The 576,716-nt window shown below is 45.4% G+C and overlaps 11 protein-coding genes, 1 long non-coding RNA gene and 1 other non-coding gene across 29 annotated transcripts in view; 6 read left to right on the top strand and 7 right to left on the bottom strand.

Annotated features, from left to right (window-relative positions):
* Window positions 1–7,869: 7,869 nt before the first annotated feature.
* CRYBB2 (crystallin beta B2) lies at window positions 7,870–16,358 on the bottom strand. Its single transcript, XM_006130220.3, has 6 exons — window positions 16,277–16,358; window positions 14,807–14,881; window positions 12,611–12,729; window positions 9,614–9,746; window positions 8,817–8,959; window positions 7,870–8,193 (listed from the first exon to the last, which is right to left on the bottom strand). The coding sequence occupies exons 2-6, from the start codon at window positions 14,858–14,860 to the stop codon at window positions 8,025–8,027; spliced, it is 618 nt and encodes a 205-aa protein (XP_006130282.1). The 5' UTR covers window positions 14,861–14,881; window positions 16,277–16,358; the 3' UTR covers window positions 7,870–8,024.
* Window positions 16,359–23,396: 7,038 nt separating this feature from the next.
* On the bottom strand, window positions 23,397–30,583 carry CRYBB3 (crystallin beta B3). Its single transcript, XM_075898869.2, has 5 exons — window positions 30,353–30,583; window positions 26,503–26,621; window positions 25,993–26,125; window positions 25,023–25,165; window positions 23,397–23,683 (listed from the first exon to the last, which is right to left on the bottom strand). Exons 1-5 carry the CDS (start codon window positions 30,425–30,427, stop codon window positions 23,518–23,520), a joined length of 636 nt encoding a protein of 211 aa, XP_075754984.2. The 5' UTR covers window positions 30,428–30,583; the 3' UTR covers window positions 23,397–23,517.
* Window positions 30,584–34,965: 4,382 nt separating this feature from the next.
* On the bottom strand, window positions 34,966–226,518 carry KIAA1671 (KIAA1671 ortholog). Of its 3 annotated transcripts, none has more exons than XM_075898867.2 (13): window positions 226,398–226,518; window positions 185,869–185,995; window positions 183,473–185,237; window positions 182,130–182,223; window positions 175,682–178,891; window positions 168,292–168,414; window positions 64,672–64,790; window positions 51,152–51,407; window positions 48,031–48,205; window positions 44,480–44,604; window positions 43,188–43,315; window positions 42,970–43,052; window positions 34,966–42,139 (listed from the first exon to the last, which is right to left on the bottom strand). In XM_075898867.2, exons 3-12 carry the CDS (start codon window positions 185,182–185,184, stop codon window positions 42,974–42,976), a joined length of 6,021 nt encoding a protein of 2,006 aa, XP_075754982.2. In that variant the 5' UTR covers window positions 185,185–185,237; window positions 185,869–185,995; window positions 226,398–226,518; the 3' UTR covers window positions 34,966–42,139; window positions 42,970–42,973. The 3 variants fall into 3 exon arrangements, with proteins under 3 accessions (XP_075754982.2, XP_075754981.2, XP_075754983.1); XM_075898866.2 differs by having other exon boundaries at window positions 48,016–48,205; window positions 226,398–226,517; XM_075898868.2 differs by lacking the exons at window positions 168,292–168,414; window positions 175,682–178,891; window positions 182,130–182,223; ... (1 more) ...; window positions 185,869–185,995; window positions 226,398–226,518 and adding an exon at window positions 116,985–118,743.
* On the bottom strand, window positions 163,095–163,257 carry LOC112546958 (U1 spliceosomal RNA). Its single transcript, XR_003090693.2, has one exon. It is a non-coding gene; the product is annotated as a U1 spliceosomal RNA (small nuclear RNA).
* Window positions 226,519–247,400: 20,882 nt separating the features above from the next.
* Window positions 247,401–346,211, bottom strand: SGSM1 (small G protein signaling modulator 1). Of its 6 annotated transcripts, none has more exons than XM_075898859.2 (27): window positions 346,020–346,211; window positions 345,886–345,929; window positions 317,251–317,326; window positions 302,718–302,880; window positions 300,812–300,964; window positions 299,834–299,901; window positions 298,780–298,925; window positions 297,673–297,804; window positions 291,649–291,773; window positions 289,381–289,443; window positions 286,371–286,438; window positions 283,269–283,432; window positions 281,627–281,756; window positions 280,348–280,515; window positions 276,524–276,662; window positions 275,420–275,484; window positions 274,230–274,375; window positions 273,245–273,373; window positions 271,999–272,181; window positions 268,730–268,801; window positions 264,696–265,301; window positions 264,346–264,470; window positions 261,455–261,537; window positions 260,931–261,040; window positions 260,508–260,604; window positions 258,460–258,627; window positions 247,401–257,929 (listed from the first exon to the last, which is right to left on the bottom strand). In XM_075898859.2, the coding sequence occupies exons 1-27, from the start codon at window positions 346,036–346,038 to the stop codon at window positions 257,841–257,843; spliced, it is 3,531 nt and encodes a 1,176-aa protein (XP_075754974.2). In that variant the 5' UTR covers window positions 346,039–346,211; the 3' UTR covers window positions 247,401–257,840. The 6 variants fall into 6 exon arrangements, with proteins under 6 accessions (XP_075754974.2, XP_075754975.2, XP_075754978.2 ...); XM_075898860.2 differs by having other exon boundaries at window positions 283,269–283,429; XM_075898863.2 differs by lacking the exon at window positions 280,348–280,515.
* LOC149520726 (uncharacterized) lies at window positions 337,740–367,152 on the top strand. Its single transcript, XR_016348330.1, has 3 exons — window positions 337,740–337,859; window positions 354,740–354,913; window positions 364,955–367,152. It is a non-coding gene; the product is annotated as an uncharacterized LOC149520726 (long non-coding RNA).
* A 1,080-nt stretch (window positions 367,153–368,232) lies between these two features.
* On the top strand, window positions 368,233–396,013 carry LOC102443842 (sodium-dependent serotonin transporter-like). Its single transcript, XM_089775331.1, has 13 exons — window positions 368,233–368,359; window positions 373,743–373,877; window positions 374,485–374,704; window positions 376,031–376,169; window positions 378,057–378,191; window positions 380,394–380,497; window positions 382,576–382,703; window positions 383,703–383,815; window positions 385,825–385,956; window positions 387,437–387,536; window positions 388,200–388,300; window positions 393,216–393,383; window positions 395,667–396,013. The coding sequence occupies exons 1-13, from the start codon at window positions 368,233–368,235 to the stop codon at window positions 395,745–395,747; spliced, it is 1,683 nt and encodes a 560-aa protein (XP_089631457.1). The 3' UTR covers window positions 395,748–396,013.
* Window positions 396,014–406,064: 10,051 nt separating this feature from the next.
* On the top strand, window positions 406,065–419,442 carry CZH12orf76 (chromosome Z C12orf76 homolog). The gene is made up of 2 exons (XM_075898858.2): window positions 406,065–406,298; window positions 415,221–419,442. The coding sequence occupies exons 1-2, from the start codon at window positions 406,172–406,174 to the stop codon at window positions 415,304–415,306; spliced, it is 213 nt and encodes a 70-aa protein (XP_075754973.1). The 5' UTR covers window positions 406,065–406,171; the 3' UTR covers window positions 415,307–419,442.
* A 126-nt stretch (window positions 419,443–419,568) lies between these two features.
* On the bottom strand, window positions 419,569–438,489 carry ANKRD13A (ankyrin repeat domain 13A). Of its 2 annotated transcripts, XM_075898856.2 has the most exons (16): window positions 438,283–438,437; window positions 436,266–436,322; window positions 435,373–435,505; window positions 434,560–434,684; window positions 433,998–434,043; window positions 433,078–433,221; window positions 432,281–432,476; window positions 431,308–431,374; window positions 429,126–429,207; window positions 427,369–427,427; window positions 426,084–426,214; window positions 425,131–425,288; window positions 424,203–424,307; window positions 422,967–423,118; window positions 422,486–422,553; window positions 419,569–421,620 (listed from the first exon to the last, which is right to left on the bottom strand). In XM_075898856.2, the coding sequence occupies exons 2-16, from the start codon at window positions 436,314–436,316 to the stop codon at window positions 421,419–421,421; spliced, it is 1,719 nt and encodes a 572-aa protein (XP_075754971.1). In that variant the 5' UTR covers window positions 436,317–436,322; window positions 438,283–438,437; the 3' UTR covers window positions 419,569–421,418. The 2 variants fall into 2 exon arrangements, with proteins under 2 accessions (XP_075754971.1, XP_075754970.1); XM_075898855.2 differs by lacking the exon at window positions 436,266–436,322 and having other exon boundaries at window positions 438,283–438,489.
* Window positions 438,490–440,341: 1,852 nt separating this feature from the next.
* GIT2 (GIT ArfGAP 2) lies at window positions 440,342–509,560 on the top strand. 9 transcript variants are annotated; one of them, XM_075898845.2, is made up of 21 exons: window positions 440,343–440,543; window positions 444,818–444,951; window positions 446,875–446,987; window positions 448,206–448,311; window positions 449,577–449,663; window positions 449,755–449,885; window positions 450,887–450,981; window positions 452,385–452,430; window positions 471,961–472,009; window positions 474,822–474,894; window positions 475,229–475,326; window positions 475,972–476,083; window positions 477,170–477,312; window positions 478,087–478,236; window positions 483,413–483,661; window positions 489,464–489,553; window positions 493,615–493,697; window positions 493,828–494,016; window positions 496,801–496,926; window positions 503,490–503,553; window positions 504,568–509,560. In XM_075898845.2, exons 1-21 carry the CDS (start codon window positions 440,492–440,494, stop codon window positions 504,778–504,780), a joined length of 2,403 nt encoding a protein of 800 aa, XP_075754960.1. In that variant the 5' UTR covers window positions 440,343–440,491; the 3' UTR covers window positions 504,781–509,560. The 9 variants fall into 9 exon arrangements, with proteins under 9 accessions (XP_075754963.1, XP_075754960.1, XP_075754959.1 ...); XM_075898844.2 differs by having other exon boundaries at window positions 471,958–472,009; XM_075898848.2 differs by lacking the exon at window positions 504,568–509,560 and having other exon boundaries at window positions 440,342–440,543; window positions 471,958–472,009; window positions 496,801–496,955.
* Window positions 509,561–511,425: 1,865 nt separating this feature from the next.
* Window positions 511,426–527,323, bottom strand: TCHP (trichoplein keratin filament binding). The gene is made up of 13 exons (XM_014577103.4): window positions 527,172–527,323; window positions 526,641–526,901; window positions 525,020–525,230; window positions 524,723–524,779; window positions 523,598–523,666; window positions 520,920–521,093; window positions 517,356–517,468; window positions 517,005–517,071; window positions 516,536–516,708; window positions 514,527–514,608; window positions 514,099–514,284; window positions 513,587–513,730; window positions 511,426–512,142 (listed from the first exon to the last, which is right to left on the bottom strand). The coding sequence occupies exons 2-13, from the start codon at window positions 526,829–526,831 to the stop codon at window positions 512,110–512,112; spliced, it is 1,500 nt and encodes a 499-aa protein (XP_014432589.3). The 5' UTR covers window positions 526,832–526,901; window positions 527,172–527,323; the 3' UTR covers window positions 511,426–512,109.
* A 9,472-nt stretch (window positions 527,324–536,795) lies between these two features.
* GLTP (glycolipid transfer protein) lies at window positions 536,796–558,523 on the top strand. The gene is made up of 5 exons (XM_075898857.2): window positions 536,796–536,984; window positions 548,906–548,967; window positions 549,696–549,829; window positions 551,045–551,195; window positions 557,586–558,523. Exons 1-5 carry the CDS (start codon window positions 536,882–536,884, stop codon window positions 557,766–557,768), a joined length of 633 nt encoding a protein of 210 aa, XP_075754972.1. The 5' UTR covers window positions 536,796–536,881; the 3' UTR covers window positions 557,769–558,523.
* An 8,535-nt stretch (window positions 558,524–567,058) lies between these two features.
* TRPV4 (transient receptor potential cation channel subfamily V member 4) overlaps window positions 567,059–576,716 on the top strand; it is a 47,150-nt gene continuing 37,492 nt past the window's right edge. The window contains exon 1 of the mRNA XM_075898842.2: window positions 567,059–567,275. The gene's annotated coding sequence lies outside the window, so the exon portion shown is untranslated. The remainder of the gene's footprint in view (window positions 567,276–576,716) is intronic.

Genomic DNA, 576,716 nt, shown 5'->3' with positions numbered 1-576,716 from the left:
GAGTCAGAGTAAGAAGTCCTCCAGCTCGACATTATCTTTACATAATGTTGAAATAACTGTGCTTGCTGTGTAGACTCAGACTACATTATTTTGGAATAACATCAGTGCTGAGTAGATGTACTCCCAGTTCCTATCCAAAGAGAAAAACGGGCAACCAGCTCCCACCCTCATTGCAATAGAGCATCTGCCGCTTGGGTCATTAACACCTCCCCGGTGTTTGCTTCCAGCAGAAAAGTTTTGGCTTTGGAATCATTTTGATTCTGCCTTTTTAGAGAAATTTGCATATTTTCATAGGGACCCAGCTCTGCAAAGCCTGGAGCAAGGCAGAGAAGTGCCCATGGACGACTGACTGAAAAAACAGCTGCTGTCTCAAAGCAACATCTGGTCACAGATTCATTCATGGCCTCACCCTGCTCCCTTGGGCATTTCCAAAGCTGTTTGGGTAGGGTGGTTCTGAGGCATCAGGGAACCAGCACCAAGGCTCGCAGGGTAAGGACCAGGAACCCACAACCATTCTATGCAAGGGACAAGAGGAGGTAGATAAGATGATGTGCCAGGATTAATAATCAAATCAAAGCCCATCTCTGTTCCCTAAGTTTTCATCTGCTGAAGCAGAGTATGGCGGGAGCCACTGAAGGGGCATGAGCCTGCCAGTAACCCATGTGCCTCACCTTCTGACGTGGTTGGACAAAGCAACAGTAACATGTATTACAGAATCACCACTCAATGGCCGGGGAGGGAGCTGCTCTTTAAATCTCTCCTAGACAGGGCAAACAGCAGCTACCCAGCCAGGACCAGCGCCTGGGATCCAGACGGATGGGCCCAAATGGATTTTTTCCCATCCAAAGGTTAAAGTCATCTTTTGCTGACTATGCCAGTGGTAGCTACTCACCTCTGCAAACTATGGATGTAGTTTGTGGGTGGGGCAGGTAGGGGGCCATTCCCCCCCCCCCCCAAAAAAAAAAAAACCCTGCAAGCTTTAGGTAGGTAAAGAATTCCCCTGCCCATGCACATGGCCCCATTGGCCAGACTGGAGCTCCCTCCTCCCAAGAAAAAAATATAGACATCAAATGATGCCCGTGCTGCCAACTATGACAGGCCAGAGAGGCCTAGCATGACAGTACGAAGAAACACACAAGTAAAAATCAAAGGCACGGTTGAGTATGAAACAGACAATTTGCCAACCCCAGGGGATTCCAGCAGCGGTCCTGTCCCCAAGGCTAGTTGCCATCCTGTGGCTGGTCCCCTCTCCCCCCTGAATCTCCCCATGGTGCTTTGCATTGCAGCAGGGGAAGAGTGAGTAGCAAATGAAGGGCAAGATCCCAGCAGGCAGGAATCCTGAGACAGCAGTCAAAACTCTCCTCCCTCCAGAGCTTTCCCCACGCCATGGACGCTCATTTCCTGCTATCCTCTGTCACAGCTTTATACAGTCCCACTCCCTCCCCACGGGCCTGTCATCACCTCTTCTCCCAGCAGGAATGGGCCCTCAGTCCTCTAGCCCAAGAGTCACCTGCTTTCTCAGCAGTATTGGCCCCACGCACAAGAGCACAGAACCAGCGTGTTAAGGGAGCAAAGAGCTGAGGCCGCAGCTGGGCATCAGAAGCACTTGCCATCAGCTGTCAAAGGCTGGGAGTATTAAGGCCAATCATCTGCGAGTCATTGGGGAGGATGGGGGCATTTCTGTAGGGGTGAGATGTTTGAAGAACTGCGGACAAGAACTGAGTTCCTCCTCCCATTTTACCACAGCTACATTAGGGCTAAGAGAAGCCAGAGCCAGGCTGGGAGCCCTGCCTGCCCTGAAGTCTCCAGCTGTACCCCCAGTGCTGGTGCCTCCCTTTGCTGGTGATGGCTCTCCACTGAACACTGGCTAGGCTCTGAGTTCAGGTAGACTTGTCTCCAATAGATGCACTGTTCCCTTCCCATGCCCCCTCACAGCTCCAGTCACCATCGGGCGGTGCTTTGTGCCAATGCCGATGTGACAAGTAGCCGCAGTGTTGTGCTTCTTGTCCCAGTCCCCAGGGCATCTCTGGTATCTCGTAAGAAAAACCCTTCATCCCTGCTGTCATCCAGTTTCTTCTACCACACCAAGGGGGGTAGGGGGGCTGCAGGTGGCAGCACATACTGCATAATCTGGCCAGCTCCTCTAGCGTAGCTCTGCGCAGCTGGACCGAACCACGGGCCAAGGGGCCAAAGGACACACCAAACCCCTGATTGCAGGGTCTCCTAGCCCCACAGAGCCCTTAGGAGGGAGCCCAGCTGACTCATCTGGAGCATGGGTATTCGGGTGATGCCCACCCTGAGGGGCTCACTGCTGAAAAGACAACACAGACCCTTTCACTGCTTTCACATCTTATCCCTTTTAAAATGCGGAGCCAGGTCACTGCATGTCGGTATCACGAGGGCAGGGTCTGGATGTTGGAAGTCATTCCTTTCCCTGGGGGAACTCACAGAAAGCAGAGCATGATAATGGAAGTGAACAGGGGGGACCTTACCAAAGCAGATTCATCCCTTATCTGAAGCTGCAGTCTGGGACAGATGTAGAAACCCCTTTAGTTCCCCAGTGGCTTGGCTGGACCTGTCGGTTGCTACAAGCCAACGTTTTCTGAGCATGCACCGATTATCTGCAGGTGCACTCTGGAATGAAGGTGAGAAATCTCAGCTGGCTCATGTTATTGCCAGCATTTGTCTGGTGCCCATGTCAGCTTTGCCGGTGCGCCTGGCAGCGCAGCAGCAACACACACACACTGACTCTCTCTTCAACAATGTGACAACAAGCAGACAGTGAGCTGGTAAGAAGTGTAAGGGGGGAATTTGGGCTTCAGTTCTCTTAGGAGCCAACCTCTCTCTCTTTCACTGAGAGAGGCGGCCATGGTGGAACCCGGTCCTGCCCAGGCAATTGTACTCAGCACTAGCTGCTGAAGGACTTCTTGTAAGCTGCTTCTGTAGTTTCAGAGCGAGTTCAATGTCAGAAGGGAATCCAAGTCAGATTTAGCTATTGCATTTGAAAAAGAAGTTTTGTTGAATTAAGAGAAACAGGATGAGAGAGAAGGGTGAAAAGGCCAACCTGGACCAAATTCTGTCTAGGCCCTTACTGGTTGGATGTTCAGTCTGTGTCCATCATTGGTGATCTTATTGCACCTTGGCACTCACGTGATCCTTGGCTATGCAATGACATTCCTCGGGAAACGTGCTTTGTGGTTCATTGATCTTCCTGATAATACGTCCCTACACAGAAAGCCATCGACACCTCCCCAGGTCTGGTGGAGACAACATCCTCATTGCTGAACTTCTCCTACACATGAAGCAGCTAATGAAGAGGACGGAATCGAAAAATGTCAGTCCACCACTCTAGAGCTTTCTCTTGTGTCCAGGTATCACTCCAAGGCAGCGGATTTGTTAAAACCACAACTATGTCGCTCTGCAGCTACTTGCACAATGACTTGGTGGCATTCCAACACTGAACCCATTTGGCCTTTGCTTATACTCTCAAGCAACATGCTGGAGTTAAGAAAAACAGTGAGGCCGCAGGGTTGAATCCCCAATGATCCATGGCTGACATTGGAAGGGCTCTGGGCCCAGCACTGAGATGGCAGCGGGTAGCACCAATGACTTCACACACTGCCACCCTCAGCAAATGGCAGAGGAAACAAGACTTCTGTCTCTTATGCATCAATGGTCATGAGCCATTTGGAGCAGAAAGCTGCCCTATTGCTCAGCTCCAGTAGGAGCTTTGGGCCAAATCAGAATCTTTTTGGCCCATTAACTGGCTTGAAGTCAGGAGGACAGTTCTGGCAATAGATGTCAATGGTCAGTGTCAGACTCAGCACTTCGGTTTGCTTGTATGTCCATGCCTGCTGCCCATCAGTGGTGGTGAACACACTTAGTAACCGTCCTCATGAAACCCTCTGGGGTACCAGGTGGGCTTGTGACTCCTTTGGGCAGTGGAGGAGCAAGACAGCAGTCACCACCTCATTGGCAGATTCAAATTCAAGCAGCCACTGCTTGTTCCTGTGCTTCTGCCAGCAGGGGAGCCAACAGTCACACCGGGCCCCTGGGCAAGGGGGAGTAGTAGGGGAGGAGGACCCAGCTCCATGCTCCCAAAAGGGGTGGGGCCTCAGGTGGAAGGGGCTGGACTGAGGGCAGCACCTCCCACACTGTGCTCCCCCTTGTCTCCTGCGCAGCGCTCTGGAGGTGATTTAAAGGGCTCAGGATACCACCAGTGCCACAGCAGCTGCCAGAGCCCTGAGCCCTGGGGTAGTTGCCTCTTTTTGCGCCCCCCCCCACCTGTTGGCAGGCCTGTCTGCCAGACACCAAACATCCCAAGTGCACTAGTGGCTCTGGTGCTGCTCCCTTTCCTACCATCTCCTGGAAAGCAGAGTTTCATTAGGGATTGTCTGCCACTGTTGGTAAACACTGTCTGCAGTTGGCGCTAGTATGGGTAGGACCGTACACAGCAGGGAGGGTAAGACGCCCGCAGCCGGGCCTCAAGAGTTTCAGACACTGTCTGGATGTTCCAGGCACCAGTGTGACATTTGCACCAACCCACAGGATACCATGATGCCCTGTAACGGGGTGACACTCACCTCATGCAAACACCCACCACCTTCCCCCCAGCTGCCTGCACTGTCCTCAGTTTCCAGCTGAGTCACACAGCCTCCTGTGAATCACAGCCCCTTCTGCGATACATGCCTCATAGGAGTCCATCCTGGTGCCCTCTACTTGTGTCTCCAAGTCTCTCTCTCTGTTTCCCCTCAGCCTCTTTCCCCAGTGAGAGAAAGTGGTACCTCCAGGGCTTCCCCTCCTGGAGACAACTTCCTCAGCCAGCCCGGCAGTGTGCTCACCTTGAACTCTGCCCCATACTGACTGCTGCTGAGCTTGGAAGCTCCTTTTGTAGGTCTCCCTGATGCCTGATTGGCCAGTTCCTCCAGAGCCTCCCTAGTGTCCTGGAGGACTTATCTATGGCTCTTTCTAGGCTCGGGCATTGTCTGCCCTGTCACGGGTCCTACCACAAAGGTTCATCTGTCATTTTTTCCTCAGTGGCAGAGACAAATTCCTGGCCATTTTGTCTTCAAGGATAATTGACCAGATTGTCCAAGATGAAAAGCACCTCACACCATGAACATGTACTGAACCTGCAGGGCAAACGCAGGAATCCCACAGCAACATGGGCTCAGAATTCAGAACCAAGTACAGCAGTGAGTGAATTCTGAACGCTGACTGGACGGACCAGGAGCTCAGACATTTAGAGAGCAAATGATGCAGGATGTACGCAGAGATGGTCTCCTAGAGATCAGGACATCATGACAGTCTGCTTACCAGCCTTCCCTCAGCTCAAGAGACAGAGGGTAATGTAAGTTAAATCCCCTTTTTGCTACTTATGCCCATATGGCAGCAGGCTAAGGTGGCGTGAGCGGATGATCTTTTTATGCCATGGCAGCAGGAGCCGGCGTTAGGAGGTGGATTTTATTGCTGGATGGAATTAGCTTCAACTTCCCCCCGTCTGCTGTCTGCTCAGTGTGTAAATTACACCAATTCAGACATCAGCAGAGAGGATGTGGGAGCTGGAGGGGAGGGGGTCTCACACAGCCCTGAATGGGAGCTAAGTACCAGTTATCATCAGAACATTCTGGTATTTTAAGAGCAATTCAAGCGACAGGAATGTGCTGCCTTAATTCTTGGTAGGTGATGAGGCTTTCTACCCAATTTCACCTTTTCCAGAGCTCAGTTCTCTTGTGCAAGTTGTCACTTGTTCATTTGACAATGCAGCAACACTTGGAAGCCACTTCCTTCCCCCCTTCTCCCCCGCCATTCCTCCACTCATCTCCCCCATACAATGTTACCCATTCTCACCGACACGGTGACACTTCACCTGCTTGTCCCCAGCCCTCAGTTTGCAGGGGCAACAAGAAAGAAATGGAATCACACACACACACACACACACACACAGAGTTGAAATGGGCAAACATCATCTACATGGTAGTGGCAAACTCACCAGTGTTGGGTGAGGCTGTGGTGACACACAGTGGCCATGCAGAGAATCTGTCTTCCTGAGCAGTGGCTGCACAGAAGAGCTTGTAAAAAACAGACTGAAATGCAGGGTGATTTTATACTCTGATGCCTTGCCCCACTCGCAGGACATGTGGGTTAGTTCAATAGCAGCTTGCCCTGGTGGAACACCTGAGAGCATTTGTAGCTATCAGTTCTTCACAACAATCCTCTGCACTTCTATGGAAGCTCCACAGGCTTCGCCAGCCACGTGTCACTGCACTGCGGCGAGGCAGGCGATTATTTTTGTGTCCTGCTGCAGATGAGAAAGGCCCCGAAAGAATAACTCAGCTGCCTCAGGTCAGAGGCTGACCTAGAATGAGAACCTAGAAGTCCTGATGCCAGTCTTCTTGCTTTGGGTAACCCTTCTGCCCAAGAGCTGCCTGGAATCCGTCTGGGGGTATTCACTCTGCTGTGAAAGCCAGATCCCTACCCTGGATCTGGACAAATGGTTAGGCCTGAAAAAAGATTTCCCCTTCCCCTTTGTTTAAAACAGGGGTGGGGAACCTCAGGCCCAGGGGCCGGATGCAGCCCTTGGCTTGACAAAATCTGGCCTCCGAGACTCAGGGACCCTCCTCCCCTCCCCTCCTCCCCCCGCATCGGAGAGCCCATGCTGGCGCTCCAGCCCCCTACTGCCCCACCACAAAGCTGGAGCACACAAAACCTAGTAGGCTGGGGGCCCCCATAGGCTCTGGGAATGTGGGGAGTGTCTTTCTCCTTCAGGAAGGAGTCAGGGGCCATGTCAACGAGGATTTGGGAGGGGGGGTGTTGTTTGTTTGTTTTTGTTTTGCATGCGACCCTGACTGATTTTTCAGGGGGCCTTGGTTTAGAAGCTCTTTTGCATTTGATAACAGACATACAATAATTAATCCTAATAGAGAGAGAGACTCCGAATGAATGAGGACCTTATGCAGGGTGTACTGTACAGTACCTCTGCGAAACACAAGCAAGAAGGAGTGATTCCACCTTATTCACAGGAAAAGCCTTTGCTGGGCAGCACTTCCGGATGGAGCCATCAAAGGGGTGAGCTCTCTCAGCTTCTTTAACTGACTGGTAGGGCAAAATCCCTCCCTAGGGCAGGCCCTGGCAGGAGCAGTCCGGGTGAATGTGGCCTAGCTGTCAGACCTCTGGCACTAGCTAGCTGGACACTGCAGGCTCGTTCTACGTGGGGACTCGCCCTCTGCCTATGCAAATGTGCACACACACAGCAGCAGCCAAGCTCCTAAAGCACTTTGAGCCCCACATTTTGGGGGCTTGGGCAAATCAAATGCCAACAGAGTCTGAGGGCATCATGCAGGCCGGTCAATCTACAGAGTCCTGGGCAAACTGCGGCCACCCTTCAGGCTCCTGATGGAATTCAGTAGCACAGCGCCCTCCAGGGAATTGCTCTCAGCTCTTGTTTCCTGTCTTATCGCTGCTGGTGAGGGTGTAGGTTTGGGGCTAGTGCCACACCTTTAATTCTTCATTTTCAGCCGGGACTGCCCAGGGGCTGGGGGAGATGAGGGACTGGCCTGACTATCAACATGGAGGTATAATGAGAACCTCCTTTGCCCTTTGTTAATGCTGGGCCTTCACACCACACCCTGGGATGGCCTAGGCGGTGCTCGGTCCTACCGTGAGTGCAGAGGACTCGATTACCTCTCAACGTCCCTTCCAGTTCTGGGGTTTTATGGTTCTGTGGCATCTACCTCAGAGGAACACGTGGGCTCCGTGATACTCAGAACTGGCAGCCCCCTCAGCCCTATGCCCCGGCAAGCCCAGAGAATGATTTCAAGAATCTTCACCCCCCCCCCAGAGAAAAAAGGGCCAGAGGCGCCCGTTTGAAACTCAAAGCTTTATTCAGCTGCTTCCACAGCAGAGCAGCCGTAGTCACTCAGTGGCCGGCGGCAGAGCAAGGCCTTTGGGAAACAGCAGCAGGTCACATACAAGCTCGTTCTGGTTTCCTTCCTCCTCCGGGCACTCAGGAGAGGGGAGAGGCCTCAGTTGGTGGGGTGAAAGGCCCCTCGCTGATGCCACTGCATGTCCCGGATGCGCCGGACGGATTGAATCTGGGGGTGCTGGGCACCAAATTCTGAGCTGTCCTTATAGTCCCCCTTTTCAAACAGGTACTGGTAGCCTCTGTAGCCAGGGTACTGGTATCCGACCCAGCTACAAAGAGAAAGCATGGCTGAGTCAGAGACCAGGAGAACCCAGGCATCGGGGAGAGTCCCCAGTGTATCCTCCCACACAGGCAGCCCCGCACTGCTCTGTAATCAAACTCCATCCCTGGCTTGGCTAGGGTAAGGAGCTGTGCCCCCACAGGCCTCACTAGCACTGCTGCTCGCTTAGAGGCATTAAAGTTCTACACAAAGCCTCCGAGTGAAGGGAATTCCTTCCTTGGGGCTGACCCAGCTCGGTAGCATCCCCCCCGCTTTGTTCTGCCCAGGGCACTTGAGTCTGGAGCTCCTCACACACCTCCCTGGCCTCAGAAGGCTCCGTGCAGCCCCGCAAAAGACTGTTCGTTCTCCAGCTCCATCTTGCAACCTGCGTCCTCCTGCTCAGCCCCAGGCCCAGAGCAAAGGACAGTGCAGCAGAGCTGCTGGCTGCAGTTGTGTCTGACATCTAACCACCTGAGTCAGGCTGTTGTCATGGCGAGGCCTTAAACTGGAGACAGAATTGGAGGCAAACAGTGCTTTTGTCCCCTCCGTTCCTCGATTCCAAATGTAGGGAAGGGAGACTCCCGTGCCCACCTCCTAACAGGGTCGAGGGGACCTGCCGCCCTAGGGACTTACGTGCCGCTTTGCACCCGCACCGACGACACTTTCTCCTGGTAGCCATGGGCATGGAAGCTGGGCACGTCATCATCTATGATCTCAATCTTCTTGCCAGTGAAGCTGGGGTTTTCATAGAGCACGATCTTGTGTTCCTGACTGTCCTGAAGGGGAGGAGAGATGCTGGGTCAGTGTCAGCAGTGGGGCCAGGCAGCTTCCAGGGAAATTATGAGGAGATCGGCAAAGATGGCTCTAGCCGCCAAGCAAAACTTGAGTGCCCAGAGAGCGGGCCCAGGCCAGGCTCGTCACAGGAGATGGAATGCCGGCTGTGAGCAGACATGCCCAGGGATCATCCTGAGCCATTCACCATGAAACCTCTGGAGATTCATGGAGGTTAGGTTCATCAATGGCTGTTAGCCAGCATGGGCAGGAATGGTGTCCCTAGCCCCCATTTGTCTAGAAATAGATAATGGGAGGGATCACGTAAGGATTCCCTGTTCTGTTCCCTCCCTCTAGGGCATCTGGCACAAAATCTACTAACTTGGGCCCCACTAGGCTTTGGTGTATGAGAGGAATCCTTCTGAGTCAGGCACCACGTCAGTGAGAATTTGGGGAGGTTTCAGGTATAGCCACAAATACAGAGGCTGCAGGAGCTGCAGGCATCTGAGGACCTAGTGACTCGCCTGTTTGAAACGTCAGAACAGCTGGTTTTCTACAGGATTTTGGCTCCATCTCTTCATCTGAGAGGGGCCCAAGAGAGGCTTCTGACTAAGCCTGACCAGATTATAATGAACAGTATCTGACACAAGCACTCTCACCACTTTGATGGGTCTCAGGGAACTGATAGTGTCACTCCTCCGGCTGTTGGTCCAGGAATCCCAGCGCGGATACTCGCCCTTTTCAAACACAAATTGCTCGCCTTTGCTGTTTGGCTGCTCATAGCCAACCCAGCTGGAAAACAACAAAGTACAAACACTGGAGATGGGAAAAGCACCAGAACCTCCATTTCCTAATTGTACCCAATCTCCTAAGCAGACATCTGGAGAAACGCTCCTTTTGCTGTTTGCTGTCAATTGGCTTCCTGGGCATTTATTTACTATACTGGGCTTGCCACACTATTCTGTAAATTAAATGGTATGATACTGTTCTTCCAGTGTGTGTGTGTGTGTGTGTGTGTGTGTGTGTAAAATACCTCATTTAAGCTAACCTTAGCTTTACCCAACGGGGCATGAAAGGATCATAAGATGAACAGATCTGGTTTGTATAAGCAAGCTCTGTAATCAGTCCATATCTGGTACAAGAGAATGACATGGTGTCAGAAATAAACTAAGAACAGAAAACAGACAGAAAACAGGTACAACTGCAAACACAACAAACAAAGCAAGAACGGTCGCAGGACCTCATCAACACGCCACTTTTCAATTCCCCAGGGAACTTCTGCTTTGACAAACCTTCAGAATGGACAGATGAAAGAATGTTTTGAAAGATTTTGCATTGCTATCAACTTCCACAAAGCTAGAGATATACATATATCTTCTTTAATTTGTGCTATGGGGAAGCAGCCAGAGCATAGATTTAATATTTTCACTTCACTATAGACAGTCACAAAGATTACTATGAATGGGTTCTGCTTATGTTTGATGTACACTGTATACCTCAGAGAAATGTGGTTTATTAAAGAGCATGTTTTTACCAGAGCATTCAAGAGCCAGAGGAAAATGTAGAATGTTTTGTAAGAGCTTTGCATGAAAACTGATTTGGGGGAATGGAAAATAGACAGGCAGGTTATCGGATTAACAGATAAAAACCTTTCACAGCAGCTAGAACTCAAGGGTTTTCACACTAGCCCAGCTACATAGAAAGTGGAGACACCTGAGCTGGTGAGACAGCAAAACCAAGAGCAATTTGCCAAACTTGAAGAACAGGAAGCTACCTTAGAAGCTGTTAACAGATGCAGCCTGAATGCTAAGAGACTTAGATCGCTTTTACACTCCAGGGAAGATTGATGCTACCATGATCGATCTTCCAGAGATTGATTTAGTGGGTCTAGTTAAGACTTGCTAAATCGAACTCAGAGGGCGCCCCCATCAGTGGCGGGCTCTCCTGCTCCTGTGAGGAGTAAGGTAAGCCGATGAAAGCGTTTGCTCCTATTGGCCTCCCACTGTGGGGATGGCAGGGAAACTCAAAACAAGGTATGTCAACTCCAGCTATGTAATTAATGTAGCTGAATTTGCATATCTTGTCTCAACCTTCTCCTTTAGTGTAGACCTGGCCTTAGGGTATGTGTACACTACACAGCTTTTAGTGACACTGTCATGTTGCTAACTTCCATCCCCTGTGACAGAGGTTACTTTGGTGGCAGGAGACCACCTGGGTTTTTCTGAAGTTATGGAACCTTGTGCCCGCTAGCAAGCCCGTATCTCTGTCTCACTCTCGCTGTGGCTGGCCATGGGTGGGAGGCGCAGCACCAATGGTTGATGTTGTATGTGTCACACACACCTCATTGCAGTGCCTAGGCCACTGACCATAGAGGGAAATGACCAGTGATCAGGGCAGGAAGCTACTCCCTTCAAAACACACAATTAATTGGGCCAGCTGCAGCACAAAGCCAAACTGGTTGCTACAACTGTGCTGCATCTCACACCCATGGGCGAGCGCACTCGCTCTCCCACGTTCTCTCCGGCAGAACCCAGCTTCCTTAGGGTATGTCTACACTACCCTCGTAGTTCGAACTAGGAGGGTAATGTAGGCATACCGCACTTGCAAATGAAGCCCGGGATTTGAATTTCCCGGGCTTCATTTGCATAAGCCGGGCGCCGCCATTTTTAAAACCCCGCTGGTTCGAACCCCGTGCAGCGCGGCTACACGGGGCTCGAACTAGGTAGTTCAAACTAGGCTTCCTAGTTCGAACTACCATTACTCCTCATTCCACGAGGAGTAACGGTAGTTCGAACTAGGGAGCCTAGTTCGAACTACCTAGTTTGAGCCCCGTGTAGCCGCGCTGCACGGGGTTCGAACCAGCGGGGTTTTAAAAATGGCGGCTCCCCGCTTATGCAAATGAAGCCCGGGAAATTCAAATCCCGGGCTTCATTTGCAAGTGCGGTATGCCTACATTACCCTCCTAGTTCGAACTAGCGGGGTAGTGTAGACATACCCTTACTGAGTGGCCTTCCAGTGTTGTAGGACTCCCTGCAATCTGTCCCAGGGATCCCCAGTGCTGCACAGCCAGCGGGTACATCCCAGCATGACTAGCCAGACACATACCAGCTACCCCAAAACCAGCAAGGCCACAGCAGCACAGGGCAGCTCCTTGGGTTAGCAGCTAGTATGCATACCAACACCCAGCCTGGGCAGCCTCTGTGTTGCTCGTGACATACTGTTGCTTCTTGAACACTACCAGGAGTGACACTAGTGTATCTAGCTACTTGCCCTGGACATACGCACCCAGCTCTGCTGTACCTAAATCCTGCTCTTAGGTACCTGGCTGTAAAACCAGTGTGAGGCCACAGAGGTGAATGCATTCACATGGGCATGAATGAGGGCTGAGTCTGGCCCAATGACTTTCAGCCTGGGAGGGGTTCAAGGAGTCTCTTTCCATAACTCTACCCCATGGCTCAGCTGCTAGGGCCTCTCCAGGCATGGGATACATGGGAGTAGCCATCGTCCAGTCAGTAACTTACTTCTTCATTTGATCTTTTTTTACACCCAATGGTTGTTTCTAAGTCACTATCCCAGCCTCCCCTGCCAGACACACCAGTGGACCCAGGCTCAGCCCCGGGCTTTCATCCCCAGCAGCCCACGTGCAAGATACATACGGTCCAGAGTGTACTAGGATGGAGCCAATTTTCTCCATTCCAGCTTCCTTCAAATTGGAACAAGCAGCATTAAGTTCATGGCAGCGACCTTGGAAATTTTCTTGCTCAAAGACAACGATCTAACAGGCAAGAAGAACAGCAGCTTAGACAAGGGGGTTGAAGCCCTGTAGTGCATCCTTCCCATGTATTGAGGGGTCAGGGCAGGGCTGTTCCCTACCATATGTCCTCTTGTGGGTTCTCGTAGTCCAGGTAGACTGACTCAAGGGGGAGAGACTCTGACAGTCCCAGAATGGTGGAGTGTAGAACTGGAAAAGCTCTATTAACACCAGTCCATATTCAGCCCTCGTCCCTCAGCCATTCTTTCTGGCATCTTCAGGTGTTTTGCTCAGGTGGCTTTAGAAGTCCTAAGTGACTCCTGGCATGGCCCTGGGCAAGGCCTCTGGCTACCCACCCTCAGCTTTGGTTTCTTCTGTTTCTCTGAGTTACAAACTACCCCAAAGAACTCTCTCTTTGGTCTTAATTATTTGTCTCAGAATGTATTGAGTGTCGTTCCACCAGAGAAAGTCTCCACGCCCTGCCGAGTGTTTTGTGTCTCCTTGGTTATTATTTACCCCCAAACTATAAAATTTGGGCCATCCACTGAGCCAATTTAACCAGGGACCTCAGTCATTTGTAGCTCTTCTCTGAATTCCCCACTCAGCCATGTTCTCCCCGCACCCAGGTGCCACGCCGGCATTTCACAAGGACATTATCGACCATGGTAGGGTTTTGACACTTGGCCCAGCTGCCTCAGCAATTTGCTTTCCAGTCCCAGATCTCGGTCACTCCAAGTGTAGCGACCTTTTCTTCCATTTGCAATTTGAGCCCCAGGTAAACAAACAGGCCTTGGGACAGTAGTTAGGTATTAATACATCATCCAGCAAGCCAGATTCTGGCGGGTTTGTGGAGCAGTGGAGCAGAGAGAGGAAAATCTGTTGTCCCTGCACACAAAACAGGAGGAGTGCTGAGCTGAGCCAGCACCACTGACGTCAAACTAGCAGACTTCCTAGCCACTCCTGTGGGGGGGTGGATCAGGCCCTCCATGTGAGGAAGGCATCCCCAACTTGAAAAGGATTGTCACCTTGAAGTCAGAATTCCCAAAGGTGGTCCCAGTATGAGGGTGATGTGTGGTGAGGGTTTTCCCCCACCCACATCCAGCATGGTCTGGCCACTCTGCAGTGGTACTGGTAGCTAGCCAGTGCCAGCTGACTCGGGCTAAGGACCTGTATAATGGGTGCAAAGACATTTGTCTCAGGTAGGCACCCGGTCTCTAGGCTCCTGCCAGGTGGGACCCTAGGATCCAGGAACTGGGGCCTTAAAGATCAACACCAATTACTGCTGGGAGACTTGCAATAAAAATCACAAGACTTAACGACACTGAATAGTTCTGAAGCCACCGCCCCAAATGCCCCTTGCTAGTGTTTCTCCTGGGGCTGACATGTCCAGTGCATCAGGGCTGAGGCCAAAGGAAATGTCTGGCCTTCAAGCGGCTCAGCGACTTGAGAGCGAATGCTGGGCTGCTGCCTCATTGCATTACCCATGGGCGGGAATTCAGGGAAGACTTTTTGCACAGCACTGCTGCTGACCAGGCTGCAGCTTTGGCTGATTCTAGGGCAATTGGCAGGATTTATCTAGTGTCCCTTGTGGGCCCCCCGATGAATGGCTGTTAAATATGCCACTTGCTCTCCGGCTTTCCTATGAGGCCCCATCCACACCCGGGAGGCCTGAAGAGCTGCTGGTTTGGGGAAGCCTCTTCCTTTTGTCCCACAACCCCTGCATCCCTGCACCTGGAGGTGAGTCTTGGGATGGGGCGGGCGTGATGGCATTTGGTGCTGCCATGCACACTAAGCAGCTGCTTTGGGACTGGCACCGGTACTTCAAGACAACTGCCTAGGCTCCAACAGTCCGAGCTACTGAATGAAAAGCAGAGTGGGGTTTAGAGCAAAGAGCTGCTGATTAAGGAGAGGGGTTCTCAGCAGCTCAGCTGTTCATATTCCTGTCTCCTGCTTCCCAGGAGGAGAGCAGCTCTTGGCTGCACTGAAGTGGGGCAGTGGATACACACACATCCAGAATGCCTCCATGCATGTCAGCTTCTTGGGACCCTGTTGCTGGGCAAACCCAGCCACTGCACTGCCGTGCAGAGAAGTACACACTGACCTTCGGGCTGGTTTGCTGTTGCTTGGAGGCTGGCAGCTGGTGGTCTGACGACATTGTGAAACTGAGGACCGAGTTCTTTGGGAGGGAAACCCACACAGTTAAACCGGAATTTTGTTTAGGTTCATACACACAAACCCACCCCTCTGGTATCCGCTCACCGCAACCAGCCCAGTGCCCCACCACTAATCTCTCCCCTTCCCTCGAGTGGCCGTTCCTCGGGCGTGTAGTGGCCAGAGCTACCAACATGGGGGTTTCTAAGCACCATTGCCCTTAGATCTGGGCAGGGCAGGGCCAGTGGTGGGGAGAGGTCTCCTTCCCCCCCTCTGAACTGTATCCCCGTGAGGGAAAGAATTCCCTGGTGCTGAAATTTGCAGTAAAGTCTTTGGGTTTGCACAGTGCTCAATGATCCATCTCAAAGGGGAAGAGAGACCACACAAACCAGCTGCAAAGGGATCATAGCGGGAGCAAAGAACTACAAACCGCAGCTCCCTGGATGCTAAGGAGTGGCTGCCTCTCGCCTCACTTGTTCTCTAGAAACATAATTAGTGCTTGCCCGACAACAGCAAGTGTGCTAAGCAATCCTGCCTTAGAGTCTCAAGGGCAGTCCTGTAGGACTCTCCCTCCTTCCTACCACCTCAGCCAGAGTCCTGCATTCTTCAGACACGAGTCTCTGGCATTACAATAAACATTACAAAGTCTCCATGGGTTTCAGTTGGGAGCTTTGCTCCCTTCAGATGCTGTGCTGCCCTTATGCAGAGACTTGCAGTGAAATAAAGGGAAAAAGGCCTTCTCTTGGCCTGAGGAAAGCCTTCCTGAGGCCCTCTGAGTTTTGGCCCATACAATATTAACAATAGCACAGGCAGGGTGAGCCTCATGGAGTTTCCCTGAAAATTTAGGGCTTGGCTAAGGCAGTTCAAGTTTATTAAACTGTCTTCAACTCTGCCCCGCAGCAATTTAAACCCCAGAGTGATCCAATTAGACCCGCAGGGCAGCCGGCACTGGGTGTCCAGGAAAGACAAATCCCTGCATCTTCAGTTGGCGCCAACAGACCAGCTGCAGATCGTGTGGGGTGCATCACTGTGCAAGAAGGGGCGCCCAAGTGCCTGGTCTATCCAACTCAGTACAGTTTCCCCTGAAGGAACTCGTGCCCAGTTATAGTCAAATATGGTAGGGGAGGGGAGTTTCAAAGCTGTCACGTTTGAGTAGGCTGGAGGTTAGGTGAAATCACCTGTTAAACTGCAATGAAACTCAGGTCATGCTCCCAAGCGGTTGTGAACTCCCTGACACCATGTGCTACTGAAACATTGGTATCCTCTTATTTGCCTATTGGATATATGTACCCACATACATTGCTGGGCACCTCTTTGCTGCATTAATGCTATGGAGGGTCAATCAGTCTTCAGACCCTGCGGCTTTGGCTTGCAGTGGCAACATCATTTGTAAAAAGGGCAATAAATAGAAAATTCTTACCAGTCCTACGAGCGTCTGCGTGAGCCAGTGATGGGCCTGGGGCCGAGCAGGAGAATTTATACCGCCCCTCGGCAGAATGGTGCCAAAACTATTTACAAACCAGTCAAAACATGAAACAAAGCAAGAATGCTGGACAAAAGCTCCATGAAAACCAAGGTCAGCTGCTTCCCAGCAGCCATTGTCTCGCTAAACCCCCGGCCGTGGAATTATTTCATTAGCTTTCACATTCAGAGCAGCCAGCTTTGTTGGGTGTGTTGGCCAGGAGATTTAGAGGTTGCATGCATCAGCCAAACACAGGCCAGGCCCCAGACCCTCGCTTTCAAACAATGCAACAACCGGCCCTGCTTCAGAATTTTTGGAGCCAGTGACTATCCCTGTAGAAAGCTGACGTCCCCATCCCACAGTTAGAAGTGCAAAAACTGCTGAGGTCGGCTGGCTGTGTGTGCAATACATAACGGGGCCTTTCAAACAAACAGTCAATGGCGGCTGCCATCAACGTCATTACTTACTGCAGAAACAGAAATCTGTGGATGTGATGCTTTGAACATGGCCTGGAGAGCACATTTAACCCTTGCACGTATGGTAGAGATGGCTGTGGTATCCCATGTGTTAGGCCAGGGGGAGACAGAAGCATTTAGCTAGGACTTTCCAGTGCTTTCTATGTCAGGATGCAAAAGAAAGCCAGGATCCAGATTCTGAACTCAGTTACATGGGTGTAAACCTGGAATAGTGCCATTGAGTCACACTGCTATAGGCTACAGAACCACCGTGGAAAGAGACAAACAAGGAATCTAGTGGCACTGTAAAGACTTACAAATGTATTAGGATGTTAGGGCGTAAGCTTTCATGTGGTACTACAACTCACGTCTATAGAGGAGAGGAGAGGAGAGGAGAGGAGAGGAGAGGAGAGAAAGAAAGAAAGAAAGAAAGAAAGAAAGAAAGAAAGAAAGAAAGAAAGAAAGAAAGAAAGAAAGAGACATCATCAGGGCTAATTAAGTCAGACTGAGGGTACGTCTAGACTACATGCCTCTGTCGCCAGAGGCATGTAGATTAGGCTACCAGACATAGGAAAATGAAACGTCGATTTAAATAATCGTCGCTTCATTTAAATTTACATGGCTGCCGCGCTGAGCCGATAAACAGCTGATCAGCTGTTTGTCGGCTCAGCGCGATAGTCTGGACACGCGGGTGTCGACATCAAAGGCATTTGTCAACCACCCAGGTAAACCTCATCCCAGGAGGCATACCTGGGTGGTCGACAAATACCTTTGATGTCGACCCCCGCGCGTCCAGACTATCGCGCTGAGCCGACAAACAACTGATCAGCTGTTTATCGGCTCAGCGCGGCAGCCATGTAAATTTAAATGAAGCGGCGATTATTTAAATCGCCGCTTCATTTTCCAATGCCTGGTAGCCTAATCTACATGCCTCTGGCGACAGAGGCATGTAGTCTAGACGTACCCTGAATGTGGCTCATCTCCAACAGTTGTGAGAAGGTGAGTGCACGTGAATGGGAAATTCCCTACTGTAATGTGAGAACCACTCCGTGTGTCTATTTAAACCTTGTTCCAAGGTATCACATTTGCATGTGAATTCCAGCTCAGCAGTTTCCCTTCGCAGTCTGATTTTGAGGTTTTTCTGTCTGAGAATGAGAACTTGCAAGTCCAAAGCTGTGTGTCCAGGGAGGTTAAAGTGCCCCTCTCTCCCCCCCCCCCCCGCCTTCCCCTGCTGGCTTTTGGATGTTGCTGTTCTGAATGTCTGATCTGTGTCCATTTATTCTGTTGCACGGACTCAGCCCAGTTTGTCCAATGTGCATGGCAGAGGGGCATTGATGGCACATGCTGGCTTAGCTCACATTAGTAGATGTGCAGGTGAATAAGCCATAGGGGGTATGGCTGCTGTGGGTAGGACCTGGGATTGTGTCACTGGGGTAGAGATGGACAAAGTTGGCCACAGGATTTGTTACAGGGAAAGGTTCCTAGGTGAATGTTTCTGTTGGGTGTGATGGTGATGGTGAGTATTTGCTGCAGGTTGGGGGGTGTCTGTAAGTGAGGACTGGCCTGCCTCCCAAGGTCTGCAAAGAAAATTATCAGGGCTGCAGCATATAGGGAGCTCTTTCAGTAGTGCTAGAGACACAGCGTGGGTGAAACACATTGAGATTCTTCCTGCCTGAAGGCCCTGCTGCAAAGTACCAGCCAACAGCTGTTGGTTGTAATGCCACTGTACAGCCTGCATTGCCAGAAGGGCAGTGCATGCAAACTTAGAGCTGATTACTTTAAAAGAAAACCCCACTTCTTCTAGCTAATCAGCACAGTAACCACTGCAAGTGGGTAACATGTAGCCTGGCAGCTCCCAATGTTCAGCGTGTGGTGCCAAGGTGATGGGACAGTGGACATAACCCTGAAACACATGCCGCCAAGCACCCCACAACAAAGGCAGAGCCCCGCCGGCAGGAAAGCTGCCTTTTCAGCGCTGCCCTGTGTGTTCAGTACGAGTCTCTAGTGAGCCAAGTGTCCGTGCGGGGAACACAGAAGCTCCCCAGGAATTCCATCTGGAAGCCTGGGGCCTGAGTCTGCTCACTGCCACTGATATGACTGACCTGCAGCTGATGGCGTTATGCCCGCCCGCATTCGACTGCAGTGAGCAAAACTAGAGTCCCTGCCCTGGGCGCCAGAACCACACAGCAGAAGGACCAACAAAGTGCCAGGCCCACAGGCCAGGGAGGGGGAAGGGCCGGTCCGGGTGAACAGGGAGGGGCAAGGACTAGCCTTCCTGCGCTATGCCTTCGCTGCTGCCTGCAGCCAGCATCTGACACTCTGGAGCATACGGCATGGGGCTCTGGCAGTAATTGAGCGAGACCGTGTCTCCAGCCACTGTCCCTGCCATGGGCCCTTTAGAATTGCTGGGTCCCCGGACAGTTGCCTCCTGTTGGTGAGTCGGCCACCTCGTGAGAAAAATTCCTTTTGTAGGAGCTCACTGCTGCCTTCACACCACCTGGGGAATGGGCCGGAATCTCCCAGAGGGTTTGCACAGCTGGCAGTTTGCAGGGGCATCGCCACTCACCTCAGTGAGCGGCTGATGGTGGGAGGGAACCAAAGGGATGGGGTTTAAACATCTGGCAACTTACGAACCACCTGGGGTAAGAAGACACTCCCCAGGGAGGCTGGTTGTTTTTTACTGTCATTTTAATGGCTCCTGCCACTGACAGTCAAATGCTTGGGGAATACGAAGTGGTGAGGAAGAGGTGCTCAGTTTGTAATGAAAGAGGTGCCGGGCTCTGAGCTGCCAGGCCCAGAGGTGCAGGAATTTGCTGTTCAGTTTCTCTCAGGTGCAGGAAATCCATCTGCTCCCTGAGGGTAGCAGGTCTTCATGCAAACTCAGGGCTAAGAACCTGGGCATAAGCTAAGCACTGATGGCAGGCGATTAGCGCACCCGCATAATTGTTACCGTCTCTGTATGAAACCCATTCCTCCTTTGGGTCGCTGACATGACTCTGTCCCCCCCAAGCAAGTCCCATTGCTGTAGCCTGTGTCATAATCTGGGCAGAGAGAACTTGCTTTGCACAGGACATGTGGTCTCCTGGCAGGCAGAGAGCTGCCCGCCCCCCCCGATAGAGCGCACTGTTTTTCAACCAAGCCTGGGGGAGCTGCAGTGGGTTCCGTGTGGCCCCAGAGGTTTCCAGACAAGCCAGGATGCTCCCCTGCAGGCCAGAGGCTGGCTGCAGCAAACACGGTGCCATGATGTGCCACGTTGCACTCAGCAGGCTTCAGGCTGCTCAGCACCTCTCGGACTTCACTCGCTCCCCTTGCCAGGCAGGAAACATGGGCTGGAAAACCCTGCCAGTGAAATTGGCCATTTCAGAGGACACCAGAGTAGCCAAGTTGCCCTTTGGGGTGACTCTCACCCATGAAGCAATAGTGAAAGGCCCCTCACGCAGCCCCCTGAGCCACCCAGCTGTCTTGGGCCTGGGCCACGTCTCAGGGACAACCACCTGTTCCGCCATCATCTCTCTGCTTCTGAAGGACTCTACCGCCCCCCAGCATCCATCTGTCTGCACGTCTGTACATAGGGTGCTTCCCGCACCACTGGGCAGAGGCACGATTACGCTGTGAATTCTTTCCAAGGGCTCTTCCTGCCTGTGCTGGCAGCCCATGTGCTGTGCCTTGCCCCGGCCCAGCTGGCCTTCCTATGCTTGAGAGAGGCAGTCAGACTCTAACACTGCCTGAGATCATTGGCAATGCAAGCAGCTGAGACTGAAACGTGGGGAACAGGCAGTGTATGCACCTCCCCATCTCCGTTCATGCTAATTTTTTCTATCTATGTGCAGAAAATAAATTTGGTTCTGTGCATATGTGCACCACCAGAAGAAACATGTGGCCAGCTGTGAGAGGTTGTGGGCGTTCTGCTAATCAGCTGGTTGGGAACTTAATCTCTCCTGGGTGACCACACAAGTGCCCTGCTTACAAGAAACACTGGTCCCTATTGTCTGCACCCAGGCACGCTGGCTGACAGTCAGTAACTGAACTCTGCAACCCACCTGAGCTTCCATCTCCACATCTGCGGCTGCCTCTTGCCCAGCACAGCTGCTTTACTGACTCAGTTAATGCAGTGCCATTCTGCAAGATGAATACCCAGAAACCATCTACTTCAAGATAGGCCCAAGAAAACCAACAATAGAACACCACTTGTCATCACCCAGGCTACATCTACACTGGCAGCTTCTTGCGAAAGACCAACCGTTCTTCCGCGAAAACTTGCTGGCTGTCTACACTGCACGAACATTCTTCCAGAAGTAAATTTACAGTATAGCATCAGAAAACAGGGCTTCTTCCAGAAGAGTTATTCCTCTCCCCATGAGGAATAAGCCCTTTTGCGCAAGAACTCTTCCAGAAGAGGCCAGTGTAGACAGGCAACATGAATTTCTTGTGCAAGACGCCCCTATGGCTAACATGGCCAGCAGAGCTTTCTTGCGCAAGAAGAAAGAGAGTGTCCACACTGCCATGGATGCTCTTGCTCAAAAGCACATGGCAGGAACTCTTGTGGAAGAGTTTTTGCACAAGAACTCTTCCGGAAAAGAGTTCTTGCGCAAGAAGCTGCCAGTATAGACTTAGCCCTATAGTCCCCAACTTAAAGCCCTCCAACGCTTTATCAATAACCTACAAACTATACTAGAACAGGATACTACACTCCAAGAGGCTCTGGGAGATAGACCCATAGTCGCCTATAGACAACCACCTAACCTCAGGAAGATTCTTACCAACAATCACAGGACATACCACACTAATACCAACCCTGGTACCTTCCCTTGCAATAAACCCCGTTGCCAGCTTTGTCTACATATTTACTCTGGTGACACCATCACTGGACCTCACCATGTCAGTTATATGATCAAGAATACATATTCCTGTTCATCCAGAAGTATAATTTATGCAATCATGTGCCAACAGTGTCCTTCTGCTACGTATATTGGAAAGACTTCTCAGACACTTTGCCAAAGAATTAATGCCCACAAATTAGACATCAGACATCTTCACAAGGAAAAACCAGTTGCTTTTCATTTCAACCTACCTAGGCATAATCTTTATGACCTTACTACATGCATCTTATTTCAAAGAGACTTTAACACCAGATTACAGAGGGAAACTTCAGAACTTTCTTTCATGCATAAATTTGACACTTTACGAATGGGCCTTAACAAAGATGCTAATTACCTTAACCATTACAAAGATAGCTTCCCGCTTATCACCCCCTGATTAGCCATTCATTGACTCAAATAGCTATTCCCTCCCCCCCCACCCCACCTTCTGTACTAAATCTGATTTGTCAGTTTAATAATGTGTCCCCTTTTTCATTGTATCCCTTTGGTATATATGGTTGTGACAATTCTCTTCCAGAATATGATCTGAGGAAGTGGGTCTGGCCCATGAAAGCTCATCACCCATTAAACCATCTCGTTAGTCTTTACAGTGCTACACAGTTTTTCCTTTTGATTCTGCAAACAAGGCGGTGACAGCACTGCTTGCCTGGCTTGGGGGCAAGGCCAAAAGGCAAAGGCAGGGGTCTCCGATGTGACTGTTGCAATCCTGTTGCTCACCAGCCTGCATGGGGCAGAGACCTCTTTGGAATCACATGCAAAGCTCCTCCTAGAACATGGTGTCACTGGTCGCACATGCCCACAGTAAATTCCCTTGAAGCTGCTCATCCCTGGAGTGGCACGGCACGCAGCAGGAACCCAGCTTGCCACCCTGCTTTGCCTGCCAAGCGGCCGCCGCGGGTGTGTTATCTTTGGGGCCTTTTGTGTAACGATGTGCATGATTGTTCTTTCCCCTCTTTTATCCCATGGCTTTGTGCTGGGAACTCTGTGCTGTGCAGCAGTGTCTAGAAGTCCAGGTGGCGGCTCGGTCCCTTGTCAGGACGTCACGGAGGCCTCTGTTTGCCTGGTCTCGTCAAGGTGGGAAGGGACATGGGGATGGTGCTGTTAAGGGGGTTCAGTGATTGGGAACACATGGCAGGCCTTTCTGTGGAGCTGTAGGCACCTCCCAGCTGCCATAACAGTGCCCACTTGCAGCAGCAGGACATGTTGGGCCAGCTGCGTATGGCAGGCCAAACCGACCAAAGTGCTCACCATGGAGGCAAGAGCCCTGTTAGCCTGTGCTATGGGGCTGGTGTGAGTGGGGAGAAGGCAGAGCTTAGCACTCCTCAGTCTTTTCCTCTTGGGACCCCTCCCTTCTAGCTAGGACCCCGTTCCACTTCGGCAGGGTAGTCATGCCCCTAGGCTGGGAACCCCTGTGCCATGCCAGAAGGTGCAGGAAGGCAGAGCTGCAGAGCAGCCACCTCAGCAGCTTCCGTGCCAATGTTCCATGTTATTGTTTCCATCCATGTGCAAAATAAATGTTGTTCTGTGCACTGAGGCATGTGTGGATGTGCACCACCCGTAGAAACACAGGCTGCTGGTGCTCTACTAATCAGCTGGGTGGCACCTGCATCTCTCCTGGGAGGCTACACGAATGCTCCACTTGCAGGGAACACTGGCTCAACGCCCACCCCAGTATCCAGCCCTTGCCCAGGCTGACTTGCAAACACAAGGTGGGAACACGCCAGATGACAGCAACCTCCAGCTGCAAGCTTTATTGAGAAGATTTAACAGAAGGCCCGAGGGCGAGAAATCACACCCGCTTCCCCTTCCTCGGGTAGGTGGCAGCAGGGCGCTGTGGCTAAGCAAGGCAGCACCAGGGCACCCTTCAGCTGTTCTCAAAGCAGCCGTGTTTGTGCCACTGCTGGTCCCGGACACGGCGCACGGACTGGATCTGGGGCTGGTGGGCATCCCACTCGTTCCAGTGCTGGTACTCGCCCTGCTCAAAGACGTACTGCCGGCCTCGATAGCCAGGGTATTCGTAGCCCACCCACCTGTGGGGGAGGAAGACGAGATGAGAGCCTCCGCCCGGCCGACAGAAGCTCAAAGCAAGCTCCCCAAGTGCAGGGTCCTGCTGGCACAGAGTGGGCAGCCCTGCTCCCAGCCCTCAGCATTGCTGCTTCCGGTGCCTCCCCCAGCTCTGCGCTAGTCAGCCACAGCACTGGTGCTGATCCTGCCCCCCAGCGTAAGCCCAAGGACCCTGCTACATGGTTCCAGATTCCTGGGACTGAGGGGGGTGCTAGGCCACTGCATGATGAACCATGGCAACCCCAGACCAGCAGGTGCCCATAGCTCCAGAGGAGACGGGTGATGCCTGGCAAGGAACAGGCATCAGGGCAGGTGCAGGTTGTGCTCCTGGCAGCAGCGGAACAGGGGCACCAGCTCCCCCCTACTCACAGGGACTTCCTTGTCCCAGGGCAGGCTTCAGCATGGCCAGAGGTGACCTTCCCGCCTCCGCAACAGCCTAGGGACACAAGTGGACTGTACTTCCCCCATCCATGGTGAAGGGTTTCACCCTCCCTGACTCCAGCCTGGTGGAGCAAAGAGGCAGGGGGTAGCGGATTCAGAAGGGCCAAGCTGTTGCAGACAAAGTAAAACAGGCCAGTACTAATCCTAGCCCCTGGGGGAAACCCAGCCAGGAAAGCCCCCAGCCCAGGGCACATGGCACCTTCTTCCATGGGTTGATTCAGGCTCTTACACCCCTGTTGCAATGGGACCCGTGGCCTGCAAATACAGAAAGCTGTGACTCCTTGGCACCTCCAACCTGTACCTCTGTGCCTGGGCTAGGGGCTGCTTGGTAGACAGCCACACGCCCCAAGGAGGGGCTCTGTCCAGCCACCAGGGACAGGCTGGCTCTGGGCCCTGCACGCTGCCACACCTGGACAAAAGGGTCAAGTTCTGCTCCTGCACCTGGCCTGTGGGTGGTTTGATTGATGGCTGGCTGGGAGCGAGGGAGAGATTTCACCCTGGCTCACAGAGTGGGGTCAGGTTGTAGCAGGGACTTTGTTTTGCTATTTCCTGAAAGCGGCCCATTGTGCTAGTCTGTGCTGCCAGGTATTCCTCTGCCCCACCCCCTCAGCCCTGCCCTGTGCCCATCCACCACATGTCTGTAATTAACATGTCAGGGAGCATCCTCCAATGTGGGTACAGACAGCGCTCAGCCCAGCAGGAGCACAACAGGCAGTGCTTCCCTGCTGCTTCCCCCTAATTATTGAATGTGAGGGGGTGCCAAAGTCCTACTTCGCCTAAGGTGCCTAAACCCCTTGGGCTGGCCCTGGTAAGGGGTGCTTGGGTGTCAGGGGCACACATCAGCTGCCCAGGAGCTGCCCTTACGTTCCGTTCAATGCTTTGACACTGGCCACGCGGTCCTGAAACCCGTGAACCCAGAGGCTTGGCACGTCGTCATCTACGATCTCCATCTTCCTCCCGCTGAAATCTGCATTTTCAAACAGGTGGATCTTGTGGTCGCGGCTGTCCTGCAGGGAGTAAACAGGCTGCTCTCCCCCGGCCCTGCTGCAGCCCCTGCTGGGAGACCAGCCCAGGCCACATGGAGAAGCCGAACAAGCCACCCCACTTGCCCATGCCGTGGAGATACGACAGGCGACCGATTGCCCCAGCAACCCTGGATGCCCAGCCACTGAGGGCGGGAATTGCCTATGCACACAGCCAGCACAGCCCTGACGGGGCAGGAGGCACAGGCTCGCCTCCGTGGAGCGCTGAGCCACAAGCAGCCCCCCAGACGCCCTGGCAGTGATCAGCCTTGTTCTGGGCTGAGACAATCGCACACACCACGAAACGTGGCAGCAGCCTGGTGGGCTCCAAACTGGCCTGGTGCTACCTCAAGGGATCCCGGGTTCTGCTTGTGGACAGGAGCTGGGAACTGGCTGCTGAAGGCCAAAGAAACATGCCCCACCCCCTTCCGTGGGGGACACTGGTGTGAGGCAGGCCCCACCCCTCCAGCTTCCTCAGGGGTGAGCTATGTAGGGGAATGGGGAGAGGAGACGGGGGGCCTTGCCCAGGCTCTGCCACGGGGGAGGGTCGGGGTTAAATTTAACATGAGGTAGCCCTGGGGAGTGTGCCAGAGGGCAGAGCTCAGGGAAGAAGCATCTCGCAGAGAAACGTGAGGCTGCAGGCTCAGGACAACCCCTGGGTGCTGCTCACCTCCACCCCAAGCTCCTGCTGTGCCCCTGCAGTGCCTGCTCCACCCACATCTGCTGCTTCTGCTGGGCTGCAAGAGGCCCCATGCCACAGCTTGCCCTCAGGGTTCCCTGGGGCCCTCCCGGCTCTACACAGCCCCACTCACAATCTGCAGGGGGCGGAGGGACATCAAGTTCTCGCTGCTGTGGCTGCTGGACCAGGAGTCCCAGCGCGGAAAAGCTCCCTTCTCCAGCACAAACTGCTCCCCGCAGAAGGCTTGGCGCTCGAACCCGAGCCACCTGCAGGGAGAGGTCGGGCAGTGCTTGGGCAGCATGCACTCCACAAGGCCGCCCCACTTCCCCCCGCTTCTCCCCCTCCAGGCGGGACTGGGCTGGGGCTTTCAGAGGGAGTGTAGTAAGTCCCCCTCCTCCATTCAAAAAGCACCGCTGGGCAATGTCCCCTCTAATTTTTTTCATCCATGTGTGGAATAAATTTTGATGTGCACTGAGGCATGGTCAGATGTGCACCACCAGGAAAAAGACAAAACCTGGCTGTGGATGCTCTGCTAATCAGCTGGGTTGCATTGGAATCTCTCCTGGGTGGCCGCACAAACACCAGGCGTACAGGAACTGCCCTCTACCTCTGTGGGGCTCCCCGGCTGGCTCTCTGTACTTACGGGCCTGACTCTACCTGGACTGATCTCACTTTCTCCAGCGCTTCCTCGGTCACATTGGGACTTTCCTCCTTCAGCTCTCGTTTCCTGCCCTGGAAATTCTCCAGCTCGAAGATGGTGATCTGAAAGGAGAGGTGACACTCTCAGGCTCCGTGGATACAGCCTGGCCGGAGCCGGGTGCTACTGGCTACACAGGGCAAGCTAGACAAGATGTGAGGTGCAAGCAGAGGTTGAACAGGGAGGGGTCATAGCACATGCACTTGGAGGCATTGCTTCACCCCGTCTGCTCCTGTTGGCTGTGTCAGACAGGGGTGGACACTGGGCATTTCCCTGCCAGGAAGCCAGGCCTGGCACTAGTGAACTAATGCACATGGGCCATTTTGCATTCTCTCTCTCTGACACACACACATGCCCTCTCTCTCCAGTCACAAACAGCTGCAAAGCAGGCCGGGTGATTAAATCACCTTTTGCTGCTCTTGCTAGTCAGTCTTCTTCCAAATGAACTGCCCTTTCCTAGTTCTGCAGCCAACTGTTCAGTATCCTCAGGCCTGGCCAAAGAGTTTGCAGGGCCCAAGGTGGCACATTGACAGTGGATGTTCTAGTTTAAGTCAAACCCAGTTCAGGCTGGGCTATGTCACCCCTCGGCAGCACAAGTCACTCACTGGACATATTCTAGGGATGTGTAGTTGATTAACAGATAAGCAAAAGCTCACTGGTTAATGCTGTTGATGACACACTTTTCCCCTACCCTATGCCAGTACATTTTTTAGCAGGCTGGCCATCAAGTCCTGGCTTGCACTGGGTCCTGGACCTACCCCTGCTGCAGCTCTGCATTTAAAGTGCATTATGAGCCAGGCAGCCCAGCTCAGTTCCAGCCTGTGCTGGGTTTGGGAGCTCAGACCCACTCCCTCCCTGCCCCTCGAGAGGTTCTGGCTGCCAGCGCACTGATGCCTCTGTATCAGAGGTGGTGACAAGCAGCTGGCCTGAGAGGGGAGCTAGTTTTTAAACTTGCCCAGCACCAGCTCCCTTTTACTTGGGCTTGGTGCAGGTGGGGCCCAAGGCAACTGCCTTGCTCACCTTGCCCTAAGGGCAGGCCTGGGTATCCCAGTGACCTATTCAGCTATCCTGTTTGTACAGGAACTTTGAGCCCTGCGAGTTGCACTCCACACTAGCTGGGCAGTGCTACTGGCACCCACACACCTGCTACGTGTGGGTCACTGTCCCATGGAGGGGCACTGAGACCACTTACAGAGAGAATAATGATTTTGTGCTATGGTCTTCGCTGGGAACCAGCTGGCCTTTAGCTCAAGCTGAAACAGTTCCTGCACTAAGCTCCAGAGGCCCCAGGTTTGGTTCTGGCTGTCAGTGCTGCACTAGAACTGGTCTGAATTCCTTACACCTCAGACCACCGACACATTCCCATTCACAAAGTGCATCTGCTCATTTCTGACTTGCCCACGTTGGCATCCAGCCTATTGCACGTCACTCTCCAGAGAGATGGATGACTCCAGGTTAGCGTAATAGCCAAGTATTGACCATGGTACATCTGATGAATACCACAAGATGTGACATGTCATCAGCACTTGGCTGAAACTCTGACTGCACAGTGAACATCTGTCTTCCAGGATCAATTCAAAGGCAAGACCCAAGAGCCACACATCACGCTGACAAAGTCACCAGAGACTCTGCTCCGGTCTGTGGTTTCCTGCCCCAGGGGCTGGTTTGTGGTACGTGATTTCCCACTCATTGCTCTCTCCGGATCCGTGAGCTCTTTTCCCGGGTCATTAACTCTGGCTGGCTTGGAAGGGGTTTGCTTTTCAGCGGGGCCTGGCAAGGCTAAGTAGCAGCCAAACCTGAAACCGAAGCCTACTCCCCACTTGCAACAACCTCAGAGCTGTGCGGGCTCCGGGGGTCTGGGATTTCAGTCACAGGCTGGGCTGGAGGGTTCTGGGCTGGAGCCATTCAAAAACACGCAGGATCGCGGCCACATGGCAAAGTGGCTGCTGCCAGGGAGTTTCACTGTGGGTGTCCTTCAGTCCTGGGTGCGAGAGGCCGGCAGATCTCTGGGAAAGGAATCGCAGCAGCAGAAGGGCCACAGGGTGAGAACTCAGCACAACTCACCCCAACGATGCCAGCACCATCCTTCCCCTGGAGCCTCTTCCCAACCCAAGCCACCAATGAGGAACAGAAAGCCGGGCCCTGGGGGAGGGAGGACAGCCAACCTTCCAAGCCTTCCGGAGACGAGTGGGGCAGCCAGGAACAGGAATCCAAGAGCCCAACCAGTCTCCTGCTCTATTCTCTCCCAGGTTTCCTGGCAGGGAACAGCCGCAGAGCCTTGTGTTTGCCATCCCTGCCCTCCAGTGGAGCAGGCTTGCCACTGCAGAATGGAGAGACCACGAGGACAGGGTGAAGTGGTCGGGTCCCTGTGTAAGAAGCTATCGGATAGGAACGAGGGCTCTGTCGTGCTGGACTTACCAGGGCCGATTTATCCATGAGGCACTGTAGGCACAGTGCCTAGGCCCACAATACTTTTAGGGGCTCACAAAAAGGTTTTAATTTCTTTTAAAATCAGAAGAAAAAAAATGAACTTTTAGGGTTGAAGAAAATGTTTTTATTCTCACATCAGGGGGAAAAAAGGAACTTTTAGGGCCCGCGAAAATCTATTAATTTTTGCCTAAAACAGAAAAAAAAATGTTGACGTATTTAAAGTTATATCAAAAATAATTTGTAATAATTTTTTTTATGGAGGAAGGGACCCACGAAGGCAAAAGTGCCTCGGGCCCACGAAAGTCATCATGTGGCCTAGGACTTATGCAGGAGCAGCACCAGTGCCGTGGCTGGCTAGAGCAGAGATGGGAGAGGCTCTGTCACCACAGGAAGGTAACAGCTGCTTCTAATATTTCATGAGGGTTACCACTCGAACCTTGCAAGCATAGGACACTGCACCTCTTGCTCCTGCTCTCCCAAGGGACATGTCCCCGGCACAACATGGAGCCACAGTGAGCAACTGAGGCTTCCGTGGTCTGTCGCACACTGCGCCACACAAGATCTGCAGGGCTGAGCTGACATTTCTTATTCCAAGTCTGACAGCAGAGCTGTTAGCTCTGCCCTCACACCACAGGGCAGGGCTTCACCAGGTTTAGCCCCTAATAGGCTGCTGCCGCATCTCCACAGATATGAGATAATCACAGCTCCCATTGGCTGGAACGGTGATATGCTGCCAACGAGGTGCGACCCCCTATGAGTGTCGAGGCCCAGGTAAATAGAGCAGTGTGGGTTCAACCAGGGACTAACCCTGGCAGACCAGGTCCAGCCCACGAGCCGGTATTTGCTCACCCCTGCCTTAGGGAGCTCAGACCCACTCCCCTCTCCGTACATGGAGATCACACAACATAGACACAGACCTGTGAGGAGCATTCGTATTTATCCTCAAGGACTTTGCCACCATCCCCAGCTGGAGAGCACTACGCATCAGACAAATGTAGCAAAGCTCTGCTGGGGGACAGAATTTGCTTTCTTCACCAGCCAGGTGCTAAGCAGCAGCCAGCTGACTAGGGATTCTACAGGATTGGCAGACGCTGCAGAAAGCCCCTTCCCCATTTCCAGCAGCATGTCTGGCAGAGGTACCAGTGGGAACCAAGCTGGAGAGACTAGCTGTGGCAAGCAAGGGCCAGATGGAGTAGAGAAGAGGGTAATGCTAACAGACAGTCCGCTCGCTCCCTTTTTACCCACACAAGCTGCAGCATTCAGCGTAAGCAAGCAGGAGTCGCACACAAGGGGATGCCTGTTGAGTTTCAAGAGGGATCTGGAGCAATACACAACATTAGTCCATGACTGGCCATCCCCTTTATACCTTGTAATTGCCCCCTATTTCGCTGGGGCTCTCCCCAGCAGCCATTGGCTCAGGGGAATGCTGCGGTTCAGCCATTGTGCCTGAAAGATCCCAAATGGAAAAATGTTAACACGGTCACCCTGACAAAGGCTGTACAATTATTTTACAAAAGTTACAGCTGCTGGTTGGGTAAAGAACTTTGACTGGAGCACAGCCTTCATAAACTCACAGCTCCCTTCTGAACACCCATCCTCCTACATTACAACCCCTCCTCACCCAGTGGTCCCTGCACGGAGCCCAGTGACACTTGTGGCTGCATTAGACAGCCACAACAGAGACTGAAAACAAGAGAATTCCATATTACACACACCCACGCACCCAGGAAGTTGGTCTGATGGGTAATTAAACTCACTGTGACACATGCACCTCATTTTCAGTTAACTTCAGCTTGCAGAGTTTGCCTCTGCTTAATGCTTCTCTTTCTGCCTGTGCAAAAAGCCACCTCAACTGTTACCATATCCAAGCACAATCCAACCCAGGGGCTAAAATTACTGTCCCCCTTTTAGGCACTCCACCGTTACAATGGTGAGTGCTATATAAGAATCTGAAGAGATACATTCAAGCACATTCCGATTTGAACATGACACAGCTGGCTATCATTTTTTTCCTCACTTTCCTCCCTCCCTCCACTGCCCCCTTTTTAAACAGTTTTAATTTAACAGGGCTTGGAAGAGTCAGTGGGTAGGAAAAATAAAGACACTGAGTTCAACTAGTGTCCTGATTAATTAAAGCCCTTTTGTAGCATTTCTCCCACATTTTAACAAAATACCCAGCATGGTAAAAGACCTTTTTCTAAAACTCCTGTGCTACTTGCTAAAAACCCATTCAAATCCAAGCAGAGATGCTACCACTACCTCTTCTGGAGTCTGTTAGTTGTGACAAAGGGAGAATGGGACCAGCACTATTTATGAGCTATTTCTGAACAGGACAGCACATTGTTTTGATGCTGATGCAGCAGGTATGTCTGGTAAATTGCATCCATTAGATTTCACTTCAATAGAGAGGGCTTGCAGCGGTTTATGGAAACATTATTCAATGTCTTCTGGCTTTCCCTTAAAAAACTGTCCCAGTCTTTGGCAGAACATTAATATTGAATTTTGCATTAGCACATTCCCCTTGTTCCTGGCCAGGTTCTCTGGAAAACTCCACCTTTGCAGTTTATTGATGTTTTCATGCTAAAACCAAGGGCAGTGCAAAGCAAAACTTTATGCCAAGTGGTTACTGTATTTTTCAGGCTACCATGTGAAGCAAGGCCGGAGGCTCCAGCCCATGCTGGATCCAGTATAGCTCTGGGGAAGTGAGGGCTCTTTATCCCAAAGTATCACAGGTTTTTTGAGGCAGTGTTGTCCAGAGGATCACAGGAGACCTGGTGTCTGTTCCCAGCTCTGACACCGAGCTGCTGGGTGGCCTTTCCTTCTCTATGCCTGTTCTTTCCAGCTGTCCGACTTGTCTATTTAGATTGCAAACTTTTCAGGGCAGAAGCTCTCTCTGTGCCTAAACTATGCTGCCCCATTCTCATTAGGAGTCTCAAGGCACTAATTGAAGGCTCAGAAATGTTCGCCTATTTGCAGAGCACAGCTACTGCACTATACAATGTGGCCTCATGTCAGTCCCTGGAGCCACATGGCTCCACACAACCAGTGTGCTCCATCTAAGCAGTCGCGGTTTGTGTTCCTATCCACCGGCTAATCATGCACATCGCTCTGGCTGGCCGGCACCCAGCAAGAATGGAAAACAAAGCCCAGCACGGACACAGGGCTTTATGGTGCCAAAAAGATACAACTCCCCAAATATCCAACATGGGCAGGCTGTTGACTCACCCCTTTTGCCAGCAACTGCTCTACTTGGGGCTCCATGAGGTTGCCAGGCCTTTTGATAGCAGTTCTGCTGCAGATGCTAGCGGGGTTCATGCAGCTATTGGCCTTAAGAGCTGGGCAAATTGTTCACTGCAAAAGCCAGTCATGAGACAAATGTAATTACATGAATCATTGAAGTTGCTCCATTATTTGCCCTGATCTGGGTTTTTGCTTTAATTTTTGTATGTTTAAAGAACTCACATGAAAGCTGGATACTCCCTTGTCACACCAGCCTACTTGGGAGCCAGGGTGTCAAATAGGATAGGGAAACAGAAAAGCAATGCCACAAGCCACCTGCTGCTTCCTTTCTCCCAAGCATCTTTGTTGTGTCAATGGGAAGAATTGTGGTTATATCACAAATGTAACTACAATATGGTTTTTGTAGCCATATTGGAAGTCTTAAAGCCACTTTCTGCAGCCCAATTGAAGAGCAGCAGCCATTAGCTGTAATGCTTGGAGTCACAGACTCATATTCCATCTACTGCATAATTGGCTGGATAACCGTAGTCAGAGAGTTGGCTGGTGCATAATTGGCTGGTGCATAATTGGCTGGATAACCGTAGTCAGAGAGTTGTTGTTAACGGTTCTAAATCCTGCTGGAAAGGGATAACAAGTGGAGTTCCTCAAGGGTCTGTTTTGGGACCCGTACTATTCAATATCTTCATTAATGATGTAGATATTGGGATAGAGAGTACTCTTATTAAGTTTGCAGATGATACCAAACTGGGTGGGGTTGCGACTTCTTTGGAGGATAGGAACATAATTCAAAATGACCTTAGCAAGTTAGAGAAATGGTCAGAGGTAAACAGGATGAGGTTTAATAAAGAGAAATGCAAAGTGCTCCACTTAGGAAGGAACAATCAGTTCCATACATACAAGATGGGAAGCGACTGTCTAGGAAGGAGCATGGCGGAAAGGGATCTAGGGGTCATAGTGGACCACAAGTTGAATATGAGTCAACAGTGTGATGCTGTTGCAAAAAAAGCAAATATGATTCTAGGTTGTATCAACAGGTGTGTTGTAAGCAAAACTCGTGAAGTCATTCTGCCGCTCTATTCTGCACTAGTTAGGCCTCAGCTGGAGTACTGTGTCCAGTTCTGGGCGCCACATTTCAAGAAAGATGTAGAGAAATTGGAAAGGGTACAGAGAAGAGCGACAAGAATGATTAAAGGTCTAGAGAACATGACCTATGAAGCCAGGCTTCATGAACTGGGCTTGTTTAGTTTGGAAAAAAGAAGATTAAGGGGGGACATGATAGCGGTTTTCAAATATCTAAAAGGGTGTCACAAGGAGGAAGGCGAAAATTTGTTCCTCTTGGTTTCTGAGGACAGGACAAGGAGTAATGGGCTTAAAGTGCAGCAGGGGAGGTTTAGATTGGACATTAGGAAAAAATTCCTAACTGTCAGGGTGGTCAAATATTGGAATAAATTGCCAAGGGAGGTGGTGGAATCTCCCTCTCTGGAGATATTTAAGATCAGGTTAGATAGACATCTGTCAGGGATGGTGTAGATGGAGCTTGATCCTGCCTTGAGGGCGGGGGGCTGGACTCGATGACCTCTCGAGGTCCCTTCCAGTCCTATTATTCTATGATTCTATGATACTGTGCATATAGTAATGTCACACCAGACTGTTAAGGAGATTCCAACCTAATGGTGCCCAGTCACCAGATACAGAAACAGATCTCAAGATGGGTAAAGAAAACTTAGTTTAATAGCTTTCCACCTGGCAAGGACCAACTCCCCATCTCTATTGTTTCTTTGATTATCTCTATCTCCTGTACAATTAATTTTGCTGGTTGTAAACCAATTAAGGTAGTGGGATATAATTGTTTAGATGATCATATTACAATATGTTAGGATTGGCTAGTTTAGTTTTAATAGAATTATAGGTTAAGGTATACCTGAAAATATGTTACACACTCTCTCTCACACACACACACAGCTCCAAGGTCAGAGCTGCCAGACCTTAACCCTGCACCAATGACACAATGCTGAAACTAGAGTCCAGGACCTGATCTTGACTGGTCACCAAGACAAGGTCATCTGTCTCACTGGAAGCAATGAGCACTGTATGCCTGGTGTGCATTCTGTTTATAATTAATAAACAGAGATTAAGAAGGATATTACTGTGTAAGGCACTTTTAGTGGTAAGAGAGACTGCAAATCCACAGGAAGTTACACCCTGAGTCCTAGCAACTGGGTTGGGGGGTGGGGGTATTTAAATTAACAGGGTTATACCTTGAGCCCTAGGATTTGGGTAAAGGTGTGTGTCACTAACATGTGGAAGTGACAGAAAAAAATGGGACTAGTAAACCTTCTGTCTGATACCAAGGCTCCTTAACAAGAAGAGAGTCAAGACAAACAGATAGGGACAGTGGTCAGGGAGCAAGTCAGTTAAACATGCGATATGGAGAATTTCTATGGCAACATACTCCACATGTTGTCTAAAATTCTAAGAGTTGTCAGTGCCAATTATGATGCTGCCACTGACTAGTGTTGTAGCACCTAAATGGGTCAGGGAAGGTGAAGTTATCATTTCAAAAGGTGCTCTGTCATTTCTGTTTTCAGTATCACTTCATAATGGGCAACAGGCAATCAAACATAAGGGTAAAACTCTGCTGTGTGTAAGGTTACAAGAAGATTTTATGGGAGAATTGCAATATGCTGGGATACTTAAAATGCCGTAAGAGAGCAAAAGCACCCATTAAATACAACTGGCCTCCAAGCTTTGTACTCTCATTTATTGTCATTGTTTGAATGCTACACATTTTGTACATGCAAAGATCCACCACAGACAGCAGTTTACTGTAGTTCACTTTTATTGCAGTTCCTTTTCACAGATTATCAGCTTTGCTATTGATATGAAAACTCTCAATTGTAAAATATAAAATTACTTCTGTACAGAACAAATACGCAGGGGAGTACTGGCATGAGATTCATTTGTATCTTTACTGAACAAGATACTGTATTTTTCTTGTTTACTTTAAAAATATAGGTATTTTTCCATACGTTCATTTTCTTGGTAACATTTTCACTTACATTTATATTTGCAATGACTAAAGTGCCCAAAAATCCTGCTTAATTTTCCAAGTTCATGGAGTATGCACATAGATAAGGCAGTTGCAAAACATCATGGAGGGAAGGGATGATATATTGTATTGGTTTTTCTTTCCTATCAGGACTCAATTTCCTTCTTTCTGTCAGCTTCTTTAATTCCTTTGAGAAATGCTCACACCACAATGTTAGAAAATATAGTCTTTTGTAAATACCTGGCAATGCTAAACTTGGAATCATAGTCAGAGAAGCCGATACACAAGAGATAGAATATCTGTTATTACTTAGGAAACTATGTAGTACAAAATATTTTCTATATTCATTCATAGTGTGATCCATATTCACATGTTCTGTAAAGCTATGTGGAATGATATGAAAGTTTTTATCTATAAATAGCTCCTTTAAACAGGTTTGATAGTGTCAGCATCTTCAATATAATAATAATAAAATCCATGAGCCATGTAAACTTTGCCTTCCCCCTTCTCTTCCAATCCCAACAACAGGATGAAAAAATCATTTCAACACGCATTTTGATAAAAATATTTTCAACTGAGCGGTGTGGGGACAGACCACAGAGTGGTTTAAAATACTTCAGGGAAAGCACATTGATATGAGGAAGGACTGCTGACCATGCCCTGGAACTGAAATATTTCCTATATAGCTAAACACACATTCTCTCTTGAATCCCGGCAATCAAGAGCCAGCATTGACCACACTTCTTTAGACCCTGGTATACTGGATGATAGTGGACTTGGAATATTATGCTCATTGGTCCATATTCAAACCTCTTGTAAAAGGGCAGCACTCCACAGAGGTCAATGTGGTTCCCACCAATCAATGAAATCTGGTCTTCACTTGTGGTGGAGGGGGAAGGTGTGTTCTTGTTTCCAGTGAAAATTCTAGATAGCTAGAAGTAGAATCCTAGTGAAGACAAAGCAGTTGGTAGCAAGTCCATGCAACAAACTAACAGCCTTGTCTTTACTAGGACTGTACCACCAGTTAGCTAACAAGTTCAGAACATACTTTTGTCCTAGTGAAGACCAGACCTTACACCAAATCTGGATTGGCCATTCGTACATGGGTTGGATTAATTAGCAAGGCACCATTAGCACCATGCACATGTAGCTGGAGTGGAGGGCGGGGAGCTGCTAAGTAAAGAGGCTATATTTTGTAAAAAATAGGGGCCCAGAGTTAACATGCAGAAACAGCAAAAGCCATTTCTATCATAATGTTTAAAGGCCAAACATTGCCTTCAGACACCATTGCGCACAGATGTCCCTCATCAATGTAGTATCTGAGTACCTCTAACATGGTTTCAGGAGGTGAGCTACTAACACTATATCTGGGGTGAGGAACAGAGAAGAGGGCCTCTTCAGTTAAACAGATGATGCAATGGCAATCCAGCATGGATTGATTTGTATGAGGGACAAATAGTGGAGAAAAGAGTTCTCAAAGGCTCGGTCTACACTGTAGCTTTTTTGGGGGACAAAGCTATGCAAATTGCGTGCCACAATTTGTGTAGCTTTTTACGATTGCTTTTCTGAAAGAGGCTTTTCCGCCATTTGGTCCCATCTAGATGAGGCCAAATGGCAGAAAAGCCTCCTCTTTTGGAGGAGCCCTTATTCCTCATAGAACAAAGTATACAGGGCTCCCCGAAAGAGCGCATTTGCACTTCTGGAAAAAAAAAGTGGAAGAGCAAATGCATTCCCTGGAGGCGGTGAAGTTCCTGGAAAACCCTCTCAGTGTAGACTTAACCCAAATACAGCAGAGTTTACACATTCATAGGTTATTCCGGCTGGCCAGGCTAGCATATAAAAACACCTGTTCCACAAAGACACATTGGCTTGTTTTATACAATTTACTGTATTACTTAAATTCAGGAATATCTGAAAGGAAAGTTTACCTCCAAAGACTGAAATTGTTTCATGTTTTAAACATGAACCTGTGCAAAAGAACGTAAAGACTGTCAGCATTGCCAATGACATGTTTTTCCTCCTGAGGTTGTAGGTGTTCTCTCTTATGGTTTAAGCCAACTGCAGAAGTCTGGATCAACTGTTCAGGTACAGTTTAGCTGACAGAACAGATTTTAGTATTTCCCTGTCACTGAAAGGTATTTGTATGGTGTTAAGATACACTGGGCCCAATTAGAGTGACAGAGGTTTAACATGCTTGGAACTGACCCACTTGGGGCATGTCTACACAGCAGGGCTAAAGCCGAATTAAGCTATGCAACTTGAGCTATGCACTGTGTTATTTCGGAATAAGGTCAGTTATTCCGAAATAACACTGCTGTGTAGATATACAGTTGGTCTGTTCCAAGAAAAATAAATGGTAGTAAGATAGCAATGAACCTTTTCCTGCCCACAGGACAGCCATATGGAACATATCTGCTTGTCCCAAATAATTATATTTCAGTTTCTTCCACTGTATTTTACAAAACAGACTCTGGCTAATTCATGTCAATTATTCTACACCAGACACCCTCACAGAACTCCTTCTTTTGCCCTTTATAAACAAGCAATGTCTTCTTTCTATAACACATTTCTAGCATCCAGAATTGTAATATTTTAAACATGTGGGCCAATGGGAGTTTGGGTTAACCAACTCTTTTGTTCTAAAGATTCATATAAAATGTGTGACACAGATCCTTAAAAAGCCAATTATGCTCTGTTTACAGTACATTCCTTTGAGAGCATTGGGCATAGCTGTGTATATAGTCAGGATGCAAAGTGTAAAGAAGGCAGCTACCAGCAATGATGCCTAGATGTTTTAAAGGATTCCACACTATTTATATTAAACTCATCCTAGAATTGTCTTGATCTCTACAGTTATACTTTGGGACATTAGGGCTCTCTATGTAATAACTTTACATCAAACCACATGTGCAAACATGTTAAATCAATTTTAAATGAATTGATAATGCTTCTCTGAATAGCATGGTTGAGAAAAAATTTGCACACGTATGTGGGAAAATTGAAGAAAGAACAGAGGAGAGCAACAACATTACGAAAGATTTAGGAAACATGACCCATGAGGAAAGACTGAAAGGATTGGATTTGTTTAGTCTGAAGAAGAGAACACCAAGGGGGCGCATAATTTAAGTACATAAAAGATGATTACAAGGAAGAGGGAGAAAAATTGCACTCATTTACCCCTAAGGTTATGAGAAAAATAGTTTGCAGCAAGGGAGGTTTAGGTTGGACATTAGGAAAAACTTCCTGTCAGGGTCGTTAAACATTGGAATAAACTGCCTAGGGAGTTTGGAGAATCTCTCTTATCGGGATTTTTAAGAGATCATTTGTCAGAGGTGATATTAATACGCTTTAGGCCTTTCCTGAAGGCAGGGGACTGGACCAGATGACCAGGTCCCTTCTAGTCTTACAATTCTATGATTTGTGAATTTGTAGCTGGCAGTTTTTTATATATGTTTCTGGTAGTTTTCCAGCAATTACTAGGTGATCAAAACAAACACCAGAGAGTGGAAAGCTAAATCTCTGTGCAAGCAAGAAGCAGCTTTTTAAATCTTATACCACATGTTAACAATGGAAAGCAAAAATTTAGCATCTTTGTTTACAGCAGATAATACAAAACCAGAAAAAATACTGACTTAGCATGTACTAACCTCAAGATATACAGCCAGGTGCATTTTGCAAAGGTGCATTTGCAAAATGAATATAAGAGAATAAAATGCTAGTTGGTGATCCCAATGACTATGAAATTTACAGGCTTGTACTGATCCTAAATGTAAGTGAATTAGAGTGCGAAGAGAGGGTTGTCCTAATTTCAGTGAAAAAGGGAGCATTAACATATTTCCAAGTGTCATATTACAGATGGATGCACATTTACTTTTTGAAAATATTGATAAAGGTGTGTAACTATGGGATGAAGAGCAGACAAAAAAGTGATGGTCTTAAAGGAAAACAACAAAATACTTTTGCAAAAACGTCTCATATTGAATGGCGAATACCAAACACCTATCACACTTACAAAGAGAGTTCAAGTCAAAGTGAGTTGAAGGTTAAAACTCACTCTTAAAAGAGCTTCCAACAGTTATTAATACAAAAAATAAGTCATACGTGAAGAACAGACTGCAGCTAAGAGCTCATTCCTAGTTCATATTAACAGCAAGTTATAATTTGTGAGTCTTAAACTAAAATAGTAAAAAGTTTCATAAACATTTAAAATTAAAATGAAATTAAAAGGTGTTTTACAATATGTTATTGTATGTGTAATAAATATTTTTAGACGTGTCAGTAATTATGTGGTGGGAACCTGAAGTCACAGGAGAAATTATATATTTAATTCACATACAAGACCAAGAAATAAAAAAAAATCAAGAAAAAAATATTATCCCCTTCAACCTCATCCTAAAGATTTTTAAAAATCAGATATATTTAAGATTATACACTTCTCACAAGCAGTGAAACTATAGTAAATGTCAGTGCACTGTTCATGCAGAAATGGACACATACTCATTCAAAGGGCTTTGCCAATGTGCAAAACCAAACCCATTAGTATAACAGAATGTGAAGCGAAAACACTGCAGCTAACAGTCCAAAGCATTTGTGGCTTTCATTCTGTTCCATCAGGAAGTATCAGACAAAATGCTCTCACTGTCATTAAAGAGACACTGTCAAGTTGCTCAATTCTAAAAATAAACTTCCCTAAGCATTCTTATGATCACAGGGACATTTATTTGGATTCTGAACAGCTTTAAAAAGCCACACATACACTTAACATGTGAAATTAAAAGTGACCAACAGTCTTCTATCACACCTAAAAATCCTGCAGCTAATGAAATACTTTTCAAATTGTACATGCCAATACCTTCAAGAACCTCTGATGCATAACTGACCAAACAAGCTGGCTGATGCCTCACAAGCACAGAAAAATAGAAGCCTTGCCTAAAAGTTACTTTTCCAAAAGTAAAACAGATCCCACAAAACATAAACAATGGGCAGAAAACATATACAAATAGTTTTTAAAAGTAGTCAACAGTGTCTCTTTAATAGTTTGGACCAGTGTGCTCATCTGGAAGCTTCTCCTTCTGGAAAACTCACTGACCTGTGACAGAAGAAACTGTAAAAGCCATGTCTCTGGCACTGTTACCTCAGGGCAAAGAACTGAGCAAAGACACTTTTATTATGAATTGGGAAAATATTCAGGTGTCTTTCAATCAGATAACAGATGCTGCTGTGGGAATGCTGATACTACTAAAAGGAAGAACACCACACTGGGCATATCTCTCACCATACTGCAGATATTTACTGAAGTACAGGCTGGGAGTGAAATCACCTCATTAGTGACTTCTTTAGGACAAGAATTGGCACATGGTTTATGGCAGCTAAACACTTGATGGGTGGCAGACAAAGCTTATCCCTTTGGTTAGCAGGTGCATTTGTGGAGTACCACATGGAACATGCCTTCTGAAATGCTTAGCAGTAAGAGGAAAAATGAGTGCAAGTGCTGGAGCCTGAATTTTAACATTTAATTTAAAAAACCTTTCAGCAGGGAACAAAAACTGCAGTGCAGCAGACAGTGAACTCTTGTGTTTTGCTCCCACAATGTAATGCTAGCACATATTTTTAAAGATTTTCTGAAAAGAGCACTTACTTGGGGAAAAGAAAGTAGCTAATACATATTTTAAATACAGTATCCATTTATAATTTATTTATAAATGGACATCTTAGTTAAAAATATCTAGATTTCATAATCTGTCTCCAAAGACATCAAAACTCTTTTGATTTGACCGACACAGCTGTGTTGTGATGTTAATATTATCTACATTACTAACACACCTCTATGGTCTTACCAAAGTAAAATGTATAGATCATTTAATAAACATTTGAGAAGTTAGAGATTGCATTTAGATTATCCCACAAAATCAGCATAAAAATAAACACTTAAAATTGATATTTACAGAGGTAACTAATAAAAATATCAAGTGAAACAATCTGAGGTGCTTCTAGAATGACATTCAACAAATATCGGAAACCCTCATATTGACAAGAATATACATCCTTCCTCGTCACTTGCTTTTTAGTAATAAAAACAATATTTACATTTATTTTTAAAGAACTGATTGACATTATTGCTTTATCTTCCTAAGAATATGATATTCTAATGATGCAATTACACTATTGCTGACAGATCATATAAAATCCCAGTTAAAGAATGAAAAATTAACATTATGCTCAATCTATATATCAACTTGATCTGCCAGATCAGCATATCTCGTGTAAGCATCAGCCAATCAACAATACCTTTAAAATACATCAGTCACATTTCATTTTTAATATGGCAGTAAACATGATTTGTTCTTTCACTCTCTCTTCAACAAACTTCATTCTATATAAGAACCACTATTAGTTCACAAAAAATTAATTTGATTTAAAATTGTGTTATTTTCATAAACAAATACAAACCCCAGCCTTTACACAAGACACTCCTAACCATTATTCAGATGCTGGAGTTACTGAACATTGCTGAATTCTGAAGACATGTCATCTTTGATCGAAGGCAAGGGGACTTTTCCTGATGTGCAGATTTTACCAGAACAAATGTTACCCTCTGGCAAGACCTTCTGAAGTGCTAAGTCTACTGCACCACCTTTTATTTCAGGTACTTCTAAAGTGACTATGTCCTTCCCTATCTGAGAAGATACAGCTTTGTATTTGTCTTGGAATTTTAAGCAGCTTTCTCCACAAAGCAGGAAGGCACCATGCACATAGTAGTCGAGGCAGGAAGCAAACAGCAGCAGCATGATGTGTGAATTTTAGGTTCAGATGAGTTAAGGCTTCTGTTACACTTCTATGTCTTTTCTTAATCAGAATCAGTGTCTGAAAAGAAAAAGAAAACCCGGAAGCTGTTTGAATAGCTGCTGTATGACATTGCTTATACATTTAGCCAATCTCATCACTTCCAAGTCTCTCTGACATGTGGGCATTCTCAGTGATACTATTTGTTTGTTGCTTGTGCAGTAGCAGCAGACACAAGCTATTTTGTGTTATTAAATGGCATATGAACCATTAAGAGCATCACTGAAATCAAATACTCTCCTGGGTTAAATATCTATCTGCAGAATCTACCTGTTAACCAATGACCATGCTTAGTAGCAAGACTACACACTATTCTAAAATTAGTAGAAGATGTGTTATACAATAGAACTGTCTGCTAAGAAGTTAACTGGGCTAGTAAATAAGGCTATACACCAATAAAGGAAAGGAGGAACTGCATCATCTGTACAGTAAATTCCAATGAAATCTGATCTGTTTCATTATGGGAATATTTTACAGCCTTGGACATGGATTGCACAGTCACATACAATGTGCATTTACTCCATGCTTACAGAATCAGTGTACAGATGTGTTCAAAACAGATTTTCCACTCAAAGTTTCACATTTGCTTCAGCTCTAAGGGGCTTAAGTATTGCAAAGATCTATCTGCTGCATATCCAGCCTCATGGGTGTACCAGTCACAGCAAGAGTTTACCCATGCCCAATATGTACGTACATTGTTTCTGCCAGGTTGCAAGGCTAAATGTAACTACATGTTCCTTTCTCCTTCAGATAATTATGTCTTTTTAGATTAAAAGACAAGTGACTTCACAGCCAAACTGACAGACCCAAACTCTATATAGTAGCCCCCTCCTTTTTTTGCAGTATTGTACCTTCTCAAACCTGATTCTCATATTGGCTTTGCCTTTTCTTTGATTTCAGCTCTTTCAGCCATTGAGGAGACATTTCTTCTGACCTAAGGATACAGCAACATAAACTTTAGATTACAGAAACAAAACCAAGATGAGTCATATGCTTCTAGGCTCCCAGAAAGGAAATGAACAGCTCTATCTGAATGTACTGCTTGCTGGGTTATAAGTAGTGCTCTTACCTGTTCTCCTCAGCACTAGAGGGCAGTACCCTACCACCCGGAGCTCCTTGCTGGAACTGGGATTTCAATAGCTGTGCTGATTTTATTTCACTGGGACTCTCGGGTTCTTGTCTTTTCCGAAGCTGAGCCTAGGAAAAAGGTGTTTTTTTAATTAAAAAAAATATAAATCCTGCTTTTGGCTTGAAATACAAACTGATCACTCAAACCATTTCACAGGTTTATGAAGCAGAAGAAAGCAGAAGTCTGAAATCAATCAATTACATATATTCATAATGGAATTTACCATAAACCTGAGGAGCTGTTAGAAAACATACATGATTCTGACATTAAATATCCTTCTATACCACAGCCAATATATCTGTCAATAATACAGGGTCAATAAGGGTGTGTCTAGACTCCATGCCTCCGTCGACGGAGGCATGTAGATTAGCCAGATCGGAAGAGGGAAATGAAGCCGCGATTAAAATAATCGCGGCTTCATTTAAATTTAAATGGCTGCCCCGATCTGCCGATCAGCTGTTTGTCGGCAGATCGGGAGAGTCTGGACGCGATGCCCCGACAAAGAAGCCTTTCTTCATCGACACAGGTAAGCCTCGTGAAACCAGGTTTACCTGTGTCGATGAAGAAAGGCTTCTTTGTCGGGGCATCGCGTCCAGACTCTCCCGATCTGCCGACAAACAGCTGATCGGCAGATCGGGGCAGCCATTTAAATTTAAATGAAGCCGCGATTATTTTAATCGCGGCTTCATTTCCCTCTTCCGATCTGGCTAATCTACATGCCTCCGTCGAAGGAGGCATGGAGTCTAGACACACCCTAAGAGAATAGGCTATTTATAACATTGCTATCAGTTTCTAGGCCATCTAACAGATCATCCTTTTTTCTCTTCTAATCAGATTGGGGTTCTCAAACTTCATTGCACTGTGATGCCCTTTTGACAACAAAAACTACTATTCCACCCAGGAGGAGGGTTGTATCTGAGCGAGAGGGGTTGGGAAGGAGACACAGCCCAAGAGCTTCAGCCCCAGGCAGAGGGCCTGTAACTTGAGTCCTTGGGCCTGGGCTCTGGGAGGTGGGGTTTGGGATTTGGCCCTGGGCCACAGCAAGTTTAAGGCAGCCCTGGTAATCCCACTAAAATGGATCACAACCCATGGCAAGGTTCTGACCCACAATCTGAGAATTGCACTTTCTGGGATTCTTACTCCGTCCTCTAGAGATGGTGGCTACTGTCAGTCATGGGACATTAGACTAAATGGACTCCTAATCTACTCAAGGATGATCTGGCTATATTCACCTTGAGAACAGAGGGGTCCATGCCTGGAAAAACAGGAAGCCTCTGAGGTGGTGCAGCTGAGGATCTCTCTGTTTGATGTATTTTTTCTTCCTCATCAGACTCTTCCTGTTTTTTAGATTTTTCTCCTAGCAAAAAATTACAATAACCAGATGTTATTTCACACCAGAGACATTTATGCAGAAACAAAGCAAATTGCTCAGCAAAGGTTCTGTCCATGTCTTGACCTCATATCCCTCCTCCTATGTAACAAGATACACAGGGTAACAATGCAACAAAATAGACTCATGACTGAGTGGAAGTTATTTAGTGCTCACACTATGGCAACAGGCGCTATAAATACCTACTAGTAGAGAGACTGTAGGGCTGTACAAAGGCAAAACTATATACTGAAATTCAGCTATTGCTACTGAATTGTTCAGTTTATACATTAAAAGCACAAAAGCACATGTGTGTATGTTAAAGTTAAGTTTACATTAGCGCGGTTCACTCACATTCACTGGCCTCTTGCTTACTACATTTTGGCTTTGCACAATGATCATCACAGGTCACAGCGTGAGTCACTTGTAGCTTTGTAACATTAACATTTATGATTCGGTGTCTTAAAATAAACACTGATTTTTTAATTTTGTCAGGTCACTAAAAATGCACACAAGATCAGCTAGCTCCTAGTAACATGAGAACAGAGCAACTGAAACACACAAACCTGTAATAACTGGGGCAACCTGGTAAATCTCCTTCCAACAGAAACCAGCAGAAGGGGCTACTTTGATTGATCATACATTCTTTTCTCCCATCCATTGACCCTTAATATCCTCCACTCTATTCTACACATCCACAGGGAGACCAGAGAACTGCAGCCATACAGCTCAATGTATAACTATGATGGTTACCACAGAACAAGAAGCTGTGTCAGCTACATTGATGGAAGATAGTAAAGACGCTTTGGCAATTGCTCTTGTTGATGAGGTTTTAAAACAGGCCCTTCTGCTCTTGTTGCAAAAGTGAGAATGTTTGCTATAGTTCATACTGTTGCACTTTGCCTTCAGGCCATGAGAACTGGCTACTTTGGACCTGTAGGGTGGCCAAAGAGTGGCGTTTGTGGCTGAGAACGTGTAGGAGCATAAGATCCTGGCTGTGACAGCTGATCTAGACCAGCACTGTGGTTGACCTAGACAGCTGGGGAGTGTGCCATGAGCTGGGAGAAAAGGCTGTCTGAGCCCTTGGCTGGTACCTTGTGCTTCTTGTCAACCTGCCTACATGTTGGCAAGAAATCAGCTAGTATTTGCCACAGTGAATGGGTGGGTGGCTTATAGGGGATTGTTAATGGGTAAGCAACCTCCTCACCTGGAGAAGAGGCAAGTAAAATATGCACCAGGAATGCTGTAGTTCTTATGTGTCCTTCAAGGGATTTGTAAAGCCTCAGCTACCCTCTTTACCTAGTCTTTGAAGTCACCCACGTAGCATGGGGGAGGGAACATGACTGCCTTGCCTTGTGAGGAACAGGATTTACTGAATGGCATTGCCACCTCCTCTTCCCTTAGCTCTTATTCATCTGAAGGCTCTTTCTTGGGAAGAGGGTGCTGGGGCACCAGTGGGGACATTCTAGAACAGATCACCATATGGGACCCAAGTGTTCTAGAAAGCCCAGAGTGGCAGAACATAAGGAAAGCGAGAGGGATCTATTGCCAAGGTTGATGGGAGATATCAACTGGCTGCTGGGGTCTCATACCTAGTACACAACAAAAGGAGAGGTGATAGAATCCTGTATGAAAATGTCCGAGTCTGAGCAAGTGTCACCCCTTGTACTCAGCAGAGGCGCTAAGGGTGTTGGTACCAATGGTAAAGTTGGTACAGGCAGTCGCATTAGTACTGGAGACCCAGATTTTGTGTGTGTTTGTAGCAGCACTTAGAATCATAGACTCCTAGGGCTGGCAGAGACCTCACGAGGTCAGCGAGTCCAGCCCCCTGCCCAAAGTAGGACCAACCCCAGCTAAATCATCCTAGCCAGGGCTTTGTCAAGCCGAGGCTTAAAAACCTTTAAGGACGGAGACTCCACCCCCTCCCTAGGGAACCCATCCCAGTGCTTCACCCCCTCCTAGGGAAAGAGTTTTTCCTAATCTCCAACCTAGACCTCCCCCACTGCAACTTGAGACCATTGTTCCTTGCTCTGCCTTCTGTCACCACTGAGAACAGCCTTTCTCCAGCCTCTTTGGAATCTCCCTTCAGGAAGTTGAAGGCTGCTATCAAATCCCCCCTTCTCATCTCTTCTGCAGACTAAATAAGCCCAAATCCTTCAGCCTCTCCTCATAGGTCATGTGCTCCAGCCCCCTCATCATTTCATTGCCCTCCGCTGGACCCTCTCCAATGCATCCACATACTTTCTGTAGTGGGGGGCCCAGAACTGGATGCAACACTTGAGGGTATGACAGTACTAAAGGGTACATCCGTACTGGCAAAACATTTTCTTGGTACTCCTTAAAAGAGAGAGTTTGGGCTCTGACACAGATGAGCCTCGAGAGAGAGGACTTCTGACCTTACGCCCTGATTCCTCAGGCTGAGATATGTCGAGTGCTACTGGAGAGAGTATGGATAGGATGGGCGGTGCATCCTTTATGATCATGGCTCAAGGAAGAGGTCGAAGCTCTCCCTCTGCTCGTAGAACTCCAATGAGGCTGCCAGTGATGGTGCTGAATAGAGTGGTTTGCTAAGAGACTTCCTGGTATACAAAGTAGTAGAAGCCTTTTGGAGGAACCAACATCTCCGTAGCAGAGGAATGGTAAGCCTCAGCATTAAACATACCAGGGAGCAAGATGTCTTTATTTCCTGCTCTTTGGGCCAATTTCTCCCATCCAGCAATCAATGTATTTTCTTTTTAGTGAGTTATGAAGTCTCCAAATATGCTACTTCATCTCTGCTCACTTGAGCTGAAGAAGCTACTGGAGTGGCCTGAGAGGCTGACCCTAGTGTGTTTGAGTGAGGAGGTGGAAAGGTTCAGGGCAAAATATGGACTCTGAAATGATGGTGGGTCTCAAAGAGAACGAACACTCAAGAAGGAACCTCTTTCAGGTTCCTGGATCTGCTCTTGAATGTAAGGAGATGGGGATGAGAGTCACAGACTGCTGAAAGGCCCCTGGTTGAGAGAAGAACCTGTGTCAGGTCTGCCAAGTTTTGGGACCTAGGATTTTGGGCACACCAAAGGAACAAAGGCCACAATCGAGGCCTTGATCATGGAACAAAGGGGAAAGAAAATATAAAAGCAAAACATATGGGTATATCATTAATAAAATAATAGGAATGATAAGAAACACACAGATGTAGGGATGATAAGTTAGCTGGTTTCTCTAGCTACAGGTGGTTAAGAAGGAATTGGAATCCACCTATCCCTATACATCCTCAGGCTGGAGCACCCGGGTATGTAGGGCACAAGATAGATGTACACACTGCCAACAAAAATCTCACAACTGAAGTGGAGTACCTGGAGGGACAATAGTTCAAAGAGGAGAAAAGATACTATGGAGGATAAAATATGTCCAAACCATTGAGAGGGAAACCTGTGGAGTCTTTAAACATCCAAGTGCTGTCAGTCTCCTCCACCACAGAGAATTTGTTCTCAGACTCTATCTGTCTGCTTCTCCTGAGCGAATGGGAGCTAGGTGCTCGGTGGCGAATCCTTTTGCTGAGCTGCACGCGGGATTTCAGGGCACTGGAATCCAGTACAGAAGTTTGCTTTTAAAAAGAAAAATGTGATCAATTAGTCTGAAAATAGAGCAGTTCATTCCCTAATTACTTCAAGTCTTATTTTTAAGCATAACCCTATTTCAGTTTAATTAAGTCAACTTTTGCTTTAATTATCACCATTATGTTAAATTCCAATTAAATCAAATTTACTCAGAGTGCTAAAATGCTATATACAACAGATACAGAACTAGAATGGTTTTCCTTTTGGGCAGTTCCCGGAACCCTGCTTGGTTCTGGATGCCTGATCTGTAGAATCACTGCAGAGTTATATTTTGATAACCAAACTATGCTAATTCTTCTGCTCTTATTAGGTAATGATGGCCATCAGCCAATCAGAAAGCAGGGATTTACAAAATCATAAAGGAATTATGCAACTCACAATCTCCCTCTGATAGCTGCTATAATTTCTTAGCTCTGATTCATCCCATCCTCAGACATGTCAAGCTGTTTGCCAGCAAAAAAAGACTGAAAGGTTAACACCTTGGTGAAAAGGAGATGATCAGTTATTTAAAACAATGCCATCTCCATATGCAAAGGAAAACTGAATGCATTACGAGTCAGTAAAGACCACTGCAGTTGTATTTAGTGATATAATATACTGCTGATAACAACAGACTTTCCCCCACAGACCTGGGGCCCTCCATCCTCCCCTGAATGTTTCTATTTTAAAACAAATATTTTAAAAGATCTCAGTTCAGAAACTATTCACCAAAAGAGCATGAGGGGAGAGTGGGGCTTCTATCCTTTGACAGTGCTGCCTGAAGTCAGCGCTGTTTGAAATGGCACTTACAGCTGCTGGGAGGGTGGCTCTATTGTCCTAGAGCAGAGGCTACTACAAGGTATCTTACAGCCAGAATCCACTGGCAGTCAGGTGTGGAACCACTGCGCTACAGCCCAGGGTCTGGACTATCATCCTTACAGCAATGGTCACTAACCAGTAGATCCTGATTTACTGAGAGCCTCTGACAGGGGACCTCGGAGACTCTGACAGGAGATCCTGACTGGTTTGGCCAAGAGGTTATCAAATGCTGGCACTTCAACTGCCCCTCCACCTAATGCTGCTCATCTCCTGCCTTTTGCCTTGGAGTTGCCTCCCGCTTGCTGTTCAGGGCAGAAAAGGGAGAGGAGGGGTGCTGATGTGAAGGTGTCCCCTCTCCCATCCTGTAGCCTATCTCCAGAGTAGGGGGCACAACAGGATTTGGGATGGAGTTCGCTGGCTGCTTTAGGGAGTGGTGCAGGGCCAGGACAGGGGTGAGCCTGCCTTAGCTCCACTGCACCACCACCTAGAAGTCATTTGAGGTAAGCCGTGCCCAGTCGGACCCCACATCCCAAAACCCTACCCCAGTCATGAACCCCCTCCTACACCACTGCCCTAGCCACGAGCACTTCTGTATCCAAACACCCACCCAGAGTCTGCTCCTAGAACCCCTCCAGCACCCCAACTGCCTGCCCCAAGCTCAGCTCAGAGCACCTCTCAGACTCCAAATCGCTTAATCCAAGACCAGAGCCTGCACCCTAACCTGCTGCCCCAGCCTGGTGAAAGTGAGAGAGGGTGCGGGAGGAAGGGAAAAAGGGAGGCAGGATGGTGTGAGCAAGGGTGAGGCCTCGGAGAAGGGGCACAAAGGAGGCGGGGCCAGAGTATTTGGGTTTGAGGTTGATTTTGGATTGTACTTACATTCAAAAAGGGATCTCATGCTTAAAAAGGTTGGAGACCACTCTCCTTACAGGAAGAGAAAGAGCTAGCCTCCTTCATACATTTTATAGTGCTGTCAGTTGTTCAGCTACACTGTTGCTATTCAGGTCAGCTATACTAATACACAAAAGGCAATGCTGTAGCAGCTTATAACAACATTATATATTCCACCTCCCCCAAAGCAGCAAATTCTACTACAAAATGAGAGCGTTAGTGTTTGTGTGGAAAGAGAACATAACATCTGACAGGAAGCTTTCTACAGTAGATCTGCCACTAGATGATTGGGACGTAAATATTGGTTAAAAAATTAAAATTAAAATGTTTATTTAACTGGTTAACCAAGGTCACTCTCACTGGGGCTGTGGGTCTGGGGTCTTGCTGGCCAGGCACAGCAGGGCTGCACCAGGCTGGCCTGTCCTACATGGATGGGGCTGAGGCCGCTCCAGGCAGCCCGATTTGCCATGGACTGGGCTGCTCTGGCCTGGTGTGGCTGGCTAGCTGCTGGGGCTTGGGCAAGGTCTGGTTACCCTTTTACATCCCTACTAACTGACATATATTAAAAGAAGAGCGCCTCTTATTCAAGATACATTCTTAATTCACAGAGCCTGTAACCTGAAAGGAGAAATCCTCATTAACTGTAGGTATTCTCTGGTACAGCACTAAAGCAGAGTGCATTCTGTATGACTAGGAACTGTGTTACCAACAGTCTGGTGTAACTGAGGAGTCTCAATTTCTCCAAAGAGTCTTTACATTTGTATAATTTTAGTAATAAGATTTTAAAAACACCACAGAAAGATGTTCCAGTGTAAATTAGAAAAGCAGTATTAAAATCCAGTATCTATATCTTAGTCTTCATTTCTCGCAGCATGGTGAGAACAAGCAATTTGTATTGCTTAACTATGTTGCCTTGGAAATGTATGGTTTCCATTTCCTAGACCCATTAAACTTTCTTTCACAGCAGATCTTTTAGGAGCAGAGTGAAAATGACCCAGTGAAGTACAACTTTAACAAACCAATCATAGGACTTATTCATGACCACTGTCCCTTTGGACTTTGTAATGGAATTCACAAACCCAATGAGAAAGGCTCTCAGAAGAACTTTCAATACAATTTATCTTAAACTTTTCACACAAAAAGTCAATGAAGAAGCCTTAATGGATAAAGTAATATAGAACAAGGCAGAATGTAAAACTGGAAGACACAGCATAGCATTTTGCTAACGATATCGTTGTCATACTTACATCTAAGAAGGAGAAGTCGATGGTTTTCTCCTCAGGGAAGGTATCAGCTTGAAGGGGTCCCTCAATACCATCAGTTGACTCCATATCAGTGCTGGAACGGTCCAAACTTGTGCTCCTGTGGTCTTTTGAGGAATCATGCTGATCAATCATGGAGGCAGGTTCCGTTTGAGAAGAGAAAGAAGACAGCCGGCTGTTTGGTGGCTGCTTTCTTGTTGAAGTAACATTGCTTCCTGAAGAAGGAGACTCAGGCACAAAGCTGCAACACAAGAAAATGAACTCTGAGGCAGCAGGATGCATGAGTGAACATATAAGCAAATGTATTTTATATCATGCATATTTAGAATGCAATCATGATGTATTGCCTGTCCAGGAACATACATGCAGCCATCTATGAGAGGAATATACAGTATTAGAGTATCCTAGAGCTAGTGTGTGGCTTGAGTTGTAGGAATAATGGATAGACGCTGAAGTGTGAAATATCCTCCTCCATAAGCCCCATAGTAAATACTGTGGCCACAAATGCAGCCACAAATTCATAGCAGCCCCATGACGGTGTTGGAAAATGGCAGATGGACCCATTCCATTGGCTCTGTTCCCATCTCAGTCCTACAACTCCCTGGAGTGCTACACTGTAATAAAACTTTGCAGAAAGCATGGCAGGATTTGGAGATTCATAGCCATCACATGTTGTGAAGCTTTTCAAAGGAGTAGCACCAGTCCCACAAGGCCAGGTCTTTGTACTGCCTTAGATGACAGACTGTCACTTGGGTTCAAGCCCAGGGTACCCTGTAACATGTAAGCAGAGTTACAAGGCAAGTTGCTATGTCTTCACTGCCTATTTAACCTCAGCCAGCTAATGCAGGTAGGCTAATCCGAGGGTTTTTTTTTTCAGTGTAAACATATCCTCTAAATATGATAACTACACAAACAGAACTCATGCAGATTTCAATACAAAGCATGATTTTGTTTACAGCAAATGTCCAAATGTTGATAGGTTTTGTGCAATTAAGCGAACTGTCTAGAGATGTTTTAGATGCACAAAAGGGAAAGATCAGATAGACTGGAAAGAAAACAAGTCAGAAGGATCAGACCCTGTCTACAGGCCTCAGCTCAGAGGGCTAGTATGTGAGTTCTTTCCAGGAGGGCATTAAATGACGTGCCTAACATTTCAGATTTATCCTCTCATCTTCTCCTCGTGGCTACAAGTGTGCACTGAGGAGCGCTTTGTTTGGGAATTGTTATATACATACATACATACATTAAACAAGGAAAGGTCAAAGAAATGTGTCTTGCACTCAGAGCAGACTGTGGTGATATCTGTGTGATGGCCCTTTGCTCCAATGGGAATTTATTTCATAGTCTTGGGGTGGACCTATGAAGTACATTTAGTATTTACTTGGATTTAGACAGCTCTTTAAAGGGACAGTGAGAAATTTCAGCTACTTCTAACTCAAAGGAAAGAAATTTTGTCAGCAATATTTAAATATTCTCTGACCCTGCCCTGCTTGAGTCACTGGCTGACCAAAGCTCGGCACTTCATTACACTCCCCTGTGAGGGCCGATGGGAAGATGCTATCCTGTGATTGGGAGGCATTAAACAGCATTATGATTTACACATTGTCATTTTTATCTGCAATGATATTTGTTACTTAGGGTTCAATCTACTCAGAGAAATACTGACAGGCTGATCCCTGGATAGGCAACCATCAATTGTTTAGGCACTCAAGAAACCAACACTGGTCTGATGAAGCACAGTTGACATGGTGGGATACAGAATCATTAGATGAAAAAACTCCTAAACTACTATGGAAGTTAGTAATCATAAGTAACTACTTGAACTATACCTGGGAGCAGCAGATAAGCAGTGCAGGTCACAGCATGCCAGGGTTATGTATACCCACTACAGTCCATCCCTCTTAGGATATGTGCTGACATAAATCTGCACTAGATTCTGGGTTCTTTTAAAGTATAGTCTCTAAATACAGCACACAAATAACTAGCTTCAAGTTTATAAAGGTGTGTGGATCACTAATGTGAAGTCTGCATCAGGGAGAAAGGGCCACCTATGCCAAGTTATGCACATTCACTGTGGGAGTGTGCTAGTATCACCTGCTGTGGAATACTGTGCTAGTTACAGAACTTCCTAAGCAAGAATTTCAATTTACTTTGTTTCTACTGTGTTTTCAACATTGCAGCTGAACGTTGGTTGGAGAGGCAAAATGCTCCTTATTCTATTAAAGGAAAAAAAAACCCTCTCCACTTTACTCTGGGGGTATTTCAGTGAGTCATTCACCTTACCCCAGCCCTCAAGCAATTCTTTTTTAAAACAAATGATATGAAGTTATTCATGTAGAGCAGCAGATGGCATGAGAACCATGAATTGGAATAGGAAGATCTTTAAAGGCAGATCTTTTTAAAAGGTATTTATTTTAACAACAAATACCAAAATGTTTAAGATCTGTAGGTGATCACTGGCAGTATTCAGTCCTGGAAAACCTCTCCCAACTCCATCTCTAACTAAGCTCTCATAAGAACCACTCTATGTCTAGACAAACACACAGCTCAATTAACTTGCATGAGACACTCAGGTTTGGGGTGGCATTTAATGGTGGTGGAGAGAATTGGATATAAATAAAACCACCACATTGGCTATAGTAGGCCATGAAATTGATTTATTTTTTAAATGAAACATTAATCGATCAGACTCATTTCTGCTAAGCGTCCTTTATGATATGCTTGCTTTTGAGAAGTTTCTAGCTTAGCTATTTTAAGAAACATTCTTAAAATCTGCATATACATTTGTGTTACATTTTATATATATAATTTTTTAAGAGCAGCACTCAGTACTTGGTGTGATTGACAGTGATAATAATCTTGAAAGGAAAACATTGAAGAATGTATTGTAGAAAAAATAGTTTATCATCAAGCAACAGCAAACATGTTAATTTCCAGGTTGGCAGGCACTGATAAAACTTCACAGGTGGAGTTTCAAGGAGATAAACAGAAGAAATGTCTCTTGCTTCCCTTAGCAGTGGCCCTGCTCCCAGCCAGTTAAGAAGTAATGCAAATGAGCTCAAAGAGAACCTTGTCTAGTAGTCTTTACTAGGAAAGATGGTTGGTATCTGCAACTTTAGGACTTTTAGACCAGTGGGCTTCAAACTTTTTGTCTCATGACTAGATGAAGAAAATTGTTGATGCCCACAACCCGACATAATTTGACTAGTGTGTGAGCTCTGGGCTGAGGATGGGAGCTTTGGGGCATAGGAGAGGGCTCCGGTTTTATGGGGGGGTAGGGATCAGGGCTGGGGCAAGAAGGGCTTACCTCGAGCGGCTCCTGGCCAGCACTGCAGTGGGGTGTGAAGGTACTTTCCTGCCTGCCTGGCACCATAGACCATGCTGCAGCCCATAAGCAGCTCATTTTTTTGAGGAAGAATGGCTCTTGCACAAAACAAAAGACAGGACTATGCAGCACTTTAAAGACTAAGCAGTTATTGGTAAAGGGAGATTCAATCATTAGAAATATAGATAGCTGGGTTTGCGATGACCAGGAAAACCTGGTGACTTGCCTGCCTGGTGCGAAGGTTGCAGATCTCTAGAGGCATCTAGATAGACTTATGTGTAGTGCTGGGGAGGAGCTGGTGGTCATGGCACATTTAGGTGCCAATGACATAGGGAAGGATAGCAGAGATGTCTTGGAGGCCAAATTTAGACTGCTAAAAAAGAGACTGAAATCCAGGACCTCAATTGTAGTATTCTCAGAAATGCTTCCAGTTCCACATGCAGGGCCAGGTAGGCAGACAGAGCTTCAGAGTCTCAATGCGTGGATGAGACGATGGTGTAGGGAGAAGGGGCTTAGCTTTATAAGGAACTGGGGAAACTTTTGGGAGAGGGGGAGCCTATACAGGAAAGATGGGCTCCACCTAAACCAAAGTGGATCCAGACTGCTGGCACTTAACATTAAAAAGGTCGCAGCACAGCTTTTAAACTAAGAGATGGGGGAAAGCCAATTGGTGCAGAGGAGCACGTGGATCAGACAGAGAGGTCTCTTAGAGGAGAGTCTATTGATAGAGATTCTCTAGGTTTTAGTCAGGAGGAGAGGATGGAAGAGGATAAAGTATGGTCCGGATCAGATGAAAAACATTCACATAAAAAAGAATCTGACACATCAGAAAAGGGCAGACAAATAAACAGTGGCAAGTTTTTAAAGTGCTTGTACACAAATGCTAGAAGTCTAAAAAATAAGATGGGTGAACTAGAGTGCCTCGTGTTAAAGGAGGATACTGATATAATAGGTATCACAGAAACCCGATGGAGTGAGGGCAATCAATGGGACAATCATTCTGGCATCCAAAATATATCAGAAGGACAAAACATGTCATGCGAGTGCGGGAGTGGCAGTATATGTGAAAGAAAATTTAGAATCAAATGAAGGAAAAATCTTAAATGAATCAACATGTTGCATAGAATCGCTAGGGATAGTAATTCCCTGCTCTAATAAGAATATAACAGTAGGGATCTATTATTGACCACCTGACCATGACAGTAATAGTGACTATGAAATGCTAAAGGATATTAGAGAGGCTATCAAAATAAAGAACTCAATAATAGTGGGGGATTTCAACTATCCCCATATTGAGCAGGTACATGTCACCTCAGGCTGAGATGCAGAGACAAAATTTCTTGATACCTTAAACGACGACTTCTTGGAACAGCTGGTACAGGAACCCATAAGGGGAGAGGCAATTCTCGATTTAGTCCTGAGTGGCGCGTAGTATCTGGTCCAAGAGGCAACTATAACAGGACCACTTGGACATAGTGACCATAATATAATAACATTTAACATTCCTGTGGCATTTAATGTCAAAAAGGGGAACTATGCAAAAATGAGGAGGTTAGTTAAACAGAAACTAAAAGATACAGTGACTAAAGTAAAATCCCGGCAAGCTGCAGGGACACTTTTCAAAGATACCATAATAGAGGCCCAACTTAAATGTATACCTCAAATTAAAAAACATAGAAGAAGAACTAAAAGAGAGCCACCATGGCTTAACAACTACGTAAAAGAAGCAGTGAGAGATGAAAAGACATCTTTTAAAAAGTGGAAGTCAAATCCTAGTGAAGTAAATAGAAAGGAGCATAGACACTGCCAAATTAAGTGTAAAAACGTAATAAGAAAAGCCAAAAAGGCATTTGAAGAACAGCTAGCCAAAAACTCAAAAGGTAATAAAATGTTTTTTAAGTACATCAGAAGAAAGAAGCCTGCTAATCAACCAGTGGGGCCGCTGGATGACCGAGATACAAAAGGAGCACTTAAAGACGATAAAGTCATTGTGGAAAAACTAAATGAATTCTTTGCTTCAGTCTTCACAGCTGAGGATGTTAGGGAGATTCCCAAACCTGACCCATCCTTTGTAGGTGACAAATCTGAGGACTTGTCACAGATTGAAGTGTCATTAGAGGAGGTTTTGGAATTAATTGATAAACGTAAGAGTAACAAGTCTTTTGGCATTCACCCAAGAGCTCTGAAAGAACTCAAATGTGAAATTGCAGAACTATTAACTATGGTTTGTAACCTATCCTTTAAATCAGCTTCTGTACCCAATGGCTGGAAGATAGCTAATGTAACGCCAATATTTAAAAAGGGCTCTAGAGGTGATCCTGGCAATTACAGACTGGTAAGTCTAATGTCAGTACCAAGCAAATTATTTGAAACAACAGAAAAGAATAAAATTGTCAGACACATAAAAGAACATAATGTGTTGGGCAAAAGTCAACATGGGTTCTGTAAAGAGAAATCATGTCTTACTAATCTATTAGAACAAAAAATAGGACTGTGTAGTGTAGTAAATTGAGGGTCAGTAACATGGAGTCAGCAGGCCTAAATAGAGGCTTGTAACATGAAAACAGCAACAGGCCTGCAATCTAGTGAGCAAGACTTTGGTTCAGTAACAGGAGCCAAGAAAGAGGCCCTATTGATAATTGTGTGATTGTGTAAGTTAGGTCGAGCATGGAAGGACACAGGGAGGTACTGGGTACAGACTGTGAGCCAAAGGGGAGTAATGGAACATCTTAATAAGAAATGTCTTGGTACAAAAACTCCCTAAAAACTAATGCACGTACCGACCTAGGTTCAGGACTGGGTCGAAATTGACAGCATGAAGGATAGTAAGTAAGCCCCCCTTCCGTAAGGTGAGAGGTGGTAACTCGGCAACAGAGGGTGGTAACCTGGTACGTAAAGAAATGATGTAAGTTGTTTGTACCTGTCTATAAAAGGACACTGCAGAGGGTGCTCTCCGGCTGACCTTGGGGTGGGGCGCACTAGGCGCCTGAACGGCAGGTGTCATTGCCTAAACTTACAGAGTGCACAGTAGCTTAACTCTGACTAACTGCTGTTAATATCTGTTATATGGCAATAGGCCTGCCCGGTGTTGGTACCTTATCAACGCGGGCCATAGTGCCCAGTGGTGTAACATTGTACTGATCTCTGTTACCAATTGGTAGAGCTTCGCATTTGACAATAAACCTGCTCGACTGATTTCAAACCTTGCCTGCATCTGTTGTTTCCGGGGCAAGGAGGAGGGGAAAGGGGGGGAGGTAAATATCTGTGAGCTAATGATATTAGAGGTGATAATTAGGGAAGCTATCTTTGTAATGGGTAAGATAATTAGCGTCCTTATTCAAATTTGAGTGTAAAGTGTCGAATTTAGGCATGAATGACAGTTCAGAGGATTCACTTTGAAGTGAAGTCTTAAAAGGACTTTGAAGCAGGATGCAGGTAATCAAGTCATTCAGACAGTGTCCTTTCTGGTTGAAATGGCAAGAAACTGTTTTTTCTTTGTGATCCTGTCTAATATCTGTTTTGTGGGCATTTGTGGGCATTGATCCTTTGGCGAAGTATCTGAGACATTTGTCCAATGTACAATGCCCACAAAACAGATCCTCCTCCATCCCCCTTCTGTTCTGAAATTTGATTTGTCCTTTTCATATGTGTTCATTTTTTTTAATTGTATCCTTTGGTATGTATGGTTGTGACAATTTTCTTCCACTATTTGATCTGAGGAAGTGGGTCTGGCCCACAAAAGCTCATCACCTATTAAACCATCTTGTTAGTCTTTAAAGTGCTACACAGTCCTGTTTTTTATTTCAGCTGCACCGGACTAACATTTCTACCACTAATCTATTAGAGTTCTTTGAAAGGGTCAACAAACATGTGGACAAGGGGGATCCAGTAGACAGAGTGTACTTAGATTTCCAGAAAACCTTTGATAAGGTCCCTCACCAAAGGCTCTTACATAAATTAAGTTGTCATAGGATAAGAGGGAAAATCCTTTCATGGACTGAGAACTGGTTAAAAGACAGGAAACAAAGGGTAGGAATAAATGGTAAATTTTCAGAATGGAGAGGGGTAACTAGAGGTGTTCCCCAAGGGACAGTCCTAGAACCCATCCTATTCAACTTATTCATAAGTGATATGGAGAAAGGGGTAAACAGTGAAGTGGCAAAGTTTGCAGATGACACTAAATTGCTCAAGGTAGTTAAGACCAAAGCAGAGTGTGACGAACTTCAAAAAGATCTCATCAAATTAAATGTCTGTGCAGCAAAATGGCAAATGAAATTTAATGTGGATAAATGTAAAGTAATACACATTGGAAAAAATATCCGCAACTATACATATAATATGATGGGGGATAACTTAGTTACAGCTAATCAGGAAAGAGATCTTAGAGTCATCGTGGATAGTTCTCTGAAGATGTCCATGCAGTGTGCAACGGCAGTCAAAAAAGCAAACAGGATGTTACGAATCATTAAAAAAGAGATAGAGAATAAGATGGAGAATATATTATTGCCCTTATATAAATCCATGGTATGCCCACATCCTGAATACTATGTACAGATGTGGTCTCCTCATCTCAAAAAAGATATAGTGGCATTAGAAAAGAAGGGCAACTAAAATGATTAGGGGTTTGGAACGGGTCCCATATGAGGAGAGATTAAAGAGGCTGGGACTTTTCAGCTTGGAAAAGAGCAGACTAAGGGGGAATACGATAGAGGTCATGAGTGGTATGAGTGGTGTGAAGAAAGTGAATAAGGAAAAGTTATTTACTTGTTCCCATAATATAAAAACTAGGGGCCACCAAATGAAACTAATGGGTAGCAGGTTTAAAACAAATAAAAGGAAGTTCTTCTTCACACAGTGCATAGTTAATCTGTGGAACTCCTTGCCCGAGGAGGTTGTGAAGGCTAGGACTATAACAGGATTTAAAATAAACTAGATACATTCATGGAGATTAAGTCCATAATGGCTATTAGCCAGGATGGGTAAGGAATGGTGTCCCGAGCCTCTGTTTGTCAGAGGGTGGAGATGGATGGCAGGAGAAAGATTGCTTGATCATTACCTATTCGAGTCACTCCCTCTGGGATACCTGGCATTGGCCACTGTTGGTAGACAGGATACTGTGCAGGAGGGACCTTTGGTCTGACCCGGTATGGCCATTCTTATGTTCTTACACAGCACATGAGTCTCACTAGGGCAATGCTGTAAGCATCTCCTTTTTCCTCAGGAATAACTTGTTAAACATGGTTGAGGAGCACAGTGTATCTAAGAACAGAAGGCACTGGATTAGGGGGTGCGCATAGAAGCCCTTTGCTCTTTATGTTTTCCATACCCTGAGCTGCTCTGGTAACCCATCCACAGTGTACATGGGAGCAACTTTGGAGATTACTTTAGCTTACACCACTTTGCTCACCGCTATCAAAGGGCTACCCTGAGGCAAAGCTTCCTGTTCCTAGCAGCACTGTGCTGCCCCTAAACTTCACAATTCTTCTAGGACATTCTCTTCCTGTTTGGGATTTAAAGCCATTAAACTGAAACAGAGAAGACCAAGTTAGCTTGTGACTCACATGATGCACAATAGATTTTTGCAAACCAAAGTCAGGTGTAAAGTTAGGTTTTATACAAATTCAGCTTGAACATTTGAAAGGGTGTGCAAAGTAAAACACAACCAAGAAAAAGTATAAGCACAACCTCAGAAGAGTGGGTCTCAATCAGGAATTAAACATGCAAAGCCCAGTTCAACTAGCGAAGAGTGAAGTAAGGTAATGGTTTAAAGCTAAAACGCACTTTCCCCTTTAAGAGCGGGAAAGGTTTGTATAGAAGATACAAAAACTTTTTTATTAAGAGTGACGCAAATTATCACCACAAGTCTAGGAAACCTCATTTCTTCATTACATCTACATGGGTAGAATATTTTTAACTCTCAGGCTTCACAGTACTACACATTTCTATTAAAAGATAAACAGCAAAAATGTCCACCATTCCCCCTCTTCACATACCTCCCTCTAGCTCTACTGCACAATGTAAGGTTTAAAAATCATGAACAAAATATACAGGAAGCTTTATCTTCTATGTAAATTCAGGATATGAAAAATCAACTCTTCTATTTATCTGCTGAGTCCTGGTTCAAGCATCAGCATTTCCCCTGAAATCAATGATGAACAGAGCCCTGCATGGATATAGAATTTGTATCTCTATCAGGATCCATATCAGCAAATATGAGCTATGGATATCTGCATCCACATCCATGGATACCTGGGGATATAAAGCTGATGTCTGCAAATTTGTAGGGCTCTAATGATGGAATCACCCAACAGCAGAGCAGCGAGGGCAGCAAAGTGCATGGGACGTCATCAAGGCTTTTCCTGCTCTCTACCTGAGATTTCAACATTCCTGCAGATGGAAAACTCCCCAGCGTTCAAATGCTTCACAATTCAGTGCCTACAAATGAGCCTCCTTTTGTACCACTGGTTAAACGCAGCCACAATCTGGTCTTCAAAATAAATCTTCAAATGGTCTTGCTTTTGAATTTGAAAGGAAGGTGCTGTTGTTGTTGGAAACTGACTTCACAGAGAAAGTGGATATAAAATACTTAATTAAAGCTTAACTTACAGAAGAGATTTAGATGTTGGTCTATGATTTTGTCAGCCCATCAGCCTGTCTCAACCATAAAAGTACCCAGTCCTAGCAAGCATAAAATATTTATATTGCGCATATACCAAATGCAAAACATTCTCTGAACACAAGTGATGTGAGAACTGTAGTGAGACTCAGCATTAAAGCTGTCATTTCTACACTGTGCTAAGCCTTTATGATATTTCAGAAAAACAGCAATATTTTAACACAAATAAATGAGTGAAAAGCTTACAATTTTCACTCCTTGGGGCCATGTTTTTAAATGGTATTAAAAGTGAAAAGTTGATAATTCACCCTTTTTGCACCCTCATTATAACCATGCTATGGTACTTAAATTCAAGGTAAGCCAAAGTGGGTAAAAGAGTATAAAACCACTTCTCTGACCAGATGAGAGTGCTTGAAAGCATCAATTAATAGACATAACTGCATTTATTACTATAGCATGATTGGTAATTAGAGGCCCATTCTAAACTACCATCATCTTATTCTGCTAAATGTTTATTTAGATATCATTAATAGGAATGGATAAATACCAGAATTTATAATCAAAGGTGGCAAGTATAACAGCTACAAGACTAGTGCCTTTTGTTAGATTATTTGAATCGTCTTGTTAAATGGTCACTAACTCAAAAACTGCATTTTTGTTAAAGCCAAGTGCAAGATCCAGTGAAAGCTTTGTTATCTGGCACTCTGTTAACCAGAAAACTTTGTTAACTTGCTTTGTCCCCAGCCACAATACTGACACATCTTCAGGCGTATAGGCCTGGCTTGGTTTACCACGACTGGCTTAACAATTTTGTGTTTAAGAAGTACTAATCTTTAACTCAAAATAGAAATGTGAGACCAACTGCCTCACACTACAAAACTACCAATATTAAAAACTTGAGTTTTACTAATATTGTCCATTGGTTTTTCCTAGGTTGAGGGGACCCTCAGATAACCGGAATTTTTAGATAACCAGAACGCCCTAATCCCCAAGTGTTCCAGATAACACATATTTTACTGTAATATGTCTGGAAACATAGAATGTCAAGTACAGGCAGTCCCCGGGTTACATACAAGATAGGGACTGTAGGTTTGTTCTTAAGTTGAATTTGTATGTAAGTCGGAACTGGTACATATTGTAGGGGAAACTCTAGCCAAACATTTCTCCAGAGCTCAGTTTTATTCTCCCACACATTACTTCCCTCAATCCTTTATTCTCAAGCTGAGGTGTCTGCTGAGAAAAGCCGCTTTGCATCTCCCTGGTCTGCTGCGGGGGGGCGCTAGCTTCGCGTCTCCTTGGTCTGCCGGGGGGAAGCAGCTAGTGCGGGGTTGCCTCACCCCGTTTGTAAGTAGAGATCCGATGTAAGTCGGATCCATGTAACCCGGGGACTGCCTGTATATCTAAAGGATGACACAACTTTGGAAAGCAGTGACTCAGAGAAGGACTTGGGTCATCATAGATAATTGCCATAGAACAGCGCAATGCTATAGCAAAGGGTTAAGGTGACTCCTGGGTGTATAAAAAGAACAGTCCTCAAGGGGAGAGGCTATTCTTGATTAAGTCCTAAGTGGAGTGCAGGATCTGATTCAAGAGGTAAATATAACTGGACCGCTTGGAAATAGTGACCATAATGTAATAAAATTTAACATCTCTGTGGTGGGAAAAACACCTCAGCAGCCCAACACTGTAGCATTTAATTTCAGAAAGGGGAACTACATAAAAATGAGGAGGTTAGTTAAACAGAAATTTGGGCAACAAAATGGCAAATGAAATTTAATGTTGATAAAAGTAAAGTAATAAACATTGGAAAAAAATAATCCCAATCTACAAACAATAGAGTGGGGACTAATTCAGCTACAATTAGTCAACTACATTCATTGTTCCTAGATATATGTGTTTCCATTTAGCCATATTATTGTTGGTGGATTGGGCACAAGCAAACTAGTGACCCAGTTTGCTCTGAATCAGTGACCTGTCCTCCTCAGTATTTATCAATTCCCCAGTTTGTTTGCCATCTCCGCAGGTGGGAAGGAATTTTCCTGCTGGTCAAACTGGAGGTTTTGTACATTTCTCTGCAGCAAGAGCACGTAACTTGGAATATCTGGACATCGCTCATTAATCAACTCTCTGCTATTCCAGGGGCCATGGACATTGGTGGCACCTTGGTCATTCCTATTCTCTTCACGTGGCATATAACTGTTTGGTTTCCTGAGGACTTAAATGCTTGGATGCAACTGGGCTCAGTATAGGAATACCTGGGCAAAGTTTAAAGACATCAGACAGGAGATCAGACTATCTGATTGAATGGATCCCCTTCTGGCCTTAAACACTATGAAATCTATGGATATATTGCAAGGTATATGACACATCCATAAAACCAGTAGCTGAAGTTTGAGCACCACACAGCAAGGCCATCACTCATCTAATCTGCAACACTGAAATCTGCTTGTGGTCTGAAAAGCAAGTACAGGCAGTCCCCGGATTACGTACAAGATAGGGACTGTAGATTTGTTCTTAAGTTGAATTTGTCTATAAGTCGGAACTGGTACATATTGTAGGGGAAAAATATCCAAACATTTCTCCAGAGCTCAGTTTTGTTCTCCCACACCTCACTTCCCTCAGTCCTTTATTCTCAAGCTGAGGTGTCTGCTGAGAAAAGCCGCTCCGCGTCTCCCTGGTCTGCTGGGGGGAAGCAGCTAGTGCGGGGTTACCTCACCCCATTTGTAAGTAGGGATCCGATGTAAGTCAGATCCATGTAACCCGGGGACTGCCTGTACATAAAACAGCACTATCTTGCTCAAAAGACCTGCTTGCTACATGAATTAAATCTTAACTGACTGATCTACTTAAAGGCCATATTTTTACTGCTTTTTCCTTCTGTAGTGACCAAAAAGTGTAAACTAGATTCAGTTGTGGTTTATACATGAACAGAATTGTAGTTGCACGAGCGTTACTGTTCATTAGTTAGCTAACTGGTGATCATGCATGAACCAGAAGGAACACAAGTTGAATTTCTGAGTCCAGCTGCAGCTTGCTGGGATAATTTTTTAAAAAGAGGTTTTCCCACTTATAAACCAAGCACACTGGATAGCTATGTCATTCAGACAGAAACATGGAACATTTGAATGCTATTTTTACAGTAACTGTTCGCACCATTTTAAGGAAAATAATAAATGAATTTCTCACATCATCTCAGACCATGTCTGCACTGGAGCTACAAGGTGCAATTTCCAGCTTAAACTATATACCCCCATGCTAACTGAATCGCTTCTAAAAGCAGAAGCCTATCCGCAGTGGAATGAGCAGCAGGATGGATCAGTCACCAAGAACGATCCCATGTGAAACGACAGGTAGACACGCCAATGGCAAGTCTCTCTCCTGTGGGTATACTTTTATTTTTATTGCACCAGCTCAGTCACAGCTAGTGCAGGTTTGGCTCCTTGCAACATATCCTCAAACAGCCACAGCATTGTAAGCTAGAGAAAACATATCAAAAGGAAAATGCTACATGGAATAGCCAACCAAACCACTGGAGACAACACAATCAGCCTTCTGCAGACCTACCTGTCCCCACTGTGGCGCTGCTCACTCCAGGTACCATATTGACTGTCAGCCTCTTGCACAAGTGTGTCTGTGTCCTTGGCCTCTGGGGGTTGTCTGGCAAAGCACTGCCTCAGTTGATCCTGCATCATAATATAGTAGAAGTTTAATGTTATTCCTGTACCAATTTAGTTAAACAGTTTGCAGAGTTAATTTATGCCAGTAGCTTTCTCCTCCCCTTTGCTGCCTCTAGCACAGGCAGTGGGGGCCAGGGGTAGGAGCAGGAGCCAGTGCTGGGGGTCACCGGCTTAAAAGCTGGTTCCCCCCAGCACTGTCTCTATGCGGGGGCGAGGTGAGTTAGAGGTACAGCAGGGGACTGAATACAAAAAAGGTCTTCCCCCGCATCTCCATTACATCTTCTTTTGAAATGCAGTAAGATCCACCTGGCTCTTACTACATTTAAAAGGCAGAGCCACAGCAGGGTTAGCTCCTGGGGCCAGGAGCTCTGTGATTCTGCAGTTTCACCCTTTATTGACTAATTGAGCAGTTAATGAAAATTCTATTGACTACATGATTAGCTGATTAAAAGGAATTTAACATACTTATTTCAAATCTGTAAGTCTGAAGCTGAATGAGACTAAATTTATGCACAGAAATAGTTTAACTAGTAAAATGCTTTAAATCTATAAATACACAGAGGCTAGTAAGATTTTTATGAAAGAGAGATTTTATTTTCATGGGTAAATCATTGGGCCTGAAGCAGGAAATGATTATTTTGTTTGATTAACTCACAGATATATGGCTACAAGTTAATGCCTCTTCTATTTAATGTTAGCAAGTAATTTTGGAGGGCATCCTGTAAACATGTAGAAATCTGCTGAGGGAATAAATATAAATTTTGCACTCTGTCCTCACTTGTAGCTTCCTCTACTGGGACACTTTAGCAGTATGGAAGTATTATGGAAGCGCCACAAAATAAACTTCTCTTTCCTGACAAAGCTCATTCCTTCCTTACTTTTGTTTATAATGCCACAGAATCATGCAATGGAACTCCATTTGATCCACCTCCTTGTTTGTGCAGTAGCATCATGATTAGGTCAGTAGGAATGAACATAGCTTAGAAACTGATGTTTGTTAATTACAAAGCCAACAGAGGAAGCCAAAAGCTTGCTGTGTAGGTCCCCACAAGATCCTATTGTTTCTATAGAGTACTTTTTTTTGCAAAATATTCTGAATCCATAGCCTTTTCTCCATATGATTACAACTATTTTAATAGCTTATATTTGGCATCTAATTTACTTGTCAGTGTTCCTTTTAAACACTGGATTGCTATTTTATGAGCTCTTAACTTTTTCATTATAAATCCACAAAAACGTTCAACTCTAATTATCCTCTGAGGGACAAAAAAAATGAACAGTACATAATATCACACAGCAGTGAATTTTCTTCAGCCTTTATACTCTCATTCCATATGTCATTAAAAACAAACTGTTGTTTGCTTTTGAAGTGTCATTTGTAACTGTGTGAAACAAAGCAATACAGTGTGATGTGAAATGACATTTCCAACTAATCCTCAATAAGTCATCTCAACCCCTTTTTCTCCTTTTCATTTCTTTACCAACTCACTATGTCAGAAGTCATTACACACAGACATTTTACATCTTCATTGTGACATGTCTAATCTCCAAGTGCACTAAAAGAGAATGTCACAGGTGGTTACTTTTCAATTAGAAGTCATGGAAGTAGTAAGGATAAGGTTTCTGAGTCATATTTGTCATGTATTGTTCCTACAATATTTGATCACAGAAATTAGAAATAAGACATTCAGAGGCAGGCACATATTTTCCTCCCTCTGTCAGTGCAGAAAGTGTCCTAAAACACAGGTGAGCTTTCTCTTGTAAAAGTGAGAGAGGGGAGGGAGCAGGTGCCTTAGCAGGAAAGTGATATAAATGCTCCTTAGGGTAAGAAATTATTCAGCCAGAGGCATAGCAAGAGTGTTATGCACCTGGGCCGGGTAAAGGCAACATTTGCGTCCCTCCAATCATATGTTACTATGTATCTGTTATTTATTTCTAAGTCAGAAAAAAATAAGAACATAAATAAAAAAGAACAAATACTACTAATATTCACTGATACTGGGATCAGTTAGTAAATTGTAACTACATACAAATAAAAATTATAGTTTTTGTGGTTTACATTCTGTTAAATAATTTTTCTCTTTAATTTATTTGTATCCTGTTGTTATTAGGTTTATATCTTTCACATAAAAATATCAAATGCTTAAAAATATTAATTTCATCACTATTTTTCAATTAAGCATTTAAAACTGTTATAATAAACTAGTAACTCGTTGCTTCAATGAATAAAAGGTAAAAAGATTTTGAGCATATCAAATTTATTGTAAGCAATCTATAATGATTCCTAACTGCCTAGTTACTTATCTAGTTAACCTAGTTGTTTTTCATACTATCTCACAGCGATAAACTACATCATAGTTATGAAGGTAAGGGCTCATCTAGACTACACTAAAGTGTCGAAAGGGGATATGCAAATTCCACGTATACCTCATTTTTTGAGGAAAAGCAGCTTTTCAAAAAGGGGCGGTTGCTGAAAAAAATGCGTCTTGACTACTTTCACTTTTGAAAGCTCTGCTTTCGAAGTGAGATCGGAAGATGATAAAGGAGAGAGGTCTCTAAGCTGCTCTTCCAAATTTCACACAAGACATTCAACTGAAGCTATAGATGCTAAGATTCAAGGCCAGCCTTGCCTTTGGCAGACTGCATCGCCACGTGTTCACAATCACAACATCTGAACACATATAAGACTTAGTTGAGAAAACCATGTTAATCCCAAGTCTCTGATAATACTGGAAGATGTGGGTGACCTATAGAAAACATCAGCATCTTCTGTGGAAAATCCGCAACAAAACGCAGGGGGAAATAGATCGTCTCAGTAATGTCAACTCCTTTAGAACTGAGGCCCTGATTATCCAGCACCAGCTGAGGTAGAACGGGCACTGTGTGCACATGTCTGATATATTTTAACCAAAACTGCTGCTTTCCCAACTTGCCAAAGGAGAGAGGAAACAGGGAGGCCAAAAGGAATGGTTTAGAGCAGTGTTTCTTAACCCTTTTTATGAAGTACCCCTTTTAAAAAAAATTATAAGCACCCCCAAAACCCCACCCCCTCTGCTCTAACCCAATGCCCCACCCCTCCCGCAGAGCCAAGCACCTCCAGTGCCCCTCTGCTCTAACCCAATGCACCTACCCGTTCCCCAGAGCCAGGCACCCCCTCCGAAGGTACGGGTTATAGTAAGATGAGGGCATAAGATATAAAGACGGGCCTGGTCTAAGGCCTGAGACCTAGCTAACATGGCTAAAGGAAAGTTAAAATAAGCAGGAAACAACCTTGTTTGTTTAACTAGGCATAAAACAAGCTGAGGCAGCATAACCCCAGGTGGAAAGCAGTAATTGGGGTCTTATTGTGAGTTATAGGTACATAACTCACTGAAAGGGACCTCAAAGTCTGCATCTCAGTTCAGGAAAAGGGTCTAAGATAACAACTTGATGAATGTTCACTTCCCATGGATACTAACTTTGGTTCAGGAAAAGGTTGATGTTGATACAACCGCGCGTGCCGGTGCCGACCCTGACCACCGCCCCCAGATGTGCAGCGCGTGCCCTGGCCCTGGCCCCCGCACATGCCCTTGCCGGCCCTGGCACCGGCCTTGGCCCCGCCCCCGGGGGCGCCGCGCGTGCCCTTGCTGGCCCTGGCGCTGTCCTTGGCCCTGCCCCTGGGGGCGCTGCGCTGGCCCTGGCCCTGGCCCCAGCCCCAGCCCCTGCCCGGGATCGCAGCACATGCCGGTGCTGACCCTGGGTGTGCGGCGCATGCTTGGCCCCACCCCCAGTCACGTGGCCTGTGAGCGGCCCCGCCCCCATACACGCAGCGTATGAGCGGCCCCGCCCCCAAGCGCCCGGCAGTCCCAAAACGTTGGGGACCACTGGTCTAATCAGATCACAAGGCACAAGGTGATTGATGGTAGCCTGGCAACATCAGAGGGTGGCAACCTCACATGTCAGCAGTGATGTGTTTGTACCTGCACATAAGGTGGTGTCTTGGGGGATAGTCTTTGAATGGTCTAGGGGGACAATGGAAGTGTTCCATTGTTTTGAGCTGTTTCATTGTTACGGGATACAAATGCATAGTGATTCAGTAGAGTCTATTGACAAATATTAATGTACTTTGCTTAACAATAAACCTAGGCTGGCGTCTTCGATTCTTATCTGATTTGTGGTCTTTGGGGGCTCTCTTGGAGTCTGCTGTGAAGACTAAGTGCACTAGTCTACGCAGCACACATCACTGAGCACACACGCAAGCAGCCTTCTGGTTATCATCATTGATGGAGTCAGAGATATGTGAGGACATCACGACAGTAAATCCTGGCCCCTGCTAACTAACAGCATTGCTGAACAGCTGCTTGAATAATTACACGGGTAACCCTACCTTTGAAGTGGCTGCTCCTGGTGCCTGGCTCTGCCTCGGAGGCTTGATTGCACAGGGAGCATGTGACCCACCAGCGCTGGGCTCACTGCGATGCATGGAGCTGTGCACTCAGCTCCCACCCCACCTTAGCGTGGCACCCAAGGGCAACTGTCCCCTCTGCCTTCTTCCTTGCTACGCCTCTGTATTTATCAGTATCCTACCAAGTCAGTGAAAGTTGTCAGAGTGATAGCTCTGGGGGCCCAAGATCTGTGTAGACACAAAACTAAATGCAGCAACAGCAGGAACAGTTTCATGACATTGCCTCACTGAGATAACTCCAGTTTGATATGAAGGGCCACCCTAGGACCAGAAGGATAATTTAGACTCCATGACCACATAGCACTTTCTCTCTCTCAAAGGTCTGCCAAAGTTGTCAATCACCACCTAATGGGGGTTTAGGGTTGTAGCAGCAGTGTTGTGGACACTTACATGAGCTGGATTAGTACTACCTAACTCATTTTACACAGGCTAACCAAACAAGGCGGTTATAACCATCCGTTACCAAAAGTCTGTGTAGGATTTGAACTAGCAAGGAAAAGTGAAAGGCTCTCCCTGCCATTATCAATACCCAAACACAACTGCATTTTGTCTCTTGGACAGTTCGATGCTGAATGCAATCAGCAAGCATGTGCATTACTTTTTGAGAATGCTCAGCAAATACCAACATAAAAATAGCACAGTGCACTGCCAAAGGCAGGAATGATAGCTTTACAGGGCAAAACTTTTATGAAGATAAATGGCACACTGGTTCACTAATATATGAGTGGTAACGTAGTCCCAACAGAAAATTTTAAATTGTACCACGTATAAGTAATTGGATACAAGGAGAAAGAAGTTTTATAATTGCTTGCAGAACAGTGAAGAACAGAGTCACCATGAAGAGGAAAGCATCAGTGAATGTACGAGCCCAACTGTGAGCCTCTGGATCTCCCACATTAAAAAAAAATAGTGTTCATATGTCTCATGTTCACACTACAGGAATCACTACAGAACTAACCAATGAAAACTGTAAATATCAACACATCCCAAAAGGCACTTGTGTGTGAGTTGTGCACAGAAATTTGTTTGTGTCCTAGTATAGCAAAAGATTCTCATGGACATCCTTGGAAGCTGTGCTCTATAATGAATGCAATCTAAGAACTAGCAGGATAGACAGTTCTGACCATTACGAAGGTTGTTTGAAAATTCCCTTTTCCAGGCTGTTTTCAGTTGCATATAACTTTGCCAAACTTTAAACCATCTGCCTAAAGATTTTCATGCTGAGTGTCTGCCTCAGGAATGTTGTGAAAATAAATTCATCAGTATCTGTGAAGAAGAAGTTACTCACCCTGTGTAGTAACGATGGTTCTTCGAGATGTGTCCCCGTGGGTGCTCCACTCCAGGTGTCGGGTCCCGTCCCGGCGCCGCTGATCGGAAGTTTTTCATAGCCGTAGTTGGGCCGGACCGCGCATGCGCGAGCGGAGCGCGCGGCGTTCGCGCCTTTGCAACGGTCCGGCCCCCCCCCTTGTCAGTTCCTCTCACCGCTCGGTCCCTGAAAGACAAAGCAGAGAGACCCGGAGCGGGGAGGAGGGTGGGGCGTGGAGCACCCACGGGGACACATCTCGAAGAACCATCGTTACTACACAGGGTGAGTAACTTCTTCTTCTTCTTCGAGTGGTCCCCGTGGGTGCTCCACTCCAGGTGAGTACAAAGCAGTAACCCAGAACGCGCTCCGGGTCAATTATTTTCTACCGTGGACAGTACCGCAGAGGCTACTGCAGCGTCTGAAGCCCACCTCTTCGTTATGGCATAATGCCGTGCGAAAGTTATACTAGAAGCCCAAGTAGCCGCACGGCAAATATCCGCCAGGGGAACTCCCCTTGCAAATGCAGTGGAAGTCGCTACAGCTCTCGTGGAGTGAGCCCGAGGTAATGAAGGAAGAGGTTTGTTTCTAATTGAATGACATTCCATAATACAGAGTGTGATTAATTTTGCAATGCGTTGAGTGGAAAGCGCCTTGCCTTTCGATCTAGGTGCCAAAGATACCAACAACCTGTCGGTTCGTCTCCACTGGCGCGTTCTGTCTATGTAGAACGACAGTGCACGTCGGACGTCAAGTGTGTGGAACAGAGCGTCTCTACTGGAGGAATGAGGTTTGGGATAAAAGGTCGGAAGAACGATAGGTTCATTGATATGGAAAGAAGAACAAACTTTGGGGATAAAGTCCGGATGTAATCGGAGCGTTACTGTGTCCTTGGAAAAAACAGTGAAGGGGGGGCTTGCCATCAGCGCCCCCAATTCCCCTACCCGTCTCGCCGATGTAATTGCAAGCAGGAAGATTGTTTTCATCGTTAAAATATGTAGCGAAACCGATGCCAAGGGTTCGAAAGGTGGGTGCATAATGGTATCCAGCACTAAATCGAGATTCCAGGAAGGAGAGGGCGCGCTTCGTGGCGGATATAAGTTTTGAAGTCCCTTCAAGAACCTTTTTGTAATTGCGTGAGAGAAGAGCGCAGAACCCCCTACTGGTTGATGAAAAGCACTGATGGCTGCCAAGTGCACTCTTAAAGACGAAAGCGTAAGACCTGACTCTCGTAAATCAAGGATGTAGTCCAAAACGTTCTGTAGAGGAGACGATAGGGGGTGTATATTGTTCTGAATGCACCAGTCAGAAAATCTCCGCCACTTTGCCAAGTAGGTATTCCGTGTAGACTGTTTTCTACTATGAAGAAGTACTGTCTTGACCTCTTCGGAGCATAGATTTTCATCTCCTTTCAACCAGTAAGAAGCCACGCCGTCAGATGCAGGGACTGCAGCCTGGGGTGTAACAGTGTCCCCCCTTCCTGAGTGAGGAGATCCTGATGGAGAGGGAGAAGGTAAGGTGGTTGAATTGACATCCTGTGTAAGAATGGAAACCAGGCTTGTCTGGGCCATGCTGGAGCTAGGAAAATGACCGTTGCTGCCTCTAACCTGATTTTCTCTAGTGTTCTGGAGATAAGCGGCGTGGGAGGAAACGCATACAGAAGTGCTTTCTTCCACCTGATCAGAAACGCATCGCCGAGAGAGCTCTTGCCGAGCCCCGCTCTCGAGCAATATAGGTGACATTTCTTGTTGTCGTATGTTGCAAATAGGTCTACCAGTGGAGTACCCCATCTCTGGAATATGGCAGATAGAATGTCTGTCCTTACTTCCCACTCGTGATCCGTGGGAAACTGTCTGCTGAGGGAGTCTGCAATTACATTGGCGGTGCCAGGTAAGTACGATGCTGTTATGCTTACGTTGTTCTGTATGCACCAATTCCAGCACCGCACTGCTTCGGCGCATAGGGAACGTGATCGTGCTCCCCCTTGTCTGTTGACATAATACATCGCCGCTACGTTGTCTGTCAGTATCCTTACTGTAAGCCCTCTGATCTGGGGAAGAAAGTGTTTGCATGCGTAGAAGATTGCTCGAAGTTCCAACAGATTTATATGCAGACGCCTCTCGTTGAGCGACCATTTGCCCTGTATTCGCTCGTTGTCCATATGGGCTCCCCAGCCTATGAGCGAGGCATCCGATGTTATCTGCACTGTTGGTTGCTGTCGATGGAATGGAACTCCCGTGAGAAGGTTTCTCGCTTCTGTCCACCACTGCAGCGATCTCTGAACATGTGGAGGTAACCACACTAGCTTCTGAATGTCGTGCCTCACGGGGACGTAAACCGTGGATAGCCAATGCTGAAGGCTCCTCAAGTGGAGGCGTGCATGAGGAACTACTGCTGTGGCCGCTGCCATGTGCCCGAGGAGACGAAGGCAATTGTGTACCGATATGGTCATGTTGCCAGTGAGTATAGTGACAAGATCCTTGATTGCCTGAAATCTTTCTTGCGGTAAGTAAGCTCTTGCCATGCGTGAGTCTAGGTTTATCCCTATAAACCTTATAAACTGAGTTGGAATAAGTGTCGATTTCTGCTTGTTGAGAAGGAGGCCGAGTGATTCGAAAGTTTGTTCGACCATCGCCACCATTTGTGACGCTTCTCGCTGCGTGGCACCTTTTATTAAACAGTCGTCCAGGTACGGATATATTATCACCTGTAACCGACGCAGATAAGCTGCTACGACGGCCAGGGTCTTTGAAAACGCTCTGGGTGCTGACGCCAGCCCGAACGGTAGAACGCGATATTGAAAGTGATCGTGGCCTATCATGAATCGTAGAAAACGTCTGTGCGCAGGATGTATTGTGATGTGAAAATACGCATCTTGTAAATCGAGGGCAGCGAACCAATCGTTTAAATCGAGGGACGGTATTATGGAATTCAGGGTCACCATTTTGAAACGCTGTCTGCGAAGATAACGATTCAAACCTCTTAAATCGAGAATGGGCCTCCAACCCCCCGTTTTCTTTTCCGTTAGAAAGTATCTGGAATAAAACCCTCTTCCCTTGAACTGATCGGGGACCCTCTCTATTGCTCCGATATCCAGGAGACGATGAACTTCCTGTTGCAAGAGATTTTCTTGAGATGGGTCCCTGAACAGGTACGGGGAGGGTGGGGTGGTGGGGGGGATGGAGGTGAAAGGAATGGTGAAGCCGTTGTTTATGACTTCCAGTACCCATTTGTCCGTTGTTATCTCGACCCATTGGTGGTAGTAAGGTCGTAAGCGGTGGTGGAACATGGGTTTGTCCAGGTTGATTGGTAGTGTGCGCTTGCCCTCGACCAGGGAGTCAAACTTGCTGCTTTGAGGCAGCCGTGCCTGTCACTCTAGGTGGTGGTGGACGCCTCCGCTGGGGGCGCTGTCTCGATCGCGCTTGGTCGAAGGGGCGATTCTGCTGTCTCCTCGACTGATAGTCATACCGTCTCTGGTATGGGAAATAACGCCGGCGACGGAATGGTGGTGCGTACATGCCGAGCGTGCGAAGCGTTGTTCTTGAGTCCTTCCCAGTATGAAGGATCTCATCTGTTTTCTCCGCAAACAATTTTATCTTATCGAACGGGAGGTCTTCTACCTTGGAGTGCAGCTCCTTAGGTACCGCGGCCGTGGCGAGCCAAGAAGATCGCCTCATTGATACCGCTGTTGCTACTCCCCGAGCCGCTGTATCAGCTATATCCATAGCTATCTGAAGATTGGCCTTTGAACACGCATAGCCCTCCTTGAGAATAGACCGTAGTAGCTCCCTGTCTGTCTCTGATGATCTCTGAGACAGCTCAGTAAGCTTTGTTATACTATCAAAGCTATGATTGGCTAGGAGAGCTGTGTAATTCGCTATGCGAAGGAGCAACGTGGCTGATGTGTAAACCTTACGGCCAAAGGCATCCAGTTTCTTCGCCTCCTTATCAATGCCCGCATTTTTCAGCTGCGGGTTCTTAGCCCTTTGGAGAGCTGCGTCGACCACCAGCGAGTTTGGTTGCGGGTGAGTGAAAAGAAATTCTGAATCTTTAGACGCTATAAAATATCGTTTTTCTGCCGGTTTTGACGTTGGTAGAGTCGAAGCCGGGGTACGCCAGATTTCCGCAGCTGATTGGAGGATAGCCTCGTCCATAGGCAAGGCGACCTTTGATTGTTGTTTAGGGTTTAGGTTCCTCCAGAGCTTGAATTGTTTCGTTGGAGTGTCCAATATCTGAACCTCCTGAGATTGGGCCACTCTCCTAAACAGATCTTGAAAGTCCTTTGTGTCGTCTGGGGGAGATGGGTCCCCCTCAAACAGTGCGTCGTCAGGGTAGGATGACGACATATCTTTTTGTGACATATTGTGCAGCTGATCGTCCACATCCGATATCTGCCCTTCCTCAGGCTCAGATAGCTGGACTGAAGGTGAGTGGGTGTGCTGTCGAGATGACGCCCCCTTCCAGTCCTTAATTGGTGATAATTGTCGCGATTCATGAGGGGTATGACAACAACAATGGCCAGGACGATAGTGATGCCTTTCATATTCGGATGCTTGATGGCCCCTATGATCAGGATGATCAGGCGAAGACCTTCGGGAGGAGTATCTACTGGCATACCTCCTATGATAGGATCTTGGGGGGGAATAACTTGGTGAACGAGATCTATATGATGATTCCCTATAATAACGATGACATCGCCCGTGACGATCAGAATAACGAGACCTTGATCTGCATCGCGGGGACCTTGTTTGGTGATGAGAAGATGTGCGATGAGTAATGCTTGGTGAATGAGAGGGAGAGATTGAAGGCTCGAGTGAGGGTGAAATTGAATGCCTCGTGACAGATTTCTTAGCAGCCTTAGTGGGGACTGCAGAGACAGAAGGAGTCTCTCCCCCTTGCACTGATAAAGAAGAATGGGCAGGGGGAGGACTAAGCAGGACTGCTTCGTCCTGCTGTGTTACTGCCCTAGCCGGCACCCCAGGCAGCTGTTCTTGCGGTGCCGTTGCAGCTGCAAGCTGATCGGCCGGTGCCGAGTCGGCACGGAGGGGGGCGCTCTGTTTATTATGCTCACTGAGCTCCGCGGTGCCGTGTGGCAGGGTTGCATCCGGTGCCGGACCCGGTGCCGGCTTACCCTGACTCAGTGCCGGCATTTGCGGTGCCGTTCTGACTCGCGGCTGGGCAGACTGCCGCGGCTCCAGCCCTTGGAGCGGTGCCGAGCGCTGCGTGTCAGTTGCGCTCTCAGCGGGACGTATAGCCGGTGCCGATGACGTGCGGCTTGATGTTGCCGCCTGCGGCTTATTTGATCTCTCCGGCTGTCTCGCGGCCCCGGAGGCTCCCTGTTTATGTCCCTGAGACACACGGGACAATGAGGGGGGCGGGAGGGAACGGGCAGGGGAAGCCCTTTTCTTTTGCGTTCCCGTTGCCGGTGGAGACTTCGCTCTGTTACCGTGCCCTCCGGGCGCTCCTGATAGATGTTGCTGAGAAGGCTGTAGCGCTTTATCACAGAGGAGGAGCTTTAAGCGCATATCTCTTTCTCTCCGCGCTCTGGGAGTCAGCTTTGCGCAATGAGCGCATTTTTGCGGGACATGCGACTCTCCCAGGCATCTGACACAGGCTTCATGCCCGTCGGAGGCAGGCATAGCCTCCTTGCAGTGTATGCACCGCTTAAAACCTGGTGAGCCAGGCATAATCTCCCTCTCTCGTCCTCTTCTTGTTTTGTTTGTTGTTTTTTTTTTTTTTTAAATTAACTACTATTCTTTATCTTCGTCTGTTTTCTTTTTCTTGTCTTTCTCTTTTTTTTTTTTTTTTTTTTTTTTTTTTAAGACGGTCCTGTGAGGAGAGAAACGGCGTTCCGCCAGCGACCACGGGCGGCTGAGAGGAACTGACAAGGGGGGGGGCCGGACCGTTGCAAAGGCGCGAACGCCGCGCGCTCCGCTCGCGCATGCGCGGTCCGGCCCAACTACGGCTATGAAAAACTTCCGATCAGCGGCGCCGGGACGGGACCCGACACCTGGAGTGGAGCACCCACGGGGACCACTCGAAGAAGAAGTATTCATATACAGTACTCTGTTGCTGAGCCCCGCAGTAAAATAGAAGAGGAAATTAACAATTCTGTGTCCCAAGCACGGTCTGGATAGCACTCATAACTAAAGCCTAGGGTCACACACTGGATAAATCAAAATCTTGACTAGTTGCTCATTAAGTGAGCACCACCCATCCAATGCATTGAATAAAGAAGGAAAAATAGGACATGATTATGTAATTAAAGACTGTATCATAAGGCAGAAGGCATACACTAAAGAGAGCTGAATTGCCTGGGCAACCTTAACTCTGGCATTGCCTAACTTCTAAGAGCTTGATTTTGCAACATTGACAGAGTATTTTAACAGGCTGTTCTTGTATTAATAATAATAATAAAATCTTATAAATGCTCTTCATTCATAGTTTTCAATGTGATTTATTAAAAAAGTATAATTAGCCCCATTTTTGAATGGGGGAAAACTATGGTACCAGAAAATGAAGCAAGTTGTCCAAGGTTTTATAAGCTACATAGTATAAACTGAATGTCACTCTGGACCCTAGCTGTACAAAATGACAGCAATGAGTCCTTTAACATTTGATTGACTTGCTATCTTAAAGTTAGCATCCATCTTAAAGTTAGTCTTGTGAGATGCGATATACAGGCAGTCCCCGAGTTACGCGGATCCGACTTATGTCGGATCCGCAGTTACGAACGGGGCCGTTCCTCTCCCTGGTCTCCAGCAGACCAGGGAGAGGAAGCAAAGCGGCGGAACACGTGGGCAGCGCTCTGGGCGCTACTGGACCAACCGGGCAGCACCCCAGCTGTTCTGCCCCAGGCGTCCTGATTCAGCCACTGCTGGTCAGATTCAGCAGCGGCTGAATCAGGACGCCTGGGGCAGAACAGCTTGGGTGCTGCTGGGTTGGTCCAGTAGCGCCGAGGAGCGGCGGCGCTACTGGACCAACCCAGCAGCACCCCAGCTGCTCTGCCCCAGGCGTCCCCAAGTCAGCCACTGCTGAAACTGACCAGTGGCTGACTACAGGAAGCCCCTGCCCCGGGCTTCCTGTAATCAGCCGCTGATGAGTTTCAGCAGCAGCTGACTTGGGGATGCCTGGGGTTCTTAAGTTGAATCTGTATGTAAGTCAGAACTGGCATCCAGATTCAGCCGCTGTTGAAACTGATCAGTTTCAGCAGTGGCTGAATCTGGACGCCAGTTCCGACTTACATACAGATTCAACTTAAGAACAAACCTACAGTCCCTATCTTGTACGTAACCCGGGGACTGCCTGTACTTTGAATAGTGTTTTATGGAAAGGAGAAGGAGCATAAAAAACATCTTGCATTCATTCTCACTAAACAATGTCCCAGAGTCCCTATAAACATTTCTATAAATCTACCAGATATCCTGGTTATTTTTCAACATTGATTTAGTACATTTAAATATTTACTTTGGTTTTTACATTTCCTCAATTTGTTAGGACTGTGTATTTTGTAATGCTGTAAAAAAAACACCAATGTGATAAAACTTATTATCTGAGATGGAAAAAGACACATTCCTAACTAAAGCTTCTTACTTCACTAGTTCCCATCTCTTTTTGTTGGATAGTAAAAACAAACAAACTTAACATGAACATATATTTTCTCCAAGCTGAAGGCAGGAATCAGAATTAGGTAACCACAACCTTGCCTAACAATTGTTCAGTTACACAGTAGACACTACTCATTATTCAGCAACCTGTGCATTTGATAAATACACTGAACTAGGTTCTCAGCCTCAGTTTTCTCGCTTTGTACCAGCTCAGTTACACAATGGGGATGTAATTTGGGAAGCTGAGAATTTCCCCAGCAGAATTAAGGGCAATAGTAATAGTATTGCATAAAGCCAGATAAAAAGCAAACCAGATTCAAATATAGACTCGTGAATTAGAAGGATAATAATATATATAACTGAATATCCTTGTCTTCCTGCACCTTTCATTTTCAAATAACTGCATAGTGAAGCTAGAAGGCTGTGGTATTAATAAGTGACAAATATGAAGGAATCAGTCTTAGGAATCCTCTTTTTTATGGGGGAGGGAGAAATGGGTTATATGTTGCTGGTAACCTGAATTTGCAGCAGATAGATGTAAGTTCATAGCTATATCATCTTACTCCAAAATAAAGCACTTCAGTACCTTCAGTTTCCCAATGGGACTGAATCATCCACTGATGCTAGAAATTATGTATCATGTACAGACATGCTGGCTCCTTCTTGCACTCATTATTCCAAATGACAAATAAACATTCACATTTTCTCTTGTTAGGGTAGTGTTCAGTTCCATACCTTTTGCTTCAGTATATAATTCTTGAGAAGGATACCTTAATGATTATCTGCCTGTTATGGCTTGTTTATGCTGGAAAATTTTACTAGCAAACTTCTGCTGGTGTGCTGCTGCCAACAGAGCTATTTTGACAGTGTGTTTATATGCGGATGACTTTGCCAGTGCTGTAGATCCTCTCAGCATCAGATGTGTTGCACCATGGGTATTCAACAGGATTCTCTAAAAACTGCGCTTATGCAGCCATTCAGGAGAGATCCAATGCCACCCAGCTGATTAGAAGAGTACTCACAGCTAGTTTTGTGCTTCTCTTGGTGGTGCATATTAGTATATGCCTGGGTGTACATAGAATGTATTCCACACTGGGATGGAAAAAAATCAGCACATGAATGAAAAGATTAAAGAGAACACTGGTAGGCAGCCCTGAGTATCCCAGCACCATCATCTGGCACAAACTTGGGAGAAATTTTTGTAGTGTACTATGGGAATTGGGATATCAGATGAAAATGACAGACTGTTCTTTCTGACTAGGACTACAAAAAGCAAACTGTTGCATGTGGAAGGCTAGGAAGAGATTGATGGCATTGGTGGAAAGTGTCTGACAAATGATGGAAGCTTTGTTTGATAGGATTGATGGAATGGTAGAATGTGGTATGAATCTAGTTTATAGAGCAGTGTTTCTTAAACTTTTTAAGACCGAGGAACACCAAACAATAATGTTTTTTATGAGGAACACCAAGGATTTTTTTGTTGAGTGCCCCCCCTCCCCCAAAGAGGAGGAGTTCGGGAGAGGCGGAAGGTTGGGGGGGGGGAAGTTATTAAGAAAAAAAGGGTCAGAGGAAGTTATTGAGGGGGAAAAAAGGTTGCCTGCTCTTTTAAGGGTGGCCATTTTGAATTCTGTTGTTTTCTGTGGAACACCTCTTCCACATGCAACTCTTCTTACAGCCTTCCACATGCAACAGTTTGTTTTTTGTAGTCCTAGTCAGAAGGAACAGTCTGTCACTTTCTTCTGGCACCCCAATTCCAACTAACTTCCTGTCTCAGATCACAACCCAAACCTTTGTCCCTCATCCTGTACCCCAGCTCCAGATCAGAACCCACTCCCAGACCTGCACTCCCTCCTCCATCCTTCCTCCTCTCCTACACCCATACTCCCTCAGACTCTGTACCCTCTCCTTTACGCCAATCCCCTGCCCAGGTCAGAACCCCCTCCTGCACTAGGACACAACCAAACTGCTGCCTCCTCTCCTACACACCTTTTCCAGGTCACAACACCCTCCCAGACCAGGCACCTCTTCTGCTCCCCTTCTTCAAGTCAGAATCCTCTCCTGCACCCATATTCCCTCCAGGACCCTGTACCCTATTTCCCTGCCTCAAGTCACAACCCCCTCCTTCACCCAAACTCTCCCCCATTCCCACATCTCCTTCCACCCCAGTCCCTTACCCCAAACTTCTTTCTGCAGTCAACCTCCATCTCCTCCATTAACATCATGGAAGAGTGCAGCCCTTGACCACTTACTAAATTCTTGGAATTGCCTCCCATTCAAAATTATTGTCCACCCTGAGCTACATCATCCCAAGAACTAAGAAAAGCAGCATGAGCCACACAGCCCAAATCCTTATGAATTTGCTGTCTCAATTTCATACTCTGTGACCTGTGAAGTTGCCTTCTCGATGTTAATGCTGAAGTAATATGAACATAAGAATGGCCATACTGGGTCAGACCAAAGGTCCATTTAGCCCAGTATCCTGTCTGCCAACAGTGGCCAGCGCCAAGTGCCCCAGATGGGGTAGATAGAAGACAAAGATCAAGCAATTTGTCTCGTGCCATCAATCTCCAGCCTCTGACAAACAGAGGTCAGGGACACCATTTCTATCCCCTGGATAATAGCCTTTTATGGACCTAACCTTCATGAAATTATCTAGCTTCTCTTTAAACTCTGTTATAGTCCTAGTCTTCACAGCTTCCTCTGGCAAGGAGTTCCACAGGTTGACTACACGCTGTGTGAAGAAGAACTTTCTTTTATTAGTTTTAAGCCTGCTACCCATTAATTTCATTTGGTGTCCTCTAGTTCTTCTGTTATGGGAACTAATAAATAACTTTTTTTTATTCACCCTCTCCCCATCACTCATGATTTTATATACATCTAACATTTCCCGTCTTAGTCTCCTCTTTTCTAAACTGAAAAGTACCAATCGCTTTAGCATCTCTTCATATGGGACCCCCGTTCCAAACCCCTAATCATTTTAGTTGCTCTTCTCTGAACCCTTTCCAAGGCCAAAATATCTTTTTTGAGGTGAGGAGACCACATCTGTACACAGTATTCTAGATGTGGGCGTACCATAGTTTTATACATGGGCAATAAGATATTCTGTGTCTTATTTTCTATCCCTTTCTTAATAATTCCTAACATACTATTTGCCTTTTTGACCGCCGCTGCACTCAGAGAACTATCCATGATAATGCCAAGATCTCTTTCCTGATTTGTCGTAGCCAAATTAGCCCCCATCAGAAAGTAGTTCTCCAAGTTAAAAAGACAAGTTTAGAAAGTACTGCAATTATAAAGTGTAAATTAACATTCAAATATTTAGTATGTCAAGGCTTTTAACTACATAACCATCAATGATTTTTCATTTCACAAGATCCAAAAGGACCCTAGCCTTTTAAAAAAACATACAGTTTGCATAATTTCAAAATGTATCCAGCTATAAGCCAGAAAAGTATAACAGAAAATGCCAGATAAACACTGGTAAGTTTATGCTATTTGTGATGAAGCAGATAATGTTTTCCATTCAGTATGACTAAAATGTACATTTCCTACATACAGGCTCGAGGCTGGAAGTGGGGGTGAAAGGGAGCAGCTGCACTGGGGTCCAGCGATTCAAAAGGCCCAGGAGCTCCCATATTGTGCAGCAATAGCAGAAGCAGTCGGGAGCCACAGGCCCTTTAAATTGCTGCTGGAGCCCCTCATGGCTACACTCTGAGCACTTCTGAGGGTTGGTGGAGGGAGGAGAAGAAGGGTTTGGATCATGCTCCAGGTGTCACTGAGGATCCTCAGCCCTGATCCTTCCACGAGTGAAAAGTTGTGCCCACTTGGCAAGTCTGTTGGCTCCTTTGCCTATTTACATGGATGTATTATATTGCATGTAGTTTTCCTTCCCTTACTTCTTTCATATTCCAAGCCTCTTCTAGCCTTCTGTGTGCCCCTTAACAAGGCATATGCTGAGAAGCTCAGAAAACAAAATGGGACATTGCAAAGGAGAAAGGGAATGGCAAATATGTATATCTAGTATTAAAGAAGTACTTCTGAGAACATCCATTGCAAGCATAAGATCTTTGTTCAGAACAGTTGAAAACAACCAAATATTTAATAGCTACACATGATGAGGTCTGTTGACTAAATTTGTTGCCCTGCTGAAGGTTCAGTAATTCTTAGCAGGTTTCTAACAAACACTGACAGACACACATTCACCAGCTTGAGTTAAAATTTTACCTGCTCTGATATTCCTGCAGTTTACAGGCTTCCCACTGATAACACAGAACATGTGCTTCACAATGTAGGGAATATTTGTTTTTCACTTAGATTATGCAGAGAACAATTTTAATAGTTCTGCTGAATTTTTTTATAGCAGCCATCTAATCTCTGAGAATTTGCTAGCATAAGTAAGTGATATGGTAGCAGATTTCTAATATTCAAGCTACTGCAATATAAAAGGTTCCTACAATACCTAATCCTGAAATATTTCTAGACCTTAACTACAGGGAGGAAAGAAATAATTAAAATTGACTATAACATCTCAGAGTAAACAAGCATACATTTATTTAGGGACAGATTGTTGAGCCCTGATTTGGTGAAGACTAACTGATGTGAGTCATGTGTGTCAATTACAGAGCAATAAATTCCTCACAGAAAAAGATTAGAAATAAAGACAACTCCCTAACACTCCCCACCCCAAAAAAGCCCTCAGCAACCAGGGTTCATACATAGAGGACAGTACTCAGGGTATTATAATGCTCTAAAAACTAACAACGTGTATAAACAAAAACCAATAAACTTGCTTTTTAAAGTTCAATAAAGCTAGGTGGAATTACAATTAATTTTTATGAGCCTCTGGCATACCTAGATTCTAAGCAGGACTGGAAAAAGATGTACCAAAGTGCTCAGAGAAAATAATTTACTATATGATTATTTCTTAGATTTGCCAAGGAAGATGGAGGCAGTTTGGCCTCCACTCAGATTTGGACCTCTGGGTTCTTAAATACCCTTCACAATCCCAACACTGATTTCTGTGTTTCAGCTAAGGATGTGAGGGAGATTCCCAAACCTGAGCCATTCTTTTTAGGTTACAAACTCTAGGAATTGTTCCAGATCGAGATGTCATTAGGTTTTGGAAAAACTGATAAACTTAACAATAACAAGTCATTGGCACCTGATGGCATTCACCCAAGAGTTCTGAAAGAACTCAAACATGAAACTGTGGAACTACTAACTGTGGTTTGTAACCTATCCTTTAAATCAGTTTCCATACCTAATGACTGGAAGATAGCTAATGTGATGCCAAATTTAAAAGGGCTCGAGAGGTGATCCTGGCAATTACAGACTAAGAGTGTTAAAGACTAGTTGACTATCTGATTAGCCGATAAGCACTTCCGTATTCCTCCTTTGAAATGTACAAGAGCCCCTGCTCGGGCTCTTGTACATTTCAAAGGAGGAATGCGGAACTCCACGTACAGGCCGGGGCCAATGGGAAGTCCTGCTGTCTCTGGGCTGCATGTGGGTGCCTTCTTTGAAATGCACAAGAGACCCTAGCAGGGGCTCTTGTGCATTTCAAAGCCATGCAACCCGGGGCCAGCGGGAGACTCCTCGCAGCTGTGAGGCGGCTGTTCCTCTGAAACACGCATCTGCACGATTCAAAGGGGCAGCTGTGGGGAGCCCAGGGTCAGATGGCGACTCCTCAGCTGACCCTGAGCTCCCTGGGAAATGCCATGGGGAGCACTGGATCAGCTAGGGAGTCTCCAGAAGGAAGTTTTTCTTCACACAGGACATAGTTGGCCTGTGGAACTCCTTGCCAGAGGAGGTTGTGAAGACCAGAACTTTAACAGGGTTCAAGAAAGAATTAGATAAATTCATGGCAGTTAGGTCCATTAATGACTATTAGCCAGGATGGGTAGGAATGGTGTCCCTAGCCGCTTTTAGAGGCTAGGAATGGGTTAAAGGAGAGAGATTGCTTGATTAGTTTCTGTTCTGTTCACTCTCTCTGGGGCATCTGGCATTGGCCACTGTTGGAAGACAGGATACTGTGTTAGATGGACCTTTGGTCTGACCTAGTATGGCCGTTCTTATGTATGTTTTGTTTTCTTTTTCTGTTTCCCCCAGTTTTGTTTACAGACGATAAATGACACATGCAAGAAGCCTTTAAAAATTCAAATTTTGCCAATTGTTATCATAGATCTCTCCTGATTATACATTTAGGAGAAAATACCATTATTCTTAGACAACAGCATGCAGTTAAGTTAAACACTATTTTCTCTCAACTTTCACTGCTGACCAATCTGCTGACAAATGCTAACTTTAATAACAATCATTCTAATACATCATATTCATTTCCTTAAAACTACAGGTGCATACATTTCAGCTAATTGGTGAGGCCCTCAGGCATGAATACTAGATAAAATGAATAGACTGTATACTTAATTCTATATTTTTTTTACTTTAAACACTTCTATTGGAATAACTTATTACTATAGACCACGAATATGAGCTACAAAAGGAATCTCAAGTCACTCCTTAAACATGTGAGCTGGTGCCGCATGAGTTCATGCCACTCCACTCAGTCGAGTAGGAGATGGTGCCGGTGTCTGGTCTGCTGACAGTGCTGCCTGTGCGGGATGCATCCTTGGTGCCGTTGCCAAATTGGATCTCGGCTGCAAAAGCCACTGGTGTCGGTTCCCTTGGAAGGGCCAGTCTCGGTGCTAATGTGCTATGGCCAGTTTTCTGCTTTTCAGAGTGGTGAATGGGAGCTGTCCCCAATGTGCCTGGCTTGTCTCCAGTGCTACTCACGTTGGCAGCGAGGAGCATGATGGAGAGAGTCTCTTTTTGGTTAGTGTAGGTCCCGGTGAAGCAGCCCAGAGTTTGTCAGCTCCAAGAGAATCTGAATTGGACTGGGAGGGATCAGTTTCAGTCAGCTGTAATACCTTGTTGAATAACAGCATCTTGAGTTTCATTTATCTATCTTGTCTGGCCTGTGCTCTGAGCTTAGAGCAATGTGGGCATTTTTGAGGGATATGACCCTCCCCACGCACTGTAGCGTGAATGCCCATCCGAAGCGGGCATAGGTTCCCGGCAAGTGCTACACATTTTAAAACCAGGTGATCCTGACATGGCTGTTATCTGAAGGAAAACTGGATAACTAATAAAAAAAATTTTTTTAACCGAAACTAGAACCACAACTACTAACTAACTATGCACTACAATTATTATATAACAAACGAACTATTAAGTAATAACTCATTTTTTCCTGTCAGGATTTGACAAGGAGGAGCTCACGCCGTCTGCGACTGAGGACAGTTAGGAGGAACTGGTGGGAACCGGACCGCGTGCTATTAGTAATGACACGAACGGCACAAGGTGCCGGACGTGCATGCGCAGTCCGGAAGACCACAGTTGAAAAATCTCTGATCTGCAGCGCTGGGGCAAGCCCAACACCTACACTGGAGCACCCATGGGGACACTACTCAAAGAAGAAGAATGCAAATTTCTGCCTCACATCTTAAGGCACCAAATCCCACAGTACTCTAATGTACCAAACATACTTATAAGCATTATAACTTTCTGCATCAATAACCTTTTTGGGAGAAGGAATCATATAAGACACATCAATAAACCAAAGAAATCTCAACTATTACGTTAGTTATGCTTAGACTATACTCAAAATGCAAGAAGGCAGCATGCTGGAAAACTTAATGTTAGCAAATCTCCGGGACCAGATGGCATTCATCCAAGGGTTCTAAAAGAACACAAATGGGAAATTGCTGAACTATTATTTGTGGTTTGTAACCTATCCTTTAAATCGGCTTCCGTACCTAATTTGCCTAACCCTAACCCTAACCCTCGTGGAACGAGGCGTACAGATAGTTCGGAATGGCTAGCTAGTTCAAACTATCTAGCCCGTGCCGCGTGTAGCCGCGCGGCACGGGGTTCGAACAAGCGGGCATTTAAAAATGGCGCCGGCTGGCTTATGCATATAAAGCCCGGGAAATTCAAATCCGGGGCTTCATTTGCACGTTCGGTATGCATACATTACCCCGCTAGTTCGAACTAGCGGGGTAGTGTAGACATACCCTTAGAGTTCTTTGAAGGAGTTAACAAACATGCAGACAAGGGGGATCCAGTAAATATAGTATACTTAGATTTTCAGAAAGCCTTTGACAAGGTCCTAAGGTGCTATGGGATAAGAGGGAAAGTCCTTTCATGGACTGAGAAATGGTTAAAAGACAGGAAACAAAGGGTAGGAATAAATGGTACATTTTCAGAATGGAAAGGGGTAACTAGTGGTGTCCCCCAAGGGTCAGTCCTGGGACCAATCCTGTTCAACTTAATCATAAATGATCTGGAGAAAGGGGTAAGCAGTGAGGTGGTAAAGTTTGTGGATGAACCAAACTGTTTAGGATAGTCAAGACAGAAGCAGACTGTGAGGGACTCCAAAAAGATCTCACCGAACTGAGTGATTGGGCAACAAAATTCCAAATGAAATTTAATGTGGATAAGTATAAAGTAATGCACATCAGGAAAAATAACCCCATCTATATGTACAGTATGATGGGAGCTAATTTGGCTACGACAAATCAGGAACGAGATTTTGGAGTTATCGTGGATAGTTCTCTGAAAACTTCCACAGAGTGTGCAGAGGCGGTCAAAAAGGCAAATAGGATGCTAGGAATTATTAAGCAAGGGATAGAAAATAAGACACAGAATATCTTACTGCCCCTGTACACAACTATGGTACGCCCACATCTTGAATACTGTGTACAGATGTGGTCTCCTCACCTCAAAAAAGATATTTTGGCCTTGGAAAGGGTTCAGAAAAGGGCAACTAAAATGATTAGGGGTTTGGAACGGGTCCCATATGAAGAGAAGCTAAAGTGACTGGGACTTTTCAGTTTGGAAAAGAGGAGACTGAGAGGGGGATACGACAGATGTATATAAAATCATGAGTGGTGTGGAGAGGGTGAATAAAGAAAAGTTATTTATTAGTTCCCATAATAGAAGAACTAGAGGACACCAAATGAAGTTAATGGGTAGCAGGTTTAAAACTAATAAAAGAAAGTTCTTCTTCACACAGTGTGTAGTCAACCTGTGGAACTCCTTGCCAGAGGAAGCTGTGAAGACTAGGACTATAACATAGTTTAAAGAGAAGCTAGATATTTTCATGAAGGTTAGGTCCATAAAAGGCTATTAGCCAGGGGATAGAAATGGTGTCCCTGGCCTCTGTTTGTCAGAGACTGGAGATTGATGGCACGAGACAAATTGCTTGATCTTTGTCTTCTATCCACCCCCTCTGGGGCACTTGGCGCTGGCCACTGTCAGCAGACAGGATACTGGGCTAGATGGACCTTTGGTCTGACCCAGTACGGCCATTCTTATGTTCTTATGTTAAAAATTCTCCTACTCACAAGCAAGCTGCCTTACATCATTCATGGGGAGAAAGAGAATGTAAGTTGTTTATAAAACCCATGAATATTGTATGTTTGTAGCAGTAATACAATAGTTACAGCTATAGATTAATATGGGCAGTAAGTCCAGCTTTCATCTTCTATTCCTGATAATCCTAACTTGAAGGTATCACTTACTTTCTTACCCTCCAGGGGTACGTCTACACTACAACGTTAATTCGAACTAACTTAGTTCGAATTAGTTAATTCGAACTAAGCTAATTCGAACTAATGGATCCAGACTAAAAAAGTAGTTCGAATTAGCATTTTGCTAATTCGAACTAGCATGTCCACATTAAGTGGACCCTGAACCAGGCTTAAGGATGGCCGGAAGCAGTGCCGGCAGGGCATCAGAGGAGGACTTAGAGCGTGGAGATGCTGTCTCAGGCTAGCCGAGGGTTGTGCTTAAAGAGTCCCGACCCCCACCCCGGACAGACAGTTCTCAGGGGTGCCCCGCTTGCAAAGCAATCCTGGCTTGCATTGCCCGGACTACCCACACTGGGCACATCACACCACTCGGCCATCAGCCCGGCTGCACTTGCCGCAGGCTGCCATCTGAGGAGAGGGGGTAATTGGGGGGCTGCAGGAGAGCTTCCACCCCAAAAGCCCGCAGAGCCAGCCCAGTCCTCCCCATCGGGGGCTCGTACCCCATTCCTCCCTCACCTCCTTCCACTTACCCTTCCCTAGCCCCTCTTCTGATGTACAAAATAAAGATAACGTTTCTTCCAACATTGACTCTGTCTTTATTGAACAAAACTGGGGGAGACTGGGAAAAGGAGGTGGGAGAGGGGAAGAGAGAGGCTGGGAGAGGGGAGGGCAACTAAAATGATCAGGGCTTTGAAACAGGTCCCATATAAAGAGAGGCTAAAGAGACTGGGACTTTTCAGCTTAGAAAAGAGGAGACGGAGGGGGGACAGGATAGAGGTCTCTAAAAGCAGGAGTTGGGTGGAGAGGGTGCATACAGAAAAGTTCTTCATTAGTTCCCATAAAGAAGGACTAGAGGACACCAAAGGAAAGGAATGGGTAGCAGGCTTCAAACTAGTAACAGAAAGTTGTTCTTCACAAAGCAAAGAGTCAACCTGTGGAACTCCTTGCTGCAGGAGGCTGTGAAGGCTAGAACTAGAACAGAGTTTAAAGGGACGTGAGATCAAGTCATGGAGCTTGGGTCCATGGAGTGCTATTAGCCAGGGGGTAGGAGTGGTGTCCCTGCCCAAGGTTTGTGGAAGGCTGGAGAGGGATGGCACGAGACAAATGGCTTGGTCACTGTCTTCGGTCCATCCCCTCCAGGGTCCCTAGGGTTGGCCGCTGTCGGCAGACAGGCTACTCGGCTAGATGGACCTTTGGTCTGACCCAGGATGGCCATTGTAAGCTCAGGGCTCAGGGTCGGGGGTCTCAGTGGACCCCCTTGATTTTCATGCACACCTGCTCCTGGGTGGCCAGGCTGGCAGCTCTCCTGCCCTAGCCGGCCACTTTCCTGTGCCTAGTGCGGAGGTCGTGGATGAGGTCCACGATGTCCGCACTAGCCCAGGCAGGTGCCCGCCTCTTGCGGTCCCGGGCAAGCTCCCGGGAGCTGCCAGCCTGGTCCCGGGAAGAGAGAGAGGGCCGGGGGGAATCGGGTGGGTGGCTCGATCCGTGCCAGGTGCTGGGTCTGCGGGCTGGGTGCTGGCAGGCTTGCACCTGGCACGGGCACCGTGGCCAGCCTGTGCCCCTTTAAAGGGTCCGGGGCCGGGAGGGGGGCAGTAGAGTTTCCCTGGTGTTGGCTAGAGTGGCCACCAGGGAAACCTGGGGAGGGCTAGCCTCCCACTAGTTTGAATTAAGGGGCTACACACCCCTTAATTCGAACTAGTAAGTTCAAACTAGGCTTAGTCCTCGTGGAATGAGGTTTACCTAGTTCAAACTAAGCGCTCCGTTAGTTCTAATTAAATTCGAACTAACGGAGCGCTAGTGTAGCGCCTATCAAAGTTAGTTTGAACTAACGTCCGTTAGTTTGAACTAACTTTGTAGTGTAGACATACCCCAGAAGATGTGTAAATCCCCCAGTATGGGATATAATGCAAATGATCACTCCAAATGAGAGAAATAACCATTATATTTCTTTTTGTGTATAAACAGCACTGAGCAAAAGGATATCCTGCAACTCACAAAACACATCTCACGGTTTAAAAGTTTTCCAGCTGAAGTGTATCTAATGACATTAAAAACTGACACCAGAAACGTCCTTGCTGAAAAATAATTTAGGATTTATCAAGTTGATGAGTTAAAGTCACAAAGCAAAGATCCACATTGTTGTACTAAAGAACCCATGGCAACATTTCAGAAGAGAGAACTAAAGGGCTGAAAATAACACATGCAGAGAGAGGTCAGGTGCAGAGCTGGCCCAAGGTACAGGCCAATTGGGCTACCACCCACGGCGCCCCATTGTAGAGGGCGCCGTGTGGGGCTGCTGGGCCAGGTGGGGGCGGCACTGCGCTTGCTCTGTGCACCCGGCGTGGCGCCACGCATGCACCAGGCTCACGGGGGTGGGGCCACGCATGCGCTGCATGCCCGGGGTGGGGCCACGCATGCGCCGGGCGCCCGAGGGCGGTGCTGCGCTCCTGGAGTGCACAAGTGGCTCAAGCTGGCCCTGGTCAGATGCAGTCATTCCCTACGCAGAGCACTCATAATGGACGGAAAAAAGGAAATATAAAAGGAAACCACAGTATAAGGGTCTAATTTATCTTCCATGTATAAAAAAAATTAAGGATTTTCTGACTGTCAGTCAAACATCAGTGCTTGTGAAAGTCTGCTGATTAACAGTTTCCCCAATGAAACCCATTGCTAAAAACATATGGAGGAAAAAATTATGATGATCTTCCTCTAACCAGTGGTGTTTGACATAATGCTTTACATAGCTTTTAGGTTATGGAATTCTTCAAGTTTTGATTTATAGAGACACATATTTTTATGTCAGTGACCATGAAAATAATTTCAAAATTCAAGTGAAATAAACAAGATGGTAAAAAAACAACTTGTATTCTTTTCTAGTTCTGAAATATCAGACCTTAGTATAATTTTGAGCCTCTTTTATTACTTCGATCTAGAAATGCTGTTTTTGGCATTAGTCCAGGATTTATCATCATTGTAATTTCTAATCCCTAAAAATGATGCACAGCTATGTTTTGCTAATTTGAAACAAAGACATTCTCTCCTACAGCAACTAAAGCAGGCACTGTCTGAAAGAAAAAAAGAGCATCATAAACAAACAGAATATACAAAATAGCTTGTTACACTGATGTGGACTAAGGGCCTGGCATAAATGAAATGTTGACTGCGAAGGATCTTATGAGTCAGAATCTGAACAGTTAGTTGCACAAATATCTGACTACAGAAGGGACCAACACACAACAAACAGCCAACATGCCACCCACAACATTCAATACTAGAAAAAATTAAAAACAAAAATCTGCTAGCATAAAATTCATGAGAGTAATTAAATACATACACAGAATGGGCTCTTTGTCATCAGTCCAGAGAGGAGCAACTCAGTCTGCCTTATTACAGGAATTATATATGCAGAATAAAATCTCAATGAGTCTTTGGAAAGCTTTTTTTAATATACTCAGAAATCAGAAGCTAGCTGTTTGATACTCTGGCAAAAGATCTGCTGCGAAATGCCCAGCACCGTATTCGGAAAAAAACATGTGAAGTATGTAATGCTGCTGCTGCTTTTGGCACTGTAAAAGGCTGGAAAATTCTGTTTCAGAGTGGGCAACCAGATGCATCTTATTTACAAATAAAAAGAGATGCACCATTTGCACATTTATACTGGGATCACCTCTAGAGCTCTTTTTAAATATTGGCATTACATTAGCTATCTTCCAGTCATTGGGTACAGAAGCTGATTTAAAGGATAGGTTACAAACCATAGTTAATAGTTCTGCAATTTCACATTTGAGTTCTTTCAGAGCTCTTGGGTGAATGCCATCTGGTCCCGGTGACTTGTTACTGTTAAGTTTATCAATTAATTCCAAAACCTCCTCTAATGATACTTCAATCTGTGACAAGTCCTCAGATTTGTCACCTACAAAGGACGGGTCAGGTTTGGGAATCTCCCTAACATCCTCAGCCGTGAAGACTGAAGCAAAGAATTCATTTAGTTTTTCCACAATGACTTTATCGTCCTTAAGTGCTCCTTTTGTATCTCGATCATCCAGGGGCTCCACTGGTTGATTAGCAGACTTCTTGCTTCTGATGTACTTAAACATTTTGTTATTACCTTTGAGTTTTTGGCTAGCTGTTCTTCAAACGCCTTTTTGGCTTTTCTTATTATGTTTTTACACTTAATTTGGCAGTGTTTATGCTTCTTTCTATTTACCTCACTAGGATTTGACTTCCAATTTTTAAAAGACATCTTTTTATCTCTCACTTCTTCTTTTACATGGTTATTAAGCCACGGTGGCTCTTTTTTAGTTCTTTTACTATGTTTTTTAATTTGGGATATACATTTAAGTTGGGCCTCTATTATGGTGTCTTTGAAAAGTGTCCCTGCAACTTGCAGGGATTTTACTTTAGTCACCGTACCTTTTAGTTTCTTTTTAACTAACCTCCTCATTTTTGCATAGTTCCCCTTTTTGACATTAAATGCCACAGGAATCTTAAATATTATGGTTACTATTTCCAAGCGGTCCTGTTATAGTTGCCTCTTGGACCAGATCCTGCCCGCCACTCAGGACTAAATCGAGAATTGCCTCTCCCCTTAAGGGTTCCTGTACCAGCTGTTCCAAGAAGTCGTCGTTTAAGGTATCAAGAAATTTTGTCTCTGCATCTCAGCCTGAGGTGACATGTACCTGCTCAATATGGGGATAGTTGAAATCCCCCACTATTATTGAGTTCTTTATTTTGATAGCCTCTCTAATATCCTTTAGCATTTCATAGTCACTATTACTGTCATGGTCAGGTGGTCAATAATAGATCCCTACTGTTATATTCTTATTAGAGCAGGGAATTACTATCCCTAGCGATTCTATGCAACATGTTGATTCATTTAAGATTTTTCCTTCATTTGATTCTAAATTTTCTTTCACATATACTGCCACTCCCCCACCTGCATGACATGTTCTGTCCTTCTGATATATTTTGGACGCCAGAATGATTGTGTCCCATTGATTGCCCTCACTCCATCGGGTTTCTGTGATACCTATTATATCAGTATCCTCCTTTAACCTGGGGCACTCTAGTTCACCCATCTTATTTTTTAGACTTCTAGCATTTGTGTACAAGCACTTTAAAAACTTGCCACTGTTTATTTGTCTGCCCTTTTCTGATGTGTCAGATTCTTTTTTATGTGAATGTTTTTCATCTGATCCGGACCATACTTTATCCTCTTCCATCCTCTCCTCCTGACTAAAACCTAGAGAATCTCTATCAATAGACTCTCCTCTAAGAGACGTCTCTGTCCGATCCACGTGCTCCTCTGCACCAATCGGCTTTCCCCCATCTCTTAGTTTAAAAGCTGTGCTGCGACCTTTTTAATGTTAAGTGCCAGCAGTCTGAATCCACTTTGGTTTAGGTGGAGCCCATCCTTCCTGTATAGCCTCCTCCTCTCCCAAAAGTTTCCCCAGTTCTTTATAAAGCTAAACCCCTCCTCCCTACACCATCGTCTCATCCACACATTGAGACTCTGAAGCTCTGCCTGCCTACCTGGCCCTGAGCATGGAACTGGAAGCATTTCTGAGAACAGTACCATAGAGGTCCTGGATTTCAGTCTCTCTTCTAGCAGCCTAAATTTGGCCTCCAGGATCCCAGATGAAGAAGTTAATCTACTATTTAGTGATATTTTTATTGTAGTGGATTCTCCACCCTTCAATCAAGGTATTAACAAAGGACCCATTTCATAATGCAGAGTCCAAACACATTCTTTGCCCATCTCAACAGTTCCAGTGAAAATGGAGAATTATCTGTTTCTCCAACACACAATTGCAATAATGCAACTGAGGTTCATATTTGGAAGGAAAATTAATTATATCACAGAAATCCTGCCACAACTGAAAAAAATGTGTTGAATATAATGCCAAATTAGATCAAACAATGCGTATTTATTGTACTCACAAAGGATATTATGTATCTCATAACAAGTTACTGAAGAAGAACTCTGAGGGTACATTTACACTGTGGCACTATTTTGGGATACTTCCAGTATCTGAAATAACTATTCCGCATCTTTGAAACAAACCCATTATTTCAAAATATAACGGGCTCGCTATTCCGACATCCCTGTAAACCTCATTCCATGAGGATTAAGAGAATTTTCAGAAGAGCAGTTTATTTTGATATTTGGCGCTGTGTAGACAGTGCCAAATTAGAAAATAAGCTGTTTCAAAATTAACTTGAAATAAGCTAAGCAATTTGCATAGCTCAAATTTCGTATCTTATTTTGAGCTAAGGGTACAGTGTAGACACACCCTGAGTCAGCTCATAATCTTGACTCTCTTAACAACAGAAGTTGGTCCAATAAAAGATTTTACTTCACTCACCTCATTTCTCCAACATTCTGGGGTCAACACAGTTACAACAACACTACATACCATCATTTTACCAGTATTGTTTATGTAAACAGTTTTCCTTAGGACTCAGTGTTCTACATTTTGGTGTCACACAAAATGTATACACATATGTATATACATGTCTCAAAGAACAGATAGAATGGAAAAACACAAATGGTGACAACCCCTGCTGATATATTTGTATGTTTAACATTTACTCGAGAGAACAAAGGGTGCTCCTTAGGGAATTCTGCCCCCCAAATTGAAATATTCTGCACACAATATTTTAAAATTCTGCATATTTTGTCAAATTAACATAATATAATCACATCATTTTCAATTATTTGCTGACAAGTATTTTGAAATAAATTACCAAAATAATTGAAGATGGTGTGATTATACAGTTCTTGTGTTTTTTTGTTATTTTGACAATTAAAATATGCAGGACTTTGCAGAAATTTTTAATTTTTTGGCACTGAATTCCTTCAAGAGTACCCAGGTTCTAACTGGCAAAATCTGGTGTAGGTAGCTTGATGAGGAATCTGTGTGAGGAGGATGGGGGGCAGGGAAATTGATGCACAGAGGCTAAGAGCACAGATCTGACTGCAGGGGGAGTGTGACTCTACAATGGGGGTTGAGATCACCGATCCCTCTACATTTTGCAGCAGCATAGCTTTGCAGCTGCTTAATCAGCCCTGCCCAGTCAGGGGCTTGAGGCCCTGTGCAGGGAGCTGCCTGGCTGGACAAGGCTGATTAAGCAGCTGTGGGGCTGTGCTGCTATGCAGCTGAGTGGGAATCTTGGTTGAGATGAATGTGGTTAGGGCTCAGTGATGGGAAGTGGGGCTTGGTGGGATGGGGGGAGGGGGAAATCAGGCTGCAGCTGGGGAGTGAGGATTGGTGGGATGGGGGTAGGAATGTTAAATATCAGTTAAATTAAATAGTCGATTAACCTCACGAATTCCTTCTGGTTAGTTGACTATTCTATAGCCCCTGGAGCTAGGGCTGGCAGCCAGTGTGCTCCAGCTCCACTCCCAAGGAGCCTCCCGCCACTCCACACTGCTGCCTCTGTATCAGAGGCAGCAGCATGGGGTGCCAGGTGGAAGCTGGTCTGCAAGGGAAGTCTGTTTAAAAACCAGCTCCCCTATGTATGAAGCAGCAGCAGCAGCAGCATGGGTGGCAGCAGCCCCTGTCTGCGGGGTAGGAGTCCTGAGTTCCTGGACCTAGTGCAAGCCAGAACTGAGCTGGGCTGCCTGCCCACCTGACTCCTCTGGTCCTCGTTGCCCAAGGTGGCTCTCTCAGAAAATACAGGAGACCTCACATATCATTGAGAAGTGTATGGTGAGAATGGCAGCAGAGAAGTCTCCCTGGAAGGAGGGAGAGAAGCATGTTGTCTGCTGCTAATCTCACGTGCCGGCGAGACACGTTGTACCAGGCTCCCGTCACAATGATCGTTGCCCCTGTAGGGAGCAGCATTGACTCCAGTGATGATAAGCTAGAGGTAAATGTATGTGCTTTATGTGCAGGCTGTTTTACTGTAGTGCCACTTTTTCCGGTGCTATGTCTTCAAATATTGTTGACAGAAATGTACGTGTTTGCCGGTAAGACCCCCTCCAGTGCCGATGCTGATCTTACCCACACCTAGGTTGTGTAAGGTATCACAGTAGCAGTGCCGGTCTGTGATCTAGGCTTCAGGGTACCAGAAGTGCCTGGTGTGTCACCTGCTCACCATGGAAGAGGGGCAGCGAACTCATTGCAGAGGGTTTCTTTTTTGACTGCTTGTGAGGTAATGGGGAGGCTGCCCTTTTCCTAAGATCCTGTCTCAGTGGCAGAGAGGATTGAAAATCCTCAGTAGACTAAACAGCCTTCTCAAATAAAATCATATGGCACTGAAGCTCCCTGTCTTTTCTGGCTCTGGCTGTGAGGCTGTGGCAGTAATCACACTTTTGGGGCATATGAGCTTCCCCCAAGCAGCATATGCAGCTGAATGTTTGTCTGATACAGGCACTGGCTCACAACATATCTCATATTTCTTAAAGCCTGACGAGCCCGGCATTACTGAGTCTGTGCGATGTTCAAGTGTTGTTAAAATTTCAACTGCCGAGACTGTCACTCTCCAACTCTTTCTTTTTCCTCTCTTTCTTTCACAAGGGGAGGGAGTATAGGGAAAAAACATTATGTGGCTGCCTGGACAAGCCGCTGCCAGCAACTCCATATGGAACTGACAGACTCTTTTTTAAAAAAAAAAAAAAAAAACCAGGAACTAAAAGGTGAACAGTTACCAAACAACAACAACAACAACAACAACAAAAGAGGTAAAGGTAAGTATAACTTGAACTATCTCATGAGAAGAATGAAAGTCTGAGGAGAACGAAGAACTCTACTCACAATCAAGGGCAGCAAGCAAAGAACTGAAGTGAGGGGAGGGCCACACATGAGGCGCCAGAGTGAGAGAAGCGCGAGGCACTCTCTGCGCGTGTGCAGCCCACTGACAACTGCTCAAAAAGGCTCTGATTTGTGGCTCCAGGATGACCCATCACCAACAGTGGAGCACCCATGGGGACACCGAAGAAGATCTAGCAATTTCAAAATGGTAAATGGGATCTGCCTTTTCAGGAGCATCTTTGGGATATGATGAAGATGTGATAATCTTCTATCTATATATTTTAGAAATGTGCATCTGCCTGTCTGTCTATGAATGTGTTTGTTCAAGAACTCCTCCTAAACTGTAAGAGCCAGGGCCACCAAATTTGGTATGCAGTTTCCTCTTAGATTAACTTAAAGCAAGATTAGAGTTTGGTTGTACCAGGACAATGGGACATGCCTGGAAACTGACTGTTGCTCAAAAAATGGAAAGGGAGGAGTCTGGTAGGATGGAATTATACTGCAAAATGACCTTGGGGAGAAAAATGGGGCCAGAGATGGGGACTGGGACAGCTATAACCCCATTAGGCCAGTAGGTGACGGGGTGGAGAAAGGAACAACTATCTATTATATACTGAAGAGAGTGGCATAGAGAGGCACTTCTCACTTAGCCCTAAAAGGCAACAGTCTGAGTATGTCTACACTGAATTCCTCTTTCAAGAGAGGAATGCATATGCAGGCGAGCAAAATTGCAAATGAAGCGCGGATCGGAATTTCCCACGCTTCATTTACATAATCGCGTCCGGCTGCTTTTTCTCAATACCTTATTTTGAGATAAAAAACGCTCTGTAGATGCGGTTATTTTGACACTTACTGGGTTATTTCAAAAGAAGGATTTTTTTCTCAAAATAACTGTGTCTACAGAGCATTTTTTAATCTCAAAATAAGGTATTTCGAAAAAGAGGCCAACCGCGATTATGCAAATGAAGCACGGGAAAGTCAAATCTGCGCTTCATTTGCAATTTCACTTGCCTGCATTTGCATTCCTCTCTTGAAAGAGGAATGCAGTGTAGACATAGAGAGGTGTGGGGTTGTCCTTTCTCCTTAGGGCAGCCTGCCTATTGACCCCCTAATCTCTAACCCCACCCCACAGCAATGATTTAAATGAAGAAAAACAAAACTTACTTGAGTTAAGGACCCAAACAATGCTGGGTTTATCGTCTACAATTGTCATATTACAATTGCCTTCGATTCTATCTTAGAATATTAAGATTTATGGTTTTATTTTTATATATTTGTCAAGAACTAATACAAATCCTACAGAGGTATGCTATTATATGTAAGTAACCCTAAAACTGAAAACAGCAATTTTTTCCAAATGCAACTGAATATTGCCAAGTCCCATGGTGTAAAGTATTCTGACAAATTATAACATCAACCGCTATAGTTCCATTGTCGCTATGCAACAGAGACTGCCAGAGCCACACACATTTTTTCTCTCCGCCCACTGGCGTATAACAACCAGTAGAGTCGCAAATGTTAAAGGTCGGCCAACATTTCCTTTATAAACCATGGGAGTTATTTTTAGGGGTAATTGGTTTAGCATCTCAGGGTACGTCTACACTACAGCGCTAATTCGAACTAACTTAGTTCGAATTAGTTAATTCGAACTAAGCTAATTCGAACTAACGCATCTAGAACTAAAAACTAGTTTGAATTAGCATTTTGCTAATTCGAACCAGCATGTCCACATTAAGTGGACCCTGAACCAGGCTTAAGGATGGCCGGAAGCAGTGCCAGCAGGGCATCACAGGAGGACTTAGAGCATGGAGATGCTGTCTCAGGCTAGCCGAGGGCTGCGCTTAAAGGGACCCGACCCCCACCCCGGACAGACAGTTCTCAGGGGTGCCCCGCTTGAAAACCAGTCCTGGCTTGGAGTGCCCGGAGCGCCCACACTCAGCACATCACACCACTCGGCCATCAGCCCGGCTGCACTTGCCGCAGGCTGCCATCTGGGGAGAGGGGGTAATTGGGGGGCTGCAGGAGAGCTTCCACCCCCAGAAGCCCGCAGAGCCAGCCCAGTCCTCCCCATCGGGGACTCGTACCCCATTCCTCCCTCACCTCCTTCCACTTCCCCTCTCCCACATCCTTTTCCCAGTCTCCCCCAGTTTTACTCAATAAAGACAGATTCAATTTTTGAACACAATTGTCCTTTATTTTGTACATCAAGAAAAGGGGATAGGGAAGGGTAAGAGAGAGGGTGGGAGAGGGGAGGGCAACTAAAATGATCAGGGGTTGGGAACAGGTCCCATATAAAGAGAGGCTAAAGAGACTGGGACTTTTCAGCTTAGAAAAGAGGAGACGGAGGGGGGACAGGATAGAGGTCTCTAAAAGCAGGAGTTGGGTGGAGAGGGTGCATACAGAAAAGTTCTTCATTAGTTCCCATAAAGAAGGACTAGAGGACACCAAATGAAATGAATGGGTAGCAGGCTTCAAACTAGTAACAGAAAGTTGTTCTTCACAAAGCAAAGAGTCAACCTGTGGAACTCCTTGCTGCAGGAGGCTGTGAAGGCTAGAACTAGAACAGAGTTTAAAGGGACATGAGATCAAGTCATGGAGCTTGGGTCCATGGAGTGCTATTAGCCAGGAGGTAGGAGTGGTGTCCCTGCCCAAGGTTTGTGGAAGGCTGGAGAGGGATGGCACGAGACAAATGGCTTGGTCACTGTCTTCGGTCCATCCCCTCCAGGGTCCCTAGGGTTGGCCGCTATCGGCAGACAGGCTACTCGGCTAGATGGACCTTTGGTCTGACCCAGGACGGCCATTGTAAGCTCAGGGCTCAGGGTCGGGGGTCTCAGTGGACCCCCTTGATTTTCATGCACACCTGCTCCTGGGTGGCCAGGCTGGCAGCTCTCCTGCCCAAGCCGGCCCCTTTCCTGTGCCTAGTGCGGAGATTGTGGATGAGGTCCACGATGTCCGCACTAGCCCAGGCGGGTGTCCGCCTCTTGCGGTCCCAGGCAAGCTCCCGGGAGCTTCCAGCCTGGTCCCGGGAAGAGGGGAAGGGCTGGGGAGCATCGGGTGGGTGGCTCGATCCGTGCCAGGTGCAGGGTCTGCTGGCTGGGTGCTGGCAGGCTTGCACCTGGCACGGGCACTGTAGCCAGCCCGTGCCCCTTTAAGGGGTCCGGGGCTGGGAGGGGGGCAATAGAGTTTCCCTGGTGTTGGCCAGAGTGGCCACCAGGGAAACCTGGGGAGGGCTAGCATCCCACTAGTTCGAACTAAGGGGCTACACACCCCTTAATTCGAACTAGCTAGTTCGAACTAGGCTTAATCCTCGTAAAACGAGGTTTTCCTAGTTCGAACTAAGCGCTCCGCTAGTTCGAATTAAGTTCTAACTAGCGGAGCGCTAGTGTAGCGCCTATGAAAGTTAGTTCGAACTAACGTCCGTTAGTTCGAACTAACTCTGTAGTGTAGACATACCCTCAGTCTTTTTAAATTATATACTGTGCTGAGTTATAGCACAGATTCAGGCATGAGCCTGGATTCCAGTATTTTTTTCACAAAGATGACACAAAGATAAAATTTGCAAACTAGAATGACCATGGTGTGTCACAATCTTGGTCTCAGACACTGAGTCAAAATTACTTGATTGTACAATGAAACGTTCAGAAGAGTCAGAAGCTATGACTACCTGGACTGATAAGAAACCTCACCCTTCTCCCAACCCCAAAACACAATCTGAAATATTTCAGTCAGAAAGGAGTTCTCAGTGCTTCTGAAATTTTATATTAGCAAAAATGAAGGGCGCTTGGGGTTGCTAGATCCCCTTTTCTGAGACAAGGGGGAGGGGAGTTTATAAAGTGGAAGGGAAAAGGCTACCTTCTGAAGAGAAAATATGCAACCACCAGATGACCCAGAGTTGATAAAGCTTCATAAAGAAGCTTGGTCAGAGTAGTTTGGCTATTTAACAAAACCTTCTGGGGTCTGTAACCAATCAATTAACCAAATTCAGGGGAAATGGCCCAGGTTGCTTCTGCTGCCAAAGCTAGACAATGAACACATACTGTAGCTATTCTTCATTGCAAGGGCTTTTGCTTGCATTAGGTGCCTTTCAAGTAGGTTTAATATTATTGTGTGGGATATATGCTCTAAATGAGCATTTTAAATCAAATGGTCTCAAACCAATATAATTATTATTGGTGTGGCTCCTTTGGTTTTTCAAAACAAAATCATACGACACCTATTAAGCTGTTTATCAGTCCCGCTAAAATCTTGTTGCTGTGAAAGCCATCTTTAGTCAGGATAAAATGTATTGTGTTTTATCACTATATTTCATAATAAATCCAATTGAAATTAATATTCCCTTGCAGTTAGTGATTTTAGTATGACTTGTCTTTGTGTAGCATTAACTAATAGAAAGATAAATCAAAGCAAAAACCTAGAATTACATTTCATTGCACCTTTTAGTATGGGATAAGAACAGTATTCATCATTGTGGATCTCTTCCAATTTCCCTACAAATTTTAACTATGATAAACAAGACATTTGTACTATTAATATTAATGGGGCATTGTATACAATGTTAATTTGCATACACTCTTGCCAACATTGTGTAGAAACTTTAATAAGCAAACAATGAAGTGGATGATATAATAAGAATATTGTCCAGTGATCACTTGTGTTACATTTTAACAATTCATAATGTTGCAAAGATTTTAATAGACCATCTGTAAGCCACTCAAGCTGTCAGTAGCTTTTCAGTGGCTAGTACTGTACATTATTCAAAAGTAACACTATTAATATAACTCTCAGAGGGGTAGCTGTGTTAGTTTGTAACTTTAAAAATGAGCAGTGGTTATCCACAAAAGCTCATGATATATTTGTTATTCTTCGAGGTGCCAAAGGACTGTTCGTTACTATTAAAATAAGTTGATTGAAATTAAAATTGGAAACACTTCTAAACAAAATCAACAATATACCTTAAATTACTGAACACAATAAAATGAAAGTTAAGGCTGATAATATTTAACTGCTTTATTTAGATAGTCTTAGAAACTATAGCACATTGTATTGTAGAACACATATGTAACCCAGACAAACCTGTATTGTCAGGGTAGGAATATTTGTTGCTAAACTGAAAAGCCAGCTGTGCCACAGCTTCTTCATTAACAAGCTTCACTGTATTATTTATTCATAGTAAAGCAGTGCCTAAAGGCCCCAGCTGAGATCAATGACCCACTGTTCTAAATAGTGTAAAAACATAAGGGAGCAACAGTCCCTGTTCCTAAGAGCATACAAACCAAATAGACATGACAGAGAGAGAAGTGAAGTGACTTGCCCAAGTTCAAACAGCAGTTAATGGCAGCTCTAGGAACAAAATCCATATTTTTAATTCAGTTTTTCTGTTTCAGTACCTTCTTCAGTAGGCACAGTGCCATTCTAATTTGGGCTTGATCTTACAAGGTGCTCAGTACTTGTAGGCAGAGGCAGATTTTCATTCCACACACCACAAACTCCTTTGATGGTGGTGACATGGGACTGAGTAGAAATTACCTGCATTTCCTTGGCTGAGCATTTCCCCTTTGCTGGAGAGTCCATTGCCCTAGGTGGCCCTGATTTTCCCATGTCAGGTCCCTCTTAGGCATGGCAGCAGCACAGCTAATGGAGTGCTCCTTGTGAGTACACTGCTCTAAACAATGTCAGGGCCAAGAAGAGAATCAGGGAGCTGATTCTATGCCAAACTGATCTTCTTACAGCAGAGGATCTGGCCAAATGAATCCATGAGCATTCAGCTTTAATCAAGAAGTTGGTTAACTCAGTGGAATGGGTCCCAATTAAAACTTGTGCAGTTACAGGAGTGTTGTGACCAAGACATGAAAAGTCATTCTTCTGCTCTACTTTGCATTGATTAGGCCTAAGTTGGAGAATTGTGTCTAGTTCTGGGCATCACATTTCAAGAAAGATGTGGAGAAACTGGAGAAGATCCAAAGAAGATCAACAAAAATGGTTACAATCTAGAAAACATGAGCTATGAGGGAAGACGGAAATAACTGGATTTGTTTAGTTTAGAAAAGAGAAGAATGAGAGGGGACATGATAGCAGTTTTCAAGTATCTAAAAGGGGTAGTATAAGGAGGAGGGAGAAAAATTGTTCTGCTTGGCCTCTGGTGATAGGACAAGAAGCAATGGGTTTAAATTGCAGCAAGTGAGATTTAGGTTGGACATTAGGAAAAACTTCGTGTCAGGATGATTAAACACTGGAATAAGTTGCCTAGGGAGGTTGTGGAATCTCCATTACAAGAGATATTTAAGAGCAGGTTAAACAGATATCTATCAGGGATGATGTAGATGGTGCTTGGTCCTGCCTAGGGGCAGGAGACTGGACTTGATGACTTCGAGGTCCCTTCCAGTTCTAGTATTCTATGATTCTATGCTTATATTTGTGTATTAACAACTTTTCCATTCCAGTATACATTTCATATAGAAAGTTATCTTCAACAGGTATACCCAGAGAAAGGAGTTTCTTAAACCTGTAGAGAAATTTCCCTACCATTTAATAGGAAAATCATGTGATTTAATGCAGGCTGGAAACAGAAATAGAGGATGATACTGAGAGAGGTGAGGAAATAGAAACTAATTCTAAACCCTCCTCTTGTCTAAACCAATGAACATAATATGATAATACTACCCCCCAATCAATTATGGATAAGAAAATAGAGTCAAATATTTTGAAGAGTAGGAAATGTTTGACACAACAGTGCTATAAATCAGTGCTATAAATAAGTTTTCCTTTTCACCCAAGTACAGTAAAGATTTTTTATGAAATATAGACATGCCCACATATTGAGAAGGGGGATCTTATTCTGGGTTAAACAGCACAAACTATGACAGATTTATCATCCCCCTTTCACTGCATTTACAATATTTTTCCAGAATGTTCCTCTACAATTTATCACGAGTCTTTGTAATGGGAGGAAGTCGTTATCCCTGGGGAAGTTGTCACTTTAAATAGCACAGAATTACTGGGATTTCTTAAGGCACCATAAATAAAAGAATTAAAACACACACAAAGCAAGAGAAAGATTTGGTAATTACTTCCGTATGGAGCTGAACCTGTTTTATCAACAGCTATATTATTCTAAAGAATTATTGTTACTTAGTTTTCCAAAATGTGGAAATTGTTCATTAGTTTGATCTTGTAGGCAACACTGTCTCTTATAATTTCAATACAACTACGATGGATATTTTAAGGTGGCTGTTGTATGGATTTTAGATTAAATTAACAAACTATGTGTCGCTTTATTAATTTGGTAAATTAGTTCATTCTTTGAAGAGACCATGATGAAGTATATGTGAATGTATATTAATATAGTACAGAATATGGACAAGACAAAAACTATAATCCTATTCTAGGATATTAAGAAAACATGCAAATTTCCAATGAACTACACAGCTATGCAAGCAATAGGAAGAATAATAAACTCTTGATGAGAAGGACATAAATCTGAAGGCTAAATGTTGATTTTTTTAAAACACATATTTGGCCTGTGTTAAACTACAATGGTGAAACATGGAAATTCAAACCATGAATGTTAAAGAAACCATAGTCATTACAATTATGGTATTCCAGAATAATCCTGAAAATATCATGGATAAGATATATAACTAATGAAAAATACTGGCGATGGTTGGAACTTAGCAAATGCCGGTTAGGGATCTTATGAAGTGACAAATTCACTTTGCAGTGTACATTTTAAAAGTTTCAGTGGGTCATGCATGTTTATGGTCACTAGAAAGAAAAGCTGATGGCAGAATGTGAGGCAGAAGAAGAAAATATTGGTTCCAAGATGCGATATCCTGGGAGGATCTAAAGAACTGCTCATACACAAAGAAATTAGCACAGAATGGACTACCATAGTTGCAAGCCTCCACAAATGGAGGTGCCAGATAATAATAATAAGAAACATTGAAGAAAGTTCTGAACAGAATCATAAAAACAATTTTTAGCATGTAAATGCTGGCGTGAAGATATGTTCTTTGCTACAGATCCTGTCCGTTAATCATGTTGATTGGTGCTTTAAATAACAAGAAGTCCTGTCAAAGTCTCAGAATAAGGTAAGCTTCAGCATGAATAAAGTGGAAGAATCTGGCCCTTTACCAGTAAAGATGAAGTTGACAGTATTATATTTTGAGTGATCAGTCTTCAATATTGTAAAGAGCCAGCACCTCCACTGCAATTTGCATACACAAAGGCCACAGAAACTTTGCTAGCAAGCAGAATTCACCAATAAACTGACCAGTGACCAGTTCAGACAAACAACCATCAGCAGGTGGAAGGCAAATTGCAATTATTCTGTAGTTTTCCAGGAAGACTATTTTCTGTAAGATGTTATTGATTTATGTAGCCTCTACAGTCATCACAGCTCAACTTATTTACAAAGTGGAAGCATAATAATTACATAAAACTATGACAAAACAAAAATGGATCACTCAATATGTGCAATGGACTCTGATCTCCAAGCAGAGCCTTTATGTGGTACCACAATATAAGTGACAGTATTATCAATGTACTAGTTTTCCACCAAAGTGTGAAAGTGAGTGAATTCCAAAGGTGAGCACATCTCAACTGAAGGAAAAAAAAAAACCAATCACTTACCCAGAGATTTTTACTCTAAGAGTTATAGTAAGAGTCTTCTGGAAGTTCCTATCTCTCACTATTGGGTAGAGGATGGGAAAAATACATATGAGAAGGAAATATACAAGTCCAACAGGATTAGGGATTTGTGTAGCACTGGACGGACTCTACATCACAAAGGAACTCCTTCATTATTCCTTCACAAAAGATTCAGAGGTCTACTCTCCATGAAGTGTACACATGTAGTTCTCATTAACACTAATGGGAGTTGGCATAAATAGGAGAGCAGACTTCCCTCCCTCTTCTAACTGGATTAAGCTGCCTTATTTTATACTGTAACGTTAGTTTACTTGCATTATAGACCCACATGGTCAGAATTATATACAATGTTGAGGAAATAGAAAAAATAGAACATAATGCAGAGGATATAAGCAGATGAAATAAGCTCAAATATTCAATGAAAGAGAAGAAATTATTTTCACTACAAAAATATTACTGCAGTCAGAATAAAGTGTATTTCAACTAGTGCTTTAATTTAATGCATGTTGTTTAGGTCTCACAGCTAAATGTGCATACTTGTCTGTTTTTTTGCAAAATATGAGAAAAATAAGAGGTAGGTAACAAAGTCTGAAGACATTTCTTTGAATGTCATTAGTTGTTTATGTTGTAATAAGAACTTATCAAAATTACTAAGACTATTTGTCGCTCTCCTGTGTTCACTTGCTCTAAAAAAACCCAGAATCAAACATCTTCCAACTATTCTTCCCATCAACAGAGCTAGAAAGGAAATCTAATAGAAAGTAGTCCTAGGGTACTATTTTTCTTATGGCCCTACTTTATGCTACCAGATATGTTTATGGCCTGATAAACAGAAGAAAGACATTATTAAGAATGAAAAACCATGAACTGCTTGTATGTAGGCTCTTGTGCACTCATTAGTTAAATTCCATACATTTACTTTGTCATTGTGAAGGTCCATTTATTTTCACTGAAAAAAGACATCTGACTCATACTAAAAAGCCCATTTTCTACAGCTGTGCTATGTTCTCCTTTGCAACGGTTCTCTGCAAATTTAAAGATTAAGTTGCAATCATTGGCAAAAGTGAAAGAAAATATTTTACACTGAAGAATGATTCATTGCTGTTTTTTGGGTGAATATTTTATTGGTATATAAAATTCATTAAATATAACACTTTAAGTAGGATACATTTATTACAGCTGAGCAATAATTCCATAATACAGCAATTATATAAAGAATAAGTATTTTTTTAAATTTATTAGTCAATTTGTTTTTGAAAAGAAAAACAAGGAAAAAAAATCTTTTCCCTCCTGAAAAAGGTAAATCAGTAAATGAAATTGTAGAGGACATAAAAGTGCCCAAAGTAATTCAGTGCTCCCTTGTGTTAAATCACAGAAAATTGGCGCACCTCATTTTAATCACACCATATACAACACCGAGCTAATGTCCATTTAAAAACAAGCCATGTATTTAATGAGTACTGCCTACTCAAAGAGAATAGAGCATGCATGCTTCACACATGCTCTAAACTGCTCAGTGCACATCAAAGGCACTGCCATAATAGTGATGTTCCTGCTTATCCACTAGCTCAGCAGTAAGAGCACCAAGGTGCCGGACATACACTATTTTTACAGAAAAAAAGAGGAGTTGGTGCTCCACTTAAGAACTAATGATCAAAAAAAGTTTTAAGTGGGAAAAGGGGGAAGCATGAGCTTACATTGGTTGAGCTGATTTTTTTCCAAACATGGAGACGGAAACTTGCACCTCTCTTCTGACTGCCTCTATTATCAACATGTGATAGCCTGAAGGAGCTGAAGCACAATGAGGGCCTTTTCCAGGGCAAGGAACTCTCCCAATATACTAATGCCAATCCCGGGTCAGACTTAAAATACTTAAAATACCTTAGTTTTCAGTTGTCTGAATTTGCCTTCATTTTATATTCCACTACATGAGGTCAGATACATTAATCTCACAAGTTTACCATGTTTTGAAGTAATACAAAACAAGAAAAATGACAGACATTTAATTCTTCTCAGCCATACAGAATCCATGCAAATGTTCTTTTTGCCAATCATTTATCTCCTAATAGGAGGCCACTCTGCAGTTTCAAAAGGAGCCATATTTGACTAAAGGGTGGTTTTATGGCCACAATAAACACTTGTGTAAATAGAATCAACTGAACCTGCACCACGAAATCAAATGCCTCTAACTCGGCCGCTCCCACTCAACACTATTTTGGGAATAGGCTGAAAAGCTAGTTATACTTGCCATATTCAAAAATGTATAAATCTACCTGTTAATTATAAAAGATTTAAGCAACTGAGAAGTAAAAGACTTTTCCACATTGTAAATAAGTGTATGAAGTGTTCCTAAACACATATTTCATAAAAAAATTGCAAAAATGTACTTAACATGTGATAAATATGATTCTTTCTAATGCTTCAATCTTAAAAAGCCTGGCATAGATATCTAGAAAAACACTGCAGTAACCAGAAGATAACATGGGCCACAATTGCATCTTTGAAGTTAGTAGCCTAGAAACACTTTTAATAGTGTACACACACACATACCTCAGCTGCAAGCTCGCCTCTGATTTATTTTTAAAATCTATGTTTTCATGAAGTAACCCCAACCAAAGATAATTCTATAGCAGTGTTTGCTCTAAGACCTTGGTCTTCCTCTCTATCACCATAAAAAATGTTATAAAAATTAATATACCAAACGCAGGTGCTAATAGTGAATCTTCAGGCCTCATCTGCTGAGTGTTGCCTGGGGTACTTCAATTATAAATCGGGATGGAGGAGGGGAGGGAAGGCTACCAGAAGCACTACTTTTTAAAACAATAACTGAAATAGCAATTTAGAAAGTCCATGGAGCTTTACAATACATGAGAAAATAGAATTGTAATTATATCCATTTTGTGACTAAGGGCTTTCTGAAAAAATATCCAATTGAAGAACATAACAGATGTCAGACTTCTCTTGGCCCAATGACCATTAATGACCAGAATATGTCTATTCACACAAGAGTCAAATGTATGTTTACATATCTAGCACCTATTTTTGAACAAAGTGTATCATAGGGTGACTGGATTGCTCATGAGCTTTATATGAGCCTTTACTTTTAAGTCACCAATACAAATCCTGTTTAGATCAGTAAGTAGCAAAGGAAAGCAGTTGCTATCCAAAACATAGATTCCCCATCACTGACAATTTATAAGATCAAGATTGAATGTCTTTGTAAAGAATCTTACCTAGGAATTTTTCTGGAAAGTTCCACAGCCTACACTATATAGGAGGCCAGACTAGATGATTACACTGATTTTGTCTGGCCTTAAAAATCTGTGAATGCTCACTGCAGTATGTGAAAATGATTTGTGGCTGCAATCTAATCCCTTCTTTGTAACAGATCTCCATGTAGATCACGGGCGGGCAATAACTGTTGAAGGCAGGCTATACCGGTATTTGGTTAAGTGGTCAAGGGCTGCACTTTTCTATGCAGGAGATGCGGGGTCTAGAATGGACTTTGGGTTTAGAAGAGAGCTTGAGGTAAAGGATTGGTGGTACAGGAGAGGGGGTGGGATGGGATCTGAAAATGAGTTTGGGTAAAGGAAGGGGTTGTAACCTGAGGAAGGGGAGTGGAGCAAAGGAGGGGATTCTAGCCTAGGGGAGGGGTGCCAGAAGAAGGCTCTGGCAGGGAGTCGCTTACCTTAGGTGGATCCCAACCAGTAGCCTAACAGGAACCCTGAGACAGGCTCCCTGCCTGCCACAGCCCCAGGCCGATCAAAGTAGCTAGAGGATCCCTCCATATGACACTCTACACTGCACACCTGTGGCGGGAATGGTGGTGGTGGGGGGGGAGAGACAGACTTCCAGCCAATTGGAGCTGCAATGATTGGGCTGGGGGTAGAGGGCATCACACAAAGTCTCCCCTTCACCAGGGGCGCATGCCACCTAGAGGGAGCCACCAGCCATTTTGAGCAGCCTAGGGCTGCAGCAGGCAGAGAGCCAGCCTTAGGGTCTTGGTGGGACTATCTGCAGGCCAGGTCACAAGACTTTGCGGCCTGGATCAAGCCCACAAGCAGTACCTTGCCTGCCCCTGCTGTAGGCAGTATCAGATGATAGAAACTGAATTACATTAATCTCACTGGTGGGAGTGAGATTAATTAGCAATTGGTATTTGAGGAAGCCTTAAAACAACCCTATTTTTGTGTATAAATTAAAGGATTCCCATTCCAGAACTGTCCTGAATGTCACTAGCATTAAATCCAAAGAAAAAAGTTGCCATGTAACCACATCAATTTTGAGTGAAAAGAAAGCAATCATCGGAGCTGAATGGAAGAACAACATGAAGGGACAAAAGAGATGCAACTAAAGTATCACTATGGCTAAGGTAACATGTACACATTTAATAAAAATATAGGCCAGTGTCCAATAAACTTCAAAAATATCTTAATATCCTCTACCATTATACTTTCCTATGGCAGGAAACAGAGGTAAAAAGATGAGCTTTATACAGCATTCTGAAGGATCAACAAAATCTGCCTTTTATATACCTAGAAGAGCAAATTGCAGAGACATGTCACATCCAGAAAGTATAACCTGACCCACATCTAAGAACTGCTGGCTGAAGCCCATGAGTCAATCAATACCTGAGGTGACATGCAGGGACAATGAACAGTCTCTCTGAAGGCTACCTAGAGACAAACCACATACATCAGACCACAAACATCCTGAAATGCACTCAGCCATAAACTGCCTATTGGAACACAGTTAACTGAAGTGTATCTTAGTCACCACAAAATCCTACACATCTAAAAGCAGTTGGTGTTTAACAAGCATCTGTAGACTGTTAACCTGCATGAGCATAATCCTTGCAACAACTTCAAGATGTTTCCATATATTAGTACAAAACATAGCAGCAGCCAAACTTGCTGTCATTTAAGTTTCACTTTGTGCCAAGTACTAGAAAAGCAGAGAAACTGTAATGTAAGGATGTTTAAAAAAAAAAAGAAAAGAAAGAAAGAAAGAAGTAACACCACATCTCTCAATGAAATTTAAATCACCTTCAGTCTTTCTGACATCACATACACATTGAGTGAATAGACAGCACATTATATATGAGCCACTGAGGTATGTAAGGCTGACATCTATCTTCAGAACTTCAAAGGGAGGAAAGGTAGACCATCACTGAAATGCAAAGCTAGTCACTTTTCCCTGGATCTGCAGCCAATCCAACAAAAACAGATGAATTAATGTGATGCTTATAGGAAATTAGATAGCTGATAATCACTAACGTGGGGAATTTTAGGTCTACAGATAAAAAGCATTATATTAACAAAAATTTGAGATCCAAGTGACTACAACCAAGTTTTGTATCTTTTATTTTTTTGTTTTGAAAGTTATCTCACATACATTTAAGTTCTTCAAGAAGAGATCTCCAATAGAGATACTTCTTTTTTGCACTGCATTTTGGGAGCTCAGCTTCATTTAACCATCCAAAAGGGGAAGTGGTCTCTCGACATTCCCGGGAACATTTCATAAACAGTATAGTTTAGGCCCAGAAACTTCACTGGTATTTTCTTCAAGATTTTTAAGAGAGAATGGGGCAGTCCAATGTGTTCTCCCAAAGTGGGAGAAAATGGGAAAGAAAGGAAAATACACACCCAGGACTGCTTGTTTTGTTAGGAGACCAAAATATAGATTTTGCAGAGGAAGCAAGTTGTCTGGGAAAGGAATAATGGAGGTACAAAATATGGCATAGCGAATATAATTTTGCCTTTGGATGAAACATGGCAAATCACAGGACAACGTAAACTCTCAGCAGACAAGTGTTGTGCAAAATAGTAAAAGTACCACAGGAAACAAGTCTTTAAAATGCTTTCTGCTGTACAAAACCAAAACAGTAATTTACAGTCATAATCTTGCACTGCAGTTTGCACTGTTTGTAGCTTAATATAAACTGGTTCCTTGGTCAGACAAATATACAGAGATCTGACAAGTCTTAGATTGGAATTTAGGGGCCAGTTTTTGGTTCTGTAGTTGTACAGTGCCTAACAAATTCCTGGCCTGGGGCATCTATAGCACTGTAATATAAATAATAATTTAAAAACATAGTTAGCTTCCTTATATCACTTGTCTAACCTGGCACTAACAACAGTACATACGTACATACCTACACACACACACTTTCCATATTCAAGTGCGTTCTATTCAATAGTGGTCTCACAAAAGGCCATCTAAAATAAATAATATAATATGAAATGATAATATCTTGAGTTTAATAGTGATTAGTGCTAAGTGGAATTACAATGTAATCTAAATATCGTCTTATATCCTCATGTAAATGAATAAAATAGATTTTCAATCAAGCATTTCTTTCCATACTTCCTTCCTGAGGAATGTAATAGAACCTCTTCACTGGGCAACTATAGAGGCAGCAAAGAATATGAAGATTTTGACTCCTTGTGTGAGGTCAGGAGGTTAATGTATCAAAACGACTAAACCTGATATTTTGAAAAGGCGTACACAAAGAGCAACAAATAGAGAGGAAGAGATTTCACAATAAAAGAACTTAATGGCTGTGTCTACACTGGGCCACTTATTCCAGAAAATCAGCCGCTTTTCCGGAATAAGCTGCGAGCTGTCTACACCGGCCCTTGAATTTCCAGAAAAGCAACGATGCTCTACAGTACAAAAATCAGCCGCTATTCCAGAAAAACTATTCTGCTCCCGCTCGGGCATAAGTCCTTATTCCGGAACACTGTTCCGGAAAAGGGCCAGTGTAGACAGCCCAATAGTCTTTTCCGGAAAAAAGCCCCGATCGCGAAAATGGCGATCGGGGCTCTTTTCCAGAAAAGCGCATCTACATTCGCCACAGACGCTTTTCCGGAAAAAGGGCTTTTCCGGAAAAGCAGCCTGCCAATGTAGATGCTCCTTTTCCGGAAAAACTGAAAACGGAATAGTATTCCGTTTTAAGCAGTTCTGGAAATTCATGCCAGTGTAGACACAGCCAATATGTACACCAAAAACAATTTTGTTGATCTGTTTCTTGATCTGTAACTCCTGTTGTTCCCCCTCATAGCCCAGTATCTGCTTCTGCAAGATTCAAAAAGAAGTTATTGGCCCTGATCTCAGTGCAAAAAATGGAAGCTTGGAGTCCACTTTATGTCTCTTGTCCATGAACTCATTCTGGAATTCTTCTGTGCTGGGTCAGATCTCTAGTGCAATTTAGCAATACTGAAATGATTCATGCATAATCTCTTTCCCTGGCCATAAGGCCTGCACTATCCATACAAAGGGGATAGTATAGGAAAAAGTTGAGAGACTACCTCACCTGTGGATTATCCTATGCTAGAAAATCTTTTAAGAGACAAATTCGCCCACATTATATCATTAGAGTATTGTAAAGCTGCCTGGTAGCTGAGGAAGACTTGGCCCACCATGCAATATTTGTAACATCAAATATGACCAAGGAAACTGAGTTACAAACTCTGAATGAAAGCACTCCTAAAGGGTTACATAGGAAATGAAAGAAATCACTGATTTCAGTACAAAATGACTAGCAAATATGGAAAAACAAGACTATGGAAAACAAGCAAACAGTTTAATGTTTTAAGTATGATGCTCTTGAAAATATTTCAAAATGTGACCATGAGGCAACTCACATATCAAGAAAAAACATACATGATCATTGAACAGTTCAGTCTGCCATCTCCTAATACACAGTAATATATTTTAATAGGTATTCTGTAAGGAAGGTCCAGGGATTTTCATGGAAGGGGAAGGAAAAGATTCATGTTTCAAGTTAAAAACTGCTATGGCACTGTCTTCCACGTTTACTTTAACCAGACTACTTTTGGGAATATTCAGTACATGTTCAGGAATAGTTCACCTTGAGTTCTGCAAGTTCTTTGGTGGTTTGTACAACACTAAACATTCAATCTGGACTGTAGTACAATGGATCACAAGAATTCAACTTTACCTAGAAAGAACAAGGTGTCACAAAGGGTATGTCTAGACCAGTGGTCCCCAACCTTTTGGGGCTGCTGGGCGCCCAGGGGCGGGGCCTCTAATGCACCATGTGCCTGGGGGCGGGCCGCTCATGGGCTGCGCAGCCAGGGCTGGGGCTATGCATGCGCCGCACACCTGGGGGCAGGGCCAGCACATGCACCATGTGCCCGGGGCCAGAACCGGCATGTGCCATGACCCCAGGGCAGGGGCAGCCCATGTGCCAGGTGCTAAGGACTGGCACCGGCTTGTCGCGCGCGCCCAGAAATGGGGCCGCCCATGCCCCACACGCCTGGGGCAGGCACTGCGCATGTGCTACATGCCTGAGAGCGGGGCCGGCCCAGATTATTCGGTGAGCCCACATAAATCACCCAGCGGGCGCCATGGCTCTGTCGACGGAGCCATGTAGATGCGTTTACTAGACATAGGAAAATGAAGCAGTGATTTAAATAATCGCCGCTTCATTTACATCAAAATGGCCGCCGCATTGTGCTGATCAACTGTTTGGCAGCACATCAGGGCAGTCTGGATGCGCCATGGTCGACAAGGGAAGCCTTTGTTGACTGCGCCGGTAAACCTCATTTCACGAGGCATACCAGAGCGGTCAACAAAGGCTTCCTTTGTCGACCATGGTGTGTCCAGACTGCCCCGATACGCCGCCAAACAGCTGATCGGCACAGTGCTGTGGCCATTTTTATGTAAATGAAGCGGCAATTATTTAAATCGCCGCTTCATTTTCCTATGTCTAGTAAACGCATCTACATGGCTCCGTCGACAGAGCCATGTAGTCTAGACATACCCAAAGACATTAACTGGATGGGCTATTATAGTTAACACCCAAATGACATCAAAAGCAAAGTATGGACATTTTCAGCCCATTTGATTAACCTCAATAGTACCAATACTATTGACAGGTTTTTCTTGCTCCCCCTCTCCCTTCTTTTTCTATTATTTATCGTGAGGTTCCCCCTTTTTTTTTCTACTCTCATCTGAAGAAGCGGTGTTGCCCATGAAAGCTCATGATAATATATATGTATATTGTTAGTCTCTAAGGTGCTACAGGACAACTCATTTTTATACTAGTGAACAGTTAGCCCCCAAACTAGCAAACAAAACCTTCTCTTCGCTGTCATTTGAAAGAACACCAAAAAAGTATTAACAGCAAACTTACACATTATAAAAATGATTACAAACTAATTTAAGATGGATGATGACGTTTTAATTACTATTTAATAACAATGCATAACTGAGTACATGATGTTACTAAAACAAATCCCAATTTCAGCACAAGTCAGAAAGGCAACATTGCTGTGAAAGTATTGCCAGATCATACTCCAGGATGTAGTTTTAAAAATTGCTTTAGGAGGACAACAAATAAAATTAAGCTTCTACTAAGCCCCTGTATTCCTAGGCTATTTTGGTTAAATTGCACCATAATACAAGGCCTCACTCCTTGAGCATTTGCACAAGTGTTAACTTTGAAAATATTGATTTTATTTCAGTTAAACTACTTTTATACTTAAACACATGCATAAATGTTTATAGGAATCAGATTTCATGTGGTTCTAGTGCCTGCATGAACCATAAAGGCCTCCCTACCTTTCAAGATTTTCTACAGTGGGAAGTTCTGATGTTTAAAAGTCTCAAAGGGGTATTCAGGTTAGTCTGTAACTTAAAAATATGTGTGGTCCTGTCACACCTTCGAGATATATATGTATATGTGTGTGTACACACACATGTAGTCACAGACACAGACAGACACACATATATGTTAGTCTCTATAGAGCTATAGGGCTACTCATTGTTTTTTTAAGTTCTGATGTGTCTGTTCTGAACAAACTGTTAAGCAATAAGCAGACTCCATTCCTTTCTATTTCTGAAATCATATATTTTGTAAGCATATGTTTTGTTTCTCACTTTGACAACTCTAATTGTTTAGTGTCACAATTTCCCATGAGCTGCTTCTCTCCCCCCACAATACTTTGAAACAAAACTTGCCTTCTTCCTGTTTTTCTACTTCTTTGACAACACATCTTTTTCAATTTTTTTAGCTCAGCTGCCAAACAGTATGTGAACAACAAGTCAGGTCAATAAAGTGTTTTAGGTGTTATTGAAATATTAGCAGGATCATGTGTGCAGATACCACACCTTTTTGAAGAATGTGTGCCTTATATAAAGCATACAATGAATAAATCCTAATTAGCCTCATCAAAACTATCCATGCCTCCAGGCTTTAAAAAGACTTACTGCTAAAAAATTAACACGTTCACATGATTGAGCCATTCACAGTTTACGTAGCCTACAGTGGGGAACCTCAGGCCCTGGGGCTGGATGCAGTCACCCGCTTACCTGGATCAGGCTCCCAAGCCCCTCCCAGTAGGGGCTGGAGCACTCAAAACCTGGGCCCCCAAGGCTCTGCTGTGCGAGGAAAATATGAGGAGTGTCTTTCTCTTCAACTGGGGATGGGAGGGAGGGGAGGGAGAGCATCCGTGAGAGTTTGTTTTTGGGTTTGTTTGGGTTTTTTTATTTCTTACTTGCATGTGGCCCCCAAATGATTTTTCTGAACGGCCCCTAACCCCAAAAAAGTTCCCCATCCCTAATGTAGGTACTAGAAATCAAAGGCTTGAGCCTGTTTCTTTTGAAACCCAGGAAAAACTTCTTTCCTTTCAATGGTGCAAAAGCAAGCCATAAATCAAGTCTGCTTTATAATTTGTTGAACTAGTGTTTAAATGTTTGTAGCCATTTATTAAATTCCTTCCCAATGAAATAGACACGTGTAAGAGAGGCTTGGCTCATTTAACAATCAGAATGAGCTGGGTGTTTACCTTTTCTTTTAGTTCACTAGGAAAACTGCAGTTGAAGCTCCCTAAAAAATTGAAGCTTTACAATGCATTTCATATGATACAGATTATTAACTACAAAGGTTTTTTAAGCCAAACATTTATGGGGATTGGTTAACTAAGTCTGGAAAAATCTGCCAGGTATGGTCACCAAACCCCTTCAGAGTGTTCTCAAACTGAGCTTTTAGTTGGCCAGAGGGATTTTTACCATCATGCATGCATTAAAAACTCTTCCCTATGCAACGTGCAGTTCTCTTATTTTGTTATGTTAGGTTATTTAACAAGAAAGTGTGTGTTTTTACAAAGATAACTCCCTGAAAGAAAAAGTCTTTTAATCAAAACATGATTCCTCACAGCCCAAAATCAAAGTGTATGGAGAGCAAGCCAGACCATCCTCACACACTCTCATTAAATTATACTCTGGTTAGTGTTCCACCAGGCCTGAACACATTCCAGCCAGGAGCAAACATACTGTACCTCTTAATCAAATATTAATTATGTAAGAATACACAAGCTTTAGTCCTTTCTTGGACAATATTACTGGTTTACTTTTAGCTTCAAAGTAACAACTTTGATTCTTTTAATCAGTCTACATTTATTTCACGTAGAACGTTAGTATTAAAAATGAAAAGAACAAATGATACACCAAGTAAAAATTACATTGTACAAATATGGTTCTCCAACTGCATACCAAATGCAAAGCAGCTTCGGACTAACTTTTGCCAGTTACAGACTAGATATTTGGCCTGTGTTAGTTTTAAGAGCACCAAAAGTTAGATTCTGTTAAAAACTTGTGTAAATTAACTTTGACCAGTGAGAGTTAGTGGAAATTTCTATTTGCACTAAGAAAAAAAAGCCCAGCGCATTTACAATCAGACAGCATTACGTGCGCTTTGGAAGATATTTTTAAACAGAAAAACTGACATGACACAGATCAGCGTTCCTGGCCAAAAGGCTGCAGTGAAATAATTCTTTAATCTTTAAGTTATCTATCAGTGGAGAACTAAAAAGAGGGCATTGCTTACACGGTCTGGTGGCTCTGAACTGGCTTGCCTCTTCCTCAGGGAGGAGAACCTCTGCTGACTTCGCACTGAAAACCTTCGAAAGGATTCTCTGCTCCGGGACGCGAAGTGCCTGAAGGAGGAGGTTCGCTTGAAGGGAGTTCTGCTTCCACCCTCCCCACTAGTCCGTTCATGAGCAACTGCAGTTGTGACTAAATTTAGTGCCTCCTGTAAGGATCTACGCATTGTCCCCATCCACTGGGTCATGTGAGTTTGTGCCACTGTCAGTTTGTCTCCAAGATAATCCATTGTTCCAGGGGGAAGAAGAGGGGATCGATATTCAATGTCAATTTAATCTGTTTAATTCTCTGTCTCCTTTACAGCAGTGATTGTGTTTTGGCAAAAAACAATCTATAAAATATTTTCTACAGAGTCTAGTATAAATAAATAGCACTAGACTAAGACATTAACGTCAGTATTTTTAAATAACAGAAGATGTGTATGGTGGAGGTTGGTATTTCTCACAAAAGAAATAAAATGTAATTTCTTAGTATTTACAAATCAGATGTCCAATTAACCAAAGAGCCTCATAAAAATAAAATGGATTTGCATCTGTCATGTAAAAAAAAAAAAGAACATTAAGATTAACTTCTGAACACAGTTACTTGAAAACAGTTTGTCTATTTACAAGAATAGAATTGTTCTCTTACTTTCTCACTGCAGAACAGGAAAAAATAGCTCCTTCTAAAGCCAAGACCTATGCATATTTTTAATATTAGAATTCTAGAAGTAGTGTTATTCTTCTGGCCTGCAGGTTTTCAGGCAACAATATAGCTCACGGAGTTCTGATGCTTCCACGCAATCCATTCACTGGACAAAGCGATAAAGTCTTCTGATCAATAAATCCAGGTCTTTTACTATGCAGCCAGTTATAAGTGATCATAGAATCCCCTTCTCACAAGTCACACAAACCTCAGAACCATGTTAGGAGATTTTCATTTCAGGAGGCACACAAATCCCAAGATAGTAAAGCAAAATGAAGCTGAAGGGGAACTGTGTTAAATCTGCTGCCTTCAAGACTGGACTTGCTGGTTGCTCAGAGCCTGCCAAAAGATCTTCTGAATGACATCAGCTTTCCTCTTGGAAAGGGGGGGCCCCCTCAAAACTGAGGTATGTAGCAGACAATGATAAACTGCTGTACAAGTGGAAAGACTTTCTTCAGCCCCTCACAAGTCCTTACACACTGTCACTCCTCTATCTGTACTCTTAAAGATGCTGCTGGCTAGCACTGCTGCCTGTAAGTCCATCTGAATCTTACAAATCAAGAGCCTGCCATGCTCTTAGTTCTTCTTGAGTAAGGCTCGAGAACCTTTAAGCAGATGAAAAATTGCTGCTGCCTTTGGGATCCTATTCTGTTCACTCGGTTCCTTCCCTTTCTCTCCTCCTCCTCTACAGAAAAAACAATGAGCTAGGTGAAACAGCCGCAGAGGTCTGCCTAAGGAAGGATCTGGGCTGGGCTTTAATATAGTACAGGCAGGATTGCCATGGCAACCAAGGGAACAGCATCTGCCTGCTGCCTGGGCAGGCAGGAGAGTTGAACAGATCTATTGGAATGATTCATAGTTTGCATATGTCACGTGTACTTACTGATTTTTAACCCTTCCCTAGAACAGAGACAGAAACATCTCCATGAATGGAAATTTTAGCAACTCTGCAGAGACACTACTGTACATTAAAAAGCAGCACCCTAGCTGCAGACAGCTATAAATAGAGCTCACATTATAAATGCAGACACTGTAAATTTAAAGAATTCTAGCGTATTAGCCACACACTATTTTTGTTTACAAATATTAACTTTTTTTGCTCAATGACCTTTCTTTTAATATGAAACATTAAGATAATATGATTAACCCAGGTATCAATGAAAAGCTTCAAAGATTAACTGGTTTATTGTTCTCTATATGAATTAGATGCAAAATGTGTTTAGTTAGTTATTTTAACTGATACACAATTTTCTGTTCTTAGACAAAAACAAAGTCTCCCTGTTTGACACACACATACTTTTGAAGATACTCAAAAATCCTGACATTAAAGGAAGCATGACCTTTAAATCTGTATTATCTGTACTAGTGTCAGTTCCAAGATGCTAGAAGTACCAAACAAAAATCTAGTGACTTTTTTGGACAGCAGAGTCCTTGGAAGTTTGAGGTAGGCTGTCATGTGTGTGCTAATTTCCAGTGTTTTGCCAGAAAAAAAATTGCAAGACCATAAGAGATATGGGATTGAAAGACATGGGATAAGTTTTGCCAGATGTATGTGAAATAGTCCCAATTGGTCCATGTTAATGTTTTATCTGTGTTTATTTTGAAATGCTAATTATGACAGCATGTGACATTGATAAGTCAAATGTTTATTGCTCAGGATGGAAATTCTGGAAATAATTAGTTCAAAAGGGCTGCCGAAATAACTATGCATAAGGAATACTCAGTTTCACCGACTGAACAAACTACATGTCTAAGGCCATTAAAGTTAAGACTATGACTGAATTCACCATGAAAAGGAAAAGTGCAAGTGTTAAGACCAGCAATGGATGTTAATATTTCCTTGTAATTAGTTTCTACCACAAACTCATTTTACTTAACCCCTCCCTCTCTCTGTATCTCTGGTACAGTCCATCCAGGAAGATTATGAAATACATATTTAACTGATAAAACAAGGAGTTTCTATATATTTTCCTGACACGGCTTCTAGTGGGCTGTTTCACAATGAAAGAAAAATACTATTTAGATTTTTGTAAGGAAAAACAAAATGTAACACAGTGCACCAAAAGGAACCAATGTGACTTATTCGGAGACAACAGTATTTGTCCTTCAAAACACATATTATTGGGATTGCATTTCATCATATCGCTTGCATCCAGCCATGTCAGCCTATTTCTCATCTTAAACCTGTGCATCACAGGTATTTTTCACAATACATTGATGATGTAATTACAGCTAAACTAAATACTAACTAAATGCCCCAGCAAGGATGTGTGTATGAGCATTCGGGGAAGGGGGGAAATCAATGCTCTTGAATGAACTCACAAAAAAGTAATAAAAGGCAAAAACATCCAAGTGGGTAAACATTTTTCACCAAGCAACTACACTATATTTAACTTCTAAGTCCTCAATCTCAAAAGAAACCTGCACAATTTCAAAAGATGAGCCTGCAACCAATATTCACTCTAACGTTTTTCCATCCATCTGTTGAATGAATTTTGTTATGTGCACTGAGGCATGTGCAGATGTGCACCACCAATAGAAACTCATGCTGCCCACCATGGACACACTCTGCTAATCAGCTGGGGGGCATCTGAATCTCGTGGGAGTGACCATCCAAGCGCTCAACTTATAGAGAACAATGCCTGGGAGCTCAAACTGATAATTTTCATGGATACTAAAAAATCATTGACTGAACTGAGGCATTGAATTTATGATTTATTACAACAATCTGTAATTTACTAAACCCTCAGTTTTTCCCCCAGTCCATGAATGGAGAGATGTTAACAGGACACTTCTCACTGAATGGTCACTTGCCATATCTTTTAACTACTTATGCTAAAACCCTCTGTTCTTAAAGGGCTGCCAACCCTCCCAGTTTTTCTGCAAGTCTCCTGGAATGGGCTAGATCTCCCAGAGGCAACTGAAGCCAATATGTGTGTGTTTAGCCTGTTAACAGTCCAGCGACACAGCAGGGATAAGACAGGCTCCCTGCCTTCCCTGCTCCAAGCTGATCTCGGAAGCGACTGGCACATACCTGTGGTGGTGAAGCCCTAGAAGCAGGGGTGGGAGAAAAGATCACTGCATGATGCCCTCATCCCAAGGGCTCACTTGGCAGCTGCCGCTGGCTAGGAGCTGTGGTCCATGGGACCACTGTATTCATAAAGTGTTGGAACTCTCCTAGTTCTCTAAGAGCCACTGTCAGAGGGATGTGATAGTTCCTTTCAGGATCCACCCGAGGTAAGCACCACCCAACCAAAGCCTGCAACATACACACCAAACCTGTGCCCCAACCAGAGCCTGCACTTCCATGCCCCTTAGCTTCTCTTGCACCGTAACTCCCTCAAAAGCCCACATCTTTTCTGCACCCTAACTCCTTGCCCCATCACCATTTGCATTCCAGAAACAAACTTTTCCCCAGAGCCTACAACACCTACCCCAGTATTAACTGCCATTTTCAACAAATGAAAACTCTTCTGCCTTATTCCCAGCTTCTGGAAGTAGTCCATGATGATGCCCATCTACAAGAAAGGCCAATAAGATGACTCCCCAGCAATCAGGGACTCATCTCTTTTCTGTCCTACTACAAATTGTATGCCAGTGATCTTGTGGTCAGGATCACAGACTGTCTGTGAATGGAGAAGCCATCTGTTCCATCCTGAAGAACATCATGTCATAAGAAAGCTGCTATGAACATATCTTTGACTTTCAGACTGCCATCCACCCCGCTAGTAAGGCACAGAGGCAGTATGCCATAGCGTGACCTGATGTAGCTAATGCTTTTAGACTGATGCCTCACCAGGATGTTTTCAATATGCTACAAGAGTTTAGGATGCCTAAAAGCTTTCTCTAACTGGTCCAGGAAGGCTGGACCACCTCTTTCCACTGCATGGAGGAAGAAACACCTGAAATCCCTATCTATAGAAATGTGAAGAAAGGCTGTTCCCTCGGCCCCACTGTTTTCAACTTAGCCATGCAGCCATTCAGCAATCTCTAATGTTCGAGGTGGTTTTGATCTATTAGGCAACAGAGTAAATATCCAGGGCTATTGAGGCAGACAGACAGTCTGTTCCTCATTGCTAACAACCCAAAGAGTTTCCAACATATGTTTAAGGTCACCATCCAGGGTGAGAACTGGATCGGACTCAATTTCAAGGCTACATATTGTGCAGCCCTGCACATTGATGGTGGTAGCAGTGACTCAGTCCACGTGACATGGTTTCAGATACAGAGTAATTCCATGATCTTCCTTGTGGACTGACAAGCATAACAACATCTTGGCACACCTATGGGTTTCCATGTCCAGCAGAAATCTGAAGAAACCATCACAGAAATCCTACAAAATGTGGCCAGAATTGAGTTCTTGGTACTGATAACATGGCAGAATGCCAATGCCTTAAAAACTCTCCTGATCCCCTGTATTTAATTCATCATAAGGGGATCTGCTGTGGTGAAGGCACCTCCCACAAGGCAGACAACACCAATCAGGCAGCAAGTGAAAAAATGCACATTTCTTCCTTAGAGGGCCAGCAATTAATTGATTTTACATTGAGCACAAGCAGGTCAGTGCCTACATCCCTCTAATGGGTGATCTGTGAGACGCTGCCATGATCATTCACACCTGTTGCTTTCTGTTGTGCCCAGATGCATGGTGAGAAACATCATTGAGAATACTCCAGAGCATCTCATCAAGAAGTGAATCACCCGCTCCCCTACCCCCTTCAACCAAGATGTCACCATCTACCTGAGAGGCTTGCTGGAAACCAAATTTGGAAGTTGGGGAGAGCCTTTGCTTCATTCTTGACTCATGTCCACAATGCTACACAGTAACTGGAGAAGCTTATTGGCTTCTGGTGGATGTGATGTGAGGAACAGCAGGAGCTGGGAGTCCCAGGGCCACAGATGAGAAGCATGGAGTGCACCATCAACTAAGAGCCAGAACCATGCTGGAGACGACACTAAAGGTTGCCATTTGCTGCTAATAATATGGAAAACATAAACCAGAAGTCGGACCAGGACAAGACATTCAAGGTGATATGCAAGTAAGATGCCAGCAACCACTTCTTTCCAAGGGGTAGCTTCACCTTATTTGCTGCGTGGAGGATCATCCACCTAGCCTGGCTCAACTGCACCCCTCTGAATGGAGCCGTCCATCACAAGCATTGGGACAAATGATTCAGGAAGTGTGCTTATTACAAGATGCTACCCCATGTCTTGTGTAGATGCAAGCAACTCTAGAGCCTACTAGCTGTGACACAGTGCCATCCAAAATCATGTGGTTAGAGGCATCCTGCCTTCCCTGGGAAAAACAACCCTGCCATCCCTAGAATGGACAGCCAGCTGTGACCAGACTTTATCATCACCAATGATGGACATCACAGTGGCCTTCAAGAACTGCCACTTTTCTTAACCTGTGTATTAACTACATTTTTACATTAGCTTTAATAAATATCGGCATCATGAAATGTTATTCTTATTGTATGAGTGAAGAGCAGCAGGACTGTACTTAGCACACTGAATGAGTGGGTCAGTTTCACTGCTTAATTTATGCTAGGACTTGCCAGGGTAGCTCTGGCACCTAGGCTTGGCCATTCGTAGCTTTGGGACCTATGGGCTTGCCACGTTAGTTATAATGGTAACAAAGTTGCTTGAGCCCCAACACCTCTTTCATTACAAATTAAGCACCTGTCATCCTCAACTGAACGGCACTCCCTAAGCAGGTGGTTTGAATGCCTGAACCTAGTGAAGAGAGAAAAACAGGGGGACAGGTGTGTGTTTGGTGGTGTGGGCTCTTCCTAAGAGTCACAAGCACTATTTCACCTGCCACTCTCCTATTTAGAGATAGAACTGATTAGGCTGTACTTAACATTTTTTATTTTAAGTGACCACCTGAACTGAATCTTCTGATAACCAGGTTGCAGTGCTTACACCTCCTATGGAATAGTGTTTCTGTGGAAGAGACAGTCCAGCCTGCACTAGCAGCAAGGTTCCCCCAACTCAGAACTGTAATCACAGTGTTGGGTGGAACTTAGAGACCGAATTGTGATGGTGCAGGTCCACTGGCAACAGTGTAGTAGGGTGAATGGCGGCACAGCAAACAGCAGCCATCAGAACATGTGTTTGCTGGATTATGCTTAGTGACTTTACTCCAGTGAACACACTATTAGTCATATTAGTGTACTACTCCCACATCTCCAAAAATTAATTATTATCCATACAACTAGGTGTTGACAGTAAGTTGTCTCAGAACAAGCAATTGAAGCAGTTCTAGCTTGCCTATAAAAAGACTTTTAAAGTATATCCATAACTGTTTCCAAAGCTCTAGAATTCATTTTGGATGTTAGCTGTACAGCTGGTAGTGTGTAGGTCTGCACTGCTATTAAATAAGCTTTAAAAAAATTAAGATTCACCAAACTCAGACGGGGTATATTAAAGATATTACAGTGAATCATCTCAGGCCAATAATTAAAATGTGATGTTAGCTATCCATTTGTGATAGATTTTAATTTCCTTGGATGTTATCTGGAGAATATCCTCATTAGTGGAAAAGAAACATGCACGTTAGTGCTCGTTCGTACCTTAGTAGTTACCTGAAAGTACTTTACAAGCTCATAAAAGCTCAACATGTTTCCTCTAAGTATTAGGTGTTTCCACTGTTTTCATTATGGAAGCAACATTTTTACAAGATTCTCTCCCTAGAAACAAAAAGCAGAGAACCTCTTTGTCCTGTTTTATATAAAAAAGTATTAGCTTTGCCAGTGTTTAGTGCACAGAACATAATGGTCACATTTAACCATTTCAGGACACCTCCATAATGTATGCTATCATCATTACTTATGAGAATGCTTACTAGCTTATTAGACTTAGTTAAAAATAGTGGGTGTACAAGACAAGCTATTCCTATCTATAAAGAAACATATACAGTGAGAATGAAACAGCATTCTTTTAATAGAGTGGTGCTCTGAAACTGTGGAAATAGTTTGCAGAACTGAAGTAAGAGCAGTATCTTTTTGCTGCTTTAAAGATGAGAAAAATTAATTCAAACTCAAGCAGCAGATGAAACACAAAGTATACTCTCTGCTTGTGTTTAAATTTAAAAATTAAATGCATGATTTGTAGTTGAGTTCATGGTTTCTGTCCTCCTCCCTGCATTGTATTTATTTTTACCAGTAAAGAGAAGCAATGAGGACTAATGCAGGCAGATCAGATGAACAAGGATTTCAATATCTGAATAAATATGACTCTGGCTGGACCATTCTAGTGACATTTAACTTATAATGCACTATATGAGGTGGAAGAAAAATACCTTCCTCAGAAACATCTGCCATTTGCCACTGTCAGCACCAGGACTGATCCTTGCAATGTATATCTTCCTACATGGCTTACTTTCCCTTCCCATTCTAGTTAATAAGAAGATGTAGCTGATCTTGAAAGGACTCCACTACAGCAGCCAACCAAAATGCAGAAGGCTTCAAAGATGTGAGGGTACGTCTAGACTACATGCCTCTGGCAACAGAGGCATGTAGATTAGACTACCCGGCATAGGAAAATGAAGCGGCAATTTAAATAATCGCCGCTTCATTTAAATTTACATGGCTGCCGCGCTGAGCCGATCAGCTGTTTGTCGGCTCAGCACGGTAGTCTGGACGTTCTGCGGTCAACATCAAAGGCATTTGTCGACCTCCCAGGTATGCCTCATGCTCAGCGTGGCAGCCATGTAAATTTAAATGAAGCAGCGATTATTTAAATCGCCGCTTCATTTTCCTATGCCGGGTAGTCTAATCTACATGCCTCTGTCGCCAGAGGTATGTAGTCTAGACGTACCCTAAGTGAAGAATATTCTGAAAGCTGTGATTTTCCGTACAGGAAGAGGCATGAATAACCATTTAAGTTTTGAAAAACACTGATCCAAGTAAATATGTCAGATGTGCAGGAAGAACACAGGTCATTATTAAAAACAGAGTTTAAAGAGACAATGGAAAATGCCTTCACAGTAAAGCTAATACATGGAATTAATTATGAGAATGGCATACTATAAAAGTGTGCTGATACTGAAGGGATTTTCCAAACATGGAAGAGATATGTTAATATGCTTATACTGATTCAGGGCCTACCAAAATATGTTGTGCTAGCAAATCTTTACGTGTGCTTCTAAATTCAGGTCAAGACATTGCTTTCGTTACAGTCATACTTCGTTTACTTTTCCTGTGGTCAATCTACACAGGCTTCCTCTAAAGCTTTTTCTCTGAAGTACACTTGCCACTCTATAAATCTCTGAGAAAGTCAACCCTCCAGTCTCCAAACAATTCACTCTAGAAATCTCTTTAACTAAGTAAGGAGTTGTTCCAAAACAAGAAGTACTGCACAAGATGATTTTCGTCCCTTGAAAAAAAAATACAAGTGATTATCTCATGCTGCAATCACCCTGGATTTGTCAAGGGTCTTCAATGCCAGAAAACACTTCCCAGGAGCATGCATGTCTATATAGCACAGTATGACTAATTAGCACAGTAGTGTTAGTGATTCCATTATTTAGACATTGTTGGATACCCATTTTTCTTTTATTAACATTTATTCCACCTACAACTCCAAATATCACTGTGTACAAAGAAATAACAGTCTCCACTTTTTCAACTCACTGTGCAAACAAAATTCTAGATATTTAAATATTTTTCCAAAAGCTGCTTTCAACTTTCAGTTCTTGCTTCACAAACCTTCAACTATGGGCAATTATGTTAATACTAACACAGAGTTGGAAGGTCAGATTAGAACAGGCCTGTGCACAGCACAGTGTGCAATGAAACATAACAAAAATATAAAACCTCAGTGGCTAGTGAAACTCATATACTCAGCTTTTGAAGCATGTGTAAAAATAGGGCCAGAACTAAAACCATGCCCCTGCTGTTTCCCCGGTCATGACCCAGAATTTCATCATCAGCTCTCTAAGTTAAATAAACAGCAGTGGCTAAACAATTAATTTATTAATTATCTACAGTTGAAGCACTTTCCAAGGTATTAGATTGTCTCCAAACCTCAATATTGTGCTGAAATACTGGCAAAGACCAGTTTCATCTTGACTCTGGTTTGTTTCTTTGACTACATTATACTGTGACTCCAGAACTGTGCAAGACCCACATCTGTCCTTGTAAGGTTGCAGTGACAGACTTTACACCACAGCTCCTTGTTCACTTTGTGTTTGGCACACACTACAGCAAGTTTGTTTTATATGCATCAAACTCCTAAATTAATAGATATTTTGAAAAATTTAAAACACAACAAATAATTTAGTAGCACTTTAAAGACTAATGAAACGTGTAGATTGTATCATGAGCTTTCATGGGCACAACCCTTTTCTTCAGAAATGACCCTTATTTTTGGTGCTCTGCTTTTCATGACTACAAGATACTTTGCACTCTGCATTTACAAAAGCACTGTGAAGAAGTTATTGACCCAGATTAGATTTAATAAGATTAACATCCCATATTGTTAATATTTGTCTTTTATCAGTTATATGAATTAAAAGTTACTTCAGTATCTCACAAAATAAGAATCCAGATGTTTTAGAAACATTCCAGTGTCCTGCTATTTGTGAACAGATCTCCTTTCCCGACTCATTTTTATTTGTTATTCCTCATGGCTGTCTGGCCACTAATCCTAGGACATATACACGCGTGGGACTTTCACAACACTGAAACCTGAAAAATTGCAAGAATTGCTGGAGAAACAGTTCAAGAGTTATTTTTTTTTCAGTCCACAAGGAAAGGTCTAAATTGCTTTTTAAGAAGTCTAAACAAAAGTAGGTTAATCTACTATTTATTTGAGTTTGTGCATCTGTGTGTCTGTCCATCCATGAGTCTGCTTGTTCAAGAACTTCTCCTAAATGGTAAGAACTAGGCCCACTAAATTTGTTAGGCAGCTTCCTCTTAACATAACTTAAAATAAGGCCAAGGTTTGGTTGACAGGATAACAGGATATGCCTGGAATGTGACTGTTTCTTATCAAACAGAAAGTGAGGGGTGAAATAGTAAAGACAGTAATACTCATGAATGAACACACGGTGGCAGCAAGCACAGGGGATAATTATACCCCAGAATGACCACAGGAAGGGGGGGAGGGAGGAGCAAGCACCTCAGTTCCAGGGAGCAGTTGGTGGGCAAGTGGGCTGCATGGTCCCTGCCACCTGCAAGGAGCAGTCAATTGATGCTCCCACCCCCCACACTTAAATTCCACATCCACTCTCCTGAGCCCCCAATATGTCCTAATCTTCTGCCCTGACTTCTGCACCTCCACCCCATGCCTTGAGCCTCTCCTGCACTACCCACATCTGAACTTCATGCCCTGAGCCCCCCACATCCTCAAATTCCTGCCCTGACACCTTCACCCCCAACACCCTCAGCCCTTTGCCCTGAAGAACCCCAGTAATGTTTAAAAACGAGGGCCTGTGGCCAATGTGATTGTTTTTCTTATCAAATGAATTATTAATATTTCTTTAGAATTATTAAGATCTCTTATTAAATTTTAATTCTGTTTTCCTTCAACCTGAGAGGTTACAAAAATCAGCATCACTGTGTAGAAGTCTCAGAACCCTTTAGAGTTAGGGGAAGCTATTTTGGCCAAGCTAAGTATACCATATTTTACTAACTTCAGAAGGGTAGCTGAATTAGTCTGTAACAGGAAAAATTAAAAAACTAACAAATAGTCTAGTAGCACTTTAAAGCCTAACAAAACGTGTAGATGGTATCATGAGCTTTCGTGGGAACAGCCCACTTCTTTTACTAGGCTATGGGTGCCAGTAATATTAATGTCTCCAAATGTTGGGACTGATGAGGAGTGAGGCTTTCTGCAAAATTACAGAAGTTCTCACTATAGCCAACACCACAATATCTGAGGTGCCTCCATGATTTGCATAGGATGACTCACTAAGGGAATAAAGGTTTTATCTTCACTGATCAATGTAGCAATACTGTCTGCAAGTAGCTGCTCTGTTAAAGTTGGCCAAGCTACACTTAGGCCCAAGCAATTAAAACATACTGGAAGTATTGTCTATGATCCTGAACTTTCAAGATTCTGCACTTGTCTATTTACTTTTTCCAGGTCGAAATCTTGATTCTTTTGCAACGTCCCAAGTTATACTGACAAAAAAGAGCAATTTCACTTGCCTTCCTATCAGGACTAATTTCTGTGGGGTTTTGCTCCCTGTGTTTGTCCTATCTTCAGTTGTTTACAGTCTCTGGCTCATCCAGACACCAAGGAGTCCACAAAACTTTGGAATAGCCAAAAGCTAGATCTTTTCTGTAATGCAACAAATACTAACATAGACAACACAGGACACATATCAAATTATTTTTGTTTACCTCCTCATCTACAGTTGTAGCATAAAACAATGCCTGCTCAAAAAAGGCCAAGGAGTAGAACAGTCATGGTGTTTTCAGGTCAGAAATAGAGGGCAAGGACTTTGTTCAGCACTTGCCTGCAAAGGAATCTCTTGAGTAAACTGAAACATTAGTTATCTCTGGTAATGTTTAAACAAAATGCTTGTTTTTTATTTCTATTTAGTTTCCTGTTGAAATTGAAGATTTCAGAATTGCATTTTTTGTTTTCATTGGTGCCCATCTGCCCTTAAATACAGCTTTATTTTCCTTAAAATGGAAAAAAGAAGCTATATACGCTGCACAAATGCACCTACATTTTATTTTATTTTATTTGGTACTCAATTACAAAACACAGGCAGCATCTTATATTGATGGCTCTGGTTTTCCTCCCCAATGTAGTTTGTATGGTTTTTATTAGTACTACTTGTACAGATAGCCAGCATCTAAGTGACCAGTGAATGAGGAGAGCGTGCTGGCAACAAGATATGAATCAATGTTCAGAAATCTTGCACTTCTATACATTCATACAAATAAATAGCTGAAAAGGAAAGGTAGGAAAATATTTTTATAAAAAACTAGCTCTTTCTAATATTACAATATTTTTAAAAAGGTATTTTGAGGACTGCATGGCAAAGAGAATATAATAGGTTTTAGAGTGATCATGATCATAGAATCATAGAATAATAGGACTGGAAGGGACCTCAAGAGGTCATCGAGTCCAGCCCCCCGCCCTCAAGGCAGGACCAAGCTCCACCTACACCATCCCTGACAGATGTCTATCTAACCTGTTCTTAAATATCTCCAGAGAGGGAGATTCCACCACCTCCCTTGGCAATTTATTCCAATATTTGACCACCCTGACAGTTAGGAATTTTTTCCTAATGTCCAATCTAAACCTCCCCTGCTGCATAAAGCTTTTCAAAAGGTACAGGAAATGGCTTATTTAAAAACAAACAGCAGTAGCTTACACTCAAATACTTTAAAATGTTTACCCAGATTACTAGAATGCATTTGCCTCTAACACTTGAGACAGCCTGCATACTGAACCTTTCATCCCCAATCTCACCCCAGAGCAAAGATTTAAATGAAGAAAACAAAAACAAAAACTTAGTTAAGGACCTGAACAATGCTAAGAATCTTCTAGTAGCAATTAAAAAAAGAAAGGAAAGGAACAGCAACACTCCACAGTTCATAATGAGAATCACTATTAGTCACAATAAGATTAACAGTTAAGAATATCAATAGTTAATATGATCACAGGTACAGGCAGTCCCCGGGTTACATACAAGATAGGGACTGTAGGTTTGTTCTTAAGTTGAATCTGTATGTAAGTCGGAACTGGTACATATTGTAGGGGAAACTCTAGCCAAACATTTCTCCAGAGCTCAGTTTTATTCTCCCACACCTCACTTCCCTCAGTCCTTTATTCTCAAGCTGAGGTGTCTGTTGAGAAAAGCCGCTCCGCGTCTCCCTGGTCTGCTGGAGGGGGTGGGGGGGAGCGCGCTAGCTTCGCGTCTCCCTGGTCTGCTGGGGGGAAGCAGCTAGTGCGGGGTTACCTCACCCCGTTTGTAAGTAGGGATCAGATGTAAGTCGGATTCATGTAACCCAGGGACTGCCGGTATAGCCATTGTAGTCTGTTGTTTAAAAAACTTAGAAGTTGAGTGGTCCTGTAGCACCTTAAAGACTACCAAAACAAAACAAAACATAGTATCATGAGCTTTCATGGGCACAACTCATTTCTTGCTCCACTCATCTGAAGAAGTGGGGTGTGCCCATGAAAGCTCATATAATATTATGTATATTTTTGTTAGTCTGTAAGGTGCTACAGTACCACTTGTAGTTTAAGTTTTTTTTAAGAGATACAATGTTAGAATTGATGAGAATGTTCAATGCACAAGCACCAGAACAACTTTGACATTTGAAGAGTTTCTACTGTGCTCTCCCTTGCCTATTCCATCTTTCCAAACAGTAATAAAAATAAGAAAACAAAGATCAGACAATAGGCCCAGCAATTCTTCCCCCCACCCACACACACAGATGTTAAAGAAATGCATGTCAGCACACATGAAATGGGATCATCTGAGTCCAGTGCTTACAAGGATACTGTCCACAACACAAAACAAACTACTATCATTGCTTATGGGCTAACTGGTGCCAAACTACATCAGTACTACAGAATTTCAGTGTCTCAGCTAGCAACTCAACACTTCATCCCGGTATTAAATTTACTTAAGACATTTTAGACTCCAGTTTCACCTACACTACATAGCTTGTAGTGACATAGGGATGGTTCTGGTTAACTAGTGGGGGCTGAGGCCACACCTGTACTTCCGCCACTCATCCTCCCTTTAATCAGTTAACCCGTTAAATGCTATGTCGCTTATAAGCTGGCTCCCCTAAGCACTGGCTCCACAGGGAGCAGGGGAGAAGTGGGGACCAGATAAGAGCCAGGAATCAGCTGATTCCAGGGACATGCTCAGTCCCAGATGCTGCAACTCTGCAACTCTGATTCCTAGCTTGAACCTGGTCCTCACTGTTGCACCTTAGCCTTTTAAATGTGTTAAGAACCCACTAGGTCCCCCTTGCTATGCACCAGCTCTTAATACATTTAAAAGGCAGAGCTGCAGCAGAGTTAGCTTCCAGGGCCAGGAGCTAACCCTGCTGGAGCTCCCACGCTTATCGACTAATCTATGGGAAATCCATCGACTAGTCGATTAGATAATTAACCTCTATTTAACATCCCTAGTGTAGACATAGCCTTAGTCTCAGGGAACAGGAAGCAAAAGCACCTAGTTAAAAAGTATTTCCTAGTCAGTTATATGGTCCACTGACAGAAGGACTGGCACAAATGAAATCAAAGGTGTTTGACAATGAGCTGGGGGAGGGGAGGAAGTGGGGATAGGGGGAGAAAGACTGTAAAGGCAAACACTCAAAAGTCAGGAAACGACACAGTTAAGTTTATTTGTGCAACCGTAAGTCAGCATGCTTGGGCATATTTATGATAAGAGTCTTTAATTATATGATCACATACTATTTGACAGTTTTGGGGGTAACTGAGTTAGTCTGCTCAGAATAAACTTAAAAAACAAGCGCTACCAGTTTATTTTTTGACAGGAACTCTTATAATAAATTGCAGTTTGTACATTGTAGAGTTTTACAGCTAAAATCTCTGAAGGTTGACCACATTTGGGCAGATTTTAATGTGTTCAGTAAAAGGCACATTTCTGATACACATACCACCAAATCCCAAATTTGAAGCGCCTGCTCCAAAGCAATATTTATTTCCTAATGAATTTTAAGATTTCACCTTCAAAGATTCATGTAACCAGCTCGATCAGCACATTCCCACAGGGAAGACACCGAAAACACACATTTTGATATCTTTAATCTTAATAAAGATGGAATATAAAGATTAGCTTAGTGATAATACACTTCACATAGATATTGACAAGATGATAAAGTATTATTATTACTTTGCAAGAGGCTGCTAAAGCTTGGAAGACAAAAATTCCACTACAGGCTGAAGCTCTCATATCCATGACCCTCTGGTCCAGCAACATCCATGGTCCAAGAGGATCATGGATGTTGCTGGACCAAAGAGCCCCAGAGGCTGAGACCAAGAGCCAGACAAAAGTCTTGTGGGGGTTGGGGAAACCTGGCTGAGCTGGCAGCAGCTGGGGAGCCCAGCCCTGAGGAGCCCCATCCCAGTGAACCCCAAAAGCGGCTGGGAACCCCTGGCAGCAGTGGGGTTGGTAGTGGCCAGGGAGCTCTGGCCCCAGCCAGAAACCCTCAGTGGCAACAAGGCTAGCAGGAGTGCAGGGGCCCTAACTTCCAGGGAGCCACACAGCCTGGAGAGGAGTCCAGGAGCACCCATCATGGTCAGGCAAACTCTCTGGTTCAAGACTATTCCAGTTCCAAGGGTGCTGGACCAGGGAGGTCCAACCTATACCATGCTTTCTCTTTCAGGTAGGTATGACACAACTCTAGCTGTAGCACAGAGAAGGCTACAGGATTAATTAGAATCAATTCATCTGTTACTGGTGGCTGGGTTGAGGAATTACAGACATTTGATGGCAGTTGTTGTGCTAATGGGCTTACTAATGAGGAGGATATAATTGAAAGGGGCTTAGAAGATGAACAGAGAGGAGAAAAAGCTGGGTAAAAGGTTTCTTTCGCTGTATATTTGTCCACGGTGTATCATGTGTGGAAACTGAGAATTAAAAGGCACACCCAGTGTAAAAGAAACAGACTGTGTGTATTTGTGACTAAGCGTCCATGAAAATGGGCTAGGCAGTATGACTCAGTCAGTAGCTGAAGAAATACCCTGTGATATATGGTCAACAAAAGAGTGCATATCTGCTCCTTACACATCCAGTCCAAGAGATAAAATAGACTGCCATTTTATTGAAATAAAAGTTTGCCATACATTATTATTAATCTCTTGCCATATTTTTCATTGTCATTTTAAAAACCATTATAAAAGTATCAATATTTTTACATGGTTTAACTAACTTTCTTACAAACTGAAATCTTAATTAATCTTAAGAGTAAGAAGCTTCAATCCACATTTTTGAAAATGTAAAATTGGTGATTCTTTTAACTGGTGAATTCTCACTCACTTGAAGTCTTTAAATCAGTGATGAGAAACCATGAATAGTGAGTGGGCCTCCATCTCAGTGGACCATGATTTAAAGCAGTGGTGGGAAACCTGCAGACCATGGACCACTGGGATTCCACCTGTAGTCCATTGACCCCCTATCTGCTCCTCCCCGCTCCATGCCTCTTACACACTGGGGCACTGGATTCCCACACTTCCTACATCTCCCAGGGCTTTCAGAGCGCCATGAATCTGCTGATGCACTCTCTGTTCTCACTCTTCACCCACCCTTGCAGATCTGGAACAGCTGATTCACAGTGTTCCAGTTCTGGGAGATAGGAGGAGGAGCAGGGACAGAACGCAACAGCAGATTCATGGTGCTCACAAAGTGCTGGGAGGATAGGGGAGGAGTAGGAAGTACAGAGCCCCAGTGCATCAGAGGCATGTGAAAGGAGGGGTGCAAATAAGAGGTCTGTGGGGCACAAATGGAGTGTATTAATGCTATAAATCATGATTTGAAGACTTCAGAGTTGATGGATTTACTATAGGAGTAGGAGGCTGCGGTTTGCAATGCACAGGAAGTCAGATTAAATTACAAGGTCCCTTCTGGCCTTCAAGTATATGAGTCAATGGGCCGGAGAACAACAAATATAACCCCAAAAATATGAATTCTAAGAAAAAATATTTTTCCTAAAGTTAAAATTATTTTAAATGTCCAGGAAAATATCCCCTCTCTACATGCACTCAGACACACATACACATTTTATACCTTAGAATGCACCTTTGTTTCAGTGTAAACACTGTATGAGTGTGTAACCTTGAGACATGCTAAAAATATACAATAGTATCTTGAATTATTTAAGATTATGAACATTCAGTACTACCCTTCCATCTCATCTGGGGAGCAGATAGGTGAATCTGCTAAGTCTTTTGAGCATATGGTAAATATATTTATATCAAAATCTGTAAACTGCAGTAAAGATCTCGAAAGAAATAGGTTTATTAGTCTAGTCTGACTGCAAATTATGATAACTCATTGAATTTCAGATTTAGGGTTGCCAGGTGTCCGGTTTTGAACCAAACAGTCCAGTACAGGCAGTCCCCGACTTACGTGGATCCGACTTATGTCGGATCCGCAGTTACAAATGGGGCTTTTCTCGCCCCGGAGGACACGGACTGCAGGACCTTGCGGTCCCGCCGCCCATGTACTCAGGGGCGAGAAAAGCTGCTCCGCATCTCCCTGGTCTGCAGACCAGGAAGATGCAGAGCAAAGCCGCGGAGGGGCTCGGGAAGCAGAGCAGCCCAGGCGCGCTTGGGCTGTCCCGCTGCCGGCTTCCCCCAAGGCTTTGCAAAGCCGCGGAGGGGCTCGGGCAGCCAGGCAGCCCAGGCACGCTTGGGCTGTCCCGCTGCCGGCTTCCCCTGAGGCTTTGCAAAGCCTCGGGGGAAGCTGGTAGCGGGACAGCCCAAGCAAGCCTGGGCTGCCCCAGCCCCTCCGCGGCTTTGCTCCTCGTCTTCCTGGAGACCCCTCAGCAGACTAGGGAGACACGGAGCAAAGCTGGGGAGGATGCGGGCGGGACCGCGGCGCATCTCCGCGGTCCTGCCGTATGGGTTTCCCTGGTCTGCTGGGGGGTGCAGTTAGTGCACCCCCCAGCAGACCAGGCTTTTCTCGCCTGGGGTAGAGCAGCTGCGACTGCTGGGTTGGTCCTGCAGCGCCGCTCCTCGGCGCTACTGGACCAACCGGGCAGCACCCCAGCTGCTCTTCCCCAGGTGTCCCCAAGTCAGCCGCTGCTTAAACTGATCAGCGGCTGACTACAGGAAGCCCAAGGCAGAGTTGCTCTGCCCCGGGCTTCCTGGAATCAGCCGCTGATCAGTTTCAGCCGCGGCTGACTTGGGGACACCTGGGGCAGAGCAGCTGGGGTGCTGCCCGGTTGGTCCCCGCAGCACCGCCCCTGCGGGGACCTATTCGGCAGCACCCCAGCTGCTCTGTCCTAGGGGTCCAGATTCAGCTGCTGTTGAAACTGATCAGCGGCTGATTCCAGGCAGCCCAGGGCAGAGCAACTCTGCCTCAGGCTTCCTGTAGTCAGCCGCTGGTCAGTTTCAGCAGCGGCTGAATCTGGAAGCCAGTTCCGACTTACATACAAATTCAACTTAAGAACAAACCTACAGTCCCTATCTTGTACGTAACCCGGGGACTGCCTGTATTTGAGCTTTCTGTTCGGGAAACAAATTGAGAAAATATAAAATAAGAAAATAGAAATGTTCAGTATTTTCTAAATAAGATGTAATGTAGATTGTGATGTAATGTCAAGTCTGTCCAGTATTTTTGTTGAAACCATCTGGCAACCCAAGTCAGACTGGTTAAATCTCAAGCAACCAAGCAGGTGTGAGGGAGAGGAAGGGCTAGGGATGTATGTGATCAGCAACATCCTGAAGATATGTCAAAATATTTCTTGATCTTTTGAACAGGAAAGAAAAATTTCCCTTGGAATTACAATGTTTAAAAAAGTGCAGAATAAAACTAGCCATAAACTGGTGGAAAGAACATTTTAAAAAAGGAGAAAATTATATTTATTTATTTATTTAGTGCTCTTAAAAAAAAAAAAAAAAAGGCAGCTTTTAAAATTTCTGTTCCACCATGTACAAGTCTGCACAAGTCTTTGTTCAACTCACAATCTTATCACTGACAACCTAATTCTTTTCAAATACTCCTCCACTACTTTGCTGTCACTTTGTTGTATACTGTCTTCTTCTCAAATGGAAAGCCCCAAGGGAGGCCACCAAGTAGTCTTATTCGTCACTAGGAAATCTCACAATTTTTTTTTCAGTGACTATGATAATGATAATAAAAACAAATATAAGGAAAGTTTACCTTAACTGAGAAGAAGGCAAACTAGATACTCTAAGAATAAACATTCTTAAAACAACAGAAAATCCAATTATCTAAGGAGATGGGGAAGCAAGAGAAATTAAACATATATTGAGCTGATGTCCATGTCCATGAGTTTGCTATCTGGAGAAAATAACATTTCAGTTAAGACAAAACAAAAGCCTCCATCACTATAGCATCTGAGCTCCTCACAATCTGTCATCACAAAACCCTGCAAATTTGGAAAGTGCTTTTATCCTCAGATATTTCTGATAGGGACTGAGATATTAAGGGAGTCACAGGAAGAGCAGGGTTTGCATTTGCTTTCAGTTTTCTGTTAAATTAGAGCTACCCTAATTTCATAGGAGTTCCACTTCTGTTTTACTATTGCCTTGATTGGTCAGATCATTGCATAGAATATCCATGTCAATTACCAAAAGAAAGGATAGTCAACAGGTACTTAATGCTCTTAATCCCCTTAAATATCAGACCTGCAAAGATAACAGATGAGAATTTCAGATAATTTATGTTTAAGAGATTTAGCATTAGATTCACATTTTGAAATACATTGTTTCACATAAATCTTCAAGTGTTTTTATTGCTGTTCGTGTGGGCAGGAGTTTTTTATATTAGTACTTTGCTTTCTTTGGTGAATCCAATCTCTCCCCACAATAGTGGGTTGGAAGCTGAAGGAGAAAAAAAACAATAAGATTTGAACATTTCCAAGGTCTCCCTTTTGTAGTATTCAGAAAATGCACATAGCATTAGCTCATCATGATTCAACATAAAGAGATTTTGCTGGAAATTATAAATAACTCACAGATTGAGATACAGCAACAGACGTCAACAAGAAACAAAATACAAGGCATTGAAAGGAAGCTATTTACATAAGGAACCTATACAAAGGAGTGCTGAAGGCCAAACTCTGCCCTCAGCTACCTGAAAGTCTATACTTGGATTACAATAGGGGCTGAGCATTGCTTTCTTCTTTTGTGGGGCAGAATGTGGAACTAAGATTAAAAAAATCCTCTTCCTCTTCTATCTGAAAGAAGGCTAATGATGAATGAAAAGATGAAAGAGCAGTATAAACTACTTTTGTTTAAAAGTACAATTGAAGACAAAGGAGAAACTACTAAAATAATTTGCTATACAGGTTGAATCTCTAAACTGCACATTCTGGTCCAGCAACGTGTTCCAAGACCAGAGAGTTATAGGGGAAGGCTGGTGGCTGAGAGCTCTGTGGGCCAGCAGGACAATGGATTAATGGCAGCAAGGCTGCTCTGCAGGGCAAGGAGCCCACTGGCGCACAGCAGCAAGGCCCGGTGGGACCGGAAGGTTAGAAACGTTGGCAGTGAGAGGGAGCCATCCGGGAGGCTGGGCCAGGGCGGGGGAAAGGGATTGGTGGCATGGGGGTCAGAAATTGCCTCTCCTGGTCCAACAAATTCCCTTATCCTGGACCACTCAGGTCCCAAGGATGCCAGAGTAGGGAGGTCCAACCTGTACATATAGGCTAAAGGTCAAATGATCTCAATAAAGCAACGAAAAACAGGAATTCAAAGTATGGTAGCATAACCTCAAGATTAGGTCTTTTAGGATAAATACATAGTTTCTTCTGATGTCGGGGCCCGATATCTGTTTCGAAGGTGATTCTGCTTCCTGAGATTCTTCCTGAATTTTAAATTGGATAGGCTTTATTTCCGTTCCGAAACTTAAAGGGAGTCACATTAAGCAGTATGAAATAAATATCAAGTGCTACTTCTGATGCAGCTGCATTAATGTCTACTATGTATTTACAAAATCTGTAAAATACTTAGTTACCTACTATGAACTCTAATTTTATATAAGCAAGTTATACCATTGCTATGGGAACATAGATTACATGTATTAACCTCTGCCATGCTTCATAAAAAGTGCAGTTTCATTTATTCATAAACCAGACTGTTTTTGCAAACTGAACTCAAGACTCCCAATATCTGGCTGAAGTTACATTTTAAGTGCAACTTTGCATTACATTACAAACTTTTGCCATCATATTTTGGGGAAAAAATCTAATACAAAGAACTACTTTCACCATGGTCAAGTAGCTCTCTAAAATGCCATTTCCTTTCAGTACAGTAAACATGTACTGGCTGTATTAACAAGTCACAAATCTGCTGAAAGAATAGAAACAATAGTGGGAACTTGGCTGTCTCCCAGTATTAATGGCACAGACAACAGACTGGGAAAACAGAAACAGAGTCAAAACAAGTTTAGATCAAAGTCTTAGTTGATGTAGACAATTAAGTTGACTTAATTTTTATATACAAAGTAATTAATTTTAAAAAATTTGTTTCAATATAAGAAGTGTGCTCTTCAATTTGTTTTCCAAACCTAGTACACTGAGAGAAGAAAAATAAACAAGGGACATACATTCTCTCTCCTCCTTCAGTCATTCTATTAAGCATTCTAGTTTACAAACATTTTCCCTCAGAGTAAAAACTATTACTCTGAAATACACAAAAATGGTCACATTTTCTGTTTCTTATAAAAAAAAGTTTACAGAAAATTATACCTAATATTGTTCCCAATTATATGAAAAAATCTTGATTCTCCATTTTTACTGTGCAAATTCTCCAATTAAAACATACCAGTGGAACCCTGCCAGCAATGACATTAGCAACTGCAGTGTAACAGCACTCTCTTGTGTTCTAATCAGAAAATGTTTTTGCTTAATCATTAAAGAAGTTCTAAAATCTAAACAAAAGCTATTTTTATTTTTAGCAATGACTCGGATATGCACTTCCTTTCACACCTCCATTTAATCACTAGCTAAGTGTGAGAAGATGGGTTTTACACAAATTAAAGTCAGCTACAGTTAAACTGGTCCTAAAATTTAGTTTGCATGACAGTGCATCATTTAATATATTTATGTGAGGGGAAGCTTACATCTTTTGGCAGTATTGTCTTACTAATACCAATGATACTGCCTGGATGTATGGATATGGATAATTTATTGGACTTAAACATAAGCTCCTATCTCAGTCTCCAGTTGCCCTTCCACTGAAAGGACAGTTAACAATAATAAAACCACATCAACAGGAAAACATAAGCCAGCAAAAAACAAAAAACAAAAAAAAGGCAGAATAAAATCTCCCCAAACTTAAGATTCTTACAATAGCCCCCACTCTCACCCCAAAACACCTCAATGTTTAAAGAGATGGGCTGGCAGTGTGCCCAGAAGATCAACAAATTCATATTACTCTGGACAAATTGCAGACAGGGACAAGTCATGGAGCTCTCAGAGAATACACTACCAAAAGCTCCCTTATCCATACCAAGAAAGCTCCACATGAAGACTTCTGTTCCTAAGAGTATTAGCTGTGCATAGGGAGAGATACTATCACTCTTGAAGGAGAATCCAAGGTTATTTAGGTTTAAACAGGCAATATGGTCAATACTGTACAAGCCACAAATACAGGGAGAAAGATCCACAAAGTTTGAAGGCAGTCCAAACTAACACCTTAATTTTGCAGTGTGATCTAAATGCCAAAACATGTATATAGCCAGGCCAATAAATATATTAGGGATGTTAAATATCAGTTAATTGAGCAGTCAAGTAACCTAATGAATTTTTATCAGTTACTCAAGTATTCCATATTCTCAGAGGTGGGGCCAGAAGCCAGTGCAACCTGGGCCCATTCCTGAGGAGTCCCCTGCCACTCCGCGCTGTTGCCTCTGTATCTGAGGCAGCAACACAAGGGCTACGTCTAGACTGGCCACAAATTCCGGAAAAGGGATGCAAAGCAGGTAAGTCAGCATAGGGAAATCCGCGGGGGATTTAAATATCCCCCGCGGATTTAAATAAACATGTCCGCCGCTTTTTTTCCAGCTTGGGGAAAAGCCGGAAAAAAAGCGTCTAGACTGGCGCGATCCTCCAGAATAAATCCCTTTTCCGGAGGATCTCTTATTCCTACTTTCAAGAGGATTTGCATCCCTTTTCCGGAATTTGTGGCCAGTCTAGACGTAGCCAAGGTGCTTGGCAGTAGCTGGTCCGTAAGGCTGTTTTAAAACCAGCTCCACTCGAGGACGTGCTGCCTGTCACCCCATGCTGCTGACTCTGATACAACGGTGGCAGTAGCCCGTCAGTGGGGAGGGGAGAGTTGTCTGAACTCCTGGACCCGGCCTGAGCCAGAACTGAGAAAGACTGCCTGCCCGCCAACCTCCTAATACACTTTAAATGCAGAGCCACAGCAGAGTTAGGTCCCGGACCCATCACAAGCCAGGACTGAGACAGGCTGCTTAGCCAGCTTGCTAAAAAATGTACTGGTGTGGGTGTGGTGGGAATGCATATAGTCGATAGCATTAACCAATATGCTTTTGCTTGTTATTTAATTGGTTAATCAACTATACTATTACATCCCTAAAAAAATATACACAAAAAATTACATCTCTTCTAATTTAGAGTGGGGAAGACATAAGTTGCACACTTTGGGAGGCTCACTGTGGATATGCATACCACAACTGTTGCTAAGTTATGTATTTGCATTAGGGATATAATAGTGTAGTCAGTTAACCGATTAATTGATAAGCAAAAACTTGTAGGTTAATGCTATAGACTACACTCATTTCCTTCCACCCCCAAACCAGTAAATTTTTTTAGCAGGTTAGCCAGCAGTCTGGCTCATGCTGGGTGCGGGCCTACCCCCGCTGTGGCTCTGCATTTAAAGTGTATTAGGAGCTGAGCAAGCAGGCAGTCAAGCTCAATTTTGGTTTGCACTAGGTCCAGGAGAGCTGCTGCCACCATGCACGACTGCTTCTTTATCAGAGGCAGCAGCACAAGGTGACAAGCAGCTGGTCTGCAAGAGGAGCTGGTTTTTAAACTGGCTCCCTTCGTGGACTGTCTTCCACTCCCAGGAACAACAGAATAGTCGACTAACAGATAAGAATTCATAAGGTTATTCGACTATTCAATTAACCAATATTTAACATCCCTAATTTGCATAGAGCTGAGCAGATATTTTCTTAAAGCACGTGGAGAAAATGGCTTTACAATCAGATGAAGAGACAGGATGAGCTGTGAGACACAAGATAGGCAGGAAAGAAGCTTATATGGTAGATAAGCTGTGTGGAAAACACACATTTATGGATGAAGACAACAGAACTCAGTTTGTTTTATAGGACTGAACCTCCTATAATGAAAAGGCTTTACAACACATACTGATAGTAGTAATATCTGCAATCTCTGCTGCTGTAGCTATTTTACATAGCTTTTTACAAGAGATGCACTTTTCTATATTATGGTTCCAGAACAATGATTCTTCAGTATCGTGAATTCGCGTATATAACCCACACACAAGTACAACCCGCACTTGTGTATAACCCGCGGCTTTTCCTGATTGTGTAGAAAAATCTTAGATAACCCGCAGACAAGTATAACCCACGGGTTCCATACGCTAATTCACGGTGATTGCATATACCAGCTGCCAGTGGGGGGGGAACGGAGAGCACGGGAGGAGAGCTGCACTCGCCCCCAAGCCCCAACTCACCCTCATCCAGGCGGGGAAATGGAGAACATCACACAGGCACGCTAGCCGGCCTGCTGGAGGGGAGTCACACTCGCTCTCAGGCCCCTTGCAGCCACAGCCAGGCGCAATCCTGTGAGTAAAAGGAAATGTGTGTACCCCACAGGCAAGTATGTCCTGCGGGAGAGGGGGAGCGGGGTTTGTAAAAACATGCCTAACCCGTGGGTTATATATGCTAATTTACGGTAGTTTTATTTCTTTGAACATATCAAGATGCTGTCATTGTGACATGCAATGAAACCATGCACCTTACCCAGCCAAGTTTCCCTTTGGGACCATCTGAAGAAGAGACTTTTACATAAAAGTTAAAAAAGAAAACTGCTATAAGGTCCAGTGGTCAGAACGCACTTTGGGTTATATTTCACACCCAACCAAAGTGTTATGTAATTCATTTTTGTTTAACCAGATGCTCACTTTTGCAATATTTTTGCTTTTACAAGCTTTCGGGGACTTTTCAGAATTGAATTTTCAATCTGCGTAGTCTATACTTTTCCAAAAAGTATTCAGTATTTAATCTGATTTACAGTCACATGGCTGAGAAACAATCATTACTCTGTTCATCAGACTGCTGAGTCAGAGGACAGACAATACTCTGTCTGCAGAAAACCACAGATTTAAAGAGGCAGCTAAAAAATTGAATTTAGATTTAGGAACAGACTAAGAAGGGGGGAAAAAAGCTCTTCCCTCATTCCTAATGTTGAAAATAAAACTAGTTTCAGAAAAGTAAATAATTTATTCATCTTTACTTGTAAACACAGAATATAAGTGTTGGCAGTTATCAGCCCTTAAAAAAGAATAGATAGGTATCTTTGGACCAGTGTTTCTCAATGAGTGTGTGTGTGTGTGTGTGTGTGTGTGTGTGTGTGTGTGTGTGTGTGTGTGTGTGTGTGTGTGTACGTACACGCGTGCGTGCACGCATATTCACGACTTTTTTTTAAGTGGCATGGAGGAATCTCTCTCCCCCTTTATTTTGCAGGATTAGTCGGAGCTAAGGTTTTTGCAGGTTGGCGTGGAATAAAAATATAGTGAAAACTGCCAGAGTCTGATATTCAATTACAAAAATGAAAGGGATAGTCAAAGGGATAGTCACATTAGTCTTTAAACATCAAAGCCGAGTAGTCCTGTAGTACCTTAGAGACTAACAAATATATATATGTATATTAGCATGAACTTTGGTGGGCAAAACCCACTTTCTGCACAGCACACACCTTTTTTCCCCCCCCAAAGGGTCCTGCGGCCCCGCAACACCAGAGTAAGGACCTACATCAGCTATGAGCTCAATAATTAGAATAGAGCCTCAGAGTTACAAACCCCTCAGGAATAGAAGTTGTTCTTAACTCCAAAATGTTCATAACTCTGAACAAAATCCTATGGTTATTATTTCAAAAATTTGTAATTGAACTTGGACTTAATATAGCTTAGAAACATTACTACACAGAAGAAAAAAGCTGCTTCCCCCACCCCCCCCCTTTTTTAAAGTACTTCATGTTTAGCACCACTCCATACTTTATTTGCTGGGGGTGGGGGATGGAATATGGTAGTCTCTTCTGCTACCTGATTGGGTACTTCCAGGTTCCAAATGAGGTGTGGGGTGAATTGGTCAGTTTGTAAGTGTGGTGTTCATAACTCTGAGATTCCATATTATCACAAGGGACGTGGTTTGTGGCCAACATGACTAAACATGCCTCATTCAACTTGTGATTACTCTCTTGTGAGAAAGCAGAGTGCTGAAGTTTGTAAAAAAAATGCTGCATGGTTGTGTTACATCAGTACAGCTACAGCTTCCATTTCAGCACTGGTATTTTTAAAATAAAGCATTAAAAGAAGCCTGTTCGCCTATGTTGGTTCCTCCCTTTGACAATGTCCATAAAATACTGTTGAGAGTTTAACTTCAAAACCTGAAGTTCATAGTTAATTCTAACTTGCAAAAAAAGTATATTCTAAGCAATCACATCAACTATCACATTGCAAAGTAAATGCAGAGAAAGGAATGATATACACATCTCAATGCAGCCCTACTAACCAACTTATGAGGAAGGGAGGGGAAGATGGTCTCTAAAGCTTGCTTACAAGATTAATAAATTTAGGCTTTGAGGCAGATGAAGGGAGGCAGGAAGGAAACAAGTCCCAAATCAAGGGCTCCTCCCAGAGAATGCTCTTCCAGTAGTTGTCTCATTTATATAGGAAGTTGCTGATTGAGCACTCCTAAGGAGGTCATGTATGGCAGCGCACCATGCAGCGAGGAGCAACCTCTCAGGGAACCAGGTCCTAAAACATTTAGATCGAACAACTTGAATTTCACTTGGAAGCTTACTGAAAGCCAGTGCAGATCACAGAGAATTAGTCTCCCAGCATGCACTTCTAATAAATGGGCTGCAGTATTCCGCACTACACAACTTCTGAAGAGCCACAAACTCTACCCCCATGCAAAGCACACTATAGGAATTTACTCCTGAAGTGACAAATGCATGGAGAGTTGGAGTAAGACCCTTATGGACTAGAAAAGGTCACACTTATCTTGCCAGGTGCAGCTGGGGGGGGGGGGGGGACTACTCTTACCACAGGCACTTCATGGGCATCCAGAAGCAGACCTGGTTCTAACATCCACAAGCTGCACATACATTTTACAAAAGACTGCCATACTTCTGTATGGTACAAAACATACCAGAAGGACAGAACTGATCGTGCCGACAGGAGAGTGGCAATTTATATGAAAGAAAATATAGAATCAAATGAATTAAAAATCTTAAATGAATCAAACTGTTCAATAAAATCTTTATGGATAATAATTCCATGCTCTAATAATATGAATATAACACTAGGGATATAATCGACCACCTGACCGGAACAGTGACAGTGATTGTGAAATGCCAAAGAAGATTAGAGAGGCTATAAAAATTAAAAAAAACCTCAATAATAATGGGAGATTTCAATTGTCCCTATATTGACTGAGTCCATGTCACCTCAGGAAGGGATGAAGAGAAACTTTCTTGACACCTTAAATGACTGCTTCTTAGAGCAGCTGGTTCTGGTACTCACAAGATAGGGTGACCATATTTCCCAATGCCAAATATGGGACACATAGTAAAATTGCTCTATTTAAGTGTGTTCAACAGCAATCAAACAGAGCTATACAGCACAAACGCTCAAAGTAGCATTAAGTTCACTAAGTCTCCATTAAAAGACACACTGCATTATTATCAGTCTCTATATTTTAGAAACGTGCATGTTTCTCTACCCCTCTATCTGCGAGTCCATTGGTTCACAAACTTCTCCTAAACCACGGGTGTGCAATAAAATGGCAATGGTTTACCTGGGTTAGCCCTTGATGAGCAACTGCTATATTTACCTGCACCTCTGCAGGTACGGGGATCTCAGTTCCCATTGACTGGGAACAACAATCCACAGCCAGTGGGAGCTGTGATCCCCTGTATCTGCAAAGGCAAAGGTAAATACAGCAGTATAGGGGGCCACCAGGGGCTAATCTTGTAAGAACAGATCTCACCCATGGGCCGGGATTCGCTTACCCCTATTCGAAATGGTAACAGCCATCAGCCCTACAAGCCACTGGCCTCCAGAGATGAGGCCTCTTTGGGACCACCCCCAGAATTGGACAGCACAATCCCATCCCTGAAGTATAGCAGAGGCCGGGAGACATAGTAGATGCTATGCTGCCCAAGGGTTTGCCAGAGGCAGGCATGATAACCATCTGGGAAGCCAGATAGCCACCTCTCTGCCAGTAGCCACCAGCTCATGAGGCTGGCTGGCCGGAGGAGACAGAGCACTTCCCTCCAATACCTGCTGACTGTGGGGGGTTGAAAAGTCTAGCACCAGCCTTCTGGGATGAGTCATCCCACCACTGCATTCATAGAGCAGCCACAACTGGAGCAGAGTTACTCTTGCCGCAACAGGTGGCCCCAGTAACCCCCCCACAACTACCATCCCTCTGCTCTGAGATCTGCCCTGATTCCTGCACACCCCTTGCCCTGAGCTCCCCCACGCCTTATATTTATACACTTTTACTGTGAAGGACAACAAAACAATTGGAAGGCAATCAGCTGCTATTTGCAGCATTTTGGATGTAAAAGAGTAGTTGATTAATAGTCGATTAACTTAGGCTTCTCAGGTAATTGAGTTGACTATTCACATTCCCCCCCACCTTGCTGCCTCTATATCAGCAGGCTTAAAAGCCAGTTCCCACAGCACCATTTCCATGTTTGTGAGGTGAGAGGGGGCAGGGAAGGCAGAAATGCTGCAGGGCCCGGCTCTTACTACATTTAAAAGGCAAAGCCCCAGAGGTACGGATCCGGCGCAATCCAGAACTGCTTCGGCCCTGGCTCACACCAGTTCCCAAACTTACTCCTCCTATGTTTCTGCAGTTTAAATGTGGTAGTTTAAAGGGAGGGGATAGCTAAGGACTGTGTGCGCCCAAAAGGGAGGTAGGGGCTGTGTGCAGATAGGAGGATATTTCAGGGTTAATAGAAGGGGTATCTAGAGACTACATGCCAGGAGGATTTTGTTGTCCCTGAGGGCTCTGCTATTCATTGATCTTGGTCCCACAGACCTGTGGCTGTTTCTAGTTATGTGAATAAAGGGGACTGGGAGCTGAGGGGCAGCTTCAAACCCCTGCACCAGCAGCAGTGGCAGAGAGGTGGGAACAGCATGGCTGCCTGTGCCATGGCACCAGCCAGAAGTGCAGCTGTCCTGTTCTGCCCAGCTCCAGCTTCACACCTCCAAACTGTGCCCAGCACTTCGATGTAGAAACTAACGATATCACCAAGAATGATCTTGAGCAGGTCACAGCAGATTATGTAGCACTGGGGAAGAAGGATTAAGGAATTGGAAGCACAAGTGGTGTTCTCGTCCATCCTCCCATTAAAGGATAGGAATCGTCGAATTGAGGAAGTAAATGAGTGGTTACACAGGTTGTGTCGGAGAGAGGGCTTTGGTTTCTTCGACCATGGGACTCTGTTCTGGGCAAAAGGATTGTTAGGAAGAGATGGGATCCACCTAGCCAAGACAGGAAAGAGCATCTTCATGGGCAGGCTTGCATACCTAGTGAGGAGCGCTTTAAACTAGGTTCGTTGGGGGACTATGACCAAAGCCCTGAGGTAAGTGAGGAAGTCAGACACTGGGAAGAATCACAAGGAGAAACAAGCAACAAAGGAGGACCCCTGATTTGGATGGAGAAGGTAGGGCGATCAACTGGTTATCTAAGGTGTTTGTACACAAATGCGAGAAGCCTGGGAAACAAACAGGAAGAATTAGAAGCCCTGGCTCAGTTGAAGAACTATGATTTGATTAGAATAATGGAGACTTGGTGGGATGACTCGCATGACTGGAGCACTGTCATGGAAGAGTATAAACTGCTCAGGAAGAACTGGCGGGGGAGAAAAGGAGGAGGAGTTGCACTGTATGTAAGAGAGCAGTATGATTGCTTGGAGCTCCAGTATTTAGAGGGAGAAAAGCCTGTTGAGAGTCTATGGGTTAAGTTTTGAGGTGGAAGCAATAGGGGTGATGTTGTGGTTGGTGTCTGCTATAAATCTCCAGATCAGGTGGATGAGGTAAACAAGGCTTCAGACAACTTAGAGAAGCTTCCAGATCGCAGGCCCTGGTTCTCATTGGGGACTTCAATCACCCTGACATCTGTTGGGAGACCTATACACCAGTACATAGACAATCCAGGAAGTTTTTGGAGAATGTTGGGGATAACTTCTTGGTACAAGTGCTGTACGAATTGACCAGGAGCCATGTGCAGCTTGACTTGCTGCTCACAAAAAGGGATGAATTAGTAGGGGAAGCAGAGGTCATGAGATGATAGATTTCAGGATCCTGACCAAAAGAAGAAAGGAAAGTAGCAAAATACACACCCTGGACTTCAGAAAAGCAGACTCTGACTGCCTCAGAGAGCTGATGGGCAGGATTTCCTGGGATACTTACATGAAGGGGAAAGGAGTCCAGGAGAGCTGCCAGTATTATTAAAGGCACAGGAAGAAACCATCCCGAAGCACAATAAGAAAAACAAATATGGCAGGCTTACTGGGAACATCCTTGGTGAGCTTTAGCACAAAAAGGAAGCTTACAAGAAGTGGAAACTTGGACAGATGACTAGGGAGGAGTATAAATATATTGCTTGAGAATGCAGGGTAGTTATCAGGAAGGCAAAAGTGCAATTAGAACTGCAGCTAGCAAGGGATGTGAAGGGTAACAAGAAAAGTTTCTATAATCATGCTAGCAATAAGAGGGTGTGGGGCCCTTACTGGATGAGGGAGGTAACCTTGTGACAGATAATGTGGGAGAAGCTGAAGTATTCAAAGCTTTCTTTGCCTCTGTCTTCACGGAAAAGGTCAGCTCCCAGACAAATACACTAGGCAACCCAGTAGGGAAAGGAGATGGACAGCCCTTGGTGGGGAAAGTACAAGTTAGGAATTATTTAGAAAAGCTAAACATACACAAATCCATGGGCCCAGATTTAATGCATCCGAGGGTACTGAGGGAGTTGGCAAGTGTCATTGCGGAGCCATTGGCCATTATCTTTGAAAACTTGTGGAGATCGGAAGAGTGAGGGGGGATTTGATAGCAGCCTTCAGCTTCCTGAAGGGAGGTTCCAAAGAGGATGGAGAGAGGCTGTTCACAGTAGTGACGGATGACAGAACAAGGAGCAATGGTCTCAAGTTACAGTGGGGGAGGTCTAGGTTAGATATTAGGAAAAAACTATTTCCTTAGGAGGGTGGGAAAACATTGGAATGGGTTTCCTAGGGAGATGGTGGAATCTCCATCCATAGAGGTTTTTAAGTCTCGGATTGACTAAGCCCTGGCTGGGCTGATTTAGTTGGGATTGGTTCTGCCTTGGGCAGAGGGCTGGACTTGATGATCTCCTGAGGTCTCTTCCAGCTCTGTGATTCTAGAAGGAATCATCCCCAGTGTCCCCCAGCTCTGCCCATGGCTTGAGGGCTTCTGCTTCACAGGGAATGCCAGGGATCCAGGATCCAGCCCTGCCACTCCTAGCTTCAGTTTTGGGACAGTGGGTTAGGGCTTCAGCCCCTCAGCTCCTGCTTTCAGCCCTGCAAGGTTTACCAGGGCTTGTGGCTTCAGCCCATGGGGGACAGAAGCATGGGGGACTGGGACTTCAGCTGCAATGAAGGGACACACTGAGGTTTGGGGCTTCAGCATGTGTGGCATGGGAAAATGAGTGCACCAGGGATTAAGTATTTACCTTGGGGGCGATGGGAATTCAGTGCGGAAGGAGTCACCAGGGATCAAGATTTAGTTCTACAGTAGGTGCCAGGTATTGTGGTTTCTCTCTTGCAGCTGAAAAAGGCAGGCAGACCTCTTGGGAAACCGTGCTTTAGGGTGCACATGAGGAGGGATGACACACCCTTCACTCATCCCCATACTCTTACTCATCTATAGCAAACAGGCTTTCTGCCTCAGAACCTTGCCTGAGAGCGCCACCTACTGGCCACTGACTGTCACATTTACCTGCCAGCCACAGACAGAAGATTGCTGGAGGTGCACTGACCAGCAGGGAGAGTAGCAGAGCTGAAAAGAAGGGAAAATCCCCCCCCCCCTTTTTTTTAAGTCGGGACAGCTTCAATAAGGCTTACATATGGGATTGTCCAGTAAAAATGGGAAGGATGGTCGCCCTATCACAAGAGGAAAGGCATTTTTCTATTTATTCCCAAATGGAGTGTGGAATCTTGTCCAAGAGGTGACTATAGTTGGACCACTTAGAAATAGTGATCATAGTAAAATTCAGTTTAACATCTCTTGGTGTGGGAGAGAGGGGGGACACCACAGTAGTCCAACACTGCATTTAATTTCAAAAGGGGGAATTACATAAAAATGAGGAGGTTGGTTAAACAGAAATTAAAAAGGTGCAGTGTCAAAAGTAAAATCCCTGCAAGCTGCATGGAAACTTTTCAAAGACACCATATTAGAGACTCAACTTAAATGTATTCCTCAAATTAAAGAACACAGTAAGAGAATTAATAAAGTGCTACTGTGGCTTGGCTTAACCAACTAAAGGAAGCAGTGAGAAATCTAATGGAAGCAGTGAGAAATCAAAAGGCATTATTTAAAAAGGGGAAGCTAAATCCTGATGAGGAAAATAGACAGGAGCATAAACTCGGTCAAATGAAGAGTAAAAATATAATTAGGAAAGCCAAAAAGGAATTGGAAGAACAGCTAGCCAAAAATTCAAAAAGTAATAGCAATTTTTTTTTCAGTAGATCAGAAGCAGGTCGCCTGCTACAAAATTTGAGAGACCACTGGACAATCAAGATGCAAAAGGGACAGTCAAAGATAAGGTCATTGTGAAGAAACTAAATGAATCCTTTGCATTGATCTTCACGGCTGAGGATGTGAGGGAGATTCCAAAACCTGAGACTTTTTTTTAAGGTGACAAATCTGAGGAACTGTCCCAGATTAAGGTGTCATTAAAGGAGGTTTTGGAACAAATTAATAAACTGAACAGTAACAAATCACCAGGACCTGATGGCATTTACCCAAGAGTTCTGAAAGAACTCCAATGTGAAATTGTGGAACTACTAACTGTGGATTGTAACTTACCTCTTAAATCATCTTTTCTTACAAAATAATTGGAAGATAGCTAATGTGACACCAAGTTTCAAAAAGAGCTCTAGAGGTTCTCCTGTCAATTACAGATTGGTAAGTCTAACTTCAGAACTGGGCAAATTGGTTGAAATTATAGTGAAGAACAGAATTGCTAGATACATACAGGAACATAATGTATTGGGGGAAGTCAAGAAGGTTTCTGTAAAAGGAAATCATGCCTCACTAATTTACTAAAATTCTCTCAGTGGGTCAACAAACATGTGGACAAGGAAGATCCAGTTCCTATAATTAACTTAGATTTCCAAAAAACCTTTGACTAGGTCCTTTGCCAAAGGCTCTTAAGCAAACTAAGCTGTCATAAAAAGGGAATGTTATCTCATGAATTCATAACTAGTTAAAAGAAAGGAAACAAAGGATAGGAATAAATTGTCTATTTTCAGAATAGAGAGCGGTAACTAATAGTTAAATTACAGGGGTCTGTACTCAGACCAATCCTATTCAACATATTCATAAATGATCTAGAATAATGGTTAAACACTGAGGTGGCAAAATTTGCAGACGATATCAAACTGTTCAAGAAAGTTAATTCCAAAGCTTTCTCTGGAGAGCTTCGAAAGGATATCACAAAACTAGGTGACTGGGCAACAAAATCGCATATGAATTTTAATGTTGATAAATGCAAAGTAATATAGTTGGGATCATTTTTTCCAATATGTACAAAATGATGGGGACGAAATTAGCTGTGAGCTCTCAAGAGAGAGATCTGGAGTCACTGTGGATAGTTCTCTGAAAATATCCACTCAATATGCAGTAGCAATAAAACACCAGAATGTTGAGAATAATTTTAAAAGGAATAGAGAATAAGAGAGAATAACTTATTGTCTCCATATAAATCCATGGTACACCAACACGTTTTAAATACTGCATACAGATGTGGTGGCGTCATCTCAAAAAAGATATCTTGGCACTGGAAAAAGTTCAGAAAAGGGTAACAAAAATGATTAGGGGTTTGAAACAGCTGACATATGAGGAAAGATTAATAAATCTGGGACTTTTCACCTTAGAAAAGAGAAGACTAAGGGGGATATGATAGAGGTCAATAAAATCATGACTGGTATGGAAAAAGTAAATTATTTACTTGTTCCCATAATACAAGAACTAGCAGTCACCAAATAAAATTAATCGGAAGTAGCAAATATTTCTTCACACAATGCACAGTCAAGCTGTGGAACTCCTTGCCACATGATGTCGTGAAGACCAGGATTTCAACATGGTTTAAAAAAGAAATAGATAAATTCATGGAAGATAGGTCCATCAATGGCTATTGGCCAGGATGAGTAGAAATGGTATCCCTAGTCTCTGTCAGAAGCTGGGAATGAGTGATAGGAGATGTATCATTTGATGATTACTTATTCTCTTCATTCCCTTTGGGGCACCTGGTAATGGCCATTGTCAGAAGACAGGATACTGGGCTATATGGGCCTTTGATCTGACCCAGTTTGGCCATTCTTATGCTCTTATGAGTTCAGGCTCAATCTCCCAAATCCATGACTCTCTGGTCCAGCAGGGCCACAGATGTTGCTGAACCAAAGAGCAATGCAGGGGCTGGGGAACCCCATCTGAGCCAGTCAGCATATGAGGGGACCCCACCCTGGCTAGGGAACCTGTAACATCAATTGGACCACGTGGTGGCTGGGGAGTCCCCAGTGTCAGCAAGGCAAGGAAATGACTGGGAAGCAGGCGGGGAACTGATAGTATCTGCGGGACCAGGTGACAGGGGAGTCCTGGCTCCAGCAGGGACAGCCTCAGCTGCAGCAGGGCTGTTGATGGCCACGCAGCCCCAGTCTGGAACCCTGGGAAATCCCCAGTGGCAGTGGGGTTGGGGACACTCCTGGTTGCAGGAGGGCTGATGGAGATGGGCAGCCCCAGTCAGGGAACCGACAAAATCCCCAGCAGCAGTGGGGCAGCCCCTAGAAGTGGGATGGGGTGTGCAGGTGGCTTCGGTAGTGGGACTGGTGGCATCCAACAGGTCCCTGCTGGGAACTCTGGGATTTCCTGGGGCAGAAGGCAGGCAGCTGAGTGGGGAGCCATGCAGGGCCAGCGTTAGGGGCCAGTGGCAGGGCAGGGAGCCTCAAGCAGACGAGCCCAGAGTGGGGCAGCCAGCAGTGAAAGCCCTGACCTCCCCTGGTCCAGCAAACTCCCTGGTCTGAGACATCTTCGGTCCCAAGGATGCTGTACCAAGGAAACCCAATCATTATTGTCATCTTCTTCCAGCTACTTTACCAGCCTATCCACAAGTAAGTCTTATCTGGATTGAGCTGCAGTTGGCTAGCTTTCATCCAAGATCCCATTTCATTTAGGAATTAGGCAATTCATTTCATTGCTCCAGCTAGCTTAGAAGAACTAGCAATCTAGAACTGGATTTTATTGGCACACTGAACCACCACAGCCCGTGTCTCCTCATTGGTTCTTTAAGCAATCTTATTTACAGATTAAATAAGAGAGATGTTAAAAAAATTGACTACAATTACTCCTTGGGTTGTCTCAGAAGGATAGGAATGGAACCACTCAAAAGCCACTCCATCCAGCCCACTAATATCCACACAAGTAAAAAAAGTCTTACAGTCAAATGTATCAAATGCTGATGATTGTAATCTATGATCTAGACACACTATCTGCATCAATTAGTAAAAGGAGATCAGTGAAGTTTCTAACCCTAACTCAGGGCTATAACCAAATCTACCTGGGGTCCAAAAAATCTTAAGGTTCAAAGAACAGCCAGAGTTGCCTTCCCACAACCTTCTTAATGACCTTCCCTAAAAATGGTTGGTAGCTAGATGGTCAATATTTTCCTTTGTGGAGAAGGGCAGAATTCCAGAAGTTCTTAAAGAAGCTATCATTTTAATGGTGACAATCTTGACCAACAATGGACCTAGTCATTGAACAGACAGAAAGGACAAGTATTTAACTTGTAGGCTATGACAGAAAACTACCCCAATACCTCTAACCAGTGACTGAGGCTGACTAGAATGTAAACAGAGGACATGGCATATGTTGCTAGGGACATAAAATCTAATTTAAAATGTTATACAGTTAAACTCTATGTTTAACCGGTTAACTGGCCTGTGACGCAGCATGATGGGCCTCCTGCACCACTCTGTGGGCAGGGGTCTACTCCAGCTCAGCTGCACCAGACCCAACACACTGCGCTGCGCACAGGGACCTGCTATTGCTGAGCTGGGCTGCAGCACGTGCACGCATTCCCCTCTCCTCCCACCCCAAAGTGCAGTGGGCTGCTCTTGGTGCTTGTTAACCAGTTACTGGTAAGCATCACCCCATAAGGCTTACTGGATAACCGGTTACCCATTTACATCCCTATTTGTTGCTCAATACATAATTCTGTTTCCATAGCAGAGGACAGTTCAAACTGAATCCAAGTGCATTTTATCTGTGAAGTAATAGAAAAGTCTTCACAGTGCAAAAAAACTTGAATTTGCAAACAAGTACAGCAAGCAAATGTTCACTAATCTGTTAACTTCTCAGAACAATTAAACTGTGAAAGACTTTGGAGGTGCTATAGTGGAAGCAAAGAAACCTCTGTCAGCTTCCTGCAACCATACCACACAATCTTTAATATGGTATGCATCAATATGTAAGGCTTAGCAGGAGACTTCCATCAAGGCTCTAGCCGTCATCTCTCTTGTGTTATCTGTAAACCACAATGACCTACAAGAAAGCTAGAAGAGAGGGAGGGAAATTAAGATGCATCATAGACTTAAATGTCAACAGTATATGGACAAAACCAGAGCTTGCTTTTGATATTCTTTATGTCTAACAAAATGTGCCAACTGCCAGCTACCTTGGTGTTTGAAAGAGATCAGAAACTTGAGATCATTTCAGATTTTCAATACTAAGGAAAAATGACAATGATGTTGATGGGAGGAAAGAGTCACCTGGAAGAACTTGGGTGTCTGGGGCACAGTCTAAGAGGAGAGGAAAGCTAGGCTAAAAGGAGGACTGATGGAAAAGGATGCCTTTTCCCCTACTGGCTCATTAGAGTAGGGAAAGCCTTGGAGAAGTGGATCAAATGAAAAGCCCTTTGTTACTTTTGCAATTGTCATGGAGTCACAGGGCACGCTCTGCCTCTGATCTTCATATAGTGATTCTGGGATATTTCCACTCTTTCCTGTAAGCGGAATGCTTGGGCAGCTACTCAAGAGAGTTCCAGGTGCCACCCAGCCAATCGGTAGAGCGCCCACAGCCAGCAGCATGGTGTTTCTACTGGTGGCACACAACTGCACATACCTCAGTTTACAGAACAAATTTAATTCCACATGGATGGAAAAAAAGAGAGGGAACTTTGGGTGTTTCCCTCTGTGACTACGTCTAGACTGCCTGTACGTCTAGATCCTGTACTCTGCCGGAAAAGCCCCTGCTGTTGTCAGAAACGTGGCAGAACTGCAGCTACACTTTACTTTCATTTTCGACACTGAGCCTGATAGGCACAGTGTCAAAACATAAGTATGCAAATGAAGCCCGGGATATTTAAATCCCGGGCTCATTTGCACTTCTAAAATGCTTGATTTGCATCCCTCTGTTGGCAGAGGGATGAAATCTAGACACAGCCTTAGTGAAAGGCCGTGGGTTTCCATTTTTCTCAAGGGTGAGTGCCATGACCTTACACGTAGGTGTCTACACTTTTCATGAGTTTGAAGCAAGATAGAGTGAAACGTGCCAAGAGTGAGCATTGATAAGAATTAGCAAAAATAATCACTTGTAAGAGTCTATCATCTCTAAAAGGTTTGAACAGCAGAGTGTAGTGGTGTTCCATGACATTTGCAAGTAGGGATGTTAGATAGTGGGTAATACAACAGAATGAATTCTTATCAGTTACTCAACTTTCTGTAGTACCCAGGGTGGGGCCAGCAGCCAGTGCGCTCTGACCCCACTCCCGGGCAGGCCCCTGCTGCCCCATAGTGGTGCCTCAGTATCTGATGCAGCCACATGGGATGCAAGGCAGGAGCTGGTCTGCGAGGGGAGCCAGTTTAAAAACCAGATCCCCTTGCAGACTGGCTGCCTGCCACCCTGCACTGCTGCCTCTGATACTCAGTCAGCAGTGTGGGATGGCAGCAGCCTGTCTACAGGGGTCTGAGCATCCCGCAGACAGAAGCTGCAGGGAGAGAGGGGGTGGCTGCCACAAAGCAGCCTCTCTCTGCGGCAGCCCTGGCTGGCCACAGACAGAGGCTGCTCCAGTCCCTGTCCACAGGGGTCTGACCTCTCCACTGACAGAGGCTGCTTCACCTCTGTCCTCAGGAAGCTCGGACCATCCGTGGATAGGGGCTGCTGCTGGGGACAAGCCTCTGTCTCTAGGGATGTGAACAACTAGTTGACTATGCTAAAAGCAAATACTTATTGGATAGGTGACATGCTGGTCGACTAGTTGTTCCTCCCTACCCCTTTGCTGCCTGTATCAGAAAGAGGCAGCGGGGGGAGGAGAAGAGGGGGAGAAAAAGGGGGTACTTCAAAGCAGCAGCACCACATGAAACCCAGGGCCAGACCCCGGACTCCACATGGCACTGCTGCTTTGAAATGCTGTGTGCAGCCCAAGGACAGCTGGGAGTTGGACAGTGGCCTCTTTGAAATGCTGTGTGCAGCCTGCGGCAGCTTTCCTACACATCACCAAAACAATAAATAAAGATTCAACTTCCTATTAGAGGGTGAGAGTGAGGGGAAGCAGTGATTAGGCCCACTGAAATTCACAACTGTTAAATCCATAGCACACTCAGGAACGATGATTCTGCCACCGACCATAAATAACTACACCAAACACATACACTGAGAGAAACTAGCAGTAACTCTTAGATCATAGCTTTTTTAAAATGTGATTATTCAATGATTACCAAAATAAAAATTATGGCTTCTTAAAGCAGGTCATATTATGAATAAGTTATATCAGTTCCCCAAAATGGATTAAATAACTCTACACAAAGCTTGACAATTAATTCAGACATCTCCAGTTACTCTTGATTATATACAAAGAGAAGTGATACATTATCTCTTTAGTAGCCTTTACCTGTAACATCAGCAGAACTCTGAAAAATTATCATGATCTGCATTAGATGGTTAGCAATAATCCAAAATAAAAATATAATTCTCTAGAAATTCAATAGGTGTAGAGGGTTGTAGAATTAACACGTGTAATAAATTACACAAAAATAAAAAATTTTATGACAAAACATCAACTAAAAATACACTAAATTAAAATTGCTTAAAGAAATCAAATATCTGTCCATATGAGAGTATATAATATAATAAACCATCAAAATATGTATAGCAAATACACAATTTGAAAATACATACAGACATACCCTGAAAATACAATGGAGTTCTGTTTTACTGCAAACTCAAATTACATGTTATGAAAGCGCTCTCCCTCTTTCTGGATGATCCAAAAATCAGTTTTATTACCCAATTTGAGACATTCATCACACATTTGCAAAAGCATAGCTATTCAAACAAATATATTGGCTTGCCATAAATGATAACTGTAAAGGATATGCATCTACTTACAAATGCCTATTGTACTCATCCATCTCTTAAGCATGCAACTCAAGGAATGCTTGCTTTTTAAGAATCTGTAACTGTACTTCTGCTGAATTAAACCCCCCCAAAAAAATATTTGAAGGTCTGCATGATTGTGTTTCAATGTCTACCAGAAAAACCTGCAATTAGTGCTTCTCACAGAAAAAAGGTCTGCTTTTGCCATTCTTTCTTCCTGATTAAGTTGCAAAGCATTTTCCCACAACTGGTAGTTCCCCCAGTGCTATTCAGTATATATAAGGAGAATTGTTGAATTAAACACTAAATGGGGGAAGCAAATGCTCTGCTGCCTATTTCTAAACAAGTTTCACTCAATAAACATTCAGAGGTTTAACAGATCAACATCTTTATTAACGCTGAAAATGTCACTAGGTTAATGAAGATAATACCATACATAAAAACCTATAAAAACAAATGAAAAAAGTGATGCTCTAAATGACTAACTCTTTGATTAAACACACCATTCTGTTTGATAATATATCAGTTTAAAAGACCTTCAGTGTTATGTTAGTTTCCAAGAATGCAAATTCTAACTGAAGAACTTCTCTCAATAATTAACTCCTTTTATTTAAACACTGTCAAATTTGTAAAAAGGTAAAACAATTAATTATCAGTCAGAATCAGAGAGCAAAAGCAGCCATTTAAGTCAAGCAGAGTACTACAGTAAAAACAACCTATTAAAACTAGATTGATTAGATGTTTGATGAGAGAAAAAGTGAATTTAGGCCTTAACAGCTTCAGAGGGAAGAAACCTGTTAAAATACAATGGTCAAGTGTGATTTTTCTACACACAGCAATACTGCCCATAGTGTTTAAATATGGGGGAGCAGTTAGAAAATAATACTATTGAAAGCAGTACTTTTAGGAGATTCTGATTAGCTTTTGAGTAAGTAGGGAGGCAGGTTTATGAATATTCAATAAGAAAAACTATGTTAATTAATAGTTTCAATAATAGACAAAAACAAGAGGTGAATTCCAGTTACTAAAGAACTGCAGAATCATTAAAGCATATATATAATTATTTATTTTAACCTTTAATTTTCAGTTAAGAAACCAAACTTTCAAATAAAACAAACAGATCTTATCTAGAACATGAAATATTTCTTTCCAGTCTAGCTGAAAAGCAACCTGCTCTCTACAGTGTACAATTTGTAAGGGAATTTTTTGGAAATGTAATTAAAATGTCGAACTAAGAAATACATATTTTAACTAAAGAATTCACTCACCCAGAGATACCGAAGCAACTTTAACAAACTTGAACAGTAATAGTACTCCATTCTTCCAAAGCACATAGTTACTGCAATATCATCTTTGTTGATTTCTGTTTTCTCTGAGAGGGAGGCTTCCCTTCCTCCCATAGAACTTAAAAGCAGACCGAAAACATTAAAGGCAACATGAATAATTTACAAGGTCTGCTTAACAGGATATAAGGTACCATACGGAGCACTGTCCCTTTAAAAAGTGAAGTAGCTACTTTTAAGCAGCAGCTGAGCAACTAAGTCAGATAGATGACTCACCTATTACCATCTAACCACTCAGACTTTTCTGGTATATTTAACTCACAGCACAAGTGTTAGCTTAGAATTAGTAGTGTTTGGATTTCTCTGCACATGAAATAAACCTTCATTTTGAAGAGAAAAACAATAAAAGCATGCTGTTTAAGAGGCTCAGATTATACAATGCTATTCATGCCACAGAAACGGTTTAGATTTCTAGCTGACCTTATTTTCTCTGTGCTATGAGAGATGCAGATAAGAGAAGACCATGCTTTTAATATAAAAAATACTTCATGTGAGTGAAAAAAAAAAGAGCACTCAGATTCCACAATGTATCTTTTTACATACTACTGGATCACTGCCAGCATTGCAAACCAATGCTGCCAAAAAAGGAAAAAAGGATCCAACACTAGGTGTTACTAATCAGCAATTTCAGTTACAAGTTCTAGAGATGTAAGAATAAAGGTAAGCACATTCCCCCCACCCTCCCAAAAAACTGCAAGGAGTCAGAGGTCAGTTTGTGACTTTTTTAAACTGGCTGACTCATCTCTCTCTCTATATTGTAGACTCAAGTAACAGATTTCTTTAATCATTTTATTTTTGACATCAGAATGTAATGACAATGACTTGTACAGACAAATATCAATGAAATAATAAAAATATAACAAGAATACAAAGAACAATTACATAGGCTAGCACCAATACCACTTCAGATACCACCCACAGCCTGCTTCTCCTTTTACATGCACAATATACTTTGAATCGATGCTGCTCAATCACCACCGATGGCTACCAGGCTGGTAACTCCTAACTGACAAAAGCAATTGCTTATCTCTATATATTTAAAAAAAAACTTTTCCTGCAGGAGGACAGAGTGAGGTCATCGCATCACTTTGAATCCCACAGTCCCTCTCTTCCTTTCCCTCCCTAGTGCTCGGCGGACAGGGGGAAGAGTGTGGACCCAGCAAGGCCCTAGAGAGGCTAGGGATATTAAATATTGGTTAATTAAATAGTCGAGTAACCTCATGAATTCTTATTGGTTAGTCAACTATTCTATAGTCCCTGGGGGTGGGGCCAGAAGCCAACACACTCCAACCTCACTCCTTAGGAGCTCTCTGCCACTCTGCACTGGTGCCTCTAATACAGATGCCAGACAGGAGCTGATCCACAAAGTCAGGGCCAGTCCTAACTGCCGGGGAAAATTTATCAAGCAAAAAATAAAGGGGGAGGGGATTGGGCCGAAATCCGGTTGCAGCCCGCTGCTAAGACTGGCTTTGTTGGTGGCCCCTTCAAAATGGCAGCTCCAGAAGACCACCTGACTTGACCACTCCTAAGACTGGCTTTGTGCGAGGCGAGCCAGTTTAAAAACCAGCTCCCCTTGCAGACCGGCTGCCTGTGACCCAGTGCTACTGCCTCTGACGCAGTGTGGGGTGATAGCAGCTCCTGTCTAGGGGACATCTAAGCTCCTGGACCTGGCATGAACCAGAGCTGAGCTTGACTGCCTTCCCATGCTGCTCCTAATACACTTCAAATGTAGAGCCACAGCGGGGGTAGGTCCAGGACCCAGTGTGAACCAGAACTGAGCTGGGCTGCCTGGCTCCTAATACATTTTAAATACAGAGTCACAGCAGGGGTAGGTCCTAGACCCATCACAAGCCAGAAGCGAGCTAAACTGCTGGCCATCCTGCTAAAAAATTTACTGGCAGGGGAAGCATTTAACCTATAAGCTTTTGCTTATTGGTTAATTGACTACACTATTACATCCAGAGGAGTGGCTCCCCCCCCCCCCCCCCCCGGCAGCTGGGCACTACCTCGCCCCAGCCCCTCTCCCTGGTGGCAGGGGGAGGAAAGAGCAAGGGCTGGCTGAGGAGGGGGGAAGGGGCCAGAGGGGGGCAAGAGCCAGGGGGTGGGGTGAAACAAGAGCAGGGGCAGCCTCGGGGCCAGGGCAGCCTTGGGGCTGAGGGGGCAGGAGGGATGGGCAAATAGGTGGGGAGAACAGAGGTGTAGGGACAAGGGCTGGAGTGGCCTCGGGGCTGGGGGGAAGAGCTGGGGCAACCTCAGACCCTCCCTGGCCACAGAGAGGATAGGGGAGAAGAGACTTGGCATAACCCAACCCCCCCTCAGTGGCCAGAGGCAGTGAGCCAAGCTGGCCATGGCCTCAGCCTGTCCCAACCCCGCAGCGGCCAGAGGGAACAAAATCTAGGCCAACAACAACCCTGGCTCCGCCCAACCCCCCAGCAGCCGGATGACACAAGCTTGGCCAGCCACGGCGGCCCAACCTAACCCCCTAGCGGCTGGGTGGGTGTGTCCAGGGCTGGCCTGGCTCCCAGGAGAGCTTGGCAGCTGTGGGGAAAGAACCAGGGTTGGCAAAGGCTACCACACCTTCCAGGCAGCCAGGGTGGAGCCAGGGTTGCCTACCCCAAGAGAGGGGGGTTGATAAGCATAGAAACAGGGGCACTGCCCCATAGTTTCACCTGAAATACATAAGACTCCAAGATCCACTAGATCTCTCAAAACTGGGTTGTGCAGATAACCAATTAGTCCACAAACCTGGATTGTTTAAGCGGGGCAAATAATTACTTCTGCCACTACTAATTAAAGACACTGCTTGAGAACACAAATTACAGTTGAAACCCTTGTGACAGTGAGTTAATTGTAATACTTTGCAGTTGTAGCAGATCTTTCGGAAGATCTCAAATTGTTTTACAAACTTTAAGATTTACTATACCCTGCGAAGTGAGCAGGCATCGTTACACATAAGCAAACAGAAAGGATCAAGGATTCACTGTCATTCACTTTATATTCAAAGTCTAAAAAAGTAGAGCCCAAATGCACTTTAAAGCGTGAAACTAACTTTACTAGCTGGGTGCTTGTGGTAGGTCTCTTGGCAATAGAGACTAGTAGCACTGGCTTGCATGCAAATCTATAATCCAAAAATCCTAATTTTTGCTAAGAATGAAGCAGCAAAAAAGAAAGCAAATTGTAAGCAAATATCTAGTATCCATAATATATAAAACTTGTTTTAGGCTATTAGATACAGCCACGTATACCAGAGTCAAACACACAATTGAAGAAATATACTTTAAGTAAAGGAAGAGTTAATCTTTAAAACAGGGTGGGGAAAACTGATAATGCAGTCCAGTTGTAAAACTATTTATCTGTTTAAATTAGACACTTTCACTTATCCCCTTAGTAGAAATTTTCTTAATCCTAAAAGTATCTAATTTGTTCCAATAAATTGTTTGGCCTGTATTTACCAACTACAAGATAGATTCAAGAGGAAAAGGAGGAAAAAAGATGCTATATTAGAACACAGCTGGGAGTTTTAGTACTAAGAAAACAACAGTAACTGGATGTATTTATGATATGACTGCGTATGTTAACAGTTGTGTCCTAGAAGTAAGAAGTCATTACACAGCTGGGCTACTCAACACACAGCCCACAGTGTAGTTTGGATCTATGGTGCAGTTTGGGTTGATATGTGCAGGGCTTGACAAATTGCTGTTTCTATTTGCTCATAGCAAGTAGATTTCAGTCAGTCACCCCATTCACTGGCGGCGCGCACGTGCACCATATGGGTCTTGTGCATGTGCAGTACTGGGCTGGCGAGTAGATTTCACCACTGTTTGTCAAGTCCTGGATATGTGTATTAGTATTAGTGTCAAGTCCTGGATATGTGTATTAGTTATATTCCTGTACTGTTGTTAAGCCAAAACAAAAAAGTAGTCAATATAATGGTCTTCTGTTGATATGTGTTTTAGAAGTTAAATTCCTGGATTGTCATTGCTCATTAAGAGTGCTGTCACATGAATGGAAATCGGGTAAATATTGCATTTTTATTAATATCAGAAGAACTGACTTAAATGGGACCTACATGTAGTCTTGTCTTCATTTTTGTGTTCATGCCTGTCAGTGTGAAAGAAGCTATTTGCATATATTTACATAAGTATTTGCAAGTATATGCAACCATACTCAAGTTGTGGCCCTTGGCATGTGCTGTGAGTATCACTGTGGCTTCTGGGGCTTCCAAAGTTGAGTAGCCCTGCTCTACAGCAAGATATAGGATCACAGCCTTATACTGATATCAAGAGAATATGAAAACAGGAGAGTTCAGAGTACTCTGTACAAGAATACTGTAAAGAAACATTTTGTTTTGTTATGTACACATTAACTCACCAAAAATAAAGCAACTTGGAGGAATCCCTATAATACAACATATATACATATCACCAGAAACCAATTTTTTTGGCAAGTTAAGAGATTCTCACTATATTAAACTGCTGCTGGTCAGTTTCCCGCTCCCCCAGGAGAAAGTGCTAATGCAGTTCCCCTCTACCACAAATTATACAATTGAGTTTCTCATATTTGGGGAAATTGCAGAAGTCAGTACACCCACAGAGCAATGGATGAGCCTCGCCCTGGGAAAACCACCTTTGGTGATCATGTATCTCCCCTGTGATCATGTATGCTGTTTACAGTTGACCCTTATTCAGAAGAGGAAGCCAAGCTAAGAAAAAGAGGATATGAAATAGAGGTTAGAGAACCATACATATAATAAAAAGTGTCACACTCTACTCTGGATTTCTAAATTAAAATAGTAGATCTCAGAACATTGTTGCAATGCTCTTGTTACTATTTTTAATACTAATACGGGGGTGGGGAATCTTTTTTGTGTCCGGGGTCAATGACCCAGAGGAAAAAAAAAAAAAAATCAGTCAGGGCCTGCACAACAGTAAGAAACAAACAAACAAACCAAAACCACCACCATCCAAAAAAACACACCCATCTCAATGACATGGTCCCCGACTCGAGACTAAGAAGCAGAAAGACACTCCCCACATTTCCCTTGGACACCAGAGCCTGCGAGGGGAGGTGACAAATCGAGCGAGTTAATTTTAATGTCCCCCTTAGGTTCTGGGGTGAGGCCAAAAAGGTGTGTGGGAGGGGAAAATCCCATCGACTATTTAATTAGTTTAATTAATCTAAATTTAACATCCCTACTCCATTCATCTGAAGAAGCAGGCTGTTACCACGAAACTCATGACGCCATCTACATTTTTGTTAGTCTCTAAGGTGCTGCAGAACTATTTGTTCTTTGTTGTTTTTTTACTTAGACTAACGCAACTACCTCTGTGAGACAACTAACAACTTTGTTAAAGATTAAGTTACATGGAAAGCTGAAATTCAACTCTAAACACAGATAAAACTATTCCTCTTACTCTACAGAGAAGAGGTCTCATAAATTAGATAGCTTTGCTTCAGATTCACCCCTTATTTGAGCAATATATCTAAGTAAAGGTCAAAGAAAACCTGAAGATAAAAATAACTAGTAGCTGAGTTTGTGTTATTCATTGCAGTTCAAAGCTGAAACTGAAGAAGTGTCTTTGCCACTAGAGGGAGAGACTGAGCCATCCTGCAACTATAAAACTCAGGCACAACAAATACAACTTTTGCACTCTCTCACTTTTGGAGGGTCCACAAATATAGATCAGTGCAAATTAGCATAGATAAGTGCAAGATCCTCAGGTTCAAGCAACAGTAGCAGAATGTTATGGAAAGCATGTACAATATATTCACAGAGTTTAATTGCCAAAAAAGATTATTAGACCATCTTCGGACACAAACCATTGTATTTCACACAGTTATCCCCAAAAACAAATGTTTAAAGAGTTTAAGGCTTCTAAGATGCTACCAAGGTTAGCAGGCCCACAATTTACCCTGCTTTTTTGTTTAAATAAATATATCTACAAATTCCAGGCACAATTTCTTCCCTAAAGTAGTTACTATTCCTACATATCCCTTCCATTTTAAGATAACAGCTATCATCCCCCCAAAACACTTCTCAAAGCAGTGCCTAAAGCAATTAATGAAGATGCTTCATTGTCTTTTCTATAAAGTTCAGTTTGAGACTCATATTGTAACATTTAAGACTTTAAGGAATCCTGTGTCACTTTGAAGACTAAACACATTTATTAGAGTTTTAGGGCATAAGCTTTCAAGAGCTACAACTCACTTACTCAGATGCTGAAGAGAAAAGAAAAAACAGATGAGAATGTTATTTTCCAGTTTTCAGAAATTCATATTCAAAATCCTTTTTAAAGACATAAATTGAATTTAGAAGTTATTTAGTTTCACTTTTTTCCCCTTCACTAATAATACAATATGAAAGAATCAAAATAATGGCATTTAGTCATCTCAGTGGTTAAAAAGAGTCATATCTGTGATCAGTAGCTATGCACTGCATTGCCAATAACTGCCCAAATAAACTAGAATCTTAGGATGGATGTGATGCATTTAGTCACCACATGGGGGCATTATACAAACAGGATCAATGAATACTGGGATCTAATCTTGTGATGATAGATATGGTTCACAGTATCAAATGTTTGCTCCGTTTTACCTAGGTAAATATAACCTTGAAAGCCTTGATTTCCCCACATCTTTTCCTCTGAGTATAGGTAGCAAATGTGAAATTATGGAAGAGGAAGTCATAAAATGGGCTTCCCCCCCTCCCCAAAAAAAGGGCATGGTATGTGCTTATTATCTTAATGCCACATTTCTCAAACTGTAGGTCACAACCCCCCAGGGGGTCACGAGCAACTTAGAGTGGGGTTGCAACTTGGGGGGAGGGAAGGAGCAACTTAGAGGAGGGTCAGGGTATCACAAAGTTTGAGAACCTCTGTCTTAATGAATTAAAAGTTATTTAAATTTTTCAGCCATTCAATACATCATTTGCAGTTACTCAACAAAATGTTTTCACAATAAAATATACTATAAAAGTTCAACAAAGACAATTTTTTCAAGCTCCTCGGTTGTATTCAATTACCTTTTTTAAAAAAAGGCAAGCTGTTATTTATATTTATTTATTTTTTATTCATAAACTTTTCCAGTCCTTTCTTATCCAGAATATAGTGGAATTTATGGAGAAAAAATTCCAAGGACTTGTGTATTTGTCTTGTATAAGGCAAGTATCGCTACAAACACATTACTGGTCTGAGGTAGTGGATAAGTAAATTAGCCTCCTGGTGGATGAGAAAAAACATTCCTTTCTCTTTCCTCATGATGTAATCAGGGTTTTTAGGGGCATGCCTATGTTGCAATTAAAAACTCTCAGCTCAGCTGACCCAGCCAGCTGGGGTTTAGGGATTTTTAATTGCAGTAGAGTCCTTCAGGCTCAAATTTCTGCCAGACCTCTGGGACAATCCCCCTTGCAGGGTCCAAGAGCCTGGGCTCCAACTAACCTCAGACATCTATACCACAGTCAAATAGTCCCTTAGCCCAAACCCCAAGAATCCAAGTCAGCTGGCATAGGTCAGCCAAAGGCATTTACCTACAGTGTAAACATACCCTAAAATGCCAACTATTTCCATACAAAGAACAGGCAGTCCCCGGGTTACGTACAAGATAGGGACTGTAGGTTTGTTCTTAAGTTGAATCTGTATGTAAGTCGGAACTGGCATCAGCCGCTGATGAAGCTGATCAGTTTCAACAGCCACTGAATCTGGACACCAGTTCCACTTACATACAGATTCAAGGTAAGAACACCAGGCGTCCCCAAGTCAGCTGCTGCTGCAACTGATCAGCAGCTGATTCCAGGAAGCCCAGGGCAGAGCAACTCTGCCTGGGGCTTCCTGTAGTCAGCCACTGGTCAGTTTCAGCAGCGGCTGACTTTGGGACCCCTGGGGCAGAGCAGCTCGGGTGCTGCTGGCTTGGTCCAGTAGCGCGGCCGCTCCTCGGAGCTACTGGACCAACCCAGCAGTACCCCAGCTGCTCTGCCCCAGGCATCCTGATTCAGTCACTGCTGAAACTGATCAGCAGCTGAATCAGGACGCCTGGGGCAGAGCAGCTGGGGTGCTGCCGGGTTGGTCCAGTAGCGCCAAGGAGCGGTGCTGCGGGACCAACCGGCAGTGACCCACCTGCTCTAACACAAGCCCCCGGCTTTGCTCCACGTCTCCCTGGTCTGCTGGGGGGGGGGCACTAGCTGCGTCCCCCCACCCAGCAGACCAGGGAGACGTGAAGCAAAGCTGCGGAGGACCCGGGCCGAACCGTGGCGCTTCCAGATCAGCGCTTCCAGATCTGCAGACCAGGGAGACGCTGAACAAAGCGGCGGAGCACCCGGCTGGATCCGCGCCGCTTCCAGCTGATCTGGAAGCGGCCGCGGGTCCGGCCCCTGGTGCTCCGCCGCTTTGCTCTCGTCTCCCTGGTCTGCTGGCAGAGCCAGCAGACCAGGGAGACGGGGAGCAGCTTTTCTCGCCCCGGAGAAGGCGGGCGGTGGGACCAGGTGTCCCGCTGCTCTAGTTCTCCGGGGCGAGAAATCCCCGTTCGTAACTGCGGATCCGACATAAGTCGGATCCGCGTAACTCGGGGACTGCCTGTATATTCTGAGGATTTGGCCCTCAATACTCTTTACCAGCTGAACAGACAGATTTCACCTGACTAAATGAGAAATTATTTGAGGAAGGAACCCTGTAAAACTATGGAGAAGCATTCTTAAATCAGCTGTGACTCTTGACATAACTAGTAGTCAAGATTTATGCAAAAAAAACAAAACAAAACAAAAACCCACACTCCCCCCCACAAAAATTAAACCAAACCTTTTCAGCCTTTTTTTTCTTCTTTTAAGAAGGAGGTGTTTATCCTTACAATACTCTGAATATGACTCAACAGATCATCTTCTGGAAAGTAGAGTTATAGCTTACTTCAATACCAAAATCAGTTTTCAGTATTGAAGTAGGTCCTTTTTAGTACTGTTCGTAGGTCCAAAACATTGACGAGACTGTGTAGATTTCACTTGCTTTGCACCAGAAATCTTTACTAAGTTTTCATTGGTTACACTTGTGCAAGCCTACTGAGGACAATGAGATTTTTGCAATGTCACTTGGGAATGTGGCTTGCAACTTTTACTATTAGGCAAATGAACACTCTGCTTCATTTTTGGATTACAGAATGAGTTTGCAGGGCTGATGATGAGAAGAAAAAGAAAGAGCATTTGGGTCAAGAAAAGCAAGCTGGGTGAAAATCTATGATTTTCATTAATAACAAAATCTAAGACATCTGAAACTGCCATACATGTCTAACCAAAATATTTCCCCTCTCTAATTGCAATCAGCATCTTTTATTAAAAAGAAATGTAGATAAAGTCACAGTTCATAAAATGAGTAATTACATTTTATTATATCTTCTATAATCTGTTTAAATAACAATCTTGGAATCAAAAGGCTGCGTTTACTCACTTGGGAAGAATGTAAGTCTGCGAAGTGACCTTAAAGCTACGTCTCTGGGTGGAGCCAACAGCCAGCAAGTAAAAACCTCACTCCTAGAAAGACTTGCACAGAGCCAGACATTTCAGGAGGTACCAGATACTAGAGCAATCAATTCAAGTCTCTACTATACCTAAATGCTAAGGCAGTTGGTTCTGCACCAGCTGCACATTAAAAACAAGGAAAAGGTATTATAAAATGACAACTAATTCTGAGTGAAATATGCAAATAAATAACCTACCGTCCAGTGATGTGTTCTTTTATCCTTATAAAAGCTATAGCTTCTTCTTTGTACAGGAACTATAGTCAAGTCTTTCCCACCTGATTTGTCAAAATTCTGCTTGGTCCATTCTTTTTCAAAGTCCTGTTTCAAAGGAATATATAAAAATACCACTAAAAATGTTTATTTTCTTCAAATAAGAGAACTGCAGAGAAAGCTCAAAGTTAGTTCCCAAAGCAGAAAAAACAGGGAAGACTAACTGAAAAGCAGAAAAACGTAATTCTATGAATATTTATATGGGCACAGTGGCATTGGAACAATTTTTATAGTGTGGATGCTGAAAGCCATTTCACAAAATGTAAACCCAGTTCAGCGCCTCTAGCATCAATAGTTGCAACAGGTCTGAATGAGCAAGTGATGCACATTAATTCCTCATTTAATGGGGGGAGAATGACAAAGCAGGAGGTAAGGTGCTAGCTTGAGACTCAGGGGATCCAGGTTCAAATCCCTTCCACTGCAATAGGTTCTTTAACATTGAGACAGACATTGGAGACAGATTTGTTGAGAGTCTCTGGCTTAAGTTAAAAGGGGTAAAAACAAGGGTGATGTCATGCTTGGGGTCTACTATAGTCCACCTACCCAGCCAGAAGAGGTGGATGAGATTTTTAAACAACTAATGAAATCATCCAAAGCACAGAATTTGGTGGTGATGGGAGATTTCAATTATCCAGACATATGTTGGGAAACTAACACAACAGGGCACAAGTTATCCAATAAGTTCTTGGATTGCATTGGGGACAATTTCTTATTTCCAAAGATTGAGAAAGCTAATAGAGGTGGAGGAAGCTGTTCTACATTTCATTTTAACAAATAGGGAGGAACTGGTTGAAAATTTTAAAGTGGAAGGCAGCTTAGGTGAAAGTGACCATGAAACCATATAGTTCAAGATTCTAAGGAATAGTGAAGGGAGAACAGCAACATAAAGACAAGGGATTTTAGGAAGGCACATGTTAGTAAACTCAGAGAATGGATAGATAAGGTCCCATAGGAAGCAAGACTAAGAGGAAAAACAACTGAAGACAGTTGGCACTTGTTCAAAGGGCATTACTGAGAGCCCAAAAGCAAACTATTCCACTGCATAAGAAAGCTAAAAAATATGGCAAGAGACCACCTTAGCCCAAGATCTCACCTGATCTAAAAATCAAAAAAGAGTTGCATAAAAAGTGGAAACTAGATCAAATTACAAAGGATGAATATAAGCAAATAACTCAAGTATGGAGGGGCAAGATTAGAAAGGCAAAGGCATATAACAAGCTCAAACTAGCTAGAGACACAAAGGGTACGTCTAGAATGGCAAGATTTTGCCAGCTGTCTACACTGACCGCTTGAATTTGCGCAAGAGCACTGACTTTGTAATGTACAAAATCAGTGCTTCTTGCGCAAATACTTTCACGCTCCCACTCAGGGATACACCTTCTTGCGCAAGAATACTTGCGCAAGAGGGCCAGTGTAGACAGGCACCTTAATTTTTTGCGCAATAAAGCCCAATGGCTAAAATAGCCATCGGAGCTTCCTTGCGCAAAAGCGTGTCTAGATTGACACGGATGATTTTGCACAAAAGCATCCTTGCCAATCTAGACATTCTTTTGCGGAAATACTTTTAATGGAAAAACTTTTCCGTTAAAAGTATTTCCGCAAAATCATGCCAGTCTAGACGTAGCCAAAGGGTAACAAGAAAATGCTCTCAGAGAGCTCACCTAGACTATGTGGAAGATTCAAAAGAGGATATGCAAATTCCACAGTAATTTACATATCTTCTTCCAATCTCACTTTTGAAAGCAGAGCTTCGAAAGTGAAAGTAATCAAGATGCTTTTTTTCCCCCAGCAAACCCCGCCCTTTTTCAAAAAGCTGCTTTTCCTGAAATGTGCATATCCGCTTTCGAATCTTCCTCGTAGTTTAGATGAGCCCAAAGAGTAGTTATAAATGATTCACAGTCATGCTAGAAGGACATAACGAGTGAGGTTCCACCGGGGTCTGTTTTAGGACTGATTCCTTTCAATATTTTCATCAACGATTTAGATATCAGAATAGAGAATATGCTTATTAAGTTTGCTGAGGATACCAAGCTAGGAAGGTTTGCAAGTGCTTTGGAGGATAAGGTCATAATAAAATGATCGGGACAAACTGGAGAAATCGTCCAAGGTAAATAGGATGAAGTTTAATAAGGACAAATTCAGAAGTACTCCACTTAGGAAGGAATAATCCATTTCACATATACAGAATGGGAAGTGGCTGTCTAGGAAGGAGTACAACAGAAAGGAATCTTTGGGTCCTAGTGGACCACAAGCTAAATATGAATCAGCAATGTGACACCTTTGCAAAAAAAGCAACTGTGATTCTGGGATGCATTAACAGGAACGTTGTGAACAAGACACAAGAAGTCATTCTTCCACTCTACTCTGCGCTGATTAGGTCTCAACTGCAGTATTGTGTCTAGTTCTGGGCACCACATTTCAAGAACGACGTAAAGGCAGTAGAGAGAGCCCAGAGAAGAGCAATAAAAATTATTAAAAGTCTAGAAAACTTGATCTGTGAGGGAAGACAGAAAGAATTGGGCTTGTTTAATTATAAAAGACTGATAGGGCACATAACAGCAGTTTTCAAGTATCTAAAAAGGTGTCACAAGGTGGAGAGAGAAAAATTGTTCTCCTTGGCCTCTGAGGGAAGGACAAGAAGCAGTGGGCTTAAAGCAATTGAAGCAAGGAAGGTTTAGGTTGGACATTAGGAAAATCTTCCTAACCGTCAGGGTGGTGAAACACTGGACTAAATTGTTTAGGGAGGTTGTGGAATCTCCATCTGTGGAGATATTTAAGAGCAGGTTAGATAGACATCTATCAGGGATGGTCTAGATCAGGAGTCGGCAATGTATGTATGGCATGTGTGCTGTAAGTGGCACATGAGCCAATTTTGAATGGCATGCGCAATCTGCAGTGGGAGTGTAGTCCCCACCCTTCCTCACACAGGAGAGAGCCCTCACAACTGTGAGACTTGGAGCACTAGCTCCAGCTTCTGGATGCATGGAGGCAAGGGAGGTGAAGAAAGCTCCAACCAGACCCAGACCCAGCTCCCCACCCACTGGGCAGCAAAGGGACCCTGCACAGAGCTGAGACAGCCGCAGCCCAGGATTGAGGCCACACTTCTGCATGTATGCCGCTGCCACTCCGCCTGTCCCAGCCCCGCCAGCATGCAGGGAGGCCTGGTTAAGAAGAAAGTAATGGGGTAGGCGAGTCCACCTCTAGTGCCCCTGAGAGCTGCCCCAACTCCCCATCCCTGCCACAGGGACCCCACACAGAGTGTGGAGGAGTGGGGACCAGAAGCGGGGAAAGCAGGGGCCAAGATGAGGAGGCAATGGAGGATTGGGGACTGGTATGTGATGGAGTCAGACTCAGAGATAATGGGATCTGGAGTCACATCTGCTTGCCCTTCCCCACAAGCAAGGCTATGCAAGAAGCAGAGCCCGGGAACTGCACACAGCTTGACCCATGACAGGGAGTGGGGCACAGACAGATGGACAGAGCATAAGCCCTGGACCAACGTGGGGGGAGGAGATAGGCCTGGCTTGCTCTCAGGGAGCTCAAGGATGCCCAGGTCAGTCCATTGCTCTGAAATCACTCCCTGCTCTAACAAACTAGACATCCCGCCCCCAGCTGGGGACAGAACATCAACCCCTTTAGCATCACATTAGGAAACCAAGGTCAGCGTCAACCAACAGTTCTTCCTGAAACCCACTAAACTGCGTCATGCTGCTTTTACACAGCTCTACTCCAGAGATGGCTGCATCTCAGCACTGAGCAGGGGATCCCTGTCCCACTCCAGGGCCAGCTGCTTCTCTGCACCAGGTAAGAGATTCCTGTATAACCGGCCCTAGTGTCAATGTTGCACAGTTCCTGGCAGTCTCTTAGTCTGTGAAGTATCCTGAGAATCCTGCTGTGGTGGGATGCTAGGAACCAACATTTCTGGCAGGGTAAATAAACTGGATGGGCATGGGAGTGGGGATCCCAGGAGCTACTCACTGGCTAGGCGGGAACTGAGCTCCCTGGCCCTCCCTTTCTCCACCCTACTGGGGGAACGGCAGAGCAGTGACACTTTCCAGAGGCTTTTCCTGCTGCAACAAGATGCAAAGTCAGGTAAGTGTCCCTCCTCATGTCCAGATTCCTGCACTCTAATCCCCCTCGCTCACTCCCCTACCTTGGCAAGATCCCAAACCCCCAGCTTGCTCCTACTACACCCTCACTTGCTCCTGCACCCTCCCCTTCCAGCCACACATTGTACTCCCCTTTGCTCTTGCTCCCTCCCTCCTGGCCAGACACCCTATTCCCATCCAGACTCGCACCCTCACTCTCTCCTGCATCCCACCTCCCGCTCAGATCCTTCACACCCATCCCTTTCACTGGCAGCCCTTTCCCTTCACTCTGAACCCCTCATTTTTGTTCACACCCCAGAGCCTAAGGGGGTCCACAAAATCCACTAACTCCAGAACCCCAAAAAAGTAAATCTGGCCTATGAAAAGCCCTGAACCTCAGTCCTCCCTATCCTTTCCTCTCACCTCATGGGGCTGAAGCACCAGAGGACTGAGCTGTCTCAATTGGAGGCTACATCAGTGAGGGTTGGGGGTTTTTTGAAAGAATTTTTTTGCTTCTCTCTTATGTAGTGCTAAACTGATTTTTCTATGGGTCAGTGGCCTTCAACCCAAAAAAAGGTTCCTTACCCTTGCCATAAATAAAGAAAACACTGAAACCTTTTGTGTTGAACATAAATTAATAGTTTACTTGATTTAAGATATTTGATTCACTAACCTGAGAAAGTTAAAATGCTTAATCTGGTTAAATAATTTAAATTAAACCATTCGCCTTAGCAGCAGCACTAGCAAAATGGCTTGGGTGTAATTATGTAATTAAGGGTGAGTTTCCATTAGCAACTGGTGGTCGGTGGAAAGATTTGCATGAGCCAGGTGGTCCACGGACCAAAAAGTTTGAGAACCATTGTGCCAGAAGATGAGTGCTGCCTGGAATGTGGCTCTGGGGCTGGGCAGTGCCGGAGGCAGCTGAGGGAAGAGGAAAACACATAAGAGCACTCTCTGCCCCAAAGCCACATTGGCTTCTGGGTGTCTGGGTCTCTGGCAGGAAGGCAAGGGCACTACAGACCAGAGCCCCCACAGAACCCCGCCCCTAGCAGGGCTGGATGCCCAGGGTTATCCACCTACCCACTCCTCACCCATTTCCCTGATACACACATACACCCCACACAAGCCCATGCTGGCAATCCAGCACTGCACTCTCCACAAGATTGGAGCCGGAGCCAGCACCAGCTTCCTGCGGGCAGGGGGAAGCTCCGTGCCACATCTAGCTTCCAGGGAAATACGCGTGCTGCTCCTCCCCTCCATACAGGAAAAGCTGAAGTAGAGCCCAGGGCAGGAAACTAAGTGGGGCACACAGTGGAGAGAGCCCCTCCTTCCAGGACAGGAGGGTTAAATCTTGGCACGCCACTTCGGAAAGATTGTCAACCCCTGATCTAGACAGTGCTCGGTCCTGCCATTAGAGTGGGAGATTGGACTTGATAACCTCTCAAATTCCTTTCCAATTATAGTATTCTATGATTTTGTTAGGGGAACCCTTCATAGAGTTTCCTCTGCCAACACTTAGAATACAGCAGACTACAAAAGTGGTAGATAGAGAAGAGATTAGGAGAGGGCAAGTAGCAACACATCAATAAAAAAGTTTTTCTCTTCAATGAATCAAAAACCCAGCTCAGCTGAGATGCCAATTCAAAACAAGTCACATTTCCTAATTTATAAAGTTGTGAACATAAATATTTAACTACTAGTGCCTATAGCATTAAGAATGTAATTTATAAACAATACTTCTACATCAAATGAAAGCTGTAGTTTAATATGATTAGTAAGTAATTTGCAACTTTTAAAAAGATGCTATACAGGCAGTCCCCAGATTACATACAAGATAGGGACTGTAGGTTTGTTCTTAAGTTGTATTTGTATGTAAGTCTGAACTGGTACATATTTTGGGGGGGGACTGGGAGCTGGAGTTAAGTGGAAAAGACCCTCATTCTCATACAACTTCCTTATTCTAAGAAAAACACATATTGTTTTGATATGAAGGTTTTTTTGGTTGATATTTTAATTAAAAATTGATCATAACTTTCAGTGTTTCATGCTATATCCAAATCTTCCTTTTGGGGTACCTGAAAAATCCCAGTTATTCATTTAATAGTCAGAATCTTTGTTTTTTATAACTAAAAAAAGTTTATTCAATGCATATTACTGTTCCAAATAGAATTTGCTACAGATGGTTCAGTGAAATGGGTATTAAGTGTAATCAATAGTCATTGGAGAGCACAGTGAAATATTGATACAATCAAAGCTGTTGTTGTATTCTGCTGAGCAGAAAATGGAAATCCCTTCCTGTGAAGTGTATGTGTGAATCTATCCACAGGATTAATTTTCAAGAAAAATTCTGTGTTGGGAACAGGAGTTTAGCCCCAGATGGGTCCTCATTGTCCACTCACCCACTTTGCAACCAGACCCATCCCCTCAGGGCTTCCCCTGCTCCGCTCCAGCCAGTGTGTGGGGTTGGGGCTTATCCCCTCTTCCCTTCTGTCCTGCTCCTCCCCATTCTTGCCCACCCACACCACTGGGTAATTTTTCAGCTTCACCTCTGCCAGGCTGGAAGGGACTTGTTAATTTCACGTGACGCTAACAAGATACTTGCAGCTCTAGTGCTGAAGAGGGAAAGAGCTGTTGTTCCCAAGGTGGGGACTTTAACACAATGGGTCTCACTGCCTGCTGCACCTGCTGCTCCTGCTGTTCCCTAGGAAATTAATTTTTCCACTCTGGAGTGCCCCCTTTTGGCTGGTGTCTTGTTCCTCCCCAGCAGACCCGCGTCCTCCGCGGTGAGAAAAGCCGCTCCGCGTCTCCCTGGTCTGCTGAGGGGAAGCACCCCCCGCACCGCCAGAGGCAGCGACAGTGGGGGAGGCACCCCGCACTAGCTGCACCCCCCCCCCCCCCGTTTGTAACTAGGGATCCGACGTAAGTCGAATTGATGTAACCTGGGGACTTCCTGTATATCTGCTATTATATTGGCTCCTTAAGGAAATATCCCCGTAAAGTGTAAAACTATGATTTTTTACATTAAAAGAGAAAGGAAGCAAGAAGAATATAAAGGCCAAATCCTCACCTGTCATACACTTATACTGGTACCAATATCAGCAGATTTGCACCAGGTAAGAGTCTGACTCAAACACAGAGGCAGTAAGATGAAAAGTAATCATGACAAAATATCTTCATCACTTTCACAATTATAAGAGGTGCTCTATCAAATGCTACTTTATAAATACCTTTTTGTCTTCATGGGAGAAAGATTCCTTTTTCAGTGGATTTTCTTCACTTTCCAATGGCAAGCTTTGCCTAGATTGGTGCTGGTCCCTTCTTTCTTTTGCTTCTTGCACCTGAGGAATGCTGCTTCTTGCTTTAGCAGATCGTCTCTTTTCTGAGTACGATCGTTTTAAATCTGGCAGTGCATTTCCAAAACCAAATGTATAGTCATTCCATTCAACTTTGCTCTTTCTATAAGAAAAGTCATTTTCATATGAGGTTCTGTTTGTATTCTCTTTGTTCTTATTTACAGAGCTCCTCGTTACATTTTTGTGCCAGTCATTGTCCACAGACATCTCTGGGAATTGCTGTTTTGTGAACAAAGTATTCTTTAATAAGCTACCACCACCCTCAGAGGAAGAATTAGAAGGCAAATTGACTTTCAGTTTTTGGTCCACACTAACAGAATTTGCAGGCTGTGCCTTGTTATTTGTATACTTCACACTTTGGTGCCTTGATGTTAAATGTTCTCCTTGTTCCTCATCAATAATAAATGTTTTTTTTCTGGTATCAGTACGCTCAGCTGATGAATTTATAGGTTTGTCTGAAAGTGAACTAGGCTTTCCCCAGTGGGGAGGACTAAATTTTCTATCTTTGGACTTCTGCTTACTCCATTCTTGGCTATACGACTCCAATTTCTCTTTGCTGTTTTCATGTAGAGTTAAGTTCTCAGGCCTGTGGTGTTTTTCTCCACCGGTACCTTGTTTCAGAATACTAGTAGATTGATCCAAGTCCTTCCAATCTTTCCAGTTATAACTGTGTAGGGTTTTATCAGTCACATTCCTTTTGTACTTTGACTTCTCCCAATAAAACATACTTTGATCATCAGAGAACGAGTCATCTTTTTTTTCTTGAATGTTACTGGCCTTCAAGGATTCCTTTTTATATTCTGCCATAAGAGCATCAATATCAAGAACTCTAAATCTATACTTATCTTCAGTCTTCACTCTGAACACATCACGACTGTTTTCCCCAGACTTCTTTTGTGTAGGCAGTTTACTGTCTTTGTGTAAATCACTGGAATATAGTGTGGATTTTGGCTCATAGTATGAGGAGACTTTTCCTCGAAAATCTTTAAAGTCAGTTTGAATAGTATTTTCCAGGTCCTGTTTTAAGAGGAAAGCATCCACATCTATAATTTTCTCTCTAGCATGATCCAGCCCTCTCTCACAAGACCTACTGTTATCATCCTCTCCAAGAACTAGATGAGTTTTTTTTAAATTTAGAATATCTTGTTCTTCATCTTTAGCCCAATTCTTGTTAACACATGCTTCTAGGGAATCATCTTTACAATGAGTACTCAGTACATTTTTATAGGGTTGCTGAGATGTAAGATTGGACCTTCTGGAAGAACCAGAATTCAGGTTAATTGGTGCACTTTCAATCTCTGTGGTAATCTGGTTATTTTCATTTGCATTAACTGTACTAAGAGAGCTTTTTTCTTTTTTGTTATCAGGAATCTGATATGTAACTGCAAAATAAGTTGCCTTTGGCTCTAAGGGTGAAACCTGCTTCTTCAAATAATCATCAGGACTGACTGAAACTGTTTGGTTCTCCTCCTTTGATTCTATCCCATCTTTGTTTCTTTTACTTCTATTCTTTATTGCACCTTCATCAAATTGCAATGAATCTGTTCTAAGCATTTTGATACTCTCTTGAGTTAGCAGATTAACTTCTTCTAGCTTAGGATAGTTCTGAGGCAAGGTCTTCCTTCGCCATCTTTCTGCAATTTTAATGTCAGAAACACTACTACTGGTTCTTCGAATTTTTTCTTCTGGCTCTACTAATCGCAGTTTTGTTCTTTCACGTTCAAGAACAGCAACATTAAAGCCTAACTCTTTTCTTACACATTTTGAGTCTGGATATTTCCTTAATCCAAAACCGCTGGATTTCTCTTTATCAGCAGTTACTTCTGTGCTAGGATGCTGGTTCATAGAGGGTTTACACAACTGGCTTTTTCCAGACACTGTAATCTGACTCTGATGTTTATTGGCACCAGTTGAAATCACATCTTGACCCAAGTCAGCTATGGATTCATAGCCACCTTTTCTAAATGGTTTTATACTAGCTCTTTCAGAAAAGTATTTAGTCATACTAGAGCTCTCTATTTTATCTGAGAAAGATATTTCATTTTTCTCTCTTTGCATTTCAGGATGCAGTTTTGCCATTTTTTCATTTGCTGATCTCACATCCTTACTTTTGTTTGTAGCAAAAGATGTTCTCTCAGTTACAAACACCTGTTCAGTCTGATTTTTATTCAACTCTGTAATTTGCTCATTGAAAGTACCTTTGTTGTGAAAGATATCTTTAGATTCTCTAAAAGTAAACTTTTTAGTGCATGTTTCCAACATGTCTTTAGTTTCTGAAATAAAACTACCCTCTTGCAATGGGTCAGTTTTATTTTCTAGCTCACACAGCTGATCAACATGTAAGACATCCCCATCAGGTTTTTTCTTCTCTTTCACAGATGATTTTCTAGTTCTGAGTGTCACAGCCTTATCTTCCGGAACTATTGTAATAGCTTCACTAAGTGCTCTTTCACCAAAAGTCTGAATGATTTCATATCTTGGCTCTATTCGTTGGTAAATTAGAGAGTCCTCTATATTCTTTGGAGTGGACTTTTCACATGAAGAATATTCTTCCACTGGAACTGCATGGGCAAGTCTCTTGTCTTCATTTAGAGAAATTGTTTTCCCATATTTTTTAGCATCTGCTACATATCCTGACACATCAGACTGACTGTGATACTCTCTTTTTGAACTAGTTTTCTCCTCTGATTCTTTTTCCATCCAAGATCTTCTATTATGCTCTGATAATGTCGCAACATCATATTTGCCTTCAAATTCATTAGTCAGCTTTCGTGTAGGATCAATTCCAGAGTGACCAGCAGCAACAGTATGCCTCTGAACATTGTGATCAAACATGGTGGCTCTGACAGTTTTAAAATGTGTCTTTTCTGCAGGAGTGGTGGGTTTTAATTTTTTTTCAGGGTTACACATGGCTGACACAGAATTTTCATTCGGCAAAGAGAAATTTTCTCTGAGAAAGCTTATTTTTCTTTCAATCTGACCAGATTTCTCTAATATTTTTACTGTCTGTTGTGGTTTCCACTGATTACCAACAGCACAGGACTCACTACAAGCTGTTCCAGGAGGAGGCTTCATCTCCTTACTCTTAAACAAAACAAACAAACAAAGCATCAACAATTAGAAGTTTAGTTTAAAAAAAAAAATAGATGAATTGCAACATATTATCTAGTATGTATTTATGTATTATACGCATAGGTACATGTACACACACACACACACACACACACACACTTATTCTTCTTTCCCTAATCAAATTAACAAACAGATTCAAATATTGGTGTAAATTTGCATACCCCAAGATAGGAGCTCTTTGGATAGGAATTTCTTACCATTTGATTGTTTTGATGTAATAACAAATTAAAATTAAATGCATGCAGGGCTGAAACTAAGGTTTTTTGCACCTGGGACAAGCTACTGAACTGCGCTCCCCCCCCCCCCCAAAAATGATAAAATTCTTATTTTTTTGGTATTATTTTTTAATACCACATGTTAATTGCACATATATTGAGATTGCAAATAGATGATAGTAAAGATATAAATGAAATAATATTTTAAGTTTCTAATTTTGTGCCTCTAAATGTATTGCGCCTGGGGCGACTGCCCCCACTTGCCCCACCCTTGTTATGGCTCTGAACACATGAGTACTGAGATCAGACTTTTATGGTATATTTTAATCTGCTGTGATTACGTGCATCTAAATTATACTCCAGAATGCCAGGTGTCCAAGTGCAGACAATGAGGAAAAGGGCAGGAGGGGAGTTGTCAGTGGGAGGGAGGACAGATTGATGCTGGGAGTGGAGAGGGGAAGGGCATTGGGGGCTGGAGGGGAGGTGCTGGGATAAGGCTTGAAAGAAGGGATGGGCATGAGGAAGGCAGGGATGGAGCAAGTTGTGTGAGGGCACAGGGCATGAGGACCATGGGGGGCAAAGGGTAGTGAGGGGTGGGCATCAGAAAAAAAGAGAGCAAAGGGGACAGGGGGAGGCATCAGGAGGGTGCAGCGGTAAGGGAAGGTACAGGTGCCAGGGAATTCTGGGGGAGAAGCAGAAGGGCAGACACCTGCAGGGGAGGGACCAGCACCAGAGGAGAGAGGCAGGGCTGGTGTATAGAGGAAGGTGTTAGGAGAGGGGATGAGGAGGGGTAGCTCACATGATCAGAGTGGGGCTACTGGAGGAGTGGGCATAGGGGGGAGAGAAGGGCTAGTGGAGGGGGGCAGGTCTCGGGAGGGCTGAGGGCAGTGAGAAGGGCAGGAGTCCAAGTCAGGACAGTAGAGGAGGATGAGGGATTGGGGGGGCAGCAGGCACCAGGGGAGCTGATGGACCAAGGGGAGGAGACATGGCAGCAGAGGGAAAAGGTAGAGGTTTATAAGATATTTATTAATAAAACTTGGATGCCACAGTGGCACATCCAAACAAGCCACATGAACTCTACTGGTGCACAACACAAAATTCATTCTGCTCATGGGAGGAAACACTTAGAGGGAACACTTCCCCCAGCCTCTCCACCTCCAAGTTAATGTCACACACATTGGGTTAATGCAACTGCAGGATAGTTGCATGATGGTGGGTTGGTGGGGGCCAAACTAATCCCTATTGGTAGGAGGATAGTGGGAAAGGTTCTTAGAGGGGTCACATGACACCTTTTATTTCTGGTCATGTGTCCATCTTGCCCCAAGAGTGTTACCTCCAGAGGCCTGGCTAATGGGAGACAGGGGGTGTGGCTAATGTGGGTCAGGGGCGTGGTTAACAGGGCCAGGGGTGTGGTTAATGAGGGTCAAAGAGTAAAGTTTAAAAAAATTCTTTGATGTGAAAAAGTGGGCTGTTCTCAACCCATTTCCTGGGCCTATTTTGATAGCCAGTCCGCCCCAGGCTTACATCCTCAGATCTGTCACTAACTTCTTATGTAACCATGATCAAATCACATAACCTTTCTGTGCCTGAATCTTTCTTTTTAAGAGGAGAACAATAATTGTTCGCAAGGTGTGGCAAGGATTAACTCATTCTTGTTGGGAGTCACTGAGATAATATGGCAACTTTAGTAATGGTTATAAAAAAAATCAGAAATTGCAATTTGAGGAAACAGTGAAGAAGAGTTGATGCTGACTGTGGGGTGAGGTAGCAATTCTGAGCACATTTCATTGTTAGAAAAAGACTAGTGTAAAAGAAAAATTAAGTTTGATAAACAGATTTGGGGGGGCGCATGTCTATTTTCAAAACAGTTTTAGAGAGGTCTTACACAGTATCTATATTCAGTGATTTTACGTACTGTAGCTTTTATTGGAACATTTTAATAGTTTTCATTGTGGGAGTACAAGAAAGCATTGAAAAAGATTAGTTCTAAAATTTTCCATTACATTTTTTAAAGTTTTAATTCAATGAACTAAAAAAAAATTAGTACTATGGAACTTATTTTAAAAGCTTTTAAATCTTTCCTCAAATTGCAATTTCTGATTTTCTGGATTTTCTAACATTTAGTCCTAATATAGGTCAACTGGTGAAGAGAACAATTTTTCACTACCCAAAAAAGTTATCAAAAAGTAAAGTCTGGATTTCTGTGTATTGTTCAATTATTCTTCTTTAAAAATAACTCACTTGACTCTTATTATGAAATTGGCCCTTTTCTTTAAAAAAATAAACAGAAATGTGTTGTGGACAAGAATAAGGCAAGAAGAAAAAAAATTCCATGCCCAAACTAGAGATGTCAAGGACAAAATGCAACGACTATTCAATTAGTCAATATTTAACATCTTTAGCCCAAACATCTGGAGACTCAGGGAAAAAATGCCTAAAGAAACATTGTTAAATGGTCATGTAAACAAAGATTTACAGTTTTAGGCAGAAAAGTTGATTGTGCAGGACTTCAATATTATGCTTAAAAACTATGTTTTTGTATATATTTATCAATTTTTAAGATAGGGCAGAATAAGACACATAAGACACATCACATTCTTTATGCAGAACTGTGTTATCATAGACCATTAGAACTGAATGTTACTTGAAGAACTTGTACAAAATGAAAATCAAGTTTAATATAATGGTATATTAGAAAAGCTTGAATTGATAAAAGGTCCTTCAGAAGTTAATAAGTGTAAGTTGTTGTCGTGATCTATGGTTTTGTACCCATATATATTAACCAAACCTGTACACGATTTCTGAACATTGCCAGGTGGCCTAAAGAAGGCATTACCAAGGTAAACCAATTAGGATTATGCTATTCTTATTACTCATAATGCCAGTTTCTAAATCGTTGCTTTAAATAGTCATATGTGATGACATAATGCTACACATTTTCTAATACAATTCTGTTTGGAAGACCACTTTCTTACCTTTTGATTTTCTTGTGTTTCACTAATAAAGTCACTGTTCAGTTCAGTAGGTTTCTCAGGTTTAATTTCATTGGCTGATCCTGGACTTGAAAACCTGTGGCAAAAATATATTATTTCTTTTACATGTGGATGAAAACAAACAATTGTAGGTAGTTATCCAATTGGCATATTTTTCAAATGCACAATATCTGATGTATTATTTCATTTCATATAATTTTAAATGCTTCAATTTCTTATAAAACTTTTGGAAAAACTGCTTTATTTCATAGAACAAATCTTATCTTGTTTTAATGGTTTATGTATGCCTAAACTTATCAGCAAACAAAGCCAAAGCCTTCATTACAATTAACAAACTAGATATAAGGTCCTAGGGGTAGTTGTGTTAGTCTGTACATTTAAAAACTAGTAGAATCATGAGCTTTCATGGGTAAAACCTATTTCATCAGCTATGCTAGAGTGGAAATAATAGAATCCAAGGTATATATAACAGCTAAAGCAGTAACCGATGCTAATGAAGCTAATTAAGCAGGCTGGATCTACCTTATTCATAGCTTTTGATGTGAAAATGCATATGTCAAAGGCAGGGAAAACTGGCTTTGTAGTACATTAACCAATTAATATCTTTATTCAAAGCCCAGGTTGAAAGTGTTAAATTTGTAAACAAATTTCACTTCTGCAGTCTCTCTCTATAATTGGGTGGTAATGGGACACATCCGAGCTACTTAATCAGGGAAATCAAGCTGAAGCCAGTAGCAGGTAGCCTGGCAGGCAGACTGCAGAGGCTGGTGGCAGGGGACCTCCCCAGGTCTGGGAAATCCCCTCATTTGGGACCAGTCAGGTCTCAAGGATGCAAGATCAGGGAGGTTCAACCTGTAGTGAAATAAAATCCCTGTCTGATAGAAAACCTGATAGAATAGTGTCACTTAGGTGAGATGGATAAAGATCTGCCCTAATTTGCATCAAGCACAAAAGATTTAGAAATATTTTGAAAATAAAATTAAAGCAAATATTAAAGCTAACACAATGGAAGTCACTGAACAAATGAAAATTCAGGTTATCTTTTACATCTTTGAAAATACACAACTGTGAGAGCTAATATTACTCAGACCCAGATTTCTGCAAAGGTAGCATGCAAAAATTAATATTATTGACAGCATACTTTTGCAGTAACTGTCAGGAGAAATGTATTATGGACAGATTAAAAAAAATTATGTTTGAAGAGTACAACTAAGAAACTGTGGTACCTAATATTTAATTTATCTAAACCGTGATATCTAATTTATTTTTTTTGTACTAACTGAAACTTGAAAAGAGTAGTGTTAAACTTCCCTTCCATAACTTACTTCATTAGGTCGGCAGAAAGTGGTCGTGACTTAAGTGATCTTTGTGGATTTCCTAGCTTAACATCTGCATTTTCTGTTGTCAGTGCTCTGATTCTTTGTTGGATGTTCACATTTCTGTTTTCCATCTCACTGGCTGCCAGGAGAGGCTCAGTGTCCATTGGAGTAGCACTGTTTGCTGGCTCAGAAAACAAACTGACGTGTTTTTTAACGCTCCCCCTTAAGGACTTTTCTTTTTTTGAGGAAGCTGTAGAATTTTCACTGACTGAAACTCCAGAAGTTTCCTTTTGATCCAATATTTTCCCCTCCTTAATTGTGTCACTTTTATTATTAGCCATCCCTTTAGTTTTTTCAGAGCCGTACAAGTCCATTTTTTTCTCATCTTGTTCATCTTTAGATTTCTGTTTAGTTTCCCAAGAATATTTTTTATCCTTTGCAGAGTTCTGTACATAATCTTTTGTAAAGTTTGGGCTGATAGAGTCTAAATTTTTTTGAAAGACTTTCTGGTTTTGCTTACTAGGTTTGTTTTTAAGATCAAGAAAGCCGGTGTCCTGACTGTTACACTTCAAATTTGCTTTAGAAAGATCACATTTATTCAATTCTGTTTCTTCAGCTTCAGACCTCATGCCAGACAGTTCTTGAGAGCTTGTACCAGTTGAGTGAAATACAGGTATATTCTCCTTGATCTCATCAGATGGATAAGTTTTCTTGCACAGGTCTTTATTTTCAAATTTGGAAGTTAGATCCATGGACAAAGGCCTTGGTTTTCTCACCCATGATTTCTCTGTAGGAGATTTTTCTTCAGAGACTTCCAAATTGCTACACTTTTCATCTTTTAACAATTCCAAAAAAATAGCAGATACTGGTCTATGATTTAGCTTTTGCTGTACTTCAGTTAATAAGCCAACTTCATTGTTGGCATATTTTCCCAGATCTTTGGTTCTCTCACCTATAGGATCTTCGCATGTAGCTTTTTCTTCACCAGATTGGTGAGGATTCCAGGAGACTGGTCTGGGGTCTGCTGAAAAAGATATTTGTCTGTGAAGACTACCTTCTGGTTTTCTAGAAGGTGGCTGAGATGATATTTCAGGTTTTGCATCACATTGCCATTCTTTTGTTTGTATAGTACCAAGTGTTCTGTGCCCATCAACAGATCTTTTATCTTGAGTTAAACATTCCTTGGATTTTTCAGTGCTAGCTGTTCCAAAAAGAATCACAGTATTTCTGCTGCGACTTGAATAAAAGGCCATATTTGTGACTAATTCATGGTTGTCTTTATTTTCATTTTCAAATAATTTCTGATCTACTAATAGTGGGACATTTCCACTTAACACCTTAGCAGCTGTTATTTCTTCAGTAGGCTTTCCATACACAGAGGACTTGCGGACAAAATTACTTGGTTTGAGAGCTGTAATGGGAGATTTCACAATTGCAAAAGTATCTGAAGGTTTCTCCTTAGAAAATGGCTTTGGAGAAAGCCTTGGTCTTGATCCAGGAGTAGGCATAGTGGCTGGTCTCCAAGTGCTCCCAAATTTGTTTTTTTCTTCAAGAATTATTGGTGCTGAAGAATTGGAAGGTTCACTAGCCTTCTTGCTTATATCTAAAAGAGGACTGATGTATGCATGTTGTGTTTTAGTCTCACGTGTAATGTCATTTACATCAGGTACTGTTGTTAAGGATGCTAAAGCAGAGCTGATCTCTACTCTTGTTGCCATTGTTGTAGTTAAATAACCAACAGAACTGGCAAACTCCAATTAGGAAGTACAAACTATAAAAAAGCAAATGTACACAGTCAGCATAAATAGCAAAGTAGGCATTCACTCAGAATCTAGGTTATAATTATAACTAGAATAATTTAAATTGAATGTTAGATTTCAAATGTTAAATAAGTTAGAATTTCAAATTTCAATTTACAAATATTTGAGCACTTCAGCTATCTAGTTTACAATATGCATCATACAACCGAATGAACTGCCTTGTCTATCCAGTCAGTAAGAGAATATAATGGATTTTAGTATTTTCTTCTAATTGAATAAAACTGTAGTGAATGGTATGCTAAATCAAAAGACACAGTGCTAATCTTAACAGGGCAGACAGACAGCACTATAGATTCCTGTAACATATGTACATTTCTTCAAATATGGAAGTATTAAATTAGCATCAGGAACATTGATTGAAAAGGAACTGAATTCCAATATCACAGTCCCAACTCTTATTTTCTTAAGGCATCTGAGGGGTTAGCAAATGAATATTTAACATAAGGAAAAGTCAGTGAGAACAAGAGTGAATAGACTCTTAAAATTTGATATGGCTGTTATTAGTTAAGAGAACTCACAATTAAAATAAACAAACTAAATATGTTTTCTACATCAAGGCCTCCATGATCTGATAGCACTTACCCTACTTTGCATTGTCTGTTTCAGTTTATATCCTTCTTCAGTTACATCTCTATAAACACTTTTCATTCTGAAAAGTAGTTTCCTTAGAGGACACGAAGTACGTGGGCATATGATCACCACACCTGACCTGTGAATAAACAGAGGACATTCAGACTCTAGAGTGACAGAGTACATACTGTGTAAGGATATACATTGTACACTCCAAGAGGTCTACACTAAACAGTTAGGCAGCTTATGTAGACCTAATTATGTCACTGTCTACACTATAGCCTTCCTCCCATAGATGTAAGTGCCCTACCACATAATAACCCCATCTCCAAGGGAGGCACAAAGCTTATATCAGTTAAGGCAACACAGTGTCTGTGTAGACACTACATTACTTATATTTCCTGTTGTCTGTCTTGTCAATTTCATGGCAGCTTCCTACCATGAAATTGACAAGAAAGATGGGAAACTTTTTACATTCTAGTGTATCATCAATATTTTAAAGCATTAACTATGTGAAACCAGCAGAACAAATAGAAACAATGTGGAGATCATGTAAGGGTGGATGTTGAGTTAAAGTTAGACCAAAACTCAATTCTTGTGAGTGTTATTTGCAGATTCTCAGTATTTGCATTCTCAATCTCTAATTAAATATTGAGCTTTCCATTGCTCATCTCAATTATAGTAATTTATTTTCTATTGTAGAAAACAGAAAATTGTAGATCTCATCTCTGTAACAAAAGTGTATGCAATGTGAGCTCTCTCCCTCAAAACGCCAGTTTTTATTAAAATGGGACTTTTTACTATGAATAACACCAGGCCTACTCTAAAAAATTATATCAATCTAGCTACATCACTCAGGCCTGTGAAAAACGTTGCCCCCTGAATTCCATAGTTAGATCAGCCCAATTCCTGAACTTGGACCCCGCTAAGTCAATGGAAGACAAGTGGATTAAGTACATCAAATGTAAGACCCCATTCCATCAACGAAGGAAGCAGTTATGTACTAAAAGCAGTACATGTACTAAAAGCAGTACAAAGGCATAATTGCAGCACTGCAGCTATGCTGCTGAAGCACTTGTGATGTAGCACAGTGGTTTTCAGAAAAAAATGGCACCCTCCATGCAGCAAAAGTGTCAAAATGCCATGTAGTGTATTTCAGTCCTAGCTCCAATGTCGGACCCTGCATATCCATGGAAGGACCAAGACTCACTGGCCTGAGCTATATTTCCAAGTTACCGCCTAACAAGGCAACCGTATATACAGCTGGGATTTTTTTTAGTAGTAATATGTAACATATACATTCCCTATTTACACTGAAGACCTGAAGATGAAAGCCGGTAGGTTTGTATTTAAAGTCACTATAAAATTCTTTATTCCCTTAATGCTATTAAATTCTGCCTCTTCAGAAGGTATCTGTAAAACTACTCTACTGCCAGCTCAAAAAGTGTCATGAGTGAAGTCTTTATGTCTCTCTGCTACCCTCCTGCATCAGACAATATTTATAAGTAGAGGAGTCAGTCGCCAACATATTTTGTGTATTTTTGTGATGTACATGGTATTTTTAGATTCTGCACAATGTAAAGCTTTTTTTTTAAAGAAACCTTTAAAAATGTTATGTAAGCAAAATAAATAACAAAAGGAGTGTAACCAAAATAATCTTGCCTTCCTGAAAGCAGACAATTTGATACACTGACTCAGAGAGCTGTAAACCACATTTGAATGTCAACTCAAAAAATCCAAAGCCAACACTTGAAGTGGCAGCATTACCCATATCATCAAGCACAAGTTCAGTGGATGAAGGGGGACAGGAATGAAGCCAAGAAGGAAGTTGCTACAGGAAACAAAGTGCAAAGGGGAAAGGACACATGCAAAAGGACAGGGACAAGAAAAAAAGGTTTGTGAAGGAAGGGAAATATAGGGCTGAAATAACACCGATCTCAATGGAGAAAACATTTTTGCACTGTGAGGCTGAATATATATAAAAGCACAGAACAGGTAATAAATAATGATAACACAAGTTTATTTAGTACATCAAATCCATATTCTACTCTTGATCCATAACAATCATTCACATTTATATCAGTCAGATTCCTGATATAATCTTCTCCTTTAAGAACCTGATTTCTTTATAAAATAACAGCATATTCAGCAACTACATGTTAAGTTTGGTACCTAGTACTGGATAAAATAGAAGAGAGTTACTCACCTTGTGCAGTAACGTCTGTTCTTCAAGATGTGTGTCCCCGTGGGTGCTCCACTCGAGGTGCTGGGCTCGTCCCGGCGCCGCAAACCGGAGGATTTTTCATTAGCAGTAGCCCCCTACCGGACTGCGCATGCGCGACAGCCCCTTCGCGCCTTTCATCTGAGCGCAGTCCGGTCTTGTCAGTTTCCTCCCAACCGGAAGCATCTGAAAGTCATATAAATAGAAGCTCCGAAGCAGGGAGGAGGCTGGGTCGTGGAGCACCCATGGGGACACACATCTCGAAGAACAGACGTTACTGCACAAAGAGTAACACTCTTTTCTTCATCGAGTAGCGTCCCCGAGGTTGCTCCACTCGAGGTGAGTACACAGCAGTGGTCTAACATTACATGAGTGCTTCGGGCCTATCGTCCTCGTGCTGCAGACATGACAGCCTGAGCTACCCTTGAATCAGGGGTAAGTATGTTCGCGAGGGCGTAGTGTCTAGCGAATGTGAGGGTAGATGACCAGGTTGCCGCACGGCATATGTCCTGCAACGGTACTCCGTGAAGATAGGCAATGGATGTCGCCATGCCCCGGGTGGAATGAGCACGAAGACCACTTGGAAGAGATTTGTTGCGCAAGGCATAACATTGTGTGATGCAAGCAACGACCAGGCGGAAAATGTGCTGCGCAGAAAGTTGCTTTCCCTTGGAGCGCTCGGCTATAGAAAGGAAAAGTCACTGAGACTTCCTAAAGACTCGAGTTCTGTCCAGGTAAAAGGCCAGTGCTCGCCTGACATCTAGAGTGTGTAGACGTGCATCTTCCAATGAGAAGTGAGGCTTTGGGTGGAAAGTCGGCAGGGTTATGGGTTCATTTATGTGGAAAGCAGAGTTGACTTTTGGCAAAAACGCTGGTTGAACATGCAATACTGCCGCATGACTGAAGAAATGCATATACGGCAGATCAGCAGAAAGAGCTGCTAATTCACTTAACGCGCCGATGTAATGGCAAGTAGGAACACCGTTTTCATCGTGAGCATTCGTAGATCACATGTTGCGAGTGGCTCAAAAGGGGAGTGAGTCAGAGTGTCCAATACTAGAGGCAAGTCCCAAGGCTCCGGTGGGATCCTATGGGCCGGATACAGATTGCCTAATCCTTTCAGAATCCTTTTGGTGATAGGGTGGGCGAACACTGAATAGCTGTCAATTGGAAGACGGAAGGCTGAGATTGCCGCCAGATGTACTCTTAGGGAAGAAATAGCCATACTCGTCGTCTTTAGATGCATCACATAATCTAGGATCTGTTGTATAGACAGCGAATGAGGGTCAAGATCTTTTGCCAAGCACCACGAATGGAAACGACGCCATTTTTGTAGATAGGCTTTACGCGTCGTATGCCGCCTACTGTTGATCAACACGCGCCTCACTTCTTGAGAACAGGAGAGTTTGGAAGTCTGGAGCCAGCTAGGAGCCATGCTGTGAGGTGCATGCGGTCGATGGCTGGGTGAAGAATTGTGCCGTGTTGCTGAGATAGCAAATTGAACAGCTCTGGTAGTCATCGTGGATTGGCAACTGACATCTTCGACAGCTGTGTTAGCACCTTTCTGGCCCAGACAGACCTGGCTATCATAATTACTGTTGTGCCGCCTAGTGCTATCTTTTCCAGAACTCTCGGAATGAGTGGAAGAGGAGGAAAGGCATATAGCAATTGGTGCCGATCCCAGTCCAGGAGGAAGGCATACCCCAGAAAGTCTGTGCCTATGCCCGCTCGTGAGCAATACTGAGGGCATTTCCTGTTGTGTCAAGTGGCAAACAAGTCCACCTTGGGGAAGCCCCATAACAGGAAGAGGTCGCGGAGCACCTCGGGGTGTAATTCCCACTCGTGTTGTGAGAGGAAATGCCTGCTCAGAATATCGGCGATCACACTGTCCTTGCCAGGAAGGTATGCTGCGGTTATGGTGATACCTTGTTGAATCGCCCAATTCCACAGGCACACAGCCTCTGCGCAAAGAGAGCGGGAACGCGACCCCCCCCCCGTTTGTTGATGTAATACACCGGGCATATGTTTTCGGTGAGAATATGTATAGAGCGTCCTCGGATGATGGGCAGAAAGTGTTTGCAAGCACTGAAGACTGCTCTCAGCTCGAGAAAATCTATATGATGTAGCGATTCCTGGGGCGTCCAGAGACCCTACGTCCGGTGTTCCTGAAGGTGAGCGCCCCAGCCGAGCAGAGAGGCATCTGTGGTGATTTGCAGTGATGGTTTGCGGGCATGAAAGGGGACCCCTGTTAGCATATTGTTGGGGCTGTCCCACCATGCCAAGGAAGTCCGAACCCAGCTGGGCAGAGAAACCAACCTGTTCATACTGTGAACCCAGGGCGTGTACACGGTGAACATCCAATGCTGAAGACTGCGCATATGGAGTCTGCCATGTGGAACCACATACGTGTTGGCCGCCATGTGCCCCAATAGCTGTACACAGGTAAGTATTCGGGATTTGGGAGAAATTGATACCGACTTCACCAGGTCCTGTATGAGTTGAAACCTTTTTACCGGCAAGTATGCCCTCGCGGTCAGGGAGTTGAGTCTTGCTCCGGTAAACTCCAGGTCGCGAGTAGGTGTCAAGAAGGATTTCTCAACATTGATTATGAGTCCTAGGGCTGCAAACAGAGTGGTAGTTGCCGACACTGCTCTCGTGGCCTCACTGAGTGTAGAAGCCTTTAGCAGGCAATCGTCCAGGTACGGAAAGATTGTAATATCGAGGCGCCGCAGGTAGGCTGCCACTACCACAAGGGTCTCGGAGAAAACCTGTGGGGCCATCGATAGTCCGAAAGGTAGCACGCGATACTGATAGTGGTCGGACCCCACTATGAACCAAAGGAATCTACTGTGGGCTGGGTGGATCGTTATATGGAAGTAAGCGTCCTGGAGATCGAGGGACGCAAACCAATCCCCTTTGTCTAGAGCAGGGATGATAGAAGATAACGTAACCATCTTGAATTTTTGCCTTCTCAGATGACGGTTGAGCCGACATAGGTCCAGGATAGGCCTCCAACCCCCTGATTTTTTTCTGGGTGAGAAAGTAGCGAGAATAGAATCCTCTCCCCAAAAAGCGTGTTGGCACCCTTTCCACTGCCCCTAATGTGAGAAGGCGCGACACCTCTTGATGGAGAAGATTCTCGTGAGAGGGGTCCCTGAAAAGGGACGGGGAAGGGGGAGAGGGAGGGAGAAGAGAGGTGAAGGGAATGACATATCCTGAAGTGATTACATCGTAAACCCACCGGTCGGTGGATATGAGAGCCCAACGATGGTGATAAGGCCTGAGATGATGATGGAATACGCCTTTTGTGATGCCTAGAGTCTCTGTTAACGGGGTGGTCCGAAGTCCCTCGATCAACACATCAAACCTGCTGCCGGCCCTGTTGTTGGACGGACGCTTTGTTCGGTTGTTGGCGACGCTTTTGGGGACGTTGTCTTGGCCTCTGTTGATCGTATGGTCTGGTCCGAGACATCGCATACGAGAATGGTCTCTGCCTATTGTAGGGTATGTATTTCCTACGTTTGTAGGGGGGCATGTACATCCCCAGTGTCCTCAAAGTTGTACGTGTATCCTTGCCTGAGTGGAAGACCTGATCCGTTGACTGGGCAAATAGTGACTTGCAATCAAAGGGCAAATCCTCCACCTTGGCCTGCAACTCCTTTGGGACAGTGGCCTGGTGTAGCCAAAACGCCCAACGCATGACTATGGCCAAAGCTGTGGATCTAGCAGCTGCATCAGCCATGTCGAGGGCAATCTGTAAGGCTGTTCAGGCGACCGTATTGCCCTCTTGTATCACTGCCTTGAGAATCTGACGTTTGGAATCCGGCAAGTGTTCAAACAGAGGGACCAGTTTCGAATAGTTGTCGAAATCGTGATTTACCAATTGTGCCGCAAAATTACACATCCTCAGAGCAGAAGTGGAGGAGGAATATACCTTCCTGCCCAAGATATCCAGCCTTTTAGCCTCCTTGTCATTTGAGGAATTTTTGGTTTGAGACGTTCTTATTCTCTGCTGTGCAGCATCTACAACAAGGGAGTTAGGCTGAGGATGTGTGAACAGAAACTCCATATCCTTCTGAGTTATGAAGTATTTCTTATCAGACCGCTTATTAGTTGGTAGCGATGTGGCCGGAGTCTGCCAGATGTCATTGGCAACCTCCAGTATAGCGTCATCAAAGGGAAAAGTGAGCTTTGACTTCTGGGAAGGTTGTAAGGTCTTCAGCAGGCGATGCTGTTTCTGTTGTACATCCGTGGTCTGGATGTCTTGAGATTGCGCAACCCTCTTGAAGAGTTCCTGGAACTGCTTGTGGTCCTCCGTAGGAGACAAGTCCACAGGGACAACTGCGTCATCCGGCGAGGAAGAGGAACGCTGCGCCGGGGAATCAGGGCTCTGGTGTCCTTGAAGAGGCGTGTGATCCTGCCTATCCTCCTGATAATGCGAATCCAAATCCCCAGCCGAGGATGGTGGAGCAACAAGAGGAGTAGGCTCGTCTGGACCATGTGGAGATTCAGGCCAAGAAGATTGCGGTGACCACGATCGCGAATACCTTCTGTGGCGAGATGAATAAGAAGAGCACTCGTGATAACATCGGTTGTCCCGGCGGCTGTGGCAGGGAGAACGGCTGTATCTTCTCATTGTGTCATATCGACGAGGACACTCCATAAGTCTTGGAGACCTTGGTGAAAGGGATCTCCTATAGCAGCGTGAAGGAGACCGTGAGTAGTGGTCCCGATAGTGGTCTCGATGTGGCGGCGAACAACAGGGTGACCTATAGTAGAGTTCCCTGGGGGCCGTGTAACGATGAACATGACGATGGTAACCAGCATGGGACGAGGTAGGTAAATCCAGCCCAGGGGAGAAGGTGACACGGTCCGGTGTCAGGGACGGTGTCCGGACCCTTGCAGATTTTTGCTGCGCTTTAGTTGGTACCGAGGAATTGAAGGCAGGCTGAGGAAGCGCCTGTGGCAGAACAGCAGGCAGCAGTGGAGCCTGTACCACTTGATCGTTGGCAGAGCAAAGGGCTCGGTGCCGTTGGATCAGCCGGGGATGACGTGAAAGCCGGGGGCTGGGGTGGCAGAGACTGTTTCTGCGGTGCCGCATCAGGGGCCGATGTGCCCGGCCCTGAGGAACATGGAACAGCACTCAGAGAAGGCGCTGCGGGTGCCGACACAGCTGGTTGCAGGCGCGCATGCGCAGGAACTCCCGGTGCCGGGGCTTCTCTTGCCGGCTCCGCCATGGCCGTTGAAGCCGTTGCTGGCACCGACTCCACTCGCAAAGCCTTTGCAAGTACTGGAGCAGAGCTTTTGTGGCGGGTTGCAGTTGGGGCAGAGGAGATATGGCCCTTGCCCGACTTGTCCACAGGGAGTCTCGGCGCACAGCCAGAGCTCCCCGGTTTGACTGAACTGCCGCCTGGTGTCTTATGGGTCCTGCGGGAGATCTCTTGCCCAGCTTGATCTTTGGGAGCAGAGCGCGGCTCGGCGTCTTCTGGAGCTTGGAGAGCCTTATTAAATAAAAGGACCTTCAGTCTCAGCTCCCGATCTCTTCTGGCGCGAGCTGTCAGCTTCGCGCAATGGCTGCACTTTGCTGGGACATGAGCGTCCCCGAGACACCGGACACACCGGGAATGTCCATCGGAGACAGGGATAGCCTCCTGGCACTGAAGGCACTTCTTGAAGCCAGGTGATCCTGGCATCCTTGAGTCTTTTTTCTGTTAATTAGTTCTTTTATCAATTTCAGTCAGGAAGACACTGACTGACCGCTGAAGAAAAACAGGGGGTTTTTTGGTTTTTTTTTTAAAACGGGGAAAAAAAGAGGGGGACTACAACTACTAACACTATAACTGATAACTATCTATGACTAAACAAGAAAACTAACTCTAACTAAGAGACTTTCCTTTTCTCCTCAGAGAGGAGAAGGGAGCCCAATCTAACTCCGTCTGCGGCTGTGGACGGTTGGAGAGAAACTGACAAGACCGGACTACGCTCAGATGAAAGGCGCGAAGGGGCCGTTGCGCATGCGCAGTCCGGTAGGGGGCTACTGCTAATGAAAAATCCTCCGGTTTGCGGCGCCAGGACGAGCCCAGCACCTCGAGTGGAGCACCCTCGGGGACACTACTCGATGAAGAACCAAGGTACCACCTTTAAATAGGGCACATAGAATGGAAAAAAAGTATAGAGAATTAGGAAATAAAATATATCAAGTATTAAAGTGTCCCAAAAATCCAGTTAGTATCTAAATCCAGCATTTCCTACTATTCCAAAAATGTCTTCATCTCTCAGCCACGTTAGTTTACTCTGTTAACTCTGGCAGTTTGTTTCATATTCCAATCAGCTTGTGTATGAGGAAATTGTGCCTAAACTACTTATATGCTATGCTAGTCCCTTCCTCAAGTTTAGTCCATGACCTCTTGTTTTCAAAATAGTAACTAACTCAAGCAGCTTATCAGAATGTATCTGTTCCTTTCAGGATCTTACATATCTCAGCAAAATCTACTGTGTACTTTTTTCTAATGAACACAGTCCCACATATATGTCTCAAACATGTAAATAATGAACAAATATGTGAAGAGCAATAGAATTATTAAAAGTCAATTTAGTGGCAATAATTTCCTAAGTAAGAGTGACCTAAAGAGAGAATATTCCAAATGTGGCATTAAAAGATCTTCTCATAATGCTGCCTCTCAGTTTATAGTTTGAGGTATGTTGAATATAGTACACTGTTTATTTTATTTGGGAGTGAAGGTAATTACTGCTTCTTAAAAGGAATTGTTCTTGATCTTTAGCCAAACACATGAAGATGTGGATTGGCAGGGAACACACATACAAAACACAGTGCTCATAATTATTCTTTAGGTCTGTTTCCTGGCCAACATTCTTAAACTGTGATTTTGCTACTCTGATTATTTTTATTATTCATGCTGAAGAACATGATCCTTGTATAAGCCCATCAATCTAATATAGCCAAGTCAATTTCCAGGGCTTGACATTCTTATTACTCGGATGGAAAACTTTGTTTAATTTTAAAAAAAGTAGGAAAAATGAGAAACAGCTGCTGAAAAAGGCACCGATGCTTAGAAGCAACATGATCAACAGCTTTTTTTTTTATCAGGCATGAATTTAAAAAAAACCCCTAAACTCTTGTACATGTATGCAAGAGATTCTTACTGGTGTTTGTTTCTTAATTTTGAAATATCTTATTTAATTCTTAGAGCTTTATTGCCCTACATGAACAACTCAGCTCTCCACAAACTATGCAGCTAGTGTAAATTCTTTCAAAGTTACAGAAACTAATGTAATTTAGTTTACAGTGCAATCAAAAGAAATCTATCCAATTTCCTCTTTACATTTACCTTTAACTAGAAGATTTACCTGGAATTGCTTGGATCCTTAACTCTAGTTTTGCCTCTGCAGCTCCAGAAGGCACAGCTGGGATGTGGGATGCATGTCCCCTCACCTAGGGCAGATCCAGGTCCAGGTTCAGGTTCGTATGCACCCTGCACTCCCTAGCAAGAGTGAGGAATGAAGCAAACTGTGCATTTTCCCCTTGCTCCCTGACAAAGGGCAACAGCCGTTGTTCCCATAGGATTGGGAGGGGATTCAGCCCCACCTGCCTTCTCTAAAGGGTACCTGGAGGGTGGAAGACTCTGGGCCGAGGCACCCCCAAACAGGGGGGAGGCCATGATCCTGGCCAGCCCATTTCGCTTGCCTGGTGTTTGCTTTTTATAAAATCTTTCCGAAAAGAGACAATCCCATTCCAGGCACATCCCATTTTCCTGGTACAACCAAGCCTTTACCCTGATTTAAGTTATAAAAAGAGGAAGCTGTATATCAAATTTGGTGATGCTAGCTCTTACCATTTAGGACAGACACTCTCTCAAATATATAGTAAATGTCTCATTCCATTTCGTTTGAAAGCATCTGTTCTGTGATAATAGGCCAATTTTAATGCATCTTACTAACTTAGTAACCAGGTTATGCTTTCCAAATTTGCAAGTCAACTGATCATACAGAGGTCAGTGGCCAATTCATCAACACAATGAAACATAAACGTACTGTTTGTAAACAATACTTTCATTTCTATAAAACTTTTTTTTATCATGTCTGTCAGGGATCGCTGGGAGCCACTGACCCACAGGAAAAAAGAAATTAGTCAAATTAGTCAAGGGTCTCACACAAGCAAAAAGGGGAAAGAAAAAAAAACCCAACACCAATCCAAATGAGCTGGCCCCCAAGTGAGAAATAAGAAAAAAAAAAACATTTCTTTTACGCTCCAACCCCAGAGGGAAGGGGGAAAGTACTGAAGATCAGGGCTTACCCAGGGCCGGATTTTCTGGGAGCCTGGGGTGAGCGGATTTTTGTGGGGCCCCAATAGGCTCTGGGATTGGGACAAAAATAAGAGGTTCAGTGTATGAAAGGGGGCTGCTGGAGAGCAAGCTGGAGATAGAGGTGTGGGGTCTGGGTAGGAGGTAAGGTGCAGAAGCGGGGTAGGAGTTCAGGGTCCTAAAGGGAGGAAGGGTTTAGGAGCAGTATGGTGATGTGGCAGCTTGTTTTAATTGGGTCCATGAGGCTTGGAGCTTAACCCCCTGTGAGGAGCTAGCACTCTAGCAACAGAACCCCTGCATGGCTCGAGCACCAGGTGGGGGACAAGCACTGAGGCTCATGGAACAGATCAAGGCAAGCCATAGCCTGAATCAGCCATAGGGTCCCCCGCTTGGACTATATAATGCTTAGCCCTTCCTCCTCAGTGCAGGAGACTGGACTAGGTGACCTACTGAGTTCCCATCCAGTCCTAAATTTCTATGATTCCATTAGCCTGGCTTGTCTCCACTTACCAGGAGATGGACCTCCTGGGGTTTTGAGTTAGCAGGTCTACTAAGGACCTGCTAAATCAACTGCTGATGGTGCCCCCATCGACTCTGGTATTCCACCAGGTTGTGAGGAGTAAAGGAAGTAGACAAGAGACTTTCTCCCATCAACTTCCCACAGTGAAGACAGAAATTCGATCTAAGGTTGGTTCACTTCAGCTACATTATTCACATATTTTAGATCAACTTTCTCCTCGAATGAAGGCTTGCCCTGAATTGTACCTAGAATTGAATAAGGATTGGGGAAGAAAGTCATCCACTACATAATAGGCTCTGGTTTAAGATATTTACCTGGCAGGTGGAAGAACATCAGTGAGAGCAGGGTCTGAAACCTTGGTCTCCCACATCCTGGTGAATTCCCTAATCCCCAGTATACTGGCTAATCTGTCTGTTTTTTCATGAAAAAAATCATACACATTGGTTTTGTCCCAATATAGAACAGGAAAAATCTTTGAAATCCTGAAAATGTCTATGGGACGGGAAAAGCACTTCCCACCTCTATTCGACTTTAAAGGGAAAAATATATAGGGAAATGATGATAGAGTTCAATAGCTCCTTGATGTGAAAAAAGTAACATTAAGGATTCTGTAATAAATGGAGTGGAGGACATATCTTGATTTACTTATTTGTATAACATACCCAAAATGCTCTGCACGTTCAGAGCATTGTCAATGGGAAGGGACAGCTCAAAACATTTTTTTTGCATGTACCTGCAAGCATATCCAAATTTAAGACTAGGATTCCAGAGTTCATACACAAGCTTTGCCAGCAAAACAAAATATTAATAACAATTTCTGAGTGTGCCAAGTTAAATATACAAACTAAAATAAAGACTTAGTTGCCATGTAAAGATTTAATAGAACAGAGTAAGAACACTATAACTAGGATCAGAGACAAAATAGGGAAATATAAAAATGGAACTCAGAACTTTGCCAGCAATCAGTGGTTCTGATTTACCTTATCTTCTATAACTTTTACAGAATATATACCCTCATCAACATTTGAGTTTCTAATTCTTTTTCCGGTGACTCTTTAATACCCTTAATACAATTATCAAGCCCCAGTCCAAAGCAAACACAAAGACAGGAAATGCATACTGCTAACAGTGAACGCACAAGAAACTGAAGTCTGATTCCTGCTGGAGTTCAAACTATAAATTCAACCAAATATTTAACCTGCAATCATAATAAATCTACCTTTTAAATTATTTGATAAACAACTGTTACAATCTTTTCTTATTAATAATAAGAAAGACAGTTATTAACTTAATAGCCCTGTTTTTGAAATCTGTTTACTGGCTCACTACAAGCACTGCCTTTGGGCCACATCAAGGCCATACACCAAAGTATTGTGAGAAGCCTGTCAAAAGGAGCATTCTGCATGCCATATATTACCTATTTCTCACACACAACTCCCATTTCCACTAGTGGGAATTCTGTGCACAGCTAATGGGCAATAGGAACATAAGACTACACAAGAATTTTTCCACCATAAATGATATTGTTATTGCCAGCTCCTGCCTTATTTCTGAATAAACAGGACCTTCATATGATGAATACTAAGTGATAAAAGGTTTATTCTGTTGCTGCATTTCAGGGAAAATATAAGTCCTGCTCATTTTTGTATCGAGATGAATAATAATAATAATAATAATAATAATAAAATCCCAGGGAAAAGATGTCACTCCTATAACAGAAAACATTTCAAAATGAAAAGGGACAAAACTAAAAAGCTTTTAAAAAAACATAGTAGCCATTAAAGCTAAACTGAAGAAAACAAATGTAACAATATGAGCAAAGGCAAAACATGAAATAAATGTACTTTCTTCATTCTTTCTATGAAAGATTTCCATCCTTAAATGCACATTAACCCAAAGCATTTTTAGACAGCAGTTATTTTCTTTCACACTCACTTTAAAGACAGGAAACTCATCCTTTTATTGCCTTCCACTTCAGGAGTCAGGTCAGTTTATTCTCATTTAGCCCAATCACCATGGATGTGTGAAAGACACAAAGAACAGAGCAACCTAAGAATGTGTGGGCAGTTTTTAGCCACAAATGTGAACCTATTACAACATTTAACCTAAATTATTAGTGCAAACAGACAAAATAAACATGCCTCAAATTAATTTAAATTAGGCAATTCAAATGAAAGCAGTGAATATATAGGCATTTTCTCATTAGATACTAACCTGAAACATGTTATTACATTACTCATTCATTGAAATAGGATATACAAAATTATACTAAAATAGGCATTCTCTACCAGTTCAACTATTCTAATCCCTTCCATGATAAGAATTTTCTAAGTCATTCATTCTTCCACTGATTTAAATTTTAAAACATCCCAAAATAATCTTATTCATAAAGTAGGAGCATCTAATAAGGAGTTCATGGGTAAATGAAATCTGGATTGAGCCAAATCCAAATTTACAGTATAAGGTTCAATATAACCACACACATAAAAATATAATAACTAGTTATTATACAAAGGCACATCCCAAAAATCTATAAAACACTTGCAACTAGCTAAATATTGTTTGCTAATATTTTTCTAAGTACTTCTACAATATGAAAGCTGCTATATTGTATATAGAATCTACCAGCTGAAAATGGGCAGTATGCTGTTTTATAAAACAATAATGTGGTTCTTTTATGAAGTTAACTACTCCACCCTCTGGTTTCCGCTCACTGGAGAACAAGATTATTGTCTTGTTAAGAAGTATGTTGGCTCTATTAATAGCAGTTTTTACAAACACTTGTAAATCTGCCCTTGGTATTGGCTTGTGCAAATGTCTCACTATGGCACATTGTTTAACTATCACCCAGATGTACACACAAGAATGTGAATGTGTTTGACTAGTCCTCTGCTTATGAAACAAGTGTCCTGTTACCCAAATAAACCCTCAGACTTTGCGTTTTAAAACACAGCATTTTCATCATTTTAAATGACCGAACCCACAATCATCAAGGTAAAATAGCTAAACAATTAACATCTACTATATATCTGAGAAAGTTTGTCTGTGAATCTGTGTGTCTATCTGATCAAGAATCTCTCCTATATGGTAAAAGCTAAGACCACCAAATTTGGCAAACAGTTTCCTCTTACCATAACTTAAAGCAAGCTAAGGGTTTGGTTGTGCTAGGAAAATGGGATGTGTCTGGAATGGGATTGCTTCTCATAAAACCATAGAGAAAAGAGACAAGTATCACCAGGCAGATGAAAGGAGCTGACTGGGGGCATAGCCTCCACATTGGGGACTGCCTGAGCCCTGAGCTTCCCAATCCCCACGCACCCTTTATGGACTGTGTGGGAGCTGCAACCCTCCCCACAAATTCATACAGGAATATAGCTGACTGTTCTCCACCAGGGAGCAAGGGGAAGTGCACAGTTTGTTGCATTCCTCATTCTGGCAGGGAATGCAGCAGGTAGATGATGAACCTGGACCTTCTTCAGCTGAGGGAAATGCACCCCTCCACTGGCTGTGCCTGCAGGAGCTGCAGTGGCCATGGAGTGGCCTGGCCCCAAGACGCTGTGGTGAGAGAGGGCTGATGTAGCCCTCTCTCGCCAGGGCAGCTGCATACTGAACCCCTCATCCCATGCCCCACCTCAGAGCAATTATTTAAGTGAAGAAAAGAGTTACTCAAGGTGCGCAGTAATGTCTGTTCTTCGTGATGTGTCCCCGCGGGTGCTCCACTGAAGGTGTTGGGCTCTTCCCCATGCCGCAGGTCAGAGATTTTTCATCAGCAGTAGCCCTGCCGGACTGCTTGTGCGCATTTGCTGCCTCGCACCACTGGCACCCTTTTGCAGAGCGCAGTCTGGCCCTACCAGTTCCTCCTAGACGAAAGCATCTGAAAGATAAAGATACTAGCTCCAAAGCAGGGAGGAGGGCGAGTCGTGGAGCACCCACGGGGACACACATCTCGAAGAACAGATGTTACTGCACAAGGTGAGTAACTCTCTCTTCTTTGTTGAGTAGTGAGTGTCCCCATGGGTGCTCCACTGAAGGTGAGTACATAGCAGAGGTCCCGTACTAGTGATGTGCTTTGGATTCAAGATCTCTGTGCTGTGGATAGGACTGCCTGAGCCACTGCAGAATCATTTCTCAGTATATTTGCAAAGGTGTAGTGCTTGGCGAAGGTCAGAGTAGAAGACCAGGTTGCTGTATGGCATATGTCTTGTAATGGTACGCCCTTAAGAAGGGCTGTGGAGGTCGCCATCCCTCTAGCGGAATGGGCTCTCGGTCTGAGCGGTAACGTTCTGTTGCGCAAGGAGTAACATCGTGTGATGCAGGATACGACAAGGTTGGAAATGCACTGTGTGGAGAGCTGTTGGCCTTTTGAACATTCTGCTAGAGATAACAGAAGATGCGTGTTCTTTCAAGGTAAAAAGCAAGCACTCTTCGGACATCCAGCGTATGTAAGCACATCTCTCCCATGGTGGAGTGCGGTTTCGGATAGACGGTTGGTAGGCTTATGGGTTCGTTTATATGAAAGGCTGAGTTTACCTTCGGTAAAAAGGTAGGGTGAATGCAAAGCATTACTCCGTGCTTGGTGAATAACATGTACAGGGGATCAGTAAAGAGTGCTGCTAGTTCACTCACCCATCATGCTGAGGTTATGGCCAGCAAGAACTTCACCTTTATAATGAGCATGTGGAGATCGCATGTCGCAAGCGGCTCAAATGGAGGTGCGGGGAGTGAGTTAAAGTGTCCAAGACCAGACCTAGGTTCCATGGCTCTGGAGGAAGTCTGTGAGGGGAGTATAGCTTCGCGAGACCCTTCAGAAATCTTTTAGTTAATGGGTGAGCAAATATTGAGTAGTCATCTTTGGGAGGTCAAATATTGCTGCCAAGTGGACCTTGAGGGAGAATATCGCGAGGCCTGCTGTCTTTAGCTGTAGGATATAATCGAGTATTTGCTGAATAGGCATGGAAAGAGGATTGAAGCCTATCGCTGAACACCATGACTGGAATCGATGCCATTTATGAAGGTAGGTCTTTCCAGGGGTGTTGCACCTGCTGTGTATGAGCACGTGCTTTACTGCCTGGAAACAAGTCATTTCGGACTTTGGAGCCAACTAGGAGCCATCGGTGAGGTGCAGGCGGTCAATGTGTGGATGCATGACTATACCCTATTGTTGTAAGAACAAGTTGTATAGATTCAGTGGTCGTCATGGTTGGGACGCAGACATTTATGATAGTAGCGCAACCACATCTGTCGGGGCCAAAATGGCGCTATCAATATTACTGTGGCATTGTCTATTGCTATTTTCTCTTATACTCATGGGATGAGTGGAATCAGAGAAAAAGCGTACAGCAGACAGTGACGACTCCAGTCAAGTAGAAAGGTGTCCCCTTGAGAAGCAGCGCCGATGCCCGCCCGTGAGCAATAACGATGACACGTTTTGTTGCAATGGGTGCCAAAGAGGTCTATATTGGGGTATCCCCAATGTTAGAAGAGGTTGTGAGCAACCTCATGGAGCAGCTCCCATTTAAGCTGTGGGGGAAATTTTCTGCTGAGGGTATCAGTAATTGTGTGTTTTGCTGGGGAGGTACGTCACGATTAGGGTGATCTTGTGTCGGATAGCCCAATTCCACAACCGGATGGATTCGTTGCTGAGGAATTGAGATTGAGCGCTGCCTTGTTGGTTGATATAATAAACAGTGCATATGTTGTCGGTGAGGATCTATACGGTGATACCGTGTATGGTGTGTAGGAAGTGTTTGCACACGTTGAACACAGCACGCAGTTCGAGAAAGTTTATGTGCTGCAGGGACTCCTGAGGTGCCCACAGCCCCTGAGCATGATGGTTCTATAAATGCATCTGTGGTGAGTTGCACAGCTGGTTTCGGGCCATGAAATGGCATATTTTGGGGGTTGCGCCACCACACTAATGAGTCCCTGACATGTTTGGGAACAGAGTCTTGTGCGTGTTGTGGATCCATGGCGCATATACAGTGAGTATCCAATGCTGAAGGCACTGTAGGTGGAGTCTCACATGAGGCACAACCTAAGTAGTGGCAGCCATGTGTCCCAACAATTGCAGCTAGGTAAGTACAGGGGTTTTGGGAGCAGCCAATAAGGTGTGGGCTAGGTCTTGGATGGTATAAAACCTGTTTAGGGGTAAGTATGCTCTTGCAGTTATTGAATCCAGTCTCGCCCCAATGAATTCCAGAGATTGGCACAGCATTAGGGAAGATTTTGCAAAATTGATAATGAGCCCAAGGACTTCGAATGCTGTCCTGGTTGTGCTGACTGCCGACATAGCCTCCTTTAAGGTGGGAGCCTTCAGTAGGCAATCATCTAAATAGGGGAAAGATCATGATGCCGAGACATCAAGGTAGGCAGCAACAAAAGCTAGGGTCTTGGAAAATTCTCTTGGCACCGCTGAAAGCCCGAAAGGTAACACTGTTTTGGTGGTGTTCTGTGCCCACTATGAATCGGAGGAACCTCCTGTGGGCCAGGTGTAATATTACGTGAAAGAAGGCATCCTGCAAGTTGAGGGATGCAAACCAATCCCCTTTGTTGAGAGCTGGAATGATTGAGGCTAACGTGACCATTTCGAATTTGTGTTTTCAAAGGTGGTGGTTGAGTCGGGACAGCTCCAAGATAGGCCTCCAGGCCCCAGACTTCTTTTGAGTGAGGAAGTTCTGGGAATAGAAACCTTTCCCATGGAATTGATCTGGTACCTTCTCCACTGCCCCGATAGTAAGGAGGCGGGAGATCTCTTGGTACAGAAGAGCTCACGAGAAGGGTCCCTGAAGAGGGACAGGAAAGGTGGGGAAGGAGGGAGCAGTGTAGTGAAAGAGATGGTGTAGCCCGAAGTGACAATTTCTCAGACCCAACGATCAGTGGTTATGGTGAACCAGCGCATGTGATATGGCCTCAACTGGTGATGGAATAAACTCTACATTGTGAGAAGCCTCTGTTAAGGGGATGGCGCGCAGTCCCTCGACTGACACGTCAAACCTGCTGCCAGGCATGTTGTTGATTAGGGGTATTGCTGGGCTTCTGGCAATGTTTCTGTGGGCATTGTCTCTCTCTCGAGTGTTCGTACGGCCTAAAGTGGGGCATTGCATAAGAGAACGGTCTCAGTTTACTGTAGGACGTATATCTCCATCTATATGGCGGCATGTACATTCCCTGTATTCTCAATGTAGTGTGAGAGTCCTTGCCCAAGTGGAAGACTTGATCTGTATTTTGGGCAAAGAGTGACTGACGGTCAAAAGTTAATTCCTCCATCTTTGATTGTAGGTCTTTTGGAACCGACACTAGCTGAAGCCAGGATGCGCGGCCCATGCCCACCGATGTGGCTGTGGTTCATGCCACTGTGTCGGCAATGTTGAGGGCAATCTGAGGCACTGTACGAGCTGCTGTATAGCCCTCCTGGACAACCACTTTTAGGATATGTCTCTTGGTGTCAGATAAGTGCTCTAATAGCTCAATTAGTTTGGTATAGTTGTTGAAGTCATGGTTGGCGAGGAGAGCTGCATAATTAGCTATCCTCAGCATAGCAGTGGCAGACAAATAAACTTTTCTGTTCAAAATGTCCAGGTGTTTTGTATCTTTGTCTCTGCTGGCGTTTTTGCTCTGTGGAGTTTTCGCTCTGTTGTGCAGCATCCATGACAGAATTGGGCTGGAGGTGTGTAGATAAAAACTCTGTGCCCTTAGAAGAAACAAAGTACTTTTTATCTGTCGGAATTTTTTTATCTGTTTTTTAGTCGGAAGTGTGGAGGCTGGAGTTTGCCAGATGTCATTAGCGATTTCCAGTATGGCCTCGTCAAAGTGAAGTGCTAGTTTGGATTTCTGGGACGGCTGTAGGTTTTTCAGCAGGTGATGTTGTTTTTGCACTATGTCTGTAGTATGGACCTCCTGAAACTGAGCAGCTCTTTTAAAAAGCTCCTGGAACTGCGTATAGTAGTCTGCCAGGGAAGAATCCCCTGGAACACTGCATCATCAGGTGAAGAAGATGACTGGTTGGTGGGAGAATCTAAGTGGTGTTGCTCGTTGTCAGAAGGCAGGATCTCATTCCGCTCTTGTTGGCTAGAGGCTGAGGGTGCCTCTCCTGTAGGTGTTGGTGGAGCCATAAGAGGAGACAGGTCTTAGGCAGGATGCTGCGGAGACAGAGGGCACCTGTAGCTTGGTGATCTAGATTGAGAGTAATCTGTGCTATGCGAGCATGGGCGCTCACGATAATAGTAGCTGTACTGTTGCCTGTGATGATGTATGTGAGGGGAGTACCTCGGGGAATACTTGCTTGTACTCCTGTAGTGGTGGGAATATACCGAAGATGTTGGGGACCTTAGCGAGGTTGACCTCACTGTGTAGTGTGAGGGTGATTGGGAGTAGTGAGCATGATAATAGCGTCAAGGCGTCGGGGATCACCGTGGTATTGTTCTCTGGATGAAATGTAATGCGGAACTCAGTGTTGGCTTCTAGAGTGAGATGAAGAGAAAAAACAGCCTGATCCAGGCTAGGGGAGGGCATGCAGTTGTATTTACCCTTTCTCTGTGCCTTCGTAGGTATTGGTGAGATAAGCACAGGAGACGGAGCTGTGTACTGCAGGCTGGTCAGTGCAGAGACAACATAGTCTGGTTCTGATGTATTTGTGGGTTCAGATGGTGCAGTCAGCGTCAGTAATGACGATGTCGGTGCCACAAACACTGGTAGCGGTGCTGAGGCCATTGGCACCATTGGTGCTGTGGCGGCGCCATCGACGCCAAGTGCGTTGGAGCCAGAGAATTTGGTGCCAAGGCCATCAGCCTTGTGTTAGCATACCCCCTCGGCGTCATTGCCGACTCTGGCTGCGGCGCCACCTGTACTGTCGATGCCAGGTCATTGAAAGCGGTGGGGCTCAGAGCCGATGTGCTTCAGCCCTTGTTTGCCTTGCCGCCATCATGCCTGGGCCACATACCTGAGATGTCAGGTCTATCTCCCATACTTGCACTTCTGGTAGGTGCAAAGATCTTCTTATCCGACGAGACAGGGTGAGACTTGCGCACCACAAGAGTCTCATCAGCTGACAAGTCTGCGGTTGGCAGCTGTAATGCTCTATTAAAGAGAAGCATTTTGAGCTGCATTTCTCTATCTCGCCTGGCTCAGGCAGTTAACTTTTGAGGGATATGACCATCTCCAAGGCACTTGATGTAGCACAAGTGACCATCTGACGCAGGCATCACGTCTCAGCACGTTGCACACTTTTCAAACCCGGGCATGATGGCAACTGTCCTGTCTCTAAGAATCTCTCACTTTCTTTCTTTAGGTACTTTTTCTCTCTCTCACTTCCTTCCTTCTTCTCTTCTTTCTTTCTTTGACCAAAACAGGAACAAACAGCGGGGAAAATATATATTTTATTTTTTTATATATATATATATATATACACACATACACACACACACACACACATTTTTAAACTAGAACTGAATAGTGAGAACTATAACTAAGAAGAAGGGCTATGAACAACAACTGGGCTAAAGAATAAACTCATTTTTTCTGTTTCCTTTTTCTCCTCAGAACGGAGAAGAAGCTCGTCCGGACTTTGTCTGTAGCCATGGACAGTCAGGAGGAACTGGTGGGGCTGGACTGCGCTCCGCAAAAGGGCGCCAGCAGCGCAAGGCGACAAGCGAGCATTCGCAGTCCGGCAGGGATACTGCTGATGAAAAATCTCTGATCTGCAGCACTGGGATGAGCCTGACACCGTCAGTGAAGCACCCACGGGGACGCTACTCAATGAACAAAAATTAATTGAGTTAAGGACCCAAGTAATGCTCGGCAAATTTTCTAGATAAAAATAAAAGCACTAGGTCTCAACTTAATCCCACAAATGCAATAATCATTTAAAATTAAGGTTGATATTCATCTTAAGTACACTGGTAGTGCAATGCATCTGTTGGCGCCTGTAAAATTCATCACAATTTGGAAACCATAGTGCTATACAGTAGGCTTATCACAGCTACTAAATATTCAGTAAAGAAGACATTTGTAATTTAATTTAAAAGAAAAACATTAAACTGCAGAACACACGCTTTCCTTCAAATATGTACTCTGACTATAGCCAGGATTGACGCAACATGTTCGGAGAAAAGTTTGGTAAAATAATATCTTTTATTGGACCAATTTCTGTTGGCAAGAGAGAGAAGCTTTCCTTTCCTTAAAAGGCATATATGAGCAAGAAAGATAATTAATTAGTTTAGACAGCTAGGAAAAGAGCATCCATAAATCAAGAGAATTAAGAAACTAAACAAGATTAGAAAGCTGAAGGAAATTATTTATGGAATATTAAAATTCAAGTGTCCATTTCTGTATGTCTGTCTCATTTAGATTTCACCATCTATGCAGACATTCCATGTATAAAAATCATCCCAACAGGTTTCAACCCACAAAATCATAAACTCCATTATTTAGTTTCATTTCTACTTCTTATTTCCCATAATCCTTCCATTTGTTTACATAGGTTTAATATACCACTGGTCTCCTTAGCTGCAGAATTCCAGCTGCTGCGTTGTATTACACTATCAGTTTACAATGTCTTTTTTCCCCTTTTTTGGTTTTCTGTTGAACAGAAGACTTCCCCCACACACAACTGCCCTAACTAGTTTAAAGCCTGACTAACAAGACATCCCAGTCTTAAACTGAAGAATCTGGTGCTCTTCCTAACTGATCAGATTAGATGTCTTCAATAATCACAGAAGGTATTGCACAGTGTTCTATGAACCCAAGTCTTTTTCCTTATGCAATCAGCACACCAATTGACTGCTTTCCAACAGCATTCATCTCCTGTCTTCAATTTTGGTTGGCAATGAAAAAAAAAAGTCTGAAAATATTTAGAAATTCTTCAAAGGCACTTGAACTCATTGTATTGAAACTGCCTTTATTATTCTAATTTGTTCCTATACTGACAATTGGAATATAATTTCAACTGTAATTTCTCAATTTTCTACTCCTGTAACAATCCAACCCTAGCATTAGGAGGCATCATACATATCATTCCATTCCCCTAGTTCAAGTCATAGATATTTCAGACCAGATTCTGCATTATTTACTTCTCTCTATAAAGGCTCCCTCCCATTCAGAGCCTGCATCCTGATCACAGTAATTCTTCTGTTAATTTTTATATCATTCCTGCTGTTTCTTCAAAAGCAAAACACCTGCTGTAGGCAACCAGAGCAAAAGGGAATCATAGATTAGACAAGATGATTTAATGGACCTTTCTGGCTACCATGTCTTAGAGGTCACATTCTTCCACCATCTCACTCTTTCTCTTACATAATTATTTCATGCACAGACTCAAGTATGGTTTCTGATGGTGTCTTCTTTCAAGCTACATCCAGTTTGTTTCCCTCTAGTTTATTTCAACTGCTATTTAACTTCTATGGAGCAACTTAGTCAAGTATCTGTAGGTCTCAATCTTATATTCCCTTTTTGTATTTGTTTCTGAGAGACTGCTTAATATTCTGGACAATCCATTTCTCTTCAGGGATGGCAGGATACATGAAGACTTCATTACTTGAAGAAAGGAATGCATAGATATTCTATGCATAGATAAATATTATTTTTCAATGTACAGGAGTCCACATATCCATTACAATGGGAGTTTCACAAAAATGTGCTTCAGGGTGCAGAAGCAGGTGATCTTTTAAATGTGGACGTACAAAATAAACGACATTATACATCCTCAATCTTGACTTGAGCACAAAAGACCACTTCAGTCGAAACACAGCTAAAGATTGGATAACAAATACGTACAATTTGAGGATTTTATGCACTGAGGGCCACATGGTTATAGGGCAGATCCAATTACAGGAGATGTGATTCTTCTGCCTTGTAATTGTCAGTGCTCTTTAGGTCTAAACATCAGTGCATACCTAAAGAAGATATTAAAACTATTTTTAAATTTACAGCTGTGAGTACTACCTGTTTGAATAAGGAGTGAAATGCTGAGTGTAAACCAAGAAATCAGTCAAGTCTATAAAGTTGGGAAAAGACAGTACAGGAAGTCCCCGAGTTACGCGGATCCGACTTATGTCGGATCCGCAGTTACGAATGGGGCCGTCTCCCTGGTCTCCAGCAGACCAGGGAGAGGAAGCAAAGCGGCGGAACACGCGGGCAGCGGACAGCCCAGACGCGTGTTCCGCCGCTTTGCTCCCCGTCCCCCTGGTCTGCAGACCAGGGAGAGGGGGAGCAAAGCCAAGGAGCCCGAGGGCAGCAGGACAGCCACGGCGCGTCTGGGCTGTCCCGCTGCCCCCGTGCTCTGCGGCTTTGCTCCGGACGCCTGTGGTACAGCAGCTGGGGCGCTGCCCGTTGGTCCCGTAGCGCCGCTCTGGGCGCTACTGGACCGACCCGGCAGCACCCCAGCTGCTCTGCCCAGGCGTCCTGATTCAGCCACTGCTGGTCAGTTTCAGCAGTGGCTGAATCAGGACGCCTGGGGCAGAGCAGCTTGGGTGCTGCTGGGTTGGTCCAGTAGCGCCGAGGAGCGGCGGCGCTACTGGACCAACCCAGCAGCACCCCAGCTGCTCTGTCCCAGGCGTCCCCAAGTCAGCCGCTGCTGAAACTGACCAGCGGCTGACTACAGGAAGCCCCTGCCCCAAGCTTACATACAGATTCAACTTAAGAACAAACCTACAGTCCCTATCTTGTACGTAACCCGGGGACTGCCTTTAGTGTTGCAGACCTACACATACTTTTAATGTTCAGGCTTATACAAAACATCCTTTCCTTGCAACTTCTGAGAACAGTATTACCCAGAGACTTGACCATTTTCCTTGGACACTCTCTTTCAGACATATTATAGTCACTCTGGAGGATTCAAAGATATACTGTATTTCACTTGTTTAATATAGCAATTATAACATGGAGTTTGCTTCAGCCAGTAGCTTCTATTTCTTGCTTTTTTTTACAAGAGCAACAAGAGTGAATCACTTCTTGCAAGTATCCATTTTCAATTTGTCTCATGATGGATGAGGAACTGTTATTTGAAATAAAAGACCTTCTCTGTAAGATAGGCACATTGAAAGGACCAAGTTAATGAGATCTAATAACCACCACCTCTTCAGTCAGACGTCTATTGTATCACAGGCATTCTCTCTGTTCTGTATTATTCCTGGGAAGCAATAGAAAAAGTGGGGAGGCAAATAGAAATTTCACCCAGCTTTGCAAGAGAGCATCCAACACCTCATTATCCAAAAGCCTGATACATGAAGAGGCCAAAGGATGTATCCAGATGCAAAGAAGTCCATCACCAGCACACCAAACTGATATTCCATGAATGAAGATACTACCAGATGCAATTTCTATTCTGTTTAATCCAACTTCTGCCAGTTGTTCATCTTCTCCTGTAAGGGCAGGGTATACAGAAATAGGTCACTTTACTCTGTGCAGTGCAGGATAAATTGGTTTTCTCTCTGGGATCAAGCTGATGGCATTCTTCCTAGTTTTGTTAAAAATACTATATGACACTTTGATTGTCATAACCAAAACAAGTCCGTTATCAATGGAAGGAAGAGTGCTCTGTGACATGAATAAAGCACTATGTTTCATCAGTGGATGCTGTGCTTCCCGCTTTCTTGTATCCAAATGAGCCCTTTCCATTATTTCCAGCTGGCACCTGATGTATCACTGAAGGATCACTTAGTAAAACAGGCCAATGTCTCAAAAAGAAAAAACACTCTTTTCAACTCACCAAATGTAGAGGAAAATTGACAGTGGCACCTTCACTTCTGTGAACTGATGCAACAGACAAGATGTGAAAGGAAGAACAGAAATTACAGAAGGCTCGTATGAATTCCCTTTCATAGAAACTTGTCTGTGTAGAAGGCAGCATTCCCAATAGGATCCACTAAGTATTAAACTTTTGCTTATGTATAACCATGTTTTCCTTTATGACAACCTTCAACTGCTATTGACATTCTTCTGAGCCCTTGTACTCAATAGGATTCATCCATATCCCAAGCCTATTACTGACTTCCAAGGCATGATTGTGTTTATTATGAACCCAAAATACACCAGAGACATATCGCTTTGTTTTTGCTCTCTACCTCTGCACATAGCCTTGCTCAGCAGAATTTTCCAGGAAGAGATAGGAGTGAATTTCCTGCTTCTTTAAACCCAATATCAATACTGCATTGATTATGGAGAACACACTAGTCAGATCAATGTTAATGCTCAGAGTTTAATTTTTTTTAATAAAATATAATTATAAGCAGATTGGTAGAATTATCTATGGAATGATAAAATGGGAACATAAGGAAATTTAGCAAATTTCCTTAGGAAATTTCTGAAATGCTGAACAAACAGAAGCAGGGAATGGGTTATATCACTCCAAGCTGATGATGAGGATGATTTCACTGAAGATCTGGCATTTCCATGGACTGCCTGAAATTAGAAATAGAACAAATCTTCATAGTTCACAGAGTTTGAGGCCAGAAAGGACCATAAGATCATTTTGCCTAACCTATGTATCACACAGGTCCTTTACATTTAATCTACTTTCCCCTACATTGAGAGCATAAAATATTTGTGTTTGACTAAAGCATAACTTCCTTGCTAGAAGACATTAAAAGATGGAGAATCTATCATTTATCTGGGTAGTTTAGTCCAACAATTAATTACTTCACTGGTTAAGAATGTTTGCCTTATTTCCAATTTGAATTTTTCTCATTTCAGCTCCCAGCCATTGAGATTTGTTATGCCTTTCTCTGCTAAACTGAAGAGCTTTTTAGTAAGAAGTATTTTCTCCCTGAGCCGAACTATTTTAACAGCAGTGATTTTACATTGACTTTCAGAGCATTGATGACATTTTTTAACAGTAAAGGGTCTATCACCAATCTCTAAGGAAGCCCACTAAATATCCCCACTCACTAACAATTTCCCACTAATGACTACTATTGGAAGTGTCAGTCAGTTCTTAATTCACTTAATATATGCTTTCTTCATAATGTATAGTGCTAATTTATTGAATCAGGATGTCATGCTGTACTACATCAATTGTATCTGTGAGACATGACCAGCTCTACAACTGGACAATGTCCAGTGACCTGATTATGGTCAAAATTTTGGTAACAATTGTTCCTACACTAAATAACGTGGCATCAGTCAAGTGTCTAACTCCTGATAGTCATGCAGGCTGTAGCTTCTGCTCTGAAACAACTACTGACAGTGTTTTGTCCAACATTTTCATTAATGATGCAGATGATGAAATGGACTGCACTATCACTAATTTGGCAGGTGACACTAAGGTAGAGGAAGAGGTAGATATGCTGGAGGTAGATGAGACAGGGTGGAACTCAGGACTCCTCTTGGGTTGTCTCCCTGGTGTGCTGATCATTCTACTAATATGCACCTTCCTACTCTCTGGGGCTCCCCAGCATCCTGTCCTGCTGAGCCGGATATTCTAGTCTTCCACAGATAAGACACAGAGCTACTATTACTGTCCCCCATCAGCACAATACAGACACTGAACTAACTCAGCTCCAAGAGGACTCAGTTATAAGGCCTCAGCACCCAGGAGACCAACCCCTGAGTGGGACTCAAATTCTAAATAAATCTCTTTTACCATGTGTAAATGTTTTACACAGAGAAAGTTCATTTATCAATGAGAGATATCTACAGTGGTTGCTTTTCCCCAGGTAACAATTATTTACACTGGGCCTGATAATAAACAAAAGTGTTTATATTAAGTACAAAAAGTAAGATTCAAGTGGTTGCAAGTGAAAACATTCAGATCAAAGTAACTAAATTAAAATCAGTGCTTAGATAGTTCTAATCCACTAAGAAACTAGTTATATGCAAATTCTTACCCTAAACAGCTTTTCATATTTCTTGTAAAAGTTTCTAATCAGAGTTGATCTTTCACTCTGACTTGGGTCTACAAGCTTATTCAAAGTTCTTTTGTATCCTCTTCAGATGTGTCAGGCAATTTCACAATCCATCTGAAAACAAAGACTGATTGCTTCCAATTGCTTAAATAGACTTTCCCTAGGGCATCCCATCTCCATTGAAAAATACCAGGTCCGAGATAGATTCCAGTACCAGGTGGCATGGTCACAACTCCCTAGGACCAACCACAGTTTGGGGTCACAGGACAAACACGGCTATTCACAGGTCCCTGAGTTGATCACCAAGCCATTGGGTTTCCAGGGCATCAATGATGGCCCTCATTAGCACATTTAGTATAATAAACAGATCCACACTCAATACACAAGGATACAAGCACAAAAATAGGATATATATATTCAGCAGATTGCAACTGTAAAATTGATATGTTACATGACATATGTGTATAACTCAGCCAATTTTTATAAAGCATGGCAGGCCCTCATGACAGTAGAGACAGGGTGCAAAGTGACCTACAAAAATTGAAGGATTGGGCCAAAAGAAATCTGACGAGGTTCAACAAGGACAAGTGCAGAGTCCTGCACTTACAACAGAAGAATCCTATGCATAACTCTAGGCTGGGGACAGACTGGCTAAGTGGCACTTCTGCAGAAAAGGACCTGGAGATTATAGTAGACAAGAAGCTGAATATGAGTCAATAGTGTGCCCATGTTGCAAAGAAAACTAATGACATCTTTAGCTGCATTAGTAAGAGCATATTACATATTACTAAAGAAGAGTGCCCCTAAGACACTACTTCCTTATCATGCAGTGATAAATCTGACTCAAGGTAGGCTGTCAGGTTCAGAGTAGCTATATTCAACACACCAGCTGCTGCTGCTGCACTGATAAGAGAATCTATTCTTCCTTCAATAGCTCACATCTAGTTTTTCACATATGCAGAACATTAATAATCTGTTAGAGGCTTTTCACATTGCAGTCACTCACTTCATAAAATTCTGTACTTTATGTCTCTTTCACTCATTTTCTCTTAATTATTTATAATTCTTAGCAGAGACCCATGCAAATAAAGTAAGTGAGCCCATTTCTCAAGATGTAACTATAACATAATACTGGATCATAATGTTTTTAGTGTCCCTTAAGGATTAAAACAGAGGCTGCCACAATCCTTTTTGTTTCTAGACAAAGGCACATTTACACCCAAGACTCCAATGGTACAATGTCAGTGCTTTAATCCCATTCACCTACTTAGTCCTAAAAGGCACATCATTAATCAGCATAATCACATGGCCTATTATGCATTATTATTTAATGCTTTAACTAGAACATACAGTTTTATTACTGTGAAAACAATTACTTTCCCCCAAATACACTTGAGAGCTTTGGAAGAGGAAACAGATGAAATAAAGTGGCTAGGGTTCCTTCCCCCTCCCCACCACTTAAAGATATTAGTCACTATACACACACACACACACACACACACACACACACACACACAGAAGTTGTGCTTTTTTATATAATCACACAAATCTGTACATAATTTAACAGAAACATAATAAACACAAGCCTATTTCCTGGACATTCTTGCAAAGATACAATTCAGACAAAGCTGAGAAGCATTAGCAAAGCTGACCTGTGATTGATAGAACTATGTTGTACAGTCCTTCCCTCGTGATGAAACTAATTGTGGTTTGGTGTGGCTGAAGAAGAGTGTTAGTACAAGAAAAACTTCCACTGTCCAATCAAGTTTAATGTGAATAAGTCAGCTGGGTGCAGAAACCTGTTCCACAACCTTTGGTGACTGTGGAACAGTTGTGAATAAAGATCGCTTTTGTTTTCTTTCTAGGTAAACTTCTATTTAGAAGTGTAACAAACAAATTGCAGTTCTACTATAATCAGATTCATTTAAACTCAGATCATCTACAAGCAGTGAATGCCAAAGAGTGGGCAGCTACCTTTAAATACAACATGCACGCATCTTGATAGTAATTTGTTAATCCTTTTTAATTATATACTACATTTAATATTAAAGTAAGTTTTCTATAATTCCACCCAGTCTCCAAATGCAAATGAACATTCTGTGTGTGTGTGTGTGTGTGTGTGTGTGTGTGTGTGTGTGTGTGTGTGTGTGTAATATGGTAAAATAAAAACATCCATATTATATCATCAGTTATGTACAAAACATTAAATAAGTCTCTTTTTTTGTGGTAATTGCTGTTGTGAGGCTGGATGTAACATGCTAGAAAGTACAGAGCCCCGGCTGGGGTGATTTAGTTGAGGTTGCTTCTACTTAGAGCAGCGGATTGGAATAAGTGATCTGCTGAGGTCTCTTCCAGCTCTAATCTTCTATGAGTCTATATATTTGAGTGTGTGTTCTGCAAAAAGATGATTTTAGCATCCTATTTAAAATACATTTACTAAATAAAAACCTAAGGCTAGACTACATTTATATTAAACAGTATCCAGATTCTGACATTTGACAGCACATAAAAATGGTGTTTCTTGTAAAATCCACCAGGAAAAAAGCAAACTATCTGGACTGTAGACTGAGCATGAAAGGCAATTATAAAACAAAATCTGTATCCATTTTATTCATGAAGATATTTGAAGGTTCCTATAAAAATCAAATACAGATATGTTAGCCAAAAGTTCAGACCATGTGTAAAGGCATTACAGATTGACACCTTCTAACATAACAGCAGTCATACCAGGTCAGACCAAAGGTCCATGTAGCCCAGTATCCTTTCTTCCAATAGTGGCCAATGCCAGGTGTCCAGAGAGATTTAACAGAACAGGTAATCATCAGATGATCCCTCCTCGTCAGCTATTTCTAGGGAATAGGGAAGGCTATTAGCCTGGATGGGTAGGAATTGTGTCCCTGGAAATAGGTGACAGGGGAGGGATCACTTGATGATTACGTGTTCCGTTCCTTCTCTCTGGGGCACCTGGCATTGGCCACTGTCAGCAGAGAGGATACTGGGCTATACAGACCTTTGCTCTGACCCAATATGGCTGTTCTTATGTTAGAAGGACAAGGCTGCCTCATCCTTAATTACCTTAACTAGTAATCAAGTGATCCCTCCCCTGTTACCAATTTCCTGGGATACAATTCCTACCCATCGAGGCTAATAGCCACCCCTATTCTCCATGAATTTATCTAGTTCTTTTTTGAAACCTGTTAAAATTCTGGTCTTCAAAACATCCTCTAGCAAGGAGTTCCAAAGATTGACTGTGTGTTTTGTGAAGAAATGCTTCCTTTTCTTTATTTTAAACCTGCTACCTATTAATTTCATTTGGTGACCCCTGGTTCTTGTATTATGGGAACAAATAAATAACTTTTCCTTATTTAATTTCTCCATGCTAGTTATGATTTTATAGACCTCTATCATATCCCCTCAGTCTCCTCTTTTCTAAAAATCCCAGTTTTAGTAATCGCTCCTCACATGGCAGCTGTTCTAAACCTTTAATCATTTTTGTGGCCCTTTTCTGAACTTTTCCTAATACCAAGATATCGTTTTTTAGAGATGAGGAGACCACATCTGCATGCAGTATTCAAGATGTGAGCATACCATAGATTTATACAGAGGCAATAAGATATTTTCTGTCTTATTCTCTATCCCTTTTCCTAACACTTCATTTGCTTTTTTCACTGCTACTGCACATTGAATGGATGTTTTCAGAGAACTATCCACAATGACTCCAAAATCTTTTTCCAGCATGAATAGCTAAGTTAGTCCCCATCATTTTGTATGTATAGTTGGGATTATGTTTTCCAATATCAATAACTTTGCATTTATCAACATAAAATTCATCTGTCATTTTGTTGTCAGGCACCTAGTTTTGAGAGAACCTTTTGAAGGTCGTTACGGTCTGCTTTGGACTTAACTATCTCGAGCAGTTTGGTATCATCTGCAAATTTTGCTGCTTCACTGTTTATTCCATTCTGCCGAGTACTGAAGGTAGTCTTGCCTGTCTGTAATTGCCAGGATCACCTTTAGAGCCCTTTTTGAAAACTGGCGTCACATTAGCTATCTTGCAGTCATTAGGTACAAAAGATGTTTTAAAGCAGGAGTGGGGAACCCGTGGCCCCACATCTTCCCTGGATTCAGCCTCCAAGGCTCAGGCTCCACCCACCCCCATCATTGGGGAGCTGGTGCCCCAACCCTGCAGCTTCCCTGCTGCCCAAATCCCACTTCCCAAGCCTGCTCCCTGGCAGCCTCCTTCCACACACTGAATTCATTTTGGCCCCACCCCAGAATGTAGGGGGCCCACAAAATCCATTAGCTTGGGCCCACCTAGGGTATGTGTGGCCCCTGACTGATTTTTCTGTGGATCAGCAGCCCCAACCAAAAAGGGGTTCCCCATCTCTGATTTAAAGGATAGGTTACAAACCACAGTTGTTAGCTGTGCAATTTCACATTTGACTTCTTTCACAACTCTTGGGTGAATGCCATCTGGTCCTAGCAATTTATTACTGTTTAGTTTATCAGTTTGTTCCAAAACCACCTCTACTGGGACAATTCCTTAGATTTGTCACCTAAAACGAATGGCTCAGGTTTGGGAATCTCCCCACATCCTCAGTCGTGAAGATCAATACAAAGAATTCACGTAGTTTCTTGCAATGACTTTATAGTCTTTGCTTACTCTTTTGGCATTTCAATTGCCCAGTGGCCCCACTGCTTATTTAGCAGGCTTCCTGCTTCCAATGTACTTAAAAAGAGTTTTGCCATTACTTTTTGAATTTCTGGCTAGCTGTTCTTCGAAACAACTAAGATCTTATTTTGTCGGTTTAGTATGAGGCTTATAATCACTACCCCAAAATTTGTCCCAATTTACCCCTTTTTAAAAGCCATTAATGCTAAAACCGATTTGTAAAAGTACCTATAGAGACTTGATTCCAAGACAAAGTTAGAGCTCACTACCATTACTAGAAAGATGATTAACAAAAAACTTAAGACACTAAACACAGGGTGGCATTTAAATTCCTGAGACCTGAAAAAGTTTTTATTTTCAAAATTGCATCTCATGAGAGTAATGAAGCAATTATCTACAAAAACAGGAATACATTGTGGCTCTGAATACAGATCAAGACCCCTTGTTGAAATGCACAGAAGCAAATAGTTGATCAACACTGGGACTAGAAAGCCAGCCATTGTGAAAAAGTAATCACACAAGAAGAGTTTCCTTTGTGTGCAGCAGCAGCATTGTTTGCATCGATGAGAGTACAATTCATGTGGTAAATGTTGCAGCACACTCAAATGTTTGTATATTTTTAATGTCTCTTGTGGGAACAATGGCAAGTCTTCACCCTCAGAAAGTAGGTGGTTTTTATATTAAAAAGCTATTGCCAGATAATATTTTCATGACATATGTAAAATTGTCAGGGTATCAGAAAAGCAGCAGTTTCTTTAAGTTCAGACTTAAATAGAAAATAAACAAGATAATGCATTATTAAAATTGGCCATTCATTCCTCAGGTAGCCTGCCTGACCTGAGTACTGCAGCATAAGTGGTGTATCACTTCGGTTATTGTTTCAAAAACAGTAAGAGTTAAAACCAAATTAATCCGCTGCTGCTGATTTCTTTATACACACCTCTACTGTAACCAAAGGCTATGCCTTCACTGTTAAGTTATCTACACTCATGTTAAATCCTCTTGATTAGTGAAGCTTGAGTGAGAGAAGCCCTACTGCAAAATAAGCATTGTTCCACATGAGAAGATAGTCCTCATTGACTCCATGGCTGTGTCTAGACTGGCCAGTTTTTCCGGAAAATCAGCCGCTTTTCCAGAAAAGCTTGCCAGCTGTCTACACTGGCCGCTTGAATTTCCGCAAGAGCACTGACAATCTCATGTAAGATTGTCAGTGTTCTTGCGGAAATACTATGCTGCTCCTGTTTGGGCAAAAGTCCTTTTACGCAAAACTTTTGCACAAAAAGGGCCAGTGTAGACAGCTCAGATTTGTTTTCCGCAAAAAAGCCCCGATCACGAAAATGGCGATTGGGGCTTTTTTGCGGAAAAGCGCCTCTAGATTGGCACAAACGCTTTTCCACAAAAAGTGCTTTTGCGGAAAAGCGTCCGTGCCAATCTAGACGCTCTGTTCTGAAAATGCTTTTAACGGAAAACTTTTCCGTTAAAAGCATTTCCGGAAAATCATGCCAGTCTAGATGTAGCCCATATGTGGCAACTCATATCCCACAATGAAACTGTCTATCTGAATTACCTTAATGCATTTTAAAAGTTGATTAAACTAACTTAAAACAAAACATTTTATTTTAGAATAAGTGTCCACACTTGGAATTAATCAGGAATAGTTAATATGCTTTAAATCACACTCTTCCTTACTCTGGATTAATTTTCATGTGTAGACAAGCCCTAAAACTCAAGATGCACAGAAGGAAGGCATTATCAGCTGAAAACTTGTGAAAGCTTAAGCTATAGGCTATACTCTCTGGCAACAGACCAACTCAAATAAAAAACACCACCTCACTTGAGTTACAAGTTGGTGTAAGTGGACAAGATTCAAGAGAGGGGCAATATTCAAGCTGTAACTTAACTAACCCTGTAGTGAGCACAAGTACAATGAGAGGTATACAGAAACTGTAAGTAACCATGTATAAAATGTCTGTTAATATTTCAGTATAGGATTAAATGGGTGAACCCTTCAAGAAGCAGAATTCTGAAGAATCTGATATCCACTGAACCTGTAGCAAAGTATTAAGGGGAGCCCTCTCTCTCCAGTCCCTTGAATCACCTCACATGCCATCCACATCAAAAATAAAAATCAGACCCAACTATCTATCTCATTTAACTTTCTTCACTAATACTAAAATGTGCAAGTGCTGATCTAGCAGCTATTTCTTATAAAACTGCAGGACAAGTCAGCATATCCAGCTGCACAGAACAAAAACAGTACAACTATCTGCATCTATACATGTACCCTACATAATCCTGCAAGTAAGTGGTTAACAGTTAGGATTCAAGATTAATTTGGATTAGTACCTGAGGGAAATTCACAGCTCTCTTGATGCTACTGTTTCAGTTTGTCTGATGGCAATTCAAGACCACCATGTCCTAGATTACACCGTGAAGACCATCTTTCTAACTAGAGAGGCTATAAAATTCATTTAAATAAAAAAAAGCTTAGATCTCAGAGACAACAGCAAAAATCCATGATTTCTGTGGTTTTTTCCACAATATGTTTTGTATTGCCCATACATACAAAATAGCCAAGATATTACAATATCCTCAAGAGTGTCACCATCAAGTCAAAACAAAAAGCAACAATGAAGATCACATTCGCTGCTTATCATCATGAGCTTCATGTCTGGGCTTGCTCTTTCAAGTTCTTTTACTTCTCATTCATGAATCTACAAACAGGCCTTTGAATACACTATGCCAGTGTTTCCCAAATGGTGTTCCACGGAATCCCAGGGTTCCGCGAAGTGAAGATAAGTTCCGCAAGAAAATTCCAAAACAATAACATTTTATTATTTAAAAAAATAATTAATATTTACACATTTGTGAATTTTATTGAAAACAATTTTCATTTCACTTTGCCATGGTAAGTGTCCCTGTGTAATGCTAGCTTAGCCAGAAAGTGAGGATGATGATGTCACTACTCAGCGTTGCATGTGCAATCATCTGATATATACCACCATTAAGGATTTGTACACATTAAATGTGATTTTTGTTTTTAAATATGTGCAATTAAACTAAATGTTGATCTCTTGACCTCATTTAGCATTTGTTTATTATTATCCTTACTTATTTGTGGTCTACTTTTTCAGCTCCATATATAAGACTTATTAGGGGTTCCGCAAAATTCTTTTGAGTTTAAAAGGATTTCATAGCCAAATAAAATTGGAAAACACTGCTTTCATTCTGTAAAGATCTGTCTGATTCAAAGTTTAGTTCTCCTGGCAGTAGTTCATTACTGTAAAAAGTAAGCCAATGAATATATCTACCCCATAAAAAAAATAGACAACAACAAAAATAAGACAACAAATACTTCCGTTCATTCATAAAGTATCAAGTACATTTACAGTACAATGGAAGTGAAAAAAATATTGCTAACTTGTATTAAACATTCATACTGCATCTCTGAATTGCCTTGTTACAGGATATATATATAATATAACATATATATAATATAAATATTCCATGTTATTTGAGGTACAGAAACTAGTATTTACCCAATTTGTAATTTTAGTTATTTAATCATTAACAACAAAAAATTAACAGCAAGTATCATAACCTCAACCAATGTAAATTGTCTTAGCTCCCTAAACTTCAATGGATTTACAGAAATTCACATCAATTAAGGAGCTCTCCCTAAATGGCTAAATACAACATCTATACTAGCTTCCTGAAAGTACATTAGAACAGAATCCGCCTTGAGAAGACACTCCAGGCCAAGCATGATAGCCACCGTTCTGCAAAGTCTTACATACATGTTAACTTCATTGTGATTACTCAAAGTGTACACACTGAAGCATTTAAATAAATCATTGCAAAATCTGGGTTTAAGACTGTAATGTTTATTCTCATACTCTACTGCATAAAATTCTGCTCTACATAAGAGACATGCTGGAAATAAGGAAGAAAAATAGCATTTGAGGTAAACTGAATGTGAACTCATTTTAAAAGTTACCTTATTGCACACTAATTATATTTATGACATTTTAAAGGGTTCATACAGAATGTGTGACTTCCATTGACCTGAAAAATTCACTGCACTAATGGAAAACTTTTCCTAGCAAGCAGGGCTAATCTATCAATTTCTGTGAGATCTGTATGAGCAAAAATGCCATTCTAACCTTTGCGCTCAAAGACAAACTTTCTGCTATAACTATGCAGTATTGTATTTCTGAGTCTTCAGAAAGCTTTAGTGACTTTAATCCCTGCCAACTTTCCCAAGCATCCTAACAATGAAATTATAAAAACTCTGGTAAATTTCATGGATTACTATTTAGAAACCCATGAGCCACAGGGGAACTGCCAAAGAATTACATTAGTTTTACTGGAATGAGACTTGTGAAAGCTACCAGAAAAGGCGGCAATGAAGTTATTCATGGGTATTCTGCAAAAGACTCAAGAAAAATGTAAACTAGAGATGATGCCCCTCTGCAGCAGCTAAGAGGCCTGGATGCGGAGAGAGAACTCTCCTTGCTCCTTTCTAGAAGTCAAGCTGGTGTGGAAGGAGGGGGAGGAGATAGTGGGTTCAAATTTATCTACTAGCCTGATATGCCAAATGGAGCAGAGTCCATGGACAACACCCAGGCAGGAATCCCAAAGCTCTTCCAGCAGCAGGGGAGCATGGGAAACCTGGACTTCCATCTAGATTCCACCTACGTTACATCTAGAGCTTGCTAGTAGGCTCATGAACCTCATTTTTCATATCAGTCCTTTTGGCTAATAGCCATCTTGTAAATTTTTCAAGCACAGTCCTTTCCAAATGGCATTCTTTCTTGCCAAAAAGGTATTTGCAAATCAGAACAGGAAGCTTCAAAAAGCGTCTTTTCTAGAAAAAGCCAAGCTATCTCAAAAGATGTCATGATTTTCAGCATTTTCAACAGAAATGTTGGACTGAATAGGCATGCAGCATTAATTCCCTTCTCAGGAATAGAATGTAGCTGATGATGGTAAAATTGTCCACACCCAATCTACACACAACTTTCAAAGTTGCTTTTACCAGAGGAATTGCACTAGTGCAGAATTACATATCTGATTTTTTCTGTTTATTGATGCCTAGTTTATTGTGACAGCCCACACCATGCATGATAACTAAAACATGTATGGCAATGCTCTGGTCTCTATCATGTGGATGGACTACTATCTTCAAGGTTGTCAAACAGGCAAGTACCATTAATCAGTATTCAATGCACAATTTAATATAAATAAAAGAGGTATCTTGCTGAGTGAACTGTAGGCTTACAAAAAGATTTTTACGAAGTTGTTCATAATTGTAATCAGAATTTTCTCCAATAATCCACAAAAAAAAAAAAATCTATAAAAACTCAGTCACTCTCTTCTGCACTTGGAGATATCAAAGTTGTGAGCAATGTTATCTGTAGTAACTAGAATATCCTTCACAGGAAGAAAAAATATGCGATGAACACAATAATAAAATACCATAGCTAATACTGCTAGCAGCACAAAAAAAATGTGTGAAAGCTTCAAAAAAATCAGTAAAATCAGGTAAACACAGAGGAAAACAGACTTGATAATCTGCATTCTTTGGTTAGGGAACCAAACTATTAAATAACGTAAATACATATTGTATTCTAGAAGGGCAAAAACTGTTTTTAAAAATACTTTCTGAAAACTATTTTTCCTACAATTATGTCACATTACATTTTCTGTCTAAAAAAGCAACCTTGCAAACTAAACTATTTCAGATAATGAAGGCTTTATAGCTGTTTCTATTCTAGTTTTAGCTCACTGTATACTAAAAAAAAAAAACCCCTATGTTTACCATAACCAGTATTAGTTCTTAGAAAAACTACAAAAAAATAACTAGATTATGTTACTACTATAGTTGACTTTCCCATCATTTTAAGAAGGCAATTTCCTCCATGTGTTGTCTACCTCTTTACTGCCCCGGAATAGTGTAGAAAAAAATCTTATCCACTCTGCTTTAAGGTGTGAACCTCCCTATCTTGCAGCATATAGAAAAAAAACCCTCCATTCCTTTATTATTTTTAAAAAGTGTCTGAAGGATTTGATCTAACTTCACAGTTACCTTGGTAACACCATTTACCTTCTTTGCTTGCCATGAAAATTACCTATAGTTGCCACAGAAAAACGTCTGTTTGACAGAACTTTAATGGCCTTGTTAGAGTTCCTTTCACATGATACACTGTCACATGCATCAGATTATATTGAACAGATTTCTCACTATATGTATATGTGTATATACATTTACATTTCCTGCGGGGACAACAGAGTGACTTCATAACATCGTTCTGAGTCCCTCAGCCCCACCTCCACGGCTTGCTGGGGCCAGCTGCTGAATGTAGGCTGCTCCTGCTGCATGGATGGTGAGAAGCTGTTGGGGCTAAATTCCCTCTGCCATCTGAGCCTAAACAGCAGCCCAGGGAAGAGCCCGGCTGAGGCAGCCTTGGCCCAGACCCCCCCAGCAGCCAGGTGGAGAAGAGCCGGGGCTGGCAGTGGGAGAGAGAGGGAGAAAGAGCCAGGGTCAGGGCATCCTCGGGGCTGGGCCCTACCTGCAGAGAGAGGGATTGGCAAGTGTAGTGAGCAGGTGGTGCAGCCCCCTAGTATCATTATATTTTGAAGAATCAAATCCAAAACAATATGAACTGGTTACCACATTGCACCATGACACAGATTAGCATCATGCCATGTGCCATACACAATTTTCCTTAATTCCATTCCACAATGAAACAGCGAAGTCACATAGGTGAGTATTGATTTGATATCTGTTTCTGATGCATCATGTACATCTGATTAATTACTTAGCTTCACAGAAAAGGCAAGTACAGTCACAGTCCTGTAATTAGATCTACATAGCCAGTTTATTATTAAAACCAAACATAATAAACAATGCAGGGAAAAAAGTGGATTCACAGACTTGGACTTCCATCACACCAGATATGTTTAATCAGCCAATTCAGAACACGTAGATCCTGATTCTTCTCCCACTGAAATCATTTGCAGATCCTTCACTGACTTTGTGGCAGCGTGATTAGACTCATAGTGGGGGTTTTTAAAAACAGATTACTTATTCTCAAATACAACATAAACTTAACTATACAATGTCTTTGTAGTCACATATGAATTACTGCATGTTCTCCCAATTCAGGTACAACAATAATGTATACATGTATCAAACAATGGCAAATATAAATCTTTTCTATCCATCCAGATCCTTTACATACTGTAATTTATCACTGTTAACTGCAAATACATGGACAAATTTAACCAAAAACATGCTATTTGCATCCACAATGCACTGTAATCAGGAAGCCCTGCACTTGTTTCCTATTACACCAAATTTACAAATAAACTAAAGAGAGAAAGAGAGACTAAATAATTATATTACAAATGTAGTCCAAGAGTCTAATAATCTCAAATGCTGTACATCAATGTATGGATGTCAAGAGACTCTTAATTATCCACGAGGCTTTAATAAGATTTAAATACTGTGGAATGACAACAGGTAGGAGAGAAGGAAGTTATAGCATTTTCCTTAGGCATTTTTATTTTTAGCAAGGAGATAAAACAAAACCAGCCTTAGAACAAAGCCAAGATACCCAGGTAATGTTCAGATAAGATAGCTGTTTGTCCTATTGACAGGTAATGACGGAAAAGGAAATAAGAACAGTGAGGGGGAAAGGAGGGAGCAGGAGTCTTATCTGTAGCTACCACTATAGCTCCTTACACTTTTTCCAACGGCTTTAGTGCTTAATTCCATCAAAGGGGATGCACTATTCCTACAGAAATGGAGATCATAATAACTACAGCCAACACAACAAAAACAAGGGAAGAAAAATATCTGGAAACAACTGATTTATAAATCAGTATTCAAATATACGCACTGTAACATCCTCCCAAAGCTAAAAGAGAAATTACCACTATAACAGTTTATCACTATATGTTACCATGTCAGAGATGAGAGCTACAACGAAGAGCAGGAACCCACCACCCTATTCATAGCTGAAAAATTAAATTCAAAGGCGTTTCTCCTCAGACTCTTTAAATGAGAATCACTCACAGCTCCTTGGCCTCTCTCAGAGAGAAGCAGTGCAGCTTCGAAGCCATTTACAAGCACCGGCTAACCAAGCACCAGCCGAGCAGAGCTCAGAGCCACAGGGAAGTTGTCAGCTAACTTTGGGAACCCGTCCCGGACCAACATTTTCCAACTCGGACGGGAGGCGTGAAGCTGGGCTCCTAAATCCATAGCTAGTAACCCGACTTTCAGACGTGCGGAGTCCCCAAATCTCCCTTTGCAGCTGGGGTGCTCCGCGCTTCTGTGAGCCAATGGCCGGCACGGAGGCGCCTTGTCTGGAGGGAGGGAGGGGAGTAAGAAGGGACGCACAGGGGGCCTGGGCACGTGGCGCAAGGCTTGAGCAGGCAGTTTTAAAAGCGGCAAGGGTGGGCAAACAATGAGAGCCGCCTGCCCGGCGAGGGGAGCAGCACAGGGTGTCCCCGAGCAGGGGCAGGGCTGGGTACCCCGGGTCGGGGCTTCACGGAGATGGGGGGCAGGGTGCGCCTGGGAACAGGACTGGGGTCCAAGTGGCTCCGAGGGGCGGTCCAGGGAGATGGGGGTTAGGAGGGTGCTCCCGGGGCGGGAGGGAGGTCGGGGACAGGGCCGCAGCAGTGGCTCGCAGGGGGCTCCGGGGGAGGGGGCAGGGGAGGTCAGCAGGGTTCCCTGGGAACAGGGCAGGGGTCAGGGTGGCGGGGGGGGGTATTCGGGAGAAGGGGGCGGGGCGCCCCGGGGAGGGGCGGCGGGTGACCCCGGGTGCCCAGCGCTGCCGGGGGCGGGGTCCCGCAGGGGTCGGATCCATGGCGTTCTCGGGGGGGGGGGGGCGCTGAGGCGGCTCGGCCCCTCCCTCCAGGCGAGTCCCCGCGGGTGGAAAGCCCCGAAGGGCCCCGCGCCCCCCACCTGCGTCCTGCGTGCGGGCTCCTCAGCCCCAGCGCTGCCGCCTCCCACCGCCACCGAGCGCGGCGCAGCCTAACCTGCTGCCGGGGAAGGCGGGGGGGGGGGGAGGGCGCCGGCCGCTCGCGCACCAGGAGAACCCGCCCCGCCCGGCCGGTCGCGCGCAGCCGAACCTGCTGCCTGCCCTGCTGGAGCAACCGAGGGAAGCGCCGCTGTTACCATGGCGACCGCGCGTTCGGCGGGGCCTTGGCCAGGCGAACGCCCAGCGGTGGGCGGGACTTTCCCAGGGAGGGGGGCGGGGCGGCGCGCTCCTCCACCTGTAGCTCCGCACGGAGTAGGGGGAGGGCGCGGGCTCGCTAAGCGGGTGCTGCGCCTGCTGGGGCTGAGGTGCTGCGCCTGGGGGGCTTTTGCACCCCCTGGCTTGCAGCGGGGTGCATCATACGTGGGGCTTACAGCTGGGTCCAGGGGCGCTGCGCACCCCGCTTCCCGCACTGGGCCGACCCCTAGGCTGCTGCCTTTTGCTCTTTTCAGAGTCTGAGTGTTTCCTTGTCCCCACAGCGGGCGGGGGCGTTGTCTGGGTTGGACACGGTGGTGCTCAGGGCTGTACAACCCCCATGCCAGCCCTGATGGCTTCCCCACTGCAGGGCAGCTGACTCTGTTCCCTGCAGAGTACAAGGGTTTGCAGCCTCAGCCTGAAGGTGAATGTTTTACATAGTGACACCCTTTAGAGGGACCTTTAAGCAACTGTTACTGCAACTCTTGTGATAACATGGTACAAATTACAGTATCACCTAAGGTGAAAGGCAGAGGGATGGCTGGCAGTATAAGCGAAACAAAGACACTTATAACTCACATCATCCCTATGGGCATCCATGGGAATCTGCCCTGCCCATCAGCCCATTTTGTTGTCAGACAATATTGGCAGCTGCGGAAGCACGACTTTGCCATTAAGGAAGGTGTGGTCCTCTATAAACTGAGTCCAAAGTAGCAATGAGGCAGAGTGACACTCATGGGGTCATGAGTCACTGTAAACATAAAATGTCTGCATTGAGGTGTGGAGATAAAGGTCCAACCTGCACTATCTAGAGAGGCATGCTATTGAAGGGCCTCATGAGCGATATTACCTTTTTGCATCTCAGCAAGACAGCCCTGTACCCACACTAAGTGCTCACATAAAGCAAAGGCATGGAGGCAAATTCATCCCTCACTTATTCTTGTGACATGCTTCTGATGTCAAGGAAAGTCACATCATAGTAATGATAGAATTTAGGTCTGTGGCCAAACTGCTTCACTATTGCACTGTTTCTGAACATTTAGGAGGAAATGGCCACACATGCTATTTCACTCTCTTATTTCCACTGCTCTATTCAAAGGAAAATGGCAAGAGCAGAGATGTTCTGGTAATTTGGCGGAAAGATGCAAATCCCAAATCCTGGCAAGACCTTGAACCGTTATGCAAATTTCACTCTGAGAAATGACAGATTAAATCCTAGCAAGTTAATGTAGACCAAGGTTTGAACAAAGACGTCAACTGGTTGGCACATTACATTTCTCCTGCCGTTAACATTTGCTTTTCCGCATCAAAAGCTATGTATAGGACACATCCAGACCACTTAAATAGCCTCATTAACACTGGTCCTACAATTGACAGATACTACTTCTGCCGTTACCAGGGACGGCCCGTGCCTATAGGCAAACTGGGCAGCCACCTAGGGCACCAAGTTGCATGGGGTGCCAAATTCCAAACCCTGCCCCTTCCATTTCCCATTCCCTTTCTGGTGCCTTACCTGGAGCACAGCTTCCCTGCAGCCAGGAGGGGGGTAAGTCCCGGGGGAGGAGGAACGCACGGGGAAGGGAGGAGGTCAGCCCCAGGGGAGGAGAAACGGGGGGGGGTCGGCCCTGGGGGAGGAGGAACGTGGGAAGGGAGGGGGGTTCCCCTGTGACACTGGAGGGGAGGTTGGTCCTGGGGAAGGAGGAACGCGGGGGTTTCCCCTGTGCCGCGGGGGGGGGGGTTCCCCTGTGCTGTGGGGGAGGGGTCGGCCCCGGGGGAGGAATGCAGGGGGGGTTCCCCTGTGCCACGGGAGGGGAGGGTCAGCCCCGGGGGAGGAGGAACATGAGGGGGTTCCTCTGTGTTGCGGGAGGGGGGTTCAGCCCCAGGGGTGGAGGAATGCGGGGGTTTCCCCTGCCCCACAGGAGGGGGGGTCACCCTGGGAGAGGCACATGCAGGCTTCTCTCTGGGTGGGTGGGATCTTGGGAGGAGGCGGGTGCAGGGGACTCTCTCTCCCAACTGGCACCCTGTTCCCTCTCCCTGGCCCCCCAGCCCCCGAGCTCCATCCCCAGCCCCCCCCCCTCCCCAGCACAGAACCAAAACCCTCAGTCAATATCTGCCCTTGGGGTTGAGGGGGGCGCTGATTGCAGGGTTCGCCTAGGGTGCCAGTTGCTGGCAGCTAGTCTAGGGCCGCCCCTGGCCGTTACAGATATCTCTTTGTTTCTGTTATTTCCACTCCAATTCATGTGATGAAGTGTGTTTTACCCCCTCATGCTTCAGTATGGTTTAGTTAGTCTCTAAGCCACAGGACTATTTATTTTTAATGTATCATTGTCACTGCAAATTTCTGTTCTTATACAGAAAGTAAACTTTGTTTCTGCTGTCATAATAACTACATATAAAATGCAGTAAATTATGTCAGGTTTTTTTGCTACCTTTGTCATACTTTACAGTCTAAAAAGAGAGCTTAGCAAAATGAAGTTATAAAATAAATAACATGAATTGTGACTGTATATTTCAATGACAGTTTGTTTCCCCAATCTTGTTTCTCTCATGTAGTGTATCAGTGCCTTGCAGTGGAGAAATAGGTTAACTGCAGATGCCATAGATCCAAGTTCTGTCCTCCCAGTGACTGGGTCAGATACTGATCTTAGCTGCATTAGATTCAAAAGCCAAAATCATTGTGATCATCTAGTCTGCCCTCCTGTATAACACAGACTAGAGAATTTCCTCAAGATAATGCCTACACCAAGTCTTTTAGAAAAATATCCACTCTTGGTTTAAAAATTCCCTGTGATGGTGAATCCTCTATGATCCTTGGTAAATTATCCCAATGGTTAATTACTCTCACTGTTAAAGATATGCATGATTCAGTAGCCAAATGTTGAAGTTAGATACATTCAGATTGATGTAAATTTTTTCTGCTAGATTGAAGAGCTCATTGTCAAGTATTTTCTCATGTAAATACACCTGCTAACCTCTTTATAAGTTGCTTGGTGTCCCTGTAATGCAATTTTTCTAATACTTTAATCATTGTTGTGGCTCTTTTCTGAACATTTACCAGTTTATCAACATCCTTGAATTGTGGACACCAGTATTGGACACAATATTCCAGCAGTGGTCATATCAGTACTAAATACAAAGGTAAACTAACTTATCTGCTGGTGATTGTAATTCCCCTGTTTATGCATCCAAAGATTGCATTAGCTCTGCTGGCCACAGTATCATATTGGGAGCTCATGTTCAGCTGATTATCCATCTTGATCTTCAAATCTCTATCAGTCACTACTTCCCAGGAAATAGTCCTCTATCTTGTAAGTATGGCCTGCGTTTTTTGTTCTCATGTATTCATGTACATTCAGCCACACTAAAACATATAGGCTGTGTCTAGACTGGCAAGTTTTTCCGCAAAATCATCTGCTTTTGCGGAAAAACTTGCCAGCTGTCTACACTGGCCGCTTGAATTTCCGGAAAAGCACTGACGATCTCATGTAAAATCATCAGTGCTTTTCTGGAAAAACTATGCTGCTCCCATTCGGGCAAAAGTCTTTTTCCGAAAGACTTTTGTGCAAAAGGGCCAGTGTAGACAGCACAGTACTGTTTTCCGCAAAAAAGCCCTGATCGTGAAAAAGGCCATCAGGGCTTTTTTGCGGAAAACCGCATCTAGATTGGCCACGGACGCTTTTCCGCAAAAAGTGCTTTTGCAGAAAAGCATCCTGGCAATCTAGACGCGCTTTTCCGAAAATGCTTTTAACGGAAAACTTTTCCGTTAAAAGTGTTTTCGGAAATTCATGCCAGTGTAGACGTAGCCATATTGTTTACTTGCCTCCAGTTTATCAAGCAACCCATATTGCTCTGCATCAGAAATCAGTCCCCATTCTTTCTCTATACTTGTCATATGTAAATTGTATCAAGTATTTTATTTTTTCTTCAGGTATCACTGATCAAACTGTTAAATAGGATACAGGTGGAACATCTCTAGTCCGGGACAATGTTGGATGTTGCTGAACCAGAGAGCGCTTGCAGCTGGGATTGGGTACCAGTGGCCAGGAGCCTGGCAGCTGGATGAGGCAGCAGAGCAGGCGGGCAGCCCAGGAGCAGGGAGCCCAACAGCCAGAGCTGACAACTGAGCTGGGCCAGCAGCCTGGATAGCAGGGCTGGCAGCAGAGCCTGGAAGCTGTGAGGTGATCCTTGCTGGGAGGTTGGCAGCCTCCTGGGAGAGCTGGGAGGTCAGCAGCAGAGGGGCCAGAATTGACCTCCTCTTCTCCGGCAAACTCCCTTGCCTGTGGGTGCCAGACTAGTAAGGTCCAACCTATAGAACTAAGAACTGAACCCTGTGGAATGCCCCTGGAAATGCATCCACTCAATGAGAACTCCCCGTTTATAATTACATCACCTTTAACCCTTTTAATCTGTCATGATAATTTTAGATCAGCTTTGTTTTCTGATCAGAATGTACTGTCATACAAAGTCAAACACCAGAGACGGATACTGTTATCTTCATCCAAAAACACTCTATCAAGTTAGTTTGATAAGGTCCATTTTCCATAAACCATGTTGCTTGGTATTCAGTATACCAGGCTCACCATTATCAGTCCTGGGACTGATGTCAGACTGACAGACCTATAATTACCCACATCATCTGTTTATTCTATTTAACTATTAACATAGCATTAGCTGTCTTCAAGTCTTCTGGAACATCCCTATTGTTCCAAGAATTATTGAAAATCAATATTAATGGTTCAGCAAGCTCTGCAGCCAGCTGTTTTAAAACTCTTGGATGTAAGGATCTGCTGATTTTAAAATATTTAACTTTTCTAGATGCTGTTACATCCTGCTGAGATACCAGCTTAATGGAAAGAGTGTTATCCCCACATGATATAACTACCTCATCTTTTTTCTCCAAATACAAACCAGAAATATTTATTGAACATTTTGGCCTTTTCTGCATTATTATTAATAATTTCACATTTCCTTCTTCAGCAGTAGTGGACAACCTGCAGCCCACTGGGGTTCTAAGTGTGCCCTGCGAGACATTTTGTTTACCATTGTCCATGCGCGCAGTTGCCATATTCTGTTGGTTTCTGTCTACAGGGTTTTTTTTCCTATCAGTGTTATTAAAGTGACACACATGTAAAGCAAGAGCCCAAGAAGTAAGATGCATGCTGATTGACTGTGAGAGCCCTCTGCATCCAATCAAAATACTGCTACCGTTCAATCAGCACCCCCTGCAAACTCTAATTACTCTAGACCAGTGTTTCCCAAATGGTGCTCCCCTCTCCCCACCCATAAAGAGACAGAGGAGCCCGGCGCGCAAAGACGCTGGCTCCTTCCCCGCTCCCCTTTCAGACATCTCCCGCATCCCCCACTGCTGCTATGCTTTTACCACCGGACCTAGCAGCAGCAACAGCTGCTTGTCCCGCTTCTGCCCGATCAATCCAAGATCCCTCTCCCATGTCTCCCGCTGCCGCTCTGCTTTTACCACCGGAAAAAGCAGAGTGGTAGTGGGGGATGCGGGAGAGGGATCTTGGGTTGATCGGGCAGAAGCGGGACAAGCAGCTGTTGCTGCTGCTAGGTCTCTTGGTAAAGGCAGCATGTGTGTGTGTGGAGGGGGGGAGTACTATCAGTGAGTGGAACTCCTACTCACTGTGAGGATCGGAACAAATCCCCATACACACTGTGAGGACACGTGGCTCCTGTGTGTGACTTTAAGTTTAAGAATTCAATCTAATATCAAAATTCCCTATGGATCGTTGGTTAAAAGAAGGAACTTTAAAGAGAAAAGTGAGTACTTCAAACTCCAATATTTTTACTGAAACCAGCAAGGAAAATACTGAGGCAGCTCAAGTTAATTATGAAAAATTTCAGCTGACTAATAAGAAACGCAGGTATTGTGAGGACTATTTGGCATTTGGATTCACAAGCAATGGAAATGAAGATGATCCAGGTGCCCAGTGTGTAGTGTGCAACAAAATATTATCTAATAGTTGTTTAGTACCAGCTAAATTGCGAAGACACTTTGAAACAAATCATCCAGAATACAAAGATAAAGACATTAGTTTTTTAAGCAAAAGCTTGAATCGCTTGAAAAAAGTAAACTCTTCATGTCAAAAATTGCCAAATCTGATAATGAAAATGGAACAAAGGCATCTTACAAAGTAAGCTATTGTATATCGCTCGCCGAAGAAGCACACACTATTGAGGAATCACTCATAAAACCATGTGCAAAAGATATTGTGATGTGTATGTTGGATCAGGAGTCTAGTGAAAAAGTTGAGGCTGTGCCACTATCAAACAATACTGTCACACGTCATATTCACGATCTTGCTGCTGACATCGAGAAGGAGCTTATTTTTCAGCTGCATTTATGTGATGCATATGCAATACAATTAGACGAGTCCACTGACGTTGCAGGCCTTGCAGTTCTGCTTGTATTTGTCCGTTATGATTTTAATAGTTCTATTGAAGAAGACATACTTTTATGTGAATTTTTGCAAACCAATACAACTGGTGAGAATATATTGAATTGTATCAATAACTTTATGAAAAAACATCAAATAAGTTGGGAAAAATGTGTTGATGTGTGCAGTGATGGTGCCAAAGCAATGGTAGGAACAGTGGCTGGCGCTATAACACGAATAAAAAATGTAGCACCAAACTGCACCAGAAGTCACTGCATTCTCCACAGACACGCTCTGGTAGTTAAGAATATTTCTCCATCTCTTAAAAATGTGTTGGACGAAGCAGTACAGATTATTAATTATATAAAAACTCGACCATTACAATCAAGACTGTTCATAATTATGTGTGAAGATATGGGTAGTCAGCACACAGCCCTGCTTCTACATATAGAAGTCAGGTGGCTATCATGAGGAAAAGTGCTGGTTAGATTATTTGAATTGCGTCATGAGCTCTCCGCAAATCTGATGGATCACAAATTCCAACTGTCTGATCGTTTAACAGACTTGTTGTGGTTATCGAGAGTTGCGTATCTTGCAGACATCTTTACAAAACTAAATGAAGTAAATCTGTCACTGCAAGGAAAGAATGTAAATATTTTTAATGCAAAAGACAAAATTTTGTCATTGTCACGGAAGCTACAGTTTTGGATCTCATCTGTAGGACGAAATGATTTGGATTGTTTACCAACTCTGAATGATTTCCTTGAAGAAAATGGATACAAACTTGATGAAGATATTCGCAGCAACATTATAGATCTCCGCGATTTATACACGAACATCATTAAGTATTTTCCAAACATCAATGACAACAATAACTGGATTTGAAATCCATTAAGTTTAACAGAAAAGCCAGTCAGTTTTTCTACACAAGATTATGAAAACCTAATTGAAATCGCTTCAGATGGCCAATTAATACAAAAATTTAAAGAAGTTTCTCTGATTACATTTTGGAGTGACTTATGTCAAAGTCAAGAATATTCATCTTTATCGAGACGCGCAATTCGTCAGCTGTTACTCTTTGCCAGTACATACTTGTGCGAAACTAGGTTCTCGAACTATGCAGCAATGAAAACGAAATACAGAAATCGACTGAATGCTGCGCCAGATATGCGAATCCAACTTTCTAGTATTAAACCAAATATAAAAAGCATTTGCCAAGAAAAGAAGAAAAACTACTCTTTGCATTGAAAACTATGAATATAACTAATATTATTTGATAGTTTTATTTTTTGTACATATTTAATATGATTTTTGTTGAATATTAATGAATGGTGTTATATTCAATATGTTGAATTTAAATGAACGGTGATCTCATGACCATATTTAGCATCTTACAGGCAGTCCCCGGGTTACGTACAAGATAGGGACTGTAGGTTTGTTCTTAAGTTGAATCTGTATGTAAGTCGGAACTGGCGTCCAGATTCAGACACTGCTGAAACTGACCGCCAGTTCTGACTTACATACAGAATCAACTTAAGAACCCCAGGCGTCCCCAAGTCAGCTGCTGCTGAAACTGATCAGCAGCTGATTCCAGGAAGCCCGGGGCAGAGCAACTCTGCCTGGGGCTTCCTGTAGTCAGCGCTGGTCAGTTTCAGCAGAAGCTGACTTGGGGACGCCTGGGGCAGAGCAGCTGGGGTGCTACTGGACCAACCCAGCAGCACCCCATCTGCTCTGCCCCAGACGTCCTGATTCAGCCGCTGCTGAAACTGACCAGCAGCGGCTGAATCAGGACCTGGGGCAGAGCAGCTGGGGTGCTGCCGGGTTGATCCAGTAGTGCCCACGGGCGCTGCAGGACCAATCGGCAGCGCCCCAGCTGCTCTGCCCCAGAGTCCAAAACAAAAGTCTGGTCTGCTGGGCGGGGGGAGCACACTAGCTGTGCCCCCCCCCCCAGCAGACCAGGGACACGGGGAGCAGAGCCGCAGCGGCAGCGGGGTGCCGCGCCTCTGAGGCTTTGCTCTGGCAAAGCCTCAGAGGCGAGGGACCCCGCCACGGCTGCGGCTTCAGTCTGGGTGCCTGTGGTCTGCTGGGGATCGTCCCCAGCAGACCACAGGCACCCGGACTGAAGCCGCAGCCGCGGGGGGGTCCCGCGCCTCTGAGGCTTTGCCAGAGCAAAGCCTCAGAGGCACGGGGAACCACCGCTGCTGCCGCTCCAGTCTGGGTGCCTGTGGTCTGCTGGGGACGGTCCCCAGCAGACCACAGGCACCCGGACTGAAGCCGCAGCCGCGGGGGGGTCCCGCGCCTCTGAGGCTTTGCTCTGGCAAAGCCTCAGAGGCGAGGGACCCCGCCACGGCTGCGGCTTCAGTCTGGGTGCCTGTGGTCTGCTGGGGATCGTCCCCAGCAGACCACAGGCACCCGGACTGAAGCCGCAGCCGCGGGGGGGTCCCGCGCCTCTGAGGCTTTGCCAGAGCAAAGCCTCAGAGGCGCGGGGAACCACCGCTGCTGCCGCTCCAGTCTGGGTGCCTGTGGTCTGCTGGGGACGGTCCCCAGCAGACCACAGGCACCCGGACTAAAGCCGCAGCCGCGGGGGGGTCCCGCGCCTCTGAGGCTTTGCCAGAGCAAAGCCTCAGAGGCGCGGGGAACCGCCGCTGCTGCCGCTTTGACTGAAGCGGCAGCAGCGGCGGTTCCCCGCGCCTCTGAGGCTTTGCTCTGGCAAAGCCTCAGAGGCGCAGGACCCCCCCGCGGCTGCGGCTTCAGTCCGGGTGCCTGTGGTCTGCTGGGGACCGTCCCCAGCAGACCACAGGCACCCAGACTGGAGCGGCAGCAGTGGCGGTTCCCCGCGCCTCTGAGGCTTTGCTCTGGCAAAGCCTCAGAAGCACGGGAACCCGCCCGGTGCCCCTGGTCTGCTGGAGACGGTCTCCAGCAGACCAGGGGCACCGGAGCAGCTTACGAACGGGGCTTTCTCGCCCCGACTTCCGGGGCGAGAAAGCTCCGTTCGTAAGTACGGATCCGACATAAGTCGGATCCGCGTAAGTCGGGGACTGCCTGTATTACTACCAATTGTGGTGTACTGGCAGTCTTTGTGTGTGGTTTTTTTTTTTTTGCTCGACAAACTTAATCCCTGGCAAGGGGGTTCCTTGAAATTTTTCTGAGTTTGAAAGGGTTCCGTGGTCAAAAAAAATTGAGAAACACTGCTCTAGACAATCTTGCAGTTCACTAAGATGGAGGGCCACTCATATGGCACACTCACTAGCCTAGGTTGCCCATTGCTAATCTAGGGGCTAATGGACTAATAATGCATTGCTAGATTCCATTTGTTTCTAGTAAATTTTAAAACTCCCTATTGTCTGTAACTCTGCTGCCAACAGATTTCTCTTTGTATCTCTTTGCTTCTATGATCAGTTTTCTACAATTCTCAGCTTCTTGATTGAATTCATTACCATCAATTTCCCCTTTTTTCCCCTGAGTACATTTTCACTTAGGGTTTTAATACACTAGGGAGTTGGTTTATTAGGTATCTCAGAGTACAAAACAAAACCCCCACCTTTTTTTGCAATGAAGGCATAGCTATGGTCATAACCAGACTTTGCACATACACACGCTTTGAGTCACTGGCTATGCCATCTGTGCTTGGCCATTACAGTAGCCATGCTCCAAACAGTAAGCACATTAAGAACAGTCAGCAGTAAGGATATGAAAAGAGTGGTTATTTGGCTAATCGTGTTGTCAATACAATTTATATTGACTACATGATTAGTCAATAAGGGGAGCTGCTCTGCAGAGCTGCAGTGGGGGTAGCTCGCAGAGCCAGCATGACCCAGGATTGAACTTCTCAATCCCAGCTCACACTGACTCCAGACCACTGCAGCTCTGCTTTTTAAATGTAGTAAAAGCCCGTTAGCTCTTACTAATTTAAAATGCAGAGGTGCAATGCTCCTGGACTGGCGTGAGCTGAGACTGCTTGGTCCTGGCCGATTCCAGCAGCCCTTGTTTGTGTTGCGTAGGGGTGGCCACAGACAGAGGGGCTGTGTCTACACTGGCATGAATTTCCGGAACTGCTTAAAACGGAATACTATTCCGTTTTCAGTTTTTCCGGAAAAGGAGCGTCTACATTGGCAGGCTGCTTTTCCAGAAAAGCCCTTTTTCCGGAAAAGCGTCTGTGGCCAATGTAGACACGCTTTTTCGGAAAAAAGCCCCGATCGCCATTTTCGTGATCGGGGCTTTTTTCCGGAAAAGACTACTGGGCTGTCTACACTGGCCCTTTTCCGGAACAGTGTTCCAGAATAAGGACTTATGCCCGAGCGGGAGCAGAATAGTTTTTCCGGAATAGCAGCTGATTTTGTACAGTAGAGCGTCGTTGCTTTTCCGGAAATTCAAGGGCCAGTGTAGACAGCTCGCAGCTTATTCCGGAAAAGCGGCTGATTTTCCGGAATAAGTGGCCCAGTGTAGACACAGCCAGGCTGTTGCCGGAACAGCCTTTGCCCACGGCCACTTGGGCCATCACAGACAGGGGCTGCTTTGCAGTGGCAGCCCCTGTCTGGGTGGGGAGCAGCTCCCTGCTGGGACCCCCATGGACAGGGGATGCTGCCAGAACAGCCTCCCTTTCCCCTCTGCCCAGAGGCAGCGGTGAGGTGTGGAAATGACTAAGACAAGTACTCAACTCAGCTACCTGGTAAGCTTAGCCTTATTGCATAGTCAAGTACTAAACTACTTGCTTACATACCTAGTAAGCACATTAAGTAACTGGCAGTGTTCTTTAAATTAAGACACTTTTAACAATAATGTGGCAGAAAAGCCAGGAGCTCCTGATGTACGAGGTTCTAACCTCTATGCAATATTTTTATTTTATTTTTTAGAATTTTTGGCTTTTGCTGAATTCAGGCTAAGAGAGAATTTACCTCCCTTCCCAGTATAAGTTTAAGCACTTGAAAACATACTACTGTACCACTATGGTTGCCTCTAAGCTGCATGGCTGCACAGCTGCCTAATAAGCCCCAGCCAGTGGCTCAGGGCTGCTGCAAATGGAGCTGTCATGGCTGGAGGAGAGTTCTCCTTCTCAGAGTTCTCCTCCACCACCTGACATTCCCAGCAGGAAGGATGTATTGTAACCAGGAGAGAGGCACTCCTCCCACGTCCCAACCCAGCCTCACCGAAGCTGCCATGGCCTGCAGAGAGGTGCTTCTTACTTGACCCACAACTGCTGCAGTGAGAGGTGACTGTGGGGGGAGCCCTCTTTGCTGGGAAAACCTGAACCCAAAACCTCTTAACCCTAGCCCCATCCCAGATCCTGCACTCCTAGCCAGAGCCTTCAATCCTGCACCCCAATTCTCCACCCACCCCCTGAACTCCTCATATACTCCAACCCCCTCATCTCCAGAGCCTGCATCCTCAACCAGAGCCCTTATCCCCAACTAACCTTTAGTCCCCTCCCACACTCCAAACCCCTCAACCCCACCCCACCACAGATTATCTATGTGCAGAATGAATTTTGTTATGTGCATCAATATGGAGGTGATACATCATGCATCATCTCCATATTGGTGCACACAAAAAAATTAATTTTGCACATTGACGTAAACATTAGCAGGAACACTGACTACCACCCCAACAAAAGCAAACATAGTCAGTGGAATTAAATACTCTTAATTACTGGCAATGGAGATGCTTCCTTATTTGCTTCTAGTTGCACTCTAGTATGCACATTACTAGAAAGAATTTGAAAGGCCACACTACAAATCGGGAAATACAACACAGTCAGTAGCTTCTGCATAGATTAAAAAACTACAAGTTGAACCTCACTAATTCAGCACTCTCTATTCCAGCAACATCAGTGGTCCAGCATGTTTTAGTTAGCCAGATGTCGACTTAACATAAAATGGCCAAAGTTCCTGCAGTCCCAAAAAGTTTGTTTATAGCCACTAGCCCTAGCTGTCAGTGTTCTGTGCTGTTATTTAGCTCTAATTTACTTACAGATGTCTTCTAAGAGCCCAGTAAACAGTGCGGCTGTGTCTACAATGGCCACATAACCCGTAATAGCTATGGAAATGAGAGAAGTCAGAATAGGGAAATGCGCAGGGGATTTAAATATCCCCAGCGGGATTTAAATAAACATGGCCGCCACTTTTTTTCCGGCTTAGGGAAAAGCTGGAAAAGAGCGTCCAGACTGGCGCGATCCTCCGGAATAAAGCCCTATTCTGGAGGATCTCTTATTTCTACTTGCAAGTGTACTTCCTACCTGTGTCTACACTGGGCCACTTATTCCGGAAAATCAGCCGCTTTTCCGGAATAAGCTGCGAGCTGTCTACACTGGCCCTTGAATTTCTGGAAAAGCAACGATGTTCTACTATACAAAATCAGCCGCTATTATGGAAAAACTATTCTGCTCCCGCTCGGGCATAAGTCCTTATTCTGGAACACTGTTCCGGAAAAGGGCCAGTGTAGACAGCCCAGTAGTCTTTTCCGGAAAAAAGCCCCGATTGCGAAAATGGCAATCGGGGCTCTTTTCTGGAAAAGCGCGTCTACATTGGCCACAGACGCTTTTCCGGAAAAAGGGCTTTTCCAGAAAAGCAGCCTGCCAATGTAGATGCTCCTTTTCCGGAAAAACTGAAAACGGAATAGTATTCCATTTTAAGCATTTCTGGAAATTCATGCCAGTGTAGACACAGCCTCCAAGTTTTTTGTAGCCACGTTTCCCCCCACTCCACCACCACCACTACCCCTTCAGACATTAAACAAACGACTTTCTGAAGCAGGATCTTCACCGGTGGTTTCTGATTACCTGTTATGTGACATTAGGAGTGCTGTAAGTTTGTGCACTGGTATGATTGCATGCTTGGTTAGTTTTGTACTTTTCTCCAGAGATTCTTAGGAGAGTTTATTTTTTCCATGTAGTTTGGGTTCTGCATTTGCTAGTTGGTGGGACCTTCTTCATATACAATGCTGGGAAATGTAAGGCTGACTGGGGCTACATGGTGGCTATCGTGGATGTCGTGCTACCTTGTTTTCTGCTAGTCAGAGGCAGATACAATTAAAGGGTGTGTCTAGACTACAGAGTTTTGTCGACAAAACTATACCTGCCGCTGAGTTCTGTCGACATAACGTCGACAGAACTCAGCAGTTTTGTCGACAGCTGTAAACCTCATTCCACAAGGAATAACGCCTTTTATCAACAGAGTTCTGTCGACAGAAGGCGTTATTGCATCTACACTGTCCTTTGCATCTACACTGCCATGTTGACAAAGTGGCTTGATTTGTCGACAGAACTGGATGTAGTCTAGATACTCTTTGTCAACAGAAGCTTTGTCGACAGTATCTGTCGAAAAAACTTCTGTCGACAAAAGCCTGTAGTCTAGACGTACCCTAAGTGTGGCAAAGTACAGGATCTTTTCTCTTCTGCTACATAAGGTATAATCCTAGTAGGCGAAAATGAACAGTAAAATCCTTTAGTAAAATTAGTCTTTGTTTTATGATCGACTGTGCCATGGTTTTATGGATAGATGAAACCAGGATACAGTAATTACTAGTTTAACACGTGCCCGCTTAACACATTTTCGCAATAGCACGATTTTTTTTAAGGAACGTTTTTTGAATAAAACGACCGTCCCCAAAATAACACGAAAATAAACAAGTGGCGGACTACTTTGTGCGGCGGTATAAGTTGGTGAAAACAGTGGTAATATGCATGAGTGGATGAATACACATGGTCACAGCACTCCTCCGCTCACCCACGTGTTTATCTTTGTGTTGTAACAAACCGCGGCAACTTGTGTTGCTAGAGATCTTGCGTTGGCAGATATCTAATGCTGACGTTGATGACCAAGCACCAACAAAAAAATGACTTTGCCACCACCACCTGTAACGCAACCCCCCACCTTTTCCATTATCATCCAACATGCACAGCAGTGCTCTAATAACCCTCACCTTAATGCTAGCTGAATGGTGGACCAACTCCTCTGCTGGTGTAAATCTGCATAATTCCATTGAAGTCAATGAGCTGCAACACAGCCAGTATCTGGGAGCTTATTCCATTGTTCTCACAGCAGCTGGCAAACTTTGTCTTTTCTTCACCCAAAGCAGCTTTGTTTAATTCTTTTAATGATCATTTTCCATTGTCTGTGCTGAACACAAAGGAATGAGCAAGAGAAAGCTCGAGTCTGGGCAGGCAGACAGTGGCACTGGAGAACAGCATCTGGCTGAAGCTTGATTAACCATCACTGGTAGGCAGCATCCATCCAGTTCCAGATAATGATGAATTCAGATAGCAATAGCACTACTGGAAGCCAGAAAGGGGCAGGGAATGGAGAGGAAGAGGAAGAGCTGGGGCCAGGTATAGGCTAGGGCTAGGCAGTGAAGTCAAGGAGAGTGGGTGGATCTGGGAGCGAAAAGGGGGGAGGTCCGCTGGCATGGGATGAGAAGAGGAATGTCCCTGGCAGGGAAGGGAGTTAAAGAAAAAGCAACCGGACCTGGAAAGTGGAGAGAAGAGGCAGGAATGTCTGGAGCAATGGTCCCCAACCTTTTGAGGTTGTCGGGCGCCAGGGGGCGTGGCCATTTGCCCGCCGGGCGCCAGGGGGCGGGGACACTAGCGCGCCCGGGGGCGGCCCCTCCCTTGCCGCTCGCCCCCCCAGCTGCGCGCTCGGGGGCAGGGCCCCCTCCAAGGGCCGCGCGCCCGGGGCCGGCGCTCCGCCCCCCCCTCCCGCCGAGTGCCGCGCGCCCGGTGCTCCCTCCCACCCCACTGCTGAGTGCCGCGCGCCCGGGGCCGGCACTCCCCCCTTCCCGCCGAGTGCCGCACGCCCGGCGCTCCCCCCCACCCCGCCGCCGAGTGCCGCATGCCCGGGGCCGGCACTCTCCCCCCTCCCGCCGAGTGCCCGGGGCCAGCGCCCGCCCCCACCGAGTGCCGCGCGCCCGGCGCTCCCCCCGCCAAGCGTGCTCCCCCTGCAAGCGCCCGTGCGCCATGTGCCCGGGGCCAGGCCAGCCCCGAGCACCTGGCGGGTGCATTGAAATGCTCCCGCGGGCACCGTGTTGGGGACCACGGGTCTGGAGAGAGCAAACAGATGCAGGTCTTCTCTGACAGATACCTTCAACAATAGCACCAAGTGGTGGGCTCTTGCTTTTGTCTTTGACTCTAGTTCACATGTGCTCTGGTTACAAGCAAGAGGGCAGGTTTTCAGCTCCCATAACTGCCATCCTCCACAACCACACCCTAGGTTCTAAGAGTCAATGCTCCCCTTTCCCTTTTGTGCATTATCGCTAGTAGGAAAGGCAAATTAAGCATGACAAAGGTGCAGCTGAGGTGCCAAAGGTGCAATTGACTGTGTTGTAGTGAACAGTTCTGCTGAGAAGGCACCACTGTCCAGTTGGGTCCACCAGTACCATGAGGAGCTCTGGATGTGCATGACTCTGAAAAATCTGACTTCCCGAGCTCTTAGAGCCTCCAGATGGCACAGACATAAGCTATTTTGATCTTCTCACCATTCCTACCTTATTAAAAGGAAACCACACCTCTGAGGCCAGCCCCTTTCACAAGAAAGAATTCCTGACATACTGATAGGAAAGTGGAAAAAATACCGCAAGATAGCAGGAATCACAGTGCTGTAAAACACACTGCACTTGGCAAGAGTAAATGTATTCCCTTCTACAGAGAGCTGGAGGTAAGAGGATTAAAGAAAGTGCACTTTCAGAGAGTCCCAAACACTGACTTTTAGATACACATTGGAGACTTACCTTGCTAACAGTTGAATAAGTCTAGACATGCCTCACTGTAGATTAAAACAGATCACACTACTGCTAATTGCACTTTGGATAACACAAGCATGTGTTAAGTTTCTCACACAAAGCAACTGTGCAAATTCTTTCCCGAGGAACAAAATTTGCTACAGGAACAATGAGGGATGTAAGTGACTAGTCGACTATCTGATAGACTATCTGACTATCCCTTGACTAGTCATCCCCCCTCCTTGCTGCCTCTATTAGAGGCAGCAAGGGGGGAGAACAGGAGCTGGTCCTGGGGGAGCCATCTTAAAAGCCAGTTCCCCCCAGCACCATCTCCACGGGGAGCAGGGGAGGCAGGGGGGTAGCAGGGACAGTGCCGAGTCAGGAATCAGTTGATTCCTAACTCACATCCAAGTCCTTAACACTAAACATCTGCTGTTTAAATGTATTAAAAGCCTGCCAGCTCTTAATATATTTAAAAATCAGAAGCGCAGTGGAGCAGACCTAGTGTGAGCTGGGAATCAGTTGGCCTGGCTCACACTGGGTTCCCCCCATGCTGTGCTTCAGGGTGATGGATAGCTCAGTGGTTTGAGCATTGGCCTGCTAAACCCAAGATTATGAGTTCAATCCTTGAGGGGATGTCAGCCGACAGTCAGGGCAGTGTGTGTTACACCCAAGTCTTCAACTGCTGAGACACAAAGTCTCGTTGCAGTGGGCAGCCTAGGAGGCTGGAGGGTGCCCCAAAAAATAGTTTAACATCTGTGACTTTACTGCTAGGACCGGGGTCCCGTTGCAGAGGGCAGCCAACAGGCTCTCAGATGCCCTGAGTTTATAGGAAAAGCTTATTACACCTTAGATTTTAGCTGCTAGAATTCATAATTCCTTCGCAGCGGGCAGCCTTGGGGAAAGACTGAAAGGTGCCCCAGTGGATTCTGCCACCTGGGTGTGACACAAATCCAAACGCCCAAGCTCTCCCTATATCTGTCCCTAATGACCGGCTGAAGTTCTTTTAAATTGTGCTTGGTTCTGTTACAGCAACTGAAGGAGTCAGGTTAAAGCTTAAACAGTTACTATTTTATTGTTACAGGGTAAACTTAGCTGTTAAATGCTACTACTGTGTTGCAGATACCACAGCCACTACAAAAAAAACAGGACAGAAATTACACTAAGTCACTTACAGGTACCATGAAACCCTTTTGGTTCCGTGAGCTCTTATTAAATGCATGCAAAATAGACAACTAGCAGGTATATATTCTCACCCTTGCATTTCAGACTTGGCGTGGCCAGCGTCTTTCTCTCAATCTCTCGGGAAGAAGTAGGGCGAGGTTGGGCATCCCACAGACCTCAGGAGACAATCAATACCTGCCAGCAGGTATAGATGATTGGAGCTCAAATGGGGTGGGCTACTGAACCTCTTTTTATACACCTTGGGTCATGTAGGCTTCTTCCTGGTCTCAAGTGGCCAATTAGGAAAAATGGCTTTGAACACCAAGTTTCCCACGAAGGGTGCAAAGCATAATTCACACCTGGGAAAATGCAGACAATGGGCACGTCTGGTATGTGATGGGCGAAGATTCCTCTCCTGGGACAGTGCAGGTGTGTCAATTACTGGTACTAGCCATCAGGGCAACGGGAGGCCCTGGGTCATCAGCTAGCCCATTTACTGTCTGGTTTCTGTTTATGGTAGAATCAGGGACAGGCAGCACACCTGCGTTCCCAGGGCATCAAAGGCTGACTGCCTTTCTCTTGCTCTCTGGGGGGGGAGGGGGAAACAAGATGGGGTTCGTGGAAAACCAAGATGGGGTTTGTGTCTGGCTACAGGGGGCCATTTAGGGATCTGGTGGAAATCTGTCAGCGATAGTAGTTGGCTCTCCCATGAGGGCAAGGGACTGGATTGAATGACCTCTTAAGATCCCTTCCAGCTCTATGACACAGTATATCTCAATGTATTAAGAGCAGGCATTTAAATAAGGAAGAGCCACAGTGGAGTTAGTGCCTGGCTCCAGGAGCTAAACCCACTGTGGCTCTTCCACTTATTGACTAGTCAATGGAAAAATCCATCAATTAGTTGATTAAACTAAATTTAACATTCCTAGGAACACCTGGATAAATCTGTTAGTGTCACTTTTGGATCATACTTGAGGAATTAAGGCATGGGCTGGTATAAACAATGAGTTGTTATGATGACTATTCATATCTCCTGGTGGTGCAATAATTTAAAAAACCCTTTATCAATATCTAGATGTCCCCTTAAAATGGTTTGTTTTGGAGGCATCTGCCTTCTTCAACATAAAAACACATACTAATTAACAAGAGGCACTAGAACAAGTCATTCTGAAGATGTTACAGCCCAAGATTCAGCAGTGAGCTCTATTTTAATTTGATTTACTACGAGACTGAGGCTGTTTTTAGGCAGAATGAAATGCACAATTTGTGTGTTAGGGACACCCATTGCAAATGCAATTTTAAAAGATACAAAGAGAGGCAGCCCAGGGTATTTAGCTTCTTTGGGTTCAGGGAACTGAGTTAGTAGTTGGATGGTCTAGTCAATTAAGCTTGGATTATTTGGTTAGATGGGAAATGTATCCTCCTAGGAAGGCCAGGTGGGAAGTTTGGAGAGGTAGGCTGAGTCACATACCAGTCTGTCAATGCCACAAAGACAGTAAGAGCTGCTAAGCAAAGAGTGGGCGTTGGCTTCTGCCAGGCTGTAACCCTCCTTTAAAGCAGCACTGCTGATGCTGAGGTGGGGAGGGTTCTGCCCGCATGAGTGGGACAGCACCAGCAAGATGCATAAGGTATCTGGTTGCTCCTGTGACATGCTGAGTGCCCCCAGTCAGAAGCTGACTGCCCCAAAGTCAAGGGGAGGTCTAGGCCTGGCCTGGCTGTGCAAGTTGCTGAATGCCCCACAGTCAGAAGTGCTGGCAAGAGACCAAGGCACAAAGGGTGGTGACCCACAGCAGGAGAGAGAGTTGGCAATACAAAGGCTGGGTGAAAGGAACCATTTTTTTAAAGCTTGGAGCATTACCATTTTGATTTGAAACAATTTAGTAACATGCTTCCCTGTAGAGATTTCTGTATTTAGTTAGTTCTGCAGCCTGCACCATCTGTAACTCCTTTGCAACTGTTTATATCTCTGCACTCACATGGACCTGTAGCTCAGATTGTGAGCTTTGGAAAGACACTAAGCCTGAGCAGTCATCCAAGATGCACCAAAGAAACTGGTAGTTAAACATCTGTCCCCTCCAGCATTATTTCATTTGTAGCTACTCTTAACTATTTATTTTCATATTCGCCAAACAAAATATTTCCATCCACATTTTTGAGCAACTCCTTTTGATAGTGTCACTTGCATACTGCTGCTGCTAGGACATATCAGACATGTCGAAGGATTTTATAATTCTATCCTAAGCCAGGTGAGTCACCATCAAGATGTAAAAGTAGGTGAAACAATGTGGTAATTGAATTCTGCCTTGGCCTTACTCTTATGGTATCTCTATCTCCCTAAGCAAGTACATGAGATTAGCATCAGGTGCACTGGCAATTGGATGCATCATTCATGCAGTGCTCCTGGACAGCTAAGAGCTTTAAAACTCTCCCTTTTCATTCTTTTCTGCCCTGCAATCTGAGCAGCAATGCAAAGAGGAATGGACCAGTAAAGGATTCCTACTTTATCTCCCAAAAAGGCAGAATCTGCTGATATTCAGCACCTTTCCTCGGCCACTATTTGTGTACCACGGGCCAGATCCAGAGTCCATTGAACTCAGTGGAAAGACTCCCACTGCCTTCAATGGCTTGTGACAGAGGTGCAAGTTGAGTGGATAGGTTTTTATCAGCAAAACTACCCTTTGGGATCTCATGATGGATACCTGGTGAGAACGACAAATGTTTTTCATCTTTGCAAGCCATTCCAATTCCCCACAAGAGCAATGGTCTTCACTAATTACATGTAATTGTCTCAAAGTGTTCTCATGGAATCATAGAACACTAGAACTGGAGGGATCCTGAAGATGTCATCAAGTCTAGTCCCCTACCCACACTGCTGGACCAAGCACCAACTATATTATCTAGGAGGAGGCACTTTTCAGACTTCTTTTCTGCCCATCTTTCTGAAACAGCTTCTAAACCAGTGCCACTGCTGGAGAAAATTAGATCTGTGCCTGTGCTGTGCAAAAGAATCAGTGATTCAAACCTCCCTTTTTTCACCAGCTGCTAACACGCTTTCTTCCTCTATTGACTCCTGAGAATCTCAGTATCTTCGGATGGTTGATTAGGCTTCAGCTGCATCTTGCTTTCCTGACACACTCAAAGGATGTTTTGAAAAAAAGGCACTCACTTGAAGCATTGATTTTTTTTAAGTAACAAAACCCACAGTGTACATTTGACCCATGAAAAGCTTTCTTGTCAATGGGAGTTTTGAGTACCTACTGAGATTTTGATTCTTCACTTCTTTGATCTTACATCATCATTTATAGCCATAAACAGTAAGTCTGCATCCTATGTGTAAAACATATTCCATTTGATAACACATGCTTAAGTGTAACTGATGGCAAAAAGGAGTAAAGAATCAGGCTAAAAGAGATACAACACTTTCTACAACTCCTTTTCTAGTGTCTCTAGTCAGTAAAAGCACAGCGATAAACAACAGACAGAATTTTATTGATTTGAAAATACATTTAACCATAGAGAATATAGTTTTAGTTTGTCTTTCTCAATAACAGTAAGGAACATTTTACAAAGAAAACCCAAAAGCATGAGTAAAATATAAAACGGATATTATATACCACAGTGTGAAAGTGAAATATGCTCAGACAGACTTTAGCAGCACTTCTACAACGTTATAATAAAAGCTACAATGCTCATTATTCTCATACAGAGTGTATTCCAGAGACCAAAATGGCATCCTATGGGTAAAAGCAGCAATTAACTGTAGGGCAACATGAGGTTTAACACCATTTCCTACAGTACATTCCTAATCCTGTTAAATTTAATTCTTTTTCCAACACATCCTTGTGATAAGTTTACCATTAATTTCCTGGATGTATAAGACGTCTGTGCTCTAGGGTTTCCCACTGTACTTAGCAAAAACTAAAGTTAGAATTATAAGGTTTAGAATGAGACAGGTGCCACTCATGAGTCCATAGTGAAGGCAGAGTTGCATTTTGTATATAAAGCAGGGATGCAACTTCTTTTTATGAAAAATACAGATTATTCTCCCCAAATTCTCCACACTTAGATAAAAATGATTTTTCTGAGAATTTACACGTAAATCTATTAATTAGTTTTAAGAGAAAAATAATTTTTGTAAAACTATGTCCCTTTAAGAAATGTAGTATCCAGTGTCAGACCTTTTTATTTAACCTCAGTTATTTTGGTATGGAAACAACACAGACTTCAAATCTGTCATATGGTTAAAGCTTACTGAGAAATTGTGCATAGGTTAACATTTGAAGATTTTTATTTATGTTTCAGATAAATGGTCATTCTTAGCTATTGCTGAAAGTCCCTCCTTCTGCAGGAGCTGGAGATAAAGTTCTATTATAGAGCCTTCCCATGAAAAATTGCCCTCTTTTGAAATAGCTACTACTCTCTATTGTTCTTAATGGGAGTAGGGTCACTTGTTGCCCTTAGCAAAGATGTCCACTTCCTCCATTCAAGCAAGCTCTTCCTGGCACAGACAGAACCACTGTCTAAACTCTGGGAGCAACGTGCCTTCATGGTTATTGGAAAAAATGGGAGATGATGGCCATTTCGAAAGCAGGCAATTTTATGAGCTTTTCTAAACAATTTTATGTGCCAACTGCTGCTAAAGGAGACACTATAAGTTATGAAAAGTAGCAGAAAAAATTACCATTAATCCTAATGATTTCATTTTAAAACCAGTCCATTGCATTAGATCTACCCAATAGAAAGGGCATGGGGGTGGTGAACCAGGGTGAAATGTGGAGGACAGGCAGTAGACAGACACTAGGGTATAAACTCTGGTTGCTTCGTACTGATTTGGCAATGCAGAATGGTTGTAAATGCAGCTTAATGAGCCAGTAAGAGTCTGGCTACTTAGTCCTGCTTCCAAGTCCTATAACACAGTTAGAACCTACTGGGAAGCCTGGCCCTGAAAATAAAAATAAAGGCTGATACTTTGTACCCTTAAGTCTTGAGCAATTTCATGCAGTAACATTCTCTTTGGGCTTCTCAGTTAGTGTTCAGGTATAATTTTTTAGTATTTTTTTAAAGGAAATAATTGACAAAAACTAGAGTGCACACATCACTAATTTAGAGTAAAATAAAGTACAAGAAGGCTGTGAATATTTAAAACACAAGCATTATAAACCCAGGAAATTCAGAATTAAGATTAATCTTGAAAGTAATCCAAATATGCTGAGTTACAGAAATGCATAATTAAGGCACCCAAACAATCTTAACTCTTCCCTCAGTGACAAACACACACAAAAATCTAATACATCTTTAAAAGTCTTTAATCTGGGACTGAAAAACTAAAAAAAATTTGAATCATTAACTTGCATGGTATAACTGCAGGGCAGAGTTAAGGTGGTTTGTAGACAGAAGAAGCAAAATTCAAAGGAATAAAAATGGAAAGGTATTTGAGAGAGGTATAATACTAGGAAAATACCATCTTGGCCTCTGATGATAGGACAGTAATCAATTGTCTTAACTTGAAGCAAATGAGGTTTAGGTTGGACAGTAGGAAAAACTTCCTGTCAAGATAGTTAAACACTGGAATAAATTGCCTAAGGAGGTTGCCAAAGCTCCATCCCTGGGGATATTTAAGAGCAGGTTGGACAGACACCTGTCAGGGATGATCTAGATGGTGCTTGGTCCTGCTGTGAGGTCAGGGCACTGGACTCAATGACCTCTTAAGGTCCCTTTCAGTTCTAGTGTTCTATGATTCTATTACCTTTATCTCCTGCAGAGTTTTAATTATTCCTTCTAGCAATATTTATCACATTTCTAAATTGATGGAAAACATACACTTCATAAATAACAAATTATGTACTTCCGCTATCTACACGTGCTCAAGAAATATGGGAAACATTACTAAAACTGCGGGTATCAGCTAAGATTCCAAAGCAGATAGATAAATCAAAAGGGTGCCATATTTTCAATACTTTTATCAAATGTAAAAAAAATCTCTCCCTTTTATTTCTCTATAAAACTGGTTCAGACAATCACTGGCTGAACAAAACAAAGCAGCAACTTACACTGCATATTTTCAAGTCACTTAATTTTTTAAAGATAAAATGGTAATTCATTTGTGTGAGAAGGGTCATGGAACGAGCACTCTGTACTCTTTATAGACTATCGCTAAAGTAACTCCCAACTGAGTGAAATCACTTGATTGACAGAATAAGTGGGGACAGAAAAGAAAGTCGAGATTTCTGTCACCTGAGAGTTAAAATTAGTCATAAGAAACACACTTAAGTAGGAGTAAAATTCACCCATGGCCTTGGCTCATGAAGACTTACATACCTCTGAAGAGGGACTTACATGGATTGTGCCTGTCCTCTGCTAAGACGTGAATTTTACCCAAACAGAACAGATAAGATTATGCTGTCTACATTATAGCATCAGGAACAACTGCTTCCCTTGAGATGGCTTTTAAACCATCAGTAAAAGTTATCATTAACACTAATGCTGGCTGGACTGCAGCAAAAGCAAAGTTCTATATGCTAACAGGCTGCAAAAAAATAAAAGGCTCTGAGTGAAAGTAAAGGTATACCTACACTGCCCACACTGTAGCACAATGGACAGTGTAGTCACTCTTCATCACCAAGGGAGAGCTCTCTCAAAAACACCCCAAACGTGGGGTTACCACTGTAGAGCACAACTCCCATTGATAAAATGCTGCCTATATTGGCAGTTTTCAGTGCTAAAACTTTTATTGCTCAGCGATGTGCTTTTCCCCACCCTGAACAACTAAAGTTTTAATGCTGCAAATGGCAGTATAGACACAACCTTCGATGCAATCTTGGTCTTTGTCAAGAAAAGTCAATCCGTATGAGAACTGTTTATGGAAAGGCCATCTAGTCTCAACACAGGTAAAAAGGAAATAAGTTTTCTATGTAAAGCACATTGAGGAACAAAGACCACTTCTAAAATGCTCACTTTATTAATGCTGAAGAAGATGGATATCGAGAGTTGTCACATCTGCAGAAAGCTCAAATGCAGGCAAAGAATCCATTAACAATCCCTTAGGAAAGGAGTAGAGTTGTGGTTTGTTTTGGACATTAAGTAGAATGTATACAAAGCAACCTGATCTCAGAGCTACAAAAACCTTCCCCTTCCTATATAAGCTCTGGGTCTTTAAAGGTGGAAATTGCATCCATATGGAGTTGCAGAAAGAAAATATATTCACTTGGTTCATCTAATTTGCTCCATATCACAATAATTGTCTGACCCATTCCCCTGCCAAAGGCTCTATCTTTTGGTGCGTCTACACAGCACTCTAAACTCAAAATAAGATGTGCTACACAAATTGCATATTGTATTTCGAATCTATTTTGAAATAGTTGATTTTGAAATTTGATGTGTCGAAAGAAAGAAAGAAAGAAAGAAAGAAAGAAAGAAAGAAAGAAAGAAAGAAAGAAAGAAAGAAAGAAAGAAAGAAAGAAAGAAAAGTGATATGTTTCAGAGACAGTTGGGAATCTGATGGCATTTTAAAGACTAACAATTCTATTTTGCCATAAGCTTTCATGAGCTACACTCACTTCATCAGATGGATGGAGTGAAAGACAAAGGAAACAGTAGAGATACAGAGATGGGAGTGTTACATCAGAGCTAAGTCAATCAGGGTGGATGTGGGTAAGAATGTAAGAATATCTAAAGTGGAAAATTATTTATGATAATGAGTCAGCCATTCCCAATTCGAATTCAGACCCATTTTGATGGAATCAAATTTGCATATGAATTTCAGCCCAGCAGTTTCAAGTTGCTGCCAATTTTTGAGGGGTTTTTTTTTTTTTTTTTTGCTTGAGGATTGCAGCTTTCAAGTCTGTAATTGTACGTCCAGGAGTTGCAGAACGAAAATATTAATCTGGCTCATCTAATATGCCCCATATCACAATAATCATCTAACATATTCATGCCAAAGGCTCTATCTTAGGCTACATCTAGACTACAAGCCTCTTTCAAAAGAAAGCATCTAGACTACAAGCAGATTTTTCAAAAAAGCAAGCCGCTTTTTCTAGACGTTCTCTTTCAAAAAAGCACAATTTGCATTCAATAGCACCTTTTTTCGAAAGCGTACTTTCAAAAACAGGCATATTCCACATAAAATTAGGTTTACCATGATCAAAAAAACTGCCGCATTCTTTCGATTTACTTTCAAAAGAACGTGGCTGCAGTCTAGACGCAGGTGAAGTTTTTTCAAAAAAAGGCTACTTAAAAAAACCCAAACAAACCTGCAGTCTAGATACACCATTAGTGTCAAAAGGCACTTTGTCTGCTTGCAAGTCCATAGCAAAGAAAGAAAGAAATGTTCTCATGCTAGTTTTTGTATGTTACCATTTTGAGGTCTGATTTGCATCCATTTATTCGGCTGCATATAGTCTCGTCCAATACGCATGGCAGAGGGGCATTGCTGGCACATGTTGGCTTAGATCACATTAGAAGATGTGCAGATGAATGAGCCTTAGGTAGTATCGCTGATGTAGGTAGGCCTTGGGATTGTGTCACTAGGGTGGATGTGTAGACAGAGCTGGCAACAGGGTTTGTTGTAGGGATTGGTTCCTGGGTGAGTGTTTCTGTGATGGGGTGCATGGTTGCTGGTGTGTGTTAGGTTCGGGGGCTGTCTGTAAGTGAGAATTGACCTGCCTTCCAATGTCTAGCTGTGAAAGTGCTGAGCTGGAATTCATATGCAAATTTGACACCATAAGAAAGAGTGTGAATAGGGAATGGGAATGGCTCACTCATTACCATAAGGAATTTCCCTTTTTTTATTCACATCCAACCTGATGGAAGTAGCTCTGATGTAACACTCCCATCTCTGCATCTCTATTTGTCTCCTTTGTCTTTCACTTCACCCATCTGATGAAGTGAGTTGCAGCTCACGAAAGCTTATGCCATAATAAAATTGTTGTCTCTCTAATTGATATGGCACTGTTTTCCCACAAAATGCAGGGTGATTCTTAAGTTTTAGGGCCTTTATGGCACAGGGGCACACTCAGACAGAAAGGAAAGGACTCAGGAGAGGGAAAAAGTTTAACAGCTAGACAAGCAAAATCTTCTTCTTGCAACTCTGAGCAGCTTTTGACTGGCCCTGACCCCAAGTCTTTCAGTATGTGCTTGTTTTCCACTTGTCTTACCACATCCTTATCCGTTCAACCCACAATCAAGCTCCTTCCCAATGGCCACCCTCTTAACTCGTTCTGTTTAAATTACCAGAAGGAAACCACTCAGTGTACGAACTAGATGTCTCATACACAAGGCTTACGGAATGCTCATCAATTTCAATAGGAACTGATACTCTATACGTGGAACACAATACAAGCTTGATTTAAAAGGTGGCCCCCATTTACCTTCAACTCATACATACAGTGCATGCTAGTGAAGATACACATTACCACAAAAATTATGTGGATACAAGTGGGTACTAAGGGTATATCTACACTGTTGACCTGGGTATGTACTGAGGCAGCTAACCAATGCTGTCATGGCTTTCCTGCTATTGGCACCTGAGCTAGTTAGATTAAAGCTATCTCCGGTCTGTCTATAGACAGGGCAATTATCCCATTCATTGCTGTGTGGATTTTATCCAGTTGGAGCCCTAGACACACCAACCCCCATGTATATTACTTGAGAGTCCTGTGAGGTCAGTTCCCATTTATTACAATAGAACCCCTATTTATATCTAATTAGTGATCAAGGAGTTCAGAAAATTTAACATCTCACACTGAAAATGGTACGGTGCTCATGTTGCAGTATGGTTCTCAGCACCACTTACTTCTTGTCCTCTGAGCTGCCAAAAAGCGATTCCTGATGCACTGAGCCATTAGACTATGTAGTGACAGCAACTCAGTTTTCAGCCACTAAAATGTGATTTTTTTCGCTCGTCACATAAAGGGCTGTGTAATGCTGTTTGTAAGACTAGTGTTCACACACATCATGGTTCTACAGTATTTAAACCACTGATGGATGGGAGTGGACATCACAGTCACGTTATTCTAATTCAAGGGTGGCAGTAATTTTTAATGGGGGGGCACTCCAAGAATTGAGTAAGTGGTTTAGGGCCACACTCTTCCATGATATTAATGGAGCGGGTACAGTGTCTAGGATGGAGAAGGGAGCTTGGGGTGTGGGACTGAGGTGTGGGATCTCTGAGGGAGTTTGGGTGGAGGAGGGGACTGTGACCTAGGACAGCAAACTGGGGTGTAGGATGGGGTGCAGAGTCTGGGAGGGGAGTGTGACCTGGGATAGAAGGGTGGGGGGTCGTGTTGTGACCTAGGACAGAGGATTGGGATTCAGGGTCTGGGAGGAGTATGGGAGCAAGAGAGGATTCTGGCCTGGGGCAGGAGTGCAGGAGGTGTTGCAGGGTCTGCAAGGGCATTGTAACCTGGGGCAGGAATGAAGGCGGGCCTGCAGGGATTTGGGTTGTGACCAGGAACAGCAGATTGGGGTGCAAGGTCTGGAAGGGAGTTGTGACCTGAGGAGGGGTGTAGTATCTGGGAAGTGGTCTGGGGGCTGTAGCAAGGCTGCAGAAAGTTTGGATTACATGGGGTAGGGATGCAGGAGTAGGGACAGAGGGTTGGGGGAAGGAGAGGCTCAGATGCCAGAGGCTTACTCTGGCTGGGAGACACTTACCTGGGCAGCTTCCAGCCAGCAGCCCAGCAGGTTCCTTAGCCAGGGTCCCTGCCTTCCATGCCCCTGCACTGCTCACATCTACACTACCATAATAACGAAATAATGTTGAGCTGGAGGACTTCTTACTCCGGCTCATAGTAACCCTCATTTCATGAGGAGTAAGAGAAGCCGGGGGAAGAGAGCTTTTCCTTCGACTTCCTGCTATGTAGACAGCGCCAAAAGCCAAATTAAGCTATTTCGACTTCAGCTGCACAATTGATGTAGTTGAAGTTGTGTAGCTTAATTTGACTTTAGCCCTGCTGTGTAGATGTACCCAAAGTGAGAGGAGACTGTATCCCTCTAAGTTTTTCATTATTTTCCTGGAGACTAGCCTGGGATCCGTTTAACGTTCAAACTCTCTGAGCTAAATGGATACAGGGTTTCTTTAACTACAGACTAATATATTACATTCTTGGGGGAGTGTAATTTGCTGCAACAAAACACACTAGGCCCTGATCCTGCAATCACTTCTACCCAGGCTGACCCCAGTGCCTATGCAGAGTCCCACAGAAATCAGTGGGGTGAAAAGAGCCACCTGTGGTGATTCCATTGAAGGATGAGGGATAAAATAATCATTTCTGTTTCTGTTCCACAGTTTTTAATCAGAGCGAAACCAAACAAAGCTGAGATTAAATGGTTTCTTAATGTGCACTGAGCTTTCTGTTGATGTAAACTGAGCAATTCTCACAGTACAAGGAAAGTGACAGATTGGCACATCATTGAGTAGGTGCTATAGAGAACCACACAATTCTTAGAAGTAAAGATTCCTTTTTTTTTCCTCAAAAAAAATATCCCACTTAAATCACATTTTTTCTCTATACTGTATATATAGACACAATTTCCCAGTAAACATTTACAAGATATGTTTGCAACATTGAAAAGATATATCTCCATTTGCATAAAGATTCACACTCACTGAATTCAGTATACAAGGACACACAGTAATGTACAGTCAATAGAATAAATAAATACTTTTTTGTTAGAAGTTGTTCAAAAACACTGCTATTGATGGGCCCAAAGACACACTCACATAATACAGATAGCAGATATTTGTGCAGGGTTCTCAGCTATCTGTTTAAAAAAAAAAAGCCTGAAATCTAGGGTCATCAGAGTTGTTGCTTGATAAAATACTACTATTAATGCCTACCTAACGGTTATTATTCCTTAGCTTTGCTATGAGAAGGTGTCACTTTGACCCCTTCCCATTTAGAACAAGGTTACTCAGATTATTTATCCATTCTAACATCTGAAAAGCGACATGGTCTAGAATCAGGAACAGGTCGCCAGAGCAGGCGTGAGGTTTGCACTCTGCTTGAGGACAAGAGGAGAGATTCATATTTGAATCTGAAGGTTAAAAGCCCAGCTTCTTCGGTTTCAGATGCTAGTGCAAACTGTTTTCTCCAGTAAATGAAGCTCTTTTTGTAGTGAAATATGGCAGATTGGCTCTACCCTGGGCAGGAAATTGCTTCAAAGGATTTCCTACCTCATATGGGTGAAGCACAAATAGCCTGCAAAATGAATAATTAGAGAAGACAGATTTCCTCTGCTTTCCCCTGGCCCTGTATTCTTCTCCAGCCAAAGAGGTCAGCAGGCACTGCCTTTCCCTGGTTTGTAATTACAGACTCTGCATCCCCATAGTTCTGAAAGATGAACTGCTTTGTGCACATGGCTGCACCCTGACTCACTGTATTGTGCAAGTGGATTCTGGAGCACGCACTGTTTTCTTCTGGACTTCTTCTGCAAGCAACATCTGAGACACACCACACATAAACACAAACACCATCAGTACAAAGGAGGCTTCTGCAGGAGGAGGGACAGCGGGGTCCCTTTCCCCAGCTGGTGAACACCACTCCCTCAGTGCAGGGGGCTCTGGCCTGGCCCTGCTCAGGGAGCTGAGCGAAGGAAGAGAGAACACATTGATCACACATTGTATGGCTGGCAAACAGATTTTTGCAGTACAATGAGAGAAAGTCCCCTTGAAAGAGCTACAGCAAAGCATTTTCCCAGCTGCTAGAAGCAATCCTGTACTGGCTTATCCAGGGTAATGACCTTCCTGGGCATGTAGGAACTAAGCCACTAACACCCACCTTTTCTCTCTCTGACTTTTTTTTTACCTGAGTTGAAAAATAATCCCAAACTCTTGGCCGCACTAACCTCACCAATTACACAGCAGCTCAGCTCTCCCGCTGCACATGGGCAGGCCAAGGGGCTACAGGCCACAGGTCTAGTGGTCCAAAAGACCATCCCACTGCAGGGGAGCTGCCCTGGAATTGCCCAGAGCAGAGGACACTAAGCTTGGTGTGTTCTCCACATGGGCTGGATCCAAGCCCACTGATGACCACTTGGAGCCTTTCCATTGACACCAATGGACTGAGGATTGGGCCCCACAAGCACAAGAGACCCCGCTGGGGACAAAACCCTGAATTTGCAAAACAGCTCAAGGCCGGATTTTCCAAGTGCTCAGGACCCACAACTGGAACCAGACTTGTCAGTACAGCTCAGCTCTGATTTTGGCACCTAACTACATGGCATCCGCTGGTTGCAGCTCCACATGCTCTGGCCACAGGCTGAGGAGCAAACTGTAGTAAAGCCTGGGGAAGGGAAGGAAAACAAAAACCCAGAGTAGGAAGAGGGTCTGTCAGATCAGAGTATCTCCTCTGAAGGCACAGCCGCACTCTTCTCCCACACAGCAGAATACTGAGACCCACCTGGTTCTTACTAGCTTGAGAGGGGTGCAGCCTGGCTTTCCTGTCGCAGGGGAAGCTGCTTCCTGGGAGGTGCAGACCCCAGGGCCAGCAGAAGTGCAGCCAGCCTGTAGCCCAGCAGCCTTGAGAAAGCTTTGTCTGGAAAGTGCTCTTGCTCAAGATGGAAACCATAGCAGCAGGACTACCCTCAAAGCAAAGCAAGGCAGGGAAACATCTGCTCAGGGCTGGCTTCCAAAGTCAAAAGGTTTGAAAAAAGAAATAAAATGAAGGTTTACGGATCTTTGGTCAATCACTGAAAACGAATGCTGAGTGGAGAACTAAACCAGAGGATCCTTCCCCTAATGCCCAAGCCCAACAGCGTAAGAGCAGATATGAGGGTACTTTCACCTTAGGGAGCAGCATGTGTCGAACTACCAAGATTTTTTGTCACAGTTATGGCACTTTAAGGAGATGGGGCAGGAAGTATTGGACGGGAGTTCATGACGTCTCGCCGAACACTTCTCCCTTCCCAGGCCTTTCATTTATTCTCAATCAGCGTCTGCACTTTGTACACCAGGTCCCGGGCCAGCTTCAGGAGCTGTTTAGTGTTGTGCCGCTCAGCCATTTCTGGAACATGGAAAGAAACAGAATTAACAAACAATGGCCAAATAGCTTCCAGTCCTGAGAGAGGCAGGAGCCCACCAATGGTCTGCATCTCTCTCCCCAGGCCATGTTTGGGGAAGGAGAGAAAGCTGTTCAGCGCAGTTGTGGGCCTCTAATCTTGGCTGTGTCCAGAAGCTCCTCATTAAATACTGATGAGAATCATCATTAGCTAAAGAATCCTTGTAGAGACCAGTCCCCACAAGGGGATGTAACCATACACGTAGTGGAGAATCTGCGGCATGGAGCAGTGAAGCCACTGCCCTGAAGCCCCAGAGGGAAGCGGAATCCGGAGTCAGGATTAGAACTGACAAAGCGCTGGCTCACACCTCTGTGCTCAAGACATCAGCCTGGCGCCCTCTTGTGAGCGATACTGTCCCATTCTGTTTCAACATACACTGGTTATCAGGTGAGACTAACACTACCAAACCACGAATACTGGCTGACAAAGGCTGAGTGATTGCCAGTGGCTCTGCCCAACAAAATTCAGGACATACCATTGAAGAACTTGATGATATCTGTAAAATCCATGTTATTTTCCAAAATGATGTCCCGGTACATTTCCACCAAGGCCAGGGCTATGAAGAGGACATAGTGTGAAGAGGAGACGCGTGCAGCTGCCCAGATAGTCTCCCAGACAGAGAAAACATCATCATATACCAATTCTGTAACAGAGAGAACAACAGCGGCTATGCTAGGGCATCATTTGGGATGGGTTCAGGACTTAGAATGGGTCTATGGAGAATGCCCAGCAACAATGGAGGGTCCCTTCTCTGGAAGGTTTTAAAGGGGAATTGGATTCAGACTCAGGGTTAACTTATATGGAAAGTTGTTCTCATCAATGGAAAGTAATCAGACTCCTGCTAGGAAGTAAGGACTAAAATGTAGCCGACTCGGATCTCCCACCAGTATAATAAGGGGAAACCTTACTAGCTGTTGGAGTTAGATGGGTGGATGTGGCAGAACATTCAGTCCCGGTGCAAAAGATTTAAAGGAGAAAAGCAGAACAAGCACCAACATTAGGATTTAGCATCCAGCCAAATTCAAATTAGAAATATGGCAGCATTTTTTTAACACTGCGGGTGATTAACTGCTGTAACAAGCTCTCAAGAGAAGTAGCAGGTTTTCCATCTCTTGATGTCTTCCAACCTACACTGGCTGCCCTCCTGAAAGCTGCTTTTTCCAAACACAAGTTATAGGGCTCAATACAGAGATAACTTGTGAAATTCTCTGCCCTGTGTTATCCAGGAGGTCAGACGAGATGATCTAATGGTCCTATCCGGCCTTAAAGTATGTGACTCTATACATTATTCCACTTTCCTGTGCCCAGATATTTGTTATCCACATTATGGCCTCTACATCTAATATACATTATTTTCCTATTATTGCTGCTCCAACATGAGAATACTGGGAAGTAGCATTCTGTGAAGGAATTACTCTCAAGTAAGGGATGGCCCCACCGCAGCTATCCGCAAGCTTAGTGTTAGCACTGCTCACATAACTCGCTCACTAGCAATCTGACATTCCAAACCCACAGCCTGCCTACTCTGGAAATCTCCCACTGGGCTGGCTTTTGATGCCACTTTGTGTTGTGACTTACGGGGACTAGGATGAAGCCAGATTATTATCTCTTCCACGTGGGAGGGAGGATGTCCGAGGGGTGAGAGGGGAGGCCATTAGATGAGAATGTCAGAGAGAGCCACAGCTGCAACTTATTTTTTAAAAAGAAGAATGAATTGTTGTTCCCCTAGGTTGAAAAGCTTTGAGACCGGGGGTGTTTTGCAAATATCAACCCTGTAATGACATCTACTAATGTCACTCTGGCTTCATCATTACAAAGCCACTGAAATTAGACCCTGCTCTTCCTCCAAATGGATGGAGAGCTAGCCATGCCATATGTCAGTGGTATGCCACCACCACTGAACCGTGGCCCAGCTGCTCCTCCATCCATCCATCGGGTGGCTGGGCCAAATGGTGCAGCAAGCCGCAAGATGGGGAGTCTGTGCAATGGAGTGCAGAGCAGCCACTGAGAGCTTGACTCCTGGCAGCTTATATGCTAGATGGGTCGGAGAGAGGGGAGACTCCCCAGACGAGCCTCCTGTGGGGCACAAGCAAAGACTGGGAGAGGATCCCTGAATTTGTTCCTTTCCTTGCCCCCAGGAATATCTGAATCGATGTCAGGCTATGTCTATACTGTGCCCATTTTGCGCAAAAAACCATGCAAATGAGGCAAAACATAATTTGCATAATTAATTAGGCTCCATTTTTGCGCAAGAGGCTTTTGCACAAAAAGAAGCCATCTACATGGCTAAAATCCCCCTCTTGCGCTCTTGTGCAAAAGCCTCTTGCACAAAAACGGAGCCTCATTAATTATGCAAATGAGGCACAGCAATATTCCACACTTCGCCTCATTTGCATATTTTTTGCACAAAATGAGGGCAGTGTAGACATAGCCCCCGTTTTTAAGATACAGGCACCCTGGGACATTCCTGTTGTGCTGAGTTCAGTAGAGGTCTTGAGGCCATGGCTGGCTCACACCACTCACCTCGCTTGAAGTCCAGGAGAAACCATCGATAACAGAAGTAGAAATGGGTGTAGTCCCCATTCTGGTGCATCAGCTCAAAGAGTTCAGAGTCTAAGATCTGTCCAAGAAAAGCAAAGGGAACCCAGGAACCAGTTAGTGCACAAGAGGCACCAGCTACTCCTCCCATCCAGCCTTTTGGCCCTGCCCTCTGCCCTGCCCATGCTCCATCAAGCTCCTCTGTAGCTGTAACACTCCCTCCTGTATGGGGTTCCCCACAGGTGCCTCCAGTGCCCTCCCCAAACACCAAGGGAGCTGCCTCCAGAACCCAGGATTCCCCCACACCCTCCACCTACGAGCCCTTCAACACAGCAGCTGAATGAAAAAAACCTTCCTTTGGCCGGCCTGAGAAGCCATTGCCCTCCCGCCATGAGCCCAGCCCAGTACCTGGATCAGTGATCGCATGTTAGCGAAGTGGGTGTCCATGGCCCCCCCATGTGGGAAATTCTGGTTCATCCTTTTCATGAGCTCAGTGAAGCAGCTGAAAGCGAGCGCCTCTGCATGGGACCAGAGAGAGACACACACACACACACTCTCACAGAGTGCACAGCCACCTTAGCATGGTGTCAGTACGTACACATCGGCAACACGCACACACAACTGAAAGTAATTGTTGAGTCTCGGCAGCAGAGAGCCAGGGTGCAACGGAGCACGGAGACAGAGCCTCTTCCCCACCCAGAGGGTCTCTCCAGGCCCTGCTGGAGGCTGTGTAGAGGAAGTGTAACCTGTGCTCGTGCAGTCCCTGTTGGAAGCCTGCAGCAGCATGGGCACAGGGCACCCTGGCAGAGCCAGGCATGCCTGGACCTGGCAGATCTGTGGGAGTGGTGGAGTCAGCAAGCTCTCACCCCACCTCCCCTTTCAAACACTCAGCTGCACGCACCTGCTGGAGCTGCAGGGACATGCTCACTCACCATCGTCCAGGATGACCAGGAGAGGTGCCAGCAGGTCGCACATTCCCTGCACGTAGCCAATCTCAATGTGCTGCCAGATGTAGCTGGGGAGACAGTGGGGAAGACAGGCTGTGAACTCACCACGAGAGGCAGCTCATTAGGAGGGCAGCCCACCCTCCTCTGGGCAGCATGCAGAGTGCCTGCCTGTAGCCCACCTGCCCCTTCCGATTCCATGGACCCAAAGTCTGAAGCCAAAGGGCTCAGGTCCTTAGCGCCGTGTGCTGTCGTCATGCCCCCCAGGCGTGGATGGCAGTGCCTGGCATCCGGCAGGGGACACAGACCCCATGGATCCCCACCAACATCAATGGTGAACAAGGGCCAAGTAAAACTGAGTGAAGATGTGGCTCTGGGGGAAGGGGACAAGGCTTAGCTCTAGGTCCCCAGTGCACATTGCCTTTAGAAAGGACCTGCCAGCACAGCGATCATTGGTGGCCATGCACTGCAACATCCTTCTAGAAGGGCAGCACGCGGAGCAGCAGCTGGGGTCCTGCATGTGTCTGACAGAGATACAGTTGGTGCAAGATTAGCGGAGACATCTGCATCTTCCTTTCTCCCTAGGGAAGGTGCAGCAGGGGGCGCTCTCTGAGAACACGTTTCACTGCCACACTCTACCCTGCACCCGTTTGCTCCTCGACATGGCCCGGCCACCTTCCCTCAGAGATGGACTGGCAGGGCTCCTTTCAGAGCCCAGCAGTGCTGCTTGCTGCTCGAGCTTGCCTTTCCGTGCAGGAGGGCCATGGAGATCATCATGGAGACAGGAGAGCTGCCTTCTCTTCCCCCTGCTAATTCCACTCTCAGTTTGTTCACTCATTCCAGCAGCTCAGCTAGCCTATAAACGATTCACTGCCCTTCAGCGCTGAGCCATGAAGGGGCATGTTAGCAATTAGATTCGTGGTGCACATCCCAAGTCAATACCACACAATAACGACTCAGCCAGGACCAGCTCAGGAGCAAGTGAAATCAGAATCACACAGTGCCAGGGCAATGTGCGAACAGCAAAGATTTAACACCTTGTTTGTTAAAGGGAAAAAAAGACACATGCCCTGCCCTCCAGTCCCTTCTCTGACCCACTAGACAGCTCATCTGTGCAGACAACTTGCTGCTACTTGCTTCTCCCTCCCTGGATCAAGAGCTCCTGGCGAGCAATTATAGTTTGGCAAAGATCACATGCCATATTTGGCAATAAATCAAAATTCACTACAGAAGGCCACAAAAGCCTATTCGTGGCGTAAAAACATCATTACTTAACAATCCTGTCAGTCTTTTCTGTTAGCTTTCCAGCCGCCTGCTGCACCGGAGGTTTCATCTCAGCCAAAATCTTCCAGGCCTGCCTGTGAGATTCAGTGGCAGCACTAATGAAATGATTTCTTTTCCTCATATTGCTGAGCCATGTATTATTAACGGCCTGGGTCTGCTGTGCTGCAGCTGTTTGTGGGCTGTGATAGGCTCTACAATGACCTCCTCAGGAGATGACTAACCAACAGAAGAAATCCACCCAGGTATTTGTCATTCCAGGTACTCCTACAGCCCTCGCCACCTGCTGTAAGAAGCACAAGTAACGAACGTCTGGCATTTTCACTCCTCATTAGCATTTGGATTCTGCAGGGTGAATCATTAAAATTCTACATAGCCAGACAACTGAGTGGACTGAACTCTGTTCCGCAATGGGAGGCTGGATGTGGTGAAACAGTGTCTGCTGCTGTCCTGGGTGACCTTGTTAGCATGTAAGAGCAGAACCCACCTGCTCTGAGCTACACACAAGCCAGCAGGTCCATGTGGGGTTTCAGCAGGGCTGGAACAGTCCTCTCTCTGCCCACAGCTGGCTGCCAGCCGGGTGCCGCTCCCAGGCACTCGTTAACTAGTTAGCCAGTAAATATCATTCAGGAAGGGTTAGGGATGTTAAATTTCGATTAATTAACTAATCGAATAGTCGATGGGATTTCCATCGACTATTCGATTATTCAATAAGAACTTCTGTGTTTGCCTTTGAAATGTACCAAAGTCCCCAGCAGGGGGTCTTGTGCTTTTCAAAGTGGAAGCGCTGCATGGAGTCTGGGGTCAGCAAGGGACTCAGAGTCCTGCACTGGCCCCAGGCTCCATGCTGTGCTTCCTCTTTGAAAGGCACAAGTGTCCCTGCGGGTGACTTTGGTACATTTCAAAGCTGGCACGAGCCTGGGGCCAAAGGGGAGTTCTGCTTTGAAAGGCCCAAGAGCCCCAGCACTGGCCCAGGGCTCCATGCGGCATTCCAACTTTGAAATGAACAGGAGTCCCCAGCTGGAACTCTTGAATATTTCAAAGTTGGCTGCCGCTGCGCCCCTGCCCCCTCCCACAGAGCTGGAGCTAGGGGGAACTGGCTTTTAAGCAGGCTCACTCCAGCATCCCCCTCCTCATCCACCCACCCCGTTGATACCTCTTTGTGATAGAGGCAGCAAGTGGGGGGAAGCGACTAGTCGACTAGAGTGTCGACTAGCTGATAAGTTTTGCCTACTGGTTAGTTGACTAGTTGATTAGCCGCTTACATCCCTAGTAAGGGTAATGCTTATCAGGTAACTGTCAATCTGAGGTGCCAGAGAGGAGCTGACGGTCATTGCCATCAATGGCTATTGCGGGTGGGGTCTCAGAGGCTAGTTTCTTGTAGCCACCAATCCTGTCTTAATACTCTGATCGCAAGCTGCCTGAGGACATGGGAGCCTTCTAGGTGGGAGACACAATAAAACAGAAAACAAATGGGTTTGGAGCACCACTGAAGCCACCCCCCATGGCCTGGGGTTTCCTGTCACATGCACCCCACTTATGAATGGGCCACATGCGAGAGACTCAGCTCCTGCCCCGACTCCCCCACCAAGCAGTACCTGCACATGACGTTGCGGAGCTTCTCCAGGTTGGCAGGTGTGAAGTACCAGTAATTCCGGTCACACCGCTGCACGTCCTTCTCAATGCGATGCAGGTTCACGGTGTACATGTCTAGGAGCTCTGGCTACAGAAGCAGGGATGGAAATAATACAGATATAACCCCACTCTTACCCCCTCAAAGGAATGCAGCAAGGTCAAATGAATCCCTGGGCCCTGCACTCCAGGTGGGAAGGCATTCCCATCACGCATGCAACTGCAGAACCAACGGGGCGAGTTGCACAGAGCAACCAGCAAATTGCATTCGCAAAGGGGTCCCAGCCCGAGATGGAAATTCCTAAGTAATACTCACAGAGTAGGTGACCCCCGTTGAGGAGACAGGAGAGACTTGATTGTTAGCCAAGTCAGCCACAACCAGGGAATCCAGCTGTGGGTACAAGCTCTCCATCTCTGGTTCCTCCGACAGATTGTCTTCACTCCCCACCAAGCTGCGCTTTTCAGCTTCACCGCCAGCCCAGCTCCCATCCACCAGAGAACAGCTCCCCACTTCATTGTCTGCTGCAATCCCCGCCGTGCTCTCGCCAACTGGAATAAAGACTTCTAAGCTTCCATTGATGGGACATTCACTTTCTAGGGTGTCCTGACCCTGCAGCTCCTCTTCTGTCAGCCCACCCTCTGACACTGTGTTGGCTGAGCTTGGTGGTTTCTGGGTCTCTGCCCCACTGGCTCTTTCTTGGTGGCCGGCCACCATTTTGCTGCATTCAGCTGCATTATCTTCAGTGCTGAAGCTGTGCTCTGAATAGCCTGACGTGCTGGAGAAATACTGGGAGGAGGGATGGCCCGAGTCAGGGGAACATGTGCCATTGGCAGCAGCCCCATTCAGGATTTTGTGTTGTTTGCCGTTTTCAAGTTGGGCATCCACCTCGGTCTGCTCCACCTCATCAACCGATTCAAACACCTGCGCAAACAATGAGCAGAAAGCCCCCTTAGCCTGGCCAAAAACCCTTTGCATTCACTAACCATCTCTAACTCTGGCTGGCAATGCAATCCCTGGGTTCCCTACTGAGTGAAGTTGCATGAAGCTCTGCTCTGAAAAGTGACACCCTCCTACTCAGTCACTGTGCTACCTGCATACGTTCAAAGGCACCAATGAGCAGCTTTCACTGCTTGCAACTCCTGGAAGTTCTGCAGCACCAAAGCCACTCAAGAGAGAGCTGGGTCCTAGTTTGATTTGCGCATCATCAAATCAGTGATGCACCTGCAACCCCACAAACAACAGACATTGGGGCAGGACAGATGTGGCCGAAGGCAGAGTCTTTACAGCACATGACAATGAAGCAGCTAGAAAGACTCCAGCATGCCTCACAGACGCAGTCAGGCCTCCTTTGGCTTATGAGTAAGACATGGATCCAAACTCAGGCACCACGTTAAGACCTACTCCAGCTAAAGACAGAGCCCTGAGCTGAGCAAGGGTCACTCCGTAGAGAAGAGCCAACCCATCTTGATTCTGGCTCTGGCTATCCTTTGGGGATGCTCCAATACACTGCCTAGGATGAGCTGAATTTTAATTTGTATGTTGCTGAACTGCAGGGGTCTTCCATGGAGATGGCTAGGTCAGAAAACAAAAACATCCTCATTATCATATCCACAGAAGTCCCCAGCTTCAAACATACAGTCTTACTCAGTCTAGCCAGAGGCAGGTTCTGGTTCTTTACAGAAAAAGTGACCACAGTCTACACAGTATTTTAATGCAGAAAGGCATGAGCAGGGTTGTAATTTAGGTACACAAATGGCTGCTCTCATATGAATCAACTAAAGCAGTGGTCTGCAACCTTTTCACACCCAAGATCACTTTTTAAATGACAGAACAATCCAAGATCTACCACCCGCCCCTTCTTTGAAGCCCCGCTCCGCCCTCTCTATTCACCTCCTCTCCATCACTTGCTATCCCCAACCCTTATACTGCTGCTTTTTCCCCAATTCTTCTGTAGGAAGAGGTTTTTCCAACATTTGGCCTGTCTAGACTGGACCAAATGTCAGAAAACCTCCTTCTTTTGGAAGCCCCCTTATTCCTTGTGGAAAGAGGAATATAGGGGTGACCGAAAGATCATGTTTGCTCTTCCACTAAAAGAAGTGGAAGAATAAACACATCCCTGGATGCAGAAGAGTTTTTCTGGGGTATCTCCGGAATCCTGAAAAACTCCTGCAGTCTAGCCATACCCTCGCTGAGTTGAAACAGGATGTGTAGGTTCTGGGGTGGGAATCAGGGATTTGGGAGTGGGAAGGGGTGGGAGGTGCAAGCTCTGGGAGGAAATCTGGATGCAGGAGAAGGTGGATAAGGGGATACTGGCTTGGGGCGAGGGTGCCAGGCCAGGCAGTGTTGGGGTCAGATGTAGGGATAGGGTACTAAGCAAGCCACAGACTTCTGGATGTGAGGGTTCAGGAATTTGGGTTGGGGTATGTGAGGGGCTCAGGGCAGGGGGTTCCAGTGTATGATAGGCTCAGATGTAGGATCTGGGGGAAAGGGGAGTGCAGGAGTGCTATGATGCTGTGGCCAGATGGGGGCTTGGCCCCAATTTGGGATTTGTTGGCTAGGCTTCATTTTTAAATTAAATATTGTGTCAAACAAAAAGTTTCTGCATTGTCCTTATTTCTGAGAAGGGCAGCGAACCTGTCTTGAGTCAGGGGTCACTGACCCAAGAAAAGTCAGTTAGGGCCACACAAGTGAGATGCAAAAAAACCCTCCTCCACCCCCCCCCAAAGCTACACTAATGTGGCCCCACCTGTGTTGGTGGGAACAGGGGACATAGTACCAGGGAAGGGAGCTAGTGGGTGCTTTGGCAGGGGACAGGGTGCCAGTGGAGACAGAGTTCTGTAGCTTGGGACAGGGGAGTGGGGACAGAGTTCTGTAGCTGGGGACAGGGGAGTGGGGACAGAGTTCTGTAGCTTGGGACAGGGGAGTGGGGACAGAGTTCTGTAGCTTGGGACAGGGGAGTGGGGACAGAGTTCTGTAGCTTGGGACAGGGGTGTGGGGACAGAGTTCTGTGGCTGGGGACAGGGGAGTGGGGACAGAGTTCTGTAGCTTGGGACAGGGGAGTGGGGACAGAGTTCTGTAGCTTGGGACAGGGGAGTGGGGACAGAGTTCTGTAGCTTGGGACAGGGGTGTGGGGACAGAGTTCTGTGGCTGGGGACAGGGGAGTGGGGACAGAGTTCTGTAGCTTGGGACAGGGGAGTGGGGACAGAGTTCTGTAGCTTGGGACAGGGGTGTGGGGACAGAGTTCTGTGGCTGGGGACAGGGGAGTGGGGACAGAGTTCTGTAGCTTGGGACAGGGGTGTGGGGACAGAGTTCTGTGGCTGGGGACAGGGGAGTGGGGACAGAGTTCTGTAGCTTGGGACAGGGGTGTGGGGACAGAGTTCTGTGGCTGGGGACAGGGGAGTGGGGACAGAGTTCTGTAGCTGGGGACAGGGGAGTGGGCAGTGGGGAGAGGGAATGGGAGAATGGGGATGGGGAGGCAGTGGAGGCAGAGGGTCCCCTGCATCTGCCCCCTCCCAAGACTCTCCACCACCTCACGGGAAGCCAGAGCATGCCTCCTCCCGGTGCAAACTCACTCCCCCCACCCTCCCGCACACCTGCCCCGGGGCCGACTCCCCCAGCGCAGTGAAACCCCACGCGCATGCGTGCGTGCCTGCCCCATGGCTGGCTGGTTCTCCAGTCCTCCTCCTCCCGATCTCCCCTGCCCCCTTGCTCCCCCGGCACAAGGAAACCCCGCACACGCCTGCCCCAGGGCCTCCCCCTCCCCCCCCGGTGCAGAGAAACCCTGTGCGCGCACCTGCCCAGGGGCTGACTCACCCCTCCTGTGCAGTGCAGGGAACCAATGCTCCCTCCCGCACTACACCCGGCAGAGCAGCTAGTGCTATTTCCAGAATCGCTGGAAGTGGCGCTAAGCTGTGGGACTTCTGTCCATCCCCAGGAAACCGACACTACCTCCATTTTCACTTGAGGTAGGTAATGAGGCTTCTCGGGGGTGGGAGGGAAATGGGGGAGCTCGCAATCGACCAGTTGATCGTGATCGACCTGTTGGTGACCACGGAGCTGAAGGCACCAAAGCTGGGAGCTAATGAGGTCAGCACATGCACAGCATTTGCAGAAAATGGAGCAAATCTTTCCTAGAACCCAGGCAGGACTCCTGGATGGCAAGTCATATAAAGCAGTGCCCTATCTTAATTTGTGCAGCCTTCAGAGTGGCATACAGGCTGCAGTGGGGTGAGTCCAACTGATTTTGGACACCCCTAAGACAAGTGCATCAACCCAAATGCAGGAGTCACACTGAGGGGCGGCAGCTGCTGAACAGGCACCAGCCTGCCCTACCAAGCTCTGCGCGTTACCTGTGTGCTGGAGCTGGAGTCACTCTGCAGCCGAGTATGGCCTTGTTGGCCAGAGCTGCAGCTTTGGGAAGACTGCAAAAGAGAGGAGAGGAATGGTCAGTGGAAGAGGCAACACACGGGCTTGTTCTACCACCCCACCTGGAACACCGGGGGAAGCAACACAGCAGTGATATTGGAAGCACGCACCTCTGGATCAGGCAGGGGAAACTGACAAAGCCTCGCATTTCAACTGGGGAAATAAGAGATTCATGGGAGCATGGGACTTGTCCTATGGCTTGGGTGATTTGTCCCTGCCTCTAGCAGGGACCAAAGCAGTGGTTTTCAAACTGTTTTTCTCATGACCCAGTTGAAGAAAATTGTTGATGCCTGTGAGTAGTGTTCCCTCCAAGATTCTCCATCCGTGAGTAGAGTGAGTTTTGTCTTGTGCACTAATAGCGAGGTCATGGGTGCATGTTCGGATGTGTGCCCCCATGGCACCTGCCAATGGCGCTGCCTCCCAAGAGACTCTCCCAGGTAGCGTCCCCCTACCATGTAGCCCCAGCTGTCCCCAGGCTTCAAGGGCAGCTCCATCTCCCTACCACCATTCAGCCTTAGCCGCCTGAGCAGCCCTGACCCCCCTGCCACGTGGCCCCAGGTAGGGTGCTGCCTGCCACGCAGCCTGCAGCTCCAGATTCTGAAGTGCCAGAATCTATCAGTCCCTATCCTGAGTCAGCAGTGAGCTGAGTCCCCACATCTTAGTTTGCATGGGTAACGAAGCCACAGGCCATAACCAACGCTCCAGGCTTTGTGAAGCACCGTGATTGCAGAGAGACTCTGGAGACAGGCCGGCTAAGGAAGTGACAGCCGCATGTTCTGACTCCACGCTCTGTCTCGCTGTTACGGATCCATAATGAGCCACGCGATGCACGGTGCTTGCTGCTTCTCTGCTCCTGGTCACTGACCTCCATGGCTAAACAAAGGCTCTGGGGCGCATGGTAGCCCTGCTCCTCATCCCTCCAGAACTCACACCGTTACATGTCTTGGGACCAAGGTGCCATGTCGCTCCTGCCAAACTGACACCTGCACTCAGAGTGACACTTATTGATACATAAAGCTGCCATGAAGTAAAGACAAGAGCGTTCAGAGACAGACGAGGAGCAGGGATTTGCAGCCTGTGCCCACGCTGGGACTGAGTTTGTTGGCCGGGTCTCCAGTGAGGAGATTGCTTTCTCCATCATCAGGGAGACACTTTGCAACCACAGATTTCAGATTTAAGGAAGGGCAGGGGTGACCCTCTACACTTCTTGGATCTGTCACAGCCCCGTGCAGGAACAGGCAGATGGGAAGGGTAAAACTAAACCACACACGGGAGGCACCAATGAGACAGGAATGATTCACTGATGTGAAGTAAATGCCATATTCTCAGCCCACTCATGCCTAGCTCAGTGTGAGAGATGTGTCACCTCAGATCCTGCAAGCAATAAACGGTATTTGTGCACTGCCTGCATCTCTCCTACACCCTACCCACAGCTACCTCCAGCTCTATCCGACAGACTCACCAACCAACACACGCACACACACACGTACACGTGTGCCCTCTTTCAGTAGGGAGACAGTGGAGCACAGATGCAGCTCAGATGGGCGGACCCAGGCGGTCTTTTTTGGCCTTCCTGGACATGGTTTTTGCTTGCAGTGGATGAGGTCAGAAGGCGTGGCTGATCACTTGTTCTGTGGCACAGAAAATTCTCCCCTCGGCACTGCAGTGCCCTGGTCTGTAGCTGGCACCTTCCCAGTTCCCACTGTCCCTGTATGGATGCCCTGCTCAGAGAACAAAGCTGGACCAATAGCTCTCGCATGCATCTGTGTTCAGTCCTCCAATGGACTCTCCTCCAGTCCCTGGTGCTTGTTCCCTAGATGTACGTGCCTTGCCACATGTGATCCTGTGACATCAAGTCTCTCTCCGCTTGGTCCATAGCTAAACCCAACAGCTTCCCTCCCACCTGCCTGCTCCCGCTGGACCAGTTTGCATCCCAGGACCCCAGCAGGGCTGAGGCAGAACAGGAACAGGGATCTGAGTGCAGACATCATGTCTTCAAAAGCCTGTCAGCTATTTCCATAGTGTCTGAGCCTGGCAGAACCCTCCTCCCCCGCCACCCTCGGGCCTGACTCTCCTCCCTCTTACACCAGTTCAACATGGTTTCTGCTCCACTGAAGTTATCTCACTGTGAGCGAGAGGGGCATCTGGCTCTCTCCCCATCTGTGCACCCCAGGAACATCTGTGTAAGGAGGCTCTGAACGGGAACAGTGCTGGGGGGGGGGGATGGCTTGTTCAAGGCCACATGCTACCGAGGCTGGGGTGGTGTTTTCCCAGAAGAATGCTGGGCTCCCTTCCCCGTTAATTGCCGTTCCCTTGTCACACGGACACCCTGCTTGCGAGTGGGAAGTGGCTCCTCGGGGTGGTGTTTAATGTTCCCACGTGCTGGGGGGAGGAGCCTTGAGCGGCTTTGGTTTCATGTTGGGAAGAGGAGCCCTTTGATGCTGAGCCCGGCTTTGCAGCCACCAACGCCTTGGAGCAGAAGGCTCATGCCTGAGTACATCTGAGTGAGACTGAGCATGTGCGTGGCCGTGCATCTCTGTACTTATGGGCACGCTGCAGTCTACACTGATCAGCCTGTAACCCAGAAGGGCACTGTTCTGCCACCCCACCTTTCACACAACTGCCCCAGACAAGCCCATTCAGTCACAGCCTCTCCATCTCTGGGCAGGGGTGGTGAACTTCCAATGCACATCGCTGTGCCCTTCACATGCTGCAATGGCTCAAGTGGCAGATGCTCCACTACCAGCACCCCCTGGTCGCCCAATTCCTTTTCCAGATGCCAGTTAATCCAGACACAACACCCTGGAGCACGATCTTGTGTAATCTAGCCCAGAGGGTAGCTGGCAGGCGTGACTGCAGTTCCAGGGGTTATGTGTGGGGATTGCAGAGGCTGGAGCTCCCCAGGGAAAGGAAGAGGTGGGAGAAGACAAGGTTCTGCAGGAAGGCCGCAGGTAGGACAGGCCCAAGGGGACAGAGACATTACAGAGCACACAGCAGCGTCTCTGTCTAGCTGGGAAGTGAAACAGTCATTGTGTGAGCAATGTCTGCAGAGGAGCAGAAATGGGGAGAGGCAGAGAGGAAGGGAAGGAAAGAGAAAGGCAAATGGGCCAGCAGTAAAATGCTAGGGAAAAGGAGCCTTCTTCCTGGGCTGGGCAGTTGGGCCCCATCCTTGACAGGCCCCCAACCCCCTCACCTCATTGCTGACTGTCGAATCTCGGTGCATCATCCGCTGAATGTGGGAGTCTAGGCTCACCCCAGAAGAGCACTTGGCCAGAGCTGCAGCGTGGGATTCCTTCTCCCTTTGCCGAACGATGGCCTCGCAGCCCAGCCACTCCGCCACGATCTGTTCGTAGCAGGCCCGGATCTGGTCATCGACCTGCAGCATTCAGGGACAACACCGACCGGGACAGTCCGTGAAAGAGGCAACCCACCCCAAGCATGCTCCCCACACCCCGAACACGCTTCATACCCACGCTGAGCACCAGGCCTCAAGACCTTCTGCTGTCTGGTCTGAGCTCCTGGACAGCCCAAGGCAGAGAACCTCATCCGGACAGGCGCCACCTCTTGCAGAAACAATGAGCCAGCTTCTTCCCTGCCCAAAAAGCTGTCAAAGGGTTGAGCAAAGTGTTCTTTGCAGGGGATCAGCCTCCAGCCAGACAGCAGCATCTCAATCCCTTGCTCAATGGGCACTCAGACCTTTCCTCAGGCACCACTGAGCCCCAGCCAGCACATGCCTCTTTGCTGGTCCCAGCCCTGCTCTGAGCCTGCTGTCTTCTCGGCCCCTCCTTTCCCACCCTGGAACAGCCACCGGTGCAAAACGTCAGCCACTGCGGACCGAGCACAAAAACCGCAGCTCTACCAGCTGCCTTCCTCCCCAGGCTTTCAAGCCACCCGTCCCTGCTAGGGATGTAAGCAACTAGTCAACTAACCAATAAGCAGAAACCTATCAGATAGTTGACTAGTGATGTGACTAGTTGCTTCCTGCCCTCCCTTGCTGCCTCTATCAGAGCGAGGCAGAAAGGGGGGAGAACAGGAGCCAGTGCTGTGGGGAGCCAGCTTAAAAGCTGGTTCCCTCACCACCATCTCCGTGGGAGGCAGGGGAGGTAGAGGTACAATGGGAAATGGCACGAGCGGGGACTGAAGCAGGGGACTGCTGCGATTCTGCTTTTGAAATGTACCAGAGCCCCACCAGGACTACTGTAGGTTTCAAAGGCTAAGGCACACAGGGATTGTGGGTCCAGTGCCCCGCTGTGGGTTTCCGCTTTTGAATTGAAGCAAGAGCCTGACAGGGCTCTTGCTACAGTTCAAAGGCAGAAGCCTCCTTGTTGACTAATCGAATAGTCGATGGAAATCCCATTGACTATTTGATTAGTTAACTAATCTAAATTTAACATCCCTAGTCCCTGCCCTGGCAGCAGCCCAGCTGGCAGGATACTGACCTCTCGCCTCTCCACTGTCGTCATCCCAAAGTGGTAGTGGCCCAGGAGGAACGGCCAGACAGCTTTCCTGATCTCATGCTGGATCCCACCAAAGTAGATAAGCCGTAGCAACTCCTGCTCCTCGTAACTCTGCCGGGAGAGCTCAGTTACTGGAAGACTGTGGACAGACTAGTTGAAAACTCTCTCTGGAGCACCGCATTCCCCCAGCATGCACTCCTTTTGGGTCCCAGTTCCGCCCCCCAAATCCTGAACTATAATGCTCAGCTTGAAACAAAACAGAGGCCTCCGAAGCTAGGGGCCTCCCTGGAGAACACTGGGCTGGAAGGGCCTTAGTTAAGCCGTGCAGGGTCCCTGTGCTCCAGCACCAAGGTGAGACACAGAAGGGAAAGGATCTGGCCCAGGTGAGATGGGGTCATTCTCACGCCTCTGCACCGCCAACAATGCAGCTCCAGTTCTACAGCCCAGGGCAGAGTTCCCACCCACAGCCACCACGTCACTCCACCCTGCGGTGGCTCGACCACCCAGCAAAGGCACCTAGTCCATGGGGGCTCTGGAGCACACACTGGCAAAAATTAGCAGGTGTGGAGAATCCACCAGCAGTTAACTCCCTCCACCCCCAGCACCTCTCGCCCACCGGCAGCCCTGCTGAACAACTCCTCCTCCCTCCCTCCCAGTGCCTCCTGCTCGCTGTGAACCGCTGTTTTGCAGCATTCAGGACACTCCAGGAAGGGGAGGGGAGAATGGGGATGTGGTATGCTCAGGGGAGGAGGTAGAGAAGAGGCAGGGTGGGGGCAGAATTTGGGGGAAGGGTGGAGTGGAGCTGGGGCCTAGGAAGGAGAAGGGATTCAGCACCCTGGCTAGAGGGGAAGTCGATGCCTGGCCCTGTTCACACTAGCTACCATGGAGAAGCTTTGTGTTTTGAGGAAGCAGCACTAGTTCTTGCCTAGGCCTCCGTTGACCAGTCGAACTAGAATGCTGGACCTACCGTGCTGTCCTGCAGGTATTTTTGCCACGTCTCTGCAGTCAGGCCAGAGCTGGCATTCCCTGGCAGGTTGGGAGACACAATGCTGTGGTTAACCAACGCCGAGAGGTGAGTTCGTACAGTGGAGAGATGACGGCAGTATGCCAGCCCTGTCGGGAAGAGGCAAGGATCCATTCAGAACCAGAAGAACACAGGCAGAAGCGCGGAATGCCAATGAGTACATGCACCCTGTGTCACTGGGGAATTGCTCTCCAGTGCAGATTTTCCAGGGTTTTTTCCCTGAGTCACAAACAAGGGCTCTTCCCCCTGTGGGAGACTGGTCCACAGCCCAATATATTTCACCAGGGCTGTCCCGAGGGGACATGGGGCCTGGGGCACGTCCTCTCAGTGACCCAGGCATGGGGACCGGGGCAGCGCCCTGTCCCCATGGCAGGAACCATCCCACCCCTACTTCACCTCTTCCCCAAGCTCCACCCTGCTTGCCCCTTTGCGCCCTCCCCCAAGCAATGTGACTTAGGGGAGTCCAGGACTTGGTGCATCAGCGGCAATAGGGTCACCCCTGCATTTACCACATGGGGCAGTGAGAGCTGGAGTGGCCCAGCAGCCTGCTCTGCTCTGCCCTGCTGTGCCACTGAAAAGCAGGGAACCATGGGTCGGCAGGGCAGTGGGGCAGAGTGAAGCAGGTGAGTGTGGAGGGGCCACCCCTACTGCTGCCCCATTCCTGAGGCGCCTCCCATCCATCGGACAGTTGGGCCACCCTGATTCATGCTGTGGATGGGGCAGCACTGCGTTTCACTGCCAGGAGGGCTTTCTTGATCGTGGGCAAATTGCTGCTGCTGTCTGTAGCTCCCTGGGCCACAGCTCGTGTTTCAGAGCAAGGCCACAGCTGTGCTAGGAGCCATGCAAACCCAGAACGAAGGCAGTCAGATAATTTACAGTCTCCGTTTGTACATGAACAGCCAGGAGAGTCCCAGGAAGCAATGAGCCAATACTGGTCAGCGTGAAGGGCAGTGGCTCTGTCAGCCTGGCCCAAATTCTATTCCCCACACTCGGTGCATGCCGTCGGCGGGCAGCACGGGTGGGTGAGTGTGCACTGTGTATGGCCCCAGATTGATCCCCCGGTTAACTTGCTGCTGACAGCATGCTGTATTGGCCAGGAGACTCTGACCCGCCCTCTCTTAGGGAGCACTCACAGCCGTAGAACGCCCGGGAGAGGATCTGGTATTTCATGTTGTCACACAGGAGCTTTAATGGGGTTCTGCTGAGAGAGGAGAAAACGAATCAGAGAGGAATGGCCCCCCATTACTGCCCTGCTGCCACACAGTGCCTTGGCCCGCCTGATGGCACTGACTGCTCATGTGCTCCCCCGGACAGAGCCCCAGTCATGCAATGACCAGATCACACAGCAGCCTGCCCTGCAGTGTGACCCGAGGGAGGGGGAAGGGTTCACTTTTAACGCTAATTTGTTTATCCTGCACTAATTGTCCCACCTCAGAGGTGGGCATCTGCTGAGCTGGGAAGCAAAGTGTGGCGGGAGAAGAGAACAGCCAGGAGGCTCAGCTCAAGCTTTTTGATCCATTGGTTTGCTCAGTCATGGCTTTCTGCTGCCACCACCTGACCAACGCTTACCCACATGGGCTGACTGTGCTTGGAGAAAGGGCAACTCAGAATCAATATGATATTTACAGATGGGAAACTGAGGAAGAGAGTAAAACTGGGATTTGTACAGAAGCTAGAGAGTTAGGCACCTAACTCCCCCAGTCTCCTCAGACAATGCCAGCCTACGCTACCTGCCCAAGGCTGCAGTGGGACTACACAGGAAAGCTGGGATCAGAACCTGGATGTGCCCAGCTCATAGGCCATCCCTATGAAGGGAGTCCTGTACCACGATTAGCCCCTTCCGGACAGTCACGCCCAGAAGAGCCTGAGCCCCTTTAGGCCACAGCAAGGATTTTGCTGCTAAAGAACTTTTCACTTCTCTGTGTGCTGCAAAACTGTTTCCATGGTCCTACTGCAAACACAACCAAGTGCCAGCCTGAGCATCCCAGCATAGGACAGAAACGCCCTGCAAAGGTGTTCCCGTTAGAGTTGTAGATAAGAGGGGGACACATGGCCTGGAGTCTGACCTCGCCCTGAGACAGCAGAGTCTTTCAGCTGACAAAGGAGGGCAGTGAGGCAAATGTCTACCCCATCCCCAGCTCTCCCCTAAGGCATTCTGAGGATCTCAGCATGGTCCCAGCACATGAACTGCGGTGCACGTGCATCCGCCACACCAAGAGGGCACCTGCCGGTCGTACCTTTCGTGGCTGCAGCCGTTGGATGGGCCACCATCAGAGGAGCTATTCTGAGAGCAGGAGGAGCAGGAGGACTTGCGGGTGCTGGGCTGCCACATGGACGGCAGGCCACTGACTGGTGTCTCTATCAGGTCCTGGGGAGCTGCGAGAAGCCAGGGAAGACATCACTGAACAACTGTGATAGGAGATAGATGCCTCACACACCAGAAAGAGCGAGAGACAGGACAGTTCTGATTCGAGAGATCAATATCCCCCAGTCTTCCCAAGCAGAATGTATTGAACCGCACAGGTCTGGTGCCAGCCAGTCCCATTGCTGAGTAGAGATGCATTTGCAGGAAGGGAAAGAACAAGGAAAGAGTAAGAAATGTCACCCAAGTCAAGCTCCGGTGCTCAGGACTGCAGAGCGCTGAAAAAGACCCGATAGCAAGCAGACATCCCTGCGTGTGAGAAGGCCAGCCACACACAGATCACTAGAAATCAATCAAGCACAGTAACGGATCATGGCTCCAAGATACGCCCATCCCAGTCACCCAGGAATGCCGCCGACATCAAAGGGGACACAGGAAGAAGGAGAGGATTCTAGAGTCGTGACTGAAGAAGCAAGTTTGATTAAGAAGCTGCAAGAGGTTAACCAGGGCAGGGCAAGGCAGCGCAGGCTGCTCCCAGGGTATTGTCATTTGCTAAATCTCTGGGGGTACGTCTACACTACAGCGCTAGTTCGAACTAACTTAGTTCGAATTAGTTAATTCGAACTAAGCTAGTTCGAACTAACGCATCTAGAACTAAAAACTAGTTCGAACTAGCGTTTTGCTAGTTCGAACTAGCAAGTCCACATTGAGTGTACTCTGAACAGGGCTTAAGGATGGCCGGAAGCAGTGCCGGCAGGGCATAAAAGGAGGACTTAGAGCATGGAGATGCTGTCTCAGGCTAGCCGAGGGCTGCGCTTAAAGGGTCCTGACCCCCACCCCGGACACACAGTTCTAAGGGGTGCCCCGCTTGCAAAGAAGTTCTGGCTTGGAGTGCCCTGAGTGCCCACACTGGGCACATCACACCACTCGGCCATCAGCCCGGCTGCACTTGCCGCAGGCTGCCATCTGGGGAAAGGGAGTAATTGGGGGGCTGCAGGAGAGCTTCCACCCCCAGAAGCCCGCAGAGCCAGCCCAGTCCTCCCCATCGGGGGCTCGTACCCCATTCCTCCCTCACCTCCTTCCACTTACCCTTCCCTAGCCCCCCTTCTTATTGATGTACAAAATAAAGATAACGTTTCTTCCAACATTGACTCTGTCTTTATTGAAAAAAACTAGGGGAGACTGGGAAAAGGAGGTGGGAGAGGGGAAGAGAAAGGCTGGGAGAAGGGAGGGCAACTAACATGATCAGGGGTTGGGAACAGGTCCCAGATGAAGAAAGGCTACAGAGACTGGGACTGTTCAGCTTAGAAAAGAGGAGACGGAGGGGGGACAGGATAGAGGTCTCTAAAAGCAGGGGTTGGGTGGAGAGGGTGCATTCAGAAAAGTTCTTCATGAGTTCCCATAAAGAAGGACTAGAGGACACCAAAGGAAAGGAATGGGTAGCAGGCTTCAAACTAGTAAGAGAAAGTTGTTCTTCCCAAAGCAATTAGTTAACCTGTGGAACTCCTTGCTGCAGGAGGCTGTGAAGGCTACAACTAGAACAGAGTTGAAAGGGAAGTGAGATAAAGTGATGGAGGATGGGTCCATGGAGTAGTCTTAGCCAGGGGGTAGGAGTGGTGTCCCTGCCCAAAGTTTGTGGAAGGCTGGAGAGGGATGGCATGAGACAAATGGCTTGGTCACTGTCTTCGGTCCATCCCCTCCAGGGTCCCTAGGGTTGGCCGCTGTCGGAAGACAGGCTACTGGGCTAGATGGACCTTTGGTCTGACCCAGGACGGCCATTGTAAGCTCAGGGCTCAGGGTCTGGGGTCTTAGTGGACCCCCTTGATTTTCATGCACACCTGGTCCTGGGTGGCCAGGCTGGCAGCTCTCCTGCCCTAGCCGGCCACTTTCCTGTGCCTAGTTCAGAGATCGTGGACGAGGTCCACGATGTCCGCACTAGCCCAGGAAGGTGCCCGCCTCTTGCGGTCCAGGGCAAGCTCCCGGGAGCCGCCAGCCTGGTCCCGGCAAGGGGGGGTGGGCTGGGGGGCATCGGATGGGTGGCTCTGTGCCGTGCCAGGTGCAGGGTCTGCTAGCTGGGTGCTGGCAGGCTTGCACCTGGCACGGGCACCGTATCCAGCCCGTGCCCCTTTAAGGGGTCCGGGGCCGGGAGGGGGGCATAGAGTTTCCCTGGTGTTGGCCAGAGTGGCCACCAGGGAAACCTGGGGAGGGCTAGCCTCCCACTAGTTCGAACTAAAGGGCTACACAGCCCTTAGTTCGAACTAGCTAGTTCGAACTAGGCGTTAGTCCTCGTAAAATGAGGTTTACCTAGTTCGAACTAAGCGCTCCGCTAGTTCGATTCAAATTCGAACTAGCGGAGCGCTAGTGTAGCACCTATTAAAGTTAGTTTGAACTAACGTCCGGTAGTTCGAACTAACTTTGTAGTGTAGACATACCCTGGGTGATTTGAATGGTCACTTGCAATGGTTCGGGTTTGAAATTGTGAGCTAATTGAGCCTCCTGCCTGTTTGCAAATACAGGTTGAACCTCTCTGGTCTGTGACTCTCTGATCCAGCAACCTCCATGGTCCAGCAGGAGCATATTGGCAGGGAACAGAGCTGGGAACACTGAAGCCCCAGTGGTCCCAGAGACCCCAGGACCGCACAGTGCCAGCATCCTCAGAGCCCGGTGGAGGGGAGCCGTACGGCCGGGAAGAGAGCTTGGCCGGATCAGCCCATGGACCCTGGGAGAGTCCAGAGACTTCTCTGGTCTGGCAAACTCCCTTGTTCGGGACCCTGAGGATGCTGGACAAGGGAAGCCCAACCTGTAATAGGCCAAGCAGAGGCTAGCATGAGCTTCCAGTTCAGAGAGCCCTGCACATCCTGGGTTTGCTGCTTTACCTTGAACATACCCTGATGCTCCCCTGCCATTTCTGTCTGCGGCCTCTTATGTACAGAGATCTCCCAAACCAAAGGGAATCTTGGGGCTGGTACAACCTGAGATAAAGAAGCAATAATCCAGTCCACTCTCACGTAGGAGCTAAGAGAGGGTAGGAATTCTGGCCTCCAGATGGGAGAGGCTTCTGCACACCCACTGTTCCCTGTAAGCTAAGCGCTTGGGCAGCCACCCAGGAGAGATTCAAGTGCACCCCAGGTGATTAGCAGAGTACCCACAGCCAGCAGCGTGTGTGTTTCTAATGGTGGTGCACATGACACATGATTCAGTGCATCTAACAAACTTATTCCACACCTGGATGAAAATAATTAGAGGGGATATTGTGCACCGTGATGTGTTAATCAAACCTGCATGACCTAGGGGAAAGCCCTATTCCATGTGGCATAGGAGGGCACCTAGCCATAGGAGCTGTCAATCGCTCATTTAACAGAGAATTCTGCCGCAGTAGGGAGCGTCAGGGTATGCTCAAGGTAAAGCAGCAGAACCAGGATGTGCAGGGCTGTCTGAACAGGAAGCTCATGCTAGCCTCTGCTTGGCACCTTATAGCCCTCCCTGCTTTTCATTCTTGAGCAGCTGCTGGTGTTCAAGGTGAGCACCAGAAGTGATATTAGGCCTCACCAAGGCCTTCTCCCTTCTGACAACTCACAGAAGGAAAACAATAACCCAGGTGGGCCTGCTGAGGTCAGCACACAGGGATCCACCAGTGACAACACGGCCCAGACAGCAAAGCAATGAGAGGAACCGGGGTGACAGCAACATTACACTGACGCCATTCAGCCCTTGGTGCAGTGAAGGATCTGTTCAGGAGGCCCTGAGAGCATTTGGGGATCACCACAGTCTTGCTTGTAGCAGGAATCCTTGTGGTCCTTGCCCACCCAACGGCGACGGAGAGTGCAGGAGAGGCAAGGAAAGGACGAGAACGACTGTTAACCGGAACTAAAGACATGGGAGACAGACGAAGGCTCAAATGAATGAGGCGAGGCAGAATCCGTGCTGGAGTTAGAGCTAATCCAGCCTACATGCCCTAGGGGAAAGCTCTATTCCATGTGGCAGAGGAGCTGTCAATAGCCACAGGAGCTGTCAATCACTCATTTAACAGAGAATTTTGCCCCACTAGGAAATTGCACAGGAGGGTTCAAAACTAAATCAAACATCTCTGATGTTTGGTTTAGTTTTAAGCTGTGTCCACACTCACACGTCTGTCGGTAAAACTTTTGTCCATCCCAGGTGTGAAAAAAAACATTGACAAAAGCACCGGTGTGGACAGCGCCATGCTGGTGGGAGATGTTCTCTGGCCCACACAGTTACTGCCACTGGCTGGGCTGGTTTCATTATGCCAGCAGGACAGAGCAGCTACCCAGGAGACCTGACAGAGACAGAGCTGCAGTGTAGACATAACCATTCTCTGCCTTGTCACACACAAGTTATTGGGCACACTCCAGGAGTAATAGGGGGAAACCCTCTGGCTTCCATGATACAAGCCAAACTAGATGATCTAATAATGATCTATTTCTGCATCAGACAACCCAAGGAGGAGATGAGTAGGTGTGAGGACGCCAGCTAAGCCAATGTGAATTCTCCCCTCTACGTGCAGCTGGAGTAGCACAGAAAGGACTTATGTCTAGCTAAGGATCTAGCCCACTGGGGTTAGCAAAGTGTTTCCTGTTTTGCACCAGCATGAGAGGAGGAACAAACAGGACTTCCAATTAACACATTTGTGGCCACCTGCTTTTGCAAAAAAAGTGCCCAGAAAGGCTCAGGAACAAAGCCAGAAAAGGATCTCAGTCAGAGTCCAATATCTGGGGAAGACTCCTTCCAGTATTCCCAGAGCTCCATTGTACGGTAGCCTAGGGCCCTTCTCCAGCTATGAGAGAAAAAGGTCAAAACAAAACATGTGATACTGAAAAGGGAATTCCCTCACAGACAGCCTCTCTCCTGGAATAGATCCTGGCAGGGACTTCTGCTGGGCGTATCCAGCAGCACTGGTGTCAGGCTAGTTCCACTCCAGAAACAAGTCACATTGCATGTCATTACTGGGTGCACCTACCAAACTCCGACTGCATGCCAGGGTATATGATCCTGAAGACGTAGTCGGTAGCCTCATCATCCTCCTTATCAGACGCCGACTCGGAGGAGCCCTGAGGACTTCGTTTTCTCAGCTTTGGAAACACCTTCCCCTAAATAAATAAGAACTGCTGTTTATAGAGCCAGGCCATGGGTTTACATTCAGGGCAACCCTCAAATGCAACTAAAAAGGCTACGAACACCCACACTCTCCCACTGAACGAGGAGCACACACATCCTCACTAGGGATGTGACCGGTTAACGGGTTAACCAGAAAGCATCGCCTTTAACAGGTGATGCTTTCCAGTCATGGTTCATCAGCAGGGACTGGAGCAACCCTCCCCCCCATCTGACAAGGGCTGGGGGCTCTCCAGCGCAGAGGGGCCCACCGTGGGCAGGACGACAAAGCAGCTCCCCTGCACACCCCCGTTTAGGCAGATAACTAGTTACATATAATGTTTAACCAGTGTACTAATCAAATGGGATTTTACACCCCTCCTCCTCACTATTTGCTCAGCTGGAGATCTGCCAGCCAAGCGAATGGTGAGGAGGAGGGGTGTAAAATCCCATTTGATTAGTTTACTGGTTAAACATTATATGTAACTAGTTATCTGCCTAAACAAGGGTGGGCAGGGGAGCTGCTTTGGCTGGACTGGAGTGTCCAAGTGTCCGCCCGCCCACGGTGGGCCCCTCTGGGCTGGATCTCCGTAGTCACAGTCCCACGTACGGAAGCGCTTACCCCCTGAAGTAGGAGCCTCGACTTGATCTTGTGCCAAATCTCCAGCAAGCCCCAGCCCATGTAACTTGCATAGACAGATGGGGAGCAGGGAGTGTGCAGATCCCAGCTTTCAATGGGACCCAGCTACCTCCCTTGAGAGAGGGCATCGCGAGCTAAGACCAACCGCTAGCTCTGCTGCAGGGCACCAATACACCTGTGTGTTAGGTAAGAGCAGCTGCAAGCTGCTTTATGGCCCTCCGGCCCCCGGAACGTTGCCCAGTGGCCTAAGGCAACCAGCAGTGTCTGGTGAATTAAGCAAGTCAGGGGGAAAGGCAGCCCTGTCTGGGTACCACAAGTCTCACTTGCCCCTGCCCGGCTGACACTGTGCCCAGCTTTGCTGCTGGCTTTCAGGGTCAGGGATGCATTTCGCCCAGGGTACAAGCAACGGCAGGGACAGGAGTGTTTGCCTGAAATAAACCGGCACTTGTATTCAGCCCCCTCATGTGGGGACTCTGCTCTTTCTTGGTAGCTCTGGTTGCTGGCCCATGTGCATCAGAAACCGGAACAGACGAGTTAGCCTAGACCAGGGCCCAGGAAGAGCAGGGTACAGTTATAAAGGGAATGGGCTGAGATACAAGGCTTGATTGTTCATAGGCTGCAGGCTCCACTCTACTGTGTGGCCTTCTCTTCTGCAGGGGATGCAGATCATGTCATCACACCAGCTCCGGTCCAGCTCTAGGCTCCTGTTGTGTGTGACTCCAGAGCCATTCAAACGCAGGATTTGTAAAGTGTAGCTATCACCTGGTACAGGCTGAGACCACTCTGCAGCACCAGCCAGCAGCCCTTGTCAGCAAGGGGTATGTTCCCCGTAAGTGAGCCACCGCATTCCCTCAGTCAAGGTTCCTACCTTCCCTCTCTGAGACCAGAGAGGAGGGTCCAGCTGTCCATGAGGAAGGAGGCCATTTTCTAGGCAGGAGAGAAACTGTAGCAGGTGTCCTCCTTTGGGGAACCTGAGCGGAGGCCTCTGAATTCCATCTTGGCTCACCAAAACAACTGTCCCCCCGCTGTCTACTATGAGCAGCCGGAACAGAAGCAGAGAAGATACACAACACAGGCTTTAGGGAAGCAGTGCTAGAGATAAACCTACCAACCTGAAAGAATCATAGAATCACAGAACACTAGAACTGGAAGGGACTTCAAGAGGTCATTGAGACCAGTCCCCTGCCCTCATGGCAGGACCAAGCACCCTCTAGATCATCTCTGACAGGTGTCTGTCTAACCTGCTCTTAAATATCCCCAGGAACGAGAGATTCCATAACCCCCACAGAAAATTCATTCTAGTGTGTAACCACCCTGACAGGAAGTTTTTCCTAATATCCAACCTAAATCTTCCTGGCTGCAATTTAAGCCCATGGCTTCTTGTCCTATCAGAGGTCAAGGAGAACAATTTTCTCCATCCTCTTTGCAGCACCCTTAGTAAAACTAAGATAGTAAAATCGCTATCATGTCTCCTCTGTCTTCTCTTTTCTAAACTAAACAAGTCCAATTCTTTCGGCCTTCCCTCATAGGTCATGTTCTCTAGACCTTTAATCTTTTATGTTGCTCTTCTCTGGACCCTCTCCAATTTCTCCACATCTTTCTTGAAATGTGATTCCCAAAACTAGACACAATATTCCAATTGAGGTCTAATCAGCACAGAGTAGAGCAGAAGAATGACTTCTCGTGTATTGCTCACAACCACTTTTGTTAATGCATCCCACAATCATGTTTGCTTTTTTGTGTGTGTGCAACAGTGTCACACTGTTGACTCATATTTAGCTTGTGGTCCACTATGACCCCTAGATCCCTATCTGCAGTACTTCTTCCTAGACAGTCGCTTCCCATTCTGCATGTGTGAAACGGATTGTTCCTTCCTAAGTGGAGTACTTTGCATTTGTCCTTATTAAACTTCATCCTGTTTACCTCAGGCCATTTCTCCAGTTTGTACAGATCATTTTAATTATCCTCCAAAGCAGTGGCCATTCCTCCAAGGTTGTTATCATCTGCAAACTTAATGGCTATGTCTAGACTGGTGTGATTTTCCGGAAATGCTTTTAACGGAAAAGTTTTCCATTAAAAGCGTTTTCAGAAAAGAGCATCTAGATTGGCAGGATGCTATTCTGCAAAAGCACTTTTTGCGGAAAAGCATCCGTGGCCAATCTAGACGCACTTTTCCGCAAAAAAGTCCCAATCGCCATTTTCGCGATCGGGGCTTTTTTGCGGAAAACAAATCTCAGCTGTCTACACTGGCCCTTTTGCACAAAAGTTTTGCGCAAAAGGGACTTTTGTCCGAACGGGAGCAGCATAGTATTTCTGCAAAAAGCACTGATTTCTTACAGTAGGAAGTCAGTGCTTTTGCGGAAATTCAAGCGGCCAGTGTAGACAACTGGCAAGTTTTTCCGGAAAAGCGGCTGCTTTTCCGGAAAAACTGGCCAGTCTAGGCATAGCCAATAAAAGTACTCTCTATGCCAACACCTAAATCGTTGATGAAGACATTGAACAGAACCGCTCCCAGAACAGATCCCTGCAAAATCCGTTTTTATGCCCTTCCGGCATGACTGTGAATTGTTAATAACTACTCTCAAAGGGTACATCTATACTTGCTCCCTAGTTTGAGCTAGGAATGTAAATGTAGCCAACCGAAATTGCTAATGAAGTGGGGATTTAAATATCCCACACTTCATTAGCATAATCTTGCCCGCACGTTATTCCGCTTGCCATCTGATTTGAACCAGGAAGTGCGCTCATTTGAGGAGTAACGTTAGTTAGAACCAAGGGGTTTGATTCAAACTAATGCGTCCCAGAGCACACTTCCTGGGTCAAATCAGCTGGCGAACAGAATAACGCGCGGGCGAGATTATGCTAATGAAGCGCGGGATATTTAAATCCCTGCTTCATTAGCAATTTTGGTCAACTACATTTGCATTCCTAGCTCGAACTAGGGAGCAAGTGTAGACGTACCCTAAGAATGGTTATCCAGCCAGTTATGCACCCACCTTTTAGTTGCCCCATGCAGATTGTATTTGCCTAGTTTATTGATAAGAAGGTCATGCGAGATTGTATAAAATGCTTTACTAAATTCTAGGTATACCTCATCCACCGCTTCTTACTTATCCACAAGACTCGTTCTCCTGTCAAAGAAAGCTATCAGATTGGTTTGACATGATTTGTTCTTGACAAATCCATGCAGGCTGTTACCTATCACATTATTATCTTCTAAATGTTTGCAGATGAATTCCTTAATTCTTTGCTCCATTACCTTCCCTGATGCAGAAGTTAAGATGACTAGTTTCCACTAGATTTGCCCTTTTTTCAGTCTTCTGGACTCTCTCCTGACTTCCATGATTTTTCAAAGATGATAGCTAAAGGCTCAGATACCTCCTCTATCAGCTCCTTGATGCATTTCATCAGGATGCATTTCATTCTAGTATGCATTTCATCAGGCCCTGGTGCCTTGCAGACATCTAATTTCTCTAAGTGATTTTTAACTTGTTCTTTTCTTATTTTAACTCCCAAACTTAAGTCGTTTCCACGAGCATTCACTCTGTTAGGCATCCCATCACCATCAATCTTCTTGGTGAAAACTGAACTGAGTACAGGTTGGAGCTCTCTGGTCTGGGGATTTGCTGGATCGGGGAGGTCCCTCCTCTCATGGCACATACTGCCCCACTGTCCCTCGACTAGGGCTGCAGCCTGGCCCCACTGCTGCTCCAGTCCCCTGGAGCTCTGTAGCTGCCATTATCCCCACAGTACCACGGCCAGAGCTCTCCACTGGAGTCAGAGCTCCCTGGACACCGGGACCAGAACTCCCCTTCATACCACCTTCTGCCCCCCCGGCATGGGGCTCCCATGTACAACCTCTATTTCCAGACTTGTTCTGGGCACTCTGCCATTGCCACGTTCTCTGGGCACTGGCTGTGAGTGGATGACACACGCTGCGCTGGAACAGTGCAAAGCCCACCTCCCTTACCCTGCTGGTGGCAGTGCAGGTAGACGATCTCCTCAAGACGGATGGTCATGGCATAGTCCCAGTACACACTGGAAGAAAAGAGGAGAGAGGCCTGAGTCACTCGGGGGAGTCCTATACCCCACGGCTTTCACCTGTCAGAGAAGCCAATCGGGCCATGCGACTCAACAAATGGCGAGAGTCCAGGCCCAGTCTTCTGTGGGTGCCGGAGCTGCCCACGTTTATGTCAGCTGAGGACTTTGCTCAGCAGATCCCAAGAACAGCAGTGACCCTCTGTCGCTCCAGGTGGGACACGGGGAGTGTGAGTGGCAGCCAGGTCCCCCCCAACCAGGCGCCTGCCATGCGAACAGCTTCTCTCTGTGCCTCCCAAAGCTGTTCAACAAGACCGAGATGTGTTAAACCCAGGACTGCGTGAATGAGGCCTTGGCTGTCTGGGCATCATTCCCTGTACACAGTCATATGCATCCTCCACGTATGTAGGAATGTGCACTGCACTGCCTGGGACCTGGAGCAGTGCCCTGCAGAGACCCTTCCTCTGGAACCTAGCCCACCCCTCCCACCTCCCCCCGCTCTGGGAAGGTAACAGTCATGTAGTTACGCTCCCCTCCCCCAAATGGATAGGAATTATGGGCACGGAATTAGTGGGGAGGGGGGACTAACCACGCTAAATTATACCCAGCTTCTTCTAGCTCACTTATGCTAAGGCAGATATCCCAGGATTCACTGGGGACACGTGAAACTCAGCCTTTGCCTTAGGCCAGGGTTGGGTAATAATGTTTGCAGGGGGGACACTTAATCAATTTTGATACATGGTCATGGGCCAGTTCCACCCTCCCAGAGGGGGGCAGGGTCTGGAGTGAAAGGGGCAGGGCTGGAGACTAATCTCCCCCCAGAATTGTCTGGAACTGGGAGGCTTTGAGTTAAAAACACAGCAAAGGGCTTGCAGCTCCTGGACACTGCCACTACCACATTGCCTGGCAGCCATCCGCAGTTGCTGTGGCTATTTAAAGGGCTTGGCTACATCTACACTGGAATGATTTTGGGGAAATACTTTTAACGGAAAAGTTTTTCCATTAAAAGTATTTCCGCGAAAGAGCGTCTAGATTGGCAAGGATGCTTTTGCGCAAAAAGTGCTTTTGCGCAAAAGCATCCGTGCCTAGCCACGCTTTTGCGCAAGAAAGTTCCGATGGCCATTTTAGCCATTGGGCTTTGTTGCGCAAAAAATTAAGGTGCCTGTCTACACTGGCCCTCTTGCGCAAGTATTCTTGCGCAAGAGGGCTTATCCCTGAGTGGGAGCGTGAAAGTATTTGCACAAGAAGCACTGATTTTGTACATTACAAAGTCAGTGCTCTTGTGCAAATTCAAGCGGCCAGTGTAGACAGCTGGCAAGTTTTTGTGTAAAAGCAACTGCTTTTGCATAAAATCTTGCCAGTCTAGACGCACCCTTTGTGTCTACAGTCCCTGCAGGGGGTAATGCCATGACTGTGAGCTGTCAGCCATTTAAATAGGCTCCTGCTGCCTGAGTCATCACCTAGAAAATCAGTGGCACAGGCAGCAGGATATAAATAGAAAACAGCCAGATTCAGCCCCTGGGCTGGATGAAAATGTTAAGTGGGCCAGATCCGGCCCCTGGGCTGTATCTTGCTCAGCTCTGCCTTAGGCAAATAGAAAAACTGTCGCAAGCTAGATGGAGATGCACCACGGAAGAAAGGCACAATGTGATATAATAGAGTCTACGTGATTCCTTTGTGTTCTGGGGCAGCTGCATGCCCCATAACATTTGGAATCGAATGCCCCAAATGAAAGACGGGAACATACACAGGCACAGCCAGGACAAAGCTGGCCCAAGCTGGAGAGTTACCTTCCAGTGCTGTGAACAGCACAAGCAGACGTACTGGAGAAGATGGCTAGCTTAAGGGGCATTTGGGCAGCATCCCTTCTATGTAAAGCGAAGGGAACACGCAGGGAGAATTTGGCCCCTGGGAAGGAATGGTGATGGAGTAACTCTCTTTCCTGTGCTGGGCGGGTTTGTCTCGAGACAATAAACATGCCTGAGCTTGGTTCTTTGGTAATTTTCAAGAGCGAACGGTGAGGTCAACAATCGGTACCACCCACTTTTAATCAACAGGCCAAAGGGGCTCAGAATGGAGAGGGAGTGAAACGGCTTTTCAATTTTACGTTCCTGTTCTTAGCAGCAGAACCCCAGGGATCATACCAGACGCATCACAGAGCAGGACACCACTTGATAAGGCCTGGATGCTGCTTTTTTCAGCTGGGCTATTTGAATGTGGCTCCTAAACAGAGGAAGCCAGGTACCACTCCTCCTCCAACCCAACAGCTCTCCCCTGGCACGTTGTCTCCCCTCTGCTGGGGAAGCTGCACCTCCACACAGGAGGCAGCATGAGGCCTGTGCACCACTTGCCCCCAATGAAGCCTAACAGGACATGAGAGGTGTGCAGGCCCCCTGCTGGCCATTTGTGCTGGGTACGTTTCACAACACCTCTGAACTCCCGGGCTCACCCCAGGGGACTCCATGCTCTGCAGAGCTGCACTGCTCATTTACTTCCGTAACAATACCCCTTGAAACTGGCTGAACAATTTTTCATTTTAAATTTCCTTCACCGCTGCTTTTACAGACAAACAGAATGATCGTCAAGTCGAGCCGTGCAGGATGACTGCACAGTCCTTGACCAGAGGGGAGCAGGGTGCAGGACAGAGGATTGGCTGGGCACAGCCTGGCACACAGATCACATGGGGAAATGAACATGGAATATAAAAAAAAAACTGTGAGAGGCCCATCCGAGAAATGTTTCCTTTTCTTCTTAAAGACAAAGCCTCAGCGATAGCAGTTTCATTTCCAGAGAGGATCAGGCAGGATGAAATCTCTATCTAGTTGTTTAAACTCTGTGTAGTTTTATCTTAAAAAAAAAAGTCCAGGTTTTCAACAGCAATATCTATCATTTAGAAAAGCAGAGTGTGTGTGTAACATAATCCCAGAAGGAGGCATACTTACTTTGTGGTTTGACCACTCGCTCTCTCTGTCTTGCCTGGACACTGGGAAATTTTAGAAATTAGCCTGAGGGCCAAGTCAAGAACTCAGCCAAGCAATAGAGATGAAGGGGCATTCCAGCAGAGTGCCAGTCAGCCCCACCAGCAGCAAGAGAGACAGCCCCCGCCCCAGGGCACATGGGGTGAGAGTGAAGATGCAAGGAACACAGGCAAAAAAGGGAGATAAGTATAGAGAACAGACAAAAATGGAAATGAGTTACATAGACGCTGATGCGTCTCTCAGCTCATAGGACATAATGCTCAGTTATTTCCCTCCCTCAGTTTCCTACACTATTTATTGAGAAGCTTCAGGGGGTAGCCGAGTTTGTCTGTTACAGAAAAAAACAGCAAGCAAATGTTCTGGTTGAACAACAACCATTAACAGAATTCCCATGTGCTTTCCAGCAATAGATCAGTTCTCCCGAAACATCTCCTCTCAATAAATAGCAAGCAAATGGTCTGGTAGCACTTTATAGACTGACAAAACATGTAGATGGTATCATGAGCTTTCATGGGCACAGCCCACTTCTTCAGATGACTGGAGTTAGCTCCAGTCATCTGAAGAAGTGGGCTGTGCCCATGAAAGCTCATGATACCATCTACATGTTTAGCAGTCTATAAAGTGCTACCAGACCATTTGCTTGCTATTTATTGAGAGGAGATGTTTCGGGAGAACTGATCTATTGCTGGAAAGCACATGGGAATTCTGTTAATGGTTGTTGTTCAATCCAAGCTGTTATGCCTGTGCCAGTAATAAGTTGCTGGAATAGGCTTTTCTGAGTTGCACGTAAAGGGTTGGCATGAGTTTGTACAAGGGAATGTTGCAAGCAAGAAAAATGGCACCAATGCACATGCCAGATTCCAGGATTCATTTAATCAGGGAATGTCACCCAGAGGGCAGGTGTGACCTCATAAAGGTACGAGTGGTCCTGTAGCACTTTAGAGTGCGTCTACACAGCAGAACTAAACTCAAAATAAGCTATGCAGATTGAGCTATGCTAATTGTGAAGCTGAAGTCAAAATAGCTCATTTTGGCTTTTGGTGCTGTCAACACTAGCAGTTATTTCGAGAAAGAGCACTCTTCCTCCAACTTACCTTACTCCTTGTGAAATTAAAGTAGCAGGAATCGGAGTAAGAAGTCCTCCAACTCGACATTATTTTGAAGTTATCAGCTGTGTAGACATAGCCTTAGAGACTAACAAAAAATATAGATAATGTCATGAGCTTCTGTGGGCACAACTCTCCTCTTCAGAAGTGAGTTGTGCCCACTAAAGCTCGTGATACTATTTATAGTTTTCTTAGTCTCTAAGGTGCTGCAGGACCACTCGTTTTTTAAACTTTGTTTTTTAAGTTACAGACTAACATGACTACTTCTATGAGACTTTTACCCAAGAAGGGAGACGTGGCAGAGACTGTGGATTTTACTATGGATTTTCAGGGGAATGGGTTCAGATATATCAGTGACAGGCAGCAGAATACGGTGTAAGAGCAAGAGAAGGAACAGCCACCTGAGAACTAACTGTGTCCACCCCTTAGTCCCAGCACACATCAGCCACTTTAAGTCTGGGCTGATCCTGTAACTACACAAGCCCATTGCCCAGGGTTGTGAATCTGGAAGCTTCTCACATTTTTTCTCCTTGTTCTTGGAGTTCCCTGTTTATTTGCTTTGCAATTTCTAGATATATCAGCTCAAAATATTGAGACAGACACACCAAGCGATTACTCACAGGGCAAGAAGCTAATTGTTCCACACTCTTCAGCATCAACAGCCTCTGTGATTTGATCCACACAGCCTGGCCCTTAGAAGATGGATTCCTCAGGGGCTCTCTGTCCCTGCATCCCCTTCCTGCTCTCCATCCCCATGGGCTGCTTGCTTTCTGTGGGATTGTGTAAGTTCCTGGATAACTAGTAAGTGTTTCCTAAACAGGCTTTGGTAAAAACTGGCACCAACCTAGAACACAGAACTGGATTCCCCAGGCAGTCCAGAGGAGGGCTTTTCCCAAGCCCCAGTTTACATTATACCTCTCAGAAAGCAAAGGGATCAGACAACATCAGCTGAACAGCTGAGACTTGATCCAAAGCCAGCGGAGCTCAGTGGACGGATCCCCACTGACTACAGTGGCTGTTCCATCAGGCCCTTTTTTAGAGGCACCTAACAGGACAATTTTGCTTGGAATGGCTCATTGCCCTCCTGTTCTCTGGCTGGCAGGATCTTGCATACAGAGCAAATCACCTTTTCTCATAGTCCAGATCTCCCACAGAACCGTTCATCAGTTGGTTGGGGGTCCATTTCAAAGTCATGATGTCGGCAGTCTGGTGAAGGGACAAATAACCCGGTATCGCCTCCATGTCGTCTCTCTTGATAAAGAAAACAGAGAAATGACGTCACTGACCCGCCTTGGCAGCATGGATGGCATGGCCGGGGGGTGTGGCTCTTGGGATCAGTAGGTCTCCATGGTCTGCTGAAACACACTGTTGGACCAACATCATAGTGGCCAGCCCACACACCCCCACAACCATGCCCAGGATCCTGCGTACTTCCTGCTCCAAAACCAGGAAGAGGGCTGTGAAGCCATTCATGCAGTGCTGATCTCCCATGAAACATCACTGCAAGCCTGGAAGAGCAACACCCTGGGCTGGTCAGAGGACTAGGGGCAGAGCATCCATGGGGCAAACCGCCACAGCACCAGTGAAACTGTTTTATCGCACTCCCCTTACCAGCAGAAACTGCCCTGAGCAATCTACTTGAGCTAAACTGAACTCTGTGTCCTTCCCTAATTCCTTCCCCCACATCTAGGCTTGGCAGGTCAGAACCAAGCCTGCTGTCTGAAATCCCTGCATGGCTGATCCTTCAGGGGTTAGGGTGGCATGGAAGCTGCAGAACACAAAGCAAAAGATATGGAATGGCAGCTCCCCTGCAAGACCATCTCTGCCAAGCAATGGTATCTGTCTGGGTCACAGGCCTGCACACCAGACCCCCCAGCATGTGCAAGATAGATCTTCCCCTTCCCACGGAAGCCGTGCTCAGCGCAGCTCTCTCTGCCTGTATCTGTCCCCCAAAGCTGCAGGGCCCCTGCAAAAGCTTCCCTGTAGGCAGGCAGAGTGAGGAAAGAAGGTCGGCAGAGACATACCACCCAGCTCAGCAAAGCTGTGGGACTTGTACCGGGAAAGGGCCCAACAGACCCAAGCGGGCCCCTCATAGCTGCCTGTCTGCCTGGGCATGTCACTCCTCTGCCAGCCCAATGCTGCACCGTCAGCTGGGCAGATACCCAGCGGATGGCTCCAGTGCAGCAGTCCCTAGAGACCCCCATGTACGGGCCCATCTGCCGTGCCGGGACACACACCAGCTGCAGTGCTGGAAATGGCTCATCTGGCCCACGCTCCTCTGGGTGAAGGAAAAGGGGACCAGCTTCTAGCCAAAGGAAAGAAGAATCCTCGCCCCTCCCCTCCCCCCAAAAAGAAACACATTTCTAGCCGAAGAATCTCTCTCTCTTTTGCCTTGAGAAATGGAGCGCAGATTCTTCATTTCCCAAATGATGCACTGACAGTCAGCCTCTCTCACAGCCTGGGGCAGGGCTGGATAAAATGAAGAGAGCAGTCTTTTTAAGCACAGGTTTGCAGGCACAGGAAAGTCTCTGACTCCTTTACCTACTAACTGTAATGGTATAAAGGTTCTCTCTCTCTTCCATGCACACACATACACACACAATATGGAAGTCTAAGAGTCCTCTGCATGGGTAGGGTTGACAGGTGTCCAGTTTTCACCTGGAGAGTCCGGTATTTGTGACCCCTGTCCATTAAAAAAACCCAGAAAATACTGGACATGTAAAATGTCCAGTATTTTCTGTGTTTCTCAGACAGAAGACCGGTGGGGTCATTCTTCACCTGCTGCGTCTGATGAGGGCAGGGTGATTTAAAGGTGCAGTAACTTTTTTTTTTTTGCTCAACCAATTTTTTTCCCGCCATGTTTGGGATTTTTTGTGAAAGTATCTGGCAACCCTTTGCACAGGATCAGAGAGAGTGCCATGGCTCTACAGCATGGATGTGCTCATCAGAGGCAGGGTTCCCTTTAAGGTGTGCACCTGTGTGGGTGCCCACCAAAAATTTCAGTCTGGCCTACCTGCTCAGCAGAACTGTGCAGCTGTGGCCCCAGCTGCTTCCAAGGGCAGGTTTGTGTGGCAGATGGCTGCCCCACCCCAGGAGCAGCTGGGAAGCCATCATGTAGTCCATGTAGTGGCTGCCAGAGCTGGAGCCTGGGCTGCACTCATGCCCCTGGGAGTAGCTGCAGCTGTTGGGATCAGGACCATGGTACTAAAAATAGTACCACAGTCCCAGCCTCTGCCGCCTACCATGGCTGGGGTCATGGCTGTTGGGATCAGGCCCATGGAACTAAAAATAGTACCACACTCCTAGCCCCAGCAGCCACCATGCAGCTGCAGCCCCAGCTGCTCCCAGGGGTGGGCTGCATGGCAGGCAGCTGCCCAGTGTTCCAGGACAGCAGCTGGGGCCATGGTGCAGGTGCTCCTGGGCCAGGTCTGCAGTGATAAAAATAGCACCACAGCCCAGCCCAGGTGCAGCCATCACACAGCCCAGGCAGAGCATGGGAGTCCTGAGCTGCAGTGAGGCTGCTGGGGAGAACACAGAGCTTTCCCAGGTAATATCAGAGCCTGGGGGGGGGGGGGAACAGAGCCCAGGGTGACAGCGGCACTATAGGAGGATAGGGGACTAGCAAAGCCTCCCTCCCCTATGTGAGAGCAGAGCTCCAAGCAGCAGTGTGGCTAGGAGCAAACGTGGAGACCAGGGTGCATTGACCTCCCCTGGTCCAACAAATTCCCTGGACTGGAACCACTCAAGCCCCAACAGTGCCAGACCAGGGAGGTACAACCTGTAGTTTATTTTGCCAGGGTATCTTTGGAATCATTAAGGCTAGAGCTTTTTTTATTTTTTAATCAAAGTTGAGGTTCTGGAACACAACATAGAGCCTCCCGGAGAAAGAACCAACTCACTGAACCCCCATAAGTTTAGTCATTACTATAAAAGGTGCTTTGTTTCATTCACTTTGATGAGATACCAATTTACTTAACAAGCCATTTGCATGAATCTGTATTTAAGTAGCAAGCAGAGTTTTCTGTTGATAGCCTCATGTCATTTGCCTCTGTTGGTAGAGAAGACATATCTCTTGTCTCTGTCACAGTGCTCCCCATTAAAAAAAAATCAACGTTTGCCAAAAGTTACCATTGGGCATGAGATGACTGTGCTACCTCAAATAACACTGTGCTAACTGATGGCAACTGCTGAATTTTCTAGTGTTTGGAAAAAGGAGCTATAAATGGGACAATGTCAGATTGGCAGGAGGTCTCCTGTGGAGTTGCACAGGGATTATTCTGGGTCTGGTGGTGTTTATTATCTTTAGTACTGACCCTGGATGTGGGAATGAGAGCGTATTAATCAAATTTGCAGGTGACAGAAAGGTAGCCAGGGGCAGGGTTGAAAATATAGTGAAGGATAGAACTAAAATTCAAAGGGATCTTGATAAATTAGAGACCTGGGGTATAGATCCAAAATACAGCAAGGACAAATATAAAGTGCTACACTCAAGGAAGAAAAAACAAATGTGCAAATTCAGAATTTTTTTTTCTCTCTCTCTCTTTCTCTCTCACACACACACAGTGTATAGGCATCTAAAAACGTCTTAATGAATATAGATTATTTTGATGCAAGATCAATATAGAGTTGATGATGACATATTAAAGGGACTTTTCTGCAATGCCCAGAGTCTAAAGCATGCAGATATTATAAGAAATATAATCAGTAATTAGACTGTGTTCTGTTTACCATGTAGTAATGTGAACTAAAGAAAAAGAACTGGATGAAATTTTCTGGTGATATCCCTAAACTCATTTTCTGAAGGTCATTAACTTGCAACAGCAGAATGAGCTTGTAGAGTCAATGGGGAGGGACGATGCAGTCATTTTTTATGCTTTACTATTTACTTTGACTGGATTGGGCTGGGAGAAAAGTGCAGGGGTTGGGATGAAGGGGGCATTATGCAGAAGATAGGGGCAAAAGAGGCACAATACTGGCTGAGTGGTAAAGCATGCACAGGATAGAGGTTCAGGGGTTGGAGAGTCCATGGATGCAGAAGCAGTAGGAGCAAGTCTGGATGGGAAGGAGATTTGGTGCTAAGCAGGGTGGTTTTCAGGGTGTGTGTGTGCAGGGTCACACACATTGTTAATTATCCCTTCTTTTAGTATTTTTTTCTTCCATAACAATATATATACATATTATTGTTAATAACTGATGGGTGTCACAATGGCACACATCTGAAGAAGCGCACATGCCATTAATATTGGAGCACAAAACAAAATTCACTTTGGCTATCGGATGAAAAATCTTAGAGGGAACACTGACCAAGGATGCCATTTTGGGGGGACAAGGGGGCAATAGCCCTCTCCCAAGTTTGAACTCCTGCATTTCATACTTAAGGTCTGCTTAAAGTCCATGCCCTGATTCCAGAGGCTGTTCTTAAATGCAGCAGAATTTGAGCTGCTTGCAGCTTTGCCTTTGGTGCAGGGAGTTTGTTATAAAAAGAGGGAGGCAGGTGATTAAGAATAACAAAAGGCTGGGCATTCAGGCAACTGAAGGATCGTTAGATCATCATGAAAACATTGCCGGATACTCCACTTAAAAGATGGGGGATGGGTAAGAGTAGGAATGAGTGTTTTGCTGCAGGAATCTGCATTTGGACCGCTACTGTTAAACTTCTCATAAATGTTCTTGAAAAAGGGGTGAACAGTGACTAATCCAAAGCTGACTGCAAAGAGTTACAGGGAGATCTCACAAAACCGGGTGATTGGGCAACACAAGGGCAGAGGTTGATAAGTGCAAAGTAATGCACGTGGGAAAATATAATCCTAATTACAGATACAAAAATGATGGGGTTAAAACTAGCTGTTACTACTCAAGAAAGGGATCTTGGAATACTTGTGGATAGTTCCCTAAAAACATCTGTTCAATGTTCAGTGGCAGTCTAAAAACTAAAAAGCTAACGGAATATTGGGAATCATTAGGAAAAGAACAGATAATAAGATAAAATATCATATTGCCTCTGTATAAAGTCATGGTATGCCCACATCTTGAATACTGTATGCAGGTCTGGTCATCCCATCTAAGAATGATATATTGAATTTGGAAAAGGTACAGAAAGGGCAACAGGAATGATGAGGGGTAAGAAACAGCTTCCATATGAGGAGAGATTAACAAGACTGGGACTTTTCAATTTGGAAAAGAAATGATTAAAGGGTGGGAGAATATGTCAGAGGTCTAGAAAATCACAAATGGTATGGTAAAATAGAATAAATTCCTTTACTCACATAACACAAGAAGCTGACCTAATTAAATTTATAGGCAGCAGATTTAAAATAAACAGAATAGGCAACAGGATTATGATAATTGCCTCTTCTATTTATTCCTTCAGAAGCACGTGGCATTAGCCACTATGGGACGACAGGACACTGGGTTAGATGGACCTTTGGTCTGATCCAGTATGGCCATTCCAATGTTCTTATATAGAGCTGAAATGTATCTGCCTCTTGCTATAACCCACTAGACCCCACTCCTGTTTCAGAGCAGAAAGGGCCCAGGCATCCTAACGAGATCTCTCTCTCCCCACAGAGTTAGTAACAAAATCAGAATATATAGTAAAATTTAAGACTAACCAGTGTCCTGACTTGCCATAAGATGTCAGATCATGATAGTCTTAGAGCTAAGTGGGTCTAATATTTCTTTAATTTTCTTTCTGATGTATAAGACTTAGGTACAGTGCTCCTGTCAGCTAACTGCTAAGTTCCCTGCCAAAAAATTAGAGTTTTCCAGAGCTTTGGTAACCCCTGGATAAAGATGATGGTGGGGAGGGGGGGGCAAGTGGGCTTGGTTACCCTTCTCCCCAGTTTGATGCTTGGTTTGTACTGAGCATGCTCAGTCCCAATGCTGAAACCTCTGTCCTCAGTCCCCCCCTCATGCTCTCACTCTCCCCCCACATCATGGCATGCACAGGTCACCCACCAAAATCTGAAATGGCACTAATGGTGCTCACATGTACCCATACACACCCAGGCGTGCATGCGTAAATACACACTCACACTGCGTACCGCCACCTTCACATGGTGTCTGTATGTACACAATTGGCAACACACAGACCCGCTAGCCATATGAGAGCACCGTGGCTTTAACCTTTCCTTCCACTCAGGCTACTTACCGGCTGCACCAGGACATTGTTTTTGCCATACAGTAATGTGGCTCTGGAATTCTGATGCAAAGACTCCACGTAGTCTCTGGCAGACAGTGACGGCCGGTCATCCATGCTGCCACTCGAATGCCTTTTCTGAATCTAGAAGGGACCAGCACAGGATAGCTTTGTGACCTGCTCCTGCCCTAGACTAACCCAGCACCCAGAGGGGCTTTCGGCATATCACAGCAAGGATGGTCATTCTCTTTCCTCTTGTGATGAAGTGGGGATTGTATTCACCTTGTGACGTTCCATGTAAGTTTTACTGTCCTGTAGTAACCCTGAGCGTGTGCCTCAGTTTCCCTGGGCACTGCACCAATACCTAGACGGTGATGGGAATTTCATGTGACAGTCTCCCCTACATACACCATGGCTGATGTCCATCAAAATTTGAGCCTGGGAGGAGGATATGACCAGATGAGACCTTTTTCCCCAGAATCAGGACAAAGGCTGGAGAAGAGTGTGGCTGGGGGCTGGTTCCAGGCAGCTTTGTTGGGGGGTCTCGGTTGACTTGGGGTGCAGAGAGAGAGTCAGGGCACTGGGTTTGGGTCCCCTCTCCCTAAAATAGATTGTACTGGCTGCTTCTGGTTACTATGCTGGCAAGTCTGTTCTACAATGTCTCCCTGTGAACTAACAAGCCTTCTGTTCTATCTGCCAGCTGAGAGTCACATCGGACTACAGATTGGATTCCAGGACTCAGTGACACCTTTTTTTTTTTCTGTCTAGGTCAACAGTTTGACACTAGCCAAAGTCAGCCCTGAACCAATGGAAACCCCAGGGCTATATTTAATTTGCACTAAATGCAGCAGATGGCAGCTGCCTTCATTTTTTATTTCAGTGGCCACCCACAGAGATCCCAGAATGGTCCATGCAGTCTGTAGACTCCAGAGGCTGAGTTCTGGATCCAGCCAGAGAGATCCTGTTACCACTATTGTTAATTTACACTTCTCTGGCCTCTTTCGTTTGCAGAGCTCAGTGAACTCTGCAGGTCAATTCAAGGAGCTTCAATGCTACCCAACTCTATCCCTGCTCACCACCATGGGAAGCAATCCACCCCCGCCATCCTCCGACACTCACGCAGAGGGCAGGGCGCTTGGTAGGAGAGTCCTGGCGACAGTGCGAGCTGTGAATGCGATGCCTCTGAACGAGTTCGTCAGCAGAAGGGTCTGTCCAGAAATGATCCGCCGTCTTCATCTTTGTATACTCCAGTGCACAAGGTCCCACTGCGCAGGGAGGAGATTTACAAACCAAGCAAAGGGCAATCTTTTTCCCCTTGGGATCCTTGTGCCAAATGCTAAGACTCTGACATTTGGAACCAGAGAAGGTGCATCCCAGGAACTCGAATGTGACTCTGAGAGACATAGCCCAATTCCTGGCCTGCACCAGGGGCTATGCAGGGGCAGAGGGCCCCTATTCAGGCTGGGCTATAGGGTGACCAGCCAGCAGTGCATATGTATTCTACACACATACTGTCCCATGTAGTGGCACTTAGACCACATACGGAGAGAGAGAATGAGAGCAAGCTGGCTTTTAACTCAAGCTGTAGCGGCTCATGCACTAAGTTCCAGAGGTCCCAGGTTCCATTCTGCCTTTCAATGCTACACTTAGGTTACTGATCCCTTCCAAGTCTTCATTTTAAAATAGAATGTGGGGGCATGGAAGATGCATTAATGTTCATTGTTCAATAGCTAAGAGAACCAATGGAAGCAGACATTCAGCATACTCCAACGCCGAGCAGTTGGGAATTATTTAGGGATTGGTAACAGTTCTTTTTAAATGTACTCATGCAATTAAGCACTGGAATAAACTGCCTAGGGAGGTTGTGGAATCTCCATCACTGGAGATATTTAAGAGCAGGTTAGACAAACATCTATCAGGGATGGTTTAGACAGTGCTTGGTCCTGCCATGAGAGCATGGGACTGGACTCAATGACCTCTTGAAGTCCCTCCCAATTCTAGTGTTCTAGGATTCTATTAATTCAATCTGCCCACCCCAGATGTGGCAAGACCTTTTAAAAATCTGTAAAGTTCTCAGGAAAAGATGGTATTGCGAGCATGCAGGGCCATTGGGGGGGAAGAAGTGTCTTGCCTGCAAAGTCAGCTCTGAGAGTAGGTTAAAGGATAAAGTTACCCAGCAAGGAAGCAAGAATTGGCCCATCTACAGGATCCATCAGGAGAGCTTCTTTCTCATAGTATTTACTAGAAGAAAAAAAAATGGTGTCGCTGGCAGACATGCTAAATGACAGAGGATGATTTTAGCCATACATTGCCCTATTCTTTCTGCTCCTCGGTGTGCTGCCACACATACATTATTGCTGATAAGAAAGGACAGGAGGTCATAGCTAGAGCTCTGCAAATCCACAGATACCGCTTTATATCCTTGGGTATCCGCATCCATCCAGGCTCATTTTTGCAGATACGGGTGTGGATACAAATCTTTTATCTAGAACCGGGCAAATGTGCAGATATCCGCTTTATCTCCACTGGTATCTGAATCCACTGATGTCAATTTGGATATCCATGGCTCATTTTTATGAAGGTGGAAACAAATTTTGTATCCGTATAGGGCTCTAGTCATCGCAGGCGGTGCTACTTCTCCAGAATTAGGCAGTCCTCCCCCAGCCTCCATCTCCATCTGACACCATCTGTACCAGCCCCCTGCCGGGCCCAAACCAACCCATTAGGAGCCCCAGCGGTCAGGAAGGCCTCCAAGAATGGAGCTTCCAGAATGGTCTCTAGCATAAGTGATGTCCAGGCAGAGCCTGACACCTGTCATTCATTCGCTGACAGCATAAGGACTCAAAGACCACGGGAATCCTGTGAGCCTAGCACCAAACAGGAATCCGACATAACTGACTCCATGTCAGGGCGGGATGCAAGGGATCACTGAGTCCCAAGCCTTGACCATCCCACTAAGAAGAGGGTCTACATTTCAGATCCTGGGACATGTGCTGAGCTGCAAGAAAAAAATGTGCTGGTCCTGTGATGCCTTCTGTCCAGCCAGGCACAGGAAAACTAAGTCAGCCATCCCTTCCCTGGGTGTTGGCTTTATGGCGGTCCCTGCTGGGAAGCAAGGGAAAGGAAACAGTTGGCCCACACCAGTCCTCACCTGCTGTTTTCTACCAGGTAATGCACGATTTTGTCCAGGACCTTTTCAAAGAGGGCTGTGCGGATCCAGAGGTGCTTGATGGCTTGGGGAGACAGGTTCGGCAGCTTCTGCACTTTGCGTACGTTCTCCTGAAGGCCTGGTACCTGGTTTCGGCTTCAGAGACACAAGGCAGAACAATACTGCAGACTTACTTTCCAAACCAAAGTAGCAAGCTGAGCGATGGTGGAATGTGTGCCCTGCTCCATGAGTGCAGAGCTGGCACACTAGCCCTTCCCTGAGTGGACGTGCCGCTAGGACTTGAACTGTCCCATCTTGGCAGCCCAGAGGGTAAAGCCCACGGGAAAGTCCTCATGTGCTTGGAGCATCGTTTGGTAACAGAGCCCTTCATCTCATCCTTACGCTCTCCTTGCTGCTCCTTTCCTGGGAGACCTATGTCAGAGTGTTTAGATGTGACCTTGTTAAAGTAAATGGCCAGTTATAAATGAAGAGAACTGAGGCACAATACAAAGAAACCCCCAAAAGAGCTGCTGACTTAGGTCCTGATTCAGCCCAGGACAAAGTAGGCTTGGAAGGATCCGATTTTTATCGGTCCATGTTGGTAAACATCATTTTCACTGTGCTCACAAACCCATGGAAAACTATTTCCAACAATAATCACCAACATTTACAGAGAGACAAAGAAAGAAAAATGTGGTTTGAGAACGTGTTAGAGTTTGATTTAAAGCATAAGACCGTACGAAATCTGAGCAATGGTCCATCTATCCCAGGGTGTGTCTAGAATACAGGGTCTTTTCGAAAAAAAGTGGCCTTTTTTCTAAAAAAATTTCTCAAAAGCAAATCGAAAGAATATGGCAGTTTTTTTCGACCATGGAAAACCTCGTTTTACGAGGAATAATGCCTTTTTTCAAGAGTGCTCTTTCGGAAAAAGGCGCTATGTAATGCAAACTGTGCTTTTCCGAAAGAGAGCATCCAGACTGCCTGGGTGCTCTCTTTCGAAAAAGCAGCTTGCTTTTTTTGAAAGTGCTTGTTGTTGTCTAGACGCTCTTTTTCAAAAGAGGCTTGCACTCTAGATGTAGCCCCAGTGTCCTCTTTTTTGACTCTGGCTATTTACTTTGTCAATGTCACATCAAAATAGTGTGTTTCAATGGTAATAAAGTTATAACCTCATCAGTCTTAATGCCTATGGGTGTTAACTGATTATTGTCTATTCCCCCCATAATTTCCCACAACCATGAAAATTTAAAATTAAAAATGCTTTGAAATAAAACTTGATACTATCCATTGTAAAGATAAAATAAATAAAAATTGAATTGTGCCAAGCTGACACATAAGCAAGCCCGTCAAATCCTATGGAAGTCAAGTACTAAAGTGATATAGGTCTCCAAGTTCCATTTTGAAATGTGGCTCAGTCACTGTGGGACCTACATCTCATTGCAAGGCTCTGGGATTTGGGTTCCTACATCGCTTTTCCAACATGAGACCCAAGGGGCTCCCGTGCCTTGCTGAGAAAAGCATGCGTTTCAGTCCATTCTAAGAGCTTTGAACAGCATCTTTGTAAATCCCTCAGGACCAACTTCTGGGGAACGTTACTGATCTTGTCATGACTGAGAATCCTGAAAACAGCCAGCCTGTTAACGCCCTGGGCACCATACCTCCGGCCTGGCCCCAGCTCCTCCCTGAGAGGCAGGATTTTCAAACAGGGGTGCTTACTGGTGGGCATCTGATTCATGCCAAGCGTCTCAAACCCCCATTGGCCTCAGCACCTCTGACAATCGGGCTCTTGGGGAGGTGCCAAAGCAGGAGTTTTGGTGCCTAACTTCGGGCCGCCATGTTTGAATATTGCAGCCCAAGTCTCCGCCCAGCATGGGTGCCTCCAGGCAGCCCAAGACAGTGGCAAATGCCTTACGTGTTCTCGATGAGCTGTTCCAGATCTTGGACCTTTCTAGAAAGCTCTTCTGCGGGAGGGAAGCTCCTGCCCACCTTCATGAACAGGGCTGCTATCTTGTTACTGCGCAAGAACCCTGCTGCTCTCCGCTTCAGGCCATGCAGGACGGAGGCTTCCACAGCCGCTGAAAGCAACAAAGCCAAAGGGTTACCCAGCCCTTGGAAGCCCCACAAACAGCCTCCCCAGGAGCCAGACAGGCCCGTAACTCATCATGGATGTTTCCAGTAGCATCCGAGGTCTTGCCCTACAAGGAGACACCTTCCCTGAAAACGAATCCAGTTCTCGCATTCTGTCTCCTGCCTAAACAAAGGAGAGATCCGCAGGCATGCACTTCCGGCTCAGCATCAGAGACAGGCTGGATGTTACACTCATTGAAAGAGAACTTCCAGGACCTGTGACACAGTGAGAATGTGCAGTCTTCCTGCCTCGGTGCTGAGAGACGGAGAGAGGACCCTGCAGCCCTACATTTCTAGGATTGTAAGACTTAAGATAACACGGACACCATCCATAAACAAGAAAGCAAGAGGGAGAGGAGCCACAGTGAAATAGAAAGCTAGTCGCCAGGATTTTGACTCCTCAGAGCACTCAGACACATTACTGTTTGGGGGGGAGTGGGTTTGTACCCCTTATTCCTACAGCCCTTTGCTCTTGAATGCTAGGAGCCAGTTTTGCTCACTGAGAAAACAAGTTATTGCTGGCATGCACGGGGCCATATTCTGCTCACTGATGTACCTGAGTCACCTCGCTGATCATAGGGATGTAAAATCCCACGTAACTAGTTAACTGCCTGCCATGGACTGGAGCAGCCCTCCTCCTGTCATGCAATGGGCCCAGCTATGCTGGAAGATCCCCCTGCCCATGGTGTGCCACAGGTAGGGGGCTGCTCCAGCTGGATGCTGGTTAACAGGTAGGCATGCTGGTAAGGCAATGCTTACCAGTTAACCAGTTAACCCTTTCCATCCCTTCTGGATTTCAGTAGAGCTGTTCTCAAGTGAGAAAAATTGGGCTTGTGGCAAGGACTCTATGGCAAAACCAGGACAGGCAGAAATGCCTCTCACTCAAAATCAAGTACGTTAAGATCGATGAGCAAAAATCATGTCAATTCATTAAGATACACAGAAAATAAGTGCCTGCCCCCTGCACTGCCCCTGTGATGTCTCTGGTTATTCCTCCCCATCTGAATGCATTCCAGAGCGCGCTGAGTGAATGCTTTGATTATAGGCCAACTGCTGTGGAAAACTGGGAAACATTGGATAGATTTTTATGAAAAACAGCATGATCGGTTTCTGCTCTCGTTTCATATTGTGGGTTGGCTGGGAGGGAAGGGAGCAATTTTTCTTAAAAGAAGACTAACCATGCAGCAAGTGAGGGGAAGTCAAATGAAGCATCAGCCAACTCTTAGGAACTAAAATCGGGTGGGGCAAATAATGCAAATTGCTGAACAGTAACAAGGCTGTAGATGACCCAGCCCTTGCAGGACACTGGCTGGTTTTGACGGGGTGTGAGTGGGGAGCAGATAGAGAACTGAGAAGTGTCGGACTGGCAACCTGTTGTTGATGGGAGGTCACTCGCTGGACCCAGGAACTGACATGACACGGAGCAAGAGGGTGTGAAGGACTCTAGATCCTGCCAGAGTCTTTGTGAGGAAGACAGATCACGCCTGGCTAGACAGCTTTTCAGACCAGCTGTCTAGTTTCCAAGACACATTTTTCTCTGCTAGAGTGCTTTTGTTCTAAACAAAGAGTGCACTTTGTGAAAGCCGGTGGGTCACTGCACTCCCAGCATTGCTCTGGACAGAAAAAAGGGCATCAGGTCCTCAGATTCACTGATGTGATAAGGGCGGGCAGAAGGATCCCTGGCCTAGAGGGAAAGGAACACAGGTGCCCACCCTGAGAAAGGTGGTGGCCAGAGGTCTGAGCCCTGAGTGGGGTGCTCCAAGGAAGTCACAAAGACATCAACAGTGCAACCTTAGACACTGTAATGGGGTCTACATATGAAAAGTGCAGCCAACCTATTGGACAATACAGAAGTCCTTTCAGAGTCCTGAGGCCTGGCTGCATTGCAAGCAGGTTGGAGTCCCTGCAAGCATGCAAAGTGTTTCTGTATGTGCAGTGGGGGTTTTGACGCCAGCTCTCTGTTACCTGGGTCACCCTTAACTATAATTGTGCAGGACTGTATATATATGCAGATAGCTAGACAGTAAAACATCTGTGGCTCTCGTCTCGCACGGCATCTTTTAGGTGAGAGTTTCTCACATGAAGTATGTTTGGATTTACACCAGCTATTAAAAGTAGTGCACCAGAATGAGCTGGCTAGTGTCTGTCACTGCTGCCCTCCCCCAGACAGAGTTCCATCCCTGCTCCAACTGGGACGTTCTCAGTGGTCAGCTCTCATGGACAATTTGTGACGTCCTCAGTGCCGATAGGTTGGTTACAACATGGGCAAGGAGCACATGCACACCGAAGGATTTCAACAGCAGTACAGCAAACTGGGCAGTTTTCTAGCTCAGTTCTCAGAACTAAGTTTGTGCCTATAGCTAGTCTAAAGACTAGTGACTTGGAGAATCTGGCCCCTGCCAGTTCCTACAACATCCCAAGTAGCAGAGAACACCCCATGCTGACCCCTGGCAAACAGGGAAATTCACCCACAGCGACACCTCAGAGAACAATGCACCTGCACACTGATTTTACTGGCAATCTCCCTGCCTGAGCCCCTGGGGAGGATCAGGATATACGGCCCGCCTCAATCGAAAAATGTTTTCAATAGGGTGACCAAAGCCCCACCAATCAACAAGCTAGTGATCTGGGTGTGGACAGGATAAGCTTGCTGGCAGACAGACTGTTTCTTCTCTCCAGAAGGACTCACCAAAGAGCTAGCCACACTGGGGATTTTCTGCATCAGTTAGGCTGTCGCATTGTGTCTTGTTTTTGTAAAAATATTTTCCTGAATGGCTGAGCATGTCTAGGGAGACACTCAAAGTCGTTTCCCACAGACCTGCCAGACGTGGATCCCAGGGCCGAGGAAGTTGGTGTCGCATACCACTGCATCTGACCTTACCACACAGACAGTGGGGAGTTTGCAGCTGTGCAGGCATATGACATATGGTTAATCCTGATCTGAACAAAAAATTGAGAGCAGCAGATGGCATAAGCCCATTCCCTTGAGACATCGATTCAGAGCAGTGAGCTGAATTTCTGGTACAGGTCAAATCTCTAGTCTGGCATTTTCTGGTCTGGCAACATCTGTGATCTGGTATGATTTTAGTTAGCTGGTTCTCCACTTACCGTGGTGTGGCCAAGTTTCCTATGGTCCCATATAGTTTCTTTACAGCCACCAGTCCTGGCTCTCAATGTTCTGTGCTGTTCTTTAGCTCTAATTTACCCCCAACATGTCTTCCAACAGCCCAGTAAGCAGTGGCAGCGTTGGTAATGCTGCAAAACAATAGTGATCTCCCGGGGTTCAGCAAATTCTCTGGTGTAGAACCGATCAGGTCCGGAGGGTGCCAGACCAGAGAGGTTCAAGCTGTATTTCAATAACATGCTGTGTTCTCCCCAAGTGCAGTCTCTGCAGACAGCACAAGCTGTGCTGAGAGGGATCCTCCTGGCTGACAGTGAGATTTGTGCTGAGGCAAGGGATGCCTATGCTGCAGTAAACCTCCAGCTGGCCTGAGTCAGCTGACTCCAGCTCATGAGGCTCAGGCTGCAGGGCTCTATAATTGCAGCATCGCGGTTTGGGCTCAGGCTGGTTCCCAGGCTATGGGACCCTCCGCTTCTTGTGTGCTCTAGAACCTGGATTCCAGACCAAGCCTGAAAGTCTTCACTAATTTTATAGCCTTGCAGCTCAAGCCAGCTGCCTTGGGTGTTTTCTGGCAGTGTAGACAGGCCCTAACGGACAAGCTGCATTTTGCTTGCAGCGTAATCACTTCAAAATCAGACCTGCTTGTGGTATTGGCTTTGGGATTAGGACGCTCTAGAATGCTGTAAAACCCTGAATGTTTCCCTGGCATTCCTATGCAGATTGCTGGGCAGCTTACTGCATGCAGGACAGTTACACACAGTTGGCCTTCCAGATCTTGTGTACTCATGGCTATCTTCTTGTGCCCAGCTGGCATGTCACACTTCAGGGAGGAGAGAAAACGGCTGCCAAAAGCCCACAGCCTAAGGATATAAAGGTCGTGCTTTTTAACTACCCAGCTGTTTCCACAGTTGGTGGCCTCCTGAGCGTCCCCTTGTGGCCTCAGGGCAGGCCTGCAAGTGAGCCCTCGCCTCAGTTCCCCCTGCAAGGGGCTTCTTACACTCCACGCAGGCTTTCATCAGTCCATGACCACAGCTCTCCTGAGGGTCTGACTTTATTCACAGGAAGTGCACAAATTAATACAAACGTCTTCCTGCTCAGCCATTTCGCACCATTGCGCTATCTCTCCCTGAGCATCCATCCCCCACCCACCCCTGCAGCTCCCTGCTGCCCTTTCTAGGGGAATCAGGTGGTTCCAGTGTAGGCTGGTCTCCTTAGCAACTGAGGCTGGCTTGCCCCAGGCCTGCCCAGCTCCATTCCAGCTATTCAGATTAAGCCAGTGCACTACGTGGTTCAGTTCCGTCTGTGTCTATTAGGCATTTGAATGGTTAATGAGTTAACCAGTAAGCATCACTCATACTGGGTGATGTTTGCTGGTTACAGTTAACCAGTGAGGGGCTGGAGCGCTGCCCCCCCCCCCACCAGCCGCTTCCAGCCAGGCCAGAGTAGCCCCCCCCGGAGCAGCATACTGTGGGTGGAGGCACTCTACACCCCCTTCCCCCCCCCGCTGCCGCCAGCTAACCGTAACTGATGTTAACCATTCACATTCCCAGTTTGATCCCTACAGTTGTTGCCGTGTGGAAGACAGTGTACTCCTCACTGAAACACGGGCTCACTTCCCCATTGACAGGGAACTGGTCTCACTGATGATGGGGATTTAAAAAAGCAAAATATCTTCCCACTGTTTTTATATCACCACTGCCAACTTTCAGTTTCATTGTGAATCCTGTGGTATTTGCTGGTTTTCAGAAAGCCCCAGCTCCTGGAATCACAGAACAGAATGAGACCTTCCGCTTTCATTGAGGGAAAGAAGGAAAGCTGAAAAATGTGACCTCAGGGCACTTGAAAGATTAAAAAACCAGAATTAAGAAACCAAACATTTATGAAAAGTCTTGCAATGTCTGGGGGCTGGCTCCTGGTTTCTGAATGTTTGGGGTTGGTGTCTGAACAATTCACAGTAACTCTCCTCCCAACTCTCTCTCGCACCCACATGCACATGCACACACGTTAAATAAAGTTTTGTAACATGGTAAGTGCATACAAAAATATATTTTCAAGTGCAAATTCCATCTATCCCCACAGATTATAATCTGCAGCAAAATACACACAAACTAGCCATGTTTTTCCCATAGCTGCCCAACCACTAGGCTACTTTTTGTTCCTCGTACAAGGCTACAGTGGCTTTGACAGATGGACAGCAGGTGGGAATGTGGCCGAGGGTGTTTACATTTACTCTGAACAGCTGAGGAACTTTAATGTATTCATTAATTTAATGTATTTATTTATGTATTAAATAAATTCATTTATTAATTAATTTAATGTCTTCATTCACAGGATAGCCATTATGAACGAATAAACCCTAGTACCACAGAGGACTCATTTTAGCTTTGGAAGGGATGTTGGTACTTGACAGGTGTCAACACACGTTTATCTTCCCCAAACCTTGCAGCTCCATAATCAGCAACACTGGACTGCCGAGATCAGCTGCCCTTTTCTGTCACTCAGAAGCTTCATTAACAGGGATTTTAGTTAGAGAAGGCATGGGAGGGCTCAGATCACAAAGCCCGGCAGAGGAGAAAGCTGCCCCTGTAAGGCATTTTGCTGATTATGAAGACTGCGTTCTTTATACAGCCAACTCCTACCACAGCACCCAGGGACCCTTTCAGACTTGAAATTTAAATGGCAGCAACAGATCGAGACTATGCTGTAAATACCCAGAAGCCACTGGCAAGTCCCATGACATCATTCACGTGACCAAAGAGCCCTTCCCATTGCCTGGATGCCTCAGCTCTGTGGCGCAGGATGCTAGAAATAGTTCCAGGCTGTGATGCCTCACACTGCACAGAAAGCGGTGAGTGAGTCACACCTAGAAGTTCTGCTCTTTCAGAGAGCCTCTCTGCTGGTACAGACTGGCACATGCACTCACAGAGAGCAAAATAGGCACAAGAAACTCCATCCAATGGTGATCACCATCATGCAGGAACGTGGGGATTATATGTGCTTAGCAGGATCGTGACAATGTCCTAGGGAACATGACAATAAGCACCTTATATAAGCTACACGATCTCTCCCTTCCCCCACCCTCAGCTCTCCTACTCTTCTAGCGTTGGCCTGCACACAACTCTGCATTTCAACTTGATCTACCACATTCTCTTTCATTCTATTCCTAGCACCCTCCCAAAGCTGTGCCAATGCATCTCAACCACAACCCATAGCACACACAGCGTCACCAATGCACCTTGATAATTGGCCTTTTGCTTCCCTCACCCTGATGCTGTTCCAGCCATCACACATCTGTGTCCGAAAGCTTTGGCTAAACACCTCAATCCTGGCCTGATGGTGTCAAATTCCACATTGCCCTTCTCCCACAAAGAAGACATTAGAAGTGGCTACGCAGCGGATGGCCTAGCAGCTTTCTGTCTGAGCTCTGCTTTCCTGGCAAGAATAGGCTGCATTGGGAGCTGGTCTCCAAAGAGGATCGTGTCTTCCTGAACACTATGGGCTTGATTTTCAGGGGTATGGAGCCACCTCAGATTTCACCAGCTAGGAAGGGAGAGCTCTGCTTTGCCCTTCTGAAACTCTTGCCCTGTTTCTCCAGGACAAGCGCTCGTTTGTTTGCAACAGGGTCAGTGTTCGCAGCGGTTCTCAAACGTCCCTGCACTGCAGCCCTCCTCTGACAACAAAAATTACTGCATAGCCCCAGGAGGAGGTACTAAAATCTGAGCCCACCCGAGCCATGCCACCCCCAGTGGGGAGTCAAAGCCCAAGCCCTGCTGTCCAGAGCAAAGTGGGGTCCAAAGCCAAAGCCCTCTGCCCCACGTGGGGGGCGTGGGTGAGAGGGGCCTGTAATCAGAGCCCTGCCACTCAGGGCTCAAGACCTTGGGCTTCCGTCCTAGGTGTTGGGGCTCAGGCTCCAGCTTCAGTCCCAGGCTTTGGCCCCAGGTCTCAGCAAGTCTACCACAAGCTCATTAAAACAGGGACACGACCCATTTGGGGTCCCTACCCACAGTTTGAGAGCCGCTATGCTAAAGAATGAGGCACCTTCTCCATGGGTCCCAGTGCAAGGTACAGAGAGCTAAGTTGCTAAGACAGCCTCTGGCCTATACCTCTCCTGGCGTGGCACCCCAAGCTCAGCATTGGACAGCTCCACTATCCGCTCCCCACATCTTCCAATGCAAGAGCTCTTCATTCACTTTTCCTGGCTTCTTAGCTCCTATCCTCCGGGCAACCCACACTAACCAGGACGCCACTCAGCTGGCTGATCAAACCACATCAGGCTCTGTGCACTGGCTGTCTCATGGATCCCCACACAGGTGGGGCTCAGGTTAAAATCAAAAGGCTTCCCTCCACTCCCTTAACTGGGTTTTTTCCCCCATCTTGTGCATCATCACAAGCAGCAAAGGCCATGTGGAGCATATCCATGTGCTCAGAACTTAGTAAACAATGCTCTGAAGGATGCACCAGCTGGAAGAGACTCTGGAGTTCACAATCTCAGCAGGGTTGGCTACTAGGGTTGCCGGGTGTCCAGTATTGACACAGACAGTCCGGTATTTTCGCCTCCTGTCCAGTAAAAAAAATAGAAAATACTGGACACCTAAAATATCCGGTATTTTCTGATTTTTTTTCCCGGCCAGGAGGTGAAAATACCGAGTGCTTACCTGGTTCTGCAAGGGGGCTGTTTGGCCCAGAGCAGGAAGACACGATGGCAGATGGCCACCCGCAGCCTCAAAAGCATTTCTTAAAGGGGCTATGCTGGGTTTTTATTTTTTTACTTAATAATTTTTTGCTGAACAACTTTGGTCTCCCCCCTTTTTTTCCCTTAACACAATTTTTTTCCCCGGTGGGGGTTTTTTCGGTGGGGGAGGGAGGGAGGGAAGGGTGTTTGGTATTTTTGGTTAAACCATCTGGCAACCCTATTGACTACCCAGGGCAGTTAGCAGATATCACTCTGAATACATGCAGCCAGACATCCCTGCCCCCATCTCAGCTGCCCCTGCCGAACAACACAGCTCAAAATACGTAGCATGGGGTGAAGGGAGAGGTGATTTTAAGACACTACTGCATCCCTTGAGTTTAGTCACAGTTTCTCTAGGTTACAGTGGGCTGAAGAGCTATCTATGGGCCCTGCTTCTGACATTCTCTAGTGTTGAGATCCCAGAATCAAGTCACAGAGCAGGCCTGTTCAGATCAAGAGACTAATTCCCAAAGAAAACATATTTAAATGATTTTTACCTTTAAGCCCCAAGTCGTTGCCTTAGGACCCAGCTATCAGAACAACCTTCCCGTCTGCAAGAGCCCAGAGGGAAGAGTTCTGCCCATTGGGGCAGCAGCCTGGAACACTGAATGTCAGTCCAGTCTGGCAGTACCTTCCACAGCTCTACTCTCCAGCTGATGAGCCTCCGCCCTGCAGGGAGCAGAGGCTGTGGCACGGGGCCTGCAGGGAAGGCTGGCTGTCATGTCAGGAGAAGAGTGACAGCAAACAGGCTGCTTTCCTAGCTCTGGAGAGGAGTCTCATTCAAGCACCCACCATTGTGCTCAGTGCTCGTGCGAGGAAAGGCAGCTCCTGCCAGGACCAGAGGGTTTTCAGCTCCCACTGAAATGCTCTCCAGCGAACAAGTAGCCCCTTACACTAAAGACGTTCTTTGCTTCCTACGCAAAATCCATCTGGACCCAGGACTCCAAGTTACAGTCCTAGTCCTGCAATAACTGGGGTTTGTTGCTGCTTACCTCATCAGGGCATTGGGAAATTTTGTTAATGGCCAGTACTTGGGGATCTCTAGATGCAGCGTGCAAGATGAGCAATGAGCACGGCCACTGTAAGCGTGCCACCTGGTGGGAGTCAATCAAGTCTCATCCTTCCGGATGTAAGTGGACTACTAGAGGGGGTCCAGTGGCCCCAACCCCCGCTGCAAGGCTGCCTGGGGTGCACTACAGCAGAGTTCCTGCTGCATTCTGCTGATGATGCAGCAGCTCTCTGATGGGTGTGATGGCACAATAGCCAGCCGAGGAAGCTGTGGTCTAGGGAGATTTTGTCTTCCCTTTCCTCTGACAGCGTCTGCTCTCCTGCCAGCTGGCATCCAGACAGGACAGGGACTGTCATAAGAAGTCTTAAATTCAACCCTTAGCTAACTGCTTCTGGAAAGTCTCCCCCATCTCTGTTTGGTGAACGCCTCTGGATCCCTGGTTCTGCCCCCATGACTCCCACCCTGCCTCCTATTTTCTCATTTTTTGTTCTCTGAAATTAACTGATTTTGTGGCTCAGAATCTCCCCGCCTCGTCTGAGGGAATGGGCCTTTCGATGCACCAGCAGGCCTCTCCCAATGACTCGGGAATAGGCCACCAGCAAATTCAATTCAGGGTCAGTCTGGACCGGACAGTGCTGGACAAAGCTTCACTGGCTGTGAGCCAGAGACCATTTAGAGGCCTGTTTCTGGGACACATTCGAGGTCACGCACAGTCCCACTGACGCTCCCGGCTGTGTTATTCAGAAGGTAAGGGTGGAAAAGCTGACTGGCTTATGGTGTTTTGATGCTACACGACGCATAGGGGAGGCTGTGGAGCAGGGAGCCTGCTTTCCCCAGCATGTGTTGCCATGGACACTGCCCTGGGAGTCCTGCAGCCATGAAGGAGAGGAGCAACATCAACAGGCTGAAAATGCTGTTTCCTCAGGCTGGGTTCAAATGCCTTTTTAGTGACTTTCTTTCCAAGAGACATGTGCCACATGGGAAGGGATGGAGCAGCAGGGAGAAGGCAATCAGATTCCCAGAGTCACGTCTGTTGTCAGCACGGAAAACCCCACTTCTCCCTGGAGTTGGAAGCAAGAGAGAACCATCTGCTTCTGCCCAGAATGCCCAGTGTACACTTGGGGAATCTCCTCATCCTCTTAGGAACAGTTCCTGTTAAGGTGCGCACCTGCGCAGCCGCCCACAAAAAATTATTCCCCCCTACCACCTCCCCCGGAGAGCCGCACAGCCACTCTCGTGCAGCAGGTGGCTGCTCCAGTAGGCGGGGCTGGCTGCTCTGGCATGGTGAGGCAGCTGCTGGGACAGGGAGTCGTGACTGCCGTGGCTGAGTGGCAGGGAGACCTGCTCCAGTGGCCGGGGCTAACACGTGGCAGGGGGGCTGGAGCCAGTTCTGATGCCTGGGGCCAGAAACGGGATCTGCCACATAGTGGGGGGATGGGTGTCTGCTCCAGTGGTTCAGAATGGGACATGCCACATGGCCGGGGAGGTGGGGTCTGCTCTGGCAGCTCAGAACGGGTCATGCCAGATGGTGGAGAGAAGGGTTTCCGCTCCATCAGCTGGGAATGTGTGTGTGTTAATAACTTGGGTGCCACGGTGGCACACATCCAAACCAGTGCACATGACCTCAATGCTTGTGCACAGGCCCAAAACTCACTACATTCATGGTGGGGAAATCTGAGAGGGAACACTGCCCGCAGGGATGAGATACTTCCATGTTTCCCAACCATGCAAAGCCAGACAGGCAATGCCTACTTTGTACAGTGGGTTTTGGCCCCCAGATCTGCCCTGCAGAGGGTTGTTCACGCTGGTGTTGTCATATGGCACTGGGGCCTCCTGGCTGCAGTAGGAGGCAACTGCAATACCAGGACAAAGAGGTGCTCATGCGAGAGGGAGGGGGAGGACAGGTGGGGCAGTTTCCAGAACTGCAATAATTCTGCTTTTAAATAAAGAAACATCTCTAACGAGGCAGCCCCACATTCCCAACAGATGGACAGAGAAAGTAAAATCCCATCTCATATGCCATCAGAAAAGCTGGTAATTGGATAAGAGATTAGGAGCCCTGCAAAGTAATCCAAGTCCAGAGGACTATGCACCAACACTGAAAGGAACAGAAAGGGCAAGGGCTGAGCTCTGGGAGCTCTGGGAGCCAGGCTGAGTGGAGGTGGCTGACAGGACCCCTGACAGATTCAGCTCTCATAATTCAAGCCTCAGCTTTATACAAACCACTTGCAGGAAGGAAGTTGCTGCTGTGCACTTCAGTTCTCAGCTCAGAGGAGAACACTTGTACCTCTTGCTCTTACATTATCCAGTGCCAACAGCCTCACCTCCAGACACACCTCTACTGCAACATCAATGAGCACTTGGCCCAAAGCTGAGGTGAAGAAGCAGTAGCGGGCTTTCATCCCAAAATATGATAAAGCTTCTGGGGGACAGAACTTTGTGGGTTTGTTTGAAGGGTTTGCCCAGTTCAGATTCTGCCCACTTAACAAGGTGGGACTCAGCTGGCTTCTGCTGAGTTGCATCCACTTACACTTGGGCTGAATTCATCTCCATGTGTCTAGGAGATTCTCCCAAGAGGGCCCCTTCCACCAGATTTCTGGGTCCCTGCCGCGGCTGCTATCAGCACCACACAGTGGTCTGGACAATCCAAGAAGTTCCAGAACCTGCCTCCCAGACACCCTTAACAGAATTCCCTCCCAGCATGTTCCTGTCTTCTATTAACTCAGAGAGTGGAGCTTCTAAGGCTGACTCCACCCACAGGACTCCCACATGCTGCTTCTGCTTCTGCTGTGCCACTGGCTGAGTTGCATTTCTGTCAAACAGCTTCTCTAAAAGGAGTCAACCATCTATCTTGGGAACGATGCATTCACTGCCCCTGCTAGAAACTCCACTGCCTTGGCACACCACAACCTAAGGAGCTGCTCAGCTGGAGGGGAAGTGTGCAAGTTCAGACCTCCAAGGCTTGTCTAAAGAGGCCTCCCATTAACAGCTGTAGGCAGAACTAGCGAGTTGGTTCTCCAACACCTAGAAGGGCTGGGAGTAGGCAAAGGCCAATCACAGTCCAGCAGTGCAGATAAAGACTGGCTGCTTCTACACAGGCAGTTCTGGGGGACTAGAGTTCTTTTAGGGACTTTAATATCCAAGTGGCTAATCTGAGTTCAGATTTACTTAGTTTACAGTTCTCTCGGAGTGGGGATCCAGCCACACAGAGAGCCGGTCTGGCCAGAGTGTTAGGCCACAGAAGCATGTGGCCATTGCAAAACTAGGACAAGGCTGTCAGAGAGGAAGAGTCCCAGCAATGTCACACCCTGACATGGAGGGGAGGGGGAAGTGTGTCTGGAGGTGAAGCACATTAGCCCCCTCCATGCCAAATGCATCATCTTTGACAGTCGACACTGGAAGAATTACCCTTTGGTCCCTGTAGCCTAGACCATTCATGCTACTCCTGAATTCTCAGCAGGGAAAGGCTCAAGTCACACGGTGACTCGATGTCCTGATTTTATCGGGACAATCCCAATATTCAAGGCTTTGACCTGAACAGGACCCTATAACTTCCCTCCCCCTGTCCTGATTTTTCACATTTGCTATCTGCTTTGGTATCCAGTCATAGAAGAAAGAGCCATTACACAGGGAGAAATACTGGGAGGCACCAATAGAAAAGCACCTCATTTTGCCTCTTAATCCCAGAATCTCATTTCTGATTAGCCGCAGCGATGCTCCAAGAACCATCTCCATCATCCCCCTGGTCTTCCAAAAAAAAAAAAAAAAGAGAGACATTGTGGCAAATGTACTGACCTAGTAGCAGCGTTATTTGCTTTGAGACAATCTCCAAGAAACCTCTCCAGCCCTGCAGCACTAACAAAGAAGCAGAGAAGGCTGCTCCATCAGCCACTGGCTAGTTTGCTGCAAGAGGCTATTAGTTCTGTTTGTTGGACACATAACCATGGAGATCTGCAGCTTGACCATCTCCGGCCTGATTATTTTGTCTCCCAAGCTGCACTTTGCCTGGTTGTCTTTGCACCAGGCTAACAGAAAACAGACCTGCAATCTCTTGAATTGGATGATGGATTGTCCAATAGGAAAATGAAAAACGAAGCAGCTTGCTTCCGCTATTGTACTGGAATGTTCAAAGGAAAAAAACACCTATGGGTAAGGACGCTCCTAAAATCCCCCCAGATTTCTGTTCTACAATTCCTGCTGCAAACTCACCTCTGGGTTCACATCTCACAGCCAAGCCAAGCAAAACCTTTAGGGAGCCATTTCATGCTTTGCCTGACTGTTCTTTTAACTGGCTCATGCTAGCACACGTTTTCCAAAAGTTAAAATTATCACTACACCTGGCAAAAGCCAGGTATTAATAAACTGAGTAAAGAACCTTGTCAAAGACCAGATGCCAAAAATTGAACCAGCAAAGGAGGCTGGAGGCAGATCTCCCATATGGTCTCATAATACAATTTTAAAAGGATTTAAAATCTTCACTAGACATGCTCCCTGTACCTCTGCTCCCACCCCCACATGTACCATTTATAAATAGGAAGCAGGCTGTCTCCCAAAGCTCTGGCTCTCATTTGCATACATTGACCACAACAATAAAATATTCAAACCTCACATAACAAGGCCTTTGTTCAATCCATTTATACACAAATAAAAGGCACTAAGCTCTCCCCACATCCATTGGTCTTATTTGTTTTCTAAAATGAGACAAGCAGATGACATCTCTGTCCTCTCCTTTCCTAAATCGTTTTCACCATCCTGGGGGTTAATTTTGTTGACAAAAGGATTAATTTCTTGGCCCTGATACTCATTGGTCTTTGCACAAGGTACCATAAGAACAATACATCGGGATATCAAAAAAAGGGTTTGTAATTCAGTTTTAATGGGGTTGCCAGGGCTGGCGTTAGACTTGCTGGGGCTGAGGACGAAGCCCAGGCCACACGCCCAAGGCCAAAATCATAGAACTTCATCCCTGAGTCATAGGGTTCAGGTTACAAGTCCCCTGACCTTGGGCTTTGCCCTCCTCCTGACCCAGGGTGATGGAGCCTGGGCTAGTGTTGCCTGTAAGCTGTGCTCTTGAGCAGACACCCATGCCACCCAGCTGATTAAAAGAGTGCCCACAAGTTGGTAGCATGGGTTTCTACTGGTGGTGCACATCTGCACATGCCTTGATGCACATAATAAAATTTATTCCACACATGGATAGAAAAAATTAGAGAGAGTGTTGGCTTGGGCAGCTCAGGCTTTGGTTCTGCCTTCCGAGATCTTGCAGTAATTTTTGTTGCCAGAAGGCAGCTGTGGTGCAGGGAAAGTTGAGAACCGCTGCCATAGAAGAACTCAAATGGGAAGTTCTCAGGCCAGAACTATGCTGCAATGTGGCAACAACCCAAAATGCAGATGGAGCTGGGCTGTCAATTTCTCAGAGTCCATTTCTTTTCTATACTCTGTCCTTGGAGGCTTACCGCAGAACGATATGATGTGGCTGCTGTCCTCGTGCACAAACTTCCTCGTCACAGCTTCCTCCATAATCTGCTTCACCTGTCGAATAGAGGAGAATTAGGAACAACCCTTTACAATACAAACAATATAACTGCAGTGGAACCAGAGAATTGCAGATGGAGCAGGTATGACATGTTCCATCTGAGTAGGGGGTAGCAGTGAACATCTGCATAACATCTGCAAGAGCCAAAGTCACAGGGCTCAGAGAGCACAATGCTATTTAAATGCTTGGAACATGCTTGATCATCATCCCTTCCAGTAAGGAACTCTCTCACCTCCTGCTGTCCTTCCCTGATGACCACTAGCAGGCCTTGTGGCTACTATTGGTTGCAGGGTCCCATGGGAAGCCACTATCCACTGACCTGATGAATGAGACTATAAAAATGAAGCAAATGATTTAGCTTCATTTATATTTTTGGAGCGGCCTTAGACTGGAAAAAGGAAACAGAAAATTAAATCCAGGGATTGAATGGTATTTCATTAAAAAGTATCAATCAGGGTTCTCAAATCCAGCTTTCGCTCACTTATGATATTTTTATGCACTTCTGCTTTATGGGCATCTGACAAATGTCATGCCACACAGTTGGCCTGAACAACCTAGAATTACCCATCAAACCAGATGACACTGAATCCACTCTCATCTTATGAAACAGGAACTGTTATTTGCATAGCAGTGTAATTAGTGCTGAACTCTGCGTGACTGAATCTCTATTGCCTGTGACTTATTGTTGGCATTCTGTTCAGTTCACTTCATTAAAGGGAACCTGTCAAGTATGTTGGACATTTAGGGCATGACAGGTAAAAAAGGAACCCACATAATTACGAGCAGCTTTTGAAAGTACAAAATGGGAGGTCAGATGTAAGAATCAGACCTAAAATGTGGCCCCTGGCACAGTGCCACAGGGGCAGATGAGTGACCCTGGCAGGACAGAGCACAGGTTTGTCCTAATGGCTCCAGAGGCTTTAACTACTGATTTTGGCAGAACTAGGAAAGAAACGACCCATAAATTTAATCAAGGTCACTCTCCTTGAAGCTTTTTCAGCCACCTACTGCAGCACTAGCTTCCTCTAGAGCAATGTTTCTGAAAATGCTCTGTGTGATCACTTTGAGAAACACATTAACTGGCCGCCCCAGTTTGTTTATTTACTGGCCCCGCAGCCATGGAGACTGGAAGCTCCCATTGGCTCCGTTTCATCCTTTGCAGCCAAGGGGAGCCATGGGAAATGGCATGGCATCTAGAGAAAAAAAAAGAGGGAGACCAAAGTTGTTGAGCAAAAATAAATAAATAAATAAATAAAAACAGTATGGCCCCTTTAAGAAATGCTTTTTTGAGGATTTTTTTTTCTTTTTCTTGGCCCTAACAGGTTGCTGGCGGCCGTCCACCATCTTGTCTTCCTGCTCCAGGCCAGACACTCACTTTTTCCTTTTACCCTAGAGGTGAACAAACAGCCCTTGGAGCTAAATCACAACCTGCCTCTACAAACAGGGCCTCTGGCTGTACAATGGTGAACAGCCCAGTGCCCAAGTGCTGGTCTCAGAATGCAAAGTGGTTCTGTTCCCACTGATGCTCCTGATTCCGAGACCCTTCCCCTTTCTGTCTCAGTTTCCCTGTCTGTTAAATGATGAGAACACAGACTTGCTTCAGGGAGGAAATGTAAGGGTTAATATTTGTCATATGCTTTGAAACTCTTGCTTCAAATGAGAGCAGGAAACACAACATGTTATAAATGAAAAAGAAGCAACCCTGGATGAAGGAGCACTGACAGCTACACATAGCTGATCTCATACTGTTGGTCTTGGCATTCCCTTGTCCTGCTGGTGGTTGGCCCTCCTGGTACATCATTTCCTTGCTGTGGTCATATAACATTATACCACACTGTCACTTGGTAAAGGTCAAACCCTGCCAGCTGATACAGCTAACCAGAGGAACGGCTATGACTGTTTTCCCCTGCACTGTGGTCCCCACTGAAATATGCCTGGTGCACATCCCAAAGCTTCTCCCAGGGAACTCTTGGAACATCTGTCCTTGCCAAGCACAGGGCTGCTCACATCTCTCTCTCGCAACTCAAGGCAGCTCTAGGTTACGTCCCCAGCTAGTATCAGTTGCCACTGCAGTCAGTGAAGATTCAATTGGGTAGCAGGCCCTTAGTTGGAAATCATTTTCTTTTTAACAACTTGCAAGCCACAGAATTTCCCTTTCCAGTTTCTCAAAAGCATCTTGCTGTTCACCCTTCAGGGTTCTGACACACAGGAGAATTCACTTTGTGGTGCTTCTTGTGTGAATGAAATGCTCCACTTATAAGGATGCTTATCTCTGTGATGGTCTCTTAAGAAGGTCTTTTTTATTATTTTTATTTAAGATTTGACCAAGCAGAGCCTACATATTCTAGACACTTAATGATTACCATTTGGAAAATTAAACTCCTTCAGAAGAATTACCCAGGGTCAACTGGGCATAATTGTCAGCATGACAGATGGAGTTCTTTACTGAATACAGATATAAAATCTGTAAAGCCAAATCCACCCTGGCCTTTTGAAGCAAAATGGGTCAGCTCTCAGTGCAGCTCTGTCTCCTACGTGCTTGGTGACTAACAGAGGCTGTTCTTGAACCCAGGAGGAAGCTGAATCTGAGAAGAATGATTTCAGCTGTCTCCCGGGTGGTTTAAATTGGCTGACACCAACGCAATTGCTCTCAGCAGAAAATGTAACACAAATGAGAAGACAGGCCCTCGACAGTTGCATCCAACAAGGTAGCTAGCATGGGCTTGTAGACCCTAGCTCATCAGAGGTACCTCCCATGAAGCTGCTCACTGAAGGAGAGGTCCAGCCCCTCGACTTGGCTCAGACTCTCTATATAGACCAGAAGGAGGCACAGGACGTTGTCATTGCAATGAGGTGAATCCCTGGATAGCTACTACATTAGATCCTGCCTCCCTGCCCTGCTCCTAGTCCCTGACTTGTCCAGCTTCCCTGCTTCTCTCCCGCGGCTCTAGCATCTGACTCTGACACTGACCCATGGCTGGACTCCTGACTCTGGCTCTGGTTCCCAGTTCCTGCTCCAATAGGACCCTTCAGCCTGAGGACTACTGCTCTGCTCAGCTACTTCCTAGGCCAAGACAAGAGCCAGCATCGGCTCGCCCACCATCACCACAGGAATGGTGGGCTGGTGGTTAAGACCCTGGTCCAGACACTTGGATTCAGTTCCCAGCTCCGAGGCAAGTGACAAGACAGGGCAGGACAGTGCCTCGGGGCTTCAGTTCTCCGTCTGTCAGAGTGAGACCATTGTTCCTTTCTTCCACCCTTTGTCCATCTTCTGTGTTTCCTGGACATATGTACAGCATCTAACACACATCTCAATATTAACAATGCTGCTGCTGCTCGACCTTCGGTCCCGGCTGGTCTGAGAGGATGAGGAAACCGTTAAACTGCCAAGGACCTGGTATGTGAAATTAGGCTTTATGGTGCACAGCGGAGACTCAAAGCTGCAAGACAACACCAAGGACAGGAAGAAGTTTGAGATGCAGGGAGATCTGGTTCTTTAACGTACAGCACCCACATGTTTCCATACTTCCATGACTCTGCCCATCTGATGTCAACCACGCACACAAACGGGCAGCAAGAGCCCCCGGGGTCTGCATGGGACAGGGATGAATTCAGATGTGAAGAGAGCCATGCACAGGGGGCTGAGGGACAGGCAGGGTGCCTCCTTTTTTCTGCCCAGAGGCTACGAGCTGCCTGGGGAATGCCATGGCTGCCTGCCAGATACTGGATTCTGCGCTGCTTCAAGAGCTGCCCCGTTTACAGTACGCTACGAAGCAGCCAATCCAGGCTTGGGCAAAACACCCTTCACGGGCTGGGTCAGGCCTGCCAAGCCACCGGATCAGGCCCGCAGATGCAGTAGGGGGCCTCAGGCAGACTCCCTGCTTGCCCCGCCCCTGCACGCCCTCAGAAAAGCGGCTGCCAGGGCTCTTTGCGCTCCACTCGCTGTGAGCAGGGGGAGTGGTGCCTCATGGCTGCTCCCACCCCCAGCACAATCCCATTGGCCGGTTTCTGACCAATGGAAGCTCCCTGTTTCAAGAACAGGCAGCACGTGAAGCACCCCTCCCTCCCTCCTCTCAGGCTCTGCCTAAGAACAAGCTGGGCTGCTGGCCAGGAGTCACATAGGTAAGTCTCTTGGCCAGAGCATTCCTCTAGCACCCCAGCCGCTCCCTTCCCCCAGTTCTCTGCCCTCTCTCCTGCCCTCCTACCCCACACATGCTAAACCCCCTACCCCACTCCTAAGCCCCCCTCCCAGACCCTGCACCCCAACCCCCTGCTCTAGGTCACAACTGCTTCCTTCACCCAAACTCCGTCCCAGATCTCACACTCCCTCCTGCACACCAGTTCCTTACCCCAAGCTCCCTTCTGTACCCAACCCAGACCCCGCACCTCCTCCATTAATATCACGGGAGAGTGTGACCCTCGATCACTTTCCAAAATCTTGGAGTGGCCCCCCATCAAAAATTATTGCCCTCCCCTGAGGTAATCTGAATGCAAATAACCAGCCAATCCAGAATTTAGCGGGTGATGCTTACCGGTTATGGTTAACCGGTGGGAACTGGAGCAGCCCCTGCACACCCCCATTTAATTGGTTAACCAGTTAAACATGTTAACTGGTTAACTAATTAAACGGGATTTTACATTTTTAGCTGTTAGGCAGGTATATACCTCATTCCCTGCACACTAATTCACTGCATTGGGAATACCTGTTGAACCATGTCTTAGAAAAACCGTTCCCAACCACCGGTCCACAGACCAGTGGCAGGCCGCAAACCCCGCCTGCGGCACCACGGCACTCTGCCAGGCCATACCCCCAACTGCTAATGATCCCTGCCTGCTGGAGAGCTCCATTCCCTATAAGATGTGCACCTGCGCATGCACTAAAAATTCTCCTCTCACAGTGAGTGGCACAGCGGGCTGCCCTGGAGTGCCACGGCTGGAGCTGGGCTGTGGTGAGGCTGTCCCTACTGGGGTATGGCCCCGGTACCAGCTCCACTGGCAGCCACACAGCCCAGCTGGTGGGCCTGCATGGCGGTCAGTTGCTCCTTGACCTTTCTGTTGCGGGCAGCATGTTCAGGACCAAAGGAGCAGAGCCTTCACAGCCATGAGAGTCCCAGCCTTTATTGATACTGAGAAAGATCAGGTGAGAGGCCCCGGGGAGCTGCGCTGGGTGTCTGCGATATCCGCTCCTCCTCCAGCAGGTCCCAGCTTCTCCCACAGAGTCTCCCCTGCCGGCTCAGGGAGATTCTGTGGGAGTCTGGCCGCTTCCCAGTGTCCAGGGGTGCCACAGCCAGCAGCACCGGTCGGAGTTGTGCAGGGGGAGCCTGCCAGGGGACTAGTACCACCCGGCTGTCGGGTGGGTGCTGTAAGCCCGAGACATGCATGGGCTGAGTGATCCAGCACCTCTAGGCCCCAACTATTAATGGCCTGGAGGGGAACTCTTGAGCCATCAGAAACGTGTGCCCGCCCCCTGTCGCTTGTGTGGCAGACACCGCCGATCCTGTGTGTTGGGGCCTGGGCTGTCACCCGGCCGCGGAAGAGCACTTTGCTGCATGGCAGGAGAGCCGCGCGGAGCCCAACATGGCAGCCTTAGAGCAGCCACGACCTGGGCAGGATCACTTAGCTGGTGGCTGGGAGGCAGTGTAGGGCTAGGTGAGGGGAGTGGGGCTAGTGCTGGGGGACTCTGTGGGTGGGGAGCTCTAAGAGGCGGGGAGCTGGCACTAGGGGGGTTTGGGGACTCTTGAGGTCAGTGACTGCCATTGGGGGGTGGTAGTGGAAGGGAGGGGAGTTCTAGGAGTTAGGGCTGGCACTGAGGGACTCTGGAGGCCGGGGCTTTTGGGAGACCGGTAACATTTTATTTGAATATTTGTATATTAATTATACAAATAATGAATAAGCAAATATGCAAAATTTACCAGTCTGCCAAAAGTTTATGAATAAGTTTGCTGGTCCATGGTATCAAAAAGGTCGGGAACCACTTTCTTAGAACACCATCCCACCACTATGCATGCATGGCAGCCATCTTGTATCTGCCTAGTGCCACAACCCAGCATCCCAAACCCCTACTGATACCTAAAGAATTCTACAAACTATAGACGTCATCCTTCCCTCCTAGTGCCAGTGGTACCCAGTGCACAACAATAATGCACCACAGTTTAGGACAGGAACCAAAAAACATTTGCCAGTTGATGCTGCTACAAGAAGTCAGAACTCACCTAGGACTCTGTCCAGGCCGGCTTGTTTCAAACAGAGAACACCATGACTCTTAATGACCACAATGGCTCAGCTTTCATTTAGGGATGTGAATGGGTAACTGGTTAACTGTTACCTGATAAGCATCACCCAATAAGGCTAACCGGTTCCCTAAGAGCAGCCCCCCACCACAGCCTGCTGTTGGTGGAGGGCTGCTCCAACCCCACCAGGCCCTCATGCAGGGCCACCAGCCAGCAGCCCATCACACACAGCTGGGAGCTTGTCCTGGCAGCCAGCTGGGGCTGGGAGTGAGAGCCTCACGAGCTGGAGTAGTTCTCCCCTCTCCAGGATCCCGCATTGATGGTTAACTGGTTAACATGTTAGATTAACCCAATATTTAATCAGTTACTTGATTAATCAGGATTTCACATCTCTAGTTTCATCCCAAGGTGGCCTGGTCTTTGCACTGAGTTGGAGCAAACAGTGCTCCCTAATGAATTACCAGCACCTCTTCCCCATAGTACACAGCTGAAATAAGAGGTTTCCTGTCCGAGTACCCAGCCCATACCTGCCTCACTTACAGAGTCTTAGAGGATCACAGAGCAGTGTGCTACAACTGCAGGCTGTAACAGAAATTGCACTTTATCCACAGAGCCTCATAAAGTTGGAATAAGAGCATCTATGGCATTCCGGGGCAGGCTAGGACAGATACCCCACAACTGGCCAATATTTATTGGAGAAAACACTACAAAATTTGCATTTCAGCATTTTTATGCTAATCCATATACAGATATAAGATCAAGAGCCTCTGGCAGATGAAAATGCCCACTATTGAGTTAAAGCAACACTCTCTTGAAGGTAATGAGATGTTTGCTGCCCTTTGATGAGAACAATACATTAAAAGAGCAATTAACAATGTAACTGTAGGTCCTAATCATTCCATGGTCCCTATTTATTACTTTTATAAGTTGATCAATATCCTTCAGGAGACCAATCTTTTCCCAATGCAGTCCGAGAGATCAATCAGTAAACAATATGCCCATCTGTCCATAATGCATCTGTCCATAATACACTTTGCACAGGGAGAAATGACTTTTCCAGCAACTGAGATCTCAAGAGGCCTATGGAAAAATGACCAAGTGAATTCCATTAACACTGTAAAAATAAAACGCTCTTAGTATCTGGCCCTCATTCCATACCAGTTTCTGCAATATATTTGTATGCCTTTATATCCTGTACACTTATTTGCTCAAGTGTGTGGAAATTAACATTAAACATCTGCATGTAGGCCAAGAGAGCAGAAATGGCTGTGGGCAAGCTATCTAGGTTTGCTGTAAGTTGCATCACAACCTCAGTGGAAGATCAGGAACACAAACAGGATTTGTGTTCCTGATCTTCCACTGAGGTTGTGATGCAACTTACAGCAAACCTAGATAGCTTGCCCACAGCCATTTCTACTCTCTTGGCCTTGGGGCCTGCAAACACATAAGCACCGGCTTAATTTTATTCACGAGACATCCTATTGACTTCAGTGAATCTGCTAATCTGCTTCAAATTAAACATGCATGTTTACAGAATCCGGGTATGGGTATGCTAAACCTATGCCACAGATCTGTTTCAGCCACAACACCCAATCTCGAAAAACCAGCCTATACACAGGGATTCAGGCGTATGTCTCCAGGTTTTTAGCCTCTAACCATAAAACCCAAACCAAGTTATCCCATTCATTTGTCTGCACGTCGCTCCTGAGCCCCACAATCCTATCTGCCATTGCTCTTCAGTTCAGACAACAGCTGGAGTACAGGGACCAGGAAAATGAATAAATTCCAAGTGTAATGAGTAAGTCAATATTTACCCATAATATTGCCTTTTCCCTTGGCTAGGTTTTTCCACCTGTCTTGTCACATACTACTGCAAACAATGTGCCTCCTATATTAAATTATATCTGCATTCACAATTTCCTATGCAATAAGGATAAAAAGGCTGTTTTACTGACTACATGCACATGTCTCTCCCAGAGGTTTGGCTCTGTAGGACAGTTTATGTCAAGGCTGTTTCGCACTCTGGTACTCAGAGTGCAGAAGGTCAGGACCCTCAAGAGACTTTAAAAGACCCTGCCATTAAAGGTTTCTGCTTAAAAAAGTCCCCAAGGTCACAGATACCCTGACTTTGGGTGGTATGCTGCCACTATCCAAATGCAAAAAAAACCCAAAAAAACTTAAAAGCAAGGAAGACACACCTGGGAATTTCTTTGGTTAAACCCCAAGCTTTTAAACACTTCTTCAGGATAGAGCTTGAAAACAAATGGTAATCTTTCAATAGCTGACCCTCCATCTCAGGCACAGGCACACAGAGTCCCCTGCCTTCTAGGACACTGGAATCAGATCCGAATCTTAAAATGATGATTTTATTAAAAAACAAAGAAGATGCATTTGGTAAAGATGGTTGCTAGGTTGCTAGACGTGATAGAGCAACTGAAAAAAGCAGATTAAAGCACAGAGAATTGCTTCCCTAGATTCAGGTTTAGTTACAGTGTACGGGGGGGGGGGGGGGGTTAGCATAGAAGAGTTTAACCAAATTAAAAAAAAAAAACCAAAGAACATAACCTCATTGTGTCTAACTAAATATTCTCTGTTCACTTACATATCCTCTACCCATGGTCACCAAGCAGTAGCTCAGGATCTACTGGTAGATCTTGGAGCCTGTGACAGATGATCCTGACAGGTCTGGCCAAGAGGCTGTCAAATGCTGGCACTTCAACCGCCCCTCCCCACACACTGCTGTGCATCTTTTGCCCTTTGTCTTAGAGCTTGTCCCCCACCAGGAGCCTCCCGCTTACTGTAAAAAACAGGGAAGGGAGCGGGGGGGGGGGGCGCTTATGTCCGGGTGCCCCCCTTCCACCTTGTATGCTATCTTCACAGAACGGAGGGGGGCACAACAGGGTTTGGGATGGAGGAAGTTTGCTGGCTGCTTTGGAGAGTGGTGAGATGCCAGGGCGGGAATGAGCTGCCCTTAGCCCCACCGCACCACCTCCCAGGAGCCACCTGAGGTAAGTAGGGTATGTCTACACTACAGCACTAATTCGAACTAACTTAATTAGAATTAGTTAATTTGAACTAAGCTAATTCAAACTAGTGCATCTAGACCTAAAAACTAGTTCGAATTAGCATTTTGCTAATTCGAACTAGCATGTCCACATTGAGTGGACCCTGAACCGAGGTTAAGGCTGGCCGGAAGCAGTGCCGGCAGGGCATCAGATTAAGACTTAGAGCGTGGAGCTGCTGTCTCAGGCTAGCCGAGGGCTGTGCTTAAAGGGACCCGACCCCCACCCCGGACAGACAGTTCTCAGGGGTTCCCCGCTCGCTCGTCTAACTCGATGAGGGATAGCAAAGCAGTTCTGACTTGGAGTGCCCTGAGTGCCCACACTCGGCACATCACAGCACTCGGCCATCAGCCCGGCTGCACTTGCCGCAGGCTGCCATCCGGGGGGAAGATCAATCGGGGGGCTGCAGGAGAGCTTCCACCCCCAGAAGCCCGCAGAGCCAACCCAGTCCTCCCCATCGGGGGCTCATACCCCATTCCTCTCTCACCTCCTTCCACTTACCCCTTCCTAGCCCCCCTTCCTGATGTACAAAATAAAGGACACGTGTGTTCAAAAATAGAAACTCTCTTTATTGAACAAAACTCGGGGAGACTTGGAAAAGGAGGTGGGAGAGGGGAAGAGAGAGGGTGAGAGAGGGGAGGGGGAAACCTGGGAGGAGGGAGCTGGAAGGGGGAAGCCAGGGGAAGGAGGAGGAGGGGAAGTATGAAACTATGGTACGCCATATCTTCGGTACTGTGTACAGATGTGATCTCCTCACCCCAGAAAAGAGATTTTGGCTTTGGAAAAGGTTCAGAAAAGGGCAACTAAAATGATCAGGGGTTGGGAACAGATACCATATGAAGAGAGGCTAAAGAGACTGGGACTTTTCAGCTTAGAAAAGAGGAGACTGAGGGGGGATATGATAGAGGTCTATAAAATCATGAGTGGTGTGGAGAGGGTGAATAAAGAAAAGTTCTTCATTAGTTCCCATAATAGAAGGACTAGAGGACACCAGATGAAATGAATGGGTAGCAGGCTTCAAACTAATAACAGAAAGTTCTTCTTCACAAAGCAAGTAGTCAACCTGTAGAACTCCTTGCTGCAGGAGGCTGTGAAGGCTAGAACTAGAACAGAGTTTAAAGAGAATTTAGATAAATTCATGGAGGTTGGGTCCATGGAGTGGTATTAACCAGGGGGTAGGAATGGTGTCCCTGGCCTCTGTTTGTGGAAGGCTGGAGATGGATGGCACGAGACAAATGGCTTGATCATTGTCTTCGGTCCATCCCCTCCAGGGTAGCTGATGTTGGCCGCTGTCGGCAGACAGGCTACTGGGCTAGATGGACCTTTGGTCTGACCCAGGACGGCCATTGTAAGCTCAGGGCTCAGGGTTGGGGGTCTCACTGGACCACCCTGATTTTCATGCAAACCTGCTCCTGGGTGACCAGGTTGGCAGCTCTCCTGCCCTAGACGGCCACTTTCCTGTGCCTAGTGCGGAGGTTGTGGATGAGATCCACGATCTCCGCACTAGGCCAGGTGGGCGCCTGCCTCTTGCGGACCTGGGCAGGCTCCCGGGAGCCACCAGCCTGGTCCCGGGAAGAGGTGGAGGGCTGGGTGGCAGCGGGTGGCTGGTTCGTGCCGTGCCAGGTGCAGGGTCTGCTGGCTGGGTGCTGGCAGGCTTGCACCTGGCACGGGCACTGTAGCCAGACCGTGCCCCTTTAAGGGCTCAGGAGCCAGGAGGGGGGCAGACGAGTTTCCCTGGTGGTGCCCAGAGTGGCCACCAGGGCAAGCTGGGGAGGGCTAGCCTCCCACTAGTTCGAATTAAGTGGCTACACAGCCCTTAATTCGAACTACTTAATTCGAACTAGGCGTTAGTCCTCGTGGAATGAGGTTTACCTAGTTCGATCTAAGCCTTCCGCTAGTTCAAATTAAGTTCGAACTAGCGGTTTGCCTGTGTAGCGCCTATCAAAGTTAATTCGAACTAACAGCTGTTAGTTCGAATTAACTTTGTAGTGTAGACATACCCGTAGTGTCCAGCTGGAGCCAGCTCCAAACTCCTGCACTAATCATGAACCCCCTCCTCACCCGAAGTCCCAGCTCTAACCCTGGGCCCCCTGGACCCAAACTCCCTTACAGAGCCTGTACCCTGAACCCCTTCCTGCACCCTAAGCCTCTGCCTCAGGCTCAGCTTGGAGCCCCTCTCACACTCCAGATCCTTTAGCCCAAGACCAGAGCCTGCACCCCAATTCTCTGCCTCTGCCTGATGAAAGGGAGGAAGGATGAGGGAGGGAAGGAGGACACAGTCAGCAGGGGCAGGATCTCAGAGAAGGGGCACAAAGGAGGCGGGGCCAAGGTATTTGGGTGTGAGGTAGATGCACTTAAATTCAAAAAGTGATCTTGTGCTTAAAAAGGCTGGAGACCACCACTCTATTCCAAGGTTGAGTCCTTCCTTCGGCGTGGATATTGCTGAAAAATCCATGCCTTTATTCCTGGTTCAGTCCATCTCTCTCTGCTTCATTTCAAATCTCTTACTTTCTTCCCATTGGCTCTCCTGGCTCCCTGCCAACACTGTCAGGGTACCCACTCTTCTGGCTTTAGCCCTTTGCAGGCAATTTAGTTACTGAATACGGGGATGTCTAGAAAACGGTAGTAGTCCTCCAATCCATAACAGTTTATAATAAACTAAACGTGGTTAGATGGAGAAGTATGACACAAGCCAAAATATGCACTGTTCACTTCAACTACAGCTCTAGCTTCCACCCCTCAGATGGTGTCCTTGGCCTCTGTTTGTCAGAGACTGGAGAGGGATGGCAGAAGACAAATCGCTTGATCATTGTCTTTGGTCCACTCTCTCTGGGGCACCTGGTGCTGGCCACTGTCAGCAGACAGGCTACTGGGATAGATTGACCTTTGGTCTGACCCAGTACGGCAGTTCTTATGTTCTTATGTTGACAGTTGCATTAAACCTGATACAGTAACAGCTCTGAATTTGTCTCCATCCTGTCCTCCAAGAGTTGTGGATCTGAATACCCTTCAGCCACGTCCACACTCACAGACTGGCATTTCTGGAAGACAGAGTTATTATTTTGAACAAGTCTGGCTACAAGAGTCTCTGCAGAGATCATAAGCTTTCGGCCGGGTCTGGCACATGCAGATCTGCTCAGCAGAAATCTTGGAAGGATGCTGATGCAGATACAGCTCTGATCTGGGGCTCAGAGAGCTGGGTTCCATTTTTCCATTCACTAGACTCCCTGAACGACCTTGGACAAGTCACTCATGTCCCAGTGCCCACATCTGTAATACTGCTGTTGCCCTATGCTGAGCTGCAGGAGATGTCTGTGGCCTTACAGATTGGCTGCCCAGTGAAGGAAAATCAGTGATGAACAGATGGAGCACATTTTAAATGTAACCGACTTTATTTACACATCAGCATCAGCCCTAGAACAGAGATGGTCACACAACATGCAGGCAATCCCTTCCCATGAATAGCTCAGCCTAACACCAAGGTCCAGATCTCAGGGGAAGCAACACTACTTCCAGGCACTAGCCCAGAAAGAGGCCAAGGCAGAGAGCAAACTTCACACAGCTGCCTCTCCCTCAGCCTCGTGTAATGAGAACACCATGCAGGATGTCTTGACAAGGCTTTTTTTTTTTTAAATATGTGCAAATGCAAATACATGTGGATGGGCAACAGCACCTGCTACAGTGAGACCTGCCATATAAACACTCCCTTTTTGCCACCTCTAGCCTTCCTTGTATACATCACCCGGAAGCTCCTGGGAGCAGCCACTGTTTTCCCCCAGGGGCACACACTGTGCCTCGCACAACTTGGCCTCAGACTTGCCTGGGGACTCTGTAATAAATAATGCTATAATGCTGTTGTAAAAAGAGGCCATCTCTGCATCTTTGCCATGCTTGTGGTTGGTGATCTGTCACCCTGGAGGGGTGAGCACACTAGACTAGATTTTTAAAGACTGGCCCCCGTTTTGAATCTGCAGTGGGAGCACACTGATGGGGGGCAGTTTTACCCCTCCAAGTCTGGCAGAACCAAATAATCTCATGGAAGGAAACTGTGATGAGCACTGTAGTTTGGATCCCAAGATGCCATTCCCAGCCCGCACTGCAACAGCTGAGAGATACCTGGAGTCCAGGCACACCCCTGGGGGGTTCTATCACAAAGCTATACCAGCCTCCTCCCAGCTGTTCTTCCAGCATCTCTGTGCCCCAGCCCCCATCTCACTTCCAACCCCAACACAAAGCCTCTTTGCTTTGATTGTAATGGCACAGCTCAGAGGCCTCGGAGATGGTAGGAAAGCGAGGAACAATCCAATAAGATGAGCCTTTGACAAGAGTGCGGCGGAAAGAGAAGCAAAGGCAGGGAAAGTGATTTGCCTGAGGTCATCTGGCACATTAGTGGCTGAGCAGGGGATTGGCTCCTGGTCTCTTGAGCCGGAGTCCAAATTCTATGCCACTAGGACAAAATCAGTAGGAACAACACAGGACAAAATAAGCCCATGGTGTAGCAAACAAGCCAGGCACTGGAAATGTCAGAAGGCAGCCGGAAGGCTGTTTGGAATCTAGAATCCCTGTTCACAATTATTCCAACTATGCCATTGTGGAAGGGTTATTTGTAACTTTTATTCCATGCCCATTGTCTGAACATGCCTGGGACTCCTGTTTCAAAATGCCTGCACCTAGTCATGAAACAAGTGCCCAGAAAAGCTGCCTTTCAGTGCCATCTCCAACGCATGGCAGGCTGACACAACTTCCTGCTCAGGTTAGCAGCAATATTCATGCCCTGCCTGAGCAGGGCTCCCTCCCTCCCCACACACACATACACCTGGGGTTGCAATCTTTGTTTCCTGTGGTGTTGATCATATATTCAACAAGTTCTTCCTTGAGCCATTTTAACTGCCAGCTTTGGTGCCTCTAATTTAAGGATGGAGGCTCCAACCCAGCAGTCCTCATTCAAGTCTCAATTCAACAGAGTCCTTAAGGGAGACATAAAATGAGACATAAGGACATGTTGAATTTTAAGCACATGTTTAAATGCTTTGCTGAATTGGGGCCTCACTCCTTTAACAGCCAAAGCGCCAGTTAAAAGGAATGCAGCATTTGTTCATGCGATGGCATAAGTTTATGATTTTGTAAGAAGCTATGGCCACGTCTCCATTTACCGGAGGATGACGCTCTAGCGACTGATCCTCCTGGGTTTGATTTAGCGGGTGCCAGTACTCCTAGTTGTCACAAGGAGTAAGGGATATCAACAGGAGAGTTTCTCCCGTCAACCTCTTGCTATGGAGCCGTCCTAGAAAATCTGTGCAAGGGACGTCACAGTTCACATAGCTATAGTTGCTTATCTTACATCAATTTTCTCCATCAGTGTAGACCTGGCCTATGGAATCTTCAGGGAGACAGAGGCCAAAGGCAACTGTGGGTACATCTACTCTACAAAGAATTTGAACAGAATTCACCAGCAGCACAGTTCAATCAGCAGTAATGCCACTGTTTTGTCAGCAGGCCATCTAGCTGGTATTTTTCAGTGACAAAGCTGCAAGACTGGCTTTTTATTACCCCAAAGACAGAAGCCATGCTGGTAAAACACCTTCACCCTTGCGACAATGTCCCTTTATTGGACTGGTGACTAGATTCAGAGAGCTGAAATCTCTTCTGTCTTTCATGTTGTTGCTTTAACAGATGTCACTGCCTACAGCTCTGAAGCGACACACGTTTCCACAAGATACAGGTGGTAACCGCTAGCATCTGCGGTGATACAGAGCCCAGCAATAATCCAGGTGTCAAGTGGTTTACCTGTTAGAAGTCCCAAGGAATGATCAGTTTAGTGCACAAACACTGCAGCAAAGCTAAGTGATGTAGGGGACTGCAATCTAGCCCCCTCCCCTCCTGGTGCAAAGCAGTTCCCAGGAATTCATCTGCAGAGATTTTGCCTCAACCTAGGGACCAGTGAGCATTTAACCTCAACAGGGCTGGATGGCTCAGGACATAGAATCATAGAATCATAGGACTGGAAGGGACCTCGAGAGGTCATCGAGTCCAGCCCCCCACCCTCAAGGCAGGACCAAGCTCCATCTACACCATCCCTGACATAGACCTTCCACCTCCAGGGCACAGTGGGTATGAATTCAGCCTAAGTCAATCATACCCCTTCGAAGGCTGATTGGTGGCCAACGTTGAGAATCTTGGTTCAATTCCTAGTAGAGACCTGAAGAATCACACAACCCATCACAACAAATGTCTGTCTAGTGGAGAGCTTTTGCAAAGACCCAGGGAGAGATAACCCTGGAGTTCCTCCGGGTCAGGATTGAGGTCCACTGGTGGTGCAGTGCCGGGAAATGAATATTTATTATTCTTGGTATTACGGGCCTGAAAGATGCCATGGTGAACAAAAGACAGCCCTTACCCAAGAAGTTGACAACCCAAGATAAGACACAACAAATGACACAGACTGGCAGGGGAGTACCAGGAAACCATTTGCCGATACAAGTGACAGGCAGCAGTCACAGCGCACCACCATGACTTCAGTCTCCTTGGGGCTGCCAATCCAACACCTTTCACAAGCATCAGATTTGCTTTTACATTGCAGGGATAAAGGCAACAGAGTTGTTAATCTGGTTCCTTTAGAAAACAGAACCACAACACCCTGTTTTATCTGCTGTCTTTATCACATTTACAATATCACGATGTAGGTGCTTTTAACAACTGGCTCATAGCCTTTCCAGCAATGAACGGTCTGATTATTCCAAGGGCAGGTGCCAAGCAGGCCTCTAAAGCACCCTGCAAGCTGCAGCCAAAGTCTGCTGCTTATCAGCTTGAGAGTTTACTAGCTGACCATTAAATAAATAACCAAATGAATTGTGCTCTGCTCGGTTAGACCACTGCCAGCCCCCGAACGCACAAACCATCCCTATCCCAAGACTGCACAGGCTCTGTTCATGTCCACAAGGTCACTAATGAACTCTTCCCAGAGAACTTTGGCATAGTGTAGTCACTGGGGGTTGGGGCCAGCCCACAACATTTTGGCACCTGAGGCGGGAAGCTCAAATGATGCCCCCATGCCACCTTTTCTCCTGCCTGCCTGTTATGTCTCTTGTGCCCTCCTTCCTGCAGCACGGCACTCCACCATCTCTGTGCATCTAGAGCAGAGAGAATGCGTATGCACCAGCAGCAGACGCAATTTTCTACACTCTAGAACCTAGTGGTACCCCCCTCACCCCCCGCACACACACACAGCCTGGCACCTGACGTAGCTGTCTCAATTCGCCTCATGGTAAGGCCAGCCCTGCTAGGGGTGCATCTAGACAGCGGTGTTATTTCGGGATACTTCCGGTATCCTGAAATAGCATTTTCTACATCTTGACAGTGCTCCCATTATTTCAAAATAGCTTTTGAAATAACGGGCGTGCTATTCCGATTTCCCTATAAACCTCGTTCCATGAGGATTAAGGAACATTTCAGAATAGCGCTCTATTTCAAAATCAGCTATTTCAAAATTAACTCGATATACTCTACACAATTTGCGTAGCTCAAACTGCGCAGCTTATTTCAAGCTAAGGGTGCAGTGTAGACGCACCTTGGGTTACCTGCAAAAACCACTTTACTGGACAACCTGACACTAGGGAATTATTGCTACCATGCACACTCTAGAGACTAGGAACTGATCACCATGCAAAATGCTGCCCCCAGGCATGCTAGGGTAAATCCACAGTAGAGATGTAAAATCACATTCAATTGGTTAACCATTTAAAAATTATGTTTAACCGGTTAACCGACTAATTGGGGCACGGGCAGGGGGCCACTCCAGTCTCCCATCCTTCACCTGCCAGGGCCAGGCTAGAACACCACTCCCCTCTCCCTGCCTTAAGCAGAGGCTGCTCCAGCCCAGTCAGAGTAGCCCCTGTCTACAGGGTGCCCAGACTCCAAATGACTGGAGCAGTTCTTGTTCACGGCAGTTCCACGGCTGGAGCATCCTCCCTCTCACAGCCAGTGATGTAGGGAATTGCAATCTTGCGCACGGGGAAGAGAGCAGCACAGATAGAAGAGCAGTGCATGTTAAGTAGCTTTTAATTAGCTAATCAAGTAGCTGATGGAATTTCTATCGACTACTCGATTAGTCGATAAGGGGAGGCGGGTGCTCACTTCCCCCACTGCGGTTCTGCAGTTTAAACATAGTAGGGTTAGCTCCCAAGGGTGGTGTAAGCCGGGACTGAGCAGTCTCGTCTTGTACCAGCTCCGAGACAGCTGTGCCTCTGCCTTTTAAATGTAATAAGACTGCCCGGCTCTTACCACATTTAAAAGGCAGAGCCATAGCAGGGGAACCGGCGTGAGCCAGTTCTGAACGCTGGCCCTGTGCTCCCTGCAACACTTTTGCCTTTGAAGTGTAGCAACAACCCTGGAGTGGCGCACTTATCGATTAGCCGATTAATCTAAATTTAACATCCCTAATCCCAGCTAGCCTAGGTTTATCAGGTAGTCAACTACTCGACTAGTTGCTTACATCCCTAGTAGTGAAAAGCAGCTCCTAGTTGACAGTTAACCAGAACCGGTAAGCATGACTCATTAAGGTGATTTGGACTGGTATAGGTGAGAGCTGTAGTCCACAAAACCAGATTCTCAGCTGGAAAAAATCAGCATAGCCCCACTGAAACCAAGCCAAGACTCTGGTCCTTTTTGCATAGTGTACACATATTGCCTCTCCCGAGCTAAGAAGTTGTTGGCTGCTACTGCCTTAGCCTGGTCTGAAGTGTGCACCGGGTGGATAGTTCCCAGGCTCACACACAGGCAAAAGCAGATCTGTCATTTAATAAATAAACAAACATGGATAGGTGCAAATCCTACTGAAATTCTACTTTCAGTTGCATTCACGCAAAACTACTGAAGTGAGAGCTGTTACTCCAGATTTACCTCAGAGACACTGGACTTTGGCCCATCCTTTCCACATTATATTTAATAAACAAATAAATCCTTCCATATGCTGCTGCAATTCCAGGATCCTCAATGACACATTGAAAAGTATGCTTCACTGATACAGGAGAACTCAAACAGCCAGCCCAGGAACATATTAATAGAAGCAGAATAAATATTCTGTGTTAGCCAGAGCAGCTACATCAGTGGGAACAGTCATTGCTGTTAGTAATTTCTCTCTTGCTCCAGTGACAAGAAAGCTTAAAATTTCTTTGAAAGAGAAGCACTGGCGACCAAATGTAAAGAGAGAAAACAGCACTGCCAAGCAATCAAAAAACTCTGAGTACGACCCAGAAAATAATGAGGGATTTTTTTATTATTATTAAAAGTGTTTCATTCTTTTTATATGACTTCAGGGTTCAGGTTTTCTGGCTTTTCTTCCCCACCATAAAGGCTGGGAAACTTCCATTAAAAAAAAAGGAAATTACATGAGAATGTCAATCACATGACTCATGGAGTAAGGACTTCATAGTAAAATCCTAAGAACTGGCAACACAGAAAAACCTAAAATACCTTGAAAAGGCTTTGTTTATCTAATCAAATAACCCCATGCCTCAAGCCCTGCTGTAGATGTTCTCCTGATGGGCTATTTACAATTTTGCTTTTAAAAATAATTGTCCAAGTGAACTGATCCAAGAAATGCTTCAAATCAGAGGAGCATCATAATGTAGCCTCAGTGAGCCAAGCATATGCTGGCCTCCAGCGCCAGAGAGGTAATGGATCTTCGAGGCCTGCCCAGGGGCTGGAGTGAATCACATCAGCGTAGGCCCCATCATTTACCCAGAAAAAGGGTCTAATTTTCTTCTCACCGACCACTGTTAATGCTGTAGGCCCAGATTCATTGCTAGGCACGACTCCATTAAAGACACTTTTCCAGCAGAGAATCCTGCCTACAGATTTCAATGTAGTTACACCAACGAACCCAGCCATTACCAGGGCTCTGGAGTTTCCAGTGGGAAGGGTGACTTCCATCTGCCTCCATGGGCAGAGACTCACGCTTCCACTGCACTCACAGCATCCAACTGTTTAACCACATTTCCACCTTTGACTCAACCTTTGGGTTTTCTGGACATGTTGTTTAATAGTTTATAGCCACTTATTAACTACAGCATAACACCTCCAGCATCTGCCATATAAACCCCATTGCTGTCCATGGGTTTGTACAGGATTACTCCAGACTGAGCCAGTCTATACGACTCTGGAATTTCCTGACTCTTCAGAGCTTGATTGTTTTGTGCCCTTTTTCCTTCCTCTGCCCACCTTACTGTTGCCTTAGTGTCAACCCTTCCACATAGACCATGCAAGAGATTTGCAGATCTTTATGCCAGCCAACAAGTATTCCACATGACCTGGCCATATTGCTAGTTAGTTTTCATTTGGGAAATATGTTATGTCTATATATATCACAATGTTCAATGGGGCAATTCACTGATAGCTGCCTCTCATTTTTCTTTTACAAACACATACAAACTAAATGCAAAGGTTGATGTTCATGCAACGTGAAGATGGGGTGAGCAGCCAACACAGAACCACCAAGTGACCAGGAGTCAGGAAATGCCAGAGTCTCACAGGTAGTTCAAATCTGGAGGAAACCAGGTACAAACCCGCTCATTTACACCAGGTCTGGACTACCTGTGAGACTCTGGCATTTCCTAACTCCTGATCACCTAGTGGTTCTGTGCCCTCTGCTCACCCTGTCTTGAACTTGTCCTGTGGTTTCTACTTGCAAACATTTAATTTGTGCACTATGCACATGTATAGTAGGATCTGTGCCTGTTTTCCTCATTCCGTGCAAACTTGCAGACACGGATATTGGTGGTGTTGGTGAACATGTGAAAGATGCTTCACTCTGGTAATTTCTTGACCTTCGAAGGCGTGATCCCTCAGCTGCAGCCCAGTCACAGCACAGCCTGCACCATGCCACTGGCAGCCAGGAAATAAAGAACATGAATGTTACGCTGATGTTTGTTTTGATTTTGTTGTCTCACCAGTGCCACATTTGCCAAACATGGATGCTGTTTGCAAGTGCGCTCTTCCCAGCCTGTCTTGCTTTGAAGCCATAATGCTGAGTTTGTGACAAGGCAGGCATTTCCATGGCAACCGACTGATGCCACTAGCACAAGAGGATGACTTCATGGCGGCCTCAAATCAAGGCTGGACTGGGAGGGGAAGAGGAAGTCTTAATTGAAGCAGAGATCTTCCGGAAGTGCTATCAAAGGGAACATGGAAAAGGAGGAAGCAAGAAAATTGGGTATGATATGAAAGCTCCCCCAGATAAGGTTTGCTGGAATCTGAGAAAGCGGCTGTAAGCAAGTGATTTCATCATCAGCCAGTCAGAAAATGGCTCCCTAGTGATTAGAAATACTGTTTTCAGCAGAGATCAGCGCAGACATCCAAATCTTCCTTTATAATTAGTAGCTTTCATTATAAACTGACAGCATTTCAGTCTCATGTTGGTTAGATCTGAGCAGTTCTTACAGCTGAATCACCGTTTGTTACTGTCTTGACAATAGTTAATTCTCAAAAACTGATTCTGCTTGAAAGCCCGATAATTTTAAAAGACAATGAACAATTTGCTAACAATCCAGAAATAAGTGAGTTTGCATTGGTTCCAGTAAGCCAGTATTTCAGGAGGACTGGTGGACACAGCCCAAGAATGCAGACACAAGCTGTGCAAACATTGATATTGCTGACAATTTTGCATAACTTAGCTGCCAACTCAACAACAAGGCTTGTGTAGCAAAGAAATAAACGTAGGAGGTGGGAGGATGAGTGATTGATTTTTGGCCATCTAGCCCAGAATGGTATTACATAAAACCTTCAGCAGAACTCGTTCAAGCTATAAAAGAAGCAAAAGAGCTCATCTAATAGATAAAAACTATAAAGCATTGTTAATGCACTAGGATGTGACCAATCAATAATTAAAGAAAAAAATCTAAGGCGAGGCAGTACAGTGTACAGTACAGGGAAACCAACTGTTTATTGATAAAACATTTAAAAATGTCTATTTGCTGAGTGGCAAGTGAAAAAAGCAGTCTCAACAGATGAATAAATAGAATAATTAGAGAGCTGATTTTCCTGTTTCAGGCATTTATTTCATGCATGACGGCTGTTCATGTAATTAGCTCCTTCTAAGCACACTGTGGGCTTGACTCCAAAGGTTCTGGGCCAATTTTTATAGTGTGAGGACTGGAAACCATGTAGTTGGTTGTTATTACCACTCCAAGCCAAGGAGTGCTGCAGCAGCACCTGCCGCAGTTCCAGCTCCCCTGCCTCTCATGTGCCTTTCACGTTTTAACAGAGCACAGTGAATGTAAAATGCAGCCATTTTGATCTGCTATCTTTACCTTTTGCACTAGTGTAAATGACAGCACAAAGTATGGGGAGGTAAAGAACTAAGGACAGCTGTGAATGGATAAACATTTTTTATCCACATCTGTATTTGCAAAAATGAATCACGATATCTACATTGACCTCCGCAGATGTGGATACCTGCAGGTATCTGCACATTTGCAGAGTTCTATATACAAAATTCGTATTTGCCTCCATATCTGCAAAAATGAGCAAGGAAGTCTTAGGGGTGCAACAAAGAGAGGAAATTCCTGCAGTGCTGCTATCCTGACCCAGTGTGAGCCCTAGTCTTCTGGCTTGACCCCAAAAAGAGCATTCAATTCAGACAGGAAAAATCGGGTTAAAAAATATGAAGCAGATCCAATGAGCAGCAGAAGAGAGGGCAATGCTGCACCAAACAAATACAGGCAGTCCCCGACTTACGCGGATCCGACTTATGTCGGATCCGCACTTACGAACGGGGCTTTCTCGCCCCGGAGGTCGAGGTGACGGATTGCTACCTGCGAGCTCCGGGGCGAGAAAGCCCCGTTCGTAAGCTGCTCCGGTGCCCCTGGTCTGCTGGAGACCGTCTCCAGCAGACCAGGGGCACCCGGCGGGTTCCCGCGCTTCTGAGGCTTTGCCAGAGCAAAGCCTCAGAAGCGTGGGAACCCGCCGCGGCTGCCGCTTCAGTCCCGGTGCCTGTGGTCTGCTGGGGACCGTCCCCAGCAGACCACAGGCACCGGGACTGAAGCGGCAGCCGCGGTGGGGTCCCGCGCCTCTGAGACTTTGCCAGAGCAAAGCCTCAGAGGCGCGGCACCCCGCTGCCGCTGCGGCTCTGCTCTCCGTGTCCCTGGTCTGCTGGGGGGGGGGGGCGCAGCTAGTGTGCCCCCCCCAGCAGACCAGGCTTTTGTTTTGGACCCTGGGGCAGAGCAGCTGGGGCGCTGCCGATTGGTCCTGCAGTGCCGCTCTGGGCACTACTGGACCAACCCGGCAGCACCCCAGCTGCTCTGCCCCAGGTCCTGATTCAGCCGCTGCTGGTCAGTTTCAGCAGTGGCTGAATCAGGACGTCTGGGGCAGAGCAGATGGGGTGCTGCTGGGTTGGTCCAGTAGCACCGAGCAGCAACCCAGCAGCACCCCAGCTGCTCTGCTCCAGGCGTCCCCAAGTCAGCTTCTGCTGAAACTGACCAGCGCTGACTACAGGAAGCCCCAGGCAGAGTTGCTCTGCCCCGGGCTTCCTGGAATCAGCTGCTGATCAGTTTCAGCAGCAGCTGACTTGGGACGCCTGGGGTTCTTAAGTTGATTCTGTATGTAAGTCAGAACTGGCGGTCAGTTTTAGCAGCGGCTGAATCTGGACGCCAGTTCCGACTTACATACAGATTCAACTTAAGAACAAACCTACAGTCCCTATCTTGTACGTAACCCGGGGACTGCCTGTATGCCTAGGAGCCACCTGTTTTAATGATCAGGAACATCACTAAATAATTAGCTGCATAGTCCAGAGACCCCTATTTTCTCAGATGCTTTTCTGACTTCTAATGGACAAAAACAGTGGGAAGAGAAATGCAGCTCCTGAGCTCAGCAAGGCCAGGCTGCATCTTGCTGAATCTGGATCTTAGAGACAAGCCTCCATTGACGTCAACGGCAGTAGGTCCAGCCATCAAATGCCTTCACCTCCCTCAAGCCTTTGCCAACAGCACAGTGACCTAAGTAAAGAGAAACTATATATTTGGATGCTGCACTCAATGCTCAGGTCCTGCCAGAAAATCCCATGCAAAGCATTGAAAATAAAAGAAAAAAGCAAATGTTTTGCAATCCAGTATAGGTGAATGTTGGGAAATTCTGCAGGGTTTCTATATCTCTTGCACAGATGACACTGAAAAAGGCTATTACAATAATGCACTCAGCTTGAGGCCTATTAAACAAAAAGCAAATATTAGTCTGTGCCATAGGCTGACATTCATGCACCCCAGATGGGATGACTAGAGCTATTTCACTTGGCCACCGTGTCCTTCCTCTTCTCTTCCCCCCCCCCCCCCCCCCACCTCCTGTTCATGTCTCCTTTGATACAGACTTCATCTTTGGCTGATTTTACCTGGACCCACTGAAATGTTGCATCACATGGCTGCTTATCTGTGCAACAGAATGGCACTGAATAAAGTGCTAATCCCAGACTGTGGAACACACTCCCCCAGAAACTAAAGACCATCACAAACTAGGGATGTTAAATATTGGTTAACTGAATAGTTGAGTAACCTCATGACATTTTATTGGTTAGTCGACTATTCTGTAGTCCCCGGGGGCAGGGCCGGCAGCCACTGTATCAGAGGCAGCAGCATGTGGTGCCAGATGGGAGCTAGTCCGCAAGAGGAGCCAGTTTAAAAACCAGCTCCCCTCGCAGATCAGCTGCCTGTTGTCTTGTGCTGAGAAAAAGGCAGCAGCGCAGGGTGGCAGAGGTCTCTGTCTGGGGGCGGTCTGAGCTCCCGGACCCGGTGCAAGCCAGAACTGAGCTGAACTGCCTACCCGCCCAGCTCTTAATATACTTGAAATGCAGAGCTGAAATGGGAGTAGGTCCCTGACCCAGTGTGAGCCAGGACTGAGCCAAGCTGCCGGCCTGCCCAGCTCCTAATACACTTCAAATGCAGAGACGCAGCAGGGGTAGGTCCCAGACCCATTGCAAGCCAGGACTGAGCACTAAAAAATGTACTGGAAGGGAGGAGAGAGAAGGAAATGTGTGTAGTCAATAGCATTAATCTATAAGCTTTTGCTTATCGGTTAAATGGTTAATCAATATACTATTACATCCCTATCACAAACCTTACCGTCATCTACCCCACGTGCAGGGCACATTTCTTCAACCTGTCTTCTCTAGCACACTCAGAGCTATGTGCACATTTAAAAAAACAAAAAACAACGCCCCTCCCTGGGGAGAGAATGAACTACACATGCAGATGTTCTGCTCCTTGTTCAAGACACAACTGGAAGGCACCCAATGCTACCATGATGAGGGCAGGATCAGAACCAATGCAGAACAGATTTCCAGACCTGAAGATCATGCCCATTGTTCGAACCTGTGTTATCAAATATTACTCATCTTCTTTGCTATCACCTGCCTGCCATGAGAGTTTGCCTTCTCGTTCTGTGTTCACCCTTTCTATTAATCTCAGTTCAGGAGGGGTTACAGAAGAACTGTTATAACAAAAGATCAGTTTTATTTCAGACATTAAATGTCATACCCTTCTTCCAGTTTAATAGCAATTGTCAGGGCAACAAGAAGTTTCTTTCCATCATGCTTGTCGCAACAAGCGTACATGTGGGTAAGGGCACAAACTGGTTGGTTTGTTGTTTGGCTGCTCAACTGCATTTGTCCATTTTCCTGGAAATAATTTTTTCAATTTTTCAAACTTTGTTAAAAATGCAGGATGTTTAGTTGATAAAGTGACTAGACAGGCAGGAAATCCAGAGACCTCAATTCTGTTCTTGGCAGTGCCACTCACTCCCAGAATAATCACTTCCTCATCTCTGAAAAAGGGGGCTCAGAATGCTTATCCACCCTGGGGAAATATTTCAAAGTGAGAGGAGCTGCACGAGTGTTGCAGTTATACATGACATAGTGTGCTCTGTCCGAGGCACAAGTTGGCAGCACAAGACTGGGACAGCAGAAGCTCTTAAACTAAACAGACTGTATGGATGTCTTAAAAGGGAGACCATAAAGCCATTCAGGCCTGAACTTAAGCCCCCGAGCTGTCCCATGTTGTGGGCACTCACATAGCACTGACGTGCACATGCATGCCCTTCTTGTGAGCAACACAGAAGAGCTGCAGTCAGGATTCTGAAACATTTTGACATGCTGCTGACTTACACAAAGGAAGCAGTCAGGCAGAAGACAGGAACAAGTTGTACTGGGGGAGGTCTAGGCTGGATATTAGGAAAAACTATTTCCCTAGGAGGGTGGGGAAGCACTGGAATGGGTTACCTAGGGAGGGGGTGGACTCTCCATCCCTAGAGATTTTTAAGTCCTAGCTTGACAAAGCCCTGGCTAGGATGTTATAGCTGGGATTGGTCCTGCTTTGGGCAGGGGGCTGTACTTGATAACCTCCTGAGCTCTCTGCCAGCCCTAGGAGTCTATGATTAAAAATTAGAGTCATTCCTGCCACTGGGACAAACACTGTGCTGTTCTGCTCTGCTGGGGTGGGGGGTATCAGCATTGTCAGCAACCAGCAGCAAAACCATATATTTACACAACACCGGACAAAGGACTCTGTACCTCCAATGTTAGAAGGGCCAAGCGTGCAAATGCACACCACCTGCAATGCTCAGCAACCCAGCAATCAGCCAGAAACACTGAAGACAACATAGACCCCGCATTCAAGCTTGCATTGAATATAGTTACATCCATTACTATACTCTGCTATGCTGGATTTTTGGTTGGGTTTCTTTATTTGATTCTGCGAGATATGAGTATGGACCCACAGTGACATACCACACTTATATGGTAATATAAATACCAATAATTCTGCTCCTCTTTGCAAGTCCCACACTGTCAAAATAGAAGAGAAAGGGTCCACGCACAATCTGTGCAATATACATTCCACTTGCAGGTTCCAAAGAACGAGGGGGCTCCCGCGGGCTGCACTTCCCTGATTAGATGGAGCCAAAACAACTGTTAAAATGATCACTAAAGCACTGTTTCTGGCAAGGAGGCAAGGGGTGAAGGTGACCTGGGACTTGGGCTAAGCCCAGAATCCTATCACCCCAAAAGATGCTGCTTTGCCTTCTTTTTTAAGCAGAGTAAATATTGGGCCTTTCAATTAGGGATGTAAAAACGTGATGTTTAACCAGTTAACCAATTAAAGGGAAGACTGGAGGGGTTCCATTAAGGGTGATGCTTACTGGTTAACCTTTCACATCCCTCCCATGAGTTTTCTCAAAGGAGCTGACTAAAACCCTGAAAAGAGGGAAAAATAAAGGATCAAGACAGCTGAACCTGGGTGCTAAGTTCCCAGGCTCTGCTCACACAAACGACTCATGTCTGCAATTCCACTATAGACAAAGTGTATGCTTTCCTTGGGATGCTCTCACTTGGGAGAGGCAAAACGAGACAAGGGGCAAATTAGCAAAGCACCTCCAGGCAGTACACCTCCAGGACGGCTGCTAACACAGCTCTCTCCCCAATCAACCCAAGGAGAATGTAGCTGTGTGTTATCCTTTAATGGTTACAGCACTGAGACTGGGAGCTCTTTGGGATAGGGCCTGTCTCTTTATTCTGTCTGTACCATGCCTAATACAGTGGGGTCCTGATTCACAACTGGGCTCCTAGATACTAACACGGTACAAGCAATGCCAATACCCTAAAGGATTTATAAATGGAAACAACCCTTCATATCTATACAGGCCCCTGACTCTGAAGATCTAATAGCAGTTAACAAACCTCATAGCATCCCTGAGACACAGAGAGAGCTGAGGTGACTCTGCCAAGGTCACATGGCAGATCAGAGGACCTGCTAGAATGAGGACCCAAGAGCCCAGGCTTCCACTAATCACTGGGCCCTGCTGCTCCTCCATTACCTGTAGACAGCTATAAAAATCAAGCCCGAGAGTCCTTCAGGGAAAGTCTATCCCTGCCAATACTAAGCTCTTTTGTGTCAATGCAGCCAATAAAACCCCCTCGGGAACAGGAGCCAGTGACCAAGCAGTCACTTTTCAAAATGACATAAACAGTCAGGCTTCATGTGCCTCTTTTCAGCACCCAAAATGAGGTGTTCACGTTCCGAACTACTTACTCACAGAGTCATGTTAGAAAACCCGAGACCTGTGCATGTACCAGCAGGGACAGCCATGCCAATAAGCAACCCAGTGGCTGTGAGCTTGATGCTGACTTCCCCTGCTGAAGCCCCTCAGGAAGCAAGCAAACCGGCTCTCCCCCTCACTCTGCTGAATTCTTTCCATGCAGGGAAGGGACGTGGCCAGCAATTCACCTCCCGGAAAGGTGATGGGGACCTTGCTCATGCAGTCACCCAGGATTCAAGCCAATCTCTCCTTTAGAAGGTGCAAACGGATGAGAATTTTTGACTGTCCAACTAAATCACTCCTAACTGCTGCTAGTGATTACACAACCTTTGCTGGCTCAGGGCCCTGGTGACCTAGCCTGCTGGGAGCAAGGGACAGTTATTGGCAATGGTTGCAACAGATACAAGCAGAGATCCCAGCACTTCAATCTGGAGATAGGGGGAAAGGAAAGATTTGCTTATCAAACAACCCTGCATCTCAGATGAACCCCAGCCCTGCAACACCGCAAATCACTAGATCCCCATTGGCTGAGAGGGCCAAATAGGAGACGGGGCTGTTCAGAACAGAGCCATCAGGACTCACAACCTTGCAGCAATCACAAACAAAATGAACATGATGGGAGGAGAAGAGATATAGCCCTATCCCCCCAACCAATAAGAGCCATTCCATAGGCAACCAGGTGCACTGACCCCTTCATGCTCCGGAACAACATCTGGAGCATTCTTTAGTCTTCACCCATACCTCAGGCTCCTGATATGCAGCCACCTGTGGTAACCCCAAAACCGTCAGGAGCTTACCCCTCAAACCTTAGGCACCAATTAATTCAGCTATGCAGCTGACTGTGGTACTCCTCAAAACCTGTCAGGTGCCTCCCCCAAATCCAGGCACTGGCTAATCCAGATGTGCAGCTACATGTGATACCCCCCAAAAAACAAACGGTGCCTCCCTCAAATCCAGGCACTGGCTAATCCAGATGTGCAGCTACATGTGATACCCCCCAAAAAACAAACGGTGCCTCCCTCAAATCCAGGCACTGGCTAATCCAGATGTGCAGCTACATGTAATGCCTCCAAAAAAACATACGGTGCCTCCCCCAAACCCAGGCACTGGCTGATCCAGATGTGCACAGACCTCTGGCGCATCCTCCACTCCCCTCCCCCGGCATATCTGGCGCCCCCCCGCACCCACCTCCTTCTTGACGGTGCGCAGCAGCCTCTGCCGGGTCTCCGCCTCTGTGGGGAGAAGGGGGAGAGGCGCGTTAGTGGCCCCGGCGCCGCCCGGCCACGCCGCCCGGATCCCCCCGACAGGGCGCCCCGTCCTACCCGCCGGAGCCGCGGCCATCGTGCTGCTCCTCCGCCGGGCGTCTGCGCCTCTGCAGCAGCCCGCGGGAGGGAGCCGGGCAGCAGCCGGGCTGGGCTGGGCCAGCGACGCCGCCCACTGCCTGGGACCGGCGGGCGGGGAGGTGCGGAGTCGGGCTGGGCTCTCCGCAGCCTGCGGGGCGCGTCCTGCAGCCGCGTCTGTCTGCCCCCTCCCAGCCCCTAAAACACCCATTGCGTGGTCCCACCCTCCCAGCGCGCACTGCCCATGCGCTGCAGAGCCCAGGCGCCGGGCTCTGCGGGGGGGGGGGGCACCAAACCAGGGACACCCCCTCCCCCTCAGAGCAGCCCAGAGCCCTGAGTCTGCTTCCACCTGGCGCCCAGGGGTCACCCCAGTAACCTCCCCAAGGAAGCCTCCCAACCAGTAGGCAGCTCTGCAACCCCCCTCCAGGGCCATAATGTGTAAAGATGAGACCCAGAGCATCAAATGATTCTGGGGACACTGCAGCATCCTTAGCTGGCCACAAAACTTTCCTCCTTCACTACCGCACTGTACTGGGAGAATACTGCAAATCTTTCTACCCATGTAAAAATACCGGGCAGATTACAATATTTTTTTCTGGCAACTGGCAAATCCATAAACAAACCAGGCCAGTCAAACACCAGCCAGCTGGTAACACTATTAGCCCTCCCTGTGCTTAATAATACCAGGGCCAGATCCATACTATTATCCCCTAGGCTATGCACAGAAGTGAGGCCCAGAAGCTAAGGCCCCAGTCTCTGAAGGCAGATAGGCACTTCAACTGATGTCAAGGGGAATTAGGCACTCAATACCTTTACAGAACTGGGCCTAAGTGACTCTGCACAAAGGGAGTCTGTGGCAGGGAATCAGATGGGGTATGTCTACACAGCAGGGCTAAACTCAAAATAAGCTATACATCTTGAGCTGCACTTATTGCATAGCTTAAGTTGAAATAGTTTATTTCAAATTTGGGCACATCTGCACAGCACTTATTTTGAAATAAAGCACTCTTCCTCTGACCTCCCTCACTCCTCGTGCAATGAGAGTTACAGGAGTCGGAGTAAGCAGTCCTCCGGCTGGACATTATTTCAACATTTTGGTGAAATAACTGCTTGTGTGTAGATGCACACTTTGTTATTCCAAAATAACTATGATGTGTAGACGTACCCCATATGGAGGTTTCCTAGGCTAGCCTCCGAACCAGCTGGCCTTTGCTTTTTAGTAAGAGGGGCAAAATTAGCACAAATGTGGACCCAGCTACCCTGGGGCTGACCCCAGCTATCCAGAATGATCCAGTGGGTGTATATCATCATCATTGGTCCAGCCTACAAACCTCTCATGAACCACTCACTGTGCATCACAATTTGACTGTTTGTGTTGTATGCATTGACACCTTTGTCACAGTGTCCCCATGACTTTATATATGCACTCACAAGTACACTGGAGGCCTGGCCCTTTTGCTCACTTATGCCGGTAACTGAGGCTATGTCTATACAGCAGCATTATATCGGAATAACTGTTTTTATTTCAAAATAATATAGTGTGCGTCTGCACAGCAAGCCATTATTTAAAATAATGTCAAACTGGAGGACTTCCTACTTTGACTCATGGTCACCCCCATTTCACAAGGAATAAGGAAAGTCAGAGGAAGAGTGTTGTTCCTTCACCTTCCTGCTGTGTAGACAGTGCCAAAAGCCAAACTAAGCTATTTAGACTTCAGCTACACAATTGACGTACCTGAAGTAACGTAACTTAATTTGACTTTTGCCCTGCTGTGTAGACATGCCCTGTGGAGGTAGGGCCAGAGATAAGTGAAATTAGGGTCAAGCTTGCTGTGTTTAGCATGACATCGCTGAATTATGGTGCCCCTGGTGACAGCCTGCAGCTTTAATGCAGAAAGCCTGCAACCAATATTCCCTGTGAGCTGTGCACTTGAATGGCTGCTTGGGAAAGATTCAAATGCTGCCCAGGTGATTAGCAGAGCACCCACAGCTAAGTTTTTGTTTCTACTGGTGGTGCATGTCTGCCCATGCCTCGGTGCACATAGAAAAATGTATTCCCTGCATGGATGGAAAAGATAAACCTGAACCTTGGTTCCAACCTACAGAGATAATCCCCTGGTTTACTATGGTCTTTCTCGATCCAAAAGTCTTGGAAGTTATGTGTGAGCCAAATCCTTATCAGACATAAAGTGGAATAACCCCATTGACTTCAGTGGAGTTATGCCCATCTGCAGGAGCTAGCCCATTGCCTTTCCAGTATCAAGAGAGTAAAGATCAAGGAAGTGGTGATGATTTGGAGAGGGCTAGCCCACTAAACTACATAGATGTCACACGGAAATATTGTAAATTACATAGAAACATCTCTGCCTCTGTCTCATTAACATATCTCCTGTGTTTCTCTTCCCTCATTTGTTGTTTCTAAGGACATTTCCATAGAAACGGGCTCTTTGTTCCTTTGCAGTTCAGTTCCTAATAACGACAAACCATGTTAAAGATGAAGGCAGCTGCAATCAACTTCAACATATGCAAATAAGTTGTGACCGTCTTGCTGCTGGCAGCTTGGTGAAGCAAAGCTGAACTGGGCCTCAGTTTCTTTAATTGAAAAATGAGGTTAGAATGCCAGCACCAGAAGGGTTCAGTGAATATTGAATTAATTCATGTTTGCAAAGCAAAGAGAGATCCTCAAATGATGGCTGGATCCTATACAAGTGCAGAGAAGTATTCCCTATTCCTCTCATTCTGCTTGTGACCTTCATTTAGTGTACCAAATTCTGTCCATGCCACAGCTGGGAATCCAGCCAGGGCCAAGCAAGTTGCCAGAAGCTGGCAACACCATCCAGGTAACCACATATTCTCCCAGGTCCTGAGCAGAGCTTCCTTTTGCTAATGCCAATAGCAATCCACCTACTGGAGTGTCTCTGGGATATTTACGCAACTTCATCAATAATTCCCCCTGATAGCTGTGATTTCAGCATTCAGCAGCTTGGAGAAACCCTGCCAGACCCTTTGGACACCAGCTTAATGCTAAGCCTCTTCCATGGTAGCCATCTGCAATTCATCTGTGTTCTAACTAACCCTGTGTAAAATGAGGGGTCTTTTGATTCATAAAATATGCCTGTCTGGTGAAGAGCCATCTGCCTGGCTATACTTAGGCAGAATTTGGCTAGAGAGAATGAAGAAGAGCTTCTCCCCAAATAATGAGAGCCTACGATTATTTCCAGCCAGAGGCATGTCAGATGAATGTTTGCATTGATAGGCCTTGCTTTCACTTTGCCTATAATAAGGAGGCGTTAGCTTACCTTGTGCCCTAATGCAGTGGTTCCCAACCTTTTTGAGCATACAGACTCCTTTTTAATCTATTAACATTTTATGGAACCCTCAAACAATATAGCTGTTTTCAAACATTCCATTCCTTGATAATGCGGCGGCCAACATGTCCCCTGGCCTGCACTGCTTCCTCAGCTCCCACCCTCTCTGTCTCCTGCCCATCCACAGAGAATACAGGCGAGGAGGCTCTCGTGGCCAAAGGCATCTCCTGCCTCAGCACTCTGCCCTTGGCAGGGCATGAAGTCCTGGGGGAGAAAAAAAGAAAAAGAAAAGATCAGGCCCACTGCGGGACTGGGAGGGGGAAGAGGGCTGGAGCGTAAACGGCAGTGCAGCTGGTGGCGGGAGGACAGATGGTCGTGAACAGCAAGCTCCAGGTGAGAATCACGTAGAGAAAAGTTCCAGCCCTGAGGGGAGCCCGATCCTTACTTTTAAACTTTCTGTGGACCCCCTATAGTACTGTTGCAGACCACCAGGAGTCCACAGACCACAGGCTGGGAACCACTGCCCTAATAAATCTGTTAGGGTATGTCTACACTACAGCACTAATTCGAACTAACTTAGTTCGAATTAGTTAATTCAAACTAAGCTAATTCGAATTAGCGCATCTAGACTTAAAAACTAGTTCGAATTAGCGTTTTGCTAATTCGAACTAGCATGTCCACATTAAGTGGACCCTGAACCGGGGTTAAGGCTGGCCGGGAGCAGTGCCGGCAGGGCATCAGATTAGGACTTAGAGTGTGGAGCTGCTGCCTCAGGCTAGCCGAGGGCTGTGCTTAAAGGGACCCGACCCCCACCCCGGACAGACAGTTCTCAGGGGTTCTCCGCTTGCAAAGCAGTCCTGGCTTGGAGTGCCCTGAGTGCCCACACTCGGCACATCACAGCACTCGGCCATCAGCCCGGCTGCATTTGCCGCAGGCTGCCATCTGGAGGGGGGGTCAATCAAGGGGCTTCAGGAGAGTTTCCACCCCGAGGAGCCCACAGAGCCAGCCCAGTCCTCCCCATCGGGGGCTCATACCCCATTCCTCCCTCACCTCCTTCCACTTACCCCTCCCTAGCTCCCCTTCCTGATGTACCAAATAAAGGACACGTGTGTTCAAAAATAGAAACTCTCTTTATTGAACAAAACTCGGGGAGACTGGGAAAAAAAGGTGGGAGAGGGGAAGAGAGAGGGTGGGAGAGGGGAGGGCAATGAAAATGATCAGGGGTTTGGAACAGATACCATATGAAGAGAGGCTAAAGAGACTGGGACTTCTCAGCTTAGAAAAGAGGAGACTGAGGGGGGATATGATAGAGGTCTATAAAAGCATGAGTGGTGTGGAGAGGGTGCATAAAGAAAAATTCTTCATTAGTTCCCATAATAAAAGGACTAGAGGACACCAAATGAAATGAATGGGTAGCAGGCTTCAACTAACAATAGAAAGTTGTTCTTCACAAAGCAAATAGTCAACCTGTGGAACTCCTTGCTGCAGGAGGCTGTGAAGGCTAGAACTAGAACAGAGTTTAAAGAGAAGTTAAAGTCATGGAGGTTGGGTCCATGAAGTGCTATTAACCAGGGGGTAGAAATGGTGTCCCTGGCCTCTGTTTGTGGAAGGCTGGAGATGGATGGAACGAGACAAATGGCTTGATCATTGTCTTCGGTCCATCCCCTCCAGGGTACGTAGTGTTGGCTGCTGTTGGCAGACAGGCTACTGGGCTAGATGGACCTTTGGTCTGACCCAGTACGGCCATTGTAAGCTCAGGACTCAGGGTCGGGGGTCTCAGTGGATCACCCTGATTTTCATGCACACCTGCTCCTGGGTGGCCAGGCTGGCAGCTCTCCTGCCCTAGCCGGCCACTTTCCTGTGCCTAGTGCGGAGGTCGTGGATGAGGTCCACGATGTCCGCACTAGACCAGGCGGGCGCCTGCCTCTTGCGGTCCCGGGCAGGCTGCCCGTGCCCCTTTAAGGGCTCCAGGGCTGGGAGGGGGGCAGAAGAGTTTCCCTGGTGGTGCCCAGTGTGGCCACCAGGGCAAGCTGGGGAGGGCTAGCCTCGCACTAGTTCGAATTCAGTGGCTACACAGCCCTTAATTCGAACTACTTAATTCGAACTAGGCTTAGTCCTCGTGGAATGAGGTTTACATAGTTCGAATTAAGCGCTCCGCTAGTTCAAATTAAGTTCGAACTAGCGGTTTGCATGTGTAGCGCCTATCAAAGTTAATTCGAACTAACGTGTAGTCATACCCTAAGTCGCTAAGGTGCAATAGGACTGTTCGTTGTTTTTGCAGAGACAGACTAACATGGTTACCCCTCTGAGACTTTTCACCTATAATGCCCTTGCTTCTGTACTTGAAGGAATGTGGAGAAATTGGAAAGGGTACAGAGAAGAGCGACAAGAATGATTAAAGGTTTAGAGAACATGACCTATGAAGCCAGGCTTCATGAACTGGGCTTCTTTAGTTTGGAAAAAAGAAGATTAAGGGGGGACATGATAGCGGTTTTCAAATATCTAAAAGGGTGTCACAAGGAGGAAGGAGAAAATTTGTTCCTCTTGGTTTCTGAGGACAGGACAAGGAGTAATGGGCTTAAAGTGCAGCAGGGGAGGTTTAGATTGGACATTAGGAACAAATTCCTAACTGTCAGGGTGGTCAAATATTGGAATAAATTGCCAAGGGAGGTGGTGGAATCTCCCTCTCTGGAGATATTTAAGAACAGGTTAGATAGACATCTGTCAGGGATGGTGTAGACGGAGCTTGATCCTGCCTTGAGGGCGGGGAGCTGGACTCGATGACCTCTTGAGGTCCCTTCCAGTCCTATTATTCTATGATTCTATGATAACACTGCAGCAGGACCTTTATGGCTTGTAATACTGCCCTCTGCTGGACAGAATATGTTACATCTGCTCCTGTGTACGGCAGTTCTCCCTTGCTGAGGGCGGCTCCTTCACTTCACTAGGAACTGGCCTGTGTTTTCCCTGCAGCCAAAGTCCATGAGCTTTGTTCCTAGTGTTCTGTGCAGGTGCTCAGCCGATCACCATGTCAAGTATGTGCCTGTAGCAGGAAGCCACCACACATTACAGCCGCCCTCTCCAAGCCACTTCATGGCACTAGTCCCAGAATGATGTGGCTTTGGGAAAGAGCACTGAACCAGAAACCATGGACCCAAGATACAGAGCAAGTATGGCTCATATACTTTACAGGCCTGTCCCTAATTATTTAACAGTAATCCACTTCAAGAGACTGCTTCCTGGAAAATTAGATGGAATAGGTTGGATTTAGCTGTTTATTTATTACTAGCTAAGATCCAGCATAATAAAAAGAACAGCCCATGCATTTATAATTGCGTCATTATTCAGTGCTTGTATAAGATGCAATATGTGATGGCTATTTAGTTTATTTAATATAATAAACTAGCATCCAAGTGTTATTACATTCTCTTAAAGAGCTCCCTTGTTGCAGTAGTAAACAACTGGGCATCTTTGCACTGCTTAACATCCTCTCAATACCCCTTAGGACCTTAAATTTAATTATTCCAGGATCTTTCCATTTATAGTTTTAAACAAAAATCAAGGATAGGAGATGAGCCCTCACATGTTGGTCTTTTTCTGGGAGTTTTTAAAGGGACTGCTCACTCTTCTGGTACAAAAAAAAATTGTCATGCTGTTGTGTCCCAGGGATGGAAGTGGTTATCAGATAACAACAGCAATCAGCAGGGCTATTTTAGGATTTTCATGGGATCTGAAAACTGGGTTCAAGGTGGAGACAGGACAAGGTTTCCAAGATGGAAAGGCAAAAGATGTAAAATCACTAAGTCAGATCTAGATGCCACTGAAGCCAATGGCTAAAACTCCCATTATTATTAATTATTGGCTAATTACTGAAATGCTGAAAACTGTGCAACTTACTAGTATAAACAGTGTCCAGAGTCCACCCTAAACAGTTCACAGTCCAAACTGATTTCAAATGTGAAGCAGGACTGAACCAACTGTGTTTATTTCACCATCTTGTTTGTTTTGGGCTTCTGCATCTTTCATCTAATAAAATGCCTCATTTACCTGAATTTACTCCTCAGTGTAGAGTGGGTTTCTTATCACAAGATGGTGCCATTGTGTTTAGTTTATTACAGAAACTTTCTGCTTTGTGCAAAACAATTGGTCTGGGTGGAGTTGGACAGATTTAATAACTGATCCAGACGGTGTCCCCTTTCTTATCAGGGAATTGTCGCATGAGTTGATGGCATAAGAACATGCTGGTGAGAAAAAGCAGATCTGGTCTTGTTTTATCTGAACCCAAACTGCCAGCAATGACATTGGGAAAGAAGCAGATGTCAGGAGAACTGGCATGATGGCACAGAGTCCCTTCCCCAGATTATTGAAATATTCACGTTAAGGGCTGTTTATCTTCTGCACCATTCCTTGCTCCCCACCCCTAGCCACCTGAGGGGATGGGACATCAGAATGCAAGGTTGTCAAACTTTTCAGCAGATTGTAAATTAGCCCCAAAAATATTCCTTTGTCTAGGCCTGGAACCGATGCAGATTCAGTCCAAATTCTGCAAATCGTTTCAGATGAGCTGTTTGCTGTTCAAACCACATTTCAGTTTCTTATCAACACTCACATATTGCTTTGTTTCACCCTCATGAAATATTTGGGATTTTTTTTTTTTTGTTCAAAAAATGGTTTGGGTTCAAAACAAACCAGTTCAATTTGTTCAGTTCGGTGGCCAATCCCAACATCCAAAAATCCAGAGTAAGACCCAAGATCAACAAAACACTGCAGCAGGTTTACCCCACCCACCCCCTTCTGTGTGAATGCTGCCAGCTGCTCTCTCTGCCTCCTCTCAACTCTTGAGGGGGCGGAAGAGGGCCAACTGGCAGCAGCAGCCTCTTTGCAAGAAGGTGGGCAAGCGGGGCAGGTGGTTGAAATTTGGGGGAGGGCTGGAGATTCCCCGTCATTAGGAGATCAGTCTCCCAGTCCTGTCAGAATCACATCACTGGCTCACCTCGCCATACCCCCTGTACAAAAGGGTTGTACTGATGTATTGATTCCTCCTCCTTGTGGTGGGCAGGGGATGTCAGAATAGGCTCAGGGCTGGTACGCTCCCTCCAGGAATCATCCTTATCCCAGACCAAGCCTGTCCCAGGCACTGACCCATTCTCACAGCCTCATGATGAGGGTCCCGAAGTACAAGCACCAATGTGTCAAGCTGTTCTGCAGCCAGTAAAATGGGGGCTTTGGTGGATGCCCTGTCCCACCCACCCTGAGGGGCCACAGGTCCCATCATGCCCTGCCCCCAAAATATCAATTTGCCCCCCATCAATTCTGTTCCACCTGCCCTGTCTCTGCCTCCCCTGTGGCTCTAGGGACTCTTTACAGCCCCTCCCCCTCTCCATTCCAGCTCAGATGTCACATACAGGCAAATGAAGGATTTCCCATCAAAGAAGGATTTCCATCAAAGAAGGAAACAGCCCATCAAAGAAGGATTTCCCCAGGCTCGTCTGAAATTAGTGATGCCGCTGGAGCTCTTCTACCCATCACAGACCAGTCCCGGGTGAAATCCGGCCACATGTGAAAAAGGTACCAAAGCTGGCAACACTGTCATGGCCTGGGGCTATAATAGGGCAGAATTAAGGGTGTCTGGCTGCCTTTGTTGGGCATTATGATGTATCCCAGGGTTTCACCTAGAGACAGAGCACAAGGCCCCATTACACCAGGCACTATCCAAACACACTGAAATTGAAAGGGATTGGAATTTGACTACCTTTGCAAATGCCAGGTTATGTCCCCATTCAAGGCCAATGGAACTGGCCATTCCTCAACCTATAACATGCATTTGGCTTCTGCATTGCCTACAAAGAACTGCTGCTGCTGCTCTATTTGATACGCTCTCCTGGGAAGCACCCACAGCCATGGAAGGCTGCACAGAAGTCAGTTTGCCCCCAGGGAAGGCATCTCCCCAGAGGAGATGGGTCAGAGCCTTCAGCAGCAGAAAATTAAGTCATTAAGCCTAACCCAAAGAGTGTTGAGTGCATTCCCTTTGTGCCAAAGTTAACATCCTTCTCTAGCAGCTTTAACAAATGAACACAGCATGGGCTGGGTCTCCAGCTAGCTACCTGTGGTGCCCAGGGAGCCCAGCAAACCCATCGGCCCCAAGAGCAAGAAAAGGGCTCAGAGTTAGACTGCCATTGCAGAGTTCAGACACCACAACCAGTTCACTATTTACAGACCCTTTGGGGTAACCGCCCTGTAGCAAGGTTGGAACACACAGCCATGGTACCTCCTGCTGGGCCGTCTGGGAATTAGCTCTTCTCTAGCCCCCAAGCACCCTCTTCTGGCCAGTGTCTCACCTGCAATTACCCATCTTTCCCCTTGTTCTCCCCCACATCATGTCCCGCCTCATGTCCCTCCCGGACCATGGTGCCCTTTTCCCTGGGTACCACCTGGAAGCTGCATCCCCACTCTAGGGTCCTCCTTTGCCAGGGAGCCCAAACACCCCTAAACCAGCATTTTCGTCAGTGACCCATAGCTGTTCTTCATCTAGCCCTTTCCCTCAGAGGCGAAGTGCTGTCTGAACTTAATCAATGGCAAGAGGGAAAGCGCCTATTGCCCATTCCTGCCCTGGCTGTTCCTCTGCTGCCCTACTACCTCCTTCAGCCTCTGTTGCTGGGCCTCAGCCTGGGGTTTATTCAGGCCTGAGCTCCCCTGGCTCTCCCTGCCTTCCCTCTAGAATTGCTCTGTCTGTACAAAGTACCCTGCTAGCATGCAGGTAGAGCCCTCTCCCTCCAGAGCTGGAGTGAGAGAGAGTGAGCTCTTCCTATCCAGCAGCTCTTCTTCCCAACCATTTTGATATTGGGGACCAGCAAAGCCATTCACAAACTTTTGGTGAACTGGAAATAAGTTTATTTGCATATTCATTGTGCAAATGATGGATATGCAAATATGCACATAAAATGTTACAGGCCCACCAAAAGCCCAGACCCCAGAGCCCCCAGTGCCAGCCCTAACCCTAGAGCCTTCTGCCCCTCCACTATGCCTCAGCACCAACCACTGACCCCAGACTCCCCTGCACCCAACCCTGTAGTGCCAGCCCCCATCCCAAATGCCTCAATGCCAGTCCCCTGCCCCTTAGAGTCTCCCATCAGACCCTCCAGTACCAATCTCCTGTTTCCAGAGACCCACTACACCCAACCCCCCAGAACTGCTCCCAGTGCCAGCCCCCAATATTAGCCCCATCCCCAGAGCTTCCCAGTGCCAGCCCTGCTCCCATAGCCCCACACTAATAGCTCAGCCTCCAAAGCCACTCAGACTAGCCCCGACCCTGGAGCCCCCAGTGCCTGGCCCACCCCCCTCACCTATCCCTGCATTACTGCCCATGTCATGGTGACTCTGGGGGCCGGGGCTGGGGAATACCACCCAGCATTTCCCCCCCTGCCGTGGCTGTTGGGAGAGGCGTGTCCTGCCCCGCCTCTTAGCCAGTCAGCATGGAACAGGGGCTGGGTCTCCTCCGGTTGTGGAAGATCGCTTCCCTGTGTGGTGGGAGGGCCGTGTGGAACCGGGAAGTGCTTTTCTGGAGCCAGGAGGAGACCCCATTCCTACTTGATGCTGATTGACTGAGGTGGGGCAGGACACGTCTTTCCCAACAGCCACAGTGAGTACGGTGTACTTCAGTCCCTAGAGCCACTGTGGCCTGGAAACTGCTGTTCCAGTGGATGCATCATCTCCGCTAGGTTCAGCTCAGCTAGGTATTTGCCTAGTTTTATAACAAGTTAGGTCACAAGCATGAGCACAGTCAGTACAAACTAACATTTCATGCAAAGCTTTGTTTCCACTGCCCTATGTACTACACACTGAAATGTAAAGTACAATATTTATATTCCAATCGGCACGCTACCGGGGGAAATGAGAAAGTCTGCCATTTTGCAGTACCGCTGTGCTTCGACCCTTCTGTATTTTGTGGGCAAGGAGTTTGAAGTGAAATCTGGGGTACCCAAGACGAATCAGACTTCTGAAGGGGTCTGGAAAGGTTGAGAGTCACTTCTCTAACCTGCCCTGAGCATGAATGGCTCCAAACCCGTCTATAGCTACTAGTTGCTCACTCTCTGCAGTCATGCAGTGCTGACTCTGCCAGGTATTCACCACTGTTAGATCTTGGTAAGTCTGCACTGCAGGAAAAGACCCCCTGCTGGCCAGGGTCAGTTGGCTCAGGCTTTTGGGGCTCAAGTTGTGGGGCACTTACTGTGTAGATGATCAGGTTTGGTCTGGAGCCCACACTCTGAGATCCCACAGTTGGTCCGGAAGTGAGCACCACCCCATTATTGCTGCCCTAAGATCCCCGTGCTGCACTAATCCCAGGTAAACCTGCTCTGCTGTGGTGAGGAGGGCCTTACTCTCAGTGCCATGTTGTCTGTCGTCAGACAACAGGACTGGCTCAGCCTTTGCCACTGCAGGGAATGGAAGGCAAGGCAAGCGTGTGGATAAGACAAAGAGCTGAGACACTCCCCACACTCACAGGGCCTCCAGCTCTCCCCACACTCACAGAGCAATGCTGGGCATCCCCTTCATCTCTGTGGCTCACTTTCCCCTCCTGCCTTCCAAGGGGTGGGAGCTGCACTGCATCTGTCAGGGCATAAGAACCAGGAAGGGAATCTGGCCCAAATCAGTCCAACCCTGACATGCCCAGGGCACTGTCTAAGCTGAGTGAAATTTTAAAAAGCAAGCAGGCAGCCTGAGTGATGTGTCATCAATCTTCCTGGAAGAGCTTTTCCCGCTTTAGCCATCAAAGTGTTTATCATTAGAGACATAGATACATTTCAGGGACTGCACACAGCCCAAATCCAGCAGTGCCTTCTCAGACAAGACAATAAAGGCTCCAGGAAGTGGCTCATATTTGCTACCATCCCTGTAAAAACTCACACAGAGGGAAACACCCCTCCCCCCTTCCTTCAATCTGGCTATTAGGAACATAGGCACCTTGGGATGTCCTGGAGCAAAGCAGTGGTCTTTTCCCCAGTCCAACAGCCGGGTGTTTTTACAAGGGGTATAATACTTTCTTCAATCTGAGATAATCTGTCCAGTCTCTCTGTGTGGCTAAGGAGCCTATCATCAGTGCAGTGCCTTCTCCTCTTCCTGCCACAGGGGTTTTCCTGAAAACGGAGTCATGTGGTGAGACCCGCCCCTGTGGCCAGTTCTTCAGTAAAGTGCAGCTCACGTCAAGACACCTCACTGAAATGGTCAGATTTTAAGATCTCTCCCTCCCAGCACCTACCTTGGGGGAGAATGAGAGCTGAATCCTTTTGAAAAGCCCCCCCCCGTTACTACTGAACATGATTGACAGAGGTTTTCTGAGATAATTCCAAAGAATTCGCAGTATTTCTCACGCCCCACGTGCTTTACAAGTGCTACCTAGTGTGACTCTGTGGTGACAACCCATTTTACAAAGACGGATCCAACAGGGACGATGCTGTTTTTGTTTCACTATTTCACGTTAAGACTCATATTTACAACACAGCAAGCTTTGGAGTGGCTGAAATGTGAAGCCTGTTAGAATAAAACAAAGCACCAGCAGAGTGGAAGCCAGAGGAGTAGACAGATCATGATTTCTCATAACTTAAGGATGAAATTTTTGTGCAATGTTATATTCGTTTCTGAAATCTCCAGTCTTGTCAATCTCTCTGCCTCACTCCAGGCAAATTAACATTGGATGGGCATATTTGAGTCATTGCTCACGCTACGCAGTGATGACCCGTCCCTTCCCATCATTCCCTGAGGAAGGATTTCTTTCCCTGCAGAACTTTTGGGTTTGGTTAAAGTTTCAAAGCAAACGTGCATGATACACTTTCAGCTCATCCTTCAGGGGGGAAGGGATAGCTCAATGGTTTGTGGCTTGGCCAGCTAAACCCTGGGTTGAGAAGTCAATCCTTAAGTGGGCCATTTAGGAGTTTGGGGCAAATCTGTCAGTGACAGTGCTTAGTCCTACTGTGAGGGCAGGGGGACTAGACTCAATGACCTCTCAAGGTCCCTTCCAGTTCTAGGAGACAGGTATATCTCTGATTATAAGCACACCTTTTATCAAGCCTGTAAGAAAACTATCTCTTATTACAATGACATAGGGCCTTTGCAGGAGCCCTGTGAGGGTTTTACCCTAGTACGGAATACTGAACCAGGCTCCGGATTATCTACCCCATCTTGCCTGATGCTAGAAGATGAAGTAATGAGTTGAATTCCCATTAACCTCCACCATCAGTTTCACTCTTCCTGAGAATGCTCCCTCCCCTCAGGCAGAGCACCTCACCAATGCAAATTTATATCCACCTGGAAATCAAGATACACTGGCTACACGCCTTTGGCTGTCACAAGGCAATCACTGCGTGGCGTTTAGACTTACATTCTGCCTAATGACCATCAAGTGCCAGCACCACAGCAAGCAAATGGGGATGGTGCATCAGCACCACAGCCATAAACGGTGCCAGGCTACTGCCTCCAGGGCTGACAATTCATGCCTGCTGCATGCATTTACCTGGGTATTTGCCAAGGAGCGGTGCTAAAAAGAATGCAGTTAAAGCCACGTGAAGCCCAGCAAAAAATGCTACTGTAGTGAGTTAAAGAGCTTCCCCAGTGCCCAGATACCTAGCAGTGAGCCTCTTCTCCATGCTAACAACACAGCACATCCTCAGGGTGAGCAACAGGGGCTGTAACTCCAGACGCATGTGACAAGTCAGTGGCTGCATGTGGACAAACTTCATGGCCGGCTGCTGCATGGAACCTTCTGCTTCCAAATCTTAGAGCTTTACCCAGTGCCATGAAGGAGACGTGTCACTGAGGCTGTTTGTTTGCCTGTGGGTGTGTCTACACAGTAGGTCTTAATTCAAAATAAGCTACGTCAGTTGAGCTACATCACTTGCGTAACTTATTTCAAAATAGCTTATTTTGTAATTGGGAGCGTCTACACGGGACTTATTTCGAAACAGAGCACTCTTCCTCCGACTTCCCTTACTCCTCGTACAATGAGGGTTACAAGAGTCAGAGTAAGATGTTCTCCAGCTTGACAGTATTTCGACATTATTTCAAAATAACTGCCTGCTGTATAGACATGGACTAAGTTGTTTCGAAATAAAGCTAGTTATTTCAAAATAGCGTTGCTGTGTTTAGACTTCCAGACACTGGAGGGCAACATAGTCACAAATACGTGCTGTAATGGGTAACACACACACACGCATGCGTGTGCACACGTGTGTGCTCTTTAGCTCTTGGCCTTGGCTCCACACCAAGCCTGGCTTCCTTCCTCTTTTTGTCTGACTTCTTTCTATATAGGAGGGAGTGTTCCTCTTTCAGGGCGTTGTTGGTTAGAATGCATGCAAACAAAATATCTTTACAAAGCCACCTGGCAAACTCACAGCATCTTGCCATTGGTCTTTTCTTCCCAGCTCCGACAGAAATTGATGACTTGACGACTGGGGTGATCTGTGTGAGATGTGATTGGCTCTAATTTTCTGAAGGCCAGGGAGCTTAAATGAGAGCAAGTTGCTTTGTTCTGAATGTGATTATGTTGCATCTCTGAGTACCATGCTAAATACATTAAACTGGCCTTGGCTGTCTCTGCAGCTTAAACTAAATTGCCCAAAATTGGTTTAATCCAGCAGCTCTTTGCTGGACAGTTCAGTGCATGGATGAGCAGGTAGGAAGGTTGATCAGCTAAGCAAATGCATGCAGAGGACTCTGCCTAGTCACTAGTGCAACACATTGCCATATCAAGGTTGTACTTTGAGGCCGTGGGGGAGACCCATTTCCAGCTCTACTCAGAGAGAGGAAGAGTCAAGGCCCTTCAGGCTGATGTATGGCAGGAAGAGAGTAAGAGGGGTGAATAGGGATAGAGCCACAGGGCTAGAACCTCCGCTGACATAAATCAGGGTAATGCCATAGACATACCTAACATAGATGGATAGGCCCCAGTAGAGGATTTGATCCATATTATTAGAAATGGGCCCAAACATACCCCAGCTTTGGGAAGACTTTAAATCTAAAAAAGGTTTTGTGCAGAATAACAAGAAAGAACCAAAGTAAAGTCTCCAGGAGAGAGCACAGGGTGTGTCTGACTGTAACAGGCTGGAGTGACCCAGAGCAGAACACAGTTGCGGTCTCTGCACAGAGGGTGAGCTTTAGAAATGTTCAGGCACAGCATACAAAAAGGAAAGCCTCCACAATGTCGTAGCTATGGACTTTGCCACCCCAAAACTTTGACCACCCCACAAACTTGGGAAAAAGATCTAGGTGTTGTATCTTCTGTCTCATGCTAGCCCATCTGCATGCCCCAAAGTCTATCCTCTGATATGCTTTTTAAAGGATGTCAGATAATGGAGAAAAACCTCTGAACTACAGTTGGCATAACAGCACCATTGTTCCCTGTGTAACAAATCAGTTTAGCAGGTCATTGGTCTTCATGTGTTTCAGTTGGCCCCCTTTCCTTGCACATACACGGTGACAGCCTAAACTACACAGGGGAAAGTTCTGCTCTCCAGTAAGGCCAGCAGAGTTCAACATCAATATCTGACACCTCCATGAAATCCCAGAGGGAAAGGAGAACAAAGGACTGGCGTTGAGAGCAAAGCGTGAGTTTGACCATCGGCAGTCAGAGCCAGTCACTGAGACAGCCCTCTGCTGCTTCCGACCCAGCCTCAGTGAACAAGAAGCAACATATTGATCTGAGGCTTTATTCACGTTGGCCTTCTCTGGTACCTACAATTAGTTTGCCAAATTGCCATTGCTAAAGACCTTGTGTTTCAAAGCTCCCCATCATTACTTTGACAGTAGCAGGCAGGATGCAATTCCAGAATACACAGGAGTTGTGTAGCTGCATAGCTCCTGGGCAAACACTGGGCTGCATGGGTGGCTGATACAATGTTCAGAGAGAGAGTCATAAACTCAAGAGGTTGGTGAGTTTAGCTTTATGAATTGTGTTACTTATTTGACAGGAAGATCCCCAGGGTGGGATCTGTCAAAGGTGACAGGCAGGTGGAATAGAAGCCTGGAAATCAAACTGACAGCAATGTGTTGGGTAAAGGTAGATTGCTCATCCTCAGATTGGGTTCCATAGGGGCAGCACCGACATTTTGTGCAGATTCTAGTCTGCAGCATAATTTACTGAACTCCTTTGAATTTTAAATGGGATCGATCAGGTATCATACAAAATGAGCAGTCATCCCTGAATAACGAAGAGCCTCTTCAAAAGGAAGGTAGGTCAGGAACTGCTCAGCATTGGTGCTTGAGGTTTAATTTTTATGCCTCACTTATCTTAGTCAGTGAAAACGGGCCAATAGTTTCACTTTTGTGTCCATTCAGTTTGACTTGCAGGCACCAGACACCTCATTTGTTCTGCAGCCATTTTGGGAGAATTGAATCCAGACAATTCAAGACATGTTCTTGAAAACATTTGAATATAGGTTGCAAACACACATACCTTACACCACAGTATCAGCTCTCGTTATTGTAAAAACTTAAAAAACAGTGAATGGTCCTGAATCACCATAAAGGCTAACAAAACTTGTAGATGGTATCATGAGCTTTCATGGGCAAAACCCACTTCTTCAGATGACTGGAGCATTTAAAGTCCAGATCCAAGAATAAATAAGATGGGGAGAGGAGTAGGAGGGGGAGGGGAGAGGAACAGAATGTGAACTAGAGTGTTCATGTTACAAAAAGCTGATAAGAACAATTTGCACCTTCTCTAAGTACCCATTACTTAGTTGGTTAAATCATTAGAATGTGGAAGGTAGTGTGCTAGCCAGCCAATGTCTTTATTTGTACCTCTGTGATAGGAATCAAATATGTAAATGAAGTTAAATTCTGAGTCTTCTCTGTGTGTTTGGCTTGTGGAATTGGCCTGAAACAACATGGTGACCTTGAGATCCATTATTGTCTCTTTATTGTGTCACTTACATCTCTGAGACAGTCCTCTAGTGGAAGGGATTAAATATTGGTTGCCCCTTGAACACTCAATGAATAGATCCAGGGGAGAAGCAGAGCCTTCTCACATGGAGTGCTAAGGAAAGATACAAACCCCCCTTTCAGTTCAGCAATTTTCAGCCCTGCTTGTCGAAGGTGACAGCAGCACCCAGAAAACCAAGCACGGACCTTTCAGCAGTTTGCCCCAACTGCACTCACCCCTGTTCTGCATTCATCCCAGGAGAAATTCACTGCTGTGCACAGCGGCAGCATGAGGCCAAGTCACTCTTGAAAAATTGCTTCAGCCACACTGCTGCCATCAAATCCAATGCACCAGAGAAATTCTTGTCAACCAAGTGGGAAGAACACAGCAGATGGGTATGGACAGAGGCAGGAGGTAGAAAGGCACTATGCTGGCTAAATAGAAAGGGAGAATGCCTAGTTCCCAGGTCTTTCTAACTCACACTATCAGTGGAGTTTTAGGCTCAGTCCAGTTCTCAAGAATGAATAGACCATTTGCTTTCATGAGAGCTGGCTAAGGCCCTTACGGAGCATCTGTGGCATGTACCATTTCTTGCCTCTGATGAAGTGGTTTTTACCCACAAAAGCTGATGCCCAAATGAATCTGTTAGTCTCTAAGGTGCCACAGGACTCCTCATTGTTTCTGCAGATACAGACTAACATGGTTCCCCCCCGAGACTTGTCTGCCATGATAGTGACTCCATTTAACACCATGCCCAGGCCTGTCCAGACAGCTGTCTCCTGAGGTCAGCAAAGAGGGTTGCACAGGCACGTGTAGTGAATGCTAAAATTAGGCTGTGGATAGTCTCTCAAGGTCAATGGTGAACCCCCAGCCAGAGACAGCTAAACCTGCACTCAGCACAGTGTTGGCTTTCAGGTGGCTGAGAAAGACACTGCATGGCCAGGGTTGGGCAGGGACTGAAGAGGATCCTGTTTTCCAGCTCAACGATGCTTCTGTAAAATCCCTTGTGTTCCGACTGAAGCCTGCCATCAGTGAAGTCTCAATAAATCAGCAGCAGGGGCAGATGACAGCATGGAATTCCTTACTGTTGTGCCAACAGAGCGTCATGCGCTACCTATCCATCGACAGCAAGTGTCAGCGCATTTATACAGCACAGTGTCACTCCCTGCTTGTCTGTGCTAGGGCTTGATCCTCAGTCGGGCAGATCAGTGACCCTCCCCCACCACATTCCCTGGGCCAGCTGGGGATCTGGCCCTTCATTTGCACCTCTGGAAACATATCTGTTCCTTGACAGACTTTTTATGCTCCTGGAATGGCTTTCACTAGCCACCCCCGAGGCAGCAGTTTTCAGCCACGTGATGCCCGTGCATCCTGACATCTTTTTATTTGACTGTTCCCAACAGATTTTTGCATAGATGTGAATTCTTTATAAAAAGGCTCCAGGAAAAAGTTGTCCCTGATTCCCTTCCCCCTCTCCCCTCAGTCCCACTGGGAGCAAAGCCCAAGGGAACCAAAGCACTGCTGAGAGTTGGGGAGGAGGCAGGCTCAGCAAATGCTATTGTGTCCCTCTGAGCGGGTTTCAGCACAGGTGTCCTCAGAATGGTGGAGTGTGTGGAAAAGCAGACGTCATGTAGCCATGGAAACCTGTTTATCCTGATGGGAACTAACCACATGTCCAATTGTGATCTCTTTTGCAGTTCCTCTTCATGACAGCTGAGAAGGGCCTGAAAAACCCGGCTTTGGAGCAGCGCTTGCTCTGGAAGCGGCCAACATAGCTGGACTGGGCCCTGCTTCCTGGCCCACTGGAAACCAGGCAGAAGTCTAGGATCTCCAGACCCTCAGTGACGGGGGACAGAGCCTGTCCCTGGGCAATCACTGCTTTGAACCTAGCACAGGGCAGATCTCAGGTCCGGGGCCAACGTGAAACCAGTTAGTGGCCTCAGCCCAATGCCAACCAGACAAGTGTGCTCAGAACATAAAGTCTCCACAGCAGTTGACCCCATGAGGGCCAAGGACTGACTGGATCATGGGGCAGCCTATAGGCCTGGGGCTCACATCCCTTCTAACACCACCCACCACTCTATTGCCAGCTCGCTGGGGCCAGGGCTAGGGTTAGGAACAACAGTTCAGTGGCTGTCCTGCCCTGCAGAGCAGTGCCTGTGTGTGGGCAGGGTCAGAGCCACTCAGCCAAAGGACAGAAGGTGTTTCTGGGAGGCCCCTGGAGCTGGCCCAGTGAGGCAAACATGACCCGGATTCTCTTGTGCACCGTGCAGCACATCCACAGTGTGGGGTGTTCCAGTCCTGCTGCAGGAAGCCCCGGGAGGGTCTAATTTGCCCTGCAGAACCAGTGATATTAGTACTGCATGAGGAGGGAATGACCCCAGCTTGGTTCTCAGAGCCCAGAACACTTTGCAGGACAACAGCTGTTCACTTGTAAGCTGAGCTGGGTCGTGGTGTCCATGAGGTACAGTGACCTCTGCAGTACCCATAAGGGGTTTGTACAGACACACCAAGACCTTGGCAGTGCTGCCTCGCTGGACGGGGGCAGCCGTTCCTGAGCACTGCAGGTGGCTTAAGATTCATGTCACTTGAAGATTGTTTCGATGTCAACTCTTTGGGGCTGGATGCATCTCTCTGACAGTGATTGCATAGGGCCCAGCATACTGGGGCCCGTTGCCTTCCTGCAAGTTCAATAGGAAATGGTAATACAGGTTGTAAGTCCCTGGTTTGGCACCCTTGGGACCTGACCAGTCCTGATCCAGAGAATTTGCCGCACCAAGGGAGGTCAATGCCACCCCTTAGGCTCTCACTGGCTGCTGAGCTCCAGTGTGGCCACAGTAGAGGGACCAGCATTGACCAAGCAGGGTCTGGGGGAGCACCAGGGGAAGAGAAAAGGTGACTTCAGAGCCCCACAGATGGGGGCTAAGAGCCCAGCCCTGCAGGAGTGCACCGAACCACATGGCACCTGGGCTGCACTCCCAGATCCCACCGCCAGCTACAGGGCTATGCTTCTGATCCCCACATGCAGGGCCCCACAGCCCCCTGCCTCTTCCCCTGAGCATCCCCCTGTCTTCTTCCCTTCCTGGAAGCTCTGGGAAGGTTGGGGAGGAGTTGCTGAGTGGGAGGGGGGCAGCCTGGGAGCACTCACAGGGATGCGGGACCACAGATGATGCTGGACCATTGAAATCTGGACCAGAGATTGAACCTGCCATGTTAAGCCAGCCCAGAAATGAGGCGAGCAAGTGCTAACCTGAGAAACCCTGGGCCAGCAGGAGCTGAAAATGCAGTGCCAAGAGCTGTGTCTGGTCAGTGCATGGAGGGGACTATATCCACCTTCCTGTGTTTGCACAGAAGATGGCTGGCCAATACCAACAGATGTCCCATGCCAGGAAAGATGCTGCTCTCTTCCTGGCTGCACCCATTTCCAGTTCATATTCTGAATATGGTCTGAGGAAGTCAGTCTGCCCCATGAAAGCTCATCATCTGAGTTTTTTGCCAATTTTCTCTCTTTTCTCTTCCCATTCTTCCCCTCCTCCTCTAGCTCTATCATGCATGAAGAGCTCCCACCTATCTCAAACATCTAGCAAGGACTAAAGTTGAAGTTTGACCAACCAGTGAAGCCAGATCAGAGATGCTGCATCCCTCTGCATGGACCATAGTGTGGGTGTCTGCAGCACTGTGGCTATTTCGGCCACACAAGAGGGCAGATGAAAAGACAAGGAAGGTTGTTGGTCATCTCACATGGCTGGTTCCCTCCAGGAAAGAACTGAGCCACTGAAGTCAAACTGATTGTATGCATCTTGTGTCCAACTGGCCACCCTCTTCCTGGCTGCACCCATTTCCAGCTCATATTCTGAATATGGTCTGAGGAAGTCAGTCTGCCCCATGAAAGCTCATCATCTAATAAACCATCTTCTTCATCTTTAAAGTGCTGCATGACTGCTTTTTCTGTTTTACCTTAAAGAATAATGCAGATAGAGAAATCTGAAAGTTCACTACAAGAATTGGAAACATGCACATGCCTGCTGGTTTATAACGGCTCCAATGGTGGGGCTTTTGTGGTTTTGTTTGTTTGTTTGTTTTCTTTTTGTAATCTGAGTAAACACAGTGCATTTGGGGTGCGTTCATTAGTACCTTTTGCATCCTAACAAGTAGAATGCCATTTTAGGTCATAACTTAGGACAGATTTCCCCTGGAAAACTGAATTGTCCTTATAGTCATTCATTATAATTTCTGCATTATTAGTGATTACAGTAAGGAGACTGTAACTTCCTAAAAAAAAATTGAAAAAGGAGGAAGCCACAGCTGTTTGTCAGATAGGGTGAGAGCAAAGCGGAACTGCTGCTTCTGATGAGAGATAATGCTATGTCTATATTGATCCACAGTTTTTATTGAGCCTGCCACGCCAGCCCTACGCATGGTATAATCAAGAACAACTGAATGTAGGAGGCAGTGGTCATGAAAATACATTTTCACTTAACCTGAGTTGTTCCAAGTGAACCTAACATAGGAGGTATGATGATGATAAATCTTGCACTCTGCCATGTAGCAACTTTACCCTGAACAAGGGCATAGTGCACACCTGCACTGATATCAAACCTCTATAAAGAGAACTGGTTAAAACACCAGCACTAGAAAGTTGGTCCCGGCATTTCAGCTATATGCTCGCCACAAAATGCTTTCTCCACTCCCCCTCCTGCCTTTGATCAAAGGATGGGTCTTTCTTATGGCTCCTTTCTCCTGGCGTGGATTTTCAGGCTGGAGGTGGAGAAGCCCAGTCAATGTGACCCTCCCCTCCTTGGATCTGTCATCAGCAATAACAAATCCTTCTCTTCTCAAACTTATTCAGCTTGAATCCTGCAGGATTGCCATCAGAAGCAGAATGTCAGAGCAGAACTCTCCAGTTCAAGCCGATAGCCTTCCCCAGCAGGGTAGAAACACAAGCCCGAGCCATCCTGCCAACCCAGTGTTGCTTATGACCCAAACAGATTCCCGGGACAAGTGGAGCAAAAAAATGGATTTCCTTTTGTCAGTGATTGGATTTGCTGTAGATTTGGGCAACGTCTGGAGATTCCCTTATATCTGTTATCAGAACGGAGGGGGTAAGGATGCAGCTTTATTATTTTAATCCTTGTCTAAAGAAAATAAAGCAGCTTTTTATTTGTCAATTTTAAAAAGTGTATTGTTTCTTTGTTTTGTGTAGTTGGTTCTTACAGCCTTTCTTGTGAACCCAGAAAGTTCCAAGAATGACAAAACTTCAGCTGGGATTTGTCTCTTTTCTGCTTTACCTGTTCTTATTTTAAACATCTTTCTAGCAATGCTGCTCCTCCTGGGATTAGAGGGGTACATTTATGAAGAGGGGAGAGGTATCCCAATTTCTATGGTTAATATAGAAGTTTTTTTAAAAAGAAAACTGAAAATGATGAATTGCGACCAGAGATCAAATCTTGTGTTGCTGTGGTTAACTTTGCAGTCTTCCCAGTTTGTGAAACTGATCACTTGTGATATTTTACATTTTAAGATCATCATTTCAAATGTCCAAAACATTCTTGCTTTAAGATTACTGTGAAGGATTATAGGCATATTGCTAGTGCACTTAGGGGCTTTAAAAATAAAGCCAAACAGCTTTTTTGGGAGCTGTCCATGGTCCTTCCTTTCAGACCAAAATAAAACAGATTTCAGTAGTTCAACTGATCAATTAAAAATCCCAATTATTTCTTCCTGATAGAAATAATTACCTGAAAGTTCAAGGCAACCATAATCCTGATTTGAGAACAGGTTTCCAGCACCAGATGAGCAAACCAACAATTTTAAATAAACAAGAGTAGAAAAATTCTTTTTAAGAAGTAAGGATGTGGAAATGAAGACTGTGTTGTTTGCAGATGACAAAGTAGATTCAATTGCCAAAAGCCACAGGCACTTGAGTATTATACCTTAATGAACTGCAAATTACAAGAAAATAATTAATGTCTTGCTATATACTGCAGGCCTGATTCTGGTTTCCATTTCACCCATGTAGATCCAAAATACCTGCACTCAATTCCACAGAGTTATTCTGGATTAACCACAGTGAAACTGAGGATAGCTGCTAGCTCCTAGTTGGTCAATTTGGTCTGAATACATTTCCCTTTTAATAAAACTGTCAATTTGGTCTGAATACATTTTCCATTTAATAAAACTGTCAAAACATTCAGAGGGTATCTTTAATAAAGGAAAGAAAGCAGAAATGGCACAAAGAGAGAAGGGGAGAGCAAGTGAACATGTATCTGACTGGATTAGTTCTTCATGTATGCTCCTAACATAAACTAATAAGTCATTGCATTTTAGCTGGCTTTCCTGATTTGCAGACTTGCTGCTTTAGTCACATGCTAGAACTTACACAACTATTTGCACTCTCATGAAAAAGCCATTTCCCAAGCTGTTCTCCCAAGACCAACATTCTGTTTTCAGAAAAGCCAGGTTCTGGGCTTTGGTTGCTCAGAAAAATGGAGCGTTGTGTAAGTTGATACAGTGGTATGCTACAAGTTACCTGCAAAGTATGAGGAAACTTTAAGCTCCGTCCATGGTGAACATTTTTCTTTTTATATATATATTTAAAACACACCCTGAAAGCCTCTATAAGCAATGCCAGTTAGCACAGTCTTGTTCCATTCAGGAGTCTGCATGAGTATTTGCTTTCCTTGCACAGATGTGTGCAGCTTTTTTTGTTCTCTTCCTTGGCAAATGACCAAGGAGCAGGCCAGGGTGACTGTAGTGAACCAGGTCTCAATCATTCTATGCCTCTGTTTGCATGCCCTGAAGTTGTTTCTGCTGACTTCCAGTAGGACACACATGCATTGCAGCACTACCTGTTCTGGGTTTTGTTGCTCCTGGGAAGGGACCAAATATACATGCCAAGCAATTGGCTAGTTAGCCTAGTTACTAGCTGCATTAGGAGAGGTGCTCTGGGGTCCTATTTGTACTCAGAATTGTTTGTGCCTCTCTAATCTAGCCTGTAATGGATGGAGTTACAGCCACTGAAAACTGCCATCCACTAACAGGATCATCCCCTTCAGGTCACTATCAATATTATAATTAATGGACCCTCTGGAACTGCGGGGGCTGATGCAGGTGCAGCTGTAGTGAAATCTGTGGTCAGAAATCCGGCTGGGAAAGGCTGACGTGGCTTCTACAAAAAGGTGGCAGCGGGGGCTCATGTTTGGATCTGGGTTGTCAGTCCCCTTCTGCTCTAGTCAGATACCACTGAGTTTTGGAGTCAGGCTTTTCACACCATGAGGGAATGTCTAAGTCCATGCTCCTCTCACACAGAACTCCAAAAGGGGATGGAGCCAGAGCTCACTTGCTCCACCTGCGAAGGGCACCATCTGGGGAGCAGTAAATTGCATCCTTCACAGGAAAAGCCTTTGCAGGCCTGAGAGTCTGGTGAGCTTTCTATACCTGCAAGCCACCATGCTTCCCATTGCTCCCCTGCTCAGTGAGACTTGACACCAACTCTCTCTCTCTGGGCTATGCCCAGATGGTACGACCCAGCCAATAGCAACAAATCTCTGTCCCTGTCTGCACCACTGCCCTTGTGGTAGGGCCTTTTCTGACTATAAGAGTTCGGTACAGTTCTTCCATCCTCCTTGCCACTGAGACCCAACATCATTCATTACATTTGTGATCGCATGTTACCCCCCCCCACACACACTCTCATTTACATTAGTCATGCTCAGGATCAGGCTTCATTGTGCTTGGGGCTGCACAGACATAAGAACCTAGAAACATAAGAACGGCCAGATTGGGTCAGCCCAATGGTCCATCTAGCCCAATACCCTGTCTTCCAACAGTGACCAATGCCAGATGCCCCACAGGGAATGAACAGAACAGGTAATCATCAAGTGATCCCCTATTAGCCATTCCCAGAGGCTAGGGACACCATTCTTACTCATCCTGGCTAATAGCTATCCCCATCTTCCATGAATTTGTCTTGCTTTTTTTGTACCCTTTTAAAGTCCTGGTCTTCACCACATCCTCTGGCAAGGAGTTCCACAGGTTGACTATGTGCTGTGTGAAGAAATACTTTCTTTGGTTTGTTTTAAACCTGCTACCTATTAATTTCATTTGGTGACCCACAGTTTCTTATGGTATGGGAACAAGTAAATAACTTTTCCTTATTCACGTTCTACATACCACTCATGATTGTATAGACCTCTATCGTATCCCCTCTTAGTTTCCTCTTTTCCAAGCTGAAAAGTCCCAGTCTGATTAATCTCTCCTCATATGGCAGCTGTTCCCAACCCCTTATCATTATTGTTGCACTTCTCTGACTCTTGTCTAATTCTAAATGTATCTTTTTTGAGATGTGTCAACCACTTCTGCACGCAGTGTTCAGGACGTGGGCAATCCATGGATTTATACAAAGGCAATAAGATATTTTCCATTTTATTATCTAATTCCAAACTTAATGATTCCCAAGATGCTGTTTGCTTTTCTGACTGCTGCTGCACATTGCGTGGGTGTTTTCAGAGGACTATTCACAGTGACTCCAAGATCTCTTTGTAACAACTACAGCGGACCCCATCATTTGATGTGTGTCTGGGATAATGTTTTCCAACATGCATTACTTTGCATTTATCTACATTGAATGTCATTAGCTATTTTGTTGCCCACTCCCCCAGTTTAGCCAGAGCCCTATGGAATACATTTCCGTTGCTTGTGACTCCACTAGCTTGAGTAGTTTTGTATCAGAGAGCAAGGCATCGTCCCTGTTGTTGGTGGCTCTGGCAGCTCTAGCCAGGCCTGTGCTGGAGGGAGATAATGGTGGGATGAATAGCCATGAATTCCTTGGGATCCAGGTCACTTTCCTTCCTTCACTAACAAGATCTGTCTGCATTATGACCTTTCAGCTGCTGCGCCGGCATTTGCACCCTTGCCCTCTGGCTTTCTGGGGCTGTGTGACACTGACGCACTGGAACAGGTGTTCTCAGTCTTTGCTTCACAGCCAGAAACAAATTACTATGGTGAGACAGGCTGTGCTTGTGCCTCTTTCCAGTAGGCGCTGGCACTGCCCAGTGCCCAAGATTCCCAGCCGGAGTCTGTAGCTGCAGGTGGCTTGGATAGTTCTGAGAAGGGCCCAGATTTCTGGATACCGAGCCAAGCATGAACCCAACACCTTTGCAGATTCTCCCCGCCTAGTCACATAACCTTCCTGAGAGGAAGGAGTTAATATCCCTTGCTCACATTCACAGGATCTCTGGTGATGCTCAGATCTCCCTCCACCACCTCTTGCCAGTGGCCATTCGTCTAAAGGAAACCCCCACATGTACACTGGTTAGTATCAAACAGCCAGTTCCTTGGGCATCGGCCTTTCAGAGAGAGGAGCCGTGGGGGGTAAATTAACTAATCCCAGTAGGGTATTTCTGATGAGTAGAGAGAGCAGTTCCAGTTTGAAAGAATCCAGTGGGTACAAATCTAGCCCCAGTAATTACTGCTTCATTATGAATAATGCAAATTACAGCAGTAATTACTGAGTTCATTGAGTGATGATACATATTCATTGGGATTTTTCTCTGTAGAACCTCTGACACCTGAAAGGTGTTTAATATTTCTTTCTCTCCCTTGTGATGGTCTGCACTGCCCAGTCTTACAACCAATCCCTCCGTTCCTACCAAAAATGGGGCCCCTTGATGTAACGATTCAGTGGCACATGAACTTCAGAGCATCCAGCCACTCAAATGAGCCAGGGAGTTTCTGCAGAGAGAAAATGTTGTTTCCTTGGCTAAGTTACAGACACACACTTATCCCAATGGGATTGCAGTAAGTTTCTCAGACACTGTGCTCACTTGTACGGTATTTCTCATCTACTTTTTCCCACTTTATAAGGATGGGCCAAGTTCACCAACATCAGCTCCCCAGGGAGCTGGGGGATCGGTATGTACCTACCTGTTTGCAGGCAGGTCTGCTACACAAAGGAGTCGCTTGTTGTCAGGGATGGGCTGATGATGAGGTCTGAGTAGGAAGAGGCCTTGTGCAACCCATCCTCTGTCAGTGGAGTAGTGGGGAAGCCAGAGCTGTAACTTGGAGGTAGAATCCAGGCTCTGCTGAAGTCACTGGGCAGGATTAGTGTTCCTGTCAGCTTGGCACATGTGCAGCTGTCCATGAGAGATTCTAATGTGACCCAGCTGCAGAGTGCCCACAGCTAGGTTTGTGTTTCTACTGGTGGTACACATTGCCTTGGTGCATGTTTTAAAAATTTATTCTGCAATGCTGAAGAAATAAAAATGTTCTCCTGGATGGAAAAGATGAGAGGGAACATTTGGGTAGGACTCCCACAGATTTCAGCTCAGCTGCTCCCCTCAGTTTCAGAGAGGGGCAGGACCGCTGACTGGAGTCTGGAGATGCTATTTCAAATAGATATTCCCAGCCCGTCAGGCTGGCTTGTGAGCCTACCTTTACTGCTGTGGATGACATGATGCCCTGCAGTGGTTTTGCCTCTCTCCGCAGGAGCCTTTCTTATTCCTTACACGCTGATGGCCATCTTTGGAGGGGTGCCTCTCTTCTACATGGAGTTGGCCCTAGGACAGTTTCATAGGACAGGAGCTATCTCCATCTGGAAACACATCTGTCCCATCTTTAAAGGTAAGACACCCTCGCTCCTGACCTGGCAGCTCAACATTCACTGAGCATTAATATGCTGAGTCCTCTGCTTTGCTGAATGGAGAAAAATTAGAGCACCCTGGAGTCTTGCTGCAGGTTGGTGTGCCATCACTCCTTGTGAGATACATTTGCAGGGATATTGTAGCAAATGCATTTGCAGGGATATTGCAGGGATCATGCCTCTTCCATTCGCAACAGCCACTCCCTCCCTGCACACAGAGTCTTACAGAGCATAGCTGTCCAAGCTCCCCAGCTCCCGACCCCATTCCCGGAGGGGCCCCTTCCCCTTCTCATCTCCCCGCTCCCCCTCCCTCCCCAGCCTGTTCCCCTGCAGCAGTGTCCAAAATGTGGCAAATCACAGACATAAGCAGCTTTCACAATAGGGAAAATTCACCCCAGGTGGATTAACTAGCCTGACACAACTAATTCTACTAGCAGGGCATGGGAATTGAGCACCCAGTGCTCTGTGCACAGTTCCCACGCAGGACCAGGGGAGCCATGCTCAGGGATGCCGTCACTGCAGCAGAAGAATAGCACTGTGCAGGAACTGGGGTCCCGTGATGTGCTCCCCTCCTCTCTCCCCACACAGGCATTGGCTTTGCTATTTGCATCATTGCCCTGTACGTCTCCTTCTACTACAACACCATCATCGCCTGGGCCCTGTACTATTTCTACTCCTCCTTTACTGGCACTCTGCCCTGGACAAGCTGCGACAATGCCTGGAACACCCCCAACTGCACCAACTACTTTGGAAAGAGCAACGTGACCTGGACCAGCTTCTCCAAGTCGCCGGCGGAAGAGTTTTATACGTAAGTGCATGTAAGTGCGCTATGTGACTGGGCCAGGGGGAAATCTCTCTCCCTCTCTCGTTAATACCCAGTCCCCTCAGCACCTATGCACCAGGGCCTGCTATGCAAGGTATAGGAAGAATGATCATTGACATCTCTGTTTCAGCCACATATATAATAACACTGCTTTGTATTTCTACTAGCAGATTTGCCGGGCATTGCCTAGATCTTCAGGGCAGGACCTTGGGGATGTGGGAGAGGGGAAAGATGCAGGAAGCTGGGGCCGGGGGTGTATTCTCCCTCCCCAGTATTCCCTACCCAGGGCCTGTTCTCTTCCCCTTGGGCTTCTCCCAGCTGCCAGGGGCCTGTTCTCTTCCCCATCTTCAGCCAAGTACCAGGAGGAAAGGGTTTGGGGCAGAGAGAGTACCACTGGCAGGCAAGATGGTGGAGCTCCAGCCCTGCTGGTCACTCCCTTGGTGGGGCGGCTCCACTGGTGGGCACTCTGCAGGATAACTTTCCCCTGTGGGCTCGCTGTCCACCATGGCCACTCTCATATTGTGTCCCTCCGAACACCCCCTCCATGTTATGGAAAACAGTCCTTTTCCTGGAGTTTCCAGTTGTCCTGGCACAATCAAACACTATTGGAAACACGATTGTTTACTTCAGCCTGTGGAAACAATCGAATTAGAGGATTTACCCAGCATTGCTCAGGTCCTTAACTTAAACAAGATTTTCTTTCCTTCATTGGGATCATGGCTTTGGGGTGGGGCTGGGTATGTGGGGATCAGTATGCAGGCTGCCCTGAGGAGAGATGACTACTGGGGCCAAGTGAAAAGCGCCTCTCTATGGCTGCTGCAGCTTCAGTGGACACAGCCAGGGAGGGGGTGCATGTCCCCTGGCTGGGGGACAGACAAAGACAGACAAACAGACACACACAGAGACAAACTATCTGAAATATATAATAGATTTGGGATTCTCAGTGCGGGTTACAACCAGAGTTCCTGCTGCTCCCCACGGTGGGTAAGGATTCTTACCCTCCTTTCCCAGACGGGAAAATTGAGACCTAGAGTGGTTATGTGATTTGCCAGCCTGAGGCCATTGCTCACAATAAGCCAGAGACAGGGTGAAGAGCAGCATGTCCCCATGCTTAAGGTTGGACCCTACCCCCTTGACCATGGTTCCTCCAGGTCTCACAGCCCAGCAATAGTCACTGTGGAGGACAAGCTGGGCTGTGCACACAAGGGGCAGAGAGTCAAATCTGACCATTATCTCAGCTCCCAGTGGCTCAACATTCCCTTCTCTTGCTTGTATTGGTGACTAAGCCAACGGGGGGCTTATCTGACACAGGAGGAAAGTCCTCGAGATTCAGAAATCCGGTGGCCTGAACGACGTAGGCGGGATCCGCTGGCAGCTTGTCCTCTGCCTTTTTCTCATCTTCACGATTGTTTACTTCAGCCTGTGGAAAGGAGTGAAAACCTCAGGGAAGGTAAGAAGACCTCCCATGCCCCTTCTGACTCTCAGCTCTCAGTGAGCAATAGCAGGCTGCTTCAGTGCATCATACGGCTAGTGCAGAGCCAGGGCCCCTAACCCCTCAGTGGCTGCATGTAGATGCACGCCCCTAGTGCTCTGCATCTGCAGGCAGAGGAGCCTGGTGTGGCACATTTGCTGCACTTGTGAACTGCTGAAACTTGTGAACTGCTAACAGAGTGGGGTTTGCATGGTGTCAAAGGTCTGCCCATAGGATTGTTCACCCCTGAAAATCTAGAACCCATTTCAATAATAAACACACATGAAAACTCTGGGGCCAGATCTCTGGCAATTTGCAACTAGAGGGGGAAAAGGCAAAATTCATCTAATATCGTATAACTTGTATCTGCTCTGCCATCATGGGGGAGTCCATAAGTAATGTGGCGGGCGGTGTGTGCGGGGGTTCCTCCTGCAGTCTCTCTGCCTCATCTTCTCACTGCCCCAAAGCTTGTAACAGTGTTATTCACTCTTGTCTGGTGCTAAATAAATAACTTTTCAGTGGTGTAAGGTGCCTTTGAATCTGGGCACTCTTGCTTCCTAGGGCCACTCATAACAGCGGGGTTTACTCGGTATTCTGTAATACAGCCTGCAAAGAATAAATCAGAAGCAGAAGGAGAAAACATACCCTCCCGGCCCGTTTTTCAGCAGTGCTGAGTAGAATTTTGCAAAGAACTGATTTTTTTTTCAGTTTGAGGACAAGTGAAAAAAACCCACTTTTCAGCCTCAAAATGAAATTGTTTAAAAACTCTTCAGTGACAGAAAACATTGGAAAGACATTTACTTTGGGTTCAATGGACTGTTTTATTTTGATTTCAAGCACTGAAAGTTGTTTTTTTTTAACTTTTACAAAACAAAATTGAAGGAAATTTTAAAACAAAGTCATTTTGAATTGAAACATTTTGATTTGTTCCAAATCTCTCTCTGTTTTTAAATAGAAACCATCAGCAAAACAGACACAAATCCCCCAAACAGTTCATGTTGTAGAATCTGCATTTTTTAACTGAAAAACGGTTTGGCAGAATTAGTATTTTGCCCTGCTTGGGCTGAATTCCACTTGGAATCAGAAGGGGTTCGGCCAGTGATGAAAGTAACTTTCTTACAGGTGCTGTCCTATTCTAGCCCAGGTCCCTGACAGCTCTTTAAATAGCTCCCTGCTGGCTTTTGCTGCAGCTCAGCCAGTTCCTGCCAGAACTCTGCAAATCAGACCTCCAGAATCCATACGAAGGGTAAAATGTTGTTAGGATGAGCTAGTGCAATCTCTGTTCCAACGGTTGTAGCTGAATGAGCATTGTATGCACAGTCACTAAGCAGCAAACTCTACCCACTTACAACCAGGTCAGACTTCCCAACCCACAGAAGTAAGATCTCACTCTCACAAAGACTAAATGAGGTGACCTAGCTATTTCCCTGCCAAGGTTGCTACTAAGTACCCCCACAAGCTGTATCTTTCAGCCTTTCACAACAGCGCAGCATCACTTGGGTGATGTGAAACTCTTTCCTACGTTTGCCAAAGGTAATGAGCAAACCCATTCTAAGCTGACCACCTCACTGATCAGTGAGCCTGGGCAGATTCAGATCACTCAAGTTTGGAAAGTCCTTTTTTGATCTCCCTTCCCCCCCCCCCCCCCCCCACTCCTGAAGAGTGATCATTCCAAACAGTGGCCATTAAAACTGAATTCCATTCATATTCCACCGCTCAGACTCAAAGGCGGGAGTGCATTTGACGCCGAGTGTCTGTGGTGACCTGTTTGCGCTAATACTCTTTGATGGATGTGACCTATGGTAGCAGTTGGTGTCTGTCTCTACTGTCACTGAAACGCCTGTCTGGTCGGTTTCTGCTTTCCAGGTGGTGTGGATGACAGCTACACTGCCTTACATCGTCCTCCTCATACTGCTGGTTCGGGGAGCAACTCTGCCAGGGGCTTGGAGAGGGATTGTCTTCTATCTCAGACCTGACTGGGAGAAGCTCACAAGCACTGCTGTAAGTTACAGCCAGCCATTCCCCTGCTCAGGCTCTGGCCTGCTACAGTGCCCTCCCCACTGCTGGGGGTTGCTGTATTTAGCAATGTGGCCAGGAGCCACCTGAGAGCCTGGAAGACAAGCTAAGGCAGGTGCAATACAGGGCTGGCTGGACAACCCTGGAGTCATTGGGCCGCAGACTGTCTATCCCAGGACAAACACAGGGTAAGCTCCACACACCCCAGCCCAAACTCAACAGGCTGGGCATCACGAGGAACAATCAGATGTGCAGGTTTTCCACCAACACCAGCCATGCTATGGGGCAGGCTGGGCATAGGCCTTCTGCCATGTCACCTCGCCCTGCTCTCAGTGTGACAGCATGGTAACAGCGAGCGCCTAGCCACACGGCCCTTCCATTGCTTGGCCTACGTCATCAGGGGCCTCAAGGTTCATCACGACAGCCACACAGGGTCAGACCAAGCACCTAGCCCTGTAACCTGTCTTCCAGTAGAGGCTGGTGCTACATGCTTTAGAGGGAATGAACAGAAGAGGGCAGTTACTGAGTGATCCAAACCCTGCTTCTGGTAGTCAGAAGTTTAGGGACCCCCTGATCATGGGGGTCACATCCCTGCTCATCCTGGCTAGTAGCCATTGATGGACCTATCCTCCTCAAAACTTATCTAATTCTTTTTTGAACCTTGTTAAAGTCCTGGCTTTCACAACATCTTCTGGCGAGGAGTTCCACAGATTGACTGTGTGCTGCATGCAGAAATATTTCCTTATGCTGGTTTGAAACATGTGGCCTATTAACTTAATTGGTCACTGAGTTATGCAAAGGGGTGAAAATAACCCTTCCTGATTCACTTTCTCCACCCCAGTCATGATTTGATAGACCTTGAGTTGTCTCTTTTATAAGCCTAATAGTCCTGGTCGAAAGGCCAGGACAAAGATTTGTGAGCAATTTATTAGGGAAGGGGGGAACCCAAGGGAGGGACTGATGTGATCACAGCAACCCGTCAGGGAGGTGATGCGAGTAGCGGTGTTAAAAGTGCTTTAACGTGACATTAATTGCACCTGCTGGAGCTCCCATCCTCCCACATGATGTATATCTGATGTAGCCACCGCAGAAAGCAACTTCCTTTAAATGCCACCCCGACCTCCTAGCAGCCAGTACTTGCAGATGCAGTAGGCAGAAATGAGCAGCGCAGATCTGAGAACCAGAATGTAATAGGTTCATTATTCCTTCAGAAAACAGAGGCACACTGGACAAGCTCTTGGAAATGTAAATCTTTAATTGAATTACCCATCTCATTTGCCGTCTAGTTTTATTTATGCTGTGTTTTCGCCCCCTCTTTGTAAAGCTGGCCTGACAATAGACTTCCTGTCTGTAATTACCCCTGAGCTGCACTTGAGAATTTTCATTAAAGTTAATCAGTGATATACTTTCCAATTAAAACCTTCCATAACAGATAGACGGCCTATCATGCCACTTCTTCCAGGAACTGTGTGAGCCAAGCCCTGGTGTGGCTGGATGCCAGGAAAGGTTTGGGGAGCGTGTCACATCCTGATTCCTCTCTCACCCTGATTTCTCTGCTTAGCTTGCAGCTGAGCATTGCTCAAGTTTTCTACGGCTGAATTACCACTGGGAGGACATCTGCTTCCCTTCATTCCTGTGTTAGGGGTGTCCTTCCTGGAGGAACTGGGAAGCTAGGGCAAGCAAGGGAACCCCATCCAAGAATCAGTATTGAGGCAAATATATTTAAATGGAGTTTCTCCAAGATGACACACAACCCAGGGCTCGACTGCACTGGGACCTCACACTGTGTTACAGCCAGTCCCTGAGCTGCATGGGAACCATTATAATTACACATGTAACACTGGTTGTCACTGCAAGTGCAGTGCAGAGGGGCCGCAGTGTGAACAAGAATCCAGGGTGGCATGTCCTGCATTGGGGCAGCATATACCTAAGACCCAGGGCCACAGGCTCCCAGGCCAACCTGGAATTTGCACTTTCAAAGCAAGGCAATCGGCAAATTTCAGAGCCAGATGGTTAGATCTGTGCTCCATTACAATGGCCTGGGGGGCAGAGAGAATGCAAAGGGAACTGAGCTGTTTTTGGGGCCCAGATTCATACCCCATGTGGCAGGTCTCCCTGGCTAGATCACAGCCCCAGGGATCCACCCACATTCCCACCTCTAACCAGCATCTATGCTTATTCGGCCAGGTTTGGGTGGATGCTGCTGCCCAGATCTTTTTCTCCTTGGGGCCTGGTTTCGGGGTTCTTCTTGCTCTCGCCAGTTACAACCATTTCAACAACAACTGTTACCGGTAAGAAACTACAGACTCTGAGCTTCCCATGGGCAGCAGAACAGTCCAAAACTCACCCACAACCCTGCCCTGGCTAGCATGGGGCAGACTCCCTTTGGCCAGCCTGGAACTTGGCCCCCCTTTTGGCCTGCAGGTAAGAATGCAGCTCCTTGGGCCCCTTCTGCTCTCAGGGCAGGCCCAAAGAGAAAAGCCAAAGAAGCAAGTTCTCAGAACAGGGTCCCCATTTCACCTCTGCAGGGTACAAAGATGCAGGTGCAAGTTTTCAGGGCACAAATTAGAGATATTAACTATCAGGTATTTGTGTAAATGTGTAACCACTTGAAATTTTAGCCCTTACACATTTACACGCAGAGAGAGCGGACTCCCCATGAGCACTAACTCCTCATGAGCACCAGCTCCCACCTCCCCTGACTCTGCTGTCTCTGATAAAGAGGTAGCAAAGCAGGGGGCAGGTGGCTCTGAGTAGCCGATATGTGTGGGGCGCCAGCTTGAAAGCTACTTCCTTGTGTACTGGCTCCCACCTGCTCTCCCACCCCTCATGCTGCTGCTTCTCTCTCTGTGAGAGACAGCAAGTGAGGGGGGAAGGTGGCGCCACACAAATCAGCATGCACAGAGGGCTGGCTTAAAAGCCAGCTCCCAATGTGTAACAGCTCCCATCTCCTCCCACTCTTGCTGCCTCTAATACAGAGGCAGCAAGGGGGGAAGTGCATGTAGTTGATAGGATTAACTGATAAGCCCAGGCTAATTGGTTAATCATGTGGTTGACTGCACGTTGACATCCCTAGCACAAACTGCAGTTGTGCAATTGCTCTAGCTGAACAAAAATACCTTGGAACGGACCAGTCCCTGGTGGCCATGCAGTGCACCCCAAGCCACATCATGGCAGGACAGTTAGCCCCAGCAGCGAGATGGGAGCCTCTGCCAAGGACCTCCGTCTACCCTGCTGCCCTCAGGCATGGCAGGCGTGGGAAGGGGGCTGGCGTCAGCAGCATTGTCTCTGTGGCCTGGGAATGCTGCTCCAAGCAGCCAGCACCTTCCAGCAGATTTCCAGAAAACACTGGGGCCTTTCATGCCATTGCTCAGCTGGGTGGTCTGGAGCAGTTTCTGTCCTCCAAAAAGAGCCTGTTTCCATGCTGTTTCCATGCATACTGGCCACACATCCCCAAAGGCGGGGCCAGCTGCCCCAAATTATTCAGTGCTCTCATCCCAGCACCGGGGAGACCAGGCTGTCACCAGGACAGAGCGCTGCCTGGGACCATTTGTCATGGGCCTGACAGGATCCAATGTGGGATCTACTGAAGAGAAAAAACCTGCTGAAGGACTGGGAGCCAGGCACTCCGGAGCCAGAATCCCAGCTCTGACAGTGTGAAAGCTACTGTGTTCTGCACAGCACAGGGACAGCCCTCTGGCTCCTGGCTAGTGTCAGCCTGGGCGCCGACAGCCGCTACAGCCCCGAGGAAGGAGGGAGGGGCAGGTCCATGCTCCTGGAAGGGCCAGAGCCTTGTGCAGAAGGGGCAAGGCTGAGGCAGCCAGCCCTCAGCACCACCTGGAATACGGCATCCCCCCAGCCCTCAAAGCCACCCAGAGCCCACCACTTGGTACTCCAGCGGCAATTTAAAGGGCCTGGGGATCTAGCTGCCATGGCAGTGGCTGGGAGCCCAGCACTCCTTCCGTTGGCTGGCCTGGTCCCAGAGACTGGACCTCCAGGTGCAATGCAAATCTCAGCATTTATGCCTATGTTTGCTCTATTCTGTAGTGCTCTGGATACTAAGGAAATTCTGCCCAGCTCTTTGTTCATTCCTGAGCAGGCAGAGTTGTCCTTCCCAAAGCTGCCTCTGGAACTGGAAGCAGGCGCAGCCCTGGCTGCCCAGCCACATGGGAGTGAATCCTGCTTGTGCCTCCTGATGTGAGCCAATGGAGCTTCCCTTTTACTGCTTGTGCTCTTTAGGGCATGATTGGGGAGGGGGATACAGGAAAGATTTGGGGCTGGCAGATTCTGGGGCTAGAAATGCAGAGGAAAAAGAAGTTGTTGAAATGCCCTGCCCTTTCCAGTCATCTGTTCCTGTTCTGCCTTCCAGAGACGCCCTTGTTACCAGCGCGGTGAATTGTCTGACCAGCTTCCTGTCAGGGTTTGTCATTTTCACAGTGCTGGGCTACATGGCTGAAATGAGAGACGTGGAGGTGGAAGATGTAGCAAAAGACAAAGGTTTGTCTCTCTTACACCAGCAAGCAGCCTATCTGCAGCCATACATTCGGATGGGGGAGGTTAAACCAGGGTATGGAGCATCAAGATCTGAGTTAGGTTCCTTGTTTTGCTGTATGACCGTGGGCAAGTCACTTCCCTTTCTGTGTCTCAAAGTCCCCATCTATCTCAAGGCAAGACACTTCCCACTGACCTCCTGGGGCTTATATAACCTTTGTCGAACAGTGATCACTGGATGAAAGGTTTGATTCTGGACCGCAACTCAGGTTAGAGCCTTGCCTAGAAGTGTCAAAGCACTGAGGTCACACAAATGCACATGGGGGCAGAATTTAGCCCTCTGCAAGCTAATAAACATTGGGTAAGCAACTGGGTGTGGTGCCCACTACTGGAGATTGAAGATATAGTAACAGCCAATGCTCAACTGAATAGGCTAAACCACAGCAAGGTCAATTGAGCAATGGAATAACCTGACATGGGAGCGGGGAATCCCTAGCAATGCAGTAAAGGAAATTCCAGACTGGTATTGCCTGGTAGGTCTGAGTATACTGAACATGGAAAGTTGGCTTCAGGTACACAGCTCCAGCTACGTAAATACCATAGCTGAAGTCAACATACCTTAAGCCAAGCTTAGTGCTGTCTTCACAGTGCGAGTTCGGTGGGAGCAAACGTTCCCATCGGCTTCCCTTAGTCCTCACGGTTGCCAGGAGTACCGGCACCAACTGGGGGTGCCCTCGGCATTTGATTTAGTGCGTGTTTTCTAGACCCACTAAATTGAATGCCAGAAGACGGATCTTTGACGTGCCGAGGGCAAGATTTTCACAGACATTTATCTGTCAATTTGAAAATCTGCACCAAAATGTTCCTCCATTATAGGAAGAAAATCACCCTATTTCTTTCAGCTTCTAGCTTCATGAGCAGAAGGCAGACACCCAGGGACTTTCATAACCCAGACTAGCTTCATAGGAAATGGAGGGAAGGAAATAACCGGATGTTCCCTTTTAGGTCCAAGTCTCCTTTTCATCACCTATCCTGAGGCTATTGCAAATATGGTGGGCTCTACCTTCTTTGCCATCATATTCTTCCTCATGATGATCACTCTGGGGTTGGACAGCACAGTAAGTTCTTTGATTTCCCTTTGGGGAGAGAGCAAATTGATCCTACAAAGGCACGATTGTGCATTCCACGTGTCTTGCTCCCTGAAAGTTTACACTGGGGTGGGATTTTCAGCCATTCCTGTGCATCATTCAAAATGGGGAGTACACATGGGGGCAGGGGCAGGGGCAGTAACAAAGAATATCCCCAACTTACATCACTTGCTATGACCCATGTGTGGATGAAGTCAACATGATTTGGATCCATCTCTGTTCAGTACGATTTTGGTCCTGCTTCCCCCAGAGTCCATGGAAAGAGAATACTGACTTAAAAGAACTAGGATTGTGTCATGAGCAAGGCTCGACAGCACAGCCACACAGTGCGGTCAGCGCATGTACAGTGCGCCAAACCGCGTGGCTGGCGAACAGGGCTCACCACTGCTTGGCGAGCCGTGGTCATAAGTGATATTCCCTGCAGGCAGTGGGAGCAACAGGTACTCAGCATGACTCAGGATCGGGCCCCATTGCTATTTCGGGTTACGTGGTTCCTAAATAAGGATGCTAAGAAGCGGGTGTTTCACTAATCATGAGTCAACAAGGGAAGGTGCTCAGTCCTGGCTCACGCTGGGTCCAGGCTGCCTGCCCACCCAGCTCTTACTACATTTAAACTGCAGAGCTGCACTGGGGGTAGGTCCCAGAGCCGGCGTGAGCTGGGACTGTGCCAGGCTTGCTCAGTCTTGACTCGCACTGGGTCCAGCAGCCCCTGTCTGTGGGAGTCCCAGCGGGGAGCTGGTTTTCCTTGTGAACAGAGGCTGCTGCTGGAGCAGCCTCTGTTCGAGGCCAGCCCAGACCACCATGGAAAAGGGCTGCTCCACAGGACGTGAAGCAGCCTCTGCCTGTGCCGAGCCTGGGCCCACTGCAGGCAGAGGTTGCTTCACCCTCACACACTCACACACGCACACGCACACGCACACATGCTGCTGTCTCTATTAGAGGCAGTAGTGAGGTGGGGCAGGTATCACCATGGAGGCAGTGCTGGGGGGGAACTGGCTTTTAATACAGAGGCAGCGAGGGTGAGGGAATGCAAGTAGGCGATTCAATTACCTGGTAAGCCTAGGCTTATCAGTTAATCAATTACTCAACTAGTCACTTACATCCCTATTCCTAACAAGCCCCAACAATGCCAGAAGAAATTGAGCTCTGGCAGAGCTGGTTTGGAAAATGGGGACAAACAAAAGCATAAAACTTTTCACCCTCAAAAAATGTTTTTGTATCTATAAATTTCATTTCATATGATCATTTATTATAATTTTTTTTTTAATCGTGAAACCTGAAAATAAACCATGGTGAACCATAATGGTCCTAACGGTTGATAATCTCCATGCAGCAAACTGCAAATCACACCCAGGGTGGAGGGTAAATTCCACTCTCTGGGTATGTCTACACTACCCTCCTATTTCAAAATAGGAGGGTAATGTAGGCATACCGCACTTGCAAATGAAGCCCGGGATTTGAATTTCCCGGGCTTCATTTGCATAAGCCGGGCGCCGCCATTTTTAAATCCCGGCTGGTTCGAACCCCGTGCCGCGCGGCTACACGCGGCATGAACTAGGTAGTTCGAACTAGGCTTCCTAGTTCGAACTACCGTTACTCCTCATTCCACGAGGAGTAACGGTAGTTCGAACTAGGAAGCCTAGTTCGAACTACCTAGTTCCTGCCGCGTGTAGCCACGCGGCACGGGGTTCGAACCAGCCGGGATTTAAAAATGGCGGCGCCCGGCTTATGCAAATGAAGCCCGGGAAATTCAAATCCCGGGCTTCATTTGCAAGTGCGGTATGCCTACATTACCCCGCTAGTTTGAATTAGCGGGGTAGTGTAGACATACCCTCTGTTACATGGGTGTAAATCACAGCAGAGGCCAAAGAAGCTAACAAAACAACAAACATGTTAATAGGGTTATACCAAGAGTGGAATTTCACCCTTTGCTTTGTTTTCCTGGCTCACCTCAATGGCGTTATGTGTTTCCTTTTCAGTTTGGAGGCCTGGAGGCTGTCATCACGGCAGTAATGGATGAGTACCCTCACATCCTAGCAAAGCGAAGGGAGCTCTTTGTTCTTGGCCTCATCACCATATGCTTTTTGGGCTCTCTCACCACCCTTACACATGTGAGTAAGCCTGAGCCACATTAGATGCTCCCTCCTTCCTTTGCAAACTCTAAATTCTTTGTGAAAAGTTCAGCCATGAAAACTGGCTACAGCTAACATACAGTCCAGCAACATGAAGGAGCAATTCAGATTATCCTTCCCAATCAGTACAGAACTGCTGTCCTCAGCCCAAAACTAATTTCCTGAAGTTAGGGCCTAGAACAGGTCTACATTACCAGGGAAGATCGAATTAAGATACACAACTCCAGCTATGTTAATAATGTAGCTGCAGTCAATGTACTGTCATCTGAGTTTCCACGCCATATCGCCAGTGCTCCCATCAGCATCCCTTAATCCCTGCGAGGAGCAGGAATCCTGGCACTGACGGGGATGCCCTCTGAGTTTGTGAATGTTTACTAGACCCACTAAATCGAAGAAAGAAGATCAATCACAAGAGCATCCATCTTTTGTGTAGTGAAGACAAGCCCTCCTGGTACACTTCATCAGCCGACTCTCCATTTTCACTAGTTTGTTGACACATTCAAAGCATTCTGATAGTTTGAAGTGTCCATGTTTGCCTTTTCAGAGCCCATTCTGTTTTGTGGGTGTGTTCCTGTTACTTTTATCGGGGCAGAAGGAAAAGAACTTTTCTCTCCCTTCTTCTCATCCCGCTCCTCTTGACCCAGCACACTCCCTTTATACTGACTCCCTCAATCAGCCTCGCCTAAAGCAGTGGTTGAAAATTGCTGATGCCCGTGGCCCAACATGATTATATCTTTTGACTCGCGTGTGGGCTCCAGGATGGGACCGAGAGTGAGGGGTTTAGGGTGCAGGGCAGGGGATTGGGGCAGCAGGTTGGGCATGGATTTACCTCCAGTGACTCACAGTCAACAGAGCAGTGGGAATTCTAAGGCTGCTTCCCATCTGTCCTGGCACCCCAGACCATGCTGTGACCCGGAAGCAGCCAGGAGCAGGTCTGAGTCCTAAGCAGAGGTGTGCCAGCAGCTCTGCACACTGCTCTCACACAGCCCCCATCCTCCTCAGCTCCCATTGGCCGGGAACTAGCCAGCTGGTGCTCAGGTGGAGGGCAATACGTGGAGCCCCATGGCCCCCTGCGTAGGAGCTGGACTCACTGCTGGTCACTTCTTGGTTGCAGTGTGGCCTATGGTGCTAGGACAGGCAGGAAATCTGCCTTAGCAATCCCTGCTAGTCACCTGGTCATCCTACAGAAAAGCGACCCAGTGCCTGGTAATCCATGACCCAGTACAGGGTCACAACCTGTTCTTTAAAAAACACCGACCTACAGGACTTCATCTCCATGACCAACACCTGAGCCAATATCTTGAGGGAGAGAAAAAGAGTTTCCTTCACTTTCTTCTTAACCCCATTCACTCCCAGGTTCTGGCTTGTTAATGCCAGTGTGGACTGAATGCTTCAGAAAACTGGTGCAATACAAGTCAGAGACACTAACATCACAGCCTGTTTGCATTTGTCATTCCAGGGTGGGGCATATGTTGTCAAACTCCTGGAGGAGTTTGGTGCTGGCTGCTCAATTCTGGCGGTGGTGTTATTGGAAGCAATAGCTGTGTCGTGGTTTTATGGTAAGGAGGAAAAAAAATCCCTCTCCAGCAAAGGCTTATATTTTGTGCTCAAATAACCTATGACTGTGGTTCTGCAAAGACTTACATATGTGCTTTCCTTTATGCACATGGGTAAGTCCCAGTGACTTCAATGGATTTCTCATGTATAAATGTTTGCATGCATGTTAATCATTCCTGGGATCCCCAACAAATACAGCAGCTCCAAGCTCTTTCATGCAACTCTTTCTAAATAAGCCCTCTGCTCTGAATGGGCTGCCTGGTTCCTCCCTGCTTGTGACAGTGATACAATGTCAGTGGCATAGCAAGGGGTAAGCGGAGGAGGCAGACAATTGCCCCCAGGCACCACACCAATTTAGTCCCCCTCCTCTCGCCCTGTCATCCCTCAGCTCGCCTTCTCCTCCTCTGGCTGCTGCTGCAGGCTAGAGCCTCCTCCCCGCTCCCAGCCTGACCCTCTTCCAACTCTGGGTTAGTGCATGTGGAGGCCCAGCCTCAAACTGGAGGGGGGGTGGGAAGATGTGGTACAAGCACCCTCTCTTCTCCCAGGGTCGGGCTCAGCCGTGCACCAGGTTCAGGGCCCCGCCATATGGTGACGGCAGGGGGAGGGGAGCAAATTTTTTCCTTTGCACAATGTCTGTGATTTTCCTGCCCTCCGCCCCCATACAGGAATTCAGAGGTTCTGTAATGATGTCAAATCCATGCTGGGTTTCACCCCAGGGATTTTCTGGAAGGTCTGCTGGGTTGCCATCAGCCCTGCCTTTTTAGCGGTAAGTATATTTGTCCCAAACAAAAAATTAAGTCTCCAACTCTCCTTTCACCTTCCACCAAAGGAGTACGGCAGAAAGGGATCTAGGGGTCATAGTGGACCAAAAGCTAAATATGAGTCAACAGTGTGACACTGTTGTAAAAAACAAAAATAAAAAAACTCCATGACTCTAGGGGTATGTCTAGGGGTATGAACTGGCAGTCAAGATGGGGATCGGTCGGCAAGGAAAGCCATTGCCAACCAATCCTGTAAACCTTGTTGCACGAGGCATAAGGGATCGGTCAGAAAAGGCTTTCCTTGCTGACTGATACCCGTCTTGACTGCTGGTTCGAGCCGACAAACAGCTGAGCCGGCACAACGCGGCGTCCATTTTTATTCTAATGAAGTGGGGGATATTTAAATCCCCACTTCATTGATTATGTCGGTAGGTCTAATTTACATGCCTCTGGCGACAGAGACATGTACAGGCAGTCCCCGACTTACGTGGATCCGACTTGTCGGATCCCTAGATACGAACGGGGTGAGGCAACTCCCGCACATGCACAGCAGCATTCCCGGGGCTCGCTCACCTGGGTCCTAGGATCCTCCTCCTCCTCGGGCCGGCTCCGACTGGGGTCCCGCAGAGCTGCCGGGCAGAGGAAAAGTGCCTCCCCACGCCCGCTGCTCCCCCCCCCCCCCGCCTCGCATCCTGCACGCCTCCCCCCTCCCCCCCTGCCAGCAACAGGCTGCCCCCTCCCCTGAGCAACAGGCTGCCGAACAGCAGACAAAAGCAGCCTCTCCGCCCCTCCTCCCCCTATACATGCTGGGCTCCCTGGGCAAACAAAGACTCCACCAAAACAAACAAAGTGCTGGCCTCATTGTGTTAGCAAAAAAAGGACCCTCCTCCTAGAACCCTGGGTGGTGTGTGGAAATAAAGCTATTAGCTCAAAGCATGGTGCAGGGCTGTTTGGTATTTGATGAGTTACTCCTTTAGTCCTGAGTTTGTCACAGGGACAGAAATAGATGTGAAATCTTCTGAACAGGGGAACAGACAGCAAAACAAACATTAGAGGGGAGTTAACCTTTCCCTATGCTATCCAAAACTAAAAAAAATGTTTGGCTAGAGTTTCCCCTACAATATGTACCAGTTCCGACTTACATACAAATTCAACTTAAGAACAAACCTACAGTCCCTGTACGTAACCCAGGGACTGCCTGTAGTCTGGACATACCCTAGGAGGCATTAACAAGAGTGTTGTGAGCAAGACACGAGAAGTAATTCTTCTGCTCTGCTCTGTGCTGATTAGGCCTTAGTTGGAGTACTGTCTACAGTTGAGGGCACTACATTTCAGGAAAGTTGTGAAGAAATTGGAGAAGGTCCAGAAAAGAGCAAGAAAAATGATTAAAGGTCTAGAAAACATGAGCTCTGAGGGAAGGCTGAAAGAACTGGTGGGCTACGCCTACATTGAGCATTCTTGCGCAAGAAGATATGTAAATGAGGCGTGGCAATGAATATCGCTGTGCCTCATTTGCATACCTAATGAGCCATCGTTTTTGCGTAAGAGGTTTTTGTGCAAGAAGGAGCAGTCTACACCGCTCCTTTTTGTGCAAACACCCCCCCTCTTGCGCAAGAGCCGTTCTGCCGCTTATTTTCAGGCAGCACGGCTCTTACACAAGAAGGGGGTGTTTGCACAAAAAGGTGCAGTGTAGACTGCTCCTTCTTGCACAAAAGTCCCTTGCGCAAAATGGTGGCTCATTAGGTATGCAAATGAGGACCGGGTTGGGGACCACGGATCTAGATGGTGCTTGATCCTGCCGTCAGGGCAGGGGATGGGACTCAATGACCTCTTGAGGTCCCTTTCAGTTCTAGTGTTCTATGATTCTATGATTCCATGATTCTATGTTTCTGTCCAGTTCATGGTGACAGAGAAAACCAGTGGGATGTGTCAGAGAGAACGGTTGTTTATGGAAAGTCTCCCCTTTGGTTTTGTTCAAAAGAGAGCACAATGGTCCGCCTGTACTCATGGAGACAGAGTATTTGTCAAAGAAAAGGCCATACAATATATGCTCAGGCTCATAAGGATCTACCATATGTACCATGGGCAAAGGTCACAGCTGACAGCTGCAGTTCAGTTAAAGTCAACCCAATCAGGCCTGCTTACACCAGCAATGTATTTGGCCCTGTCATGCCCACCTTAGAAAATAAAGCTGTTGACACTGAAGGCTGCAATGTACTGGGGCTTAACCTACCAAGCTTGCTATTTTAAATGCAACTCCAGTGCTATGCTTTGTACCAGATCCATCACCTTTGAAGTGCCAACCTTTCATTGGACTTCAAAGCATGCCCCATCTGTAAATCGGAGAGGATATTCATATTACCTATCTTGCACAGGGAGAGGGATTGTGAGGATTAATTAATGTTTTAAGCACTTTGAGATTCTAGGTTGTCATCAAGGCAGAAGGGAAATTATTTAATTATATAAATCACACATGTGACTGGACTGCTGTTTTCTTCATCTGATGAGAACCCCATAGACAAACTGGATCAGTGTTAGGAATATAATTCTGGGAAATAGCAGTTTAAAATGCAGATTGGCCTTTAAAGATTAGAATACAAATAGCTGAGAAACCAGTGTAACAGGTTAGGCTGTACAGTAAATTTATATTAACAGTGGGTTAGATGAGATGCTGTACATATTTATTTAATTGGAGAGCTAGTTCCAGGTGATCCTAGTATAATCACAATTATTACCAGGAGGAAAAAACCTAGTGGTGTTGATTTGAATGGATTTTTATTACATTGTGTTCTATTGCCACACTCGCTTTCTATATTCTTCCAAATGCTACTGCCGCTCTGTTCTGTATTTATCTTCCTTATTTGTCCTTGGAAATTTTAGATTTCCAGGGGTGTGTGTGTTTCTGTGTGTGTGTGTGTGTGTGTGTGTATGAGAGAGAGATTGAAGTGGAGATTGTGATGGTGCTATCAATACAGCAAAGTCTGCATTATTAACAGCCAAGTATCACATTGAACCTGTAGCTTCTCCACCCACAGCAGAAACGGGCTAGAATTTCTTAATTCAATCCCAAGCCATTTCCCTTGCAATAGGAAGCACTGAGCATCTGCAGGGAACCCAACTTGCAGTTGCTGAGCTCCCACCAGACTGGCATGAAACTTAAATGCCACCCTTCTATGAACATTACGAGGGGAGTGGCAAGGGGGTGGGTGTCGCAATGCAGGCACCGTGAAAGGACACTCCAAGGGGCAGCCGACTGGGCAGATGGCCACACCACAAAGCCAGCCTCCCCATTGACCCCAGCTGGCCCCCTCACTGCCTGGGCAGGCAAAGAGGCCACTGGCTGTTGTGAGCCTGGAAACTGAGCTCTTCTTAGATCAGGGGTGAGGGCCCTGGATGGGGAAGAATGAGGAAGCTGGCACTGGAGCAGTGCTGGGGAGAAAGACAGTGAGTCCGACCCCAGAGCTGTCCGCACAGCACTGTCACCAACACTGAACTCACTTACATGTATCTTAAAGATGACATTAAATTCGAGGGCCAAATGATCCACCCTAATCGATCCCCTGGGAATTCAGGGAGGTTACCCCAGGGATGAACATACCCCCCACACAGGAGCAGCTGGCATTGTACCTTATGCTGCAGAAAGTGCCATGACTGGCTGGTGGAAGGTGGGCGGCAGAGCTGGCATGATTATTTGCAGAGCCGAGTTTGGACTTGCTGACTGGCCGGCGTGGTAAGAGCCTTGACAAGGACACAAGCCCAGGCACTGGCCGGGCAAGCTCAGCACTCTCCAGGTGGTGTCTGACATTGCCCGATGTCCTAGCAGGCAGGAGCACGGTTCAGCCCAACCCTGACCGGAGGTGGCCAGCCCAACTCATTTCTAGAGTGCGGCTGCCAGGAGTCACCGGGTGATCTGGGCCTTCCACAGGCAGCTGCTCCCCCTTGGAAACCCACTCAGGATGCTGGGCTCTGTGCTAGCAAGCTGGGGAGTTTGCTGTGCCCTGTCCATTCCACCAGCCCCAACGGGCTCAGCTCAGCACAAGGGGGCTGTGTGGGGCATGGTTCGAGACAGGGCACAGGTGGGGAAACAATCCTGTGGGCGTGTCAGCCGAGAGGTCACTTGAGCCAGGCTTGTTGTGCCTGGAGCGGGGCCAAAAATAAAGTGAGGATCCATGTGCAGGGGAACCGACTGCTCACGCCAGCTCTGGTGGACAAGTCCCAGCTCACAGCTGGCCCAATGAAAGGCGTCTCTTTAGCCTCCCATTGTACAGGTTTGCCGCATCGTGTGATTTAGCACCCTGGCACACAACACACATGAGAGAGGCCAAGTTAACTGCTCAGAGCAGCCTTGTCCTCTTCCAACATGTCTCTAAGGGTATGTCTACACTATCCCGCTAGTTCGAACTAGGAGGGTAATGTAGGCATACCGCACTTGCAAATGAAGCCCGGGATTTGAATTTCCCGGGCTTCATTTGCATAAGCTGGGTGCCGCCATTTTTAAAACCCCACTGGTTCGAACCCCGTGCAGCGCGGCTACACGGGGCACGAACTAGGTAGTTCGGAATAGGAAGCCTAGTTCGAACAACCTAGTTTGAGCCCCGTGTAGCCGCGCTGCACGGTGTTCGAACCAGCGGGGTTTTAAAAATGGCGGCTCCCCGCTTATGCAAATGAAGCCCGGGAAATTCAAATCCCGGGCTTCATTTGCAAGTGTGGTATGCCTACATTACCCCGCTAGTTCGAACTAGGAGGGTAGTGTAGACATACCCTAACTAACCACTTCTCTCATCACAAGGAACACCAGGCCTGATTCATCCCTGGCATGAATCCACTGACACTTGCTGAGGTGTGCTTCTGAAGCAAGTGACTTTTCACGCTGCTTCCTGAATGGGCTCCCCTGACATTGGTTGTGTTCTCTGTTAATAGTTTATAATAGTCAGCTCTCTCCTGGACCAGCCACCTCTCGTGCTGTTTGACTATCACTACCCTGAGTGGAGTATCTCCGTGGGGTACTTCATAGGAGCATCGTCCTTCATCTGTATCCCTTTCTACATGGTGTACAAGCTGGTCTGGACTCCCGGATCCTTTAAGCAGGTAGGAAGAGCTGAGTATAATCCTTCACAAACCCGTGTGGGCCAGATATTGTAGATGCCAGCGTCTGTTGCAGCACAGTTTGAAAGACTTGAAAGGGCTCAAGGCTTCCACGGGCCAGCCAGGTCTGGAAGCTTGGTAGAGAAGTTCTACAGATCCCCTAGTGCAGGGGAGGGCAATAATTTTTTATGGGGAACCACTCCAAGAATCTGGAAAGTGGTCGAGGGCCGCACTCGTCCATGCTACTAAAGGAGAAGGTGCAGGGTCTCGGATGGAGGTTGGGTGCAGAAGAGAGCTTGGAGTAAGGGAGGGAGTTTGGGTGAAGGAGACAGTTGTGACCTGGGGCACTGAACTAGGGTGCAGGGGGTTGGATTGTGACCTAGGGCAGGGAATTGGGGTACAGGAGGGGGTGCAGGTTGTAAGCTAGGGCAGAAGGGGACTGTGATCTAGGGCAGGGGATTGGGGTGTTGGATCTGGGAGGGGGTATGGGTGCAGGAGGGGGGCAGAGGATTTGGGTATGTGGAGTAGGGGAGCAGGAGTGGGGGGGCAGAGGGGTGGAGAAGGAGGGACTGGGGTGCCAGAGGCAGGATCTGGACAGGACACTTACCAGCCAGCAGCCCATTTCTAAATCAGCCTCCCTGCCTGCCCCACCCCCTACACCTGCACAGGCTGCAGCCATGTGCTCTGGGAATAACTATGAGTCCCTTGTGCTTCGTGGCTGCCTGTTATTGAAACAGGAAGCTCTCATTGGCTGTTTTTTTGCCAGAAGCAAGCCAATGAAATTGTGCTGGGAGTGGGAGCAGCTCCTAAAGCTTTACCCCCTTCCCATCGGGCTCTGTTCTTAAAGTGAAACTGCCCAGCAGTCACATTTCTGTGTGGCGTGCAGGTGTGGCAAGGCAAGCGGGGACCCCGACTGGGGCTCCCCTCAGTGTCCACGGGCCAGATCCAGTGGCTTGGTGGGCCATATTTTGCCTAGGCCTGCCCTAGTGGCTTTGTTCATGGGGCAATTAAATCACAACAGATGAACTGGTTTTAAAGGGGCTCAGGCTGGCACTGTCTGTCCACCCAGCATCAACCAGCCATAATCATATTAAAGCCTTTCTCTAGGCCTGGCTTGGAGACTGGGGGGCACCATCTGGAATATAGCTCTAATGGTTATTCCTGGTCTACAATGGCCAGAACTCCTCCTTGGTGGAATCCCAATGGCTTTAATGGGTGAACTTGGCCAAATGGGTTTCAATTGCTTTAGCCTGATTCTTTCTAAAACCCTGAGGCCAAGCAGTTTCTCTCATGGGCTGTGATCCCATGTTGCACTGCAGTGACTGATCTGAGAGCAGTGTCAGTACATTCCAAAGTCCCTCATTCCTCCTCTGTTGAAGGAAAGACCCCTTTCTCCCCTACACAGGGCTCCTGTGCCCTACGCACCTTCACACCTGTGGCCGTCCTGGCCGAAGAGCGGTATGTCAGCATAAACCTGAGAGCACAGTGGAACCACTGAGCTATCATGCCATCATCTGTGATTGGCTCCATCTGCACCAGGCACCACCAGGCCTTCAACCATGTAAGAATCATGAGTATGTACCCAGACTTCTGGTATCTCAATGGCATGTGATAGAGACAAAGATAGTGCCCAGCTTTTGTGCCAACATGGCACCTGTTGCTCTAACCACTAGAGCTGTGATTCTCAAAGTGTGGTCCATGGACTACTAGTGGTCCATGACCATCTTGCAAGTGGGCTGTGGATTCAAAGCTCAAACCCCACCCCTGCAGCAGGGTGTGTTGTTGGAGTGCCAGCGCTGGCTTCTTCCTAGGTGGAGTTCTGAGCCTTATGGTGCTAGATCCAGCTTGTGGGGGAGGAAGCAACTCTGTGCACTGCCACTCCCCTCCCTCCAGCCGGGAGAATGTCAGCACAGGAAACCACTTGACTGGAGGTTTTCCCTGCTGCTCCCATTGGCTGGAATCATGGCCAATGGGAGCAGTGGGGGGGGGGGGGTGGTACCTGGGAACAGCAGAGGGTAAAAGCCAGGTAAGCATCCCTGATCTTCCTCCTAACCCTCATCCTCCTCATACACCTCCTCCCACCAAGACCATACACACACACCTACCCTCCTGCCCAGACTCCATACCCTCAGCCCACTTCTGCACCCATTCTGTCATCATGAATGGTTGGCCGGCGGTCTGCAGAACGGTGTGCATTGAGTGAGGTGGGCCACTAGTCAAAAAGTGAGAATCACTGCTCTAGGGCCATAGGTAACCTCTGGCATTTTCTTTACTTATGTCCTCCAGCGTCTAGCAGTGTGTGTTCGACCAGAGAAAGCAATACGAGACCAGCAAGCGGATTCAGTGTGTATGTCATCAGGGCCGTAGTCCCATGATGCACACACAAGGACATGAGACTGCTGTTTGGCTTTACCGTGACTGACCAAACCAACTAAAGAGACAAGGAAGAGAAGAGCTGCTGTCACTGTTTAAATTGCTCCCCTGCTTCTCTCCCTAAGAGTTGTACACACTGGCCAAAGCTCACTACACAGTTTGGAGCACATAATCCCCCTTCTGTGGGCCATGTCCTCCTGCCATAGCAGCAGTCCACTTCTCATTAAAAGCCTGGACTGCCCATGATTTAATAATGGGCAGGCTCCAACCCCAACTGAAGGCAGCAAGTGTCTTCCTGGATGTCCAGGAAGCTGGATGTCCCTTAAACATGGCTGAGATATACACAACATTTTAAGCTGAGCAGGAGCCTGGGTGTTATAGAATCACAAAGATGTAGGACAGGGCAGGACCACAAGAGGCCATCTAGCCCCTCCCTGAGGCTAGCTTGGCCACCATATATACGACCTCTGTTGTGCTCCCCACTACCCTATGATTAGACCATTGTTATGCCCCGAAGTGGCTTCTTCTTCCGTACCTGCACTATCTGCTGAAAGGTCAGTTTCGCCATTGCAGATGTGGCTCAGCCTGAGCCAAGGGCACAACAGAGCAGAGAGAACCGCTGCTTTTGGAAGTGCAATAATTCCCAGCACCAGGTCTTCAGCCTCCTTTTCATTGTTACAGCTCCTGAGAGCATTCCACAAAGTGGAGCCGCTTCCATTGCTGGGCCTGGGAGCCCCTGTAGCTATGAGATGAACCATGGGTTGGAACTCTGTTCGGTCATATTGAAACCTAAATCTACTTCCCTCCTATCGTGCTTCAGGATTTTCCAGCTGCTTTGCTTGTTATCAAGGAGATCTTGTTGGAGAAAGGGTTTGCCCCTCCTCCCAAAAGCACTCCCTCCTCCCTCCTAAAGTGGGGCCAAACCTGGGGCAGCCAGGTGTGGAGGGTACCTGGATATGTGTGTAAATAGTCATTTTTTTTTACAGTATTCAAAGCCAAACAGTGAGATAAGTTTGATATTAGATATAAATTGGCCAGAAAATAATGGCAAGTCCTAGAGGAATGTAATTTGCATCAAAATGTAGGTAGGTATACAAAACTAGAGTAACTGACATGCTGAAGGAGCCCAGGAATGTGGCACATAACGGGAGAAACAACTCCTAGGAAAGCATAAGATAGGCTATGTCCACACAGCAGTGCTATTTTGGAATAATTGAGTTATTCCAAAATAACATACTCTGCGTCTACACTACTAGCTGTTATTTCAACATAATGTCAAAATAATGTCGAGCTGGAGGACTTCTTACTCCAACTTCTGTAACCCTCATTGTACAAGGAGTAAGGGAAGTCGGAGGAAGATTTGGACTTTCTGCTGTGTAGACAGTGCCAAAAGCTGAAATAAGCTATTTTGACTTAAATTATACAGTTGACATAGCTCAAGTTGCATAGCTTATTTCAGCTTTAGCCGTGCTATGTAGACGTACCCTGAGGGCTTGGTGAGGTCTCTGTTATGGTTTGTACACCCAGGCTGTGTCTAGACTGGCAAGTTTTTCCGCAAAAGCAGATGATTTTGCGGAAAAACTTGCCAGCTGTCTACACTGGCCGCTTGAATTTCCGCAAAAGCACTGACGATCTCATGTAAGATTGTCAGTGCTTTTCCAGAAATATTATGCTGCTCCCGTTCAGGCAAAAGTCCTTTTGCGCAAAAATTTTGTGCAAAAGGGCCAGTGTAGACCAGTAGCCCAGATTTGTTTTCCTCAAAAAAGCTCTAATCACAAAAATGGCGATCGGGGCTTTTTTGCGGAAAAGCGTGTCTAGATTGGCACGGACGCTTTTCCGCAAAAAGTGCTTTTGCGGAAAAGCATCCATGCCAATCTAGACGCTCTTTTCCGCAAATGCTTTTAACGGAAAAACTTTTCCGTTAAAAGCATTTGCGGAAAATCATGCCAGTCTAGGTGAAGCCCCAGGCTAACTCCATTGACTTCACTCATACAGCCCTAGCTTTACCTCTGGATAACTAAGATCACAATCTAGCCCAAAATGCTTTATGCTAAATCAGCACAAGTTACTCTCTCTTGCAACTGGCATGATTTTCTGGCCCCTAACACACCAAACCCTGAATGTGGCAGACAGACTTCCATGGGAGGTTCACCTGAACCTGTATTTGACCCATTGTTCTGACATCAAAATCCCCTTTCAAAGAGAAAATCCAAGCACAATAGCAAGTATAACTCACTGCTGAGAAAGCAAAACAAGCTCCCTTCCTTGTTCACTTGTTTGAAAATAATGATTCCGAATTCAAAACCACTTGTGTTCCGGCTACATATGGACTGAATTCCTTATTGCTAATTCTCATTCTGAAATGAAAACCCTGGCCTTTGGGGACAAAGAAGGGACAAATAGCTGTGAATATGCTCTGCACATGTAGGATTGTTATGTCTGACATTATAAGACATGAATCGTTTAGAAATGCTAAACGTACTAACTGTGGAGTGCAAAAGCTGCATGACTGCTTATTTAATGTGAGTGATGTGGAATATATATGTGACGTCGAGTGTTACAAGATAGATCTAGTTATGGATCTAGAATCTGAAGTTTTGTTTTCCTAAAAGCAAAATGCTGCCAGATCATCTTAGAATACCTCACTGGGGTGTTTGGTTTTTTGTAGACATATTAAAGAGTCAACTGTGGATTTAGATTTGGACTCACAACTGGTCTGTGTGTGTTTCATTGGGGAAACTGTGTGACAGTGGTAAACTGTGCTGTCACACAAATACAGCTCTGCTGCTCTGCCTTAGCACATGAACAGCATTCTACCATAATAGAAGCCTGTTAGGGAAATCCTATTTAAAGAAGAACCACAAAGTTTCAGCTTGCTAACTAAATGTGCCTGGCACAATAACACTTAGCAGCTGTGTAGGGAGCCTTTCTCCAGACTGCACAAATCACATTACAAAAAGTCTCGGAATCCCCATTGTACAGATGAGGTACAGAGAGGGGAAGTGACTTGCTTAGGCAGATCGCAGATCACGCTCCTAATCTGGTGCCTTGCTGAACTGAAGATCATTTCCTTTTTTGTTTACCTTCCAAGACCTGATTTCAGGATTCCACAATTTATTGGATAGTAGGAGCGGGCAAAATACAGCCCACAGGATGGATCTGGTCTGTGGCCTGCCAGGATCTTCAGGCAGGCTCCCTGCCTGCTAAAGCCCCAGGCCACTCACAGCAGCGCTTAGATGCCATACACCCCTTTTGGTTGGATAGAATTTGTGTCCTGCCCCTGCCTCCAGCACAATCATCACAGTCAGTTCCAGTTGTGAACTGTGATGGCTGTGGTGAGGGCAGGGGCAGCGCACAAAGTCTCCTCTCTCCCCCAGAAGAGGCCCATGGCCCCTGCAGTTGACCAGTTCAAACAGCCTGGGGCTGCAGCAGGCAGGAAGCCTGCCTGAGGGTCCTGCTGGGCTGCTGATCGGGAGCTGCTTAGGAAGCGCCTCCTGGCCATAACCTTCACCCAGCACCTCAGTCCCTCCCGCACCCCAACTCCTTGTCCCAGGTCACCACCCAAACCCTCTGCATTCCCACTTCCCTCCTGCCCTCGGTCAGAACTCCTTCCCAGACCCTGCACCCCCTTCTACACTCCTCCCCCAATCCAGAATCCTCTCCTGCACCCATAGCCACCCCTCAACTCTGCACTGTACCCTCTTCTGCACCCCTCCCCCAGGTCAGAATACTCTTCTACACTCATATCCCCTTCTAGACCATGCACCCCAATCACCTGCCCAGGTCACAACCCCCTCCTTCAGCCAAACGCCCTCTCAGACCCCATATTCGCTCCTGCACATCAGTCCCTTATCTTGAATTCCCTTCTGCACACAACCTCCATCCCAGATCCCACGTCCGCTCCATGGGAAAGTGCAGCCCTTGACCACTTACCTACATCTTGGAATGCCCCCCCATTAAAAATTATTGCCCTCCTGTCCTACAGTGACTGAGAACATCCTAGTTACCTAAAACAGCTCTCCCTATACTACAGGAAATGCCTGGGAGATCACCAACTACTGCAGAAGGGACAGCATCCCTAGGTTTAGTGTAGTATATACAAACCAGAATGCTCTTGAACTATTTTCTTTTATAAAAGCAAATGTAACAAAACCTAGGACTTCATGGTTATCATGACATTGCCTTTTGGGACTACCTGAAACTCAGTAATGAGAGTGAGGACAGAATTCAGATCCTCCTGCTCCAAAAGCTCATATCCCTACAACTTAAGCTAAATGAGGACCTTCATTAGCTGTTAGCAGCATGGGAACTATGGCATTTATTTGAGCAGTTCTGAATTCATCCAGTAAGACAGCAATGGTATTTATGCAAGTGGCTTAGTTCATTAAATACACTGTACTTGTTCCACATTAGTAATCTGGGAATTTAAACAGTGTTTTTAATCTTTACAGTTTATATTTAATGTAATTTGCCAACTTTTTCAGCTTTTACAGAAACCTATTGTTAACACTTAAACACTTTCCAACTTTTTTTTATCACAACAGCTATAACACTATAAGTGACACTTAGTTTCTGGCATATCTTCTGCATACACAATTTTGCTCTCCCTAATATACTTTTCAATCTCCAACGCTTGTTTGTAAACTACTTCCCTACCACTATTGCATTAAAAGTACTCTGCCTTATTTTCATTTAACTCAAGAATTAATATGTTTAGCAAAGCTGAATAGTGTTAGAATACATATTTCTGCTCACGATGTTTTCATCAATTGTATGTAACCCCGCTGTCTCCTACATTTATTTGTTACCTTATATGTGGACATTATCTTAAAGATTTAAAACTTGCATAATGAAACGTAAGAACATCAGAATGGCCAGACTGGGTCAGATCAGTGGTCCATTTAGCTCAGTATTCTGTCTTCCGACAGGAGCCAACATCAGGTGCTTCACAGGAATGAATAGAATAGACAATTTTTGAGAGATCAAACCTTCCCATTAAAAATGTTATTTATTTTATGCAGCTATGTGACTGCAAACTTCATTCTGCAGCTTTCACTCTGATGACTTACTCCCATTTCTTATACCTGATGTGAACTAATTTTTGTAGTAAATGAGGGATTACTATACAATACTTCTTTAAAATGCAAAATGATTCTGTTATTGTACACATTATTCTTACATGCTCTGCACATAGTTCTCCCTTGCATACATTAACTTCCAGGCAAGTTTCCTTTAAAACAGACTGATCATTATTGCTAACTAGCCAATTAGCCCAGCATAAGACAGGAGTTTCAGGTCTCTCCTCCACGTCGGTCTTCTCTCCTGAGCCTCCGGTCTCTCGCTCCGTCTCTCTCTCTCCTCCTCTTCCTACTGCTTCCCCGCCTCTCTCTCTCAGCTCTCCTCCGCCTCCTGACTCTCTCTCTGTCTCTCTCTTTCTCTTCTCCCCTTCCTGCCTCTCACTCGGGGGACCACGGAGCCTAAACAGCCATTTGGGCTCCACACTCCCCGTGCTGCATGGGGAGCACGGAGCCCAAACGGCCGCTTATGCCACTTGCTCTCCCGCGGTGGCCTGGCTGAGCAGCGCAGAAGTCACCCGAGCTCCACGGCAGGAGGCGAAAGGGGGTGGGGCAGTGACGTTCATGGCAGGGGGCGGGGCCTGCAACCGCTGTCACACCGCACGTCATCATCCTGCCCTCCTTCCCCTCCCGCTGTGGCGCTTGGCTGACTTCTGTGCCACTCAGCTGGGCCGCCGTAGGGGAGCAAGTGGAGCAAGCGGCTGTTTGGGCCCCGCTCTCCCCATGCAGCATGGGCCGCCCAGAGGGAACAGCCAGCATTTCAGGCAACAGCACCCCCCAGAGGGAACAGCCAGCATTTCAGGCAACAGCACCCCCCAGAGGAAACAGCCAGCATTTCAGGCAACAGCACCCCCCAGAGGGAACAGCCAGCATTTCAGCATTACAGACACTCAGACACTGGGCTACTATATATATGATGCTTTTCTGAGTAATTTCATGGAAAAACCTGTGGAATGAGCCCAGATGTCTGTTACAAAACAGTCTCCCTGCATAAGTGCCGGGTATAATATGTTAATAAGAATGATTGTGGTAAGTATCTCTTCTGAAAGACAACAAATAGAACATGCCTGAGATTGATGCCAAGAACAAGAGGATTCCCAAAGCAAAGCCCTCTGTGAGAAAGCACAGAAATATCTCCTTTCTAGTGCACAAGGAATCATCAGAGAAAGCCCAGACCGGTAGCAGGTGGGAAGAGAAGGTATCATGAAAAGACTGACTTTCGCTGCTTTAAAACCCTGTATCTTAATCCTGCTGATCCCTAGCAAAGAGGTGAGTAATCCAGACTTCCAGCAAGCCAAGCTCCAGTGTGATTTGAGGAATTTATCCCTGTAGAAACAGGTACGAGACAGAGAGAGCACTTGCACACTAGAGGGGAAGAAACTGCAAAATATCTTGGTTAATACCTGAGAACTTAAGAATGGTCATACTGGGTCAGACGAAAGGTCCATCTAGGCCAGTATCCCACCTATTCCTGGTGCCCCGAGGGAATGAACAGAACAGGTAATCATCAAATGATCCATTCCCTGTTGTTTATTCCAAACTTCTGACAAACAGAGGCTAGAGATATGATTCCTGCCCATCCTGGCTAACAGTCATTGTTAGACCAATCATCCATTAATTTATCTAGCTCTTTTTGAACCCTATTATAACCTTGGCCTTCACAACATAGTCTGGCAAAGAGTTCCACTGGTTGACGCAATTCTGTTCTTCCTGAAAAGTAACAGGCGTAACAGCATTGCTCAAGAGGGTTTTTCTTGCGCAAGAAGGGGCAGTGTAGACGCTCCTTCTTGCGCAAGAGCCTCTTTTGAAAAAAATGGTGGCTCATTAGGTATGCAAATGAGGCTTGGTGATATTCCCCACTTAGCCTAATTTGCATATTACTCACGCAAGAAGCCATGAGTGTAGACATGGCCTAGGTGTGTGGGTTACACTACACCACAGGATAGTAGGGGTTTTGTAAGCTGCTGACCCCAGGTGTTGTTCAGAGCCTTTGGATAACACAGCTCCTAAGCGTGTGTTCTGCGCTTAGCCCCTGTGTAAGAGCACAACTGGATGGCCTTTTCCCACTGGGCTGTAAAGAACAGGTACTTGTATTGGGGCTCTGAAGAGGGTCTCAAGAACTAATTGTTTAAATAATTGTTATCAATAAACTAGATGTCAATATAAAACCCCTACTGGTACCATGTGCAGGTGACAAAACACGAGGAGAGTGGTAAATGAGGCTGAGGCTAGGGCAGTGCTATAGAGCAATCTGGATCCTTTGGAAAGCTGGACTCATGTTACTCCTGGGGCTTAGATAACACTCAGATATAGCCTGTGAGTGAACCCCCTCTCTTAAAAGAAAACAGACTCAAATTAAGAGTGATGCCAAAGGAAACTGTATTAGGGATTTTTATACAATATCGAGGGGAAAGCTAATAACCTTTAACAAAACAGTGGAAATGTACAGTAAAACAATTCCTAGGACCCCTCAATGCCCCAACTGGACTGCGCGAAAATAAATGATAAGTTCTACCCCACATACAAAGGGTTACTTTACTCTCCTGAACTGGAGTGGCTGAGGCAGAGGCTGTACCACATGGACCTACTGACAGGGGCAGATGACCATTTTGCGGGGCCCAGGGCAGCCCAATTTCGCGGGGCCCCCCCGTGCCATGGCGCATGCGCGGTGGCGCCACACGCATGCGTGGGGCTTCTTGAAGCGCGGGGCCAGGAGCGGCCACCCCGCTCGCCCTGCCCTATATCCGCCCCTGCCTACTGAAGACATGAGGAGACCAAGAGGACCAGCATCCTCATCATGCCTTTTTCTCTAGCACCTGAACTAGGGCTGCCAGTGCCCTTAATCCCGGATGCTGATGCAAAAAGAAACAGCAAATACAATGAAGACCTTCCCTTGGTGTTCATAGCATGGCCAGGGCATTCTGACACGGTCTGCCATACAGTGCAGACCACTCTGGGGGAAAAAGTCCCTGAGACTCTATGGTCTATTCCATGGAAGCTATGGGAAATGGTCTGCCAGAAACTTTTGGCCAAACTGGACCTCAGGATCATTGGGGAATCCCTAAGTACAGCCTTTCTCCAACTGGGTCTTCCCTGAGAGAAGAGGGTCAGAAGGTGAGTGTAGGGGGGGTCGTGAGTAGGGTCACTAGCCATCCAGGTTTTTCCAAACATAACCTCTTTTTTGGTCATCAGGTCCTCCTCCAGGCAGATCTTGAAATATTGAAAATGTGATTTTTTTTCCTGGCCTTCCAAGCTTGGAAGCTGGAGACCAGTGGTTACTATCTGGGCACCCAGTTCAGACAGCAGCACCACTGCCAGCAACAGTATAGAAGGAAGGGCGGCATGGTACTGCCACCCTTCCATTTGCACTGCTGCTGCTGGTGGCACTGCCTTTGGATCTGGGTGGCAGCAAAGCAGTGGCCGCTAGCAGGTCATCCAGCTCAGAAGCCAGTGCCACCACTAGCCACAGCACAGAAGGAAGGTTGGAATACTGCCTCTGGGGCTAGAACATGCACTGTAAGCAGACCTGAAGTAAGAAATTGGGGAGGGGTACAGACCCTCCTAGTCTCCTTTAAATGGCACCCATGGGTGCATTACTCTTGGATTCATGTTTCATGGCTTAAGCCAATCGCTAGCAGTTAGAGATGAGGAGGAAACTAAATGTGTGTGAGTGAGGTGATGGGGAAATAATTCTGTTCCTTCTACAGGGTTCTTACACTTTCTCTGAAGCAGCTTGTGCTGGCCACTGTCAGAGACAGGATGATCGATAAGATGGATCCTGGGTCAAACCCCAGTTCAGCAATTCCTGTTTTTAAGTTTTCTGTGAACATTCAGTAGTATTCAGTCTGGGTGCAGCTAGAATTTTCAGCAATACAAGGGATCTGCCTGGACAACACAGCCATGAAATAAAATCTACACCTTTCTCTTTTAATCCCATCTCTTTGGTCATATGTACCATTCCCACAAGGTTACACATAAACTGAGTGACCAGAGATTAATAGTTGTAATATTATAAGACATCTATCTTCACTCTACGCTTCTGTTCACTCAGATTGCTTCATGCCCTATGTAATATCAAGATATGGGGGTTCACACACAGGAAATTAGATATGAAGAAAAACCTCAGGAATAAATCTAAAAAAAGTCTTAGAAATCAGTATGGCTTCAAGTTGTATCAGCCTCCTGTCTGAACGCATGTACTTGGACTGTTGCTTCATCTGCCTTTATCTATGTAAAAGGTACAGAGATCAGCAGAAAGGAAATTGAATGCATCTATAGCCCTGTCTCCAACCAGTATGTTGGATAGAAGAGTAGTTTCTATCTCATCACTGCTTTCCTGGGCACACTCAGTCTGCTTTAATAAAACTAGCTCCTTACTTCAAAGAGTTGTCTCATTTATTTTGATAAAGATCACATAACTAACACAAACTTAAAACTTCCCTTTAAACAACCCCAGTTTATCTGTATCATGCCTGGAACAGTGCTATGAATATGTATTTGGATTTTTTAACAAATTTACTTCTGCTGTATTCATGTCCTTTTTGCATTTGTTCACCAGGGTTGGCCTTACCATGAGGGAAATTGAGGTGGCCTCAGGTGCCAGACTGTGTGTGTGAGGCGGGGGTGGAGAGGAAGGGAGGGGGGAAAGGCGCCACTAGGACCCAGAATGTAGAAAATTGTGTCTGCTGCTGGTGCAGGGAGGGGATATGGGGGCATCATTTGAGCTCCCCACTGCAGGTGCCAAAATGTTGTGGGTTGGCCCTGTTTGTTCCACGTGGACTTTTAAGCCAGTGCATCAGAAACATTCATGGGGAGAGGAGGCCAAATCAAAATGTGTCAGTACTGACAGAAATGAAGCTCAACATAGGCAGGTGGTCAACTTCTCTGGCTCACCTCCAACTTGAAGTCAGAAATAACAAGAGGTGATTTACCAAGCAGCATGCTCCTAGCACCCGTGGAGGCCCTGTGAAACAATAGCACAGGCTAATAGAGCAGGCTCACAATAATGACCTGCAAACAATGAGCCACACAGCCTGATGTCTGGCTGGTTAGCAAGGGAGGAAGGAAGGAATTAAAATGGGAAGGAGAGGGTGGGAAGAAGGCAGAGGAAAGAAAAGGAGGGAGAGGAAAATGCGAAATAAAAGAGGAGGAAGGCAGAGGGAAGGGGAAATGGAATTAAAAGGAAAGGGGAAGGCAGAGGAAAAGGGAGAAAGCGGGAAGGGGGGTAGAGGGAAGGCCGGAGAACGCGATCAAGGGCCGAGCGGAGCAGGCAGGCAGGCGCCCCGCCCTGCCCCGCCTCCCACTTATCCGCGGCCAGAGCCGGCCGTAGGCGGCGGCTGGAGGATGCTGCGGCGCGGGGCGCGGCTGGGCTGGGGGCTCGCCCTGCTGCTGGCGCTGGCGGGGCCGGGCGGGGCGGCGGTGCCTGCGGAGCGGAGCCGGCCCTACGCTGTGCTGCGGAGACAGAACCTGGGTAAGGAGGGGCCGGGCGCCCCCATCCCCTCGGGCCCCGCCCGGCTGCCCCCCGCCCAAGGCGGGGCTCGCTCGCTGCTCTCCCCGGGGGGCCGGACTCGGTCCCTTGCTCCCCTCCGCGGGCCCCTTCTCCCAGGGCGGCCAGGGCTCCTCCGGCGGCCTGCTGGGCTCTGGCTAGCCCGGGAGGCCAGGTGGGGTGCGCTGCAGGCTGCCCGGGCTCGTACCCGGGAGGGGAGGGCGCGGGCCAGCCGGTCAGTGGCTGGGGCGCTGCTGTTTGCACCATGCCCGCCCCGCTGTGCACGGTCCCGAGGTCGCCCTGCGCTGTCACTTCCGAAGCTCGGGATCCGCCGCAGAATGCCCCTGGCCAGACCCACCGCTGCCCGCTCGGGCCAGCTGGCCAGGGTGATGTTCAGACAGGGGGGGAGGCTCTGACTGTGGCCAGAGCCCGTGCCCCCAATTTGGGGCCTGAAATGATTTGATGGGTCCCTCCCCGCCGTGGATTTGCATCTTGTGTTCTCTTGTCCCTATCACGTAAAATCAGGATCCCAGCAAAACATTTGGCTTTGGACTAAATTGCATTCCCCCCCCCCCCCCCCCCCCCGTCTGAGTTTTCTTTGGTAGGGAATTTTGTACTTTGCAAAATGTCCCTTTTCCCATGTGGCTGCTAACACCACTTGAGTATTATTGGGCACCTACAGCCCAGTAAAAGTGCACAGAGCTCGCATAGGCAGCTGGACATGCTGCTGATGATTTGATGTTTAAACTCTCGAAATGATGTAAAGCCGATGGAAGGCATGGGGGCCCCTGCATAGTGAAGGCTTGGACATGTGTACCCAGCCAAGGACAGCAAGCTCCCCTCAAACTGTGGTGCAATGTGCCCACAGTTCTGGAGAGATCACCTCTAGAGGCGTTTTTATGGCCCACTCACTCCTTGATGCCTCTAGGGAGATAATTGAAGTCAGGGGTCTTGTGACACAGGTGGCCAGTTCTGTGATGTGGACTGCAATGGTGGCTCAAGCACTACTGAGAAGAGTTGCATTGAGGATCCAGATATGTGTTTGATAAACGCATATGCAATGTGCAGGGACAGCTTCCCCTTGTTGACTCTATTCAGGCACACAAACAGAGCTGCCTCCTCTCCACACCTGCAGACTCATCAGACCTATACTGCTCCAGATTGAACTTGAAGGAATCAGTCAAAGTTCTAATATTTACAAATTATAAGATGTACCCAGCGTTGCTCAGGTCCTTAAATAAGTTTTGTTTATCTTCATTTAAGTAATTGCTCTGAGGTGGAGAGGAGTGGTTCAGGATGCAGGCTGCCTTGGGTAGAGAGGATAACCTCTCTCCCCAGGTGAGAAGTGCCTCTCCATGGCCTCTGCAGCTTCAGTGGACACAGCCAGGGTAGGGGTGCAATGGTGACAGGTGACGGGAAGGAAGGGGGACATTAGCTTCACCTCTCCCTACTCCTTTACCCCACCCCACCCTGCCTCCTCCCAGCACTCCCTGGAGTGCCATGGCCAGGGAGCGGCGCCACATGGCCTGGAACTACCCAGTTTGCAGTTTCTTTGCCACCACTTGTGAGGGGTGGGGGGAGGATGTTTTGCAGATTCCTGCTGCCAGCACTGGCCCTCCTGGCAGCTGCTGATTGGCCCCTCTTGCCTTTGAGTTACCTATAGCCCTGCGTTCACTCCCCGTGCATTGCCAGTGGAAGGGTACACCCCCTGTGCTAGGAGTGAGGAATGCAGCAAACTCTTCACTTTCTGGACACTCCCAGATGAAGGGAAACAGTCAGCAATATAAAGGGTGCCTGGGAGTGGGAAGCTAAGGGTTGCGCCAGTCCTGGTTGCAGGGGGAGCGTGCCTCCAGCCATCTTCTTTCACCTGCCTGGTGATTGTCTCTTTTCTGAATGGTTTTCTGAAAAGCTTTCCAGGTGCATCCCATTTTCCTGGCGCAACCAAACCCTGACATTGCTTTAAGTAATGATAAAAGGAAGCTGTGTACTAATTTCGTGGTCCTAGCTCTTCCCATTTAGGAGTTCCTGAACAAACAGACACACTCACAGATAGACAAATTCTCTACAATTTAGAAGGCTACCAAGGGAGTTCCTTTACAGGTATGTGAGCTGAAAGGAAGTTAAACCTTGCATTTTGACATTCTTGGGAACTTTTGAAAAAATGTTTTGAATTTCTTTTATTTTGTATTACCTAATAGTCAAAAGCAAAAATGAAATACTTCAATTGACCTGACTTTTTTTAATTACTTTTATTTTTTCTGGAGAATTTTGAAAATTTCAGGATTTATTCCTAATTCAAATGAAAACAAATTGCAAAATAGTCCTTAGTGCCAGTCAACGAAGGGGATTACAAGAATATCCCGAGTCTAGTATGTATGTTCTGTTTCACCAGAGATGGTCACATTAGGTCTTAAATGAAAGCTGGCGTCACGCTGGTTGTTAATGTCATTATGAGTTGTATGCACACATAATATGGTGGGAGTTAGGCATATACAGTAAAACTCCATTGGTCCGGAATCCAGTGCTCTGGCACTCCTGATGGTCTGGCACCATCGGGAACCCGGAAGTGTTCCGGGCAGCCGGACAATTGGAGCTGCTCTGCGCCCAGCTTCCCCGTTTCAGCCGCTACTGAAACTGACCAGAAGCTGAATCTGCGAAGCCGGGGGCAGAGCAGCTGGGGTGCTGCCGGGTTGGTCCTATAGCGCTGCCTCTCAGGGATGTGGGACCAACCCGGCAGCACCCCAGCTGCTCTTGGGGACACCTGGGGCAGAGCAGCTGGAGTGCTGCCGGGTTGGTCCCGCAGCACCGAGGGGCGGCACTATGGGACCAACTCGGCAGCACCCTAGCTCCTCTTCCCCAGGTGTCCCCAATTCAGCTACTGCTGAAACTGACCAGCAGCTGATTTTCCCCCCCTCACCCCATCCCTGACCCCTCAAAGCCCCCCCTTCCAATAGTCTGGCATATTTGATAATCTGGCACCCCTTGGGTCCTAAAGCTGCTGGATTATCGGAAGTTTACTGTATACTGAAAATGTTTGAAAACCTGTATCAAGGCAAAGTTGACAAATAGATTTTCTGTCTGATCTGATGGCTGCACGCCTGCATATGAAATCAACAGGGAAGAAGCTGGACAAAAAAAAAAAAACAAGCAGTGGATCTTTTTGTTGTCTTTGAGTACAGACAAAGAACTTTGGGGGGATATAAGTAGAAGACAAAAAGACTCCTCTTTATCCTGCATCTTGAAAGTAAATGGTCAGTGTATTGACATTCATGGAAACAGAATCTATGCCCTACCTGGGTGGCAAATGTTGAAAAGGACTTTGTGTTAGATAGATCTTCTTTAAACTGTAAGTTAGCCTGTTAGGTTTAGTTTCTGGAAAGAGTCTCTAGAAAGATTTTGTTTATATATAACCTTTTTGTTTCCATTAGTCTTGCTCATCTCTTAAATTAGGGTTGAGGAACCTCAGGCCTGGAGGCCGGATGTGGCCTCTGGATTAACTGGATCTGGCCCCTGAGGCTTGGGGCTCCCCTCACACCTGCAGTGGGGGAGCCCTGAGCCTTGCATGCCTGCGTCAGGAAAGCTTGGGGCTGCATCCAACCCATGGGCTCGGCCTGGTGGGAGGGAGAAGTGGCTCCATGCACTATTGCACGCTCTCCTCTCACTGGAAAAACAAAGCACAGCCCAGAGGCTTTTCCCCTGCTACTCGTGCCCAGACCCCACACTAAAAGCTCTCTTCCCAGTAGTCCTCTCCCATACACTGAACCTTTCATTTTTTGGCCCCACCCCAGAGCTGGGGATCCACAAAATCTACTAGCCAAGGTCCCCATAGCTCTGATGTGTAAGGTGGGGGAGGGGTTGGTGGTTTTGGTTGGGTTTTTTTTGCTTCTCTTGTATGTAACACTCCCCCCCCTCCCAAATTTGATTTTTCTGTGGGTCTTTGGCCCTGACCCCCAAAAAAGGTTTCTCACCCCTGCCTTAAATCTTTGGTAAACTCACCCTCAGTTTCTCTAGAAATGTACCTCAGTGCTGTGATATGAAATCAGGATCTGATAGTGAGGTGATTCTCACAGGCTTTTGGAGACAGCAGACTTGGTATCTCTGTAAGGGTTCCGTGAAGAAGGCTTGGACTACTGGGAAATGATTCCAAGGGGGTTAGGGACTGAGATGCACTTACTATTGCAAGGCAAAGTAAGGGCTGACTCCTCCATGGCCTTGAGCAGCTGGGGACAAGGGGAGGCTGCTCCAGCCCTGGTTCCACTGCAGCTTTGGGCAGTGAGAGCTGCTCCAGCAGTGAATGCTACTCTGGCTCCAGCCCTGGTCCTGCCACAGACAGGTTCCTGCCAGCCAGGCTGGTTAACTGGTTACCTGGTAAGCAGGCTGATAAGCCATGTGATTATCAGGTAACCAGTTAACCTCTTACATCCCTAGTTCTGACCTGGAAATACAGTAACTTTACCCTCTTTGGGATGATAGCAAGGGTCACTGGGATGGGACACCGATCTCCCCATGTGTGGGATCCCCTCAAAGCAGGCCTGTTCATCCACACCAGTGATTATTTAGTATAAACATTCCATCTTCTTGCCTGTTTAAACAGTGGTTAGGTGTGAGCAGAAAGTCTCTTCTGGTCATCTGATTAAAATCAGAAATGTGAACAAGGGAACAAAACTACTCTTGAGTGCAAAGCACAGCAGGTGCTCAGGGTTAGTTCTGTTTTTTCTCTCTCTGGCTCTCGCGTACATGAGTTGAAAGGGTTCTGAAAGCAAAAGCCTTTTGAGTTGCAGGTGCCAATGAAATAATGTAAAGTTTAGTTTGAAAGGCTCATCTCTAGGAAATGTACTCTTGAAAAAGAGATGTTCTTCATGTGACAGATTGTCTAATAGCGATGATCAAATGCTCACTTTTTTCACAGTCTGTCTGCAAATGAGAAGTGCAAGTTGAGAGGGGAGGAGAGATAACATGCTAGCAGTGAACAGGGTGAAATACAAGTTGGCTCTAAATTTTCAGCTGCTGCTTTTGGAACCTGCAAGAGAACTAACCCTATGTTGTGTGAATTTCTTTTGGCATGTGTGGGGGAATAGTATTTTCTAAATTGCGATGACTACAGGCAGTCCCCGGGTTACATGGATCCGACTTACATCAGATCCCTACTTACAAACGGGGTGAGGCAACCCCGCACTATCTGCTTCCCCGCAGCAGACCAGGGAGACGCAAAGCTAGCGCCCCCCTCCCCCCCAGCAGTCCAGGGAGACGCAAAGCTAGCGCCCCTCTGCCCCCCAGCAGACCAGGGAGACGCGAAGCGGCTTTTTTCAGCAGACCCCTCAGCTTGAGAATAAAGGACTGAGGGAAGTGAGGTGTGGGAGAATAAAACTGAGCTCTGGAGAAATGTTTGGCTAGAGTTTCCCCTACAATATGTACCAGTTCCGACTTACATACAAATTCAACTTAAGAACAAACCTACAGTCCCTATCTTGTACGTAACCCGGGGACTGCCTGTATATGTTGTTAGATAAAAACTGGCTAACTTTTAGAGAACTATAAGTAATCATCATCCAGGGATTTCTAGAAGGGTCTAGTGAGTATGGATCAGTTCTTGATCAAGTGCTATTCAATATCTTTATCATCAATCTGGAGGAAAACACATAATTATTGATCAAGTCTGCAGATGACAGCAGTTGGTGGAGTAGATAATTGTAAGGTCAAGTCAGTTCTACAGAGCCATCTGGGTTGCAGGAGAAACAAGGCTCATGCAGTCACGTTTTAATGCCACTAAATGGAAGCTCATGTACAGCAGGGCTGGACAAAATATGGCCCAGCAGCTGGATCCAGTCTGCGAAGCCACCAGATCCGGCCCACGGACCACGCTGCTGGGACACTCAGGCTCACACAGCTGCTGCGGTTTAAAACACAGTCCCTGCAGCTCTCTGCTCTACAGAGAGGGGGAGGCTGTGTGAGATCCCTGCAGCCCAATCCTCAGCTCCTGTAGGCCAGAAACAACCAGCCAATAAGAACTGACCTCGGCCAATCTCTCAGCTCCTATTGGCTGGAAACAGCCAGCTGGTCTCAGCTGAGAAATTGGCCTGAGAGACTGGGGCAGTGCAAGCATCTGTCTCCCCCCACCTCCTGGAGTTGAGAGCCACGTGGTGGGAGCATCCTGTATTTTCTAGTGGGCCAGGGCTGCAGCAGGTAGGGAGCCCAGCCTACCTTGGGGGGTGCAGCAGCCTGCTGGCCAGGAGACACTTAGGTAAACTCCTCTCGGCCAGAGCCTGCCTGGAGCACCCCTGCCCCTCCTGCACACCAACTCCCTTCCCCAGATCACCACCCAAACCCTCTGCACCTCCTCCCCCAGGCCAGAATCTTCTCCTGCACCCACACTCCCTGACCCTACACTCATCCCCTGACCCAGGTCACAACTCCCTCCTTCAACCAAACACCTTCTCAGACCCCACACTGTTTCCTGCACCCCAGTCTCTTACCTCCAACCTAGATCCTGCATCTCCTCCACAGAAAAGTGTGACCTTTGACTACTTACCAAAATCTTGGAATGGCCCCCCATAAAAATTGTTGCCCACCCCTGCTGTACGTCCTGCTACACCTCTCACCTAGGCCAGAATCCTCTCCTGCACCCAAACACCCTGCTAGATCTTGCACCCCAACCCTCTGCCCCAGGTTACTACCCACACCGTCTGTAGTCTGTACCCCCTTTTCTCATCCCAGGTTACAATTCCCACCCAGACTTTGTATCTCCTCCTCGAGCCCCTCCTCCCAGGCCAGAATCCTCTCCTGCACCCATACTCCCACCCTGAACTTACATCCCTATCCCCTGACCCAGGTCACAACCCCCTCCTTCTTCCAAACTCCCTCTCAGACCCCCTACTGTCTCTTGCACCCCAATCCCTTATCCTGTGTGCCCTTCCATACCCAGCCTCCACCGTGGACCCTGCATCTCCTCCACAGAAAAGTGCAGCACTTGACCATTTTCCAAAATCTTGGAGTGCCCCCACATGAAAAATTATTACCCACCCCTATGTACAGGTTGAACCTCTCTAAGGTGGCACCCTTGGGATCTGACTGGTGCTGATCCAGAGAATTTGCCAAACCACAAGAGTTCAGTATTGTCTAGCAGTGTTACCAACACTTCCACTGTTTAGTGGGCTCTTAGAAGACATTTAGGGGTAAATTAAAGTAAGAACAACACAAAACACTGAGAACCAGGACTGATGGCTGTAAAAAAAACTTTATGGGACTGCAGGAAACTTGGCCGACCACAGATGTTACCAGACCAGACTGTGTCAGACTAGAAAGGTTCAGCCTGTTTCTGACTTACAAAAAGAGGGATTGTGACTAAGAAATGAACTGCAGGGTTGTGGATGATGAGGAGGGGAGTCCTGGTGGATAACCTGCTAAACATGAGCATGCAGTGTAGGGATTTTAAATAGTGGTTAATAAGAGTGATTGGAATTTCCATCGACTGCTCGATTAGTTGATAAGGTGGTTTGCTGTGGCTCTGCTTTTTAAATATAGCAAGAGCCACCGTCTGTCCCAGCTTGAGCCCAATTCCAGGCCACTGTGGCTCTGCTTTTTAAATGTAGTAAGAGCCTAGCAGCTCTTATTACATTTAACAAGCAGAGGTGCAGTGGGGGAACCAGCACAAGCAGGGACTGAGCTGTTCAGACACTGCACCTGTGCTTCCTCCCTCCCCCTTCCATGGAGATGGTGCTAAGGGGAACAGGCTTTTAAGCAGCGCTCCCGCTCCCCCCGTTTGCTGCCTCTGATACAGAGGCAGCTACGAATGGGGAGAGCGATTAGTCAAGTAGAGACTTGACTTCCCAGTAAGCCTAGGCTTACAGGGTAGACAACTGCTCAACTAGTCACTTACATCTCTAGTGCAATGTGATGTGGCATCTGACATCAAATGCATTCGTTGGCTGTGTAAGCAGGGCGTGTTGAATACAAGGGAAATGTTAATACTCCTGTACTGAAATTAGTGAGCCCCATGGGAAAGCCTTCAGAAAAGGAAACTGATTCAAGGTCACTGCATCACAGAGAGAGGATAAAGCACAGTCTGCTTAGTTTACCGAAGAGAAGGCTGAGTCTAGGTATATCTACCTGTGGAGAAGATTTGTAGTACTAAAGGCCTCTTCCTGCTCACAGACAAAGGCCCCAAATCCCTTGACTATATGCTGAAACTGCACCAATTCAGGCTAGCAAGAAGGTGCAGATGATTTACTGTGTATAATTAGTTGGGATGTTATCATGTAGATGACTATTGGCTAACTGATAAGCCCAGGCTGATTGGTTAATCTTCTCGACTTAATGCACACATACCCCCTTGCTGCCTCTGTATTAGCAGCAACAAGGTGGGGTGCAGGAACCTGTGCTTGTAAGAAGCTGCCTTTAAGCAGGCTCCCCATGAGCACCGGATCCGCCAGCTGCTTCCTCTGCTAGAGAGGCAGTAGTTCAGAGAGAGGGGGCCTGGCACAAGCCAATACGCACAAGGAGCTGGCTCAGCAAACTCACCTGCATTCCCCTCATCCTGCGGCCATAAAAGCTAGTTCAACTCAGCACCAGCTCCTTGGTGCCACCTGCCTCCCACCCCCAGAGGAGGGCGAGGGCAGGGGAGGCTATCACAAAGCAGCCTTTGTCGGCAGCAGGCCTGAGCTCCCCCATGGACAGAGACTGCTCTCACCTGTGTAAGGAGAGGAACTCCCATTATAGACCATGGAAAAACTGACTTAATTGGGAATTGAAACAAGCCTTGAGTGATATCGAGGGACTCCTGACAAATTCATAACAGAACCTTTGATGTCACTGGTTTGGGACATGCTGCCCTAAATAGGACGATAAATGGTCCCTTTCCCATCTTAAGCTTACCCCTGTCCCATGCATGCTGTTTGTTTCCTCTTGCAGTGCTCATGGGAAGCATCTTCAGTATCCTGTTAATCACCATGATCCTGTTGGCAGTGTGTGTCTACAAGCCCATTCGGCGACGGTAGCAGAGCTGGAGGAATCTAATCGGATCAGTCACCTTGCCCGTGGAAATTTTGCCGTCACAACTCTGGTGCTCAAAAATGACCTGTGCTATGCAGCAACCGTAAATCCATCCTGATGTTTCGTCTGAGATCTAGCTTGTAAACTACTATGTCTACTTAGTAATGAGACTATGAGAAGTATTTTTTCCCCTCTAACATGTAACATAACCCGTTGTTTCCCTTGCAGAGGCATGCCTACAACTGCTTGGCTGCTCTCAGACTCCTTAGCTTGAATCTTAAAATCTCCTTTAGCTTAATAGAGACCTGTGTCTACAGACATGGGTGCCTAAAGTTAGACACTTAAATAAATGGGGGCCTCAGTCTGACAGATCTTATGTCAGTGACTAATTCTAAGCACTCATGTTTGACAATGTTAGCTGTGAACTTCAGTTAGTATTTGCCCTAACTCTGATAAGAAAAGCTAGGAGTATGTGAAGTATTTTACTTTGGTACTGCCCACAGACAAGTTCTCTCCTTAGACTTGTTCTGTTTCTGAATTCTGCTCTCAATTCCCGGATGGGAATATGACATAAATAACCTTCATGAATTTTCCTGAAACACAGACTCTAATTGATCTTAAAATGACAATACAGTGTACTTTAGATAATGTGGGTCATGTGCCATATTTGGCAGCAAGATGGGTTAAATTTCAGCTCTTTCATATATCAGAAGTCTTCTAGATCTAGTCTGTCAAATGCCCATTGGATTACAGTTTGGTGGTATCAGTAACAGTTGAAGGTTTTTTATTTCTGTTCTAAAAATCATAATTTTTAATTTTTAACTTTTTTTTAATTTTTAAATCATAATTTTTAAGTCCCAAGGGCATTAGATTATGGTATAGTGAGTTGTTTTGCAGTCTTAAGGAGTGCAACTCTCCTCAAGCATGGAGTCTTCTGTCAAGTGTCTAGAGTGACTCTTATAAAAGCCAATCAAAAGGCAAGGGCTTACCTGTACTTTAGAACCATGAACTTGGCTTTGTAGGGCTAGCCTACACACACACATTTGAACTGAAATAAAATAGGAATTTAAACTGCCTGACTTATTTTTGGGGCACTGGTTTGTTAGTGGCATTAACAACTTTCATTCTGAATTAAGTGTCCACATGCAGACTTGCACCAAAATAGCCATGGTTGGCTTTAGGAATCCAGTCCAAATTTGTCTGTAGAGCAGACCCCAGCAGTGAGCATGTGTTTAACTGTATAATAGGCTGGGGCTCAGTAGCTGAAATGAACAACAGTATAAACTTCAGTCCCTTAGATGTTTCCAGGAAAGTCAGTCATGGCTGAGAGGCTGCTTTGATGAGAGTGAGGGAATGTCACTTTCAAAACCTTTTGGAAGTGTTGTGTGTTTGTGATAAATGTTGATGCTGGCAAATTCCAGTTGCTGCTATTTTTATTTTGCACTAGTTTAAGTGTTAGTTGGATTTTTTTTGTTTGTTATTTAACAAAGAACTGCTTTGTGGAGGTAATTTATTTTAGACTATTTTAATTTCATGTGAAGAATAGCTCCCTGTGTCTCTTCTGTTGGCTTCAACCTTCTATTGTGGCTCATGTAAGTAACATCCACTGGTTCCATTTTATTTAGCGGGATGATGTGACTTCTGCTGAAAGTAGCGATGACTCTTTGTAGTAAGATGATGCCCTGGTGTTTGTACCCTGCAATACCCAGCCTTGAAGTAAAATCTGAGCTAAAGTGAGAGTACACTGGTGGTGCGTTTTAGTTCTTGTTGCACCTTTTTCTGTTTGGTAAATTGTATCAGCCAAGTCGTCTCCTTACTCTCCCTGTCTTCATTTCACCTAAAATCACGTGTTCCTTTTCATTAGCATGGCAGTAAGGGAAAGTCCAGCTGCATTCAAGGTTATGGGCTTGTAGTTACAGCTCTGTCTGATTGCTTGAAGTGATATTCTTGTTTACATTCTCCACTCCCAGCTAATCCCCTTTTTGTACAAATAACAAGTTAACAAAACAAGTCTGCTATATACAGATACTCTGCACATCCTACAAACTCTGTCCCAGCTTCCTGGAAGGACTTGGCAATCCACCCAGCAGCCATTACTGGCAGGTGCCTGAAAGGCATTGACAGCCCATGGGTGAGGAAAGATGAGCCTGTCTTATAATCTGCATAGGGGGCACTCAAGAAGGTGAAGAAATTAAAGGAAAGATATGAAGTTAATGTGCAAAAGCTGAAATGTAGGAAGAGCCTCTGTGGTTACTAAGGGCACGTCTCCACTACGCTGGGGATAGACACACTTAATCGGTGGCCAAGTGTTCCCCATCCACGCCAGTGGAGAAGAGTAGCTGGTGTGGATGGGAGAGCAACCCTGCTGGCCTTACCACACACAAGACACAAGGTAAGTATAAACAGGAAGGCTGCGTCTAGACTGGCAAGTTTTTCCGCAAAAGCAAGTGCTTTTCCGGAAAAACTTGCCAGCTGTCTACACTGGCCGCTTGAATTTCCGCAAGAACACTGACCGATCTCATGAAAGATTGTCAGTGTTCTTGCGGAAATGCTTTTGCACAAGAGGGCCAGTGTAGACAACGCGGTATTGTTTTGCACAAAAAAGCCCAGATGGCGAAAATGGCGATTGGGGCTTTCTTGTGCAAAATCGTGTCTAGATTGGCATAGACGCTTTTCCACAAAAAGTGCTTTTGCGGAAAAGCGTCCGTGCCAACCTACTCTCTTTTCCGCAAATGCTTTTAACGGAAAAACTTTTCCGTTAAAAGCATTTGCGGATAATCATGCCAGTCTAGACGTAGCCGAATGGTATAGGACCCCACAACAGAAATAAAATACACAAGCTTGACTGTGACTCAGGTAAGCACAGAATAAGAACCCAGATGACAGGAGGAGGGTCTCAGGGACATTACCATCTCTCGCAGGTGAGGACCTCACAGCGATGCCTGGCACCGGGGTTTCAGACTTAGTCTTACCTGTCTGGAACTCAGCATGATTGACAGCAGGATCCTGCTCCGGCTGGATCCGTTCGGCCTAACACCCAACGAACCCCTTTCTCCCTGCGCCGTCGTGGGTGCAAGTATGTCCTAATCAGGAAGGAGAGACGATGGATGTCACTCTGTGCCTCCCTAAACTTAACAAGCATGAATCCTGGCGTACCCGCCTGAGTAACCCTGCACTCTGCCACTTAGATGCTGTTACCAGGCAGACTATAGTCACGTGTCTGCGGGAAAAGGAGGGCCAAAATGGAGTCCCTGTTGTTGTTGGGCTCTCAAAATGGCAACTGTGTAACTTTAAAACTACAGTGTCACCTGGTCTCTTTTTTTATCCAGGACTCTGACCTGTCTCGTGGAGGAAGTCCTGGTTGGCTACTGATCCAAGAAAAGGAGGAAGGTAGCCAAAAAGAGAAGTTCTCATGAACAGGGTTGAAAAAAAAAAATCAGACAAGTGCTAGAAACTATGTCATTGTGAGAGTGGCCCCAGCAGGGGCTAAAATAGCGTTACAATCAATTCAGGAGGGTTGGGGCTACTAGTCTTCTACCCCTCTTACCAGCTATTCCCAACCAAGTTCTGGTGGGGATCAATGCTGTGACAGCCCTGTTTAATTCCTGCAGCTCAAAAGCAGAGCGGGCACAGTTGTTCTTTGGGTATGGCACAGTCAGGTCAGCAGGAAGAAACTGTGTGGAAATCAAGCACACTCAGTGCAGATAAAGCTTCAGAGATGTAGCTGCTAATCAATAACATGCCACTGTGTATCTAGGAATTGCTATTTTTAAGATGCTTATCACCTGGGTAAATTTGGCCAGATTGTTAGAAGCAGCATCACCTCCCAACCCGAAGGCATCCCTGTTCCAGAGTACAGAGACAGTAGAACTTTTCAATTAAATTTAAGGTTTACCAACATTGTCCTCTCTCTGCAATCTTTGTTGTCGAAGGGTGCTGAAGCTTTAAAAAAAAAAAATAGTAATTTGGCCCGAGGCAGACGTCGGCTGTGGTAAGTCTCAGTCCCAATGATCCCAGTTGCATCTAAACTGAAAACATCAAATAATAGAAAGTATACAGCAATATGACCTATGGTTGTTGGTATCAACTCTGCCTAGAATACAATTATTCTGCTTAAAGAATTGCTATGATCCCACTCAGCTACCATTCTCATTTGGGTGGCTCTTCAATGAGCAGGAAGCAAATGAACATTTAGTTTACAGTGACCAAAGCACAGAAAATAAATTGCTGGTTTTCTATTAGTAATCATACTACCAGACAAATACTCTTAAAAGGGAACAATGCTCTTTATTTTCACTTGAGGAAAAAACCTGAATGTTCTGTTACTTCACACCTTGTTAAAAACCGCACGAAAGGCGATAGTCTCTTTCAGGTAAGTGTGACAATTACTGCAAGTCTCTCTTCAAAAAGAGGAGCAATAATTGTAGAGCTGCTTATGGGTAGCAAGTGACAGCGTTGCAGCTAATCCCAAATAAACTATTCAGGAGTGAAGTGACAGTTTTATGAAATACATGTTGCATCATCTGAAACAAACATGGCACAGATCATACTGGTACAAATGTGCATACAAGAAAATGTTTAATCTGATTGTTACATAAACAAATGGATGATTATACGGTATAAAATTGAGTCTAAATTACCGTTACTGATTACAACTTTGTCCATTTTATTGCAAGTTATACTGGTTAATAGTATGTTACATAGGGCCAGAGGCAGCCCTGTGTTTTGCCTGAGTAATAAATGCAGGATAGGACCACATGTACCATAGGTGTCTTTGCACTTCTGCCAGCTATAAAGTAAGAAATATTGCTCAGTAATATGTATTACTGCAATAAGGCTTTCCCGTGGATGCATAGTATGTCCTGGAGGAATGCATTTGACAATCACAGCATGTATGTTGTATACATTTATAGAAGTGCAGACAAAAGAACTAAAAATATATAATATGAAAAGACCTGAGAAAACTCGGTTAAAGTACACTTATGTATTGCTTGTGATACTAAAAGATTCCCTAAAAGTAATTCTATTGTATTAGTTTGTCTTAAATCAATAAAGAGATTTAGATAAAAAAATATGTATTCACAGGAAAGAGTTACATTTGACTTAAAAACAATCTTGGTATTTCCCTTTGAGATGGCAGAACTTACTTTAGGCATAAATGAAAATTTCACTTAATTTCTCTGCATGAGAAATCAAATCAAAGTGCAAATTTCTTTCACAAAAAAGTAAATGGATCTTTTAAAAAACCACCTACTTCTGCTATGTATTTTCTTGCTGCACTCTGATTGTGTGAATTAGATGGCCTTGAATCACTACAGAGAGATATGTATTTGAATTAACAGGTCATCCCTTTTCAAGGTAAAAAACTTCTATTAGCTATCTCTTTTGCCTTTGGCCAGAGAGCATAAGTTTACATCTTGAAAGCACCTTTAGTCAGAATTAATTCTTCAAGTTTAAAAATCAGCTATGTTGATAAGCATGCTGCATTTTAAATACTCAGTATCTGAAAAGAGAAAATTTCCTTAGCCATGTGCACTCAGACCTAATGGAAAAACACTTGTTGCAGCAAAAAGACTAATTCACAAATTCTCCTCCCCATTTAGGGAAGAAACAGTGACTGGCATTCAATTACTAGACAAGACTGAACAGAGTAATATTTCTTTGGTAGGTATTAAGGAAGTTTCTCTTCTGAACTCCTTACGTACCAGTTTCTCAAACACTGCTGAACTCCTACATATATAGCACAGGCAAGATTTCCAGTTGTTCTCTGATATTTTTCTCTTTTCCCTTCATGAAATTTTTGAACAGGACATGGCCTGGGAGCCAAATTCAGATCCTGGAATTCTACAGCTGCCCTCACCTTTAATCATGGAGGCTGCAGCCCACAGAAACTGCAGGTGTCCACACACAATACGTCAGGCCACTGAGACCAAGATGGAGACTGCATGTAGAAAGCTGTAGCATTTCTGGACCACATCTCTATGTTAAATGTGACCTTTTGGGGGCTAGAATGTCCTTTACTTATGCAGCCCAAGAGTGGTCCTCGGGGCCCTAGCTACTGCAGCCCTCAATAACACGCATACTGAGGCATCTCTGTTTCAGAGGCTCCATGGAAGACTATTTTTCTGTGAGAGAGCGCTGCAAAGCTTGCTTAAGTTCTTCTTCTTCCTCTTCACGGTGCCGTTTCTCCTGCTCCTGTTGCTCTCTGACAGACAATTCCATGGCAAGCTGCAAGTCTTTATCAAAACTGGAAGACTCACTTGGGATGCTTATGTGTGGATTACTTGAACTAGTAATGATATAGCTCTCCTGAAGTGCCCTGGAGAGAGAGAAACACAGTTTCAAGTTACATATCCTATTCTGATTTCATTTTCTTCCTATCAGTCTTTGAATGATGTCTCCAAGAGACTCTCAATCTGGTACATAGCCTCCCTTTCCTGAGGGGAAATAAGCAACCCCCAGGACAGTTTCAGAGAGGATTGCATTCTATGAAAAAGTCGTCATGCAATTTCTGAATATGAAATTCATTTTTCTCTGAAAGTTCCCGAGAGTTCCTGCCATCGAAGATCTACTTCATAATGGCTAAGTTTTGAGCAGGCCTCAACGTGCACTCAATTTATAAGCACAATCATGAATGAAGTAAGCTGGTAGAGAAATATTCTTTATGCATGCACAAAAACTCCTTTGCATCTGCAAGAGGAATAATCTACAGGTACAACAGCCTGTTTTCAGAGGGCCATTAAAAGTTTGCTCCTACATTTGTAACAGGTTCCTTAGTATGGGGGGAAACTTCTCCTTAAGTGCCCAATGTGTAGTAAATTAGAATTAAGACACTTTTTAGAGGGGTTGCAGGAGGAAAAAAAGAGAACCTTGAATTCTGAGTTAGATAAAAGATCCTTTGTTTAAAGGGTGATCATGGGATGGTCAAAGAAATTCAAACTCCTATCCTAAGACTGAGGTAGCAAGCCCATATTCTACTATACAAAGAGACTCATTTGAGGTTCTTCTTGGAGCATCAAAAAATAAGTGATCTGGGCTTCTGTTCTTCTGCTATGCCATGATTGGGCACTGTCCTACTTGTCTAGACAAAGTGCAGCATACCTTTGGTTTACTATTGGAGGTGTTTAGACTCTAGTCCAAAAACCTGGCCTGGCACGTTTAAAAATTTTAGAAGCTGACATTACCTTTGATACTGTATATTAAAGTCCTGTGCATAAGCAACCGCTCCATTGGAGTGCATTCCTAAGGCTTCCTGGGGAAGGGGAAGAAAGTACCACAGTGATTAAGCAATGCAAGTCATGCTTGAAAGTCATTTCGCAGTCATGCATGAATCTCTCATTGATATTTGCTGTGACAAGTTTAAAAAATGTTAAGATTTTTTGAAAACTGCGATATCTATTCCTGTAGAAACTATATATACCCTGGTATGAATTTAGTGATGTGTCTTACTATATACAGCTCATGTTAAAATAAAGAAATATTGCTTTGGTGGTTAATAGACAGCTGAAAGAGGAAGATCACCTAAGTATTAGTAACATAATACAGAGTTAACAGGTATTTCATCTTTAAACTAGCCGAGCCAATCTTTCCAAGTCAAAAAAGAAGACATACTACATTTTATCTAGAAAGAGAAAAAATATTAAACAGCTTGCAATACAGACTTACTTTATTTCCACTGGATTCCAACAAACTCTGCTGAATAGCAAACTGCATTATTTCATTATCTTCATCCTGCACACGCAAGTTCCTACCATCATCCTGAGTGTGGTAAGATTTGGGGATCTCAAACACAGACTGGTCGACCTCAAAGTTAGAGGCTGTAGAAGTTAAAGATATTGTACTCTTACAGTTTGTTAATCCAACAATTAATGCCCAAAGCCCACTTTCATTTCTATAAATAATACAAAACAAGACTCTAAGAATGGCCATACTGGATCAGAACAACAGTTCATCTCATCAGCATCTTGTGTTCTATCAGTGGCCAATGCCAGGAGCTTCAGGTGGATAATCATCAAGTGATCCATTCCCTATTGCCCTTGTCAAGCTTCTGGCAAACAGAGTCTAGGGACACTTCACAACATTGTTGTGCATCCTGCCCATTAGCCACTGATGGACCGATCCCCTATGCACTTACCTAGTTCTTTTTTTAGCCCTATTACAGTCTTGGCCTGCAGTTCAGACAAACCACCCTAGTAAGTATGCCCTATGCAAATAAGGTGCCAAGAGGCTTACAGAGCAGCCAAGATAAAGGAAAAAACAGAACATAAATGACATGGCACCAGCAAGTTTCACAGTAGGGAAATCAAACATGTGGCACCAAAGAACTGAGCAGGCTCCATTGTACATTGATAAGTAAAAACAAAAAAGAGACAAGTTTGCCAAAAACTTAAAAGACACTGAAGAGTACCCAATCTATCAGTAAGGCTGCTGATTTCTAGCAGAAATTTGTCAGAAGCTCACAGGGGAATGTATTATACATGTGCAATGTTTCCCATGATTGTGCACATCTGCCCCATTGTACTGTTTTTATGTATGCTTGGAAGCTAATCTGCTGCTGCTCTGCCATTGTACTTCTCAGATGTATAGGTTTTGTATAAAAAGTAAAGGCAAGGACACTAGTCTCCAGTACCCAAGGAGTTAACCTTGAAGAGGCAACTGTGTAGAGGTTTGAAATGAGAAAGGGTTAATTGGATTGGTGGATACCCATTCCAGTCACTTAGATATTTTACTATACATACGGCTTTCCAGATCAGTTACAATAAGGACTACAACCTACTGTAGTCTCATAAGTTGAAGTCTATACAGTACACAGACAGGTTTTCTTTATTCTACACATCCCAAATATACCAAGTAAACATTGCGTAAAACTACCAGAGCTTTACACCTGGTTATCCAACTCACACTGTGCACCTTCATCAGTTTGTGATGACCTTTCCTCAGCTGTCCTGCAGCCATTAACATTTTCAAATGTAATTCGAGCATTAAGCACATGAAACAAGGGAATTTCTGTAAATGGAAGACATACAAGATTTCTATAAGGCTCAGCAGAACCACATACATTTCAGGTTACAGCAACAGCAACGGACTTTTATACATGCTCAAATTTCACAGATGTTATGTAGCTGTACAGTGAAATGCCACCCCACTTTACCACAGAAAAGATTTCAGTAATCTGTCCGTCTCATAATTTAGCACTGAGTAAGCATTACACTCACAGAAAAGTTAACCAAACTCCTACCCCGGCACACTAGATGCTGATCACTGCAATGCACTCTTCACAAGAACACATCTTTATGTCATTTGGAGGTTGCAGCTAGTGTAGACTGCAGCGATGGCCTGTTTATTAGGCCACAGCTCCAGGAAGAGAGCATATAAAACATCTTCTTGACTTGCTGCGGCCACCTCAGTGAAGTTTAAGATGATGAGTTGGACCTATATAAACCCCCAATTATTTGAGTCCCAACTTTGGGTGAAGAGGGGTGATATCTTGAGAGTCTGAAACTGTTGCAGTCACGAAAACCAACTTTCTAACAGAAAGGACTAGCAATAACTAGTTCTTAGCGAGGTGTCCTTGCCTTTGGAATTCGCTTCCCTGCTTGGTCCTTCAGAGCTTAGATTTTAATGCCCATCAGATACATGGTAAGGCTCAGCATTTTTCCAGATTCTCTGACTGGGAGATGGACAGGATGACAGGTAGTATTTTTAGAAAATGAAATGTATTTTAATTTTTGTCCCCGCTTTTAAACTTTTGTGCTGCGGTTGAAGAACATGAAGAAAAGCAGATGGAAATGAAGAAAGAGGCTAAATGCAAAAGATTGCTGAACTGTACCAATTTTGACAGGAAATCCAGGTGGAAATTCCAAAGTGATGAAATCTTTAAGTCTAGCAAAATGAGCACTAGCTCTGGCCATCAGATCAATGATTGGGGTGACTTGCTCCACGAGAGAGAGGGGGAATTCTTCACACATCCACAAGGTTGCTTTAAACCTGTAACAGTGAGTTATACAAGAGGATATTAGAAAAGTCTGAACTTTAGCCCCACTCCCTAAATAAAAAGTCTGAACTTTTCTACTATACATGTAGCAAAATACATATTCTATTATCTGATGATAATACCACTGGGGTTAGAGAATGAATTATACAGTTCTAGCACATACTGCGATACAAGCTTTTTTTTTTTTTTTTCAACCTGTGGCTTATATGTATTATAATCCAGGTAAGCAGTGAGAGCCAAGAATAATTACCACCTAAGAGTGCATGCAGTCGAATGGTGATGTCGGTTATGTTTCCAGCAGAGAGATTTGTGTATCTCAGAAATTAAACCTCATAAAACGTCACCCTCGCTGGAAGTCTCAGAGGCTGAAGATCAGCAACACACAGACCAAATTTCACTCCCCTTCAGACTTGAGGCACCGCATGGGAGAAGTTAGTGTTGGTACTGTCCATGTTGCATTTAGTTTGCTGATAGATTTCAGCCTCCAGAGCCTTTGGACAGACTGTCACTGTACACTTGTATTAACAGTAGGCTTTTACTAATATGGTTAGCATTCACTTAACTCTCCTCCCACTGGTTTTATAGGGAACATGGGTAGGCCAAAGCTAAGTGCTTTTGAAAATGCCACCCTTAATTCAATCCCCACTCCCTAAATAAAGTGAATTATATTAGAAATTTACAATATGGTTTCTGAAAGCAAAACACTGGAGGAGAATCGAAGCAAGCTGTCATCAAACAGGAAGAGTTTAAGACAGGGTCATTTAAAGTTATACATTAACATTTCTTACTTCTGTGTTCTAATAGTGACTTCTTTAGGTCTTCCTATGTCCCTATCTTTCAGATCAAACTTTGGGTCAAAATATTCTTCCAGAGTAATGGCTGTTGGGTTATTCATTGTGGCGAATTCTGTTGTGAGATCCTGTAAAAATAAACAGCACATAATAGCAGCTGAAGCTTTCTGTAGGAGAGTAGATGGCTCCCTATCTCAGATTCTAGTGAAGCCTAAGTGACAACTGCATAACACAGTTTAGGTGAGATCAATAGTGAAATGAACACACAGGTACAACAGACTAAAACAGATCTAGACACTAATATAGTGCTTTCCATGAGGGTTTTGAATGTTTTCCAAAGATAGTACAACTTGTCGCCACAAAAATTAGGCCAAACTAGAATGGTGTGAGGATTTAATATGCCTAATATAAAAACTATGAAGAAGAGTTATATGCAGCTCAAAAGCTTATCTCACTCACCAACAGAAGTTGGCTCAATATAAGACATTACCTCACCCACCTTGTCTCTAATATTCTGGGATGGACATAGTTACAACTACACTGAATACATAAAGTGGGGACCTCAAATCCAAGCAGAAAGAGTCCCTATTCATCCATACAAGATCCTCAGCAAAACCCATGGCAAAGCCACCAGCTGGTAAATCCATTACCTGCTCATCTATAAACTTGTACAGGTGTAAAAACATTTGCTCTTATGCAAGGCTGGTAACATCAATAAATTCACACTCCATACAGAGCCCAAGGACATCTCCCTTTTCTCAGAGTTGTTATATGCTAGCATGCTGCTGCAGCACTTGTACCCCCAAGCTACTGTACTTCTTTGTATGGCTGGGTCACCACTGAAACTTTGGGTCTTCAAAACAATGCAGGTCTGCAAGCTTTCTGTGTCAGTACATTTGGTTATTCTAGTCTCTTTTTGGGGGGAAGAAGGGGAGTGGTGGTAAGAACAGAAGCCCATAGCAAACCCTGATTTTCACCTCACTCCAGCAGCCCAGTTTCCCAATCTTCCTTCCAGATTCCAAGACCCTCCCCCACTCACGGGCTTCTTCACAAGGAAAGATAGAACTACTCTCTTACAGCAACATTTTGGGGTGCATGAGGCAATGGTGGAAGGACTGAAATTTTCAAGTGTAATTCTAGAACCCAGCGTTTGAACTACATTTCTATAACTAAAGAAACAGTTTTGGTGAAATTTTGGCAAAAACTTTACTTAACTCATTTGTGTTACTTCTCAACACTGCAGTGACTGCTTTTAACATGATGAGAGAAGCATTTTACTCACCTGTGCCCCATACTCATGCTCTACAGTACCCAGAAAAGATTCCAGTGGACTCCTGTCAGCTAGAGAAGAAAAGGAAGAGAGAAGGGTAGGCTAGTTAGAAGAGTTTAACACACAGAGAAGTGCTCATGCATCAATTCAGGCTCAGAGACAAGGGAAGCCCAAGCTCCACAGGCAGCTGATAGACACAGTCTTGTTTGCACTGCTCATTCAACATGGGAGAACTACAGCGAGGCTGGTTTTTGATTAACTCTCCGAAAAGCCCAGGATTGATGAATAAAATGAATAGAAGGTGAGAAGGAAGGGACAATGATTTTAAAGGACACTAACATCCGGACCATCTAAAAATGTATCATCATTGTCCACTCTACCTTGTTCTTGGGAGTGTCTGAAAACTGCTGAAAGGCATTTGTTTCCCCACACAAGGTTATTGTCTGGCTTGCTTCTACCTTCTACTATAATCTTAATATGTACCCCAGATATAAGAATACAAAACTAATGTGGACATTTTAAGGCAGGTAAAGTAAATAGATATGAAATGAAAGTACAGAGGCTTTCAGGGCAGAGAATATGCAGGGACAGAAAAAGAAACCATAGCGGAGGATACCACCTTCTGAAGCTTTAGAGAAGGGGAGGGCAAGAGTTTGGGTGCAGGAGGGAGCTCTGGGCAGGGGATTAGGTTGCAGAGTGGGTTGTGACTTGGAGCAGGAGGTTGGGGTGCAGGAGAAGGATTCCAGGAGCAGACTCTGGCTGGGTGATGCTTACTTTAGGCAACTCCCAGATGGTGGCCTAGCAGTATGCTCAGGGAGGCTGCCTGCCTGCTGCAGCCCCACACACTGTTCAAAGCAGCTGGCTGCTAGAGCAAGCACAGCTCTATGCACCTCTTGGAAGCACTGACTGGTTTCTGGCCAATGGGAGCTGTGAGGACAGTGTTGGGGTAGGGAAAGCACATGCAGATCTGCTGCCCCTGCTCTCCTCCCAAGGAGCATTGCATGCAGGGACACACTTGCCCCAGCAGTCGGTTGCTTTGAGCAGTATGTGGGGCTGTGGCAGACAGGTAGCCTGCTTAAGTGCACTGCTGCGCTGTGGGACATTAGCAGTCTGGAGGATCATAGCAGACAAGATCAAATGTTTTGGCAGGCCAGATCGATGGCCCATTCATGCTTTAGAGCAGTGGTCCCCAACGCAGTGGTCCCCATGGCACCCACCGGTGCCAGCCCTGGGCTCAGGGCGCGTGGGCAGCCCCTGCCGTGGGCGCGTGGCACATGTGCGGTGCTGGTCCAGAGCATGTGGGCAACCCCTGCCCCGGGTGCACAGCACATGCGTGGTGCCGGCCCTGGGCTCAGGGCGCGTGGGCAGCCCCCACCCCTGGGCATGCGGCGCATGCGTGGCCCCACCCCCGGAAGCGCGGTGCGTGAGCAGCCCCGTCCCTGGATGCCCGGCAGCCATGAAAGGTTGCAGACCACTACTTTAGAGGAAACCCTGATAATAGTTTTCAAAACACTTTTTCCCTAGAAATATAATCAAAACTACACAGAATTATTCACACTTACATTAAAACTTCAGAGAGACAAGTAATAAGCCATCTCAGGTACACAGCAATTGGAATTAGCTAGAGCAGGTTCAGAGGCAAGTGAAAGTAACTTACTTGGTTACTCTGCACCACCCATGTGCTGTGCACAAAGGTTACGTCCTGTCTCTTTGAACAAAGATTTTAACAAAATGTTCTATTTAGTTTCAGATAACCAAGGGGAAGTTACCTTTATATCTTTTTTTCTCTTCTTCTGTCAAATGTTCTGTTCGGATTTTTGTGACTACATTCACATTGTTTGCTGTATACACCTTTAAAAAGATATATTATTATCTATCTTATGTATTACGACTCATCACTCTTAGGGGCTAATGTCACAGATCAGGACCCACATTAAAGATAAGAAAAGCAGCATCTTTACAGATGCTCAAGCAACAAGTTCAAAAGTTTAAACCAAGAAGGAGGGGAAAGAGGAAAAACCAACAATCTGCCTACTTTTAACATATAGAAATCTGTGAAACACAAATGTGTGATCTACCTATTTAATGCATTTTCCCATGAAGTGCTGAAAAGATTATACATAAATATTGTAATGTCATTACTTTGACAGAGTCTCTGATAATGCTGAGCTAGACAACCATAAGCTGGGCAAGCAGCTAGAATCAATACAAAAATACCTATTCAAAAATCCCTTAAAGGAAAACAAGCAAGCATGAGTCATTTAAGCCCAATCCTACAGCAGCAAAAGTTCAAGACATTGTCATTGGATTCACTGAGAACTAGGTCTAGCCCTGGCAGGGACTCTTGGGAGAAGATTCAGGTGCTGGAAGATAAATTTCCTGTTAATAAAGCTGGCTCCAAACGAAAGTGGATGGGCACTTTAAACTAAGGATGTTAATTTTGAGGGAGAAGGGACAGGGAAAAGAAGTTAGTATGTGCTCTCTCTCTTTCTACTTAAAAGTCACTGATACCATTCTGCAGGTGGAATTTAGCCGATGATTACTTTGAATATGCAACTAGAAGGTATTCTGCTCTCTACTTAGGAGTGGTTCTGTAGCAGTGATATAATTTAAACCTCGCTGGTTTGAGTCCAAGCAACCAGAGGAGTAAAAAAGTTCCATTTACATTTTTTTTGACCATATTAGAGCTTCAAAGGATTTTAGTTTCACATGGGTCAATTGTACAGGTTTAAATCACTACACTTTAACAACCCCCCACCCCATTAAAAAAAACAATAAGTTTGCAAAGAGAAACAAACACTCAATGTTAAGAAATGCTAGAGTTAAAGTAACTTTAAATCTCTGGTTTCCAACAGGCTAGGCACATGTGGCTATTTGGCCAGTTGAGTATGGCTTGTTCAAGCCAACTATGGGGTTATTTGGCTGGTTGAGTGGGGCTAGTTTGCTATAGTGGCTACTGCTTCAGAACTGGTTGGACACCATGGCATTAAATTGTCCTGCTTGAGCATTTACATTATTGTACTATTTAATTATATGGCAGATAGCACCAGAGATGGACAGTGTTCATTCAATGGAAAGCTATTCATTATTTATTTTTATCCTCATTAAATGTGTAGTAAATAATGTAGCAGACTACCCATCATCCAAATCCTTCACCAAAGGTAAATTAACATTTCTTCATGGTCTCCTGTGGTGCTCTCCTTGTAGTATCTCAGTTCTTTACAAAGATTAATTAATTTATCTTAATAATCCTATGATCTAAGTAAAAATAATCCCCATTTTACACACAAAGATCTAAATCACAGAGCAATTAAGGCAAGAAGTGTCAACAAATTTTAAGTAACCAAGTTGACAAGTCAAAGACCTTATTTTTCAGAATACAGTACTTAGAAAATACTATGTTCAGAGTACCTCTCCCATTGACCTCAGTTGCAGTTGGATGTTCTCAGCTCTTTTGCAAAAACAAAACAAAACAAAAAATAAAACCTTTGGATAATCAATTTAGGCACTCAAAAATGAGGAACAGTTAGCATCCCAAGTGAAAAGGTTTGTTTACTTAATTTGCCCATGTGATGTTATGGACTCAGTGACAGAGGCAGGAATAAAATCCAAAAGCAATGTTTTCCCTTTCTGTAGTTTTAACTTGAGCAACAGATGCAGCAGAGGTCCTATAGATTCTATTCTAACAGGTTCTTCCACCATGTTCAGTCATCACCATACTGTTTAAGACCTGGTCTACACTATATGGGAAGGTCGAAGTAAGGATATGCAACTCCAGCTATGAAAATTACATAGCTGGAATTGACATTATTTACACTTCATTTCCATGCCAAACAAGTTACAGATACCAAAGGGTGCTATAAAAATCCAAGATCTGCAGGGGATACAGAAGGTAACAATTATAATTCAGTTAGCTATAAGACATCTTAGTTGTAAATAACTACTTTTTACCTTTGCTACATAACCATTAACACCTTCTGCTTTCTCAGTCCTCCAGACCCAAAATCCAGACGTATTTCTAATAAACAAAGGAAAGAACAATTGTCTATGTATTTGTAGCTTATAGTTAGCTCCTAGTCCCTATTTTCCTAAATAATTTTTAACCTGGACAATGTTTTAAGAGGTATTAAATATAAGAGTGCTAGAGAAGAGGAACAGCACAGACATAAGATGACCTTGCAAATAGCAACACCAACATAGGACTTAGAGAATAGTTTAATTTCTGTTTTCATTCCGATTTTGGCTTAACTGCAAAGATCAATGAACTGTGCCTTTAGTTTGTGATGTGAATATCTGACCAACTAAGAACTGGGAGGTTCTGAAAACCGCAGATAGCCTCCTTTTACAAAAATCAAAAATTCCTAACTTGCTGACCTTAATTTTAAACAGCAACACATAGCTGACAGTTGGGGAACTGGATTGGTAGAGCCAAAACAACAATTATCTATGAATCAAGTGATATTTTCAAATGCTTCTAAGTCCCATTTTCTTAATTAATTTAGATACTTGGAAATGTAAGTTTCATTGAAAGCCTCTGAATCTTAAGTCTTAAACATTTTAAAATCTTACCCCTTAAGTACATCTTGCTATTCAAGAGAGAAAGAAATCTTTACACATCCATTGGAATCAGTGATTTGGATAGCTGCTGTCCTCACTGGCTGCAATTCTGCACCCATGTTTGGACAAACATTTCTTTCTTGGAGTAAAACACCAAACCAAAAAATCCCCCCACACTTCTTCTAGCAATTATAACAATGGTTTTAAAAAGTGTCTACATAGAACAATATACAGTGTTATGGTTACACACCATTATTATTTTAAGATACACAATACAAGCCTTTTTTAAAACTACACTGCAAGTATAATCATCGTGCATATTTGTACCTGGAGAACTTGTTCATTAACAGAAGCTTAAATACCTTACCTTTCAAAAGCAATGCTTTTAGTATCAAGGCACGTATTAATAATTGGAGATGTAAGGCGTCTTTCCACTTCCTTTCTTTCTGGCGTCATAGAGCTCAAGGTCAAACACTTCATTTGTTGAGAGATTTCAAAACGCTCTGTCGTGACAACTTTGTCATCATGGTTTATCTCAATTAGTTCTGCCCAGCCTCCAGTATCTGTTAAAGAGATATATCTTATGGACTACAGACTTCAGAACAAACCTTCAGTGTAAAGAGCTGACCAAGACACACAGTATAGACCAAAATGAGAATTAAAGCTGACTTACAAAGTTTTCTCCCTCATTTACCTAGGTGGTAGTAACTTAAAAAACTTGCCCAACAAGGTAAGGATGTTCAAGCAGACTGCGTGCCTGCCTAAGTCATTTTTATTATAATTTTGCATAGTGGAATTAACAGTCTGTAATAATGAAGATTCAGATCTCCAAGAAGAAAAATACAGCTGATTACTTTGGAGGTTTTTTTTTTTTTTTTTTTTGAGAGCGAGAGAAAAGGGTAAAGTCAAGTTCTAGTGATTCATATTTGCTCTAGATGATTTTTCTTAACAGAAAGTCCAAGCACTTCTACTTAGCCTAGTGAGCTGAAATCCTAGAAAATTCACATCCCAGCATAAATAAGTCATGTGAAAATAAAACTTATTACATATGTCCTTTCCAGTAATACTGAGAGTCTGTCAGTGTAGTTTGTGTACTATTTAAATTATGATCAATTATTATTTCAATTATGATCAATTAATCAAATGTATTATAACAACATTTACCTTCTCCCTTGAAAATTAAGCTACGTCTCCCTCGTTCCCAGCTCATATTTTCAAAGCCCAATAACGTGATATCAACACGTAATTTAGCACCACTTTTCCAGATCCGACAGGTATCATTTGGACATACTCTGGAAACTAGTGGAACTATAAAGAAACAAAATGACACACACAGATGCAAATATAAAAATCCTTAAAAGACAGGACCAATGTCTGAAGATTAAACTCAATCAGAATCTATATGTGCTTGATAAAGAAATTTCTTGGTGAAATTTTAGGGTCTGTTATGCAGGCCATAAAGTAGATGGATTTTAGCATTCCCTTCTAATCTTACACACACCTATGAATCAATGTCTAGATAACAAAACACATAAGGATTATCAGAACGGATTCTTGATTTATTGATGAACGCGATAGGGAAATGAAACACAAAAACAGACCAGTGGCCTAATGCAATTTTGTATCCTGTCTCATACAATGGCTAAATATGTAGTGGTCTGGAGAAAGTCTATTCAGGTGTAATGCTATTTTGTGGTGTAAAGAAATAAGTTTCCTGAATGTTCTGTCTCAATGCATGTGTGTGACTGTCTCCCAAGTGTCAGGATGGCTTAGTCTTTAGAAGAAACCTACTGCACAGTACTCGCTTTTTAAAACAAACAAAAACAAACAAGCAAAAAAGCCCACAAACACAAACAAAACAAACCCAAGGGATATTTTCAGGGAGGATACAGTTTGTGCACCAGGCAAAAGTGATCAGGAGGAATCTAAGTCTCAAAGGACTTTGGCTCCCATGTCATATTTTTTTCCTTTCAACTCACAATGAGAGCACAAGTGTGTTTTCTTTGCAAACTTACTTTTTACTTCAGCAATTCTTAAAACTTAGAGATAAGAAATTTTAAAAATCCCCCCCAAAACAAACTTACCCCAGCTAGTGAATTCCCATTTCATTTCCACATAAAAATCAGAAGTCTAGTGTAGAAACAAAGTATTCAATGAACCAATGAGGGTGAGAACACTAGATTAATATTCAGTACAGCATGTCACATGTACATTTTAGAAACAAGAGCAAATAGATGTTTTGAGATGTTCCTGATAGTAAGCACAATGAAATCAATAAGTATGATTTTTACATGAGCTGATATTTTTTATTTATTGAAAATAATGGGCACAGAGTGTAAAATTGTTCTGTAACAAAATTACACTGAATTACTGAACTACTCTTCATTTGTTATTCTGCTACAAAAGCACATAACTCTAAGCCTTTGACATAGGAAGAATAAGCATCCTTTTCCAAGACACAGGAATATTAACAAAAACTCCACAGTCTCCCATATGTTTATATATATTGCTGATAAGCACAATTATGAACTGAATAATGCATCCTCCTGAATTTAAAGTAGTTGATTTAAGTAAAATGGAACCAAACTAACAATTCTTCCAGATGCAACTGATGAGCATGCAATTCAGGTCTCAGGAAGCATTTACCTCATTAATTTTTTGGAGTAACTCAGGAACTCCTCCAAGTGTTGCAGATGTTTGGTGGTAGTCCCGATGCTGTAAAATCAGGTGTGCCATTTCTGGGTCTCCTGTGCTTACAGCCTCATGTAAAACTGCAAGAAATCAAAACACAGGCTAGGTTTAATATTAACAAAAACAAAGTAAACACTGCAGCCACATCCCATGGCTAGATGACATTTATAAGGGACAGATTTTAGATCTTCAATGTTTAAGGTGAAAGCTATTAACATACAGCTGCCTTTGAGCTAGGAATGTAAACAGTTACCTAGTAGGCATTAGGCTTACTGGATAGGTAACCGGTTAACTAAACTGGGTGGTAGGAACCCAGACAGGGCAGCAGCCCTTATAGCCCCCAGCCTTGCACTGGCAAGAACCCTGGCTGCTCTAGTCTGGAAGCCCTGTCTGCATCCACAGCCCTAGCCCTGAGAGGGGACAGGTGGGATATCAATCACCTGTGCTGGCAGACTCAACCTTGCAAGTGGGGGCAGCTGGGACCCCAGCAAACTGTGCTGCAGCAGCAGCGCCAGCCCTGACATGCTCCGGGTGTGACACGGGCAGGAAACGCTTCAGCCTGGCCAGGACAATTGCATTACACTGCAGTGCATCTAGCTGCTCCAGCCCAGCCTGGCTGGAGCAGTCCCTGCCCACGTCCTGGGTGCTGCCCCAGCCTTGTCAGGCCCACCGCCCCTGCCTGCAGGATAACGGTTAACCAGTTAAACATTTTAACTGGTTAACTGATTAACTGCAATTTTGCATCTCTACTTGAAGCTGATCTCTTACCTGTCCAACCCTGTGCATTCTCTTTGGTAACATCTGCTTTGTGTCGAAGGAGGACTTTGACAGATTCAATATAGCCCAAGGAAACAGCAAGGTGCAGCAATGTCCGACCCCGTGGATCACGCTGATCTACATCCTGTTGAGTAATCAAGAGTTAGCTAATATTGAAACTGTGCTATCAAATGTAAATCATCAGAACACACTTAAGAAAGTTAAAACAAAGATGTTCAGCAATAAGCTGTAATAGCTCAATACGTATTATGTATTCTTACAAAACAGTTAATTGCTTGAATGTAAGAACAGCCAGATGAGTCAGACCAAACGTCCATACAGCCTAGTATCCTGTCCGCTGACAGTGGCCAATGCCAGGTGCCCCAGAGGGAATTTATCCTACATGACTTGCTTTGACATTGCTACTCAATTGCCTATTTGTCTTCTTAAAAGCCTGATCCTACCTCTGCACAGAAAATCATACAGGAATAGAATTGGGCACCATCGGAGTGACTGTGGTCAGAAAAAGGGAGGGGGCACAAACAGTCTAGATTATTCCTCTCTTCCACCCCATTCTTCATGGGCAGTTTATTTTAGGAGTAGATAGCGCTCCATTCTTTTTATTTTCTACCAGGAGTGGTCACCAGTTAAATGGCCACTGGAGTTTATAATAGAAGATATCCAACATACTAAAAATCAGCAAAAGTTTACAAGAGCAGGTGATAGTTTACAATATACATTTTGTATTTGGGGGTGAGTATATGAAAGAACATGGCAATTAAAAGATCATCTGTTTGACTGACACACAGAACAATGGAGAGTGAATGCATTCTCTACAAATCACTAGGAAATGAAACTACACAAGGCACAAATAGCCAAAACATGCAAGCATAACATACTCATACCTTACATATATTTTTCACTACTAGCTTTAGAGATTTGAAACAGAAGAGCATCTATAACTAAAGGAAAATGGGAAAAGTCAATAGTGGGCTAAAGAAAGGAAAGTTATTACATAACTTAACACGGTTATTTGACAGCATTATGTTTAAAATACCAACTAGTGAGCATAAGGAAACTGAGTTAAATCATCCTAATTTCAGAGCTGCAGCTCATGTGATCTTCAATCTTGCTTTCACAAACAAAACAAACAAACAAACCAAAAACCTAGACTTTGGAAAAGTCTGTATCTGAATTTTGGACTACAATTAACCTGAAGCTGTACTTTATATCCATGTATCATTTCATATGCTGATTGTATCTGGTAGAGCTACCTTAAATACCTTAAGATCTATCACAGCACATCTGTTACACACAGCAAGCAGTTTGTCCCGAAGATGTAAGAGGAAGTATACGCTTCCAGAATGCCTTTTAAAACTTTCACTTAAGAGAGAGGTTTCAGACTTCATGGAATGTCTTTCCAATTCTTCATGTTGCTTGTCTTGTCTTCATGTTGCCTGCCTTCTTCTACTGTAAGATCTTTGGGGCATGGAACAGGACTACATGTGTATAAACAGGACTTTATGCAGCGTGGATGATATCAGAATTCAGATAAAAATAAACTGAGGCAATAAAATCTTTGTTAAGATTCAAGTGTTTATTTTAATAACGTTCTAACCTTAAAAGATTTGACATCCAACAAAAGGTTCAGTAAAATTTATAGAGAATTCTTTAGTACAGACCAAAGATTAATGGGAATAAGAGACAGCAGCAGCATTGCACGATTATTAAAAAAGCATGCTTTCAGACAATACCAGTGTTTCATAGTCTACAACTGGTATTGTGGATGACTATCAGGGTGCATGTCAAGAAGGTAGCATTAGCTGATGAGTCCAAACATATTCTCACTGTCTCAGGTACAAAGCAGTTTATATCAAGCAGAACTGAATCTCAAAGTTCAGAGTATTCCTGAAGCAGGCATGGTCACCTAAGTTACACTAGCATGCAATACTGTTTGTTGCTTGGGATCTGATGCAGATTTTTGAACATTTCCTACTTCCTTTCTTTTAACATTTGGTACTTCAATCACAGCCCTTACCTAAATGCTGGATTATTGTGTCCTCTGTTCTACTGTTAGTCATGATGATCAGTTATTTTCTACCACTATATGATTCTATAGTTTAGCAAAACCTGCTAGGCTTCTACTTCTCAGGCAGCCAGTGAAGATCAGAGGACTACATTTGAAACAAGCTCTTTGTGTTTTAACAAGGAAGGAAATTACTGCACTGGCTATTTTTGCAAGGCAGCTATCTTACCACCAGATCAGTGTGAGGGGAAGGAAGATACTGGGTCAATACAACATAAAGAAAGAAAAATAAACCCTTCAATTTTCAATAGACTGAGGCTGCCATTCTGATGAAAAAGTCAATTTGTATCTCTCTTTGGCAGTAGCTGATACATTCACTGTATACTTCCCCTTCACCTCTCCCCCCTATTTCCTCTTCACCTCCCTCAAGGTGGTACTTATTTGCTGCTTTTCTGGCAAACAGCATTAGTACCCGTCACATCTGTCTATTGGCTCTGCTTCAAATGATTTATAAGATTTTCCTGTCAGCAACAGAGTTGTTTACAATCAATCTGTATCTCTCTCAATGTCTTGAATCTGGCTTTATTAAAAGAGACAGTCAAATATTTAATACACAGAAGTTGCATGACAAAGGGTGTACTCTCTGTGCCTGAGGTGATAACCACAAACACCTGTAAAACAAACAAATCCCCCCAAAGAGCTTAAGAAAGAGAAACATCACTAAAATTAAGGTTACTTTCTAGGTCTTCATGTCACATAAAATGCCTATAGACAATCTATTACCCAGATCTAATTATCAGTCCATCACATCCTGCATTCTGCTTTCGGCAGTTTCAGAGGAAAATCCCTGTCCTTACAAGTCACTGCGCCATATGTTGGTCTGGTGCCAGTTTTACCTTTCCGTCCAGCTCTTTATCCAGCTGCCTGTAGTCATTATTCCAGACCAAGACGTGCAGAGGAAACCTGCTACTCGCCTTACCTAGAGAACTCATCCTGCCACCTACCAGACAGCAGAACCCTCCCTGCCCCCTCTTTGCGCCTCGCGTGCCCTCAGCGCATCCCTCACCTCTAGCCCCACTGACAACCCCCCTTCCGCTGCCTCACAAACCCCCCGCTCCTCAACCCCCCACTTCAAAGCACCCACGCCCCTGCCCCTCACCCTGATCCCTTACAGACTCCCAAGCCCCTCAGCCCCACCACTTCCTCAGCGGCCCCCAGCCCCCTCACTCCTTGACCCCTCACAGACTCCCGGCCCCCAGCCCCCCACCGCCTGCGCCCCTCCCCCTTGGGAAGCCCCGCTCCAGAGGGCCCTGCAGCCTGGCGCTGACCTTTCCCCTCTCCTGACCCCAGCCCCCGCTTTCCTGCTCTCCCTGGAACGTCTCACGCCAGGCCAGCGGCCGGAACGAACCACTGGGCTCCCGGAATGGGGATGGGGAGGCTGCCGGCTCCCACAAAGCCGCTCCGCTAGCGAGCCCGAGGAAGAGAATGTTGCCCCCTCGCGGGCTAATGGGACTTCCCATCCCTCAAACGCGCCCCTTGCCTTGCGGGGGGAAGTACCCGGGACAGAACGAAGTGGGAGCTCGACCCCCGCCCCGCCAGGGGATTGGTTTCTTCTGAAGGCTCAGTGACCGAGCAGCACTTCCTTCCTAGCACTTGAAGCCGGGCGCTCGAGTTTTGGAGGAGGGTGGCACCTTGCACTGACTCCGCGGCCGCCATCTCTGGTGAGGGCAGCGGAATCCACCCTCCCATGCTTCTCGTCTCGGCTGCCATCTTGGGCGAGGGCAGCAATGCTACCCCTCCGCCCCGCGCGCACACCAAGCGTGCTGCATGCCGCTGCTTCCTCTCCATCCTTCGTTTGGGTTGCCGATTTGGAAGAGGGCGGCTGGCTGCCCTGCACAGATCTTTGGCAGTGGCATTGTGTGTGTGTGTGTGTGTGTGTGTCTCACTCAGGCCAGTGCGTTGTTGGGGGAGGGTGGCACTAAGTTCCCTTTTGGGTGACTTTTCAATAAGGTATTTGCTGGATAAATGGATGTGCAGTGTGGAGACACCTTAGATAAAGAGCCAAATAGGTAAGTATAGAGACAGGCTGATGGGTAGATTAATATCTATCTATATAAAACCTAGAGGCACTGAGACCACTGAGAAGGGAGAGATAGATCTGCTCTACAGCATTAGCTAAGAGTCATTTGGCTTTTAGCCCATAGAATACAGGCATATGGTTTTAGCCCTGAGGTTTCCCAGGATCCATTCCACCAGGCTAGTCACGTATAGATTGGGTGAGAAATAACTAGGTAGGGAGTTAGATGTCATAAGGTGAGGCAGCTAATACTTACCATATGGAAAAAAACTTAAAAAACAACTAATAGTCTAGACCCTTGTTTCTCAAACTATGGGTCCTGACCTCTGGGGGTCGTGAACAACTTAGAGGGGGCTCCCAGTATCACAAAGTTTGAGAACCCCATGTCTAGGCAGCATCTTAAAGACTAACAAAACATGTAGATGGTATCATGAGCTTTTGTGTGAGCTCACCATGCCATCCACAAAGTTTTGCTAGTTTTTAAGGTGCTGCTAGACTTTTCATTGTTTTTTTTAAGTTTTCCCAGTTACAAACTAACTCAACCACCCCTCTGATACTTATCGTATGGTCAGTTGTCCAGGTTGCTGTATTTGCAGGCAGATTGCCCCCTTCCTATTCTAGCCACCTATTAATTAGCTGCTATGCTACAGCAAGAGGGTGGATTCTAGATAAGTTTATGGATGATCATACCCCAGTGAATGTTATGGTAAACCTGCGAGGGCTCGGGAGCTAGTCTGCTTTTTGGGCCTGCTTCTGCCAGGAGCTAAACTAGTCTCAGAACGTTCCACAGGCCTTTCTGTGCCAGGAATTAAGATGGCGGCGATGCCTGAGGGGCGGGGGAGAGGGGCATTCCCAGTCACGTGACAGTCGCCGTGTCGGCGCCTGGCCTCGGCCCCCGCGGCTTGGTGAATGGCGCTGGAGGCGGTGCTGGCGTACGCCTGCGCGGTGCGGCCCCCTGCTGGCTGGCGGGGCCTCCTCAGCGGGCCCCGTTAGAGCGGCAGGAAGGAGCGGCCCCCGCCCGAGCCACCATGTCGAAGCGGCTGAGGAGCAGCGAAGTGTGCGCCGACTGCAGCGCGCCGGGTAGGAGCGGGCAGGGTCGCGGGCCCTTCACTCGGGACAGCCGCTGAGGAGAAGCCGGGGCGGGACCCGGCCGAGCCTTGCCCCGGCGCCCGCCCGCCCGCCCGCCCAGCGGGCTTTGTGGGGCGGGGAAAGCCGCGCGGGCGGGAGGCAGCGGCCCGGCCGGTGACAGCTGAGCTGCTCTCGGGCCCAGGACCCCGCCGGCCCCTCCTCTGGGGGGGCTAGCGCTGCCCCTCCCCCTCCCGGGCCGCGCCCTCTCTGCGGGCCGTCGGGCTCCCTGGGGCTCTGCAGCCGCCTGGCTCCCCTCCGCTTCCGGCCTGTGCGGGAAAGCCTTTGTCCCGCGCTGCCCGGCGCACGGCTCGCCCAGCGTGGCTGTAGCCAGCCCACGGCTGATTCCTGGACAGTGCAGTTCTCCAGTTAGCCTCTAGCCCGGAGCAAGAATTACAGTTTTAAAATGAAACAAAAGACAGGGCTGTGTAGCACTTTAAAGACTAACAAGATGGTTTATTATGCTTTGATAAAGTTTCCTCATTTGGAGGCACCATCTCTAAAAACAAGCGATTGTAGCTCATTCAGTCACTGACATTTCCAGAGAAGGAAATGAAAGGGCATACTGGGCCACCAACTTACTAGCTTCCCATGGCTGTTTGCGTGTGTGTTTTTTGGAGAGAGGTTTAAATAGCAGTATTGTTTAAAACTTCAGTTTATTTTAAATTTCAAGTTTGATATGTGAGCTGATATTCAGTGATACCAGCACAACTTAAAAAAATGTGGTGGCTCAGCTAATAACATTTAGATTGTAAACGGTGTGTGTGTGTGTGTGTGTGTGTGTGTGCGTGCGCGCGAACGCCTTTAAATTTATTGCCACACTGATTTAAATAGGTTGATGTGGAAGGGGGAAGGCAGGAAGAAGGGATGTAATAGTGTAGTCGATTAACCAATAAGCAAAAGCTTGTCAATTAATGCTGTCAGCTACACACATGTCCACCCTACCCTACACACTACAGTTTTAAGCAGGGATTTATCTTGAAAACTTTTCAGATTAGTTTTACAGCTATATCAGAAAATGAAAGATTGCTTGGTTATTTCATTTACCTAAGGAGCCAGCTTGTGTGGGGAATCTTGAAAGCTGGCTCATCATGCACTGGCCTTTCCCTCCCTCCCTCTGTTGCCTCTGATACAGAGGCAGCAGGGCGGGGGCCTGCCTGTAACTGTGAGGGTTAACCAGTGAGCCTGGTACATATTCACATCCCTAATTATTATAATAATCTTTCACTTTTCCTATACGTTATTTTTTCCTGGCTTGTCTTTCTCTTGATGTAATTAATGATTGTTCATTCTAGCTTTGTAAATGCCTTAAAATAATAATACTTTGCATTCTATAGCAAAGTGCAAATATTTTGCGTACTGTAACTTGTGACATGTGCTTTGCCAGTACAGTTCCTGTTTTGTATTATTTTTACAAATTCACTTTTCAGATGTATCTCAATCACATCGTACTACTTGTTTTGAATTACTCTGTAGTGTTCTTGCAAGCATATTTTTAACCTATTTTTCTGACTTCCTTGAACATCTTGCCAGCAACATGAACTTATTTGTGGCTAAAACTAGGTATTGACTACATGCAGACTTTCACCAGTTTGTTAGTATCTGTTTAAATAAATTTTTCAGTTAAACAGTATACACATGAGATTTTGCACTAATTAATATTTAGTTAAACTAGTTTAACTATAATGACATTCCTCTGTCTTTTTCTTTCCTTCTACACCTCCCAGTCTCTCATTCTCTCTGTCAGAAGTCATTATCCTCTGTGTCACTCCGGCCTGTAATCTGGGGGTTTTCTTTAACACTCCTGCTTTCTTGCCTAACACATCCAGGCTTTGTCTAAATCTTGCTGCTTCCGCTTCCACCCCAAACATTTTTAAAAATCAAACATTTTGAGGCCGTGTTGATTACTATGATTTAGACTCTTAGCATATCATGTCTTAATGATTATGTCCACTTCCTCTGTGGACTATGTAACACTTAGAAGCAGCTAAGAACAACATCTTGGCCCATCATTTTGATTGTGTCAATCCCTCATGATTCCTTCCATTGACTTCCCTGTTTTCCACTGTATCACATTTTAACTCTGTTTTATGTTTTTATCCCATCAAACTCTCCATTCTTTCAATGTCTTAAGGCCTTAAATGCCTGTTCGTCATTTATTGACAAGCTCCTGTGTGCTTTTGTTCACACTGCCTCTCAGGCATAGAATGCCCTCTCTGAACTATTCAGGAAGGTTACTACCTTCTCAGCCTTTGTACTATTTCAAACAGAGACTTACATAGTGAAACTTAGTGGAAATAGCAATACAGTAGCCAGGCTTAAATTTAAAAAGCTCATCTTTATCTAAAATAAACTTTATGTAAACAATATATAAAGGAGGGTCGAAAACTTCTAATGTATCTGCAGAGAGGAGTAAGGAATTGAAGTGTTCTTTTCAGATATTCAGTCCTTAAAGTATATTGAAGTTTTTTCTGATTTGTGATGCCATCATTCATTTCAACATAAATGTTTAGTTTGTTAAATAGTTCTGATTATATTGAATGATCCTGAAATTAACTGTCATAAATTAGCTAAATAACACAGACCAGTGCAATATTATCTTGTTTTTGAGTTTTGTTCCTGACTATATGGATTTATTGGTAAGACAGATACCTTGTTTAGAGCATTATGCTCTTGAAAGGGTGGTGTAAGTGAACTGGCACATGTTCTGGGGTATAGTCTTTCTTTAAAACCTGATACACAACTTTATTTTTAGTGGTGAAACTAGCTCAGCAGTAAATAATTGAATTGGTCTGCCTATGCTTATCTTGCTTGAGCCTCCACTAAAAGGAAACAGCATGTCTGACTTCTGGCTAACTTGCAAATTTTCATGTGATGCTATCTAAAATGTATAATTGAATTTAAAAAAGTGATGTATACATTCAGTAAAAAAGTGTGTATTTTCTCATTTCCCCTTAACATTTGTGTCTTCATTTGTGAGCTCTTCAGAGCTGGGGTCATTTTTTTGTCTGACTTGAGTAGTGCACTACCATATTCCAATTATAAAAATTGGAATTGTAACTTTGGAAGTCAAGGCAGTAGTTTGAGAAATGGGTTATTGACTTCTTTAAAGGCCATATTCAAGTCAGTAGTTTCAAGTGACATGCACCTTTAAGATGTGGGTAAAGGTTTCAGGAATATGCTTCAGTTTGGTCCCCCCCCCCCCAATGTATCAGAATTATATGAGCCATACTCTAAGGCAAGGGTTCTCAACCTGTGGCCCACGGGCTGCTTGTACCCCAATCAGCATGCAGCTGTAGTCCATATGACATCCTCAGGACCAAAGAAGTAAGACTGGATGCAGCCCACAATGTAAATAGGTTGAGAGCCACTTCCCTGAAGCACTGTTACATCCTGTAATGGTCAAGACTATTCCATGGAACACTGAACAGATCATCTCATTGACTTGTTTAGTCTTACTATGGAGAGCTGTTGGTGATAACACATGCTGTGCTATAATGATACATGGTTATTGACTTAGTGTGGAAGTGGCATTGTAAGGAATTGTATCAACGTAGCATGTAATTTTTTTACTAGTGCTTGAAACAAACATAGCCATATTTTGCTCTTTTGTCTTATAAAAATGGTGCCTCTTATTTGTATATTCAAATATAAATACCAAAGAACACACTGTAGATCTAATAAGGCAGGACTTAAAACTAACATACACTACATACAGTAACACTTGTAATTTATATTGCAAAAATTTTGCATTTTGAGATATCCCAGTCCGTCTCAAAAATGAGATCTATCATTATCCCTATTTTACAGACAGGAAAACTGATTTTGTTAATTACAGGCTTTTCTTGAGCACTCCTCACTAAAGTTGATGAGGTGCTAAGATACTATAATTAATCTAGCCTCACAACACTATTATTGAGGATGGGAACTATTGTCCTCATTTTAAAGGTGTGAAAACAGGCCAAAATAAGGGATTTTTTTTCTCATGAAGGTCCCACAGCAAGTCAGAACTCAAACAGAACCCAGATCTCTTGAGTCTCAGTCCAATGTCTAACCCATCTAATTCACAAGACCGATATTTCCCCCAACATTTTGAGGCCCAAGGAGTTTGCAACTTGTCCAAGCTCATGTAGTAAGTGGTAGTAGATCCAGAAATAGAACCATGACTTCTGATTCTTAGTTCTGTGATTCCCATAGTATAATGAATGTACTTACTTCTCTTTTTCCAGACCCCTGCTGGGCATCAGTAAACAGGGGAATTCTGATTTGTGATGAATGCTGCAGTGTGCATCGGAGTCTAGGACGTCATATCTCCCAAGTGAGGCATCTTAAACACACGCCATGGCCTCCAACATTGTTGCAGGTAAAAGCTGAGAATTACTTTCTTATGAGACTTGAAGATAGTTCTTAGAGAATTCTAATGATTAAACTTTCTGGTGGGGAGAGTAGCTGCATTAAGTGCTTCTTGAAATCGGTTTCTTGGTTTCTGTTAAATTACTAGAATAGATTACTAAAGTTAGTGTTACTACCACATTTCCAATTTATAATTAGGGCAGATTAGAACCTGGAACGTAGTTAAAATTCCCATGGTTTAGATATAAAGTTAACTTTAATCAGAATTCTTCAGTGTATACGCTTCTCAAGCTGTCAAGTTGTAACAAGATTGTCTTTTTCAGAGAGCTACTGATAGCGGTCCATTGCTGTGGCTATTTAGGAGATTCTAGTTCTATGCACCTGCCATTTCTGCTTTCATTTCTTCCTTCTCGTATGTTCTGGATTTTGGGAAGCCTCAAATATTCTTTGATAGCTACTTCAATGGATCCTTCCTGAAAAGTTGCTTTGCTCTTTCAAAGCTTAAATTTACATATGGGTTTGTCTATGCTACAGAGACTGCACAAGCACATATACATTGTCACAGCTATTCTGGCATAACCCAGTATTTTAGATGTAGCCTACACTGATGGGAGGGATTCTTTTACCACTGGTGTAAGAATAATACCTTCCTGAACAGGAGTAGCTATGTCAACAGAAGTTTTCTCCCATTGACATGACTGTGCATAGTGACCTAGCCCCCAGTGTAGTCAGACAAATAGACAAATATGTGTATGTGAACATTTATTCCCAAAACAAAGGCTTTCTCCTAGTTAATTTAAAGGAGCTATTTTTCTTGCCCAGTATTAGAATCTGGTGTGCACATGAATAGATCTGACACTCCTCCTAGGGCATAAACATATAAGTGTAACCATTATGATTTACCTTAATGTGAGCCTGTGCATGAAATTAAAATAAAAAAAGAGTTTAGGTTAATATTCAGGCAAATTCTATTTTACTTTTAATATAAGGTTAGATTGTATGTGTGTGATTTGTCTCCCTTTCCTTGCTCCAAAATGCACACAATCTTTCTGCTCTGTGCTCCGGTGTTACTACATAAATACCGAAGACAGTGCTTTTCTTAAGACAGGCAGATGCTGTTTTTAGCAACAGAAGATCTCCAACTAGGGACAAGCTATGCCATGCATGTCCTACCTTTTGTACAAACTAAAAAAAAACACTCTGCCAAAATGGGGAGATACTACCCATGCTTCCAGTTCCTACACAATAGGGAGATCTGAGGATTCAACCAGTTGCCTCTTAACCTTACAACAAAATAAAGAACCTGTAAGGAGAAGAGGCTAGTGGATAATGTGCTAGTTTCATGGAATGTAACTAGTTGACTGACCTTCCCAGGAATTCTGCCTCTCTCTCCTTTGTGGGTGAGTTTGTCTCAGAGACCAAAGTCTCTGGTTCCCAGAGATAGAGCTGTGGCTCTATTTACACTAGTGAATTTAAAGCAGCATTAGGTGTCCGCCTTCAGGTAGATGCTGCTTTCCCTGCTTGTGATATAATCTGTGAAACTACTTACTGTTAGAGCCCATTCCAAGTGTGGTATAATAATAAAATGAATAGGATAGGTAAACATAGATGATGAACCTCTTTAACTCAGATTGAGGGAGAGGTGCTTACTGAAAAAGGGAAGAGCTGCATTAAGCTAACAGGGCTTGAGACATGTATAATGGAAACTGTAGACAAAATCACCCAAAACCTCTCTTTTTTTATCAAAATAAGGTTTGACAGTAACTACCTTTTAATGTTAATATTTTCAAAAGTCGAACAAATCCTTTCCCTTGGCAACTTTCTGGAGTAGCATAAAAATGCTCTCTACTTGAGAGCACCATCTGTGAACTGCTCTGTCTGTTTAAGTAGTAGTGAAATACTTAATGTCTTTTGCACGCATTTTGGATTTCAGATGGTTGAAACACTGTATAACAATGGTGCTAATTCCATATGGGAACATTCTTTGCTGGACCCTGCATCTGTTATGAGTGGAAGGCGCAAAGCTAACCCACAGGATAAAGTGCAGTAAGTAGAATGTTTATAAAATTATTTGCATTGTCAGGGGCCCCTTTGTAAAAATTTACCTATTTTTGACTAGTTGTGATAAAGGCATCAGCAGATGAATAAAAACCTACTCTTGGTATCAAGTCTTATCAAGGACATTGAATCATGTTGCTGATATGAATAAATCTGAGAAAATCTAGTCTCATGTATTCACTAATTTAACCCTTGATCTGTACTCACAGCAGAGGGAGATGTTGAAAATCTCTAAAGGATACTTTAGCGAATATTTAAGTTTGGATTTCCAAGATTACGTTGAAATGAAATGAGTGGATAGATCTTTTCATTCTCTTACATCTTGTGCAGTAGTATTAATGTATTAATTATGGTCCCAATTGTTGGGTATTGATTTATTTTAATCTTTTAAAGCCTCAAATGTCATCTTTTCCATTTCTTTATCACTATTTTCTTTCAGAAGCTCAGCTGATTAGTTTTAAAAGCAGGTTTCTGACCTGACCTTATTTATTAGTTTTAAGTTTTTGATCCTGAGAGATGCAGCAGCTTTCAGTGAATGCAATAGACGTTGAGGATAACGTTTCAGGATAATTGAAAACAGTAAAGTAACTGTATTATTAGAGTCCAGCTAATCTGTGGACTCTATTTTGTATCTGCGGGTATTACAGTGCCTTACTTTTGCTGATATGGTTGTACATGTGGATACAAATTTTGTATCTAGAAACTTGCAAATTGGGTGGTTATCTGCTTTATAGCTGTATCCATAAATCATTTTTGCAGATGCAGATACCAAGTTTGTATCCACACAAGGCTCTATTTAATACTTTTAGAGTTGGTCCGAAATTTTTTCCCAAAAGTCTCAATTTCAGCCATAATTCTAAGGGGGGGAGGAGGGGCTATCTGAAAATTGAAGCATTTTCAGTTTTTCTATGACCCTCCCCCCAACAAAGAAAATTTTGAAGAAAAAAACCCTTTGATTTGATTTTAAAAATTTCACGAGGAGCGGGAGATTATTTTGTTATTCCTTTCAGTAACAGTGCCCTTCAGAAGGGAATCTGAATTGAACTGTGTGTCTGATGACAATATTTCCAAATGCATTAGTCTGTCGTTTATTATATACAAAAATTCAAATCTGTTGGCATTCTGTATGAAAATATGCTATGTGCTTTATTTTATTTCATAAATGCCAGCATTTATTTTGCATTTCCTTTGCTTTTCTTTCTATAGTCCCAACAAAGCAGAATTCATTAGAGCTAAATATCAAATGTTGGCATTTGTTCATCGTTTGCCATGCCGAGAAGATGACAGTGTTACTGCCAAAGACCTTAGTAAGGTAATGTCACATGGCTGAGGTGGGGTAAGGGGCCTGCCTCACGTCTGTCATGCTGATGAATGCCCCTTTTTCTCCCTAGCCAGTGTCTCTAATTTCGCACCCCAAAGTCTATCTGCTCCTTCCCTCTAGTCTTCTTGTAGGAATCCTATTGAGAGGGCAGCACAGTTCAATAGTTCCCACACGACCCCATGGTCAGAGTCTATTTAAGGGGCAGTAGATAGGGGAAATGTTTATATCCTCATGCAGGGAGTTTCAGGTCCTCCCACTCCACTGGACCCCAGCCCAGTGGCTTGCTCTAACCACTGAGTCAGTGTGGAAATTCCATCCACAACATACTGACTCTCTGACAGTGGATCACTCACCCTATAGCTATCGCTGTCCCTGGGCTGCTTCCTGCTTCCAACATCTCCATGCACTCATGGCTCTCCACTTCCCCTTCTTCCTCTGGGATCTGGCTGCCTCCACTTGCTTCTGGAACCTGGGCGGTTTATAGATGTGTCGGGTCTCCGTCTGTGTGGTAGTGTCTCAGCATTTAGGCAGTCATTGGGGTTTGCAGAGAGCTGGCCAGGCATGTCTTCTCCCTCTGGCTGCCAGTCCCAACTAAGTTAATCCCTTCTTGCTCAGTGCGGGGAGAGTATGTTCTATCACAGGTAAGTATTAGGTTTTTTTTCAGGACCAAAAACAGTTTTGCAAGAACAAAAGTTTTCAGTTGTCAAAAGATACAGTAAGACTGATTCCAAAGTCAAATTTCAGAACAGACATTTACCTCACCCCACATCCCCCTTCTGTTCTGAAATTTGGTTTGTCCTTTTCATATGTGTTCATTTTTTTAATTGTATCCTTTGGTATATATGGTTGTGACAATTTTCTTCCACTATTTGATCTGAGGAAGTGGGTCTGGCCCACGAAAGCTCATCACCTGTTAAACCATCTTGTTAGTCTTTAAAGTGCTACATAGTCCTGTTTTTTGTTTCATAATACAAAGGATAACTAGTATCTCTGTGGTGCAGCATTTTTGTGTACACATGTATTAAGCATTCATATTTAACTTTGAAGAGAAATATTTTTCATCAGGGTCTGATTGGCACTAATAGAAGTTATGCCTCTAAAGTTAACTGATCCATATTACCAGAAACTCAGAAAATATAATATGCAAGGACAATAGCTAGGTTTTTAAAAATATCTGTTTCTAATACAATAAAGATGACTTTGATTCATTGTTCTTGTATAGACAGACTTTTAACAGAATCTTTTTTGTTTTCCAGCAACTCCATTCCAGTGTGAGGACAGGGAATCTGGAGACGTGTTTGAGATTACTCTCCTTAGGCGCTCAGGCCAACTTTTTTCATCCTGTACGAAACCTTTTTTTATTAGCTTGGTGCTAGATCAATTTTTAATCTGTCAATATATTTATCATCTGTGTGGTTTTTAATGATATTTTAGGAGAAAGGAAACTCCCCACTTCATGTTGCTGCCAAAGCAGGACAGATTCTACAGGCAGAGTTGTTGGCTGTCTACGGTGCTGACCCTGGAACACAAGACTCAAATGGAAAAACTCCAGTTGACTATGCAAAGTAAATGTCTTTATTTTGATTTTTTTAAAAAAATAATGATAGTTTCTCCCAAGTTAGCTAGATAACCTGACATTTAGTTTCACAATTAAACCTCAGAAGAGTGCGTATCACTGAATAAAGTAAATGTATGCCTAGCAAATAAAATGTCTCCAGTTCTCAAGTCCTCTCTTTTCAAATGTTGGAAAGAACGGATTGGCCTTGCAGGGTCTCAGAAGGTATTTGGGCCTACCAATTAAGTGGCTCTCTAGGGCCAGTAGTGACTCATTTCCAAATTCTCTAGTAAAGAATTTTGTATCCAGTGAGCTGCAGTGGCATAAATGCCTGTCTGATCTCAAGTGCAGCAGTCTTCAAATGAAGAGGGACATCTGAGTACCCAGATCTCAAATGATATTTATTTGTATTCCTGTAGTAAGCCTTAACGTGCATTATGAGTATGAAATTGCAGACTAACTACCAAATGAAGATTATATTTCAAACAGTTCAAGTAGCAGCAAGATTCAGAAGTCATGTTGTCTCAGTGCTTGAATTTGTTAGTTTATTTGGAAGTTTTATGTAAGGAGAAACCGAGGATAGAACAAGTCTTCTGTAATAATGAGACACCATGTATCAAACTTGTGCCCACTGCTATTATTCCAATACAAACCAGACCAGGTTGTTTTTCCATCTCAAAAACTGCTCAAAAAGACTATTCTGCCTATTCTGGATAAATTGTTAAGCAGTTTCTCTAACAAAGTGATAAGCAAATCTATTCCATAGTACTCAGCAACTCATTTTGAACAGATAAGGAAAGTCTGATTCCCTTTTAGTATTTACTTCTGAAGATTCTCTTGTGTTTCTGTGACTTTTTGGGAAACAAATCTCAAACACTACATCAAACATGGTAGTGGTCTTATTTCATGTTCACAATGCTAAACTTAATTTTTTTGGATCAATCTTGAATTTTTGCAATTTATAGCTAATGAATCATAAATGAATGTCATGTTCTGTTTGATGTTTAATAGACAAGGAGGCCACCATGAATTGGCAGAGCGCCTTGTAGAAATACAGTATGAACTTACTGATAGGCTAGCATTCTATCTCTGTGGCAGGAAACCAGGTGAGTACAAAAAAACCTATACCAAAAGTGTTATATTTCAATTAGTGATTTTTTTTGAATATTCAAACCAAGAAGAACAATACTCCTGTCATTAATGTTAACACTAGTCCCATTACATCATTTTTAAAAGTCTGAATTCTTTTTAAAATAGGAATTAAGTTACAGAACAGAAAAATGACAAGTCTCAGAGGGGTAGCTGTGTTAGTCTGTATCTGCAAATGCAATGAGAAGTCCTGTGGCACCTTAGAGACTAAACGATGTGTTAGAGCATAGGCTTGCATGGGTAAAACCCATTCTATCAGGTGAATTGGAGTGTAAATTACAGAGGCAGGGTGTGTGTGTGTGTATATATAAAGTACTAATATTACAAAAAAGGGCTATGTTGGCACTCTCCTCAGACCTTTGCTACCAGAACTCCTAGCTATCTTTGAAACACCACTGACTTCTTGAGGAAACTATATTGCATCAGTAATCTTCCTGAAGTCATCATCCTGTCCACCATGGATGTAGAAGCTCTTTACACCAACATTCCACACAACGATGGACTATAGGCTGTCAGGAGTACTATCCCCAATGATGCCATGATACACCTGATGGCTGAGCTATGTGCTTGATCCTCCCCCACAACTATATCCAATTTGGGGACAATTTATACCTTCAAGTCAGTGGCTCTGCTATGGGTACAATATAATGCCTTTGTATAAGTAAATGGTGTGCCTCGCCTATATTCTGTAGTATTGGTCAGCCCCTCTCAAAATAGATGTTGAAGAATTAGAGGGTACTTAGAGAAGAGTAACAAATTATTAGGAGGCAAGGAAAAAACAAAGAGACGGATTGTTTACTTTAGAAAGAAGGTGAATAAGAGGAGACATAATGAAAGTATATAAAATAATGAATGGTCTGAAGAAGGCAATTTTGAGTTTCTGTTCTTTCTGTCACAATCCAAAAGCAAGGGGACATTTTAGTGTTCTTATCGTAGTGAATCGGAATGTGACAAAAGGAAATACTTTCTCAAATAATATGTAACTAACATGCAGAACTTCTTGTGACAGGATGTCATTGAGGTCCACATCTTAGTATATTTCAAAAAAGGATTGTATATTTATATGGATAGTCAAACTATCTAGCATTGTTAGTTAAATGCTAACAAATTCTGGAAGAAGTCTTATGCTTCAGGGCTTAAAACACTCTCTGTTAAGGATTACAAGGAAATCTAATGTGGGAGGCCTATTGTCCTGCATCTGCTGCTAAATTCAAATATTCCCTTTTTGCAATTTGCAGAGCTAAGATCTGTGAACAACTAACGAGTTTTATAGTCTGATAAAACTGAGAAATGTAGGCCTAAGAATGTTTGTTTGCAATGCATACTAAATATTTTAACATTTAGCTTTACTCAATTTCAGATCACAAAAATGGACAACATTTTATTATACCTCAAATGGCAGACAGGTAAGACTGCTGATTGAATAGCATGTATTTGAATACATATCAAATCATTAATAATTGTTACTTTAAATTTTCTATTAAGATATATTTCAATCCTCTTGTCAGTACATTGTTTCTTGTTTGACACATTTGGTCCATCATATGAGTTTTCTACCTTAAAACTTCAGAATCTGAGGCAAAGTATAAAAGGTGAAATGTATCATGTAGCTGGGAGGGGAAAGAAAATACAGAGGTTATGTTGGAAAGGCTACTTGATAATATCAGTAATTATTCTTGAACTTGTATTCTGATTCAGCACTGTAAGACTTATATTTGAAGAAATATTGTGTGTTTTCTAGTAAACTTTTAGAAGTGTTCAGTGTACTAGTGGTAAGAATTTAGGAATGTAAAGATCGTGTATATTTAAAAGAAAAATGAAGTGTTAACTTAACATATAACAAAGCCCATATTTTTCTTTTATTGCTGTGCAATTGGAAATAAGACGGCTGTAAGTAAACAGATTTCAGTTACTTTGCAAACACAGTAATGGATATAACAGTTGCTTTAATTATAAACAGTCAGTCTTCCATTATATAGGTGATGAGTATAGCTTTGTACAATACTTAATGGTGCAGTAGGGCCTTTATCCATTAATATTAATACTTAGCTATTATATAGGACTACTCATCCGTGGCGTTCAAAGCACTGTACATAGCAAGGTGAGCATTTCACATTCTGGACATTGAGCTGCTTTTCTGTCTTTGTACCTAATTGAGCCCTAGTTTTGGAATGGCATAGTCTGACTACTCCCCCTCAGCTCTTGTTAACTTGCTTTCCCTGCCTTCATTGCAGTATGTGTATAGTTTTTACAGATCATACCTTCATATCTTTCTAAGGGGGACTTTTTGACACAATCTGATTCAGTGGTTAGTGAGATTCCTCCCCCCCACCCTTAGCCTCTGAGCCAGGTGTTGGAATGCCTCCAGTGCCTCAGATGCGGTACATTCATGCTACATCCTCTGCACCTTTGAGGTATGGCAGAGCAGCATGAAGAACACCAAATGAAATATGAACAATGCTCCATCTGTGATACTGCCCTCCCAAGTTTAACAGCCAGTGCCCAGTCTGCATCCAGTTTTCTTTCCCTAATGTTAGGTCCCAGGGCTATGAGTCAGAGGCATGTGGGATCTTCTGCTCACTGGAGCAGCTGCAACTCCAACCCTAGAAAAATGGACCAGGAAACTATGTGCAGAACAGGGAGAGGCTCTATGGACGAGAAGGACCCTAGTCAGCCAACTCAGGGAGTAAGTTCCAATAGACCTCTGGAGAACAAAGAAGATGGCACACATGTGGGGGTCAAAGATCCCCTACCCTAAAATACTAAAAGGGTCCTGAGCACCATGGGGGAAAAATAATGCTTGTAAACACTCTCCTTCCTTTTCCAGTTCACCTTGTCCTCATGTCTTTACAAAAATAAGATGGCATCCTTTCTTGGATGCCATCTTAGCTAGAGTTCCATCCTCAGCACACACAGCTGTGTCCCTAACCTTTAATGTCCTACAAAGGTACATTGTTATATCAACATTAAAAAAAGGTGATTGAATCCAACCACATAACTCATTGGGTGTAAACATAGACACCTAATAGCAAGGATATTTCCATCTCTAGAGAAGTTCCTGAAAATTCAAGACCATCTCCCATTGTTTTGGAGCTGCAGTAGGACCCAATTGTACTGAGTCTTCAACTGCATGACCTCCTCCTAGTGTTTTGCATATGGATCATTCCTTGGGTATAATCACATCTTGAGTAACTTCAAGGTTCATTTGAAAGGTAAGGACCACTCCCCAGAATGTATGAAAAATCAAGGGAGAGTTCTGGCACATGGTGATCAGCTCAGAGCAGTGTCTTCAAAGGACATGTCCATCTGTTTTCCAGATTCCCTGTTCCTCACAACTGACACCTGAGGTCTCACATAGCTGATGAATCTGGAGGAAAGCACTTATGCCATAAACCTAGAACTAAAAATGCTTAACTTGACACTACAAAGGATTCAGCTCAGCCTAGAGGGGAACCTTGTCCTCCTGATTGTGATCATGTTGTCTGACAATCACATACGAGAACACTCAACCGGGAACAAGAAACCCAGTGCTACATGCTGAAAAAATGCAAATCATGCAGTGGGCGGAGCAGTCTCTCCTCTCCTTCAAGGCAGCTCACATAAAGAGAGACCTGAACCAGAAGGTGGACTGATTCAGCAGTTATAAGGTGAACAACTCCAAATGGGGCCTGTATTAGGGATGTCAAAGGTTAACCGGTTACCCAGTAAGCATTAGGTTTATCAGCATGTTTACCTAGTAACCAGATAACCAGACTTGTCCAACCCTGGCAGAGGGCCAGGCTGTGGCAGTACTGCAGCCCCAGCTACTCTGCAGCAGCCCTCTAGTGGTTAACTGGTTAAATGATGTAATTTTAATCGTTTAACCTGTTGCCTGATTTAATGGGTATTTACATCCCTAACCTGAATTAGGATGTCTTACAGTTATTTATCTGATTGTTTGGCTTGCTTTCAACCGACTTTTTTGTGAACCACATATATGTGAAGAGACTAAAGCACTTCACCAGGGAACTGGACCTCAGATCCATGGAGAACAGATGCCTTATTGCAGTGATAGCTAAAAGTTCTGCTCTCTGCATTTCCACTCTTCCCATTATTAGGGAAGATGGTCAAGAAAATAAAATGGAAGAGGATACCCTATTTTTTTGGTCTTGTTGGGGCTGAAATAGAAACTTCCACTACATCTTCCAAAGAGACAGGACTTCCTCCCAGGTCCTTTTGTTTCATGTGGATCTGAACAAATGCATTGAATAGCCTGACTATGGAAAAGGAAGCATTATCTCTGAGTTTGTCCTCCAAAGTCGTCAGAACACTTTTCTCCTAGAATAGGATCAACCTTGAAAGCATACTTCTCCATGTGGACCAAGTTTTGCGTCTAATGCCAGAAGCATGAAGCAAACCCAAGAAATCCAGGAATTCTGGCTATCTTGGGTTTTCCTGAAGAAGTCTTTGTCAAAGTTCTCCAGCCAAATACCATTACTTGTCAGATGACTGCCTTTAGTAGCGTGGTGTTTTCAGGATCCACAGGTTCTCTGGCAAAGAACCCTCAGGTAGGTAGATTCCTTAGGACAGTGTAGATAGCAAAGCTGACAGACCTCCTTTTCCCAAGTGGGATCACTGTATGGAGAGCTCTGACAAACTCCTGGCATCCATGTCAGCTTTTTATTGGTGCATCAAAACTTGTTTTGATAGCCATCTCATCTTCCAGGCAAGTTTCAGAGCTAGTGACACTCCCTACGCAAGAGCTTGCTGCATGTTTCACAAGGACAAGGTGGTGCTCAGAACTCCAAAATCATTGATGAACTCTACTTTCCACGGTTCCCAAGAGATGTTTCTACTTTTTCTGTCCAAGGCCACAATATCCCAGCAAAGAGAGGTGTCATAAAAAGGCTGTGAACATTTGCCTCAAAGTGAGTCCACGAGGTGATCTGCTGCCTTATTTGTATCTTTCCATGCGAGGACTCGAAGGTTTCATTGCTCTATTGGTAGTGCATTAGACTATGCATTGTAGAAACAAAGAAAGCAGCAGAGATATTCCAGTTTCAGAATGTTAGGTCATGTACTATGTGATCCCTGGAAACCTCATGGGCAAAAATAGTGCCTTCTCAGAAGAAATTTGTAATTCTAGTCTAATGCTCCCCCCTTTATTAAGCACTACAAGGTGGACTTTCTGTCCTCTGCAGAGGCATCCTTTGGCGGGAAGGCGTGACAAGTAGTGGACCATAAATGATTTGACCTTTGGACAAATATTATGGATGGGAATGGATACCATTTTTTCGCCCTGACCTTTTTTATTACTTTCCCAGACATCAGGAATTGCGGGAGATGCTGGGCTGCAGAGTGGGAATTTCTTTACCAATAATTTCCTTTTCTGCTCATGGTGTTTCTCTCAACTCTCTCAATTCTGGATGGCTTATGAGTCAAAGATCAGATATCAAGTGGAATCATTACCATATGCAGTCTTTCTTGGTAGAATGTACATAGTTAATAATCTCTGGAATAATTATTAATGGCATGCAAGTTTTACAGCTTAGAAATAATTCATCTAGAAACAAGCAAAAGCTGGGGGATATGGGTATGTGACTTCAACTTGGATTGACTTCTATGAGCTGCAGAGAGAGGAGAGCACCCCAGACTAAGAATTATGGGAGGTGCTGCTAGCAGAAAGGAAAATTTCTTACCGATAGTTTGCTATCATAAGCCCTATTTTATATTGAGTGAAATGGAAGCAAAGAGAGGTTCAGCGACTTGTTCTAGGATCAATATCAGGTCATATAGACTTCAGTAGGATTTTGGTGTCTCAGAGCTGTCTAGTGCCTACTCCATTGGGCATTTCTTCCTCTTTGTCCTTATCTAAGATAATTGCATGCAGGAACTTACCCACAGCCTTCCATCAAACTACCTTATTTGAGTCTTTTCTTCATGGAGTTGCTTGGAAGAAGTCTTACTGGAAGGATTTTGTGTCCGTGCTGGGGAAATTCCACCTAACAGTGCACACAGGGTCTGGGGTTTCCACATCAAGTTTTGTTTTTGTTCTAACCACAAAGTTTGCAATTTGTGTGTCCTTCTTGAGACAGGAAGCTGATAGCAGAGGATTGCTTCATAGTTAGTCAATACAGTACATCTTGTGGGTGACTTTGAGGTGAGCCCTAAAGAGTTTTAACAGATTTATCCAACAGGTGGCCCCACTTCTGCCACTAATAAAGTAAAATAATCTTTTAATTTTACAGCTGTTCTTCAGTTGATGGGACATTTTTTAGGGCATGGTCAGAAGAGTATTTATTTAACTTCTCTTTAGGAGCATTTCAGTATCCTATAACACATTCTGCTGCTTTAGACATTCAGGATAGCCATTTGGATTTCTAATAGCCACATGATTCTTCAAGTGATGTCCCCATGGGTGCTCCACTACTGGTGTCAGGTCATTCCAGAGCCACAGATTGGTGTTTTTCATAGCAGTAGGCGGTTGGGCCACGCCTGTGCAGTAGGCAGCTTGTGGTGTTCGCGCCACGTGTGTGGCCCAACCCACTTCAGTTCTTTTGCTATTGTTCTTGGTTGCAGATGGAGCTCAGTTTCTCTCCTCAGCATTTCTAGTCAGATTAGAAAAAATCATTATAGTTAGTTTCTAGCTTTTTGTTATTCTTGTTATTGGTTCTTGTTTGTTTTCATTTAAAAAAAATTTGGGACACGGGTTGGGCTGCAACCTTTCCCTTCAGACTGCTTTCTTCTTGTTTTGCCTCAGTTACTCCATTGTATATACTTCTCCCTTTAAAAAAAAAAAAAAGATACAACAAAAACAAACACACACACACACACACACACACACACACACACACACACACACATTCCCCTCCCCCCCCAAAATATAAGAAGAGGCCGAGCCACCCTGGAGGCAACATGCCAGGCTCCCCCAGTATCAAGAAGTTCAATACTTGTCAGGACCGAATGCCAGTTACCAATGGCAATTTGTCATGCATTCAATGCCTGGACGATTTGCATGTCCCTCAGAAGTGCACTTGTTGCTGTAGCCTCACTTCAAGAATGTGACGAGACAGGGAGTTACGCTTTCACATGCCGCTTTTTGATAAGACGTTAAAACCTTCAGAGCCTCATGACTCCTCAGCCCAACCTGAGTCCTCTAAGACCCAGAAAATGTGAGCCAGTTCCCCAGTGGCAAAGTCAACAGCTAAATGGAAGGTTTCTTCAGCTCAGTCCCTTCCAGCCACTACATCTACTAGAGGTAGTGCAGGGAACAAACCCGGAACCTGCAGCACCAGTCACTCCTGTTGCACTTCTGACATGGAGCCTAAGTCCATCATTCACACTCATGGGCACTGTCTTATTCAACCTTATTGCCAGCTAAGGGAACCAGACAGAATGCCAGCTCCGACCAAGCCATAAGAATCTGGCAAATCTTGTGCACTGGCCAACGTGCAATCAAAATCTGGTGCACCAACCAAGACTATACACTAGGCACCAAACCTGGAACCGCTTTTTTTGCCAGCGGTACCCATGCCACCTCCACTGGCACTGCACTCAGCAGCACTGACTGATAACACAGCAACAGGGAGCCGCGCTGCACTGAGAGAGCTGGATTGCGGCACTTCTGTGCCGGCTGCTGCTGAGCCATCTCATTCCCCATGGCACCGTGTCTAGAGACCGATCACCATGATCTTCTTTAAGGGTTTTCCCTGGTTCACCAAGATCCCCGGCACTCTCGGCGCAGTAATTTTGAGGATGATCATAGGAGTGTTTGTTCCTCACAACACTCCTTTCCTACTTGCTCTCACTTGGCTTCAAACTGTCACAGATCACATTATTCACAATAACTTCAATGGTTTGCACACTGACCATACCCTCCACCATAGTATCCAGAGCAGTGGTCACCATGGGACCCCGGATGTCTACTCGGCACCATTCTATTGCCTCATCCACTCCAGTTAAAAGAACTCCTCCACCTTCACAAGCTCGTAGTCCTCCTAGTCACCAGATTATTGATGATGATGATGATTCTCACCACATCATCAATCTTCCTTTTCCCCAGATAAGGCAGTCATTCCCTTTGATCCATCTCCAGCAGACAATTTAAAGCAATTCCAGGAACTGTTCATACATGCAACTACTAGCCCGGAGGTATCTCTTCAGGAGGTACAGGAGAAACAACATTGTCTCTTAAATCTTCAGCCAACGTTGTATGCCAAAATCATGCTTCCTTATTGACGAGGCCAGAATTGAGGCCTCAAATGAGATCTGGCAGACCCTAGCTTCCACTCCCCCCACCAACAAGAGGGCTGACAAAGTATTTTGTCCCAGCCAACGGTATGGATTTTGTTCTCCCATCGTCAGCCGAACTCCCTTGTGGTGGATGCTGCCCTCCATCGGTCAAAGCTGCCATAATTTAAAGCCATGGCTCTTGACAGGGACCACAAACTACTGGGCCTATTCGGTCAGAAGATGTATTCCTCAGCCATGCTTCAAATCTGCATTGCCAGCTATTCCATCGTGTTGGTCAGTCACAGTTTTGATAACTACTCAAAACTCACAGAGTTAATGGAGCACAAGCATCTGATTCTCAAGTCCGTAATTCAAGAGAGCCACACTTTCACCCTCACGGCTCTCTAGTCTGCATTGGACATTGCCAACACTGCAGTTTGTGCTACTGTGACCTCCAGGCCTCCGGAATCCCAAGAGAACTTTAGGGCAAGGTCGAAGACCTGCACTTTGATAAGGACAAGCTCTATTCTGCTAAAACAGATGAGGTGCTACATACTAGCAAATATTCTTGTACAGCCTTACGCATGCTTGGCATGTACACTCCAGCTTACTACAGCAGGCGATATGCTCCATACCACTGGCAAAGAGACCTCGCTTACACTCAATCACAGCAGAGGGGGTTTGAATATGGTTGGTTGCTTTAGGCCAGGAGTGCAGAAAAAGCACCTTTCCAAGAGCCGCTCCTCAGCTCCACATTCTTCTAAACATCAGTTTTGAAGATTTGGTCAATGGTCTGCCTTACCTCTCCCCCGTACCAGTGCCTCAACAGGATATAAACCTTTTCTCCCACCATTTATACCCATTTTACTATCATTGGATTTACATTACAACAGATTGGTTGGATTTTGAGATCATGTGACAGGGATATGCTGTCCTCCTTCCCCCAACTTCTTGTCTACCCCGTCCTTTTTCAGGGACCCCTCTCATAAGCAGCTCCTATGGCAAGAATTTGATTGCCTACAACACATAAGAGCCATTGAGAGGGTTCCCAACGTATATGGTGACAGAAGATTCTATTCCAACTACAGGCAGTCCCCGGGTTACGTACAAGATAGGGACTATAGGTTTGTTCTTAAGTTGAATTTGTACGTAACTCGGAACTGGCTCCAGATTCAGCTGCTGCTGCTGAAACTGACATGGGACTGACTACAGGAAGCCCGAGGCAGAGTTGCTCTGTCCCCAGCTTCCTGGAATCAGACACTGATCAGTTTCAACAGCGGCTGAATCTGGAGCCTGGGACCGAACAGCTGGGGCGCTGCTGGGTAGGTCCCCCCAGGACCAACCCAGCAGCACCCCAGCTGCTCTACCCCAGGCGTCCACAACAAAAGCCTGGTCTGCTGGGGGGGGGAGGGCGCACTAGCTGTGCCCCCCCCCCCAGCAGACCAGGGAGACCCGGAGCAAAGCCGCGGAGGCGGCGGGGTCCCGCGCCTCCAAGGCTTTGCTCTGGGTGTCCCTGGTCCGCGGGGGGGGGGGTCCCCCCCCGCAGACCAGGGACACCCGGAGCAAAGCCGCAGAGGCAGCGGGGTCCTGCACCTCCAAGGCTTTGCTCCGGAGCAAAGGCCTTGCTCGGGGTGTCCCTGGTCTGCTGGGAGGGGTCCCCAGCAGACCAGGGACACCCGGAGCAGCTTTTCTCGCCCCGGAGGACGCGGTGGCGGGACCACTGCACATCTGGGTGGTCCCGCCACTTGCGAGTTCCGGGGCAAGAAAAGTCCCGTTCGTAAGTGCGGATCCGACGTAATTCGGGGACTGCCTGTACTTCCTCTAGTGCCTCACCCAGAAAAGAATGGTGGGTTGTAGATCTGTTCTGACCTGCTACAGATTAAACAGATGTGCAAACAACATTTCAGAATGATCGCTTTCACATCGATTATCCCAGCACTGGACAAAGGAGACTGGTTCACAGCCCTGGACCTACAAGATGCATAGTTTCATGCCACCACTCATCCCTTTCACAGACGATTTCTCTGATTTACAATACGTTCGGACAGTTTCAATACAGGGTCCTGCCATTTGGCCTATCTTTTCCCCCATGGTTTTCTTGATGACCTTCTCCACAGACGGGATGATTGTTTTTCTGTACTTGGACAACTGTCTGATAAAGGGTCCATCACGCTTAGACAGTCAATATGGTGCACATCATCAAATAACTTTGAGACATTAAGACTCTTGATAAACGAGCAAAAGTCCACATAGGTGCTGGAGTTTATAGGCTGTCAACTGGATTTGCTAACAGCTTGTGCCTGCTTACCATGTCAGCGTTTTCAGGCCACACAGGACCTTAACACCATAGTCTCGGTGAGTCCTACTGTGACAGTGCTCACCTGCCTGCAGCTTATGGGACATGGTCCAGCATGCTCGCCTGTACTTCTGTTGTCTTCAGTACTGGCTGTCTTTGGTCTACATCCCCTCCAAACATCATGTACGCAGGCTAGTTTCCTCCCTGCTCAACATCCTGGCCGCTCTCTGTTGGTAGATGATTCCCAACGACCTCCTTGCCAGGGTCTCCTTTCATCAAAGGCAATCTTCTTCCCAGATTACAACCTATGCCTCCCTTTTGGGATGGGTGCCCACTTCCAATACCACCTAGCTCAGGGCAGGTGATCCCCGCAGGAGTGCAGAGTCCATATCAACTTGTTAGAACTCAGCATGGCGTGGAACACTTGCATTCAATTTGTTCCGAGTGTGTGCAGCTACGCAGTCCACATTCTGACTGACAACATGATTACCATATTTTATATAAACCGACAGGGTGAGGCTCATTCCCATTCACTATGCACTGAGGCTATTAGATTATAGAATTGGTGCATCTGACACAATGTCACGTTCATAGGCTCATCTACTGAGTGTCAACAACACCACAGCTGTAACCCTTAGTTGATCATTGTAGATGGATCATGGATGGGATCGTCACCTTCACACCTTGTTTCTGTCTTTTGACAGTGGGGGTGTCCCGTAGATTTCTTTCACATCCCATCGTAATACAAAACGTTCCCAGTATTTCTCTCAAGTGGGCATAGGACTGAGGTCTTTGGGCGATGCATTCCTGGTAGCCTTCGTTATGCTTTCCCCCCAATTCCCCTCATTGCAAAGGTTCTCCACAAAATCAGAGTAGACAGAGCTTGAGTCATCCTGATAGCTCCCTCATGGTCCAGATAGTCCTCGTATCCATACCATCACCGAATGTCTCTCCTCTCTCCCTAGTCTTTCTTGGACCATCACAACTTCCTCTCTCAAAATGGGCACGATACTACATTCTCAACCCCAGTCTATTCACCTCACTGCATGGCTCCTGTCTGGTTCAGGGACTCTGAAGCATACTGCTCTGATCAGGTAAAAGAAGTCCTTTTACGGAGTAGATGTGAAACTACTCATGCTACTTACCTTTCTAAGTGGAGACATTTCTCTGCTTAGTGTGTTCAAAGGCAAATGGATCCCTGCTCAACACTAATCCATATCCTTCTCAACTACATTTTCAAGCTGAAAGCTATGGGCTTGTCCATCTGGTTGTTCAGGGTTCATCTCTCTGCAATTACTGCCTTCCATTCCCAGATAGAGTGTGAGGAAATGGAGAATCCCTCTGTCACAAGGAGGTTTCTTAAAGGTCTCCACAATTTAAATCCCCCATATAGACAGCCACTTACTAGTATGGGATTTGGACTTAGTTTTGGATTCACTGATTTGGCCTCCCTTCGAACCTCTGGCAACCTGCTCCCTCGCTCCTGCTCTCAATGAAGCATTCTTAGTCATAATTACATCTGCTCACCAGTCAGCGAGACTGGGGCACTGACAATAGAACTGCCTTATACAGTGCTCACAAAGAACAGTCACTTTACAATGGCACCCCTCCTTTCTGCCTCATCTTAATGAATCTGTCATGTTACGCACATTCTACCCAAAATCCCATGCCTCTCGCCAGGCGGCCATCCTTCACACACTGGACGTTCGAAGGACCCCTGCCTTTTACATTGGCAGGACTTCCCTAAATCACAGCACCTGTTTGTTTCCATCACAGACCATTCCAACAGTGTGTCATTTTCTGTCCTGCGTATTTTCAAGCTGATATCCTCTTGCATTACTTGCTGCTTCTCGCTACAGAACAAGACTCTCCCAGCTCTGCCCAGAGCACATTCCACCTGAGCTGTCTCCATGAGTTTCTTCAGGGCGTATCGCTGAAGACATTTATCAGGCAGCCACCTGGTCGTCTGCACACACCTTTGCGAGACATTTTGCCATCCCTCCACCACCCTCAGTAGCCACGGCAGTCCTTCTACTGCTGCCAATCAGTGACTCTGAAGCCCACCTTCCTATTCAATCACTGCTTTGTAGTCACCAATAGTGGAGCACCCATGGAAATATCACTCGAAGAAAGGGAAGTTACTCACCTCATGTAGTAATGATGGTTCTTTGAGATGTCTCCCCATGGGTGTTTCACTACCCATCATCCTCCCCTTTACTTCGGAGGATTTTACTTACTCTGGCATAGGCAAGGAGCTGAGGAGTGTCAGCCTGTGCACGTCACACACAAAGACATGAATGCTACGAGGCATCTACTGTGCATGTGTGGCCCAACCGGCTATATCTATGAAAAACTCCAATCTGCTGGGCCAGGACAACTTGACACCAATAGAGGAGCATCCCCGGGGGGTAGGGAGTGCACATCTCAAAGAACTGTCATTAGTTGCATGAGGTGAGTAACTTCCCTTTCTGTGTATTCTGGAACAACTATGTACAAGAAACCCACAGACTGTCTCACATATATCTTCATAGTAATCACCCAAAACACACCAAACAATCTATCTACAGCCAATTGGCTATCTACACTCATATCACTGGCTGAGATATACACCTTTACGTACACAAAACCATCTTCGCCAAACAAGGACACTCAACCAGAGACGCGTCAATCATCTCATGGAACAGGCATCCCAAACATCCCAAGATAACTTTGTTTCAGTTCAGAAATAAAACAAAAACCGTCCAGCCACACACCCTTAGTTGTCAACTTCCAACACTCTGGAATGCATATGATGTATTGTCAAAGTACAATTTGTGCTCTATGGAGGCCTATCCTGAAAGAAATCTTTCGTGAGCCAGTTCCTCTTTTCTTAAAACAATCCCTCAACTTGTCCAAGCTCCCCACAGACCCAGACCCACCCAATCAAAGCACCAAGTCTTGCTAGAACAGATACAAAACCTGCAGCCATTGCTACAGATAGTGACACTTCTCCCACAACACACTTTTCAACATTCATGTATCCTACTCATGGCTGTCTCATACACAAGCATGATCCAGCACTATAAACATACACAAGCATGTTTTCCATCTATGTAGGGGAAAACAATCACTTTAAATGAACTTGGGAAAATACAACAAACACCCTTTCACCTGTGAGTGAACACTTTTTTCACGAAGTAGTCACTCTGTATCTGAAATCTGCAAAATGCTGGGAACCTGGGAACTTAAATTCATAACTTTGCTAGATAGTAAAAATCATGGTCTTAAAGACACTGGATTTATGGCTTTTTACAACTATTCATAACCTTCTAACGCCCTGGTTTTTGTCCTGTGAATACAGGGGTAGTAATAGGTCATATCACATTGAATGGTCCCTTAGAAAAGTATTTCTTAACAACCAATTGGAAGACTAGTGCTGGTCCCCAAGCTCTCCCTGACACAATTTAGGAAAGCAGTAGGTCAGTGCCTGGTATAAAAAAGATTGAGTGACACTGCCTTAGAATATGTGTTAAGTACTTATGCTAAACTGTCTGTTCCATCTCATATTTAGTTGTGATGCTCAGAATACTTGTCAGAGCTGAAGAAGAGCTCTGTGTAGCTCAAAAGCTTGTCTCTCATGAACAGAAGTTGGTCTTATAAGATATTATCACGTCCACCTTGTCTTTTAATATTCTGGTATCAACATAACTATAAAAACACTACATATATGTACCTGATACATATGTTAAACTCTTAAGGCTTGTCTATGTGGACAGCTATTCCTTTCGTAAATCTGTGTGTGGATGCACTCTTTCCCAGAGTGGATTGATTTAAATCGCCTTGAATTACATCAATCCACCAGAAAAAAATCATTGATTTTAAATCAAATTTCCCACTGGTGCTGCTTCACATTTCTTAAACAATGGTGCAAATCTGATCACTAAAACATATTAATTTACAACTCGGGTATAGCATTTTACAACATCTAAGAGGTATACTCTGTGTAATTTTTTTTAGATAATTTCATTTTTATTCATTTAAAAATAGTGCATAATACTCATAATCTGTGTCAAGCTGCTGATGCAGCAGCAATACATTAGAAATGATGAGAACTAACACAATAGTACTTTCATTTTTATTAAACTAAATCTTTAATGTTACATAAATGTTTCAAATTTGCAATTGCATCAGTCACCTGAATTGCTGGCTAATGGCTGTCCTTCAATTTTCAAATTTTCAGATTTTATTAACTCAGACATTCCCAGAATACTAAATGTTCAGTGTCTTTAAAACTTCTACATCTAGCTCTCTCCTATTTGCTACTCACACTCTCATTTTGATTTATAAGCAGTAAGAGATTTCCAGTTTTTTCAACTCCCAGTTGATTTCTTAGATTTGAGTGAATAATGTCAAACAATGAAAATATTCTTTCTATGCCTATAGAGCAGGGGTTCTCAAAATTTGTGATACTGCCACCCCCCTCTAAGTTGCTCATGACCCCCTGGGGGGGTCAGGACCCACAGTTTGAGAAATGCAGCTATAGAGGAAACTGCTGCTATGAAAAGCTGGCTTAGCAATTGAAGGAGCTCTGTTTCGAGGTACCTGGCTAATAATTTCCACCAGTTAAGGGGAGTGACTTTGTTCAAAACATCATCAGTAACCGTGTGCTGATTAAATGGTTTTGCTCTAGTCCTAGAATTTATTATGAGTTGCATAACTGAGGAGTAATTTTGAGCCCATTCCAAGACAGCAGCTTCATCTTCAGAAATTAGGCACCTGCCTTTATATCTGGGATTTAGAAAGTTTGCAAGAAAATGAGGTGGAATCAGTGCTTGATCCAGTTCACTTCTTTATTGCATGCAGTAATTTCTCTGAAGTTTGTTTAAAGCTAGGGATAATAGGTTCCTCTTTAATCCAATATTAAATACTTTGGATGACAGCATTTTATCTATTTAATCACAAAGTTTTATGAGAATAGGCCAATTCTTAATAAACTGTGCGAAACAATGAACCCTAGAATTCCATTAATCTTTTTTTTGAGAGACAATTAGTTTGGATCCTCCTGCTCTCTTCAGTGAAACTGAAGCAACATGGTTATTACGGCAGTATTGTGTTACTTCAAGAACATTTTCTTTTATTCCTGGAGAAAACGTGCTTAAGTCTTTGGCTTATAATACATTAAATGGGAATTTCTGCCATATGTCATTAATGAGCATCCTTCTTTTTCTCTTCTAAGTATCTTCTCATCTTTGCCACATTTGAAGCATTATTTGTGACAAAACTGTGCATATAAAAGTTTTGGTCACTTTAATTGCAGCTTTCGTTGCCACTTCTTTTAAATGTAGTGTAGACGTTTCCCAATGTTTCTGAAAGATATGCAACCTAATTTTCTATTGTAAGACAGGCAAATATTACTGGATCATTGTGTACATTGCTCCACCCATCAAAGCTTAAACTGTTATATTTTCCCTTAGTATTTCTTGCACACTGTTCAACTTCATTCTCATACACTGTTTCTGGCGAACTTTTACCACTGTCTGTTGTACCAGCTGGAGTGTAGCCTGGTTGTAAAGGCTCAACCATGTCAATGAAGGTGTTTATTGTTAATACCATGAAAAAGAGAATTTGTGACATAAATAAACTGAGTCTTTTTATCTATTATGTGATGTGGGTATTTGCTGGTCCTTGCAACCAACTCACCCGTAGGATTTTTACTGCATGATTGAAATCTTTTGCTTGCTAATTATACTTTATTTAGTTGTAGCACTCTTGTTAAAAGTATCAACAGATGATTCTGAAGTTGTTGTAGTTAGTTTACATGCCTGCTTGAATGGGATCCTGAAACAAAACTCAACTATTACTTTGAATAGTCATTCTTCTCAGTTCTTCTCGTTATGTTGTTCAGTTAATCATTTACCATTTTTTTCAGCAAGAATGCTGATCCATATCTGAATTGCCAAAAAAATCTAGACTCGCTGCGCCTAGAGTGCACTTTTAAGCTGGCTCCCAAGTGTACTGTCTACTGTTTCCCCTTGCCCTGTGGTGTTGGTGAAAGGAAGCAGTGCCCGGAGTTGGGGGCAAGGGTGTCAGGCAGCTCTGCAGAAGTTGCGTTACATGGGGACTAGGCTTGAAAGCCAGCTCCCTATGTGTACCTGCCCCCCTCTCCTGCACTGCTGCCTTTGCATGAGAGGTGGAAGTGTGGGTGGGAGCGGGAGGCAGCTTTTAAACCAGCTCCCAGTGAGCACTGGCTCCCGCCTCACCTCCCTGTTGCCTCTGTGGGAGGCAATGGGGGTGGATGCATGAAGTGGCTCCATGGAGCTGGCTCCCCACATGCACCAGCTTCCACCTCTCAGCCTCCCCCTGCCACCTCTCATACAGTATCAGTCGGTGAAGGGGTGGCTGTATATGACCAAGACCGTTAACTGATGAGTCCAGGCTCATTGGCTAAACATGTTCTCAATTACACAGTTACATCCCTATTTATGACATCAACATTGTGGTCATAATGTTCCAAAATAAGGAGCATGTATTATGTATTACAAAATAAGAAAATTATGCTTAGTGGTAACTGACAACTCTAGATTACTGCAGCTTTCTTATCTGTGGTAAAATTCTAGCTATGCCTTAAGGGTCCTGCACTTCTGGCTGATAGTGTTTGCTTCAGAGGCTTTCTGTAACCATCCAAACAGCCTCTTTCCCTTTATTAGAGGCAAGAGTCACAGCTTACTGAAGTGACGAGGAGTCCTGTTGCACCTGATAGACTAACAGATTTATTGGAGCATAAGCTTTCGTGGGCAAAAACCCACTTCATCAGGGTTAGTCTATAAGGTGTCACAGGAATCCTTGTCGCTTTTGCAGATTCATACTAATATGGCTACCCCTCCGATACTTGATAGCCTAGTGAGTAATCCTAATCATAAACTAGTTCTCAGTTTGGAGCAGAATCACTGCCGTAGTCCTGGTCTCCCCTCTCACAGGGAAACTCTGTGGTGGCATTGGGAGGGTTGGGGGGAACCCGGCCTGCCCACTACTCCTGGTTCCAGCCCAGAGACCTGAAGATAGGGGCAACAGACAGTGTGTCCTCTTTTCCCAGTCTGGCAGCTTCTTCCCTGGGAACTTCCCCATATGATCCCTCCCAGTACCTTTCCTCTGGTACATGAGCAAGACAGTCTTGCTCCACCACGGCATTCTGCCTCGCTTGCAATCCTCACCCACAGCAATTTTTATTCTCAGATCTTGTGCTGCTGCCCACGCTGCAGGGAGAACTTTTTTGGGTTGGGGGCCACTGACCCACAGAAAAATCAGTCGGGGGCCATATGCAAGTGAAAAACAAAGAAACCCAAACAATCCTTCACTGACATGGCCCCCAACTGAAGAGAGAGACACTCCCCACATTCTCCTCACACACTGGAGTCTTGGAGGGCCCAAGCTAGTAGATTTTGTGTGCTCCAGCCCCATGGGAGAATGGCAGGAGGTTGGAGCACTAGCGCAGGCTCCCCAATGCTTCAGGGGGCCAAATTTGAGCCCTACGTATTAGGTTCCCCATCCCTATTTTCAGGGCTTGCCGAGTGGCGGCGAGCCCTGCTCGCCAGCCGTGCAATTCTGCATTCTGCGCTTGTGCAGATTCTTCTGTGCACGTGCAGATCACTCTGCACCGGCTCTTCCAGGGCGAGTAGATTACATTGTTTGAGCCCTGCCTATTTTAATTAAACACCAGCAGGCCTTTATGGACTGCAGGTGCTCTTATTAGCCTGCTACTTCTGGCAAACTCTTAATTGGCCCTAGGTACCTGCCTGATTGTGCTGCACTAGGCTTGATCCTGGTTACTCAGGGAAGAGGAAACTGTTTATCTAGAGCCCAGCACATCTGCCTTCCATTAGAGTGCATCAGCCATCTGGTCTGGGTCTGTCACACACCATGTATTTGGGTGACATTCTAACCCTAGTTAACTAATTAAGCAAGCCATAAGGATTAGCTCAGATATTCTAGAAACATCCAACACATCAAACAGTTTTGGACTTTGCTTGTCAAATAACACTTATAATAAAAGGCATAGAGTCTTAAGAATGATGCATTGCAAAGTGAATTATTAAGTTACTCACTAGTTGATCTTCTTAGCCATATCTGCATCTTCATCTACATTTTCTCCCAATGAGCAGTTTTCCTTAAGATGTTTCATTCTTGCAGCTAGGCCCTGTATCATCATCTTGCACTGCTTACACTTGACACATTTCCCTCCTTCTCTCTCCCCCTCCTTCCCCCCCGGGAACAAATTTCTTCAAAATATTCCCAGATAGGTTCTGGGCATAAAAAATAAACTATGAGCGTACACTTAAGTTTGCAGATGACACCAGGCTGAGAGGGGTTGCAAGTGCTATGGAGGATAGAGTCATAATTCAAAATGATCTGGACAAACTAGAGAAATGGTCTGAGGAAAATAGGATGAAGTTTAATAAGGAGAAATGCAAAGCGCTCCTCTTAGGAAGGAACAATCTGTTTCACACATACAGAATGGGAAATGATTGTCTAGGAAGGAGTCCTGAAGAAAGAGATCTAGGGGGTCATAATGGACCACAAGCTAAATATGAGTCAACAGTGTGACACGGTTGGGGGAAAAAAAGCCAACATGATTCTGGGCTGCATTAACAGGACTGTTGTTAGCAAGACAGGAGACCTCATTCTTCTGCTCTACTCTGCGCTGATTATGTCCAGTTCTGAGCATCACATTTCAAAAAAGATGTGGAAAAAAGGAGAAGTTCTGGAAAAGAGCGACAAAAATGATTAAAGGTCTTAAAAACAGCTATGAGGGAAGACTGATGGAACTGGGCTTGTTTAGTTTAGAAAAGAGAAGACGGGGGGAGAGTGAACGACACAACATAATAGCTGTTTTCAAGTATCTAAAAGGGTGTTACAAGGAGGAGAGAGGAAAAATTGTTCTCCTTGACTTCTGATGATAGCACAAGAAGCAATGGACGAAACTTGCAGCAAAAGAGGTTTAGGTTGGAAATTAGTAAAAACTTCCTATCAGAGTGATGAAACACAGGAATAAAGTGCCTACGGAGGTTGTGGAATCTTCGTCACTGGAGCAGGTTGGATAGACATCTATCAGGGATGATCTAGAGCTGTGGTCAACAACCAGTAGATCTCAGGGGCTCCAAGAGTAGCTCTTGAGCCCTCTCTTAACTGCACACTGCGCAGTACATTTACATTAGATTTCCTCATTTGAGGAGCAGCTACTCACCGAGCAACAACACAGGTGAGTAGCTGCGAAGAATGGTGGGAGTTGGGAGGTTGAGAGGGCTGAAACACTCCAGCAAACTGACTGTGGCTTTCAGCTGAAAGTGGCTGCCCCGCGCTCCCGCTGATCGGCAGCTTCTCCTCTGCGCCTGCCCACATGGAGCTTGGTGCACCCTGGCTGAGCGCCATGGCCAACTGGCTGGGCAGCCACTTCTCTTCCCTCCAGCCCGGCTGCCCTGCGCTCAGCCCAGGGAGGCTGCGTCTAGCTCCAGCTGTGCTGGAGCAAGCTTCCCAGGCTGAGCGCAGGATCACAGATGCCCATCTGATGGACTGTATACAACTAGCAATCTCAGACTACAACCCAGACTTCAAGACACTGGCAGATACTGTTCAGTCACAGGTGTCACACTGAGACTTTGTTATTGGAAGAAAAAATATATAATTATCAATACTTGATTTTAGATTTACAAAATAGCAGAGAACAAAATGTATAATTGTAAATGCTTCATTTGACATTTAAATAGCATGAATTAAAAACAGACCATTTATTTCATAACTATAAACATGTGATTTTAATTTTATACATCACATAATTTAAAAATAAACTGTTTAATGGAGTGTATAAGGGCTGGGGATAGCAAGTGATGGACAGGAGAATAGAGTGGGCGGGGCTTCAAGGAAGGGGCGGGGCAGTAGATCTTCGCCTGTTCTGAGACTTAAAAAGTGTTCTTGGGTTTAAAAAGGTTGGAGACCACTGATCTAGACGGTGCTTGGTTCTGCTGTAAGGGCAGGGTACTGGACTTGATGATCTCTTGCAGTCCTTTCCAGTTCTAGTATTTTATGATTCTATGACTAGAGGCATTCATTCATTTTATGAAACGGTAAGTATATGTGTAGCATGTTTGTAATGAAATGTAATTGTAACTATTATTTTTAAGTGATAAATTTAGAATTTTATTAATTTTAAAGGGATAAATAATCTAATTTAAATAAATTATCTGATTTTTTTTTTAATAATTGAATTTTATCCATCATGTTCTCTCCAGAATAAGAGTATCTGCATGTGGAGAAAATAAGGAATAGTTAATTTGACTTAAGTGGCAAATGGAAATGAGTTGACTTTTTATGGAGAAACTTAACAATTAAGAATTGCTGTTTATGTTGACCTCTTTATTGTTGTAGATATAGTGATCACTTCTTCTTTTCATAGCAGTCTAGATTTGTCTGAATTGGCAAAAGCAGCTAAGAAGAAGCTTCAGTCTGTAAGTAAAACTTCTACTTAACCTCTGCTATGTCATGTCTAACTAATAACATGGCAAACTTCTGTACTTTATCTCCCCAGTTATTACTGACTTCATAATGCAGCATGCTTTTCATTGGTTCTGGCATATACAAATATCACTTCCATGCTAACTGATACATTCAAAGGGAAACCTGGAAGGAGAGTGAAAAGGCAAAGAGGGGGAAATTTTTAAAAATGCAGTATTTACTGGTGGATAGGAGACTAAGTTTAATTGTGCCTTGTTTAGAAAAGGCTGCAAGGGAAGATCTCTGTGATTCTACCTCTCATTGATAATGTTATCTCAAACTAATTATCTTTAATTGTATATTATTTCCTGTCATCATGGGTTCCATATGTGCACTGGATGCTCAAATATTATTTTATTTGCCTGTAACTTTTTAAAAAGTAAGAATAGCTGCATTAGTGTTTGCCTGGTGCAGTTGCCTTTAATACTAGCTTATCTAGTATAGGTATGTAATAGTGTAGTTGGTTAACCAATTAACTGATAAGCTAAAGCTTATTGGTTAATGCTATAGACTACATGCATTTCTCCCCTCCTTCCCCTTTGTCATTACATTTTTTAGCAGGCTGGCCAGCATTCCGGCTGAATCCTGATTTGCAACGGGTGCAGGACCTAACCCCTGCTGCATCTCTGCATTTAAAGTGTAGTAGAAACCGGGCAGGCAGGCAGCCCAGCTCAGTTCTGACTTGTGCCGGGTCTAGGAGCTCAGACTCTACCCCTAGACAGGAGCTGTTGCCACTCCATACTGCTGCCTCTTTATCAGAGGCAACATCACAGGGTGACAGGCAGCCGATCTGCAAGGGAAGCTGGTTTTTAAACTGGCTCCCAGTGCACACCAGCTCCTGCCTGGCACTCTGCGCTGCTGCCGCTGATACAGAGGCAGCAGCACGGAGTGGCAGGGGGCTCCTTGGGAGTGAGGTGCACTGGCTGCTCGCCCCACCCCCAGGGACTATAGAATAGTCAACTAACAAATAAGAATTCATGAGGTTACTCAACTGTTCAATTAACAGATATTTAACATCCCTAATCTAGTATCTTTAAAATACTGCCCAAACCAAATTCTTGCGTAAGACAAGTCGATAATATATTTCACCTGGTCCTAATACCATCCATGTTCTCTCTAAAGAGAGAATTTTCAATTATTTTAGTCTGACTTCTATGCAGGGGATGAAAGATTAGTAAACTGGGGAAGAATAACTTTTGTAGCATCCTTTTATGCAGTAATATGGTGTTTCCTGCAAATATTATCGTGATGGCAGTGAAACTTTTCATTAAATTGGGCGGTAAGTCTGGAGAAAAAAATTCAGTATAGGAAAACAAGAATTTCAGCTGAACACAAATCCTCCAAAATTGAACCCTATCTCCACCAAAAACCCACTCTGTTAGCAGGTATTACAACCCTGTAAGTCCATGGTGTCCAACACACATGCCACATGTGGCTATTTGGCTGTTTGAGTGTAGCTAGCTGGCTTGAATAATTAAAGTAGCTATTGCTTCAGAACTGGTTGGACACCACGGCTGTAAGTAGATGTACTCTTGATACCTTACTGTAGCTGCTGTTAACTTCACCCTGGACATAAAGGTTGGGAGTTTCTCTGGCTAGAGAAAGTTTTGGGCCAAACAGCCCTGGGGACCGTGCTGGGAGCTGCCATACCTGGAAGAGGTGGGTGATTTGGGCAGTGATTTATTACTTTTTTTGTAAATGAAATCAGATCCCAGGAAAGATGTTAAGTTATCCCTGCCTATTTGTCTTATATTGAGGACGGGAAGTAGGGCTGCATTCAGTCATGCACTTTTACAGTTTTTAATTTGCAGTTTATATTACTGGCCATTGTGAAAATCCCAGGGTCTCCTACCTGAATAAAACTACAGGTTGGAGGGTGCCAGACCATGAGGGTCCAGACCTGACTGGTCCTGGACAAAGGAGTTTGATGCTCCCCCCCCCCTTCCCCAGACCTCTCTTGGTCTGGCAGTCTCCCTGCTGGGCTCCTCTTCTTAGCTACCCGGCACTGCTGGCTCTGTTCCCCTGGCTGTAGCAACCCTGAGAGCTCCTGCAGCTCACCAGCTTTATTGCCCGATGAGTCCTGGGAGCTCCAGCAGCCCTGCTGGTTTTGTAACTCTGGGAACTCCGGCAGCCTTGCCCTGCTTGGCTGTGAGCTCCGCAGCCCTACAGGTTCTGCTGCCCCACTGGTCCCGCCACCCAGCTCTGCTCCACGCCGCTGGCAGTCTCTGCCCCTGGAATGTTGCCAGACCAGAGTGTCGTGGACCACAGAGGTTCAACCTGTACTGGTATAACCCTGACATTTTGGTTTATATAATTGTTGCTCTCTCAGCAAGTTCCTCATTCCTAATATAAGCATCTCTCTTGAACTGTTCATGTTAGGAATAAATTCTTGAACAAATCATCGCTACATAAGCCTGCTCTGCTCACTTAATCATAGAAATACCTCCTTTTCTCCTCCCCTAGGATATTATTGGAGGGGCAGGGACTCTTACAAGGTCGGAGGGGGAAGTCAGTTTTTTTTATCTGTACTGACCAGTTGTAGAACAGGATTGATCTGTTTAGATCCAGCACTGGCCCTGCTTTGGAGATTGAATACCAAAGATTCACTATATAGCTGTTAACCAATTCATTCTTCCTGGACTGCAAAAGTACCAGATTACCTCTGGAGTACAGACATGCAACCTGCTTTCTGCAGCATAAGAGATTTGGTGGGGGGAGCTAATTTCTTGTTACCTAATCCTTAATCACTTCTTCTCATATTTTCAGTTAAGTAACCATTTGTTTGAAGAACTTGCCATGGACGTATATGATGAAGTTGACAGGAGGGAAACAGATGCAGGTAAATGATGCTTTTTGGAATATACTTGTAGTTAAAACTTGAAATGCAGTATTACGCATAACTTGTTAATTCAACTAACTGGTGTGGGCAGAGTAATTTTTATGTTGAGGAATTGATTGGCACATAGATTCTACTACATAGAATGAGTGTTCAGTTTTATTTTGGGTTATAAAATATGTTTTCCTAATTATTTTGCTGAGTGAAGAATTCTCAGAAAAAGCAGTTGCTTTGACTTTGGTTATCTTTAGTGTTGAAATGGTAATCTCTTGAGCTAGTTTAATGAGTAGATTGTTCATAAAGTTGCTCTGTCTCTGTCTCTATTTTTTCTAAATAGTTTGGCTTGCTACTCAGAACCACAGTACACTGGTAACTGAGACAACACTTGTCCCTTTTCTTCCTGTAAATCCTGAATATTCCTCAACACGGAATCAGGTAAGTTATCTTGTTTGTGAGTGTTACAAAAGCATTTTATTAACATAAAGAGTTCAGATTTTTTTTTTACGTTATTAAACTGAGGGGAAAGGGACACTTCATTTGAAGTGTGCTCCATTTAGGAAATTAAAAGAATTTCATATTATATGTGTCCCAGTTCTTTAGTTTTACAATTATATTTTCCTAATTTTAAAAGAAGTATTCCTCTGCCTTATTTGAATCTTTCATAAAGCAGGGAAAACAATAATCAATGTATCGTAAAGGGAGAATGATGAAACTGAAACAAAAAGTAGGGGAAAATAGAGGCACTGTTTCCCTAATCTTTCTATTACAATAATCTTGGGGGGGGGGGGGGTGATTAAGCAGATGGTGCCGTCAGTGTACTTTAAGAAACTCAGTATATTCATGTTTAATACAAAAAGTTCACTATTGTAAACACCTTTGTATTGCTAGTAGGTAGTCTTTGTATGCAATTTTTTTATAAAAATGAATGTTTGCAGGGTATTTTTAAAACCCTGAGAATGGGGTTATAATATAAACACACAGATTTGTTTATGGTTCATAAACAGTGTTGCTATGCATTTGTTTTGTCGTGAAATTGCTATGCACTCTGTATAACTCTTTGTATCATCTTCTATATTTTAGGGAAGACAGAAACTAGCTCGGTTTAATGCCCATGAATTTGCTACACTAGTTATAGATATTCTGAGTGATGCCAAAAAAAGACAGCAAGGGAATCCTGTCACTGGCTCTAAAGGTGAATATATTTTTGACTAATTATCTGACCTTCTGTATTTGAATTGGTATACTTGTAATTTCAGTGACAACATTATGAAGTACCTCGTGTGGCTTGATCACTTTTTGAAATGAATAAACATATTAAAGTCATCACTATAAAACAATGTGTGTATGATCTGATGGATGAAAAGAGGCCATTAGTGTTTGCTGATGACAGCACATTTGAGATCAAGAGTAATGTTTAATTATAGAAAATTTGAATATTAATGGTGATATTTCTTACAAAGTGGACTTGAAATATGCACATAATCCAGAAGTGTTCTTTCTGATGGAATAGAAGAGCAGACAGAGGCATTTCCAAAGTGGCTTTCTAAATCTTTGTAGAGCAGAAGTTCTGCAACTATCTAACATTTATGACTAGTAATCAGGAAAGTGCTAGTGTTCTAGGGGATATAGACTCTTATCTAAACTGGGGACTCTGCTGTGCTTGCAAACTTGCTAAGTGTTAGGTTTCCTGCACAGGCTCACTTTTTATGCCATTTGAACATATCTGTAGAATTCACTCATGTCAAGGAATACAAATAATTAAAACGGCAATCAAAAAGTAAGGACACAGCTGTAGTTCCAATACTAGAGATATGAAACAAATAATTAAATACAATAATACCTCTCTCAAGAGATATCTAAAGATCTTATCTTATTATTCAATTTCCTTGTATTGTCCATCTGAATAATGAAGTGTATGTGCTGGCAATTTTATTATATTTTGTATTTCACTGTATGAAAAGTGTTAAATAGGCTGGTAAAAATTAATTCACCTTAGTTACTTAAAGTTTCCTAATACTTTAATGGGATCAAAGAAATAAAATTGGAGACTACATACTAGCTTTCATTGTAGATTTGGCTGTTCTTGGCTGATATAATCCAGTCACTCTAGATGGTGCTATCAGAATATTTTTTTTCTATTAGAAAGGAGATTTTTTTTTTGTCCTAACATTTCTTTTCATATGTTCTTTTGGTCTGATTGATGTTCTCTTCTGATATTAATTAATAAACTAAATCAATTTTGCATACAAATCCTAAATTTAACTCATTTTTGTTACAGACAATGTGGAACTGATTTTGAAAGCTATCACCAGCCAGCATAGTAGTGAGAGTCAAGATAATGACCAGCCAGATTATGACAGTGTTGCGTCCGATGAAGATATAGACCTGGAAGCAAATGCAGCAAGAGCAAACAGAAAGAAGGTAGGTTTATTAAACTCCTTTCTAGCAAATACTTATGTACGTGCTTCCATTGAAATCAGTTGATGAACTCATGTAGTGAAGTTAAACACATGTGCAAGTGTTCCTGGGATTAGGCACTCAGTGATTATTTCAACTCTGTCACAGCTGCTTCCTACATTATAAATCACTATGCAGGATCAGAAATATAACTTTAAACATTTGTAACTAAAGTATTAATAAAACATTTATAAAAAATGAGCGCCACAGAGAATTTATTTTATTTGGAGACAAACTATGGACCCAGTTGCACAAATACAAAAGCACTAGGGCAGTTTATGTTGTTATGTCACTTGATTCCTTTCATCAGAATATCTCAGAATATTTTTCATTAAGTTTCTTCTACTTATCAATGAAATAACAAATACAGGTCGATAAATGAATGCTGAGAAGTGAAATAATTCCTGAAAATAATGCAATAGGGTAGAGAACAGGGAATTGAATGTAAGAATCCTGGCTCTGTCATTTGCTCTAACCCATAAATTAATGTGACTACTAAGGACCAGAATATCAAATACTTGTTCATGCTCACTTACAAAAATCTTTATTAAACACCATCCATTTTTTGATTGAAATTACAAGGCTAATATTATTGGATATAATGAACTAAGAATTCATTGAAACCATATTTCTTCTGAGATGATCTGTAGCTTCAGTTGTATAAAGTGTGCTATTAGTTTGTTAATTTCCTCAGTAACTTATGTAAAGAAGTGTGGTGTTTGTTTATTTTATTTGTAGAGCCTGGATTCAGACTTGTCAGATGGATCAATCACAGCCCAAGAATATATGCAAGTTAAAAATGCTTTGGTGGCTTCTGAGGTAAAGATACAGCAGTTAATGAAAGTGAACATCAACTTGAGTGATGAACTGAGAATCATGCAGAAAAAGGTAACAAGTATAGTAACTTAAGCAAAATTAAAATCCTATAGCCAACTGGGTTTATTTTTATGTAAATACAAGATAAAGGACCATGTGTGAAGACCAGTTAAACTATTTTGACAAGTCAGAACTAGTTTGGAGTTGATGTGATGAAAATGAATGTCCACGAAGTGTAAACTCTTAATGTTTTATTTCTTGTGAAAGGTGTTATTGGGAACTTTGTAGTTCAACCTCATTGATATTTCCTCATTTCTAAATCATTTATTTTAGAAACCCCTTATTTAGTTCCATTGTCTTGTTTCCAAATGAGCAATTGTTTGAGGCTTTGGAAACCGCTCCTAGCAGAAAGTGTACCTTCTGCTTTTTGTTGGGTTTTTTTTATTCCAATAATAATAATGGCTAGTGAATATCAGTAGAAGATTGAAATGGCTCTCCAAGTTGGAAGGAGAAGAGAAATTTAAAAATACCATGGCCTCAATATTTTTGTATAAAGCAGTCACAGTTGTTTTCCTGTCCCCATTTTAGATCTGAGGAAGTATAATTCACAATGGATTGTGGATCAAAGGGAACTTAAGTACAAATCTGCCATCTCTATGTTTAGTAGAACAGCTCTTTTAAAACTTCAACACTGGCTTTGGTTGATGAGGATAAAAGGTGTAGTGTTTAGAACATGTTAAGTTATGTGCTTGTATGCTTTTTAAAAGTCTGTCTTGCTAGCAAGACTACTTTAGTATATGTTAAAAGTATACCTATGTCAAGGTAGTCAGGCTACCAAACCTTCAAATCCTAATATAGATGTCAGCACTGTGTCCCTACAAGCCAGTAACAAATATAATACATCACATGCTTGCAAATTAGTTGTCTTAGAACTAGTTATTGCTTGCATGCTAAGGTATCTTCTAGGCTTTCAGAAAACAAGACAGCTTTAATGGATGATCATCACTAGAGTGACTGGAAGCGAAGGTGCAAAAAATTCATTGCTGGAGAAGAAAATAGAATTGCTGAAAATTTTTAAGACCGACAAGATCAGGGGTTCTCAAACTTCATTGCACCATGACTCCCTTCTGACAACAGAAATTACTACATGACCCCAGGAGAGCCTGAGTTCACCTAAGCCCCACTGTTCTGTGCTGGGTGTGTGTGTGTGGGGAGGGGGGCAAATGCAAGGATTTGAGCCTCAGGTTGGGGGCCTATCCAACCCAGGCAGTGGGGCTTGGACTTGGGACTTCAGTCCTAAGCCACAGCAAGTCTAACACCAGCCATGGTGTCACCTTTAAAATATAGTCATGACTAGGCATGTAAAATCCTGTTTAATTTAGATAACCAGTTAAACATGATGTTTAACCAGTTAACTGATCAAATAGTGAGGTGGGAAGTCTGTGCCTGGACTGGAGCAGCCCCTACGGGTTAACTGTAACTGGTAAGCCTCACCCATCAAGTATGTAATGAGTTAACCCTTCACATCCCTAATCACAACCCACTTTCGAGTCCTGACCTACAGTTTTGAGCCCTGCTGCACTAGATTGTCATGGTGGATTCTCTATAGGGTATCAGTTACCGATACTAAAAAGTTACTAGGATTCTATAATTTAACTAGGTTCAGCCAAAATTCAGATAGGTATGAGGTAGGATCCAGTACGCAAAACATAGCTGTGTTCTTTTTAGTGGGTCAGTGTACATGTGAATTTCTTATCAAAACCTGTCACTGATTGCTTAGTCTCAGTGTATGTGTGTATACATCATGATTAACCGGTTAACTAATTAAACAGTATTTTACATGTATGCACTGACAGAAAGCATTTAGGTACAGGCTTTATATATATGTGATCTGCACTGCCCCTTATCCTGTATATGTTTGCCATGCTCTCTGGGGAAAATCCTGTCGTCTTTATCAGGAAGGGATTCCATTAATTGACATAACCAGTTCCCCTTGAAGTTGTGCAGTTTTAGAAACAGCATGTAAATTGTAACTACAATATTCTATAATTAAGAGAAAATCAGCCAAGAGATCCTGTCAAACTACTGTACTGGAGATAACTTTTGTAAGGTACCTCGAGTTATATTAATGAGGACTGGGAAGATTGTCCTCCCTGTTTTTTCTAGGGTCCTGAATGATGCCACTGTGCAGTGCTGCATCTTTCAAGGGCCTGAAGTGTTTGTGGCCTCTCCGACAGTGTAATTTGTGGCTTGAAAATATCTTCAGCTTTATCCCTAACCTGATAAACTGAGTAATTGGGAGATTTCAAATATAACTGTCCAGGTTGCTCTCTCCCAAGGCAGGTAACAGAAGATGCAGAACATATCTGTGTACCTTAAGAGGGTAGTTGTATGTATGTGTTTGCTTTTGAGACCTCTGTTGGAACCCAACATTTGTAGAGGACTGTAAGTATAGTATATTTAGTATATTGATGCAGCATAGTGGGAGGACCCAGACCCAGAGCCAGATACTCCTTTGTAGCAGAACTTGTCCTGATGCAGGACATAGCGTCAAAGAACCAGTGATGAGGATCCAGTGATATGTAGAACAGTGATGGGGTTGTTCTAACTTATGTCACTGGCATAGGGTCCTTAGTGACTCCTGAACCAATGACAGCTAAGTGCAGCAAAGCTCATAAGAGCCACACTGGGGAAGACCAAACATCCATCTAGTCTGGTATTCTGTTTTCCGACTGTGGCCAATGTCAGCTGTCCCAGAGGGAATGAAGAGATAATCATCAAGTGATTCCCCCCCCCCCCGGTCACCCATTCCCCAGCGTCTGACAAACAGAGGTTAGGGATGCCACCTCCACCGTACCCTCAACTCTAAGGGGAAGGGGGAAGAGATGGCATAGTACCTAGCTGCAGTAGCTTTAGGCAACAAGAAGTTGCCCTATGATATTGGAGTTTTCTGCTGGCCATTTGTGGTCAGAATCACAGGCCACATCTATACTTACCCACAGAACAATGCTCCAGAGATTGATCTGATGTTCAGTTTAGAGGGTCTTACTTATCTACTAGATTGAACGCTGAGGGTGACCCTGTCAGAGCCTGTACTCCTGCCCCTCGCAAAGAGCAAGGGAAGTTGATGGGAGATTTTCTCTCATTGACCTCCCAGTGTGGGCACAGTGCCAAAATTCAGATCAAGGTACATTGACTCCAGCTATGCAATTAACATAGCTGGAGTTGTGTATCTTAATTTGAACATATCCCCTGGTATAGATTTTGCCCAAATGCTTTGCAGCACCTGAGTGGAGCCAGACCTTATTTTAGAATATGACCCTTTAGTCTCTTAATTGGCATAGCTTTATTTGATTTTTAGGCAAGATTAAATATGTAAGCTAAAAGTTATCTGTCCTGTATTGTCTTGTAGCATTAGATGTATCTGAGCTTTCACACTTGAATTATTTGAAAAAAATGCTAATTAAAGATGAGGCTTTATTGACTGTATGTCACTTATGGAAGGGTTCTCTCTAGATCACATGAAAACCCTTATAAATGAATGGGTGTTATGAAAAATGGATGACTTTCTGACATGCATTTGTTTGTCATCTTAAATCTTAACAGTAGAGGAGAATTTGGACGGTGGTGGTGAATTGATCTGATATGAAATAGAAGAACAGCAGCGGATAGCTGAAATTATACTGTACCAGGTTTATAAAATATGTGGTGGAAAATAAAGAGAAAAAGAGAGTGTGCAGCGTGGACCTGCTTGATTTTATTAAAATGTCAGATTTTTAAGAAGTAATATTGCTCTTTGACGATCCTTAAATCTTAACACACAATACATGGTATGAAAGATTGCACAGTTGGGAAAGCCAGTATTTAAAATGGAAATCAGGATGCCAATCAGAATCTTCACTAACGAGTTCTGAACAGTGTCAGACCCACTACCTAGCATTGACTAGCTTATTTGAAGGTTTACATGACACAAGGCAAAATGCAAGTAAACACTGAATATTGTGACTCCTAATTGAAAGTCCATCAGCTGTCTGAAACAGTATTCTCCATATATTTGAAAAGATATACATAATAATTAAATATTTGCAGTTTTCTTCATGATGTGTTAATATAGCAAACTTATTCTGAGGCTTTCTTGTATAACAACATTTAAATTGCTACCTTTTTTCACCTACCCACTGATGTTCTTTGTAGGCTGTGCACTTGCATGGCTACCCAGGAGAGATTCAGGTAGGGCCCAGCTGGTTAGTTGAGTGCCCAGAGCTGGCAGCGTGTGTGTGTGTGTTTTTACTGAGTCGGTACACATAACACAAACAGTACAGAGTAGCCATAGCTGCAGGAGATCAAAAGGTAGCCAGAGAAACTCCTGTGAAGAGAGAGAGCCTGAAGCAGCAGGAAAACTCTGTCTGTGACCTGGGTGGTAGAAGAGGAACTGAGGGGTGGGGGTCGGGCCGCACTCAGCTGTCAAACTGTCAGCAGCACGAGATGCTTGCTGCGCATGCACGGCCCGACTGCTAACTCCTATGGAAAAAGTCTCCGATCCTGCGGCTCCGGGGATGACCTGTCACCTTACGTGGAGCACCCACAGGAACATCACCCAAAAAAGAACAAAACTTATTCTGTACATGGATGGAAAAAATTGGAAGGGACATTGCTGCCCACAGATTTTAATAATAATCTTGTTGGCTTCTTAGAAAGAAGTAGCTGGTATCCTATTTTTGTATTCTTAACTCCACTGTCCTCTTGCTTTGCAAAGCAAACTGTAGTTTTCTTTTTGCTGTATCTGTGCTATAATTTTATCATTTGCATATTCACAGCTTTATTTAAGTCATCTGTATGTTACTATAGTGACCATTTCCTGAACCTGGAATGCTTTGCTTGAAAAGAATTTATTTTTCTATTCAAACAACCTTCATGGTAATGGAAAATATATGTACAAGTACGCTAGCCTGGAAATAGATCTTATGCTTTTAATTGCAAAGGCCAAATTTAAAAACCAATTTGACTTGCATCAACTAAAATAATCATGTTAAAGCTGACACTAATAAATCTACCAGACCTATAATAAAACATTTTTGTCTCATAGAGTGAGCAAGTGAAATAAATTTTGAGAGAGAATTCCATTTAATAATAATAAATCCAGCAATATCTAGCTGGATTTTTTTTCTTATGGTGACAAACATGTATTTGTATACTCAATTTGCTTGTTTTAGAAAAACAAAGTCCCACTGCTAAACATTTCTTTCAGCTTCAAACACTACAGAGTGAAAATACGAACCTCAGAAGACAGGCCACAACCAATATATATCAGGTCCAAACTGGTTCTGAATACACAGACCCCAACAATCATTCTTCTTTAAAGCGCCGACCATCTGCACGAGGTAGCAGACCTATGTCCATGTACGAGACTGGATCGGGTCAGAAACCCTACCTCCCAATGGGAGAAGTCCCATATCCAGAAGAGAGCATAACAAGACTGCAGCCTTTCCCTCCACATGTAAGTAAAACTGCTAACGCTTCTGCTCTTCTTTGTATGTTCAGCTTTTTCTATTGAAACTCTGCTTGTTTACCTGATTTACCAGAATCTCTAGACTGCTTCATGGTAAAGTGAAACAGTAAGAACTCTCACTGTTTCTTGAAGTGATTACTCATGTCCATTCAACAGTAGATATACCTTAGCAGTAACCTTAGGGGAGTGCCTCTAGTGACCCCTGGAGTGGTACCTCCATGGCATGTTATAAGGGGCAATGCGTACTCCCCTTGCACCTGCCCCTACCCTCGCCATGCTCCATTACTTCTTGCCTCCAGTGGCGCACTGCTGGAACACTTTCTGCTGTAGCTAATGCTGTCTTCATTCTTTCAGAACTTTCTGTTTTTAGTTAGTTTCCCATTAAAAGTAGTACTACCAAATAACCGACATTCTGCTGCAAGTTGAGATTCTTTAGTTTTCAAATCTCATGCAATAAGCAACCCTCATAGGAGCTGTTTGTACTGCCTGGGAAGGACCATATGAATGAAAAATGCTAGTGGGACGTTCATCTAAAAGCAATCATTATGGAGTTGGTTCTTGCCCTGACACCAAGCACCATAATGTTGGTGTGTAGTTTGCCAGCTTTGACAAGACGTCATCACTGGCCATCCACGGCCCACCTGAAAAAGACAGGAAGACACCAAAGGATCAGTCTCTGCCCTCTTGCATACAGAGGGGCACATCTGGGAGTGAGCAATATCCCATGTTCGGCAGCTCTCTATCCCCCTTGGATAGCTCAGGTGAAGCAGAGCAATCCTGTACACATTGCCCTGGCCTCCCCACAGGATAGAGTAGATGGTAGTCAGTTCCAGGTGCCACCCACACTGTAGGTCTTGCAGGAGGCACAGGACATCATGCCAACCTTGGTGCCGTCCTGTCAGTCTCTGGTGGCATCCCTCGCACAGGGTAAGCCTCCCCTTGGACCATCACAGTCCTTGCCTTGCTAGCACCGGGCCCAGTTGAAGGAGATTTTGAGACAACTCATCCCTCCAAGCAGCCACCACGAATTGGGCTGACACAGTCAAAAGTAGGTTGCCTGCAACTTGTATCTGAAAGCAGTAGAGTTGGGAGGAGCTCTCAGACTTGCACTTCAACATCTTTTCCCCTGGGATACCAGCTAGAATGGCACTGCCCATTCCTGTAGGGGTGGTCAGAATTATTAGTGTGCTTTGACAAATCCCATCTTCTTTTCCCCCTATTTTGAAGAGGGCAAAGGGGAATATTATGTACCTTTCAGAGACCATAAATACCTATATATACTCACCTGTCTCCAACTCACTTATATTGGAAGCAGTGAACCACAGATATAGTGCCAAGAGGGCACTACCCCCAAAAATAAAGACTCCAGGAGATGGGATTTATTTGAGCAAAAAGTTTATTTCTCCACCAGCTTACAACTGAGGGTGGTGAACCACCAGGCCCTCTTGGGCTGGTAGGAGATTAACCTTTGGCATAACATGGCCATGTTTGAGAACTCTCTCCAGGAAGAGACCAAGAAGGAATTCAAAGCACTCCTCGACAAAGGCATAACACCAGCTAGAGTGACCCTGCAGGCGGCAATGGATGCTGGGGACACAGACACCCAAACCATGGCATCTGCAATATCTATACACAGTGTGTAGTTATTGCTCCTCTCCAGCCTTTCCATTGAGGCCCAGAACTTGCTGAAAGATCTTTCCTTTGAGGGGCAAGGTCTATTTGCAGAACAAATAATAAATTCCATAGACTCAAGGACTGTCATATTACCTTGAAAACACAGTGCCTTTATGTCCCACCCCTGGAGCCAGGAGAGCCAGTCCTGTCAGGTAACCCCTCCCACGAAATATAGGGCCTTGCAAGAGGCACTCTTCCCAGCAATCCCATCCCGTGCCCTCACATGGCTTATCCAAAGGCGAGCATGCAGCCATTTTGGTGGAAATTGGCCTTTCTAGTCAAGTCTGCGGATCCAGGCCTCCCCCCCCCCCCCACATTTTCCAATCACCTTTCCTAATTTCTCCCTACATGAAGGTCAATTATATTGGATGGCTGGGTCCTCAATGTCATTTCCTAGGGTTATACCCTTCAGCTACTAGGGATGTAAAGGGTTAATTGGTAGCACACTGCTGTGACCTGGTTGGACTGGAGCAGGCCCCTGCCCACGGTGTGGCGTTCTCACCACAGCCGAGCCAGAGCAGTCCACCTGAAACAGTCTGTGGCATGGTGAGCCTGGCTGGGTGGAGGGAAGTACTCGCCTATCTTTGGTGGTGGAGTGAGCTGAAAAATATCCAACAAGGAGTTCTGTTCCAAGGTGATACCCCATCAGCCAAATTGGTGACAGATTTTTTGGATCCTGACTGAGGGGCTCACCTTGGAGATGTCAAAATCCAAGGGTCTTGTTTCATCTCCCTCTGTAAACTACACATAAATGTCAGAGCTCAGGGCAGTCTGTCTCACATGCGTAGCCCTCTTACCTCACCTTCCAGGCTGGGCAATCCACGGTCCTCACAATCAACATGGCCTCCATGTTTTGTATCAAGAGGCAAAAGGGAGCCTGCTTATCTGCCCTCTGCCAGGAGGCCATCAAGCTATGGGACTTTTGTGCCGCCCATGAAATTGAGTTCACATCCTGTCACTTCTAGGGACCAAGAACACTCTGGCAGATTGTGTAAACAGGGATTGTGGCTCTCACCATCAATGGGAATTCTACCCAAATGGAACAAGAAATACCTCAGGTTCTGTTCCAGCAGAGTATTGGGCACAGGATTCATGTCTGACATCTTTCTCATCTCATGGGCAGGGGACCTGATGTACACATTTTCCCTGATTCCACTTATTGGCAAGGTTCTCTCAAAAATCAAGAGGGACAGAACTCGGATCATTGCAGTTTCACCAGCCTGACCACAGCAACACTGGCTCATTGTTTTGTTGAACCTGGCTGATCTTCCTCTGTGGCCCCTACTGAATCAGCTGGATCATCTGTTCCAGGACTGTGGATAGCTATTGCACTTGAACCTTGTGTCCCGCCATCTCGTGGCTTGGACATTGCATGGTTGAATCCAGTGGAATGCTTGGAAGATGTCCAGCAGATCCTACTTGAGAGCAGAAAGCCTTCAGCTAGATAAGCCTACCTGGTAGAATGAACAAGATTCTCATATTGGGCTGCATTCCCCCTCGGCCCACTACTCTTGTCAATTCTTGACTACATGCTCCACCTACAAAACCAAAGTATCTCATTCTTCTATTCAAGTTCCTTGAGCCTCTAGCCTTATGCTTGTGAACCCACTTGTCAGAGAAGGTAGTTTTCTTGGTGGCCATAGTATCTGCCAGATGTATCTCAGAACTTCAAGCCTGACTTAGGAACCCTGTATGCCATCTTCCATAAGGGCAAAGTCCCACTCCTATCCCACCTGACTTTTTCTCCAAGGTGATGTGTACCTTCCACATGAGGCAGGAGATCTTCTTTCTAGTAGTGTCTCAAACCACATAGGACAGTGCCTTCACATGGATATGAGATGGGCTCTGGCCTTCTACCTAGAGTAGATGAAGACTTTCTGCAAGTTGATCCAACTTATTTCCATGGCAGAGAATGAAAGGTCTCCTTGTCTTCACACAGAGTATCTCTGACTGGATTATCTCATGTGTTTCGGCCTGCTACCGCCTAGCAGGAGTCCCACCATCACCACTTACTGACTGGGTGCATTCCACAAGGGGCCAGGTTTCATAGGCAGCATTTCTAGCTCGCATTCCAGTCCCTACATTTGCAGCCCCCTGCACCATTGTTCACCAGGCTAGAGATAATGCTGGGTTTGGTAGGTCTGTATTGTTCCCTACGTGTTAGTGAACTCCTCCCCACCCTGGGGGAATTGCTTGGAGTCACCTGCTCTGGAATGGACGCAAGCAATCACTCAGAGAAGGAAAGACAACTTACCTGTTTCCATAACTGATGTTCTTCAAGATGAGTTGCTCATATCTATTCCATCCCACACCACTGTTGGAGAGTTCTTACTGTTTGAAAGCTGAAACTCTTCTCTCTCCATGTTTCTGGCAAGAAGGAACTGAAGGTGGGTGGGTGTGTGCGTGGCACCTTTATACCACATGATGGAAGCACCACTCAGAAGCACTCCTCAGAGACATTCCTCTGCAGGTACTGCTAAAGTAAAATCTTGCAGCATCAGTCTGTCAAATGGACATGAGCAACACATCAAAACACCAATTATAGAAACAGATAACTGTCTTTTGCTATATTAACATGTCTTCAAGAGCTTGATGGTTTGAATTACAAAGCTATAATGTAATTCTCAATTTAAATTGGAGCGTTTGGCTTCTGCTTATCTATTTCTTTTAGCCACAATATATTTGCCAGTATAGCCATGCATGAATATTTCAATAGCAGGAGAGCAAAAGCCTAGTATTGTGGATCTCTGTTCTTGGGATATACATATAAATGCTTATATATAGAACTTGCAAGAGTTTTAAAAATACTAGGATTGAACTTTGTTGAAGATTGTGCATGAGTAAAAAAGCTATATCAAAGCATCCTAACCTTTTTCTTGGAGCAGAGTCTTTTTTTATGGCCTTCTCTGCAGTACAACTTTTTCATTATAGTCTCTTATTTCATTTGTTTTTAACTCTAGTGTTCAGTCTAGTTTTTTAGGAGACTGAGTCCATTCTGATATTTCTTAGTGTTCAAATGCCGGTGGTAGGGTCAAGATAGACACTGATTCTGCCCTAAGACTCGACTGACAACAGAAAAATACATCAACACTTGAGTTCATTCTTTATAGTACTTAATTAAATTGCTACAGGCAATGGAAATGTGACAGTTTGGTCTCATTTTCTGATATGAGTCAAAATTTTAAGGCATTGTCAATGTGGCATCTGTGGGGCAGCACTATCTTGTATTCTCTTAATTGCATACATTAAATGCATTTGAAATACTGTTCAATAATTTGGAAGTTTAAATTTCTTTCTTAGCTTGAAAAAAGTACTATGTGCATATAAAACAAAATACTTGGTGCAAGAAGTAATCGTGGATATCTGAACTATTTTATAAGAAGGATTTTTTTGGTTTTGCTGAACTATCTGACAGTGTCACAATCTTGGATGTGTTTCAATCTGATGAACAAGTCTGGGATGTCTCAAAGTGCTGGAAATAATAAAATGCTAGTTTTATTAAGGGATAAAATGCTAATGATAAAAGCTAAATCATTGTAGATTATGTTGACTTGCTATGGAAGATTTCAGTATAAATAAAGGCTGTTCCCACAGCAAGAAATGACAGAACTCTTTTTTGTACAAAGCAATTTATACAAATTGTAAGAAATCTTCATAGGTTCCTGAAACTTCTCATTTGATGATGTCTTGCTGGTTTAGAATTAACAGTTCTAAAGCATTGCTTGCTTTCCTGTGAAACTTGGTTACAGAAACGCACTTTTTTCCCCTTTAATAAAATCTTTTTACTCAATCCTAGTGGGAGATATTAGTTAAATGAGCATCTTTGGAGACGCAGAATTTTAACATCACATTTTTGTGAATGTATTTTTTCACTTTGGGATTCAACACCTTTTAATATGAATACCAGAATTAGCTTGAAGTCAAGAGTGTTTTGCAGGAGTTGCAAGTCCAGTCTAGCTTGGTCAATTTTCTCTGTCACTGGCCACGTCACCGGTTTGATTTTCCAATTTTAAAAATGCACGTATTTGTTTAAAAGCTATTTTCAGATTATTTGTGGGGTTTTTGTTTTCCCAAGTGTTTCTCTTCCCTTCCCTCCCCCCCCCCTTTTTTTTTTAGATCGGGAGGAGTACGTTTGTGACCTCCTCTTCATCTCTGCCTTCCTTCCCCTCCACGCTTTCCTGGTCAAGGGATGAAAGCACACGAAGGGTTAAGTACCTTCTGAATTGGTCTGTTACTTGGAGGAGGTAGCCATCTCCTTGGAAGCTTTGCCCGTCTGGCCTTTCCCCTTTATCTGCTAACTTGTCTTCATCCTTGCATGAAGCAGCACTTCATCACTTTCAGTTTCTTCTGCCACAAACTATGGATACACTTGCTTCATTCTTGTCTAATTTCCCACCAACTAAAATACCTGTAGCATTTAACACCATGCACATATTGCTCCAAATCACTTATTACATGTTATGTTATTGAAAATGGATTGATTGCTGAAGAAAAGTAATTTAGCAGGCACTTACTGATATTTCATGAGCCAGTACATACTTTATTTCTGCTGACTAAAATGCATTGCATGGGACAAAGGTATGCTCAAAGGGTTAGTAAAAGCTATGAAGCCTGTTACCTCTAGAAGTCAGTACTTTGCATCCAGTCCAGGTTAGTACTTATGGACAGAGATGTTACGTTTTGACTGCTGTTCAGTAGACAGTTTGAAATGAATTTAACCAGTTATATCACTTAATTTTATATTACATAGCCCTTTTACAGGTGGAATTGAAAGAGGTTAAGGATTGAATAGGCCTGGAGACTGAACTCATTCTTAGCAATGCTGCTTTTAGGTCACAGTTAAAGAACATTGATGGCACAATGTAGGATCTTACAGAAGCCCCACACTGATTTAACAATGCATTATGAGATATGAATTGCACTATAAAAGTCTATGGCATTCCAAAGACTACTCTGTTTGCATTGTTTCTACCGCATGGATGAACAGTTGTGGTTCTGAACTACAGAACTGCAGGATTCAAGGGCATTATGCGCCTTTTTATGAAACCACTGACATGTGAAATTGATAAATAGGCTATATTCTCTTTCATGTTGTACACTGTTCCTCTGCAGCCTTCAGTCCAACCCAATGTAAGGACAATTAATAGATGCACAGAATGAAGTATCCTCATTACAACAAAACAGTAAGGTGTTAGGGATGATTGACTAATGGAACAATTTGATACAGTACATTAGTTAGACCTGATTTCTATTTTAAAGACTTAACCTTTTGTGTGGGATCTTGTGTATCCAAATAATTGCAGAATAATACTATGTGAACCAGCCCCATCAACCAGCTAACCATTGTCAAAGAACAGTGCTTTTTACAAATAGATTCTTGCTACACATGTTTATTCAGCATATTTCAGAATAATTTATAATTTGAAAATGGATGTCTTTTACACACTCTTTGAGCAAGATGAAATATTTGCATAGTGAATGATAGCTGAATCTCCTTGGACCATAACAGCGAATGAATTGCATTTCTCATCTGCACCTTGGATCCGTAGTCATTAAATGTCTTTAATGGATTGGATGTAATTATCATAGCTTTATCTTTCTTAGAACCTTTGTGTTCTTGCTGTACTTTTATGCCTGTTTTATACAAACATATTGATTGTAACTTGACAGAACCCATTTTATAATATTGTGTGTTATCGATTTAAGTTTCACTTTTTATCATTAAAGCGGGACTTTCACAGGAGCAAAATAAAGGAGAAAAATATTCATAGATGACTTTTTAAAATGTGGCTTTTTAAATTTGTTTGGAGAGATACCTTTCTTTTTAAAAAATCTCCTTTCTCTTTTTAGCCCAACTCTTCCATGTATCTGATACCTCAGTAAAATCACAATCATGTTGCTGATGCTGTATTAGTCACTTCATTTGGCAGCTATACAGTAACTCAAGTCAAGCTTTATTATTTAACAGTTGAACTGAGAGAAAAAGAGACATTTGTGTATCATGATTTTAGGGATTTATTTGCCTTTCAGGTACTTTTTTTTAAAACAGATACTTGTTTTCTTCAGCTTGATAGTCCCTCTTTAAAATCTCAGATCACAAATTAATCTGACTACAAATGGTGTGGTGATCTCTGCCCAGTCTGAAAAATACTTTGATTTACATGGAGATGACAAATCTTTAAGTGACTGTCATCCATCATGATACAGTGCAGATTGCTAATTTGGATACAATTGATTTGTAACTTGAACTTAAAATTTGCTTGGATTCGAGCATTTGTAATTCTGTCTTACACATCTCTCAATCAATTACTCAAGCAGAGTTCTGGGGTTTAACTGTATGTTTTTATTTGTGACCAGGATGTTCAGCTTTGCCACTTAGCAAAACAGTTTCTATCTGAGTACCAACTGATTGATAAATGCCATATAGATGGCTTTACATACAGCTTTATATTGTCAGAGTATGCCTAGCATTTTTTCAGATTCTGTCTTCTCTAGTTACCTTACTAGAGTAGAGTAATAATCAAAAGAACATCATAATATAGGTTTCTTTTTAGGTAAGGTAGCTATAAATTGTATAGAAATGCTTTAGCTTCTGTTGTTCAGAGCAGAAACTACCCTTTAATGATTGCAAAGCTCTTAGTACATGGGGGCACCTCTGTAAATGAGAATAATAGAAAGTGTTTGTCCATCAGTCTTAGTCTCATTTGTGCCTGTTATAATAGAAAGTGCATGTGTTAAGCATGCTTCTTCAAGCCTTCCTTTAATATCCGACACTGAAGAGTCCCTTGATTCTCACTGTTTTTCTAATACAGATCAGTGGCAGATTAATATGACTGGAAACGAAGAAATTCCATGGCATTGTTGGTCTTACTTCAATTCCAGGATGTACAGTGTGCATTAATAGACCAACCTTCATTATTAATTAATAAACATTAATGTAACATGTTTGAGGGTCATAAGGGTATAATGGTCTGTCCTCTAGAAAAAGGACACATACTAATATAGCATGCTCTGGCCCAGGCACCACTGGGAGGAACTGGCAAGTTGGTGCGCCTGCGCTGTTCTTTGGTTTCAGCCCCAGGAAAGGAGAATTAAGTAAAGCAGAGCTGCTGCTTGAGAGAGGAAGAATAGTGCTCCAGAGTGCGCTGTCCTTGCTTGGTTGGGCAACATGTTTTCCAGTCCCATGACAGTATTTTGGAATTATTTTAAAATCTCAAGTTGCAAACTGGTTGGTGTGGTTGTGGGATACTTAGAACAAAAGACATTAGGGTACCATTTTGCCTGGGTATAAACTATATGAGAGCTCACCAAAGTGGTAGAATAACTTGTTACCTGAAAGATTACATGAAATGTAATGAGAGAAACTTCCTGAGTGTAGGGGCTACATGATGGCATCTCAAAGAGTACAAATCCCAAGTATGCTTGGTTATTACTGTCTTCTGCTCAGGAAAAAGTATGCAAAGTGCCTCATATGAAGGACATTTCAAGGCAACTGTAACCAATAAAGCAGTAATTAGGTGATGTCTCACTTTTGCCCATACATTGGTCATACATTGAATTGGAAGACTTTAGACTTGTGGTTGTCAGGGACTTGAGCAAATTCCATTTTCCCACTCGAGGCTTCTGCAAAAACATATTTGCTCAGTCATTTGCAACAGGAGGGCTGTCAGATTCCAGAATTAATCCTAAAATAAATTTGTGCTGCCACTTGTGAATACCATGGGAATGGAGGCAAAGTTTCATAGTGAAAGGAAGATGTTGGGTTATGATGTTAAAGAAACAGAACCTCTGTATTGTAAAGCTGATCAGCTTGTAATGGTTGGGGAAGAACATTCCCTAATATATTGAGGTACAAAATATATTTTAAAAATAAAATGCACAGTGTACTTTAGGAAGAAACTATTTACTAAAGAAGGAATAACTAGCTAGGCAAGTAACTTTTTTTTTTAGATGAAACGGAGGAATAACCTATGGTATCTAAGTCGTCTACTGCATATGTAAGCCTACAAAACATGTGACAGCTGTCAGTAATAGAAATTAACAAAATCTCAGGCCCTGAGATCTTAGCCTAAAATGCATGAGGGGGTGTAACACCGCACAGAACAGTGACTAGTAGCCATGACAGCTTGAGCTTATAAAGTAATGTAGGACTTAAATGAACTCTTGTGCAAAGAGAACAAACTAATTTACGCAGGGAAAATTTCCCTGGCAAAGTTCTTGACTCTCTTTTTAGGTACTATCCTTAAACACTTCTTTATTCTCTGTAGGCACCGAAGTTAGAGAAGCAGAATAGCATGCCTGAAAGTGACTATGACAACCCCACTCCCAGTTCGGAGCTGGATGAGACGGGGTATGTCATACTACCTGAATGAGCTAATGTCTGTCTGTGTAGTATCTGAAGATATACAAGTCTTATTAAATGCTAATAAAAACTGCTCTCTCCTACCATGACCACTTCAACATTCTTCTTTGTTTTCCAGGCCTGGTAAGAAAGGAAGGCAGAGAAGTATCATTTGGCAGGGGGAAGGGTCTATCCCCGAGAACTCAGACCTAGATGCAACCCCAAGTTCCACTTTGCCCAGTACAGAAGATGTTATACGAAAAACGGAACAGATCACTAAAAATATCCAAGAGCTGCTGCGAGCAGCGCAAGAGAATAAGCACGACAGGTAAGAAGTGGAGTCTTAAGTGCTCTGGAATTTCCAAGGTTAGAAAGCCTAATAAAATGCTTCCAAGTGTAGAAACTTTAATTTCACATAAATGAATCACTGATGGTTGTGTGCTCCCTTGGTTGAAGAGAGCAACAGATGTTACTGGGGCTCGGGGCACAATGCATCTCCAAACATGTTCCTCCCACCTGGATCCACACAAGCAGCTTTACCAGCATTTCCACAGTGGAAGATCCCCCACTGGCTGAGAGGGAGAAAGGACAGCTTTTCTGTGGGAGCAGTGTCTCACCCTCCACCTAAAGTAAGAAGCAGTACAGGCAAATGGGAGTGTTGGGAGATGGCTCCCAATAAAGCAGAGGTCAAGGGACCACTGCAGAGTCCCTGGGACCAAGTGGTTTTTACCCAGGGATCTTGAACTAGGTGGGATATATAGATTGGAGCCCCTAGAAGGAAACATTTGGCAGTAATTGAGTGTAACCTTTGTGAAACAGCTGCAAGCAGTAACAATTTGGCCCTTACACTGTAGATGGTTTGGGGTTTGTATATAATTGTGATGTTCTTTAATAGTTAGGTTCCTACCAAATTCACAGCTGTGAAAACACATCCTGGATCATGAAATCAGACCTCCCTGATGAAATATACCTGTTGAAGGGTGGGAGGAAAAGGGCTATGGGTGCCCCAGGTGGGAGTTCCTACCATACACCAGTTTCCAGTTGCTAGTCTGCCAGGCTGAGGAGAGATGGAATTTCCTCTTCCCCCGCATGGATATTCTCAGCGGCTGAGCAGCGTCGCTTCTGGATGCCCCTCTCAGCTGCAGGAAGCTCCATGACTGCACTGCCTCTGGGAGAGGTGGAAGTGGGTCTAATCTCTCCTGTGCTGCTGGGATCACCCCAGATGGGGACTGCTAGTGTTGGCCAGGCTGGGAGGGACAGGAGTACTTCTTTCCCTGCATGGCTGCTGGCAGGGTTCATACCTACTCCTAGGTACCTCCTCCTCTTGCAGGAGAGCTTCAGCACAGCACAGAAGTGAGGGTGGTAATCCCATGACCTCACTACAACTGCTTTGTGACTCCTCTCTTCCCCACCCTTCTTTTGGGTCAGGACCCTCACGGCTACAACATGCTGAAATTTCAATGTAAACATCTGAAAATGTGAAATTGACTAATTTAAAATCCCTCTTGCTGTGAGATTGACCAAAATAAATGATGAATTTGGTAGGACCGTAGTCATAGCCTCCTATAGTCTGTTTTCACAGCAGTAGATAAGCCATCAGCTATAGTTATTCTGAAATCTTGGTAGAGCCAAGAACTAGATAAACTTTTCTCAAGTTTGCCAGTGCCAAAAATCAAAGGGGCCTATTTACCTGAACATCAGAGTAGTACTCAGCCTGCGCTTCCCCCTCATGCACTTTGACCTGAGTTGTTGGTAATGATTCTTTGTGGTACATAAGCAGCAGGTGATTCTCCTAAGTAGTTTTTTTATAAGTATACAATGGCAGGTATTTCATAGTGCATGGCTGTGCATTCCATGTTTGCACTAAATAGTCCTAGGTTCTAATAAAATTATCTTTCCCTGAGGCAGTTCTCAGATTAGAACTCTAGTCACAGCTTCGGAGCTGAAGGGCTGTACAACACATTACCCGTGAAGCCAGCTAACAACTTGTGTGAAATCGTCATCTCTTGTAGTTCAGTTTATGAGCTCCTTACCTCATAATTGAGAAAAATGGGGAACAGGTGCATTCAGGGGAGGGGGGCACTTCTGTTTCTCCCATGCTTATTAACTTTGTATTTTCCTTTGATTAGGAGGGAAATGCATTCCTTTTAGATCCTGGGTGGAGAAGTCAGAATGCCTTTTCTGACTCAGCTCACTTGAGTCAAAATTAAGACTTAGTCCCTTTCATAACCATACTTGTTACTTGCTCCCAGGGTTCATGCAGAAGGGTGCTACAGTAAAAAATAAAATTTAAAATAAGCATAATGATTATTTGTATATTTTACCAGTAATAATACTTGATGCACCGTAAAATCATGTAGAAGGAAGAACCCACAACACATTTTCCCAAGCTTACATTGAATGAGAATACTTAGAAAATAATACTTTTCTCTTTCCTTGTGTTTTCTTGTGCTTCAAGTTAAGGGTGTGGTGTGTGTGTGTTCTTGTGCTTCAAGTTAAGGGAGTATTTTTGTACACCAGAGATGTGTATCTCTTTAGATCTGCAAATAAAACAAATTCAATTCATAAATGCAAATAAGAGAAAGGAATGTGGAAATAATTATTAGCCTTACAAAAAGACATTTTTGTCCTTTTGCTATAAAAAAAGATATTGGTGTGAAGGCATTAAGATATTGAAGAGAAGGAACATGATTGGTTATTAAAGCAGTGTTTCTTCTATGCCAAAAATGAACACATTGATTACTGTGAACATGACCCTCCAAAGCTCTTAGCCATGAACAAAATGCAGTATTGTATTGCATGACTTTGCCTCAGATGTGTTACTGCTCGATGTGTCACATAGCAGAGGACAAGCTATATGGGAAAATAATGCAATAAATATATTTGATTTAATTCCATTCAGAGAAGTCCCGTCAAATATGTTTTTGTATAATCGAATTTCTAAGAACTATAATGAGAGAGCTTCCAAACTTTTGTCAGGAGTATTGTAAATAAAAATGACTTGCAATATGGGTAATCTGGGCATGAATGTTAAATGTTCTTCCATCATCCTAATGTAACTCCTTCCTTTTTCTCATTCTCTTTTGCTCCTTTTTCTCATCTGTCTAAATAGACCATTAGAGCGTGCAAGCACACTTAAGCTCAGACATAGCCTTGGCTGTTTCAGTACACTGGTTCCATGGGCTGAGAGAGCTCCCCTACAGCCTTTGACCCTCCAGCAGCCTGATTCTACTTCCTGGTACTCTGGCCTCTGTCCCTGCCTTCCAGGCACAGTGTCCTTTCTCTTTTTCTCTGCTGCCTTCTTCCCCTCATGCACGTTCAACAAAGTGGTGGTTAGAGGTTATGCATGAAAGGCCATAAATGATAAGAAAACGTATAGGTAACAAGTACGAAGAGTTATGGGACCATTCCTATGCCCTATGAAGTTAATAGGTGCTTTTATTGTTGGAATCCTCTGAACTGGCATTCATGCTAAAATTCGACACTCTCCGCAGGGGAATTAACAAAGACTCCAATTATCTCACCCATTACAAAGATAGCTTCCCCAATTATCACCTCTAATACTGTTAACTCACAGACATTTCCCCTTCCCCACCTCTAATATCATTAACTCACAGGCATTCACCTTCCTCCCCCCCCCGCCCACCCCACATACCCCTTCTGTAATGTGATTTGTCCTTTTCATGTGTGTTCATTTTTTTAAAAATTGTATCCTTTGGTATATATGGTTGTGACTATTTTCTTCCATTATTTGATCTGAGGAAATGGGTCTGGCCCACGAAAGCTCATCATCTAATAAACCATCTTGTTAGTCTTTAAAGTGCTACATAGTCCTGTTTATTGTTGACATCACTGAGAACAGGGTCAGGGCTTAGGAGTACAGCTAACCATCTTGAGGTTTCCTTCTGACACCCCTAGCTTGTGTATCTATTCTGATAATTGTCTATCCAAATAATTTGCAACTGATTCTTGATGACATAATTTGTTGTTGCAGTGTCCATGTGCTGTTACTGCAGAAACAGCATTATTTGCATTACCTATAAATGCACAACATTTATTCTTTTGATCTAGTAACAGTCTGTACGAGTGATGGCTCGTGTCCATTCCAAGTAGGTGTGCATGTGCCATGTGCACAGTTGTTGGAAGGTTTTTCCCCTAGCAGTATCTGCTGGTTGGCTGCAGACCCCTGGAGAGGCAACATTATGCGCTGTGTATATAGTCCACTGCCAACCTTCCTCCCACTCATTTCCTTCTTACTGCCAGGGACTTGGAGTTTTTCTTCTTTAGCCTCAAGCAAGGGTTTTCCCTAGCCTTTAGTGTTCATAGTTTAAATAGTTGATGCTTAAGTAGTCAAGAATTCTTAGTGTAAATAGTTCTTTGTTAGTAGGAAGTAGTTTCTTCTCCTCTTTTCAGGGAACCAGGGCATGCCTTGGTCCCAAGTGCTTCATGCCAGAGCCTAAGTCCAAAGGGGACTCCCCACGACTCTTGCTTTAAGTGCATGGGGAAAGCATATCATACTGATAAATGCAAGATCTGCAAAGGCTTTTGCCCACAAAACAGGAAAGAGAGGGACTTTAGACTTAAATTCCTTCTCATGGAGTCAGCCCTTCACCCTCAACCAACTCAGCCATGGCTGTCACAGACACGTCCCTCATCCATGCGGAACGTACCATTCTCAGTGTGGGCAGCATGTCACCACAGAAGGACTCTGCCTGGAAGATGCCTCAACACTGAAGTCAACATGCCTCAACACAACTCAGGAACAGCATCCCAGCGCCGTTATCACCCTACAGTGCCATATAAATGTCAGAAGCAGCCAAAGAGGGGCAGGTCATCCATGACTAAAACTGACAGGCCCAAAGGACATTCCACGGTACCAAGGGAGTAACTGGCACCCTTGTCTTGCACTGCAACAAGGACCGTTGAGTCCAGTTCCTGTGGACTCCCCCATGCAGGATAGTCAGAGGGGGGACTTGGAACTGCCAGGGACCTTACTGAGCTGATAGTCCAGTATCCTGAGGGTATCTCCAGAGCCACAAGTGGAAGTGTCTTCTGCAGGCCCTCAAGCACTATGCAGAGGCAAGCCAGCTATGATGAGGCAGTGTTCCCCAGTACCATTGCACTGCACCTTGCAGGACGGTTCCCTTCCCAGCATCGTACCTCCTGGGATGGTTCCTCTCAAAACCAGTCACGTGCCATTTTGGACAGCCCCTCTGTGGTCCTTGAGATGGGGCTCAACTGGGTTCAGAATCAGACCGGCTTTACTCCCACTAGGTTTTTTGGTGGTTATATGGCTACTTTTTTAACGCTAGTCGTCCCTGGCACAAACAGTGCACGTCCTCTGTCTTGCCTTGAGCATTCAATGTAGTTCATGGAGAGTAAATTGATTATTAATTCTACCCTCCTTTCTAGTAGAACAGGGATTACTACTGTGCACATTTGGCAAAAAGCTAGTGATGGTGGAAAGTCTTATTTTGTTTGGAAGAGGTCCTGGGAATGCAACACTGAAGCTACACCTCCACTTGCAGGAGGATCAATGCTAAACCAGCTAAATTGAACACAGTGTGCCCTTGCTGTCACAAGGAGTGAGGGACATTAGCGGGAGAGTTTCTTCTGTTGACTTCCCCGTGTGGGGCTGCCCCAGAAAATCAGTGCAAGGTACATCTACTCCAGCTACTCAATTCACGTAACTGGAGTTGCGTATCTTACATCAGTTTTCTCAACCAGTTTAGACCTAGCCATAGACTATCGACATGTCCCCCTTTTATAGCAACTTTCCTGCATAACTCAAATGACCCTTAAGTGTGTTGCTTTCCTTATTGATGTATCTATAATTGACATGGTTTTTGCATGTTCAGTATTGCAAGTTAACTGAATAAGATGATTATGATTTTTAGATCTAGAATTGAGATTATGCTAAAGAAAAATATTATTTTGAGTGGCTTTGCCTAACAAACTAATTTTAACTAAACTGGCTTTAGCTCTGAATTATACTAACTACTCTGCAGATTATTAGCATAAATGGAGTATTTGGAAAGGCTTTAAAATTAGACATTGGAAAGCAGGCTAAACTTCTTAGAGGCTTCAGGTAACTTTACATAGATCAATTTTGATTCTAATTTTTAAATATTTTGTCAGGGTCTAATGTAGAATATGTAAGGATTCCTAAAATCTACCTATTTTGGTTGTCATGTGATAGTTCTGTTAAACAGAACAGTTGAAAGTTTAGCCTTAACTTTATGCATTCTAAAAGTAAACATTAATCTTGTTGAAATGCGTGTTCTTTACAAGTTGCTGTCCCTTCTTGGTGGGGTGTAGTGAGTGTTCAACAGTGTCTAAATTCACCTGGCATTCTTCTTAGATGCTGTTTTGCAGTCTTATAGTTACACTTCACCAAAAAAGTGAGGCATGCATCCTGAATAGGAAGTAGGAGTGACATAACAGCTTCTCTGTAAGTTGGTAACCTTTGATTTATGCAGTGAAGAATGGGGAAAATTTACCATCAAACAGTATTGCATTGAAGCCTAATGTTCATGATGGACTGTCAAGTATGGAAATAAATGTTCTCTGAAGTGAATTATTTCCTGGCCCTGTCTTCAGCTAGAGAATGCTCCAAGGGTTAACCTTTGACCCTGGGAAGCCATGACAAGTGATATGAGTTGAGATTGTATATACTACATACTAGAGAGACAAGGTAAGGGATATAATTACTTTTATAAGACCAACTTCTATTGGTAAAAGAGACAAGCTTTCAAGCTACACAGAGCTCTTCCGGTCTGAGAGAAATACTCAGCTTTACAGCTAAATGCAAGGTGAAACTGATTGCTTAGCATAAGTAATTAACATATATATTCTAAGAGACCATTCAATATCCCCCACAACACATGTTTCAAGATATACAGGTCCTGTCCATGCAACATGTGGTATATCTCAACACGTGCATTACATGCTCCAATAACAAATATGTGGTGAACCAGACAAATCACAACTTCCTCAGATGAACTAGGGATATTAAATTTCAATTAATCAGCTAATCAAGAAGCTGATGGAATTTCCGTCGGTTACTCTATTAGTCAGTAAGAGTGGAGGAGGGTGCTTGCTATCTCTGCTCACTATCCTAGGGCTGCTCTTGCTACATTTCAAAGGCAGAGAGAGGCACAGCACTTGGGACCTAGTGTGAACAGGGACTGAAGCAATCCCCACTTTTACCAGGTTCCCCGCTGTGCCTCTGCCTCCCTTGTCCATCTCACCACCTCAGCCCACACCAGTGAGATGGTGTTGAGGGGAACCAGCTTTCAAGCCAGCTCCCCCTAAAACCAGCTTCTGCGTCCCTCCCCCCAGCTGCCTCTGAACCCTTGCTGCCTCTGACATAGAGGCAGCAAAAGGGGGATGTGAGTAGTCTATTATTCAACTACTCTATTGCATCCCTAAAATGAACTCTCACAGAAAATAAAACAAAGTCCTCACAACACTCAGGGAAGAACACTGTTCACAGAATGCTCTCTCTATATCTGACTTCTGTCTTCTTCTCAAAGGAAGCCTGTGTAACATCAAAAGATGAGACCGAGAAATTAATAACTTTGCTAGACACTACAGATCATGGTCTTTAAGACACTGAATTTATGGCTTATTTCAACAATCCATAACCAACTAATCCCACTTTTTTGTCCTATGATTACAGAGGTGTTAACTGGCCACTCTACCTGAAATGGTGTGTCTCAATATATTGTATGGTAATCCCTGGATATCCAAGAGATACGGTGGCGTGGTAATAATTTTTATTGGATCTTTTATCTTCCATCACCTGAAGAAAAGCTCTGTTTAGATCAAAAACTTGTCTCTCTTGCCAACAGAAGCTGGTCCAGTAAAAAATATCAGCTTACCCACCTTGTCTTTCTAACATCCTGGGACCTGGATATCTGCAATAATTCTACAATATACTGTGCACTTTCAGTTTCCCAGCTTGTGATTAATATTTACTCTGTGTGTTTCAAAGCTCAGTTGGGAGATTACTGGTGAAAATGCTGTTGTAGTCATACACCTTAGATATTGCTGCTGAGTGTTTAAAAATAGCTTTATGGAGGTTTGATGTGTTAATAAATAGCAGTCATTTTTGGAGAAGCTGAATGTCATAAACGTAACCACAGAAGATCATCTGTAGGAAAGTAGTCTGCCCCAGCTACCAGAATATGGACATGGTAAACTAATAGGTCTCATCTGTAACGCTGATTATCCCAAATTGTTGACAAAATTGTATTTGTGTAAAACTTAAACATTTAAATAAAATAATTTTTTAAAAGATTTTTCAGTTGCATTTGCAAGGCTAGTGTACATCTAAGTCAGCATAGATCTTTGACTTGGTAGCTTATGTTCTTTTCTTTTTTGCTGAAGTCTGGTTTCATAGTACTTTGGGCCTGTTCAGAAAATTTCGTTCTTAAAATGAGAGCAGATTAAATCTGATGTCAGCCTGCATGCACAAGGATGTGTTTTGGGTTTGTTTTTTACTGCCAGTCCTGCACACTCAGCCAATGGTATGGAAACATTTGAATAATGGGGGGATGCTGAAAGCCAGCCCTCCTAATTGGGGGCAGGTGTGGAACCAGGAGTGGAATCCCAAGGATGACAGCTGGGACTCGGGATGCGGGGGTGCCAGCAACTGTGCGCCTGCACTTCTAGTTCCTGTACCTATTACGTACTCAGGCTGGGATCTGAGAGTCCTTCTGTGATCTTAAAACACTCATGCAATCCTGATATCTCCAGTTAAAATAACCTTTAAACTGCATAATCTGAGACTTCTCTTTTGTGCCCAAAATTGTCTTCTGGCCATTTTTATCCATACCCACCCACACCCCATTTTGATCAGGCTGATAAATTTTTCTCAGACATGTTGTGCTTCTTCTATGGAAATCCAGAGCAAACTCTGGAGTTCGGATGTACACATCATTACTGTAGGGCAGAGCTACTCAACTTTGGAAGCCCTAGGGGCCACAGTGATACTCACAGCACATGCAGAGGGTCACAACTTAAGTGTGGTTGCATAGACATGGAAATATATATATATGAAAATAGCTTATTTCACATTGATGGGCATGAATATAACGATTAAGGCAAGACTACACAACATGCAGGCCCCATTTAAGTCATTTCTGCTGATAATAATAATAAAATGCAATATTTACCTGATTTCCACCCATAAAACAGCACTTTTAATAAGCAATGAAGGTCCAAGAATTTAACTACTAAAATGCATAGCAACAGAAGACCATTATATTGCCTACTATTTTATTTTGGCTCCCACTCGTGGCTGGCTGCATGTTGAATAGCCCTGCTGTAGGGATATGGAAATGTCAGTCATCTACACTAATGGGAACTTTCACATTTGTAAGCATGTATTTCCATACTTGATTATAAATCAGGATATTAATATCTGACAGGATAGTGTAAGCAACCCATTACACTTTCCCCCACAAACTATTAATCCAAGAATAGCTTAAAACTTTGGTTTACCTAATGCAACGAATCTTCCATCAGCTGTGAAGTTCTTGCTTTTTTCTGGGGTTGTTCGTAGTACAGTGTGGTTGAAACATGGATTTGAACATAATTTACTAATGAATGTTTCAATGGGAAACTTCATCACACTTAGTGTGTTGCAGAGTTTGCTACCATTGTGTTTGGAGGCTGTGCTAAAATCCTATGCCGATCTGTTAACTGGTTTGCTTTTGGAGAAAGGCACTAACTGATTGAACTTCAAGAAAATTAAATGTTTTTGCTGCTTTTGAATAATTTTTTTGCATCTTGCAGTTATATACCATGCTCGGAAAGAATACATGTGGCAGTAACAGAAATGGCAGCCTTGTTCCCAAAAGTGAGTAGCTTTATTTCTTCAACAGTGGCAATGTTTCTCAAAAGTATTCTGCTCTCAGTCTCACTAATCTTTAACATGTTGTGAAAGAAGAACCTCTGAAAGGATGCTGATACAATGAATTAAAACTCAATTAAAATCAATAAGGAAGTTTAGACTTCCTAAGCTTTCACTCCTTTTTATTTTGGAGGGCTTCCTCCCTGGGTTTAGGGTTTTCTGCAATGAACAGAAAGCAAAAGATGAATAGATAGGAGGGGAGGAATGTTACTGTCATCAAGACAGATATCTTGGTTGGACCTTGCATCTTTGTATTTGCTACCATACTAAGTGGGTAGGGTTAGCTGGTACAGCAGGACTCACAGACCGTATTCCCTGTACGTTGTGCACTTGTACTCAGGAAAGATTCACCTGCCATCTAACTGATTAGCAGAGTGCCAACGGTTATTTTTTTGTTTCTACTGGGGAAGCACATTTGCACATGCCTTGGTGCATGTAGAAACATTTATTCCTCACACGGATGGAAAAAATGTGCACGTGGATGGAAAAGATTAGAGGGAGCATTGCTCACAGGTTGGTTGAGGTGCAAAAAGAATGTATATGTCTACAGTTCTCATAAGCCAAAGAAACTTGCACCTTGTTTGAACAGCTATAAGCTATACTAGAACTTTGTTTAACCAGTCATTTCATGACTCACATGGATGGAGGTGGTCATCCTTAGTCCACTTTTCAGGTCTTTTAATAGGCAGCTTCCTGAGAGCAAATAATTCTGTGTGTGGGTCTTAGTGAATTCCAGAAGGTGTGCTTCTGCCCAGTGTCTTTCCTTGCCAGAGGATTCCCTACAAGCCTTTCCTTTTCTGACCTTTGGTAAGGAAAAAGCTACTGAGCCCAGGCCACCTTGCTACAGTATTAGAGCATTTGCAAACAAACAGTAACTCTCACTGATTCAAAGTCCTCCTAAAACCATTGTGTATAATCCATGCTAGTTGGCTCACGCTTTGTTTGCTTTTCCCTTCCTAGAAACCTAAATCTGAGCTGGTAAGAACATCGCTACGCCTGCTGACTTCTAGTGCCTACAGACTCCTGTCTGAATGCAAAAAAACCCTGCCCATAGAAACCTGCCCTACCACGGACATCCAGCTGGTCACTCAGCAAGTGATTCAGTGTGCATATGACATTGCCAAGGCTGCTAAACAACTGGTCACCATCACAACCAAAGAGAATAATAACTGAGTCTGGGGTGGGGTAGGATGGAAGTTTGGGGTTTTTAGAGATTGGAGTTTAAATTTAGACACGTAACTTTTCAGATTTGTACCAGACAGCTAAGGGGGCAAGTTGAACTTTTTTAAACTCAGTATTATTTTTGCATGTTTTCTAACAGAACTTTCAAAGATTAATTTAACCTACTGCCTTATTTTTGTGCCTGTTGCCAGTTTAATTACAGAATATAGTGTATGTTGCAAACAGCTATGGAGCCATATCTCACCAACATTGTATCAGAGGTTCTTAGCAGAGATTCCTTAGAGCTCTATTCTGCTTTCAGATATTGTGTGCGCAGCACAAGTGCCCTTTGATATGTGTATCTGAAGTCAGATATGCATATCAAAGGGGAGAAAAGCTGCCTTTGGTCTGTACATCCTTGAACTGCTCTGTATGGTGAATTCCCTTGCATAACAAACTCTCTAAGCAGGACAATGGACTGTGAAGGCTCCAGGGGTGTAACTGTTGAGCAGAATGAAGTTTTATAGTCTTCGTGAGAATTGCATACAAAGTTTCTAATTTTTCCATATCTGCTGTTGTGCAATAACAAATCCTTAATCTGCTAAAACTGTAGAAGTAGTGGGCATCCAAACTTATTAATCAACTATACAGGGTCTTTGCCACTTGATCTGTTTTGGAAGGAAGCATGAAATAAGTAGTTTTTTAGTTGTCACTATGCCACTGATCTATAGATATGATGTTATTTTAGAAAGGGCATTAGTGGTTAAAACCCATCTTTTTCCTTTCTCAGATTAACTCATTCTGAAGTTTTCCACAGCATTTATTCCTACTTCATTGTCATCTTTAAGGCAGTTTTATTTCCAGCAGTATTGTTTCATATCTTTTAGATGCAGCTTTACTAAAGAGTTTTGTGATTTCTTTACAATGGAAGCTAAGAGGGCTAGTTCTAAAGAAGCTGTGCCTAGCACAGTACATCATATCTACACATCACCTTATCAGAATGTGCAAAATACACATTTTATATAGCACCTCTCATGCAAATGATATTCAGAGTTACATTTTACCTTAGGGGTCATCCTCAATGCACAACTACCCATATACTAGTCACCTACTTCAGTGTTTTCCCCATCTTTGTCCCAGTATTTATTTTCTGTTCTTGGTAAAATTTTCATGGGTAAAATTTTCAAAATAACCTAAGTTCCCATTTTCAAAGATAAGATACTTGCAAAGCCCAAGTCTTACTGAAAAAGAGGTGAAACTTGAGTTGCGAAGTGCCTCTCACCTTTGAAAATGTGGATTTAAAACTCCTATGTCAAGCTCTTTGAAAAATGTTACCTCAAGCCTGCTAAATGACCTCTTTTATAGTCATTTAAAGCGCTGTTCTACTTGAAAGTGAACCTGTAAAAATGAGATTGAGCGGTGCCAATCTGGTTACAAGAAATTTGTTCATATGTAATTGTTTTTCTTATCTAACAATCATTCCTATAACCACCCCTGACATCTGAATGTAATCTGGTCTGATTCGTACACAATCATCAGTAATAAAGATTTGGAGGCACTCAATGACATCTGTATAGTACTAATGTTTGCAGTGAGTTAAACTGCACAGGGCAAAATTTGGCCTTGCAATGGGAACTTTTAAAGGGTCATTTTTGTGACTCCCTGTAGCTGAGCTAAAAGGAAGTAGTTGAATTATTTTGGTTGTTGAAGTGAGACGATAAAGACTGAATGCAAAGAGGAAACAGATAAGTTGTAGTTTTTAATTTTTTTCTAACTAAAATAACATGTATCATAGCTATTTCCCAGTGATGCTAAACTACCAGATAATGACAATATAAGCTCTGGATATTATATGTAGTAAAACACATATAAAAACATGAGGAAGTTTGAACTCTGAAGATGTGGTTTTTCCGACAAGATAACCACCTTCCTTTGTTATAAAATACTTCTACAATTCATCGTTTCTTCTGGAGACCCTAAAAGCCATAGGACCACACACATGCAGTTTGCAGTGTTAGTCTTCTCATTGTGTTACTCTCAAGTGTGATAATATAGGTAAACCGATCAAAAGTCACCAAATAATGTTTTGTCTGAATATATAAATTCATCTATTTTTCACATAAATGTATGATTCAAAAACACTTTATTGTCTACGGTTCTGTAAAGGAGAGTCTTCAGTATTTGGTTTGCTAAATCACAATTCTTTAGGTTGTTGGGGGGGGGGGGTTGTGATAAAAATTTGCTGTGTTTTAGATTAACAAACAATAAGTAAACCTTCAGAGGGTCATTCCTTTTAAAATTGTGTTTGTATGTATATATAAACACTAAGTGCCATAATATTGTTGAAAGCTGATGTCATTAACTGTCTCTAAACAAATTGTACTATTTGGGGTTAAAAGAAAGTAGGCAGGATAAAATCCTGTTGTAGTTCCATTCATAAATTTATCCTGCCCCCTTCTTCCATATCTAGCACTGACTCTAAGCATCTGGAAATGCATTTAGACAGAGCTGTGACTTGAATTGTAGAAAAGTATTTTTAAAACCTTGTTGCCAAAATTAAGCCACGTGTAATGTATTGTATGAAAGAGAATAACTTCACTTAAGAACTTTGAATCAGCACAATAGGAACATGAACATGCTATTTGCTAGTCTCCATTAAGACATCACTATATGTGTTATTTACATATCCTGTGTGAGAAGCAAAGTACTGTCATGTCTCCTAAAATGTTATTTAAGGATATCAACTTTGTACAGCTGGTGTACAACAGTTGTATTATTATGGTACTTTCTTTCAAGAAGCCCATAGGATAGAGGTGCACTTTATGGAAAGGGCTCTTGGAAGGAAAGCAGACTCCATGCCCCCAAACCTTATTATAAGCCCTGGGTTTGAACTCACTCAAACCTCTTCTCTCCTCCCCTGCCCTCTGTGCGTCTGTGCTATAAACTGTGCTAGCCAAGGGTTCCAGAACCGTGGGGAGGTGGAGTGAAGTTAGGACCTAGTATTCAAGACCCATTGCTTTGCATTGTAGGCTCAGCCCCACTTGACTTGTTCTCTGAATTCTGCCAAAAGTATCTCACAGACTGACTTTCACTGTCCTCTGGACACAAGTTTGATGGATGGTCAAATTTTCCCGCGCTGCACCATGGACAAAGGGTTGGCATAGCCACATTCTGGAAGATGCTAGGACTTGGGCCCACATAATGCAGTGTAGATGCTGAAACCCCCAGATGGGACCCATCATTCAGCCATTCCTATGCTGCTGAGTGATTGGATTGTGGTAGGCAATAATTTGTGAAGGGTGGCCACTTTACACATTTTTGAAGTAGTCCTGGGCCACTCCAAAAGGGGCAGGGCCAAGATACTTCCTGTGCTTCCCTGCCCACAAATTCTGATAGTGTGGGGGTGGGGGAGCACATGGTCTTTGCCTCCCATCACTTAGAGAAAACAGACAGCTGCCTTGAACAGCTGCCAGTTCCTTCTAGGCGCTATGCAGCCCATGAAAGGACAGGGAAAAAACTTCATTTGTTCCCTCACCTCCAGGCCAGTTGGGGCGGGCAGCATGTGAAATCTTTGCCCTCTGCTCCCACTTTGCAAGGGGCAAATGGTGCTTAGATCAGTGTTTCCCAGTTGGTGCTCTGTGGAACCCTGGGGTTCCGTGAAGCGAAAGTAAGGGTTCCGTGAGAATGTGGCACTCCCCCACCCCATCTTAAAGACAGAGTCTATTTTGTGGCTTTTTTTCCGCCCCTCGACCAATTCTGGTGTGTGTTTTTGTTGTGGTGGGTTTTTTTTTTTTTTTTTAAAACAAATTTTACCATGGCAACCCTAGGGGTTGCTTGAGATTCTTTTAAGCTGAAAAGTTCCATGGCCAAAAAAAATTGGGAAACACTGGCCTAGAGAAGAACCTGCAGCTGTTATGAACAGCTGGCAATTCCCTCTAGGCTCCACCCACCCCTGGTGTCAGGAGGAGACTTTGTGTGCTCCCCTCACCTCTGGGTCAATCAGGACCTGGGGGGCATGGTAGTGTGCAAAGTCTCTCACTCCCTGCTCCATCCTGCCTGGGGTGTGCAGTGTGTAGAGTGATCTACCAGCTGTTCTAAACAACTGGCAGTTCCCTCTGGTGCTGTGGTCCCAGGTCTTGATTGGCCTGGGGCGGAGGGGAGGGCAGGGGAATGGCAGGGTGGCCATGGGCTAGATTAATTGGCTTGTTGTGCCAGATCTGGCCTGCGGAGGGTGTCTTGCCCACCTCTGATGTAGATGCTCAGGGTACATCTACAATGCAGTTAAACATCTGTGTGTGGACTGTATCGGCTCACTCAGGCTCATAGGACAAGGTCCCAGAACCTAGAGTTCAGCTCTAGCCCAGATATCTACACTGCAATTTTGTAGCCCTGCAGAGCTGAAAATGGCCAGTGGGGTGTTTTATTGTACCGTAGATATACTCTTGCCTTAGATTAACACCGTAGAGTCTGCTAAATAGGGTTCTAGTCTTACACATTAAAGAACTTGGAGTACTTTTGGTACAAAATATGTGGGCTTTTTCTTGTGGCTGGATCTCAACTTTCAAATAACTTTTTCCCTTGCACTTAAAGACATATAACCCTTTTTCTACAAAAATGCTGGACAGGAAAGTGAAAATGCCTTTTTATGAATTTGTATTTCAGTGTAATTCTGTCCATATAGTACTCATGATTTAGCCTTTAATGTTTACTGTATTACTATAAAGTTATTGTACAACCCTTTAAGTGTTATAAAATTGCCTGCTACTTATGCAATAAACAGGCTTTTAAAGTATTTTGCCTTTGAGATATATGGGCCAAATACAAGTACATGGAAGATGGTACTGTAAACAATGCATAGAGAATTCATGTCTGTGTAACCAATATAATGAGGGGTGGTGCATATTTAAAAATGAGATGGATCCTCTAAGTTTTCCTGTTATCGTCTGGCAAGTTACATACCAGTGTGTGTCTCAACTTATTTTATAGAAGAGGATGAGGTAAGGGACATAAATTATAACAACTTATTCACTGTGGCCTGGTTCCTTAACTACAGAGCATGAATGTCCTCAGCCATTTAAATTACAAAAGTATATAAGATTGAAAGCTGCTTATAAATTCAGGTAATTGTTTCTTCTCCTTCATTCTGCCTCCATCAAATGGTTTGCCCCTTCAGGAATGGCATTGGCAGGCAATGAAGGAAATCCTGTACAACATAAAACTAAAAGCCACCACTGCCAACTGGCAGAGGGCTTACAGCAAATCAATGCTGGGACAATATGAAATGAATAGTGCTCAGTTGCAATTACAGAATAAAATGAAGATGTATTTCATAAGGCCAGGCATACTTAGGAACTCTTCCTGGTACAGTGATTTTGCTTAGGGGTGTTAATTTGTAGTGACCTTTTTATACTGGCAAAGTCCCTTTGTTGGCATGGCTTATTTCATGTGGGGAACTGTTACCTGCACCTCAACTAGAAGATTTGCCACTGGCACTGTACCATCAAACCTTTCCTAACAGACTTGGACTTAGTCAGACTTCATTCATTTAATGGGGTTATAGTGCCAATCTTGGACAGTACAATAAGTATGGAATGCATTGTACCAGTTATCTAAACCATCTGGATCAGCTGTTTTAAGTTGCCTTTGGCAGTTGCTGTGTGATGCTTCAGTGCAAGATGCTATGTACTCAGCACCTGTGATTTATAGTTGGTAGTTCCTTCAAGTCACGATTTACTTTTGAACTCCTGCAAGCAGAGAAGAGCAACTGCTACTAGTGTTTGAACTGACAAGATACCAACTCCCTGTAATATAAAATTTGTCTCCACTAGCAATGTGGGAATCTTCCAATAAAACTGAACCCAACTTTCAGCTCCATCACATTTCACTGGAACAGTAGCAATCAACTCCAAAAAATAAATGGATTTAACAGGTTGGTCAAATGCCTGTTTTGAAGGGAAGGGTAACCAGCCATTTAGTGTGACAGTACTAGATAAGTTGCTCCTATTTTGTGATTATTAAAAGGATAATACATATGAGGGCAAGATTAGGTTTTTACGGAGGTTGAAATCTTCAGTGCCACAGCAAGCATCAGGAAAGTTGCACTAATCTGATGCAACTCTAACTTTGTACTTAGGATTTCTGCAACTTATGCCCCATCTTGCTCCATGCAGTGTCCTTACCAATGCTAAGACTAACACTCAATCCAGGGATTTCACAGAGTTTCCTAATGTAGTAGTGCATTAAGAACATCTGATATAACATGCTGTTCTGTTAATAGCTATGTTTACTTTCTTTATTGTGAAAATTTAAGCTCACTGGGAGAGCCAGTTGAGAAGGCAGAAGTAGTCTGAGACAACAGCTACCAACCCACTCCTGGGCAGCGCTGATTCTAACAGCAGAAACTAGCTCTAGAACCTGATTACAAAGGTACAGAGGGGGGAAAAGAGGGAAAAAATCACTTCTCTATTCTGGGAGGAAGTGTGAGCTAGTTTAAGAAAAACCCCACTGTCAAAGAGCTAGGAGTGACTCAGTTCAAACCAGTGATGTCTATTCTTAAGGTCAGTCCTGCACTGTTCATTGGTCCTAGGCACATCCAGTGCAGTGACTCCTTTTTGAATGAGATGGTGTGTGAAAACTTCAGAAAGTAAATCCAAAGCAGACAAGTAAATATTTATTGAATTCAAGTCCTAGAGCCTAAATGAAACTTGCATCAACAACAGCCATACTGTGTTACTACAAGCAGTCTTACAATGTATGGGTGATAAGAACCCACGGGAAGGATAATAGCCATATCTGAAACACAAAATTCCTTCAGGTTAAGAAACATGACTCTAAAGAAACCCTTCCAGCTACAACCAGTAACAGTGGTTTAGTGTCCTTGATTCAAGTAGGTTGTGTGACTTAACACAGATACATTAAAGCTTTCTGCATATTTACACTTCCATCACTTTTGCCTGTTTGAAGTGTAGCTGGATAATCAACTTTGCCTTACATGCTACATTGCATCACTTCCCAGTGTAAAAGATTGGAAACAGCAGGTACGGTGTCAAGCCCTCTCTACACTTAAGGTAGTATTTTCAAAGCAAGCTTCACTGGCCTAGATCTGTTGCTACTGCGTTCATTGGGAGAATGTGGCTGGATGCTTTTGAAAACTTCACCCTTCATTTGCACCGAGCACAATTCCGTCCACTTCATGGACTATTTCTGACAATGTCATTGATTCTTGGTTTTGAAATATTACACAAAATCCTAATCTTGTTTAACAGGCACATACCCTGCAACATTAAATCCCCAGCCTAATGCTACGATGGTCACGACTTCATAACTTAAGGGCAGCCATCATCAGGTCCAAGCTGTTTTGGGACGACCATAGAACTGGAAGAAAGTCAACAGCAAGAAATACCATAAGAATTTTACATTCAGAATTAAACTCACAAGCATGTAATAGTTGAGGTACTGGCCCCTTATTGGATAAGTGGTAGCTGGTAATTCTGGTTTGTACAGGAAGCATGTTCTGTTAATAGACGAAAACACTACCCTTCATGAAAAGACACCAGTGATCTGGACAGTCATTTCCCCAAAGCTGTGCTGAGCAATGAGAAGATGCTGAAGCTTACCATCACTGCTATGGTAAAGGGACAAGAATAAAACCACTCTGCCCTGTTATCTAGAATTAGAAGTCAGCAGGAACAGAACAGGACAGGTGTACTGGGTATGGAAGAAACTTTTTCCAAAACCAGTTTGTCAAATGCAGCCTTCCTTCTGCCAGAATACTAACAGGGTCCTGCTTCTGTTGCAGCTTCCTCAGGTTCTCAGACAGGAAAGGAGATGTTGGAAGCAGCCATCTGAAGCACTGAATCACCTGGTGACAGGCACACCTTAGTGCAGGGGTAGGCAAAGGGCCTCCATGACGGTGGATCCGGCCCACAGCCACTCTGCCGTTCCCCCACACCCAGGCCAATCAAGACCTCAGGAAGGGGGAGTTCACAAAATCCCCCTTCCTCCCCCCGCCAGGAGCATGGAGCATTAGAAGGGAACTGCCTGGCTGTTCTAAAACAGCCTGCATCTCTCTCTAGCCACCGCATTATCCTGGCAGGGCAGGGGCAGGCAGCAAGAGATGTTGCGTGCTCTCCCAGGCCCTAATTGGCCTGGGGCAGGAGAAGCACGCAAGATCTCCCCCAACTGCACCACCTAAAAGAAACCTCTAGCTGTTTTAAAATAGTTGGCAATTCTCTGGGTCGGGAGGGGCGGAGACAGCACCTGCTCCTTCACACCCAGACCAATCAAGGCCAATGGGAGGGGCCCAAGAAGTCTCCTGCCCCTGCGCCTTCCAGGGCAGCCCAGGGCCACTTAAGAAATATATGAAGTGGCCCCTTTTTAAAAATTATTGCCCATCCCTACCCTAGTGCATGGTCTGAGAAGTAGGAATAAACTTTGAGGCAGTTATGAAGGATCTTGCTCTAAAGACTTAGAAAATGACTAGCAGTACAAGACAGGGAAGGGCAATGAATGTGAGAACACCATAGCAATCTGAACTAAAGATAATGGTCCCTTTTCATTTGATTATTCTGGGGAGAGTTATTAGAAATTACATTGACACCAACCATTAATTTCAGTGCCTGTCCCAGCCCTGTAGCAATGACAGAACAAAGCATTTTTAGGGGTGAAACGTTTGCCCTTGATCAAAAGGAACTGTGCTCAGAGGCAACTGCTGGTGACTCCACAGCACCCTGACCTTCAGCGTCCAATACCATGAATTAGGCAGGGAAGGACTGTTACTGTGGATGACGTGCATGATTCCAAGGATCCTGCTCCTTACCTTCCTGTGATAGCCCTGTTCTGTCATGTGCTTGGCCTCTTGCTGCACTAACTTCTCACAGTGTTGCTCTGCCAGCCTGGCCTCTTCCTCCTCCTCTCTCTGGCGGCGTAACTCATCCTGCTCCTGGAGATGGCGCTCGGTAAGCTGAGTATTTAAAGATACATTATTGAGATGAGGTCACCGGTAAAGAGACCCAAACTAAACAAAAGGGAGCGAGGGTCAGGACTCTGAGCATTGAATCAGTGTTAGTCATCTTAACTGAATATCTTAGTATAGGGTGGGAGGTTACCTGACTAAGAACAAGTTACATCTACCTGTGTGTGTAGACTCTACTTCTGCTAGCTAAATTCAGAAAGTTTCAGTACAAAGCTACTGAGAACCTTGTTCTGACACTAAATTCTAAGAGCATTTTACTGTGCACAAAATCTAGCCAAACCAGCTCAACAAAGCAAATTTGGTAAAATCATTCTAGATGACCTGGGATGCGGGTCTGATGAAGACTTGGTCTCTACCTGGGCCTCCAGCTCTTGTTTGCGAGCAGTTTTTAGTTCCTCCTCTTCCTCTTTCTCTAGCTGAGTCAGCTCTTTTGCTTCCTCAAGCTCCCTAATTAGTTGTTCCCGGTATTTTACAGATTCCTCCTGGGCATGTCGATTTAGCTCCATCTTCTCTTGGATCTGACACATTCTACCAGCAAGGACCTATTTGGATTAAGACAGGAAATGAAGGACAGAAACTGGGTAAATAGAAAGGGGTCAGACTCAAAAACCAAACTAAACAGATCTCAGTCTTAACTGTTAATCCAGTCTGAAGAAAGAACACAGGGTTGGCAAAAAAGCCTATCTTTCTCCCCCCACTCCCACCCAGAGGTAACCACCACGCCTTACTGTGCTTCAATTCTATGTAAACTATACATCAGCAATAGCTTTAGAGAAGGCACCACCTCATTCATCAGTCTGTCTCTGGCCTTCCTCTCTCTCTCCCATTCTTCTTCTCTTTTCTCCCACACTTGTTTAGCTTCTTCCCTAAAGGGGGTGGAGAGAAAGAGAGAGAGTTGATCTCCAGCATTATTGCTATAAAGAGAACTGCAGAAAGAAATTTCCCTGTGCTAAACATTATGCTTATGGGTGCTCCTGTCTCTAATAGGCAGGGCTTGACAAACGGTGGTGAAATCCGCTCTCCAGCAACGCACTGCGCATGCACACACCGCCGGTAAACGGGGTGACCGGCTGAAATCTACTCACCACAGACGAGTAGATTCAATCATTTGTCGAGCCCTGCTAATAGGGATGGAAAACTAGAGCCCTACCAGAAAATTTAGTTTTCAAAGTTTCTCTTTTGCAACAGCAATTTTAGCAGGAAAAGCGTATCTGCACCCTGACTTGTCTGGGTGTGAAGGGTCATACTGACTCCTCTGGCTTTCACGGAGCCAAATTCTGCTCCCCCTCACACTCCATGGAAACTTGGTGAAATCCTGTGGGATTGCAGGGGTTCCCTTTCAACTGCCATCTCTCTTGAGAAATAAAGGAAGCAGCACAAGTTTAGAAGTCCAACTTAAGCCACAAAGCCCATTAGCAGAATGATCAAAGGCTGGTTTTAAGTTAATCAGAAAAATCTGACTAGAGTCTATGTCAGGGATACTCATGTCAGGGTTTCCCCAGCTGGCCAGTCACCAGTAGCTGCATGGGGCTTACCCTGCCTCTGGAGGTTCTCCGCTCATCACGCCATTCCCTGGTGAACTTCGTCTGCCTCCTTACAAAGTGGTGGAGGTTCTCCGCTCATCGCGCAGTTCCCCGGTGACCCCCTCTGGCTGGATACCTTGCATCCAGCCGGAGGAGGTCACCGGGGAACTGCGCAGCAAGCAGCAAAGCGGCGGAAGTTTGTAAGGAGGCAGAGGAAGCCCCGCACAGCTGCCGGTGACCAGCCAGCTGGGGAAACCCAGCCGCCAGCTGCAAGCCCTCTCCCCTGTCCTTTCCTTCCCTTCCCCAGAGCCAAACACGTCCCCTCCCTGCTATAACCCAGTTCCCTTTCTCCCCCAACCTTCTGTCCCAGTCGCTAACAAATGCAGGCTGCAGCTGCAAGCGCATGTGCGCTTGAAACGCAACCCCCACCTTTTCCATTATTTTCAGTGGGAAAATTGACCCCGCATTTTCTGAAACGTATCTACAGTGTTAAATAAGGAATTACTGTATATGCAACCACACTTAAGTTGTGGCACTCAACATGTGCTGAGAGTATCACTGTGGCCCCCAGGGCTTCCGAAGTTGAGTAGCCCTGGTCTAGGTGGATAGGCAAGGATCAAATTTGTTCCCCATTGACAATCCATGACTTCTAAAAATAGTTGCTCCCTGTATCTAATCATTCTATCAAGGAAAAGGAACCAGAAGGTCTTGATGCTTTTCAGTCAAAAGAACTGTTTCCTTTTACCTTAAAAGCCTTGAGTTACCTCTATATTGTGACTGAATGGCAAACCATTTAACATAAAAGATGGACAAGTAGAAAAGGGCCTAAAACCTACCATATCTACTTGTAAAAAACAATTAGTCCTGTGGCACCTTAGAGACTAACCAAAATATATAGAATCATGAGCTTTCATGGGTAAAACCCACAACATTAAAAAGCTCATGATTCTATATATTTTGGTTAGTCTCTAAGGTGCCACAGGACTACTCACTTTTAAATTTACAGATTAATATGGCTACCCCTTTGATCTTTTTCCTAACTACTTCTGTTACAAAGGGCTCTATGCCTTAAATCAGTCTTTCCTTCTAAAACTGCAAGAGTAACTAGGAAACCAGAGAAGATGGCTTCTAGTTATCACTTCCTCACCTGTGTGCATCAACAAAGAAATCTTTACAGAGTTCTACCACCCTAGAAGAGAGGATTTTTGAAGGGGATCATTTCATCACATTTAAGCTCTCCAACAATCTACAGGAGGTGTCTCAAACTCACCTAAAAATAGTCTCCAATTCTGCCTCTCGCTCCTTTTCTAACTGGAGCTGCTCCTCAATTACATGTTTCATCCAGGCGGCATCTGCAACAGCCCGCTCCCGTCTAGCAGAGTGGAGGAGTTGGTCCTCATCTTCCTTTTCTAGAAGGGCTAATAGTATTTGCCTGTCCATCTCCTAGAGAAAAGCCAGAAAAGTAGCACACATGGCAGGTTTTCAGACCAGGCTGCAAGTAAATTTTCAATGTGCACAAACATGTAGGTGTCAAGACTGACCACAGACTGAAAGCTCATAACAGACCCTCTGCCTCATTCCTAAATGCTTCTTGCTCTAATGCGACCAGGGGGCGATGAAATGAGCTTCATAAGGCTCCAGACACTCAGATATGCAAATATAGTAATCACCATCCAGAAGCAGTTTTAAATGCAAGAAGAATGTACTGCCCAGAACAAGTAGATGATCTCTGGTCTTACCAGCTCCTGCTGTATCTGTTGTGCACGTCTCTTTAGTTGGGCATTATACTGGTGTCTCAAAAAGCGACTGGGAAAAAAGAAAGATACCATGTTCTTAGTTATCAATCAGAAAAGCAAACCATGATTAGTGCCAATGGTAGGGGGAGTTGTTCTTACTGCATTACTGCAATTTGTTTCTATGTCTTTTTAAAGTACCCCATCCATTGCTCTGGAAATGCTAGCTATACAATATTAAGGAAATTAACATTTACAGCCCATACTGACAGTATCCCCATATACAGTACATACTACTCTGGACACAGGAGTGAATTTCTCCCAACAACCACAGCACTGAATTCTATCATATCATACCCAAGCTCCAACTTTTTCCTGCATGCTTCCATTTGCTTCCTCTCTTCTTCCAGCTCCTCCAGCTCCCATTGCTGTTTCTGTAAATTCTCTTGCTCTTTCTTCAGTTTTTTTGCCTGTTATTAAAGGAATAGTATCTCAGGGAGCAAGGCCTCCAGCTTCCCCCATCTATTCTCATTCTTTGTAATTGTTGGAGGGTAAAAGCAGCACATCAAACCAGTTACAATCTTTTCTTTTCCCATCAACACTGGAGTAACATCTGCACTTCTGTCTCCAGCACTACCATTAGAACAGGGTAAGTTCTTCAAGATGTACTTTCCAGTACAACAACCATGCCCACTAAGTGAGAAGCTGCTTCAGAGACAGGCTGGTCCTCGTTAACAACAAGTGGTATCTAGAAAGCCTGATCCTGTGGGTTCCAATGGAAAATAAGAAGAGGGGAAGAAGATAAAATCTTCCCTGACCTGGAAGTGTTCTCAGGTATCATAGAACACTAGAACTGGAAGGGACCTTGAGAGGTCATCGAGTCCAGTCCCCTGCCCTCATGGCAGGACCCAGTACCATCTAGACCATTTTCTTTACTTACACACACACACACACACACACACACACACACACACACACACACACACACACACACACACACACACACACACACACACACACACACACTCCCCCTCCCCCCCCATGTACATGGAGGTTGTTACTGCTTGCAAAGTGGGTTATGTTTGGTTTGTGACTGGTCTGTGCATTTCATAACTTTTATTTCTCTTTTATGCTTAAATGTAATTCTTTGAGTAATGAGTTCTTAAATACCTAACCTGTCTGGAGTAATTAACCATGTGATAATTGTGATCCTGAAGGAGGTTGGCATGTCTATGCATCCCCTGAGAAAATCAGAGCAGGGGATCTCCAGAAGCCTGTAGCTGAGGGGTAGAACATGGAGCCACTGCTATACAGGTCAGCAGGAGTGGGCAGCTGTACAGGAGTGGGCAGCTGTCTGGCCACTCCCAGGGTGGGTAGAGGGTGTGGGCGGAACTTGAACCCACCAACCTGCACTTCCCAGGTAAATGCTCTATTCTCCAGGCCACTTCAGAACCCAACCCACCTTCCTACCTTCAGGATGTCCTCTCCCAGGCTCCGAACTCCTTGTCCTAGGACCAGAGCCTGCACCCCAGCCCCCTACCCCAGCCTGGTGAAAGCGAATGCGATTCAGGGAGGAAGAGGGATGGAGTGAGCAGGGTGAGGCCTCAGAGAAGGGGCGGAGCAGGGCAGTACCTCAGAGAAGGGGGGAAGGAAGCCGAGTAAGGGTATTTGGGTTTGAGGTAGATCTTACATTGCACTTAAATTGGAAAAAGTGATCTTGTGGTTAAAAAGGTTGGAGTCCAATGGTCTAGACCATCCCTGATAGATGTCTATCTAACCTGCTCTTAAATATCTCCACAGATGGAGATTCCACAACCGCCCTAGGCAACTTATGCCAGTGTTTAACCACCCTAAAAGGAAGTTTTTCCTAATATCCAACCTCAAGTTCCCTTCCTGCAGTTTAAGCCCATTGCTTCTTGTCCTATCCTCGGCGCCAAGGAGAACAATTGGTTTCTTTCCTCCTAGTGACACCCTTTTAGATACCTAAAAACAGCTATCATGTTCCCTTTCGGTCTTCTCTTTTCCAAACTAAATAAGCCCAATTCTTTCAACCTTCCTTCATAGGTCATGTTCTCTAGACCTTTAATCATTCGTGTTGCTCTTCTATGGACCTTCTCCAATTTCTCCACATCCTTTTTGAAATGTGGTGCCCAGAACTAGACATAATACTCCAATTGAGGTCTAATCAGCACAGAGTAGAGTGGAAGAATGACTTCTCATTTCTTGCTCTCAACAATTCTGTTAATGCAGCCAAGAATCATGTTTGCTTTTTTACAGCAGTGTCACACTGTTGATTCATATTTAGCCGTTGGTCCACTATGACCCCTAGATGCCTTTCTGCTGTACGCTTTCCTAGACAGTCGCTTCCCATTCTGTATGTGTAAAAAGGATTGTTCCTTCCTAAGTGGAGTACTTTGCATTTGTCCTTATTAAACTTCATCCTATTTATCTCAGATCATTTCTCCAATTTGTCCAGATCTTTTTGAATTATGATCCTATCGTCCAAAGCAGTTGCAACCCCTCCCACCTTGGTATCATCTGCAAACTTAAGTGTACTCTCTATGCCATTATCTAATTCATTGATTAAGATATTGAAGAGAACCACTCCCAATGTGGAAACAGTCCAAGTGTGGTCCCAGTGCTGAAACCACTTGTTATACCCTTCCAGCAGGATTGTGAACCATTAATAACTACTCTCTGAGAACAGTTAGCCAGCCAGTTATGCACCCACCTTATAGTAGCCCCATCTAAGTTGTATTTGCTTAGTTTATTAATAATAAGATCATGCAAGACTGTATCAAATGCCTTACTAAAGTCTAGGTATACCACATCCACTGCTTGTCCCCTATCCACAAGACTTATCCTATCAAAGAAAGCTATCAGATTGGTTTGACATGATTTGTTCTTTACAAATCCATGCTGGCTGTTACCTGGCACCTTATTGTCTTCCAGGTGTTTGCAGATGAATTCCTTAATTACTTGCTCCATTTTTTCTCCTGACACAGAAGTTAAACTGACTGTCTGAATTTTCCTTGGTTGTTCGTATTTCCCTTTTTATAAATGTGCACTAGATTTGCCCTTTTCCAGGCTTCTGGAATCTATCCTGTCTTCCATGATTTTTCAAAAATGATAGTTAAAGTCTCCTCTATCAGCTTCTTGAGTATTCTAAGGTGCATTTAATCAGGCCCTGGTGGCTTGCAGACATCTAACTTTTCTAAGTGATTTTTACCTTGTTCTCTTTTTATTTTATCTTTTAAACCTACCCCAAGTATTGGCAGGTTGCAGTATGAAACTTGGGGAGCACAACTTCCTCCAGCAGGAGGCTGTTACCCTCTCTCAGAACTGGACCTTTTTACCTTTAGCTGTGGCGTATTTTATTGCCAGGAATAGGATAAGATTCAAGAACTGGACTCCTTCTCAAGCAGTTTCTTTTATTGTATAGTAAATATGCCACACTACTATCACTCTTGTCTTAATGTGTGAGAATATCAGAGGCATAACTAGGGTCTCCTGCTGGAAAAAAACCTTCAGGCGGCAGGCTACCATGCTTGCTGAAGTTCTTAAAACAGCCCTCCTTCCTCTGAGGTAAGGAAGGAAATTAGGATGCTCAGATACTTACAAAGTAACACATGAAGACCTGGAACTAAATTTCACTTAAAAGTTCCAAGATGGGTAGAAAGTAAGGGGCTATCACAAGCAGAAACCACAAATGGCCATGCTACCTCACTTCTGTGTTGAGAAACCAACTCAGCCAAAACTCTTAACATTGGCCTGACCTCTCCCTGCTGGGGGTGGGGGAGGGTTCAGGCCAATTTTAGAGTTCTGGCTGATTTAGAACAAACTCACTGCTCTGGTATCCCCATGTGAACCAAAGTTTATCAAATGCATTCTGCTTCAGAAGAGAGAAAACTAAATGGTTACCTCCAGTTCCCGGAACTTCAGTTCTTCCATTTGCTGCAGTAACACCTCAGCTCGTTTCTTTTCTTCCAGACGCCTCTTTTCTTTCTCCTGTTTCATTCTCTCCAGCGCTTCCCTTCGGGCAATTTCATATTCATTTTCATACCGCCTTTTTTCTTCTTTTTCAGTTGCTTCTTGCTGATTGAGCCCAAGCAAAATATTTAATGTAATAACTATAACTCAGGACCAAATCCCCTGTATTTCATCTAACAGGGTGTTTTACTAATATTCTAATATTTAAGCTTATCAGTCATTTAGTCATTTAATATTTAGGCTTATCAGTCATTTGAGTAAAAAGAACCTAGTTTTCAAACAAACATTCACAGCACCCAGTACTCCCCTGGATTCCAACTGGAAATGTAGCCATTCAACATGGCTAAGGTTCTAAGGTTTACACACCTCTAGATGTGTGTAATGCAGCCCTCTTTATCTGAAATAATGTTGAATAATCTGTGCGATGCTGACAGACTAAGTGCTAGCTCATGTCTAGGTGTCAGTGAACACCAACAAATATATATAGCTGGAAACCAGCCTGGCACACTTGTATGTTATTCTTGTTAATACAGACATTAGGGTTATAAGAATGTGCTTAGACTATGAAATGTGGGATGCTGCATTTATTCAGATTACATCTGTGTTTGCTCTACAATGGTTAAACACCCGCAATCTGAGAGAAGCATTACCAAATGTGAAATACTAATGTGCCACAAGATGCATCATCTCCTGCCCAACAAAAGACCTACACATGCCTGACAAACCACTGGACATCAATGGACAAAAGATTTGTTGATTGCTCCCCCACACCCATAAAGAGGAGCAACTGCTTGAACTGTGGAGGAAGGGAGTAAAAATCTGTCAAGAAGCAACAGTTATTCATATGCTGCTCAGACTCGGGAAAGGGGACAAGACTTCTAAGCACCAGCAAGAGAGCCTCAGCTATTTAGCTGGACCTGTCCTAGAGGGCATCTAGAGCAGTGGTCCCCAACGTGGTGCCTGCGGGTGCCCCATATCTACGCGCCCGCCGAGTGAATGGTGCCGGCTGGCCCCCTGGGCGCACGGCATATGGGCAGCATCAGCTCCAGGCACGCAGCACATGGGTGGCCCTGCCCCTGGGTGTGCAGCGTTTGGGTGGCCCTGCCCTCAGGTGCACGGTGCAAGGGCTGTGCCGGCCCCGGGAGTGCGGCATATGGGCAGTGCCAGCCCCGGGCGTGCGGCACAGGGGCAGCTCCAGCTGCGGGCACATGATACAGCGCCTGGGCATGCAGCACACGGGCGGTGGCAGCCCCTGGGCATGTAGCACAGAATCGGTACCGGCCCTGGGCACGCAGCATAGGAGCGGAGCCAGCCCCAGGCATGCAGCATATGGGAGGTGGCAGCCCCGTCCCCAGACATGTGGCACATGGGCTGTTTCGGCCCCAGCGTATGGGCAGCCCCACCCCTGGGTGCACAGCACAGGAGTGGAGCCAGCCCCGGCCCTGGCCCCGGCCCTGGCCCCGGCCCTGGCCCCGGCCTGGGCCCTGGCCTGGGCCCCGGGAGGCGCAGCTCCGGGTGCGTGCCATATGGGTTGCCCCGCCCCCGGGCACCCATTAGCACCAAAAAGTTGGGGATCACTGATCTAGAGCTTGCAAACAGGCAGCATCTATTGCTTTTTGGAACCTAACATTATAACTCATTTGTGTATGTTCACCTGCTTTAAGCAAGTAAGTAACTCTTAATTCCTTATCTTAGTAAACCTTTACCTAGTTTATTAGAGGATTAGCAACAAGCATTGTCTTTGGTGAGATCTCTAAGGTACAAAGGACCATGGGTAAACAACTGGGAGTTTCCTGGATATCACTGTTTTGAGGTAATGTACCATCCAGCACGAAAGCTTGCCTGCACGGCAGAGAGAGCAGGGGACTGCCTGTGACTCCATGTTAAAAGCTGTGTAGTGCCTGAGGAGCTCATACTTGATGACATCTAACTGTGGAACATATAAACTACGGCACAAATTCCAAACTGTCTACAACAGTCTGCCCTGAAGTTGTCACTCACATGCATGAGCCACTCCAGGCAGCCTGACTATCCGTATTTTCACTTCCAACATAGCCATCTGCTGTGGGCTGCCTTCATAGTAATTGAAGGTTTAAATAAGACTCTGCTTATTTTGATATCTGTAGCTGCTAAGTTTGACAAAATTCTTGAAGATGTGCTCACAAGAAAACTGCATTTAGCTCTTCCGAGTTGGAACAATGCCCTTGGTGTCACAACTAATCATGCATGTATTTAATCTACTAAGCAATACTGCTGATTTTATCATTATTAGGCAAACAAACCAGAGAGAAGATTTATATACTTGCCTGACAAAACAAGGCATAATTAAATTGCAAGACCCCATCTTCATGAGAAACAGTGAAGTACCAGTACATAAAAACCTTCCACCTTGTGTAGATATTAATATCAGAGGTGGAAGAGAGTGCCAAATACTCACAACTGATAGAAAAGATTAAGTCTCCATGGAAAGCAAGCTTGCAGCTAAAGGTCAGATAAAATAAATATCCCTCCCCAACCCCCAAAAAAGCCAAAATAATATCTGCTCTTACATTTCAGAGCTCTTCCCACACCTAGGTGATAACATATTCACTAAAGCAATCCCAACATACCTGCTTCTTTTCTGTTAGCTGATCACCCCAAGCATCTACCACATGCTTCTTGTGAAGCTCTGATTCAATCTGAAGAAGTGAACATACAGATCATCACAAAATCAAATGGTGCAGCCTGGTCTCCCATTTTGTACCATCACGGCCTCTAAGAAACTATGATGACCCCTGTCATAGGCCTGAAGGCAGGGAGAAACAACTGTAACTAGTAAGCATTCCATTCCTAGTCAACTGTCTGTTCTGAGGTAGCTCACAGTGCAGCATCCCATGAGCTGGCTATGTCAGAGAGATTCTTAGCCTTCAGAAGAGGAGACTAAATGGCTACTCATCTCACATGAAATGCTGGTGAAACGCTTTGGCCAAAGCAGGCTAGAGAGTAGCCTTCTGATACACCCTTATTGAGGCCACTGCTAAAGATCAGATTGCAGCATGGAAAACTGAGCAGAAAAAAATCCTTCCAGCAGATTTGCCCACCATCCCAGAAGTAAGCCTTTACATCAGTGGTTGTTTTATTCTCCAAGAATGGATGCTCCTTCTGCCAAAGTCTGAACATACAATTTGTATAGCTTTCCTCAGCTCCTGCCAGCCCTGGGACTCATGTACCAATTCCAGTAATAAGATTAGTTGGGAAAATTCACAAATGTTGAAGAATATAGCAATATGCAGGCAGAATGGAGGGGCAACAGAACAATGGCTAAGAATGCATTCAGTAGTATAGGATACAATTTTCAAAAGAATTTAAGTCCCTTAGGAAGTTCATTCCATTGACTTTCAGTGGGACTTAGGCTCCAAAATTGGGTAAAATGGGTAAAATTTTTAAGCCTATAGTACAAGGCGCAAGAGCCAAATATTTAAGACTCTTGTCTTCTTTGACTACTTTCTTGCACTGGTAGCATCCTCTTTTTCTACTTCAGTGTTTGCATTTGAGGGTCTGCAGAGTACTGGAATAAAGAAGTTTCTGATTATGTGGAAAAGAAATGGCCTCTGGAGGAGTGATAAGTCAGAGCTCCTGAATTATAATGGTTAGATAGCTGAACCATTTTTTTGGCTTGATATCTATAACTTAATTTTTAAAAACCTAATGTAGTACACTCAAAACAGCAGTGAAGTGATCCCAGTAATTATCACCTCTCTGAGTTTGATATTGTTCTTCTTCCAGTGTTCATAAAGCAGCTCTTCAGCAACCTATCAATAAAATATGAGAGACAGTCCACATTAGAGTAGATCATATTTTAACAAATATTGGAATCTCCCAATCTTAATTATGATCAGAATTAGGAAATATAGCACAATACAATCTTCCCCAAACAACAAGTGAATACAGCTTTGGAAGAACCAAATATAGATCCTCAAAAAATACCCCAGTTCAACCTATGAGTCATCCATCCCACAAATACACACCTCAGACCACTTCTCACAAGTTACCTTTTTCCGGCGCTCTTCTTTAGCAGATTTCAAATCATCACTTCTCTCTCTGATCTTATTCATATTGGACTCTTTGGTCAATCTCAGCTCCCTGAGTTCTTCAGCGAGCAATTCTCGTTCTTCGTACAAAAGTTTCCTAAGTTGTTCTCGCCTCTGATCCAGGTTGATTTTTTTTTCTTCCTTCATTTTCTGACGGTGATATGCGTTCATGCTAACAGAGAAACACAACAGAAGGAAGCATCAAGCCCAAGGTAAGCTAGTTAGCAAAAACCAGACAGAGGGCAGTGGAGGCATGTGTCAGTCTAATGATACAGGCAACTGGCTGTTCCAAATATTCCCAGTTTACCAGACTAAGACTGTACCTGCCAGTGCCCATTGGCTCCCATACATTTGCATGCTCACTTACAAGACACTGTGCCCTTATTACAAAAAGTAGATGATGGTGATACCCCATGGTCTGGTATCAGAGGGCCCAGAACACAAACCAAAGAGCCAAAACATTTGTGATGGTGATCCTCTGCTGTCCACCCTCCTCCCCACAGGGTCAGCCTTACCCGTATGCAGAATATGCAACTGTGTAGGGCAGTGTTTCTCAACCTTTTTTGTATAAAGTACCCCCTTAAAAAAAAAGTATCCCCCAGTACCTACAGTTTTCAGACAAACAAAATTTTTTTCTACCATTGCAACACATTTCTTTAAACAACTTAATTGTAGCCGGGCAGGAGATGACATTTTTTAGTGTAAAAAGTTCAAAAATAATAAAGTGCTGTAAATCTTAAAACAAAAATTCAGTTTTCTCCACATTTCAGTTGTGTTGACGTACCCCCCAGATTGCTCTCAAATACCATGGTACTCATACTACTGGTTGAGAAACACTGGTATAGGGCACCTGAAAAATTGGGGCACCTCTGGGTCCTAATGTCTACCCACCTGCCTCTTCCTATCCCTGTTCCATGGCTTCACTTCTTCCAGAGAGGTTTTAGTTAACTTACAAAAGCCTACCAGAGCTATCAGCAGAACCTCAAACCTGTGAAAGAGCCATTCAAGTGGTAACAAAGCCATTTAACAGGCATTTGTCAACTCTGGGTACATACTGTCAAGTTCTAGATTTACTGTGCGAGTCAACAGGACCCTAGTTTAAAAATCTGCTTAAAAACTAGACATATTAAAAAAAAAATCTGCTTAATGGGGTAATCGTTTAACTGCTGAAAAACTAAGCAGGTTCATGATTACCCATGCAGCGGGCTCTGAAGTATAAAGCTTAGCTTAGTTTATTCAGAGCTTGATGCTTAATCCTTCCTTCTGTTGTGTTTTATAGCTTTATACTGCAGAGCCCACAGCAAAGCATCCTTGGGAGCAGGACCGCCAGCCCCTGCTAGCCTAACTCCGGGGGAGAAGGCTTCGCTGTGTGTAACTGACACTGGTAACCAATAAGCATCTGCTTATTAGTTAAAGAGTTAGTTTTAAATAGGAGTGTTTGAGTGTAAACCACTATTGCACTAGTGTGCTGCTGAAGAGTTTAAAACCACCCCCCCCATGACATTGGGGGCAGCGGCCACAGTTTGACAATACTGTGCAGGGCCCATACACTCTAAGGACCCTTCTCCCTCCCCACTGTTACCTTTGCTGGTAGGACTGCCGCGAGCCCCACTGGTTCTGCTTGGAGCTGCAGACTCCAGACTGCTGGAAATAGCGGCTGTGCAGCTCCCATTGCTGCCGCCAGCGGGCCTCCTGCTCTCGCTGGCGCACGATCCGCTTCTCCAGGGCACTGCTGTGACTGGGCCAGGCGGAGGGCAGCGTGGGCAGTGCCATCTGTGCGACAGAGCGGGGGAGCCACCGGGACCCTGCCTTGGGCACACGCGCCACAGCAGCTCCCTGTAACCTGAGAAGCCCCCAGGAGAGATTCAGGTGCCACCCAGCTGATCAGCAGAGCGCCCACACACGGCAGCCTGTTTCTGCTGGTGGTGCACATCCGCGCGTCCCCCCTGTGCACAGAACAAAACTTATTCCGCACATGGATACAAAACCTCAGGGGGCACCTTGCTCCCCGCACCGCCCCCACGACCGGCCCCGGCAACCCCAACGAGTCCTTCCGGCGGTGGCGGCCCCAGGGCAAATCCCCCCACTCTCCACCCACCCGAGCGGCCATTACCGAGAGGGGCTTCCCTCTGGACGGATAGCTCCGCGAGGAGGCTGTAACGGCTTCGCCACTTCCGGGTTCCGCCGCGCAACACCATGGCAACGCTTCCGGGAGGGGCTACGGGCCCCTGGGAGGGACACGCCGCCCCTGCTCGCGAGCCAGAAAAGGAGACCGAGCCTTCTCCGCAGTTCGCCCCGCCCCGCCCCTTGTGTTTCCCCATATGGCCTCGTGCAAACCCCGTGCGTTTGCACGGAGACCCGTCGTGCGCACCCTCCTCAGTGCCATGTGGGGCTCACACGGGCGCCGTGCACCTTCACTCTGCACGGCTTTGCACTGCCACCAGCAGACACCCCCTCTGAAAAGCTGCCCTAGGGTGCAGGGGCAGGTTAGCGAGGCATGTGACGGCCTCACTAACCAGTCCCTGGTACTTGTAATGGCCCTGCCTTGCAGTGGACGCTGTGTAAGACACTCAGGGGACAAGAACCTAGTCCCGTGGCACCTTCGAAACTAGCAAATCTACATGTGTAGTAGGGGGTGAGCAGTTATGGTTAGGGGCACTGTAGAAGGCTGTGATTTAGTTGGAAATGGGGTTAGAAGGAAGAGAGAGTGGCTATACTGGGATGAGAAGAGTGCTCCAGAGGGTCTGAGCAGTAGGAGAATGCTAGTGTCTTCTTTGAACACTATGCAATCAGTGGGTCAGTGAAAGGTTCACTGTGAAGGGAGCACTGGGACATGGGCAAACCCTAACTCCAGCTCTAGGTGATCACGACAAGGTTAGGATTGAGTCTCCAGGAATCCTGACCTTGTTGGGATTGCAAGGACTCTGCCACGCAGAAGGGTGGAAGGGGAGTACTAGAAGTTCATCAGGCCTCTGGGTAAAGGAAGTGAGATCAGGGAATCAGATCATTTCATTAGCTCATTTTACCAGAGAGCTGTGTCTAGACTGGCCAGTTTTTCCAGAAAATTAGCCGCTTTTCTGGAAAAACTTGCCAGCTGTCTACACTGGCCGCTTGAATTTCCGCAAAAGCACTGACTTCCTACTGTAAGAAATCAGTGCTTCTTGCGGAAATACTATGCTGCTCCCGTTCGGGCAAAAGTCCCTTTTGCGCTGTTGCCTGCAGAGAGTGCCCGAGGGAGGCAACAGCGCAAAACTTTTGCGCAAAAGGGCCAGTGTAGACAGCTCAGATTTGTTTTCCGCAAAAAAGCCCCGATTGTGAAAATGGCGAACGGGGCTTTTTTGCAGAAAAGCGCGTCTAGATTGGCCACGGACGCTTTTCTGCAAAAAGTGCTTTTGCGGAAAAGCGTCCATGCCAATCTAGACTCTCTTCTCCGAAAACGCTTTTAACGGAAAACTTTTCCGTTAAAAGCATTTCTGGAAAATCATGCCAGTTTAGACGTAGCCGAGAAGTATAGAAGCCAGGAAAGTTCCCCTCAATAGAGGGGCTCTTCCCCAGCTTTGCAAGGATGAAGAGAGAAAGGGAGAGGTGAGATGGGATAAATTCCATGGGCAGAAGTTTTCATTTTAAAATGTCAATCTTTAATTTAAAAATTGTTATTTAAATTTGCCTGTGCTGCTAATTACCCCAATGTTGTTTACACAGTACACATGTTAATAGCTGAGCAAATGTATTTTCCATAATTTATGCCATGTGTTTGCTTATAGTGTTCCAGGCAGGGTGAGCCAGAGGAAGGATTGGTTAGTTTCACTTTTCCTTAAAATCAGTTTTATTTGTGATGAGGATGGAAGTTAATATTAAGGAATTGCTGTGCTGGTAGTACTGGGATGACTGCAAAGGCATTGGTTATATCTCTGAGCAGACTAGGGTAAACAAGATATTTCTAGTCGCCTGAGTAGCAGACAGAAGCTGACCTGAAAGCTACTGCGGTAGTTATTTAATACACTGTGGTAGGCCTTCTCTGCTTTCTTGTGAGTGAATTAGTAAATACTACATTCTCTGATTGTCATAAAGCAGCCTCAGGTGATACAACTGAGGTTGCAAACACTGCAGGCAAAGGTTTAATGCAAAACAGGAAACCATTTCAACTGAGTTTTTTAAAGCTTAAACATTGATATTTGGCATTATAAAGTCTTATTTTTATAAATAACATTTTTTTTACCCTAATTGACTTGAGATATCTTCTAAGATCAAAAAATACATGTGAACATTTAAAGCATCTACATTACAATCTTCTACTCGGTGTAGCACTCTTGAATCTGAGCCTACTGAAACTATTTCTTTAGCAGGGAATATTGAAATGGTCAGATGGCCTTCAGTGACCTGTGTGCAGAATAAATGGGTTTCAAGATGAGCCAGTATTCAAAGAGAACCAGCTGTCTTGTGTTAACCTTTGGAAAGCATGGTGTATGAGGAGCAAGCATTACAAAACTTACAAATGCCGACTATTAAGACCAGAGATACAACAAGCAGATGTCAAGGAACTAGCTGGGATATGTAAGGGTAAGAGTATCAATGTTAGAGGAGTGCATTTCATTTAACTCCCTCCATTTCTTTAGACAGCAGTCACATGTGTCTAAGCTTCTGCATCTCAGCTGGAGGGACTGTTCTGATCACATTTTCCAACAGGTGACATGTTTTCCTGACATTGCAAAGCAAGGTTATAACCTTAATGGAGATAAGGTTGCAAATTGGATGCATTTTTAAAAGTTGGTGTTCTCATCTCTGGGAGTAGGACACCAGAAATATAAGTCACACAAAGTAATATTAATAATTTAGACTCATTTGTTTGCTGCATATAGGGACTGGCCAGTAAACTACAGAACTCCCCTAAATTAGCTGCCTTTAATTTATATTACTACTACAAATCTTCTTAAGTAAACCTGCAGCACGTTCTAGCTATAAAATACCAGTCACATTTAGGAATAATCAGCAAGAAGGGCACTCTACAGACTTGAGCATGGCAAAACTGAACAACATGAACTTTTGACCTGTCTGACATTCTCAGAGAGTACAGAGCTCTTATATCTAAGAAAGGATCAATAGACTTGCAAACAGAATTCAGAAGACAGCAAGAAACACAACAAACTATTCCAAGTTAATCAAATTCCAAATACCTTTAACTCCCAAGTTAGTTTAGCATTTATTCACACTCCTTCTTCCTGATAAATCCACGTTGTTCATCTAGAAGTAGTAAAAAAGGCAGAAGTTGTGCAAGTAATAAGCACCAGTGTTTGTGCGTTGTATGTGAATAACTAACATTTAGCTACATATCGCATGCAAGTCATGAACTCTGAATGCCTGTCACATCTGAATTGCTGCCATTGTCATTTCACTAAAACAGAGCTGTGCCATCTCTGAATTCATCAGAATGGAGGAGGCAGCTGGGTTTATAGGAGAAAGATGCCACTCAAACACAATTAAAACAGTGGGAGCTCAGTCACACCCAATAGGGTGAAAGTTGTCTAACAATATAATCCTCTGTTCTCACATGCTCATAATTTACTGAAAAATGCCCACTAACCTGGATATGTCTATGGTTGTTTTCTGGTCAGAGGGTGATCTTTTTGTTTTTGTTTTTTAATTTTGAACAAAATGTAGCATTTTAAAAAAGAAAAACAGCAATAGGCACTGTTTTAAAAAGGAAGACATAGAAAGCCAGATATATCTAGCTTGCAAAATACATTATTGTTTATACAATTTAGCACAACACATTTGTATTTCTAAACGTGCACCTAATTACCCTGAGCTTTGACTATATGTCAATAGATACTTGTCAATCTGGAGGCTTAAAGCAGTTATTAACTATTCATACAGTGCTCAAAGTCTTCATGACACTTTAAAATAAGGGACAAGAGATGAAATCCCAACTGTACTGAAATAAAGGGGAGTTTTGCTATTGTCTTCAATAGAGTTAGGATTTCACCCAATGTCCCTGCCCTGACAATTTTACAGACTAAAATCCTAATCCAACATATGTGACCTAAAGTGACCTCTGTATGTGAGGAGGAGGATGCCCAATGCCTGGCAGGATTCATTCCTAAATAAGGTTAAGTTCTTTTATGACAGGTTATCTGAAGAAGTGGGCTGTGCCCATGAAAACTCATGATATCATCTTCATGTTCTGTTAGTCTTTAAAGTGCTACCAGACTATTTGTTGGTTTTTAAGTTTATCTTGTAAAAGTATGTTATAGCTATTTATCAGTTATGCAGCCACAAATCAAATGGTTGAACAGGTTCAGTGATCTGTAGGATTTAAGTAGGTTTAGGCACTTTTTGCTATCTTAAGTATTTACTGTGCCTAAAAAACCTTACACCATTTTAAGGCTTTCAACCAGTTTAAGTATTTATTGCGCTGTAAATATTTAAAGCAGTTTAAAATTATCCTTCTTAGCATTTGAGTTGACATAGACACTTTTGCCAGCTTTAAACAAAAATATTCTTTTTTTCTAAAAGCCAGGAAATTAAATACAAAGTATTGCATCAATTTACTATTAGTGCTGCAAAGTTAAAAGCACAAAGATTCAGAGAATACAGAGGTTCTGGCTCCAAAAGCAATAGTGCTTGGTTGTGATGAATATATGCGATGTTTTGCACTTGTTTTGCTGATTAAATGTCCTGATTAAATGTACAGTATACAAAATAAAATATCAATGTATAATAAAAATCTAAAATATAAAAGAGATGACAAGTTAATGGGGTATTGGAGCCTTCACTTCTGAACTTTCTGACGGTAAATGTGCTACCCTCACATTGCATCAACACAATTTTTATGTTTAATTATGTACAGGACTTTTTACAGAACTGTGCTTTTGAGGCAAATGATTGAGGTATTATTCAGCAAGTTGCTTCTCGAAGATGCTCCAGTGATAGATAATATGATTCAGGGTTTTGTCACTAACAAGCCTTATCTCTACCCAGGTGCAAAACTTAATGGGATTAATGTTAGTTACTAACATTTTTACTAAATTTCCATTTCCCCACAGATGTATTTTGTTTCACGAATACCATGAAGCCCAGTTTGCATTTAGGGAAAGCCCTCTACTTGTCCATGGAAAAAGCACTGCCAGTGGACTTTGAATGGAAAAAGCCCTCTGCATGCAGGATTTTGGTTTGAATCTCTTTTTCCACTGCTTAAAATTCACTGTGTGCATGTTAAATTTGTTAAGCCTGATCTAACAGGGACAGTAAATTATATGACAATTAAACCATCTGGGCTATATAAAAAATTTAGCTATATTGAAAAATTAATGGCAAAGTAGATTAGAATACCTCATTAAGACCTGAGAAAAGAACCTTTGGAATAGGGCCAAGTAAGTATAAATAAAGAAGGAGGCTGCACAACCAGTCAGCTTTACCGGCATGTATTGTTTGGAGTATAGTTTGATTTATAGATGCTATGGCAGAGATAGCCATATACAAACACATTTCTGAATTGTGTTCATTGCAGATGCACCAACACTGTTCTGTCTCACGTGGCTCTGCCCTGCGAAGCACACCTGTACTTGGCAGATATTTTCACAACTGCCAGTGTAGTTTGAGGCTGCAGTGTGAACAGGCACCAATGGGAAGAAAGTTCTGTTTTAAGCTACTCCCTGTAGTTCCTGGCACAAAAAGGCTTGGAGATACATTTGTCACTGCCAGGTTGACCTTTAGCCAAGCAAGCAGTGAAAGATATTTTGCTCCTGTGCATGGCCAGGATATTATCCTAATCAGATTAATGACCCTGCACAGGACTTTTGGCATTTCATGCTTAATTTACGAGCAACTGAAAGATACATTTTGGGAGGGGAAAACAGATAAAAGGTTCCACCTTAATGAAATATGCTGGACTTAAGGTTGTCAAGATAAACTCCACAAAACACATGGAGCAGTCCTAGTTTTCACAGCTCTGGCCAGCAAACCTATTTTTGAAAGCCATTGGTGCTGGCTGCCATTAACTCAGCTCAGCCAACAGGCAGATAGGCCTTTGGCGCTGGTTAACATTAATTCCAAAAGAGTCAGGGCAGTGGGTATGCTAGGCAGGGGAAGGCACTGCCTTCCCAAACCGCCAGCTTGGCCCATCCCAGACTCCACCCCTGGAATACTTTAGACGTATGGGGGGGGAACGGGACGGAACGTTGCTGCCCCTGAATGTCCACTCTCCCTGTGATCCGGGGCTGGGCAGGCTTGGGCCACATGATGCCCCACCTCTCCAGGGCCAGGGAGGCTCAGGCCACATGCCACCCCACCTCTCTGTGGTCGTGGGGGTGAGGGCCCTTGGTTCCCATGCAGGGCAGGAGGAGATGTCACACGCTCCCAAGCCCTGATTGGCCTGGCGGTGGGAGGAGCGCATAAAGATTCCTCAGTCCTCCCGCCTCCCACCCTTCAAGGAGCACATGGCTCTTTAAAGTGCTGCATGCTCCTCACAGGGCAGGGGTAGGGTAGGAGGAGGCTTTACACGCTTCCCTCACCCCCACGCCAATGAGGGCCTGGGGGCAGGGGAGCTGCGCAAAGCTTCCTTCGCCTGGCCCTGCGAAGAGTGCAGCATTTCAAAGGGCCAGGCACTCTTCGCAGGGTGGGAGGAGATTTCATGCGCCCCCCTGCTCCCAGGCCCTTATTGGCCTGCAGGTGTGGGAGTGTGCAAAGCCTTTTCCTGCCCTGCCAGGGGCATGATTGTCTACTGGAAAGGGGGGTAAAGGGGCTCCCCCATCCCCAGACCAATCATGGTCTGTGGGTGGAGAAGCCCAGAAACATCCTGGCCCCACCCCTTCTGGTTTAGGTCCCAATCCTTCCAGGGTAGCCCCCAGCCAAAAATGATTGCCCACCCCTGGTTTAGTCCATGGGGCACAACATGCATCAACTAGTGCTACCTCCGTGGAGTATACTGGCCACCTCTTCAGAGGGGGCATGCTGGTCTGTGTGATGCTTCTTGGTTGGGGAGTGTCAGGCAGTGCTGTCTCTAGCATAGCAGGGCATGCCAGATGCTCTGGGTGGTGCTGGCATGTCGGAGTACACATGGGTCTGTGGGTGGCACTAAGGTGGGGCACACCAGGCACTGGCACTAAAACACCATAACAGAGGCTCCAACTATATGTATACCCCAAATGAAAAAAAAGCAAAAGAACAAAAAAAGCCACCATGGCTAAACAAAGTGAAAGAGGTAGTTAGAGACAAAAAGGTTTCCTTTAAAAATGTTGCAGTCAGACCTTATGAGTAAAACTGAAAGGAGCATAATCTCTAGTAAATCAAGTATAAAATTAGTAAAGCTAAAAAAGAATTTGAAGAGCAGCTAGGAAAACACACAAAAACTAGCAGCAAAATGTTTTTTAAGTACAAAAGAAGGATTGTTTGCCAGTCAGTGGGGTCTCTGGACCATTGGGATACTAAAGGAGCACTCAGAGAAGATATTGCATGCAAGCTAAATTAATTCTTTATAGCTATTTCACTGAAGAGGATAGGAGGAAATTTTTGACACCTGGGCCATGACAATCTGAGCAAGTCTCACAGATTAAGTGTCCATACAGAAGGCTCCAAAGGTGATCTTGCAATTACAGGCTGATAATCCTAACTACAGTGGCAGTCAGGCAAATTGTCATAAGAACAGCCACACTGGGTCAGACCAATGGTTAAGTTAGCCCAGTATCCTGTCTATTGACAGTGGCCAATGCCAGGTGCTTCAGAGGGTGTGAAAAGGACAAATATCAAGTAAGCCATCCCCTGTTGTTCAATCCCAATGTGTTAAGCAGGCCAAATCATTGGGTTGTGTTTCTGACCTTCTTGGCTAATAGCAATTGATGGTCCTTTCTGCCCAGAACTTACCTAGGTTGGTTTTTTTTTAACCCAATTATACTTTTAGCCCTATGGATGGTGGATGAAAACTAGGGTTGGGGGAGACAAGCCCCCAGCTTTGCCCGCTCTACCTGAGGCCCCAACCCTGCCGACCAGAGCCCTGTGTGAGCTAAGTGCTCCCCACACTGTTGGGGCAGGCCATTCCTCCCCCAGTGTGTGGTGTGCAGCCCCACCCTTCCCCAGCTGCATGAAGACGGGGAAGGCAGGAGATGCATGGCCCCAGTCTCCTCCAGTATTGGCTGGAGCATGGGACAGATGGAGGGCAACAGCAGGTGGCCCCAGTCTTCTCTGGTCCCAGACAGAACTTGGGGGAGAGGGAGAACAGGGGACTCCAGTCTTCTGTGGAACATAAGGAAGGGAGTCCCCACCCCTGGAGAGTGTGCAGCAGTGTCAAAACTGTTACCCACTCTGGCACTTCGAGTGCAGAAGATGGGAAGAGGCCACAAGAGGCCTTTAAAAAATCTTGCCTCTAAAGGCTTCTGTTTAAAAACTCTCCAAGATCACAGGTTCCCTGACCTTGGGAGGTAAGCTACTACCTCCCAAGTGAAAAAAAATCCCACCCTTTCTTCTTGAACCCAAGAAGAAATGACTTGGGAACTTCTTCCAGAGGGGTACCCCAAACTCTTTTACCATACGAGAGTTTAAAAAAAAGAGAAAAGAAAAAAAAAAGAAAACACGCTGCAATCTCTGATAGCTGATTTCTCAGTCTTATGCATGCATTTACTGACCTCTTATTGTCTTCCAGGACACAAGAATCAGATCAGAGTCTTAAAAAAGGTTATTTTATTAAAAAAAAAAAATATATATATATATAGTTGGTAAGCATACTTGATTGCTAGGTGTTATAAAGTAACTGAGAAAACAGATTAAAGCACAGGGAATTATTCCCTGAGGTTCAGTTTTAGTTATAGTGTATGCAGTGGAGTATGAATTTAGCACAGAGGAATTTAACCAAACAACAAAACAAAGAAAATAACCTGATCACATCTAACTAAAATATTCCTTATATACTTACCTATTCATATTTCGAAAGCCCAGTCTAATTCTAGGCCTGGTATTCTTTTCTAGGCATCCCTGCCTTGTTCAACTCATCTTGTTCCCCAGCTTCTGATTTGACCGTTCCAAGCAGCAGGCAGATTCCCTTTCAGGTCAAATCTCAACACTGTATTTCCATTGGTTCTCCTGGCTTCTTGGCAACACTTCCTAGCTACACACTTCCTAGCTACATGGGTTGAACACTTTAGTTACAGAATGCTGGGATGTTGAGAAAAGAGCAGCACTCCTCCCATCCATCACAGGTAGGCACCCCTTCCTGGCATAGAGCATGGGCAGATGTTGACCCCAGCCTTCCTAGCCTCAGAAGGGCTGGCAGCAGTGCCTCCGCGAGGCTAAAGCCCAGATAGCCCCAGGAGACTGGAAGAGTTGCCTCAGGAGACTGAGGAAACCGGAAACCAGGGTGGCAGTTGGTTAGCCCCCCCAATATCCTCTGGCAAGGAGTTCCACACGTTGACTGTATGTTGGTACAGAAACCCTTCCTTGGTTCTACACCTGCTGCCTAGTGACCTATGCAGCGAGTGACTGCATGCCAGGGAGGGGTAAATAAGATGCCCTCATCCCCTGGCATCACGCTACAGGCCCAACCCCTGGGCAGGCCTCCAGGGGGCGCTGGTGCGGCTCCCCGCTCTCCGCACAGCCGCAGGAGGCGTGGCTGGCCGCGCGAGTCTTCTCTCCAGGCTCCCTTCCGGAATGGGCGGTCCCGGCCGGGGATTGGGCGGGCTGGGGCAGAAGCTGCCCGCTGATTGGGCGGGCCGGCCAGGCTGGCGATGGGGCCCCGCCCTGAGAGGCTCGTGGCCGGGTGCTGCGCTTCCCCCTTTCCCCCGCGCGCTCAGTGCGAGCCTGGCGGCGGCTGCGGTGCGGCCGGCTCCCGCCCCCGCCATGGCGCTGCTGCTGGAGCACGAGTTCCGCGTGGTGCCGGCCGACCGGGAGATCGAGACCGGCCCCTTCCTGGACGCCGTGGCGCACCTGCCGCCCTTCTTCGGTGCGGGGCCGGGGGGCGGCGCGGGGGGGGGGGCGCCTGCCTTGGCCCCACCGCGGCTGGGGAGGGAGGGTGCGAGGTCTCGTTCAGCCCTGGGTGAGCTCCCCTGCGCCTAGCCCCCCGGTCAGAGCCGTGTCCCGCGCCAGTGGGGAGGTGGCCCCGTCCCAGGGTTGCCAACCCGCAGTAAATTTACAGACAGTCTGTAAAAAAATTAGCTGAAATTGGATATGTCCGTAAAAAAATTTAGGTGCCCGTATGTTTCGTAAAAAGTGCAATAACATTTCAAAAACCCGCAGTTATTCTATAGCCACTCACTTTCTTCTGTGCTGCTTCCGCTGTTTTACCGCAGAGCAGCAGAAACTGGGTGTTTTTAGTTGTTTAGTTGTCAGTGTTCGGATGTATGATCACAAAATGGAAAACTTCCAGCACCGTGACTGACTAAATGAAAGTGAATTAAATAGCATGTTGTTCTTGTGATGTATGAATGACAACGATTACTTTTCACTTTTGGCCATTTATGTCGTCTTAATATAGTATTCAAATTATGTGTGTAAAAAAATTTGTCCATACATTTTCCCCTTTTGTCCATAAACGAAACTTCTGTGGGTTGGCAACCCTGCTCCACCCAGGCCAGGATGGACCCAGAGGCCCTGCATAGGCGCTGGGCTACTTTGGACACAAGTCAGACCTGTGTGGGGAGCTGACAGCTGGGTACCACCTTGAGCGCATCTCAGGTCTGAGCTTTTTCTCACCACAGCAGGTTTGCCAGCTCTTCCCTTTGCATTGCCCTGCAGTTGGCTCGCCGGCCGCGGCTCTGCAGTAACCTGTTGGCTTGCTGGCTGGGGCTCTCCAGTAGCCAGTCCACTGACCTGTGCTCGGTTTTCTGTTTCAGGAAGTGTCAGGATGCTGTCTCTGGATGCACTCAGTTAGACAGAGAGTCAGTCACACTGGAGCTGAGAAAGTCAGGAGACCTTGTACCAGATCCTCCACAGCTGTGTCCAGAGAGATGTGAGGGTTAGCCATGCCGATGGGAATCTGTTGGAGAGTCTGTGTGTGGGTGGGAGGGATATCAGCTGGCTAGATAATTTGAGTTAAGGTATTTCTAACACTTCACCAGTGCCTTGACTCCAGTGATTCATGGGGTGTCTTTTAAATGTGGGAAGGGAAGTTGTCTGAGGGAAAATGGTGTAATTAAAGCAGTACAGATCCTATTTAGGTCCCAGTGCTGGGGGTGTGTGAAGGGTGTGAAAGCACCCTCCTATGGTCCCCCATGTAAGTATGCTCCGGCTGGCCAGGCTTGGCGAAGCCTGATTTCCCCCACTTATTTGGAGGACCGTAGCAGGTACATTCGCACTCTTGCAGTCCACATTTACAAAAAAAGCACCTCCCTACAGAAATTCCTGCATACAGGCCTGGTGTACATAGATGAGCCCTTAGATGACTGTACTCCAGGCAGAGCTGTACAGTGCCAAATGTGCATGCAGTTGCGCTGGTATAAAGCTGCTCACACCAGTATTGCTTATTCTGCTGGACAGGAAAGAGCTACAAGTGTGTGAGCAAAATGTCACAATGTCAACACCTTGAAAACAGAATTTGCCAGTCCCAAGCTAGAATCAGTCTTTGCACCTGTAAATGGAATGGCTCTGCTGTGTATTTGTTACTGACTGGATGGAAGAGGCTGACTGTGGAATATAGGAAAGCTTGATACATCCTTAAGATTATCTTCTCTGCTTGTCTGACGCAGTATATAGCAAAACCCTTGGGAGCAGACTTTTCAGCAGGATCACCCTACAAATCAGAAAGAGGTTCCCTAACACGAGGAGTCTCTTAAAGAGGTTCTATATCAATTTACACAGCTCTGTAACTGTATCTGGGGCATTGTAACCATGCTTTATCAGCCAAAAGCACATAGACATAGTCCGTAGTCCAAGTGTGTGGAGATTACGTGGTCTGTTAGTATACAAATCATACTAGGAGCCTTACATTGATAGGTCTGCCAGCGTTTGTTTTTTCTCTCCCAAACACAGCACAATATCTATCTAAAAGTGTGTGTTTGGGGGGGGGGGGGGGTGATTTGGTTAAAAAAAAAAGCATGGCAGATTTGGCTTATGGTTTTTTTACAATGCTCTTAAAGTGTAAGCAGATTTAAAGTTATGACACTGTCTAAATTCTAATTTTGCTGGGGAATCTTTCTAGTGCTTCTCCCAGGTCTTAGTAGAGCAAGAGGTAGCAAAGGAGACTGTTAAATAGAACTCTGACCCTTAAAATTCTGCTGAATTAGTTGTATTGGAATAAAGTAAGGGAGGTTGAAGACTGCATTTAAGGCTATGCGGTGAGTTGGGTCCATGAGGGATTTGTAGGGAAACTTGGTACACAGATGACATGTCCAGGGGATCTTTCAGATACATTTTTCTGGACAAGTGAGTGCTTGCCTGGCCTCAGGAAAGGGCATCAGTGAAACAGCAGCCTCCTCCCATAATTTCAATGTACTTCTCAAGGAAAAGGGGATTTCGGGTTATGAGATTCCTGCTTCTTTCCTTACCCCTCCAACTCAACTACTAATAAAATAATTGTTGTAAATGTAGACAGACCAACACAAGAACAGGCCACCCTGGTGTTGAATATCTGGCTGGTGCATGGGAAAACTGCCTCAGTTATTCTGCCTCAGCTGAGGTTCATGGTTCCCTTCTAATGGAGTTAGATGGGAGAACATTGTCTGGTCCTCAAAGAATTGGCTGTAACTCCTGTCCAAGGAAACAAGATGCATACCTGGCATCTAGTATGTTGATGGGAGAATATATTTGCTTGCTCATCGACAAATATAGGCCACAAGGATTGATGGGTAATATTCTTTGGCCTGTATTACATAGGAGGTCAGACTAGAGGATCATAATGGTCCCTTCTAGTATTAAAATCTACCTGAAATATTGTTCTGTTCCCAAGAAATACGTTCTGTTGCAAGTGAGACATGGGGATGGTGGCAACAGAGTCGAAACTAAGGCTTTCTGCGCCTGGGGCAAGCTACTGAACTGCGCTCCCCCTCACCCAAACAAAAGATAAAATTCTTAATTTTTTGTATGTATTTTATTCGTTGCACCTATATTCAGATTGCAAATAGATGATAGTAAAGATATAAATGAAATCATATTTTAACTTTCTAACTTTTATTTTTGTGCCCCTAAATATATTGCGCCTGGGGTGAGTGCCCCACTTGCCTCACCCTTGTTACGGCTCTGGGTGGCGAAGGGAATGCAGTTGTTAGCAGGCGACTTATTGGATCAGTCTTGCTCAGTGTTGTTTCCTTTTCCGTGCTGAAATCTGTGTTTCAGCCCTAATGAGGAGAGGACAGGTCTGAAGGTTGGCTGGTAAGCAAGCACTGGTCTAAGCAGGCTGCATGGTCAACTAAGCTGGGATGTTGAAAGTAAAACCCCATTCTTCACACCCTCAGGACGAGTGCAGCTGAAACAAGAAGCAATTGAATGTTTGTTTGTGGTGGCAGGGAAGGAGACAAAGACCTGGCACAAACTGTCCTCCTGCCTAAGCTTTATCACTGTGGTGATGGCCTGCTTAAGAAATCTTCTAAGGATTGGGTGCTGCAAGTTCTAACTTCTGTGTGAGATGCTGCTTTTGATCAGTAGAGCCTTAAAACAGTGTTGGCAGTTAAGCTTCAGCCCTAGGTACATCTGCTGTCCAAAGATTTGCTCTTTTACCCTCCTAGAGATTAGCAGTTTACCTGTGCTATCCTAGATTAGATATTGGGGTCTCTTCTTTCACCTCTCTGTGCCCCATGCCTCTTTCCTGGAACTGAATTCTTAAGCCCCCAATATTTCTCCCTGCTGTACTTCTTCCAAAGCTTTTCCTCCTTCCCACCTAGGCACCTATGATGTGTTGCAATTGTACCCTGTGCCTGAAAGCCAGAGACGTTGACTGGGACAATGCCCAGGTCAGAAGCCAGTTTCTATGCCCCTACCTTGCCAGGCGGTTTGCATAGAGGAGGCTGTTGGGATACCAAGGGCCATGTTGACCCTCCCGAAGCTTCCTGGCTTAGGCAGGGTTACAAATCCCTCTCCACTGCAAATCTCCCAAATTTGGGTTTTGAGTATATTCCCAGTGGATGTCTACAGTCCTGCCTCTAGTACAAGAGTTGCCAAAATTCTTACTAAGGTGACCCACCAACTGCATTGTCTTTCCCTGCTTCCCCTTTTCTCACCTTCCAGTGCCCAGCTCTCCCCCTCCCCCTGCCTACAAGCCTGCGTCTTGGCTCCCCTCTGCCCTCTTTTGCTCTCCCAACCCTTTCCCCTCGTGCAGCCCCAGCCATCTCCTATTTCTCAGGCTGCTGGCTATCTGCATACTGGCTCCAGTTGCTTATCTTGTGCTGTTGCTGCTTGGATCCCATTCCCCTGCCTGCTATCCTGGCCCAATGACGATGGCAGCACAGTGAGGGCTGGGAGCACTTTGAGGGCATACCTTTGTTGGGGAGTGACAATCAACCTACATACACCTTTCCTGTACGTTAACAACTCTTTCGAGCAGTAGGGAGGAAGCTGACTTGATTTTCTTAATTTCACTGCTGCCCAGAACATTCTGACTAGCAGCAATAAAACGGACAAGGCATAGTTCAGTCTTCACTCTGCTGTAACTTGGTGAAGGCCTTGAAGCTGCAGGACTGCACCAGTTCCCTTCTGTTCAAATTTGTAGTTATCTTTACCATTGTGAGGGCTAAAATGAGAGATTAGATTCTGTGGCTGTCGCAAGGATATGCTTCCCCGACTCTGTGCATTTGTCCAGTCCCTTAATCTAAGGACATTTTTCATGCAAGTGTTTGACAGCCAAAAGAATTAGGTATGTTCAGAAATAGCCCCATTCTCAGATAAAGAGCCTTGTTGATAGGCAGATTATATTGATAGTTTGCTTTTTTCATTGCTTTGATGAGTACATGAATAAGTAGGCATTTGCCATTCTGTCGTTTTGTGTGTGGTGTATATAAAAAGAACTTCAGCCTTATGATAACAGTGACTGTCTTTACAAGGGTGCCAATCTTTGTCAGTGAAGAGAATCTATAGCAAGAACTAAGATCCCAAGCCCACACTCAAAACAGTAGATCTCTGTGAGTTGCCCATCTTGCGACTGCTTACGTAAGCTGCAGAGGTTACTCCTTGTTGCTATTGCTATTCTGATCAAGAGAGAACATCTCTAAGCTTTGTTGCACTCTGTAACGTGAAACCATCCGTTCAACCCAATATTTACTCTTACCTGATTTGGCAGCATAAGCATGACTGAGGTAAGTGGTGACAGGCAGGGAGGTGAATGACATTAATGGATAGGAGGGGTAGAATGACTTTTTTTCCTTTAACGACTCAGACGCTATGGTAAGAGCAGATAAATAAGAGCCTTACCTCCCCACAACACTGCAGAAAGATTTAAGTATCCTAGCAGTGTTCTTGTAGGTATTGTCTTAATTTGACAGATCAGCTGGGATGTGGAATTGAGCCACAGATGAAGAGGAACCTAGCTACTTTGGTGAATGGAAGTATGGTAGTGTGGCATCACTGGCATGGTGTCCTGACAAGTCTCCTGCTCCATCAATGATAACCATTCGGCTGCATGCTTGGCTTCTCAGTGTGTCGTATTGGCTCGCACAAGTAGCAACACAGAAAACTCTTAAGAGCCCCCCCAGCTGGATTGACGGCACCAAGCCAGGTTTATTGTAAATGAAGCATGGTAATAGTTTCTCCGGATCAGATGTCGACAGGTCAGCTAAGAATGTGTGCCCATGACAATGGACTCAACTCAGTCAGAGTCAGGGGCTCGGCCACTGTCCCCTAAGTCACACACAGACCTCTTCCTTGGGGTACACTTTTGTACACGGGTCCAGACAAGTTACACATCACTCCTGACGGATCAAATTGCCATGCTCTGATGCTACCTGGTACAACCAATTACCTTGTACATGGGAGTTTGATCACTGTCTATCATGCTACCTATTATCTGTGGGGAATGTGTTAGCTCCAAGATGTTTCTTCATGAGGTGTTCTGTTACCATCCCTCCGGAACATACTTACAGCCTGTGCCTAGCACCTTTGAAGTCTGAGTGTTTCTGTAATATCAGCCCTGTTCTTGCCAACTTCTGTGAGCAGGGCCTCTCTCTCGATGACAGCTTCTCTCTGCTTTGTATTAGCAGAGTCTTGACCACTGCTGCCTAGGCCTCAGACCTGGCCTGTAATATGTGGGCTTATGTTTGAGGCCCTCATCTCTTTCTTACAGGTGGCTTTTTTAAAATCTGTAATGGAGGGTGACCCATCAAGTGGGTACTGGAGCCAGCGTTCGTGCCTGGGATTTGCTGGCTCCCAGTTCTGCGTTGAGTCTACTCGTGCTGTATTCCACTGCAGGCCTCACCTGTCCTGTCTTGCTGCATTGTAAAATGCTGAGCTCCTCCTGCTGGTTGGGTGCCAATAGGTTAGCTAACTGTCGGAAGTAGGGATGTAAAATCCTGTTTCATTGGTAAACTGGCTAATCAATTAAAATTGGGGGCTGGTTCGAGAACGCTTCCCCCCCCCCCCAGACATTTGCTGCTCCAGCCTGGCTGTATCAGCCGCTGCCTGTGGTGGTGGTGGGTGTCAGCTGGGCCCCTGAGGTCTGAGCAGGAGGCTGCTCCCAGGTATGGGTTAACCATTACCAGTAAGCATCAGCCGTTGAGGGTACTAGGTGACCAGTTAACCTGTTACCCATTCACATGCCTAGTTGGAAAAACACCAGGGGCTGCTTCAGAAAGATGCTGCTGTCTGACTCCTTGTGTCTGAGCTTCCTGAAGGCCCATGGAGGCAGTGGGAGCACAGTAGGATGTGTCACCTTTACAATACTGCTGGAGAGTTACTGATATCATCTGTCCAAAGCACCAAACAAAACCCTCTCTGAGCACCCAACTCTGCTGAGCCCAGTGCCCAGAGATGGGTAAGAAATCTTGCCAAGCGTAAGAAGCCTTGGGGGGAAGGAGGATCTGTTTTACATAGGTTGCCCTGAAATCTGACTGTACAAAACTTACTCCACCTTGGTGCAGGGAGCATCTAGAACAGTGTTTCTCAACATTTTTTTTATAAAGTACACCTTTAAAAAAAAAAAAAAGTACCCCCAGTACCTACAGTTTTCAGGCACACGCAGTTTTTTTTCTACTATTGGAACACATTTGTTTAAACAATGTCATCATAGCCGGGACTTCTCTCGAGTCCCCCTAAGGGTACTCGTACCATTGATTGAGAAGCACTGGTGTAGAACAGTCAGTGTAAAAGGCAACTCTATCGTGAAGCAGCAGTGTAAAAAGGGCAACAGAGTTTTCATGCATGTTCCCACAACTATCAGATTTCTCAGAGTACCAGGGAAAAGCTGTTTTGCTTCTGGCAGTCCGATCCCACAAATGTTCCCCGTGATGGGGGGGAGGTGAAGACAGGGTTTGGTCAGATATCTGGAGCCACGTTAACAGTTCTGTTGTAAAGTCTAGCACTGTTTCCTACCTCTAGCGATGTAGGGTAAAAAACAGTAACTTGGAATAAAACTGTTGACTCTGACTTCACATGGGGAGCAGCAGATCAGTTGAACAAAAATGTCGCTTTTTACCCGTCCTCCAGCTGCATCCCAGCAGCCTGTCTGAAATATGATGTGCTGAAATTTCCTAAAATGCTCAGCTAGGTCTTTAGCTCGCATGCCCATCATTATTGTCATCTTTGGGGAGGGATGCTCGTGTATGAGAACCAAAGCTTCTTACAAAGGGATCATCCCACACCTGGTCTGCCTGACTCAACCATATTGTAATTCAATGACTGACTGGATTGCATCACTAGACAACTCCTGCATTAGAAATTTAATTGGCAAAGACCCTATCCAACCGGCTAAACTACTGAGTTGAAAAACCGCTGACACATGCGGTTCAAATTCTCTTGAAACAAACCAGTGACTGTAAGATCTGCCCAGGCCTGCCCAACCAAATTAAAAAGGGAGTTAAAATGATTTATCCAGAGTCATCTGGAAAATCATGGGTGGTGTCAGGGATGGGTCAGACTGGACTCCAGTCCAGTGCTTAACCTCAAAACTGCTGTCCTTGTCCAGTCCCCCTCTTTCCCAGGTCACTGGAAGCTCCGTCATCTGTGCAATAATCTTTGTAATACTTAGTAGCTTCTGTCCCTGTGTAAGGCTAGAGGTTGGTTGAGTTCTTATTACCCTGCCCCAAATTAGGCTGGGGGAAAGCTTTGTTAAATTGCTGTTGTGGGAAGGGCCGCTTGATGGTTGAGATCTCAGCCTGAAATCTGTTTCTCAGGGTGTCTTTCCTTGAGACATCAGCTTTGTGATGTAGGAGAAACAGCCTGTCTCAACCCAGCAACCCTCCAGCACAGCATAGGGTGGCCAGGTAAACCTGGCAATACAGGCTTGACTCAAAACATCTGTTGAGAAATCCTGCTTTTATTATGCTGTGACCTTAGGGAGCTGTATCCAAAGTAACCTGCTTTATAAACACACAACAGAGGCACAAGTGAAGCCATTAGCAGCTGCCTCCTTCACATATTTCTATAATGTTCACCTTACTAACCATTGCTACATCTGCTGTGTAATTAATTTGCTTGTTTACACTTGAAAGTTAATTCGGATCAAAGTAGGGTATGGATTTAAAGTGTGATAACTGTCCTGGAATAACTTGTGTGTAGACAAGCCCTAAACAGCCTGATTTTTTTTTTTTTTTAAATCAGGCCACATGAATGGCATTGGGATATTTCGACAGTGGATGCTCTGCTAAATTGCAAGCATGTCGGGTGTCTGCTAAGCCAGCAGGACAGAGGACTGATTAGTCCTTTCACCTGCAGCTTTATCACCAGCTTTTCCAGGCTGGTAGGGTGGGGCAGCCAGCAAGAGCCAATATGTTGCATTCTGGGGAGTCGCAAATCAGAAGGAAAGGGAGTAACTAAGCTAAAACTGGTAAAACAGGAGTATGAAAGGCAGAGCAGCTGTGGTGACAGGACAGTTTGTGTTAAGAATAGGGGCCTTTTAGATCTTATTAGGAGTAAGTAGTAGCTGGTGGCTCCTGCACCCACCTGAAAAGGGCAGAACTTCATTGCTGAGTTAAGTTTTGCTATCCAGTAAAGCTGTGACAAGCAACCTGTGTCACTTTTAAATGTAATGGATGTTCATTGGAAGCTGAATAAATCTGAAAACCCATGGCTCAGTAGAGCACTAATAATAGTCAGATTAATGTTTCAGAAATGGAACTGCAAACCGCAATTAGCAGTTGAAGATTGGAGCATTGACAACATAATCTTGGCCACCGTGGAAAGGATTGTGTACTGTAACCCAAAAGTCTGATACTTGATGCTTACCTAGAATGAGCCTGCGAAATGCATGCCCTGCTCCTTGCCCTTCCTCTCAATTTTGCTTCTGATCTTTCTCATTCTAATAAGCGTGTCCCTTCAGTATCTCTGCATTTAGTATAAAAATTGTATAAACCAGTTGTAAATAGTCATGTAAATAATTGATTCATTTAATATAATCAAGCAGTTAAAGCATAGATAAAGCTAGATAGCTGTGGGTTAATGCATCATGAGACACGTTTAAAGGGACTGGGGGGGCTGTGTATGTGTGTGATAATGTTTAAGTGTAATGGGGGAAGAAAGAAACAGCATTGTTTGGATGGTGGAAAGTGATTCACCCTCTTCCACCTGGTGGCTGCGTCTTTGGTTGATTGGATCTTATCTTACCTAGGGGAAGGTGACTCCATTCTGGGCAGCCCTGGGCCCTTTCCCAAAGGCAGAATGGGCTGTGGGCGTCAAAGGAGGAGTTTAGCAAACAGTGCTTTGCCCATCTAATCCACTGTCTCTGGTATTCAGAGGCATGGAAGCCAACATTCCTTCTCAGCCCATCCCCACCCTGTGGCCAGCACTGCTGCTTTTGTCCTGCCATGCCCAGATTCCTTCTGATATCCCATTCCCCCTCAGCTTTCCTGACTTCTTCCTGGTTCTCCTCTCTGTCTGGGTCCTCCTCCACTCTCCATCTGCTCCCTCTGCGCCAGGGAGTAGAGAATTCTTTTTGGGTTGGGGGGCCCTCACTCAAGTGAGAAGGAGGGGGAAAAACCTTCACTGACATGGTCCCCAACTGAGGAGGAGGAAAACACTCCCCACATTCCCCTCACACACCAGAGCTTGGGGGGGGGGGGGGGCAGGCTAGTAGATTTTGTGTGACTAGCCCCACAGTGGGACAGCAAGGGCTGGAGGAGCACCAAGCAAGGGCTGCCTAATGCTGTGGGGGAGGAGCCCCTAACCTCAGGGGCTGAATCCAGGCAAGCTGGGGGCCACATCTGATCCCTGGGCTTTAAGTTCCCCACCTGTGCTCTGCATCCTATGGGTGAGCTCACTTACGTAGTCTCGGCCATCCTCCTGATGCTGAAGGCTCAGGTGCTCTGCTCCTGACCTGTCTCCCTGCAGCCAATCTTGTACCTTGCCCCAGCTGTCATCTCCTTTTGGGAGTCAGCTTGAATGTGGCATGACCAAAGCTATATTCACAACCTTTCCTTATTGGGGTCTAGGTGATACACTGGGGCTTCTGGGGGCTTCAGTAAAGTATGTCCTAGGTCAGACACCTCTCCCTGCAGTGTGCTATGGATTTGGGGGGCCAGTGGAAATAACTTGTCTGGAGCGGTCCCGGGCTGTTGGCCAATGGAATTTCCTTAGCCTTTTAGGCATTTCCATCCATGGGGGAGAACTAGGGCTGTCATGGAATGCACCCCATGCAAAGAAATCCCAGTGGGGAGTGTAGTGTCCAAGGCCCATTGGGGTTACACCATAACGGGGATGCCCCAGTCCCTGAGCTTGGCCATGTTGCATGTATTGCCCCAGTTGAATTTCCTGAATTGATGCTCTTCAGTGGCAAACCCAGAGTGCTGGTTCCGCTGCCTTTCACAGTTCTTGGATCATGCCCATCTCATTGCACCGGTGGAATCCGTTGCTAGTTAAATGTCCGCATTGGACAATAGCTATTGTTCTGTTCCAGGAGCTGCCTCAGTGGTCATGCTCCTGACAAGGTCTGCCATTGTGGCAGAATTGCATTACAAAAGAACCCCACCAAAGCAGAGTAGAAAGCAGTATAATGGCTGCCTTGATGGCCAGCCACTACAAATGACTTGCTGTCTCTTTTTTTAATGAGATGCACTGGCTTTACTAAGACTGCTTGAGCCCCATCAGTCACAGCACAGGAACATCAGCACCCTTGGAGTTGGGTAAAGGAATAAAGTGGTGGGGAAAATGGTTCCCAAATGCTTGTGGTCACACATGGGGCCAGACCCCACAGGCACTGAGAGCCGCCAGCTCCCCACACATCTGTTCATGTGAGCTGCTTGCTCTTCTCCCCCCTCCCTAGGCTGCTGCCTCTATTGGACAGTGGTGGGGGAGGCTGCTCCGTGGGATGCTGGTGCTGTCTCTGTCCATGGGGAACCCGGACCCCCTGTGGACAGAAGCTGCTGCCATCTCACGCTACCCCTGGGGAGCCTCTGTCTGACTTCCCATGCCAGTAATTTCATGGTACCAACTTGTAGGCTTTACAGGTGAATTGACTTGTCCTCAAAATGCTATAAAGATAGCAGTAGGGCAGCTCTCAGTTTTTGCCCCAAGCTTGTGTGCTTATTTACCCACTAGACACTCTGTTCCTAGCTGGGCTATTTCTAGATCTCATGCTTTGTTCAGCCTGGTGTGTGTGGGCGGTGGAGTTTTTTGGGGGGAGTTTTTTGTGTTTTTGCTTTTTTGTACCTGTGAAATGTTCTGGGTCTGTTTGTCTTTTGTTTGTTTCAGAGGGACCTAGTTGGAAGCCCTGATTCAGGCATCTGTGACACAAATTGGCTCTTTCTGTTGGATTCTCTGACACAAGCCCTCCTCCCCCCCCTTTTTTTTTCCTAGATTGCCTTGGGACACCAATCGTGTATTCTCCAGTCAAAGCAGATCTAGCTGGAAATATCAAGGTAGGAAGGGGTGTCTGCGAGAGCTCGGATTCTTCAAGGCCTGTGTTTTGGTGGTACTTGTGCTATGCTATGCAACTCCACCACTAAAGGCTACAATATGCTATGCCAGGGAGACTTGGATGTGGTGATTTTCTCCCATTTGGAGCTGTTGTCAAAATGGAAAGCTGTAAATTGGTGATAGCAAAGAGGGGACACTGGATTTCTTAATACAGCTTCAGGAGCATTCAATCCAGGGATGCTTGTTGCTTCCTGCCTCTTCTCTCCTTCCTTCCCTCCCTCATCCATATGTTTAGGTTCAGAATTGACACTTGCTGTTCATGTCTACTATTCCTTTACACAGATTTAGATCTGGCCTTTACTCAGTGAGTTGCTGCTTCTTGAAATTACCCCTCCCCACCCAGTGCCCCCAGCAATGGATACCAGGATCAAAGTTTCTTCTTGAAGGAGCCTGCGATTCTGTGAACTTGGGTGTCTGGCAAAGATGCCTTTTGGCTAGTGTGCCACTGAATTCCTCTCTTACACGACTGTGATGCATCTATGGATGTTAAACCCCGAGAATTAGGATAAATCATTTTCTCTCCTCCTGCAATGTTGATATGCATTGCTAAGCTGCCTGTCATGGGAGGGCCATTCTCACAGTGCTGTGCATTTCGATTGCAATGCTCGTTTCTCAGATTGTAGACCGCTTTCAAGCAAAGCTCCGAGTTCTCTCCTTTGCTCAATTTCAGAAAATCCGAGCAGTTTATGAATCCAATCCTACCAAGTTCAAAACGCTAAAGAACATTTTGGAAGCGGAGAAGGAAATGTATGGAGCAGCCTGGCCGAAAACTGGTGCAACACTAGCGCTCATGTGGCTGAAAAGGTGAAATGTGGATTCTGCAGCTATTGTATACTTGTGGGGGCATATCTCTTGCTCTCTAAACTTACATGCCAAATGCTGATTCCACTGCAGAGAATGAGTTGCTTCTCTTGGTTCTGGCTTAGTTAAAACTCCTGACTATTAATTTGGGTTCTTCTCCAGTATGTCTGTCACCTGGTAAAACAGTGCTGTTGTCTCCCATCTGTAAAGTATGTTCTAGCATAGTAGCTCCCAACCAGGGGGCTGTGGAGTCCCGTGGCTGAAGCCCAGGGTTTCCCATGGAACTCTGAGTCCCAGTGTTCCCTGCAAGTCTAAAGCCCCAGGCCTTGTTGTCTCAAAGGCTTGAAGCCCGAGGCCCCTGTGGGGCTGACCCTCCCTGCAAGAGTGAAACTGGAGCCGTGGGGCCAAAATCCCATGCACCCTCTACCTGGTGCCTGAAGTCCAGACCTCCAGGCCCTGAGGTGCCCTGCACCTGGTGCCCCAAGCCACAGTGGGTCTAGAGCTGGGGCACAGCTGGCTGAAACTGGGAGCAGAGCTGCAGGGAGCCCAGAGTCTCAGCATTTGCTGTGGGGCTAAAGCTCTGGGCTCCCCAGCAGAGCTGAAGTCAGTATCAGAGTTGTGGGGCTGACCCCCAGAGTCCCGAATCTCAATGCAGCCTCCTTCCCCCACCATGAGGCTAGAGCTGTGAGCAGAGCCATGGGGCTGAAGGCTGGATTTGGCCTAGACTGTGCGGGCTCCTGATGCATGTATGGCTGGAATAGTAAATGCTGGAGAGGGCCACATGAAAACCCTGGCGCAAGAAATCCAGAATCTTAGGGGAGGTCAGCCCGTGGTGAGGCCTGCTGCAGCTACAGCCCGTTAACCTCCCTCGGAGAGATGTTTTGAGACTGGTAACATGGGTGACGCTTGCAAGGAGTTGCCAAGCTGGCAAATGCTCTTTGTCTTTGAGATGCTGGATCACAGCAATGGAAGGGAGGAAGTAATCTGTAATGGCTAAACACTCAGTGAACCTGGTTTGCCTTCCCTTGGGTAACTAACACATGAGCTGTCCCAAGGGAAGGATATGGCACTCCCCTTTCATAGCAAGGTAAAGTGGATGAAGTCAGATGCTGTTTGTCATTCTGTGGCCAAAAGGTGGTAGCTGGACAGTGAAATGCCTGGTTGGGAGCTGTCGGCATGAACCTCTCACATGGTTCTTCTGTGCTCTACTTCACTCAGAGGCCTGAAGTTCATTCAAGTTCTTCTGCAGAGCATTTCAGACGGGGAGAGGGACGATGAAAACCCGAACCTCATCCGAGTTAACGCCCTGAAAGCATATGAAATAGCCCTGAAGAAATACCATGGCTGGATGCTGCAGAAGCTCTTCGCAGTGAGTGCCTGTCTGCCAAGGCAACAGGGGTTAGGGATGCTATGGTGTGGCAAAGAAGCAGTTTGCTAAATCAATAAGAGAATAATTTGGAAGTGGCTTGTACCTTCTGTGCTACTTGTCGTATCTGCCGCTACTAGGGTCACAGTGACTGTGCTTTTATTAATCCTGCGGTAATCAATAGTCAGTTGCCTGGACCGCCCATCTGCCTTCCTTACAGGCCATACAGTAGAGTTAAAGGGAGAATTTGTCTTCCAAATAACTCCTTGTTGTTTTAAAGCATGGATAATTTCCATCAATTGAGATTCTGCTTCCTTTGGATAAGGATACTGTTTCTGTGAGGGAACCAATTCTCCCACAATTTTAACACAAGCTTTTATCTTTCCGCAATCAGTTTTCTTTTGGGTCCAGACAATGGGGAATTTTAAGCACCATTCTGTGGCTTGTTGGGCCATAATATTTGCAACTATTGGTTCCCCTTTTGTTTAAGGATATTAAAAATGTGATTATCTGGCTAATCAAATTGTATCAACTATACGATTAGTCGAGCGCCTCTGCAGAACCGCAGCAGGGGTAGCTCCAGGAGTTGATTCAGGCCGGGACTGAGCAGTTCTGGCATGTACCAGCTCTGGAGCCATCTGCCTTGCAGCTCTGCATTTTAAATGTAGTAAGAGCTGCTGGCGCAGTGCTCTGACTCCGAGACCCGAGCATAAGGTTGGGGGGGAGGGAGATTGGGTTACAGCAGGGAGGGGAGGTGTCTGGCTCTGAGGAAGGGAAGGGGGACTAGGTTGTGCACAGCATCCCGACCAGCTCATGGTCAAAGCTGGCTGCTCAGCGCACGTGCCCCAGCACCTGGAGGGAGATGCGCAGCTGTAGCAGCAGTGGCTCTGGGACTCGAGAATTAGGTTAGAGTTGGGGGAGGGGGATTGGGTTGGGGGGAATGTGTGCCTGGCTTTGGGGTAGAACAGGCGACGTGCCTGTCTCTGGGGAAGGAGATGGGGACTGGGTTAGAGTAGGCTGCTCTTCCCCTCCCCTAAACGGCTGGCACACTTCCTGAAATACCGGGTCTGTCGCACCACCGGGGACCTTTTTCCCCCTGCTGCCTGCCTGCGCAGAGGGGCAGGTGGCAGGGAGTAGGAATCCCAGGACTGCATGCCAGCTCCAACTTCTCAGAAAGCACGCAGCTGTCATGGGGAGCAAAGGAAGAGTAGGCACTTCCTGAGAAGTTGGAGCTGGCATGCAGTCCTGGTACTCCTACACATATACACCCTGCACAGGCAAGCAGGCAGTTGGGGGAAAAGGAAGTCCCTGGCAGAGCGACAGACCGGGCATTTCAGGAAGAGCACCAGCTGTCAAGGGGAGGGGAAGAGCAGCCTGTGCGCTTCCTGAGACCCAGGATCCCCAGGTACTGGCCCCAGCTGGCTCTGTCCCCTCCCGCTGGCAAGACCCTCCCCCCCGCAAGTACCCTGCCCCAGCGCCCTGTCCGCTGCCCTTACCAGCACAGTTAGGGCCATATTAGTGAGGCTTGGGGATATTGGGGGGGTTGGTTTTTTTGCATCTCACTTGTGTGGCCCCGACTGACTTTTCTGTGGGTCAGTGACCCCGACTCAAAACAGATTCCCTGCCCCTCTCATAAATAAAGACAATGCTGAAACATTTTGCGTTTGACATATTTTATTTGAAAATGAAGCCTGGCTAATAAGCTGGCCATCTGGCCACAGCATCATAACACTCCTGAACCCCGTCCCCAACTCCAAACATGAGCCCATCATACCCTGGAACCCCCTGTCCTCAGCCCCTCCCATCCCCAAACTCCTGCTCCCCCATCCCCAGTCTTCTGCCACAACATTTCTGCACCATCCACACACTGCAAATCTGTGTCTTGAGCCCCTCATACTCCCAGCCTCCCTGCCCTGAGCCCCTCATGCACCCTAGCCCAAACTGCTGCACCCTCATAGCCACAAACCTGCAGCTTACTCACACCCCAACCCTCCACCTGACCCCAACCCTCTCCAGCCTGGCACCCCGCTCCCTGAGCCAGCAACCCCTTCTCCATCACCTCCTGCACCCAGATTCCCTCCCAGAGCTTGCACCTCTCACCCCTTCCCAGTGTTTCTTTTGAGAGCCACAATAGCAGTGGAGACAGTGTGAAGAGCCGGGGCAAAGTTGTTGAGCCGAAAACAAACAAACAAAAAGGCAGGGCCATGAAAACCCCGGGGGAAAGTTACTCTTCCCCCCCACTCGGCAAAAAAAAAAAAAAAAGGAAGTAGCCATGGGACGGTGTACCAGCACCTATTTTCCCTCAGCATGTGGTGTTTTTTTTCCCCCTCAACTTTTCCCAAATCTTTGTAGCGGTTTTTGTTTTGTTTTGTTTTGTTTTTTTGCTCAACAGCTTTGCCCCGGCTCTTCACACTGTCTCCACTGCTATTGTGGCTCTTCGTCTGGAACGGATTGGCCACCCCGGACTAGTCGCTTACATCCCTACTTTTGTTATAGGATCTGTTGTCCAATTTTTCCTTATGGGGAGGAGTTGTATCTAATTTCCATAAAGTGCCTTGTGGTATATCAGTCAGTCTGCTCCTAAAATGGCGTCACCTGTCCTATCAGGAGTTTGAATTCAGTCTCTGTAGGTTTTAAATTGTTGTACGGAGTAACGGTTTTCTGCCCCTTCCCATCCTAGGCTGGGCTTCCCTTGGAAAGATTGTAATGTGACTTGCTTATTTTTGGTACCGGCTTTGGGTTGGTTCCTGATTAGTAAAACTGCTGCTACTGTGTCAGTTGCAGCCAGTGTAGGAGCACCTCTACCCTGCTGGATACAAATACATGGTCAACCTCTAGAGTCCTAGGTCATTTTACTGATGAGCCTCCCACATGGAGCTCCTATATGTGAAAGAGGTTCAATAACCAGAGAGCCCCCCCCCCCCGCCCCGTTCCTTGTGTCCCCGGAATGGGAGGGGATCTGTTAATTCAGGAGGAGGAGGAGGGGGAAGAGGAGCAGTTGAGGTTACAACACTTGCTGTTTGTTCCCTCAGTGTCTGGAGCCTTAAGGCTTCTGCCAGTAAATCTTGCAGGGGTTCTCCATCCCACTTTTATTTGCTACTTTGTGCTGCATTAACTCTTTCCAGGCTATCGACTGAGTCCCTCTTTCTGAGATTCCTTCTCCTTCCTCTTTGGGTCTGAGGTCTTGGTTTTACATTTTGGGGGGTCTGTATACAAGCTTTCCACCATGGTTTCCCTTTCCCTGAGATCTGCGTCTTGAAGACCCACCCTGGGATCCAGTTATACCTTTACTGCCACTTCTATGTAGTTATTTGCTGGACTAGGTTTCTCAGTACCCGTAACATAGCTGGCTGATTGGGTTGCCACACTGCTAGTTTCCCAGCATAATGTGGGAGTAAGGATGCAGCACACTCTCTTTAAGAGTCTGCACAGAATGGTACTAGGTCCAGCTCTGTGATATTACCGGGTGTAACTAAGCCAGCCATTAACTGCATTAGACCCCATCGGGTTTAATAATTCATGGGGGTCTTCATCATTTTTCTATGTAGCTATCTCAGCTTGGGCCATGAAGTTACATCTACCCATTAGCGCTCCAAACATTATAATTAAATCCAGTATATTGGTCTGATCCATGACAACACACCTTTCTATAATCCCCTGAATTTCTGCTGTGGTACAGACACTCATTAGGCAGTGGAGTTCTGTTGTGCTTAAATTTTCCTTTTCCCCCAAGCAAAATTGTGCTAGTGCCTCATCTAGAAAAATTTCTCGTTTTAGGGTTCCCAGCCACTTTGCCATGGCTTGGAGGTCAAAGGCAGGCATCGTATTTACTATCTCATTCCCGATATCTGAATGACTTGAAACTGTTGTGCACTTTACTGCCGCTACAGTGTTTTGATCATCATGGTGGGCAGAGATTCTACCACAATATCTCCTCCCCAATTTAAAATGAGGTCCCAAGGGTCTGACCATTCAGAATCTTCAGTCATACCCTCCCCAAAATCACTGCAGCAATCTGTTTGCAAATCCCTGCTTAAATATTTAAAACGTAATGAGTGATTTGCAATGGTTATGGTCAATGGGGGCTCTCCCTGGCTCTAAAGTTAACTTCTTGACCATCCCCTTCTCTCTTTCTATTTTCTCTTTCTTTAATGAGTTCTTGCAGAATTTGAGATGTGTTAACTTTCTGTACCTGTCCTTAAGGGAATCTAATTGAATCTGGATACTGGTAGACATGCATTTCCATCTCTTCACTTCTACAGCAGAGACTTGCAGGTCCTGGTGCTGTTTACTGTTTTCATTTTTGCATCTAGCCAGTCTGAGAAACATAAATAAATTAATTAATGGAGTTCCCCTATCTCCTAGAACTGGAAGGGACCTTGAAAGGTCATTGAGTCCAGTCCCCTGCCTACATAGCAGTACCAACTATCACCCCTGATGAATTTTTGCCCCAAATTCCTAAATGGCCTCCACAAGGATTGAACTCACAACCCTGGGTTTAGCAGGCCAATGCTCAAACCACTGAGCTATTGCTCCCCGCCAACATCTCATTACAAGTTTTCCCTAAGAGCCAGACTTTTCATTAGCATTGATGGCTTATATACCAACAAATATTTGGCCAGTTTATCTTCCAAATCTGAAGTTGTGTGCACATTAGCTAGTGATCGATCTGTTCAAGGCCTGTATCCAAATTTTTGTAAAATGTCTCTCATTTACAAAAATGCTCATTACTCATTTTCCTCTCCAGGAGCCTTTTTAGCATTTGGCTTTCACTTGACACTTTCTAATAACCCAATCTCCTATTGGGACTTAATAGCAATTCTTACCCTCCTTATTCTTCTTTGTCTTGTATCCTTAGAGTCCTATATGAGGGTGAATGGAGACTCTAAGCTTCTACCTTTTGGGCTCAACCCTACTGCGACTGAGGGAATGATATCTTTAAATTATTCCCCAGCAACTGGGCTGGAGAGTGGAATCCTAAACCCCTCTCCTTATTTGTCCCTACTACCACTGATGGTGTGTGTGCCATTAAGACAAGTCCTTGTTTTCCTAAAAAGTGAAGAGGGAGCGAGAAATCTAATTCTCCTCTCTTACCCAAGCTTCTAAAACTGGGGGTGTGCACACCTTAATGATCAGTCACTTCAGTACCAAAAACTGCAGTATAATCCTTTAGTACTCAGAACTACTCTTCATTGACTCTCAACAAGGCAACAGTACATGCGTCCCTCTTTCACAATTCTCCACTAAAGATGTCATGCTCATAAAACGCACATGGGATCTTTATAGGGGGAAAAGGCAATACGCTGCATTTATTGAGAATACAATGGCAAAGCAGTTGATATATGCTTACATAGAGACACAGACACTCTATCTCTGTTTCTGTCTCTTTCCTGTCAGTGATGATATAGTTGCCAGTCTGTTGTTCACATTAGCTTGGTGGCCAAATAAGTTAAGTGCGAGGGAGGAACCAGGTTCCCTTCAGCCCAGACGGAGGTTCCAGTCTGACAAAAGGATGAACCCTGCTCTTATGGGAAAGCTGTCCTCTCTTTATAACGGTCCTTCTCTATCAGGATCAGGGAGTTTTACATCATGCTGTTTTTCTGACAGATGACTGTTATCCTGGTTATTCTTGATCTTTATTTTCTTTGTTCTGCCATGCTGAGCTGGTTTGAATCCCAACTGATAAATGCTCACCCTTTTTGTCAGTGTCCTGGAACACCAGTCTGCCCTCGGTTGTTATGCCTTCTAGTCCGTTCAGTATCACTGGTTCATTGGTGGCCTTCCTCCATATCTCTCCCACATTCCTTATTCTAGCACAGAACAAAAACAAGAACAAAGGTTACAAGCAAAAAATTTTTTAACAAAAAGCAAGTCATTGCATTCTTCTACTGTGTTATAATACATCTATTTTAAAACAAAGTAGCCATAAAATCCAGATCATTTCTACAGTAGTTCTAAATCCTTTCTATAACAATTCTAAATCTATTTCTACTTCAAAATAGTTAAGAATATTAGCTTGGTGCATTGGAACTTAAATGCTTACATCCACACTAAAAATAAAAAATAGGAATTTTTCTGCTACAAAGGTGTGATGGCTGGTAGGCAGAATGAGCAATGGTGAGCTCAGAAGGTGGTGTCTCAGCAGGGGACAGTGGTGCTGATTTAATCTTCTGTATTTGAGATTTCCTTGGTAGATCAGACAACTTGGAAGAAAACTAAGTTCTATACCTACTTGTGGGCCTGGTGCTTAACCCACATAGCTTCTAGGGTGCAAGCAGCCTGAGAGAGAGGAGCTTGTTTTACCAGCTGTTGGTATAAAAGCCAGTGTCAACTCTGAAGCGAGCCAGGTGTCTTGTCTCCCTCTGTTTCACTCATTCTTTCTCCCTTTCCTAGGGATCAGTCTATGCTCTTCCATACAAGTCGGATTTACTGAAGGCTCTTGAGAAGGGGAAGAACGTGAATGAGGAGGAGACTATGGAGAAGATCCACCAGTTCCTAGCAAAAGCCACTCCTGTGCTGGATGCAGTTTATGAAATGTACGCAAAAACGAATGCGGAACTGAACTACAAAGCGTAGCGCTCGCAAAGGACTCCTACCTCCAAGTATAAAGTACACACTACCTTAATCCTACAGTGGGAAACCTAAATCACTGCATAAATCACTACAAGCACGGGGGCTGCTCCCTCTCATCACGTGACTTTGATTCCTAGCCTGGATATTCAGGGAATAGCCCATTTTTAAATAGTGGTCTATAGAAACAAAGCAATAAAATCATGATTGTATCTCAGATCTTTGTGGAACTACAAACACCAGTTTACCAACTGGAAAGCAATAAGTAAAATTTTAACAGATTTCTTTAAAACAAGTCTGGAGGAAATGAGATGTAACTGACCACTCTGGTTAGCTGCTCCTGTTTTCTGGCTCTGCCTCAGTTTTAGATAAGTGTGTCTCTTACAAAGATATTAGGGAATATTTTGGATTCTGTGCTCTGAAAAGGGCACAGTATAATGTGGTTAACCAGCTTGATCACAAGAGTGACTGAGAAGCTTCCAAAGTAATGCCAGAAATTTGCAAGAAAATAAACTGTCAGTGACTTTCCTGAGTGGCATTGAAATCTTGTAGAATTTGGAGTTTTCTCCTGTATGGGAATGATTTCTTAACTTTCTTCAGGGACAGTTACTCCAAATTAAATCACTTGTAACTTGTACATGTATCTCTTTAAAACTTTTTTGCTTCGAGACAGAAGTTGCCTTAATAGTGGTTTGTGGCACAACTAACCCTTATCTTAGGACAAGGAAGAGTGGGGCTTCAAATAAATGCTAAAAATCAAACATCAGTCTTGAATTTTTTTTTGTCATCTCGGACAAGAACTTCTCCTCTAGTGCCCTGGGTATAGAATGTCTCATCACCCCATCTGTTAAATTTCTCATGGAGCATCTGTTTGATAACATGGGCCTTCACTCTACAAACATCTGGAGTCCTAAGTATGCAGTTAGGTAATTTAGCTACTAGAATTACCTACAAGGCTATTTTGGATGTGGAGTCTTTGCGTTTTACCAGCAGATGGGGCAATTTGCTGTTCAACATGATCTAGATTTAATTCCACTGATTTGTAATTTGCTATTTTTAAACTTTGACTGTCCTGCTCCACCAACTTTTACCAGTGTGGAAGCACAGAGTAGTAGGGCTCATTGCCTAATGTCTTTTTTGCCGCCTGTTTTTGGTTAAAGGCCACCTTGGCTCTCTTGACTTGGCCTGGAGTTCTATCCTATGTTGAAAATATTTACATTGTCGGTTATGAAGCTCTGCTTTTCCCATCTAGTTCTTACCCCCTCTTCCTCCCACTACAGAAAGGATGTGGATGCATTGGAGAGGGTCCAGCGGAGGGCAACCAAAATGATTAGGGGGCTGGAGCACATGATTTACAAGGAAAGACTGAGGGATTTGGTTTGTTTAGTCTGCAAAAGAGAAGAGTGAGGGGGGATTTGATAGCAGCGTTCAAATTCCTGAAGGGAGGTTCCAAAGAGGATGGAGAAAGGCTGTTCACAGTAGTGACAGACGGCAGAACAAGGAGCAATGGTCTCAAGTTGCAGTGGGGGAGGTCTAGGTTGGAGATTAGGAAAATTTCCCTAGGAGGGAGGTGAAGCACTGGGATGGATTCCCTAGGGAGGGCATGGAATCTCCATTCCTAGAGGTTTTTAAGTCTGTTTGACACAGTCCTGGCTGGGATGATTTAGTTGGGATTGGTCCTGCTTTGGGCAGAGGGCTGGACTCATTGACTCCTGAGGCCTCTTCCAGCCCTAGGAGTCTGATTCAGCCACTTGCTCAGCATTAGGAGAAAAAAGGTGGGTTAAAATCCAGCCAGATGCTCATCTGATCATAGCTGAATACTTGGTTATCTCAGTAAATTGTAAAGCTGCTGGCAAGTGCCCGCGCTGTCCCCTGTGAGCTACAGAACAAAGCACTGTCCAAGCCACGGAGAAGGTCCATATGCTTCTAGAGAAGCTTCCCCAGTAACAAAGTGCCTTGGCCAGCATGACAGGCTGTTATCTTGTGGGTTTGCCCACTGGGTCCTGCCATTAGGGCAGGGGACTGAACTTGATGACCTCTCAAGGTCCCTTCCAGTTCCAGTGTTCTGTGATTGTATGGTTTTAGTGTTGCTTTAGGTAGTCTGCTGAGACATCTGGAGGATTATTCAGCCCTTTTGGCTTATTAAAGTAGCTTCAGTACAGCATCAGGACGATGCTTTGTATAGCTGCCCCCAATCTTCCTGTGCAGTCTGCAGTCCAGGCTAAGAATATCATACTTTGAGCCCAATGTTGAAGGATGTAGCTGTGGCCTCAAACTATCAGCTTATGTAGGATTGGCAACTGGCCTCAACAAACTGGAATTCGGGGTCAGGGGTATGTCCAAACCATGTTTGCAAATGGGCTGGGAGAGGGCCCTCATGTGCTGACCAGCAGTATTCCCCCTCTTTCCATTCATGTGCAGAATAAACGTATGTGCAGATGTGCACCATCAGTACAAACACATGCTGCCAGCTGTGGGCGTTCTACTAATCTGCTAGGCAGCATTTGAATCTCTGCTAGCTAGCTGCCCAAGTGCTCAGCGTACAAAGAACGCTGATCACCAGTGGTGTGATTTTGGAGCATTCATCAATCAGTACAGAATGAAACCGCTCACAAAACGGAATGAAGACAGTTTGCCCATTTATGGCCTTTCAGGGTCGAGTGAAGGGCCCCAGCTCAGCCAGATGGGGGCAAATGAGTGTATTGAGGAAAACAGATTCTAGAAGAGTCAGCAAATGTGGAGGGGAGATCTCCCCCTGACAATCTGTACCTTGCTTTGGGCAGGTGAAATGTGGGTTTGGCCAGCAACTGGCCATTTGCATTATTTTTATAGCACCAGCCTGTAAGTGTGTCAGATGCCCAGTCAAATAGCATGGACAGGAGCTTGCAACCCAAGGGGCCACCCACAACATTGAATGGGGCCAGTCGCCCAGCTGGGGTATCCTTGCATGCAGATCAGACCACACCCTGTGATAGGGATATGCTCACCTTTCAAAGTGGCTTACTTTAAATACAAATATATAATTTTTTGATCGTCCTCCAGGGTGTGACTCTGCTGGTGGACTTTTGGGAGTCCCAAGCCTGCTCACTCCATACACAGAATTAAGAGAGACTTCACTGAAGATAGTTGGGGGGGAACGGGGGAGCAGAAGCATTTATAGGCAGCAGCAATACTATGTTACTCTAAAGCAGGGCTACTCAACACGCAGCCTGTTTGTTTGCGGCCCACAGTGAAGTTTGGGGTTTTGAAGGGATCAACACACAGCCCGTGGGGGGGGGGGAGCCAGAACAAAAAAGTAGTCCATGTAATGGTCTTCTGTTGATATGTGTTTTAGTAGTTAAATTCCTTGATTGTCATTGCTCATTGAAAGTGCTTTATAGGGGTGGAAATCAGGTAAATATTGCATTTTATTAATATCAGCAGAAGTGATTTAAATAGGGCCTGTGTGTTGTGTAGTCTTGCTTTAAACTTTTTATTCATGCCCATCAGTGTGAAAGAAGCTATTTGCATATATTTGCCTATATATCTGCATATACATGCAACCACACGTAAGTTGTGGCCCTCGGCAAGTGCTGTATCATTGTGGCCCCTGGGACTTCCAAAGTTGCTCTAAAGGCAAGTGTTGCATCTTGATCTTGGTATAAGTATTACTTTATTTAGGCCTGTGGTAACCAACCAGTTCTGAAGCAGTAACCAACTAACTCAACTCAGCTGGGCAACTAGCCATGCTCAACTGTACAAATAGCCACATGCGGCTAGTGTGCAGGGCACCATGGATCTAGACACTGGCTTCTAAAGCAGATGTCATGTCAGCGCTCTGAAGGTGACAAGCACAGCTGTCCTATGTAAGGTAAAATGTGTTCCTAGGGATTCTCAATATTCTGTGGCGTGGCTGTGAGCGTGAAGCATAGTGGTTACAGTCACACTCATGATCGGGCCCCATCCTACTCCTCAGTGGGAGCATTTGCACTGAATGGAATCAGACCCATTGTTGGTGGCAAATACCAGTCCAAGAACACTCACAACAGTCAGGCTGTTTCTAGACTGGCAAGTTTTTCCGGAAAATCAGCAGCTTTTCCGGAAAAACTTGCCAGCTGTCTACACTAGCCGCTTGAATTTCCGGAAAAGCGCTGACCATCTCATGTAATATCATCAGTGCTTTTCCAGAAATACTATGCTGCTCCTGTTCGGGAAAAAGTCTTTTTCCGAAAGACTTTTGCGCAAAAGGGCCAGTGAAGACAGCGCAGTACTATTTTCCGCAAAAAAGCCCCGATTGCGAAAATGGCGATCGGGGCTTTTTTGCGGAAAAGCACATCTAGATTGGTCACGGATGCTTTTCTGCAAAAAGTGCTTTAGCGGAAAAGTATCCGTGCCAATCTAGACGTGCTTTTCCGAAAATGCTTTAACGGAAAAGTTTTCTGTTAAAAGCATTTTTGGACAATCATGCCAGTCTAGACGTAGCCCCAGCCTTTACACAGCAGTTCTGAAACTGGCTCCAGTCTGCTGGGAGCATCCCCACACTTGGACAGCTGGTGGGCCCTATTGCACAGGATCCTCCTTGCTCCCAGCTGTTCTCTTGGGTTAAAACACTCTCCAAAACAAACGTTCTGGCCTTGCTTGCTCTTCCACCTCTGTTTTCATTCAGGCTTCTGCTGCACTGTGTTCAGACTTACAAATCCTGGCTGCCAATCCAAACTCCTAAAGAGTCTGATGGGTAGGGACAGGCTCCTCTAGAGCTGGCTATTGCAAGTGATGTACTAGATTCTACCAACACCTACTCCAGGGTAATTTAAACAAGAGTTGGCCTAGTAGATACGTAGTTAAGGCATTCCTAGTGCAGGTATTCAATAATGATTCTGTCTTCAGTTTTCACCCTGGCTTTGTTATGCTTTTAAGAAGCATAAAGGATCGTCTTCAGAGGGGAAAAAGCAATATGCCATGTTTATTGCACATACAGCATAGAAATCAGCATAGGCATTCATTCACACACAAGTCCTGCAGCTGGTGTCCTAGTTACCACACTTATTGGTGCTTTAGACAGCTTACTCACCAATTGGGCTAGGCACAAGGTTGGTCACGCATTGATGCTCTGACACAGTCTTCACAGAAGTCACCAAAAGCTTTATGGCTACACACCTGACATTTATAGTTATAGTCCCAATTTTAGTCTATGGGTTTTACAGTGTCCTGCTGGAGTCCTCTAATTGTGAAATAGTGTTTACCTCCAGGCTGCTTCCATTGTCATGCTCCATCAGTAGTTTGATGACTTTATCCTGAGAGTGACTGCAGGTGGTTTAGCTCTTTCACAGGTGCAAGCCTTTGCATTAGGGTTGTCAATTCTGTCCCTCTTTGACCAGCGGGAGTTTGACCAATGCCTAAGTCACAACTCCCTGTTAACCATTCTGACCCTCTGGTCCAGGCATCTTCTGTCTCTTGCACTCCTCAGTTACACAAAGGGCAATTCATGTCAGAGAAAGCAATTTTCAAAATACAAAGTAACAGGCAGGATTTCTTAAAGACTTAAAAAGTTTTAAAATTCTATAAACAATTTCTTACTAACTTATGATGCCTAATACAAAATATATTTTAATACTTAGCAGCTGCTATAAAACAAAGTTTATGATACAAAAGCTATATAACTACAAAAAAACAAGCTAGAAAATAAAATCTATATAACAACTACCATGTGTCAGGCCTGCTGCTTTTATGCACCAGCCCCAATGATTAAATCCACAGGCAATGTATTTGCAGCAATGGCTAGTGTCATGGGCTCAGTGGCTCAAGCCTTGGCTATGGCTGCCTCTGCTCTGCTCCATGTGGGCACACGTTCTTGACACAGGTCCACTCTGCCCCAGTTACAATCGCCATTTGTGCCACTGGAATCCTCTCTTCGGACAGGCGAGTGTGCTTGGAGGGCTGGGACATCAGCGTGCATTTGCCTGGAAAGTGCTGTGCACAGTAATGTGCTGTGTACTATACAATGGCACACAATACAGCATTAGAAGAACATTATTAAGGTTAAACTTTAAAAACAACCAAAGGTCTGGTAGTACTTTACAGACTAACAAAACATGTAGATGGGATCATGAGCTTTTGTGAGCACAGCCCACTTCTTCAGATGACTGGAGTGTTGGATGTAGTTGCAGTTTTGTTACAGACTAACTCCACAAGCCAAATACACAGGGAAGGGTTGGAACTACAATTCATTCACAAGTTTAATTCTCATGCCAATGGTTTGAATGGAGATACCGGATGGCTGGGACATTATCAACCAACTAACCAATGAAGGTACCAATGATTCTTTGTCTGTGTAGATCTGGTGTTAGTACTCTTCCTTTCTAAATGCCAACTAACAGTCCTTAGCTGCTTGTTTTAACTATTCAGTCTTTAGGTACTTATAGACTATCAGTTTTGCCTGTTACATACCAGCTTGGTTTTTTTTTTATATTTATATACCCACTGCCTCTTTTTGTCCCCACTCTCATTTTTTCCTTTCCTTTCCCCCTCCCTCCTATTTTATTTTGGTTCTAGACATCCAACAATCCAGTCATCTGAAGAAGTGTGTTGTGCCCACAGAAGCTCATACCACCATCTACATGTTTTGTTACCAATGCTGAGATTCAGGAAAGCTGGGGTCAGTTCAAGGGTGTGTGATGTTCTCTAGTGGTGATAGATCCTCCTGCCCTATCCTCCCACCATAGGCTCCCCCGTCTCCTTCTGTTCATATTCCTCCCCTGCTACTATTCCCCATCTCCAGTGCCTACTTATTTTCCCTCTGCTCCACCTCCCATCCATGTCCCCTCCCCCCCCAAACCTGCTCCTATCCTTCCTCCATCCCTAAATCCTGTCCTTTCCCCCCAGTTTTGATTCCATCTGATCCTGTTCCTGTCTCCTCCTGCTCCTAATCCAACTCTCTTCCAGGTGCCTAAATCCCCACCCACCCAAGCTTTTGCTCTTGTCCCAGAACCCCACTCTGCATAGGGAAATTTCTGCTCAGATTCTACAGACTTGGGCTGGAGCATGCTTAGTCATTCTGAGGTGATGGTATATATACACTCTGGTTACACATGGCACTGCAAGGGGTTGGAGCATGCTCAGTGCAGATGGACGCTTGGGAGAATTTAGCTGCTTAACTTTAACAAGTCTCTACTAAGCATGGGCAAACAGATATTTTTTCAGAAGTGAATAACTGTTAGACATGGTAGATTTTCACGGCAATGGCAAAAGGTACTTCTCTGAAACTGAACAATCCCCCTGCCACATTTCAAGTGCCTTTTCCAAAGCATAGATGTACTAGAACTTCCCAACATAACAGCAGTGTGGGGTCTTTCTGACACACACAAAGGAATGTATTTTCCCCTAGCCAGTAAAATGATTTTAGCCAAAACTTAAAAAAAAATCAGTTAAATTCAGTTGAAGTTTGGCAAAGCTATTAGTGACTGAAAACTGGGTCTTAGAATTAGAGCCCTGTGCAGATACAAATTTATATCTGCAGATGTGAATATTCATGGATATAAATTAGCATCCGCAGGTTCACAAGGCTGTCCCAAGAACCACATGGTGAAAGGAGCAGCCCATGGAGTAGCCTTTGCTCCTACAAGCCAGTGTCCTACACCAGCAGCTCCTCCTGCATGGCAGTGCCACACCCCAACTCCACTCAGGGAAGCAGGCAACAGGCCCACCAGCACAGCATATCTCTGGACAGAAGATGCAGACAGCTGCATGGAAGGGACAGGGGCAGGGCCTGGCAGCCGTGTCAGAGAAACTGCCAGCCAGGGCACTTGCTTCTGGGAGAGGCACCTCTGTGTTTTGCTGCTTTTGCTGTTGAGGTTCCCAGGAGAGCCCTGGGGTTCAATGGATACTGGTTTGTATCCGTTGATATCCGCAGCCGCCGGGGATACACATTTTAATCTGCACAGAGCTTGACTTATCACTGAAGGTGTCAGGTACACTTAAGTATAGTCAGCATTGCCTACTAATAGTGATGATAATGTTTTGCACAACTCCAGCCCCTGTCCATTCTGCCATACCAGAATGCTTAATGCACGGCAGGGCAGAGGGCCTCTGATTGAAGTAGGCATTATATGCATTTACGCACCGAGAAAGAGGCACGATTGCTTTGCCTGAGGTTACACAGCAAGTCAGCAGCACAGATAGGAAAAGGGATCCTGGTGCAGTCATCACACCACAATCCTGGCACATGCACATGCCAGTAAACTAACAATTGCTTTTTCTGGGTAGGCTTATGACACAGCATCCAGGGCGTGGCCTGCCTAGAACAGGAACCATCTTTGGGGTCAATAGGTTTCTTTGCAGATGCCGTACTGTGGCTAGTGTAACTTCCTCTGCAGCAGCAACACCCTAGCACGAGTACCCACCAATGGGTGTTCTACACTCACGTGAAACAGGAGCCTTAATTGGCTTGGAAACTCGAGTGTCCTGCTTTGCCGTTTGCTTGGCAGTAGCACCCGCCCGCTCCCCATCCAAGGTGTCTGTCCAGAAGGGATCCTGATCTATGGCTTGCATCTGCTGGGCTCCCTGGCACAGCAGTGCAGACAAAGCTGGGCTTGACACAAGGGGAATGGAGTCGGGGAGGGAAGTGATCCCAGCCCTCCGGAACAAGCTCTGATAGCCCATGTGCTCCTGGGGGGGAGGGACTTCCAGCTATGCCCAAACTGGCTATTGTAAGCAGGGGCAGCCATGCCCAGTGCAGTGGTGAGGTGGGGACGAGTCTGGTGGCCTCCCGGCTTTTGTCATGACTTAGGAAGTCAGTTTTCTTGCCTAGGCTCCAAGGAGCATTTTGTTCCCATGCCTGGATCTTTGGCCAATGCCGGAGCAATGGGATTTCAGGGAGGGGCAGCAGAGCTGTGGGGGGGGGGGGGCTCTTACTAGCCACCTGCTGCCCCCATTCGTGCCTTTGTTCCAGTCCCTGCACATGAACCAGCTCCCCTGGAGTGGGTGGGTTTGGGTCCCTCCATGACAGGCATAAGAGAGAGTCTGGGGGCAGGGAGCTGTTCCCCTGATGCCGGGTCAGGGTGCAGGGATCGGGTTGCTCCGTGCAGGAGTGGGGTGGAGTGAGTGGGTCCCTGGTACCAGGGGATGCAGGAGCAGGGAGCAGGCCCCCCGATGCCAAGGCGGGATTGGGGCATAGGGAGGGGGTTCCCAAAGGCGGTGCAGGGCAGGAGCGGAGCTCAGGGAGCGGATCTCAGAATCCGGGCGGGACGCAGGGAGCGGGTCCCCCGGGGCAGGGCAGGGTCGGGGGCCGGGCGCGGAAGGGCCGGGCCCGGGCAGGAGGCGGGCGGTGGGAGGGAACCTGAGCTGCTCCGCTGGAGACGCCGGCAGGGGCTGGCGCTGGGCCGGGGGGCGGCCCGGGCTCCCTCCCTCCGGGCGGGTGGGGCGGCGGGACTCCGCTCAATCCCAGCCCCGCGCCCCGCACTCCCCGGCGCTCTGGGGAGACGGACCGGACCAGCCCCTTCGCGGCAGCTGCGCCTCCGCCGGGGACGCGAACGGAAGGTACCGGGGTCCCGTCTGCCCGCGCCGAGGGCCGGGGAGACCGAACAGCCGGGGGTGGCCACGCAGCCCGCCCCCTCCGGGCGCTCCCGGCATCCCCGCCGGGCTCCCCGAGATCCCGGGGCTCGGCTCCTAGGGCGCACCGGGGCGCCCTTGCGGGAGCGCCCGCTGCCATCTGCTCCGGGCTGGGCGCACGCCGCAGCTGTGGGGAACAGCCCGGGAGGGGTGCGAAGTGACCCTCAGGCCGTGCCCTTGCCCGCGCGGGTGGCTCTGGCGCAGGCTTGGCCCGCGTTTGCTCCTCTCCGCGCCAGGCGCATTTCTGCGCCCTGCCCGCCTCTCCCAGGCCCGGGGGCGAGGGAGCAAGTAGACATGGATTCAGCCACTCACCTCCAGCCCTTCTCTGCCCTCGGGAGAGGAGCGAGCCAACACGTGACAGAGCCGGGGCTCCTCACTCAGTGCGCTCCTGGCTGGTTAGACTCTAAAGAGACTAGACCCAGCCCAAAGCCCAGGAGAGCCGCGGTCCTGGTGCGAAGCACAGGAGCTCATGACTGCAAAGTCCCGCTGGAAGGCTTTTCTTCCGTGCGGACGCATCACGCCTGTGGCAGGCCTGGGGAGGCGAATTTCACCTGGCCCCTGGACCTGAGGCATGAAGCAGAGGTGACCTGCAGAGTGAAATCTCTGTTGTGGATTGTCAGTGACCTAGTTCCTTGTGTTCTGCCTCTGGGCCCCCAGAACCCCTCTTGGAACTCTTGCATCCTAGGAACAGAGGGGTGGTGGCCAAAGCTTTTTTCTAGCCTCTGAGTGAAGGCAGGAGGATTAGGGAGTGGCTCCAACAGAGAGGCACTGCCACTGGGCCAGAAGGTGGATTAACCAAAGGGAATGGCTTTCTGGTGCAGTCAGGCGTGTTGTGACAGGATTTGAGCTGCAGGCACATTGAAACCCACATATACTCAGCAGGTTAAATCTGTGGCGCTCTGACGGGTGATGGAGGGGGGTTGTCTATTTACCCGCCTGGCTCCACTTCTCCCACCATTGCTTTCCCTCTCTTGATGGTTGAGAAACCAGAAACATACCAGTCACTTTTAGCAATCACTCTCCGAAACCTTACTGCAAACTGAGAGGAATCTATGGCTAATCTATCTGTCTGACTTATCTGGGTGTCTCTGATACACCCATCACCCTGGTATCTGTGCGTCAGTGGCTCCTTCCGCAATTCTAATGGGAGTCTGTCTTGGTCTGTCTGTCTATCCCCAGGCACACTCCTTATCTATCTAACTCTCTATTTAACCACCCACTTCTCATGCTTTTCCCTTTAATACAGGGGTGGGGAACCAAAGGCCCCGGATGCCAGATGTGGTGGCTCGCTTGCCTGGATCCAGCCCCCAAGACTCAGGGCTCCCCTCCAGCATTGTGGAGCCTGCACTGGTGCTCCAGCCCTCCTGCTGCCCTAGTGTGGGGCTGGAGCCCACAAAATCTAAAAGCCTGGGCCCCCTTAGGCTCTGGTGTGCAAGGGGAATGTGGGGAGTGCTGCTTCTCAGTTGGGGTCCACATCAGTGAGGGTTGGGGGGGAGTGGCTTCTCACTTGTGTGTGGCCCCCGACTGATTTTTCTGTCAGTCGGTGGCTCCTGCCCCCCCCCCCCCGCCCAAATTTTTCCCACCTTTGCTTTAATATCTCAGCAACCAGGCAGATTCCCCAGATGATATCACAATAGGACTGTGGTGTCCAACACGCTAGCCACTAGCCACATGTGGCTTTTCGGCTGGCGGAGTGTGGCTAGTTCACTATAGCAACAAGCATTATAGTGGCTCCTGCTTCAGAACTGGTTGGACCCCATGGGTCTGGAATAATCAAGTGAGCAGAGCTGGCTTTCAGAGTCCCCATGTCACTTTGTCAGCCTGCCCTTTGCCTGGCAGGATTGACTCTCGAGGGCGGATTAGGAAGCAATTGGATTGCTGCTTTCTTAGCTCTGTAAAGGAATTCGTGGTTGAAACCATTCTTGGAATTTGCAGGTGATGCCCTTACACATGAAGGGCTCCCACTGGCTTCTTCATCCTCGGCCTTCTCCGAGAGACTAGCCCTGTCCAAGGCAGTCTTTGCTATTGTTGTGTCAGACCCCCTTTCTCCCTCTCATTGATGGGTTTTCCTCTGCAAGACCAACGGCCTTGCAGACAGTAGGGTGTGGTGTCCCCAGGCTGTGGCTTTCCCCAGCACAGAGCAAAGCGCTCACTGTACTTAGGCCCTGATGAGAGGGGAGCTCCTGTGGAGCGAGACCCAGGCATGTCTGCCGCGACTGCAGACGTGAGAGCCTGGTGGGAGCGCAGGTTTTCTGAGGGGGTGAGTTCTGAAGGAGCTGGCCTGAGACCAAAGACTCATGCCATGGACCACCAAGCAATCATGTCAGGCAGTGACATTTGGTGTCTATTGAAGTTAAATTGAAACCGGTGCACTAGAGATACCAAAGCTCATGCCCTGAGCCAGCTGGGTGCCTTTATTTTTATTTTCCAGGGAAGCTGGTTTGCCATTTGCTGGCTATGAACTGTCAATACAGAGCACAAAGGAAAGCCGACAGCCGTTCTATGCCCTCCTGTCCTGCCTTTGGGCCTTACAAATCAGTCTTTATTATGAGCGGAGAGGGATTCCAGCGCTGTGCAAACCACAGCAAGACAGCCACTGCCTGGTCCAGTGGGTCGGATGTAGAGTCCCGTGCTGGAAATGGTTTAGGATTGACTGTGATGGGTGTTGATAATTATCAGTGCCTCGCATTGGCTCCGTGCTTTGCAGTCTGCTGTAAGAGTGTGGCACTTCTCATGGGAGGATACATAGAAACTGGAAGTTTAAATCTTTTGTGGCAAGTGGCTCCCTAGGAGGCAACACGTCTGATGGCTCATCAGAGAAGCAGCTAGGGATGTTAGCCTGCCTGATACAGAGGCAGCAAGGTGAGGCGGGAGTTGGTGTCCATGGGGAACCCTCCGCCCTGCTGCCTTCCAAAGAGGCAGTAGCGTGGGGGGCGGGGAGGGCAGATGGAAGACAAGGCTCAGTTGTAAATAGGCAAAGCAGTTACCTAGAGCACACAGGAAAGCCGACAGCCATTCCATGTCCTCCTGTTCTGCCTTCAGGCGTTACAAATCAATCTTTACTGTGAGCTGAGAGTGAGTCCAGCACTGTACAAAAACACAGCAAAAACCATTGCCTCTTAAGCCAGCTCCCCACAAGCACCAGCTCCCACGTAGCTGCCTGCCCCATCTTCCCCCATGCTGTTGCCTCTGTATGATCGGCAGCAGTGCAGGTGGGCAGGCAAAACCCAGGACATGTGGGAAGCCATCTCTCCATGAGCACTGGCTCCTCCCAGTCCCCTGCGTTTTAACCTGTAACCATTTACACAAATAAATGTTTTTTAACATCCCTAGAAGCAGCTGTGTGAATGCCGAGGATGGGAGCAACCCACATGCTGCTAATTCCCAAGACAGGCTGCAGGGGTTTCTTTTTTCCTCCAGCTGAAACTTTGGGATTATACTAATCTGTGCGTGCTCAGGGAAAGGAGGGTGATTAGCGTGTGCGGCCCTGCCTTCCCGCTGTGTCATGTGGTATCAATGGCATGTTGGTCTCTCCTCTGGGGTTTCTCATGCAGCGGGCGGGGTCCTTTGAGCCTGGGTGCTGACCACGAATGCATGTTTTTGTAGCTCGGGATCCAAAACTGGAGTCTGCCTGGTGTGTGGCTTGGCTCCCTTGGCATTCGCCCCCTTTCAGGCTTGGTCTCAGGGACAAACCTGCATAGCCTGAGATGTGGAGGTGTTAGAATCGCTGCTGCCTGGTTGGATCTGGAGGATGCATGGCTCAGTCTGGCTCTTTGGAGCCGTGTTCCCATGCAAACGGCAGCCCTCCAGGACATCAGTCCCAGCCCCCAAGGGAAACAGAATGTCCGAGCCCACCCAGCATTTCCTCTCTCAAAAGTCTGGGCAAATAAACAGGCCTTGAGTGTGACCTGATGGTCAACAAGCAGCAGGTTTGCTACATGAGGGAAGCAAAGGGGGCAACTGCTCTGGGGCCTGGTGATTGTAAAGGACCTGGGGCTTCTTGGTGCAGTTGCTGCCCTGCTCCTTCTGCCCAAAGTCCCACCCCTTCTGGGATCACAGAGCCATCCCCTCCTTGCCCAGGGGCCCAGCAAGTCTGTCGACCCCCTGGACGAGCTCTGAGCTGCAGAGCTGAGATTTCCTAACGGATAGCAAGAGCCTCCGGAGCCCTTCCTTACGGCTCCCAACTGCCCTGATGTCAGGGGCAGAGAAGGGATTTCAGGGATTCCCACAGCCTGAGCTACATAGGTCAGAACATCCCTGCTCCAGGGCACCGGGGGATGGACTGGAATTGAGAGCAGATTGCAGGGCAGAGGTGTGACAGGTGCCCGGCCCAGCATGTGGGCAGCTGTGGTTCCCAAATGCCACTATGCAGAGGGGATTGTAACCCTGTCTGGGGAGAGGTCACAGGCTCCTAGCTGAAGGCAGATGGGAGAGAACCATTTCTGCTATTTGGTCTCCTAACGGCAGCGCTGGCCTATGTCACAGTCGGACACCTGCGGGGGTATTGATACCATGGCAACCCCATGGACCGGATTTACCGCAAGTTGTGGTGGTGACTTGAGGGATGTGGCCAAGTGTCTCAGCAGGAAGCGGACTAAGACCATCAGCTTCCTTCACAGAGCGGCTGGGCAGGAGCAAACTGTAACCAAAGGAAAGGAAATCAGAGCAAGGAAAATGGGGGACTCTGCAGAGATGGAGGGCGACTGACTGATGGGGGATGTAGAAGATCTGTGGGGGAAAGACAGGAGCCCAAGCCCTCCAGTGTGGGCTGGCCACCATCTGCATTCAGTGCCTTTTATGTGGGTCGATGTGTGACAGGGGTGTGCTGCGATGGGGTGGAGGAGGTGTTGGCTGCCCAAAGTGATACCCAGAGACAGACCAAATGATGGGGAGAAAAGGGGGCAAAGAGGAAAGTGTGTGTGTGGCTGGGGGGGGGGGTTAGGTGGCTCTCAGGGCTGAGGGCACAACATGGGGGGGACAGAGTGGAGGGAACAGTCCTTGCACCTGAGGCTCTGCCCCTTCTGGGCGCACAGACACCTGTCCCCACCTTGCCCAGGGCCCCCCAACCCAGTTGCTATGGAGTTAGAGGCCTGAGGCTGGTTCACAGAACTGATACAGCATCAGGTGTGGTTGGGCTGGGACGCAGGCTGGCTCCTCCTGGCCGCTGGAATGTTCTGCTACCGGAGCACTCTCGACGGCAGGATGTTGTCTGGGCTTCCCATCGATGGGGGCCATGTTTCTGTGGCACCCTTTATCCGCAAAGATCCCAAAGCCTGCTGCAGACGGGCTCTAATACACGGGATTTCTGCTGCAAAGGCAGCTGCATGTGGGCTGGCACACAGGAAGCGAGGAGGAATCCGTATGAACATCAGGGGGAGCATAGGGAGCTGGCATGTCATCCCCCTAAGTGGACTTTAGCTTTGATGCTGGGCTTAACCCCCCTCCCTGCCCTCGGAAAGAGAGGGCGAGAGGATGCTTAACACCCGCCAGGGCAAGGACTCATGTCTCACGTGAAGGACAGTAGCACCGGGGCATTAGTTCAGAGGGACATGAGCCACCCACTTCCTGGGCTTTCCAGGGAGGTCTCCTGGCCAGGCCTGACTGCATCGGCTGGGGGAGCTGATGGGGGATGTAGAAGATCTGTGGGGGAAAGACTGCATCGGCTGGCTGGCTGAGGAGGTCTGGCAGGAAGCCGTTATGGGTGGGGAGCAGCACAGTGGACGTTAGCTGGAAAGGGCTGTGGCCACAGGATGGACCCTATGCCCTCTCCATGGGGTGTCAGGTGGCCAGTGAGCACAGTGCAGCTCTGTGCAGTGTTTTGGCAGAACCGAGGCATCAGCCGAGAGCACACAGGCGGTTGCTTACCCTGTGCCCAGGCCTGGAGCCCGTAGCTGACAAACTGGGGCTTAAGAAAACAGGATGGCCTGCAGGGTGGGGAAATCTGGAAAAAAAAAGTCAAATAAACAGCTCGACGTAATCCAATTCTTCTGCCGGCCATCACCTCATCAGGCAGCCCAGTGTCCGTCTCTTGGCTTGTTGGGGCTTCGACGCTCAAGGAGGCCAGTTATAACATCCCACCATTTCCAAAGCAAACTTCCTCCTGGTGTGATGTGCCTAAGTGCGCCACCGGCACTTACCAAGCTGCCTGCCTTTTCCATCTTGCCCGGCTATGACTCACTTCACGCCGCTGCATGGAAACAGTCCTGTTGGCTCCACCTTTGTTCCATACCGGCCACATTGGCCAGTGCATTTAATAGGCTTCATTACTGGGGTGCAAACCCCCGGGGAGCGCGTATGGAAATTCCCATAAAAACATGGTTGCTACTGAAAACCAGGCCAGTGTTTCATAAAACATTTGTACTGAGATTAGGGCCGAGGAACTTTTTTAAAATACCCCCACAATTTGTGGGCCTGACCTGCCACTCTCTGATCTCTTGAGCAGTAGTGGCTGTGCTTAGCCTAAACACAGCTGTGCTTGTTTGCCCAAGTCTGGATTCTCATTCTTTCCTGTGCCTAGTTTTCCTGGCAGCAGACAGAGAGGAAGAGAACCATTCAGGAGCCGACAGTGACGGTGGGCTGGGAAGGAAAAGCCAAGTTCCCACCTAGTGACGCTGTTTAGTTGTTTTTCTCCTTTTGTGGATTAGGTCAGTGTAAGTGAAACACCAACTTCTAGCCTATCCAGGAGCATGTTTCTAAGCCCACATTTCAAGTGCTGCTCAAGGTATTCCAAGAGCTGGAGTCTTCTGGTGGAATCCTAAGTGCAAATGAATCTGCAGGGGGATTTTTGGTGGGTGGAATGGATCCCAGCTGGGAATTGGCCTGGGCGCAGGGGATCACAGAAGGCATTGTGATAGCCCATCCTCTGACACATGGCAACTGATCTACAAAGTAATGAACAACAAGGGGAACTATGGTTAAACCAAAGGGCTGGGATTTTGGAGAACTGGCGTCTCGGCACTTGGTGTGACTCACTGTGGCTTTGGGCCAATCACTTCCTCCCGCCAGGACCCACTCACACGGGCTCATGGAGCTACACAATCACAAGGGAGAAATGCTGGCTGGTTGGCGCCCGGCTCTGGCATCCCCCCCGGGGTCCCAGAACCCCAGCTCTCACCCAAGCCGGAACGAGTACACTGGAATTTTATAGCCGACCCCACTGAACCCAAGTCAGCTGACATGGGCCAGCTGTGGGTGTGTGGTTGTAGTGCAGATGTGTTGGCAATGGTGGCGAAGGGCCACCCGGTGAATTCAGATAGAGCACAGGGCTGACCCCTAAAAACAGTGCTCATGGTGACTGCAGCAGGCTCATCGGGGGTCAAATGGCAACCAGTGGCCTAGGGAACCTGTAATACTTAGCAAGGCTGCAACCAAAATCTTTGCCTTTGGCTCTGGTCGGGTTCCCATCCTTCTAGGGTGCAGTACATCAAGTCCAGGAGAATAGGCCAGAGTCAGTGGGACAGGGGAAAGCCAAGGGAGCTGTATTGCTGTGGGGCAAGGGCTGTGAATGGCCAAGGAAAACGTATAGTCACAACCTGCAGATCCACCCAGCCCCTGTAAATGTCGTTCGTCGCTGAATCTCCTCCCCATGTTCACTCCGCAAGGAAGCCAGGAAAATGGCCAGAGACTAAACACCCAGAATGGAGCTCCCTGCCCTCCTGCCGTTCTGCCATCAGCCTGGGTGGAACAAGCGGCACACTTACAGCAGAACGGGATCACATCAGACACCACAAACACTGCCCTGTGGTCCCGCCACCCACCAGGCACACAGAGGGGCCATCTGGCTCTATTTCCAGCCTGCCGTGGCTCCCTCGAGGCTGGGGTGCAGCAGGGACGTGACGAGCTCTCTGGCCTGATTGGGATGACATAGCTCTGTGGGATCGGTTCCTCCCAAGTCAGGAGTGCCACCTTTAGAAGAGAGAGGAAGCACTTGCCGAAGTAATAAATATTTATAAGTGGTCTCCAGCCCAGGGCTTTCTGGGCTTAATGCACTGGAACATAAAAGCTTTCTCATCCACGCACGGAACAGAACTGCTGCTCTGCCTGAGCTATTACTGGGTTAAGAGGCTCATGCCTGTCCAGGCCAGTCAGCCTTGAGCTTGCTGCCAATTGATAGCTGTGGTCAGTGCGCCCTGTGGGTCTGACTGTGTGAAATCAACATCTTGGTCCTCGGCAGGGAGAGGGTATCTCCAGGTGAGACTCTCCCTCTCTTTGACAGAGTGGCCTCGCTTGCTCTCAGTGTTGCCCTGTGCCCGTGAGGGGTTGAGCCCTTAGTGGGACTTTAACTGGACTCTGGACGGTCTTTGAAATTGTTTGTGGTGAACTCCTGCTCTTCTACCAGCGTGGTGCCTTCTGCCTGCCTCTGATGCATGCTTTTCTTCTTGCATCTAGTCCTCCTTCCTTCTCCTGACCCTTGAACGGTCCGACTCATCCCCGCTCCTACACGTCTGCTTCATTCTCCCCCAGGGGCTGGAACAGGGATGCTAGGGGTGCTGCCAAACTCCCTGGTATAAAGGGGTGTCCATCATACACAGGGTTTGCAGTGTGTGTTATAGTGTCTCTCAGCACCCCACTGTCATGATTGGTCCAGTCCCGCTGTGCTCACTCCAAAGCCAGCAGCATTCATTCTTGCACTGCAGCGCTCCCAACCAAACACAGTCAGGTCCTCTGTGGAGCCCCTCTTCTCTTAGCCCATCCAACCCTGGGTTCTTTTCACAGCGGGGTTTATTGAGAACAGCCTTGCTCTCCCAGGGCGGCTCCCTGGCTGTAGCATGTGCTGCCAGCAGAGAGCCCCATGCCTGGCAAACACAGCCTGTGCTGCTAGCGAATAGGTGAGGGGACGACGCTGGTGCAGAGGTAGGACATGCCAGATGTGACTGGCTGTTTGCGATTGCCCCACCCTGAAGCTCCCATGTGACTCTTTCCAGGCCTTCCTGGCCATAGAGCGATCTCCAGTCTCATGCCGCCTCTGCTCTGCTGCTTCTGGGCAGGTCACATCCCCTTGCTGGCATCCCAGTGCACCAGCTTTTGTGTAGAACGTATCTTAGCCATGACCTCAGTGCTGGAGAAGAGGCCTTAGGGTCCCTGACAGGGATGTCTATACTGATGTGATGTGTTCACCCTTGGGAGTGATGCAGCTCTGATACCTGATGGTACTACAGGCTGAACCTCTCTAGTCTGGCACCTGTGGGACTGACCGGCCACTGATCCAGAGAATTTGCCAGAGCATGGGAGATTAGTATTGTCTAGCAGCATTACCAACACTACCACTGCTTACTGGATTCCTAGGAGGTATTGAGGGGTAAATTAGAGCTAAATAACTGCACAGAACACTGAGAGCCAGGGCTGGGTTCTGTAAACAAACTTTATAGG

The sequence above is a fragment of the Pelodiscus sinensis genome, chromosome Z (genome assembly GCF_052426305.1).
Source record: "Pelodiscus sinensis isolate ZL-2025 chromosome Z, ASM5242630v1, whole genome shotgun sequence".
Lineage (NCBI taxonomy): Eukaryota > Metazoa > Chordata > Testudines > Trionychidae > Pelodiscus > Pelodiscus sinensis.
The sequence above is the reverse complement of the archived record's forward strand: the minus strand, read 5'-3'. Positions and strand labels throughout refer to the sequence as shown.

Bases quoted from the DNA above. Each gene is read 5' to 3' on its own strand.
- CRYBB2 (XM_006130220.3), bottom strand. From the start codon at position 14,860: ATGTCGTCAGACCACCAGCTGCCAGCCTCCAAGCAACAGCAAACCAGC. The intron at 9,747-12,610 runs GTATGTATCTTG...GTTGTTTTCCAG, and splicing joins ATCCTAGTACACTCTGGACC to CTGGGTTGGCTATGAGCAGC. The intron at 8,194-8,816 runs GTAAGTCCCTAG...TTCTCTTTGTAG, and splicing joins GTGCGGGTGCAAAGCGGCAC to CTGGGTCGGATACCAGTACC.
- CRYBB3 (XM_075898869.2), bottom strand. From the start codon at position 30,427: ATGGCTGAACCGCAGCATTCCCCTGAGCCAATGGCTGCTGGGGAGAGC. The intron at 25,166-25,992 runs GTGAGTGGGGCT...TACTCCCTGCAG, and splicing joins CCCTCCGCCCCCTGCAGATT to GACAGCCGCGACCACAAGAT. The intron at 23,684-25,022 runs GTAAGGGCAGCT...CCTCCCCCACAG, and splicing joins GTCAAAGCATTGAACGGAAC to GTGGGTGGGCTACGAATACC.
- KIAA1671 (XM_075898866.2), bottom strand. From the start codon at position 185,184: ATGGCAACAAGAGTAGAGATCAGCTCTGCTTTAGCATCCTTAACAACA. The intron at 44,605-48,015 runs GTTTGGACATAT...ATTTTTTGCTAG, and splicing joins CACAGGTTTCCCTCTCAATG to GAGAAAAATCTAAAAAACAG. The intron at 43,053-43,187 runs GTAAGAGCACTA...CTGTATCCTTAG, and splicing joins TCTAGTGCTGAGGAGAACAG to GTCAGAAGAAATGTCTCCTC.
- SGSM1 (XM_075898859.2), bottom strand. The intron at 261,538-264,345 runs GTACTGCTTGGT...CTGTCTCCCCAG, and splicing joins CTCCGCAACGTCATGTGCAG to CTACATCTGGCAGCACATTG. The intron at 261,041-261,454 runs GTGAGTGAGCAT...GGTCCCATGCAG, and splicing joins CCTGGTCATCCTGGACGATG to AGGCGCTCGCTTTCAGCTGC.
- LOC102443842 (XM_089775331.1), top strand. From the start codon at position 368,233: ATGACCCAAACAGATTCCCGGGACAAGTGGAGCAAAAAAATGGATTTC. The intron at 374,705-376,030 runs GTAAGTGCATGT...TATCTGACACAG, and splicing joins CCGGCGGAAGAGTTTTATAC to GAGGAAAGTCCTCGAGATTC. The intron at 388,301-393,215 runs GTAAGTATATTT...CTCTGTTAATAG, and splicing joins TCAGCCCTGCCTTTTTAGCG to TTTATAATAGTCAGCTCTCT.
- CZH12orf76 (XM_075898858.2), top strand. From the start codon at position 406,172: ATGCTGCGGCGCGGGGCGCGGCTGGGCTGGGGGCTCGCCCTGCTGCTG. The intron at 406,299-415,220 runs GTAAGGAGGGGC...TTCCTCTTGCAG, and splicing joins GCTGCGGAGACAGAACCTGG to TGCTCATGGGAAGCATCTTC.
- ANKRD13A (XM_075898855.2), bottom strand. From the start codon at position 438,378: ATGAGTTCTCTAGGTAAGGCGAGTAGCAGGTTTCCTCTGCACGTCTTG. The intron at 434,685-435,372 runs GTAAGAGATCAG...GATTTCTTGCAG, and splicing joins GAATGCACAGGGTTGGACAG to TTTTACATGAGGCTGTAAGC. The intron at 431,375-432,280 runs GTAAGGTATTTA...TTTGTTTATTAG, and splicing joins AAAAGCATTGCTTTTGAAAG to AAATACGTCTGGATTTTGGG.
- GIT2 (XM_075898844.2), top strand. From the start codon at position 440,492: ATGTCGAAGCGGCTGAGGAGCAGCGAAGTGTGCGCCGACTGCAGCGCG. The intron at 440,544-444,817 runs GTAGGAGCGGGC...CTCTTTTTCCAG, and splicing joins CGCCGACTGCAGCGCGCCGG to ACCCCTGCTGGGCATCAGTA. The intron at 449,664-449,754 runs GTACGAAACCTT...ATGATATTTTAG, and splicing joins AGGCCAACTTTTTTCATCCT to GAGAAAGGAAACTCCCCACT.
- TCHP (XM_014577103.4), bottom strand. From the start codon at position 526,831: ATGGCACTGCCCACGCTGCCCTCCGCCTGGCCCAGTCACAGCAGTGCC. The intron at 514,609-516,535 runs GTGAGTTTGAGA...CACCCCCTTTAG, and splicing joins GAATTGGAGACTATTTTTAG to GGAAGAAGCTAAACAAGTGT. The intron at 512,143-513,586 runs GTAAGGAGCAGG...ACTTTCTTCCAG, and splicing joins AACAGGGCTATCACAGGAAG to TTCTATGGTCGTCCCAAAAC.
- GLTP (XM_075898857.2), top strand. From the start codon at position 536,882: ATGGCGCTGCTGCTGGAGCACGAGTTCCGCGTGGTGCCGGCCGACCGG. The intron at 548,968-549,695 runs GTAGGAAGGGGT...GCTCAATTTCAG, and splicing joins ATCTAGCTGGAAATATCAAG to AAAATCCGAGCAGTTTATGA. The intron at 549,830-551,044 runs GTGAAATGTGGA...TACTTCACTCAG, and splicing joins GCGCTCATGTGGCTGAAAAG to AGGCCTGAAGTTCATTCAAG.